This window comes from Bos mutus, chromosome 16 (genome assembly GCF_027580195.1).
Source record: "Bos mutus isolate GX-2022 chromosome 16, NWIPB_WYAK_1.1, whole genome shotgun sequence".
NCBI lineage: Eukaryota > Metazoa > Chordata > Mammalia > Artiodactyla > Bovidae > Bos > Bos mutus.
The window spans coordinates 45,296,818-45,873,533 of NC_091632.1; the positions used below are offsets into that span (position 1 = coordinate 45,296,818).

Consider the following 576,716-nt stretch of genomic DNA (forward strand, 5'->3'; position numbering starts at 1 on the left):
GAGTCAAGAAATACTTTGAGGTCAGTTAATAGTTTTAAATGCTTTCACTGTGAAAAAAATTAATGAGAAAATAGTTATGGTTACATAGAGGGAAACACACATTAAAAGTCCTAAGAAAATCAGCAGACATGAAGTAAAACAAAAGCCAAAAAAATTAACCGTTAAGCAAAAAATATTAAAGTAGAACCAACAAACCCAAGAGCTATAATTATACTTATAAGACTGTAGATTTTGTAAAGGAATAAGAAAATGAAAATGATAGGCAGAATAAACATTGTAGGAGAGGCTGGGGTTCCCTGAACCAAGAGAGAGGAAATCACCAGAGGCAACAGTGGCAGAATCTCAGCATTTCAGGCAAATGATGCAGGTAATCAGATGGCAGTGGCCGAAGCAGAGCTTCTGGCCTTTTTGCTGATTAGTCTCTGTTCTCAGGCAGACACACAGACTAGGGAGCTTCACCCGAGACAGAGGCAGAAACACGTAAGAAGTGGCAACAGCTCCCAGAATGAACCTCATACACTTAGGTGTGATGATTTTCTGTATTTTTTCCATTTCTTCTCCAGTAGTTGATGGTCTGGATCATGGAGGCCCATGCTGTCCTCCTCAGAGAGGAGTGAGTAGAGTGAGACTTAACACAGGTAGGTTGAACACCATTTAACATGGTGAGAGGCAGGACTGTCCTCATTCCTGGGATGAGGGCACGCCTCTGTAGCTACAGTGATAAGTCAGGAAGCTCCATGAGGCGGGTGACCAGACAGAGAAATGGTGCGTGCATCAGCCCAGATGCCTCAGTGCTTATAGTCTCACCATGCTGCTGGCTGCTGGATCACTGAGTCCAGTTACCATCACTGCCCTGAAACACTCATATGTCTCAAGACTACACTTGACAGACAAAACTGTAGCAGGAAGATAGCCTCACCTCCTTTTGGCTTTTCAAGTTTCACGGGAGGGCACAAGCAGAAGTTCAGTCCCATGCAGGACCTCAGCTGAGAAACAGTCTGGGAAACGTAGTCCATCGTTTTTCAGATTACCAACCAGTCCATGAGCTTAGTCACTCAGTCGCGTCCAAATCTCTGCAGCTCATGGACTGTAGCCCACCAGGCTTCTCTGTCCATAGAATTTTCCAGGCAAGAATACTGGAGTGGGTTGCCATTTCCTTCTCCAGCGGATCTTCCTGACCCAGGGATCTAACCTGCTTCTCCTGCACTGCCAGGTGGAGTTTTTACTACTAGCGCCACCTAGGAAACCAACCAAACCACAGAAAGGGATTGGAAACCAGTGTCAAGCACTGATGATCATATTAGGTTTCCTTTCATCAGCTTTGTTTGGGGGCTTTCTGAATCTGAGAGTAAATGGCTTTATCGATTCTGGAAAAATCTCAGGCATTATGTACTCACATATTGCCTGACTTCTCTAGGTTCCCACTCTTTTGGTTTTGGCCCCTAAAGATTTGTCATAACTTTCTCTCCATTGACTCACTGGGAAAAAAAGGGGAAGAGTAATTTACCCAAAATGTTAGATTGTTTTCAACCTTTCATTTGGATTCTAATGAGTGATATAAGTAATACAAATGGTCCTGAAGTGAAATCTAATGTATGTTTCATCACATGCTTGGTTTCCTCTCCCCTCAACAATGAGAGTTCTTTAAAGGCCAGGAGCTGAGGGACCATGGGGCTCATGGGGCTGTCTTCATGGATTTTGTGGAAGCCTAGGGCTGATCCACACTTGCTGGCTGAGGGTAACACTCAGGTCCAGCAAGGATGCCTTCAAATAGTCTTCAGGTAAGGCCAGATTTCTTAGACAAATTGATCCATGGCATATGTCAGAGTTTATTTTTCATTAAAGAGGAAAACAGATAATTAGGATATCAGTTCTCAGTGACAGGAGAGAGAAGCAGGTTTACATTCAGCATTTTCTAACCCTGTCAGTGGTGTGGTTCAAGAGTGGTACAGACGATTCAAGTTGCTCTAGTCCTCAAGTGGCTAGGCATGAACCATTAATCAGAAATAACAGTAATATTTCTGAGAAGAAAGCAGCCAACAATCTGACCTACAGCAATTAGACAATGTAAATGACATGATTCTATTCCTCAAGAGGCCACATTAGGGAAAAGGTGCAAAACAGCCTCCCACAGAGGTTACTGCATGGAATTCAGAACTCATGACTCTGAACATGGTGCCTTGGCTTATCAAATATTGGAAGCTGGAGGAATTTGAGAACTGGCTGGTGCAGGGAGAAATCTGCATACCCCCTTCTCCCCTAAAGCAGCCCTTTCTCTACCTGGAAGAAAAAGGAATTCTTATTTCCAAAGATGGAGGGATGCTGAGAGGAGCCCAGAGGAATATGTCTTGCTAAGTTTCTCTGTTTACCACCTTTAGCTCATGGCCCTTTAAAATGTCATGTTTCTCCATGACTTTCCACTCCTCATCAAACCTAGTATAGGAAGACTCAGGCTGAACTATTTCTACAGGTTTTCATTTTCATAAAAAGGCTCGCTCCAGAGTCATGTAAAACTTACATTCAACAAATGTGTATAGTTTTTTTCTCCTATTAATAATGTCCTTGTGAGTTTACTTTTCAGGCCAGCCAGGGAACCTAAGAGGGTGGATGAACACTTTTCCCTCTCCTACACTTCCCTCTCCTGCAATAGTTCATAAACATGCAATTAAAAATAATTTTCCCCCTCATTTCAGGGCCTTGATGATTCCAGCAAAAGATATGAAGGCTGCCCTCTAGGACCTGACCCCCTTACGTGCATTCTCTCACAGCTAGCAGAGGGCAGAGGGCAGAGGGCAAAGGGCATGGTGACAGAGCCTCCTTTGGCTCTGAACCCACAGACAGTTTCTCCTTATCTCCTGGGTTGGGAATATATGTACTTCACTAGATTCTGCCTGCCCAGTTAAAGCAGAAAGTTTCTTCAAAAAAAGAAAGAAAAGTAAAGAGAAAAAAGATGAAAGAAAGAATCAGTGGTTTACCAGACTTATGAGATGTATTAATCGTCATAGTATATAGATCATATTTGGACCCCTATTCAAAAAAAATGAAGCAGTGTAAAATAAAATCAGAAACATGAACAGTGATAAAGACATTTGATGATATTATGGAGTTGTGAAATAAGATTGACCATATTATGAAAATTGTGACTGGAAGATGGGTGCATGGTAGTTCGTTATACTGTTTTCTGTACTGTCATAAATGTTTGAAAATCTATTTTGCAAACTTAAAAATAAATTATTGAAAAACAAAAAAAAAAGCAGCAAGCAGCTTGGCAGTTGATCTGGCCAAAGGCAAATGCTGGGGCAGATCATGGCTGCTCTGGGCCTGCATCTTACATGAGACACAGATGAGTAGAAGAGAGACAAAATCCGCTGGTAATGGCTGCATTGACTCAATCCCTTCCTAGCTCTCTCTGCCCCATTACAGTGTGCTCATTAAAACATACTCTTGTCCTGCCACTACCCTGTTTAAAATCCTTCAATGACTCCTTCATTACCTTCAAAGTAAAACTCAGGTCTGCTGTGGAAGACAATTCATGATCTTAACCACTGCTTACTTCCCCATTGCAACCACTCAAAACATTTTGGTTGACCATGACCATCGTTCATTGTTCCAAGTGTCTGTTCAGAGTAGACCATGCTCTAGTCTCCTAACCTGAATCAGTGAATTCTTTGCCCAAGGACTTTTGGGCTTGAGGGGAGAAAGATAGAGATCAATTAGACCATCTCTGGTAAAAGAAGTTGCAAGAAGTCAAACTCAAGAAGTCAACCCAAATGTGGAGAAAACCACTCATCAATGAGAGAGGGTGAGGTTCTTTCAGTCTCTGTCACATATCTCTGCACATGGACTCTTGGCAGCAGTGAGTACCCAGCTCCGGGTTGGTTTTATTACATTGTTGAACTGGCTAACTCTTATCCTTAAGTGTTGTGTGGGAGAATTTCACAGAAATAAGGATGTGAGTTTCTGATCTCCAGTGAGGGTGCCATAAAAAGTGTGCCACCTGGAGCACTCCCTTCAGTTTGGTCGGCTTGGAGTAGCATATGCCTGAAGGACCTGAAGACATCCAGTTATTTTTAATTTTGTCCTTGACAAAAAAAAAAAAAATGCTCAAAGAAAGTTATTTTTTTTAATTTCTTGAGACTTTTATTTACTTTGCAAAATATATATATATATATATTTATTTATATTGAGGCTAATTCTTCTTAGCAATTAAGATAAGACCCTGGGCTTTAGGAAAATACCTGGTAACTTGAATTTGGAAAAAGTGACATGTTGGAGCATTCAAGGGAAAAAACTGCTCCTTAGGTCCAAGTCCAGGCTAGCAATGTTTGGAATGCAAGAAAGAATCTAAGGAATTAAATTAGACATCATTGATTACCTACAAAGCATGCCTGTTAGGCTTCAGGATTAAGCAAGCTTGTGCTGTTTGAAGTGGGAGTGTGGAAACATACACCCAGGAAATTTCTCTTTCGTTGTCAGCACAAGTTATTACCTGGGAAGCCGGTTGAGAAAAGGTGCAGAGGCATGCCTGGTGACGATTCCTTTCTTTTCATTCATAAGAACCCGACTCTGCTCTCCCCACCTCGGGGCAGGAGGTGACTGAGGAGTCTGTACAGAGCCAGCATACCCAGGCAGGAAGTCGGTGACGTAGCTCCACAGAATGCAGCTGAGAGGGGAACCACTAGTTCAGTAGAACCAAACCCGAAAGAGAAGTGGGCAGAATGAGAGGATAGGGGCAGGGTGCTGGATCAGTGTCATAGGATGTTTAGGGCCAACTCTTCAGACTGGAGTCCCCCTCAACCTACAGGAACACCAAAGGTTAAGGAGAACATGCTGGGTTCTGGGTTCCTTTCTTCATTAAAAAAAAAAAAAAGTCCTTCTCAGCCTTTACATAACAAAGAAATAAAAAAAAGGGAAGGGGGCAGACTCAGTACCTGGAAGTTCAGTTCAGTTCAGTTGCTCAGTCGTGTCCAACTCTGCGACCCCATGAATCGCAGCATGCCAGGCCTCCCTGTCCATCACCAACTCCCGGAGTTCACTCAAACTCACGTCCATTGAGTCGGCGATGCCATCCAGCCATCTCATTCTCTGTCGTCCCCTTCTCCTCCTGCCCCCAATCCCTCCCAGCATCAGAGTCTTTTCCAATGAGTCAACTCTTCGCATGAGGTGGCCAAAGTACTGGTTTCAGCTTTAGCATCATTCCTTCCAAAGAACACCCAGGGCTGATCTCCTTCAGAATAGACTGGTTGGATCTCCTTGCAGTCCAAGGGACTCTCAAGAGTCTTCTCCAACACCACAGTTCAAAAACATTAATTCTTCGGCTCTCAGCTTTCTTCACAGTCCAACTCTCACATCCATACATGACGACTGGAAAAACCATAGCCTTGACTAGACAGACCTTTGTTGCAAAGTAATGTCTCTACTTTTGAATATGCTATCTAGGTTGGTCATAACTTTCCTTCCAAGGAGTAAGCGTCTTTTAATTTCATGGCTGCAGTCACCATCTGCAGTGATTTTGGAGCCCAGAAAAATAAAGTCTGACACTGTTTCCACTGTTTCCCCATCTATTTCCCATTAAGTGATAGAACCAGATGCCATGATCTTCGTTTTCTGAATGTTGAGCTTTAAGCCAACTTTTTCACTCTCCTCTTTCACCTTCATCAAGAGGCTTTTTAGTTCCTCTTCACTTTCTGCCATAAGGGTGGTGTCATCTGCATATCTGAGGTTATTGATATTTCTCCTGGCAATCTTGATTCCAGCTTGTGCTTCTTCCAGCCCAGCGTTTCTCATGATGTACTCTGCATATAAGTTAAATAAACAGGGTGACAGTATACAGCCTTGACGTACTCCTTTTCCTCTTTGGAACCAGTCTGTTGTTCCATGTCCAGTTCTAACTGTTGCTTCCTGACCTGCATATAGGTTTCTCAAGAGGCAGGTCAGGTGGTTTGGTATTCCCATCTCTTTCAGAATTTTCCACAGTTTATTGTGGTCCACACAGTCAAAGGCTTTGGCATAGTCAATCAAGCAGAAATAGATGTTTTTCTGGAAGTCTCTTGCCTTTAATTAGGCTCAAGTCAGTGTTCCACTGGCCTATTTTGCATGATTTCAAGGATCATATTCCAAGTCCTCAAGGTGCTGGAATCACCCTGACACCAAAACCCTGGGGTCTACTTCCAGCCCCTCAATCTCTCCAGGAACAAGGCTCAATCTCCTTATTCAGGTATTAAGGAGGCAGGACCTCATGGGACATCTGAAGAACCTGGCAGTGGAGGGGATAGAGGCAGGTAAATGAAAGTTTGAGACAGGACTGAGATCAGAAGCATGAATGGAGGAGTCTGGCCATGCTCTGAGCCTGAGGCTCCTGCCTCACCCTGGTTCTTCTAGCAAGTAGCTGCAGCTCCTCTAGAATGTGCTAAGTGAAGGAAGCAGATATTTGGTTTCACTTTTTGAAATAATAACAACTTAGAGAAACTGGCAGCGATAAGATCCCTCCGGGGCTTCTGCTTCAATGATGCAACTGGGGCTGAGACAGAGCAGCTGTGATGCAAATAGCTTGGGCCAGCCCACAAGGAATCTCTGGTGGGTGGAACCGTCTTTCCTTTCAGAAAGAAAAAAGTGGCATCCCTGTCCAGGGGAGGAGTAAGCATTCAGACTTTTGCTTTCTTGAACACCCACTGAATGGAGACACAGCTGCAGGGGATGAATCCACGTTTGCCATCACTCTGCTCCTCTGACTTTAAGGAGTAGATTTCCGCCCCCCACTCTATGGAAGATTTATTTTTTTTAACCACCTTAAGCAAAGGATAAAATCGCTTTTTCTCCTCAGGGAAGAAAATTGATCCTCTGGATCTGTGCCATCACCTTTATTTCACGTGCCTGATTTGTGACCCACCTGGAAAGCAGGGATGCTGCAGCTCACAAGAGGCTCATAGTTACAGAAAGTAGACAGCCCAGACTAAACAAATGCCAGCCCTTAAACTGCTTGTGCAGGAACTGAAGAACAGACTTCCTCAGGGGCTTACTCTGTCCTTCTGTGTCAAAACAGAACTGCTGACTTCGGTGAAAAGGACACGCACTTTGCAAGATCATTTCCATAGTGATGACAGTTACGATGGACCATGGGGCCTCATACTTTCCTTTCCTTAACTTATAAATCACATCCTGCCTTCTCTTCCCTCTTGGAAAAAAAATCTTTGGTCACCTATTAATTACAAAAGCTAATAAAATGACCCATCCATGTTCACCTCCAAATGATCACAGTAGAAACAAGATAAGACAGGTAGAAAGACGTGTTTGGTTGGTAAAAATGCCAAAAGGAAAGTCAATATTATTTCTGTGAATTGCACATTCAGGGAGCTAAAAGAAAGCGGTCAAAGAAAATAGCCAAATAGCCAAAGAAAGAAGGAAGGAAGGTATATGTTCAGGCCACTCAAGATGGTTGCTCTCTTGCTCTCTGTACATCCCCCACAGACTAGTCCTGCTTCACTTACATCCGACTCACATGACTGACCTTCCTGTTGATACATGCTTACCTCAGACCCCAGCTGATAATTGTTCTTATCAAAGGGGTAAGTGAGGGGCCTGCTCCTCTGCTAGTTTCCCTGGTAACTGATGAGCCAACCTGACCTCAATTTCACTATAACTGGCAGTCTCCCCTTCTTCTCAGGAAAGAAGCCTGCTGCCATGTCCTGCTGGTCGCTGGGGGAGGTTGCTCCAAGGTTTTGCTTTAAATGTGTAAGTTCCGCCATCCATGAAACCATTGATGTCTCTGTTGTTGTCTCTAGGTTTTCTGTAGTTTTAAAGCTTGGCAGGTACCAGCTTTATAGGCCTGAGGAGTGTAGCCCAACAGAAGGAAAGAGGGAAGAGAGGAACCAGCACTTACTGGATACCTAGCAATGCTGTCATGTGCTGGAGACTTATCCTATTTTATTTCCTCCAGTTCTTAGAACAGCCCTAGGAGTGGTACTCTTTCCTCTGTTTTATAAATGAGGACAAAGGTTAAATACATCAGCCCGGAATTGCAGGACTAGAAGATAGGCTTAGGATACAGCCTTTTCTTTCCATGCCCAGTGAGGATCCAGGAAGACAGAGTGGCCCAGTGCTTAAGACTGTGTCCTAAAGAACCAGGCAGCTGGGTTCAAGTCCTGGTACCATCAAGTACTACCTGTGTGCCTTCTGGTACATTCTTTAACCACTTCCTGCCCCATCTCTGAAATGGGGATCAAGAAGATTGCATGAGGTAATTTATAGAGCAAGTACGCTAATATCTGGAATATCAGATCAGATCAGATCAGATTAAATCAGTCGCTCAGTCATGTCTGACTCCTTGCGACCCCATGAATCGCAGCACGCCAGGCCTCCCTGTCCATCACCAACTCCCGGAGTTCACTCAGACTCACGTCCATCGAGTCAGTGATGCCATCCAGCCATCTCATCCTCTGTCATCCCCTTCTCCTCCTGCCCCCAATCCCTCCCAGCATCAGAGTCTTTTCCAATAAGTCAGCTCTTTGCATGAGGTGGCCAAAGTCCTGGAGTTTCAGCTTTAGCATCATTCCTTCCAAAGAACACCCAGGGCTGATCTCCTTCAGAATGGACTGGTTGGATCTCCTTGCAGTCCAAGGGACTCTCAAGAGTCTTCTCCAACACCACAGTTCAAATAGGGAACACTTAAAAACTATTAACAGTTATTATACAGAAACTAAGAGAAGGCAATGGCAACCCACTCCAGTACTTTTGCCTGGAAAATCCCATGGACAGAGGTGCCTGGTAGGCTGCAGTCCATGGGGTTGCTAAGAGTTGGACACGACTGAGCGACTTTACTTTCACTTTTCACTTTCATGCATTGGAGAAGGAAATGGCAACCCACTTCAGTGTTCTTGCCTGGAGAATCCCAGGGATGGGGGAGTCTGGTGGGCTGCCGTCTATGGGGTCGCACAGAGTCAGACATGATTGAAGTGACTTAGCAGCAGTAGCAGCAGCATACAGAAACTGGTAGGAGTGGGTGTTTTATTTTTATTTTTTTATTCCTAAGAAATCGTACTAAGATTTCTTCCTTAGTCTGTTCAGACTCCTATAACAGAAAACCATAAACCGCGAGGCTTATAAATGACAGACATTTATATCTCACAGTTCTGGAGGCTGGGGAGTTCAAGATTGTGGCACTGGCAGATTTCGTGTTTGGTATGGATTTCTGGTTCACAGACAGCTGTCTTCTCTGTGTCTTCACATAGTAGAAGGGGTGAGGGAACTCTTGTGTGTGCTAAATCGCTTCAGTCATGTCAGACTCTTTGTGACCCCATGGACTGTAGCCCGCCAGGCTCCTCTGTCCATGGGATTCTCCAGGCAAGAATACTGGAGTGGGTTGCCATACCCTTCTCCAAGGGATCCTCCTGACCCAGGGATCAAACCCATGTCTCTTTTGTCTTCTGCATTGGCAGGCAGGTTCTTTATCACTACTGCCACCTGGGAAGCCTGAGGGAACTCTTGGAGGGGTGGGGGGGTCTCTTTTATTAGTGCACCAATCCTGTTCATGAGGGCTCCACCCTCACGACCTAATCATCTCCCAAAGGCCCCACCTCCTAATACCATCACATCCAAGCTTAGGATTTCAGCATGTGAATTTTGAGGGGACACAAATCAGTATATAGCAATATCTCTTTAAACATGAGATTGAAACAGTGTCTGTCTTACATTCCTCCATTAGTATCTCTGCATGAGATGCATACTCTATCATCTCTTTCTGCCAAGTATTATTGATAGTACTCTCTATAGAGAGAATAGAAGGACAATTCAATCTTTTTCTAGCATGGCAGATCAAAAAAATTTTTTTGGCTTCTCTTTTGTCTAGATACTTTTAAATTATAGACTACTTTTTAGAGCAGTCTTATGTTCACAGCATACTTGGAAGGAGATTTCTATATATTCCTATATTCTATCTACCCCTACATATGCGTAGTGTCAACCATTATTAACAACCCTCACCAGAGTGATACATTTGTTATAATTGATGAACTTACACTGAAATATCATAATCACCTCAAAATCATAGTATACATAAGAGCTTGCTCTTGGTGTTGTATGTTTTATGAATCCTTTGTAATAACTGAAGTGTACAGAGTAGTTTCAGGACTTCCCTGGAGATCCAGTGATTAAGACTCCACGCTTCTACTACAGGGGGCATGGTTTAGTCCCTGATTGGGGAACCAAGATTCTGCATGCCATGTGACACGACCAAAAAAAAAAAAAAAAATACAGACACAAAGTAGCTTCGTTGTCCTAAAATCCTTTGTTCCCCACTAACCCCTGGAAACCACTGACCTGTTTGTTATCTCTATGAAGTGAAGTGAAGTGAAAGTCTCTTAGTCGTGTCCGACTCTTTGTGACCCTATGGACTATACAGTCCATGGAATTCTCTAGGCCAGAATACTGGAGTGGGTAGCCTTTCCCTTCTCCAGGGGATCTTCCCAACCCAGGGATCAAACCCAGGTCTCCCACATTGCAGGTGGATTCTTTACCAGCTGAGCTACAAGGGAAGCCCAATCTTATGTATACTATGATTTCGGGGTGATTATCTCTTTAGTTTTGATTTTTCCAAAATGTTGAGACCATACATTATGTAACTTTTTAAGATTGCTTATCTGACTTGGTAATGTGCATTTAAGTTTCCTCCATGTGTTTTCCTGGTGTGATACCTCATGTCTTTTAGTGTTGAATAACATTCCATTGTCTGAATGTACTATAGTTTATTTATTCAGCATCTTCCTGGAAGGTATCTTGGTTACTTCCACATTTTGGCAGTCATGAACAAAGCTACTATAGGCATGCATGTGTAGGTTTTTGTATGGATATAACTTTTCAGTTTTGGCAAGAAAATACCAAGGAGTGCAATTGCCTTGAACAGCAAGGAGATCCAACCAGTCGATCCTAAAGGAAATCAGTCCTGAATATTCATTGGAAGGACTGATACTGAAGCTGAAACTCCAACACTTTGACCACCTGATGTAAAGAACTGACTCATTTGAAAAGATCCTGATGCTGGGAAAGATTGAAAGTGGGAGGAGAAAGGGAAAGTGTAGGATGAGATTGTTGGATGGCATCACTGACTCAATGGACATGAGTCTGAGTAAACTCTGGGGGTTGGTGATGGACGGGGAGGCCTGGTGTGCTGCAGTCACAAAGAGTTGGACACGACTGAGTGACTAAACTAAACTGAACTGATGGCAAGAGTATGTTTAATTTTGTAAGAAACTGCCAAATTGTATGTCAAAGTGGCTGTACCATTTTGTATTTCCAGCCACAGTAAATGAGAGTTCCTGTTTCTTCACATCCTCGTGAACATTTGATGTCAGTTTTTCTGAATTTTGGTCATTTCTCATAGGTGTGTCATACTCATTTAAAAAAGAATTGTGTTTTCCTGATGTAATATGAAACATTTTTCCATGTACCTATTTGCCATCTGTATATCTTATTTGGTGAGGTATCTGTTGAAGTGAAGTGAAGTCGCTCAGTTGTGTCCGACTCTTTGCAACCCCATGGACTGTAGCCTACCAGGCTTCTCCGTCCATCGGATTTTCCAGGCAAGGATACTGGAGTGGGTTGCCATTGAGGTATCTGTTAAATGGCCTAGTTTTAAATTGGGTTTGTTTTCTTATTGTTAAATTTTGAGTTCTTCGTATATTTCAGATAATAGTCCTTTGTCAGACATAACTTTTGCAAATATTTTTTTTCCCAGTCTGTGATCTATCTTTTCATTATCTTGACAGTATTTTTCACAAAGCAGAAAATTCTGGTTTTAATGAAGTCCAGTTTTTCAGTTCTTTCCTGGATCATGCCTTTGGTGTGGTACCTAAAAAGTCATCACCAAATCTGAGGTCATTTCTCTTGTGTTTTCTGTTATCTTCTAGGAGTTTAACAGTTGTTCCTTTATCATTTAGATCTGTGGTCCACTTTTAGTTAATTTTTGTGAAGAGTGTAATGTCTGCGTTTATATTTTATTTTTTGGGGGGTGGAGGCATGTGGATGTCCAGTTGTTTCATCACCATTTGTTGAAGGTACCATCTTTATTCCATTGTACCACTTTTGCCTTTGTCAGAGGTCAGATGGCTGTATCATGTGGGTCTACTTCTGGGCTTTCTATTATGTGCCATTCATCTATCCTTATCCCAATACAAAATTTGTTTTTTATTAATAGAAGCTGGAAAAATTTCTTTCATTTTCACTATTTGCTATTAAATGCCACAGCTATAACCTCTTGTCCCAAGATAAAGAGCTACAGCCCTGAGATTTAGACGATCATGTCTTCTCAATAGCTGATGGCTGTTGCCTCAGCAGATAGTCTGAATTGGTCAAGCTTTTCAGCGTCCAGTTTCCTGTCCCACTAGATGAATTTTCAGGGTATAAGAAGGTCATGAAGCCTGAATAATAGTGACTCAAAAAGCAACATTTCATTCAGATGCTGCTCCTTGGGGTCAATGATATAGTTCAGATGCCTGACACGGGCCACAGAGGGTAGGTTGTTCCTGGGAGCCAGGTACATGCGTAGTAGTACTGACAGGTCAGGGGCCATGTGCTAGCCTTTCCTTGGCTGCACCCTTTCCTGGTGAGGAGCTGGCAGGGCCAAGTGGATATGTCTACCTAGAGCCTGTGGACTACACCTGCTTCCAGGCTTACTTGCCTAGGCTTTTCCCTGGACTAGTCCTCCAGTGAGTGAACCATGCTGGTGGTGTGCCTTTTTTAGGTCTCTGAGTGATCAGGGCAGCAGTTTGCATCAAGGATGGGAACAGGTAGGGAGTGTTGCGGTGGGGGGATGTGTGGACATATCTCAGATGTGTAATTTAAGGTGTCAATACACGTGTGTGAGATCCCTCAATGTGTAGGAAGGAGCCTAGGGGTGAAAGAGCAAGGGTAAGGGTACAGGACAAGGGGCGGCTCTGGGCACCATTATTTTCCACACCAAATTTGAAGAGGCCAAGAATTCTGAATTTGTGCCTGGCCTTCCAGATAATTATGAAGGCATATTTGTCAGACTGATAGGATAGGACATATTTAACAGTTAAATTGTTACTTGAGTTTAAGTTTCACATAACTAGATGTGTAGTGTGAGGATCATCATTTTTACTCTTTCCCATGACGCCACAAATCTGGGGGATGGACCTGTGATGAGTGATAGATGTGGGACCACAATTCAGTGTTCTGAGTTTCCATAGTAAAGTTCTTTCAACTCTCATGGAGCTTGACTCATCCTTACTAAAAACAACTGTTTATCCTGGACTTCCTCTTGTTTCATCCTCTTGTTTCATCTGGTCATGTGTAAAATCCAAGGCTGAATCAAAGAAAGTATTCTCACCCTAAATTTAATTAAAACATAGTGTCCCTTGGGCACTCATTCTCCCCTGACACTTCTCTTCACAGGCACAGTACCTTGTGCTGTGGCTCATCCTCTTCCTCCCTCTTTCTCTCTCTAAAATTCACCCAAGGGATGACTGAAGCCTAGGCCCAAGGGCTAGGCAGAGAATCGTTATTCGTAGTGGGTACAGAGAGAGCTGTGTAGGCAGGCTGGAGTCCTCACACGTGCTCATGGCTCATCATCACCTTGTGGAACAGAACCAGAGGTGGAATGGGGGAGCTGACTGTGGTCCAGGGACCAGCTCTGTCATGCTACCACATTCAAGAGTAAAACTGAGCAGAGTCTGAAAATCTGGATTTTGAACTGGTTTTCCAAACTATTCTAATCCTCATAAGATGATAAAACATATTTAATGTAAAAGCCTCTACTTTGAACTCTCAAGTATGTAGAATGTGGTTCGTGAGTCTCAACTTATGCTTTCACATCTGGACTTGAGACTATTAGGAGTAGACATCTGCTTAGAAAGATTTTCTCCCCGTAGGCTATCCTTCTCTTCTTTCTGAATAAAGGCCTGGTGATTTCCAGCATAAAGTCCACTGTCTGAGGTGAACAGAGACTTTCAAACCTGACCACTGGCTGACCTTTACTTTCTTGTTGGTTTAAGGCCAGGGGGTCTTATATAGATTTTCATATTGGGCCTCAGCTTGTATCTGACCTCCCATGTTTTCTTATGTCCTTCCTGAAGTTTTCCCCTGTCCTGGGTGTGTTGAGAATTAAGAGAGAAGGATAAAGCCCTCTGCACTCCACCCTCTCTGTTTTCTATTCCATCGTCAAAAAACACATGCATACACATGCACAGAGCCACACAGGATTCCTGTAAAAACTGGAACTCCTGTTCTCATCACTGAGACTGTCTGGAGCTTCCTTCCTCCTCTTACTGCTCTAGGGTGTTTTCCACTCAAAACCATTGACTTGGAAAAAAAAAGAGAGAGAGAGAGAAAAGGGAAGGGTTTTTGTCAGAACATGAGAAACAAAATTCTAAAAATAGCTCATATTCTTATATTCTCCTGCAGACATGATGCAAGTGTTATTAAGTTGAGGAACTGTTGACACCAGTGGTATGATTGTGGGTCCTTTGACCTTATTTTTTCCCCATCAATGTTTCCTGAAATCTTGATTTTGGGCAGTGACTCTTAAATGCAAGCTTGTAAACAATCACCCACAGATGTTTACAAGAAGATCTTAGAGCTATAGGCTCCTTTAAACTTATGTTTAAATATATTTGTAAGTATAAATATATTTTAAATGTATTAAATATGTGTATATTTAAATAGATTAATACATATGATATAAATTTTTATAGAGATATATACCAAGTAGGGGGCTTCCTTGGTGGCTCAGATGGCAAAGAATCTGCCTGCCATGCAGGAGATTCGGGTTCGATCCCTGGGTCAGGATGATCCCCTGGAGAAGGGAATGGCTACCCACTCCAGTATTCTTGCTTTGGAATTCCACAGACAGAGGAGCAAAGAGTCAAACACAACTTAGTGACTGAACAACAACATACCAGTTGGGGGCTTATTTGCTATAAGTATCTTTAAATTTTCCTGGTGTGGTGAAGGGGATTTAAGGAGATAGAGATGGGATAAGTGCAATCAGGATAAAATTTAAAATTTAGGGGTTGGCTGGATGATGTTGATAAAATTGGATACAACTCAATTTGGGCTTCCCTGGTGGCTCAGATGGTAAAGAATCTGCCTGCAATGCGGGAGACCTGGGTTCAATCTCTGGTCAGGAAGATCACCTGGAGAACGGAATGGCTATCTACTTCAGTATTCTTGCCTGGAGAATTCCATGGACAGAGGAGCCTGGCGGGCTACAGCCCATGGGGGTCACAAAGAGTCAGAGATGACTGAGCAACTAACACTTTTACACTTTCAGTAGGTTTTAGGAGGCTCAAGATATCAAGATAATTCATTGGTCCATTATTTATTCAACTAATACTTCTATCTTTCTCCTCTAACAGAAAGGGTTAAAGCAGCTGAATTGTATTTATTGTGTTTACTGGCAAGGATTATATATACTATTCTGGAAAACATAAGATTGTGTCACAACTATTCACAAGTTCAAAGCTCTTAGGGAAGGAGAACATGTACCTGAGAAAGTTAAAACAATATAAGGCTTTATCAGAGATACTGGCTCTGAGTTTTACCTCATTTCCCCAACCCATATGTTATGATATGACCAGCATTTGCTTTCTAAAATGAAAATCTCATCACATAAATCTGCTTTAAACTATTTGTTGGTTCTTGGTTACTTACTGGAGAAAGTTGAAGTGCCTTAGCATTGTACAAAGTGTCCACAAATTTGTTCCAAACTACTTTTCTAGACTCGTCTCCAGTCACCACTGTTCCTTCCTGGGATGGGGTGGGAGCTTCCTGAGAATCATGACTAGGTCTTACTCATCTTTGACCTCCCAGTATCATGGTGGAGGCTTTGGGAGCACTTTACTTTTAATTAGTAGAGCCTTTCCCATACATCAGTCTCTTCTCTAAACTATATTATTGTGGTACTTAACACATACAGAAAACTTCATAAAACAAATGAAAACCCATGTATTTTACCACTTAATTAAAAAACTAGAACTTTGCTGGCTCACCAGAAGTCCTTTTCACACCCTTTCCTAATCACGATCCATTTTCTCTCCCCAAAGATAACCACTCACCCCACCTATTCACCTGTTCTCAGCTCAAGCCATAATCTCCACACCCCACCTCACTTTTGGGATATTCCCCTGACCTCATATAGACCTCTGAGAACTTCCTTTGTCTCTGATCTTTAAGGCACCTATTGTATTAGCATTCATTTGGCATTTAGTCACCTCAGTTTTGGAGAAGGCAATGGTACCCCACTCCAGTACTCTTGCCTGGAAAATCCCATGGCTGGAGGAGCCTGGTAGGCTGCAGTCCATGGGGTCACTAAGAGTCGGACACAACTGAGTGACTTCACTTTCACTTTTCACTTTCATGCATTGGAGAAGGAAATGGCAACCCACTCCAGTGTTCTTGCCTGGAGAATCCCAGGGAAAGGGGAGCCTGGTGGGCTGCCATCTATGGGGTCACACAGAGTTGGAAACGACTGAAGTGACTTAGCAGCAGCAGCACCTCAGTTCATTTCAGTCACTCAGTCGTGTCTGAATCTTTGTGACCCCATGGACTATAGCACTCCAGGCTTCCCTGTCCATCACCAACTTCTGGAGCCTACTCAAACTCATGTCCATTGCGTAGGTGATGCCATCTAACCATCTCATCCTCTCTCGTCCCCTTCTCCTCCTGCCTTCAATCTTTCCCAGCATCAGGGCCTTTTCCAATGAGTCAGTTCTTCGCATCAGGTGGCCAAAGTATCTGAGCCACAAGGGAAGCCCTCTAGTCACCTAAAGCATCTCAAATAAACTATTATGTATTTTGTGAAGTTACATTTATGGTGTTTTTCTTGTAGTGTTTGTATCACTTTGCTTTCACTGTAGATATCATCATCTGTTCAGGTACTTTTTGATGTCTAACTCTCTATTGCTATTGTCTATGTTCTAAATTTATAGTTAAGATCTCATTATAGATGATTAATGAATATTTATTAACAGATATCAAAGCCTGTAAGAGAGATTTACTCAACCTGATAAAGAGCCAAAGAGAGGAAGAAAGCATGATATTGTTCTGATGTAGTGTACATAAGTCTTCAAGAGTTTCACACACTGAAAATCATAATTTCTCTATGCCTTATTATTCATTTCCTCAAACCAGAGAAAGTGTTAGGAAACCCAATATTCTTCTGATATATTCTTCATACAGATTAAGGTTTTGAGTAAAGAAGACCTTTAGGATCAAGCAGTACCTGTCCTCTTTAGCATTTTACTTGAGAGGAAATATCACTAGAATATGAGCCAGACTATCGGTTGAATTCCTGACATGGATATTCCAGGAAGATTAATGCAGTGATTAATTGTGAGTTAATACCTTCTTGCTTTGCACATACTGTCAGTGACCATCCTCCTCCTACCCCCGCCATTGTCACCTATAAAATGAAAATTAGAGAGATCATGAAAATTAGAGAGATCTCTCTCATGAAAATTAGAGAGATCAAGGTAGACTTCATATAGAAATCTAAAGGCTTCGTTTATTCTGTCCGACAATAATTTTTTTCCCTTAAAATACTCAACACATTGTATTTCACTGTATTTATCTGCCACACAGAATTATAAGCACCTCAGCTTAAAGGGTTGGGTTTTATTTAGTCCTAGTGACTTCACTTTCACTTTTCACTTTCATGCATTGGAGAAGGAAATGGCAACCCACTCCAGTGTTCCTGCCTGGAGAATCTCAGGGATGGGAGAGCCTGGTGGGCTGCCGTCTATGGGGTCGCACAGAGTCGGACACGACTGAAGCGACTTAGCAGCAGTAGACCTATCGTAGGTGTTTAATAATTTGAATAAAAAGTACAGAGTAGTAAAATTTGAGACAGAAAATCAAAAGTAATAAACACTCAGTGCCAGAGTTAATACCTTCTGTTTTCCCATGACTAGGTTAGATTCTGAGAACAGGCAAATAAAAACACAGAACAGGCATTCAGGAGCTCATAGTCCAGTAGGGAAAGGAGAAAAGTAAATGATCACATGCAATATTGTTTGCAGGAGGGAGATGGAGATGGATAGGATGCTGTGGGAGCCCAGAGAACTGCTGTGTGACTTAGGAGGGAGAGTAGGAGACAGATGTTCAAGCTGATTTATTCAGGACAGGTAGTGAGTCATATGGAGAAGGGGAAGAGGTAGAAGGCATTCAAGGTAGAGGAACCTAAGCATTGGAGTTCTCCATCTTAATGGTCATATGACCTTACATGGAGCTTCCTGGTGGTGAGAATAAGCACAGAAATCTGCTTCTGTCAAGTTGACCATAGCCCTAGCACTTCTATTGGGTGTACCAGAGAGGAAAAGAGAAAGAAGAGGAGAACAGGAGGGAATAGCTGAACTGTGTTCAACTATAAGGGAGAGTCTCATATTTCTGTGTGACTGAGAAAAAGTAAGATGATGCAATCGGATCACAAGTGAACTTGTACTAGTACTTAGATGTATAAAGAAACTTAGCTTCTTTATTTTCTAATACATGACTGATCTTTATAGTCTCCTCATATCCCATCAGGAGGGGAAGGCTTTCAGCTTCCTATTTCTTGCATGATAGGCTATACTGGTTTGAACAGTGTATTTTGAATGACTGAGTCTCTTTTAGATAAATACTTTTCAAATTTCCTCTCCCCATCTCTACTCCTGCCTCCCTTCCTTCTCCACTGTCCCCCCGGCAAGGGCAACCTCAGGGCAGCACAGAAGACAAATGACTGGAAATCATATAGAATTCTGTAGCATCTTACTGATCTCTTCTGGCTCCTGTCATGGGGCAGTCACTCAGTCTTTCAGGTATAATTTGTTATGTCTGACCTTTGTAGGATATGCAAGCATCTGTGACTAGAATACACAGTCTAGGGCATTTATATGATATTTTGGGTGTGGCAATCCCTTCAATCAGACCCTGGGTCTTAGCCAATATGCTGCTCCAATTAGTACCTTAATATCAAGTCACAGGAGAAGGCAATGGCAACCCACTCCAGTACTCTTGCCTGGAAATCCCATGGACGGAGGGGCCTGGTGGGCTGCAGTCCATGGGGTTGCTAGGAGTTGGACACGACTGAGTGACTTCACTTTATTTTTTCACTTTCATGCATTGGAGAAGGAAATGGCAACCCACTCCAGTGTTCTTCCCTGGAGAATCCCAGGGACGGGGGAGCCTGGTGGGCTGCCATCTATGGGGTTTCACAGAGTCGGACACGACTGAAGCGACTTAGCAGCAGCAGCATCAAGTCACATGTTTGAGTCCCACGTACAGGCCTTGGGGGAAAAAGGAAAGATTCTTTAAGACAATCTTTCTGGGCACTCTTCACCATGATCTTCAGACATATGCATCTGGATCTTTCTACTGGGCCCTTTCCTTGGGGGTTATCTTGAGTGGGAGAAATGAAGAAATGAAAGATCTCTCCATAGTACTTAGTCAGCTCACTTTTCTTTCCCATCATCTACCAGGACAGAAGGGGCAATTGATCTACTTCTTCCTGGCACAGATTTCTCTTATATAATATCCTTCTTCTTCTTTTTTAGTAGAAGAAGGAGTATTTCCATATATGGGAGAAACTATAATTTGAAAAGAAACTCTAAACTCTGAGTTGGCCAGGTCTGTTTCTTAATAAAGCACAAGGGGACATTGTTTTAACACTCTCACATATGATTCTAAATAGAAGGGCACAACCAGGATAAAAATGTAACAAAATAGAAAAGCGTTCTGGAATGGCAGAGTGAGATAGTTGGTGAAACTCTCTACTCACAAAAACAGAAGATACTGGCAAAACAACTAAAATCATTTTGTAACTTTAGAAATTAACCAAAACCACAAAACAAGCTGAAAATTGTCCACACGAGTTTAGTCCACACTAAACTTCTGTAAGGAAGCAGTAACTATGTCATTTTAACATGAGCTATTCCTAGTCCCCTTTCCTCTCCAATCAGGTAGAGGGATAGTCATGAAAAGCCAGCAGTCTTGCAGCCAATGGAGAGGAATGACCATTTCTGGAACTTGATTAAAAGACTCATCTATATAGTACCATCAATATTTTGTCTGTATTTGAAGCTACCTGGAAAATTTTCATTCCCAGGGTGTTGGGCTGTTTTAGCTCAGAGCTAGCTCAGCAACAAATAAAAGCTCTATTCCCAGGATGTTACCTGCTAGTAATCTGCTGGCAACATCATAGCTGTTGGTCTAAGGCTATGATTTCAGTTGAGACAAGAAAAGAGTATGACCAGAATTCTTACAGGAAGTCCTGGAGCTAGGTAACTAGAACTAAGGAATTAAAAAAGCTCCATACTTCTGATAATCTAGAAGACAATGTGTGTTCAGGACTTGGCCTGGGAAAGGAGAAGACTCCCGCTATTCTAGTCCACATTTGTCTTACATTTACATTCTGCACAAGCAGGAAGTTAAATCTAACACTGCTTCATAAACTGTCTGAATTTTGAAGGCATGCCTTCACACACAGATCCCTTTGGCCAAAGGTGAAAGACATGTAGACAAAGCATTTAAGAAAATCTCTGATAGATCATAGGTTGGCCACTAAACAATGCTAACTCAAGGGTGACTCCTAGGAATCCAGATTAAAAATAAAAACAAAAATTTAAAAGCCTAGGAGAGAACTCATTGGCCACATATTTCAAAATACTAGCAACAATAAGAAACTTTGGGGAGGGTGATCTGATACCATAGTTGTTATATTATTCAATATACTATCTAAAGTCTCCAGTTTCAGAATTTATGACATGCACAGAACAATAAAATATGGCACATATACAGGAAAAGAAAGGAAGCCAAGGAAAATGTCCCTGAAGGGGAAGTGTTGGTGGACTTAGTAGCCAATGACTTTAAATCAATCATTATAAATATGTTAAAATAACAAAATAATTAAAATAAAGCATGACAATGATATCAATTAGAGAATATCAATAGAGAGTTAAAAAAAAAACTCAGTAGACATTCTGGAGTTGAGATGTACAATTCCCAAATAAGAAATGTTTACTAGAGGTGCTAAAAAGTATAAATTTGAGCTTACTGAAGAAAGAATAAGTCAATTTGAAGATAGGTGAGTTGAAATTATCCAGTCTTAGGAACAACAACAAAAAGAATGAAGAAGAAATAAACAGCACCTCAGAGAGACTGTATCCACAGGGACACAATCAAGTATATGAACATATGCAAAATGAATATCTCAGAAGGAGAGATGAGATAAAGGGACCAAAAGAATATTTGAAGAAATAATGGCCCCAAACTTCCCAAATTTGATGAAAATCATCAATCTACACATCTTAGAAGCTTGATGAACTGTAAGATAAACTCTAAATGATCTACACAGAGACACATCATAATGAAACTTTAGAAAGACAAAGAGAATCTTGAAAGCCCAAGAGAAGTGACTCATAACATACAAGGAATTCTCATTAGAAACCATGGAGACCAGAAGATGAGGTGAGATGATATATTCAAAGTACTGAAAAAATAGACTGTCAATGAAGAATTCTATATCCAGCAAAACTATTCTTCAAAAATGAAGGAGAAATAAAGATATTCCCAGATAAACAAACTCTGAGTCAATTTGTCACTAACAGAGTTATTTAATAAAAAATACTAAAGGAAGCCCTTCAGGCTGAAATAAAAGAACACTAGATTGTAACTCAAACCCACACAAAGAAATAAAGAGCACTGGAAAAGGTAAGTACATAGCTAACTATAAAAGACAATATAAACATATTTTTTGTTTTTATACTTTTTTCTTTTATATTATTTAAAAGACAGCCACATAAGGAAATAAGTATAAAACTATTTTATTTGGAATGTGTAAATATTATCACTTCTTGGTCTTTTGGCTAAGATCAACTGTGGAATGTGTATACGTATAATTTGTATAAAAGAAAGAATAAAGAAAGGGAAATAAATAAGCATAAAGAAAGGGAAAAGGAGCAGAGGTATTTTGGAGCAAAATACCATTGAAATAAAGTTAGTATTAGCTTGATCTAGGTTGTCTTAAATTAGTTTATGTCCTGCTGAAGCAAGCACGTATCGTTTTAAATTTGAATGCTAATTTTAATCCCTATGACACCCACTATTAAAATAACTTAAAAATACAGAAACAATAGGAGACTCAAAATGATATAGTAGAAGGTATGTATTTAACACAAAAGAAGGCAGTTACAGAGGAAAAGAGGAACAGAAAGACATAAAACATATAAAAAATAGGTAGCAAAATGGCAGACATAAATCCTACCTTATCAGTAATTACAATAAGTAGATTAAACACTTCAATCAAAAGGCATAGGTTGACAGAATATTTAAGAAAACATAATTGATTTATGTATTATGTATAAGAAATGTGTTTTAGATTCAAATCAAATAGGTTTGAAAGTTAAAAAATGGAAAACAATATACAAAGCAAAGACAAGCTAAAAGAGAGCTGGGATGGCTATATAATATCGGACAAGTAAGATTTTAAGACAAAACTTGTTACTGAAAAAAAGGACATTTTAGAGTAAAATCATCAATCTATTAAGAAGACATCACAAAGAGTAAAACACTCAGGAATAAATGTAAGAAAAGAAGTACAGGAATAAATCTAACAAGAAGTACAAGACTTGTACATTGAAAACTACAAAACATTGTTGAAAAAGCTGTAAACATTTAGATAAATGGAAAGACATCCTATGTTTATATATTGGAAGAATTAATAGTGTTACAATGGCAATATAAAAATGGGGACCATCAATATTTGTATTGATCCACAGATTCATTACAATCCCTATCAAAATCCCAGATTCCTCATTGCAGAAATTGGCAAGGTGATGTGAACATTTTATGGAAATAAAAGGGTTAGAATATTGCCAAAAGAATCTTGTAAAAAAAGAACAAAATTGGAAAACTCATACTTTCCTGCTTCAAAATGTACTTCAAAGTTACAGTAATCAAGATAGTATGGTACTGGTATAAGAAAAGAAATATTGATTTATTATAATTGAGAGTCCAGATATTAGCTCTTATGTTTATGATCAGTGATTTTTTTCTTTAAGAAAGGTGCCAAAATAATTCAGTGGGAATATATAATCTCTTCAACAAATGGTTCTGGGACACCTGAATATTCACATGGAACAGTGTAAAGCTCGATCTCAGCCTCACATTGTTATAAAAAATGAACTCAGAGTGGATCATAGAGTTAAATATGAGCTAAAACTATAAAGCTTGTAGAAAAAAACTTAGAAGTAATTCTGTGACCTTGTGTTAGACAACGTTTTCTTAGATATGACACCAAAAACCATAAATAACAGAAGAAAAAGAAGATAAATGGGATTTCATTAAAATTAAAAACATTTACTTCAAAGGACATGATCAAGAGAATGAGGACATCCCACAGACTGAAAGAAAATATAAATTATATCTCTGCTAAAGGATTTGTGTCCAGAATATATTTTTAATAAAGCTTACAACATAATAATAAAAAGAGAAATAAACTCCCTAATGAAAAGAGAAACCAATTATAAAAGAGCACAGGATTTGGATAGACATTTCTTCAATAATAATATACTAATAACCAACAAAAATATGAAAAGATGCTTGACATCAGTAGTCATCAGGTAAATGTCAATCAAAACTATAATCACTTCATACCCACTGTACTGTGAAGTTGCTCAGTCGTGTCCGACTCTTTGCGACCCCATGGACCATAGCCTACCAGGCTCCTCCATCCATGGGATTTTCCAGGCAAGAATACTGGAGTGGGTTGCTATTTCCTTCTCCAGAGACCTTCCCAACCCAGGGATTGAACCTGGGTCTCCCACATGGTAAGCAGACGCTTTTACTGTCTGAGCCAACAGGGAAGCCATACTCCCTAGGATGGTGAAATTAAAAAAGACAAATAATAGCAAATGTTTTGCTAACAGGAATGTAAAATGGTGTACCTATTTTGGAAAACAATTTGATAGTTCCTCATATTATTAATCAGAGTTACAATACAGCCCAGCCATTTTGTTCTTAGATATAGACCCAAGGGAAATGAAGAAGGAAGACATGTGTCCTCACAAAAATGCATTCACGAATGCTCATAACAGCCAAAAAGTGGAAACAACTCAAATGTTCTTCAACTGATGAATGGATAAACAAATGTGGTATATCCATAGTGTAATATATTTAGCCAGAAAAAGGAATGAAGTACTGATATATGCTATAAAGTGGAAGAATCTTGAATAAGCATTAAAAGAGCTAATCACAAAAGACCAAATACTGTATGATACCATTTATGTAATGTCTCCCTATAAAAAGCCAGAATCCAGTTCAAGAGGTAACGTGTTTATTTGGGATCAAAGAATTGCAATTCGAGGTACATAGATTTAGGTAAAAACCCAAATGGTATTCTGATTACAGGCTAGGGCATCAGAGTTTTTATGTGGAAAAGAGAGGAAGATAAGGTTTTTTAAGTTTGCAAATTTTATTTTTTTTATTTATTAAAAAAATTATAGTGTTTTAAAAAAGTTAACTGGTGCAAGATGAGGTAATTAATCAAAGTAAAGTCTTATTTGGTAAAAGATGATTTGTACTTTGTTGATTGGTCAGGTGAAAGGCACTAAGCAAAAGTTCATTTTTATCAGTCCTTTCAAGGATATTCTTGTTCTTGCTGATTCTTGGAACATTGGTGCTCTGGTCTAGTTCAGAGTTTCAGAAAACAGGATGTACAACGCAGGTCTTCTGGAATGGCTCCTCCAGCTCTACTTTAAATAGCTCTGCTTATATTGTGTGGTTTAGTCACCAAGTCATGTCTGACTCTTGTGACCCGTCAGGCTCCTTTGTCCATGGGATTTTCCAGGCAAGAATACTGGAATGGTTTGCCATTTCCTTCTCCAAAAGTGAAAGTTGCTCAGTCGTGTCCGACTCTTTGTGACCTGAATTCTCCAGGCCAGGCTACTGGAGTGAGTAGCCTTTCCATTCTCCAGGGGATCTTCCCAACCCAGGGGTCGAACACAGGCCTCCCACATTGCAGGTGGATTCTTCACCAGCTGAGCCACAAGGGAAGCCCATTGTATGTATTGTGTATATTGTGTAGTAGGATGAAGATGGTGTGAAATGAGATTTTGGTGGTGGTTGCACAATTCTGTACTATACAAAAGACCACAAAGCTGTGTACTTTAAACTAGTGGATTTTATGGTATGTGAATTATATATCAATCATGAGAAATGCTGGGCTGGAAGAAGCACAAGCTGGAATCAAGATTGCCAGGAGAAATATCAATAACCTCAGATATGCAGATGACACCACCCTTATGGCAGAAAGAGAAGAGGAACTAAAAAGCCTCTTGATGAAAGTGAAAGTGGAGAGTGAAAAAGTTGGCTTAAAGCTCAACATTCAGAAAACGAAGATCATGGCATCCGGTCCCATCACTTCATGGGAAATAGATGGGGAAACAGTGGAAACAGTGTCAGACTGTATTTTTTTGGGCTCCAAAATCACTGCAGATGGTGACTGCACCCATGAAATTAAAGGATGCTTACTCCTTGGAAGGAAAGTTATGACCAACCTAGATAGCATATTCAAAAGCAGAGACATTACTTTGCCAACAAAGGTCCGTCTAGTCAAGGCTATGGTTTTTCCAGTAGTCATGTATGGATGTGAAAGCTGAGCGTGGAAGAATTGATGCTTTTGAACTGTGGTGTTGGAGAAGACTCTTGAGAGTCCCTTGGACTGCAAGGAGATCCAACCAGTCCATCCTAAAGGAGATCAGCCCTGGGATTTCTTTGGAGGGAATGATGTTGAAGCTGAAACTCCAGTACTTTGGCCACCTCGTGTGAAGAGTTGACTCATTGGAAAAGACTCTGATGCTGGGAGGGATTGGGGGCAGGAGGAGAAGGGGACGACTGAGGATGAGATGGCTGGATAGCATCACTGACTCGATGGACGTGAGTTTGAGCGAACTCCAGGAGTTTGTGATAGACAGGGAGGCCTGGCGTGCTGCGATTCATGGGGTTGCAAAGAGTTGGACATGACTGAGCAACTGAACTGAATTGAAAGTTAAGAGAAAGAGATAAGTGTGTCACAAAAATGTGATAGATTGTAGGGGGGGAGTCATGAAATCCCAAGCCATCATCTCAGAGATACACAATTCAAATATTCGTAAACATATTTTAGGTGACCCAGTTTCCAGATCTTTTCAATTAGGAACAAGTTGAGACAATCAAATGCAATTAATTAGGGTTCTAGCAGCTGCAGCAGAGAGGAGCCAGGGACATGTGTATGAAATTAAGATCTCATCTGAGAAATCTGAGTGTAAGAAATTGTAAATTTCCCCTTTTAACTACTGGGAAATTATAAAGGCATTATAAATCCCTTCTTAAGAAATGTACAAGTGACAGTAAACTACTATACATTTAAGTACAGCGGTAGGTTGGGCAGGATAAAGTTAAGGCTAGAGGAAATGGCAACTCACTCCAGTACTCGTGCCTGGAAAATCCCACGGACGAAGGAGCCTGGTAGGCTACCGTCCATGGGGTCTCGAAGAGTCTGACATGACTAAGTGACTTCACTTTCACTTTTCATTTTCATGCATTGGAGAAGGAAATGGCAACCCACTCCAGTGTTCTTGCCTAGAGAATCCCAGGGACAGGGGAGCCTGGTCGCTGCCATCTATGGGGTGGCACAGAGTCGGACATGAGCGAAGTGATTTAGCAGCAGCAGCAATAGAGCAAATTTGAAGATAAAAGGTACTATCCCCAAAGACAATATTAAAAGTCATGTCTTTTCCTATTGTGTGTGTGTGTTAGTTGCTCCAGCACATCCCACCCTTTGCAACCCCGTGGACTGTAACCTGCCAGGCTCCTTCGTCTGGAGTTTTCTAGGCAAGAATGCTGGAGGGGGTTGCCCTGCCCTCCTCCAGGGGATCTTCCTGACCCAGAGATCAAACCCAGATCTACATTGCAGGCAGGTTCTTTACTGTCTCAGTGACCAGGGAAGCCCAACTTTCCTATTGATTCTTATTAAAAAAATCTTCTTTACACTTAACATTCTTTACTATAAAAATTTCAGTTTCATGTAAATGGAATCAAACAATACGTATGTAGCCTTTTGTGTCATTATTTCACTTAGCATAATATTTTCAAGGTTCATCTGTATTTTAGCATATATTGGAATTTCATCCCCTTGGAAGCCCGGATAATATTCCATTGTGCATGTATACACTGTATTTTGTTTATCCAGGAATTTGCTTATGGACATTTGAACAGTTTCCATTTTCTGGTCATTGTGCATAAAGCTGCCATGAAAATTGGTACACAAGCATCTGTTTGAATATCCGCTTTCAATTCTTTGGGGTATATATTTAGAAGTAGAATTGTTGGATAATATGGTAATTCTATGGTTAACTTTTTGAGGAACTGTCAAACTGTGTTCCCACACCACCTGCACCATTTTACATTCTCACCAGGAAGGCACAAGGCTTACAATTCTTCCATATCCTTGCTGTACGATCAGGCTGTCAAGATGGCTATTCCCTTGCTCTCTGTACACCCCCTGCCTGACCAGTGTCTTCTTTATTTACAGGCTACTCCCCTGACTGACCTCCCTACATACTTGCCCCTGCTGCTGCTGCTAAGTTGCTTCAGTCGTGTCCGACTCTGTGCGACCCCGTAGATGGCAGCCCACTAGGCTCCTCCGTCCCTGGGATTCTCCAGGCAAGAATTCTGGAGTGGGTTGCCATTTCCTTCTCCAATGCATGAAAGTGAAAAGTGAAAGTGAAGTCCCCAGCTAATGATTTGTTTAACTTTAGCTGCCATGATAGTTTATTAAAGGGGCGGTGAGAGGCATGCCCCTTTGCTGGTTTCCCTGGTAACCAATGACCCAACCAGATGTCAATTCCCCTTATAAACAGTACACCACCCCCACCCCTCTCCCTTCAACAGAAGCCTGTTGCTGTGTCCCGCCTGTCTGCTGCAGGCTCTTGCTCCAGGCATATAAGTTTCTCCATCCATGAAATCGCTAATGTCTCTGTCACTGACTCCGGGTTCTTTCTTTGGTCGCAGGATAGGCAAGTAGGCTTGCAGGCTTGTGGGGTGCAGCCCAACAACTGGCAGTGCCGGCAAGGAGATGGAGAAAACTCCTGTAAGTGCTGAGACATTGGTTGGGTAACGCAAAGTTTTGGGGGCTATTCACTAACATTTGGGGCCAAAAGTTGTGTGGGAAATCTGTCTACCAGTGTGTGGGGTCCTGTGGTGTCTGTCCTTGATGAATGGGGGCCTCCAAGGGAGTATGGAGGACTCATAGACAACCCCTAAGGCCACTGCAGAAACATTGGCTGGCTTTTTGGTTGAGGGGAAAAAGTGGCCCCAGCTGTGGGCTGGCCATTGCTCTTTATATTAAGAAGGGTCACAGAGGCTGAGCTAACAGCAGAGGTGAAGATTAACTAAATGCTAGTTCTTGGTCCTCTGAAAGCGAGGTGAATGAATATGTTTTATTGTCCATTACTTTTTTTTTGTTTAAACTGTAAAAAATTTCTGTAAATTCCAAGATGGGACTCTTTTTTGATATTCTAAAATTGGTTTTTGTATGTGTCTTTAGAGGAAATTACCTATCTAGATGGAATTGGTATTTCTCTTCTTGAGCCTTTGAGATGTAAATAATCTACTTGGGCTCTCAGAAATTTAATCCCTGAGAGTAAAGGAAAAAAAAAGTCCTTTTAAAACTCTGTAAGAATAATTGTATTTTGGGTGTGTCTGTCTAAAATAATCTCTCCAGATTCTGGTAACTTGAAACCAAACTAAGTTAAATAAAGAGAATTGACTATTTGGGTCATTTCGAGTAGTATAAAAAGTTGGAACATTAATTTGTAGTGTAGGTTTATCTGCCTTTACTTTCTTAGGAAACTAAAGCGTAAGTTTTCCAAATAGTAAATGCAGGTATGACAAACAGTGTACAATCACTTGCTTCTTGGTTTTTGCCAGATTAAGATTTTTAAGGGTTAGGATGATGATCAGTCATAATTCTAATTATTATAACAACCACATTTCTTTATTGATTGCATTGTAATCAGATGTTTAACTATGTCTTTTGAAGTCTTTTGTCATTTATAGACAGTTATGGTTGTACTCTTGATGCTGTTGCAAACATGCTTCATCTTTTTTTTTTGGTTCTCTTTTTTAATGTACATAATTACAGAATTCAGACATGAAATTTATGCATGGAGTTTTCCATTTTTAATATTTGGTTAAACAAAATACATCATTTGTAAAAAAAAAAAAAAAAAAACCAGCACAAGGCCAACAAAATGGAATAAAAACAAGAAAAACAAAAAGCCTACGGTTGCCCCTTACTGGGCATCAGGGTCAGGCCTGCCTCCTTCACTAAAGGAAGTGCAGCTTTTTGCCCTGGGACATCAATATGGTCCCTGTTCCTAAGCACCAGAATTGGATATGAACAAAGAAACTAGTCCTGACATGTTTAAGCATAAAAGTGCCTCACCTTTAAGAAGATTCACAGGAAGGACCTTTTTTTTTTTTTTTTTTTTTTTAATTTGGTTGCACCAGATCTTAACTGTGGTCTGTGGGATCTAGTTCTCTGACCAGGGATTGAGCCCAGGTTCACTGCACTGGGAGCTGGAATTTTAGTCACTAAACCACCAGGGAAGCTCCAGGAAGGACCTTTTGACAAGGACAAGTCTCTGATAAATTTCAGATCATACTGCTGAACTGAGTAAGAAATTAAAGAATTTAAGTGAGATTTCTTGGCTTTATACAACAAAGAATTCAAAAGCAAGCCAGAGGAAGGTGAAGGTGAGTTTATTTAGAGAGCTACACACTGCATAGGCAGAATGTGGACCATCTCAGAAAGTGAGAGCCTCCCCAGGGCCTGGAGTCCTAGGTTTCTATGGATTAAGTAATTTCATAGGCTAACGGGTGGAAGAAAGATTCCTGCTATTTTGGGCAAAGGTGGGGATTTCTCAGGAATTGAATCACTGTCCACTTTTGGGCTTTAGATAGTCCACCTCAGAACTGTCATGCATAAGCAGGAGTGATTTTTAGTTATACAGTGAAGGTACAGTGAGCTAAAGATCAATGATCAGACTATTCACAAAGCCACTTTGGTTTCTTTATCACATACCAACTGCTACGCCCCTTCTTCATTATCTAGTGTTTGTGTCCTAACCCCTTTCCCTCTTGCCTCATTCCCCCCGTGGATATTTTTTTCCTGTCCCTATGGGAAGCAGAAGGACAATGTCTGTCTTCTGTAGCTGCCTCAGGGCTGGGCAGTGGTGTTGACACTGCCTATCAGGGAGTACAAAATCTGGATGCCTGGTGTAGGGGCATCCAGAGGCAGGGCAGCTTCTTTAAGTCAGAGGGTGCTCTGGGCTGAAATCCTTGCATAGCCATCGTTTTGATGTGAAACTGTTGTAACCTAGAAGACATGAACTTTACCAAGAGGTTAAAGAGGCAGGGTCAAAGAGGACAAGTTGGAGTATGGCCATTACTGGGCCCGGGAGGAGCAGTAACTGGGTAAGGCTAGGGAGGATGCTTTTAATGGTGGGCCAGACAGCACCAGCATCTGACCCTGGTGGCAGTGGTGTACCCATGATGCTTGTTCATAAATCTTTTTGAGGTCCATCTCCATCTGGCCTGAATTGTTGATGTTGGTACAGCAGGTTTTATTTACGACCATACAGACACCACCCTGCTCAGCCAACAAGTAGTCCAATGGCAATCTATTGTCCATAATAGACTGGACAGCTTAACCACTCACTTAACGGGAGTTTAAAGAAGCTGAAAGTCTATTTAGGGCATATCCAGTGGTCATGGCTAGGTCCTCTAAAGTGTTGGTTAGATTTTCTAGGATCACCTCATGGTAGGCAAAGCCTCTCTATGGAGTGGCCAATCCCTTTGCCAGTCCTATTCCTGCCCTCATATTAATCCAGTGGCCCACCTCGGATGGTATTGAGTTTATCCTGTATGGCTATTTCAACTTAGCTCAAGCTGACAATGTGGGAGACCAATTTGTGGGTCTGTTTTTTTGTTTTTCTTAGTTTAAATGTTTTATTATCAAAGTAACATATTTTAGTTGTTAAAAAATTGGAAAGTAATTTGTAGGCTTCTTCATCAAACAAGACCCAAAGTCAAAAAGGGCTTCCCATAGGTCATTTCAAATGGGCTTAGTTTTAAAATTCCCTTTGGCACCGTCCTGTTCCACAGAAGGGCTATAGGGAGGAGGGAGATGATGCAAATTTCTGAAGTCTCTTGGCACAGCTAAACAGTTTGCGGTTGTTTTTTTTTTTTTTTTTTTTTACCTTGCCTGAGGCCTCCAGGAAGAGTGGAGGTGGTAATTAATACCTAGAGCTGAGGAAACCTGTTGGGTCATCCTGGCAGTGAAAGAAGCTCCATTATCACTCTGTAAGCTTTTGGGGAACCAGAATCTCAGAATTATCTCTTTAAGCAGAAATTTGGATATTGCTATTGCCTTTGCAGTTCTGGAAGGGAAAGCTTCTATCCACCCTGTAAAGGGGTCTATGAATACCAATAAGTATTCCATCCCCTACATGAGGGCATTTAGATCTATTTGCCAATCTTCCCCTGGATAGGTTCCCCAATGTTGTATGGGCTGGAGGTATGTGGTGGCTTCCTGGGTACAAGGCGAGTTACCAAAATGACTAGGGAGTCCTGCCTGAAATGGGAGGAATCTTGGAAGTGCTTAATAATTTTCCACTGCTTAGCCTCAGGAATGAGAAGCTCGTTATCTTTTGTCAGCCACCCTAAATAGTCTCTTTTCACTCCCCAACATTCAGCCCATTTGATTTTTGTAGGTGTATAAGATGGTACAATAAAGGACAGAAATGGTATGGACCTAACAGAAGCAGAAGATATTAAGAAGAGGTGACAAGAATACACAGAAGAACTGTACAAAAAAGATCTTCACGACCCAGATAATCACGATGGTGTGATCACTCACCGAGAGCCAGACATCCTGGAATGTGAAGTCAAGTGAGCCTTAGGAAGCATCACTACAAACAAAGCTAGTGGAGGTGATGGAATTCCAGTTGAACTATTTCAAATCCTGAAAGATGATGCTGTGAAAGTGCTGCACTCAATATGCCAGCAAATTTGGAAACCTCAGCAGTGGCCACAGGACTGGAAAAGGTCAGTTTTCATTCCAATCCCAAAGAAAGGCAATGCCAAAGAATGCTCAAACTACCGCACAATTGCACTCATCTCACATGCTAGTAAAGTAATGCTCAAAATTCTCCAAGCCAGGCTTCAAGAGTATGTGAACCGTAAACTTCCAGATGTTCAAGCTGATTTTAGAAAAGGCAGAGGAACCAGAGATCAAATTGCCAGCATCCGTTGGATCATTGAAAAAGTTTTCTCCAGAAAAACATCTATTTCTGCTTTATTGACTATGCCAAAGCCTTTGACTATGTGGATCACAATGAACTGGAAAATTCTTCAAGAGATGGGAATATCAGACCACCTTACCTGCCTCCTGAGAAATCTGTATGCAGGTCAGGAAGCAACAGTTAGAACTGGACATGGAACAACAGACTGATTCCAAATCAGGAAAGGAGTACATCAAGGCTGTATATTGTCACCCTGCTTATTTAACTTACATGCAGAGTACATCATGTAAAATGCCAAGCTGGATGAAGCACAAGCTGGAATCAAGATTGCCAGGAGAAGTATCAATAACCTCAGGTATGCAGATGACGACACACTTATGGCAGAAAGCAAAGAAGAACTAAAGAGCCTCTTGATGAAAGTGAAAGAGGAGAGTGAAAAAGTTGGCTTAAAACTCAACATTCAGAAAACTAAGATCATGGCATCTGGTCCCATCACTTCATGGCAAATAAATGGGGAAACAATGGAAACAGTGAGAGACTTTATTTTTGGGGGGCTCCAAAATCACTGCAGATGGTGACTGCAGCCATGAAATTGAAAGTCGCTTGCTCCTTGGAAGAAAAGCTATGATAACCTAGACAGCATATTGAAAAGCAGAGACATTACTTTGCCATCAAAGGTCCATCTAGTCAAGGCTATGATGTGAGAGTTGGACTATAAAGAAAGCTGAGCAGCGAAGAATTGATGCTTTTGAACTGTGGTGTTGGAAAGAATCTTGAGAGTCCCTTGGACAGCAAGGAGATCCAACTGGTCCATCCTAAAGGAAATCAGTCCTGAATATTCAATGGAAAGGACTGATCCTGAAGCTGAAGCTCCAATACTTTGGCCACCTGATGTGAAGAACTGGCTTATTTGAAAAGACCCTGATGCTGGGAAACATTGAAGGCAGGAGGAGAAGGGGACAATAGAGGATGAGATGGTTGGATGTTATCACCTACTGAATGGACATGAGTTTGAGTAAACTCTGGGAGTTGGTGATGGACAGGGATGCCTGGTGTGCTGTGGTCCATGGGGTCACAAAGAGTCAGACATGACTGAGTGACTGAACTGACTGACTGAAGATAGCACCATTGAGCAGGGTGGGGTGTCAGGTAGGAGAGCTCTGGCTGGGGTAGGGCTGGCTATTCTTGGGCTGAAGTCTAAGTACCCCTGCAGCCAGGACATTTCCCCTTATAAGGGATGTACTGCCCCTTTGGCCTCTGTAGGGAATGACTTCAACCTCCTTTGGAAGCTGGGCTGTTTCTAGAAGTTCTAGAACTTCTGTCTAATGTTTCATAAGGGTCCCTTTGGCTGTTAATAGTCCCCTTTCTTTCTTAGCTGGAGTGCTGTGGTCAAGGCAACTGACTTGGCCTCTTGGGTGGAAGTGTGAGAGGGCAGAACTCCAGGCTCAGCTGACTTGGCACAACCAGCCTTTCTTACCCCTTCATGTATAAATCTGCTTCCGTGGGTAAACCATTCTGCATCAGGATTGGTCAGGGGCTCATCCTTGAGGTCAGGCCTCCTGGAATAATCTTGTTCAATAGTCTCCACATAGGAGTGAACAAGGGACCCTTGGGGTGGGTGGTCCGGCATTAGAGTAGCTGGGTTCAGACTATGCAAACCTTAAGAGTTACACCTGGGGTGTCATGTAAGAGAGACTGGTACTTAAGCAAACATGCAGCCGTCAGCTACTGCTGTCCGTTTGCTTCTAGGGTTCCTTATTCCTGGTGAGGAGTTAGGACTTCTGGTGATTGTCCCACCTCTTCTACTAGCAGAGCAGTGGCAGCCACTACCCTAAGACACCCTGGTCATCCAGTGACTAATTGATCAAGTTGTTCTGAGAAATAAACTATCAGTCTAGGGAGATACCTGAATTTTGGGGTTGAGGACACCCAGGGCTACCTCTTGTCTCTCAGCTATATAGAGGGTAAAGGGTTTTTTTCTAAGTTTGGGAGATCTAATGCAAGGGCAGTCCCTAATTTTTGTTTTACAGGCTAGGAATGCCCATTTCATCCCAGTTGAGGGGTTTGCAGTGTATCGTTTTAGGGCCTCATGGGCTTTGCTGTGAGCTAGAATCTAGGTATCCTGATCCTACAAGAAATGCCATCCCCAGAAATGTCCTCAGTTGCCTTTTATTTGGGAGTGGGGCTTAAGGATTATGATGACTTCCTTTTGGTTCTGGGCTAGAGACGTCATTCCAGGGGTGAGCCCACATCCCAGATATATAACCTATTGGGTGGAAATCTGGGCCTTGTGAGGAAAGACTCAATATCCTCATTCCCTCAGGAAGTCAAGGACCTGAATGGTGTGTTTGTTTATTTTATTGAAGTACAGTTGATTTACAATGTTGTATTAGTTTCATGTGTACAGCAAAGTGATTCAGATATATCTACCTCTCTCTCTCTCTCTATATATATATATATATTCTTTCCTAGATTCTTTTCCCTTATAGGTTATTACAAAATATTGAGTATAGTAACCTGTGCTATACAGTAGGTCCTTGTTTATCTGTTTTATGTATAGTAGTGTGTATATGTTAATCCCATCCTCCTCTAGTTTATCCCTCCTCCACCTTCCCCTTTGGCAACCATATGTTTGTTTCATGTGGCTGTGGATATATTTCTGTTTTGTAAATAAGTACACTTGTATCATTTTTTTTAGATTTCACATACAGGGAATATCATATGACATTTGTCTTTGTCTGACTTCATTTAGTATGATAATCTCTAGGTCCATCCCTGTTGCTACAAATGGCATTATTTCATTCTTTTTTAAAAAAATAATTATTTTGGCTGTGCTGGGTCTTCCTTGCTTTGTGTGGGATTTTTCTAGTTGCAGAGAGCTTGGACTATTCTTCATTGTGGTATATGGGCTTCTTATTGCTGTGACTTCTCTTGTTGCAGAGCACAGGATCTAGGTGTGTGAGCTTCGGTGGTTGTGGTGCTCAGGCTTTGTTGCTCCGAGGCATGTGGAATCTTTCCAGTCCAGGGATTGAACCCATGTCCTCTGCACTGGCAGGTGGATTCTTATCTATTGCCCCACCAGGGAAGTCCATTTCATTCTTTTTAAGAGCTAATATTCAGTTGTGTATTGATACCACATCTTCTTTACCCATCCATCTGTCATGGGACATTTAGGTTGCTTCCATGTCTTGGATCTTATAAATAGTGCTGCTACGAATATTTGGGTGCATATATCTTTTTTAGTTAAAGTATTCTGTGGATATAGGCTTAGGAATGGGATTTCACGATGATATAGTAACTCTTTTAGTTTCTTTTAAGGAACCTCCATACTGTTCTCCATGGTAGATATACCAATTTACAATCCCACCATCGGTGTAGGAGGGTTTCTTTTTTCCACACCCTCTCTAGCACTTATTTGTTGACTTTTTGATGATTACCATTCTGACTGGTGTGAGGTGGTACCTCATTGTAGTTTTGGTTTGCATTTCTCTATTAATTAGGGATTCTGAGCATCTTTTCTTTTTGTTTTTTTTTTTTTGGCCATCTGTATATCTTCTTTGGAGAAATGTCCACTTAGATCTATTTTTTAAATTGGATTTTTAAAATATATTGAGCTGTGTGCCTATTTGTATATTTTGGATATTAATCCCTTGTGGGTCACATTGTTTGAAAATATTTTCTCTCACTCTGTAGGTTGTCTTTTCATTTTATTTATGGTTTCCTTTGCTATGCAAAAACTTTTAAGTTTACTTAGGTCCTATTTTTAAATTTATCTTATTTCTATTTCTCTAGGAGATGGATCCAAACAGATATTGCTGTAATTTTGTCAAAGTGTGTTCTGCCTATTTTTTCTTTTAGGAGTTTTATAGTATCTGGTCTTACATTTAGGTCTTTAGTCTATTTTGAGTTTGTTTTTGTGTATGGTGTTAGAGGATATTCTAATTTCATTCTTTATTATCCAGTTTTCCCAGTACCACTTAATGTAGACTGTCTATTCCCTACTGTCTATTCTTGCTTTCTTTGTCATAGATTAATTGAATGTAGATATGTGGATTTATTTCTGGGCTTTCTATCCTGTTTCATAGATCTATTTTTCTGTTTTTGTGAGAGTGCCATACTTTCTGATTACTGTAGCTTTGTAGTATGGTCTGCAGTCAGGGATCCTGATTGCTGCAGCTTTGTTTTTCTTAAGATTGATTTGGCTATTTGGAGTTTTTATATTTCCATACAAATTAAAAAAATTTTTTTCTAGTTCTGTGAAAAATGCCATTAGTAATTTGATAGAGATTGCATTGAATGTGTAGGTTGCATTGGGTAGTATAATCATTTAGACAATATTGATTCTTCCAATCCATAAACAGAGTATATGTTTCCATCTGTTTGTGTCATCTTTGATTTATTTCATCAGTGTCTTATAATTTTCTGAGTACAGGTATTTTGGCTCCTTAGGTGGGTTTACTCCTAGGTTTTTGTTCTTTTTGATGTAATGGTAATGAGATTATTTCCTTTATTTCTCTTTCTGATTTTTCATGGTGAGTGTATAGAAATGCAAGAGATTTCTGTGCATTAATTTTATATCCTGAAACTTTACCAAATTCATTGATGAGCTCCATTAGTTTTCTGGTAACATATTTAGGATTCTATATGTATAGTGTCATGTCATCTGCAACATGATACTTCTTTTTCAATTTGGATTCCTTTTATTTCTTCTTTGGTTGCTGGGGCTAGGACTTCCAAAACTCTGTTGAATAAATGTGGTGAGAATGGACGTTCTTGTCATGTTCTTGATTTTAGGAAAAATGCTTCAAATTTTTCACTGTTGAGTATGATATTAGCTGTGGGTTTGTCATATATATTGCCTTTATTATGTTGAGGTATATTCTGTCGATTCTCACTTTCTGGAGTTTTTATCATAAATAAATGCTGAATTTTTCAAAAGCTTTTTTTGCCTCTATTGAGATGATCATATGGTTTTTATTCAATTTGTTAATGTGGTGTATCATACTGATTGATTTGCAGATACTGAAAAATCCTTGCACCCCTGCAGTAAATCCCACTTGATCCTTTCAATGAATTGTTGGATTTGGTTTGCTAGTATTTTGTTGAGGTTTTTTGGGTCTATATTCATCAGTAATATTGCCTGTAATTTTCTTTTTTTTTGTGATATCTTTGGTTGTGGTATTGGGGTGATGGTGGTCTCATAGAATGAGTTTGGAAGTGTTCCCTTGTCTGCGATTTTTTGGGAAGAATTTCAAAGGATAGATGTTAACTCTTCTTTAAAGGTTTGATAGGCTTTGCGTGTGAAGCCATCTAGTCCTGGACTTTTTGTTTGGAGTTTTAAAATCACAGATTCTGTTTCATTTCAGTACTTGTAGTTGGCCTATTCACATTTTCCTTTTCTTCCTGGTTCAGTATTGGGAGTTTGCACCTTTCTAAGAATGTGTCCATTTCATCTGGATGCTCCATTTTATTAGCACGTACTTGCTTGTAGCAGTCTCTCATGGTCCTTCCTGTGGTGTTGGTTGTAACTTCTCCTTTTCATTTCTAAATTTATTAATCTGGGCCCTCTCCTTTGTTTTTTTTTTTCCTTGATGAGTCTAGGGAAAGGTTTTTCAATATTGTTTATCTCTTCTAAAATTTAGCTCTTAGTTTCATTGATCTTTTCTATTGTCTTCTTAGTCTGTATTTCAATGATTTATGCTCTAATTTTTATAATTTCTTTCCTTCTACTAACTTTGGGTTTTGTTCTTTCTATAATTGCTATAGGTATAAAGTTTAGGTTGTTCATTTGAGGTTTTTCTTGTTTCTTGAGGCAAGACTGTATTTCCATAAAATTCTTTCTTAGAACTGCTTTTGCTGTGTCCGATAGATTTTGGATCCTCATGTTTTTGTTTTCATTTGTTTCTATTTTTTTTTAATTTAATTTTATTTTTTAACTTTAAAATATTGTATTGGTTTTGCCGTATATCAAATGAATCTGCCACAGGTATACCTGTGTTCCCCATCCTGAACCCTCCTCCCTCCTCCCTCCCCATACCATCCCTCTGGGTTGTCCCAGTGCACCAGCCCCAAGCATCCAGTATCATGTATCGAACCTGGACTGGCGACTCGTTTCGTATATGATATTATACATGTTTCAATGCCATTCTCCCAAATCATCCCACCCTCTCCCTCTCCCACAGAGCCCAAAAGACTGTTCTAGATACTTTTGACTTGTTTAGTTTCTTCAATGATCCATTGCTTTAACAGCACATTGGGTAGCCTCCAAGTGTTTGTGTTTCTTTTTGAAGTTTTTTTTTTTTTTCTTGTAGCTGATTTCTAATCTCATGGCATTGTGTTCAGAAAAGTTGCTTGAGAGGATATCAGTTTTTTTATGTCTACTGAGACTTACCTTAAGGCCCAACATGTGATCTATCCTGGAGATGTTCCATGTGTACTTGAAAAGAAGGCATATTCTGCTGCTTTCATGTGGAATGCTCTATAAATATTTACTCCATTTGATCTAAAGCATCATTTAAGGCCTGTGTTTCCTTATTGATTTTCTGTCTGGATGATGATGATCTCTTCAACACTTCAATGGTGTAAAGTCCCCCACTATTATTCTGTTACTGTCAATTTCTCCTTTTATGTCTGTTTACATTTGCCTTATATATTGAGGTGCTCCTATGTTGAGTGCATATGTATTTACAATTGTTATATCTTCTTCTTGGATTGATCCCTCTGGATGGTGTTTTTATCTGAGTTATCCCTAGTGGGACTAAAAAGTAGGATGTGGCCCACATACTGTAGGAGAGATCTATTAATCAACTGTAATTCTCTTAATTTCTTTGCTAATTTGTTTCCATACAGGAGGGTGTACCCCTGTAGCCTTAGGGTAGCACAGTCAACTTAGCTGGGAAGTGTTATGACTGTCTGGATCTGTCCACTCAAAGATATATCGAGAGTCTGGGTGCAGGGAAATGCAAAAGAAGGCATCCCTTATGTCTGTCACAGTAAACCAGTTTGCATTTTCTGGAACTTGGCTCATTGTGGTATATGGATTAGGGACTATCAAGTGAACAGGAATTACTGTTTCATTAACTGCCCTCAGATCTTGAACAAGTCTGGATTCTCTACTTTGCTTTCTTATGGGGAGAATGGGAATATTGCCCAGAGATTGACAGGGATATAATAGCCCATATTTTAAGAAGTTGGTTATTAAAGTCTTGATAACTTCTTGGGCCTTGGGCCTCAAGGGATATTGTTTTTCCCATCAGTAATCAGCACTAGGTTTTAATGAAATCTGAACTGACGGACATTAGGAGTTCCGCCAGGAACTTCGGTGTCCTAGTCAGTGGGGTCTACTTGAGAAACACTATGGGGTGGAAAGGAGATGGCCTCTGATTTGTGACTGAGACAGGCTCTATGGCTAAGAGCAATTGTTTCTCTGAGGGTATCTCTGATTGAACTATTGTCTAGAATTTAGTGCGCAAATCCCTTCCCAACAATGGGACAGGGCCCTTAGGTGTAAACAAGAATTGGTGTGCAAAGGTCAAATTCCCTATTATGCAGCTGAGGGGTTGTGGTGAATCATTTGGCTTTGTGCCATCCATTGATCTCTGTTACTGTACAGCATTGGGAGAATAAGAGTCCAGGGAAATCAGCACAGAATAGGCAGCCTCTGTATCTAATTAAAAAAGCAAAAACTTTCCACTGTATGAATGTTAATTATGTTGAATTGGTTTGTAGTGCTTTTCAGGTCTGTTATATCCTTCTATTTTTCTATTCATTCTGTTAATTTTTGAGAGTTTGATATTGAAACCCCAACTAAAAAATCTTAATTTATCTACCTAAAAGAATAATCATAACATACAGCGGAACTATACGTAACTTTGTTCTGTATTTTCCAAGTCTCCTATACATATGTTATAATATTTTCATAACTTAAAAAATTAAAAAGAAACAAAACAACTTTCCTACATGCCATGTCCAGGGTTACCTGAGTGAGGCTCCTCCAGTGAAATATCTAGGTGTCCTTTGGGAGCCAGGGAGGGTCCAGGGCCCTGTCAGTCTTCCATCTTCTTGGCCACTCTCAGGGTGAGACCTCAAGCCTCCTCTGGGATTGGGGGCAGTCTCACTGTCAGTGGCCCTCTAGTTTGTAGTGTCTTGGTGGACTTCTTCCATACATGGGGGCCTCGTCCTTTCAATGGCCCTCCTGGCTGCATTTGAAACATGTTCCTTCTTGGCAGAGCAGTGGCTCTAATCTAGATTTTCTAGATCCTACCCCTCCTGTTGGCTTTTGCAAGGTGGGTGGGGGTGGGGGAGATTAACCGTGAGGTGGTGCAGGGGCTAGGGTTGCCACCAATAAGTGTGCCTTTTGTTGTTGTACCTGGCAACAGTGTTGCTTCCTGCTGTGTCCTCACCCCGGTCTCTATTGTTAAATACTCCAAAGACCAAGTCTATGAGCTGATTCATGGGGCTTTGGGGTCCTATAGCTGTCTTCTGTAATTTTTTCCCCTAATGTCTGGGGTAGACTGAGTGATAAAGTGATTATTTACTAGTACTTGCACTTCAAGGCAATGGCACCCCACTCCAGTACTCTTGCCTGGAAAATCCCATGGACGGAAGAGCCTGGTAGGCTGCAGTCCATGGGGTCGCTAGGAGTCGGACACGACTGAGTGACTTCACTTTCACTTTTCACTTTCATGCATTGGAGAAGGAAATGGCAACCCACTCCACTGTTCTTGCCTGGAGAATCCCAGGGATGGGGGAGCCTGGTGGGCTGCCATCTCTGGGGTTGCACAGAGTCAGACACGACTGAAGCGACTTAGCCATTAGCCATTAGCACTTCAAGGCAGAGAAGGCAATGGCACCCCACTCCAGTACTCTTGTCTGGAAAATTCCATGGACGGAGAAGCCTGGTAGGCTGCAGTCCATGGGGTCGAGAAGAGTCAGACACGACTGAGTGACTTCACTTTCACTTTTCACTTTCATGCATTGGAGAAGGAAATGGCAACCCACTCCAGTGTTCTTGCCTGGAGAATCCCAGGGACGGAGGAGCCTGGTGGGTTGCCGTCTATGGGGTTGCATGGAGTCGGACATGACTGAGGCAACTTAGCAGTAGCAGCAGCAGCAGTGCTTCAAGGGTGTTGGGTTTATTATTGGTATACTTTCTAAAGGGTTCCACCAGGCAGTCCTAAAAGAGGGGTCGAATTCTCACCTTTTCCGCATGTTATTTCTTTGGGTGTCCTAATTAATAGGCTTAACAACACTTTTCCACCCCTTCTATGAGGCAAGTTATGATGTGGTTCTTGTATTCAAACCCTCTATCTCCCTGTTAGTAGTCCCCAGTGGATTGTATCCCCTCCAGTAAGGTAGATTATATGTCCTTGATTTGGGGCTACCAGTTCACTGGCAGGCATGTAGGTGTAATTCCTAGGCTATACTAAGGATCTGGCTTTTTTCTTTAAAAGTGCAGCAGGTGGAAAGGAGGACTTGTGGACACCCCCAAGTAAGTTCATAGGACATTGTCAGTTTGGTGAATTACTCTGTGAACTGATTGGGGTCCTCAGAAAAATGTCCAAACTAGCAAGCTTAGCCATAAGAAAAGGGATGTGGACTCTGTGGATGTGGAGGGGATGTGGAAGTTAGCACTTCCTTTAAGGGCCAGAGTTTGGTATTGGGAGGCTGGTAGGTAGACCTGCTTCATGTTGTACTAGCAGGACTCACCTCCAGTAAAAGAATATACGACAGGGCTGGAGGAATCAAGTGGTGGGATTCCCAGTAACCCAGGTGGGGCCCTAGGGCCAGACAGCCGGGAAGACTGTCCTCCCCCCACCCCCACCTCTGCCTTAGAATTGGGATGGGTAGAAGTTCCCAGTTGGGAACTTTGTGGGCTCATAAGGGATCGTCTAAAACATCAGGCTCCTTGGGGGTGGAGTGGGGGTGGAGAGAAAGGCACTTTGAAGGGATGTAAGCCAGGCACAGCTCAGCAGGAGCTTTTTGAGATCTGGATCTTAGGAGTAGGGTTATGAGCATTTGGGTATTTGGGACTTCTTCCATTAGTTGCAAGATAGTATTGTAATTTAATGACTCACTTTCTGGCCAGATCTCTTTGCTTCCCTCATTTATACTGGGGCTGTGCAGTGTTGCCAAATAAAATTAATTTTCTTTTTTAAGCTATCTTTTCTAAGTTTACTCCAATTAGCTAATGTGCATCCTAAGCACCACTGTGTTTGTAGTGGTCCCTATTATTGGCTAGGATGCTGTGACGAGAGAGGGGTTTTGTTAAATGGTAGTTATTTGTCCTGGCACTCTCCCAGTGTCCCTAGTATTCCAAAAAATGTAGGCAGGGGAGTGTGCAGCTAGGGACTTCAGAGGATGGATCCCCAAAAGGGAGTGTTACAGAATCAAGTTCTGATGGCAATGAAAGTAGTAGTGTGTTACTGGAGAGTAGGGTCTTTCTTGTCCCATCACAGAGAGAATTCAGAGACAGACACAGAGTTCAAGAGAGCAAAGCGAGAATGTAGTAAGCTATAGTACGCTCTCAACAGGAGACTCAGGTGAGTAGGTACCCTGAGTTTTCTTTGGGAAGCTGGTTATATTGGGTTTGAAAATGAGCAGAATATTCTTTAGGGAGGGAGGGCTTTTGGGTCATATTTCCAGATTATCATCCTATTTTCACCTTTCCTAAAGGAGGAAAGATTTTTGTTCTTATTTAGGCTTTAAAAAAAAATTATTGAGCTGTAGTTGATTTACTATATTGTGTTAGTTTCAGTACACAGCAGTGATTCAGTTATACATATACTCATCCTTTTTCAGATTCTGTCCTAATGTAGCTTATCACAGAATACTGAGTAGAGTTCCCTGAGCTATATAGCTGGTCCTTGTTGGTTATCTATCTTATATATAGTAGTGTATGTATGATAACCCCAAGTTCCTGATTTATACCTCCCCTCCATGTTTCCCCTTTGGTAGAGATGTTTGTTTTCCATATCTGTAAGTCTGTTTTTGTTAATAACTTCATTTGTATCATTTTTCAAAAATTAGATTGCACATATGAGTCAAATCATATATTTGTCTTTCTTTTACTTGACTTGGTATGCTAATCTCCACCCATGTTGCTACGAATGGCATACTTCATTCTTTTCTGTGTCTGAGCAATATCTGTGTATATATAACATATCCTCTTTATTCGTTTGTTGGTGGACACTTAGGTTGCTTGCATATCTTGGCTATTATAAATAATGCTGCAATGAACATTGGGGTGCATTTATCTTTTCTAATTATATTCCTAGGAGTGGGATTACTAGATAATATGTATTTTTTGTTTTTTAAGTAACCTCCATACTGTTATCCCTAGTGGTTGTACTAACTTACATTACCACCAACAGTGTAGGAGGGTTCCCTTTTCTCCACATCCTCTCCAGCATTTATTGTTCATAGATTTTTTTTTTATGATGGCCATTCTGACCATGTGAAGTGATATCTCATTGTAGTTTTGATCTGCATTTCCCTGATAATTAGTGATGTTGAGCATCTTTTCATGTGCCTCATGTCCACTGTGTGTCTTCTTGGGAGAAATGTCTATTTAATTGGCTGCCCAGTTTTTGATTGGGTTATTTGTTTTTTTGACCTAGAACTGCATGAGTGTATGTTTTGGAGATTAATTTCTTCTAGGTTGCTTCATTTGCAAGTATTTGCTCTCATGCTGTGAATTGTCTTCATTTTGCTTGTAGTTTGCTTTGCTGTGAAGAAGCTTCATTGCATCCTTGCATGCTAAGTTCTTCTTATCTGCAAGGTTAATTTTACTGTAATGAGAACATAATGAGCAAAAGGTTACATCCAGATGCCAAAGATCCTGTCTTTCCCCACATTTCTGTTTGCATCTGGGGCCTTTGTCATCCCAAGATGTGTGGTTTCCAGTCATTCAGAGGTTCCTGCTTTTCTTTGTCTGCCCAAAGGCCCCCCATTGTTCATAATATGTATGGTTTCCTGTCATTTGGCCTGTGTCCCCCTTTCTCTGCTCGTATCTAGCTATCTATCTGTTCTAACAGTATAATTGGCTTATTATACCTGATCTGTGATGGTCCCTGACTCCAGGCCAGGGAATTCAGCAGAAGAGGCATTTATTTATTTATTTTTAAATATAAATTTATTTATTTTAACTGGAGGCTAATTATTTTACAATATTGTATTGGTTTTGCCATATATCAACATGAATCCGCCATGGGTGTACACGTGTTCCCCATCCTGAACCCCCCTCCCACCTCCCTCCCCATACCATCCCTCTGGGTCATCCCAGTGCACTAGCCCCAAGCATCCTGTATCCTGCATTGAACCTGGACTGGTGATTCGTTTCATATATGATACTATACATGTTTCAGTGCCATTCTCCCAAATCAACCCACCCTCGCCCTCTCCCACAGAGTCCAACAGACTGTTCTATACATCTGTGTCTCTTTTGCTGTCTTGCATACAGGGTTATCGTTACCATCTTTCTAAATTCCATATATATGCGTTAGTATACTGTATTGGTGTTTTTCTTTCTGGTTTACTTCACTCTGTATAATAGGCTCCAGTTTCATCCACCTCATTAGAACTGATTCACATGTATTCTTTTTAATGGCTGAGTAATAGTCCATTGTATATATGTACCACAGCTTTCTTATCCATTCATCTGCTGATGGACATCTAGGTTGCTTCTATGACCTGGCTATTATAAACAGTGCTGCAATGAACATTGGGGTACACATGTCTTTTTCAGTTCTGGTTTCCTCAGTGTGTGTATGCCCAGCAGTGGGATTGCTGGGTCGTATGAAAGTTCTATTTCCAGTTTTTTAAGGAATCTCCACACTGTTCTCCATAGTGGCTGTACTAGTTTGCATTCCCACCAACAGTGTAAGAGGGTTCCCTTTTCTCCACACCCTCTCCTGCATTTATTGCTTGTAGACAGAGGCGTTTAATTAATCAGGGAAAAGTGGGCTGTAGCCATCCAGCCTTAAGAAACGGTTCGTTTGGCAAAGGCAGCAGTGAGGTCTTTGTGAGCACTTGAATGTCTGCCTATTCAGTTAGCCTAATGAGCCCCCCGTGTTAGTTAAGGAATGAGAGCCTGCAGAAGAAAAAGCACCCCAAGTGCAAGGCCTAAACCCTTCAGAGAGGGAGGGATGGAGGAGACATAGGCCCTGAATTGGCCAAGTGAATAATCTTTATTATCACATGAAAGAGTAGAAACTAACACATTTTAAATCAGCTGTGCATGCAGTTGGCTTCAGTCGTGTCCAACTCTTAGTGACCCCATGGACTGTAGCCCACCAGGCTCCTCTGTCCATGGGATTCTCCAGGCAAGAATACTATAGTAGGTTGCCATGCCCTCCTCCAAGGGATCTTCCTGACCCTGGGGATGAAACCTGCATCTTTTAAGTCTCTTGGGTTGGCAGGCGGGTTCTTTACCACTATATCCCAATTAAAAAAAAAAAAAGAGAAATATTAGATATAACATGAGGCTCTGTATGATTTGTTTTTTAACTAATGAACGTTTATTTCAAGAAGAAAAAAAGTCTATAGAGCCTGGGGCTGGAGTATATAGAGCCACAAGGCAATGTGATGATCATAATACAAGGAAAATGTTCCCTTCAGGATGTGACATTTAAGATGTTTAGCATAACAGTGGTGGATCAAGCAACCAGTGGAGGGGCCATCAGCTGGGGACTCAGAGTAATAGTAGGTCTTGACCCGAGGGGATGCTAGAGAGGTATACTTCTGTGTGGCCATGAAGCAGATGCGACAGCCAACCTGTTGGCACAGTCAGCTGGGGTGCTCAGGTTCAGTAGACAGTCTAGGAAGTAGGAGGGGTTTGAGAGAAGGAAGAGGAGGAAGGGGAATGGATTTTGTGGCTCCTAACTAGGCTAGGAAATATAAGTCAGCAACCCCTGATAGGGAAGAGCCTGCCCGTGACTTCCATTTAGAAATGCAATGAGGCTGTGAGCCCCAAGAAGCACTCAGGAAGGACCGGGCCTCAGATCTAGTGGAGGACCACCACAGTCCTCCTACCTGAGCACCTTAACACAGTTCTCAGTCCTGGAATTGGACTGAGACTGGGGAAAAGTATGGAGGGGGAATAATTGGGCTCCAGGAGCCATGGAGGGGAAAGTCACCCAATCAAGTTGCCAATTATTTGCTGTGGTCTTAATTTGAAAGTCTGGATGGTTGTCTCATGGATCTTCTTTGCTCAAAAGAAATAGAGTGGTATAATCTGAAGGCAGGAAAGGAGGAGAGAGAACCAGTGAAGAGCCGGGGATTCAAGGGGTTCCTTCAAGGCTAGGCAGCTGGTGTCTACTAGATCCTGTGGGCAGTATCAGCTGTCAGCTAAGCAGCTACTTGGTCTTCACAATGTCAACTACAAATTGGCACTTGCCATGGGTGCTTGCCATCTACCTCTACAATGATTAAATCATATACTGCATAACTTTCAGCACTCCCTGAAGGAGTTAAGGATGGAGAGTAGAAATGAGGTGCTCTGGGAAAAACTGGCAGGACAGGTCTTCAGATAGTTGGATATTCTCAGGAACCAATTTTATGAGCCCAATTCTTGTATCTCTTCATATCTATTCTAGAAAAGCACTGAAGTCTTTCATGGTGATGACTGTTTCTTGTGACAAATAGAAGCTTCATGATACTAGCAGAAACTTTCTACAAAAATATGTGCTTGACAGCATGCACTCCCCCTTTACCAAAATCACATATGTACCATCCTTTCTTCGTACCTCATTGGAGCAGTTTCTCAGAGGTATATAACCACTAGGCTGCAGTCCTCATTTTCCCCCACATAAAATTTAACTCATAACTATCATATTGTGCATTTTTTTTAAAAGTCGACAACATCTTGGGACCCCTTGTCCCAGCAACTCTCCATAGAGGTGGGGAGCTCTAGCTGGAAAGGTAGATAGAGATTATGCCCTTTGAGGTCCCTGCTGTGGTTGCCACAAAAGATGTTGCTGAAGTGGGAAATGTCACATCCTGGGACCTACAGGAATCCTTAGAATATATTGCTAAGTGAGGGTTCTTGGCTTCAGGTACAAAATAATTCAAGAGCAAGCCAAAGAAAAAGCAAATGTGAGATTATTTAGAAAGATACAGACTCAATAGGCACAATGTGAAGAGTCTCAAAGTGAGAGCTGGCCCAGGCCATGGAGTTATGGGTTTTTATGTGTTAGGTAATTTCATATTTTAATGTTGTTGTTCGTTGTTCAGTTGCCGAGTCATGTCTGACTCTTTGCGACCCCATAGACTGTAATAAGCCAGGCCTCTCTGTCCCTCACCATCTCTCAAAATTTGACCAAGTTCATATCCATTGAATTGGTGATGCCATCAAACCATCTCATCCTCTGTCACCCTCTTCTCCTCCTGCCTTCAGTCTTTCCCAGCATTGGGGTCTTTTCCAATGAGTTGGCTGTTCACATCGGGTGGCCAAATATTGGAGCTTCAGCTTCAGTCCTTCCAATGAGCATTCAAGGTTGATTTCTTTTAGGATTGACTGGTTTGATCTTCTTTGCTGTACAAGGGACTCTCAAAGGTCTTCTCCAGCACCACAGTTCAAAAGCATTTGCATTCTTTATGGTTCAACTGTCACATCTGTACATGACTACTGGAAAGACCATAGCCTTGACTATACAGACCTTTGTCGGCAAAGTGATGTCTTTGCTTTTTAATACACTGGCTAGATTTGTCAGAGGTTTCCTTTCAAGAAGCAATCGTCTTCTAATTTAATGACTGCAGTCACCATCTGCGATGATTTTAGAGCCCAAGAAGAGGAAATCTGTTACTTCTTCCACCTTTTCCCCTTCTATTTGCCGTAAAGTGGTGAAACTGGATGCCATGAACTCAGTTTTTTTTTTTTTTTTTAATATTGAATTTTAAGCCAGCTTTCTCACTCTCCTCTTTCACTGTCATGAAAAGGCTCTTAATTTGTCTTCACTTTCTGCCATTAGAGTGGTATCATCTGCATATTTGAGGTTGTTGATATTTCTCTCAGCAATCTTGATTCCAGCTTGTAACTCATCCAACCTAGCATTCCACATAATGTGCTCTGCATATAACAGCCTTGTCATACTCCTTTCTCAATTTTGAATCACTCCATTGTTCCATACAAGATTCTAACTTGCTTCTTGACCCACATCCAGGTTTCTCAGGAGATGGGTAAGATGATCTAGCATTCCTGTCTCTTTGAGAGTTTTCCACAGTTTGTTATGATCCACACAGTCAAAGGCTTTAGTATAGTCAATGAAGCAGAAATAGATGTTTTTCTGGAATTTTCTTGCTTTTTCTATGATTCAGAGGGTGTTGGCAATTTGATCTCTGGTTCCTCTGCCTTTTCTAAACTTTCCAACTTGTACATCTGGAAGTTCTCGGTTGATGTGCTGCTGAAGCCTAACTTGAAGAATTTTGAGCATAACATTACCAGCATAGGAAGTAAGTGCAATTGTCTGGTAGTTTGAACATTTGTTAGTACTGTCCTTCTTGGAAATTAGGAATGAAGATTGACCTTTTCCAGTCCTGTGGCCACTGCTCGGTTTTCCAAATTTGCTGACATATTGAGTGCAGCACTTTAACAGTATCATCTTTCAGGATTTTAAATAGCTCTGCTGGAATTCCATTCTGCTGGAACTCCATTAGCTTTCCTGGCAGCAGTACTTCCTAAGGCCCACTTAACTTCACACTCCAGAATATCTGGCTCTAGGTGAGTGACCACAACCTTGTGGTTATCCTGGTCATTACGATCCATTTTGTACAGTTCTTCTGTGTATTCTTGAGATTTCTTCTTGATGTCTTCTGCCTCTATTAGGTCTTTACTGTTGCTGTCCTTTATTTTGCCCATCTTTGCATGAAATGTTCCTTTGATATCTCCAATTTTCTTGAAGAGCTCTCTAGTCTTTCCCCTTCTGTTGTTTCCCTCTATTTCTTTGCATTATTCATTAAAGAAGGCCTTCTTGTCTCTCTTTGCTAGTCTCTGGAACTCTGCATTCAGTTGGGTATATCTTTCCCTTTCTCTCTTGCTTTTCATTTCTCTTCTTTCCTCAGCTATTTGTAAAGCCTCTTCAGACAACCACTTTGCCTTCTTGAATCTCTTTCTTTGGGATGATTTTGGTCACTGCCTCCTATACAATGTTACAAACCTCTGTCCATAGTTCTTCAGGCACTCTGTTTACTAGCTCTAATCCCTTGAATCTATTCATCACCTCCACTGTATAGGGGATTTGATTTAGGTTGCACTGTCCTAGTGGTTTTCCCCACTTTCTTTAGTTTAAGCCTGGATTTTGTAATAAGAAGCTGATGATCTCAGCCACAGTCAACTCCAGGTCTTGTTTTTGTTGGCTGTAGAGCTTCTCCATTTTCTGTTGCAAAGAGTGTAATCAATCTGACTTTGATATTGAACATTTGATGATGTCTATGTGTAAAGTCATCTCTTGTGTTGATGAAAAAGGGTGTTTGTTATGACCAGTACCTTCTCTTGGCAGAATTCTGTTAGCCTTTGTCCTGCTTCATTTTGTACTCCAAGGCCAATCTTGTCTGTTACTCTAGATATTTCTCGACTTCCTACTTTTGCATTCCAATCTTCTATGATGAAAAGGACATCTTTCTTTTTGGTTTTAGTTTTAGGATGTCCAGAATCATTCAACTTCAGCTTCTTCAGCATCAGTGGTGGGGCATAGACTTGGATTACTATGATGTTGAATGGTTTGTCTTGGAAACAAACCGAGATTATTCTGTCATTTTTGATGTTGCACCCAAGTACTTCATTTGGACTCTTTTGTTGATTATGAAGGCGACCCCATTTCTTCTAAGGGATTCTTGCCCATGGAAGTAAGTATAATGGTCATCTGAATTAAATTCACCTATTCCTGTCAATTTTAGTTCACTGATTCCTAAGATGTCAATGTTTACTCTTGCCATCTCCTGCTTGACCAAGTCCAATTTACCTTGATTCATGGACCTAACATTCCAGGTTCATATGAAAGCTGTTCTTTACAGCATCAGATTTTACTTTCATCACCAGGCACATCCACAGCTGAACATAATTTCCGCTTTGGCCCAGCCGCTTCATTCTTTCTGGAACTATTAGTAATTGTCCTCTGCTCTCCCCCAGTAGCATATTGGACACCTTCCAACCTGGGGAGCTCATCTTTTGATGTCATATCTTTTTGCCCTTTTATACAGTTCATGGGGTTCTCATGCAAGACTACCAAAGTGATTTGCTATTCCCTCCTCCAGTGGTCCCCGTTTTGTCAGACCTCTTCATTATGACAGGTCCATCTTGGGTGGCCCTGCATGCATGGCTTATAGCTTCACTGAGTTTTGCAAGCCCTGTCGTAACAAGGCTGTGATCCATGAAGGGGAAGGCTAATGTGTGGGAGGAATATTTCTGCTGTTTTAGGATAGTATGGGAATTTCCCAGAAATTGGGCCATTGCCCACTTATGGGCATTTTATGGTCTATCTCCAAACTGGCATTGTGTAAGAGGGTGTGATTTTTAGGATCATAATGAAGATACACTAAGCTAAAGTCAATGATCAGACTATTCTCAAAGCCACTTTGGTTTTAGCTGGTGCTAACCAATCTTTACTGCATTCCAACAGCAGTGTTGTTCCTTCTTCATTATCTACTTTTGTGTCCTGCCCCTTTCCCCCCACTATTTCAACTTCATAAAAGGTTAACATAGGCAGAACACTCTTTGACATAAATTGCAGTCATATTTTTTTTTGTCCATCTGCTAGAGTAATAGAAATAAAAGCAGAAATAAATAACAGGACCTATTTAAATTTGCAAGTTTTTGCACAGCAACAGACACCATAAACAAAATGAAAAGATAACCTATGGAATAGGAGAATATTTGCAAATGATGCTACTGACAAGGGATTAATTTGTAAAACACACAAGTATCTCTTATAGCTTAATATCAAAAAAACAAAGATTGAAGAAGGTCCAATACTTTGGCCACCTGATATGAACAGTCAACTCATTGGAAAAGATCCTAATGCTGGGAAAATTTGAAATCAAAAGGCGAAGAGGGCAGCAGAGAATGAGATGGCTAGACAGCATCACCGACTCAATGGATATAAATTTGAGCAAACTCTGGGAGAGAGTAAAAGACAGGGAAGCCTGGCATGCTGCAGTCCATGGGGTCACAAAGAGTAGGACATGACTTAGTGACTGAACAACAATGGAAAAATTGACAGAAGACTTCAATAGACATTTCTCCAAAGAAGACAATACAGATGACCAAGACGCACATGAAAAGATGTTCAATATCATTAATTATTTGAGAAATGCAAACCAAAACTACAATGAGGTATCACCTCATCAGTCAGAATAGCCATGAACAAAATGTCTCCAAATAATGAATTCTGGAGATAGTGTGAAGAACAAAGAACCTTCCTACCCTATTGGTGGGAATGTAAATTGGTACACTTACTACGAAGAACAGTTTGGAGGGTCCTTAAAACACTAAAAATAGTTACCTGATGATCCTGTAATCCGATTCCTAGGCATATATCCACAGAATACTCTTACTCAAAAATATACATGCACCGGTGTTCATGGCAGTACTGTTTACAATAGCAAAGACATGGAAGCAACCTAAATGTGCATTGATAGTGGAACGGATAAAGACGATGTCGTGTATGTGTGTGTTATTCACTCAGCCAAAAGGAGAGTGAAATAATGCCACTTGTAATAACATGGATGGACCTAAAGATTATCATATTAAGTGAAGTCAGACCCAGAAACACAAATATCATGATATTGCTTATATGTGAAATCTAAAAAAGGAAATAAATTATTTATAAAAGAGAAATAGACTCACAAACATGGAAAACAAATGTATGATTACCAAAGGGAATTATTGGCAGGTGGAAACAAATTAGAGGTTTGGGATTAACATATACATACATATATAAAATACATATATAAAATATATAACAATGACATATATAACATAGATAACATATATAACATGCATATATAAAATATGTAACAATGACCTGCTGTATAGCACAGGGAACTATATATTTTGTAATAACCTATAATGGAAAAGAGTATGAAAAAAGTATACTGTGTGTAACCAAATCACTTTGTACACTTGAAACTAACATCATTTTATTTATTTATTTTAAATGAAACAAAGATGAATATTTTAAATCAGGGATTGAACCAGTGTATCCTGAATTGGCAAATTCTTAACCACTGGACCAACAGGAAGCCTGGCTTTCCTGGTCTTAAGAGACCTTTGGGGAATTCAGTCTGACTCCTCCTGAGTTGCTCCATAGCCAGTTTGGAGGAACCTGTGTGGTCAATTGACCAGACTTATTTTGTAAACAAAAATTAGTCTTGATTTGCCTGTGTTTGGTAGAGATGAGGATAATTTTAGAGAGAAAAATATGTTTTGATGGTTATTAAATTCTAGTTATGCTAATTGAGGTCTGTATTTATAAAAGTTACTATGTTAGTCATACTTTTGCCCTGATGTTCAGGATGGAAAGAGAATTCTCTAGTGAGGTTGTCACAGAGTATACCTACTCATGCTATGTAACACTACTTGCTTGAAGTCTGCTACTAAAAGCACAGAAACAGTTTTTTTTTCTCTAACAATTTGGTATAATGTATAGTCTCTAAAATGTTTCTTTATTAACATACCTCTAAATGTGTTCACAATATCTGATCAGTTCTCCACTCTCCCCAGTATGGATAACTAGCAAGTATAAAGGAGGACTAGTACTGGAGGACATGATCTAGACACAGGGCAGGCAACATTCACCCTGGTTTCGAGAGACATATACTTTGATCTATCAAAAGATTTGTAATCAAAGGGAAAATAATGGAAAAACGTGCACATATTAAAATATGGAGAAGTCATTCTGGCATATGCATGGTTAACTTAAACTTTTTTGACCAGAGTGGCCTGTTTTGTGGCCCATCAGACATGCATTGTGGAGAAGGAAATGGCAACCCACTCCAGTACTCTTGCCTGGAGAATCCCAGGGACCGGAGAGCCTGGTGGGCTGCCGTCTATGGGGTCGCACAGAGTTGGACACGAGTGAAGTGACTTAGCAGCAGCAGCAGACATGCATTGTATGTCTGCTTTGGCCATTGAAGAGGGGAGTACGTTTGAATCTCAAATGGAATAGCTGTGGTTCAGACATTCAAGTGGCCATTGTAGATGTAATTTTTAGACATGCTCTTGTATTACTGAAACTTGATTTCTGAACCGTATTGCACACCAGGGTGTAAAAACACAGGCAGATGTGATACTATCTCTGAATGTGGTTGCTGCTTGTATTTTGCTTAACTATCTCATCTCCCCTGTATTGTGCCTGTCAGATGTCTTACATTTCATCCCTAGCCTGAGCAGAGGAAGTCTATTTTAGGACCGAGCAGCAACAATGGCCTTGCTATGAAATGAATCTAATTGCTGGGTCTACAGCAAGATGCTGCTGTTGTCTTCCTCTGGGCTTCTGTCTTTCTTCTGGCTAATGGGACCAGGTCGGGAGGATTGACAGTGGGAGGGAAGACTCTTAGCATCTCCCTGTCCTGCATGCCAATATGTCAGAAACACCCCATCCACAAATATTATCATACACTTTGTCAGGGTGGATTCCCATCAGCCCCCTTGAGCAATGTTGTGTGGAATGGAATAGGCTGGCAGCTGGACACACAAGTGGGATTTTGTTCAGAAATGCGTAATGCATCATACCCCTAATGGCTCCCAAATCACAGGGGTGACAGACTTGTACTGTGACTGTTGACTCCTTGGTAGGTCACTAGAATGTTCCTCTTAGAGCTGAGGCCTTCCCCTCCTCTTAGGGTGGCCACCGGGGGTGGCCTGACCTTTCTTATAACTAGTCAGAGTGCTCCTGCCCTTGACTTCCTCTCCATTCACCTGGAAAGTTCTTGGCTCCAAAATTAACCCAGATATTGGCAAATGACTGTTTTTTAGTGCACTAGGTACCTTATTTGGATACTCTTTGGCTGCTGTTGTCTGTATTGTGTATGTGACACCTGGTGGCAGTGCCCCTACTACATACCTGACCCCAGGGATATCAAAGAAAAGGGGCAGACCAAGATTGTGAGGGTCGGGCAATGTATGTAGGGGTGGAATATATGATCAGGTCACCCAAGATGAGGCTGTTCTCACGTTCTCTATACAACCCTGGTTGGACCAGTGCCTTCTTCACCCACACCCTACTCACATGACTGACCTTCCTATGTACTTGCACCAGGTCCCAGCTGATGACTGGTGTAACTTTAGTCACCAGGATAGCTTATCAAAAGGGTGGTTAAGAGTACCCATCTGCTGGTTTTCCTAGTAACCAGTGAGCTAACTTGATGTCATTTCCTATTGGTAACTACCCCCTGCCCCTGGAAGCAAAGCCTGCTGCCTTGTCTTGTCCCTGCTGCCTGCCATACCCAGTGGGGTTTTGCTCTAGGACCTTGCTTTACACACATGAGCGCCTCCTATATGTTAAACCATTGATGGCTCTGTTGCTGACTCCAAGCTCTTTCTTTGGTCTTGAGGATGGGCAATTATAGGGCTTATAGGGCTGTGGGGTGTAGCCCAGCACTTGCCAATCCTTTTTATTCTCCTACCCCTTTGTTGGATAATTGGTATCCTAATGGACATGTGGTGGCACCTCACTGTTGTTTCGATTTACATTTCCTAATGGCTAGTGATACTGAATATCTTTTCATGTGCTTGTTGACCATTCATATATCCTCTTTGAAGAAATGTCTATTTAAGCCCTTTGCCCATTTTTGGATTGTTTTTTCCTTTTTTGTCTGTAGATCATGGGAATTCTTTATATATTCTGGATATTGATCCTTTATTAGATATATGCTTTGTCAATATTTTCTCCTATTCCATGAATTACCTTTTCATTCTACTGACAGCATCCTTTGATACAGAACAGTTTATAATTTTGATGAAGATCAGTTTATCTATTTTATTTCTTGTCTGGACTTTTGGTGTCATGTCCAAGAGATCATTGCTAAACTGGGTGTCAGGAAGATTTTCCCCTGTATTTTCTTCTAAGGGTTTTATTTCTTATGTTTAGGTGTTTGAGCCATTTGAGTTAGTTTTTGTACATGGTAAAGTAAGCATCCAACTTCCTTGTTATTCACATGGATATCCAACTTTCCTAGCACTGTTCATTGAAAAGGCTGTCCTTTTTCCATTGAATGGTCTTAGTATCCTTGTTAAAAATCAAGAGACTGTGCAACGGTTTAATTTTGGACCCTATTCTGTTCTTCTGTCTACGTTTCTGTCCTTTTGTCTACATTTCTGTCCTTATACTAGTACCATAAAATTTTGATGACTATACTTTTGCAGTAAGTTTTGAAACCAGGAAATATGAGTTCCTCAACTTCATTCTTCATTTTCAAGATTGTTTTTTGGTTATTCTGAGTCCCTTGAGATTCCATAGAGGTTTTAAGATGGGTTTTTCTATTTATGCAGAAATCCCACAATTGGGATTTTGATAGGGATTGCATTGAATCTGTAGGTCGTTTTGGGTAGTATTGCTGTCTTAACAAAACTAAATCTTCCAGTTCATAAACATGGGATGTCTTGCATTTATTTGTGTATTCTTTAACTTCTTTGAGTAATGTTTTACAGTATTTAATGTGCAAATCTTTTGCCTCCTTAGTTAAATTCATTTGTAGATTTAAAACAAATTTTGATGCTATTGTAAATACAACTGTCAATTTCCTTTTTTGATTATTCATTGTTAGTGTATAAAATTATAACTGATTTTTGTGTGTCAAATTTGTATTCTGGAACTTTCCTGAATTCATTTATTAGCTCTTTTTAAAAAAATATAAATTTATTTATTTTAATTGGAGGTTAATTACTTTACAATATTGTATTGGTTTTGCCATACATCAACATGAATCCACCACAGGTAGGCATGTTAACAGGTAGGGGTGTGTGTGTGTCTTTAGATTTTTCTATATATAAGCTAGCTTCATCTTTGAATAGATAACATTTAACTTTTTTCTTTCCAATTTGGATGCCTTTTATTTCTTTTTCCTTGCCTAATTGTCTCATTGCCTTAGCATGCATGCTAAGTTGCTTCAGTTGTTTCCAACTCTTTGTGACCCTGTGGGCTATAGCCCACCAGGCTCCTCTGTCCATGGGATTCTCCAGGCAGGAGTACTGGAGTTGGTTGCCATTTCCTTCTCCAGGGGATCTTCCCAACCCAGGGATTGAACCCACATCTCATTATGTCTCCTGCATTAGCAGATGGGTTCTTTACTGCTAGTGCCATCTGATTGCCTTTAATCAGTACCAAATAATTCCTTCCTCCTAAGCCTTCTAAAGACATTTCAGATTCTATTTCTGTATGTCCTTTTTCATCTCCACAGGCCTTTTCTTTGTTGCCTTAGATATAGTTGCTCAAAAATCTTTAAATTCAAAACTATAAAATGCTTTAGCTGAACAAAAAGGAGCTTCCTTATCTTCCTGGGAAGTGTTAAGACCACTTCTATGGGTCCAGATTGAAATCAGTTATTTCTATTCTGGAATGAGTCTGAGTAAAGTTCTCTTATTCAAATATTCTCTCTTATCGCAGAGTGCCAAGTGTGATGGCATGAGTCCTATATTTGAAATAAAAAAATCTGGGTTTATGTCCCCTTCCTTCTCTTACTAGGTTTGGGTGAAGTGGAGAAGGCTTCTCTTTGGACTGTTGGCAGCTGTGAAAATGGGGTTCGAATAATATCTACCTTACCTAATAGTATTTTGAGGATCAAATAGAGTATGTATCTAAATACACTGTGTAAGCACTAAAGTTGGAGAAGACAATGGCACCCCACTCCAGTACCCTTGCCTGGAAAATCCCATGGATGGAGGAGCCTGGTAGGCTGCAGACCATGGGGTCTCGAAGAGTCGGACACGACAGAGCGACTTCACTTTCACTTTTCCCTTTCATGCATTGGAGAAGGAAATGGCAACCCACTCCAGTGTTCTTGCCTGGAGAATCCCAGGGATGGGGGAGCCTGGTGGGCTGCCATCTATGGGGTCACACAGAGTCGGACACGACTGAAGCGACTTAGCAGCAGCAGTAGCAGCAGCAGCACTAAAGTGTCATCCAAATGTATATTATTATTGTAAGTAAAATTGTAAAATACTATATCTAAGTAAAACATTATTATTTGTTCATTGATTTATTTTACAAAACTTACCAAACTTTTGTTATGTTCTATGAGGGAGAAGAGGGAAATTTCTCAAAAGGAAATAAGAGGAGTCTCTTTCTCTGGGGTCCTCATACTTCAATAAGCTAGATAATGTGCATAAACAATTCCAATTCAGCATGACAAATGGTTCAGTAATGGTGTGAACAACTGGTGCACTAGAATACCTGGTTCTTTCAGGAGATGTTTGGAAAAACTTAACAGGTTGTGCATTTGAGCTGAGTCAGAAAACATTGATGTGCTCACCATGGATGAAGGAAGGGACCCTAGAGTGCTGTAGAGGACAGGGCTATCTTAAAAATGAAGCAGTCATTGCCCCTTTGCCTGAGATTAGAACCCCTGGCATTCCAAGAAAGGAAGCACGAGAAAGCAGCAGGGAAAGCAAATTTTGAAGACTTTCAACCCCTTTTTAGTCTCTACGTGAGTTTAATTTCGCTCAGTTTGTCATTTAATAATAATATAAACAGTTTGTCATTTTATAATAATATTATTATTATAAATAATAATATAAATGACTTTGTCATTTAAAATATAAATTAGAGTTAGGGTTAGGGTGACGCAACTTCCTTCCAGTCATGAGAAACAGTAACAGTGATGATAAAAAGCAATGAGAAGGTCACAGGGGGGAGAAAAAGGCATTTTCACAAGTTTAGGCCATAACCCTATCTGAGCTGGTTTTGGACTTGCTCCTGGGTCCCACATCTTAAAACTACCAGCTAACAACATTGTACTGACCTGGAGTGCTCCCCATCCCCAAAAATCATTCTCAACTGACAGACCACCTGAGTCATTAACTAAAGTCCCTGGAGGTTGGAATGCAATGATCCCTGCAGCTAGATCAGGGTATCTTGGGAAAAAAAGCTTCCCTATTATTAGAGACCTATGATGTGGTGGAGCACTCCAAGAAAGATGACACTAAGTTTTTGTTTTTTGTTTATTTTTTAATTGAAGGATAATTGCTTTACAGGATTTTGTTGTTTTCTGCCAAATGTCAACATGAATCAGCCATAGGCACACCCATGTCCCCTCCCTCCCACCTCACTTCCCATCCCAGCCCTCTAGATTGTTACAGGGCTCCTGTTTGAGTTCGCTGAATCATACAGCAAATTCCCATTGGTTATTTTACATATGGTAATGTAAGTTTCTAGAATTATTTGCAGGGTAGTAATGGGGACACAGACATGGAGAACAGATTTATGGACACCGAGTGGTGGGGAAGGAAGAAGGTGAGATGTATGGAGACATGGAAACTGAATTTTATTCGCCAAATTTCTTCAAGCAGAGAGTCCCTGATAGACTGTTGACTTAAAGATGGCTCCCCTGATATTCTGTTGTATCTCTAGCATCTAGCACAAAATCGGGTGACAAAAAATATGTGGTGTTGTCAACCGAATGGTCCAGAGGATGCTTATTCACCAAAAAAGCACCAAACTGGAAGTGAAATTCTGGATGTGAATTATTAATAGAAAACCTTCAGCTCTTGCCCCTTTCTCGTGCCTCAGAAAGGAAAGATGGGAGCAAGTAGGGCTGCCTTTCCTTGTGCTGTCTTCTTGTTCCACAACATTTTTGTTTTTTCTCCCAGACCACGGTATACCAAGAGCTCTCCCCACATTTTCTCCTGATAGAGGGACAGAGATTGCTTAAGTCTTGACTTTTTATCCCCCCTGCCTTTTCCCTTGTATTCCAAGAAACATAGTCTCCACAAAATTTTGCACGAAAGGATACCATGGTCAAATTATACTCAAAGATGCTTGGTCACAAGCACAGTCATGGAAGACAGCTAGTTTGGCCCTGTGCTGAGGAATCCTGTTTTCTTTCATTCCCTGACTCTCCTCCTGGGCCCATTAGCAGCCTCGCCCCTCCACCCCTCCACTCTCTAATAACAGCACATTTCTTTTGCCACGCTTCCTCACAGAGTGTTGTTAGTCACTCAGCTGTGCCCGACTCTTTGCAGCCCCATATACTGCAGCCCATCAGGCTCCTCTGTACGTGGGAATTTTCCAGGCAAGAATACTGGAGTGGTTTGCCGTTTCCTTCTCCAGGGGATCTTCCCAATCTAGGGATGGAACCGGATCTCCTGTACTGCAGGCATATTATTTACTGACTGAGCTACCAGGGAAGCCCTTCTCACAGTGTAGGAAACCTAATTCTGAAATGCCCTCCGATTATTCTTGTCTGGTCTGTTAGTCGTGTTTCTTTCCAAGGATTCTCAGTTGCACTAGCATGTTCAAAATATTTAAGACCCTACATGTCCATTTGAATGGGTAAACCTCTATCCCTTTGGTGGGGTTTCCTTCTATACATTTCTTGGGTAGTTGGTTGTTTTCCCAAAAGGCCAGGGCCTTGTAACGTCACTAATTGGTTTGTATCCTCAAATGCTAAATAATGAGGGAAATACTTTATGAATCCCAAATTAGTGGCTGATAGATCTCTTAAGAGAAATTAGTAAGGTTGGAGGTGATGCTAATGTAACCCAGGACAATGGGCTTCTGGAGTGGCCTAGAGGGCTTAGAGTCTGCCACTCTTTGCTTGTGAGGAAGCTATACCATTGGCTTGAAACTTCAAAATTGATTGTGGAGGAAAAGCTTTGGCAGAAAGTTTGGTGTCCTTGTAGGAAAGGAAGGGAGGAAATAGGGCTATGTTCTTATTGGTATTTGTGGTCCAACTCTTGGGTTATAAGTGAACGTCAGCCCATGAAAGAAAACCCACAGTCACATCTTTATGAGCTAATGTGAATGTTCCAAAGTGGTATTGTGGTTAACAAGGCTCTACTTCAAGAATAAATGGTCCTTTAGCTGTGCAAAGCTCTTCCTGATAAATAATAAACAGAAAGTTCTGGAGTGGGGCCTTCAAGTCTTTGTTCCAGAGGAAGAAGCCATTTGTCTGGTCTGGCTCTGCTCCAGGTGGATTCTGTGTAATTTAAGTAATTCTGGATTCTGAGCCCACAAAAGCCTAAGCAATAAAAATGAGGGGACACACTACTCACAGAGTGCTGAAGAATTGATGCTTTTGAACTGTGGTGTTGGAGAAGACTCTTGAGAGTCCCTTGGACTGCAAGGAGATCCAACCAGTCCATTCTGAAGGAGATCAACCCTGGGATTTCTTTGGAAGGAATGATGCTAAAGCTGAAACTCCAGTACTTTGGCCACCTCATGCAAAGAGTTGACTCGTTGGAAAAGACTCTGATGCTGGGAGGGATTGGGGGCAGGAGGAGAAGGGGATGACAGAGGATGAGATGGCTGGATGGCATCACTGGCTCGATGCACGTGAGTCTGAGTGAACTCTGGGAGTTGGTGATGGACAGGGAGGCCTGGTGTGCTGCGATTCCTGGGGTCGCAGAGAGTTGGACACAACTGAGTGACTGAACTGAACTGATGGGTTTCAGTGTAGGGCCAAGAGGCCTGTTTTCTCAGCAATACTTGTACTTGTTATTATAATATTTAATTCCCCTTTGCAAGCACTGAACATTGGAGAACTTGAGAGCAGTGTTTAATGTTTCCAGTAGAGCACTTTATGTCTAAGCATTTATCCATACATATTTTTTAGAACTTTAGGCCCCTTGGATAGATGTCCCTCCATGTCTTCCTCTTTCTCTCCAGCCTCCATTTCTCTCCATTCATGTCCTTTTAACACCTTTGCAGAAAACCTCTGATTGCTTTCCCAATTGGGAGTTTGACATTCTCTCATAGTCTTAGGAATTTGTCCTTCTTGAGAGGTATTTTGTTTGCTTTCCCCTGAGTGTACAAGAAAATTCACTCAGAGACTTATGTAAGTAAATTTAAAATAAGTAAATTTTATTTAAATTTAAAATAAGTAAAATAAATAAAAATTTAAATTTAAATAAATAAAATTTTCAAATAAGTAAAAGTAAATTTAAAAAGGACTTCCCTGGTGGCTCAGCTGGTAAAGAATCTGCCTGCAGTATGAGAGACCTGGGTTCAATCCCTGGGCTGGGAGGATACCCTGGAGAAGGGAACAGCTACCCACTCCAGTATTCTGACCTGGAGAATTCCATGAACTGTATAGTCCATGGGGTTGCAAAGAGTCGGACATGACTGAGCAATGCTCCCTCACTCAAATTTAAAATATATACATACTGAAAGCACTGGCTTGTACACACTCTGGCACTCTCTCTTTCCTCTTTATGTAAGATCGTGGTCGCTGCAGTGTGAAGAATAAATTGGAGGAAAGAAAGACCAGAGGTTACTGCTATGGTAATTTGGGTAATGATGATGGGGCCAAAGAAAATGGGATGGACTCAGGGGTTATTCAAAATATGAATGGAGAGGGGTGAGGTAATGAGGAAGAAAGAGACATATAGAATTGGCTTCTGACTTGATTGGGTGTGGAGTGATGAATTCAGGGAAAAAGAAACTGAAAGGAAGGAAACAGCTGAATGGACATCAAATGAATTCAATTTTGGACACACTGATTAATCGGATTTCCAGATTAATCAGAAAGAAGTTGTATATGTGTGTTTGGAGCTCCAGTGATATCTGTCTGGAGACACAGAGTTGAGATTCCTCATCAAACAGGTGTTAATTGATGCCCTTAGAGTGGATAACATAGCCTACTAACCTATTTAGAGTGGCTATCAGTTCAGTTCAGTTCAGTTGCTCAGTCGTGTCCAGCTCTTTGTGACCCCATGGACTGCAGCACGCCAGGCTTCCCTGTCCATCACCAACTCCTGGAACTTACTCAAACTCATGTCCATCGTGTTGGTGATGCCATCCAATCATTTCATCCTCTGTTGTCCCCTTCTCCACTTGCCTTCAATCTTTCCTAGCACCAGGGTCTTTTCCAGTGAGTTGGTTCTTTGCAACAGGTGGCCAAAGTATTGGAGTTTCAGCTTCAGCATCAGTCTCTCCAATGAATATTCAGGACTGATTTCCTTTAGGATGGACTGGTTGGATCTTCTTGCAGTCCAAGGAACTCTCAAGAGTCTTCTCCAATACCACAGTTCAAAAGCATCAATTCTTCAGTGCTCAGCTTTCTTTATAGTCCAACTGTCACATCCATACATGTCTAGTGGAAAAACCATAGCTTTGACTAGACAGATCTTTGTTGGTAAAGTAATGTCTCTGCTTTTTTAATATGCTGTCTAGGTTGGTCATAGCTTTTCTCCCAAGGAACAAGCATCTTTTAATTTCATGGCTGCAGTCACCATCTGCAGTGATTTTGGAGCCCCACAAAAATAAAGTCTCTCAGTGTTTCCACTGTTTCCCCATCTATTTGCCATAAAGTGATGGAACCGGATGCCATGATCTTAGTTTTCTGAGTGTTGAGCTTTAAGCTAACTTCTTTATTCTTCTCTTTCATTTTCATCAAGAGACTCTTTAGTTCTTTTTCTCTTTCTGCCATAAGTGTGGTGTCATCTGCATATCTGAGGTTATTGATATTTCTCCCAACAATTTTGATTCCAGCTTGTGCTTCTTCCAGCCCAGCGTTTCTCATGATGTACTCTGCATATAAGTTAAATAAGCCAGGTGACAATATACAGCCTTGATGTACTCCTTTTCCTATTTGGAACCAGTCTATTGTTCCATGTCCAGTTCTAACTGTTGCTTCTTGACCTGCAATTAGATTTCTCAGGAGGCAGGTCAGGTGGTCTGGTATTTCCATCTCTTTAAGAATTTTCCACAGTTTGTTGTGATCCACATGGTCAAATGCCTTGGCAAAGTCAATAAAGCAAAAGTAGATGTTTTTCTGGAACCCTCTTGCTTTTTCAATGATCCAGCAGATGTTGGCAATTTGATCTCTGGTTCCTCTGCTTCTTCTACATCCAGCTTGAACATCTGGAAGTTCACGGTTCATGCACTGTTGGAGCCTGGCTTGGAGAATTTTGAGCATTACTTTGCTATATGTGAGATGAGTGCCATTGTGCAGTAGTTTGAACATTCTTTGAAATTTCCTTTCTTTGGGATTGGAATGAAAACTGACCTTTTTCCAGTCCTGTGGCCACTGCTGCATTTTCCAGATTTGCTGGCATATTGAGTGCAGCAATGTGAAAAAAGATGTTCACGACCCAGATAATCACGATGGTGTGATCACTCACCTAGAGTCAGACATCCTGGAATGTGAAATCAAGTGGGCCTTAGGAAACATCAATACGAACAAAGCTAGTGGAGGTGATGGAATTCCAGTTGAGCTATTTCAAATCCTGAAAGATGATGCTGTGAAAGTGTTGCACTCAATATGCCAGCAAATGTGGAAAACTCAGCAGTGGCCACAGGACTGGAAAAGGTCAGTTTTCATTCCAATCCCAAAGAAAGACAATGCCAAAGAATGCTCAAACTATAGCACAATTGCACTCATCTCACATGCTAATAAAGTAATGCTCAAAATTCTCCAAGCCAGGCTTCAGCAATATGTGAACCGTGAACTTCCTGATGTTCAAGCTGGATGTAGAAGAAGCAGAGGAACCAGAGATCAAATTGCCAACATCCGCTGGATCATGGAAAAAGCAAGAGAGTTCCAGAAAAACATCTATTTCTGCTTTATTGATAATGCCAAAGCCTTTGACTATGTGGATCACAATAAACTGTGGAAAATTCTGAAAGAGATGGGAATACCAGACCATCTGACCAGACTCTTGAGAAACCTATATGCAAGTCAGGAAGCAACAGTTAGAACTGGACATGGAACAACAGACTGGTTCCAAATAGGAAAAGGAGTATGTCAAGTCTGAATATTGTCACCCTATTTATTTGACTTAGATGCAGAGTACATCATGAGAAATGCTGGATTGGAAGAAGCACAAGCTGGAATCAAGATTGCCAGGAGAAATATCAAGAACCTCAGATATGCAGATGACACCACCCTTATGGCAGAAAGTGAAGAGGAACTCAAAAGCCTCTTGATGAAAGTGAAAGTGGAGAGTGAAAAAGTTGGCTTAAAGCTCAACACTCAGAAAACTAAGATCATAGCATCCGGTCCCATCAATTCACAGCAAATAGATGGGGAAACAATGGAAACAGTGGCAGACTATTTTGGGGGGCTCCAAAATCACTGCAGATGGTGACTGCAACCATGAAATTAAAAGACATATTCCTTGGCAGGAAAGTTATGACCAACCTAGACAGCATTTTGTTTTTTTTAATATCAGTATAAGAACACTTTTCTATATTGAACTTTAATGAGACTTCCACCATGAATTGACTTTAAATACTTTAGATCAATGTACAAAGTATTCTGTTAAGGCTTATCTGTATCAGTACTAAAATTCAAACACCATGAGCTCAAGACCAATGGCAGTGCTGCCACTATATTTGGTTTTGTCAAAGTCCATTATGGCCTTTAGGACCAAGGCCATTCACCTACTTTTGTTCAGTTTATTTATTTTTTAAATTAATTTTTTTTTCCAATTCAAACTTTATCTATTTAAATGCTGTATTTGCCTCCCACTAACAAATCTTTATTTCACTCAAACTTGTAACAATAAATCTTCCACACTGATGTATCTTACTTGCCTAATTAATTCAAAGGAAAAAATCAAAATCATTAGTAAAGAAAAATGTAGGGGTTAATACACCTTTTTAATTTTAAATATTTTTAAGGTTTAAAAACTGCTTAAAGTTTTACATTTCTAGTAGGAAAACATTATCTGAATGAATACCCTAATGGCAAACCGCTATAAAATGTTTTCAGTTGCATTTGGGGCAAAGGGGTAGGGATTATCTTCAAAGCACCCCAGCTTTCTTCATGAGAAGGTCAGAGGTACACTGGTTTGTATTATTGCAACATCCATTAGGTGATCTAAGTTGCTTTTCCTCCAGCAGGGCTTTATGTCAGAAGGACATTATGCTTGACCCCCAAATTTGGCCGACAATTTACTGATGAGATTCATAACCTTTGGGTTGCTCTGATATTTTGACATATTTGCCGGGTTCTGGGCCACATCCTGGAAGGCCACCATAACTTCTGGATCCTGCATGGCTGCAAGGACCTCTGGATCACTAAGAATTTCATTGAGGCCAGGCATTCCCCCAGGAAAGCCACCTGGAAAAGAGCCATACTGAGATCCTGATTGTCTTCTGGCTTCTTCCTCCCTCTGGGCTCTCTCATGTTCTTCCCAAGCCTTCTTAACCCTTTCTATTCTTTCTTTGATCTCACGCTCTTCACGTTTTCGCTCATACTTTCTCCGATGTTCAGCAATTTTCTGGGCCCTTGGTTGAACTTCCTTCAGCATTGCACTAGCATCTTCATCATAATCCAGCTTACATGCAAGGGCAAGATCATGGGCAGCTTCTTCCCAATGGCCCAGAAGTCTGTGCGCTTTCCCTCGCCACTTGTATGGCTGAGCTGAATCAGGATTTATTTCAATAGCTCTGTCACAGTCTCGGATGGCAGCATTTGGCTTCTGTAATTTGATGAAGACACTGGCTCTCTTGGCATACAGAATAGCCAAACGAGGATTTAGCTTAATGGCATCTGTGAACAAGTCAATGGCTTTCTGTAGTTCACCATCATTTAGGGCATCAATGGCAGCCACTTTTTTATCATTTGCCTGATCCATCATCTCCTCAGTTATCTCTACATTTTCATCTCCCATTTCTTTTTTTTTTTTTCTCCCATTTCTTGAGGTGCATCAGTGTCTGGTTCAATCACACCTTCATTGTCAATTTCTAGATCACTTTCCTCACTTGACGGTTCGTCTGTCTTTATGTTTTCCTCCGCCTTCTTACTATCTGTTTTTTCTTCCTTGGTATTTTCTTCCAATTTAGTTTTATGAGCAGCAGGTGGTAGTTTACCCCCCATGCTCTCCACCCACTCCCTCAGGAAGCGCATTTCCTCAGTGTGCAGAACGCTCGGGTCCTGCTTACACATTTTCACGAAGGCTTGAAGCTCGCTTACTTTGTGGGGGTCCATAGTTTAGCAGTGGCGGGAGGCGGCGGGCGCGGTGAGGGCGGTGGCCCGATTCCAGTAAATTAATTATTTTTTAATTTTTAAAAAGCAGAGACATTACTTTGCCAACAAAAGTCCATCTAGTCAAAGCTATGGTTTTTCCAGTAGACATGTATGGATGTGAGAGTTGGACTATAAAGAAAGCTGAGTGCTGAAGAATTGATGCTTTTGAACTATGGTGTTGGAGAAGACTTTAAGAGTCCCTGGACTGAAAGGAGATCCAAGTGGTCCATCCTAAAGGAAATTGGTCCTGAACATTCATTGGAAGGACTGATGTGAAGCTGAAACTCCAATAATTTGGCCACCTGTTGCGATGAGCTGACTCATTGGAAAAGACCCTGATGCTGGGAAAGATTGAAGGCAGGAGGAGAAGGGGATGACAGAGGATGAGATGGTTGGATGTTATCACCTACTGAATGGACATGAGTTTGAGTAAACTCTGGGAGTTGTTGTTGGACAGAGAGGCTTGGCATGCTGTAGTCCATGGGGTCCCAAAGGGTCTGACACAACTGAGAGACTGAACTGAACTGAACTGAACTTTCACAGCATCATCTTTTAAGATTTGAAATAGCTTAACTGACATTCTGTCACCTCCACTAGCTTTGTTTGTAGTGATGCTTCCTACGGCCCACTTGACTGCATATTCCAGGATGTCTGGCTCTAGGTGAATGATCACACCATCATGGCTTTCTAGGTCATGTAGATCCTTTTTGTATAGTTCTTCTGTGTATTCTTGCCACCTCTTCTTTAATATCTTCTGTTTTTATTAGGTCCATACCACTTTTCTCCTTTATTGTGCCCATCTTTGCATGAAAAATTTCCTTGGTATCTCTGATTTTCTTGAAGAGATATCTAGTCTTTCCCATTCTATTGTTTTCCTCCATTTCTTTGCACTGACCACTGAGGGAGGCTTTCTTCTCTCTCCTTGCTATTCTTTGAAACTCTGCATTCAAATGGGTTTATCTTTCCTTTTTTCCTTTGCCTTTAGCTTCTCTTCTTTTCTCAGCTACATGTAAGGCCTCCTTAGACAACCATTTTGCCTTTTTGCGTTTCTTTTTCTTGGAAATGGTCTTGATCACTGCCTCCTGTACAATGTCACAAACCTCTGTCCATAGTTCTTCAGGCACTCTGTCTATCAGATCTAATCCTTTGAATCTATTTGTCACTTCCACTGTATAATCATAAGGGATTTGATTTAGGTCATATCTGAATAGTTTAGTGGTTCCCTCTAGTTTCTTCACTTTAAGTCTGAATTTGGCAATAAGGAGTTCATGATCTGAGCCACAGCTCCTAGTCTTGTTTTTGCTGACTGTATAGAGCTTCTCCAGCGTTGGCTGCAAAGAGTGGCCATAAGGGAAGAGAAAAGGACCGTGGACCAAATATCAATGAATGCCAGTATTGTAGGCATGGCTAGGAAAGAGGAACCCACCTTAAATAATAAAGCGGATGAAAAAAAGATGTGAAGTAGGACAGAAACTAAGAGAAGAATTTTTAAAGAAGGAGGAAATAATCAGTCATGTGAAAGCTCAGAGACATGTCTGGAAATGGTGCTCTTATAAATTACATTTCCCCAATTTGATTACAAACTTCTTGTGTCATTGTTGAAGAAAACATGGGTGGAACACTCTCAAACATAAATCATGGTAGTATTTTTTTGTATCTGTTCTCCTAAGGCAAAGAAAACAAAAGCTAACGTGAACAAATGGGATCTAATCAAACCTAAAAGCTTTTGCACAGTGAAGGAAACTATCAACAAAACAAAAAAGACAACCTACCGAATGGGAGAAAGTATTTGTAAATGCCTTGTCTGATAAGAGATAATATTCACAATATATAAGGAACTCATATAACTCAACATAAAAAAAAAACCCAAATGATCTGATTAAAAAATGGGCTGAGGACCTGAATATACATTTTCCAAAGAAGACATACAGATCACCAACAATCATGCACTTCTGGTAGGAATGTAAATTGGTGCAGCCACTATGGAAAACAGTATAGGAGTCCCTCAAAAAATGAAAAACAGAGATACCATAGGATCCAGTAATTTCACTCTTGAGTATTTATCTGAAGACAATAAAACCACTAATTTGAACCAAACAGTTCATGTTTTTCTGATAGCACACTGTTTACCTTTGTGGGAAAAAATAAACAAGAGCAGTCTCAGTGAAAACTGTAGAAAATCTGGAGTTGAGTCCTTTCTACAGATAAATACGCAGTAATTTCTTGGCATGCCATCTCATCACATGGGAAATACTATGTGCTCTATTTACAAGAATGACTTCTCTCGCTTTCTCTCTTACTGCCTTCTAGGTTACTGCCGGAACCTCTTATTTTCTAGGGCAATTAAACATGTACATAATTTATTCCTTGTTGATAAATATAGGAAATGGGCACTGATATGTGATGTAAGGGGAAGATCCTTTATATTGTGTACTGCAAAGAGTGTCTGGTGTCACCTGATTTTCTAGAGCTGGTACCAAGAATTTATAAATGTTTGATTTCTGTGGTCCATAGAGCAGTTTCCACTTGCACTCAGTAGCACTGTGAGTCAGATGACTTTATCAAGTCTTGTCACAGTTCTGGAAATTGGGTATCCCATCAACTACTCAGAAAGGAAAAATATTTCTTATAGTTAAAAACAGGAATAAAAAAAGCTTTCACTTCCTTCAGTTAGTGTGAAATTTATTTACTCAGGCTTGTGAATGCTTGGAAATTGTCTACTTCTTTTTTTTTTTTTTCCCATTTAAGCTAGTTATGATTCAGAAAAACATTTAAAAGCCAACTAGAAAGTCTGTGGCTTTGGAAGCCATACTTATACTTTCCCACAAAGGGAAATAGATCCCTATTAGTTAAAAGTCTAGCTTAGAAATGATCACTAGACTATAGTATATTTGTTTGCTTACCTCATTGTCTTTCAGATGCAATAAGATGAACAAAGTACAGTTCTCCCCTTTTTATATTTCTCACTCACCACTGAGTCATATGTATATACAAAATGACCTAATGCAATTTGTCAGCACAAGAGTAGGCAGGCCTTCAAATTTTCTGGCTTTTATCAAAGTGTAGATTCTTTCATTTTTTTCCTGGGAACTAATTCACTTGGATCCCACTATCAACTTCAGTAGAATGGCTTTCATCTGACATTTTATACATTATACTTCTGCCTTTATAAAGAGCCCTTATGTACATTTGGACAGCATTTTATTATTTTTTCTTAATTTTATTTTTGGTAAAATAAACTTATAGTACCATGGAAACCTTTCAACACGTACAATCACATATTTTTACTATGTACAACTTCCAAAACAAGTGCTTTCAGCTCCAAGTAAAGTGATGTTAAAACATCCTGACAATACGTAAACTGTAGGAAATTTCTTAGATGGCCAATATTTTCCTTAGCTTAGAAAAAAAGTTATACAATTGAAAAATGTAAATAAGACCTTCAGTCAGTTGAGAATTATAAAAATGTTTTCTGAAGTTCAGTCACCTGGATCTTAGGGAATATGGAGTAGTTGTGAGTATTCAACAAGCAAAATGAAAGCTTGTGGATATTAAAACTTGAGTATTTCAGATGAGGTCCTATAGGTTTATGATCAGTCAACCGAAAATAAAAGGTATTCTTATTATGGGAGAACTTCGTATCTGGCTCATATACCATTCTTCTCGGACTCCATTCTCATCAGTGATTAAAGGTGCATGGAATTCTCTCTCTGTCATATAACTTTTTGGTCCTTCTCCAGGATAGGAAATAAGAGGAGAGATTTTACATTGGATTGGTGCATCATTGGCACCCTTCAAGTGGGGAATTGCTGGGAGGCGAGAGCCAACTTCATCTATGACATGGCCTCTTGCATTGAAGACCCAACAATGATGGAGGGACATCAAAACATGCCTTGCAGTAGTAGAGATGTCCATTCTGACTGTCTTTGTCCTTCAGTGGGGAAAACTCATCTTCCCCTAATACTTCATATACCATAAACTTTGTGGATTCCATTGTTCTTTCACTGGTTATTATATACCACAAAAAGATGAATTTGTTGCCATGATATTATTCAGCTAACTATTGAAGCCTCAGGATACACTCTGATTGAATCTGGAAAAGTGTCTTACAGGATGGCAAGCCAACATCATACATCCCGTAGGGACATGCAACACTAGGCCTTGTCCCCTGCCCACCAGCTAGAAGAACTGCCACTTTGTTCCAAGAAATCTGGGAAAGTCCTTGTCCTTCAGTTTCCCAGGCCTGCAGCTGATTTGGATCCCTGGTATCCCTGCCCAATACCTCTCAAGGGACAGGTTCCATTCGAGCATCCACTTTCTCTGGAAGAACGATTAAATCAATCAGTCGTCTTTTGGTAAAAGAAGTTCAGCTCCTCAAATTTCATGGCCTGGAGCTCTGCATAAAGTTCTACCTGTTGGGCTTTTTTCCATCTCCTTCCAGAAGTGTAGCAGGTGTTTTTGTCCAGCTTTGGACATCCTGAGTTTGAGGTCATTAACATTCATCATGTTCTGGGAGTCAGGTTTTTTGATAACTGGGGTATAGTTTCTACAGCTGTAAACCTCCCTCAGCCTGAGGCGGCTCCTCCTGGCTCTGGCTCCTTTGGCATGGCCACTCATTGGCATCCAGTGCCAACTCCCGCTCCAAGTGTATACCCTCATCTGGGGCTGGGGCAGCAGGGCAGGTTGGAAGCTGGGGGTGAGGGGTGGATTGACAGCCCCAGTCATTCCATCCACCCTTTGCTGCAGTGAGTGGTTGCCCTGGACAGCATTTTAAAGTCATATGTAAAAACAGTAGAAGTTATTGTCAGATGTTATCTACATGTCACTCATAGAGATGGGTCCAGGAAATGATTTCCTTTCTTTTTTCTTTCTTGCAGATGATTTGGTGTCTTAAATACAAGAAAATGAAAACTTCATCACTTAACACATTTGCTTCCCTTTTGCAATGGCTGTCAGAGTTTAGAGCCAAACACATTGCTCAAATATCATCCTCTATCTGATAACGCCCATCTTTTCTGTTTGGTGTCCTAATGACTCTTGAACTGAAAGTAGGATGGCCTTTGTCCACAGTCATACTAGAGTTCCAATTTCAGCTCTTCCTCTTGCTACTTACAGGAAGCTACATGACCACTTGTCAATCCATTTGACTTCTATGTGCCTCACTTTGCTTATGTACAAAATAGATAAACATAATCCTTGTTTCATCAAATTGTGAAAATTAAATGAAAATCTGTTTTTTATCCTTCAAGATTAGTTTATTTCTTTAAGATGGACCACTTTGAGTTTTTAATCCTTAAATACTCTTCTGAGTTTGAATCTGTTTATGGTGAGTTGCTGACTGGAAAAAGTGCATCTTTGCAGCTAGAGCTTAAAGGCCCTTCATACAGAGGAGGAAGAAAGCCACTGGGAAGTCAGAAAGTTGTTTATGGTTTTCTGAATAATTTAAAAATTAAACTTTCTTTTGGTAAAGAAAATGGCAGCCCACTCCAGTATTCTTGCTTGGGAAATCCCATGGACAGATGAGCCGGGCAGGCTATAATCCATGGGGCTGCAAAAGTCAGACATGATTTAGCAACTAAGCCACTACTACCATACTTATTTGTAGCAGAACAGGGTTTTAGAACCTGTTCAGCATACAGCTCCAAGAAGCCAGTACCAATTGATTGGCATTAGAATGAGAACTAAATTCACTTGGCATCTCTGTGTTTATTGCTTAAAAACATGGGCATATCTTTATGAATTTTTTTTCTGAAGTAAGAAAGTAATCCATGTGGGTTCTTCTATACTTTCTCATCTGATTTACCCTATAATTTAGAAGTAGTATAGAAATAATTTTCAAATGGAAAAATCAAGATTGTCTCTGACCATTGAACAGATTTTTAAAAAGCAGATATAATAGACCCAAGGCAAGCAGGACAATTAATCCTAGGTTATAATCTCAGTGTTATTATCAATCTCTTGACTAACAAGTAGGAAGTACAATTCAGTTTACCAAAGGATTATTTTTGTAACAAAAATAGAGATGGTTTAAAGACTCAATACATAGACTTTTAAATTCATACTATTGGAATTGGGTCCTGCTTTGCCACTAACAGTCTGACTCTGGGGAAACTAATTTCTTTGTTTCAGTTTTCTCACCTATAAAGTGAGATCTTGAATTTTCTGTCTCAGTTTCTTCATCTGTAAAATGTGACCAGTAATGATACCTCACCATCATAAGATTCAATGATTTAATGCTTGCAGAGCACTTAGAGAAGTGCCTAGCATACAGTAAATTCCTTTTAAGCATTAGTTGCTCAGTCGTGTCTGACTCTTTGCGACCCCATGGACTGGAGCCTACTAGGTTCCTCTGTCTGTGGAATTCTCCAGGCAAGAATACTGAAGTGGGTAGCCATTCTCTTCTCCAGGGGATATTCCTGACCCAGGGATTGAACGTGGGTCTCCTGGTTTGCCGGTGGATTCTTTACTGGCTGAGCCACCAGGCATGTGTTAACTAAATATAAGCCAGTGAACGATGAAGAAAGCATGGGTAGGTATGTAGTCAGGTTGTTATGAAAAAGGCGCACAGCACAGTCTTTGGAGACAGTCAAGTTGAATTTTGACTCTACCGCTTTCTCATTGTGGAGGCTTGGACCAGTCAGTTTTTTCCATCTGAAGAATAAACTTAGTAGGCTCTTGGGCTCCCCACTTAAGCGAAAGCCCAATTCCATGATGATTAGGCATCTGGATCCTTTGATTTAGTAGGTTATAGACTCTAGAGGCATATTTCTGATATTTCTTCCTTTCCTAGCCTTCTTCCTCCTTCTTTCCTCGTGCCCTTATTCACTTCTCTTCCTTTCTTCCACACTGACTGAGTGCCTACCATGTGCCAAACATTATCCCAGGTCATGGTGGCAACCATAATCCACTTCGCCTCTTTCAGGGGGTCGCTATCTAGTACTTGTGTTTTATAAAGCAAGAAATTTTGCTGGTGCTAAACAGGAACTGCAGATATTAAGTCAACTAGGCCGGTTATAGTAATACAGCTCTTTATTTCTACACATCACTTTTCTTCTCTCAAGTCTTCCAATCAATGAATTAAGATCTCTGAGCACTTATTGTGTGTTAGGTGATATAATAAGCTCTAGGAACATATAGCTCATTAACACAGATTGGTGCTCACATTCTATGTTACCAGGTGCTCCCAGGGCCATGGGAGAGAGGCACACCCATCCAGAGACCTACCAGGCCTCACTGATGTGTTGGGATAGAGACAAGAGAAGAGAGTTATAGAAGTCTGGAGTAGGAAGTGTCAGTATATTCCTAGGAACATCAGGGAAGACTTCAAGGGTGAGAAATTTTTATTTAATTTGGGCTTTAAGGAGGAATGGATGTTTCTTAGAGGAGGGAGAAGGTTTTCAGCAGAGATAAGAATGTGAAGGACTGAGTGTGCATACCTTTTGAGGGAAACAGAGATACTCAGTGACCAGTAGGCCCAAGGAGACTCGTAGGCTGACAGTATAGGATAAGGATCCAACTTCCTTATTTCGAATGTGAATGTCCAGTTTCCCCAGTACCATTTGTTGAAGAGACTCATTTCCCAATTGTGCAGACTTAGCACCCTTATTAAAAATCATTTGATTACATAAAGTGAAAGTGAAAGTGAAGTCATGTCCGACTCTTTGCTACCCTGTGGACTTTACCCGCCAGGCTCCTCTGTCCATGGGATTCTCCAGGCAAGAATACTGGAGTGGGTTGCCATTTCCATATGCTAGGGTTTATTTCTGGGCTCTCTAGTTTATTCCATCACTTTGTGTATATACAGTGCCAATACAACACTGTTTTGATGTCCATAGCTGTGTAATAAATTTTGAAATAGGAAGTGTCTGACCTCCAACTTTGTTCCTTTTCAAGAGTGTTTTATCCATTCTGGGTACCTTGAAGTTCTAAATGAATTTAAGATACATTGTTCTATTTCTGCAAAAATAAAATTTAAAAAAACCATCATTTGGATTTTGATACAAATTGTATTGAATCTGTAGATCTCTTTTGGTAGTTTTCACATCTGAACAATATTAAATTTCCAGTTCATGAATATTGAATATCTTTCTATTTGTTAGCATCTTCTTTAATGTCTCTAAGTAATTTTGTAGTTTTCAGTGTACAAATTTTTTATCTCCTTGGTTATGTTTATTCCAAGTATTTTATTCTTTTAGATGTTATTACCTGGAATTGTTTTCCTTATTTCCTTTTAGAATTGTTCTCTGTTAGTGTATGGAAATGCAAATGATTTTTGTGTATTGATTCTGTGTCCTGCAATTTTGTTTTCTTCTATCAGAACTATTTGTTAAAATTTATTTATTCTACAAGTTAGGATATGTGTGCATAATCTTTAAAGATTTCTGTAAAATAAGATCATGTTGTCTGAGGACAGATAATTTTACTACTTTCTTTCCAATTTGAATGCCTTTTATATTTTTCGTCCTTAATTGCTCTGGCTTGAACTTCCAGTATTTTGTTGAATAAAAGTAGTGAAAATGGACAACCTTGTTTTGTTCTTGATCTTAGATAAAACAGTTTGATTCTTTCACTGTCGAGTTCGATATTAGCTAGGACCTTTCGTATATGAATTTTATGATGTTGAGGCCGTTTTCTTCTGCCCCTAGTTTGAGTGTTTTTATCATGAAAGGACTGAATTTTGTCAAATGCCTTTTCTGTATCAGTTGTAATGATCATGTGCTTTTCCCCCTTCATCCTGTATTACATTGATTGCTTTTTATACTGGAATAATCCTTACCTTCCAGGAAGAAATACCACTTGATCTTGACATGTAATTATTTTAGTAACTGGTGAATTCTGTTTGCTAGTGTTCTATTGAGGACTTTTACATTGCTGCTCATCAGGAATATGAGTCTGTAGTCTTGTAGTGAATTTGCCTCGCTTTGATAGCAAAGCACTGCTTCCCTCTTTAAATGAGTTGGAAATGTTTCCTTTTCTTTAGTTTTCTGGAAGAGTTTGAGGGGGATGGTGTTCATCATTTAAATGTTTGATAGAATTCACCAGTGAGGTAATTTGGTACTTAGCTTTTCTTTTGGAGAGGGTTTTGACTATTGATTCAATCTCTTTACTAGTTACCAGTTTGCTTATATTTTTCTATTTCCTCATTAGGCTGTGTGTTTCTAGATTTTTGTCCATTTCACCTAGGTTATTCAATTTATTTATGTACAATTGTTCATAGTACACTCTCATAATCCTTTATATTTTTTATAAAATTGGTAGAAATGTCTGATCCTTCATTTCTAATTTTAGTTATTTGAGTCTTTCTTTTTTCTTAGTCAACCAAGATAACAATTTATCAGTTTTGTTAATTTTTTAAAATGAACCAACTCTTGGTTTCATTTTTCTCTATTGCTTTTTTATTCTTTATTTTGCTTCTCTCTGCTCTAGTCCTTATTATTTCCTTCCCTCTGCTAACCTTGGGTTTAGTTTGTTTTCCTTGTAGTTCCTTAAGGTATAATTTTAGATGGTTGATTTGGAAATTTTCCTTTTTTAATTTGCTTATCGCTATAAATATTTCCTTTAAGATTGCCCTTTTCCTGATCACATATGTTTTGGTATGTTGTGTTTTCATTTTGTTGAGAATTAAGCATTTGAAACAATAGTCACAACTCCCTGTCTTTGGGGACTAACTCAATGCCAAGACCTTTGCCAATCAGCCTGGCATGAAGACTTAAAGTATTCTCAGACTGTGCATTCATCTTTCCTGAGTCTGTGCATGGACTTTTTCTCTTGTATGTATGGGTGTTTTTTAAAAATACTATTTTTTTAGTGCAGTTTTAGATTTACAACAAAATTGAATGGGAGGCAGAGATTTGCCATATGTCACCTGTTTCCACCCATGCATATCTTTCCCCATTATCAAAATCACTCGTTAGAATTACAGATTTTATTTATTTAAAAAAAGTTTATTTTTAATTGATTTACAATATTGGTTTGATTTCTGTCATATATCAACTTGAATTAGCCTTCAGTTCAGTTCAGTCCAGTCAGTCAGTCGTGTCCGACTCTTTGCGACCACATGAATTGCAGCACGCCAGGCCTCCCTGTCCATCACCAACTCCCGGAGTTCACCCAAACTCATGTCCATCGAGTCAGTGATGCCATCCAGCCATCTCATCCTCTGTCGTCCCCTTCTCCACCTGCCCCCAATCCCTCCCAGCATCAGGGTCTTTTCATTTTTTTTTTTTTTAGACAACTTTAATGTTTATTATTAATATCTTTACCACATCTTACCACCTCCTTGGGTGAAGGAAAATTCCATTTGGCGGCTATAGAGATCAAAGTTATAAAATCAGCATTTCTATTTTTCTTGGGTCTTTTCCAATGAGTCAACTCTTCGCATGAGATGGCCAAAGTATTGGAATTTCAGCTTTAGCATCAGTCCTTCCAAAGAACACCCAGGACCTATCTCCTTTAGAATGGACTGGTTGGATCTCCTTGCAGTCCAAGGGACTCTCAAGAGTCTTTTCTAATACCACAGTTCAAAAGCATCAATTCTTCAGCACTTAGCTTTCTTCACAGTCCAACTTTCACATCCATACATGACTACTGGAAAAACCATAGCCTTGACTAGACGGACCTTTGTTGGCAAAGTAATGTCTCTGCTTTTGAATATGCTATCTAGGTTGGTCATAACTTTCCTTCCAAGGAGTGTCTTTTAATTTCATGGCTACAATCACCATCTGCAGTGATTTTGGAGCCCCCCCAAAATAGTCTGACACTGTTTCCACTGTTTCCCCATCTATTTCCCATGAAGTGATGGGATCAGATGCCATGATCTTAGTTTTCTGAATGTTGTGCTTTAGGCCAACTTTTTCACTCTCCTCTGTGTATGTATATCCCCCTCCCTCTCGAATCCCCCTCCCACCTCTTGCTCATTCCCACCCCTCTATGTTATTACAGAGCCCCATTTTGAGTTCCCTGAGTCATACAACAAATTCCCATTGGCTGTCTATTTATATGTTAGTGTATATGTATCCATGCTACTCGTCTCCATTTTTCTCACCCTCTCCCTATGCTCTTCCACCCTTGTCCATGTCCATTCTCTATGTCTGCATCTCCATTGCTGCTCTGCAAACAGATTTGCAGAATGACAAATTTTAAAATGAAAGGTGAAAAAAAAAATAAAATGAAGGATGACCCTACATTGACAGAATGTAATTACTCAGAGTCTACCTTAGGTTTTATTCTTGGTGTTGGACAGTCTCTGGATCTGGATAAATGTATAATGACATATATCCATGATGATAATATATTTTATTTTTGCTGTCCTGAGAATCCTCTGTGCTCTGCCTATTTTTACCTCCATTCCACAGCCTCCTTGACAACCACTGATGTTTTTAGGGTCTCTGTAGTTTTACCTTTTTCAGCATGTTATTTACTTGAAATCATATAGTACATAGCTTTTTACAGCTAGGCTTCTTTCATTTAGTAATATGCATTTGAACTTTCTCCATGTGTTTACATGGTTTGATAGTTTCTTTCTAGTGCTGGAAGTAATTCCATTGTCTGGATGTACAACAGTTTATTTACCTATTCTCCTCTTGAAGGACATCTTGGTTTCTTCCAAGTACTGGAACATCCACATGCAGGTTTTGGGGTGGATATGTTTTCAATTCCTTTGGATAAATATCAAGGGGTGCAATTTCTGGGTAATATGGTAAGAGTATGTTTAATTTTTATGAGAAACTGTCAAACTGCCTTTACATGACTTTTTAAAATGTTTGAATTTCCCTGAGACGCCTTTGCTTTTTCTTAGAGTCTTAGACCTTCTGCGATATTACTTTGCTCATAATCTCTTTCTTCTGCCATCTGTGAGTTTGCAGTCCTCTCCATCTCTTGTGCACTAAGGTGCCTGCTACAGCTTTCAGTAGCCTTCAACTTGATATCCAAGTATGCTTCTGTTTATCTCTGAGATTTATGTTAGGTAAGATAGAAACTTATCTTTCAGGAACTCTCAGAACATTGCAAACATGTTCTACTTTTTAAATTCTGTCCCAAAAGAGGAGAGAGGGATTGAAGTGATGGCCTTCTGAATGCATGCATTGGTGAATGGGAGAGGATGGGACAAAGAGTTAGCAAAATACCACAAAATTTTCTATGTTAAGTGTATAACTTTTGAGTCTTTCCTTGATTGCTGTAGATATTTGACTCATTTCTATATATCCAACAAAACTATTTCTTATCAGTCTATATTTGTCTACTTGGTTCTGCAGGGGAATGAGAGCTTGGAGCTTTCTAGTCTGCCTTTTTGCTTGACATCACTTTCTTTAGAGACATCTTGTAATCTGAAAAGAGACTTTAGGACTGAATCCCAGTGAACCCTAGTTTTAAAGAGAAATCAAGAAAGAATCCATGAAGATGAGACAAAAGGCAAACAGCGAACCAGAAGTGAATGGTAGCCTAGAAACCAAGAGGGTTTTGAATTTGGGTTAATAATGGTAAAGTCTATGAAGATGTCAAATAAGATAATAACTAAGACGAGATAATTGAACTTTGAATGATAGAATGATGGTGTAGAAGCAGTATTACATGTGGCAACAGAGAGTTCACCTGAACAGAGAAACTGTATGGAATGACAACTCTGGGTTTCAAAACAGTGAAAATTGAATGATAGTTCACCAAAGAACTTAGCAAAGGGCTGAAACATTCAGGCTTTATGAAATCATATTTGAAGAGTTGAACAGAAGGAAAATACTCCTGCAAATGTTATCTTCAAGCTGGTTCTTCTCATTTCTTAAAATGTGTATCTTCTAGCCATGTTTCTGTCACCTTTTGTTTACTGTTTCAGTTTCAAGTGATGCTTTAATGGCTAAGAAATTGAAGGCCAGAATTTCCCCTTTTTTCATCATATGAATTCCATTTAGCTTTGTTTTTTAAACTTCCTTTTGTATTCAATCTTCCATCTTAAGGGTATTAGAGATTTCTGCCTTGAAAATATATTTTCATGTTTTTATCTAAATCCAAATTTGTAAACTCATGTTTACATACTTTATCAGTCAGATTTAAAAGAATCAAGCACAGAAATGGTTCTAAGGAGATCAAGATGTTGGATCTGACTATAGAAGGAGCCAGTTAATGTTGTTCTGGTCCAAAACCAGAGAATGTACTTACCTTACAACCCAGGCCTATCACCCCCTCAATATGTTTTGGCCATTAAAGAATAAAGGACAGAATGTATAAAAGCTTGTGGGCATGCTCATTCCTAGTTGGAAAGATAATTCAGATATATGAAATATTTAACTCAAAGAAGATCAATATATTGTTTCACTTACTTATTCACTCACTCTTCCCATGCACATTTACTGAACATCTACACCATGCAAGACACTGTAGATATAAACACTGTCCAAGCCCCTCAGAGGCTTGCAGTTTAATATAGAGACATAAATACTATTATGGGAAAAAGTACAACACCCCAGGTAGGTAAAAGGAAGGAGTAGGCAACACTACAATTATAAACTGACAACAAACTCAAGAGTTGCTTGGAAGTCATGCCAGATGCTCATTCCATTAGAGAAGACTTGATCATGGTCATCCCTCTTGGTAAGAATCTACTCTGTGTTTACTTCTTTAACAAGGATGTGGTTTTGTGGCAGCATTCACATTACAACATGGTTTGATATACATCAGGAAACAGATGTACAGTGTAATCAGTCAATGTCTACAGGGTGTCTAGTAAGATCCTTTTAATTATAAATCATAGGAAGAGTGTACAGTTTAGACAAGACCAATGTGAGTCATGCTGTTTATACAACAAACTTTAGGTAACCTGATAAGCACAGGCACTGCTCTGCTTCCTTTTCTTGGCACTCAGTATCTCAAAGGCTAGAGAGGCCAGCCATGGGCATTACTGCCAGCCATAAGACCACCAGATCTTAGCTTGAAAAACAAAAATGTTGTTATTGGTGTCACCGGGCTAAGGGGAAAAATGATTAAGCAAAATGGGAAGTGGACATTTCAGCATAGATTTAGCCCTAGTCATAGCTGATTCTGATTCGTGGAGGTAGAATGGGATGAACATGGTACTTACTGTTGAGGTCCTTTAATGAACTGGAACCTGGTGGTCCGGAGTCAATGATAAGAAAGTAAAGGAGAGAAAGAGGCTGATATTCCTTGGTTTACACAGAAAGCCAATAAAGCCCCTGGCACGGGGCTTGCTCTGTTCCCGGAGGCCTCAGGTGCCCTCTCGATGGGGTGAAGGTGCAGAGCGTCTTCTCGAGAGGGTCTTAGAAGCCTGGGCAGGAAAATGAACTCAGAGGGCCTCTGCACTCCAGGGGATCAGCCTGAAAAAGAGAGGGGGAGAGAGAGAGAGAGAAAGAAAGAAAGAGAAAGAAAGACACAGGGACCAGAGCTCTGATGGAGCAAAGGTGTTTTAATCAACATGGTGTGGGCATATATACTGTAGTTATTCTCAGCAAAGATAAAGACTAAAATTCCAGACTTACAAAACATAGGTGATCCATATTAAAGAGAGAGAGAGTTGTAAATAATCACTTTTACCATATGGTTCATAAAAAGGAAGAGGGTACTTATCACTGTATAGAAAAACTAACAAAGGAAATGCCTGGATTCCTCAGTCCTGGGAGAGGCTTGCCTCTCCTCTTAATTCCTGAATATTCAGGAATTAATAAGGAACAGAGAATTCCTGACAGATCCAAAACAGCACACAGGAAGCCTCCTGTTAAATGCTTCCGGACACTTACAAAATCAAGCCTTAGGATCAGAGTCTAGTCTGGTTGCTACTCTGTGATGGTCTAATGTTAGTAGAGCTATTCATCTACCCATCCACTAATCCATCCAATGTTTTTTAAGCATTGTCTGTGACCCTGACCTTGGGTAGCTTTTGGATGTAAAGAGATTAAAAAAATCACCTATAGAGTCCTACATTCCAATGGAGAAGATGTATAAGTAAGCAGATGGTTATACTGTGGGGTGGTAAGAGCTAAAATGTGGATAAATATGATGAGGTTTGGGAACAAATGGAAGAGGCACTTAACTAAGGTGAAAAGGTCAAGGGATGATTTCTCTAGGAAGTTGTGGTTGGTTAAATTTTAGAGGATGCTAAGAACTGGCTAACTCAAGATTAAGAAAGGGAAGAACTGAAGGGTGACTTTTTGTCTAATACTGACCTCTCTGATATTGGTACTGCTGGTAACCAGATTCCTGTCATAAGCTAAGACCTGTAATAGCCTATTTTGGGTTAAAAGCTTTCCCTGAGCAGGAAACCAGAACATACTGAGATGCTTTCTCAAGTACAAAGAAGAAGAACTGTAACTTGTAATAATTAGACCTTGACAGCAGCAGAACAGCCCTCTTCATATAATCCTTAGGCAGTTTCCCTCTCAGCTGTAGAAACTTGCAGTGTATCAAAAGGAAGTCTAGTTAGAGCTTACACATCTGTTCTAAACAAGCCCTCTTCTCACATTCGAATAACCATTATGTCCAGTTTGGAGCACAGGTAATAATATTGTATATTATTAGTATAAATAGCAGTCATTTATAATGGCAGCAATAGGAAACTAATACATATTCCAACCATTAACAAGTAACTCAAAGGGATTATAGCCCAACAAAGTAATGCCAGACTTCCACTAATGACCTTGTCAGTTTCCCCTCCTCACCACTTCACATGTGTCCTCTCTGTCTTCATGCTGAACTGGTGGGCCAAGGCCCAGGGAATGTGAAATGGAGAGAAAGTAGGCAACATGTGTACCACCACTCTTCCAGTTGACACCACTTACATGTATAGGTATGTGGGGTAGGGAGTGGTGGGTAAGTGGGTGAGACTGCAAAAAAGGGCAAATTTAAGCAATATTTATTGGAAATATAAATCTTTCTTTGTGTGTAAATTGTTGTGTTTGGACTGTCAATCTTATTTGTTTCACAGATACAGAAAAAAAGAGTAAGAATAAAATCTACATGTTAACAGTGGTTATGTTTAGGTTATGTGTGATTTTAACTATTGTATTTTTCTGGATTTTCAAATATTTCTACTGTTATATACTGTTATTTTAAAGAAAGTATATTTATTAAGGGATTTCAATTATTGTTCCTTCTAAGGGTTTGTACACTTTGTTAAGTCTACATTTTTTGCCATTTAAAAAATTTCCAAAGTATCTACTGAAAAACTTTCATATTTTAAAATCCGAGGAAAGTTAGCATTCATATTTTTTTTATAACAGTAAACCTTGTACATATCAATTACCATGGTGATGTTATTGTGATATTTATTTGTGACCCTTAAAAATTTTTTTTAATTAAGTTTTTGGGCCGAGCTGTTCTTCATCCCTGCATGGGTTTTTCTAAGTTGCAGCGAGTATGGTCTACTTTTTAGTTCCAGTTCGTGGGCTTCTCATTATGGTGGCATCTCTTGTGGATCACAGGCTGTAGGGCATTCAGGCTTCAGTATTTGTGGCATTTGGGCTCAGAAGTTGAAGTTCCAAGCCCTAGAGCAAGGTTCCACATCTGTGGTGAATGCGCTTACTTTGCTGTGCAGAATGTGGGATCTTCCCAGATCAGGCATGGAACTGGTGTCTTCTGGATTGGCAGACAGATTTTTAAAATACTGAACCACCAGGGAAGGCCTGATTTGACTTTTGATTTTAATTTGCCCCATTGCTAAAACAAATGTAACTGTCAATGAAATTTGTGTTTTTCTAGGTATGACAAGATGTAAGAATCAGGGCTCATAAAGTCTTCTCCAGAAATTATCTATCTCTTGGCCTGCTCTTTCAGAATTCCAGATAACAGAATGCCTCAATCCTGATGTCCACCCAGACTCCTTTCAGGGGTTGTTGAAGTTGAGCAGCTGCAGTGGCCATAATTTAATCTTTGTAGAGGTACACGGCAAGTACCTATTTTCAGGCAGCACAGACCCTTCAGTGTTAGATATTTGACTATGGTTTGGAGGCTTTTCATGACCGTTTAGTTGTTTGGTGCTAGAAATGCTCATTCTTAGGTTTGGGGAAGATTTTCATTGATTGGCTAATTAAATGGGCTGTTCCTGAACCTTTCCATAAAGGAATATCCAAAATTCTCTGGACCCTCTGTCTTTATTAAACTCTTGTGGTCCAGGAAGTGTTCCATCTTGTTGCTTCTTCCCATATCTACAGTTATACCAGTATCATCATTGACCTCATATGGAATTACATATCATATAAAGAGCAGTAAGAGAATTATTGAAATTAGGGGTCAAAGCAGGAATAAGAAGCAAGTTCTTTTGCATAACCATTTTGTTTGTGGACAGTAGAGGGTCAGTGAGTGGGTGTTCTTGTCCAATGGAATGAGGCCATCTGCACTCAGTTCTTAATAGAAGTTGTTGAGGAGTGACAACTTTAATGTTATTAGACCAGGGAAATCCTCCTTGTTAGAAAAATAAGCATGCATCCTAATGTAGACTTGACACTGTCAGGCGACTTGTACCCCGGAACTCAGGTATCTATGCTTATAGAAGTAGGTTTTAACCATTAATGGGGTATTGGTCATTACACAAGTGTTTTCTCTCTTTATTAGGATATGGTTTAGCAATTTCATTGTCTAAACATAGGAGTTATGCGAGGGGATCTTTAGAAATAAGGTTGTTGTCACCAGGTGCTAAGTAAGAGCCATTGTTTGAGAATGGCTGTTATCATGTCAAATCTGACAGAACTCAGAAAACTAAATTTCTTTTCTGGCAACAAGGATATGTCAGATCACACCCCTGTTGTCTCCTAAGTTATTTCCTTGGATGTCTGAACCACAGCTACTCTTTTGTGACTCTTTGCTAAGAAAATTTTATTAATATTTTTGGCTGAGCTGCTCCTCATTCCTGCGCTGGTTTTTCTCTAGTTGCAGTGAGTGGGGGCTACTTTCCAGTTCCAGTGTGTGAGATTCTCACTGTGGTGACTTCTTTTGGTGTATAGCACAGGCTGTGGGACATTCAGGCCTCATATTTGTGGCATTTGGGCTCAGAAATTGAAGCTCCAAGCCCTAGAGCACAGGTTCCACACAACAGTTGTGGCGAATGGTTTACTTTACTCCAGGGAATGTGGGATCTTCAGAGACAGGCAAAGAACTCATATCTCCTGCATTGACAGGCAGATTCTTTTACAACTGAGCCACCAGGAAAGGCCTCTTTTGATTAAAAAAAAAAAATTTCCCCTTCATAACCAAAAGAAGTGTCACTGTCAAGGAAATTAGTATTTCTCTGGGTATGAGAAGGTGCAAGAATCAGGGCTCCTAAAGTCTTTTTCAGAAATTGTCTATCTCTTGGCCTATTCAGTCAGAATTCAAGATCATAGAATGCCTCACTTGTGATGTCCAGCCACTACTCCTTTCAGGGGTTGTTGAAGGTAAAAGCTGCAGTGGCCATGACTTAATCTTTGTAGAGATACATGGCAAGTGCCAATTTTCAGTCAGCACAGCCACTTCAGGATCATATATGGACTATGGTTTGGAGGATTTTCATAATAATTTTTTACCTTGGTGCTGGGAATGCTCACTCCAGGACTTGGGGAAGATTTTCAGTGACAGATAACTCAATGGGCTGTTCCTGGAGATTTCCATAAAACAGTATTGAAAATTCTCTGGACTCCCTGTCTTTATTAAACTCTTGTATTCCAGGGAAGTATTCCATCTTGTTGCATCTTCCCATATATAGAGTTACAGTGGTCTCATTGTTGATCACATGCAGAACTACATAATTTGTACTGATGAGTAAGAGAACTATTGTAACTAGGGGTCAAAGCAGGAATAAGAGGCAAGTCATGTTGCAATACAATTTTGACTGTAGACAATAAAGGGTCAGCGCATGGGTGTTCCTATCATATGGAATGAGGCCATCTGGACTCAGTTATTAATAGAAGTTGTTGAGTGACATCTTGAATATTAATATACCAGGGAGATCATACTTGTTAGTAAAATAAGCATGTATCCTAATGTAGAGAGGACAGTGTCAGGCATTTGTACAAGCTGGAATCAAGATTGCTGGGAGAAATATCAATAACCTCAGATATGCAGATGACACCACCCTTCTGGCAGAAAGTGAAAAACTAAAAAGCCTCTTGATGAAGGTGAAAGAGGAGAGTGAAAAAGTTGGCTTAAAACTCAACATTCAGAAAACGAAGATCATGGCATCTGGTCCCATCACTTCATGGGAAATAGATGGGGAAACAGTGGAAACAGTGTCAGACTGTATTTTTGGGGGCTCCAAAATCACTGCAGATGGTGACTGCAGCCATGAAATTAAAAGACGCTTACTCCTTGGAAGGAAAGTTATGACCAACCTAGATAGCATATTCAAAAGCAGAGACATTACTTTGCCAACAAAGGTCCGTCTAGTCAAGGCTATGGTTTTTCCAGTAGTCATGTATGGATGTGAGAGTAGGATGGTGAAGAAAGCTGAGTGCCAAAGAATTGATGCCTTTGAACTGTGGTGTTGGAGAAGACTCTTGAGAGTCCCTTGGACTGCAAGGAGATCCAACCAGTCCATTCTGAAGGAGATCAGCCCTGGGATTTCTTTGGAAGGAATGATGCTAAAGCTGAAACTCCAGTACTTTGGCCACCTCATGCAAAGAGCTGACTCATTGGAAAAGACTCTGACTGGGAGGGATTGGGGGCAGGAGGAGAAGGGGACGACAGAGGATGAGATGGCTGGATGGCATCACTGACTCGATGGACATGAGTCTGGGTGAACTCTGGGAGTTGGTGATGGACAGGGAAGCCTGGAGTGCTGCGATTCATGGGATCACAAAGAGTTGGACATGACTGAGTGACTGAACTGAACTGAACTCAGAAGTCTAGTGTTATTCAAGTAGGTTTAACCATTAATGGGGCTATTGCACAAGGGATTTTTCTGTTTCTTAATATATGGTTATAGAAATTTCAGTCTAAACATACAAAAGTTCCAAGAGGAGACCTTTAAAAATAAGGTTGTTGTCACCAGGTGCTAGCAACCATTGTGTTGAGAATGGCTGTTATCATCTCAAATCTTCCAGAGCTCAGAAAGCTGAAATTCTTCACAATACAAGAGTTTGTCAGAATCTCATCCCTATTGTCACATAGTTATTTCCTTGGCTGTCTGACCCACAGTGACTCTATTATGACTCTTTTCTAAGAAAATATTATGAATTTTTTTGGGTGGGCTGACCTGTTCTTCATTCCTGCACTGGTTTTTCTCTAGTTATAGTCAGTGGGGGCTATTTTCTAGTTCCAGCGCGTGGGTTTCATTGTGGTGGCTTCTCTTGTTGTGGAACACAGGCTGAAGCATGTTGAGGCTTTAGTATTTGTGGTATTTGGGGTCAGACGTTACATGTTCTGAGTCTTAGAACATTTGTGGCGAACGGGCTTATTTTGCTCCAGGGAATGTGAGCTCTTCCCAGATCAGGTAATGACTCCTATCTCCTAAACTGACAGACAGATTCTTTTACAACTGAATCACCAAGGAAGTTCTCTTTTGTTTTTTGATTGTAATTTTCCCCTTTATAGCCAAATGAATGTCACTGTCAAAGCATTTCCCTAGCTATGAGAGGATGCAAGAATCAGGACTCAAAGTCTTCTCCAGAAATTATCTCTTAGCCTGGTGCTGCTGCTGCTGCTAAGTCACTTCGGTTGTGTCCGACTCTGTGCGACCCCATAGACGGCAGCCCACCAGGCTCTGCCATCCCTGGGATTCTCCAGGCAGGAACACTGGAGTTGGTTGCCATTTCCTTCTCCAATGCAGGAAAGTGAAAAGTGAGAGCGAAGTCGCTCAGTCGTGTTGGACTCTTCGCGACCCCATGGACTGCAGCCCACCAGGCTCCCCCGTCCCTGGGATTCTCCAGGCAAGAACACTGGAGTGGGTTGCCATTTCCTTCTTCAATGCAGGAAAGTGAAAAGTGAGAGCGAAGTCACTCAGTCGCGACCAACTCTTCGCGATCCCATGGACTGCAGCCCACCAGGCTCCTCTGTCCTTGGGATTTTCCAGGCAAGAATACTGGAATGGGGTGCCATTGCCTTCTGAATTCCACATCTCAGAGTGGCTCACTCCTGATGTCCATCCAGAACTCCTTTCAGGGACTGTTGAAGGTGACCAGTTCCTGTGGCCATGATTTAATCTTTGTAGAGGTACATGGCAAGTGCCAGTTTTCAGGTGGCACAGCCCCTTCAGGGTTTGACTATGGTTTGGAGGATTTGCATGACCATTTTAGTCATTTGGTGCTGGGAATGCTCACTCCAGGGTTTGGGGGATATTTTCATTGACAGGTTACTCCGTGGTCTGTTCCAGGACCTTTCCATAAACAGTATCCAAAATCTTCCATACTGCCTGTCTATATTGAACTCTTGTGGTTCAGGGAAGTATTCTTTCTTGTTGCTTGTTACCCTATATAGAGTTACACCATTATCATCATTTATCCCATACAGAATGACGTATCTTGCAACCATCAATTAAGGGAATTATTGTAACTAGGGTTCAAAGCAGGAATGAGAAGCAAGTTATGTTGCGTAACAATTTTGATTGTGGTAAGTGTGTGGGTTTTCTGTCCGATGGAGGCCATCTGGATTCAATTATTAATAGAAGTAGTTGAGGATTGACAAGTTGAATATTGAGACTAGGGAGATAAAACTTGTTAGTAAAAAAAAGCATGTATCTTAATATAGACTTGAAAGTGTCCAGTGACTTGTACCCTGGTACTCAGAAGTCTAACTTTATCCAAGTAGATTTTAACACTTTGTGTTATTGGTAGACAAGAGTTTTCCCTTTTCATTAACATATGGTTATAGAAACTTCATTGTCACAACATATAATAGATGCAAGCAGAGACCTTTAAAAATAAAGTTGATGTCACCAGTTGCCTGCAGCCATTGTCTTGAGAGTGCCTGTTAGCATATCAAATCTGACAGAGCTCAGAAATCTGAAATTCTTAACAACACAAGGACTTGTAGAGCTCACACCCCTATTGTCACCTAGATAATTCCTTGGATGTCTGAACCTGAGCTACTCTACTATGACTCTTAGAAAATTTTGTTAATTTTTTTGTGCTATGCTCTTCTCTATTCCTGCACGGGTTTTTCCACTAGTTGCAGCAGGTGGGGGCTAATTTCTAGTTCCAGTGTGTGGACTTCTCATTGTGGTGGCTTCTCTTGTTGTGGAGCACAGGCTGTAGGGCATTCAGGCTTCAGTATTTGTGGCATTTGGGCTCAGAAGTTGAAGCTTTGAGCCCTAGAGCATAGGCTCCACAGTTGTGGTGAACACACTTAGTTTGCTCCGTGGAATGTGGAATCATCCCTGACCAAGCATGGAGCTGGTGTCTCTTGGATTGGCAGACAGATAATTTAAATACTGAGCCACCAGTGAAGGCATATTTTGGCTCTTAATATGAATTTACCCTTCATTGCCAAAAAAAGTGTTACTGTCAATGAAAACATTCATAGTGTTTCTCCAGGAATGAGAAGATGGGAGAATCAGGGCTCATAAAGGCTTCTCTAGAAATTGTCTTTGTCTTGGCCTGCTCTGTCAGGATTCCAGATCAGAGTGCCTCAATCTAATGCCCGATCAGAACTCCTTTCAGGGGGTGTTGAAGGTGAGACAGAATTTAATCTTCGTAGAGGCACATGACAAGTGCCAATTTCCAGTCGTCACAGCCCCACAGGGTTATATGTTTGACTATGATTTGGAGGCTTTTCATGACCAGTTTTTCGGTGCTGGGAATGCTCATCCTTGGGTTAGGGGAAGATTTTCATTGACAGATCTCTCAATGGGCTATTCCTGGACCTTTCCATAAAAGAGTATCCAAAATACTCTGCATGACCTGTCTTTATTAAACTCTTCTGGTCCAGGGAAATATGTCATCTTGTTGCTCTTTCCCATATCTAGAGTTACATTGTTATTGTAATCCATCACATACAGAACTACATAACTTGGAATGACCAGTAAGAGAATTATTGTGACCTGGAGTCAAAGAAAGAATAAGAAGCAAGTTACATTGCATAACAGTTTTGATTGTGGTCAGTAGAGGGTCAGTGCTCGTTGTTTCTGTCTAATGGAATTGGGCCATCTGGAGTCCATTGTGAATAGAGTTTGTTGAGTACTGAAAACCTGAATATTAATAGACCAGGGAAATCTTCCTTCTTAGAAAACCAAGTGTGCATCCTAACGTAGACTTGATACTGTCAGATGACTCATACCTTGGTACTCAGATGTCTAGGCTTACCAAAGTAGATTTTTACCATGAAAGGGGTACTGGTCATTATGCAAGTATTTTCTGCCTTTATTAATATTTGCTTATAGCTATTTTGCATTTCCCTGGTGGCTCAGCAGGAAAGAAGCCACCTACAATGCAGGAGATACAGGAGACGCAGTTTCGATCCCTAGGTGGGCAAGATTCCTGGGAGGAGCGAATGGCATACCACTCCAGCATTCTTGCCTGGAGAATTCCAGGCACAGAGGAGTCTGTTGGGCTACAGTCCATGGGGTCACAAAGAGTCGGACACAACTGAATCGACTGAGCACGCACATATAGCAATTTCACTGTCTAAACATATGAGTTCCAAGAGAAGACCTTTAAAAATAAGGTTGTTGTCACCAGCCATTGTGTTGAGACAATTCTCAAATCTATTATCATCTCAAATTTGACAGAACTCAGAAAGCTAAAATTCTTTACAAGACAAGGACTTGTCAGAGCTCACACCCCTACTGTCACCTAGTTATATCCTTGGATATCTGATCCACGGTGACTCTATTATGACTCTTTTCTAAGAAAACTTTATTAATTTTTCTGGGATGAGTGCTTTTCATTCCTGCACCTTTTTTTCCTCTTAGTTACAGCCAGTGAGGGCTACTTCCTAGTTCCTGTGCACCAGCTTAATTATGGTGGTTTCTCTTGTTGCTGAGCACAGGCTGTAGAGCGTTGAGGCCTCAGTATTTGTGGCATTTGGTGTCAGATGTTGAAGCTCAAAGCTCTAGAGCACAGATTCCACAATTGTGGTGAACGAGCTTATTTTGCTCCAGGGAATGTGAGATCTTCCCAGATCAAGCAAGAACTGCTATCTCCCACACTGGCAGGTGGATTCTACTATTGAGCCAGCAGGGAAGACCTATTTGACTTTTGATTATAGTTTTCCCCTTCATAGCCAAAAGAAGTGTCACTATCAAGGAAATCAGTGTTTCTCTAGCTATGAGAAAATGCAAGAATCAGGGCTCATAAAGTCTTCTCCAAAAATTATGTATCTTGCCTGCTGTATCAGAATTCCAGATCACAAAGTGACTCACTCCTGATGTCCACCCAGAACTCCTTCCAGGGGGTGTTGAAGCAGTTGCAGTGGCTGTGACCTAATCTTTATAGAGGCACATGGAAAGTGCCAATTTTCAGATGACACAGACCCTTCAGGGTCATATATTTGACTATGATTTGGAAGATTTTCACAACTATTTAGTCATTTGGTGCTGGGAATGCTCATTCCAGAGTTTGGGGAATATTTTTATTGACAGATCACTCAATGGGCTATTCCTGGACCTTTCCATAAACAATATCCAGAATTCTCTGTACTACCTATCTTTATTGAACTCTCATGGTTTAGGAAAGTATTCTTTCTTATCTCTTCTTCCCTTATCTAGAGTGACACCATTATCATCATTGATCACATACAGAATGACATAACTTGCAATGATCAGTAAGAGAATGATTATAGCCTTGGTCAAATCAGGAATGAGAAGCAAGTTATGTTGCAAAATGATTTTGATTGTGGACCATAGAGGGTCAGTGCATGGGTGTTCCTATCCAATGGAATGAAGCCATCTGGACTCAGTTATTAAAAGAAGTAGTTGAGGATTGACAAGTTGAATATTAGTAGACCAGGGAGATCATACCTTTAGTAAAATAAAATAAGCTTGTATCCTAATGTAGACTTGACAATGTCAAGCGACTTGTATCCTGATACTCAGAAGTCTAGCTTAATCCAAGTAGGTTTCAACAATTTTGTGCTATTGGTAATTACAGAAGAGTTTTCTCACTATATTAACATATGGTTAAAGCCATTTCATTGTCCAAACATACAACAGTTCCAAGAGGACACCTTTAAAATAAGGTTGATATCACTAGGTGCCTGCAGTCATTGTGTTGAGAGTGCCTTTTAGGATCTCAAACCTGCTATACCTCAGAAAGCTGAAATTCTTCACAATACAAGGACTTGTCAGAGATCACATCCCTATTGTCACCTAGATATTTCCTTTGACGTCTGTACCTGAGCTACTCTACTATGAGTCTTTTCTTAGAAAATTGTATAAATATTTTGTGCTGAACTATTCTTCATTCCTACACAGGTTTTTCACTAGTTGCAGCAAATGGGGGCTAATTTCCAGTTTCAGTTCACGGACTTCTCACTGTGGTCATTTCTCTTGTTGCAGAGCACAGGCTGTAGGAAGTTCAGGCTTCAGTATTTGTGGCATTTGGGCTCAGAAGTTGAAGCTTTGAGCCCTAGATCATAGGCTCCACAGTTGTGGTGAACACACTTAGTTTGCTCCTTGGAACGTGGGATCATTCCTGACTAGGCATGGAACTGGTGTCTCCTGGATTGGCAGACAGATTTTTAAAATATTGAACCACCAGTGAAGGCATATTTTGACTCTTAATATGAATTTTCTCTTCATTGCCCAAAAAAGTGTTACTGTGAATGAAATTAATGTTTCTCTAGGTATGAGAAGATGGAAGATTCAGGGCTCATAAAGACTTCTCTAGAAATTGTCTGTCTTGGCCTGCTCTGTCAAAATTCCAGATCACAGAGTGCCTCCATCCTGACATCCATCCAGAGCTTCTTTCAGGGGTTGCTGAAGGTGGGAGCTGCCCTGGCCATGATTTAATCTGTGGGGAATATTTTCATTGACAGGTCACTCAATGGGATGTTCCTGGACCTTTCCATAAACAATTTCCAAAATTCTCTATACTACCTGTCTTTATTGAACTCTTGTGGTTCAGGGAGGTATTCTTTCTTGTTGATTCTTGCCCTATCTAGATTTGCACCATTATCATCATCGATCACATAAAGAACTATATAACTTACTATGATCAGTCAGAGAATTATTGTGACTCGGGGTCAAAGCAGGAATAAGAAGCAAGTTACGTTGCATAACATTTTTGATTGTGGACAATAAATGGTCAATGCATAGGCGTTCCTGTCCAGTGGAATAGGCCATCTAGACTCAGTTATTAATAGAAATAGTTGAGAAGTGACATCATGAGTATTAATAGACCAGGGAGATCATACTTGTTTTAAAAATAAGCATGAATGTCAGGCAACTGGTACCCCAGTACTCAGAAGTCTAGGCTTATCCAAGTAGGTTTTAACAATTTGGTGCTATTGATAATTATAGAAGTGATTTCTGTCTTTAGTAACATATGGTTATAACAAGTTTATGGCCTAAACACACGAGTTTCAAGAGGATTAAAATAAGATTGTTGTCACCAGGTGCTAGCAGCCATTGTGTTGAGAATGAGTATTATCATCTCAAATCTGACAGAGCTCAGAAAACTGTAATTCTTCACAATACAACAGCTTGTCAGAGATCACACCTCTATTGTCACCTAGATATTTCCTTGGATATCTGATCCACAGCTAATCTATTAAGACCCTTTTTAAGAAGACTTTATTAATGTTTTTGGGCTGAGCTGTTCATTCCTGCACAGGTTTTTATCCAGTTGCAGTGAGGAGGGGGCTGCTTTCTATTTCCAGCGTGCAGACTTCATTGTGGTGGCTTCTCTTGTTGCTGAGCAGAGGCTGTAAGGTGTTGAGGCCTCGGTATTTGTGGCATTTGGGGTTAGACTCTCAAGCTCTGAGCATTAAAGCACATGCTCCATATATGCAAACAGGCTTATTTTGCTCCAGGGGATATGGGATCTTTGGCAATCAGGCAAAGAACTCATATCTCCTACATTGGCAGGTGGATACTTTTACTACTGAGCCACCAGGGAAGGCCTATTTTGACTTTTGATTATAATTTTCCCCTTCATAGCCCAAAGAAGTGTCATTGTCAAGTAAATCAGTGTTTCTCTAAGTATGGGAAAATGCAAGAATCAGGGCTTAGAAAGTTGTCTGCAGAAATTATCTGTCTCTTAGTCTGCTCTGTTAGAATTCCAGATCACAGCATGAGTCACTCCTGATGTCCACCCAGAACTCCTTTTAGGAGTTGTTGAAAGTAAGCAGCTGAAGTGATCATGATTTAATCTTTGTAGAGGTTCAAGACAAGTGCCAATTTTCAGTCAGCACAGCCACTTCAGGGTCATATATTTGACTACGGTTTCATAACCATTTAGTCATTCGGTGCTGGGAATGCTCTTTCCAGGCTCTGGGGAATGTTTTCATTGACAGATCACTCAATGGGCTGTTCCTGGACCTTTCCATAAAACAGTATCCAACATTACCTGGACTGCTTGTCGTAAGTAAGCTCTTGCTGTCCAGTGAAGTAGTCCATGTTGTTGCTTTTCCCATATATAGAGTTACACTGTTATCCTCATTGATCTCATACAGAACTAAACAAAATGCAAAGATCAATAAGAGAATTACTGTTATTAAGGGGTCAAAGCAGGAATAAGAAGCAAGTGACATTGGATAACATTTTGATTGTGGCTAATAGAGGGTCAGTGCATGGGTGTTCCTGTCCAATGAAATAAGGCCATCTGGATTCAGTTATTAATAGAATTAGTTGCCACAGTATCAACCTGAATACTAAAGCCAAGAGTAATCATCCTTATTAGAAAAATAAGCTTGTATCTTAATGTCAACATGGCACTGCCAGGCAACTTGTACCCCAGAACACAGCTGTCTAGGCTTATCCAATTTTGTGTTCCCCATATTGTGGCTATATAGGTCATTACACAAATGTTTTATTTTAATTTTATTGTCTAATCTATAAGAGTTAGAAGAGGAGAACTTTAAAAATAAGGTTGTAGTCACCAGATGCTAGCAGCCATTATTATTTTTTTAATTAATTTTTTTATTGAAGGATAATTTCTTTACAGAATTTTGCTGTTTTCTGCCAAACGTCAACATAAATAGCCATAAGTATACATATATCCCCTCTTGAAGCTCCCTCCCATCTGCCTCCCCATCCCACCCCTCTAGGTTGATATAGAGCCCCTGTTTGAGTTTCCTGAGACATATAGCAAATTCCAGTTGGCTATCTATTTTACATATGCTAATGTAAGTTTCCATGTTACTCTTTCCATACATCTCACCCTCTCCTCTCCTCTCCCCATGTCCATAAGTCTTTTCTCTATGTCTGTTTCTCCATTGTTGCCCTGTAAGTAAATTCTTCGGTACCATTTTTCTAGATTCTGTATATATGTGTTAGAATATGGTATTTATCTTTCTCTTTCTGACTCACTTCACCCTGTATAATAGGTTCTAGGTTCATTCACCTCATTAGAACTGACTCAAATGCATTCATTTTTATGGCTGAGTAATATTCAATTGTGTATGTATATCACAACTTCTTTATCCATTCATCTGTCAATGGACATCTAGGTTGATTCCATGTTCTGGCTACTGTAAATAGTGCTGCAGTGAACAATGACATACATGTGTCTCTTTCAATTTTGGTTTCCTCAGGGTATATGCCTAGAAGTGGGATTGCTGGGTCATATGGTGGTTTTATTCCTAGTTTTTTAAGGAATCTCCATACCATCCTCCATAGTGGATGTATCAATTTACATTCCCACCAACAGTGCAAGAGGGTTCCCTTTTCTCCACACCCTCTCCATCATTTATTGTTTGTAGACTTTTTGATGATGGCCATTCTGACCAGTGTGAGGTGATATCTCATTGTACTTTTGATTTGCATTTCTCTAATAATGAGTGATGTTGAGCATCTTTTCATGTGTTTGTTAGCCATCTGTAGGTCTTCTTTGGAGAAATGTCTACAGAGTCTTTTTCCCACTTTTTGATTGGGTCGTTTGTTTTTCTGGTATTGACTTGTATGAGCTGCTTGTATATTTTGGAAATTAATTCTTTGTCAGTTGTTTCATTTGCTATTATTTTCTCCCATTGTGAGGGCTGTCTTTTCACCTTGCTTATAGTTTCCTTTGCTGTGCAAAAGCTTTTAAGATTAACCAGGTCCCACTTGTTTACTTTTGTTTTTATTTCCATTACTCTAGGAGGTGGGTCATGGAGGATCTTGCTTTGATTTATGTCATGGAGTGTTCTGCCTATGTTTTTCTCTAAGAGTTTCTAGTTTCTGGTCTTACATTTAGGTCCTTAATCCATTTTAAGTTTATCTTTGTGTATGGTGTTAGGAAGTGTTCTAACTTCATACTTTTATATGTGGCTGTCCAGTTTTCCCAGCACCATTTATTGAAGAGGGTGTCTTTGCTCCATTGTATATTCTTGCCTCCTTTGTCAAAAATAAGGTACCCATAGGTGCATGGGTTTATTTCTGGGCTTTCTATCTTGTTCCATTGGTCTATATTTCTGTTTTTGTGCCAGTATCATAGTGTCTTGATGACTGTAGCTTTGTAGTATAATCTGAAGTCAGGAAGGTTGACTCCTCCAGCTCCATTCTTCTATCTCAAGACTGCTTTGGGTATTCAGGGTCTTTTGTGTTTCCATATGAATTGTAAAACTTTTTGTTCTAGTTCTGTGAAAAATGCCATTGGTAATTTGATAGGGATTGCATTGAATCTGTAGATTGCATTTGGCAGTATAGTCATTTTCACAATATTGTTTCTTCCTACCCAGGAACATGGACTATCTCTCCATCTGTTTATGTCATCTTTGATTTCTTTCATTGGTGTCTTATACTTTTCTGTGTACAGTTCTTTTGTCTCCTTAGGTAAGTTTATTCCTAGATATTTATTTCTTTTTGTTGCAATGGTGAATGGGGTTGATTCCTTAATTGCTCTTTCTGATTTTTCATTGTTAGTATATAGAAATACAAGTGATTTCTGTGTATTGACTTTGTATCCTGCAACTTTGCTAAATTCACTGATTAGCTCTAGTAACTTTCTGATACTCTCTTTAGGGTTTTCTATGTACAGTATCATGTCATCTGCAAAGAGTGAGAGCTTTCATTCTTCTTTTCTCATCTGGATTCCTTTTATTTTTTTTTCTTTTCTGATTGCTGTAGCTAAGACTTCCAGAACTATGTTGAATAACGGTGGTGAAAGTGGACACCCTTGTCTTGTTCCTGATCTTAGGGGGAATGCTTTCAGTTTTTCACCATTGAGAATAATGTTTGCTCTAGGCTTATCATATATGGCCTTTACTATGTGGAGGTAGGTTCCTGATATGCCCATTTTTTGAAGAGTTTTAATCATAAATAGGTGCTGAATTTTGTAAAGTCTTTTTCTGCATCTATTGAGATGATCATATAGTTTTTATATTTCAATTTGTTAATATAGTATATCACACTGTTTGTTTTCCATATATTGAAGAATCCTTGCATCCCTGGAATAAGCCCAACTTGATCAAGGTGTATGAGCTTTTTGATATGTTGCTGAATTCTCTTTGCTAAAATTTTGTTGAGGATTTTTGCATATATGTTCATCAGTGATATTGGCCTATAGTTTTCTTTTTGTGTGTTGTCTTTGTCTGGTTTTGGTATCAGGGTGATGGTGGCCTTATAGAATGAGTTTGGAAGTGTTCCTTCCTTTGCAATTTTTTGAAAGACTTTTAGAAGGATAGGCATTAGCTGTTCACTACATGTTTGATAGAATTCTCCTGTGAAGCCATCTGGTCCTGGGCTTTTGTTTTTTGGGAGATTTTTTATCACAGCTTCAATTTCAGTGCTTGTAATTGGGTTGTTCATAATTTCTATTTCTTCCTGTTCAGTCTTTGAAGATTCAACTTTTCTAAGAATCTGTCCATTTCTTCCAGGTTATCCATTTTATAACCATTTTGTTGTTCATAATAGTCTCTTATAATCCTTTGTATTTCAGTATTGTCTGTTTTAACCTGTCCTTTTTCATTTCTAACTTTGTTGATTTGATTCTTCTCTTTTTTTCTTGATTATTCTGGCTAAGGGTTTGTCAATTTTGTTTATCTTCTCAAAGAACCAGCTTTATTAATCTTTACTATTGGTTCTTTCATTTCTTTTTCATTTATTTCTGCTTGGATCTTTATGATTTCTTTCCTTCTACTAATTTTTTTTTTTTTTTTTGTTGTTGTTCTTTTTTCCAGTTGTTCTAGGTGTAAGTTCCAGTTGTTCTAGGTTGCCTATTCGATGTTTTTCTTGTTTCTTGATATATATATATATACAACCCTGTATTGTTGTATTGCTTTTGTTACAATTATAGGATTGTATTCCTATAAACTTCCCTCCTAGCACTGCTTTTGCTGCATCCCATAGGTTTTGATTCCCTGGTGACTCAGACGGTAAAGCATCTGCCTGCAATGTGGGAGACCCGGGTTTGATCCCTGGGTTGGGAAGATCCCTTGGAGAAGGAAATGGCAACCCACTCCAGTACTCTTGCCTAGAAAATTCAATGGATGGAGGAGGCTGGTGGGCTACAGTCTATGGTGTCACAAAGAGTCGGATATGACTGAGCGACTTCACAATAGGTTTTGAGTTGTCATGTTTTCATTGTGATTTGTTTCTAGAAATTTTTTGATTTCCCTTTTGATTTCTTCAGTAACCTGTTGGTTATTTAGAAATGTGTTGTTTAATCTCCATGTGTTTGTGTTTCCTACAATTTTTTTCTTGTAATTGATATGTAGTCTCATAGCGTTGTGGTCAGAGAAGATGCTTGATATGATTTCAATTTTCTTAAATGTACTGAGGTTTGATTTGTGACCCAAGATGTGGTCTATCCTGGAGAATGTTCCATGTGCACTTGAGTAGAAGTTGTATTCTTCTGCATTTGGATGGAATGTCCTGAAGATATCAATAAGATCTATCTCGTCTAATGTATCTGTGTTTCCTTATTAACTTTCTGTTTTGATGACCTGTCCATTGGTGTGAGTGGGGTGTTAAAGTCTCCTACTGTTATTGTGTTATTGTCAATTTCTCCTTTTATGTGTGTTAGTGTTTGTCTTATGTATTGAGGTGCTCCTGTGTTGGGTGCATAGATATTTACAATTGTTGTGTCTTCCTCTTGGATTGACCCCTTGATCATTATGGAGTGTCCTTCCTTATCTCTTGTCATCTTTATTTTAAGGTCTATTTTGTCTGATATGAGGATTGCTACTCCAGCTTTCTTTTGCTTTCCATTTGCATGGAATATGTTTTTCCATCCTCTCACTTTCAGTCTATATGTGTCTTGAGATCTGAAGTGGGTTTCTTGTAGACAGTGTATATATGGGTCTCATTTTTTTTAATCCATTCAGCCAGTCTGTGTCTTTTGGTTTGGTTACATGTAAAGTAATTATTGATATATAAGTTCCTATTGCCATTTTCTAATTGTTTGGGGTTGATTTTGTAGATCCTTTTTCTTTTGTTGTATTTCTTGACTGTATGAGTCCATTTAATATTTGTTGTAAAGCTGGTTTGGTGGCACTGAATTCTCTCAACTTTTGCTTGTCTGAAAAGCTTTTTATTTCTCCATCAATTTTGAATGAGATCTTTGCCAGGTACAGTAATCTTGGTTATAGATTTTTCCCTTTCAGTACTTTAAATATATCCTGCCATTCCCTTCTGGCCTGCAGAGTTTCTGCTGAAAGATCAACTGTTAAGCATATGGGGTTTCCCTTGTATGTTACTTGTTGCTTCTCCCTTGCTTTTAATATTCTTTCTTTGTGTTTAGTCTTTGTTAGTTTGATTAGTATGTGTCTTGGCATGTTCCTCCTTGGGTTTATCCTGTATGGGACTCTTTGTGCCTCTTGGACTTGATTGGCTATTTCCGTTTCCATGTTGTGGAAATTTTCAACTATAATCTCTTCAAAAGATTTCTCATACCCTTTCTTTTTCTCTTCTTCTTCTGGGACCCCTATAATTCAAATGTTGGTTCATTTGATATGGTCCCAGAAGTCTCTGAGACTGTCCTCGGCTCTTTTCATTCTTTTTACTTTATTCTGCTCTTCAGAAATTATTTCCACCATTTTATCTTCCAGCTCACTGATTCATTCTTCTGCTTCAGATATTCTGCTATTTATTCCTTCTAGAATATTTTTAATTTCAGTAATTGTGTTGTTTGTCTCTGCATGTTTATTCTTTGATTCTTCTGTGTCTTTGTTAGTTGATTCTTGCATTTTCTCCATTTTGCTTTCAAGGTTTTTGATCATCTTTACTATCATTATTCTGAATTCTTTTCCAGGTAATTTTCCTATTTCCTCTTCATTTATTTGGACTTCTGTGTTTCTAGTTTGTTCCTTCATTTTGTAGTATTTCTCTGCCTTTTGATTTTTTAAAAGTTATTGTTTTTGAGATTTCATTTTCCCAGGCTTCAAAGGAAAATTGAATTCTTTTCTTGAAGAAGGTTGAATTCTTTCTTCCTTTTGGTTTCTGCCCTCCTCAGGTTGGTCCAGTGGTTGGTGTGAACTTCGTATAGGGTGAGATTTGTGCTGGGTTTTGTTTGTTTGTTTTTCCTCTTATGAGCAAGACTAAGTGAGATGGTACTCCTGTCTGCTGATGATTGGGTTTGTAGTTTTGTTTTGTTTGTTTAGATGAGGTGTCCTGCACAGGGTGCTACTGGTGGTTGGGTGATGCTGGGTCTTGTATTCCAGTGGTTTCCTCTGTGTGAATTCTCAATATTTGATACTCCCAAGGGTTAGTTCTCTGGTAGTCTAAGGTCTTGGAGTCAGTGCTCCCACTCCAAAGGCTCAGTTTTTGATCTCTGGTCAGGAATGAAGATTCCACAAGTGGTTTGTTATGGCATTAAGGGAGAGTAAAGCAAATACCCAAAAATGAGAAACCAAAGATGAACCCCAAACAAATGGCAGTTACAAAATCAGGCAAGTAATAATTAAAATAATGGAATATACACATATTCATATACACCCGTGAGCAAAGTGAAAACAGTCCAACAAAAATAAAGTACAGTAGATTGATCCAGCAAACAAAGGAAATCAAAAATTACATTTACCAGTTAAGAACAAAACTAAGTTAAGCACAAACCGGAAAATAAAGCTAAAGCAAGGTGCCAAGTGGGGAATAAAGCAAAGAAAACAAAACTAACAAATATGTTGAGAGGAAAGGAAAGAAAGAAAAGAAAGAATAGATATGCAAAGTTAAGTAGAAGTAGATGAAGAAGATTTATATACATTAAAGATTAACTTCAAGTGGAAAAGAGCAGTAGGAAAGGCAAATGAAGGAATAAATTAGAAAAAATATAATGTTTTAAAAAATTAAAATTATAAAAAAAAGAGAAAGAAAACAGAAGAAGAAAGAAAAAAGGGAAAAGAAGGAAAACTCCACAGAACTGCAAAAGCCCAATGTAGAGGCAGTGGTTTATAACAACAATAGAAAGTGTGACTGAATATACACATATACATATACACCCATAAGCAAAATCAAAACAGTCAAACTAAAATTCAGTACAATAGATTGACCCAGCAAAGAAAGGAAACCAAAAATTATATCTACCAGAACAAAACTAATTAAAGCACAAACTGGAAGACAAAACTAAAGCAAGTTTCCAATTGGGGAATAAGCAATGAAAAGAAAACTAACAAATATGTTGAGAGGAAAGGAAAGAAAGAATAGACATGCAAAGTTAAATAGCTGTAGATAAAGAAGATTTATATATGTTAATGATTAACTGCAAGGGGCAAAGAACAATAGGAAAAGCAAACAAAGGAATAAATGTAGAAAAATAATAGTATGTTTAAAAAATTAAAAATTAAAAAAACAACAAAAAAAAACTCCACAGAACTACAAAAGCCCAACATAGAGCCAGAGGTTTATGACAACAATAAAAAATCCAACTGAAGAAAAAGAACAACAACAACAAAAAGCTGAAAATGTTAATTGGATTTCTTAGTGCCAATAAAATCAACAATTACTACAGAGGAGGGGGAAAAGGGGAAAAAAGAGAAAAAAATCCAAAAGAATCTACAGAACAAGTCAAAAAATAAGAATAATAAATGTTTTTCTTGAGTCTCTGGTGTCAGAGTCCTTTCCTACGCTGGGAATCACAGTCCACCTCACCTCCCTAGGATGCTCTCCAAAACTGTACTGATCTCTAGACCTGCTGTGGGAGCTGCTCAGATTCTAATCTGGTCCTACCCCACTGTGTTCTTGCCTCCAGTGTCCACAGCTATCAGAGCTAGTGCATTTTCTTTTGTGGGAGCTCTCAAAGTCCTTTTATATATTTCATAGACATAGAGTCTGCCTAGTTAATCATGTGGATTTAATCTTCAGCTTGTACAGCTTGCGGGAAGTTTTTGGGTCTTCTTCCTTAGCCACACTGCCCCTGGGTTTCAATTGTGGTTTTATTTCCATCTCTATATGTGGGTTGTCCGCTGGGTTTAGCTCCTGAGGCTGCCCTGGAGGGCTTGGGTTTGCCCCTGTAAGGGCCAGGTGTGGAGGTGGTGCAGCTGCTTGGATTGCAGGGGTTCTGGCAGCACCAGGTACTCATGGGGGTTGGCGGCTAGGGTAGCAGGAAATGTGTTCTAGAAGGGTATGGCAGCCAGTGTTGGTCAATACAGTCAAGTATTCTTGCCTGGAGAACCCCTTCTCTGACAGAGAAGCCTGGCAGGCCACAGTCTACAGGGTGGCAAAGACTCAGACAGGACTGAAGTGACCCTGCGTGCATAAACACAAGATTTTTATTTTTATTTTTTTGCCTGTGGCAGCTCTGCCCCAGTGAGAGGTGAGTGTGAAGGTGATGCAGCTACTTGGCTTGTGGGGACCCTGGTGGTGCCAAGTGTGCAGGGACACAGACTTCCTCCTCGGCAGGACTTATGGCCTTATCAGAGTCTTTTTTTGAGCCTCTTGTAGCTGGCAATCAGAAGGCCTCTTTGGCCAGTCTTTCTCCATAGCGCCGCCTGTTCAGACACTTAGAGGGATCCCTTGTCTGAGGTCCTTCTCTGTTGTTTGGCGCGTCAGGCACATAGAGGGGCCCGTGGCTGCAGTCCTACTCTGTAGTGTGGTGCATCAGTCACTTAAAGGAGCACCCTGGGTGGGGTCCTACTCTGTAGTTCAGTGCGTCAGGTGTTTGACGGGCCAGCCTCTCCAATTGTTCACCTGCCAATGCTGGTGTGTGGGGAGAGAGAGGCTATAGTGATGGCTCCACCCCCTACGCATGACTCAGCAGTACTGCCTTCCTTCCATGGCTGCCCGGCCTTTCTTCTACAGGCATTTTCCACCACGATCTCCTCCCTCATATCCCCTCAATCTGTCTCTCCGCAGTCAACAGCAGCCCTTGCACTAGGAATGTTCCACAATCCCTAAACTCCAGCTCCCAGCCACTGCCCCTTCCAGGAGACCTGTGTTCTTGCCTGGCATATGTATGGCTGTAGCAAGGACCGTCTGATTCTCATTCCATTTATGCTGCCACAGATCAGCTGTTTCACTATCAGCCTTAAATGTTTCTCCTCTGACTCAGACAATTGCCCAGCTGTGGGGATCGGACCCCTGCTTCAGTTCCCCCACCTGCTGAGGGTAGGTCCAGTCCTACTAATACTCCTGTTTTCCCCTCTAGTTTCTTCATCCTACTGAGTTTTGTGTGGTTCTATGTATTCTTTTCCACTGGTCAGGTCCTCCTGTCCGCTCTCAGCTGGTGTTCTGCATGCACTTCTGTGTCTGAAGGTGTATTGCTGATGTATCCATGGAGAGAGATGTACTCCACATCCACCTACTCCTCCACCATCTTGTTCTCTTCCATAGCCATTGTTCTAATGCCTTTTGCCATCCCAAATCTACAGAACTCAGAAAACTGAAGTTTTTTTAAAAAATTAATTTATCTTAATTGGAGGATAATTACTTTATAATATTGTGATGATATTTTTGCCATACATTGACATGAATCAGCCACTGGTGCAATGTGTCCCCCCATTGTGAAACCCCCTTCCACTGCCCTCCTACCCTATCTCTCTGGGTTCTCCCAGAGCACCGCATTGAGTGCCCTGCTTCATACATCAAACTTGCACTGGTCATCTATTTTACATATGGTAATATACATGTTTCAATGCTATTCTCTCAAATAATCCCACCCTTGCCTTGTCCCACAGAGTCCAAAAGTCTTCTTTTCATCTGTGTCTGTTTTGCTGCCTTGCATATAAGGTCATTACTGTCTTTCTAAATTCCATATATATGTGTTAATATACAGTATTTGTGTTTTTCTTTCTGACTTACTTCACTTTGTATAACAGGCTCCACTTTCATCCACCTCATTAGGACTGACTCAAATGTATTCCTTTTTATAGCTGAGAGATCAAATTGCCAACATCTGCTGGATCACGGAAAAAGCAATAGAGTTCCAGAAAAACATCTATTTCTGCTTTATTGACTATGCCAAAGCCTTTGACTGTGTGGATCACAATAAACTGTGGAAAATTCTGAAAGAGATGGGAATAGCAGACCACCTGACCTGCCTCTTGAGAAACCTTTATGCAGGTCAGGAAGCAACAGTTAGAACTGGACATGGAACAACAGACTGGTTCCAAATAGGAAAAGGAGTACATCAAGGCTGTATATTGTCACCCTGCTTATTTAACTTATATGCAGAGTACATCATGAGAAATGCTGGGCTGGAAGAAGCACAAGCTGGAATCAAGATTGCCTGGAGAAATATCAATAACCTCAGATATGAAGATGACACCACCCTTATGGCAGAAAGTGAAGAGGAACTCAAAAGCCTCTTGATGAAAGTGAAAGTGGAGAATGAAAAAGTTGGCTTAAAGCTCAACGTTCAGAAAACAAAGATCATGGCATCTGGTCCCATCACTTCATGGCAAATAGATGGGGAAACAGTGGAAATAGGGTCAGACTTTATTTTGGGGGGCTCCAAAATCACTGCAGATGGTGACTGCAGCCATGAAATTAAACGATGTTTACTCCTTGGAAGAAAAGTTAAGGCCAACCTAGATAGCATATTGAAAAGCAGAGACGTTACTTTGCCAACAAAGGTCCATCTAGGCAAGGCTATGGTTTTTCCAGTGGTCATTTATGGATGTGAGAGTTGGACTGTGAAGGAGGCTGAGCACCGAAGAATTGATGCTTTTGAACTGTGGTGTTGGAGAAGACTCTTGAGAGTCCCTTGGACTGCAAGGAGATCCAACCAGTCCATTCTGAAGGAGATCAGCCCTGGGATTTCTTTGGAAGAAATGATGCTCAAGCTGAAACTCCAATACTTTGGCCACCTCATGCGAAGAGTTGACTCATGGGAAAAGACTCTGATGCTGGGAGGGATTGGGGGCAGGAGGAGAAGGGGATAACAGAGGATGAGATGGCTGGATGGCATCACTGACTCGATGGACATGAGTCTGAGTGAACTCCGGGAGTTGGTGATGGACAGGGAGGCCTGGCGTGCTGGGATTCATGGGGTCTCAAAGAGTCAGACACGACTGAGCAACTGAACTGAACTGAATACTCTGTTGTGTATATGTACCGCAACTTCCTTATCCATTTGTCTGCCAATGGATATCTAGGTTGCTTCCATATCCTAGCTATTGCAAACAGTGCTGCAATGAACATTGGGATACATATGTCTCTTTCAATTCTGGTGTATTGAAAGAGGTGTGTGCCCAGTAGTGGGATTGCTGGGTCATATGGCAGGTCTAGTCCCAGTTTTTTTAAGGAATCTTCACACTGTTCTCCATAGTGGTTGCACCAGTTTGCATTCCCACCAACAGTGTAAGAGAGTTCCCTTTTCTCCACACTCTGTCCAGCATTATTGTTTGTAGACTTTTTGATGATGGCCATTCTGATGGTGTGAGATGATACCTCATTGTGGTTTTGATTTGCATTTCTCTAATAATGAGTGATGTTGAACATCTTTTCATGTGTTTATTAGCCATCTGTATGTCTTCTTTGGACAAATGTCTGTTTAGTTCTTATGCCCACTTTTTGATTGGGTTGTTTGGTTTTCTAGTTTTGAGTTGCATGAGTTGCTTGTGTGTTTTGGTGATTAATTCTTTGTCAGTTGTTTCATTTGCTATTATTTTCTCCCATTCTGAGGGCTGCCTTTTCACCTTGCTTATAGTTTCCTTCATTGTCCAAAAACTTTTCAGTTTAATTAGGTCCCATTTGTTTATTTTTGTTTTTATTTCCATTTCTCTGGGAGGTGAGTCATAGAGGATCTTGCTGTGATTTATGTCAGAGAGTGTTCTGCCTATAGTTTCCTCCAAGAGTTTTATAGCTTCTGGTCTTACATTTTGATCTTTAATCCATTTTGAGTTTATTTTTGTGTATGGTGTTAGGAATTGTTCTAGTTCATTCTTTAGAGGTGGTTAACCAGTTTTCCCAACACCACTTGTTAAAAAACTGAAGTTCTTAACAATATAAGGACTTGTCAGAGATCACACCCCTATTATCACCTAGTTATTTCCATCGATGTCTGAACCATAGCTACTGTATTTTGACTCTTCTTTGAAGAAGATTTATTAATTTATTATGGTTGAGCCGCTCTTCATTCCTGCACATGTTTTTCTCTATTTGCAGCAAGTGGGAGCTGCTTTCTAGCTCCAGTATGCAGGCTTCTCATTGTGGTGGCTCCTCTTGTTGTTGCACAGAAGCTGTAGGGCATTCAGGCTTCAGTATTTGAGGGACTTGGGTTCAGCAGAGGAAGCTTCAAGCCCTAGTGTGGTGACCCTGCTTAGTTTGCTCCTCGGAATGTGGGATCTTCCGAGATCAGCCATGGATCCCGTGTCTTCTGAATTGGCAAGCAGATTCTTTAACCACTGGGCCATCTGGGAAGGCCTATTTTGACTCTTGAGTGTAATTTTCCCTTCATAGCCAAAAGAAGTGTTGCTTCAACAAAATTAGTGTTTCTCTATGTATGAGAAGAGGCAAGAATCAGGGCTCAGAACATCTTCTCCTGAGATTGTCTATCTCTTGGCCTGCTCTGTCAGAATTCCAGATCACAGAGTTCTTCACTCCTTTGTATCCACCCTGAACTCCTCTCAGGGGGTGTTGAAGGTAAGCAGCTGCAGTGAAGGCAATGGCACCCCACTCCAGTACTCTTGCCTGGGAAATCCCATGGATGGAGGAGCATGGTGAGCTGCAGTCCATGGGGTCGCTGAGAGTCGGACACAACTGAGTGGCTTCACTTTCACTTTTCACTTTCATGCATTGCAGAAGGAAATGGCAACCCACTCCAGTGTTCTTGCCTGGAGAATCCCAGGGACAGGGGAGCCTGGTGGGCTGCCGTCTATGGGGTCGCATAGAGTCGGACACGACTGAAGCGACTTAGCAGAGGTAGATGGCAATTGCCATTTTTCAGTTGGCAGAGCCCCTGCAGGGTCACTTATTTAGCTATGGTTTGAAGGCTTTTCATGACCATTTTGTCCTTCAGTTCTGGGAATGCTCATTCCCAGGTTTGGGGAAGAATTCCATTGACAGGTCACTCATGGGATGGTCTTGGACATGACCATGAAACTGTATCCAAAATCCTCTGGACCATCCATCTTTATTAAACTCTAGAAGTCCAGGGAAGTATTCCATCTTGCTGCTTCTTCTCTACAGTCACACTGTTACCATCACTGATCTCATACAGAACTACATATCATGCTACAAGATCAGTAAGAGAGTTACTGTGACTAGGGCTCAAAGCAGAATAAGAACCAAGTTACAGTGGATAATAATTTCGATTATTATTGAAGGGTCAGTGCCCGAGTGTTCCTGTCCAATGGAATGAGGCCATCTGAACTCAGTTATTGATAGAAGCAGTTGCCGAGTGACTAGAAATAACTAGGCAACAGGGATGTGAGCTCTGACTACTCCTTGTATTGTTAACAACTTCAGCTTTCTGAGCTCTGTCAGATATGATATGCCGAAGCGATTCACAAAACAATGGATGCTAGTACCTGGTGAAGCAACTTTATTTTTAAAGGTCTCCTCTTCCAAGGATTATATATTTAGATGATGAAATTGCTAAAACCATATGTAAATAAAGAAAAAAACACTTGTATAATGACAAATAGGCACATTACTGGTTAAGACCTACTTGGATGAGCCAAGACAATTTAGTACAGGGTATGAGATGCCTGAGAGTGTCAAGTCTACATGAGGATACATGCTTATTTTTCTAACAAGGCTGATCCCTAGTTATTTCTTTGGATGTCAGAACCACAGCTACTCTATTATGACTCTTTTATTAAATTTTATTAATTTTTTTTTTGGCTGAATTGTTCATTTCTCCATGAGTTTTTCTCTAGTTGTAGCGAGTGGGGGCTACTTTCTGGTTCCAGTGCCCAGGCTTGTCACTGAGGTGGCTTCTGTCACTGTGGAGCACAGACTGTAGGGCATTCAGGCTTCAGTATTTGTGGCATTTGGCCTCAGAAGTTGAAGCTCTGAGCCATTGAGCACACACTCAACAGTTGTGGTGAACGGGCTTATTTTGCTCCAGGGAATGTGGGATCTTCCAGGATCAGACAAAGAACGAGTGTCTCCTGCATTGGCAAGTGGATTATTTTACTACTGAGCCACCAGGGAAGGCCTTTTTGACTCTTGATTGTAATTTTCCCATAGTAAAATCAAGTGTCAGTGTCAATGAAATTAGTGTTTTTTAAGGTGTGAGAAGATGTAAGAATTAGGGGTCATAATGTCTTCTTGTCTACCTATCTGAAGGCATGCTCCATCTGATTTTTAGGGCACAGAGAGCCTCATTCCTGAATTCCAGTCTGAACCCCTTTTGGGCGATGTTGAAAGTGAGCAGCTGCATTGGTCATGATTAAATGTTTGTAGAGGTAAATGGCAAGTGCCAATTTTCAGCTGGCAGAGGCCCTTCAGGGTCATCAACTTGCCATAGTTTGGGAGCTTCTCATGCCCATTTTTCCATCAGTGTGGGGATCATTCAATGCCACAGATGAAGATTTTTGTTGACAGGCTACACAGTGTGCTGTTTCTAGATTCGGCCATAAAACAATATCCAAAATTCTCTGGACTACATGTCTTTATTAATATCTTGTGGTCCAGGGAAGTATTACATCTTGTTTCTTCTTCCCATATCTAGAGTTACACTGTGACTCTCATTGATCTCATATGGAACTACATATCATCCAAAGAGCAGTAAAAGATTTATTATAACTGAGGTCAAAGCAGGAGTAAGAACCAACTTATGTTTGATATCTAGTTTTATTGTGATCCAAATAGGGTTAGTACTTGTGTTATTCTGGGTAAAGGAAGGGAGCCTTTTGGCCTCAGTCAGAAGTAGTTGGCAAAGAGACCACCTGAATATTAATAGACAGGGTAGGTCTTAGTAGTCCTTCTTACAGAACTATGCATGTATCCTAATATAGACTTAACACTTTCTGAAGATTTGTACCCAGAAACTCAGTTCTCTAGGCTTATCCAAGTAGTTTATAACCTTTAATTTGGCTAGTGGTCATTACACAAGTGTTTTCTCTCTTATCATATGATTTAAAGCAATTTCATTGTCTAAACTTATAACAGTTACAAGAGGAGACCTTTAAACATAAGGTTGTAGTCACCAGGTGCTTGGAGCCACTGTTTTGAGAATGGCTGTTGGCATCCCAAGCTGACGCGTATTAGAGACGTCAATTTCTTTACAATTCAAGGACTTTTCTGAAATCGCACTCTACTGTCACCTAGTTATTTCCTTGGATGTCTGAACCACAGCTACTCTATTTTCACTCTCGATTGTAATTTTCCCCTTCATAGACAAAACAAATGTCACTGTCAATGATGTTAGGGTTTCTCTAGGTCTGAGAAAATGCGAGAATCTGGGCTCATAAAGTCTTCTCCTGAAAGTGTCTACATACCTGAAGGCCTGCTCTGTCAGATTTCCAGAGCACAGAGTGCCTCATTCTTGATGTCTAACCTGAACACCTATCAGAGTGTGTGGATAGTGCACAGTTGTAGTGGCCATGATTTAATCTTTGTAGAGGTACATGGCAAGTGCTAATTTTCAGTTGGTGGGAGCCCTTCAGGGTCAGAACGTTGGCCATGGTTTCAGGGCTTTTCATGACCCTGTGTTCCTTGGTGCTGGGGATGCTCATTCCCAGATGTGGTGAAGACTTTTGTTGATGGGCCACTCAATGTGCTGTTACTGGACCTGGTCATAAAACAGTATCCAAAATTCTCTGGATTACCTGTCTTTATTAAATTCTTGTAGTTCAGGGAAGTATTCCATCTTTTGCTTCTTCCCATATCTAGAATTGTGCCATTTTCATCACTGATCTCATATAGAACTACATATCATGCAAAGATCAGTATAAGAATTTCTGTAACTAGATGTTGAAGCAGGAATAAGAACCAAGTTTGTTGGATAACAATTTTGATGTGACAATATAGGGTCAGTTGCTGGGTTATCCTGTTCAGTGTAATGAGTCCATCTTGACTCAGTTATTAATAGAAGTAGTTGCTGTAGTGACAACCTGAATCCAAATAGACCAGGGAGATCACACTTGTTAGAAAAATAAGCGTGTATCCTAATGTAGACTTGATACTCTTGGGTGACCTGTACCCCAGTACTCAATTGTCTCGGCTTATCCATGTAGGTTTTACTCATTAATGTGGCTATTGGTTGTCACACAAGGGTTTTCTCTCTTTATTAACATACAGTTTTAGCAATTTCATTGTCTAAACATATAAGAGTTATAAGAAAAGTGAAAGTGAAAGTCACTCAGACATGTCGGACTCTGTGTGACTCCGTGGATATACAGTCCATGGAATTCTCCAGGCCAGAATACTGGAGTGGGCTGCCCTTCTCTTCTCCAGGGGATCTTCCCAACCCATGGATCGAACCCAGGTCTCCCCCATCGCAGGCAGATTCTTTACCAGTTGAGCCACAAGGAAAGCCCAAGAATACTGGAGTGGGGAGTCTATCCCTGCTCCAGCAGATCTTCCTGACCCAGGAATTGAACTGGTGTCTCCTGCATTGCAGGCAGATTCTTTACCAACTGAGCAGAGTTATAAGAGGAGACCTTTAAAAATAAGGTTGTTGTCACCAGGTGCTAGGAGCCATTGTTTTGAGAATGGCTTTTGGCATCCCAAATCTGACAAAGCTCAGAAAACTCAAGTTCTTAACAATACAAGGATTTGTCAAAGATCCTATTGTCACCTAATTATTTCCTTGGATGTCTGAACCACAGCTACTCTATTTTGACTTTTTAAAAAAAATTTTGTCTTTGCTGTTCTTCGTTCCTACATGGGTTTTTCTCTAGTTGCACAGAGTGGGGGCCACTTTCTAGCTCTAGGACACGGGCTCTTCATTGTGGTGGCTTCTCTTATTTCAGAGCACAGGCTGTAGGGTGTTCAGGCCTCAGTATTTTTGGTTTTTAGGTTCAGTAGTTGAAGCTCCAACCCCTAGAGCACAAGTTCAACAGTTGTGCTGAATGGGCTTATTTGGCTTATTTTGCCATATGCTTCTGTATGAGATCTTCCTGACCCAGGGATCAAATCTGAGTCTTCAGCATCTCTGGCATGGCAGAGGGATTCTTTACTACCGAGCCACTAGGGAAGCCATAGGGGGTTAATCTTTGTGGAAGTAGAATGAGCTTTATCTACATGTGTGATAAACTTCATTGGTCATTTTGAAATAATACCTGTTTACTTTACCAAAATAGCAGAGAATTTTAACAACAAATATAAACCATAAAGGCAAAGAAATTTGCATAGTCTGTTATTAAAAGCAGCCTTCCAAGAAAACTGTGTTCTCTTAACAAAGAGAGAGAACCAAATTTCCATCTGGTTTCAATGAACTTGGCTTGAAGGTTTATGTAACTGTAATTGATCTTGTGGCTTCCCGGGTAGCACAGTGGTAAATAATCTGCATGGCAATGCAAGAGATGCAGCAGACTCAGGTTAGATCCCTGTGTTAGGAAGATCCCCCAGAGGAGGAAATGTCAACCCACTCCAGTATTCTTGCCTGGAAAATTCAATGGACAGAGAAACCTGGCAGTCTAAGGTTCATGGGGTGGCAAAGAGTTGGACACAACGAAGCACACACACACACAACTGATTATATAGGCTCTTGCTGAAACTTGAGTCTCAAATTGAACTTTTAAAAGAACTCTTAGGTCTGGGAAAGCCACACCAAGGGCTTGTAATAGATTTTTCTTTCCAGATCTAGGTGAATTCCTCCCTTTTTAAGGTCCCTAAAATACCTTGAAATTTTAGGTACTTGTAAGTGAGATAGCCTTCCCAATTTACCTGATAAGCTGTTGGGAACCTAAGCAGTCCCTGTCTCTAGAAAGAACAGACAGAGAGGAAAAGAGAAATGTTTCAGTTTTGCTTACAAATATATAATTTGCCAAATTACTGTATAGTTACTTTGGGGGGAAGATTTCTGATACAGTTGGAAAACACAAATTTAAATCAGTAATTTTTCAGATGTTGGTGTTTTTCAGTCACTAGTCGCTCTTTGTGATCCCATGGACTGCAGCACGCCAGGCTTCCTGTCCCTCACCATTTCCCAGCGTTTGCCCAAGTTCAAGTCCATTGAATTGGTGATGCCATCCAACCATCTCATCCTCTGTCATCCCTTTCTCCTCCTGCCTTCAATCTTTCTCAGCATCAGAGTCTTTTCAAATGAGTCAGTTCTTCGCATCAGGTGGCCAAAGTATTGGAGTTTCAGCTTCAACATCAGTCCTTTCCAATGAATGTTCAGGACTGATTTCCTTTAGGATGGACTGGCTGGATGTCCTTGCTGTCCAAGGGACTCTCAAGAATCTTCTCCAACACCACAGTTCAAAAGCATCAATTCTTCAGTGCTCAGCTTTCTTTATAGTCCAAGTCTCACATCCATACTTGACTACTGGAAAGACCATATAGCCTTAACTATATGGACCTTTGTCAGCAAAGTGATGTCTTTGCTTTTTTAACACACTGTCTAATTTTGTCATAGCTTTCCTGCCAAAAAGTGATCATCTTCTAATTTTATTACTGCAGTCACTATCTGCTGTGATCTTAGAGCCCAAGAAGAGGAAATATGTCACTGCTTCCACATTTTCCCCTTCTATTTGCCATGAAGTGATGGGACTGGATGCTATGATCTTAGTTTTCTTAATATTGAGTTTTAAGTCAGCTTTTTCACTCTCCTTCTTCACCCTCACTTAGAGGTTCTTCAGTTTCTCTTTGATTTCTGCCATTAGAGTGGTATTATCTGCATATCTGAGGTTGTTGATATTTCTCCCAGCAATCTTGCTCTCCCAGCCCAGCATTTTGCATTATGTGCTCTGCATTTAAAATAAACAGGGTGACAATAAAGAGCCTTGTACTCCTTTCTCAATCCTGAACCAGTCAGTTGTTCCATACTTTATTCTAACTGTTGCTTCTTGACCTGCAGGCAGGTTTCTCAGGAAACAGGTAAGATGGTCTGTTATTCCCATTTCTTTAAGAGTTTTCCACGGTTTATTATGATCCACACAGTCAAAAGCTTTAGCGTAATCAATGAAAACAGAGGTAGATGTTTTTCTGGAGTTCCCTTGCTTTCTCTATGATTCAGTGAATGTTGGCAATTCTGGTTCCTCTGGCCCTTTCTAAACCCAGCTTGAGCATCTGGAAGTTCTTGGTTCAAGTAATGCTGAAGCCTAGCATGAAGGATTTAGCGTATAACCTTACTAGTGTGGGAGATGAGTGCAACTGTCTGGTGGTTTGAACGTTCTGTAGTACTGCCCTTCTGGAATTGGAATGAAGACTGACCTTTTCCAGTCCTGTGGCTACTGCTTGGTTTTCCAAATTTACTAATATATTGAGTGAAGCACTTCAATTGCATCATTTTTTAGGATAGTTCTGCTGGAATTCCATCACTCCACTAGCTTTATTGGCAGCAGTGCTTCCTAAGGCCCACTTGACTTCATACTCCAGAATGTCTGGTTCTGGGTGAGTGACCACACCATCATGGTTATCTGGGTCATTAAGATCTTTTTTGTGCAGTTCTTCTGTATTCTTGCAGAAACCATAAAACGATAACCTTATTCATCAGTTCATTCAATCCTTTTGTTTATATCTTATGAAATCATCACGTTTTCTACTAGAATTCTCTGATATCTTACCCAGTTCAGCATTATAATCTGAAGGTCAGATACTTGTATTTAGCTAAAAGCCCTTCTTTAAATCTTCTTGAAGAGGAAGCATTTTTCAAAGGCATTAGAGTGAAAGCATGAGTGTTCTATGACTTCCCTGGTGGCTCAGGTGGTTAAGTGTCTGTCTACAATGTGGGAGACCCAGGTTCTATCCCTGAGTCGGGAAGATCCCCTGGAGAAGGAAATGGCAATCCACTCCAGTAGTCTTGCCTGGAAAATCCCATGGACAGAGTAGCCCGGTAGGCTACAGTACATGGGGTCACAAAGAGTCGGACACGACTGAGCAACTTCACTTTCACATGAGTGTTCTATAATGACAAAAAGTTTAAGGCATGTTTAAAATCTGATTACAATGCAATTGACAAAGTAACTTGGTTATTGCTGTGATATAAAACACTTGAAGATAATAACTAGAATTATGATTGACATTTTAGCAGGACATACAAGAATGTTAGGAGTTCCATATAATTTTTAGAGAATCTATTTTAGTAATAATATTTACCATATGACATAACCTTAGAAGATTTATTACTCATTTGATACTTCCCATGTAATTTACACAGTTTATTATGATTCACACAAAGGCTTTAGTGTAGTCAATGAAGCAGAAGTAGATTTTTTTTTTTACTTCCCTTGCTTTTTCTATGAACCAACAAATGTTGGCAATTTGATCTTTGGTTCCTCTGCCATTTCTAAATCCAGCTTGTACATCTGGAAGTTCTTGGTTCATGTACTGCTGAAGCCTAACTTAAAGGATTTTGGTTGAGCTAGCATGTGAGTTGAGTGCAATTATATGGTAGTCTCTAATATTCTTTGGCATTTAATTTCTTTGTGATTAGATTGAAAACTGACCTTTTCCAGTCCTGTTGTCATTGATGAGTTTTCCAAATTTCCTGGCATATTGAGTGCAGCACTTTCACCGCATCATCGTTTAGGGTTTGAAATAGCTCAACTGGAATTCCTTTACCTTCCCTAGCTTTGTTTGTGTTGTTAATGCTTCCTGAGGCCCACTTGACTTCATATTGCAGGATGTCTAACTCTAGGTGAGTGGTCATGCCATCGTGGTTATCCGGGTCATTAAGACCATTTTATAGTTCTTCTGTATATTCTTTCCATCTCTTCTGCTTCTGTTAGGCCTTTGCCATTTCTGTCTTTTATTGTGCCCATCTTTGCATGAAATATTCCCTTGGCATCTACAATTCTCTTGACTAGATCGCTAGTCTTTCCCATTCTATCATTTTCTCTGTTTCTTTGTTTTGTTTTCCTTGCTTTTCTCTGGAACTCTGCATTCAGTTGGTTATATCTTTCCCTTTCTCTTTTGCCTTTCACTTCTCTTTTCTCAGCTATTTGTAAGGCCTCCTCAGACAACAACTTTGCCTTCTTGCATTTCTTTTTCTTGGGGATGCTTTTGATCACGGAGAAGGCGAAGGCACCCCACTCCAGTACTCTTGCCTGGAAAATCCCATGGACAGAGGAGCCTGGTAGGCTACAGTCCATGGGGTCGTGAAGAGTCAGACACGACTGAGCGACTTCACTTTCACTTTTCACTTTCATGCATTGGAGAAGGAAATGGCAACCCACTCCAGTGTTCTTGCCTGGAGAATCCCAGGGACAGGGGATTCTGGTGGGCTGCCGTCTATGGGGTCGCACAGAGTCAGACACGACTGAAGCAACTTAGCAGCAGCAGCAGCAGCTTTTGATCACCACCCCCTGTAAAATGTTACAAAACTCTGTCCATAGTTCTTCAGACACTCTGTCTACCAGATCTAATCCCTTGAATCTATTTGTCACCTCCATGTGTAAACATAAGGGTTTTGATTTAGGTTATACCTGAATGGCCTATTGGTTTTCCCTACTGTCTTCAATTTAAATCTGAGTTTTACAATAAGGAGATGATGATCCGAGCTATAGTCAGCTCCAGGTCTTGTTTTTGCTGACTGTATAGAGCATCTCCATCTTTGGCTGCAAAGAATATAATCAATCTGATTTTAGTATTGACCATCTGGTGATGTCCATGTGTTGAGTTTTCTCTTGCGTTGTTGGAAGAGGGTGTTTGCCATGACTAGTGATAATGAAGGTAGGGAAGCCTGGTGTGCTGCAGTTGATGGGGTCTCAGAGTCAGATATGACTTAGTGACTGAAGAACAATAACAACATGTAATTTAACCTGCCAATCTATTGAATTTAATATTTCCCTTTGTGGTGTTTCAGGGACCCTCTGAAGCATCCCAAAGTAAGCTAAATGTCAAAGAAGCTTCATTACGATTTGACTTGAGAAGTTTTATCATAAAAATAACTAAAAGGGTTTAGAACAGTCAGTCAGATAGGATCACAGGTCACTGTGAGACAGCTATCCATTGAGGTAAAGTAACAATACAAGATTTAAAAGGCAAATACAGAGCAGATTACTTAAAAGGTAAAGAACTTAAAATCTGTTATCAAAGGCAGTTCAATATTTTAAAAAATCTTGTCCTCTTAATGGAGGTAAAAGCTCAAATTCAAGTTCTGTACCACCTTATTTTTCAAAATTTATTTTCTCAATTAAACTTATTTTAAACTTTGCCTATCCTGGCTATGCACAAAACTCTTAGGGTCCCTTTTCTACAAACATTTTTATCACTTTCTATACCATCACTTCGGAGAAGGCAATGGCACCCCACTCCAGTACTCTTGCCTGGAAAATCCCATGGACAGAGGAGCCTGGTAGGCTGCAGTCCATGGGGTCACTAAGACTGAGCGACTTCACTTTCACTTTTCACTTACATGCATTGGAGAAGGAAATGGCAACCCACTCCAGTGTTCTTGCCTGGAGAATCCCAGGGACGGGGGAGCCTGGTGGGCTGCCGTCTATGGGGTCGCACAGAGTCAGACACGACTGAAGCAACTTAGCAGCAGCAGCATATAATAAATTGGTAAACATAAACCCAAATAATAATTTCTTAAAAAATGTTCTTCTTACAGAAAATAGTGTGGCACCAGCCACATTTATTAATGTGTTTTTGTTTCTTTGTAAAAGGAAGCCAGTGTCCAGTAATTAATGTTTCAGTATCTTATTTAGCAATTGTCTCATTTTTCAATAAACTTCCTTCATGTAAATTTATTTAGCACAGCTCTAAATTTTAAGTTGTTAAATACTTGAAGAGATTATTCTTAAGTAGACATTCCTGCTGCTGCTGCTAAGTCGCTTCAATCCTGTCTGACTCTTGCAGCCCACCAGGCTCCACCTTCCCTGGGATTCTCCAGGCAAGAACACTGGAGTGGGTTGCCATTTCCTTCTCCAATGCATGAAAGTGAAAAGTGAAAGTGAAGTCACTCAGTCGTGTCTGACTCTTCGAGACACCATGGACTACAGCTTACCAGGCTCCTCCATCCATGGGATTTCCCAGGCAAGAGTACTGGAGTGGGGTGCCATCACCTTCTCCAAGACATTCCTAGACTTCCCAAAAAGTTCACCTAAAGCTCTTATTTGTATTTTTTTCCTTAAAATTTCTTCATATCAAGTTACTTTCCCTTGCTGACAAATTTGTAGCAGATAAAACAAGATTTTATTTAGCTTATATTAAACCTTGGCATAATAAGATGTGTTATACTTAAGGTTGATGATTCTAAGGTATGTCTATACTAATTAGATTAACAAACTTACACAGTCATATTCAATATTTCCCAGTTCACATGAACCTGAAATTTATTTAGCTTAGTTTCTCTTGTATTTAGAATTTGTTGATTTGTAAGCACTTACATTTCTTTAAGCCAGTTAAATAGAGCTCCTTTACAAATTAACTGCTTGAACCTGCTCCTTTGTGACTCAAGGATGCCTGGAAGATTTTAACTTTTCTGCAAAGGAGAGGCAGGGGACACAAAAGGGCCTTTACATTATACTAGGTGGTGTCAGCGCCGAGCGCTGGAGGAATAGGGTTATGCTTGGTTTCAACTTCAGATTCAAAAGTGTCCAAATTTTCTGCCATTTTCATTGTGTGTGAACATAGCAACTAAATAAGTACTTAAGAATTTTGGCTACTTTATTATGTGGTGGGAAATGAATAGAACTATAGTGTGCGTGTGTATCTGTGTGTGATGGGGGATGGATTCTGTGCAGAAACACACATGAAACTAACAGAAAAAATAAGTCGTAAAGTATGGAGTAGCAAAGGCATGAAAGCTTACCAAGTATGTCACATTTTTATAGGGTTTTAGAGTTTGAAATGCACTTTACAATTTTTTTAACAGATGAACTAATGCCCAAAGAGGTCTTTTTTTTTTTTTTTCTCCATATGTTCTATATCACATATGGTAGCTAAGTGAAAAGAACCAAACCCAGAATCTGGAAGCCTTGACAGCTTGGCTGAGCTCTTTCTGTCTCACCAAGGTGCTCTCCTGAAGCTTTTTCCTACCTCAAAATGTTGCAGGGAAGTATAAGCTGCGAAGTTTTTGCCTCTCCCTGTCCACTAGCTTTAAGTCATTGTATGAGACTGAGGTAAACAAAGGCAGGCTGGACTTGGAAAGACAGTAACCATTTCTCCTTTCCTTAGCTCACTGATTTCAGAAGCCCATGCCATGTTAGTTTTCTTGTTCCTCCATTCACTTGCAAACCACAAGCTTTATGTGTTCAAATAAATACAATTTTGATGATGTTTCCCACTCTGAACCTAAAAAGTGTCATTCACCTTGGTTGACTTCAAATCAGGATGGTCAAGTAGTTATTATGGGCTGATCAACTCCTTTTCTCCTTTGCTTTGCGCTTCTGTTCTTTTCACACACATTTGTAAGGCCTCCTTAGAAGCAATTTTGCTTTTTTGCATTTCTTTTCCAGGGGATGGTCTTAATCCCCATCTCCTGTACAATGTCACGAACCTCCGTCTATATAGTTCATCAGGCACTCTGTCTATCAGATCTAGTCACTTAAATCTATTTCTCACTTCCACTGTATAATCATAAGGGATTTGATTTTGGTCATACCTTAATGGTCTAGTGGTTTTCCCTACTTTCTTCAATTTAAGTCTGAATTTGGCAATAAGGAGTTCATGATCTGAGCCACAGTCAGCTCCCGGTCTTGTTTTTGCTGACTGTATAGAGCTTCTCCATCTTTGGCTGCAGAGAATATAATCAATCTGATTTCAGTGTTGACCAGATGGTGATGTCCATGTGTAGAATCTTCTCTTGTGTTGTTGGAAGAGAGTGTTTGCTATGACCAGTGTGTTCTCTTGGCAAAATTCTATTAGCCGTTGGCCTGCTTCATTTTGTACTCCAAGGCCAAATTTGCCTGTTACTCCAGGTGTTTCCTGACTACCTACTTTTGCGTTCCAGTCCCCTAATAATGAAAAGGACATCTTTTTTGGGTGTTAGTTCTAAAAGGTCTTGTAGGTCTTCATAGTACCATTCAACTTCAGCTTCTTCAGCATTACTGGTTGGGGCATAGGCTTGGATTACTGTGATACTGAATGGTTTGCCTTGGAAATGAACAGAGATCATTCTGTCGTTTTTGAGATTGCATCCAAGTACTGCATTTCAGACTCTTGTTCACCAAGATGGCTACTCCATTTCTTCTAAGGGATTCCTGCCCACAGTAGTAGATATAATGGTCATCTGAGTTAAATTCACCCATTCCAGTCCATTTTAGTTCGCTGATTCCTAGAATGTCGACGTTCACTCTTGCCATCTCCTGTTTGACCACTTCCAATTTGCCTTGATTCATGGACCTAACATTCCAGGTTCCTATGCAATATTGCTCTTTACAGCATTGGACCTTGCTTCTATCACCAGTCACATCCACGAATGGATATTGTTTTTGCTTTGGCTCCATCCCTTCATTTTTTCTGGAGTTATTTCTCCACTGATCTCCAGTAGCATATTGGGCACCTACTGACCTGGGGAGTTCCTCTTTCAGTATCCTATCGTTTTGCCTTTTCATACTGTTCATGGGGTTCTCAAGGCAAGAATACTGAAGTGGTTTGCCATTCTCTTGTCCAGTGGACCACATTCTGTCAGACCTCTCCACCATGACCTGTCCGTCTTGAGGAGCCCCATATGGCATGGCTGAGTTTCATTGAGTTAGACAAGGCTGTGGTCTGTGTGATCAGACTGGGTAGTTTTCTGTGATTATGGTTTCAGTGTGTTTACCCTCTGATGCCCTCTCGCAACACCTACTGTCTTACTTGGGTTTCTCTTATCTTGGACGCGGGATATCTCTCCATGGCTGCTCCAGCAAAGCACAGCCGCTGCTCCTTACCTTGAGTGAGGAGTATCTCCTTACAGTTGCCCCTGCTGACCTTGAACGTGGAGTAGCTCCTCTTAGCCCTCCTGTGCCCAGGCAGCCGCCACTCCTTGGAGAAAAGGAAAGATATTCCCATCTGAATGCAGAGTTCCAAAGAATATGAAGGAGAGATAAAAAAGCCTTCCTCAGTGATCAATGCAAAGAAATAGAGAAAAACAACAGAATGGGAAAGACTAGAGATCTCTTCAAGAAAATCAGAGATACCAAGGGAACATTTCATGCAAAGATGGGCTTGATAAAGAAATGGTATGGACCTAACAGAAGCAGAAGATATTAGGAAGAGGTGGCAAGAAAACACAGAAGAACTGTACAAAAAAGATCTTCACGACCCAGATAATCACGATGGTGTGATCACTTACCAAGAGCCAGACATCCTGGAATGTGAAGTCAATTGGGCCTTAGGAAGCATCACTATGAACAAAGCTAGTGGAGGTGATCAAATTCCAGTGGAGCTATTTCAAATCCTGAAAGATGATGCTATAAAAGTGCTGCATTCAATATGCCAGCAAATTTGGAAAACTCAGCAGTGGCCACAGGACTGGAAAAGGTCAGTTTACATTCCAATCACAAAGAAAGGCAATGCCAAAGAATGCTCAAACTACCGCACATTTGCACTCATCTCACATGCTAGTAAAGTAATGCTCAAAATTCTCCAAGCCAGGCTTTGACAGTACATGAACCATGAACTTCCAGATGTTCAAGCTGGTTTTAGAAAAGGCGGAGGAACCATAGATCAAATTCCCAACATCTGCTGGATCATGGAAAAAGCAAGAGAGTTCCAGAAAAACATCTATTTCTGCTTTATTGACTATGTCAAAGCCTTTGACTGTGTGGGTCACAATAAACTGTGGAAAATTCTGAAAGAGATGGGAATACCAGACCATCTGACCTGTCTTTTGAGAAACCTGTATCCAAGTCAGGAAGCAACAGTTAGAAGTGAACATGGAACAACAGACTGGTTCCAAATAGGAAAAGGAGTTCGTCAAGGCTGTATATTGTCACCCTGCTTATTTAACTTATATGCAGAGTATATCATGAGAAACGCTGGGCTGGAAGAAGCATAAGCTGGAATCAATGTTGCCGGGAGAAATATCAATAACCTCAGATATGCTGATGACACCACCCTTACGGCAGAAAGTGAAGAGGACCTAAAAAGCCTCTTGATGAAAGTGAAGGAGGAGAGTGAAAAAGTTGGCTTAAAGCTCAACATTCAGAAAATTAAGATCATGGCATCTGGTACCATCACTTCATGGGAAATGTGGAAACAATGGAAACAGTGTCAGGCTTTATTTTTTTGGGCTCCAAAATCACTGCAGATGGTGATTGCAGCCATGAAATTAAAAGATGCTACTCCTTGGAGAGAAAGTTATGACCAACCTAGATAGCATATTTAAAACCAGAGACATTACTTTGCCAAGAAAGGTCCGTCTAGTCAAGGCTATGGTTTTTCCCGTGGTTATGTATGGATGTGAGAGTAGGATGGTGAAGAAAGCCGAGCGCTGAAAAATTGATGCTTTTGAACTGTGGTGTTGGAGAACACTCTTGAGAGTCCCTTGGACTGCAAGGAGATACAACCAGTCCACCCTAAAGGAGATCAGTCCTGGGTGTTCATTGGAAGGACTGATGTTGAAGCTGAAACTCCAATACTTTGGCCACCTCATGCGAAGAGTTGACTCATTGGAAAAAACCATAATGCTCTGAAGGATTGGGGGCAGGAGGAGAAGGGGACGACAGAGGATGAGCTGGCTGGATGGCATCACCGACTCTATGGACATGAGTTTGGGTAGGCTCTGGGAGTTGGTGATGGACAGGGAGGCCTGGCGTGCTGAGATTCATGGGGTTGCAAAGAGTCGGACACCACTGAGTGACTGAACTGAACTGAACTGATCAATTCCTACTTAAAAGAGAGAAGGTGCTCAATCAAAGGCAGCTGTTCTTGATGCTGTGCTTGCTGTCAACATTGTTACTACCAGGAGAATATGCACACCAGTCTTTGTGTTTTCAGCATATTCATTAATGATTCTAATAGTTGTTGAAATCATCTGTCACCGGTACCACAATTACTGTCCTATCTATCTTCTCTTTAAGCCTTCTGGGACTTCTATTTTCTACATAGAAACTCAGCTATCCCATCCTTGGGTTCTCACAACGTGACTTGGCTCTAAATTTCTCTTTTAATTAATATTCTATCTCACTCTATTATTACTCTCATCCTTCGTTAATACAAAGGATAAAATTAAAAATAAATGTATGCTATATATATGTGTGTGTGTGTGTGTATATTTGTATTGAAGTATAAAGGGCTTCTTTTTCTCTTTTTGCTAAGAAAAATTGCTTAAGGAAATTTTTGGCTGGAAATAGTGTGGAAATAGCAAGTTCTATTTTTATCCTAATTTAAAATTTCATTTCAACTCCTGCTCCATCTGGAAACCTGAGTCATTTTGAGACTAAGAAGGAATAAAAAGAAAGAATTTGAAATTGAAGACAAAGCAAAAAATTGTGCCTGTTTGAAAAAGATAAGACAATTCAGTAAGAGCTTTTTCTTCAAAAGATGTATTAGTAGATATCATATTCAGAAATGAAGCACATAAGAATCCTTAACATTGTAAATCGTTTCTCACTGTAAAATCCTTCCAGTACTAAAGCCAAGTTCAGGTACTTATTGATGCATCAAGACAGAATGAAAAAAATAGGTTTTAGAATTAGATTTGGATTTGAATTTTAGTAGTTTTGTGATTGTTTTGGTTTCGCTTGGTTTTGTTCTTTATACTTTTCTTTTTTTATGGTTTACATTAGAAACCGACACTCGAGCAGCTGATTCATGACATAATCTAGGAATTCATGAGATGAGGAACCAGGAGAGGATGTAAGAGGCTGTGTACGTGTTGGGTGGAGAACATCCCTACTTTCAGCCAAAGAGATTTCCCTGAGGCTTGCTGGATGATGAAAGATCTGAAATAATTTAAGCCTTATCTTTCCTAATGCTCATAGCTAACTCTTCAGGGATGTTTACTCTTTATTTAGCAAATGGAAACTGCTTGCTACCTCAGCTGGCACCATTTCATCAAACAGCATTCCGCAGCATTGTCTATGATTCAGGTTTTTTCCATTGGTGTATCAGCCTGAGCTTTCCTCTTTATAGTGGGACATCCTACTGTATTCAGTCAGGGCTCGAGTCATCAAACAAGATGGATGAGTTTCTTGGCCTGAGCAACTCCAGATGCCTTGGAAATTCTCACTTAGGAGATTGGGAAAGTTATATAAAATCATTCTCTGAAAAAGCAGTACGTGAAACTTGTCTTGAAATTGAAACCTGTTTTCCATGGAGACTCAAATGTTAAAAAACCAGCAATTACCAGACAATGAATTTTTTAAGATCGGAGGTCTTATCATATTCTTTCTGATTTCTCCATTGCCAAGTAAAGTGCCTGAAACGCTGTCAAACTACACAGACACATATGCACACAAAATCAATATTTATACATTGTACTATATAGCATACATAATATATATGTATCTATTATACTATATTAAATATAGCAAATTATCAGTATATAACATATTAGTAAATTAATACAAATTTACTTAGCTTAGGAGAAGGGGATATTATGAGGTTTTTTCATCTGGTAATGTCTCTTTAGATGTACCAGCCTAGGCACTGACTCCTTTATAAACTTGCCCTTAACCTGAGTGAGGTCGGGTATTTGGTTCTTATCCTCCTACATACTTCTCCCCATGTTGCTTTGTATATTGTCTCTTTCTCTAGCTACCTGTGAAAACCAAACCAAACCAAAAAGCAGCAAGAAATTTGAAGATAAGGACTGGCCCTTTTCTATCAGTACTAAGTTCTTAACATACTTGGTACATAGAAGGCAGTCAATGATGTTTTCTAAATGAGTGAGGAGGATAACATTCTTTTGCTGTATTTTGGATTCATTTCATATATAAAAGTCAAAACCTGCCTTTACTCATGTAGGTTCTCAGTGCCAAAACCAACAAACCAAGCCTTGAGCCAGAGAATCTGAATTGGATGGTGTAAGACCAGGATTAAAAATGGGAAACCGGAAGAGGAAGTATCTCATTGATTTCTGTATGAACACGTTACAGTTAGGTGTTGAGTGCAGTGAATGTGCTGATTGTTCTTCACTGGTGGAGTGTGTATGTGGTAGCTTGTCAAATGAAGAAAATAAGTTGAATTGTAAAGGGAAAAATACCTCCTCACTCCCTCCTCTGCCAGAGCTGCCCAAGAAATCCAGGAGATTTGGTGATGCTTAGTCTCAGGAATATTAAGACCCTTTTATTTCAATTAGGTTGATAGGTGAAATAGAGTTCTCTGGTGATCCATTTGATATTGAGCAATATAGGCTTTAATACCAAATCCCTTCCATTATGGCTTCTGGGGTGGTGGTTAATGGTTTTAAGTAGGAAGTATCATGCCATACTACATAATGGAAAATTTATTTTGGTCTAGTTTCCAAGCAGGAAGTAATCCTTCCCATCAAAATGTGCTTAAGATGCTTCTCTTATGGCCAAGACACTGACACAATACTGGTTAGCCTAGAGAGAACTGCCCCCCGCCCCTTACACAAACACACACACACATGAGACAACAACAAACCACTCACATAAAAGACTCAGGCTAGACAGGCACCTACTACCTGACACAGCCTTTCTCAAAGATTAGTGCTTAGGCAGGAAACTAGCACAGGAAGGCTTCCATGGAAATTGATCAATAGACTTGCTGCTTAAAGGCTGCACTTGAGTCAGTAAAACATAGACAAACAATGAAGAATTTGGTAAGGACTCCAAAAAAATGGACATGTAAAACAGCACAGAACAAGATAATATGGGGTATAGAAGAGGGTCCCCAAGTCATGGAAGAAAAACAGTTTTAATTAAAATTGTTTCCTAGGCCACCCTGGTTAGAGTTGTTATTAGTTCCTTAGAGAGGAACTAATTATTTATTAGTTCCATAAGAGATCATACTCTTATGATCTGGAGATTGACATGTATCTTGTAGAATTTATTGTACATATAATATGTAAACTTGTATATATATGTAAACATGTATTTCTATATATGTATTCATTTATGTATAGTGTTGTTGCTGTTGAGTTGCTCAGTTGTGTCCTACTCTTTGTGACTCCATAGATTGCAGCATGCCAAGCTCCCATGTCCTTCACCATCTCCTGAAGTTTGCTCAGATTCATGTCCATTGAGTCGGTGATACCATCCAACCATATCATCCTCTGCCACCCCTTTCTTCTTTTGCCTTCAATCTTTCCCAGCATCAAGGTCTTCTGTGCAGAATTCTTTACAGAGTAGACATTTACCAGTCTTAACAGAGACTTGTTGTCTTCATAAATTCCAAGTTTAAAACCATATTTATGTATCATGTCTGTTTATTTTCTATCATATATCATCTATGTGGAGAAGGAAATGGCAATTCACTCCAGTATTCTTGCCTGGGAAATCCCATGGACAGAAGTGCCTGGTGGACAACAGTTCATGGGATTGCAAAAGAATATGACACAATTTAGCAACTAAATAACAATTCAGTCATTATTTATGTAGTATCTTCAAGTCAACTGGGCCTTATTTGTCATAACAGTAAATACTCTGAAATCCACAGTAGACAAAATCAGTTGTGCAGTTGTGAATTCTGGCACATGGAATATTTCTGATTAAATATGCTATACCATACATTATCACAAGCATAAAAGCCATGGTAAATAGTGTATTGGCTTCCCTGGTGGCTCAAATGGTAAAGAATTCACCTGCAATGCGGGAGACCTGGGTTCAGTCCCTGGGTTGGGAAGATCCCCTGGAGGAGGACATGGCAACCCACTCCAGTATTCTTGCCTGGAGAATTCCCGTGGACAGAGGAGCCTGGTGGGCTACAGTCCATGGGGTTGCAAAGAGTCAGACATGAATGAGTAACTAAGCATGGCTTGGTGTATAGAGGGCATGTGGTAGGGAGTGCAGACCTCAGTAATACAGGATTTTGGAGAAATCTGATGTCCATATAATACTCTCTCACAGATTTCAATATGCATCCCATGCGGTTTACACAGCAACTACTGGATAAATTTCAGCACCAAGAGTGGAAAAAGTGTTTTGGAGTCCAATACCTGGGGATTCAATCCCTGTTCTACCAGTGTGGGCAAATGATTCATGCTCTCGAATGTCAGTGTCATTATTTGTATATGTGGTGATGTCAACACAGGGCTGCTTGTTATTCTAATGTAACTGTGCACAGAGAAGGCACATCCTAGGTGCCCAATTTGTTTTAGTGTGATTCAGTCAATGACTGAACCATAGCCAAGTTTCTATGTATCTAATTCATTCTGAATTAAAAAGAACTGTGAATACAAAGTTGCTTAATCAGTCGTAACTTGTATGCTGTTTCTAATCTGAAAAATACAGAAAACATTTTTTACTTGTTTTTCTGAAATTCCTCACTTGTCAGCTCTTGAATCAGACTACCAGATCCATTCAAAAGTTTGGTCTTCTGTCACTTGTTCACATTTTAAAATTTCTAACATTTATGTAATGCTCATACCTCAACTTTTACCACTCTCTCAAGAAAGAATTCCCTCTTTTCTCTGGTCAAACAATAATTTCCAACGTGTCTTCTCAACTATTTTAGCTCCTTTAGATCTGTGTCTGCTGATGCTCTGTATTCTAGCATTCACTTGGGTTTCTGTCTCCCTATATGTACGGTTTAAATCCAGTTGGGCAGCAAATTATTTGACAGCCGTGCCTTTTTTAAAATACCTCTCAAAGCTCTTAGCACAGTAGTTGGCTGAGAGTAAATATTCAGCATAGATTTGCTAATTGAACTTAATTTTAAAAATTCATTCCAAGTATCTGAGCCAGTGTCAGGCCATAAATACAGAAGCTTCATGTGTTCAGTGTTCATTTCCTTCTTGTAGGATCCTGAGATGCCAATTCTGAGAGTGTGTAGCCAAAAGATACCAATGATGACTCATTAATTTAGAGTTCTGAAAGTCTTCCCTACTGCCACTTGTCCTAACCTGAAACGTATTCATTTTGGAAACTGTTTCGTGGAACGAAGTCCTGGAATGTATTCTTTTATTTTTTCTTTTGGAAGGAACAAACTGGATTCTACTTTACTTCTGTCACTGTTTTGTTCTGTGACCTTGTGTATGTCTCCTTCTTTCTCGGGACCTCATTTTCTCCTCTGTGGAATTAGTTAACCGAACTACCCATACTGGGTAGTTCTTTATAGCTCTCTTCTTTTAATATGTCTCTTGCTCTTTTCTTGGTTCCAAGTTTAATTTCTTTATTTAAAAAATTGCATTGAAATACAGTTGATTTACAATGCTGTGTTGGTTTCAGCTATACAATAAAGTCATTCAGTTACACATATATATACAAATATTTATATTCCATTTTTTAAACATTCTATCTTCCATTATAGTTTATTACAAGGTATTGAGTATAGTTCCTAGTGCTTGGAATATATTCTTCTTGAGATAAGCATGTCATATTTTAAAGATATGTTTAGAAGGTTGAAACAGGATATTTGAGAGCCTAACCTTGGTTAAAGGCAGAAGAAGGAGCTGGATTATATTTGGAACAGTTCCTCATTTAAGGAAATATTTACTGAATTGAGTAAGCAGAGGCAATTCCAATTAAAATTTGGAGAGGAATCAGGAGAAGGAACAAATCAGAGAAGCAGGAAGGAAATAGTCTGCCTTTTCAGTAGTCAATTTTAAATTCTGTGCTGGTGTTTATGCCTTTCAGACATGATAAAGAGAAGAGTTATGGGTAGAATGAATCAATTTCTTCTAGAGTCAGTTTATTATTCTTCTCTGAATCACAGCGTCCTGGACAGAGCCACAAAACATTGCAGTATTGAAAAATTATTCCCATGTGACTCAGTGACTCTTCTTCAGAGATATCTGGGCCAAGTTAAATTTGATAACTCAGTGAGAAGTATTGCTGCAATTAGTGTGGTAGTAAAAAAAAAAAAATGGGTTATAAGACAGTATCTCTAGGCCCAGGTCCCCACTCCACTGTCACCCAGTCATTAATGGTGTGATACACCTTTCAAAGGTTTTTTTTTTTTTTCCTTTTTAAATTTATTTAGTTTTTGGTTGTTCTGGGTCTTTGTTGCTAAATGTGGGTTTTCTCTAGTTATGGTGACCAGGGGCTACTCTCTGTGTTACACAGTTTTCCCATTGCAGTGGTTTCTCTTATTGTGGAGCTAGGCTCTAGGCACACAGGCTTCAGTAGTTGCTGCTCCCAGGCTCTACAGTGTGGAGCACAGTAGCTGGAGCACAGAGGCTTTGGTTGCTCTGCAGCATGTGGAATCTTCCCAGGCCAGGGATTAAACCCATGTCCCCTGCATTGGCAGGTGGGTTCTTATCCACTGTGTGTGTTAGTTGCTCAGTCGTGTCCGGCTCTTTGCAACTCCATGGGGTGTAGGCTGCTAGGCTCCTCCATCCATGTGATTTTCCAAGCAAGAATACTGGAGTGGGTTGTCATTTCCTTCTCCCTTATCCACTGTATGACCAGGGAAGTCCTCAAGTTCTCTTATCCTTAGCATCTTCTTTCAGAAATGAGGATGTTCAATAGGCTTTTCCCCTAATTAAAAAAAAAAAACCAACTTTGATTCTTAGAAATTTTTTCTTCAAAATACTTTACCTACTTTTATTTGAAAGAACATCAGATGAATTACACCCTATGGTAAATATTTTAAAAATCATTCTTTTCTAGGATTTCATAATTGATTTAGTCTTGACAACATCTCTCAGAAGGGTGAAGAGAGAAGCACTTATGGAACACTTCTTAGCCAAAACTTTACATCTCTTTCATTCTCAGAAAAGCATTATGAAGTGGAAATTTTCTCTAATTTTACCACGAAGGAAATGAAGAATATGCTGATGGCCACTGAGCAGATAAGAACTGCCTCTCTCAGGTCTGTCTGATTTAAAAACGCTTATTCCTTCTAGCACATAATTCTGACATTATGTGTGGGGTGGCGGGAGGAGAGGTGAGTGGAGAAGGCAGGTATTCCATTTAACAGATGGAAAGATTGAGTACAGCGAACCAGGAGACTTCCTCAATTTTGCAATAAATCAGTATTTTTGATTCCAGGATGAAAACTTCAGGTTTTTGGAATAGAGTGTAAGCTCAGACTGGAGGACAGGGTGCAAGAAAATATCTTTTTATGAAAATTTTATTTCTATTTGATGCTAGCATTGAATTTTCAGAGTTTCAAAATGGTGAGATATAAAAGAATTAAGCTTGTTGTGTTGACATTTTAAAAATTAAATTCTAGTAATACACTTGGTGTTTTCTAGAGATTATCTTCCAATGAACACATTTTATGCCCTAGAAATCCATGAAACTATTTTTTCCAAACCTTGCACCCCAGTCTCCCTAATCTACTGCCTTACACATATACATTTGGAGTATAATAGGGCTTAATCTTGAACTTTATTTTTTCCTTACAAAAAGTAATTATCTGGAAATAATTTGTAATACTGCCCAGTTCCGTAGTTGTTCTTGTTTTAGGAAATAGTTTTTTCCCCTTTTAACTTCCCTTGTTTTCTTCTTTTAATCCTCTGTGTTTGTATTGGCTTTTAGCCCTGTGCATTGGGCCTAGTGCCAAGTGAGAGTCAGCACTTAGCCTAGAAGTATCATTTTCCAACACACAGAATCAGGAGGAAAACCCCGCCTCTCACACCCACTACTAATTAGCATACTATTCTACAAAACTGACTAGTTGCACCATGTGCTCATCACTCCTGAATTTCTGCTTTCCACAGCTCTCATTCCTGCAGACAATGAGTTTGAGCCACATGGAGAATATGCCTTTAAGCCATTCAAGTCTTCAAGGAGCACAGAGACCATCCTGGAAACAATGGCTCCTCTACTCAACAGTAATTATTGTGCTATTGCTTTGCTCCTTCAGTGCACTAATCTTTACTTTTCTTCCACTCAAGGTAAGGAGACAACAGAATCTAAGGTTACAATTTATTGTACTCCTCTTTTCTTTTGTTAAGTCTAGTTGTTAGCATTGTCACTCAATATTGTTAGAGCTTTGAAAGAAAGAGACAAGTAAGGTAAGTAATAGATGGTGTAGTCTATCTTTGAGAAGAGAAATGCACTGAACTAGGAGTAAGAAGATATGAATTCTGGGTTTAGGTCTCTCAATAACTAGCTGTATGCATTTGAAAGACATTTAATCTTTCTGGTTCTCAGCTTCTTCATCTGAAAAGTGGTGGTAGGGAAATGGATTTGTTCATCATCATGTCCCTTCTAGCCATAAAATACAGTGATTAATACTTTATCTAAGTGTGGTATAGAACATAAAGGGAGTCAAGAGGGGGGCAATGACTTCGGGCTAGGTTGATCAGGGAAGGCTTCACGGAGGAAGGAGGAAGTACTTTCTTTTTTGGGAAGCCCCTGATGCTTATCGGGAATTTCCCACTGAGCTCCACTCCAAATTATGGGTCTAGGGAAGAGAATGGAGATCCATTAGATTCTTAGTAAAAGTTTTTTTCTGACTGTTGTTTACATAGTGTTGATCAGAAAGAACATAAATGCCTTATTTAATTTAGGATTTAGCCAATTCCTGGGTACATCTGAAAACAGTGACTGCAGAAACATTTTTCTAAGGGACAGATTGACCAGTTAAGATTTCAAAGATATGGTTCTACTACTAAAGATATTTGAAAGCAACTGAGAAAAGATACAGGAGGAAACAGTACAGAGAAGATGCTGATGTTAACCTAGGGCAAGCAGAGCTTTGGCCAAGTTTTTACACAGTAGCCCGTTAATTTGTATTTTGTAACTGTACACAATGGTGTACAAGAAAGGAATTTGTGACCACATCCCCCAGTGTCTCAAGGAATGTTTCAAGCAGACCTCTCAACTCTCTGGACAGTGAAGCTTTGAGCAGGGGGAAGAAGAGTCATTAGGAATTCTTTGTTTCAATTTCTGAAGAAAGGGAAGGGTGAGAATAGCAACAACTTAAATTTGGAAGTGCCTTTTCCTTCTCAAAACCACTCCACATGCTATTAGCCTGATGACATTGAAAAACATAGGGTAGGTTTTCCGTGTCATCAGTTCCTGCATGTGACTGGGGACTCTGCCTGGGAGAGAAGAGAAGTGTCTTTCTCAGAGGCACACAGCTGCTCTTGCAAAGGGAAGGAGGAGGTCTCATACTCCCAGAGGCATTTAGGACACCTCTTGCCAACGTTGAACTTGATGAGTCCCCTGTGTCTGAGCTCTTATTCTGGGATTCCCTCTCCTAGACAACATGCAGCTACCCAGTGAAAGGTTCTGCTTCTAAAGAAACAGCCCAGAGTTTGTTCCAAATTTGGGGAATTTTGAAAAGTTTTCAGGATATTGTCCTGACAGGGTGCCATGGAGGCTTTGTTCCCATGGGAAAAGCCAATAACTGGCTGATGGTACAATGATATTAGCTTCCATATTCCACTTTTCCGCACTTCTCTTTCCCTGTTGGCCACAGGTTAGTATTTTTGGAAAAGACGACTGAATGACTGTGGGTGATGAGTCATTACTAGGTAGCCACTTCCACCTCCTTATAATGCTCTATGACCTTGGAGTTTACATTGTTCTCATCTCCACTCTGGTTATTGTATACAAAATCCCACTTTCCAACCTCTCTAGGCACTAATTCAAAAAGTGTTAGACAGGAAGACTCAGATCTTTTTAAACCAACAAAAACTTCCGTGGGAGGATTCTTTTTTTCTTTCTTCCCTCTCTTTCAGAAGACATCTCACTGAAAGAATCAGTTATGAGCCCAAGGAGATGGTCCCCCACCCCCTACATGAAAATAACCTTACAGAAATTATCTTTTAAGAAACCTAATGTTCACCCATCCAGGTTCGATGGATGAGACAGGGTGCTCAGGGCTGGTGCACTGGGATGGCCCTGAGGGATGGGATGGGGAGGGAGGTGGGAGGGGGATTCAGGATGGGGAACACATGTACACTCATGGCTGATTCATGTCAATGTACGGCAAAAACCACTACAATATTGTAAAGTAATTAGCCTCCAATTAAAATAAATAATTTAAAAAATAAAAAATACCTTCACAGCAAAAAAAAAAAAAAAAAAAAGAAGAAACCAAATGTTCAGGAGAGTCCCCTGCTTCAGTGAAACGAAGGATACTTTCAAAAGGGGAAGTTTTGCGTGTATTTATAAGCATAGTAGATTCTATTTCCAAATGATTATTTGATTAGAGTTGGTTTGGAGAAATAATTATTAAGTTTACTTATTAACCCAATTACATAAATCTGAGCTTAAATCAAAATGGGGTTACAAGAGCCACTGATCCTTCTAAGCAAAGATGAATTAACTAAACAGGACTCATATACTGCTTTATAAGTGGATATTTACTCCTTCCAAACATCACCAGGATTAGAAATACAAACTGCTCTGGAGCCGTAGGGGTGAGACTTTTGACTCAGACAGGCTGTTTGGATCTCAGCCTGGCCTTTTTTCAGCTGCGTGACCTTGGGCTAGTTACATAATCCTCCTACTTCTCATTTCCTCTTCTGCAAATGAAAATGTTATCTCATAGAGTTGTGGTAAGAATTAAGAGACAGTACAATCCTGACCCATAGTAGGCTCTTAGTAGATAGTAGTGATTCATATTTATACCATTATTATTAATGACTTTACAATGAAGATAAAGACTTAACAAAATGGGTATTCCTTGCTTATCTATTCTACTTCCTCAACCAAAGAGTGTGTCTCACTGCCAAACACAGGATTTTAGTGATTAGACAGATTTCACTTGTGACAATAATGACAGAATATCACAATGGTGGTTTCTGTAGTTCTAAATGGACATTAAAGCAGCCCACCATGCAACATCCAAGATTTCTCCAATTAATTTTTCTGTGGCCTTAGGTTTCTTCACACACTCTTTATACATGACAGAAGACAACATAGATGTTATCAATGGCACATTTTTTGGCATGCTTTTATATTTAGATTGTTACTCAGTTGCTTCATGTGTTGATTTGTGTCTTTCTAGAAAGGTGATAAACTTCTTAAGAAGCAATGACCATAGATGACATTAGTTTCTCTTGCTTACAATGCTAGTATAATACATAGGTACATAAAGTTTGTTTCATTCTTCATTATAATCAACATCATTATCAAAACACTAATACTTAATAAGCAGGACAAGACAGAATATCTGGGCAAAATCCTTTATGAGACTTAACTCATTTAAGCACATGAACAACCTAAATGGACTAGGTGCTGCGATTGCCCCATTTTATAAATGAGAAAATTGAAGTTAAGGGAGTCCCTATCACATGGGTTAAACAAAATGGAATTTCAGCATCTCTTCTAAGAAACTCTATCAACAAAATATTCTTGACTACAATCCCAATATATATGCTAACTGCTAAGTCTTATACAAATTATAATATTTTGTATATTAAAAAGATATGCAATATAAGTTTATAAGGATAAACCAAGTGATATGCTTAATGTGGTTTATTCACAGTGCAAAAACATTTTGCTTTTACCAAAATATTGTATTTGTATAATATGCAACTATATAATATAAACACTTATAAAACAATTGAAATAGTATTTTAGTAATTTGATAAATGTTTCTTTTATTTTCTTAATCTTAGTTTAACACATTTTAATACAAGAAATTGAAAGTTATCGTCTAATTTACCTTGATTCATGGTCTTGACTGTCATAACTGAAAAATCACCTCCTGAACACATATAGATCAAAATGGAAGACTGCGTCTTTGAGTACGCTTACCATGTTATGACACTAAAATTTAAGTCCATCATTCAATAGTGCAAAGTTCCTTTTTAAAGAACTTAATAGTCCCTCACTCCATTCATGATTTTTTTCCCTTCCTTAGACAACTTAAATTCCATAGTTCATAATTAAAATCCTTACCAAGGTGGCCTTTCCTTCTGAGCCTCCTCTGTGGGTTCTTTCTTATTCCCTGACCCCTACACACTGCAATATCTCAATACTCTTTCCTATCTATAATCACTGATTTGATGCTCTTATATAGATTCATATCTTAACTCACCATGCAGATGCTGAAGGCTCCTAAATTAATTTTTTTTTTTTTTAAAACTCCTTAAATTCCATCCTTATAGATCCAGTCGCCTTCTTGACACTCCTACCTGGGTATCTAATACTCATCACAAATCTGACATGTCCAAAAAATGAACTCATGATTCTTTTCCCCCAATTTAGTCCTCTTAAATCTTGCTCATTTCAGTCATTAACAGTGTTATCTTTCTAATTGCTCAGATTTTGGTGTCATCTTTGTCTCATTTTCTTATCCATATCCATGTCAGGAACTCCTGTTTACTCAATTTCCAATCACTTGTCACCATCTCCACAGCTGGTACCTTGGTCAGAGGCACCATGCTTTCTTGCCTAAATGCTTACACTGATCTCTTACCTTGTAACTCTTGCCACTCTTTAATGTATTTAGCATAGCAGCCAGAGAAATCCTATTAAAAAATTGGCATCCTGTTTAAGCTCAAAAAGTCTCTTAAACAGTTTGCTGCAAGAAAACCAATGCACTGTTACATGGCCCCTGCAAAAAATGTTTGTGGATATACCTTATCTTACTACCAAGTATCGTAAAGCCTTTAGTATTTAAATATCTGTACTTATAAAATCAACCACACTGATAGCTTTCTGTGGCATGTAATTTGTGTTGCAAGATTTTGAAACTGAGATCTCCTCAGGGTTATCTCAATTACTATGTGTGATGCATGATTATCTAAATATTAAATAGGGGAGACTTTATCACTCTGATACATTAATAAATATTTCTATAGCTTAATTTTCTATTTAAAATAAATATAAATGGGAATTGTTAGTTTCTTCTCACGTGCCAGTGGATCATCTTATGCAGTCACTGGGGTGCAGAGACATATAGAAAATTTCTGTAGCCCAAGAGAAGGAGCATCCAAGATCAAATAGGTGTCCTGTAGGTGGAGATTAGGTGGATAGAAGGAGTTCTTAACTTCCTCCTAGAAGACCCAAAAGGTAGCTGTGTAGTGAAATGTAGAGGAAGGAGCCAGTTATCTGTAAAGGAAAGCAGAGAGATCCAAAACAGGGTGGAGGGAGGGATTTTTTTTTTTTTTTTTTAATGTGGTTAGGGCAGAGAAGTCTGCTTCATGAATCTGAGCCTCTAAATAATCAAGAAAACTGTGACACTGTCACCATCCTGACCAATTCCTCTTCTTCCCCTACAGACTGCCCAAGGACCCTGTGTAGCGAAGTTTGGTGAGTAACCTGTCTCACAGAGGATGAGATGGTTGGATGGCATCACCGACTCATGAGTTTTAGACATGAGTTTGAGTAAATTCTGGGAGTTGGTGATGGACAGGGAGGCCTGGCATGCTGCAGTCCATGGGGTCGCATAGAGTCAGATACGACTGAATGACTGACTGGACTGAACTGTCTTATAGGCCTCCTTTTTACTTTTCTTACTATTTGCTGCAAAAGGCAAGCTCCAGCGCTAAGAAAGGATGCATTCTATTTTAGTTATCCTACAACTACTGTTTTTAACTGTTAATCATGTAGTTGTCTAGGAGCTGAGGCTTCAGCTCTGTTTTTAATTGTTTTAATAAGCACAAGTTTCAGATTTCTACGACTTTTCCCTGGGACAGACTCAGAGACCTTCTCACATTTCCCATATTGCTAGTGTCCACTAGAGTGAGTGTAGGGTGCAATTTTTGTTTCCAAGTGTAAAGATGAGAAACGAGAGGGGAGTGGTCCCTTCTCTGCTCCTTTCACCTCTCCTCTTAGCTCCTGAGTCACTTTCCTTTATAGTGACCTGGTACTTGCTTAGAAGACACAGTAAGGTTTACAGTTGAGCCTTTGGGTATTTTTTTAGAATACATACAAAATTAAAAATGAATACATTTGGGGTTGTTTACTGGTTTAAGATCAAATACCCATTTTCCGCTGAGAGCAGACTACTTCTAGAGTCAACTTCAATTCCCGTTTTACTGTACAGCACAAATAGCCAGGCTTCCTTGACTTGAGAGGATAGGGAATCTCATTTTACTTGTCTCTGCCTTTTTGATTTGTTGTTTTTTCTAGTAAATGGAGTGAAACTCCTCATGATATGTTTGAAATACCCTCTTGATGTGGTAAAAGTTGAGAACCTCAACTTTAAGGTTGAGGCTCCCGCCATCACAGAATTAAACATGAAAACCAGTGATACTTCTTCCTGGTGACTTGCCTATTATCTATAGCATGGTCAAGCAGTAAGAAATTTACTGGGCTCTGGATTCAATGGAGAAACAGGGAGACTTTGCTTTCTGCTTTGATGATCTCTCCTTCATTCTCCTCAGACCCTTATATCAGTTATTTATATATAAAGAAGAATACAAGTCAATGTGTTATCTCTTTTAGTATATTTTTAATCAAGGTTTCTTTCTAATTATTTGACAAAGGCTTTGCCCCCATAACAAAAATTATGGAGCATTAGAGAACACACCAGATAATTATTGCACATTCTGGGATTCTGAAATTACATCTTTGTGTAAAAACAATGAACATTATGAAAATGTGTAAATTCCATAAAAATCAAAGTCTTGATCCTTTTCACATCCCCCATGACAGCAATAACCTAGGGATACTTCTATTTAAACAGTCAAATAATTTCCATGTATTAACTAGTTAATTTACCAGTAGCTATTTGCTAAGGATTTGGATAATAGTATCTCAAGTGAATCTTGAATGACACATACCTATAAGCTGAAGCACCATTATTTAGACACAGTACACCTAATTCAGCATATACTGGGTAGTAGGAAGTCTTTTTGGTGTTGAAGATACAGCTATGGACAAAATAAAGGAATATTTGATTTCCCTGGTGGCTCAGACGGTAAAGCGTCTGCCTACAATGCAGGAGACCGAGTTTGATCGCCGGGTGGGGAAGATCCTCTGGAGAAGGAAATGGCAACCCACTCCAGTACTCTTGCCTGGAAAATCCCATGGATGGAGGAGCATGGCAGGCTATAGCCCATGGGGTCACAAAGAGTTGGACACGACTGAGCAACTTCACTTTTCCTTTGTCCTCAAATGTTATATTCAAGTAGGTATAAGATTGATAAATAAACAACTTAAATTATAATAGGCTAGATGGTGACAACTTCTATGAAGAAAACTAAAACAAGATAAAGAGAGAGAGTGACAGGAGAGCACTATTTTAAACAGATTGATGAGCAGGCCTCATTGATAAAGTGATACATGATAAATAGTATTGCTACAGAAAAACATGAATATACATTTCTGGACTGCCAACTCTTGTCATCACCATCCTAGTGTGCCATTCCTTTCTTCTTTTTATTTCACAAATACTGATTGACAAATGATACAGTGCTATTTCCCTATTCCCTAACCCATTTCCCTATTCCAAACTTATTTTCTTAGAGCCCCCCAAGCAAGAGATAAACTTAGGCAATTTCTTCAAAGTAGGGAGTGGTAGATACTTAAAATTGTGGTTGGAGAGAACTAGTATAGACCTTTCCTATAAATAGGAAAGAAACTATTATCAAGAAGATGATGAAATAATTAAATAACTATGCTTTTCTTTTTGTTTCTCCTCCTATTCCCCCCTTATAAATATCTTGTAGGACCATTACCTTCAAAATGGCAAATGCCTTCTCCTGAGCCTTCTTGTGTGAATAAGACAGCTGACTGGAGGCTGAAGATACTTCAGAATGGTTTGTACTTAATTTATGGCCAAGTGGCTCCCAATACAGCCTACAAGGGACGAGCTCCTTTCGAGGTGCAGCTGCGTAAGAATGAAGACCCCATACAAGCTCTAACCAACAACTCTATGATCCAGAATGTAGGAGGGGCTTACGAATTCCACGCTGGAGATGTAATAGACTTGATATTCAATGCTGAGCATCAGGTTCTGAAAAATAAGACATACTGGGGGATCTTTTTACTTACAAATCCCCAATTCATCTCCTAGAGACTTGATTCGGTCTCCTCATCCTCTTCAGCACTTGCAGAGACATCAGTGCATAGGCTGGACAAGGAAGATTTTCAATCTCTGCAGTTCATCTGAGTATACAAATCAACAGAAACAGAACTCCTTGCATGTGAATTTTCTTTTCTCATGCCTGTCTGAATGAGACTCAGAAGAAGGACAAAAGGCATTTGGTAACCCTTGATGTTAGATCAGCAAAGACAGTTTTGTTAGTTCATGAAATGAATATGGGTAGCTAGAGGACAGAATCTTCTCCAAGTGTCTTTGTTTAACCCTTGAATCTCTGGGTGGAAAAATGAAGTCTTATTCCCACAGGAGTCTTATCTTGTATGCAGAAAAGATCCAGGGCAGTAGTCTGCCCTTGTTCTCATATTCCTGGACTGTGGACTGCTTGACTTCATTCTTCCCATATTCCTATCTTCTGAGACCCTCCTAATAAAAAAGTAGTCAGACTTGGAGGGTGGCCACTGCTATGCAAGCATTACCCCACTTTACATTTGATGGCATGAGGGGACAGAGACACAGGTGGCATTGGTGTGGGATGCACTTTATTCTGGAATTTTTCTTAATTTAATCACACTCAGGATGCTTGGTGCTTTATAAGACCAGCTGGTCAAAAGGGTCATTCTGAACCTTTACATAGGGCTTCATGAGAATTTGTTTGTCTATGTGCCTAAACATGGCCGATGGTAAAGAAAGAGTAATCATTACTAATCATAAGATTTAACCACAGAAATTTATATGACCAGTACTGTATTTTTTCATGTCATGATTCCGTATTTTTAGCTGGCTAGGCAGTTTGCAAAGTATTTTCATATATCACATGGCAACTCTAGAAAGTTAACGGGGCAGGTATTTTGGCACAATTATAACACTGAGAATATGGAGGCAGGTGGAACATAGGTAACTTGCTTCACCCCACAGAACAAATGATTAACAAGGGGCCATGGGCTTCCCACTGTATCACACTATTTTAGCTTTAGGGTTGGTATTTCTGCTCTCATGTGGATGTCTATAAAGTTTAGCAGATTAGATCTTCAGGGGGTATATATTCTCTTGGCAGATAGAGGGAAGCTACACCAATGCCCTCCTTTCTCAAAGACTTCTTTTCCTTTCCTTACCTGGACCAGGGAGCATGGGCTATTGTTCAGGACTGACTTCAACTGAACTCCCTTCCTCACTTTGTAGAGACTGTCTTGGTCAAATGTATTAAGTTCCAAAAAGAATGAATAGCACTCAACTCAATAATGGTCTGCTAAAGTTTTGGACTCTACAAAATTAACTAGCTGCTTATGGGTTCTTATTGAAAGGTATGTAATATGATTACATGATAACCCAATTTAAGATATTTATGGATATTTGTAAAAAGCTACAGTGTGTTAATAATATCACCGTATAAAGCTAATTTAAAAATATTTGTATTGTCTGCTTAGGAGCAAACTAAGCCTGAGGCCAAGGTGCTTCTTAGTATTTCTTTTTTTGTTGTTGTTTTTTTTTAATGCAATCTGTTGGGCCAAAGACTTGGATGCCTGGTTCCTCTTGCATTTGTGTATTTTCTCAGGAAATTAAAGTTATATGACATATATTTATGGAAACTTGCCGGTGTTAATCATTGTTGAGTTATAAGCAGCAGTGTGCAGGAGTGGGCCAGCACTAGCTCATAAGAAAGTGAAGTTGCTCAGTCGTGTCCAACTCTTGGTGACCCTATGGACTGTAGCCCACTAGGCTCCTCTGTCCATGGGATTTTCCAGGAAAGAATACTGGAGTAGGTTGCCATTTCCTTCTCCAGGGGATCTTCCTGACCCAGGGATCTGACTCAGGTCTCCCGCACTGCAGACAGACTCTTTACCATATGAGCCACTAGGGAATCCCTGCTCCTAAGAACTGATTGTTATATTTTCAAAAATTGCACATTCTGGCTATGAAATACAGTCATCCTTGAAATTGGCTATGGTGGGACTATTTATACCACGGGAATTGGCAATCAGGGCTTTTCTTTTTGGAAAGTCTATTCACCAGCACACCACTGCTTGTAAAACTCTCCTCAATAAAGCCTCTCAGTTCCTGCCTTGTTCTTGGAACAATCAGGATAGGCAAGGGAGAAAGTGAAATTGTCATAGTCCTTACAAATAGCCCCACCTATTAGTTATTTCTCAGGGCAAGCAGAGGTCTCCACAGTTGCAACCAAAAGCTACCAACAGATGACCTTTAAATTTCCCTAGTGTTGTGAGTTCAGGGTTTTTTTTTTTTCAGTGTATACTCTGTTTCCTTGTTTCTTCAAATAGTTGTTTAAATTTTATACCTATAATAAAGTATATGTTGGTAAGCAGGCTATAACTGACATATCTGTGGGTTATCAGGCTAGTGTTTGTGATCTAGAGAATGTAAGTATACATCAAAGATATTGTTGCCCATATGAAACACTTATTTTTTAAAAGTTTTCTACTTGAGATACAGTTTGATTTACTGTGTTACTTTCAGGTGAACAACATAGTGATTCAAAATTTTTATAGATTATAGTCCACTGAAAGATATTATATTGGCTAAATTCCTGTGCTGTACAATGTATCCTGTTAGCTTATTTATTTTATACATAGTAATTTGTACTTGCTAATCTGGTACTTCTGTCTTGCCCCTCCTTCCCTCTTCTCACAGGTAACCACTAGTTTGTTCTCCATATTTGCGAGTCTATTTCTGTTTATTCATTTGCTTTTTATAAAGATTTTATATATAAATGATAACATACAGTATTTGTCTTTCTGACTTATTTCACTAAGGATAATGGTTATGTTATTTCAAATGGTATTATTTTATTCTTTTTGACATCTGAGTAATATTTCACTATATATAAACCACAGCTTTATCCGTTTATCCATTGGTGGGCATTTGAGTCACTTCCATGTCTTGGCTGTTGTAAATAATGCCACTATGAACATTGAAATGATACATGCACTCGAAATCAGTGCTTTTGATTCTTTAGATGTATACCTAGGAGAGGGATTGCTGGATCATACTGTAGTTCTATGTTTAGGTTTTTAAGGAACCCCATACTGTTCACCATAGTGCCTGCACCAATTTACATTCCCACCAACAGTGTAGGAAGGTTCTTTTTGCTCCACATCCTTGCCAACGTTTGTTATTTGTGGTCTTTCGATGATAGCTATTTTTATTACTCCCTCTTTATAAATTTTATCATAATCTCTCCTCCTGACTCTGACCTCATTTACATCCTTGATCTTCCTAAAGTGTCTAAGAGGAGTGGCACAGGGAGCTTACCTTCATTCCTTTTATAAATTCTGCATATTTGCAGTGACAATTTGATATTGTCTCACTTTAATATTGTCTCACTTTGATATTCAAGTACCAATCATATTACCATCCAGTTATACTCTCGTGTGTCAAAAAGGGATCTAGGAAAACTTTAATAAAACACAGAAATACAAAAAGTCCCAACATCATCACAAAGAGCAATAAGAGTTGAATAAAAAGGCAGATGATGAGGAAAATCACTGCTCAGAGAAGTTAGACTTAAGAAAACTGTTAGAAATGAACATAGTCAAGAAAAATTAGAGAAGTATGATGGAAATAGTTCAACTTTTATAGAAAAAAAAAACAAAACAGTGCTGAGCTCTAAGCAGGCTCTATCTACAGTTCTAAAACAAATGCTCAAGATAGTAAACTGCAGACTCTTCCATTCATTTTATCTTAATCTGATTTCTGTTAGCAATTAACAACTTTAAGGAGTTCAACACACTTTGGATGAGCTATTACTCTGAAATACAGCAGTATTAGTGAATCCCGTTACATTGCTTGGAGAAGCAGGCTTGAGGGTTTATGGGATCTGCTTCAAGGAATTCAGGAAGTGTTGGACAATAGAAAAATGAAACTTCAACAAACAGGCCCCATTAGAATAAACCAGCCTTCTCATTTCTTCAGTTGCATGTGGAAATCTCAGATTTCAGCATCCAGGGTGATTGTTTCTACCCAGCTTTGGTATTGTCCAGGGATATCGGACATGGCTTAGTAACTAAACCACCACCACCATGCGCAGGGGGTGGTGGGGTGGTGGTGGAACGGAGATGTTGTTCACAATGGGCCTCAACACAGAATCAGACTGTGGTGTACCGGTGGGTTTAGAATGGAAATCTTCCCTACCTACTTTTGGACTGTTCCTTTTATCCAATGGGCTGGTCTCTGAGAGGAATCCAGTGACTAGAGTCCAAGGTCCGCCACAGTGCCTGGGCCATAGTTCTTACTGTCTGCTGAATGAACAAATGAATCACAAATTTGAGTGTTGGTGTGAATTTAGCATTATCATGTGTACTTTGGATGACAGACTCCAGTGGGCAAAGCCTTTAGGCTCCCTTTATTTATTGTCTTCCATTTCATCACCTACTGTTCTTAAATGCTGTCCTTCTCTATCAACCTGTTCTTAGGAACATTGTTAAAGTAATTGAGGTAATAAAAGAACCTTGTTAATTAACTTGCACTAAGTGTAAAGGGTCAATAAGCTACCTGTCTCACATCACCAGAACTGGAAAAATTCCTATTTGGTTTAATGATTGCTGGGCAGATGCACCAAGAGCAGCTATCTTTACAATACTAAGACAGAACAAGTTGTTCAGTGAGCAATAGCAGAATTTTTCAAAGTCAGGTCTATAAACTTTACATCAGATTTATCCAGTAAGCTTAAAAAAATCCTTAGTCCCCATTCATATTCCACTGAATAAATGTTTCTAGGAATGAGCCCTAGGAATCAAATTTTTAACTAGCTCTGATCCATTGGTTTTTCTTATGTACATTTGATAAGGTACATAAGAACCACTGCTTTATGGCATACAACTTTGCATCTCAGCTGAATATTTCTCCAAGTATTTAAAGACAGTCAAAGCTTCTAAATAAATACAATTTAGAAAGTAAAACAAACAAACAAAAAAACCCTAAGTTTTGTTGCCCATGAGGCTTACCATAATCCATTTCTCATCACAAAATCACCTGAACTTCTATCCTCTGAGTCTGAGAAAAGGTCAAGATCTTCACTTTTTATAACCTAGTGACAACTTTGCCAGTTGAATGCTGGCAATCTATAGCATACAAGCTTTGCCACAATCAATATTACATTATCTACCTGTATGCTGTCAGCTCTCAAATATTTATCTCTAGCACAAGTTGTTCTCCTTTATTTCAGACTTGTAAATTCACTTGTCTACTTGACAGTCTCACGTTGCGGGTATAATATCTCAAATTCAAGTTTACCAAAATGAATCTTTACCTTCAAAAAGAATCTTTACTTTCAAAAAGAATCTGACCTCTTTTCTGCTATGGCTCTTGTCTGTGGACCAAGATTATTTCACTAGCTTCACATACTTTTTTCAAAATCCCAGTTTTGCCATTTACCAATTACTTGGATTTTGGACAAATTTCTGTCTTTTCTGAGACTCAGTTTCTTGTTTGTTTACTGTCATTTATCCAATGTCTGATATATAGTTGGAATTTAATATTTGTTGAATCAAAAATAAATTTATGTTTACAATACTAATTAATATATGAAATGTTCATGATACATAGTGATACTAGAAGGGTGGCTGCCATTGATTTTAAGAGCTAGATTTATTCCTAAAATTTTAACCTGTTTATCTAACATCTATCTTATTATCTTTCCTCTCCAAAAAGGTAAGCCCCAAGATAAAAGCATTTTATTTATTCAATGCTATATCTCCAGCACCTAGCACCTAAAACTGTTCTTGGAACATTAAAAGAACTCAACAAATTGAAATGAATGAACAAAAAAGATGGTACCTAGCTCTTGGTTAGAATGATTAGCAAGATAAAAGATATATATGTTGCAAACAACCTCTCAAAATAATCTAATATCCATTCTTCTCCATTTTTAAAAACTTAAGTAAAATAAGCCATGCAAAATTCTAAGTACATATATAACAAGTGCTCCATGAAAGTTGGCTACTATCACATACCACTATCATGAAAGTCATTTCATTATCCTATTTCCCTAAGAAACAATACCCTAGGGCACATTAGCTTCCTTTACCATAGTAATGCTTTCACCACATCCTTAAAAGTAAGCTTGTGCTTTGGCGTTTATTAAATATATGTATTAGAAAAAGTAATGTATATCTTCTCCAAAAATGACTCTTTAGTTCAACCGTTCAGTCATGTCTGACTCTTTGTGATCCCATGAACTGCAGCATGCCAGGCCTCCCTGTCCATACCAAGACCTGGGGTTTACTCAAACTCATGTCCATTGAGTTGGTGATGCAATCCTACCATCTTATCCTCTATTGTCCCCTTCTTCTCCCACCTTAAATCTTTCTCAGTATCAGGGTCTTTTTTAAATAAGTCAGTTTGCATCACGTGGCCAAAGTATTGGAGTTTCAGCTTCAGCATCAGTCCTTCCAATAAATCTTCAGGACTGATTTCCTTTAAGATATACTGATTGGAATTCCTTGCAGTCCAAGGGACTTTCAAGAGTCTTCTCCAACACCACAGATTTCAAAAGCATCAATTCTTTGGCGCTCAGCTTTCTTTATAGTCCAACTCTCACATCCATACATGACTACTGGAAAAAACATAGCCTTGACTAGACGGACCTTTGTCGGCAAAGTAATGTCTCTGCTCTTTAATATGCTGTCTAGGTTGGTCATAATTTTTCTTCCAAGGAGCAAATGTCTTTTAATTTCATGGCTGCACTAACCATCTGCAGTGATTTTGGAGCCCCCCAAAATAAAGTCTGACACTGTTTCCCCATCTATTTGCCATGAAGTGAAGGAACCAGATGCCATGATCTTAGTTTCCTGAATGTTGAGTTTTGGGCCAACTTTTTCACTCTCCCCTTTTCACTTTCGTCAAGAGGCTCTTTAGTTCTTCTTCACTTTGTGCCATAAGTGTGGTATCATCTGCAGATCAGAGGTTCTTGATATTTCTCCCAGCAATCTTGATTCCAGTTTGTGCTTCATCCAGCCCAACGTTTCTCATGATATACTCTGCATATAAGTTAAATAAGCAGGGTGACAATATACAGCCTTGACACACTCCTTTCTCGATTTGGAACTAGTCTGTTGTTTCATGTCCAGTTGTAACTGTTGCTTCCTGACCTGCATACAGGTGTCTCAGGAGGCAGGGAAGGTGGTCTGGTATTCCCATCTCTTTCAGAATTTTCCATAGTTTATTGTGATCCACACAGTCAAAGACTTTTGCACAGTCAATAAAGCAGAAGTATGTGTTTTTCTGGAACTCTTGCTTTTTTGATGATCCAGCGGATGTTGGCAATTTGACTTCTGTTTCCTCTGTCTTTTCTAAATCTAGCTTGAACATCTGGAAGTTCATGGTTCACATACTGTTGAAGCCTGGCTTGGAGAATTTTGAGCATTACTTTGCTAGCGTGTGAGATGAGTGCAATTGTGTGGTAGTTTGAGTATTGTTTGGCATTGCCTTTCTTTGGGATTGGAATGAAAACTGATCTTTTCCAGGCCTGTGCCACTGACATGTTTTCCAGATTTGCTGGCATATTGAGTGCAGCACTTTCACCGCAGCATCTTTTAGGATTTGAAATAGTTCAACTGGAATGCCATCATTTCACTAACTTTGTTTGTAGTGATGTTTCCTAACGCCCACTTGGCTCTGCATTTAAGGATGTCTGGCTCTAGGTGAGTGATCACATCATCATGGTTACCTGGGCCATGAAGGTCTTTTTTATATGGTTCTTCTGTGTATTCTTGCCACCTCTTCTTAATATCTTCTGCTTCTGTTAGGTCCATACCATTTCTGTCCTTTATTGTGCCCATCTTTGCATGAAATGTTCCCTTGGTATCTCTAATTTTCTTGAAGTGATCTCTAGTTTTTCCTATTCTATTGTTTTCCTCTATGTCTTTGCATTGATCACTGAAGAAGGCTTTCTTATCTCTCCTTGCTATTCTTTGGAACTCTGCATTCAAATGGGTATATCTTTCCTTTTCTCCTTTGCCTTTTGCTTCTCTTCTTTTCTTAGCTATTTGTAAGGACTCCTCAGACAAATATTTGCCTCTTTGCATTTCTTTTTCTTGGGATGGTCTTGATCACTGCCTCCTGTATAATGTCACGAACCTCTGTCCATAGTTCTTCAGGCACTCTGTCTATCAGATCTAATCCCTTGAATCTATTTGTCACTGCCACTGTATAATTGTAAGGGATTTGATTTGGGTCATACCTGAATGGTCTAGTGGTTTTCCCTACTTCCATCAATTTAAGTCTGAATTTTTCAATAAGGAGTTCATGATCTGAGCCACAGTCAGCTCCTGGTTTTGTTTTTGCTGACTGTGTAGAGCTTCTCCATTTTTGGCTGCAAAGAATATAATCAAGCTGATTTCAGTGTTGACCATCTGATGATGTCCATGTGTAGATTCTTCTGTTGTTAGAAGAGAGTGTTTGCTATGACCAGTATGTTCTCTTGGAAAAACTCTATTAGCCTTTGGCCTGCTTCATTCTGTACTCCAAGGCCAAATTTGCCTGTTACTCCAGGTGTTTCTTGACTTCCTACTTTTGCATTCTGGTCCCCTATAATGAAAAGGACATCTTTTTTGGGTGTTAGTTCTAAAAGGTCTTGTAGGTCTTCATAGAACCACTCAACTTCAGCTTCTTCAGCATTACGGGTCGGGTCATAGACTTGGATTACTGTGATATTGAATGGTTTGCCTTAGAAATGAACAGAGATCATTCTGCCATTTTTGAGAATGCATCCAAGTACTGCATTTTGGACTCTTTTGTTGGCTATGATGGCTACTCCATTTTTTCTAAGGGATTTCTTCCCACAGTGATAGATATAATGGTCATCTGAGTTAAATTCACCTATTCCAGTCCATTTTAGTTCCTGATTCCTAAAATGTCGATATTGACTCTTGCCATCTCCTGTTTGGCCACTTCTAATTTGCCTTGATTCATGGACCTAACATTCCAGGTTCCTATGCAATATTGCTCTTTACAGTATCGGACTCTACTTCCATCACCAGTCACACCCTCAACTGGGTGTTGTTTTTACTTTGGCTCTGTCTCTTCATTCTTTCTGGAGTTATTTCTCCACTATTCTCCCATAGCATATTGGGCACCTACTGACTTGGGGAGTTCATCTTTCAGTGTCCTATCTTTTTGCCTTTTCATACTGTTCATGGGGTTCTCAAGGCAAGAATACTGAAGTGGTTTGCCATTCCCTTCTCCAATGGACCACATTTTGTCAAAAAATCTCCACCATGATCCATTCATCTTAGGTGGCTCTACACGACATGGCTCATAGTTTCATTGAGTTAGACAAGGCTGTGATCTTAGATCTTCTCTATAAACATCATCAAATGGAGAGTATACTTTATTTAAATACATCTTATTTAAATTACTAACATAATAGTGACTCAATTTGTATTATATAAACATCTAATCATTCATTCACTAATTCACTCATTTATTCCACTAATCTACACCAAGGTTTTTTAGGTACAAAATGCAGTCAGGTGCTACAATCAATGTGAAGATTTATAAGACATTGTGATTTAAGAAAATACACCTAGTAGAAGATAGATGGATTCAAATCACAAATATATAGTTCTGAGGAGTTATAGAGCTAAAAGGTATCTTATACAAAGATGATCAATGCCTCGTCAGTTGCAATTGGAAAATAGACACAGTGAAGTTAAGAAGATATTCAAGAATTAGAATCTAGATTATCCAAATCCTAGCCAAGTTTTTTTTTTTTTTTTCCCCACTAGATCATCCAATACAATGAAACAAGTGCTATGAATAAGCATAAGGGATAACACATTCTAGCCAAATCAGAGAAGGGGGAAATATTTGAATTCTCATATGATGAAAGGGTTGAAGGTCTCTAAGCAGAGACGAAGTGTAAGTAAAGGCATGGTGTGTGAAAGAGAGCATGTGTGAGCCCCTTGCTCAGTGAAGGTCATAGATGGAGATATGAGTTGGGAACTGACACGGAATGCAAAGGAAATCAAATCCCAAACAGCTAGAGTGTTAGTTCAAGGAATCTTTGCTTTACTATTTATGGGCTTTTTGTTTTTTATTTTAGAAGTTTTTGGCTTGATGGGACCTTTTTCAGAGATGGTAGCTCAGGTACCATGGTGAAGGACGTGTTGGAGAGGCAGAGCAAGACCACCTGCAAGGCTACTGAGACAGCCCAGGTGAGGAGCGGTCTGTAAGAGACAGCAGCATCAGAGAGGGGAGGAGCTCAGACAGAGAAGCAGTAGTAATAAAATAGGGATCTTGGACAAGAAGACATGGTTGTAAGGATGATTTTAGTGCTAACTGAAACAACTGTCTCAGTATTTTAAACAGTTTTGTTTAGCAATAAATGGACAGAATTTTTTCATTAGTATAATCAAATGTGTCTTGAAATTTTGGCAGTTTAAATAACAAAGTGTTTCAAGCCTCCCAACTAAAATCTGGAGCAAGAGAAGGATGCTCAATTAAGAGAAGGATGCTCTTCTATTAAACATAATATTGGAAGTCCTATCCACAGCAATCAGACAAGAAATGTATGCAAATTAGAAGGGAAGAGGTAAAATTGTTATTATATGCAGAAAAATAAGATACTGTATATGGAAAACACTAAAGGCTCTGCTCAAAAAGTACTAGAACTAAAAATAACAAATTCAGTAAGGTAACAGGACATAAGATTAGCACGCAGAAATCTTTGCATTTCTTTACAGTAACAATGAGATATCAGAAAGGGAAAGTAAAAAAAAAAAAAAAAATCCTTCTTAAAATTATATTTAAAAACCTAGGAATAAACCTGACCAAGGAGGTAAAAGACATATACACTGAGAACTATAAAACATTGATAATTAAAGATGATTCAAAGAAATGGAAAGATATCCCATATTCTTGGATTGAAAGAATTAATACTACTCACACAACATACAGATTTAATGTGATCCCTATCAAATTACCCATGACATTTTTTCACAGAACCAGAACAAATAACCTAAAATTTACATGGAACTATAAAAGACCCTTCCCTGATTTTCCCTGGTGCCTCAGATGGCAAAGAATCTGCCTGCAATGCAGGAGACCCAGGTTCAATCCCTGGGTCAGGAAGATCCCCTGAAGAATGGCAATCCTCTCGCATATTCTTGCCTGGAGAATCCCATGGAGAAGAGCCTGGTGGGCTACAGTCCACGGGGTTGCAGGTCGGACACAACTACTAAACAACACATAAAAGACCTAGAATTGCCAAAGCAATCCTGAAGGAAAAGAACAAAGCTGGAGGCTATTTATGTAAAAAATAAAATAAATGTAAAATATACTAAAATAATTTAGAGGTGAGTACAAAACCCAAGTGAAATATAAACCAAAAAAATAAAAAACTGCCTGGCTAGAGAAAGATTCCCAGAAAGAATGGCATTTAGACTGAGGCATCTCAGTCAATGAAATGCTGTACAAACTGAAAAAGATAACACAGATGTAAGATAATAAGTAGTCAAACTTCCTGTTATTCTGAATGAGTTTAGCCTCATTGACCCTGGTGAAGCCTTTCAGTTTGCTAAAAAACGTTTACTAAGGTTTCATAGTACCTGGCAAATTTTAGAGAACCAGAGAAATTCCAGAAGACTGAAAATTGATAAATATTATTTAGATTTTCAGTTTTAAGAGGAAAGATTCAATGGCAGACAGTGTTGTGGATTATTTGAAAGAACAGGCTGTGAATTTAGATTGCTAAGAGATTCTGGCTTTGCTCCTTACCTTGGTCAAGATTGTGTGACCTTAACCAAGCTATTGAGCAACTCTGTCCTTCAGTTTCCTCATCTATAAAATGTGAGACTAAGAGGTTATACTCAAAGAAATAGTAGTGAGCATTACAGGGAAAATGGTTGGAAGAATACCTAGCAGATGGTAAGTTCTCCATATTAGGAGCTGTTTTATAATTCTACAAACTAGACCAAACTGGTAGGCCTTAGTCACACCAAATATTCCAAAGTAGAATGCTTAAAAGACTCAACATTGGAAAAGAAGAGGTGATATTTTAGGAAGTGGGTTGGGAAGTGGTGTTGCGAAAGCTGGACAGCTACATGTAAACCAATGAAGTTGGAACATACCATCACACCATACACAAAAATAAGCTCAAAACAGCTTTAAGACTTAAGTATAAGACATGACACTATAAAAGTCCTAGAAGAGAAGATAGAACATTCTCTGACATAATTCATAGCAATGTTTTCTTGGATCAACCGTCCCAGGAAATAGAAATAAAAGCTAAACTAAATAAATGAGACCTAGTCAAACTTTTGCATAGCAAAGGAAGCCATAAACAAAATGAAAAGACAACCTATGGTCTGGGAGAAAATGTTTGCAAACCATGTAAATGACAAGAGCTTAATTTCCAAAATATACACACTGCTCATACAACTCAATAACAATTAAAAAAAAAAAATCATAAAGTAGGCAGAAGACCTAAGTAGGCATTTTTCCAAAGAAGACATTTGTATGGCTAATAAGCACATGAAAACATGTTCAGCATCACTAGTTATTAGAGAAATGCAAATCAAAACTACAATGAGGTATCACCTCACACCAGTCAAAATGGCCATCATTAAAAAGTCCACAAATAACAAATGTTGGAGAGGGTGTAGAGAAAAGAGAACCCTTCTATGCTGATGTTGGGAATGTAAATTGGAATAGCTACTCTGAAAAACAGTATGGAGGTTCATTAAAAAGCTAGGGTTGCCATATGACCCAGCAATCCCTCTCCTGGGCATATAACTGGGAAAAACTCAAATTTGAAAAGCTACATGCACCCAATGTTCACTGCAGCAATATTTACAATGGCCAAAATATGAAAACAACTTAAACTTCCATCAACAGATGAAAGAATAAAGATGTGGTATATAAATACAATGGACTACTACTCATCCGTAAAAAAGAAATAATGCTATTTGCAGAACCATATATGGACCTAGAGATTATCATACTAAATGAAGTAAGTCAGAAAGAGACACATACCAACCATATCACTTACATGGGGAATCTAAAATATGATACAAATGGACTTATTTACAAAACAAATAGACTCACAGACATAGAAAACAAACTTACAGTTACCAAAGGGGAAAGTAGGGGAGGAATAAATTAGTGGTTTGGGATTAGTGGATACAAACTGCTATATATATATATATGTGTGTGTGTGTGTGTGTGTATGTATATAAAGTAGATAAACAGCAAGGTCCTACTGTATAGCAAAGGAAACTATATTCAATACCCTGTAATGAACCGTAACGGAAAAAAATATGAAAAAGGATATATAATCACTATTCTATATACGAAGAACTAACACAAAGCTTTAAAACAACCATGCTTCAATTAAAAAAATATTCTTAAAGTATTTCTTCAAAATCATTTAGCGAGGTAAAAAAACCAGCCTTCAAAACTAGTTCAAGTATCTGCTTCACTGGGACCTCTTTGCCTTCCACAATCCCTAAGCAATATAGTACTGGATATATATTTGTTATTTTAGTGTGTATATAAGTATGTATATGCTGTTATTAAAGTATATGCATAGTATATACAGACACATTGTATATTATAGTATTATATAGTATATATATGCTGTTACAGTATTTGTGTAAGTATTTATTTTCCCTAATCTACTATAACCTCCTTGAAAATAGGAATATACTTTTCTTGCTTCCCCAGTGTCTCACATAATTCCTCCTCCATGAGTATACCAAAGCCTTCTGTGTGTATCTCCTTTCCTGGTAATTGGTAAAGTTCTTTAATCAACACTTAGTTGTGGATTAAAGGATTAAAGTCCTTTAATCAACACATGCCTAATCAGAAGATCAATCAGTATCCCTGTCTGCATTTTCCCACCTTTTTTTACAAAGATGGCAAAATTCCTTGGTAAAATCCATGTCCTAGGTCTACAAAGTCCCTTTCCCTTGTCAGCAAAACACATATGCCAAAACAGGAAATGTGTGGGGGTCCTAAGGAACATATTATCAGTGAACCCACCCTGGTCCCAAAATACCACCACTTCTTTTTCAATGATGAGTCTTTTAAGCATTCTACTTTGGAATCTTTGATGTGACTAAGGCCTACCTTAGTCCGAGGTCAGGGGCGGCGGCCGGGAGGAGATACCCCACGCCCCTACGCCCCCACGCCCAAGGCCAAGGGCTGCGGCCGGGAGGAGCAACCCACGCCCGAGGCCAGGGGCAGTGGCCGGGAGGACCAACCCCATGCCCATGTTGCAGGAGGGCCTAGAGGAGCTATCCCACATTGAAGTTCAGGAAGGGCGGTGGTGAGGAGATAGCCCTCGTCCAAGGTAAGGAGCAATGGCTGCGTTTTGCTGGAGCAGCCGTGAAGAGATACCCCACGCCCAAGGTAAGAGAAACCCTAGTAAGACGGTAGGTGTTGCAAGAGGGCATCAGAGGGCAAACACACTGAAACCATACTCACAGAAAACTAGTCAATCTAATCACACTAGGACCACAGCCTTGTCTAACTCAATGAAACTAAGCCATGCCCGTGGGGCAACCCAAGATGGGTGGGTCATAGTGGAGAGATCTGACAGAATGTGGTCCACTGGAGAAGGGAATGGCAAACCACTTCAGTATTCTTGCCTTGAGAACTCCATGAACAGTATGAAAAGGCAAAATGATAGGATACTGAAAGAGAAACTCCCCAGGTCAGTAGGTGCCCAATATGCTACTGGAGATCAGTGGAGAAATAACTCCAGAAAGAATGAAGGGATGGAGCCAAAGCAAAAACAATACCCAGCTGTGGATGTGACTGGTGATAGAAGCAACGTCTGATGCTGTAAAGAGCAATATTGCATAGGAACCTGAAATGTCAGGTCCATGAATCAAGGCAAATTGGAAGTGGTCAAACAAGAGATGGCAAGAGTGAATGTCGACATTCTAGGAATCAGCGAACTGAAATGGACTGGAATGGGTGAATTTAGCTCAGATGACCATTATATCTACTACTGTGGGCAGGAATCCCTCAGAAGAAATGGAGTAGCCAGCATGGTCAACAAAAGAGTCCGAAATGCAGTACTTGGATGCAATCTCAAAAACGACAGAATGATCTCTGTTCGTTTCCAAGGCAAACCATTCAATATCACAGTAATCCAAGTCTATGCCCCAACCAGTAATGCTGAAGAAGCTGAAGTTGAACGGTTCTATGAAGACCTACAAGACCTTTTAGAACTAACACCCCAAAAAGATGTCCTTTTCATTATAGGGGACCGGAATGCAAAAGTAGGAAGTCAAGAAACACCTGGAGTAACAGGCAAAATTGGCCTTGGAATACGGAATGAAGCAGGGCAAAGACTAATAGAGTTTTGCCAAGAAAATGCACTGGTCATAACAAACACCCTCTTCCAACAATACAAGAGAAGACTATACATGGACATCACCAGATGGTCAACACCGAAATCAGACTGATTATATTCTTTGCAGCCAAAGATGGAGAAGCTCTACACAGTCAGCAAAAACAAGACCAGGAGCTGACTGTGGCTCAGACCATGAACTCCTTATTGCCAAATTCAGACTTAAATTGAAGAAAGTAGGGAAAACCACTAGACCATGCAGGTATGACCTAAATCAAATCCCTCATGATTATACAGTGGAAGTGAGAAGTAGATTTAAGGGCCTAGATATGATAGATAGAGTGCCTCATGAACTATGGAATGAGGTTCATGACATTGTACAGGAGACAGGGATCAAGACTATCCCCATGGAAAAGAAATGCAAAAAAGCAAAATGGCTGTCTGGGGAGGCCTTACAAATAGCTGTGAAAAGAAGAGAAGTGAAAAGCAAAGGAGAAAAGGAAAGATATAAACATCTGAGTGCAGAGTTCCAAAGAATAGCAAGAAGAGATAAAAAGCCTTCTTCAGCGATCAATGCAAAGAAATAGAGGAAAACAACAGAATGGGAAAGACTAGGGATCTCTTCAAGGAAATCAGAGATACCAAGGGAACATTTCATGTAAAGATGGGCTCGATAAAGGACAGAAATGGTATGGACCTAAAAGAAGCAGAAGATATTAAGAAGAGGTGGCAAGAATACACAGAAGAATTGTACAAAAAGGATCTTCACGACCCAGATAATCACGATGGTGTGATCACTGACCTGGAGCCAGACATCCTGGAATGTGAAGTCAAGTGGGCCTTAGAAAGCATCACTATGAACAAAGCTAGTGGAGGTGATGGAATTCCAGTGGAGCTATTCCAAATCCTGAAAGATGATGCTGTGAAAGTGCTGCACTCAATATGCCAGCAAATTTGGAAAACTCAGCAGTGGCCACAGGACTGGAAAAGGTCAGTTTTCATTCCAATCCCTAAGAAAGGCAATGCCAAAGAATGCTGAAACTACGGCACAATTGCACTCATCTCACACGCTAGTAAAGTAATGCTCAAAATTCTCCAAGCCAGGCTTCAGCAATATGTAAACTGTGAACTTCCTGATGTTCAAGAGGAACCAGAGATCAAATTGCCAACATCCGCTGGATCAAATTGCCAACATCCACTGGATCATGGGAAAAGCAAGAGAGTTCCAGAAAAGCATCTATTTCTGCTTTATTGACTATGCCAAAGCCTTTGACTGTGTGGATCACAATAAACTGTGGACAATTCTGAAAAAGATGGGAATACCAGACCACCTGATCTGCCTCTTGAGAAATTTGTATGCAGGTCAGGAAGCAACAGTTAGAACTGGACATGGAACAACAGACTGGTTCCAAATAGGAAAAGGAGTTCGTCAAGGCTGTATATTGTCACCCTGTTTATTTAACTTATATGCAGAGTACATCATGAGAAACGCTGGGCTGGAAGAAACACAAGCTGGAATCAAGATTTCCGGGAGAAATATCAATAATCTTAGATATGCAGATGACACCACCCTTATGGCAGAAAGTGAAGAGGAACTAAAGAGCCTCTTGATGAAAGTGAAAGTGGAGAGAGAAAAAGTTGGCTTAAAGCTCAACATTCAGAAAACAAAGATCATGGCATCCAGTCCCATGACTTCATGGGAAATCACAGTGTCAGACTTTATTTTTCTGGGCTCCAAAATCACTACAGATGGTGACTGCAGCCATGAAATTAAAAGACACTTACTCCTTGGAAGGAAAGTTATGACCAACCTAGATAGCATATTCAAAAGCAGAGACTTTACTTTGCCAACAAAGGTCCGTCTAGTCAAGGCTATGGTTTTTCCTGTGGTCATGTATAGATGTGAGAGTTGGACTGTGAAGAAGGCTGAGCGCCGAAGAATTGATGCTTTTGAACTGTGGTGTTGGATAAGACTCTTGAGAGTCCCTTGGACTGCAAGGAGATCCAACCAGTCCATTCTGAAGGAGATCAGCCCTGGGATTTCTTTGGAAGGAATGATGCTAAAGCTGAAACTCCAGTACTTAGCCACCTCATGTGAAGAGTTGACTCATTGGAGAAGACTCTGATGCTGGGAAGGATTGGGGGCAAGAGGAGAAGGGGACGACAGAGGATGAGATGGCCGAATGGCATCACTGACTCGATGGATGTGAGTCTCAGTGAACTCTGGGAGTTGGTGATGGACAGGGAGGCCTGGCGTGCTGAGCTTCATGAGGTCGCAAAGAGTCGGACACGACTGAGCGACTGATCTGATCTGATCTGAAGGCCTATCAGTTTGGTCTAGTTTGTAGAATTATAAAACAGCTCCTAATATGGAGAACTTACCATCTGCTAGGTATTCTTCCAACCATTTTCCCTGTAATGCTCACTACTATTTCTTTGAGTATAACCTCTTAGTCTCACATTTTATAGATGAGGAAACTGAAGGACAGAGTTGCTCAATAGCTTGGTTAAGGTCACACAATCTTGACCAAGGTAAGGAGCAAAGCCAGAATCTCTTAGCAATCTAAATTCACAGCCTGTTCTTTCAAATAATCCACAACACTGTCTGCCATTGAATCTTTCCTCTTAAAACTGAAAATCTAAATAATATTTATCAATTTTCAGTCTTCTGGAATTTCTCTGGTTCTCTAAAATTTGCCAGGTACTATGAAACCTTAGTAAACGTTTTTTAGCAAACTGAAAGGCTTCACCAGGGTCAATGAGGCTAAACTCATTCAGAATGACAGGAAGTTTGACTACATTATTATCTTACATCTGTGTTATCTTTTTCAGTTTGTACAGCATTTCATTGACTGAGATGCCTCAGTCTAAATGCCATTCTTTCTGGGAATCCTCCTCTAGCCAGGCAGATTTTGATTTTTTTTTGGTTTATATTTCACCTGGGTTTTGTACCCACCTCTTTTAATATAGTTATTTTAGTATATTTTGCATTTATTTTATTTTTTACATAAATAAAAATATATTTACACTTTAAATTTATTTATTTGCATGCCTATTTCCTACTGGACAGTCAAAATCTCCATAGATGAGGTTATATCTCCTTAACTATGAAAGGCTCAACGTTTGGTACAAGTGTTCCATAAGAGGTCCTAAGAAACGCAGGTTTCTCCCATAAAATTCATCATGACACTTTTATCCCCCCCAAATCAGGCTCTTATACTTTCCTTCTTAGTCTTCTTTAAACAAACAAAACCCCAAAGCACAGTCTTTTTCTTGTTTCAGATTTTTTTTCTTTTTTTCCCATATACTTTAGCTCATTCCAGGCTATAGATTTCCTGACTCTATTCTGGGAGGTTTAGGCCACTGTTTTAAAATTGTCTTGAAAAAAAAAAAAATGGTGGGGGGGTATTCCCTGCTTGTTCAGTGGTTAGGATTAAGTGCTTTCACTGCCATGGGCCTGTGTTTGATCACTTTTTGGGGACCTAAGATCCCACAGGTCTCATGGCATGGTCAAAAATAAGCTAAACTGTCTTGGTTATGTGCCCCATCTCTCATCTTTTATTCATACACTTCTAGGTCTGAGCCCATTAGAAAGACTATTTGTATAGTCACATACATCCATCTATATGCCTTTCTTTCTTTACTCATCTGAGTGATATGTTACTGCAGTGTCAAGGTCTTTTCCATAGCTTCCCATCTTTACTGATCCACTCCCTGTCCTCCTTCCAATTGTACTCCATTACATTCCATCTAACTTTGTTTAAAGTTGTTTGAAATCTGCCTTCTCCAAAATATAGATTATGACCAGTGACCTACTTCACTGGTGTGTGTGCTTAGACACTCAGTCATGTCCAACTCTTTGCGACCCCATGGACTGTTTTCTGCCAGCCTCTGTGCATGGGGATTCTCTAGGCCAAGAATACTGGAGTGGATGGCCCTGCCCTCCTCCAGGGGATCTTCCCAACCCAGGGATTGAACCCAGGTCTCCTGCATTGCAGGCAGATTCTTTACCATCTGAGCCACCAGGGAATCCCCCCTTCATTGGTAATTTACATAATTATATCACATGCATTTTCATATCCATAAACTTAGCATATGAAGGAACTGAAGTTAGAGGGACTTCTAAGTGGCAGGGAACTGCTGAAAATCAGGTCTATCTGATGCTAAACAGGCATGTACACTTAATCCATTTTACATAGTATATGCTCATAAATTCTACATGAGGTGCCACAGGCCTGAAGAGTCACACTAACATAAACCTGAGTGCAAGCTCGCCCAAGGCCAGTAAGAAAGTACCCCGCAGAACTGAAATTAGAAGCCAAGTTTCTGATTGCCTGTTTGGAGCTAGGTAGAGAGGGCATACTGACTTGGTATTTTACATATTTTGAAGAATTAGAAAGTATTTGAAGAGTGTGGATGGATATAGCACCATTAGATCCAAATGTTATCCTATAAAAGGTTAGCCTTTCATCCTTCACTCTCTGTCATTATTCACATGGATTTGGAATGATTGGGATGTCCCATAAAAGGCTTTGCGGATGCGATACTACAGTTTTAGGCAGATGGCATATCAGTGGTTCCTTTTCCAGAGTCATTGTTAATGCATCCTCCTTCTTATTTTTCCACTTCTGCTTTCATAATAAAAATAGAGGTTTATTTAAAAAATGAGAGTAAAGGAAACATTTGCACAAACTCTTGTTCAGGAATTTTCACTGAAGGCTATAAATAACTCAAGATTTATTAGGAAATTCAATTTATTCTACTGACTCCTTTTAGCTCTATTAGCTTTGTCTTAAATTCTCCATCAACTTTCTACTCCTTCAGTAATAGTCACCTAGGCTTTGCTAACACTCAGTTCTCTTAACATCTATCTGCTGTCTCATTCAAGACTAAATCTGCATGGATGGACCTAGAGATTATCATGCTATGTGAAATCAGGCAACAAGTATCATATGATATCTCATATGTGGAATCTGAAAAAAATGATACAAATGAACTTATTTACAAAACAGGCTCACAGACTTTGAAAACAAACTAAGGTTACCAAAGGGGAAAGTGGGTAGAGGAGTGATGAATTAGAAGTTTGGGATTAACATATACACACTGCTATATATAAAGAAGATGACTAGTAAGAACCTGCTATACTGCCAGGGATGGCAGAGCCTGGTGGGCTGCCGTCTATGGGGTTGCACAGAGTCGGACACGACTGAAGTGACTTAGTAGCAGCAGCAGCAGCAGCAGCAGCAGCATACTTCACGGGGGAATCTACTCAATACTCTGTAGTGGTCTATATGGGAAAAGAATCTAGAAAAAAGAGTGGATGTATGTTTATGTATATCTGATTCACTTGGCTGTACGCCTGAAAATAACACAGCATTGTAAATCAACTATACCCCAATTAAAATTTTTTAAAAAGATAACCCAAAAGGACCTACTATATAGCACAGGAAATGATATTCAATATCTTATAATAACCTATAATGAAAAATATATGTCTATATAATTATTACCTATATTCTTATATATCTATATATATACATATAACTGAATTACTTTGCTATACTTTGAAATATCAATACCCTCAGATATGCAGATGACACCATTCTAATGGCAGAAAGTGAGGAGGAACTAAAGAGCCTCTTGATGAAAGTGAAAGAGGAGAGTTAAAAAGTTGGCTTAAAACTCAACATTCAAAAGATGAAGATTATGGCATCTGGTCCTATCATTTCATGGCAAATAGATGGGGAAACAATGGACACAGTGACAGACTATTTTCTTGGGCTCCAAAATCACTGCAGATGGTGACTGCAGCCATGAAATTAAAAGATGCTTGCTCCTTGGAAGAAAAACTATGACCAACCTAGATGGCATATTAAACAGCAGAGACATTGCTTTGCCAACAAAGGTCCATCTAGTCAAAGCTATGGTTTTCTCAGTAGTCATGTATGGATGTGAGAGTTGGACCATAAAGAAAGCTGAGCACTGAAGAAATGATGTTTTTGAACTATGGTGTTGGAGAAGACTCTTGAGAGTCCCTTGGACTGCAAGGAGATCCAACCAGTCAATCCCAAAGGATATCTTAATCCTGAATGTTTATTAGAAAGACTGACGCTGAAGCTGAAATTCCAATACTTTTGCCATCTGATGCAAAGAACTGACTCATTGGAAAAGACCCTGATGCTGGGAAAGATTGAAGGCAGGAGGAGAAGGGAACAACAGAGGATGAGTTGGTTGGATGGCATCACTGACTCAATGGACATGAGTTTGAGCAAGCTCTGGGAGTTGGTGATGGACAGGGAAGCCTGGCATGCTGCAGTCCATGAAGTCGCAAGGAGTTGGACATGACTGAGCGACTGAACTGACTGAACTGACTTTACTGTACACCTAAAACTAATACAACATTTTAAATCAACTATACTTCAATAAAAAAAATTTTTTTAAATATAGTCTAATAGCTTTCTCAATAGCTTCCAATGTTTGAAGAGTATTAATAAGAACCACCAAGTCTTATCTCCCTCAGTCAAACATCACGGTTTATTATAGGATGATACAGATGAAAGAATGGAGGTCTAGGAGTCAATGACCTGGCTCTACCACTTAGTAACCATGCTACCTTGATCAAGGCACTTAATGCCACTCAATTTCAGCACTGTAATCTATTAAGACTGGTATAACAATATTTATCTCATAGGATGATTATGGGGATCAAACTCAGTATTATAGTGTGTGACAAAGACTTGCACATTGTAAATTTGTATGTAAATCTGATCATGGATGCCTCTACTTGCTCACAGTTGAGTAGTTATCCTTACACTGGAATAAAGCACTTCAGAATTGGGGTTGATCTGTAAAAAGTAAAAAGATATAATTTACTCTCAGTGAAAACACTCTTCTCCTTAATCATGCCTAAAGTGGCATTAGATGTCATTATTAGCTGTGCTGGCTCATCTTAAAGTCACAGTCAGTTAAAAAAAACCCAGATCTTCATGTCTGTTTTTTTTTCATGTGCACTCATAGTATTTAACCTAGATGAAAGAATTAATCTTTCTCAAAAAAGTTTAAGTACAGTTGATTCATAATATTTATTATATAAGTTTCAGCTGTACAACATACTAATTCAATATTTTTACATATTACTCCACTTAGAGTTATTAGAAAATTTTGGCTATGTTCCCCGGGCTGTATAAAATATTCTTAAAGCTTATTTATCTTATACATTGTAGTTTGTACCTATTAATCCCTACTCTGAGGAATTAATCTCGGTACCTGTTAAATTTCACACTGTTGGTCTTGGCCCAGTGCTTGAGAATGTTGAGGATATTTAGAGTTTAGATATATATGAAGTTTCTGGATGAGGTCTACTGCCCAGATTTGCAGTATCTACAACCAGTTTTCTTTCCAATATCTTTTTTCGTGGCCTGCCAAAGGCACAGATTTAATCTCTACTTTTCCATTGCAGGACTAGAAGAATCTATATCTAAAGATGTAGGAGGTCCTGAAATACTTTGAGATGGCATCTTCCAGGGTATCTGACTCCATAATTCCTTGAACATTGTAACACTTAACATTGTAATACTGTACAGGAGGTGATGACCAAAACCATCCCCCCAAAAAAGAAACGTAAGCAGGCAAAGAGGTTGTTGGAGGAGCCTTACAAATAGAAGCAAAATGCAAAGAAGAAAGGGAAATATATACCAAATTAAATGCAGTTTAGGAGATAAGCAAGGAGAAATAGAAAGATTTCTTAAGTGAACAATACAAAGAAATGGAGGAAAACAATAGAATGGGAAAAACTAGAAATCACTTCAAGAAAATCAGATACCAAGGGAATATTTCATGCAAAGATGGGCACCATAAAGGACAGAAATAGCAAGGACTTAAAAGAAGCAGAAGAGATAAAGAAGTGGTGGCAAGAATACACAGAAGAACTGGACAAAAAAGATCTTAATAACCTGGATAACAATGATGGTGTGGCCATTCACCTAGAGCCAAACATCCTGGAGTGTGAGTTCAAGTGGGCCTTAGGAAGCATTACTATGAACAAAGATCTGGGAGGTAATGGAATTCCAGCGGGACTGTTTCAAATCCTAAAAGATGCTGGTGTGAAAATGCTGCACTCAATATGCCAGCAAATTTGGAAAACTCAGCAATGACCACAGGACTGGAAAAGGTCCGTTTTCATTCTAATCCCAAAGAAAGGCAATGCCAAAGAATGTTCAACTTATTGTACATTTGCACTCATTTCACATGCTAGCAAGATACGCTCAAAATCATTCAAGGTAGTCTTCAGCAGTACATAAACAGAGAACTTCCATAGGTTCGGCTGGATATAAAAAGGCAGAGGAACCAGAGATCAAATCACCAACATTTGTTGGATCATGGGCTTCCCTTGTAGCTCAGTTGGTAAAGAATCTGCCTGCAATGCAGGAGACTCAGGTCTGATCCTGGGTCGGGAAGATCCCCTGGAGAAGGAAATGGCAACCCATTCCAGTATTTTTGCCTGGAGAATCCCATGGACAGAGGAACGTGGCAGGCTACAGTCCATGGGGTCTCAAGAGTCCAACACAACTTAGCAACTAAACCACCACTAGTTGGATCATAAAAAAGCAAGGGAATTAAAAAAAAAATCCACTTCTGCTTTATTGACTATGCTAAAGCCTTTGACTATGTGGATCACAACAAACTGTGAAAACTTCTTAAAGAGATGGGAATACCAGACCTTCTTACCTGCTTCTTGAGAAGCCTGTATTCAGGGCAAGAAGCAACAGTTAGACATGGAACTACAGACTTGTTCAAAATTGGGAAAGGAGTACAACAAGGCTGTATATTGTCATCCTGCTTATTTAACTTACATGCAGAGTACATCATGTGAAATGCCAGGCTGGATGAATCACAATCTGGAATCAAGATTGCTGGGAGAAATATAAACCTCAGATATGCAGATGATACTAACTTAATGGAAGAAAGTGAAGAGGAACTAAAGAGCCTCTTGATGAAAGTGAAAGAGGAGAGTGAAAACACTGGCTTAAAACTCAACATTCTAAAAACTAAGACCGTGGCATCTGGTCCCATCATTTCATGGCAATAGAAGAGGGAAAAGTGGAAAGCAGTGACAGATTTTCTTTTCTTGGGCTCCAAAATCACTGCTGACAGTGACTGCAGCCATGAAATTAAAAGATGCTTGCTCCTTGGAAGAAAAACTATGACAAACCTAGACAGTATATTAAAAAGCAGACATCACTTTGCCAACAAAGGTCCATATAGTTAAAGCTATGGATTTTACAGTAGTCATGTTATGGATGTGAGAATTGGACCATAAAGAAGGTTGAACACTGAAGAATTGATACTTTTCAAACTGTGGTGTTGGAGAAGACTCTTGAGAGTCCTTTGGACAGAAGAAGATCCAACCAGTCAATCCTAAAGGAAATAAATCCTTAATATTCACTGGAAGGACTGATATTGAAGCTCCAATACTTTTGTGCCAGATACAAAGAGGCAACTCTTTGGAAAAGATCCTGATGCTAGGGAGGATTGATTGAGGGCTAGAGGAGAAGGGGACAACAGAGGATGAGACGGTTGGATGGCATCACGAATTCAATGGACATGAGTTTAACCTAACTCTGGGAGATAGTGAAGGACAGGGAAGCCTGGCTTGCTGCAGTTCATGGGATTGCAAAGAGTTAGACCCAACTTAGCAACTGAACAGCAAATCCCTTGAAAGGTCTAAGAAAAGCCCCATCACCCCATTTTTGTTAGGTTGATGGCATGGGAAAGGAGTATTAAGTGGCTTCATTTTCTTGCCAGTGCTTGTAAGAAGCCTCTACTTTTTGATGAAAGGTTGATGATGTCCTAGTAGAAGATGATGATCTGACAATTTTCCATTTTGGTTGCTGCAGTGATGATGAAAATGATCTGACTCATCTCACTTCAAATTCTGGAGACCTTTCCATACCCATTTATTGCATATGAGCACTTCCTCTTATCAGGAGAATGGAAAATTAGCCATTAGCCAAAATTCATTTTTGATGTTATCTTTTCATGTGCTAAGGATATGTGACTTGGCAATTCTTATATTATCTTAACATCATCTCAAAGATGCAAGTAAGTGAATTTCCAACAGAAAAGTGTCCCACTACAGATAGACCAAGTGATAAAAAGACAAAACTTTCCAGGAATGTTATTATTAGGTTAACTAGCCAGGGAAGGGCAAAGAGTAGGATTGGCTTTGGTACTTGGGCTGTAAAAATATGCACACAGATCTTTTTTCTGAGCCTTCTTGCTTAGCTAAGCATTTCATTATAACTCTTCTTGTATATCTTACTTCCTTAATTTTTAAAAATTAAGATATAATATACATATAACATTATATTCATTTCAGGCCTACAGCATAATGATTTGATATTTGTATATAGTACAAAATGATTACCACAAGAAGTCTACTTAACATAACAGTTTTCTGTGATGAGAACTTTGAAGGTCCACTCTCTTAGCAACTTTCAAATATGGAATACAATATTATTAACTGTAGTCACCATGCTGTATATTACTACTTCCTTAATCTTTAATGAGTTCATCATATCTTTAAGTTCTACCTTTATATACAGTCTCTCCCCTATGTCTTCAAACATATTTAAAATTTTCTATCTTGAAAAAACTTCCTTTGACCCTTCTATCAACTCTAGTAAGAGAGGCATGAACTTTTCAAACCATATACATACCCTTTGCCTCTATTTACTTGTCATTTAATCATACATAGGGCTTTTGTTACACCTCTACCATCAAACTGAAATGTTTCCATCATCTATAATATCTCAAATGACCTCTTACTCTTTGACTCCTTTGTAGGGCTATTGTGATTGACTATATTCCTAAAATTATCCCTTCAAAATATTTTACTATCCTAGTTTTTCATGCTGCCCTAATTTTTGTCTTATCATTGTCCTTAAAATAAACTACAAGGTCTGATATGACTTTGGTCCTTTGTCTAACTCTCTAGCCTTATCTCTTTCCCAGCTTACATTTTACACAATCATGCCAAAATTTTTTTTCTTGGTTCCTTGATAAGTGCAATTTGTCTTCACTTAATTCTGTTTCTTGGGACGTGATATTCTGTCCCACAAGAGTACTCAACCCTACTTCCCTTTCATCAAGCTAACTCCTCATCCTTTATACATCTGCTAAAATGCAAATTATTTAAGGAGGTCTTTTGCATCTTTTAAAGTAGGGCTACCTGTTCTTTGATCTCAGAGATCCATATCACAGCACTTACATTATTTTATTGTTATTAAATCAATTGTCAGTCACTTTCATAAAGTTATAGGTTTTGTAAAGATTTGGTCTGTTGCTATATACTCCCAGAGATAGGCACATGTGGTTATTCACTAGTGATGTATAAATGGATGGTGGATATTCTTTGTAATCCCTACTGATTCCTCTTCTTCTTTCTTTCCTCTCATGCATAAAATTGAGGTAATTATGTTTCCCATAACTATTTCACAATATTGTGAGGATTAAATAATGTATGTAAAATAACTTATTAATACATTACAAATGGATATACTTGCTATTGTGCTTACCAGATGGCTCCATGGTAGAGTCCCCCTGTGAAGGCAGGAGATGGAGAAGACAGGAGTTCGATCCCTGGGTCAGGAAGATCCCCTGGAGGAGGAAATGGCAACCCACTCCAAAATTCTTGCTTGGAAAATTCCATAGACAGAGGAGTCTGGAGAGCTACAGCCCATGGGGTTGCAAAGAGTCAGACATGACTGAGCATGCACACATACTTGCTATTATTATTTTTCCCTTATTAGCAAGACAGTCTCTCATCTATGGTGAAGAATGCCCTCAGAAATATTTATATTAGGACAAATGTTGTTTAAGGGTACAATTGCAACAAGTAGCAAACAAGCCTTAGACGTCTAATGCACAATATAGTGAATACAAACAACAATATTGTATTGTAAGCATTAAACTTGCCTGGCTTTCCTGGTGGCTCAGACAGTAAAGAATCTGCCTGCAATGCAGGAGACCCAGGTTCAATCCCTGGGTCAGAAAGACCCCCTGGAGAAGGAAATGGGTACCCACTTCAGTATTCTTGCCTGGACAATTCCACGGACAGAGGAGTCCAAAGGGTCACAAAGAGTTAGACATGACTGAGAGACTAACACTTTCACTTTCAAACTTGCTAAGAGACTAGAACTTAATAATTCTAATCACTAGAAAGAAATAATAAATATGTAACAACATAGAGATCTTAATTGTTGTTACAATGTCAATTATAGTAGAGTATATAAATGTATCAAGTAATAATGTTATATGTCAAATGCAGTTCAATAAAAAATATTTGGAAGATGGTGGAGGAATAGGACGGGGACACCACTTTCTCCCCCATAAATTCATCGAAAGAACATTTGAACACTGAGCAAATTTTATGGAACAACTTCTGAATGCTGGCAGAGGACATCAGGCACCCAGAAAGGCAGCCCATTGTCTTTGAAAGGAGGTACGACAAAATATAAAAGATAAAAAGAGACAAAAGAGGTAGGGACAGAGATCTGTCTTGGGAAGGGAGTCTTTAAAAAGAGAGAAGTTTCAAAACACCAGGAAACACTCTTTCCAGCCGGTCTGTGGTGAGCCTTGGAATCTCAGAGGGCAAAATAACCGGGAGGAAAAATAAGTAAATAATTAAAACCCACAGATTACGTGCCTAACAGCAACTCCCAGCAGAGCAGCAGCCCAGACGCTTGCATCGCCCGCTAGCAAGCAGGGACTGGACAGGGAGGTGCAGGCTGCATGGCTTAGGGTAAGGATTCAGCCTGAATGCCCCGAGGGCAATCTGAGGAAACTAGCTTGTGGTAGCAACCCAGACTGTGGGATAGCTATCCTGCAGAAAGCCCTAACCTAAGACACTGCCAGGCTCACTCACAGAACAAAGGACTAAGCAGAGCTAGCTGGCTGCGGACCGGCCTATCCCCCACTGGAGACAGGCAGGCGAGGGCAGCCAGAGCCGGAAGGAGGCAATCACAGGCCTAGAGAGGCATTCTATACCAAACTGCAAGCAGACTTCGTTGCTAACCAAGACGTCTTGGGGTTCTGGATGGTCAACATCTGCTGGGAGGGTCGCAGCCAGAGATCAGCTCCCAGAAGAGACACATGGCACACATGAGAAGGCCCGCCCATTGTACACCCAGAAAACTGAGCCGCTGGGATGGGGGAGGTGATAAGTTGCAGCCTTCAACTGGGGGCAACTGTGCTTGCAAAGCACCTGGTCACCTGAGCTGCTCAGACCTGGGGCAGGCACAAAACACAGGCCCAACCAAGTCTGCGCCTTTGTGGAGTACCCGAGAACCTGAACCTGAGCGGCTTAAACCTGGGGAGTGCATGCAACACAGGGCCTGCATCAGACAGTTCCCGGCAGAGCAACCTAGAGCCTGAGCAGTGTAGACTGGGAAAGCACACATGCCATGAGCCAGGGGGGAGGGGGGGGCAGAGGAGGGCGAGGGGGGAGGCAAACCCAGTGTGGCTGAAACACTGTGAGCGCTCCCCACACACGCCAGTGATATATGTATGCAGTTTTCCTCCCTCCCCACAGCACGACTGAACAAGTGAGCCTAAAAAAAAAGTGACCACCACTGCCCCCCTTGTGTCAGGGCAGAAATTAGACACTGAAGAGACTAGCAAACAGAAGAAGCTAAAATAAACAGAGGGAACCACTTTGGAAGTGACAGGTACAATAGATTAAAACCCTGTAGTTAGCACCAACTACATAGGAAGGGGCCTATAGACCTTGAGAAGTATAACCTGGACCAAGGAACTATCGGAAAATGAACTGACCCCACACTGTCCGCAACAGCTCCAGAGAAAGTCCTAGATATATTTTTACTGTTATCATTTTTTAAATTAAAAAAATTTTTTTAATTTTTAAGTCCCTTATTACTCCTTTAATTTTCATTTTTATAACCCGCTATTACCTTGCAAAAAAAAGACCCTATTTTTAAAGCAAAATTCATATTATATATTATAATTTTGTGACTTTGTTTTCTTTTTCTTTTTTTAATATTGTATTTTTGAGAATCTAATGTCTACTCTAGATTTTTAATCTTTCTTTTTGGTATTTGTTACCAACTTTGTACCTTTAAGAACCCCGTCTTCAGTACCCATTTTTACTTGGGAGCAAGATCACTGGCCTGATTGCTCTCTCCCCTTTTTGACTCTCCTTTTTCTCCACCAGGTCTCCTCTATCTCCCTCCTCCCCTTTTCTTCTCTACCCAACTCTGTCAATCTCTTTATGTGTTCCGGGCTATGGAGAACACTTAGGGAACTGATTACTGGCTGGATCTATCTCTCTCCTTTTGTTTCCCCCTTTTATCCTCCTGGCCACCTCTGTCTCCTTCCTCCCTCTTCTCTTCTCTGTGTAACTCCATGGACATCTCTGAGGGATCCAGACTGTGGAGAGCACATAGGGAAGTGATTACTGGCTAGCTTGCTCTTGCCCCTTTTGATTCCCCCTCTTCTTCTCCTGCTCACCTCTATCTCCCTCCTCCCTCTTCTCTTCTCCATGTAACTCTGTGTACCTCTCCGAGTGTCCCTCACTGTGGAGAAACTTTTAATCACTAACCTAGATGTTTTATCATCGGTGCTGTAGAGATGGAGAAATCTTGAGGCTGCTGTAAGAATAAGACTGAAAACCAGAGGCAGGAGGCTTAAGTCCAAATCCTGAGAACACCAGAGAACTGAATCCAGGGAACATTAATTGATAGGAGCTCATCAAATGCCTCCATACCTACACTGAAACCAAGCACCAGCCAAGGGCCAACAAATTCCAGAGCAAGACATACCATACAAATTCTCCAGCAACACAGGAACATAGCCCTGAGCTTCAATATACAGGCTGCACAAAGTCACACCAAACCCACTGACATCTCAAAACTCATTACTGGACACTTCATTGCACTCCAGAGAGAAATCCAGCTCCACCCACCAGAACACCAACCCAAGTTTCCCTAACCAGGAAACCTTGACAAACCAACTGTCCAACCCCACCCAAAGTGAGGAACCTCCACAATAAAGAAGAACCACAAACTTCCAAAATACAGAAAGGCCACCCCAAACACAGCAATATAAACAAGATGAAAAGGCAGAGAAATACACAGCAGGTAAAGGAACAGGATAATGCCCACCAAACCAAACAAAAGAGGAAGATATAGGGAATCTACCTGATAAAGAATTCCAAATAATAATAATGAAAATGATCCAAAATCTTGAAAACAAATTGGAGTTACAGATAAATAGCCTGGAGACAAGGATTGAGAAGATGCAAGAAAGGTTTAACAAGGACCTAGAAGAAATAAAAAAGAGTCAATATATAATGAGTAATGCAATAAATGAGATCAAAAACACTCTGAAGGGAACCAACAGTAGAATAAGGGAGGCAGAAGATAGGATAAGTGAGGTATAAGATAGAATGGTAGAAATAAATGAAACAGGAAAAAAGAAAAAAAGAATTAAAAGAAATTAGGACAACCTCAGAACCTCTGGGACAATATTAAGCACCCCAACATTCGAATCATAGGAGTCCCAAAGAAGAAGACAAAAAGAAAGACCATGAGAAAATACCTGAGGAGATAATAGTTGAATAGTTGAAAACTTCCCTAAAATGGGGAAGGAAATAATCACCCAAGTCCAAGAAACCCAGAGAGTCCCAAACAGGATAAACCCAAGGCAAAACGCCCCAAGACACATATTTATCAAATTAACAAAGATCAAACACAAAGAACAAATATTAAAAGTAGCAAGGGAAAAACAACAAATAACACACAAGGGGATTCCCATAAGGATAACAGCTGATCTTTCAATAGAAACTCTTCAGGCCAGAAGGGAATGGCAGGATGAAAGAAAATAACCTACAGCCCAGATTACTGTACCCAGCAAGGATCCCATTCAAATATGAAGGAGAAATCAAAAGCTTTACAGACAAGCAAAAGCTGAGAGAATTCAGCACCACCAAATCAGCTCTCCAACAAATCCTAAAGGATCTTCTCTAGATAGGAAACACAGAAAGGGTGTATAAACTCAAACCCAAAACAATAAAGTAAATGGCAACGGGATCATACTTATCAATAATTACCTTAAATGTGAATGGGTTGAAGGCCCCAACCAAAAGACAAAGACTGGCTGAATGGATACAAAAATAAGACTCCTATATATATTGTCTACAAGAGACCCACCTTGAAACAAGGGACACATACAGACTGAAAGTGAAGGGCTGGAAAAAGATATTCCATGCAAATGGAGACCAAAAGAAAGCAGGAGTAGCAATACTCATATCAGATAAAATAGACTTTAAAACAAAGGCTGTGAAAAGAGACAAAGATGGATACTACATAACGATCAAAGGATCAATCCAAGAAGATAAAACAATTATAAATATATATGCACCCAACATAGGAGCACCACAATATGTAAGACAAATGCTAACAAGTATGAAAGGGGAAATTAACAATAACACAATAATAGTGGGAGACTTTAATACCCCACTCACACCTATGGGTAGATCAACTAAACAGAAAATTAACAAGGAAACACAAACTTTAAATGATACAATAGACCAGTTAGACCTAATTGAGATCCATAGGACATTTCACCCCAAAACAATGAATTTCAGCTTTTTCTCAAGTGCACATGGAACCTTCTCCAGGATAGATCACATCCTGGGCCACAAACCTAGCCTTGGTAAATTCAAAAAATTGAAATCATTCCAAGCATCTTTTCTGATCACAATGCAGTAAGATTAGATGTCAATTACAGGAGAAAAACTATTAAAAATTCCAACATATGGAGGCTGAACAACACGCTGCTGAATAACTGACAAATCACATAAAAAATAAAAAAAGAAATAAAAATATGCATAGAAACGAATGAAAATGAAAACACAACAACCAAAACCTATGGGACACTGTAAAAGCAGTGCTAACAGGAAGGTTCATAGCAATACAGGCTTACTTCAAGAAACAAGAGAAAAGTCAAATAAATAACCTAACTCTACACCTAAAGCAACTAGAAAAGGAAGAAATGAAGAACCCCAGGGTTACTAGAAGGAAAGAAATCTAAAAAATTAGGGCAGAAATAAATACAAAAGAAACAAAAGAGACCATACCAAAAATCAACCAAGCCAAAAGCTGGTTCTTTGAGAGAATAAATAAAATTGACAAACCATTAGCCAGACTCATCAAGAAACAAAGGGATAAAAATCAAATCAACAAAATTAGAAATGAAAATGGAGAGATCACAACAGACAACACAGAAATACAAAGGATCATAAGAGACTATTATCAGCAACTATATGCAAATAAAATGGACAACTTGGAAGAAATGGACAACTTCTTAAAAAAGTACAACTTTCCAAAACTGAACAAGGAAGAAATAGAAAGTCTTAACAGACCCATCACAAGCACAGAAATTGAAACTGTAATCAGAAATCTTCCAGGAAACAAAAGCCCAGGACCAGACGGCTTCACAGCTGAATTCTACCAAAAGTTTAGAGAAGAGCTAACACCTATCTTACTCAAATTCTTCCAGAAAATTGCAGAGGAAGGTAAACTAAACTCATTCTATGAGGCCACCATCACCCTAATACCAAAACCTGACAAAGATGCCACAAAAAAAGAAAACTACAGGCCAATATCACTGATGAACATAAATGCAAAAATCCTTGACAAAATTCTAGCAAACAGAATCCAACAACATATTAAAAAGATCATACATCATGACCAAGTGGGCTTTATCCCAGGGATGCAAGATTCTTCAGTATCCACAACTCAATCAACGTAATACACCACATCAACAAATTGAAAAATAAAAGCCATATGATTATCTCAATAGATGCAGAGAAAGCCTTTGACAAAATTCAACATCCATTTATGATAAAAAAAACCCTCCAGAAAGCAGGAATAGAAGGAACATACCTCAACATATTCTCCAGGCAAGAACAATGGAGTGGGTTGCCATTTCCTTCTCCAATGCGTGAAAGTGAAAAGTGAAAGTGAAGTTGCTCAGTTGTGTCCGACTCTTAGAGACCCCATGGACTGCAGCCCACCAGGCTCCTCCATCCACGGGATTTTCCAGGAAAGAGTACTGTAATGGGTTGCCATTGCCTTCTCCGATAATAAAAGCTATATATGACAAACCCACAGCAAACATTATCCTCAATGGTGAAAAATTGAAAGCATTTCCCCTAAAGTCAGGGACAAGACAAAGGTGCCCACTCTCACCACTACTATTCAACATAGTTTTGGAAGTTTTGGCCATAGCAATCGGAACAGAAAAAGAAATAAAAGGAATCCAGATTGGAAAAGAAGAAGTAAAACTCTCACTGTTTGCAGATGACATAAGCCTCTGCATAGAAAACCCTAAAGACTCCACCAGAAAATTACTAGAGATAATCAATGAATATAGTAAAGTTTCAGGATATAAAAACACACACAAATCACTTGCATTCCTACACACTAACAATGAGAAAACAGAAAGAGAAATTAAGGAAACAATTCCATTCACCATTGCAACAAAAAGAATAAAATACTTGGGAATATATCTACCTAAAGAAACAAAAGACGTATATATAGAAAACTATAAAACACTGGTGAAAGAAATCAAAGAGGACACAAATAGATGGAGAAATATACCGTATTCATGGATCAGAAGAATCAATATAGTGAAAATGAGTATACTACCCAAAGGAATCTATAGATTCAATGCAATCCCTATCAACCTACCAACGGTATTTTTCAGAGAATTAGAACAAATAATTTCACAATGTGTATGGAAATACAAGAAACCTCTAATAGCCAAAGCAATCTTGAGAAAGAAGAATGGAACTGGAGGAATCAACCAGGCTCTAATACAAAGCCACAGTCATCAAGACAGTATGGTACTGGCACAAAGAGAGAAATATAGGTCAATGGAACAAAATAGAAAGCCCAGAGATAAACCCACGCACCTATGGACACCTTATCTTTGACAAAGGAGGCAAGAATATACAATGGAGAAAAGACAATCTCTATAACAAGTGGTGCTGGAAAAATTGGTCAACCACTTGTAAAAGAATGAAACTAGAACACTTTCTCGGAGAAGGCAATGGCACCCCATTCCAGTAGTCTTGCCTGGAAAATCCCATGGACGGAGGAGCCTGGTGGGCTGCAGTCCATGGGGTCACTAAGAGTCAGACACGACTGAGCAACTTCGCTTTCACTTTTCACTTTCATACATTGGAGAAGGAAATGGCACCCCACTCCAGTATTCTTGCCTGGAGAATCCCATGGACGGGGGAGCCTGGTGGGCTGCTGTCTATGGGGTCGCACAGAGTTGGACACGACTGAAGCGACTTAGCAGCAGCAGAACACTTTCTAACACCATACACAAAAATAAACTCAAAATGGATTAAAGATCTAAATGTAAGACCAGAAACTATAAAAATCCTAGAGGAAAACATAGGCAAAACACTCTCTGACATAAACCACAGCAGGATCCTCTATGACCCACCTCCCAGAATATTGGAAATAAAAGTAAAAATAAACAAATAGGACCTAATTAAAATTAAAAGCTTCTGCACAACAAAGGAAACTATAAGCAAGGTGAAAAGACAGCCTTCAGAATGGGAGAAAATAATAACAAACGAAGCAATGGACAAAGAATTAATCTCAAAAATATACAAGCAACTCCTGCAGCTCAATTCCAAAAAATAAAAGACCCAATTAAAAAATGGACCAAAGAACTAAACATACATTTCTCCAAAGAAGACATGCAGGTGGCTATCAAACACATGAAAAGATGCTCAACATCATTCATTAGCAGAGAGATGCAAATCAAAAGCACAATGAAGTGCCATTTCACACCAGTCAGAATGGCTGTGATCCAAAAGTCTACAAGCAATAAATGCTGGAGAGGGTGTGGAGAAAAGGGCACCCTCTTACACTGTTGGTGGGAATGCAAACTAGTACAGCCACTATGGAGAACAGTGTGGAGATTCCTTAAAAAGTTGGAAATAGCTGAGTAATACTCCATTGCGTATATGTACCATAGCTTTCTTATCCATTCATCTGCTGATGGGCATCTAGGTTGCTTCCATGTCCTGGCTATTATAAACAGTGCTGCGATGAACATCGGGGTACCCGTGTCTCTTTCCCTTCTGGTTTCCTCAGTGTGTATGCCTAGCAGTGGGATTGCTGGATCATAAGGCAGTTCTATTTCCAGTTTTTCAGTTCTAATGAGATGGATAAAACTGTAACCTATTATACAGAGTGAAGTAAGCCAGAAAGAAAAACACCAATACAGTATACTAACACATATATATGGAATTTAGAAAGATGGTAACAATAACCCTGTGTATGAGACAGCAAAAGAGACACCGATGTATAGATCAGTCTTATGGACTCTGTGGGAGAGGGAGAGGGTGGGGAGATTTGGGAGAATAGCATTGAAACATGTATAATGTCATGTATGAAATGAGTCGCCAGTCCAGGTTCGATGCACGGTACTGGATGCTTGGGGCTGGTGCACTGGGACGACCCAGAGGGAGGGTAGGGGAGGGAGGAGGGAGGAGGGTTCAGGATGGGGAACGCGGGTATACCTGTGGCGGATTCATTTTGATATTTGGCAAAACTAATACAATATTGTAAAGTTTAAAAATTAAAAAAAAAAAATTAGCTATAAAAAAAAAAAAAAAGTTGGAAATAGAACTGCCTTATGACCCAGCAACCCCACTGCTGGGCATACACACCGAGGAAACCAGAATTGAAAGAGACATGTGTACCCCCAATGTTTATAGCAGCACTGTTTATAATAGCCAGGACATGGAAGCAACCTAGATGTCCATCAGCAGACGAATGGATAAGAAAGCTGTGGTACATATACACAGTGGAGTATTCCTCAGCCATTAAAAAGAATACATTTGAATCAGTTCTAATGAGGTGGATGAAACTGGAGCCTATTATACAGAGTGAAGTAGGCAGAAAGAAAAACACCAATACAGTATACTAATGCATATATATGGAATTTAGAAAGATGGTAATGATAATCCTGTATGCGAGACAGCAAAAGAGACACAGATGTATAGAACAGTCTTTTAGACTCTGTGGAAGAGGGCAAGGATGGGATGATATGGGAGAATGGCATTGAAATATGTAAATTATCATATGTGAAACAGATAGCCAGTCCAGGTTCGATGCATGATACAGGGTGCTCAGGGCCGGTGCACTAGGATGACACAGAGGAATGGGATGGGGAGGGAGGTGGGAGGGGGGTTCAGGATGGGGAACACATGTACACCCATGGCGGACTCATGTCAATGTATGGCAAAATGAATACAATATTGCAAAGTTAAAAAAAAAAAAAAAAGTACTGGAATTCTCAGGGACTTCTAAGTTTGGACAAATGTGTGTTATACTGATTAGCCAAAGATTCAAGATTTGAATGAGAGTTAGGAAATCACTGACAGCCTTGTGGAGGGTTCTCAGGATAATTTGAGATTTACATTTTGAAACCTTAATTCAAGTCACAGCAAAATTTTAACAAAATAACGCCCACCTAAAGTTATCCTATCCTGAAAGTAATTCCTTATTAAACAACATCATTCCTCATACAATAGGATCATCTTTCCAAATTTTTTTTTTTGATGCCACAAGTTCATCCAAATTCTCTATTAATTAGTTTATCATGGAAATACAGAAAGATAGACTTGAGAAGTTGCCAAATCAGGGAACATGTTTATTTCCTTGCACCCACCTTTTGTTTGAGGGGTGGGGTGACTCTTGCCATGTCTTTAGCCCATCTCTGATAGTAGAGTAGGAATGAATATTATTTTTCAGAGATTATTCTGGGGAAGGCCCAAATTCAAGAAGGAAGTCATTTGCCTAAAGTCCTCCAGCCAGTGCAGTCTCAGAATCAGCGACAGAAATAAGACAACAATTTCTTAACACTCAAGAAGTTCAAGAAGTTCATCTTGAAGCTGTTTTCACAGGTTATATTGGACACAACACACTGCAAAACACTATGGAATTTCCGAATATTTGTACTAACTTTGATCTGATCAGGTAACATTTAAGAAACTAATCATCTTTATGAAGCCCTAGAAAATATCTTGTTATACCATGGTCTGGTGTGGACTACTGATTTACTGAAAAGGAAGCAGTGAGGAAAGAGGAAATCAAAGCAGACTGCTGACTTGTCATGGAGTGTGTCTGGGATCAACGATGTTTGTTTGAACTCAGTCAAGTTGGCAGCCCTGGGCCCCATGCACTGCTTCCTGCTCCAACTCCACAGCACACAAGATGTTCAGCATCCACACGAGGTCACAGAGGAGGGAGCTCTGTTGACCTTCCTGAGGTAGGTAAGAGTCTCTGTTTCAGGGTGGAGGGCCCAAATTCAGAGTTGAGAGAGAATGTGTCCAGAACTCCAGGTGACTGACATACCCTCTGGAGCTAGACAAGGAGAATAACTAATAATAAATAGTATCTACTGAACATTAAGTATACCAGCAGCTTTTAAAAATACTTTATGTGGATCAGTTCATTTAATCCTCTTAACAAATCCATGCCAAATAAGGAAACTGAGACGTGGAGAAGATAAGACACTTGCCCAAGTTCATGCAAGAGATAAGTAGCAAAGGCAGACAGCAAGTTCAGGTGGTTGACTTTGAGGCTAAACTCTCCATCATTCTGTCATATTAGCTCACTCCTCAATGCAGATCATAAGCTCCAGTTAAGGGACAGAATTCTTCCAAGACACCATGTTAGTGGGAAGGGAGTTATTGCTTAGATTAACTATTATGATGTATACCATATTTCATAACATAATTATAAAATGTATTACATAATTATTATGAAGTAAAAATCACAAATGAAGGTGTCATTTAATCAGGTATATTGAGTACTACAAAACCAATCTCTAGGAAAAACTGAAAAAAATTGGGAAATGGGCTTAGCCTGAATGAGCTTGCATGCAGAAGGTGTGTGTGTATGTGTGTGTGCACTCAGTTGTGTCTGACCCTTTTGTGACCCCCAGGGCTGTAGCCTGCCAGGCTTTTCTGTCCATGGGATTCTCCAGGCAAAGAATACTGGACTGGTTTGCTCTTTCCTACTCCAGGGGAATTTTCCCAACTTGGACGTTGAACCTGTGTCCCTTGCATCTCCTGCATTGGCAGGAAGGTTCTTTACCACTGTGCCAATTGGAGGCCCAATCAGAAGGTACTACAACTGATATCAAAGAGGCAGAAATATCTTTTGGAAACCTGCCATTGAGAAGCATGTCTGTAATCACCAGGAAATGGAGTGCCCACATGATTTCTGATGCTGAGGCTTCCCCCATGGGATTAAAACCAGAGCTGTTGAAGAAGAACATCTGTTTTCTATTTTCTTGTCTTTTCTAAAGTTCTAGGACAACTTCCAAGCCTTTTGCGTCTCACTGACACAGTTGTCGCATGACACAGAAGATACATTTTAGTAAGGGAAATAAAATCAGATGGGAAACCTCTGCATAACTCCACTGTGTATAATTTGTTTTGTCACCTTTTCTTTGGCTGCATTAGGGAAAGTGGTAGTAAATTCTCCAAGCTGTTTTCTCTCAGGGAAACTAGGAGACATTATATCTAAGAAATTTTCACTTAAGATAAGGATGTGAAACAGACCTGCAGAATAAGAGGCTTCATCTAAAACAATCCATCAGTCATTACCTTCATGTACTGAAAAGAAGTTCAACACAATACAAGGACCAGGTAAAGGTCCCAAGGAAACTGTTGTATAATCACAGTCACTGATCCTCAAGGACTTTGCAATTTGGTTAGAGACAGAAAGTTCTATATGACACTCTAGAAGACTGAGATAATAAAATGCAAAGTGGGAATTGCTATCTATGGGTGTTTAAAGAAAGGAGAGGTGACAGAGAGCTGGGTAACTAAAGAAGGCACTGATAAGGAAATAGAGATGAGGGTGTGTGAGTGCACTCCGTGTGTGTGTGTGTGTGTGTGTGTGTGTATGGTGGGGGATGTGAGTACTAAAGAGCATGAGGTTCAAGGCTCTGTTGTGGTGTGAGAGCCAAAGCAGGCATCTGTGTTCTCCATCTGTGTTCTCCAACTATAGGAATTTATTTTGCCATTGTGACTATATCATTCCACCTCTCTGCTCTTTTCTTTGTTGAATTGCCAGCAGACCTAAATACACTGCCAGTGGATGCTGTGTCCTCTTAAACACTGGGCAAGTTTGGACAAGCTAATTTTTAGCTAGCCCTTGAGTTATTAAAAAGACTGAGGTCCAAAGAAAACTAAGGCATATTTGAAAGACACCAGGAAAACAGATCTTAAAAATTCTCATCATAAGAAAAAAAATTGTAGCTAGGTGTGATGATGGATGTTAATTAGACTTCTTGTGATCACTTTTTAACATATACAAATATCAAATCACTATGCTGCATATCTTAAACTAATATGTTATATGTCAATTACACCTCAATAAAAATTAATTTAAAAGTAGATACCTTTAATATTTGCTGATTATAAAAATGACAGAAGGTATCTTTTAAATGAATTAATTTTACAGTAAGTCCCCTACATACGGACTTTCAAGTTGCAAACTTTCAAAAACATGAGCATGTCCAATCACGTAAGCTAGTTCATCTGTCATGCCATTGTCGTGTGCTTGCACACTCTACAAGTGTACTTTTCTGAGTACTTTACAGTTTTCTATAGAGCACAGTCGTGAAATGTCTCTATTTCAAGCCCAGGATGTCTGGAAGCCAGTGTAAAGGCAGTAGTGAAGTAGCTGGGACTACTATAACTTTCAAGGTACTGTACTGTAAAATTAAAAATGTTTCCTTTATTTTTTGTGTTTTTCATGCGTTATTTGTGTGAAAAGTATTATAAAGCTTATTACAATACTATATAAACAATTTTGTTAGTTGGGTACCTAGGCTAACATTGTTGGACTTTTGAACAAATTGAACTTACAAATATGCGCTTGGAATAGAACTCATTCATATGTAGGGGACTTACTATACACTATCAAGGCTTTTTCAGAAGTATTTGTGATGCATCTATATGTAGTGTACAGACAATGTTCGGTGGGCATGAGAATTCAGTGACCGCCCAGGAGAGATGACGATGGTCCTGTATGAGATAAGAACCAGTACTTTAACAGACACAGAAACAATGATGCTCAGGAAAATTTCAAGAAAGCAGTCTTAGTTTGTGTACTGGAAGGAAGGAAGGAAGGAAAGAGGAATAGAAGGGAATGGCCCAGTAGGAGAAAGTTGTGTCAACAGCGTGGGGTGTTTTCTCAAGATTTACACAGTGGGCCTCTAGAAAAAGCCACAAATTTGTCAGCTTTATTCTGGCTACTTTTTAGAGACTTTGAGGAATTTTCTTTTAAGACAATACTAAAGTTTCTTAACAACTAATTTATGACACATATTTTCTTTAAAAATCCACATAGTGCTTTGTTCTTTTCCTCCTTTGGCTCCCCATCTGGTTTTAGAATGCTCATGGCTCTCTCTTCTCTATAGAAAGGGGTGTGTGTGTGTGTGTGTGTGTGTGTGTGTGTGTGTGTATTAGAGGGAAGGAATTGTTTCCTAGCGATCAGAACAAGGTCTCTTGAACATGGCAAAATTGTGCAACCTGCTCAATTGGTGGTGGTTTAGTCGCTAAGTTGTGTCCGACTCTTGTGACCACATGGACTGTAGCCTGCCAGGCTCCTCTGTCCATAGGATTCTCCAGGCAAGAATACTGGTGTGGGTTGCCATTTCCTTCTCCAGGGGATCTTCCTGACCCAGGAATTGAACCCAGGTTTCCTGTATTTCAGTCAGATTCTTTACCAACTGAGCTACAAGGGAAGCCCAATTATAGGTCATGAAGCCAGTAATGTGGTCTTTTGCACACTTTCCTAGAATCTGGGCCCTTCACTCAATCATAAGAAACATATAAAGCCTTTCCCCGGGTAGCATCAACATCTCCTACTTTCCTAATAAATACCCGAAACTCTGTATCCTAACCCCCAGTCTCTTTTCTGGCAAAATTGCCCTGTGTGATCATAAGACCTTGCTTATGGCTAGCTGCCACTTTGGAAAAGATCTGATGATTTACTGGGGCCATCTGATCTTTTTCCATTTAAAGGAAGCATTAACCTAAATTTAAAGAGTTTAATGGCCCTGAGTTGGGTGGAGTGTGCATGAATACAAGTATTCATTCATGAGCTGGTTTGTCTTAGAAAAAATTTCAGGACAATGTCTAGAAACTCTTATGGGGTCTTTTCTCTTTTTCCAGTTGATAAATACTCCATAGGCATCAGCCAGGCTGTTGAACACTGGGGTGAAAAGATGAAAGGGGCTCGTGTAGCATAATGTCTTGTCCTTGGGGAGATCACAGTTCAGTCAGAGAAATATACATATAAACCTTGCTACTGACTTATATTAGGAATCAGAAGTAGGTGAGAAATTGTATTCTGGTTGGTGAGGGAAGAAAAAGGGCCTGTGTGCTTTCGTTTGAAAGAATATTGAGAAAGAATTCTCTCCTTTACCTCCTTCAGGGAAGCATTGGAAGAGACCTAAAATGAAAGCCCAGAGGGGTGAATGCTAGTTTTACTATCTTGAAGCAGAAAAGCAACTGGTGAAAGCTTTCCTAGAAAGCAGCCTCCTTTTGGGGCCTGAGGCCAGGATGGCAGATGCTGTGCACTTAACACATATGGGTGTTTGAGAGTCTGAGCCATTGTTCCTGGTCTGCACCATGCTGGGTTTGCCATACCTGCCTTGGTGTGAACAGCTCTTCCTGAAGATGGATGTTGGCACTGGTGTGGGGCAGGGATGAGAGAGACAAATATGGGAAAATGGGAGTTCCCTCAGCACAGCCCTAAGGACGAAAAGGAAAATGCAGTACATAGTTCCCTCTGACTGCAGCTCCCTAAACCATACCTTCAGTTGTTTCAGTTGCCTCTTTCAAAACAGGTCCTGAGATTTACAAGTGGACATAAGAAAGGATGGCTAGATTCCAAGGAAGGCCATTTAACTTTCTAAAACATTCTGCTCTTCTCATTTGGTCTCACCCCTCCCTGGTTCCCCTGTCCCAGTTCTCAATACCTACTCTGCACACTTTGGCCTTTGTGTTTTTAGCTCCCACTGTTTGGAACACTGGTGCAATGGCTTCCCTGGTGGCTCAGATGATAAAGAATCTGCCTGCAACACAGGAGACCCAGGTTCTATCCCTGAGTCAGGAAGATCCCCTGAAGAAGGGAATGCAACCCACTCCAGTATTCTTGTGTGAAGAATCCCATGGACAGAGGAGCCTGTCCATGGGGTTGCAAAGAGTCCTACACGACTGAGAGACTAATGTTAAGTTGGTGCAAAAGTAATTGCAGTTTTGCATTGTTGGACTTTGCTGTTTGATATTAGAATACATTCTTAAATAAATGTGGTTACAATGAAATGTGGTTAAAATGATGTTCTACATCAATCATTTTAATGTGCATTTCTTGTTTTATTTTATTTATTTTTTTTGCTAATGACATTACTTGCTGTTTATTTTATATTTATTTTAGACTAGGGAAATGTTAGGAAAAAAAGCAAACTTATGTGATTTTCTTATTTGAGTTCAAAATGATTGTAAAACAGCAGACAACCCACAATATCAACAATGGTTTTGGACAGGAACAGCTAAAGAACATGCAGTGCAGTGGTGGTTCAAGAAGTTTACAAAGGAGATGGCAGCCTTGAAGATGAGAAGTGCAGTGGCCGGCCAACAGAAGTTGACAACCAATTGAGAGGATCACTGAAGCTGATATTGTTACAACTACATGAGAAGTTGCCAAAGAACTCAACATTGACCATTCTGTGGTCATTTGGCATGTGAAGCAAATTGGAAATCTGAAAAAGCTCAATATGTGGGTGCCTCATGAGCTGACAAAAAACTTTTAAAAATCATCATTTTGAAGGGTCATCTTTTCTTATTCTATGCAATAACAAATTATTTCTCAATCAGATTGTGACATGTGACTAAAAGTGGATTTTATATGACAACCAGTGATAATCAGTTCAGTGGTTGGACTGAGAAGAAGCTGTAAAACACTTTCCAAAGTCAAATTTGGACCAAAGAAAGGTCATGGTCACTGTTGGCGGTCTGCTGCCAGTCTGATCCACTACAGCTTTCTGAATCCCAGTGAAAACCATTACATCTGAGAAGTATGCTCTGTAAATCAATAAGATCCACCAAAAACTTCAATGCCTGCAGCTAGCACTGGTCTACAGAAAGAGCCCAATTCTTCTCCACAACACCTGACAGCACATTGCACAATCAATGCTTCAAAAAAGTTGAACGAATTGGGTTATGAAATTTTGCCTCATCTGCCATATTCAACTGGCCTCTCACCAACCAACTACCACTTCTTGAAGCACCACAACAACACTTTTCAGAGAAAAACACTTCCACAACCAACAGGAGGAAGAAAATGCTTTCATCAAAAAGTCTACAAACAATAAATGCTAGAGAGGGTGTGGAGAAAAGGGAGCCTTCTTACATTGCTGGTGGGAATGCAAACTGGTAGGGCCACTGTGGAGAACAGTGTGAAATTCCTTAAAAAAGTGGGCATACAAATGCTATGCAACCCAGCACACACCCTGAGGAAACCATAATTGAAAGAGATACATGTATCCCAAATTTTTTTTAATTTAATTTTTTACTGAAGGATAATTGCTTTACAGAATTTTGCTGTTTTCTGCCAAACATCAACATGAATCAGCCATAGGTATACATATATCCCCTCCCTTTTGAACCTCCCTCCCATCTGCCTCCCAATCCCACCCCTCTAGGTTGATACAGAGCCCCTGTTTGAGTTTCCTGAGACATACAGCAAATTTCTGTTGGCTATCTATTTTACATATGCTAATGTAAGTTTCCATGTTACTCTTTCCATACATCTCACCCTCTCCTCCCCTCTCCCCATGTCCATAAGTCTATTCTCTGTGTCTGTTTCTCCATTGCTGCCCTGTGAATAAATCTTTCAGTACCATTTTTCTAGATTCTGTATATGTGTGTTAGAATATGATATTTGTCTTTCTCTTTCTGACTCACTTCACTCTGTATAATAGGTTCTAGGTTCATCCACTTCATTAGAACGGACTCAAATGCATTCCGTTTAAAACCTGAGTAATAGTACATTGTGCATATGTACCACAACTTCTTTATCCATTTATCTGTAGATGGATATCTAGGTTGCTTCCATGTTCTAGCTATTGTAAATAGTGCTGCAATGAACAATGGGGCACATGAGTCTTTTTCAACCCTGGTTTCCTCAGGGTATATGCCTAGGAGTGGGATTACTGGGTCATATGGTGGTTTTATTTCTAGTTTTTTTAAGGAAATCTCCATACCGTCTTCCATAGTGGCTGTATCAATTTACATTCCAGACAAAAGTGCAAGAGCATTCCCTTGTCTCCACACCCTCTCCAGCATTTATTGTTTGTAGACATTTTGATGATGGTCATTCTGACTGGGGTGAGGTGATATCTATTGTAGGTTTGATTTGCATTTCTCTAGTACTGAGCGATGTTGAGCATCTTTTCATGTGTTTGTTAGCCATCTGTATGCCTTCTTTGGAGAAATGTCCATTTAGATCTTTTCCCCATTGTTTGATTGGGTTGTTTGTTTTTCTGATATTGAGCTGTATGAGCTGCTTGTATATTTTGGAAATTAATCCTTTGTCAGTTGTTTCATTTGCTATTATTTCTCCCATTGTGAGGGCTGTCTTTTCACCTTACTTATAGTTTCCTTTGTTGTGCAAAAGTTATTAAGATTAACCAGGTCCCACTTGTTTACTTTGGTTTTATTTCCATTACTCTAGGAGATGGGTCATACAGGATCTTGCTCTGATTAATGTCATCGAGGGTTTTTCCTATGCTTTCCTGCAAGAATTTTATAGTTTCTGGTCTTAGATTTAGGTCTTTAATTCATTGTGAGTTTCTCTGTGTATGGTGTTAGGAAGTGTTCTAATTTCATTCTTTTACATGTGGCTGTCCAGTTTTCTCAACATATATTGAAGAGGCTGTCTTTGTCCCATTGTATATTCTTGCCCCCTTTGTCAAAAATAAGGTACCCATAGGTGCATGGGTTTATTTCTGGGCTTTCTATCTTGTTGCATTGATCTATATTTCTGTTTTTGTGCCAGTACCATACTGTCTTGATGACTGTAGCTTTATAGTATAATCTGAAGTCAGGAAGGTTGACTCCTCTAGCTCCATTCTTCTATCTCAAAACTGCTTTGGCTATTTGGGGTCTTCTGTGTTTCCATATGAATTGTGAAATTTTTTGTTCTAGTTCTGTGAAAAATGCCATGGGTAATTTGATAGGGATCGCATTGAATCTGTAGATTGCATTTGGCAGTATAGTCATTTTCACAATATTGATTTTTCCTAACCAGGAACATGGACTACCTCTCCATCTGTTTATGTCATCTTTGATTTCTTCATTGGTGTCTTATACTTTTCTGTGTATAGTTCTTTTGTCTCCTTAGGTAAGTTTAGTCCTAGATATTTATTTCTTTTTGTTGCAATGATGAATGGGATTGATTCCTTAATTGCTCTTTCTGATTTTTCATTGTTAGTATATAGAAATACAAGTGATTTCTGCATATTGATTTTGTATCCTGCAACTTTGCTAAATTCACTGATTAGCTCCAGTAACTTTCTGATATTCTCTTTAGGGTTTTCTATGTACAGTGTCATGGTATCTGCAAACAATGAGAGCTTTACTTCTTTTCCCACCTGGATTCCTTTTATTTCTTTTTCTTCTCTGATTGCTGTAGTGGACCTCCAGAACTATGTTGAATAATAGTGGTGAAAGTGGATGCCTTTGTCTTGCTTCTAATCTTAGGGAGAATGCTTTCAGTTTTTCACCATTGAGAATAATGTTTGCTGTAGGCTTATCATATACGGCCTTTACTATGTTGAGGTAGATTGCTTCTATGCCTAGTTCTTGAAGAGTTTTAATCATAAATGGGTGCTGAATTTTGTCAAAGGTTTTTTCTGCATCTATTGAGAGGATTATATGGTTTTTATCTTTCAATCTGTTGTTATGGTGTATCACATTGATTGATAAGCATATATTGAAGAATCCTTGCATTCCTGGAATAAACCTAACTTGATCATGAGTGGTTTTTCTTTTTCTTTTTTCTTTTTCTTTTTTTGATATGTTGCTGAATTCTCTTTGCTAAAACTTTGCTGAGGATTTTTGCATCTATGTTCATCAGTGATATTGGCCTATAGTTTTCTTTTTGTGTGTTGTCTTTGTCTGGTTTTGGTATCAGGGTGATGGTGGCCTTGTAGAATGTGTTTGGAAGTGTTCCGTCCTCTGCAAATTTTTGAAAGAGTTTTAGAAGAATAGGCAATAGCTCTTCTCTAAATGTTTGATAGAATTCTCCTGTGAAGCCATCTGGTCCTGGGCTTTTGATTTATGGGAGATTTTTGATCACAGCTTCAATTTCAGTGCTTGTAATTGGATTGTTCATAATTTCAATTTCTTCCTGGTTCAGTCTTGGAATACTGAACTTTCTAAGAACCTGTCCATTTCTTCCAGGTTGTCAATTTTATTGCCATATAGATGTTCATAATAGTCTCTTACAATCCTTTGTTTTTCTACATCGTCTGTTGTAGCCTCTCCTTTTTCATTTCTAATTTTGTTGATTTGATTCTTCTCTTTTTCTTGATGTGTCTGGATAAAGGCTTGTCAATCTTGTTTACCTTCTCAAAGAACCAGCTTTTAGTTTTATTAATCTTTACTATTGGTTCTTTCATTTCTTTTTCATTTATTTCTGCTTGGATCTTTATGATTTCTTTCCTTAAACTAATTTTGTGTTTTCTTTTTGTTCTTCTTTTTCCAGTTGTTTTAGGTGTAAAGTAAGATTGTCTATTTGATGTTTTTCTTGTTTCTTGAGGTAAGATTGTATTGCTATAAACTTCCCTCTTAGAACTGCTTTTGCTGCATCCCATAGGTTTTGAGTTGTTATGTTTTCATTGTCATTTGTTTCTAGAATTTTTAAAATTTTCCTTTTGATTTCTTCAGTAACCTGTTGGTTATTTAGAAATGTGTTTTAATCTCCATGTGTTTGTGTTTCCTACAATTTTTTTTCTTGTAATCGATGTCTAGTCTCATAGCATTGTGGTCAGAGAAGATGCTTGATATGATTTCAATTTTCTTAAATGTACTGAGGTTTGATTTGTGACCCAAGATGTGGTCTATCCTGGAGAATGTTCCATGTGCACTTGAGAAGAAGGTGTATTCTTCTGCATTTGGATGGAATGTCCTGAAGATATCAATGAGATCCATCTCGTCTAATGTATCATTTAAGACTTGTGTTTCCTTATTAATTTTCTGTTTTGATGATCTGTCCATTGGTGTGAGTGGGGTCTTAAAGTCTCTTACTGTTATTGTGTTATTGTCAATTTCTCCTTTTATGTGTGTTAGTGTTTGTCTTATGTATTGAGGTGCTCCTATGTTGGGTGCATAGATATTTACAATTCTTATGTCTTCCTCTTGGATTGACCCCTTGATCATTATGTACTGTCCTTCCTTATCTCCTGTAATCTTTATTTTAAGATCTATTTTGTCTGGTATGAGCATTGCTACTCCAGCTTTCTTTTGCTTCTCATTTGCATGGAATATATTGTTCCATCCTGTCACTTTCAATCTATATGTGTCTTGAGATCTGAAGTGAGTTTCTTGTAGACAGCATATATATGGATTTTGTTTTTGTACCCATTCAGCCAGTCTGTGTCTTTTGGTTGGAGCATTTAAATCCATTTACATTGAAAGTAATTATTGATGTATATTGCCAACATCCACTGGATCATTGAAAAAGCAAGAGAGTTCCAAAAAACATCTATTTCTGCTTTATTGACTATGCCAAAGCCTTTGACTGTGTGGATCACAATAAACTGTGGAAAATTCTGAAGAGATGAGAATACCAGACCACCTGACCTGCCTCTTGAGAAATCTGTATGCAGGTCAGGAAGCAACAGTTAGAAGTGGACATGGAACAACAGACTGGTTCCAAATAGGAAAAGGAGTACGTCAGGGTGTATATTGTCACCCTGTTTATTTAACTTATATGCAGAGTACATCATGAGAAATGCTGGGCTGGAAGAAGCACAAGCTGGAATCAAGATTGCTGGGAGCAATCTCAATAACCTCAGATATGCAGATGACACCACCCTTATGGCAGAAAGTGAATAGGAACTAAAAAGCCTCTTGATGAAGGTGAAAAGGAGAGTGAAAAAGTTGGCTTAAAACTCAACATTCAGAAAACGAAGATCATGGCATCTGGTCCCATCACTTCATGGGAAATAGATGGGGAAACAGTGGAAACAGTGTCAGACTTTATTTTTTGGGGGGCTTCAAAATCACTGCAGATGGTGACTGCAGCCATGAAATTAAGATGCTTACTCCTTGGAAGAAAAGTTATGACCAACCTAGATAGCATATTCAAAAGCAGAGACATTACTTTGCCAACAAAGGTCCATCTAGTCAAGGCTATGGTTTTTCCTGTGGTCATGTATGGATGTGAGAGTTGGACTGTGAAGAAGGTTGAGCGCTGAAGAATTGATGCTTTTGAACTGTGGTGTTGGAGAAGACTCTTGAGAGTCCCTTGGACTGCAAGGAGATCCAGCCAGTCCATTCTGAAGGAGATCAGCCCTGGGATTTCTTTGGAAGGAATGATGCTAAAACTGAAATTCCAGTACTTTGGCCACCTCATGTGAAAAGTTGACTCATTGGAAAAGACTCTGATGCTGGGAGGGATTGGGGGCAGGAGGAGAAGGGGATGACAGAGGATGAGATGGCTGGATGGCATCACTGACTTGATGGACATGAGTCTGAGTAAACTCCGGGAGTTGGTGATGGATAGGGAGGCCTGGCGTGCTGTGATTCATGGGGTCGCAAAGGGTCGGACATGACTGAGCGACTGAAGTGAAGTGAACTGAACTGATCTGATGTTCCTATTGCCATTTTCTTAATTGTTTGGGTTTGATTTTTTAGATCTTTTTTCTTCTCTTGTATTTCTTGATTATATGAGTCCATTTAACATTTGTTGTAAAGCTGGTGTGGTGGTACTGAATTCTCTCTACTTTTGCTTGTCTGAAAAGCTTTTTATTTCTCCATCAATTTTGAATGAGATTCTTGCCAGGTACAGTAATCTTGGTTGTAGATTTTTCCGTTTCAGTACTTTAAATATATCCTGCCATTCCCTTCTGGCCTGCAGTTTCTGCTTAATGATCGGCTGTTAAGTATATGAGATTTCCCTTGTATGTTTTGTTGCTTCTCCCTTGCTGCTTTTAATATTCTTTCTTTGTGTTTAGTCTTTGTTAGTTTGATTAGTATATGTCTTGGTGTGTTCCTCCTTGGGTTTATCCTGTATAGGTCTCTTTGTGCCTCTTGGAGTTGATTGCCTATTTCCCTTTCCATGTTGGGGAAAATTTCAACTATAATCTCTTCAAAAATTTTCTCATACCCTTTCTTTTTCTCTTCTTCTTCTGGGACCCCTCTAATTCAAATGTTGGTTCATTTGATATCAATTGATTCCAGAGGTCTCTGAGACTATCTTCATTACTTTTCTTTCTTTTTACTTTATTCTGCTCTTTAGAAGTTAATTCCACCCTTTTATCTTCCAGCTCACTGATTTGTTCTTCTGCTTCAGATAGTCTGCCATTGATTTCTTCAAGAATATTGTTAATTTCAGTAATTGTGTTGTTTGTCTCTGCATGTTTATTCTTTAATTCTTCTTGGTCTTTGTTAATTGATTCTTGAATTTTCTCCATTTTGCTTTAAAGGTTTTTGATCATCTTTACTATCATTATTCTGAATTCTTTTTCAGGTAATTTTTCTATTTCCTCTTCATTTATTTGGACTTCTGTGTTTCTAGTTTGTTTCTTTGTTTGTGTAGTATTTCTCGGCCTTTTTGTTATTTTTTTTTTTAAGTTATTGTGCTTGAGGTCTCCTTTTCCCAGGTTTTAGTCTTGAATCCTTTCTTCCTTTTGGCTTCCGCCCTCTGAGGTTGGTCCAGTGGTTGTGTAACCTTCTTATAGGGTGAGTTTGTGCTGAGTTTTTGCTTGTTTGCTTGTTTTTCCTCTGTTGGGCAAGCCTAAGTGAGGTGGTAATCCTGTCTGCTGATGATTTGGTTTGTAATTTTCTTTTGTTTGTTGTTTAGATGAGGCATCCTGCACAGGGTGCTATTGGTGGTTGGGTGATGCCAGGTCTTATATTCCAGTGGTTTCCTTTGTGTGAGCTCTCCCTATTTGATACTCCCTAGGGTTAGTTCTCTGGTAGTCAAGGGTCTTGGAGTCAGTGCTCCCACTCCAAAGGCTCAGAGTGTTATCTCTGGTCAGGAACAAAGATTCTACAAGTGGCTTGTTATGGTATGAAGTGAGATTAACACAAATATGCAAAAATGAGAAACCAAAGATGAACCCCAGGCAAACTGCAGTTACAAAATCAGGCAAAAAATAATGGAATATACACATATACATATATACCCAAAGCAAAATCAAAACAGTTCAGCAAAAAGAAAGTACAATAGATTGACCCAACAAACAAAGGAAGCCAAAAATTATATTTACCAGTTAAGAACAAAACTAACTAAAGTACAAACTGCAAAACAAAATTAAAGCAGGGTGCCAAGTGGGGACTAAAGCAATGAAAACAAAACCAACAAATATGTTGAGAGGAAAAGAAATAAAGAATAGATATGCAAAGTTAAATAGAGGTAGAGGATGACGATTTATATAAAGATTAACTGCAAGGGCAAAAGAGCAGTAGGAAAGGCAAATGAAGGAATAAATGTATAAAAAATATAATAGGTTTAAAAAATTTTAAGTTAGAATGATAAAAAAGAGAAAAGAAAGAAAAATAAGGAAGAGGAAAGAAAAAAGGAAAAATAAAGGAAAACTCCACAGAACTGCAAAAGCCCAAAGCAGATGCAGAGGTTCATACAACAAGAAAAAGTGTGACTGAATATACATATACACCCATAAGCAAAATCAAAACAGTCCAACAAAAATAAAGTACAATAGATTGACCTGATAAACAAAGGAAACCAAAAATTGTATCTATCAGAACAAAACTAACTAAAGCACAATTGGAAAACAAAACTAAAGCAAGGTGCCAATTGGGGAATAAAACAATGAGAATAAAACTAACAAATATATTGAGACTAAAGGAAAGAAAGAAAAGAAAGAAATAATAGATATCCAAAGTTAAATAGTGGTTGATAAAGAAGATTTACATATATTAAAGATTAATAGGAAGGGTAAAAGAACAGTAGGAAAAGCCAGCAAAGGAATAAATGTAGAAAAATAATAATAGGTTTAAAAAATTAAAATTAAAAAAGAGAAAAAAATAAACCCTCCCCAGAACTGCAAAAGCCCAACATAAAGGCAGAGGTTTATACTAACAATGAAAAATGTGACTGAGAAAAAGATGAAAAAGAAAAAAAAAAACCCTCAAAAGCTTAATTAGATTTCATACTGCTGCTGCTAAGTTGCTTCAGTCGTGTCCGACTCTGTGCGACCACAGAGATGGCAGCCCACCAGGCTCCCCCATCCCTGGGATTCTCCAGGCAAGAACACTGGAGTGGGTTCCCATTTCCTTCTCTAATGCATGAAACTGAAAAGTGAAAGTGAAGTCGTTCAGTCATGTTCGACTCTTAGTGACCCCATGGACTGCCGCCTACCAGGCTCCTCTGCCCATGGGATTTTCCAGGCAAGAGTACTGGAGTGGGTTGCCATTGTCTTCTCCTAATTAGATTTCATAGTGCCAATAAAATCAACAACTACAACAGAGGGGGGGAAAGTAAAGAAAAGAAAAAAAAATCCAAAAGAATCTACAAAATAAGTCAAAACATAACAATAATAAATGTTTTTCTTGCGTCACTGCTGTCAGAGTCCTTTCCCTTGCTGGGAGTCACAGTCCACTTCACCTCCCTAGGATGCCTTCTAACACTGTGCTGATCTCTGGACCTGCTGTGGGGGCAGCTCAGATTCTAATCTGGTCCTACTCCTGTGTGTTCTTGCCTATGTCCACAGCTATCAGAACTAGTCCATTTTCTTTTGAAGGAGCTCTCATTGATCTTTTAGATAATCCACACCACAGTCTGCCCAGTTGATCGTGTTAATCACATTTAATATACAGCTTGTATATTAAGTGCGAGGGTTTTGGGTCGTCTTCCTTAGTCACACTTGCCCTGGATTTCAAGTGTGGTTTTATTTCCACCTCTGCATGTGGGTCATCCACTGGGATTTGCTCCTGAGGTTGCCCTGGAGGACTTGGGTTTACTCCTGTGAGGGCCAGATGTGGAGGTGGTGCAGGTGCTTGGGTTGCAGGGGTTCTGGCAGCACCAGATATTCAGGGGTGTTGGCGGCTAGGGCAGCAGGAAATACTGTGCTCTAGAAGGGTATGGCAACCAGGATTGGCCAATATGCTCCAGTATTCTTGCCTGGAGAACCCTTCTCCCTGACAGAGAAGCCTGGCAGGCGACAGTCTACAGGGTCACAAGGAGTCGGACACAACTGAAGTGACCCTGTGCGCATAGGTGCAAGACATTTTTTTGCCTGTGGCAGCTCTGCCCCAGTGAGAGTTGAGCGTGAAGGTGATGCAGCTGTTTGGCTTGCAGGGACTCTGGCAGCACCAAGTGTGCAGGGACACAGACTGCCTCCGCTGCAGGAGTTATGGCCCTATCAGAGTCTTTTTTTGAGCCTCTTGCAGCTGGTGATCAGAAGGCCTCTTTGGCCAGTCTTTCTCTGTAGCTCTGCCTATTCAGGTACTTAGAGGGCTTTCTTGCCTGGGGTCCTTCTCTGCTGTTTGGTGCATCAGGCACATAGAGGGGCCCGCGGCTGCGGTCCTACTCTGTAGATTGGTGCATCAGTCACTTAAAGGAGCACCCTGGGTGGGGTCCTACTCTGTAGTTCAGTGTGTCAGGCGTTTGATGGGCCACCCTCTCTATTGTTGAGCTGCCAATGCTGGCATGTGGGGGGAGAGAGGCTATGATGTTGGCTCCACCCCCTACACGTGACTCAGCAGTATCACCTTGCTTTCATGGCTACCTGGCTTTCCTCCACAGGCATTTCCCACTACAATCTCTTCCCTCACATCCCCATGATCTGTCTCTCCGAAGTCAGTAGCAGCCCTCACCCAGGGATTGCTCCACAATCCCTAAACTCCAGTTTCCAGCCACTGCGCCCTCTAGGGAATGTATGGCTGTGGCAAGGACCGTCTGATTCTCATTCCATTTAGGCTACCACAGATCAGCTCTTTCACATTCAGCCTTAAATGTTTCTCCTCTGACTCAGACAATTGCCCTGATATGGGAATCGGACCCCTGCTTCAGTTTCCCCACCCACCGAGGGCAGGTCCAGTCCTACTAATACTCCTGTTTTTCCCCCTAGTTCCTTTGTCCTACCGAGTTTTGCATGGGTCTATATATTCTTTTCCGCTGGCCAGGTACTCCTGTCTGCTCTCAGCTGGTGTTCTGCATGCACTTCTGTGTTTGAAGTGTATTGCTGATATATCCATAGAGAGAGATGTACTCCATGTCCACCTACTCCTCTGCCATCTTTGTACCCCAATGTTCATTGCAGCACTATTTACCATAAGTAGGACGTGGACGCAACCTAGGTGTCCATTGGCAGATGACTGGATAAGGAAGTTATGGTATATATAAACAATGGAATGTTATTCAGTTATAAAAAGGAATGCATTTGAGTCAGTTCTAATGAGGTGGATGAACCTTGAGCCTATTACACAGAGTAAAGTAAATCAGAAAGAGAAAAAACAAATGCAGTGTATAAACTCATATATGTGGAATTTAGAAAGACAGTACCAATGATCCTACATGCAGGTAGGATGACACAGATGTAAAGAACAGACTTTTGGACTCAGTGGGAGAAGGCAAGGGTGGGATGATTTGAGAGAATAGCATTGAAACATGTACATTACCATATGTAAAACAGATGACCAGTGCAAGTTCAATGCATGAAGCTAGGCACCGAAAGCCCATTTTCTGGGACAATGCAGAGGGATAGGCTAGGGAGGGGTTCAGGATTGAGGGGACACGTGTATACCTGTGGCCAATTCATGTTGATATATGGCAAAAAACATCACAATATTGTAAAGTAATTATCCTTCAATTAAAACAAATAAATTTTAAAGAGAAAATGCTTTCTAAGACACAACACACAGATTTTAATGCTACAGGAATAAACAAACTTATTTCTCATTGGCAAAAAATATGTTGATTGTAATGGTTCCTATCTTGATTAATAAAGATATATTTGAGCCCAGTTATAATAATTTAAAATTCATAGCCTGAAACCGCAATTACTTTTTCACCAACCTAAACACATCTCTGCCTCCCTTCTCTAAATGTGCTGATCCTCCATGGCTCAGCTGAATTCCTATTCCTTCCTATTATTCCTCTTCTGGTCACATAATTATAGTTAACTTTGAACTCCCTTGTTTTGGGACTCCCATTTTGGAGGTTTGCATTGTCATTTAGATATCTTATGGTTTTTTAGTTGCTCTGCATGTGCTTACTTTGTCTTTCAGACTGCACAGAAAGGGACTAATTACAGAACTCTTTTATGTGCACGATAAGGGGCTTACCTGGTGGCTCAGATGGTAAAGAATCTACTGCAATGCTGGAGACCCAGGTTCCATCCCTAGGTTGGGAAGATCCCCTGGAGAAGGAAATGGCAACCCACTCCAGTATTCTTGCCTGGAGACTTCATGGACAGAGGAGCCTGATGGGGTACAGTCCCTGTGGACAGAAATAATCAGAGGTAGCTGAGCGACTAACACTTATTTACACTTACAGAAAGTACATAGTGATCAGCCCATCTTTGGGCCCTTGAGATAGAGGCTTGCTTGATTGACTCTGTGACAGCCTGCAGCATCAGACAACTAGAACGGATGGAGTAGTGAAGACTCAAGACTGAGGGAAAATGCAGAGATGATGAGGATGATGATGAGAGTGTAAATTCCTAGGCAGGTGGATAAGAAATCTGTGGTCCCCAAGGAGGAGAAAGGGATCTGGGGCTCTTAAGGAGAAGATAGGGGTCTGGAATTCTCAAGGAGGAAAGGACAAATGTTTTTTTCCTACATTCCTTAGTAAGGATTATATAACAATAATGTATCCTGTTTGAGGACAAGTTTCTCCTTCCTGAAAACCTTCTGACTAATCCTGCTATCTTAAAATGTATATTATGGGAGTGGGTCTAGTAAGATCTTTACAACCTTGAGACATTTTGATTTACTGTAATAACCAATTAAAAAGTATATAATTCTCTTGCTAAGACTAGGGATTGGGGCACTCTCCATTCCCCTTCTGATGTCTATGTTGGAAGCTTTCTCTGTCCGTTTTTATACTTTAGTAAAACTCTGCTACACAAAAGCTCTTGAGTGATCAAGCCTGGTCTCTGGTCCTGAAGCTAAATCTTCTTCGGAGATCACAAATCCAACACCCTTCCCGTAAGCTATCAATGATAATGGTGACTGGGACTCCAGAGAGTGTCCTGGTAACTACAAGTGCATATCACAGCTTGCTTATGGGTTTCTTGTTGAAGTTTCTATTTCTTGTGATTGCTAAGAAAAAAAAAAGTCCATGCTCAGAGGAATGAGCATAAATGAGCTATGAAGTTCTCAGCCAGACAGTCTGGATATCAAAACATGCTGTCATGTTTGGCCCTTGGCTGGTTCATTCCATCCTTGCCTATAGCTCAGTTGGTAAAGAATCTGCCTGCAATGCAGGTTCAATTCCTGGGTCAGGAACTTCTCCTGGAGAAGGGATAGGCTACCCATTCCAGTATTCTTGGGATTCCCTGGTGGCTCAGCTGGTAAAGAATCTGCCTGCAATGCAGGTTCAATTCCTGGGTCAGGAAGTTCTCCTGGAGAAGGGATAGGCTACCCATTCCAGTATTCTTGGGATTCCCTGGTGGCTCAGCTCGTAAAGAATCTGCCTGCAATATGGGAGACCTGGGCTTGATCCCTGGGTTGGGGAGATCCCCTGGAGAAGGGAAAGGCTACCCACTCTAATATTCTGGGCTGGAGAATTGAATGGAGTATGGCTGAGTGACTTTCACTGGGATCTTTAATACTTCATATGAAAGCACAACGTCAGTCTGTTTCATTCATATGGATCTTGGTAAACCTTGCAAAAGAGTGAAGCATGTTTTCTATTCTTTCCCAGTCTACAATACACTTGTGAATTTACTGGAATGCTCTGGGCCCACCCAAGACAGGAAATAAGTTTAGTGTTGGTACATCATAGTTATTTCTGGAAATGAGATGTTCTGTGGCTCTAAGTACCAGAAACATGCAGACAGCCACACAAGGAGCTCACATCTGGAGAAGTAAGAGCTGCTGCCAGCATTTCTCTCTGATGTGATAAACCTGAGGATGTGGGCATGTGGCAAAATATTTTCCGTTTAGCAAAAAATTAAACCATAAGCAACAGAAGGAAGGAAAAAATTCTATAAATCTATCATTTCCTGATCACCCAAAGGGAGTACAAAGGTAAAAATACTGCAAGCTACACTCTCTAGAGCTTGACATCAAGGCTGGAGGCTTCTTGAGACTTTGTGGCTTAGTGTAGGGGTTCTATCACAGGCCCTGCAAGCAGTGTCATTCAGCTGGACCAGAGAAGATAATAGGAGTCCTGGGCAAAAAAATTCCAAGAAAAAAATCTCTTTCCTTCTGATGACAATATTAATAATGATAATGATAAACACAATAGAAACTAATTGAGCAACAGCTATGTGCTAGTAATCTGACCTTGGTGCTTTATACATTCCAGTTCACATTATCTTCATGAAAGGTCCCTAAGGTATTCACTGGCATTATCTCCATTCTACAGATAAGTAAACAGAGACATAGGCTTCCCTGGCAGCTCAGTGGTCAAGAATCTGCCAATGCAGGAGCCATGGGTTTGGTTCCTGGGTTGAGAAGATCCTCTGGAGGAGGAAATGGCAACCCACTTCAGTATTCCTGCCTGGAGAATCCCATGGACAGAGAAACTTGGTGGGCTAGAGTCCATGGGATCACAAAGAGTTGGACATGACTCAAGCAACTGAGCATGCAGACACTCAAACAGAGGTACAGAGTGGACAAAAGACTTGTCTAAGGTTAGAGCATAAAAAGTCAAGGAGGTAAACTCCAGTTTCTAGTCTCTATTCAAATAAATGAAATATAAAGATAGTCCTACTAAGAGATACAAACATTTATGTTTTCAGTCATCATGTCTAATTCTGTGGTTGTGTGATTACACACACAATATCTCTAAGAAGGTATAAAGACACATAGCTCTAAGTCCTAATCTAGTTCCCAACTTGAGCATATTCGGATTGAGGCAAAGGCAGCAATGGAAGATCCCTGCAGAAGGGATAGGCTACCCACCCCAGTACTCTCGGGCTTCCCTGGTAGTGCAGATGGTAAAGAATCTGCTTGAAGGCGTGAGACCTGGGTTTGATCCCTGGGTTGAGAAGGTTCCCCTGGAGAAGGGCACAGCAAACCACTCCAGCATTCTTGTCTGGAGAATCCCATGGACAGAGGAGCCTGGTGAACTACAGTTCATAGGTTCACAAAGAGTCAGACATGACTGAGTGACTGACAGAGTACACATGCAAAGATAGCTAATCATAACTCTAAACAATCTCTTTAACTTGTAAACTAGTATCATTTGATTAGGTTTAAAGCACTTAACCTGAATGAGAGACATGATGTACCTGAGGTGAAAGTATAAACAGACACAAATATAGTAACTAGATGGTTCTGGAAGATGTGTCTTTTGGGTTTCTGAGATCATCTATGACATATCCTTGTACACAAGATATTGCCCATGTTAGAAGTATAGACCTCACAATAAAAGACTACATATTTTTCATAAAATCCTGCTTGCTATATCCTCTATATAGTATAAAATGCAGCAAAATTCTACATATAAACAATAGTGTATCTGAGAATATGAGAAAGGCTAAATTGGATGGACACACTTCTGCTTAAAAAGTCTTATCTTCTCAGCTCCTATGCTCCCTTGAAACTGCTCAGAGTCCAGTCACAGGTTGTTCAGTCACTCAGTCGTGTCCGGCTCTTTGTGACCCATGAGCTGAAGCACACTTCCTTTTTCTTCATTATCTCCCAGAGTTTTCTCAAACTCATCTCCATTGAGTTGGTGATGTTATCCAACCATCTCATTCTCTGTTGCCCCCTTCTCTTCCTGTCTTCAGTCTTTCCCCACAAAATGGAGTAGAAAGACATGCACTCATCTTCTCTGAGAACACCAAAATCATAACTGTTGAATAACCATCAACAGGAGGATGTTGGAACCCACCAAAAAAAAAAAAAACCCCATGTTGAAGAGCAAAGGATAAGCCACAACAAGATGGTAGGAGGGGTGCAATCACGAAAAAATAAAATCCTGTAATCACTGGGTGGGCGACCCACAAACTGGAGAACAATAATACCAAGAAATTCTTTCACTGCTGCAAAGTTTCTAGGCCCCACATAGACTTCCCAACCTGGGGATCCAGCAAAGGGACTGGGAATCCCCAGGGCATCTGACTTTGAAGGACAGCAGGATTTAATTACAGAATGTCCATAAACTGGAGGAAACAGAGACTCTGTAGGGCACAAACAAAACCCAGGGGAAAGGAGCAGTAACCTCACAAGAGACTGAGCCAGATCTGCCTGTGGGTATTTGAGGGTCTTCTGCAGAGGTGTGGGTTGGCAGTCGCCTGCCATGGGGAAAGGGACACTGGAAGCAGCGGTCTTGAGAAGCATGTACTGGCATAAGTCCTTTTGGAGGTGACCAGTAGCCCTACCATAGAGCCCATAGATTCCAGGACTGAGCCAATCAGTTATCAGTTCAATCACTCATTCATATCCAACTCTTTATAACCCCATGGACTGCAGCATGCCAGGCCTCCCTGTCCAACAACAACTCCCAGAGTTTACTCAAACTCACGTCCATTGAGCTGGTGATGCCATCCAATCATCTCACCCTCTGTCGTCTCCTTCTTCCCTCGCCTTCAATCTTTCCCAGCATCAGGGTCTTTTCAAATGAGTCAGTTCTTTGCATCAGATGGCAAAAGTATTGGAGTTTCAGCTTCAGCATCAATCCTTCCAATGAATATTCAGGACCGATTTCCTTTAGGATGGACTGGTTGGATCTCCTTGCAGTCCAAGGGAATCTTAAGAGTCTTCTCCAACACCATAGTTCAAAAGCATCAATTCTTTGGTGCTCAGCTTTCTTTATAGTCCAACTCTCACATCCATACATGACTACTGGAAAAACCATAGCCTTGACTATACACAGCTTTGTTGCCAAAGTAATGTCTGGGCTTTTTAATATGCTGTCTAAGTTGGTCATAACTTTTCTTCCAAGGAGCAAACATCTTTTAATTTCATGGCTGCAGTCACCATCTGCAGTGATTTTAGAGCCCCCCAAAATAAAGTCTCTCACTGTTTCCACTGTTTCCCCATCCATTTGCCATGAAGTGATGGGACTGGTTGCCATGATCTTAGTTTTCTGAATGTTGAGTTTTAAGCCAACTTTTTACTCTTCTGTTTCATTTTCATCAAGAGGCTCTTTATTTCTTTGCTTTCTGCCATAGTGTGGTGTCATCTGCATATCTGAGGTTATTGATATTTCTCCTGGCAGTCTTGATTCCAGGTTGTGCTTCATCCAGCCCAGCATTTCACATGATATTCTCTGCATAAAATTTAAATAAGCAGGGTGACAATATACAGCCTTTGTGTACTCCTTTCCCAATTTGGAACCAGTCTATTGTTCCATGTCCAGTTCTAACTGTTACTTTTTGACTTACATAAAGATTTCTCAGGAAGCAGGTCTGGTCGTCTGGTATTCCCATCTCTTTAAGAATTTTCCACAGTTCGTTTTGATTCACACAGTCAAAGGCTTTGGCATAGTCAATAAAGTAGAAGTAGATGTATTTCTGGAACTCTCTTGTTTTTTCAATGACCCAATGGATGTTGGCAATTTGATCTCTGGTTCCTCTGCCTTTTGTAAATCCAGCTTGATAAACTACTAGAATTTCATGATTCATGTACTGTTGAAGCCTGGCTTGGAAAATTTGGGTATTACTTTACTAGCGTTGTGAGATGAGTGCAATTGTGTGATAGTTTGAACATTCTTGGGTTTCCCTGGTGGCTCAGAGGGTAAAGTGTCTGCCTGCAACGTGGGAGACCTGGGTTTGATCTCTGCATTGGGAAGATCCCCTGGAGAAGGGAATGGCAATCCACTCCGGTATTCTTGCCTGGAAAATCCCATGGACAGAGAAGCCTGGTAGGCTATAGTCCTTGGGGCCTCAAAGAGTAGGACACGACTGAGAAACTTCAATTTTGAGCATTCCTTGGCATTGCCTTTCTTTGGAATTGGAATGAAAACTAAACTTTTCCAGTTCTGTGGACACTGTTGAGTTTTTCAAATTTGCTGTCATATTGAGTGCAGCACTTTAACAGCATCATCTTTTAGGATTGGAAACAGCTCAACTGGAACTCTATCACCTCAACTAGCTTTGTTTGAAGTGATGCTTCCTAAGCCCCACTTGACTTCGTATTCCAGGATGTCTGGCTCCAGGTCAGTGATCACATCATCGTGATTATCTGGGTTGTGAAGGTCTTTTTTTGTATAGTTCTTCTGTATATTCTTACCACCTCTTAATACCTTCTGTTAGGTCTATACCATTTCTGTCCTTTATTGAGCCCATCTTTTCATGAAATGTTCCCTTGGTATCTCTAAATTTCCTGAAGAGACCTCTATTCTTTCCCATTCTATTGTTTTCCTCCATTTCTTTGCAATGATCACTGAGGAAGGCTTTCTTATCTCTCCTTGTTATTCTTTGGAACTCTGCATCCAAACAGGTATATCTTTCCGTTTCTCCTTTGCCTTTAACTTCTCTTCTTTTCTCAGCTATTTGTAAGGCTCCTCAGCCAACCATTTTGCCTTTTTGCATTTCTTTTTCTTGGGGATGGTCTTTATCACTGCCTCCTGTACAATGTCATGAACCTCCAACCATGGTTCTTCAAGCACTCTGTCAGATCGAATCCCTTGAATATATTTGTTCCTTCCACTGGATAACCATAAGGGTTTGATTTTGGTCATACCTGAATGGTCTAGTCATTTTCTCCACTTTCTTCAATTTCAGTCTGAATTTGGCAATAAGGAGTTCATGATCTGAGCCACAGTCAGCCCCTGGTCTTGTTTTTGCTGACTGGATAGAGCTTCTCCATTTTTGGCTGCAAAGAATATAATCAAGCTGATTTCAGTATTGACCTTCTTGGTGATGTCCATGTGTAGATTCTTCTCTTATGTTGTTAGAAGAGTGTTTGCTACGACCAGTACGTTCTCTTGGAAAAACTCTATTAGACTTTGGCCTGCTTCATTCTGTACTCCAAGGTCAGATTTGCCTATTACTCCAGGTGTTTCTTGACTTCCTACTTTTGCATTCCGGTCCCCTATAATGAAAAGGACATCTTTTTTGGGTGTTAGTTCTAAAAGGTCTTGTAGGTCTTCATAGAACCGTTCAACTTCAGCTTCTTCAGCATTACTGGTCGGGTCATAGACTTGGATTACTGTGATATTGAATGGTTTGCTTTGGAAATGAACAGAGATCATTCTGCCATTTTTGAGAATGTATCCAAGTACTGCATTTTGGACTCTTTTGTTGGCTATGATGGCTACTCCATTTCTTCTAAGGGATTCTTGCCCACAGTGGTAGATATAATGGTCATCTGAGTTAAATTCACCCATTCCAGTCCGTTTTAGTTCCTGATTCCTAAAATGTCGATATTGACTCTTGCCATCTCCTGTTTGACCACTTCCAATTTGCCTTGATTCATGGACCTAACATTCCAGGTTCCTATGCAATATTGCTCTTTACAACATTGGACTTTACTTCCATGACCAGTCACATCCACAACTGAGTGTTGTTTCTACTTTGGCTCCGTCTCTTCATTCTTTCTGGAGTTATTTCTCCACTGATCTCCAGTAGCATATTGGGCACCTACTGACCTGGGGAGTTATCTTTCGGTGCCCTATCTTTTTGCCTTTTCATATTCTTCATGGGATTCTCAAGGCAAGAATACTGAAGTGGTTTGCCATTCCCTTCTCCAGTGGACCACATTTTGTCAGAACTCTTCACCATTACCTGTCCATCTTGGGTGGCCCTACACAGCATGGCTCATAGTTTCATTGAATTAGACAAGGCTGTATTCCATGTAATCAGATTGGTTAGTTTTCTGATTGTGGTTTTCAGTCTGTCTGCCCTCTGATGGAGAAGGATAAGAGGCTTATGGAAGCTTCCTGATGGGAGAGACTGACTGAGGGGGAAACCAGGTCTTGTTCTGATAGATGGAGCCAAGCTCAGTAAATCTTTAATTCAATTTTCTATTGAAGGGTGGGGCTCTATTCCCTCCCTGTTATTTGACCTGAGGCCAAACTATGGTGGAGGTAATGAAGATAATGGCAATCTCCCGGTGCCCCCAACCCTGCAGCAGGCCACTGCCCACCCATGCTTTTGCTGGAGACTCCTGGACACTCACAGGCATGTCTGGGTCAGTCTCTTGTGGGGTCACTGCTCCTTTCTTCTGGGTCCTGGTACACACAAAGTTCTGTTTGTGCCAGTCCTGTGTTAAGTTCTGGTGGCTCTATGGTGGGGTTAATGGTGACCTCCTCCAAGAGGGCTTATGCCATACCAAGGTTCACCGGTCCCAGAACCCCTGCCTCCGCAGCAGTCCATTGCTGACCAATACCTCTTCAGGAGACACTCAAACACAGTTCTGTCTCAGTCTCTGTGGAGTCTCTGGGTCCTGATGCACACAAGGTAGGTATGAGCCCTCTAAGCATCTCTGGTGAATATGGGGTTTTATTACAAATTCGATTTTGTCCCTCTTACCATCTTGCTGGGGCTTCTCTTCCCTTGGACTGAGTCACTTTAGGCCAAACAATTAAATCTGCAGAAAATTGGATTCAAGATTTACTAAGCATGGCCCTGTCCACCAGAGTAAGATCCAGTTTTCCCCACAGCCAGTCCCTCCTATTAGGAAGCTTACACAAGCCTCTTATCTACATCCATCAGAGGGCAGACATAAGAAGCAAGAACTATATCCCACAGTCTCCAGAAGGAAAACCACATTCATAGAAAGCTAACCAAAATGATCACAGCCTTGTGTAACTCAGTGAAGTTAGGAGCCATGCCACGCAGGGCCATCCAAGACAGACGGGTCATGGTGGAGAGTTCTGACAAAACATGGTCTGCTGGAGAAGGGAATGGCAAACCACTTCAGTCAGTATTCTTGCCAGTCACAGGAGACATCAAAATAGTCAAAAAGGAATATTTTATAATCTTTATCTTACTGACCTAACACGAGGTACTTCATGCCACTGACAATAGCTTGGTTTCTGGTACACCACTCTTTCATAATTCCTCCTCCACCTCTCCAACATCTCCTTTCCAGTTCCCATTACAAGTCTACCTCTTAGGTGCTGTCATTCTACAAAGTTTTGTCCTTTATTTTCTCTTCTCACTCCATACCATTTCCCTGAGTTATCTCTTCCACCTCAAAAGCTTCTGGCATTCTCTTATAATCCAGTTCAGTTCAGTCACTCAGTCGTGTCTGACTCTTTGCGACCCCATGAATTGCAGCACGCCAGGCCTCCCTGTCCATCACAACTCCCGGAGTTCACTCAGACTCACGTCCATCGAGTCAGTGATGCCATCCAGCCATCTCATCCTCTGTCATCCTCTTCTCCTCCTGCCCCCAATCCCTCCCAACATCAGAGTCTTTTCCAATGAGTCAACTCCTGGCATGAGGTGGCCAAAGTACTGGAGTTTCAGCTTCAGCATCATTCCATCCAAAGAAATCCCAGGGCTGATCTCCTTCAGAATGGACTGGTTGGATCTCCTTGCAGTCCAAGGGACTCTCAAGAGTCTTCTCCAACACCACAGTTCAAAAGCATCAATTCTTTGGTGCTCAGCCTTCTTCACAGTCCAACTCTCACATCCATACATGACCACAGGAAAAATCATAGCCTTGACTAGACGGACCTTTGTTGGCAAGGTAATGTCTCTGCTTTTGAATATGCTATCTAGGTTGGTCATAACTTTCTTTCCAAGAAGTAAGCGTCTTTTAATTTCATGGCTGCAGTGATTTTGGAGCCCCCAAAAATAAAGTCTTCCACTGTTTCCACTGTTTCCCCATCTATTTCCCATGAAGTGATGGGACCGGATGCCATGATCTTCATTTTCTGAATCATGAGCTTTAAGCCAACTTTTTCACTCTCCACTTTCACTTTCATCAAGAGGCTTTTTAGTTCCTCTTCACTTCTTTCTGCCATAAGGGTGGTGTCATCTGCATATCCAAGGTTATTGATATTTCTCCCGTCAATCTTGATTCCAGCTTGTGCTTCTTCCAGTCCAGCGTTTCTCATGATGTACTCTGCATATTAGTTAAATAAGCAGGGTGACAATATACAGCCTTGACGTACTTCTTTTCCTATTTGGAATCAGTCTGTTGTTCCATGTCCAGTTCTAACTGTTGCTTCCTGACCTGCATACAGATTTCTCAAGAGGCAGTTAAGGTGGTCTGGTATTCCCATCTCTTTCAGGATTTTCCACAGTTTATTGTGATATACAAATCTGGACCTCCTGATCAGCCTTTAGTCAGAAGTGGTAGAACTATCTAACTGACTGCCACTGGACATCTCCACATCAGTGTGCCATAAAATCTTCAACTTAAAATTTCCCTGAATGAACGTACTTCTTCACACCCCCTATATTTATCTCTTCTTGGATTCTCTCTTTTGGTTAACCAAAAAACCACTCAACCTAAAACATCAAGCAAGAATGCTAATCATTATCCCTGAATACCTCCTCCTCCCCTTCACACCTCTTACTTAGTTGACTACATTTTCAATCTTCCTCAAAATGGATTCTTTCCACTCAAAACCACTAGTATTGCCTTAGTTCATGTCTTTCTGGTGTCTTATCTAGATTTTCATACTAGTTTTATAACTAGGTTCCCTGACTATCCCTACTCTTACTCATTCTCTACATAGTCACCAGCGTACACTTTCTAAAACACACATCTAGTCATTGCTCCAGACTTTTCAAGGACCCTCTTCATTACCTGTATAATAAAGTCCAATGTGCTAAAAATGGTTGCGTATCAGGATTGTCTTCATCATAAGTGATGGACACTCAATTTAAAGTTGTTCAGGTAGAACCCAGGTAATGAGAGTGTACAGGAATTGATCAAAAGCTTTGGGCACACTACTCAAGTGATATCACTTGGGCTTCATCTTTCCATTTCTTTTGATCTCTCTCACTGCATCCTTGGATTCTGCCTTCTTTAGTGTGTTTGCTCCCTACAACTTGCATGCAGCAGGAAACAGTAGCTGCTATCTATACAGTTAAAGATTCCAAAGGAAGAAGACTATCCCAATTGCCATACATCAAATCTTAGAGAAAACTCTTATTGGCCTGCTTGGGTCATGTGCTTTGAATTAATCACTGTAACCAACAGAACCCTAAACTGGGTAGTTTTGAGTCATTGTCTGTCTCTAAGAGGTTTCCATGAAAGATAGCCCAATCAAGATCATAAAGAGTAGGAAAAGTGTGGTTCCCCAAAGAAAAGAAAATCATGGTGCCATCATCACTTGAAGGGGAAAAAGATACTGATCAGAAAAGAATGACATAAGTCATGACACACTGTCTTGCCACGATCTTGATCACTGTCAGTCTGTCCCATCACTACTCTTTCTTTTCATCACTGGACTAGTTATAGTCTCTTGAGTGTGCCAACTCATTTCAGACCTTCCTGCTTTTGCAAGTGCTGTTTTTCTCTGCCTGGAATGTCTGGCAGGCTAAGTTTTATTCCTCTTTACAGCTCCAGCTGAAATATCTTCTTTTCTGAGAGCCCTTTGCTGACTTCCAGCTCACAAGGGAAATACTTCCTCTTTTGTACCACTATTACACATAGTACTTACCAACATTATTATGCTCTTTTTCACCCTATATTGTAATTCTTCACTTTTTTTTGGCTGACTAGTCCAACAACCTTGAAGAGTACTGCTAGATCCTTAAAACATATCACAGATGCAGAGTAGATGCTCAGTAAATTGTTGCATTAAGTGTTACATGAATAAATAAATGATTGGCTGTGTTTTCCAGTGGTAGAAATAATATATAAAGGTTATTATTTTTACTAGATATCAGGAACATCTTTTGACTCATCTTTCTGCTCCTTCAACCTACCTCTTGAGGCATGTGCATGTTATACATACATGTATGCAAAAATTCCTCCAAAAGGATAAAGAGTGCTCCCTCCTTGGGATGGATACACAGGGGTTATCCTTACTGTCCTTTTATGTACTTTCTACAGCCAGAAAAATAGCACACTGATCTTTGAAATTCTTTTTTCTTTCTGGATAAGTGGAGAAGTATGAAACAAGTAGAAGGCTAAAGGGTACCTGAAAGGGAGAAGGGGAAGCCAGATGGAGATGAAAGGATGAAGGAGAATGATAGAATCCCAAATGACAAACTTTCTGGACACTTCACTTTTGCTCATTGTCAGCCAAGTTTGTTTTGATGATGAGAAAATGGTATGTGAAACTATTTGTACCCATATCACATGACTTTGCAAGTTTAGTTTTGCTTAATACAGCTAAATTCCTCTCAGAGAAGTGTTGTTCTTGGAAAATGCATTAGTGGTATAAGACTTGGATTTGCCCAATGGAATTTGTGTCATCTTAGATCATTAGTCACCATTCTACATCTATTTAATCTCTGGAAAAATGGAAATCATTAATCCTGCTTTGGCTTTCAACCCTAAGGGCTATGTGAAGTTCTTAAATGAGACTTCTGAGAAAGTATTTTGTATGATGTTAAATCAATATGTGTGAGAGAGTCATTAACATTCCGTTCAGTTCAGTTGATCAGTCATGTCCGACTTTTTGCAACCCCATGCACTGCAGCACATCAGGCCTCCCTGTCCATCACCAACTCCCGGAGTTCACTCAGACTCATGTCCATTGAGTTGGTGATGCCATCCAGCCATCTCATCCTCTGTCATCCCCTTCTCCTCCTGCCACCAATCCCTCCCAGCATCAGAGTCTTTTCCAATGAGTCAACTCTTCGCATGAGGTGGCCAAAGTACTGGAGTTTCAGCTTTAGCATCAGTCCCTCCAAAGAACACCCAGGACTGATGTCCTTTAGAATGGACTGTTTGGATCTCCTTGCAGTCCAAGGGACTCTCAAGAGTCTTCTCCAACACCACAGTTCAAAAGCATCAATTATTTGGCGCTCAGCTTTCTTCACAGTCCAACTCTCACATCCATACATGACCACTGGAAAAACCATAGCCTTGACTAGACGGACCTTTGTTGGCAAAGTAATGTCTCTGCTTTTGAATATGCTATCTAGGTTGGTCATAACTTTCCTTCCAAGGAGTAAGCGTCTTTTAATTTCATGGCTGCAGTCACCATCTGCAGTGATTTTGGAGCCCAAAAAAATAAAGTCTGACACTGTTTCCACTGTTTCCCCATCTATTTCCCATGAAGTGATGGGACCAGATGTCATGATCTTTGTTTTCTGAATGCTGAGCTTCAAGCCAACATTTTCACTCTCCTCTTTCACTTTCATCAAGAGGCTTTTTAGTCCCTCTTCACTTTCTGCCATAAGGGTGGTGTCATCTGCATATCTGAGGTTATTGATATTTCTCCCGGCAATCTTGATTCCAGCTTGTGCTTCTTCCAGCCCAGCGTTTCTCATGATGTACTCTGCATCTAAGTTAAATAAGCAGCCTTGATGTACTCCTTTTCCTATTTGGAACCAGTCTGTTGTTTCATGTCCAGTTCTAACTGTTGCTTCCTGACGTGCATATACGTTTCTCAAGAAGCAGGTCAGGTTGTCTGGTATTCCCATCTCTTTCAGAATTTTCCACAGTTTATTGTGATCCACACAGTCAAAGTCTTTGGCATAGTCAATAAAGCAGAAATTGATGTTTTTCTGGAACTCTCTTACTTTCCCTATGATCCAGCAGATGTTAGCAATCTTATTTCTGATTCCTCTGCCTTTTCTAAAACCAGCTTGAATATCTGGAATTTCACAGTTCACGTATTGCTGAAGCGTGGCTTGGAGAATTTTGAGCATTACTTTACTAGCGTGTGAGATGAGTGCAATTGTGCAGTAGTTTGAACATTCTTTGGCGTTGCCTTTCTTTTGGATTGGAATGAAAACTGACCTTTTCCAGTCCTGTGGCCACTGCTGAGTTTTCCAAATTTGCTGGCATATTGAGTGCAGCACTTTCACAGCATCATCTTTCAGGATTTGAAATAGCTCAACTGGAATTCCATCACCTTCACTAGCTTTGTTCCTAGTGATGCTTTCTAAGGCCCACTTGACTTCACATTCCAGGATGTCTGGCTCTAGGTGAGTGATCACACCATCATGATTATCTGGGTCATGAAGATCTTTTTTGTATAGTTCTTCTGTGTATTCTTGCCACCTCTTCTTAATATCTTCTGCTTCTGTTAGGTCCCTACCATATCTGTCCTTTATCAACCCATCTTTGCATGAAACATTCCCTTTAGAATAGTTAAAATTCCTCCATAGAAGGGTGTTAAAGTAAAAGCAAACCACCTTATTTTGAAGTTTAACTTTTTTAAATATTATTTTCTACAATTGGATTTTAAAGATACAGTAATATGATTGTGAATACATTTAGAAGGATTTTCCTTAATTTGGCAGACAACATACAAATCTGTCTTACCTGAAAGAAAAAAAGAAAGGAATGGAGGAGAAATAAAGAAAAAATCTACAGCCAAATTTGTTAAGGTGGAGATGCTTGTTAGAAGAGCTCAAGAGTTCTGATAATCTAAGATCACAAATAGCTGCAGGGTGACCTTGTCAAGAGAGGACTCAAGTGGGCTTGTTCAAATTCCAGTGTTTTCTGAAGCACTATGGTATTGTGGGAACATATTTCTTTGCCTTCTATTTGGAAGTGCTGGGGAAATTTCCAGTTGAAAAAGAAAATTATATGTATAAAATAGATAACTAATGAGAATTTACTATATAGCACGAGGGAAACTCAATGCTCTGGGGTGACCTAAATGGGAAGGAAATCCAAAAAAGAGTGATATATGTATACACAGAACTGAAATATCAATAACCTCAGATATGCAGATAACACCATCCTTATGGCAGAGAGCAAAAAAGAACTAAAGAGCCTCTTGATGAAAGTGAAAGAGAAGAGTGAAAACGTTGGCTTAAAACTCAGCATTTAGAAAACTAAGATCATGGCACCTGGTCCCATCATTTCATGGCAAATAGTTGGGGAAACAATGGAAACAGTGAGAGACTTTAGTTTTTTGGGCTCCAAAATCACTGCAGATGGTGACTGCAGCCATGAAATTAAAAGATGCTTAATCCTTGGAAGAAAAACTATGACCAACCTAGATAGCATATTAAAAAGCAGAGACTTGACTTTGCCAACAAAGGTCCATCTAGTCAAGGCTATGGTTTTTCCAGTAGTCATGTATGGATGTGAGAGTTGGAGTATAAAGAAAGCTGAGCACCAAAAAATTGATGCTTTTGAACTGTGATGTTGGAGAAGAGTCTTCAGAGTCCCTTGGACTACAAGGAGATTCAACCAGTCCATCCTAAAGGAGATCCGTCCTGGGTGTTCATTGGAAAGACTGATGTTGAAGCTGAAACTCCAATACTTTGGCCACATGATGCAAAGAACTGACTTGTTGGAAAAGACCCTGATGCTGCAAAAGATTGAAGGCAGGAGGAGAAGGGGATGACAGATGATGAGATGGTTGGATGGTGTCACTGACTCAATGGACATGAGTTTGAATAAGCTCTGGGAGTTGGTGATAGACAGGGAAGCCTGGTGTGCTGCAGTCACAAAGAGTTGGACATGGATGAATAATGAACTAAACTGAATCGAGAGCTGATTCAATACTTTGGCCACCTGATGAGAAGAGTTTACTTAATTGAAAAGACCTCAATGCTGACAAAGATTGAAGGCAGGGCGAGAAAGGGGCAACCCAGGATGAGATTGTTGGATGGCATCACCGACTCAATGGACGTGAGTTTGAGCAAGCTCCAGGAGATAGTAAGGACAGGGAAGCCTGATGTGCTGCACAGTCCATGGGGTCACAAAGAGTCGGACACAACTGAGTGACAGAACAACAACAAGAGCTGATTCACTTTGCTGTATAGCAGAAACTAACACAACATTGTAAAGCAGCTATACTCTAATAAAAATTAACTTCAAAATTAAAAAATAAAACAATACCATGAAGCCACAAGATCAGATTCAACTGAAAAATATACTGTTTTTAAGACAATAAAGAAAGCTGAGTGCCAAAGAATCAGTGATAATGGAAGATGGAAAAGTAAAGACAAGATCAAAGTAACACCACCTTCCATATGCAGGCTTAATATTTCTCTAAGTTCTTTTATGCGCACCCTCTTATTGAAACTCACTGACAAGAGATTATGGGAATTTTATAGGCACAGTGTTTAAGCATACATAATCAGTTGTTTTGGAGAAGGCAATGGCAACCCACTCCAGTACTCTTGCCTGGAAAATCCCATGGATGGAGGAGCCTGGTAGGCTGCAGTCCATGGGGTCGCTAAGAGTCGGACACGACTGAGCGTCTTCACTTTCACTTTTCATTTTCATGCATTGGAGAAGGAAATGGCAACCCACTCCAGTGTTCTTGCCTGGAGAATCCTAGGGATGGGGGAGCCTGGTGGGCTGCCATCTATGGGGTCACACAGAGTCAGACACGACTGAAGCGACTTAGCAGCAGCAGCAGCAGCAATCAGTTGTTTTCCCTCTTGCTAATAAAACTGATCTCCTCCACCCCATCCTCTCTCTCTCCTGCTCACTATGAGATTTCAAGCAATGATGCCAGGTTCCATCCACAGGTCTAGTCACCTGAAACAAGTGTGGGCAGCTGGCAAGGTCAGATCCTTTGGGAATTAAGAAACCTACCCTGACTTACTGACTCAACAGCACGGACAATGACCTAAAGAAACTCTTTCTTCAGCCTCACCCCTCTCTCGCTTACTTTTGCTGTGGTGTAAATGGTATTGCCTGAAGAATAGAAGTACAAAGAGGTAAATTCAAGGTGGAGATAAACTCAAGTAGAGAAAGTACCAGGAGTTCATGCCATAGCCCTGAGCTAAAGCTAAACACTCCTATATTCACCTCAACATCACTGTCAATCAGAAGGCTGCCCTCATCTAGCTTCAGATTACCACATGGGAGAGGGAGCCTCAACTAACAAATGCTCATGGGAAAAAAGGTTTTACTTCTTTTCACCATGTAAAGTGTACAGAGTTGGGTGAGCACACACTTAACAAGTTTTACCACAACTTTTTGAGCTTTATCTTTAGAACTGTTGAAATCCTATCTTTGGGATTCTTTCCTCAATATCACAAAGAGGAATCTGGAAATTCTTGCAAACTGGGCTGTGGATATTATCAAAAGAAGAAATTTGGAAGACTAGCATCTTTGGAAGTAGAGCACAGCATGGTTTACCCATCTTCTTCATTGATGGCATTTTGCCAGATACAACTAACCACAGTCCTATTTTTTTTAATGTGCTCACCTCTATTCCTTACCTCAACCAACAGAGTAATTATGCTTATGGGCAACACAGAGGCAAAAATAATCATCTCTTCAAGAGATAGCTTTAGAGTCTCACTCAATGTTCCCACTCATTGAGAACAGAAACTGTGTTTGAACAACAATGGATGCCAATTTCTCCTTCATTAAGAGGCCTCTTGGTTTATGCAAAACAATGACTAAGAACAGTAGGCACCCTCCTACCAAGGTAGAAGATACCAAACAAGAACCAATACTGATTTGAAAAAGATAAATCTTCTCTTTGGTAATGTAATAAAGTCTGTGTCTTTCCAGAGATCCCAGACTGCCCATATTGGAAAGAAACCCTGATTTGCCATTTGATTTCTAACTTACATTTTTCCATATAATAGGGAAGGAGTAATATTGCCTACCTTGTTTTATGAGCTTAGTGTAGTCTTGATTCCAAAAGGAGATAAGAATGACTCAACACTTATTTATAATTAAAAACAAAGTCTTAGAAAACTGGGACTAGGAATAGCCAGGAAATTCCTTAACTTGGTAATAGTTATATACCAAAAATCTAGAACAAACATTGTGGTCATTGGAAAAACCTTAGATACATTCCTTTAAATACTGGAAATAAGACAAGTATACACTGTTACTATTTCACTCAGTACTAGACACACTGCTGAATGTTACCTGGAATGAAAAAGAAGTAAATTCAATGACTGGAAGAAAAGAGATAAAACTTGACATGCAAGTGATATGGTTATTTACCTAGAAAAATCAACAGAGGGACAGACTAACTCTTTTTTTTGTGTGTGTGTGTGTCACTCTTTTTTTTTTTTTCTAATTTTATTTTATGTTTAAACTTTACATAATTGTATTAGTTTTGCCAAATATCAAAATGAATCCGCCACAGGTATACATGTGTTCCCCATCCTGAACCCTCCTCCCTCCTCCCTCCCCATACCATCCCTCTGGAGCCTATTATACAGAGTGAAGTAAGCCAGAAGGAAAAACAGACTAACTCTTAGAACTATTGAGTTCAATGTGTTTGCTGGGTCCAAGATCACGTCACAATAATAAGAACACATTTCTTCATCAGTAATAAAATAGAAAATACTATTTAAATAAAAGATGTCTATCTCAATCACAACAAAAAGTTATCAGAAATTAACTTACACAAGATTTCTAGAAGATAACCTGAACAAAGGGAGAGGAATTCTATTATCTTAGATATGAGGACAATGTTATGAAGAAACCAATTCACTCCACATTTATCTATAAATTCAGGGTAAACCCAATTAAGCTTTAATCTACACCTTTGAAGAATCAAACACACAATTCTAACATCTCAGAAAAGGCTACAGAGAGAAGACTTAACCTATCAGTTATTAAGAATAATAAAAAAAAAATCAGAGTCATAAAAATAGTTTTAAGAACATGGATCCCAGAGAGACAGACTCATGTATATACAGCAAAGGCAGTTCTGCAAATCAATGGGCAGAGTGCAGATGCTATAGTAGATGGTGCTAAGAAAACAGGCTTACAACATGTAGAATAAGGAAACTGGATTCCTTCTTTAATAGTAAATGCAAATGGTAGATTGCAGATGGATTCAGACTCAAGTGTTAAAACAAAATTTATAAAAGTACACACAAGAAAATGTAAAAGAATATGCTTATGACCTAGAAGTTGGGGAAACTATTCTTAAACAATGCTTCCCTCTAAAATAATTCTACAAATCATTAACAAAATAATTGATGAATTTGATTATATAGTAATTATATCTTTCTGTTCAAGGATGCACAACATAGATGAAGTATACAAAAGCCTTATATTTAAGAAAAGAAGCACATGAAAATTAACAAGACAAGAACCCACAATCATGAGATGGGCTAAGGACATGATGAGGCCATTTATAAAAGAGGGAATCCAAAGGCTAACAAGCATATGAAAAGATGTCCAAATTCAGCAATAACCAGGGAAATGCAAATTAATCAATGAGACACCATTTTGCATTTGTTAAACTGGCCAAAAAAATAAAGAGGGAGAAAGCTGGACATTGCCCAGCCATGATGGAGATATGGGGCGATCTTTCCAAGAGAGTAGAGACTGGGGCAAAGACCACTCTAATAGAACCTGGTTCAAATAAATATCCCCATATTTTATGACCAAGCAATCATACTTTCGGATGTCAACACAAAGACATTCTCACAGTTTCACAAGGGAACATTTTTTAAAAAGCTCATCAGTGTCGCTTTTGGTGGTATAAATTAGAGGCAATCTTGGAGTCCAATCTTAGGAGAAAGATAAGTTGAAGGTGAAGAATTCCCAGTGAAGGACTGCGCAGTGAAAGAAATAACAGATAACGTATGCCCACAGCTCCATGTGCTCAATCTTGTGCTCAGTTGCTAAGTTGTGTCCACAAACGAATGCTAAAAAAGTTATGGCTGAGTTTTTAAAAAGAAAGAAAAGATAGAAACAGGAGTGGAACCTGTAAATAACTAACTAGCATAAGTTGAAAATTCATGCTAATAAAATGGATATTTTGTAAGAACAATACCTACAAAAAGATAAACATTAAACACTTTTGAATACTAGGGATGTAGAACTGGTGTGGAAAAGGGATGAAAGAATGAATGAAATTAAGCAAGAGACTATCATGGATCTATGACAATAATGTACATTCTGAGGAGTATAATTAACTCAAATACATCTATCTCTATACATTTCTATGCTTATCTATCTATCATCTATCTATTTAGAGACATGGGAATTTCTACCACAAGGTTGGAGCACAGACTAACATCCTTATTGGAAGGGGCTACTCAAGATTGAATTTTATATATTCTTCTTCTCTAGGAAGGCCTTCTTCAAACTCTAGCTTCATAAAGGAGAGTTCATGTCAGTTCCCAAAGAAAATAAAAAAAGAAGAGGAAAGGAAAAAATGCAGACAAACAGGCTCAGAAAACCATGATTTAAGTATTATTGATATAATTAAGATTATGAAGTGAATCTCAGAAAAGAAAAAAAAATAAAAGCAAGTGCAAGATTAAATAATATATTTGCCATATCCTCCCTCAAACAACACAATTTTTAGGAAAATCAATTAATTTGGCCCAAGTAGTCATGCTTTTCTATGATCATTGTGGAGACTAAACAGCATGACAGACTAAATTTCAACTGAATTAGTGAAATATTTTGTTGTCAGGCAGAAACACCCTTAAAGTGCTGTGGTATGTTCCTGGTTCACAGTTCGTGTAAATATTTGAAACCTAACAGAATGTAATTGTATGCTTTATTTAATGTAAATTGCACCTATTTTCCCATTTGGGGTACACCTAAGCAAAGAAAGGTGATCTTTTAGTAGTTAAAATTCTAGGGAAGGGAAATAGTTGTTTATGTAATGAATTTTACAGAACACCAGCTGCATTTGACATAAATAGGCAGACACCCATACTAAGTGGATGGATTTTCTTTGGGGAAATGTCATAAACAAACATTTTATCTGGGGAAATGTTATGAAAAAAGCACACTTCCCGCACAAATTAAAAAAAAATTTCCTTTGGTATTTGCTTAATATCTTTATTGAAAATGTGGGTCACACGAAACTCTATGTCCAAATTGGAGAAACTGAGTATAAAAATATGAGAAACATTAGGTGGAGATCAGGGCCCATTCACCATAAGGGGGCTGAGATTAGAGGTGACCACAAGTGACTCTCCACTGTCAACTGAAGCAATAAGTGCTCTGAGGAAACACTTAGGGCTTTCATTCATTCACCCAAAATATGTCAAAGAGTAACTCATTCTGTTTGCACTGTTCTCAAAATTTTGAACGATACCAGCAAAACCCTTTATATTTTAATGGGATCAGAAAGACAAGAAGTCTATAAACAGGTGATTACTAACACAGCTTATGTTGTGTTAAGCACTGGGAAGAAAACAAATATGGAAAGGTAGCAATAGGAGAAACAGTGAGAATGGGAAAATATATTTTGTCAGAGGTGGCTCTTCTCGCTGAAGTGATTAGAGGAGGTCCATCTGAGAAGCTGGCATTTTAGGTGAACCTGAATGGTGAAAGAATGGGATGATGGATAGCCAAAAGTGTTGTAGGGAGGGGGAAATAAGTGAATCAGGAAAGAGAATGGGATAAATGGGCATAGAAATAAAGCCAGTGTGGTTGATGCACAGTGAGAAAGTGATCATGGAAAGGAAGATGGGATTAAGTTATGAAAAACTTTATGGGCTATGAGAAGGAGTTTAGATTTTTATTACAAGTACAGAGTATTGTCAGTGGGGAAAGGAGTGTATGCATAATCCATCGTGTCAGACTCTTTGCGACCCCATGGACTGTAGCCCAGCAGGCTCCTCTGTCCATGGAATTTTCCAGGGAAGAATACTGCCGTGGGTTGCCATTTCCTACTCCAGCAAATGATGCTGTGAAAGTGCTGCACTCAATATGCCAGCAAATTTGGAAAACTCAGAAGTGGCCACGGGACTGGAAAAGGTCAGTTTTCATTCCAATCCCAAAGAAGGGCAATGCCAAAGAAGGCTCAAACTACCGCACAATTACACTCATCTCACACACTAGTAAAGTAAAGCTCAAAATTCTCCAAGCCAGGCTTCAGCAATATGTGAACCATGAACTTCCAGTTGTTCAAGCTGGTTTTGGAAAAGGCAGAGAAACCAGAGATCAAATTGCGAACATCCACTGGATCATTGAAAAAGCAAGAGAGTTCCAGAAAAACATCTATTTCTGCTTTATTGACTATGCCAAAGCTTTTGACTGTGTGGATCACAGTAAACTGTGGAAAATTCTGAAAGAGATGGGAATAGCAGAACACCTGACCTGCCTCTTGAGAAATCTGTATGCAGGTCAGGAAGCAACAGTTAGAACTGGACATGGAATAACAGACTGGTTCCAAATAGGAAAAGAAGTATGTCAAGGCTGTATATTGTCACCCTGCTTATTTAACTTAGATGCAGAGTACATCATGAGAAACGCTGGGCCGGAAGAAGCACAAGCTGGAATCAAGATTGCCAGGAGAAACATCAATAACCTCAGATATGCAGATGACACCACCCTTATGGCAGAAAGTGAAGAGGAACTCAAAAGCCTCTTGATGAAAGTGAAAGTGGAGAGTGAAAAAGTTGGCTTAAAGCTCAACATTCAGAAAACGAAGATCATGACATCTGGTCCCATCACTTCATGGCAAATAGATGGGGAAACAGTGGAAAACAGTGTCAGACTTTATTTTGGGGGGCTCCAAAATCACTGCAGATGGTGACTGCATCCATGAAATTAAAAGACGCTTGCTCCTTGGAAGAAAAGTTATGACCAAACTAGAGAGCATATTCAAAAGCAGAGACGTTACTTTGCCAACAAAGGTCAGTCTAGTCAAGGCTATGGGTTTTCCAGTGGTCATGTATGGATGTGAGAGTTGGACTGTGAAGAAAGCTGAGCACCAAAGAATTGATGCTTTTGAACTGTGGTGTTGGAGAAGACTCTTGAGAGTCCCTTGGACTGCAAGGAGATCCAACCAGTCCATTCTGAAGGAGATCAGCCCTGGGATTTCTTTGGAAGAAATGATGCTAAAGCTGAAACTCCAGTACTTTGGCCACCTCATGCGAAGAGTTGACTCATTGGAAAATACTCTGATGCTGGGAGGGATTGGGGTCAGGAGGCAAAGGGGACGACAGAGGATGAGATGGCTGGATGGCATCACTGACTCGATGGACATGAGTCTGAGTAAACTCCAGGAGTTGGTGATGGACAGGGAGGCCTGGTGTGCTGCGATTCATGGGGTCACAAAGAGTTGGAAACAACTGAGCAACTGAACTGAACTGAACTGAACTCCAGCAGATCTTTTCAACCCAGGGATTGAACCTGGGTCCCTTGCATCTCCTGCATTGGCAGGGGGATTCCTCACCTCTGAGCCACCTGGGAAGCCCACATAGTAGGTATTAATGTGTAATAACATTTTTGAAGATTGAATTCTGGTCAATGTAGATCTATAATAACAGTAAGGCAATCCAAGGAATTGTGTACCTGAGTTGAAAGGGCTCCAATTGAAACTGCTTCAGGGAAGGTATCATTTCAAGAAATAATACACAGTAGACTAGCATTTCCTTTCAGAATCAAGAAAATATCTTCTAAGTAACCTGTGCTTTATTTAATCTTTGACTTGTATCGAATACCTGTATTATTGGCTTCAAGAAGTCCAACGCTAACCTGTGTGGTTTTTTTTTTTTTTTATTAGTCACAGTTTTCCAAAGAAACAGAATAAAATGCAGGTTTTTATCTATATGTATACCTTTACTTTATCTATCTATGTGAGAGAAATTCATTTTATGGAGTTGGCTCATATAATTGTGGTGACCCTGCAAGTCTCAATTCTGCAGGTTGGGCCAGTAAGCTGGAGACCCACAGAAAGTTTGATGTTACAGTTCAATTCAAAAGGCAGTGTGGAGACAGAATTCCTTCTTCCTTAAGAGAGATCAGTCTTTTTTTTTTTTTTTTTTCTTTTTCACCTAAAGCCTTCAACTGATTAGATGAGGCCCACCCATATTGTGGGGTATATTCTGCTTTACTCAAAGTCTATTAATTTAAATACTAATCTTACCTAAAACATAACTTCATAGGAACATCTAGACTAGTGTTTCACCAAATAGCTAGGTACTGTGGGCTAGTCAAGTTAACACATAAAATTGACCATCACTGTTTCCACCCTTAGAGTTTAATAAAGATGGTACTGCTTATTTTGTATGGCAGAAAAAAAAAATCCTTAGCAACTTTCTCCTTAGTGAGAGAAAGCTATAGCTATTAAAATCTCAAAGTAAGGCAAACTCATTCTACATCGGTTTCTTCAGTTTTTTTTTTTTTCCCCCAGTATTTTCTGACCAGGTGAGAGTCTACTCTATTATGGGGTTGTCTTAATACTCTAAGCTTCCTTTTTACCTACTTCTCCTTCTTCCCTGCTCCCTTTCTTATCAAATATTGCTGATGAAATACAGATATAATAAAAAAAAATTAAGTGTCTTTAAGAAAGAAAACAGATTATAGGCAGAAAAGAGACTGTATTTTATGACTTATAGCTGAGAAATGACTGTGGGAAGTAAGAGTTTCAGTTCTGCTCCACTGCATGAAAGTCTACAGTTATTTTCTTCTCAATGACGTGGGAAAAAATTGATTCATTTAAATGAAATTTAGTACACAATTGCCCAACACCTCTTTTTAATTTATTTTCAAAGCAGGATATTTTTAACATTTATAGAGAGATGTTTGAGGTTTATAGGACATACTCTGGCTATGCTTACTTCCCAGATACTTCCAAATATTTCCAATTATCAACCATTAATAAACCCAAGTTTATTTCCATTAATCTTGTGAGGAATGTAAGGATCTTAAGAGATGGTGACAAATATTTAAGGTCAGCAAAAGTTCACCTCTAGTTACCTAGGCAGGAAGTGTGGGCAAACCAGTTTGGTCCAGTCGTGCTGATGGTAGATAGGAGAAAAATCACAGTGCAGGAGTTTCAATATGCCCTAAGGGTAATATGCATTCTCACACATTTGAGGGAAATTCCATTCAATCAAGAGTATTTTTTGAATTTCAGCCATGTTCAAGGCACTGGATTAGGTGGACATAGTGGTAGGAGGGAAGATTTAGAGATGGGTAAACAATAGCTTCTATTGTCCTCATTAATTATAATCTAAAGGGAAGAATGGGGCTTCCCAGGTGGTGCTAATGGTAAAGAACCCACCTGCCAATGCAGGAGACATAAGAAACACGGGTTCAGTCTCTGGGGTTGGGAAGATCCCCTGGAGGAGGGCATGGCAACCCACTCCAGTATTCTTGCCTAGAGAATCCCATGGACAGAGGAGCCTGCTGGGCTATAGTTTGTAGGGTCACAAAGAGTCAGACATGACTGCAGTGCATATATATCCATCATACAAGGTAAAACATAGTAACTCAAGAATAGAAATATTTATGTAGGGACTTCCCTGCTGGTGCATTGGATAAGAATCTGCCTGCCAAGGCAGGATACACATGTTCATTCCCTAGTCTGAGGAGATTCCGCATGTTGCGGAGCAACTGAGCCCATGTGCCGCAACTACGGAGGCCACGTGCTACAACTACTGAAGCCCGCACACCTAGAGGCCATGTTCCACAGTAAGAGAAGCCATGGTAATGAGAAGCCTGAGCACCACAATGAAGAGTAGCCCCCACTTGCCACAAATAGAGATAGACTGCGTGCAGGAGCAAAGTCCCAGTGCAGCTAAAGATAAAAAAATGAATAACTAATTTTTAAACAGAAACATTCATGTAATGGCTTGTTGGCCAAAATATCTTTTTGTACTTCTGGAGGAAGAGAGTTGGGCCATGAGCTGACATCTACTACCTTTGAACAATTTGCCTGATAGCCAAGAATCTGAGGAAGAATCTGCCTATTTTGGAAATAGTCTCCAGCTTTGACAGCAAAGCTTTCCACCTCCCTTTATTCTGTTCTTGGTCTTCAGATTTAGGTTTCCAGTGAGGATTTAGGAATATGCCTCTGTTGGTGGCATCCAGCCAACACAGCACTGGATACCACAAAGACCTTTGGGAGATCCAGGCTATAGATCCCAGAAGCCAAAAATGACTGCTAAATGTCACAACTGTGTATGCCTTCCACTTTGTTCTTGACTTGTCATGGGCTTGCATCTCTCACTTGTATTCTAATCTCTTGGCGTTCCCTGGGTCAAAGTCCAGAGATCTCAGGAATTTTTTGAGAGAGGAATTTCTAAATGCACTGATTTGGCCTTTCTTTGTGCTAAACTTGTTTGAATGTTTGTTCTGGCCACAGAGACTTCATCCAGCTTACTAACTACTTTTGTTTTACAACCTAGAATTTAGTCCAGATTGTTAGCTGCCTACAGCTGTGTGTGTGTGTGTGCGCGCGCACACACACTCAGTCTTATCTGACTTTTTGCCACCCCATGAAATGTAACCCACCAGGCTCTTCTATCTATGGGATTTCCCAAGCAAGCATACTGGAAGAGGTTGTGATTTTCTTCTCCAGGGAAATCTTCCCAACACAAGAATCGAACTTTTGTCTCTGGCTTTGGCAGGCAGGTTCTTTACCAGCTGACCCATCATGAAAGCTCCAGCTGGCTTCAGTTATGCCCTAGCTACCAACTGAGAAGCTGTCATGTTCCAATGAAGCTTCTGGTAGAGGTGGATAAAGAGACATAACACTATGCTGCCAAACCACACCCATCCTCAGTTTACATTGCAGTGTAAACTGATTATGCAGTTGTTTCTGGTGCTTTCCTTTGAGTCATCTTGACACTTGCCACAGATGTTTTTAAGGATTTGATTCCTCTCTACTAGACAGACCTTTGTTGACAAAGTAATGTCTCTGCTTTTCAATATGCTGTCTAGGTTGGTGATAACTTTCCTTCCAAGGAATAAGTGTCTTTTAATTTCATGCCACTCATAAACTCAAAGGCACCTGCCTTTAAAACTTGAACTCTGGTGACACAAGTCATACCGTCTAGAGTGTACAGGTCCAAATAGGGCTCTGTCTGTAATAGTCACTCATTAAATATTTCTTGGGAGAATGTATTTTTCCAATGCTTCTTACCATTTCCCCTCTATTGCTTCATTCACTCAGTCCATCACTCAGTTATTCATCAAGTACTTATTAAGTACTTGCTATGTGACAGAGACTGTCCTAGATATAGGGAATATATCAAAGGAACAAAAGAGGCAAGAATTTCTTTCCTCCTGGAGCTTTCATCCCTTATTATGATAAGGCTAAAGCAATAAATACCTTGGCATGCTATATATATTATAAATGGTCATAATTAATATAAACAAAAATAAAATAGGGAAAGGGGGTGAAGGAGGTTGGCGTCAGAGGAGGGATGAAGTTGATTAGGGTACTTCTGTGTTAAAACGATGGGAGATTAGGAAGAACTGGCAAAAAGAAAGACTGATAAAGAATAGCCAGTGGGGTAGGAGGAAAACAAAGGATGCGTGATTTGGGGAGTTAGTCAGTTCAGTTAGTCAGTTCAGTAGCTCAGTCATGTCCAACTCTTTGCGACCCCATGAACCGCAGCATGCCAGGACTCCCTATCCATCACCAACTCCCGGAGTTCACAAACCCATGTCCATTGAGTTGGTGATGCCATCCAACCATCTCATCCTCTGTCGTCCCCTTCTCCTCTTGCCCTCAATCTTTCCCAGCATCAGGGTCTTTTCAAATGAGTCAGCTCTTCGCATCAGGTGGCCAAAGTATTGGAGTTTCAGCTTCAATATCAGTCCTTCCAATGATATTCAGGACTTATTTCCTTTAGGATGGACTGGTTGGATCTCCATGCAGTCCAAGGGACTCTCAAGAGTCTTCTCCAGCATCACATTTCAAAAGCATCAATTCTTCGGCACTCAGCTTTCTTTATAGTCCAACTGTCACATCTATACATGACTACTGGAAAAACCATAGCCTTGACTAGACAACTTGACCTTTGTTGACAAAGTAATGTCTCTGCTTTTCAATATGCTGTCTAGGTTGGTCATAACTTTCCTTCCAAGGAATAAGTGTCTTTTAATTTCATGGCTGCAATCACCATCTGCAGTGATTTTGGAACCCCCAAAAATAAAGTCAGTCACTGTTTCCACTGTTTCCCCGCCTATTTCCCATGAAGTGATGGGACTGGTTGCCATGATCTTAGTTTTCTGAATGTTGAGTTTTAAGCCAACTTTTTCACTCTCCTCTTTCACCTTCATCAAGAGACTCTTTAGTTCTTCACTTTCTGCCATAAGGGTGGTGTCATCTGCATATGTGAGGTTATTGATATTTTTCCTGTCTATCTGATTCCAGCCTGTGCTTCCTCCAGCCCAGTGTTTCTCATGATGTACTCTGCATATAAGTTAAATAAGCAGGATGACAGTATACAGCCTTGATGTACTCCTTTTCCTATTTGGAACCAGTCTGTTGTTCCATGTCCAGTTCCAACTGTTGCTTCATGATCTGCATATAGGTTTCTCAAGAGGCAGGTCAGGTGGTCTGGTATTCCCATCTCTTTCAGAATTTTCCACAGTTTATTGTGATCCACACAGTCAAAGGCTTTGGCATAGTCAATAGATCAGAAATAGATGTTTTTCTGGAACTTTCTTGCTTTTTCGATGATCCAGGGGATGCTGGCAATTTGATCTCTGGTTCTTCTGCCTTTTCTAAAACTAGCTTGAACATCTGGAAGTTCATGGTTCACAGATTGCTGAAGCCTGGCTTGGAGAATTTTAAGCATTACTTTACTAGCATGTGAGATAAGTGCAATTGTGTGGTAGTTTGAGCATTCTTTGTCCCTGCCTTTCTTTGGAATTAGAATGAAAGCTGACCTTCTCCAGTCCTGTGGCCACTGCTGAGTTTTCCCAATTTGCTGACATATTGAGTGCAGCACTTTCACAGCATCATCTTTCAGCATTTGATATAGCTCAACTGGAATTCCATCACCTCCACTAGCTTTGTTGAAAGTGATACTTTCAAAGGTCCATTTGACTTCACATTCCAGGATGTCTGGCTCTAGGTGAGTGATCACACCATCATGATTATCTGGGTCGTGAAGATCTTTTTTGTATAGTCCTTCTGTGTATACTTGCCACCTCTTCTTAATATCTTCTGCTTCTGTTAGGTCCCTTCTATTTCTGTCCTTTATTGACCCCATCTTTGCATGAAATGTTCCTTTGGTATCTCTAATGTTCTTGAAGAGATCTCTAGCCTTTCCCATTCTATTGTTTTTCTCTAGTTCTTTGCATTGTTCACTGAGGAAGGCTTTCATATCTCTCCTTGTTATTCTTTGGAACTCTGCATTCAAATGGGTATATCTTTCCTTTTCTCCTTTGCTTTTCACTTCCCTTATTTTCACAGCTATTTGTAAGGCCTCCTCAGAAAGCAATTTTGCTTTTTTGCATTTCTTTTTCTTGGGGATGGTCTTGATTCCCATCTCCTGTACAATGTCATGAACCTCCATCCATAGTCCATCAGGCACTCTGTCTATCAGATCTAGTCCCTTAAATCTATTTCTCACTTCCACTGTGAGGGATTTGATTTAGGTCATACCTGAATGGTCTAGTGGTTTTCTCCACTTTCTTCAATTTCAGTCTGAATGTGGCAATAAGGAGTTCATGATCTGAACCACAGTCAGCTCCTGGTATTGTTTTTGCTGACTATATAGAGCTTCTCCATATTTGGCTGCAAAGGATATATAATCAATCTGATTTTGGTGTCGGCCATCTGGTGATGTCCATGTGTAGATTCTTCTCTTGTGCTGTTGGAAGAGAGTGTTTGCTATGACCAGTGTGTTCTCTTGGCAGAACTCTATTAGCCTTTGCCCTGCTTCATTCTGTACTCCAAGGCCAAATTTGCCTGTTACTCTAGGTGTTTCTTGACTTCCTACTTTTGCATTCCATTCCCCTATAATGAAAAGAACATCTATTTTGGGTGTTAGTTCTAGAAGGTCTTGTAAATCTTCATAGAACCATTCAACTTCAGCTTCTTCAGCGTTACTGGTCAGGGCATAGACTTGGATTACCATGATATTGAATGGTTTGCCTTGGAAATGAATAGAGATCATTCTTTTGTTTTTTAGATTGCATCCAAGTACTGCATTTCAGACTCTTTTGTTGACTATGATGGCTACTCCATTTCTTCTAAGGATTTCTGCCCACAGTGGTAGATATAATGGTCATCTGAGTTAAATTCACCCATTCCGGTCCATCTTAGTTTGCTGATTCCTAGAATGTCGACGTTCTCTCTTGTCATCTCCTGTTTGACCACTTCCAATTTGCCTTGATTTGTGGACCTAACATTCCAGGTTCCTATGCAATATTGCTCTTTACAGCATTGAACCTTGCTTCTATCACCAGTCCCATCCACATCTGCGTGTTGTTTTTGCTTTGGCTCCATCTATTCATTGTTTCTGGAGTTATTTCTCGACTGATCTCCAGTAGCATTTTGGGCACCTACCTACCTGGGGAATTCATCTTTCAGTGTCCTATCTTTTTGCCTTTTCATACTTTTCATTGGTTCTCAAGGCAAGAATACTGAAGTGGTTTGCCATTCCCTTCTCCAGTGGACCACATTCTGTCAGACCTCTCCACCATGACCCGTCTGTCTTGGGTGGCCCCACATGGCATGGCTTATAGTTTCATTGAGTTAGACAAGGCTGTGGTCCGTGTGATAAGAATGGCTAGTTTTCTGTGATCATGGTTTCAGTCTGTCTGCCCTCTGATGCCCTCTCATGCCCTCTCTCAGTGCCTACCATCTTACTTGGGGAGTCAAGAAGATAAGAACTGAGAACTAATATGGAGGCCATTTGTTACTTATCAAGAGCAGTTCCACTGGTAATGGAGAGAAAAACCTGATTGGAATTATTTAAAATAATAATTGGAGAAGCATATGAAAAGTTTCAAAATCATCAGCCTTCAAGAAATGGCAAATTAATACTAAAGAGATACCAGTTTCTCCCACTAGACTGAATTAAATTAAAAGGACAGTAAAATCAGATGTTGGTGAGAATACGGAGATTTACATTGTTGGTGGCCATATAAATTGGTAAAGCCAGTTTGGAAAATTAACTGGCAATATCTTTTGAACTAAACATGATCCTACCACAATTCCATTCCAGGCTATATATCCAATAGGAATGAGTGCTGTGTGTAGCAAAATATTTTAAGAATGTTCAAAGTAGCTTTATTAATGATAGCAAAAAGTTGAAAGCAATTCAAATATTCACCCATAGAATAGATAATCTTGGTATGTTCATACAGCATACAAGAAATGAAAAAGAATGAACCACTGCCATCCTTAACAATACAAATGAATCTCACAGACGTAATATTGCATGAAGAAGCTAGACATGAAAGAGTATATACTGTGTGATTCCATTAATATGACATTCAGAAATAGGCAAAAATTAATCTATGGTGATAGAGTATAAAATTGATATTATCCTTGAGATAGTGATCAGAAAGGGACATGAGAGAACCTCTCATGAGGACTGCTATTTATTCTAGTTTTAATCAGAGTTATGCTTAAATGTTATACACTTAAGATCTATGTATTTCATTCTTTGAGTGTGTCTCTCAGTCTGAGTGTTTGTGATCCCATGGACTATAGCCCAACAGGCTCCTCTGTTCATAGGATTCTCCAGAAAGGAGTGGGTTGCCACTCACTTCTCCAGAGGATCTTCCAACCCAGGGATCAAACTCACATCTTGCACATTACAGGAAGATTATTTACCATCTGAGCCATGAGGGAAGCCAAGTGCTTAAGTGCTATACACTTAAGATCATGTATTTCATTCTATGTAAGTCATACATTAATAAAAAGTGTTTAGACGTAGAATTAAGAAAAGATAATAGGGACAACTTTTTATTTTCTTTCCCTAATACTAACATGGGGAAGTTCTAAGCACATAGAATCTTAGAATGGGAAAGGATTTAAAGATCGTCCTGTCCGAACTTCTTCCACAGTACCCTATGAAGCATACCACTTTCCTGCAGGCTGGTGTCTGGAATATGTGCCTTTGAGTACTGATCACTTTTCTACATGTCTGGACATCATTTTGGTTGACTCTCTTGATTATCATGGTATGTCAGTCAGGAGAAAACATAGCAATATAGATTCAGGGTAAACTTAAGGAATGACTCCTATAAGAATCAAAGATACTAAAGGTCATGTTCTGTATGGAGATGAGTAATAGTGACCAACTCCTACCTTATATTTTATGAAGAGAAGCACCATCTCTCAAGTTTAGAAGGCATATTTCAGGCGAAAGGAAAGGTGTGTGCCAGTGCAAATCCCAGGTTATTCCAAACTGGAAGTTTCTCCACATATGAAAAATACACATAAATCTTTTGAGCTTCAGTGGGATCAATTTAAATGCTTTTAGGTAAGCTGCTATAAAGATAGCAAAGACAAGAATGATCAAAGTAATGTCAGACCCCCAGCTGAACTGCTTGACTTGTTCAGAGGCTGCCTTTCAGCTTGTCCGAGTGAGGAGCTTTACCCTTTGTATTAATTTGGAAATAACTCATGACACAGCATAGACCAAATCCTCCCTCTCTTGAAGCCCAGCCAACTTCCGGGGCTATAACTTTCCTTGGTAAAGAGCACACCCTGAGCCTTGGGAAGCTTCCTTGAGAGATCCTCAGCAGTGAGATGTGGCAACAGCAGTAGGGACAAGAACTGATAAACTGGGAGAAGGAGTTTGTTGGGCTAGTGGGAATCTTTCTCCTGCTTTCTACCCTGGGCACACCAAAATCATGTAGTAAAGGAAATCTACCCTTCCCTGTGTGCAGGCTGCGTGCTAAGTTGCTTCAGTCATATCCGACTCTTTGTAACCCTATGGACTGTAGCCTACCAGGCTCCTTAGTCCCTGAAGCAAGTACAAATTTGAAGAGGGTGGAAACTGGCTGTGGAGCAGTTAGCATGGCAGGGATAAAGCTGTTCATTTTATGGGAACATTTTGTGGGAAGCAGTTGAAGCAGGGAGTGGACAGCAGAGTCATGAAAACCTGTCCTGCTGACTGCAATCTGTGCTACAGGAAATTGCATAATAGAGGTTTCATCAGCATCTAAGTTGCTGAAGCCAATGTTGTTCACCTCTTAGGACATGAGTCATGACTGTAAACACTCACTCACACAAACACACATACACTGATCTGGATGGTAATATCCAGTGGGAATCATGTGATGAAAATAGAAACAATCAAAAGATCATATAGTACCTTCATTATCAACCACTCCCACATAGGTGCACAAAAATATTAATTTAGAGACCAAAATGATGCTCACATGCAGTATACACTGTAAGTTCTCATTAGTTGTGTTGACTGAGAAACGAATGGATGTTGGCTAGTTCAGTTTAGTCGCTCAGTCATGTCTGACTCTATGCAACCCCATGAATCACAGCACGCCAGGCCTCCCTGTCCATCACCAACTCCCGGAGTTCACTCAAACTCACACCCATCGAGTCAGTGATGCCATCCAGCCATCTCATCCTCTGTCGTCCCCTTCTCCTTCTGCCCCCAATCCCTCCCAGCATCAGTCTTTTCCAATGAGTCAACTCTTTGCATGAGGTGGACAAAGTACTGGAGTTTCAGCTTTAGCATCATTCCTTCCAAAGAAATCCCAGGGCTGATCTTCTTCAGAATGGACTGGTTGGATCTCCTTGCAGTCCAAGGGACTCTCAAGAGTCTTCTCCAACACCACAGTTCAAAAGCATCAATTCTTCGGTGCTCAGCTTTCTTCACAGTCCAACTTTCACATCCATACATGACCACTGGAAAAACCATAGCCTTGACTAGACGAACCTTTGTTGGTAAAGTAATGTCTCTGCTTTTCAATATGCTGTCTAGGTTGGTCATAACTTTCCTTCCCAGAAGTAGGCATTTTAAAATTAAACTCAGATAAATTTTTAAAGGGCTTCCCTGGTGGCTCATCTGGTAAAGAATCCACCCGCAATGTGGGAGACCTGAGTTCAATTCCTGGGTTGGGAAGATCCCCTGGAGAAGGAAATGGCTAACTACCCACTCCAGTAGGTTGGCCTAGAGAATTCCATGGACTGTATGGTTCATGGGGTTGCAAAGAGTCAGACATGACTGAGTGACTTTCACTTTAAACTTTTAAAAATTCTTAACTATTTTAATTTTTCATCTAGTAAATTAAAAAGTAGATTTAGTGATAACTAACAAAGGTTGATTAAAGTGTGGGGAAATGGACACTCACAAGAGAGTATAAATTTGTATACATTTTTCTATAGATCAGTTTGGCAATATAAAACAGAAATATCAAAATAAAAATTTCATTTACCTAATTTTAGGTAATTCTAATTTTAGTACTTTTCAAGAATATCACTAGTATTGTTTTCAGAGACTGTGTTCTTTACACAATGAGGTAATACATCAACATTAAAAACGATGTTTTAGAGGGGATATTTTGAAAGTGGTATGGAGGCTCAAGAGCGAGGGTATAGATGAATACATGTAGCTGATTAACTTCTTTGTACAGCAGAAACTAATGGAACATTGTAAAGCAACTATACCCAAATAAAAAAATAAAGAGTATTTTGTTGTTTGTTGATATGGAAATATGGAAATTTGTTGATGAGTGGGAAAATATATTTAAAAACACTAAAATGCAGTGTGAATAGTATGATCTCATTTCGTAAATAAATATGTAAATAGTTGCACACAAAACTCAGATAAACTTTTCATAAATAGTATGCATCTCAAAATTATTTCTGTTGAAAGCTCCAAATTGCCTTATAGCTAGGATTCAATGAGTTAGCTTGAAATAAAGGGGAAAAAGAGACAGAGTAATGCAACTTAAGGCTTAGTATTCAACATCTAAGGAACCAGATCAGTGTTTTCCAATCTAATGTATGGGCATTAGAATCACTGGGAATATTCACATTTTTGGGTCTGGGGTCCCTCTAAACTGGTACTGGTAAGGCTTCCAAAGTGATTTTAATGTGCAGCCACAGATGGGATCTAACACATTAGGTGCAGTGGTTCTCAAAGTGTGGTTCCTGGACCAACATCATCAATATCCCCTGATAATTTGTTAAATAGGCAAATTATTGGTTCCTACCATAGCCTTACTGAATCAGAAACTTTGGGAGTGCTGGGCCCAGCTGTTTATGGTTTAACAAGTGCTCCAAGTGCTTTTGATACAGCCTAAAATACGAGAAGGCCAGTTTCTTGGTGGCTTAGTGGTAAAGAATCCACCTGCCAATGCAGGAGATGCAGGTTCAATCCCTGGGTTGGGAGGATCCCCTGGAGAAGGAAATGGCAACCCACTACAATATACTTGCCTGGGAAATCCCATGGTTAGGAGAGCCTGGCAGACTACAGTGCATGGGGTCACAAGAGAGTTGGACCCGACTGAGCGACTAAACAACAGCAACTAGGTATGAAAAACCTTACCTCAGGGAAACAGTGCCATGAGTTTCAGGTGATCAACCACAGGGAACCTAATTTAAAGAGGCCAGATCAGAGCTCTGCATGATAGCAGATGGACTATTCTAAACAGAGGTCAGCATAGTTACAAATGCCCAAAATTAAAAAAAAAAAAATTAATCAGGGAAAGGGAATTTATGCTGATGCACACACACAGGCAGTGATCTTCCAAAGCAAGGTAAACTGACATATGTGAGAAAGCTTTGTTACATGTTACATGTTTCCAATGCCTGGAAGTGCTCAGCTGCTGCTATTGACAACACTTTCCCACAGTAATACACCCTCCATGTTACAACCAAAGTAATATTTTCCACTTGCAACACTGATCATCCCACCTCCATTTCCAGACTTAAAAACCCCAAGGCTTTCCGTTGCCTGCAGGGCAAAGACCAAAATTCCTAACATAGCTTAAAAGGTCTCACACATTCTGATCCCCACCCATTCCCACCCTCGTGTCACAGGGTGTTCCCTGGTGAGTTCAATGTCTTGGCTACATTGGCCTACTTTCTGTCCTTGGGACTCCAAACCATCCCTCCTGCCACACTCTTTTCATATAATGTACCCTCTGCCTAGAGCATTCTCTCCTCCTGTCATTGTCTATTCAATTCTTGCGCAGCCTTCAAATCTCAGCCATCACCTCTACAAGGTAAACTTCCCTGGTCCTGCTGACCAGGTCAGTTTGAAGGACATGTACTCTCTTCTTAAGAGCATTCCTCATACTTACGAGCTTGCATGCGTTGGTGAGTCTCCTTGACTCATACCTTTCCCCTCCACCATTTGGTCAACTCCACATAGTCAAGCTCTCTTTCATAGCCCTGGCATATTGATGGCACAGGGCTTGACATGCAGCAAAGACACAAGACCGCTTTTAATGAGTGGATGACTGGATGGATAGATAAATGAATAAGTGAATAGTAGTTTGGCTATACTGCTAGGACTCCCTACTGACAGTGGTCATTGACTTGCATCACACTATCCACATCCCTTATTTGAGGTCCATACAGTCTTACTGAAAGGGACACAAGGACATTCTGAAGGTGTGTCTCTTGTGTATCATCACAGTTTTGGGTCTTGAGATTACCTCAAGGGAGAATATTGAATTAGAAGTCAAGTGCTTTTCTTAGCTGTTACTCTGTCTCTATTAGCCTGTACATGCTAGCTTTGCCACAGTGAATTGTATGCGACACATTACTACTTCCTGGCATCATATGAGCAGGTTCTGCCCATTGATTTCTCATAACTGAGCTTGTTTTGATAAACTTAAACTTTCACATTCAGTTTCGGTTCAGTTGCTCAGTCGTGTCCGACTTTTTGTGACCCCATGGACTGCAGCACACAAGGCTTCCCTGTCTATCACCAATTCCCTGAACTTGCTCAAACTCATGTCCATTGAATCAGTGATGCCATCCAAACCTCTCATCCTCTGTCATCCCTTTCTCTTCCTGCCTTCAATCTTTTTCAGCATCAGTTCAGTCGCTCAGTCGTGTCCACTCTTTGCGACCCCGTGAATCGCAGCACGCCAGGCCTCCCTGTCCATCACCAACTCCTGGAGTTCACTCAGACTCACGTGCATCAAGGTCAGTGATATCATCCAGCCATCTCATCCTCTGTCATCCCTTTCTCCTCCTGCCCCCAATCCCTCCCAGCATCAGTCTTTTCCAATGAGTCAACTCTTCACATGAGGTGGCCAAAGTACTGGAGTTTCAGCTTTAGCATCATTCCTTCCAAAGAAATCCCAGGGCTGATCTCCTTCAGAATGGACTGGTTGGATCTCCTTGAAGTCCAAGGGACTCTCAAGAGTCTTCTCCAACACCACAGTTCCAAAGCATCAATTCTTCAGCTCTCAGCTTTCTTCACAGTCCAACTCTCACATCCATATATGACCACAGGAAAAACCATAGCCTTGACTAGATGGACCTTTTTTGGCAAAGTAATGTCTCCGCTTTCGAATATGCTGTCTAGGTTGGTCATAACTTTTCTTCCAAGGAGAAAGCATCTTTTAATTTCATGGATGCAGTTACCATCTGCAGTGATTTTGGAGCCCTCCAAAATAAAGTCTCTCACTGTTTCCATTGTTTCCCCATCTATTTGCATGAAGTGATGGGACCAGGTGCCATTCTGAATGTTGAGTTTTAAGCCAACGTTTTCACTCTCCTCTTTCATTTTCATCAAGAGGCTCTTTAGTTCTTCGCTTTCCATAAGGGTGGTGTCACCTGGTATGTGAGGTTATTGATATTTCTCCTGTCAATCTTGATTCCAGCTTGTGCTTCATCCAGCTCTGCATTTTGCCTGATGTACTCTGTATGTAAGTTAAATAAACAGGGTGACAATATACAGCCTTGATATACTCCTTTACTGATTTGGAACCAGTCTGTTGTTCCATGTCCAGGTCTAATTGTTGCTTCTTGACCTGCATACAGATTTCTCAGGAGGCAGGTAAGGTGGTCTGGTATTCCCATCTCTTGAAGAATTTTCCACAGTTTGTTGTGATCCAGACAGTCAAAGGCTTTGGTGTAGTCAATAAAGCAGAAGTAGATGTTTTCCCGGAACTCTCTTGCTTTTTTAATGATCCAATGGATGTTAGCAATTTGATCTCTGGTTCCTCTGCCTTTTCTATATCTAGTCTGTACATCTGGAAGTTCACGGTTCACGAACTGCTGAAGCCTGGCTTGGAGAATTTTGATCATTACTTTGCTAGTGTGTGAGATGAGTGCAACTGTGTGGTAGTTTGAACATTCTTTGGCATTGCCTTTCTTTTAAATTGGAATGAAACTGACTTTTTCCAGTCCTGTGGCCACTGCTGAGTTTTCCAAATTTGCTGGCATATTGAGTGCAGCACTTTCTAACATATTGAGTGAAACACTTTCAAATCTTATAGGATCTGAAATAGCTCAACTGGAATTCCATCACCTCCACTAGCTTTGTTCATAGTGATGCTTCCTAAGGCCCACTTGACGTCACATTCCAGAATGTATGGCTTAAGGTGAGTGACCACACCATCGTGATTATCTGGGTCATGAAGATCTTTCTTGTATAGTTCCGCTGGGTATTCTTGCCACCTCTACTTAATATCGTCTGCTTCTGTTAAGTCTATACAATTTCTGTCCTTTATTGAGCCCATATTTGCATGAAATGTTCCCTTGGTATCTCTAATTTTCTTGAAGAGATATCTAGTCTTTCCCATTCTATTGTTTTCCTCCATTTCTTTGCATTGATCCCTGAGGAAGGCTTTCTTCTCTCTGCTTGCTATTCTTTGGAACTCTGCATTCAGATGTTTATATCTTTCCTTTTCTCCTTTGCCTTTAGCTTCTCTTCTTTTCTCAGCTATTTGTAAGGCCTCCTCAGACAACCATTTTGCCTTTTTGCATTTCTTTTTCTTGGGGATAGTCTTTATCACTGCCTCCTGTAAAATGTCATGAACCTCCATCCATACTTCTTCAGGCACTCTCTCAGACCTAATCCCTTGAATATATTTGTCACTCCTACTGTATAATCGTAAGGGATTTGATTTGGGTCATACCTGAATGGTCTAGTGGTTTTCCCTACTTTCTTCAATTTAAGACTGAATTTTGCAATAAGGAGTTCATCATGATCTGAGCCACAGTCAACTCCTGGTCTTGTTTTTGCTGACTGTATAGAGCTTCTCCATCTTTGGCTGCAAAGGATATAATCAATCTGATTTCAGCATTTATCACCTGGTGATGTCCATGTGTAGAGTCTTTTCTTGTGTTCTTGGAAGAGGATGTTCACATACCAACAGCCTAAAGCAGTACTTAAGTCAAAATAGGCATTTAATGTGTGGGGAAAGATTGGTGTTAGAGCAAAGTTTTGGTCTAATTAGGTAATGACATCAATTTACTCATGGTTCAATGCTGCTGAGGAGACAAAGGGTTTCTGGATGTACTTTCTTCCAAGTGAAGGACACAAGTTCCCCCCAAAGTAGTCGTTAGATTTGTCAGTAGCAATAGCAAATGCAAAAAGAGAATGAAATTCTGTATGTAAAGTATTGATGGAAAAGAAATTTGGACTAAGAATTTTATATCAAGTTACATTTTCATTTAAAAAAACGGCTTAATAAAAAAGAGGCATACACAGCCTCATGTTTACCTTATAAAGATACTACCTTGAATGTGCTTTTGAAGAAAGTTCTAAATAAGAAATTTCTAAAGAAGAGAAACCTGGAATTGCTACAAGAGATGAAAAAAGAATGTAATCAAATATCTTGGTAAAGTCTATTGTTCTCTTTTTAAAACCTAGAACCGGAGAAAAACAAAAAGGGAAGCATCAAACCCAGAACTAAAATTTAGACAACATGATAGATTAATATGGAGATAAAACAATATTTTAATGTAAAATAGAAGTATTAACACATGAAACAACTAATAAGGATATATGAATAAGAGTATGAATGTTATAAGAAAAAAATAGGGTATACAACATCTGAAATAGCAGACAAAAACTCAATCTGTTCCTTGGGATGCAGGAAAGGAGAATAAAAAAACTTAAAGAAGCTATGAAAATGAATAAAGATGAATTCTCTGGTCTGCTTAAGAATAGTGAACTGAGATTTGACAGTGGGGGGAAGAGGCAGAATTAGGAGACATTTGGTTTTGGAGGACAAACCCTCAGTGGCCTCAATGTCATTATTCACCTTTTCCCTTCTGATCATGACAAAACTGAGAAGCCTTCATCGTGGCCATTGTTCTTACTTAGACACTGTGTAACCAAATGAAGCTATTTGGAAAATAGACATTTTGTTTTCCCTGCCCTGGGTCTCAGGGAGAGTCTTGGAAGTCTGGCCAGCTCTTAAGTTTCAGATGAGGGAGCTGGCTATCAGAGGCAAATGGCAGGCCAGGTTAATAACCAGCACAACAACTGGTGTAAGGGTGCCAGACACAGGGTCTCTCCATGGGGTCTGTTCCCTGTTCCAGGGACTAAAGATAAATGAATTGTTTGAAATGTGCAACCACCATACTTGTCAACTAGTTACAAAATTTGGGCCAGAAGAGCCATAAGAGATGAAAATCTCTGAGCACTGGAAGTTTATATACTTGACTTTTCCCAGGTGGCTCAGATGGTAAAGCATCTGCCTGCAATGAGGGAGACCTGGTTTTGATTCCCAGGTTGGGAATATACCCTGGGGAAGGAAATGGCAACCCACTCCAGTACCCTTGCCTGGAAAATCCAATGGACAGAGGAGCCTGGTAGGCCACAGTCCATGGGGTCGCAGAGAGTTGGACATGACTGACTTCAATATATAATATATATTTGAATATACATAGAGCCCCAAACATTTGACTTTGATGGTAAGTTTTAAATCAGGGAGGATTAGCTTGCATGGGAAAGAATTCACCTCCTAGGCTGAGTTAGCTTCTATGGACATTAATCATTTTCCTCAAATATTTCAATTTCAAAGGGATATATTGAACTTCCACTTTCTCAAGACAGAATAGTAACAATGCACATGTGTTTTTGGTGTGAGAAAAACCACTCACATGAGTAGAATTTCCCTCATTGTTTTCCAGGTGAAGTCTGTCTTCCCTGGCTTGACAGAACACTGACAGCCTAGAAAGCCTCAGTTCTGGGGGAAATGTCCAGTGAGCAGTGAATCTTGATGCCCTCTGGTGGGGAAGGAGGCATTTTAGCAAAACCAGTTCCAGGGTCATATGAAGGAGCATTTCAGAGTGAAACATCTTCTAGCATGCAACAGGAAGCAATGGGAAGTTCGCATTCATGACTCTTTATTCCCAGGACAAGGAGTCGGAATCTACACATGCTCTGCCAGCATGAACAATTAGCTCTTTCCAGGGAAAATAAGAAACAAATGCCAAGAATATAAAAAGAAATTTAGGGTCAACCATTTAATTCCCATTAAGGACAGTGGCTCAGATCATGACTCCTTATTGCCAAATTCAGACTTAAATTGAAGAAAGTAGGGAAAACCACTAGACCATTCAGGTATGACCTAAATCAAATCCCTAATGATTATACAGTGGAAGTGAGAAACAGATTTAAGGGACTAGACCTGATAGACAGAGTGCCTGATGAACTATGGACGGAGGTTCATGACATTGTACAGGAGACAGGGATCAAGACCATCCCTATGGAAAAGAAATGCAAAAAAGCAAAATGGTGGTCTGGGGAGGCCTTACAAATAGCTGTGAAAAGAAGAGAAGGAAAAGCAAAGGAGAAAAGGAAAGATATAAGCATCTGAATGCAGAGTTCCAAAGAATAGCAAGAAGAGATAAGAAAGCCTTCCTCAATGATCAATGCAAAGAAATAGAGGAAAACAACAGAATGGGAAAGACTAGAGATCTCTTCAAGAAAATCAGAGATACCAAGGGAACATTTCATGCAAAGATGGGCTCGATAAAGGACAGAAATGGTATGGACCTAACAGAAGCAGAAGATATTAAGAAGAGGTGGCAAGAATACACAGAAGAACTGTACAAAAAAGATCTTCATGACCCAGATAATCATGATGGTGTGATCACTCACCTAGAGCCAGACATCCTGGAATGTGAAGTCAAGTGGGCCTTAGAAAGCATCACTAGGAACAAAGCTAGTGGAGGTGATGGAATTCCAGTTGAGCTATTTCAAATCCTGAAAGATGATGCTGTGAAAGTGCTGCACTCAATATGCCAGCAAATTTGGAAAACTCAGCAGTGGCCACAGGACTGGAAAAGGTCAGTTTTCATTCCAATCCAAAAGAAAGGCAACGCCAAAGAATGTTCAAACTACTGCACAATTGCACTCATCTCACACACTAGTAAAGTAATGCTCAAAATTCTCCAAGCCAGGCTTCAGCAATACGTGAACCGTGAACTTCCAGTTGTTCAAGCTGCTTTTAGAAAAGGCAGAGGACCAAGAGACCAAATTGCCAACATCCGCTGGATCATCAAAAAAGCAAGAGAGTTCCAGAAAAACATCTATTTCTGCTTTATTGACTATGCCAAAACCTTTGACTGTGTGGATCACAATAAACTGTGGACAATTCTGAAAGAGATGAGAATACCAGACCACCTGACCTGCCTCTTGAGAAATTTGTATGCAGGTCAGAAAGCAACAGTTAGAACTGGACATGGAACAACAGACTGGTTCCAAATAGGAAAAGGAGTACGTCAAGGCTGTATATTGTCATCCTGCTCATTTAACTTCTATATAGAGTACATCATGAGAAATGCTGGGCTGGAAGAAGTACAAGCTGGAATCAAGATTGCCGGGAGAAATATCAATAACCTCAGATATGCAGATGACACCACCCTTATGGCAGAAAGTGAAGAGAAACTAAAAAGCCTCTTGATGAAGGTGAAAGAAGACAGTGAAAAAGTTGACTTAAAACTCAACATTCAGAAAACAAAGATCATGGGATCTGGTCCCATCACTTAATGGGAAATAGATGGGGAAACAGTGGAAACAGTGTCAGACTTTATTTTTTTGGGCTCCAAAATCACTGCAGATGGTGACTGCAGCCATGAAATTAAAAGACACTTACTCCTTGGAAGAAAAGTTATGACCAACCTGCTGCTAAGTCACTTCAGTCGTGTCCGACTCTGTGCGACCCCATAGACAGCAGCCCACCAGGCTCCCCTGTCCCTGGGATTCTCCAGGCAAGAACACTGGAATGGGTTGCCATTTCCTTCTCTAATGCATGAAAGTGAAAACTGAAAGTGAAGTCGCTCAGCCGTGTCTGACTCTTAGTGACCCCATGGACTGCAGCCCACCAGGCTCCTCCGTCCATGGGATTTTCCAGGCAAAAGTACTGGAGTGGGGTGCCATTGCCTTCTCCAATGACCAACCTAGATAGCATATTGAAAAGCAGAGACATTACTTTGCCAACAAAGGTCCATCTAATCAAGGCTATGGTTTTTCCAGTTGTTATGTATGAATGTGAGAGTTGGACTGTGAAGAAAGCTGAGTGCCGAAGAATTGATGCTTTTGAACTGTGGTGTTGGAGAAGACTCTTGAGAGTCCCTTGGACTTCAAGGAGATCCAACCAGTCCATTCTGAAGGAGATCAGCCCTGGGATTTCTTTGGAAGGAATGATGCTGAAGCTGAAACTCCGGTACTTTGGCCATCTCATGCAAAGAGTTGACTCATTGGAAAAGATGCTGAGAGGGATTAGGGGCAGGAGGAGAAGGGGATGACAGAGGATGAGATGGCTGGATGGCATCACTGACTCGATGGACTTGAGTCTGAGTGAACTCCGGGAGTTGGTGATGGACAGGGAGGCCTGGCATGCTGCGATTCATGGGGTTGTAGAGTCGGACATGACTGAGCGACTGAACTGAACTGAACTGAACTGAAGCAGTTAATTTTTCTTAGGTTCTGGAAGCACAGGTTAATTAGCATTCAAATACATTTCTCTATTTCAAGGTCACGGTTTTCTTGAGGAAATTACTGACTGACTTCTCTTGCCTAATATGTTAGGACTGACTGACTTCTCTTGCCTAATATTTTAGCACTCCTAGGAATTTCTAAAGTTTAGGATGAGCACGTGTTCAAAAATTGTATTAACAAGTTTTATTAATAGAAAATACTGTGAAATACATTATATCTAAACCACAGTTTGTTTAAACTTACACATACACATGAGAGTTCCTTCATAACTTGAGCCTGCAAAAGCTATTTGTCTTTCCCATAAATCTGAATTGGAGATGTGTATATCTTTGTAATTCAGGTGTCACAGTTTATCTCTTTGAAACACTATAGAACTTGTTCAGTTTAGTCCTCATCACAAAACTATTGTTTCCTCTAAGTGTAAGAAGGATCCCTAGAGGCTTGAACTTGGCTGACAGAATTACTGTGTTCTAAAATCCAATAGATTAATCCATTAGTATAGCTCAATGGATTAGTGAGTTGGCTACTTGGTCTGATTTTTCTTTTTTTTCTTTTTCACATTAAGAAATTTCCCTTATCAATACTTTATAATAAAATATATATTATAAATATATATTTATAATATATATAATATTTTATATTATAAAATATAATAAATATAATATGTAAGTAACTATAAATATAATAAATAAATATAAAATATAATAAAATTTATATTTATTATAAATATTTTATTTATAATATAAATTTTATTTATAATAAAATATTATTAATATTTTATTCTCTTTACCTCATATTTTAGTTTTTAAAACTTTCAAAGATATTGAGAAGATCATAGACTAATTCAGTAAACATAGTTATATATACAACTAGGTATACCAATTGATTACATTTTGGAAATTTTGCTTCTCTCTCTCTCCTGAATTCATTTGAAACTAAATTCATCATGACATTTCATCTGAACTTATTCTGCTGGTATTTCCTAAAAATCAGAATATTCTTCTACATAAACAGTAGCATGAACATACCTAAAACATTACCTGTAATCTCATAGTATCTTTTTATATCCAACCAAATTGCTCCAGTTGCCTTAGAAATGTCTTGTGACTAGAGTTCAATTTCTTTAAAAAAATTTTTTTTAATTTAAATTTATTTATTTTAATTGGAGGCTAATTACTTTACAATATTGTATTGGTTTTGGTTAATTGGTTAATACATCAACATGAATCCGCCACGGGTGTACACGTGCTCCCCATCCTGAACCCCCTTCCACCTCCCTCCCCATACCATCCCTCTGGGTCATCCCAGTGCACCAGCCCCAAGCATCCTGTAGAGTTCAATTTCTTTAAAATTTCAGTCTCACACCATTTTAGTTTGGTTTTGTTTTTGTGAAATTGACTTTTAGATAGGACCAGTACGTAGACACATATAATATACTATATTCTAGATGTGTCTGTGTGTTTTCTCATGGTAATGTTTTAACTTGTTGCTCTAATCCTATACTTCGAGTAAACTGAAAGCTTGGACTATACATCCCCCAGGGCTTGTGTCATCATATTTGTTTCCTTAAAAGAAGCGGAGAAGAACTTTAGTTAGTCTTACCGGCCAACATCTTTTTCTCCTTTCTCTCCTTTACCTTTCTTTCCAAGGCACTTCCTAGATTCACTGCTCTCTTCTCCTTCAGGGCTTTTCTGCCCTTCACTTTTGCAGCCCTGTGTGAAATTTGTATTACTCTTATTTTCAGGGCTACTTCTAAACTGGAAAAAAACTTGTGTTCTGAAATCCTTACTTTAATCTCTCAATTTAAAGCACTGTCTTTCTTCTTTGGAGAAATGTCTATTTAGTTCTTTGGCCCATTTTTTGATCGGGTCATTTATTTTTCTGGAATTGAGCTGTAGGAGTTGCTTGTATATTTTTTGAGATTAGTTGTTTGTCTGTTGCTTCATTTGCTATTATTTTCTCCCGTTCTGAAGGCTGTTTTTTCACCTTGCTTATAGTTTCCTTTGTTCTGCAGAAGCTTTTAAGTTTAATTAGGTCCCATTTGTTTATTTTTGCTTTTATTTCCAATATTCTGGGAGGTGGGTCATAGAGGACATGGAAGCAACCTAGATGTCCATCAGCAGATGAATGGATAAGAAAGCTGTGGTACATATACACAATGGAGTATTACTCAGCCATTAAAAAGAATACATTTGAATCAGTTCTAATGAGGTGGATGAAACTGGAGCCTATTATACAGAGTGAAGTAAGCCAGAAAGAGAAATCCCAATGCAGTATACTAACGCATATATATGGAATTTAGAAAGATGGTAACAATAACCCTGTATATGAGACAGCAAAAGAGATACAGATGTATAGAACAGTCTTTTGGACTCGGTGGGAGAGGGAGAGGGTGGGATGATTTGGGAGAATGGCATTGAAATATGTATAATATCATATATGAAACGAGTTGCCAGTCCAGGTTCGATGCATGATACTGGATGCTTGGGGCTGGTGCACTGGGACGACCCAGAGGGAGGGTATGGGGAGGGAGGAGGGAGGAGGGTTCAGGATGGGGAACACATGTATACCTGTGGCAGATTCATTTTGATACATGGCAAAACCAATACAATACTGTGAAGTTAAATAAAATAAAATTAAAAAAAAAATAAAGCACTGTCTTTGTAATATATTATGGAATTCCACAAAGATAGCTTTTATGGTTTTAGAGTTTGAAAGTTACTTCAAATCACTTTAGTCCTGCCTCTTTTATTTACTAATTAATTAATTCAATAAGCCTGCTTCAGGTACACTGCTAGTTATTAGGGACAGAAACTAATCAGGATATAGTGCCAGCCCTTGTTGAACTGGGAAACAGATGTGTTAATAGTTATCATTTCAGCCATAAAAACTTCCCTTTTTCTTTTGCATTCAAAAGAGACTTGCTGCCTTCCCCTCCATGTTCATTACTTGTCACTTTTTTCATTGGACTGAGACTTCCTTGACTTTTTTGAGATATTTTTTATCATCAGCATCTCTAGCACTTAGTACTTGTCCCTAAAACTAATAGATGTCCAATAAATGTCTGGAATATTGCTGAAGTGTTATGTGTGGTGTTATAAGAAAGAGATGTACTAACTGTAATTATAGAAATATGAACAAAGTTGTATAGAAATACTGAGATGGTGACTTTTGAACTGGAGTTCTAAAAGATGAATATGTAAATATTGTGGGGAGGATATCACAAAGAGAGCGAACTATATGTAAAAAGGCCTACAGTATTCAGAGAACAAAGTGACACTACAAAGAGCAAAATATAAGAGACAGGTTATTGGGGGAGGGCAGAGGGAGAATATAAAATGGTGGGTTGAAATTAGATATTGAAGAGTCTTAACTTCTAAGCTAAACCTTTTGGATTCTACCTTGTAGGAAACAGGAGGAAAGCAAAAACTTTACAAGAAAAGGAAAGAAATAAACCCCACACCTATGGCCACCTAATCTATGACAAAGGAGGCAAGAATATACAATAAATGTGGTGCTGGGAAAACTAGACAGCTATGTGTAAAAGAATGAAATCAGAACACTTCCTAACACCATACACAAAAATAAACTCAAAATGGATTAAAGACCTAAATGTAAACTCAGAAACTATAAAACTCTTGAAGGAAAACATAGGCAAAACACTCTATGACATAAATCACAGGAAGATCCTCCATGACCCACTTCCTAGAGTAATGGAATTAAAAATAAACAAGTGGGACCTAATTAAACTTAAAATCTTTTATACAGCAAAGGATACTATAAACAAGGTGAAAAGCCAACCCTCAGAATGGGAGAAAATAATAGCAAATGAAACAACTGACAAAGGATTAATTTTCAAAACATATAAGCAGCTCATACAAATCAATACCATAAAAACAAACAACTCAATCAAAAAATGAGAGAAGACCTAAAGAGACATTTCTCCAAAGAAGACATACAGATGGCTAACAAACACATGAAAAGATGCTCAACATCACTATTAGAGAAATGCAAATCAAAACTACAATAGTTTTGATATCAAAACTATATAGAATAGATATCACCTCACACTGGTCAGAATGGCCATCATCAAAAAGTTTACAAACAATAAATGCTCGAGAGGGTGTGGAGAAAAGGAAACCCTCTTGCACTGTTGGTGGGACAGCCACTATGGAAGATGGTATGGAGATTCATTAAAAATCTAGGAATAAAACCACCATATGCCCCAGCAATTCCAGTACTAGGCATATATCCTGTGGAAACCAAAATTGAAAAAGACACAGGTAGCCCAGTGTTCATTGTAGCACTATTTACAATAGCTATAATACAACCTAGATGTCCATCAACAGTTGAATGGGTAAAGAATCTGTGGTACATATATACAATGAAATATTACTCAGCCATAAAAGGAACCCATTTGAGTCAGTTTTAATGAGGCGGATGAACCTAGAGCCTATTACTCAGAGTGAAGACAGTCAGAAAGACAAAAACAAATATCATATACTAAAACATATATATGGAATCTAGAAAGATGGTACTGATGAAATTATTTTAAGGGTAGCAATGGAGACACAGATATCTGGACATGGGGAGGGGGAGGAAGGAAAGGGTGGGATGTATGGAAAGAGTAACATGGAAACTTACATTACCATATGTAAAATAGATAGCCAATGGGAATTTACTGTATGCCTCAGGGAACTCACACCAGGGCTGTGTAACAACCTAGAGGGTTGGAATGGGAAGGGAGATGGGAGAGAGGTTCAAGAGGGAAGGGACATATGTATACCTATGGCTGATTCATGGCAATGTTGGCAGCAACCAACAAAATTCTGTTAAAGGAATTATCCTTCAATGAAAAAATAATTTAAAATTAGAAAACAAAACAAACAACCCAATCAAAAAATGGGCAGAAGACTTAAATAGGCATCTCTCCAAAGAAGACATACACATGAAACGATGCTCAATATCACTAATTATTAGAGAAATACAAGTCAAAACTACAATTACCTCACACCAGTCAGAATGGCCATCACCAAAAAATCTACAAACAGTAAATGCTGGTGAGGGTGTGGAGAAAAGGATCTTGCACTGTTGGCGAGAATGTAAATTGATACAGCCACTATGGGAGACAGTGTGGAGATTCCTTAAAAAACTAAACACAGAAGTACCATATGGCCCAACAATCCCATGACTGGGCAAACCATAATTCGAAAGGGCACATGTACCCCAATGTCCATTGCAGCACTGTTTACAATAGCCAGGATATGAAAACAACCTAGATGTCCAATGAGAGATGAATGGATCAACAAAATGTGGTACATATATAGCTGCTACTGCTGCTGCTGCTGCTAAGTCTCTTCAGTTGTGTCCTACTCTGTGTGACCCCATAGATGGCAGCCTACCAGGCTCCCCCGTCCCTGGGATTCTCCAGGCAAAAATACTGCAGTGGGTTGCCATTTCCTTCTCCAATGCATGAAAGTGAAAAGTGAAAGTGAAGTCGTTCAGTTGTGTCTGACTCTTTGCAACCTCGTGGACTGCATGCAACCTACCAGGCTCCTCTGTCCATGGGATTTTCCAGGCAAGAGTACTGGAGTGGGGTGCCATTTCCTTCTCTGGTACATATATAGAATGGAAGATTATTCAGTCACTAAAAGGAATGAAATCGGATCATTTGTAGATATATGGATAGACCTAGAGTCTATCATACAGAGTGAAGTAACTCAGAAAGAGAAAAACAAATATCATGTATTAATGCATATATGTGGAATCTGGAAAAAATGGTAGATGAACTTATTTGCAGGGCGGGAATAGAAACACATACATAGAGAATGGACATGTGGGCAGGGGGAGGGAGAAGAGGATGCTGGGATTAACTGGGAGATTGAGATTGACATATGTACACTACCATATAGACAGCTAGTGGGAACCTGCTATAAAGTGCAGGGAACTCATCTCAGTGCTCTGTGATGACCTAGAGGGATGGAATTGGGAGTGAGATGGGAGGGAGGCTCAAGAGAGAGGGCATATATGTATATATACAGCTGATTCACTTCGTTATACAGCAGAAACTAATGCAAATTGTAAAGCAATTATATCCCAATAAAAAAAGACAAGGAATGACTGGGTCACTTTATTTTTTGAACCCAATTATTCTAGCATAGGAATGTGAAGGATGAAGCTATTGTTAATGAGGAGAAACATGAAAAAAGAAATTGAGAAAGAGAAATGACTTGTCCAGTGTGACAGTGCTAGCCACTTAAAATACAACCAACCTGGAGCAGGACAAGACTATTGAGTTTAAGGTTCTGGGATATGGGCAGAAGTGTTGTGTAGAGGAGGGTGGCATAAGAGAAACCAGAGTTACCCAGAATGAAGCCACAGATCAAGAAGTTAAACTGGTGCATAAAAGATCCAAGGATTTTAGATATGTTAGATAGGCTGACAGGAAAAGAATGCATACTAAGCAGAAGTTAAAACAATGAAAGACACAGCCTAATTGCTGTGTGATCTATTTGTGATCTAACTAGAAGGAAATAGGCTGCAGAGGTAATTAGGCTAGTTTGTATATGGCTAATGAGTTAACGAAATTCAACTCTCTCTATATATGCATAGAGAAAGGAGTCTGGCAGACTATAGTTCATGGAGTCACAAAGAGTCAGACACAACTTAGTGACTAAAACAACAACAACAATATATACACACACACACACACACAAACATGCATATACATTCATGCATGCTGCTGTTGCCGCAAAGTCACTTCAGTCGTGTTCGACTCCGTGTGACCCCATAGACGGCAGCCAGGCTCCCTCGTCCCTGGGATTCTCCAGGCAAGAACACTGGAGTGGGTTGCCATTTCCTTCTCCAATGCATGAAAGTGAAAAGGGAAAGTCAAGTCACTCAGTCGTGTCCGACTCTTCGCGACCCCATGGACTGCAGCCTACCAGGCTCCTCTGTCCATGGGATTCTCCAGTCAAGAGTACTGCAGTGGGACATTCGTGCATAATTGCATTCATGCATACTCGCATTCATGCATACTCGCATTCATGCATACTCGCATGCTAAGTCACTTCAGTCATGTCTGACTCTGCAAAGCCATGGACTGTAGCCCGCCAGGCTCCTCTGTTCATGGGGTTCTCCAGGCAAGAACAGCAGGGTGGGTTACCATGCCCTCCTCCAGGGTATCTTCCCAACCCAGGGACTGAGCCCACATATCTTATGTCTCCTGCATTAGCAGGTGGGTTCTTTACCAGTAGCGCCACCTGGGAAGCTCATGTACATATACACATATATATACATGGCTTTGAATTGTTGCCTTCAACAGCTCTATTCTGGCTACTGAGTGGTTTGCCTATTAGTCATCTAGCTAGATAGACGAAGGGTTTGTTAGTTAGTCAGTTAGTTGATTATTTTAGAGATACAGACCTTATACAGGACTGTTTCCTCACTGTGGGTTTTTCCACTGGTCAGTGATGGGCAGGCCTCATCTTCTAGAAACAACTAGACTGAACTATCCTACTTTCTCACCAGCACTTACCACAAAGGAAACTACAGTTGAAACCCACTGATAGATTGATATAGTCAATGGATAAAGCATTCTAAGACAGGACTCAGAATCTGAGCACCTCCCCTAGAGGAACCCACACAGCTCTGTTTAATACAGCTTAAGGTTTTATACCGCATACACCAATCTCCACCCAAAGGAAGAGGTGTGTCTGAGAAAAACTTCATCCTCAGCTTTGCTTCCCATACATTCTTATACACCTCTTTGGGTGCTAAGAGCAAACAAAGATTTGCCACAGTCCTTTTTACCCTGCTTTGTTCAGGGACTGGGGAAGGGGAGGTTGAGATGCAGGGATTTTCCTTAAGGGGCTAAGTTTAAACGTCACCTTTTGAATGAGACTGAGAGCATTATAGAGCAGAGCTTCTATTTATCTTCTGTTTCCATTTGTTTATTTCAATTTTCTCCTTTCTCTCTCTATGAGCTGCTGTGTCAGGGTGGGCCTTGTAAGCATGTGTGTCCCAAGTAGTGAAAAACTGAGGAACTGTGTTAAAACCATTCTATCTCCCTGTGTTCCATTCATCCAGTGATTCATTCATTTGTTTAACAAATATTTAAGGAGCCCCAACTATGTATAGGTGTTAGAAATGCATCAGTGAACAAAAAAGACACACTTTTCTGCCCATGTGTAACTTAACTTCAAGTGAAGAAAGACTGACCTTAAATAATGGATACACAAGCAAGTGTTAAATACGTTAGAATAACTACAATGGAGAAAAATTACAGCAAGGAGTGAGAGACTGAGAGTGCGGGTGGTGATAGAAAGAAGGTAAGACCTGGAGTCAAAACCACAGTGGTCAGGAGGCATTGGGAAGATGGCATCTGTGCTCCTTGAAGGCGGTGCCTTCCTCACAGCCGAGTGAGGCTTCTTCCACCCAAGGACCTTCTGCAGTCAATGCTTTTCTCAACTTTCCAGGCCTCCAGAGAACACTCTTTCACTATGGAATTTCCTTTCATCAAAAAGACCAACAGCTGGTCCAAACCAAGCTCTTCTTCATCTCTATCCAAGAGATCAGGGTTGTTTTTAAATTTTCTCTGAACTTTCTGCTATAACATCTTCAGAGGATTCCTGAGAATGCATCATTTTCTCCAGTCTCTCACTTCTTGGCATGACTCTCCTCTTTCCTGTAATCTGTATTCACATCTGAAGAACGACAGCCAGCCAGAGAATTGAAGAAAAATCTCTGAACCCAGAAAACTGAAGAAAATATGTATGTAACTAACAGCTTTTGAGCACGTACCTTGTTCTGATACCATTTTTAGTGCTTACAAGTAGTAAGACTCACAAGAGACTTAAGAAGCAAGTCCTGGTTTTAGTCATTTTTACAGATAAGGAAATTAAGGCTTCAAGAAGTTAAATAACTTCCCTGCAGTTACAGTACTAGTATACTTAGAGCCAGGTTCTGAATGCAGTGGTTTGCTCGAGAGTCCACTCTCTCTCCAGGAGTCACTTCAGTGTTCATATCTGGCTGCTGCCACATCTAATTCCAACTGTATCCGTTGGCAAGGTTATAAACGCATGACTTGAAGTATCTTAAATCATGCTTTCTGATAAAATGATAACATACTTGACATTACTTTTCCTTCAGTCCCCATCTCTCCCACAAAGAAAGAAAATTTAACAATAAACAATACATTAAGATCCAAACAAACTCAGAACACAGTCTTACAGAAAAGCCCACTTTAAAGATGGAATGAAGGAGAGACAAACAGAGTCATAAGGAAAGCAGGAGTTTCCTAGCTTCTAGAGTCCTACAGGGCATCACCACACACACACAAAATATACATACCCTTATTTCACTGATGTAATTTCCAACTGACTTAAATTGTTTTTGATGAGCTTTTCCTAAGTGCCTGTCAAGGAACTGTGAGCACTGATACAACCTACATTTTTCCATGTCACTAACACTAATAATATTAATAGTAATAATCCAAATTTCACTGGGTTTTGCTGCCATCTACTCACAGAGGTCTTCAATCCTCTGAACAAAAGACCTGCTTAAGAAAAGTGTTTGCTTTTTTATTTTCTTTAATAATGGAATTTTTTTTTAAAAGCTAATACTAGAGAAGTAAACCATTGGAGAATAAAGGAAAGCTTTATTGGTAAAGTCAAACATGTTTATATGTTTACTGGACATTTGTTTTGTGAATTGTCTTCTCATGACTTTGTCTAGCATGCAACTGTGAAAAACTATATGTTAACTGCTCTTTATGGATTGCAAATATTTTCCCTAATTTATATTTTTTAATATTTGGCAAAGTTCTTGGCCTTGTAAAAGTTTTAATTTTTTTTCAGAAATCAATTCTATTGTTCATTTTCTTAATGCTTTCTGCCTTTGATACAATGCTTAGTAATACCTTTCCCACTTGAGAAGTATAAAAATTTCCACACATTTGTTGTTCTAAGATTCTTATAGTTTTATATCTTATTTAACTTTTAATTGTTCTGGAATTGTGTTGTAAGATTGATTAATTGTGACAAACATCACAAGTGTGTGTGTGTGTGTGTGTGTGTGTGTGTGTTTTACTTGAGTTATTTTAGATGGGCAACTCTAGAGCTAGTTTTAAAATGAGTCACTTGTTGCTGTAGATTGTGGGAAATAGAGAACAAACCAGCACTGTGGAATGTTTCTTCAAAAACAAAAAACAAAAACAAAATTGGAATTAATTTTGGTGATTTCCTTCTGCAAAACACTGTAACTATCCAGAAACCCATGTGTTAAACTCATATCAGTTATGCACACATTGATTTGTGTATCTTCATAACCATTTATACACGGTACACACTTAGGGCAAGATCAGTGCTCAAAGGGGCTGCCCTCAATGGGAGGATGCCTGCTCTCGTTGTCTTTAGAGTGTCAGTGGAGCCAAAAATGAGAGGATGATCTGCCCCAAATTCAAGAGGTTCCTGTTTATCCAAGTGGGAATGATTTTGACATCTTGCTGTCTATCTCAGAAATGCTTAGGTTCACACACATCTGGAAGGAAATTATATAATTTGTGTCAATTTGCTTTGAACAACAACAATTTATTCAATCTGCTCTGAGAATCAGACAAACTCAAAGTCAACAGTTGACTGTATTGGCACTCACAAGCTCTTTGGCGAGGGAAACTTGCCACAATTGTTGCTATAAAAGGAGAGTGAGAAGATGTAAATCATTAACTCTGAAGAAAGAAAGAAACTTCTAAGATTTATCTTGGTTGCCGAGAACCAGATTTACTGAGATATGGTTTACAAGTATGAATATTTTAATTGACTAAAAAAAAGCCTAGTAGGTTTTTCTGTAAAGAAGCATTTGTATTTTGGGTATCCCCTTGGCAAAGTCATGTTCCAAAGAGCCCAAGGGAAGTGGACCCAAGTGAAATGGTTTGGATGAAGGCTGTAGAAGGCAAAGGTAGAGAAGAGAGTTTGAGAGTCAAAGTGATGAAAATGGGCTGAGATGCAACGGAATGGAGGAGGTGGAGTGAGGAAAAGCTTCTGCTTTGAGCATGGTCAAGGCAGGGATGTCAAAGCAGGTTTACATGTGTTCTTTCTGCACTGATGGTTTATATCTATTAGGTAGTTAGAGTAGGAAATGGAGTCCAGAATGGTGGTAGCTAAAAGACAAGGGAGGGAAAAGCCCGCGAAAATAGAACAAAGGAAGGTCCAAGGACCGAGGACCTGAGTGAGGACCTTAGGTAGGACAAACAGCACTCCTGGCTAGCCCAATTTACATAGGACAGGCCCAGGGAGAGAAAAAACATATAAAAAGAGGAGCCAAATGGCCAGGGGTCTCTCTGTCCTGTGTGCGTGCTCGTTCTGTCTCTCTGTCTCTCCCGCATGCTGGTGTGCCCCGCCCCCGCGCCCCACCCCTTCTCTTCGTGTCTTTGGGTTGGCATGCCCTCACACCTTGAGGGTGGATTTTCCTGCTATTTTCTAAATAAAATAGAGCTGTAACACGGAGCTATAACACTGATTTGTCTAAGAGCTATAACACGATCTGTTCGAGACCTGAGAGCTATACCATTGTCTGTCTGAGACCCGAGAGCTATGACACGCCGAGGGCTCTAATGTCCGGCTCTTCAATTTTTTGTTAAGACGAGACAGAACTGAGGAGAATACACTTGCCTGATTTATCCATGTGCTCTCCAAAATCCCAGGAGAGGAACACAGAAGTAGCTTTGAACCCAGGAAAACTCTGAACCCAGTTCCTCTAGCCTCATTATGGCTTTTAGCATTTTCTGCTTCATCTGGAAAAGCCTGACCCAATTTGAATTCCACTGAAACTCATTTCCCTTAACCTAGGCGTGTACCCTCAAGTATTCAAAATCTTAAGGAATCTAAACAATGATCTCTCTAATGTAAGTCAACTTTTCTAGCTTCACATTTTAGTCCTACCACATTCCTCAAATTCCATTCTGCTGACTGTCCACATCCAGAACTATGCTCCCTGGTGTGCTTATGCCAATGCTTGGATGATCCCTGTGCTCAGCCTGTGTTTCCCCTGGCAGCAAATGATGGGATGAATCTCAGAGCTGGAAAAGACCTTGAAAAATAGCTGGTTCTCTTTCCAGCCCTGTTCAGTTCTGTTCAGTTCAGACGTTCAGTCGTGTCCAACTCTTTGAGGACTCTCAGCCCTGTTACCAGACAAGTTAACACCCAGCCCAGTCTGGGCAGATGTGTGTTTTAAATGAAAGAAAATGCAGCCAGTTGAACTGTTGCCCCAGATTCACTGACATCTGAGGTCTGACAGCATTTCTCTTATGCTGCTGCTTCTTCCTGTTCCCTGCTCTCCATCAGACTACCAAAGTAATACTCTCTTGACCAAGGGTTTGAAACCACTAGCCACCAAGTCCTGTTCTCACATTCTTTCTTCCCTCCTGAACCTGGAATGGTTGGCTCAGGACATCAGCCTCCTTACAACTCTTCTAATACCCGTGAAGGACAAGATAAAAAATCAAGTCTTGCTTCCTTGAGGTTGAAAATTCCTTTTTTAACAAGTTGATTTTTGACTTAGATATGGTTACAAGCAGCTATACATTAAGAGCAGTGTATTTCTTTGGAAGGAATGATGCTAAAGCTGAAACTCCAGTACTTTTGCCACCTCATGTGACGAGTTGACTCATTGGAAAAGACTCTGATGCTGGGAGGGATTGGGGGCAAGAGGAGAAGGGGACGACAGAGGATGAGATGGCTGGATGGCATCACTGACTCGATGGACGTGAGTCTGAGTGAACTCCGGGAGTTGGTGATGGACAGGGAGGCCTGGCGTGCTGCAATTCATGGGGTCGCAAAGAGTAGGACATGACTGAGCGACTGATCTGATCTGATGTCTACAGTATCCCATAGTTTCAAATCAGCTTTATGAATCTTAGCAGCAGGCATAAAGTGATTTCAAATTAAAATCCAGATTCTCAGATCCTCCTCTTTTCATTTCAATTTTCATCATTTGTGTTTTTTCCCCCTGCTTTGTTTTCATATAGAAACAAATTGGAAATAGATGTCCTTGCATTTATGGCCTGTGGCACTATAAATGATCAAAAAATTCTTATTGATGGCCTAACATATTTAAATAAGGTTCTTCATGTATAAATTCGAGTCAATATATCTGAATGCTATGTGAGAAAGATATAAACTGTTCTATTTATGAGATTTGTTTAAACCAGACTAGTGCTTTGTTTTCTTAATTGATTAATCTTGAGTAGAAATTAATTAACTTGACATTAATCAAAGGAACCTTTCATTCAGAGGCCAACTCCTCTTTAAATGAATGTAAAATTCTAGTTTTGTAAAATCTGCCATAAGACTTCTGCTTGAGACTTAAGCACAGACTAGGAATTCAATTAAATAGTGTTTGTTGACAGGCTAATTGTTTAGGGTGGCAGCCCCCAAACTTTTTGGCACCAGGGACTGGTTTCCACAAAAAATTGTCTTCAGGGGGATAGTTTCAGGATGATTCAAGGGCATCACATTTATTGTGCACTTTATTTCTATTATTATTACATCAACTCCCCCTCAGATCATGAGTTATGGGAATCAGAGGTTGGGGATCCCTGGTTTAGGGAATAAGTTTTGCCCTTCCAATTTCCATGAAAATGACTTGAGATCAAGAACCAAGTTTCCATAATGTTTTAGTTTCCATTTTTCTTCATTCTCTTTAACTTGTTCTCAGTCCCAGAACTGAATAGAAGTTTATCCACTGGCATTAAAAAAAATATCACCCTCTTTATTTGTTGGTCAGTTGCTAAGTCATGTTTGACTCTTTGCAACCCCACAGACTGTAGCACACCAGACTCTTTTGTCTTCCCCTAACTCCTGGAGTTTGCTCAAATTCATGTCCACTGGGTCAGTGATGCTATCTAACCATCTCATCCTCTGCCACCCCCTTCTCCTTTTGCTTTTAGTCTTTTCCAGCATAAGAGTCTTTTCCAATAAGTCAACTCTTTGCATCAGGCAGCCAGAGTATTGGAGCTTCAGCAACAGTCTTTCCAATGAATATTCAGGTTTGACTGGTTTGATCTTGTAATCCAGGGACTCTCAAGAGTCTTCTCTATCACCACATTTCTGCTCTGTGACAACCTAGAGAGGTGGGATGGGGTGGGAAGTGGAAAGGAGATTCACGAGGGAGGGGAAAAATGTATATCTATGGCTGATTCATGTCGATGTATGGCAGAAACCAACACAACATTGTAAAGCAATTATCCTCTAATGTAAAAATAAACAAAAATTATATAGGACTGACTTTAGATACATTTGTCAAAAGAAAATAAAGTTGTCAAAAGAGCTGTATTTCCTTTCCTTACCACAAGAAGAACAATCAAAAACTTCTTTATACTGAAAAAAAGCCACATACAAATGAAAAATACTGACATGTGGAGTGTATGTGGGGTGAATAATGTAAGTGGTGGGCCACCGTGTGATTAAATTTGGTGGTAGAGATTCAGTTAACTTAAAAGAAACCCAAAGTTACAGTGTTCACACATACCAACTGGAAAAACAGGCCCCTGGAAGGACCAACTGGAAAACCAGGCCTCTGGAAGGAAGAGCCCCAGGACTCTCGAATACCCTAATTATCTGTGTAACCAAATAGAATCATAACATTCTATTATGCTTATTGGAGTATGATCACAGGCCTATTGGTAATTGTCCACTGTTAACTACCTAGGCTTAAGACGTATGAATCATGGGTTAACTTTGATTGTATCTTTCTTTTTCTTTTGTTCAGACTAGTTTCAGGGAATTTGGAGAGGTGGGTTTGGGCACTTATGCTTAGGGTATGTAAGGTTTTTATAAAAACTGGTCCGGGTCCTTGGCTAAGAGGAGACTCTGCCTTGGGCCCGCACAAGAAAGATACAATCAAAGTTAACCCGTGATTCATATGTCTTAAGCCTAGTTAACGTGTACACCCGTGGTGGATGCATGTTGGTGTATGGCAAAACCAATACACTTTTGCAAAGTAAAAAAAATAATAATAATAAAAATAAAAAAAAAAAAAAAAAAAAAACCTGCACTCCACTATTGCATTGTCCTTCTAAGTGAGTTTGTTTCCCAGAACGTGTGGCTACACAATGCTAGTTGTTTACAATATCAGTGGGAGAATTAATAACAAATATTGACTCTCTTATTTGTCTTTGATCTGAATGTGTCACAATCTCAAAGCTTCATATCTCTCCAGCCCACCTAAGCAGATGCTTTAACTACTTGGTTCTCTGAGAAATTTGAAGCAAGCATGCATGAAATATTTGAACTTTCTATCTACTACATACTTGTCTACATTCATAATTTTTCTCCTCCCCTTTTCTTTATTTGTAGAGCAGAATAGATTGTTCTTTCTCAGGCTCAAAGCAAACACACTCCTCTGTACTTTGGACCCTATCTCCTCCTGTGCCCAGAGGACCAGCTCCATCGGTTAGTGTTTCTGTCTTTCATCCTCAGCCTGCCCTCTTCACTGGCGCCTTTGCTTCACTGTGTATCCATGCTTATACACAACTTCTCCCTCTGTGTACCTCATGATTAATTTCCTTCTCAGCTACTTATTTACTGGCCAGTAAAATCTCAGTTTAATATAATCTAACTCCTACCCTAACAAATCCACTGAAAAAGCTCTTGTTAAGCACATCAGTATCCAGGAACACCCCTTAATGAATCACAGCCTTGTCATGGCAAAGGGACTTGCATAATTCAATGAAGCTATGAGCCATGCTGTGCAGGGCTACCCAAGACAGACAGGTCATAGTGGAGAGTTCTGACAAAATGTGGCCCACTGGAGGAGGGAATGGGAAAGCACTCTAGTATTCTTGCCATGAGAACTCCATGAACAGTATGAAAAGGCAAAAAGATATGACACCAGAAGTTGAGTCCCCAGGTTGAAAGGCGTCTAATATGCTACTCGGAGAGAACAGAGGTTAATTACTAAAAGCTCCAGAAAAAATAAAGCAGCTGGGCCAAAGCAGAAACATCACTCAGTTGTGAATGTGTCTGGTAGTGAAAGTCTGATGCTGTAAAGAACAATATTGCACAGGAACTTGGAATGTTAAGTCTGTGAATCAAGGAAAATTGGACATTGTTAAGCAGAAGATAGCAAGAGTGAACTTTGATACCTTAGGAACTGGTGAATTAAAATGGATGGGGATGGGCAAATTTAATTCAGATGACCATTATATCTGCTGTTGTGGGCAAGAACCCCTTAGAAGAAATGGTATAGCCCTCATAGTGAACAAGAGTCCTAAGTGGAGTACTTGGGTGCAATCTCAAAAACGACAGAACGATCTTGGTTTGTTTCCAAAGCAAACCATTCATCATCACAGTACTCTAAGTCTATGCCCCGACCATTGGTGCCAAAAAGCCTGAAGTTGATTGGTTCTATGAAGATTTACAACAGCTTTTAGAACACCTCCCCCCCAGCCCCAAAATGTCCTTTTCATCATAGGGGATTGGAAAACAAAAGTAGGAAGTCAAGAGTTATCTGGAGTAACAGGTAAGGTTGGCTTGGAGTACAAGATGAAGCAAGGCAAAGGCTAACAGAATTTTGTCAAGAGAAAACACTGATCACAGCAAACACCCTTTTCCAACACGATCAGAGACATATGGACATCACCAAATAGTCAATACTGAAATCACATTGATTACATTCTTTGCAGCCAAAGATGGAGAAGCTGTATACAATCAGTAAAAACAAGACTTGGAGCTGACTGTAGCTCAGATCATCAGGTTCTTATTATAAAATTCAGGCTTAAATTGAAGAAAGTAGGGAAAACCACTAGGCCATTAAGGTATGACCTAAATCAAATCCTGTATGATTTATACAGTGGAGGTGACAAGTGGATCCAAAGAATTAGACCTGGTAGACAGAGTGCTTGAAGAAGTGTGGACAGAGGTTCATAACATTGTACAGGAGTCAGTGACCAAAATCCTCCCAAAGAAAAAGATGCAAGAAGGCAGTGTTTGTCTGAGGAGGCTTTACAAATAGCTGAAGAAAGAACAGAAGTGAAAAGCAAGGTAAAAAAGGAAAAATTGCAGAGTTCCAGAGAATAACGAGGAGAGATAAGAAAGCCTTTTTCAATGAACAATGTAAAGAAATAGAGGAAAACAATAGAATGGAAAAGACTACAGATCTCTTCAAGAAAATTGGAGCTATGCTGGGAGGGATTGGGGGCAGGAGGAGAAGGGGACGACAGAGGATGAGATGGCTGGATGGCATCATCGACTCGATGGACATGAGTTTGGGTAGACTCCGAGAGTTGGTGATGGACAGGGAGGCCTGGCGTGCTGCAATTCATGGGGTCACAAAGAGTTGGACATGACTGAGCAACTGAACTGAACTGAGGGAACATTTCATGCAAGGATGGGCACAATAAAGGAGAGAGAAATGGTAAGGACCTGACCGAAGCAGAAGAGATTAAGAAGAGGTGGCAAGAATACACAGAAGAACTATACAAGAAAGATCTTCATGGCCCAGATAACCATGATGGTGTGGTCACTCACCTAGAGCCAGACATCCTGGAGTGTGAAGTCAAGTGGGCCTTAGGAAGCATTACTACAAGCAAAGCTAGGGGAGGTGATGGAATTCCAGTTGAGCTTTTTCAAATCCTAAAAGATGATGCTGTGAAAGTGCTACACTCAATACGCCAGCAAATCTGGAAAACTCAGCAGTGGCCACAGGACTGGAAAAGGTCAATTTTTATTCCAATCCTGAAGAAGAGCAGTGCCAAAGAATGTTCAAGTTATCATACAACTGCATTAATTTCACATGCTAGCAAGATTATGCTCAAAATCCTTCAAGCTAGGCTTCAGCAGTACATGAACTAAGAACTTCCAGATGTACAAGCTGGATTTAGAAAAGGCAGAGGAACCACAGATCAAAGTGCCAACATTCATTGGATCATAGAGAAAGCAAGGGAATTACAGAAAAACATCTACTTCTGCTTCATTGACTATGCTAAAGCCCTTGACTGTGTGGAGAACAACAAATTGTGGAAACTTCTTAAAGAGGGGAATACCAGACAACCTTACTTGTCTCCTGAGAAACCTGGATGCAGGTCAAGATGCAACAATTAGAACCAGACATGGAACAATACACTGGTTCAAAACTGGGAAAAGAGTATGACAAGGCTTTATATTGTGACCCTGTTTATTTAACTTCTATGCAGAGTACATCATATGAAATGCCAGGCTGGATGAATCACAAGCTAGAGTCAAGATTGCTGAGAGAAATATCAACAACCTCAGAGATGCAGATGATTCCACCCTAATGGTAGAAAGTGAAGATGAACTAGAGAGCCTCTTGATGGAGGTGAAAGAGGTGAATGAAAAAGCTGGCTTAAAACTCAGCATTCAAAAAACTAAGATCATGGCACCTGGTCCCATCACTTCATGGCAAATAGATGGGTAAACAATGGAAACAGTGACAGATTTTATTTTCTTGGGCTCCAAAATCACTGCAGATGGTGACTGCAGCCATGAAATTTGGAGAAAGCAATGGCACCCCACTCCAGTACTCTTGCCTGGAAAATCCCATGGATGGAGGAGCCTGGTAGGCTGTAGTCCATGGGGTCGCGAAGAGTCGGACACGACTGAGCAACTTCCCTTTCACTTTTCACTTTCATGCATTGGAGAAGGAAATGGCAATGCACTCCAGTGTTCTTGCCTGGAGAATCCCAGGGACAGGGGAGCCTGGTGGGCTTCCGTCTATGGGGTCGCACAGAGTCGGACACGACTGAAGCGACTTAGCAGCAGCAGCAGCAGCGGCCATGAAATTAAAAGACACTTGCTCCTTGGAAGAAAAGCTATGACAAACCTACACGGCACATTAAAAAGCAAAGACACCACATTGGTAACAAAGGTCCATATAGTCTAAGCTATGGTTTTTCCAATAATCATTACAGATATGAAAGTTGGACCTCAAAGAAGGCTGAGTGCCAAAGATTTGATGCTTTTGAATTATGGGGCTAGAGAAGACTCCCCAGAGTCCCTTGGATTGCAAGGAGATCAAACCAGTCAATCCTAAAGAAAATCAGGCCTGAATATTCATTGGAAGGGCTGCTGCTGAAGCTGAAACTCTAATACTTTGGCCACCTGATGCAAAGAGTTGACTCAATGGAAAAGACCCTGATGCTGGGAAAGATTGAAAGCAAAAGGAGAATAGGGTGGCAGATGATGAAATGGTTAGATAGCATCACCAACTCAATGGACATGAATTTGAGCAAACTCTAGGGGATAGTGAAGGACAGGGAAGCCTGGAGTGCTACAGTCCATGTGGTTCTTAAGAGTTGGACATGAATGAGTGACTTAACAACAACAAATTCAATTACAATGGACTCTTCAGTGACCTTAGCTTAGTAGAACTTTGACTCTTCATGACAACTTCTTTCTTAAAATGCTCTACCCCTGGATTTGTATAGTAAATATTCTGTTGATTTTCCTGTTACTTTCATCTCAGTGTTAGCTTTTTTTGCCCACGGATTTCAAAAGTTGGTGGTTTCATGCCACTTTTCTCATTCTACATTTCACTCTGAATGATCTCATCTACTTTCACAGTTTTAGTTGTTACAAAGATGCTGATGTAGCTGACATGGTTTTTTTTTTTTTTTTTTTTTTCTTTAGTGAAGTACAGTTTGGGCTAGCATTGCTAAAGTGTCACCTGGAGTCTCTTTTCGGACGCCTAGCTATATACCAGACCATTTCTTATTTTGGAGAAAGGGTTAATGCCACTTTTTTTATTGGCCTGTTTTTAAAGGAATTCAGCCTCATGGGATGCCAAGCTCTGGGCAGAAGATAAGGCAACTTGTCTGAACTTCCTGAGGATCTTTCCAAGTGAGAGTGTGACTAAACCCCAATACCTATTCCTGAGGTTTTTGAGGTAGGAAGACCTACCGGGGTAAAGCAGAATTGTCTCCCAGCCAGGCTTTGTGGCAAAGAAGGGTGATAAGACCTCTAAAGAACTGCCATGGCTGTAAAGAGAGAAGATGCTATGAACTAGCTCTCACACTGCATCAGAAGAGAGAAAGGGACAAGGGAGGTTTTTGTCCCTTAAGTAGCCAATATGGAAACCCCAGCCTGTGATCCAAACCATTCTTTTTCTCACAGAACTCGTACATCCTGTAGGATGTTGTCTTGGATTCAAATTTCCAATCATCTGTTTATTTTACCCCACTCTCAATTTCATTGTCATGGATTTATGCCAATCCCTCCTCATGTCTTTCCTGGAAGATTATAATGCAGTTGACCCTTGATCAACATGGATTTGAAGTATGTGGGTCCACTTATTTGCAGATTTTTTTTCAATAGTAAATATTAGTACTACATGGATCCCCTGTTGGTTGAATCTGTGCATAATGGAACTGTAGATAAGAGGAACCTCAGGCAAGAAGGAACCACAGGCATGGAAGACTGATTATAAGACATACTCAGATTTTGACTGTGTGGAAGGTTGGCTTGTATAAGGGTCAACTGTAGTCTCTTTACTGGGTTTCTACCTCAAAGTCTTACCCATTTATCAGAGCCATCTGCCTAAATATGCAAATATAATCAGATCACTTGTCTAAGATCATTTGATATCATTTCACCATCCACAGGCTAAATAAACTGCAAACTCCTTAATGTGTCCCCAAGTGGGCTCCATTTTCTGAACCCTGTGTGTCTTTTTAACCTCAATTTTCTCACTCATGGTGCAGGAAAACCAAATTCTTTGTAGTTATCCCTCATCCCATGCTATTTCTTGCTTTCAATCCCTTTGCTCCTGGTGTTTACCAAGTCTAGAATGCTCTGTGTGTGAGTGCTAAGTCATGCCAGTTGTGTCCAACTCTTTGCAACTCCATGGACAGTAGCCCACCAGGCTCCACTGGCCATGGGATTTCCCAGGCAAGAATACTAGAGTGGGTTGCCATTCCCTTCTCCCATGGACCTTCCTGACCCAGGGATCCAACCCGAGTCTCTTAAGTCTTCTGCACTGGCAGGCAGGTTCTTTACCACTAGTGCCACCTGGGAAGCCCCAGAATGCTCTACATCTTTTATTTTGCTCTTAATTGGCTGTTAAGTCTTAGCTTGGGAATCACCAAATCTCACTTCCTGACCTATATTCTATGTAACTGGTGCATTTATCTTCATAGTTATTTTCAACATCCCCTTCTCATTAATCAGTCATTATTCAGTACTTTGTAGGAATTCTCAGTGTCATAGCTTGGAAGTCCCATCCTGATAGTTATCACAGATGTTAAGGCAAAACAAGTGTTAACACATTATTGGGAAGATTCTGAAAGGACACCTACAAAAATACCTTAGGAACCCTGAAGAAGTAAAGCAGGTCTTAGCTTTATTTTTTCCAAGTTTTACTCATTTTCTATTATTACTCATTTCTCCCTGACAAGATATGTATCCTCTGATAATTATTATTTTATGAAGATTCTTCACATGGTATTAATGGGACCTAGTTATGTGTTTAAGAGGTATTTTCCTTTGTGATTTTTGTATTTCTAGTTCTCAAAGTAACTAGGGAATGCTTCTTATGATGGGTGGGCCCACATAGGTTAGTCACAAAGCAGAAGTTTTAGAATTCAATTAACAGTTAGTTAAGTCGCTCAGTCGTGTCCAACTCTTTGCGATCCCATGAATTGCAGCACACCAGGCCTCCCTGTCCATCACCATCTCCCGGAGTTCACTCAGACTCAATGTCCATCAAGTCAGTGATGCCATCCAGCCATCTCATCTTCTGTTGTCTCCTTTTCCTCCTGACCCCAATCCCTCCCAGCATCAGAGTCTTTTCCAATGGGTCAACTCTTCACATGAGGTGGCCAAAGTACTGGAGTTTCAGCTTTAGCATCAGTCCTTCCAAAGAAATCCCAGGGCTGATCTCCTTCAGAATGGACTGGTTGGATCTCCTTGCAGTCCAAGGGACTCTCAAGAGTCTTCTCCAACACCACAGTTCAAAAGCATCAATTCTTCAGCGCTCAGCCTTCTTCACAGACTCGCCCTCAAATACTCATTCTGCCATATACTGTGTAACTCTGGAACTTAATCTCTCTGAAACTTAATTTCCCATCTCTAAAATGAAAATAATAATAATACCAACCATGTAGGGTTATTGTAAGGACTAAGTGAACTAAAATGTATAAAGCACACATTTATTATAAAACATATAAACCTCAATAAAGGTCAACCTTACAGTGCTCTTTGAAGGATGAAGAGAATTGAGATTGGTTGGAGGAACTGCAGGTAAGGAGAAAGCTAAGCCTGCAAAAAGAGAATACATTTTCCTTGGAGTAAACCTGATGATTTGCCTTTCACTGCAATGAAGCAGGAGTGACTTAGGGTGACAGTGGCATGAATAGTTGAAAACAAATTCCCCCTCCCCCAAAATATTGCTGCAGTTTATGTCAAAGAGTGTTTGCCTGTGTTTTCCTCTAGGAGTTTTTAGTGTCCAGTCTTCAATCCATTTTGAGTTTATTTCTGTATATGATGTTATTTTTTTGGGCTCCAAAATCACTGCAGATGGTGACTGCAGCCATGAAATTAAAAGACGCTTACTCCTTGGAAGGAAAGTTATGACTAACCTAGATAGTATATTGAAAAGCAGAGACATTACATTGCTTACAAAGGTCTGTCCAGTCAAGGCTATGGTTTTTCCAGTGGTCATGTATGGTTGTGAGAGTAGGACTGTGAAGAAAGCTGAGTGCCAAAGAATTGATGCCTTGGAACTGTGGTGTTGGAGAAGACTCTTGAGAGTCCCTTGGACTGCAAGGAGATCCAACCAGTCCATTCTAAAGGAGATAAGCCCTGGGTGTTCTTTGGAAAGAATGATGCTAAAGCTGAAACTCCAGTACTTTGGCCACCTCATGCGAAGAGTTGACTCATTGGAAAAGACTCTGATGCTGGGAGGGATTGGAGTCAGGAGGAGAAGGGGACAACAGAAGATGAGATGGCTGGATGGCATCACTGACTCGATGGATGTGAGTTTGAGTGAACTCCGGGAGATGGTGATGGACAGGGAGGCCTGGTGTGCTGCAATTCATGGGGTTGCAAAGAGTCAGACACGACTGAGCGACTGAACTAAACTGAACTGAATGATGTTAGATAATGTTCTAATTTCATTGTTTTACATGTAGCTGCTCAGCTTCTATTTTCATTCTTTTATGTAATAGCTGTCTAGTTTTCCCAACGTGACTTATTGAAGAGACTGTCTTTTCTCCATTACATATTCTTGCTTTCTTTATTATAGATTAATTGACCCTGAGTATGTGGGTTTATTTCTGGTTTTCTATTGTGTTCCATTGATATATGTGTCTGTCTTTGGTGTTTTCATACAAATTTTTAATATATTTTATGTTTAATACACTATTTTTATAATAGGGAAAAATTATAAATCATAACAGGGACAAGAATAGTAGAATAGATCAACATAATGTGGAATAGCAATATATTCCATATGAAGTACTGTATAGCACTTTAAATGAATGAATAAGAGCCATGCATATTAACATAAATATAAAGTTACAAAGAAAGTTATAAAGGATGCATTCAACATGATACCATATATGTAACATTAAAACCATATAAAATATTGCTATATATTAATTTTTTTTAGATTCTGACTCTTCTACTTATGTGTGTGTATGCTAAGTCGCTTCAGTCATGTCTGACCCTGTGACCCTATGAACTGTAGCCCACCAGGTTCCTCTGTCCATGGGATTCTCCAGGCAAAAACATTGGAGTGGGTTGCCATTTTCTTCTCCAGGGGATCTTCCTGACCCAGGGATTGAATCTGTGTCTCTTACATCTCCTGCATTGGCAGGCATGTTCTTTACCACTAGTCTTGGGCACATTACTAAACTTTTCTGAGTTTCAGTTTCCTCATCAATAAAATGGAAATGACAGTGATACTTATCCTATAGGATGGAGAGATCATATGACTAAACACATAGAAAGTGCTTAGAATAATGTTGGACACATTGTAAGAAATATTTGTGTTATTTACTATTATTACTATTGCTGATATATAGAAAAATTTCTACAGAAATAACTCTCACCAACCTATCTCCATTGTAGTGTCCTGCACAAAATATTTCACATCTATAAATAATATTTTATTTCTCAAAAATTTGAACCTACCATGATGAAATCTCAGCAGGGGATACATGGATATTGCAGAGACATATTCTCCCAGCAGTCTATGCTAACACTTGTGACACCCTCCAATGTTGCTAAAGACAGAGGCCACTGAGGAAACCAGAAGGGAAAGAGATACGTGTACCCCAATGTTCATTGCAGCACTGTTTATAATAGCCAGGACATGGAAGCAACCTAGATGCCCATCAGCAGATGAATGGATAAGAAAGCTGTGGTACATATACACAATGGAGTACTACTCAGCCATTAAAAAGAATACATTTGAGTCAGTTCTAATGAGATGGATGAAACTGGAACCTACTATACAGAGTGAAGTAAGCCAGAAAGAAAAACACCAATACAGTATACTAACGCATATATATGGAATTTAGAAAGATGGTAACAACAACCCTGTGTATGAGACAGCAAAAGAGACACTGATGTATAGATCAGTCTTATGGACTCTGTGGGAGAGGGAGAGGGTGGGGAGATTTGGGAGAATGGCATTGAAACATGTATAATATCATGTATGAAACGAGTTGCCAGTCCAGGTTCGATGCACGATACTGGATGCTTGGGGCTGGTGCACTGAGACGACCCAGAGGGAGGGTATGGGGAGGGAGGAGGGAGGAGGGTTCAGGATGGGGAACATAGGTATACCTGTGGCGGATTCATTTCGATATTTGGCAAAACTAATACAATATTGTAAAGTTTAAAAAGAAAAAAAGACAGAGGCCAACTCCCAGACTTGCCTGTTTTCTGGGGCTATGCCTTGAGATGACTTTATGTCCCCCTTCTTACTTTCTAGGAAAGTGAGAAGCAATTATTTATGTTTGGCTTATCAGCAAATAAAGAACCAGGGACTATTTTGAGTGACAGATTTCCAGTTTAGTGGAATTAATCTAAACTGGAAAAAAAGTAAGATTCATATGTTAATTATAGGAACAATGGGACATAGATTACCCTATTATTAAAAGAACATTCTCTAAACTCCATTTCTGGGTCTCATTCCTTGGGACAGATGTTGAACTCATGGTGATGTGTAAGACTATTCAGAAGTGGATGTTGTGAGATGGCAAACTGACAGAGAAATGCTATCCTAAATTGGGACTATATCTGAGGAAGTTTATAGTACTCTTGCTATAATGAGAATCCTTTTGGTTAAGAGTATCAGTGCTCCTCTTGGTTGGGCTTGAAACATTGGCTTTTGGAAATCCTTTAGAGAAAAGGTGAACTCATGAGTTGATGGGAGAGATTTGGTCAAATACTAATATTTGAACTGAATCCCTCATCTGCCAAGTTATTAACTGATTCCCATTCTCCTCAGGGCTGTATAGAACCTGCCTCATTTGTAGAAGAGGATCTTGGGACTAAAGAGATCAAGGCCCTGGGGAATAGGCCAAAAGCTTGGGAAGCGGGAGGTTCACCAGAAACAGATTCCTCACATGTGTGCAGGGCCTGCTCTGAGCCCTGTTTACCCTTCAGTCCTGATCAGTGACCAACACCAGTCACTGATCCAGCCACCATGAGAGGATGACCACGGTCAACAGACATAGGCTTGGTTGGCAGATGGCTCAGCCTCGTGACCATTCCCAAGCCCTTTCCAAGGGGCCCACAGATATCTTGTTGTTGCAATCCTAGGGAAGGACCTGGATCATAGTGGAGAGACAGGTAGTCAGGGCACAACTTAGAGAAGCTTCCTACACAGTCTCCCTACCCATATTAGCATCCCTCTTCTCCAGATGGCATGATTCATTTCTGCTCCTTCCTAGAGTAAAAGTTATTAAAGCAAAAATAAACAAATTAGACTAATTAAATTTAAAAGCTGCTGTGGTTATTTCTAGTTCTAGGCCTTATGAAACTAGAAGCTTCTACTTCTTATCCTGTAGGATTCTGAGTTCTGGAACCCTGCCACTATGCAATTCATAGAGCCTCCCAAGTGGAAGGGACTAGAGATCTCCAGCCTCCTGCCCTCACTGAGCTCCCAGCCAACAACAGGCCAGGCATGTGAGTATGCCAACTTACAAGTGGATCCTCCAGGCCCTAGGAAGCCTCAGTTGATGCCACATGGAACAGAGACAAGTCTTCCCCACCAAGCCCTGCCCAAATTGCAGTTTCATGAGTTATGTAAGTGACTGTTGTTTGAAGTCACTGGATTTGTCATAGTTTGTTACACATCTAAGTTTCCTTTCCCTCTAAATGTTTTTCCATGGGTCTATACATTCTTTAATGGCTAATTTTCTGGTTTTAAGAATAGAGCCAATTCTTACTAGTAGTACGTACATCATGCCTGATTTCTCCAACAGATTCCTCATTATAGTAAGAGCCTTCTGTGGATCTTTCAAACTAGATAAGTGACTTAACACTGAATAAGACATTTCTTTCTTTTTAAGGTGGATTTAGCATGAGGTTACATGCGTTCCTGGAATTTGTTGAATGAAAACAATACATCTCAGGCTCATTATGCTTTCATTAAATAAGTTGAGTTCTCTCTGAACTAAGTAACATTTTTACTTTATACTTTGTCTAATGCTTAGAAACTTCCAAAGTTCTTTTTTTGTAGTGTGTGTCTAGGAAATAGAGAAGACGCAAATATCCACCTCAACTAGAGAGAAATAGGACTTGAATGGAATGGCAGTTGGCGTGTTTAAAAGGGAAGAATGGTTATTTTCCTTCTCTGCTTTTACCTACCTCTTCCAACAAATTCACATAATGCCTTTCCTTTACCTCCATCTCTTGATAAGACGATGAGGAAAAGTATACAAAAGATGAGAGGAGAGGGGAAAGGATATCCCAGAGGGCTTATGTACATTTTTATAGTACTTTAAATTTTCTGAAATGTAGGCTTCCTGTGAAGTAGATAGTGGAACCCTCATTTTGGGGCCTGTGAAAATTAGTGAATTGCATGGTATCATGCACTTCGTGACAGCATATATTGTGGAATCTGAGTATACCTAGGGATTATTTCATTGATCTTAATATCATGCCTTTACAGTGGGGAGGATGACCAAGACCAGCCACCATTAGGGCCCTGAGGAAGATGTCCAAGTATGCAGAGACTGGCCTTCCCAAGTCAACACTCAGCCTGCCTTCTTGGAAGTTCCTTATCTCATACACTGATGTTTCCTCTTCCATCTCCCCCTGAGACCACACTTCCATCTTCTGCCTTAACCCTTCCAGGGTTTAGCAGTGTGGTTTAAAGAGGAGCTCAGAGACCCCCCAACTCTTTCATGGAGAGAGGGGATGGGGTGAGGGAGACAGGACCAGTGCCTGGTCATGAAACACAGTGTATCTTCTTTATGTTCATTTGTTTTGTTGCTTAATGGAAGATTGGAGAGCTGATTACTCGGAGGTACAGAACTTCCCTTTACCTCTCGTCTGCTCTCAAACCTTCATGATACAAGAAGAACGAAAAGAAAGCTGCTTAACACATGACCATGCCCTTGTCCATACTGCCTTTTCCTTTTATTCACACCAGAAAAGTAGAATTAAATATTTCCTTGTTAAAAAGAAAAAAAAAAAATTGGGAACATTGCTCCCTTTTGGAATGTCAGAGCCGAAGTCAGTGTGGAGGCGTGGAGGCCAGCAGTTTCAGATTCTGCTATGCAGTGCCCTCATGCTCTGTGCAAGGGAAGCTACACAGACTTTTCGGCTTAGGTTTTAAAGGCTATGTAGACAGTTTCTGCCACTTCAACCAGTTTCTGCTTCGTCCCTTTGATATATCATGGCTTTGTATGAGATTTTATTGATAACAGGCTATCAGCGCTTTTTAAAAAGCATAAAACACCACCTATCTGCTCCAATCACCTTCTTTTGCAGGGGGCAAAGTTGTTTTGTTTTGCTGACTTTAAAATGTTGACTCTTTAAAAAATTAGTTGCTTTTTCTATAGCTATACAAAGTTCTTAATATTTCTTTGGCAATGGAATGTAAAGGAATTTTATGACTGTATTAAAAAAAAGTTACCTTTGCTCAGAAATTCTCTACCATCCAGCACCCTAATTATTTGACTAAATAAATGGATTGCCCAGGAACCTTGATGCAATGGAAGCAGAGTCAGAACAGAAGCCTCTTAACCACCTTTTTAGTGCCTTGCAGTCCTCCCCTAACTCAAACACTTCACGTTGTGTGATTTATTTGCCAAGAGGAAGTGGGGGCGGGTTGCTAGGATAACAGAAGCTGACTGACCTTGAATTTCACCCTCCCAGTGAGTAAGCCAACTCAGTGGCTTTACCACCTCTGTCATCATTTCTGCTTCACAGCAGGCTCATTGTGAGTAGAAAGCACAGGACTCTCTATTGACTATGCTCCATGCAGAGCCATGTGGGCCACACCGAGAGCCTCAGTCAGCATCCAGCAGCCTGCAGGCCTACAGAAAGTAGACTCACCATGCTGGGAACATCTTCCTTCAAGCCCATCACATCTCCCAAACTTTGAGACAATATATCCCTAAGATGTCAACAAGTGTATTACTTAAAAAATGTGAATGAGTAGAAATATATGCAAAGGCCTTGACTTTGATATCACTTCCAAGTGAGATCTCCCTGACTTCCCAACCCTAAATGACTCTGAAATGATATAATGCTCTTATCTGTTTTGATCAGGTTGACCCTTTTTATTTACAGTCTTCTGGTTTTTGTTTTGTGGTTGTGCCCTAAAACCACAGAATGGAAAGTTTCTTGAAAGCTGGGATCAGATTATATGAATCTGAGGTTTCCAAACTTCAAAATAGGACCTATACATAAAAAATATGCACATAAAGCTTAGACAGTGTATTAGAATCAGGGACTGTCCAGGAAAATGTAGCATTGTAGCAATTGGTAAATATATATAGCAGGATACTGTATGTTTAACAGGCTCCTAAATCCCCAAGGAAGAAAAAAATTAGACCCAGTCTGCACAGACTCCATGACCTAGAGACATAATATGCTGGCCAAGTATATATATATATATATATAATGATGAGTTCATTGATAAGAAGCAGAATAATACGATTTTTCAGTTAATGGAATGATGACATCCTTAACAATGCAATCCAAAAAAAGACACTGTAGAACACTGTGATAAGGACTAGGCATCCTGAGGAATGGTGATTCAAGGAGAACGTTCAACCAGATCAGATCAGTCGCTCAGTCGTGTCCGACTCTTTGCGACCCCATGAATTTCAGCACACCAGGCCTTCTTGTCCATCACCAACTCCCAGAGTTCACTGAGACTCACGTCCATCGAATCAGTGATGCCATCTAGCCATCTCATCCTCTGTTGTCCCCTTCTCCTCTTGCCCCCAATCCCTCCCAGCATCAGAGTCTTTTCCAATGAGTCAACTCTTCGCATGAGGTGGCCAAAGTACTGGAGTTTCAGCTTTAGCATCAGTCCTTCCAATGAACACCCAGGGCTGATCTCCTTCAAAATGGACTGGTTGGATCTCCTTGCAGTCCAAGGGACTCTCAAGAGTCTTCTCCAACACCACAGTTCAAAAGCATCAATTCTTTGGCGCTCAGCCTTCTTCACAGTCCAACTCTCACATCCATACATGACCACTGGAAAAACCATAGCCTTGACTAGATGAACCTTTGTTGGCAAAGTAATGTTTCTGCTTTTGAATATGCTATCTAGGTTGGTTATAACTTTCCTTCCAAGGAGTAAGTGTCTTTTAATTTCATGGCTGCAGTCACCATCTGCAGTGATTTTGGAGCCCAGAAGAATAAAATCTGACACTGTTTCCACTGTTTCCCCATCTATTTCCCATTAAGTGATGGGACTAGATGCCATGATCTTCATTTTCTGAATGTTGAGCTTTAAGCCAACTTTTTCTTTTTCCACTTTCACTTTCATCAAGAGGCTTTTTAGTTCCTCTTCACTTTCTGCCATAAGGGTGGTGTCATCTGCATATCTGAGGTTATTGATATTTCTCCCAGCAATCTTGATTCCAGCTTGTGCTTCTTCCAGCCCAGCGTTTCTCATGATGTACTCTGCATATAAGGTAAATAAGCAGGGTGACAATACATAGCCTTGACGTACTCCTTTTCCTATTTGGAACCAGTCTGTTGTTCCATGTCCAGTTCTAACTGTTGCTTCCCGACCTGCATACAAATTTCTCAAGAGGCAGATCAGGTGGTCTGGTATTCCCATCTCTTTCAGAATTTTCCACAGTTTATTGTGATCCACACAGTCAAAGGCTTTGGCATAGTCAATAAAGCAGAAATATATGTTTTTCTGGAACTCTCTTGCTTTCAAACTAAAGCTGAAACACAGTCCCAGACAGAGGGAATAGAGCCAAATGTACAGCCAGAGTGAAGAAGTTGTTTGTTGTCTGGAAAAGGGCTTTGAAATGGAGCAAAGTTTCTGGATAACCATTTAAAATCACCTGGTCAGAATGCTGAAAGCAAGAAAACAGCACTGGCTGTAGTTTTGAGTGATTTGAAGAAGGTTTCTGCTCAAGGCAAGCAGAGGTGGAAATTCGTAGGTTTTAACTCAGGTCTTTGGAGAAGGCAATGGCACCCCACTCCAGTACTCTTGCCTGGAAAATTCCATGGATGGAGGAGCCTGGTAGGCTGCAGTCCATGGGGTCGCTAGGAGTCGGACACGACTGAGTGACTTCACTTTCACTTTTCACTTTCATGCATTGGAGAAGGAAATGGCAACCCACTCCAGTGTTCTTGCCTGGAGAATTCCAGGGACAGGGGAGCCTGGTGGGCTGCCATCTCTGGGATCGCACAGAGTCGGACATGACTGAAGCGACTTAGCAGCAGCAGCAGCAACTCAGGTCTTGGGTTAGCCAAATTTGTCTGTTTTGTCATTTGACAGTAATGGTGACACTGACCTCAGTTGTTAAGGGGAGAAACTCATAATTCCCCTGGTTCAGAGTAGGTTAAGGAAAATGGCAAGGAAGCATCAGAAGGTTCACATTCCTGGTGGAACAGCAGTGTCTGATGGCATTCTAACCCTCCCCCCTGCCCCTTTCAACCTAGAACTAGATGGATGGACAGAGAAATTGCAATGGAATATCTAAGAATTCCAAGAGCAATATCTAAGAACAATCTATCTGACTAATGAAAGATCAAGATGAGGCTTCCCGGGTGGCTCAGTGGTGAAGAATTCACCTGCCAATACAGGAGACACAGATTCAATCCTTGATCTGGGAGGATCTCACAAGCCTTGAAGTAACTAGGCCTGTCCAAGTGCCACAACTATTGAGCCTGTGCTCTAGAGCCCGGGAGCTGCAATTACTGAGCCACGAGCTGCAACTCCTGAAGTCTTGGCACCCTAGGGCCTGTGCTCCGCACAAGAAAAGCCACTGCAGTAAGCCCATGCACAGCAATTGGAGAGTAGCTCCTGCTCGCAGCAACTAGAGAAAGACCATGCACAGTCCCAAAGACCCAGAACAGCCAAAAATAAATAAATTAAATTAAATTACAAAGGAAAAAATGATCAAGATGTGTTTCATGGAGGCTTGAACCAGAAAATCGGTGAAAAAGTAGTTTGATCTAGACCTACTTCTTGCACTCTTTTTCCTTTCTCCTTCAGAATGTTTTACAAAGGTAGTGTGGTAAGTGCTAATTGAGTAGTACAAGGAGTATTTATTTACTCTAGAAAGTTCAAAGGAGCAGAGGTCACAGTGGGCCAGAGCAACTGGGGAAATAGTGACTAGAACTTGGACTTGTCGGATGGGTGGGATTCAGAGTAAGTGGAAGTAGAGAGAAAGGAGAGGCTTGTTGGGTAGAGGGAGATGCCAGGTACAAAGTAAGCAGAAAGCACAAGGCCACCATGACTTGTTGCTTTAACAGATGAAAAAATTGAGGCTTAGAGACACTAAGGAACTTGACCAAGGATATATAGCTCCTGAATTACTCTATAGGGAACTAAAGTAAAGCTGTGCTGTGCTGTGCTTAGTTGCTCAGTCATGTCCGACTCTGTGACCCCATGGACTGTAGCCCACCAGGCTCCCCTGTCCATAGGGATTCTCCAGACAAGAATACTGACTGGACTGGGTTGCCATGCCCTCCTCCAGGGGATCTTCCCAACCCAGGGATCGAACACAGGTCTCTTGCATTGCAGGTGGATTCTTTACCATCTGAGATACCAGGGAAGCCCATAAAGCTACTTAATACCAAAGTCCACATTCCTTCCTCCAGGTTCACAAAGCTGATAGACATGTAAACAACTGTAACATAACACATGTTTTTGAATTGAAGGTCATTTCAATACCTTTCATTTTCATTTAGTTATACTTGTCCTGACATGTCAAAAAAAGAAACAGCATTACTTTACTAGAGAAATGCTTATTTTGTGAATAACTCAATAACTCATATGGTGCGTTAACTCCCATTAACTCAACACATTAACTCCTATGGTAGAGAGAGTCTTCCAAGAGGAATAATGGTAAAATTATGTGGTCCAAAGAACAAACTGGTGATTTTCTGAGGATGAAGTTATGACAAAATAGAAAGAGAGGGACAGAGAGAGAGAATAGAAACTTCCAGATAGGAAAAGGAGTACATCAAGGCTGCATATTGTCACCCTGCTTATTTAATTTATATGCAGTTATCAATGCTGGGCTGGATGAAGCACCAGCTGGAATCAAGATTTCCAGGAGAAATATCAATAACCTCAGATATGCAGATGACACCACCATCCTTCTAGCAGAAAGTGAAAAGGAATTAAAGAGCCTCTTGATGAAAGTGAAAGAGGAGAGTGAAAAAGTTGGCTTGAAGCTCAACATTCAGAAAACTAAGATCATGGCATCTGGTCCCATCACTTCATGGCAAATAGATGGGGAAACAGTGGAAACAGTAGTTGACTTTATTTTGGGGGGCTCCAAAATCACAGTCATGAAATTAAAAGATGCTTACTCCTTGGAAGGAAAGTTATGACCAACCTAGTTAGCATATTCAAAAGCAGAGACATTACTTTGCCAGCAAAGGTCCATCTAGTCAAGGCTATGGTTTTTTCAGTAGTCATGTATGGATGTGAGAGTTGGACTGTGAAGAAAGCTGAGTGCCGAAGAATTGATGCTTTTGAACTGTGGTGTTGGGAAAGACTCCTGAGAGTCCCTTGGACAGCACGGAGATCCAACCAGTCCATCCTAAAGGAGATCAGTCCTGGGTATGCTTTGGAAGGACTGATGCTGAAACTGAAACTCCAGTACTTTGGCCACCTCATGCGAAGAGCTGACTCATTTGAAAAGACCCTGATGCTGGGAAAGATTGAGGGCAGGAGGAGAAGGGGACAACAGAGGATGAGATGGCTGGATGACATCACCGACTTGATGGGCATGAGTTTGGGTAAACTCTGGGAGTTGGTGATGGACAGGGAGGCCTGGTGTGCAGCAGTCCATGGGGTCACAAAGAGATGGACACAACTGAGCGACTGAACTGAACTGAACTGACTGAAAGAAAGGCGAGGTGGAACTGTTTAGCTCAAGGAATGAAACTGGGTCCTTTTCGTGTTGTGGATAAAACTAAACTCTGTCATACAGAGTGAAATCAGTCAGAAAGAGAAAGACAAATATCATATATTAACACATATACGTGAAATCTAGAAAAATGGTACAAACGAACCTATTTGCAGAGCAGGAATAGAAACGCAGATCCAGAGAACAGACGTGTGGACACAGTGAGGTTAAGGGGAGGGTAGGACAAACTGGGAGAGTAGCATTGACATATATGCACTGGAAGTGTTAGTCCCTCGGTCCTGTCAGACTCATCTGTGACCCCATGGACTGTGGCCCTCCAGGATCCTCTGGATTTCCCAGGTAAGAATCCTGGACTAGGTAGCGGTTCCCTTCTCCAGGAGATCTTCCTGACCCAGAGATTGAATCCTGGTCTCCTGCATTTCAGGCAGATTCTTTACCATCTGAGCCAGCACATATACACTGTGCTGTGCTTAGTTGCTCAGTCTTGTCTGACTCATTGCGACTTCATGGATCGTAGCCTGCCAGGCTCCTCTTTCCATAGGGATTCTCCAGGCAAGAATACTGGAGTGGGTTGCCATCCCCTCCTCCAGGGGATCTTCCCAACCAGGGATCAAACCCAGGTCTCCCACACTGCAGGTAGGTTCTTTACCTTCTGCGCCATCAGGGGAGCCCATGTGTAAAATAGATAGTTGATGGGAACCTGCTATAAAGCACAGGAAACTCAGCAAGGTGTTCTGTGACAATCTAGAGGGGTGGGAGAGGTGCTCAAGAAGGAGGGAATACATGTAACTGATCCACATTGTTATACAGCAGAAACTAACACAACATTATACAGCAGTTATACTCCAATAATAGAATTTTTTAAATGTTCTGAATTAAGCTGATAATCCTTTTCTGCTCAGAAATACTTCAGGTTTTTAGAAATAAAAGTTTTTGTCAAAAGCAGTTTAACACTGGTGTTTGTGAGGTATGTGTTCCTCTTCAATGTTTCAAATCTAGACAAATAGACTACCCAGAAAGGATTACTATTGACCTTGGTGAGTGCAGGATCTAAGTTACTCTCACCATCTGGTCTTCCGTCCTTTGTGGAATAAAGTGGTGAATCAGCAAATCAAGCAAGTAGGCAATGTACAGTAGGAAAGATTAACCTTCTCATTTAAAACTACCATTGCAAAGTCTGTGTGCCCCTGTCTTCGGCTAGCTTGCTAGGCTAAGCCTCTTGACAACTGACTTGGTAGTTGACTGATTAACTGCTTAATGATCCATGAACTAAAGGGAATTATCAATTCAATTCTCTGCCTGTGCCTACTTAGATAAATAAATAAAAGATACTAGGCAGTTGACAAAGACAAAATATCTTTAGGACAGCTGCCATTGCCCAGGGAAAGGAGTACAAGTAGCTGTACTTGTACTGTCCAGTACTGTACAGTCATGTCCAACTCTTTGCAACTCCATAGACTGTAGCCCACCAGGCTCCTCTGTCCATGGGATTCTCCAGGCAAGAATACTGGAGTGGGTTGCCATCCCCTCCTCCAGGGGATCTTCCCAACCCAGGATCTCAGGTCTCCTGCATTGCAGGCAGATTCTTTATTATCTGAGCCATTAGGCAGGCCTGCTATCTCTACTGATAGCTAGTAGAGTAACTGGCTATTTGATTCTTCTGCTACTTTTGAGATAGAGAAGTCCTTGGGCAGTTTCTGGCAGAGCCCTTACCACACTATATTGAAACTGTCTGTGTATAGTTTTGCCATCCTCAATAGGCTGAATCCTTGGAGGCAGTGACTATATTTAATCCTTACTTATATTCCTACTTCCTTGTGTGTGTGCCCATCCAATGTTGAGTGAGTAAAATAGGCAGATGGATGGAGACAAATTACCACACTCCTCATGGATAAACAGCTCAAACCTGGCAGTGGAAAGTTTCACAGTAACCTGGCAGTGGGAGAAAATTAACCCTGCAAAGAATTAATTTTCATGAGGCATCTCAGGAAAACTGACCAAGGAATGTGTTTTGGCAATCAATGGTTAATCTATTGAGAAACTTGTTTTCAAGGAAGGCAAGTCACAAGTGAGGGTGTTTACAGCTTTTTTGCTTTTAATTTTAAATAACAGTGCTGCAGAATGCACTGAGCTCTGGGATGGTAATAACACAGAAAAGGCCTGGGAGGATCCCCTCCAGACATCTGGAGCATCTGCCCTTTGACTAGTTAATTTTTCAGACCATCTGGAGTGCTTTTAAAATACTGTCTCCTGGAACAGTATTCTGAACTTTCTCTTCTCTTTTGTTCTACAAGTGTTCTGTCTCTTTCCCCTCCCTGCTCCCTCCATCCCATTCCTGTGTTCTTACATCTAAAGTTCCTAGACCCAATTATTGCCTTTGTCTTCATTGCCTTGGAGGAGGAATGGGACAGGGTAGAAAGCCAAAGTATCCCGAGAGCTATTTCTTAGCTTTGTTTCTAAAATCCTCAGCTCTGTAAGGGAAACAGATAGTTATGGGTTCATCTAAAATGTATGAGGAACAGGACTGGAGAATAACATTCCCTCTAGTACAAGAAAAAGCTTCTCCAGGCTGGGGAGATGTATGGCAGGGATCCCTCTGGGATCTAATGCCTGATGATCTATGATACAGCTGATATAATAATAATGGAAATAAAGTACACAATAAATGCACTGTGCTTGAAATCATCCTGAAACCATCCCCTCTCTCTGGGTCTGTGAAAAAATCATCTTCCACCAAACTGGTCCCTGGTGCCAAAAAGATTGGGGTGGGCTTCCCTGGTGGCTCACCAGTAAAGAATCCGCCTTCAAGGCAGAAGATGCTGGTCCAATTCCCGGGTCAGGAAGATCCCCTAGAGAAGGACATGACAACTCATTCCAGTATTCTTGTCTGGAAAATCCCATGGACAGAGGATCCTGGTGGCTACAGTCCATGGGGTCGCAGAGAGTCAGACATGACTTAGTAACTAAACAACTACAGCAACAAGTGGGTAGACCCCAGAGAGAGAGGTCTGATACTCTGCCTTCTGGGAAGAGACCCAGAGAGAGGGCAAGACCCCTGGCAGATTTAGGGGAGTAGAGAGAATCTACACCTTGCAGGAAAAAAAGCAGAGCCAGAGAACAGGACTTAAGAAGTGGTGGATCAAGGCAAGAGAACGCCATAGTTCTTAGGACAATCTGTTGGCAGAAACATGATTCACAACGGGGCCCAGAATATATGAGGAAATTTGCCAGCCTTTACATAAGAGGAAGTGAAAGTTCAACAGACACTTGAATGGACTAAGAACTGAGGGACCAGGCTGAATCATGGAATCGCAGTAGAAACCTGTGGGACAAATGATGTTTTCCTGCAACTTGATGTCTGTCTCTATGTAAGTTTTTCAGGACTGATCTACATGTCTGCTGAAAGAGGGAAGGAACCTTAAACTGACGAGCTTAAATTGTCTTTGCTACCATATACTTGTGAACTTAAAAGGGAGCTCTAACCTCACCCATACATTTTTTTTCTTCTCTAGAATTTCCCTTCGAATAACAGGAATAAGTCAGGTCTTTTTTTCCCTCCAAGAAGTCAAAACATGTTTTTAGCACTATGGAATGAATGACCAGGACACCTAATCTGTCATTCTACAGACATTATGTTTCATAAGCCAAGTATTGCATTGTCTATGGCTCCAGCACAGTGCCATGTCCAGCTCCTAGAACAAAAACCACATCCACATTGGGTGAGATTTTAAATTCCTAGCACAAAATGATTTCTGAGAAAATGTAGTAGGCAGATTTGAGTTCCCAGTCTCTGTAAAACAATGTCACCAGGATTTAAGTTTCACTGTAATCTAATATTAATACCAAGTACCAACTATACTCATAAGAGTACTATTTCAAGTCACACTTAGTACTTCTTGGTAGTCTGCATTACATCAAGACTATTCTCAACACATAAAGAAGTCATTTCTGAGATGTGCCCCTCCTGGGCCTCTCCCAAAAGTTATTTAGTAATGGAAAAGTATTCATCAACACCACAAAAATAAGATATGTGTGTGTGTGTGCGCGCGTGTGCACTTAGTCGTGTCTGACTCTTTGTGATCCCACCAGGCTCCTCTGTCCCTGGGATTTCCCAGGCAAGAATACTGGAGTGGGTTGCCATTTTGTCATTTCCTATGCCAGGAGAGCTTACTGACCCAGAGATCAAACCCAAGTCTCCTGCACTGGCAGGTAGATTCTTCACCACTTTGCCACCTGGGAAGCCTGTACAAAAATAAGATGGTATTATTCAAAATATAAGATGGTATTATTTTCGTAAAACTTTTTCTATAGTTTCTTAGTTATGTCTTCAAAATGATAAGAAATATGTGCAGTTAGATTTCCATTTCCAAATGGTCATTCCTGACTGGTACACATCATTTCTGCTCAAACAACTGACATGCTTCTATAAGTTGTCATTCATAAACATTTTTGATTCCAGGAAAACTTTTTTACTTAATACAAGCTACATTTCACAACAGCATGTCCTATAGTCATAAATTAATCCTTGATGACAAATAATGTCCTTTCACAGTTGACTATGTGTTATTTTTTGGGAAGGTACCAACAAAATTCCTATATTCCCATTATTGCCTTAAATTGTTTTTGGTTGTCTCAGGTATACATTAGTTTGCAAATGAATTATGTAACCATCTTTGATTTTTTTTTTTAAAGGTGAAGTTTTACCTTGTTTGGTCACTAATTCAAATTGACCCTAAAACAAAGTGTATATCACCAAAAATAAAAAAAAGTTAACACACAAAGAGTTATGTATAGGAAAGCTGAATTTAGGAAGGCAAATCTTCTCATCCCAATGATATTGTAGGTTATGAGCAACTTGGCGCTCGTGGTAAAGAACCTGCCTGCCCATGAGGAGACGTAAGAGACATGGGTTCAATCCCTGGGTCAGAGAGACTCCCCTGGAGGAGGGAATGGCAAGTCACTCCAGTATTTTTGCCTGGAGAATCCCATGGAGAGAGGACTGTGGTGGGCTACAGTCCATGAGGTTGCCAAGAGTTAGACATGACTGAAGCAACTCAGCACGCATGCTGTAAGATTAGAACTTCAGTTTTCCTGGTTCATTATATTACTTACACACATTTTTCTTTTTGTAAAGGCATGCATAAAACAAACGAATCATGCCAGTGTCTCTGTTACCCAGGATGTCTTCTCTAACTTCTATATGAACACTAAGCCTCATGGCTGAAGACATGTTTTAAGTATGGCAAGCAATTAATTAAAATACTAAAATGGGCCTAGTATTTCCAGATAGTTCAGGATTTTTAACATAAACCAGACATGGAGATTACTATTTAAATGAAATATAGTTGACTTACAATATTACATTAGCTTCAGGTAGACAACATAGTGATTCAATATTTTTATAGATTACACACCATAGAAAGTAGTTATAAAATATTGACTATATTCTCCATGACTTTATAATCCTGTGACATTTATTTTGTAACTGGTAGTTTGTATCTCTTAACTCCCTTCACCTATTTTTATCTCCTCCCCTACTTCTCTCCTCTCTGGCAAATCATCTAGGAATTCCACTCCTGGCTATTTAATCAGGAAAAAATGAAAACACTAATTCAAAAAGATAGATGCACCCCAATGTTCACAGTAGCATTATTTACAAGAGACGTAGAGGATTCTAACATTAACTTGCCAGTCTTTCAATGACAATTAATTTTTAAAAATTGCTTTCACATATTGCAGGCAACAGTTTGTGGGCAATTAAATCTGCCTCTGGCTCTTGAGTCAACAGTTTACAATTTTCAAGTGGCTGGAGATCTTTGATTTAAGAGAAGAGTGCTTTTATTTTTTAAGATTCCAATGTAAGTTTTTGTTTTTCTCTCTGACTTCTTCCACTTAGCATAATGCTCTTCAGGTTCCATCCTTGTTGCCACAAATGGCAGGATTTCCTTCTTTTTATGGCTGAAGAGTATTCAATTGTGTGTATATGTGTGTGTAGAAATATATTTATCTGTTTTCTTTATCCCTTTATCTGTTGATGGATACTTGCGTCCATGTCTTAACTGTTGTGCACAATGCTGCAATGAATCGGGGGTACAGAAATCTTTTCTAAATAGTGATTTCATTTTCTTTGGAAATATACCCTAGAAGTAGAATTGTTGAATTGTATGGTAGTTTTATTTTTAATTTTTTGAGGGGTTTCCACACTATTAAACATAGTAGCTGTACCAATTTACATTCTCACCAACAATGCACAAGTGTCTCTTTTTCCTCCACATCCTTACTAACATTTGTTATTTCTTGTCTTTCCTGATAACAGCCATTCTAACAGGTATGCAGTGACACCTCATTGGGCTTTTGATTTGTATTTCTCTGATTATTAGTAGTGTTGCCCATCTTTTCATGTGTCCTCTTTTAGAAAAATGTTTATTTGGTTCCTTTGTTCATTTTTTAATCAGATTGTTTAATCTTTCAATTGAGTTGAGTTCTTTATATATTTTATGTATTAATTCCTTATCAGATACATGATTTTCAAATATTTTCCCAGTCCCATAGGGTGCCTTTTAATTTTGCAGATAGTTTCCATTGCTGTCCAGAGGCTTTTTTAATATAGTTCCACTTGTTTGTTTTTGTTGCATTTGCTTTTGGTGTTAAATCTAAATAATCATTGCCAAGACTGCTATCAAGGAGTTTGTGTGTGAGTTCACCTGCTGTGTCTGACTTTTTGTGACTCCATGAACTGTAGCATGCTAGACTTCCCTGTTCTTCACTATCTCTTAGAGTTTGCTCAAACTCATGTCCATTGAGTCAGTAATGCTATCTAACCATCTCATCCTCTGCCACCCCCTTCTCCTTTTGCCTTCAACCTTTCCCAGCATCAGGGTCTTTCCCAATAAGTTGGCTCTTCACATCATGTGGGCAAAGTACTGAAGAGTCAGCTTCAGCATCAGTCCTTCCAATGAATATTAAGGGATGATTTACTTTAGGATTGACAGGCTTGATTTCCTTGTAGTCCAAGGGGCTCTGAAGAGTCTTCTCTGGCATTACAATTTGAAAGCATCAGTTCTTTGGTGCTCAGCCTTTTTTATGGTCCAAGTCTCACATCTGTACATGACTGCTGGAGAAACCATAGCTTTCTATGCTTTTTTTTTATATGGACGTTTGTTGGCAAAGTGATATCTTTGCTTTTTAATTTGCTGTCTAGGTTTGTCATAGCTTTCCTTCCAAGCCACATGCATCTTGTAATTTCAAGGCCACAGTCACTGTCCACAGTGATTTTGGAGCTCAAGAAAATAAAATTTTTCACTGTTTACACTTTTTCCCCTTTTAAAAAGCAGAGATATTACTTTGCCAACAAAGGTCCGTCTAGTCAAGGCTATGGTTTTTCCAGTGGTCATGTATGGATGTGAGAGTTGGACTGTGAAGAAAGCTGAGCACCGAAGAATTGATGCTTTTGAAGTGTGGTGTTGGAGAAGACTTTTGAGAGTCCCTTGGACTGCAAGGAGATCCAACCAGGCCATTCTAAAGGAGATCAGTCCTCAGTGTTCATTGAAAGGACTGATGCTAAAGCTGAAACTCCAATACTTTGGCCACCTCATGGGAAGAGTTGACTCATTGGAAAAGACCCTGATGCTGGGAGGGATTTTGGGGCAGGAGGAGAAGGGGACGGCAGAGGATGAGATGGGTGGATGGCATCACCGACTCGATAGACATGAGTTTGAGTGAACTCTGGGAGTTGGTGATAGACAGGGAGGCCTGGCATGCTGTGATTCATGGGGTCACAAAGAGTCGGACACGACTGTGTGACTGAAATGAACTGAACTGAACTGATGGGATTGAATGCCATGATCTTAAGTTTTTGAATGTTACGTTTTAAGCTAGCTTTTTCACTCTCCTCTTTCACCCTCATCAAGAGGCTCTTTAGTTCCTCTTCATTTTCTGGCATTAGAGTGGCATCTGCATATCTGAGGTTGTTGATATTCTCCCAGCAATCTTGATTGCAGCTTATGATTCATCCAGCCTGACATTTTGCATGATGTACTCTGCATATAAGCTAAATAAACAGGGTGACAATATATAGCCTTGCCATACTCCTTTCCCAATTTTGAACCAGTCCAGTGTTCCATGTCCGGTTCTAATTGTTGCTTCTTGACCCACATATATATAGGTTTCTCAGGAGACAGATAGTCTGGTATTCCTCTCTTTAAGAATTTTCCAGTTTGTTGTTCTCCACACAGTCCAAGGCTTTAGCATAGTCAATGAAGCAGAAGTAGATGTTTTACTGGAATTCCTTTGCTTTCTCTATGATCCACCAAATGTTGGCAATTTGATCTCTGGTTTCTCTGCCTTTTCTAAATCCAGCTTGTACATCTGGAGGTTCTTGGTTCACATATTGCTGAACGCAGGTTGAAGGGCTTTGAGCATAACCTTACTAGCATGCAAAACAAGCACAATTGTCTGGTAGTTTGGACATTCTTTGGGACTGCCCTTCTTTGGCACTGGAATGAAAGCTAACCTTTTACAGTTCTGTGGCCACTGCTGAGTTTTTCAAATTTGCTGACGTATAGAATGCAGCACTTTAATAACATCATCTTTTAGGATTTGAAATAGCTCAGCTGGAATTCTATCACCTCCCCTAGCTTTGTTTGTAGTAATGCTTCCTAAGGCCCACTTGACTTCACACTCCAGGCTGTCTGGCTCTAGGTGAGTGACCACACCACAGGGGTTGCCCGGGTCATTAAGAACTTGTTTGTATAGTTGTTCTGTGTTTTCTTGCCATCTCTTCTTTCTTTATGCATTTATGAAGGAGCTTACTCCATTATATTTTCTTCTAAGAGTGTTGTGCTTTCAGGTCTTACACTCAAGTCTTTATCTCATTTTTAGTTGCTTTAAAAAAAAAATAAATGTAAGATAGAGAGAAGTGCTTTTCTTTCAGCTTTATTCTCCAGCTATTCAATTCACTACAAGGGTATCCTAGACATTTCAAAGGATACCAGGTTGCCAGAGGCGTTGCTTCCAAAAAATTTCGCAATAGTCCTTTTCCCCTCTCTGCTTCCTATTAGCAATAAGCACAACTCAGCTCACTGTGGTGAAGTGAGTGTGATGCCATGCCAAGTTCTTGTTTCATTGAGGCCCCTGGGTCACACCAAAGGTCACGTGATGGACTTTGGATAACTGGAAATGCTTCTTTTTGCAAGGACAGATGTGTCAGCTTTATGAACCCAGTCATAGAGAGGGCTGGGAGGTACTGCTCTTAGCAGGCCTTAGTTGGGGATGAGGCTGAGGCCATACTGTAGCTACTCATATGCCTTCCTGAAAAATATACTACCCTCTTCCTTTTTTGATTTTTCAGCAGTTTTCCATCACTGTCTTGAAAAACTTCCTAGCATGACATGTAAGTCCCACTTCCCAACCCAAATTGGCTGTTGATTTACCTTTGATGTGTCCTCTCCTATCTTTTCACCCTTCACTCTATGTACTAGTCAAAGGTGCAGCTTTCTGAACTATCACTGTTCCATGGCTTTGTACACAGTTTCTTCTGCTTTGAAAGCCTTTCTTTTTTGCCATATGTACACTGATAGGCTGACTACAACTTGTCATTCAAAACTTTGTTCTATTAGCTCCTATTGATAAATTTACTTTAATCAGTTAGGTGTTACTGTATTTGCTTCTCTCAAAGACCTTGAAACTGTTCACTTTTTTGTTTTATTTTATTTTCACCCCCACAGACTGCGACTATCTTCTCCATATCTCTTTATCCGGTCAGATATACTGTGAGCTGCTGGAGGGTAAGAATGCTATTTTTTCTCTCTTTCCAGTTTTAGCACAGTGATTCTAGATTAATTGTAGATCTTCCTAAATGTTGGTAAATGCTAAGAGTCTCCACAATTTTTCAACAAATCATTTAATAAATATTTGAGTATTAAATGCAAAACTCCCTCTTGGATATGATACAAAGGTAAATAAGACTCCTATTTTTCATCCTAGGGGATTAAAATCTTATAGCAATGTGCAGGCAGACAGACTTTCACAGGACTTGAGGCTATGTTGACCTCTACAGAGTAGGCCTCCACAGTATTTTAAATATGAATTTATTCTAACATTTTAAATGGGGTTATTTATATAGAAAACCTAAAATTTCACTTCTTCTTTCAAAAACTGGAAAAAAAAAATAGAGTCACTGCGTTGTTTCTCTCACGGCAATGTTGAACTAAAGACGAGAGATAGTCTCCACTTTGCTGGGCAGTTGAATACATAGCTAATTATTCCAAGTATCTGTTGCTAGTTATCATCTGACTCTAGGCCAATTTCATCCCTTAGTCATCTCCCAGTCTCTGTGAACCAAGCTTCTATGAAAACAATATGTGGCTCATCTGAGTGAGAAAATGAATAATCCTAAGTAAAAGGAGTGGATTTGTAAAGTTGAATATTATGTGGAAAAATTGGTATTGGCAGAGGTGGGAGGTGATGAAGAAAAGCTTTTTGTGTATATAACTAATTTCTGCTGTTGCTTTGTGGTAATCCACCTAAATTATAACTTTGGGATTTCTTAAATATGCATAACCACAAATATCTAGCAAATCAAGATTTCAACTGCAGCTGAAAGCTAAGGTTTTCTCTGGCTGACAGTGTAGACACCCATTTATATTCAGAGCATCATTTTAATTCCTTAAATAAAAGCAAAGGAACTGACCTGCATTTTTTTATGTTCTTAAGATAGGGTGAGAAGACAAAGACATTTCTTACTGCAGTGGATGCTGCTGCCAGCCTGCCCACATCCCCTGCACTGAGTGGGCACATCCATCCCCCAGTAGCACTGAGCATCACCACTAAGGGTACCCAGATGCTCTTTCTCCAGAGAACCGCCCTCTGAGAGAAGCCATCCCTCCCCCAAGACAGTCCGCCACCAGTAACTGACAGGGACTATATAGTTCTGGCTCCCTTGCCTCAAAGTGCAACTAAACCATGGTATAATTCATGCTCCAGAACTCCTTGTGGGACATAGACTGAAGTTAATTCCAAGTGAGATCAGATCCTTACTTTCTTTCCCTGTTCTATGCAGGAGATGAGGGATTGATCCCTGAGTTGGGAAATCTCCTGGAGGAGGGCATGGAAATCCACTCCACTATTCTTACCTGAATAGAGGAGCCTGGTGGGCTACAGTCCATAGGGTCGCAAAGAGTCGGACACGACTGAAGCGACTGAGCACGCATGCATCCCACTTCTCTTCTCCTGAGAGCACATCTTCAATAAATTGCCTTCATAAAAACCTGTCTCAGAGTCTGCTTTTGGGAACCTGAGTGAAGACACTTATCAACCCAGGAGATCCATCTGGTTCCTAGTACAAGGACTAGGTGGGTTCAAATACTCTGCAAATGTCTGAAAAAAGCAAGACTCTTTGTCCAGCCTGACACCTCTGCATCTGGGCCCTGATCAAGGACTCCCCCTAACTTGCATCCCCATTAGAAATTCATCCTGCTCTGGAGGCACCAGACACTCACCAGATCAAGGTACAGTAACCAATCATGTCAAAGATGTATAGGGCTGCCTCAGCCATCCCCGCCCACCAGCAAATATAGATTTCTCTATAGATTCCATGCAGAAACAACCTACGAAAAAGCCCAATTCTCAATTCTGGGTCATATAAAGAAAACAGAGCAAGAGAGAGGAAAAGATTATCAAGAAATAAGGTCAAAATAATCAGAAGTTCTTGTAAACATTAAGAAAAACTGATTCTATAAATTTCCACTTTATCTGAAACACTGGCAATCCCATATGTAGCTCTAAGACTCTAATTATTGACACTTATTTTTCTTGCTTAATAATAGCTAAATTTAAGATTAATATGCAGAATGGTAAGTATGTTTTTCTGCTTGAGACTCCAAAGTTATGGATTCCAACGGTGCTGCAATATACTAAGGTGGTCTCAGATATTAGAAATGGAGGCAAGCTGCCAACTGTTATGTTTTCAAAGATTCCATTTTTAGACAAGATGAAATTGATTTTGCATGTGAAGATTCAGGGCAGTGCAAAATGAAACCGACAATAATAGACAATAATGATACCCTCAAACTGAAGAATTTCCATCTTGAGAAATGATGGGAAAAACTTGAGAACTAATCTTTAAAAAAAAATCACCACCAAACTGTAAAATGAAGAATGTTGTAGTTATGAGAGAGCAACCAACAGTAGTAAGGAAGGGAAAAATAGTGTTTTAAGAGACAGGGAGGATTATATCAATTTCTAGTTTAAAGTACTTGCTGTTTACTGAATTAGGCCTTTTTTATGAATTATCTAAACCTAAATGGAGAAGCCTTGGAACTTTATTTTACTCTTCTTATTTTATTGAATGAAATATTCTTTAAATTCTATAGTGCTTAACAATTTTCAAAAGTTTCACACATATGATTTCATTTAATAACCCTTTTCCCTCCTATTCCCATACTGTCCCTTCCCCTTCCCTCCCCCCACTGGTAACTTCTAGTTTATTCTCTATACCTGTGAGTCTGCTTCTTTTTTAATTATTATTATTCATTTAGTTTGTTATTTTTTTAGATTCCACATATAAGTAATGTCATACAGTATTTGTCTTCCCCTGTCTGACATATTTCACTTAGCATAATGCCTTCTGAGTCCATCCATGTTGTTGCAAATGGCAAAATTTCATTTTTATGGCTGAATAATATTCTATTGAATATATACATACATACACACACACACATATATATATACACACACACACATACCATGTCTTCTTTACCCATTTATCTGTTGATGGGCACTTTATTTGCTTCCATATCTTAGCAATTATAGGACTTCCCTGTAGCTCATATGGTAAAGAATCTGCCTGTAATGCAGGAGACCCTGGTTCAATCCCTGGGTCAGGAAGATCCCCTGGAGAAGGAAATGACATGCCACTCCAGTATTCTTGCCTGGAGAATCCCCAAGGACAGAGGAGCCTGGCAGGCTATAGTCCATGGGGTCGCAAAGTGTTGGACACAACTAAGCAACTAACACACACCTCTTAGCAAATATAAATACAGCTGCTGTGATCATTGGGGTGGATGTACATATTCGAACTGGTGTTTTTATTTCTTCAGGCTATATATCCAAGAGTAGAATTGCTGGATTATATGGTAGTTCTATTTTTCAATTTTTTGAGGAAGCTCTATACTGTATTTTACTTTAATTGACTCAGAAATCTGAATTTTGATTGGGTCCCATGAGAATTCTATACAAACGATTTGGAGATCATCTTTTGCAGCTTGTCTGAAGGAGTGTATATCTGGGGGCACATGACGGTAGAGTAAGGAACTGTCCTAGAGTTTTACATAAATTCTCTAGGTTGCACCTAACAGCAGTCCAGTTTATGGGAATCATTAAGCCTAGTCTATGGATTAGAAAACTGAGGCCCGGAACTTTAAGTCACTGATTGTTTTGACCATATCATAGGCAAAGTCTGAGTCTAACAAGTTATAGGATGGACCAACACTGGAAATACTGGCCTAATTTTCCCATCCTCTATCTCTACCCATTGGAGTAAAGGGAAAGGGATTCTGTTGGGAGCACTTTGGCAGTACAGTCAGAGATCCCTTTGATTTAGGTCTAGAACTTTGTTTATAAATAGAAGGCAATACATCAGAGAGAAAGAAAAGAAAATTGAGTTCAGATCTCAGGTCTTCACATTACTAGCTGTGGAAACTTACCTAAGTTACTTTAATATAGTTAAGCTCAGTCCCAAGGGACATATAATACGCAATTCATCAGTTCAGTTTAGTCACTGAGTCATGTCCAACTCTTTGCAACCCCATGGACTGTAGCATGCCAGACTTCCCTGTCCATCACCAACTCCCAGAGCTTGCTCAAACTCATGTCCATGGAGTCAGTGATGCCATCTAAACATCTCATCCTCTGTTGTCCCCTTCTTCTGCCTTCAATCTTTCCCAGCATCAGGGTCTTTTCAAATGAGTTAGTTTTTCACATCAGGTGGCCAAAGTATTGGAGTTTCAGCATCAGTCCTTCCAATGAATATTCAGGACTGATTTCCTTTAGGATTGACTGGTTTGATCTCCTTGCTGTCCAAGGGACCCTCAGAGTCTTCTCCAACACCACAGTTCAAAAGCATCAATTCTTCAGTGCTCAGCTTTCTTTATGGTCCAATTCTCGCATCCATACATGACTACTAGAAAAACCATAGCTTTAACTAGATGGACCTTTGTTGGCAAAGTAATGTCTCTGCTTTTTAATATGCTTTCTAGATTGGCCATAGCTTTTCTTCCAAGGAGAAAGCGTCTTTTAATTTCATGGCTGCAGTCACCATCTGTAGTGATTTTGGAGCCCAAGAAAATAAAGTCTGTCACAGTTTCCATCATGTCCCCATCTATTTGCCATGAAGTGATGGGACTGGATGCCATGATCTTAGTTTTTTGAATTGAATTTTAAGCCAGCTTTTTACTCTCCTCTTTCACTTTCATCAAGAGGATCTTTAGTTCCTCTTTGCTTTCTGCCATAAGGGAGGTGTCATCTGTGTATCTGAGGTTATTGATATTTCTCCCAGCAATCTTGATTCCAGCCTGTGTTTCATCCAGCCTGAATGGGGTGGTATTATTACTTACTTCATAGGGTGGTATTTAAGATTAAAATAATGCATGTAATCTTAGACCAGTGTCTAGCAAATAGCAAATTTTCATTAATGGTAGGGGAAAAGTAAACACGTTGACCTTTCTGGCATTTCACTTCCTTCAGGTCTCTAGTGATGTTGAAAGTGTTAGTCACTCAGTTGTGTCCAACTCTTTGAGACCCCATGGACTGTATCTGGCCATCTTCCTCTGTCCATGGGATTCTCCAGGTAAGAATACTAGAGTAGGTTGCCATTCCCTTCTCCAGAGAATCTTCCAGACCCAGGAATCGAACCTTCCCACATTGCAGACAGATTCTTTACAATCTGAGCCATGAGGACGCCCCCTAGTGATGTTGACATACCACCAATATGATCTTCTTTTTTGGTTACCAAAAAATTTAAATTTAAATTCCTGTTTTCTACCAAAGTAGGAGTTCTTCATTGCTTTATTTATATTTATTGAGATGGCTGGATGGCATCATAGACTCAATGGACATGAGTTTGAGCAAACTCCAGGAGATAGTGACGGACAAGGAAGCCTGGTGTGCTGCAGTCTATCAGGTTGCAAAGAGTTGGATATGACTTAGCAACTGAACAACAAGTATTTCCCTGGTGGCTCAGATGGTAAAGCATCTGCCTTCAATGCTGGAGACCTGGGTTCAGTCCCTGGGTGGGGAAGATCTCCTGGAGAAGGCAATGGCAACCCCCTCTAGTATTCTTGCTTGGAAAATCCCACGGATGGAGGAGCCTGGTAGGCTACAGTCCATGGGGTTGCAAAGAGTTGGACACAACTGACTTCACTTTCACTTTAGACCCCTTGGCCATCCTGATGTCCCTCCTAAAACTTAGGAGGGACATCATATTTTATGATTAAGGGACCTCATATTTTATTTTATCATATTATGATATAATATGATAAAATATTAAACATATTTTTAAATGTGTTCATTTTAAGTAAGAATATCTGGGGAAGAAAATGTGCATTCTTTCCCTCAGAGTTCTCAGTCTTATTTGAGAAGAGATTAAAGTACAAAGTGAGAAAATACCTCCTTGCAAGCCTGCAACATGGAGTGTGTGTGTATGTACATGTGTGAGTGTCAGTGTGCACACACAAAGGGTGCAGCTACAATAGAATTTGGTTTCTAAGGACTGAAAAGAGAAAATAACGAGAACAGTTAAAATGGAGCTATGTTATTTGGTGATATTTCTTCCATTATTAAGATGCTAGTTTATGTTCCAAGAACCTAGCTGGATAAAGTATGAACAGTGATTCATGTTGAAAATTCTCCAGGAGAAATAGGCTCCAGCTGTATGGGGGCAGGGCCTTTTCTTCAGGAAGATTTCCTCTGGTGATAGGAAGAAAAAAAAAAATGTTGACATTTCCCTCTAGTGGCAGAAAGGAAATAAAACTCACTGAGAAGGTAAGATTAGAGGTCTTCAGTGAAGTGCAGTGACATCCTTCCTTCCTTCTTTTTGAGTACAATAATTGGTTGTTAATTATAAGCTATGCATTGCCCAGACAAGGAATCTTCTGCATCACAGAATTTGTAACTGAACTGGGAAAGTAAAAGTCACTAAATTGTGTCCAACTCTGTGTGACCCTGTGGACTATACAGTCCATGGAATTCTCCAGACCAGAATACTGGAGTGGATAGCCTTTCCCTTCTCCAGGGGATCTTTCCAACCTAGGGATTGAACCCAGACCTCCAGCATTGCAGGCGGATTCTTTACCAGCTGAGACACAAGGGAAGCCCAAGAATACTGGAATGGGTAGCCTATCCCTTCTCCAGCGGATCTTCTTGACCCAGGAATTGAACCAGGGCCTCCTGCATTGCAGGAGGATTCTTTACCAACTGAGCTGTCAAGGAAGCCCCATGAACTGATCAGAGAAAAAGAGAAACCTGACTACTGAATGGTTCCAAGACAATTTTGTGAAGTAGGTGAAAAAATAAGGGATGATGTTCCTTTTTACCATGACTGAGCTTTCACTAGGTATCCATCTAAGGATAACAGAATCTACTTCCCCTTAAGTTTTACCGCCAAGAATATTCTGGTCCTTTCTTGCTTTTACCTTCCTCTCCTTCCAAGGCCTTAATGCCTCATGGTTCTCTTTTCACCTTAGTACTCCTGTCCTTCTTCAGTGATCCACAACACCTTGTACTATCACTGACTTCATTGAATTATTTTAAAATTGCCCTATAGTCAAAGCTATAATTTTTCTAGTAGTCAAAGAAGGCTGAGCACTGAGGAATTGATGGTTTTGAACTGTGGTGTTGGAAAAGACTCTTGAGAATCCCTTGGACTGCAAGGAGATCAAACTAGTCAATCTTAAAGGAAATCAACTCTGAATATTCATTGAAAAGACTGATGCTGAAGCTGAAGCTCCAATACTTTGGCCACCTGATGTGAAGAGCCAGAGCATTGGAAAAGACCCTGATGCTGGGAAAGATTGAAGGTAGGAGGAAAAGGGGACTGCAGAGGATGAGATGACTCAATGGATATGAATTTGAGCAAACTCCAGGAGATAGTGAAGGACAGAGAAAGCTAGCTTGCTGCAGTCCGTGGGGTTGCAAAGAGTCAGACTCAACTAAGTGACTGAACAACAACAACTCCTGTCCTTCGTCAGTGATCCACAACACCTTGTACTATCATTGAGTTCACTAAATTATTTTAAAATTGTATGTTTTTTGTCTATTTCTCCCCACTCCCACTAAATTTTTAACTCCTCACAGGCATGATCTAAATTTTATTCATCTTTGAATCACAAGTATCTCGGGGTCCAGAACTCAATAAACATTTGTTGAAATAAAGCATGTACATGTCAACAAACCATTAAATGAATAAGTTTAAAAATAATTTGATAATTTAACAAGCCTACTATTTAAACATATTAACTACATTTGATTTTATCAGTAAAATTGTGGGGAAAATACTTGAATTCAAAAGGGAAGCTTGAATAAAAGAACCGTAGAAAATAAGTGTGAGATTGTTCCTTCTGTAGTTTTCTAGAATTTAGCCTATTTAAAACTATGTTTAAAAATTATGTTTGAAAAATATGTTTGAGGGTGATCACATGGTTGGAAGGACTCAGGGACAGCTCTGTACACATTAAATAGCATCATGCAAAGATTGCTGTTGAATTGCAGTTCTTTCATTGTGGGGAGAATAGAAGGAAACCTAAGGCTTAAGAAATCTTACTCTCAGAATGAGAATGACATTCAGAACCTGAAACTAGCAACTGCTCCCCTTTCAAAACTTCATTTCCTCTAACTTCTTTTTCCTACTGAGAAAAAACTGATTATTTCTGATAGTCAGAAAGATAGGGATTTTATGACCCAAAGAATAGCAAAAATGAAAAATGATTAAATCATATGTGTAAATGAGAAGAAGAAATGTCATTCATGGTTATATCTGTCAGGAAAAAGCAGTAAAAAAGGCTTCCCTACAAGAAGTAAATGTAGAAGAGACATATATTTTCACATTCTAGATGAAGACACATGACTCAAATATAGGGCATATTTATATTTTAAATGCAAACACTCCTATATCAAGATCATTGTATGTGAGAGATACCAATATAGCCACAAAAATAAGCTGAGAACTTTTACTTTTAAGAAGGATGTAGTAGATCAAGGCAAGACAAAGGCCTCATGGTGAAAATTAGGAAATGTTGGATACATTACAAAAAAATCATTTTCAAAGCATCAGAGAGATATGGTAGCAAAGAGAAAAAGCAAAGAATTATTAAAATTTCAGCTCCTTTTTTGCATTAGTTGACAGTTCAGTTCAGTTCAGTCACTCAGTTGTGTCCGACTCTTTGTGACCCCATGAATCGCAGCACGCCAGGCCTCCCTGTCCATCACCAACTTCTCCTCCTGCCCCCAATCCCTCCCAGCATCAAAGTCTTTTCCAATGAGTCCACCTCTTCACATGAGGTGGACAAACTACTGGAGTTTCAGCTTTAGCATCATTCCTTCCAAAGAAATCCAGGGCTGATCTCCTTCCGAATGGACTGGTTGGATCTCCTTGCAGTCCAAGGGACTCTCAAGAGTCTTCTTCAACACCACAGTTCAAAAGCATCAATTCTTCGGCGCTCAGCCTTCTTCACAGTCCAACTCTCACATCCATACATGACCACAGGAAAAACCATAGCCTTGACTAGACGAACCTTTGTTGGCAAAGTAATGTCTCTGCTTTTGAATATGCTACCTAGGTTGGTCATAACTTTCCTTGCAAGGAGTAAGCGTTTTTTAATTTCATGGCTGCAGTCACCATCTGCAGTGATTTTGGAGCCCAAAAAAATAAAGTCTGCCACTGTTTCCACTGTTTCCCCATCTATTTCCCATGAAGTGATGGGACCGGATGCCATGATCTTCGTTTTCTGAATGTTGAGCTTTAAGCCAACTTTTTCACTTGAAGAAAGTAGGGAAAACCACTAGACCATTCAGGTATGACCTAAATCAAATCCCTTATGATTATACAGTGGAAGTGAGAAATAGATTTAAGGGCCTAGATCTGATAGATAAAGTGCCTGATGAACTATGGACTGAGGTCCATGACATTGTACAGGAGACAGGGATCAAGACCATCCCCATGGAAAAGAAATGCAAAAAAAAAAAAAAAGCATTAATTGACAAGCTAACCCTAAAAATTATACAGAAATGCAAAGGACCCACGTATAAATCAATACATTTGTAGTAGATAGATTTTCAGCAAAAAGAATGAATGTGATCTTTAACTCACATTATACATCGAAAATTAACTTAAAGCAGATCATATACTCACATGTCAAAGTGAAAACAAAACTCCTAGACCAAAAATTGAATTAAATCTTCATGACTTCGGGTTAGAAAGTAGATTCTTAGATATGACATCAAGATCACAAGTGACAAAGGAAGAGAGGAAGAAAAAAGGGACTACATCAAAAGTGAAAAAAAAAAAAGAAACACTTTGTGCTGCAAATAATACCACCAAGAAATTGAGAGTACAAGTCACAGAATGAGAGAACATATTTGCAGATACTACAAGATACCTGCACCCAGAATATATAAAGAAGACTTACAACTCAACAATAAAAAGAACTCAATTTAAAAACAGACAAAGAATTTAAGTGGACATTTCTCTAAAGATATATAAACAAGTTCAACATCATCTGTCATTAATGAAATGCCATCAAAACCACACTTGGCTGCCACTTCCACATATACTAGGATGGTTATAATCTAAAACACGCAGTAGCGACCAGGGTTGGCAAGGATGTGGAGAAACTAGAGCTCTCAGACATTGCTAGTGGGATGTGAAAGGGTACAGCCACTTTGGAAAATAGTCTGAGTTCCTCAACAATGAAACATAGAGTAACCATATACTCTTGCAATTACACTTCTAATGTATGCCCAAGAGAAAGGAAAACATACAAAATGTGTACACAAATATTCATGGCAGCATTACACATAATGGCCAAAAAATGGTAGCAAAATGTTCATTAAATGATGTGTGAATAAATAAAATGTGGTATATCCTTCAATGGATTATTACTTAGCCATAAAAGGAATGAAATACTGATACATGCTGCAATACAGACGATCCTTGAAAACATCCCAAGCTAAGCCAAAGAAACCAGTTACAAAAGTTACGAAAGGCTACAGGTTGTACAATTCTATGTGTATGACATTTCCACACTAGGCAAATCCACAGGGAGAGAAAGTATATTAGTGGTTTCCTGGGAGTGTGGGGGAGAGAGAATGGGAGTTTCTTTAGAGGGTGATGAAAATATTTTGGAATTATAGCACTGATACTTGCACAACTTGATGAAAATACTAAAAACTATCTGTACACTTTAAAACTGATTTTTATGGCATATGAATCTCATTTGAAAAGTCAATAGCAGTCTAAATCATCTCATTTTTCCAGGATAGATCAATAAATCTGATGTATTTCTGAGGCATGTTGGACAGAGAAATCTGTGTGATCTGAATCTTAATGACACAGTACTCTGTGGGGCTCAGAAAGCTGCATCTCTGAATGTGGCATTGACTCTGTCTTTTTTGCAACTAACTGTGCTCTTCTCTCCCCCACTGCTAACCTCTGGGGACTGCAGGACCCAGCAGAAGGGCACAAAGCAGTCTTTCCCAGTCCAGGTTCCCCATGGGGGAGGCCTGGCAATTTTCTCCACTCAAGGGGAAAGTTTCTTGTGTCAAACTCATCCATTAAGAGTGACTCAATCAAGGATGATCCTAAGGCCCATCTTTCTTTCTGTATTTGGGTGAACAGGGCAAGAGCCTTCTGATAGAGGGCTAAGAGACCTCCCATCTATGGAGTCATTTGCAATAAAAATGGGTAAAATCAGACAAAAAGATGAATTTCTCATTTGCATCCCACAGAGGCAAACAGGAAATCCTTCTGATGGCTATCTAGCTAACATGTTTTAGCTTAGTGATGACTCACCCTCCATTCTCTGGTGTATTTCTAGCAAGCACCCTAACCACAGCCTAAGTCCACGAGGGCTTCCAGGTCTTGATGATTCCCTGTTATCCCCTTCCTTCCATCTCTCAGGTTGCCTGAAATCTGACGAGGATAGACTAATAAGATATAAATGCTACAAATGGTTTGCTAGAAAAAGTGGTGACACAGGGAAAAAAACCCAAATGCTTTCTATTACAATAAGTTAAGAATACACCCGAAAACAGGGCCTCAAAGGCAACTGAAAAAAAAATTTTTAATGACCTATGTTAAGACCAGAAAATAATTACTTTTATATTTTTTAATTTAATTTATTTTAATTGGAGGCTAATTACAATATTGTATTGGTTTTGCCATACATGAGCATGAATCCACCATGGGAATACATGTGTTCCCCATCCTGAACCCCCCTCCCACCTCCCTCCCCGTACCATCCCTCTGGGTCATCCCAGTGCATCAGCCCCAAGCATCCTGTATCCTGCATCGAACCTGGACTGGCGATTCTTTTCACATATGATATTATACATGTTTCAGTGCCATTCTCCCAAGTCATCCCACCCTCTCCCTCTCCCACAGAGTCCAAAAGACTGTTCTATGCATCTGTGTCTCTTTTGCTGTCTCCGTATACAGGGTTATTGTTACCATCTTTCTAAATTCCATATATATGCGTTAGTATACTGTATTTGTGTTTTTATTTCTGGCTTACTTCACTCTGAATAATAGGCTCCAGTTTCATCCACATCATTAGGACTGATTCAAATGTATTCTTTTTAATGGCTGAGTAATATTCCATTGTGTATACGTACCACGGCTTTCTGACCCATTCATCTGCTGATGGACATCTAGGTTGCTTCCATGTCCTGGCTATTATAAACAGTGCTGTGATGAACATTGGGGTACACGTGTCTCTTTCAATTCTGGTTTCCTCAGTGTGTATGCCCAGCAGTGGGATTGCTGGGTCATAAGGCAGTTCTATTTCCAGTTTTTTAAGGAATCTCCACACTGTTCTCCATAGTGGCTGTACTAGTTTGCATTCCCACCAACAGTGTAAGAGGGTTTTACACCTCCAGCATTTATTGCTTGTTGACTTTTGGATCGCAGCCATTCTGACTGGCATGAAATGGTACCTCATTGTGGTTTTGATTTGTATTTCTCTGATAATGAGTGATGTTAGCATCTTGTCGTGTGTTTGTTAGCCATCTGTATGTCTTCGTTGGAGAAATGTCTCTATACAGATCAATGGAACAAAATAGAAAGCCCAGAGATAAATCCATGCACCTATGGACACCTTATCTTTGACAAAGGAGGCAAGAATATACAATGGAGAAAAGACAATCTCTTTAACAAGTGGTGCTGGGAAAACTGGTCAACTACTTGTAAAAGAATGAAACTAGAACACTTTCTAACACCATACACAAAAATAAACTCAAAATGGATTAAAGATCTAAGCGTAAGACCAGAAACTATAAAACTCCTAGAGAACATAGGCAAAACACTCTCCGGCAAAAATCACAGCAGGATCCTCTATGACCCACCTCCCAGAATAGTGGAAATAAAAGCAAAAATAAACAAATGGGACCTAATTAAAATTAAAAGCTTCTGAACAACAAAGGAAACTATAAGCAAGGTGAAAAGACAGCCTTCAGAATGGGAGAAAATAATAGCAAATGAAGCAACTGACAAACAACTAATTTCAAAAATATATAAGCAACTCCTGCAGCTCAATTCCAGAAAAATAAATGACCCAATCAAAAAATGGGCCAAAGAACTAAGTAATTACTTTTGAAAGAATTCTAAGCTCCTATCATTTAAAAAAAATTCTTAATTGGAGTGTAATTGCTTTACAATGTTGTGATGGTTTTTTCCATAGAACAATGTGATAGCTCAATGGGTAAAGAATCTTCCTTCAGTGCAGGAGACACAGAAGAGATGGTTTCAATCCCTGGGACAGGAAGACCCCCTGGAGGAGGAAATGGCAACCTACTCCAGTATCCTTGCCTGAAAAATTCCATGGACAGGGTCACAAAGAGTTAGACACGACTGAGCGACTAAACAGAAATCAGCCATAAGTATAAAAGCAGAGACATCACTTTGCCAACAAAGGTCTGTCTAGTCAAAGCTATGGTTTTTCCAGTAGTCATGTATGGATGTGAGAGTTGGACCATAAACAAGGCTGAGTGCCTAAGAACTGATGCTTTCAAACTGTGGTGCTAGAGAAGACTCATCAAAGTCCCTTGGACAACAAGGAGATCAAACCAGTCAATCCGAAAGGAAACCAGTCCTGAATATTCATTGGAAGGAATGATGCTAAAGTTGAAGTTCCCATACTTTGGCCACCTGATGTGAAGAGCTGACTCACTGGAAAAGACCCTGATGCTGGGAAAGATTGAGGGTGAGAGAAGAGGGTGACAGAGGATGAGATGATTAGATAGCATCACCAACTCAATGGAGATGAGTTTTCACAAACTCTAGGAAATAGTGAAGGACAGGGAAGCCTGGCATGCTGCAGTCTATAGGGTAGCAGAGTTGGACACAACTTAATGACTAAACAACAACAACAATACATATATATATCCCTTCTCTCTTGAGCCTCCCTCCCCCCTTTCCCATCCAACCCCTCTAGGTCATCACAGAGCACCGGGCTGGGCTCCCTGTGTTATACAGCATAAACTGCTATCATTTTTTATAAAATGATAATTTAAACAGTTAATTGTATAGAGGTTTTTTTTTTTTTTAAATGACCCCTCCTCCAATATCTAAAAATATCTTACTTTTTAGAGCCACTAACTGAGAGCCACTTCTGATCCAGCTGGTCCAGTTGCACCTGAATTCCTCTTTCTGGCTGTTTTTTCCTATTCTTAGGCTGACAGTGATGAATAATAATAGTAGGACTAAGCCAACCTTGTTCCGCATTGGGAAATGAAGAATTGGACCAGAGTAAAGACAGCCAGTGATTGCAAACAGAAAGAGGCAGAAGCTGGAACACGGCTGTACAATGACCTGGAAAGCACTTTAATATTCTGATGCTCAGGTTACATCCTCAACCTGTTAAATCAGAATTTCTGTGCATGGAATCCAAGCATCAGTGTTTTCCAAAAGCAAACTAGATGTCCTCAGACAAAGGAATGGATAAAAAGAGATGTGGTACTTATGGCTGCTAGAGGAAAGGGTGTGGGGAAGGGATAGTTAGGGAGTTTGGGATGGATAGGTACACACTGCTATATAAAACTGATAACCAACAAAGACCTACTATATAGCACAGGGAACACTGCTCAATGTTACATGGCAGCCTAGATGGGAGGGGAATTTGGGGAAGAATAGACAATGTATACATAAGGCTGAGTCTCTTAGCTTTTTACCTGAAACTATCGCTGCAACTATCATAACATTGTTAATTGGCTATACCTCAGTACAAAATAAAAAGGCTTAAAAAAAAAACTGTTTCAATGAATACTGGGCTAGAGGAAAGAGAGAGATGACCCTAACATTTCTAACTCAAGTTCAGTTCAGTTCAATCACTCAGTCATGTCCAACTCTTTGCGACCCCATGAATCACAGCACGCCAGGCCGCCCTGTCCATCACCAACTCCCGGAGTTCACCCAGACTCACGTCCATCGAGTCGGTGATGCCATCCAGCCATCTCATCCTCTGTTGTCCCCTTCTCCTCCTGCCCCCAATCCGTCCCAGCATCAGAGTCTTTTCCAGTGAGTCAACTGGGTATTGTTTTTGCTTTGGCTCCATCCCTGCATTCTTTCTGGAGTTATTTCTCCACTGATCTCCAGTAGCATATTGGGCACCTACTGACCTGGGGAGTTCCTCTTTCAGTGTCCTATCATTTTGCCTTTTCATACTGTTCATGGGCAGTTTGATTCCATGCAATTATTCGCGAACCCTGAGCTCTCAGCTCCGCTACCATCTTCAAGCAAAGAGTAAAACCGTTCTTCCAGCTGTATTCCATTCTCTCAGCTGTAATTCCTCCTTTTGACATTTTCCCCAATTAAGATACCTTTGAGGTTCAAGTTAATTTGGTTTTATCTTATATGTATCTATTGCACAGGTGTTGTAAACAGGGGTTTTCTCTAATCACTGTCATTCTCTATCTCATTCCTCACCTACACTCTACGCCTAAAGGCTAGAGATTCTCAAAGCATGATTTCTAGACCTCGAGCATCAGTATTACCTGGAAATGCACAGAAATGTTGGTTCCTGGGACCCACCTGCTGAACCAGAAATTCTAGGGGTGGAGTCCAGTAGCCTGTGTTTTAACAAACCTGCAGGTGATGCTGACACATGCTAGAACTTGAAAACCATTGCTCTGGCAAGAAGCACTGGATTAAGCCTGCTGTGAAGCTCAAAGCCAACCAGTCAGCATAGAGCCTTTAGAAGAGGTACAGAGAACCTGGAGGCAATGTTATGACAGGACACAGAAGCTGCCTTGAGGCTAAATAATTAGAGCAACATAAGCATTGTTAGCATCAGGGGGCTAAAGGGACCATGACCCTTAAGTGTCTTTCTGCTTTGCTTTCCACCGACCTCTTCTATCTCCTCTGTATCCATGGATTTTCCTTCAGTTAAACAGCTATCTGTTGGAGATATACGTGTTCCAATTTTGAACATATGTCCTCTCAAAGGCAGCAGCTCTCTGCCTTAAGTCTTCCAAAATATGAATGTACATAGCGCTAGTAATTTCATTACCCGGGAGCCAAATAAAAAGGCACAATTCATGGAAAGAACAAGGAGCTTGGCTTCAGTCCCAGACACTTAACTCATCAATAAATATTTATTTATTCTATGAGGACAATATTATGATAGTTCTTGTTAACAACTGGTCTAACATTCACTTGGGGAGCTTATTTTTATTTTTACATGTTTGCATGGTGGCCTAATATACCTTGTTCTGGCTCTCACCTTCTTCCCATCTACTTGCTACACAGAAGCCAAAAGATTCTTTCAAAAAGAATATCTCATTGTATTACATAATTCCTTCCTTAAAACTCTCTTAATAACTTTAAATGTGCTTGAAATAAACCCTAAATTTATTTCAAAAGCCTGCAAGTCTTCAGGCTCCCCTGTACCTTCTTGCTTCTTCTGCCACTATCTTCCCTTTCAAGGCACTATCCTCTGGTCACCGTGGTCTTGCTTTTCCTCAACAAGTCAGTCTCCTTCTCACCACAGTGTCTTTGCACTTGCTGCTCACTTGCCTAGAAAGGTCCTCTCCGTATTTTCACATGGTTTTTGTGGCTCAGATGGTAAAGAATCCACGTGCAATGCAGGAGACCCAGGTTCGATCCCTGGGTTGGGAAGATCCCCTGGAGATGAGAACGACTACCCACTCCAGTATTCTTGCCTGGAGAATCCTATGGACAGAGGAGCTTTGTGGGCTACAGTCCATGGGGTCACAAAGAGTTGGATATGACTGAGTGACTTTTACTTTCTCTGTTTATTTAGGTCTCAAGTCAAACATGGAGAAGGCAATGGCACCCCACTCCAGTACTCTTGCCTGGAAAATCCCATGGATGGAGGAGCCTGGTAGGCTCCAGTCCATGGGGTCGCTAAGAGTCAGACATGACTGAGTGACTTCACTTTCACTTTTCACTTTCATCCATTGGAGAAGGAAATGGCAACCCACTCCAGTGTTCTTGCCTTGAGAATCCCAGGGATGGGGGAGCCTGGTGGGCTGCCGTCTATGGGGTCGCACAGAGTCGGAAACGACTGAAGCGACTTAGCAGCAGCAGCAGCAGCAAGTCAAACATTAACTTTTGCAGGAAACATGAGCACATACTCAGTTAGCAATCCTTACACTGCTGCTGTTATACTCTTTATGTAGCATTTAAAACTAGCTAAGCACATGTATCAATGTATATATCTATCCATTCACTTTTCTGCATGTTGTTTCTTAAGGACTTCGTTTTTCTTCTGTTACCTCTCATCTAGAATCTAAGTTCCCAAAAAACAGGGGAATTTTTTGTCTTGTTCATTCCTGTATTTCTAGATGTAATAGGATAATAAACATTTTATGAATATATAAAAGTGAATAAATGCATATGCCATAAAATATTTTGAAGAATAATAGTATATAAAGTTTTCCTTAAAAAAACTAATCATTTATAAGGTGCTAGTAAACCTGAATCATTAGCTAGTATCATGTTATAAAATCTGAATTAGTTAGGGGTGTTACAGAAACCAGTACTTGAGAAACCAAGCACCACACTCTGAGAGTTAGAGAATTCTAACTTTTTTTTTACGCTGGTGGGCCCAAAGGAGTTAACACTCTAAACTCTGAGTCCTGAACAAAGGGATTACAGAGTTTTTATAGACAGGCTGTAGTGGGCAGCACTAGCTGTTAATAGGCTGGGTTTCTCACGCATGGGAATAGCAGTCAAGATGGAGAGGGGGGATGCCTGGCCTGGACAGGCATGATTAAGCAGGTTTGCAGGGGCTGGGCAATTGCGAAGAGCAGGACAAGGTGAGTGAGATAAACTCCAGTTCCTAGTATTACAAGTCCCCACTTTCTGAGACTACGTGACCTACGTGATCTAGACTTTGCAAGGGGCAAGCTGAGTTACAGAGGCAGAAGGAGAAGAAAGTTATGTAAAATTTTAACTTTTTCTCTTCAGGGGAAGTCTAGACATATTTTTAATATAGAATATTGGTGTGCAAAGGGGTATTAAAAGTTTATTATCCTTTCACAGAGCAGGAATGTTTCCAACCATCAAATAGAAAAAAAATCTTTTTGAAGAAAAGTATCAACCACTTCCTTTTGCTCACTGTGAAGTCTTTGGACCCTGGAATGTAGTATGACAGGTGATTCAAATTTAGATAATATCTCCCCCACCTTCCATAGAAGGCTAATTTGCAAACCATATTCATATTCTCTAATAAGTAAGTGTAACCCAATAAGCAAGAAGATTTACTTGGCTCATGCAGTGGGCTTATCTTTAAGGTAAAAGAGAAAAACACAGTGAGTTTCCAAGTGCAATTTTCATTAAAAAAATCTGTGTCAGAAATAAATGGTTTGAAGGCAGAGGTTCCAGGTTTCGAGAGCCAGTGCTATGTAAGTCACCCAGTGCAGGGACCCCTGCAATATTCTGTAATATCCATGACAGCTTATCCTTGATCATCTCCAGCCTATTACTTCACTAGACAACCCAATCCACAATTGAAAAGTTTGAATTATAAGATAATTCTTTCCAAACATGTCTTTAAATCCGCCTCTAAATCTTTCCTATCTGCCTGCTATATAGGTCAACACAAATGAGTCTGTCCCCTTTCCCACATGACATTCCTTCAAACATGAAACCATATGCATTCTTCCTTTTTCTCTTTCCAGATCAAGTTTTCTCATTAGTCATTAGCTGTTTCTTCTGTGCATTGTTTCCAAGACCCTATCATTATCGTTCTATTCCTTTATATATGCTCCAATTGATCAATGTGTGTGCTTGTGTGATCAGCTGTGTCCAACTCTTTGTGACCCTATGGACTATAGCCTACCAGGTTCCTCTATTCATGGAATTTTCCAGGCAAGAATACTGGAGTGGGTTGCCATTTCCTCCTCCAGGGGATCTTCCAGACCCAGGGATCAAACCTGTGTCTCCTGCATTGGCAGGCAGATTCTTTACCACTGTACCACCTGGGATGCCCCCAATTGATCAATATCCCTCTTAAAATGTAAATTCCAGAGGGAAACCGAACATTTAACAAATGGCTTGACTGTTTCATGGTATACAATGCTGTCGTTCTCCTTATTTTGGTCCTGTGCCCAGAATAAGACAGTTAGGGTTTTGACAGCTTTGTCACAGTTGACTCATATTTAGAACATATGGATTAAGACTCACTTTAGTGTTGTCCTAAATCCTCTGCCAAGTTTTACAGAAGGGTACACAATGACCAGGGATAATTAGGTTAACTTGGGGTTTTCTAGACTTTCAAGGATTTCAGTTTAGTTACCAATAAAGGCAAGAATTCCTTCTTACTTGATGTACTTTCTAGGTGGGTTTAACATTTAATCATCTATTCTGGTTCTTTGACTTTGATGGCTCTTTATCAGAAAATCTTGTTATAATATTCTGGCCCTCAAAAAGAGGTTTCCAGGAACAAAGAGCAGGGAACCTGAAGGCAGCTTGTCAAACCTCTCGTTTCTTTCCAGGTACAAACTCAAATGCTAACCCACAAGTCTCCCTGGTCAGTTGCTAATTTGTCTGCTTATCTTTTTTTCCATCTAAACAATAGCCACACTTTAATAAAGGGTTAAATACAGTGCAGCAACAGCAGAACTGTGATTCCAGATGGCCGAAACATTTCCTGCCAAGACCTTGGGAATTGTTTCTTCTCTCGTTCTCACAAATGCTGACTTTCTGACCTCCAAGGCATGCCCTAAGGTTTGTGTTTTTCAGTATTCACACCAAAGTATGAGGTGATCTAATCTAACTAGGTCCTTCCTGGCTTGTTTTAAACTTGCTACTGGCAAGTAGAATGGAACAGTGTGAAATTAAGACAGAAACATTCCTGATTTAGGGATTTACCGTGATTATCACACTTTATGATCTAAGGCATTTATAATCCTGATTTTTTTTTTTTTTTTTTTTTTTTGCACATCTTGAGTATGCTACTGTCTATGCACAGGGGCTGCAATCACTAAGCAAGTGTCCAGTGAATGAAGTAACTAGCATTACAGGCTTTCCTGTAGGTTTCCCATATGCAGCTAGATGCACAAGATATTCAACATCTGTCACTGACCAAATGGACCATTACTCTCTTAGCTTAACAAATTCCCGGTGAGGCCAGGCAGAGAACCATTATGACAAAGTCATTGTCTCTTTTTTCTCTCTGAAGTCTGCTTTCCCTGGTTCTGAACCCCTGTCTTCCCTTCCCAAGACTCAATACCTTCAGTCATCCATTTAGTTGTCCACAGCCCTTACTGAAAGACTGCAATCAGACTTGCATTTTGTAGCATTACCTATAGTTCCCTCCAAAAAACAAACACCCAAATCCAGGTCTGTCCTCTGCCCCTTATTCTCAAAGCCCCAAAGTATGTCTAGAAAATTAACCCAAGAAATCTAGTGTGTAAAGATAGGAATAATATTGAGAGTTTTTTAGTCTAGTGGTTAAGCTTAGTAGCTTTCAGAGACAAACTGCCTGGTTTGGAGGCCAGCTCTACCAACTAATGGTGAAACCAGGGGCAAGTTATTTAACTTTTCTGTGCCTTAATTTTTCTCATTTGTACACCAGGGCTAATAGCATCTACTTCATAGGGTTGTAAGTAGTATTTAGTTTATGCAAAAATTTTAAATATCTGGCACATAATACATACTCAGTAAACACTATCTATTACTTCTTCCAGTCAGTTTCAGTTCCATACTTGAGAGGTTTTTGTTCAGAGGGGTAACAGTAACCACTGCTTTGGGGGAATTTTAGAATCCAGAAAAACATACTGGTACCCTTCAAACTGGGGCTTCCCAGGTGGTGCCAGTGATAGAGAACCCGCCTGCCAACACAGGAGGTGCAAGAGATGCAAGTTCCATCCCCTGGAGGAGGATGGGTTGTCCTAAACCCACTCCAGTATTCTTGCCTGGAGAATCCCATGGACAGAGGAGTCTGGCGGGCCACAGTCCATAGGGTCACAAAGAGTTGGACATGACTGAAGCAACTTATACACACACACTTCAAATGATGTTAATTAGGTACTCAGCTATCTTTAGGAATAAAGACAACCCATATGACCCAAAATACCATGATTTTCATGTATACAAGCATGGGCACTAAAGTAGTGGGATTCAAAGTGTTGCCTAGATTCTGATGGTATCTGAAAACTTTCTGAGCATATGCAGATGTACATGGTTTCAAAGCACTAATTTATTCTCAGCTTCCATAAAATGCTTATGAAAAAAGCATAGTTTTTTTTCTTTCCCATCTACCTCTTCATAATAACTTTGTCCACTTTGCAAAAGAAAGAACCACCCATTATCCATCCAAAAGTTTCTTTGGCTCATTGCTCCAGAGTATAAAAGACTACTGGGTGACAAACAAAGAGACATTTGAAAATAGTGATGCTGGTGTTGAGAAAGCAAATGACTCTGTTTATGACGGATCTGTTGCAAGTTGGATGGTTTTCAGCTTTTTGAGTTTTTCAAAATTGGAGGAAGACTTAACCAATCTGTCAGCTGATAGATCACTAAATAGTTTATTTTAGTATATATGCTGCTGAAGAGAGCATAATAAACTGTTTATTTAATGTCCTGATATAAACATTGGCATTTAACACAAAAGGAGGATTATTAATTGAATGACATTTCTACATAACCACATGAACAAGATTTCCCAGTGCTTATACATTTACAAACAAAAAAATAAGAGTAAATTGATGAACTTTGTCTCATTCTAGTACTGAGAAATCTGTCTATGAACAGAATATCTGAAACAATTGGATAAAAAACTCCCATTTACTTTTTTTTTAAGTGCATGCTAAGTCTCTTCAGTCATGTCTGACTATTTGCAACTCTATGGACTATAGCCTGCCAGGTTTCCCTGTCCATGAAATCCTCCAGGTAAGAATACTAAAGTGGGTTGCCATTTCCTTCTCAGGGGATCTTCCCAGCCCAGGGATCAAACACACATCTCTTATGTCTCTTGCATTGGCAGATGGGTTCTTTACCACTAAAGTCACCTGGGAAGCCCTTTTAAAAAGTAAAAATGTTCAAAATTTTGTCCAATTACATTGCGTCCCACATGTTGTATATTCATGTTTCAACCATTCTGTACTAATAAACTGTATGGTAAGTATAGGAAAGTTTTTAAATAGTGAAATTTCCATTTATATACATCTATTTGCTACAAAAACAAATGATTGGGTAATCAATGAGAGACCTTCAAAGCTAAAATAGGTTATATGAGGATAAAACAGTGAGAAAGGAAGTATTAATTCAAAGATAATTACAAAACTTTCATGTATTATAGAACATGATCATCTATTTCAATGTGGGTGACAGTATCAAACCACTATGGTATTTAGATTTCACTGAATATACTTAGAAGAATGAATTCACAGTTTAATTATAAGTAATGCTTCCTAGGTTGCACAGCGGTAAAAAATCCAGGAGGATTCTGACAGTGCAGGAGCCACAAGAGACACAGGTTTGATCTCAGGGTTGGAAAGATCCCCTGGAGAAGGAAATGGCAACCTGATCCAGCATTCTTGCCTGAGAAATTCCATGGACAGAGGAGCCTGGCAGGCTATAGTCCATGGTGTCACAAAGAGTAGGACATGGCAGAGTAACTGAGCACTTCACGCCAATATTTATAGGGCACTGGAAATTTCATACTCAGCAATTATTTAAATTTAAATGAAGAATTTTATCTGGTAATTTAAGAGTGTGAGAGGTAACTACATGGCTCTAGATCATTTTACAAAGGTCTTTTAGAAATTATGTAAGCAAAGTCTTTGAAAACATCACACTTAAGCATCCTATCTTTTAGTACATTAGGACCAGCATTTGTCATGCTGAGGCCTAACTAGTGGTCAGAATTTAGGGTTGCCAGATCTCCTAGGAAAAAACTCCATCTGTTATCTGTGTGTGTGTGTGTGTGTGTACCTCGTAAAGAATGCTAAATAACAAACATCTTCTTGATGTCTTTGTATCTGCCCTGCTTACTGGAGGCTGATATCATTGCCCTAAGATTAGTCTTAGGTACAGTTCAACACTGCAAATCTGGAACAAAGACTTGGGTTCAAGTCCATTCTTCTTAAATTCTTGGGGTTTCCACTGACCCTTGAGTTAAATCACAGTTCTTCTGCTTATTGACTGCTTCTTTGAAATGAGTTACTTAACCTCACTAAATCCAGCTGCTTTGTGTGTAAAGCTGATGTTATAGTGCTTAGCCCATGGGATCATAGTGAGGATTAAATAAGATCATAGAGGCACAGCATTGAATACTGCCTGGAAAAGAGTAAGCACTATTATTAATGTTATTTTTATAATTTTACCACCTAAAATTTTCAAAGAACTTTATAGCCACTTTACTTTTTCATTTTTATTTATACTTCTAATCAATTCCATATGGAGTTTATCATTTGTATAACACCTTCTATCTCCCTAATAAAGGGTAATAGCATGAATGGATAGGCAGATAGCATATACCTGTCTATCAGATTCACGTTATGGGATTCAAGATCAGTAGCCATAGGACAAATTTTATGGCCCAATCTATATAATCATAGTAGACACAGCTAAAATCTTTCAGATGATCTGATTTTCTTCATTGGAAACAATCACCCCAAGATCATAGAAATGTCTAGTTGGTACTTCAGGAAAATTAACTGCTTTGAGCAAGATTTGTAAGTTTTATTTCACCATGTTTGCATAAGCCTGGCTATTGTATCTTTCCTGGAGTAATGAGTTAAAAAGACAACACTGTTAAACTAATGTTGATAGAAAAGAAGAATTTGAATAGAATTTTTCAAATCGTATTTGTCTGGATGCAGGCTCTAGAAAGAGTCTTCAGATATCTTCACTAAGTGCTCAGGTGTCATGGTGATGGGTTTATTATCCTGCAAATAGTTTTGCTTAGTTTTTAAAAATCGTAATAATATAGTACACACAATGGATTTTAGGTAGTGTCATTCATTAATCCAGTTTAGAGAAAAGGTCACAAACGATTCTTTTGCAGGCAAAAAATTCACTTCTAATGCTAGTCTCACAAAGGATGTAGTCAAAACACTTCCCACTGGAAATTATTCATCCCTTTCAATGGTGCATTCTTCCCTTATTCATCTAGACATCCACATTAGAAACAGGGAAGTCATCCTTGACTATTCCTTCCTCCATCCAACTGTTCCTTAGGACCCAATGATTCATACTTCTAAACATGTTACCTGGAGAAGGAAATAGCAATGCATTCCAGTATTCTTGCCTGGAGAATCCCAAGGACAGAGGAGCCTGGCAGGCTATAGTCTATGGGGTCTCAAAGAGTCAGACACGACTGAATCACTATCACTCAAACATTTTAAGTTTAGGTCCTCATCTCTCTCACTTGACTTCCTAAATAGTCTTCGTACAAATGAAAACTACCTAATATGTAAACTTTAATGCTTAAAAAAGTCAAGATCTCCTTTTGCATATTCAGGATAAAGTCTAAACCCTTTAGTATTATGTTTAATATCATCCAGGACTGGCACCTGTCTGTTTTCCTAGTCCCTTCCTCATCTCTCACGCCTCATGTCAATACTCCATCTACACTGACCTGCTTACGTTCTCCAAATTTAAACACCCTCCCCTCAATGCACCTTCCCAGCTTCTTCAGGTAGAGAAAATCAATCCCAATCTGTCCAATCACTACACCACATTTGTATATTATTAAATTCTATGCAATTATTTGTTTCTTTCTTATTGTCTTCTCTCCTAGATTCAGAGCCATCTGCAAATACATACCATGTGCTAAAACCTTTGACTTTAACCTCAGTGCCAAGTATAATGGGAGACTTAATAGATAGCTGAAGAATTAATGAATAAACAAATGTATCTTTTCTATACCTAAATTCTGTCACAAAATATTAAGGTATTTTTCTTTAGTTTCTAGTAAAAGACCTTTGGGAAAATCCAGTACACTTCAGTTATGCCAAGACCAAAATTAATTTTGGTTGTGGCAGTAGTAGATCAAAATTTTAGGGGAACAGCAGGCCTCTGAGTATAGGATAAGGTAGTGGCTGCAAAAATAAACATGACAAAATCTCAAGGAGGAAATGAAACTTGGGCCATCAGAGTAAGGTCTATTTAAATAATTAACCCCATTTCCACTGAGGATTTTCTCCTACAATTCTTCTTGGCTAAAATCTTTAGGTTTTGATGTCTTGGTCTCAATATGAAGATCATTCCCTCTTAAGATAGCAGAGCATCAATCAATCTAACACAGTGTGAATTAATAAAAAAATGATCCAGGACACAGGTGGAATGGTTGGTCTTAAATAGGGGGACAGAAAATGCATTCTTCTTAATACGTAGGGAGGCAAGACTCTATGGGTATAAAAGGCACAGGGAGGAGAGAGATTTGGTTGGGAAGAGATGAGGAGCTTTTTATCTGATTACTCTTTATTTCTGCAGTGAAATATCAGACACAGTAAACAGTCAAGAGGGAGCAAGAATAGAGCTGTTATAGATTTGAAGAGAGAGGAAAAGGTAAGAACTAAAGACCCAAGAAAGCAGGAGCAGACTTGCTGGTAAGTGTAGTGTGCTCGTGTCATTTAATACTCTTGAATTTCAAACATATCAGTCTGCCTAGTTATATAGTCTTTCCAACCATATTCACCACCTCAGGTGCAAACAAAAATGGGTGGAGAATTGGATTTAACCTGGTAAACATAACCAGAACCTAAAGGGGCAAAGGATTAAAAGTATATCCCAGAGGTAATTATGAGAATAAACCAATGAACTAATTTGGGTAAGGAGGGAAGACCGGCTATGGAGGAGATAATAGGCAGTGAGAAGTGGAGAGGGTGAACGGGAGAAGGATCTCTGGGGAGTAGAGGAGGGCTAGTAAGAGGAATTGAATTGGATTGAATTGAATTGATTGATTGAATTGAATTCCTCTAATAAGAGGAATTGAACTGGAGATGTAAGAGTGGTGATCAGACAGTTTGACTAAGATTCAGTGCTTGCAAAATATTGGGTTGGGAAAACTCAAATGAACTTTTTGGCCATCCCAATACATGGTCTAGGGTATAAGTGTAGGAAGTGTCAAAAAAAAAAAAATTCAACTGAGTAGACTTTAAAGATCTTATTGGCTTTACTCAATGATTCATGAGTCAGATAGCATCCAATCTAGAAGGTAGAAAGGAGCTCCAAGGAGCTGAATAAAATGAAAGACTTTTGTAGTCAGAAGTGAGCAAGATCAAGAGAGTCATACCAGTGAAGAGTGGATTGGTTGTAGTGTGGTCACTTTCCCTTATGGGATAGGCAAGGGTCTGTCAGGCACAGGTGCTCACTAGTGCTGATCAAGAGATTCTTAATTTACTGGTTTAAGAGTCCATTTCTGAAAGAGTCAAAACTGCAAATATGTTCCATCTCAGCTTGGTAACATGGGGCTTATCATAAGTGACTCCGTCTGGGCTTCCTATCCTGTTTTAGACAGGAGTAAATGACTGAGATGAGGTGTGGTGGAGGTTAGGAGCACAGAAAATGAGATCAAGGTACTGAAAGACCAAGTAGAAGATGGACTATTCCAGTGGATAATGAGGCATCAGAATTTTTGACAGGAGTGGGAGTGGGGAAAAACAGAAATTGAAATTTTACTGAAAAAAGGGAGAGACCTACAGCTTAGGAGATAGATGAGGATGTGCATAGACTCTAATGGTAGGTGTTTTCAGAAAACTGTTTAAAGAGAATGGTTAACAATATTTGGAAGTACTAAGAATCAAATATTCACCTCCAGCACTATGGCACAAAGGTTGGAAGAAAAAAAAATTGCCTTCACTTTCAAGGGATGTGGAAGAATTGAAATCTCTAAAGGAGACCTAGATTTTGATTACGACAAGCTAATAAAGAAGTCAGACTTTATTTTTTGGGGGCTCCAAAATCACTGCGGATGGTGACTGCAGCCATGAAATTAAACGACGCTTACTCCTTGAAAGAAAAGTTATGACCAACCTAGATTGCATATTCAAAAGCAGAGACATTACTTTGCCAACAAAGGTCCATCTAGTCAAGGCTATGGTTTTTTCAGTGGGCATGTATGGATGTGAAAGTTGGACTGTGAAGAAGGCTGAGCGCCGAAGAATTGATGCTTTTGAACTGTGGTGTTGGAGAAGACTCTTGAGAGTCCCTTGGATTGCAAGGAGATCCAACCAGTCCATTCTGAAGGAGATCAGCCCTAGGATTTCTTTGGAAGGAATGATGCTAAAGCTGAAACTCCAGTACTTTGGCCACCTCATGCGAAGAGTTGACTCATTGGAAAAGACTCTGATGCTGGGAGGGATTGGGGGCAGGAGGAGAAGGGGACAACAAAGGATGAGATGGCTGGATGGCATCATTGACTCGATGGACATGAGACTGAGTGAACTCCGGGAGTTGGTTATGGACAGGGAGGCCTGGCGTGCTGGGATTCATGGGGTCACAAAGAGTTGGACATGACTGAGTGACTGAACTGAACTGAACTGAATGAAGGAGTAATGGAAAAAGAGGTTGTGTATATAGGAGTCTTTGTTGAGGCTTGACTGTGAGAACATAGTCCAAAAGAAGGGTTTGGGGAATCTGACTGAGAGGTTTGGAGAAGGAGTTCAAGCAGGGAATATGGAACAACGTGAGGAGAGGTGGAATAACATGAAGGCAAGCCCTAAAGACTCTTTGGTGAAGAAGAACACTCAGTTCTGACCACAGTGCCTTCCTGCATTTAGTCCTCAGGCCATGTGTAGTGGCGAGGTGAAGAGAAGTATTGAGCACGGAGCTAGGAAGACTGGGGGTGTGGGAGGGGTCCTCTCAACAGAGTGGTGTAGAGCTCTTTGCGCTGCCCTTCTCTCCTGCCATGGGATAACTGCAGAGGTTTAAAAGGAACTCTTCAGGCTTGCTTTCTCTCAACTAGATGCTAGCCAGTAATTGGTTCTATTCATTTACCAATTACTCCCGGGTGCCTACAACGTACAGGGCACAGTTTTAGATTCTAGGTAAACAAACACTGCCTCTGTCCTCCTGGACTTTACAGTTTAGTGGAAGACAGACATTTAAAGTAAACAAATCTACAAACACTGAATGCCGGAGAGGGTGTGGAGAGAAGGGAACCCTCCTACACTGTTTATGGGAATATAAATTGATACAGCCACTATGGAGAACAGTATGGAGGTTCCTTAAAAAAAAAAAAAAAAAAAACTGAAAATAGAGCTACCATATGATCCAGCAATCCCACTCTGGGGCAAATATCTTGAGAAAACCGTAATTCAAAAAGAGATGTGTATCCCAATATGCATTGTAGCACTTTATAATAACCAGGATATAGAAGTAACCTAAATGTCCATTAATGGAGGAATGGATAAAGGAGATATGGTACATATATATAATGGAATATTACTCAGCCATAAAAAGAACGAAGTAATGTCATCTGCAGCCACATGGATGAACCTAGAGTCATACTGAGTAAAGTAAGTCAGATAGAGAAAGACAAATACATGCCATCACTTATAGGTGGAATCTTAAAGGATGGTACAAATGAGCCTGTATACAGAAGAAAAACAGAGTTATAGATGTACAAATCAAACTTATGGTTACCAAGGGAGAGGGGAGGGGGCGGGATTGGGATTGACATATACACATCACTACATATAAAATAGATACCTAATAAGGACCTGCTGTGTAGCACAGCGAACTCTACTCAGTCCTCTATAATTAGTTATATGGGAATAGAACCTAAAAGAGAGTGGATATATGTATATGTATAACCCACTCCAGTACTCTTGCCTGGCAAATCCCATGGACAGAGGAGCCTGGTAGGCTGCAGTCCATGGTGTCGCTACGAGTCAGACACGACTGAGCAACTTCAATTTCACTTTTCACTTTCATGCATTGGAGAAGGAAATGGCAACCCACTCCAGTGTTCTTGCTTGGAGAATCCCAGGGATGGGGGAGCCTGGTGGGCTGCTGTCTATGGGGTCGCACAGAGTCGGACACGACTGAAGTGACTTAGCATTAGCATAGCTGGTTCACTTTGCTGTACAGCAGAAACTAACATATTATGAATCAACCATACCCCAATAAAATTAATTTAAAAATAAATAAAGTAAACCCCAGATGGCCAATTATTTGTTCCAATGACTATAAGCCAAAGAACAAGATGCAACAAGATCATAGAATACTTTATAGCATTTGATTTTTCTGTATTCTTTTGAGTTTACCGTGTTGTCTTGTCCTAAAAAAGAACTCGGAAGTAAAACTAGAGATGTATGGTTTGATTATTTTCTGAGTTAACTAAGGAGACTGTGAAGTAATGGGACTGATCCCCAGTGAGACTAAGATTACTTGTTATCTCATAATCTCTCTACATGTCACTTTTTGGCTTATATGTTATCCTTCTCTTGAATTCACTTTAAAACTGTAATTTACTAAGCACTGTCACTTAAATATGAGAAAATGTTAAATGGAAATTACTTTGGAAGAGAGATATCAGGCATGAAAGGTATGAATAAATAGGAAAGACCCAAGAACTATTTCATTTTTCTGGGTGGAGGCGGTGCTTTCTGCCGGAATATGCCTTGAGCCTACTTAGTCACAACATAAAATGTAAATCAAATATTTAGAATCACATGCCCAACTTCAGTTCTGTATTTCTCCTCTAAACTGCTTTGGGTCCCAATGACTCACTGGCAGAACATGATTAAAAGAATGTTTTACTCATCAAAGAAGAATGCAGCTCTGTGGGAAGAGCATGGCTGATGGGAGAACACTTGCTAATGAGAAAATACCAGATTCTTTACACAGTTTGGGAGTTCTCAGGCAACACAGGAATGGAAGGAATTTTGCCTATCGGTCTCCATCACAGGAGTGTCTTTGACAGGAGATAGGACACTTTGTAATATTTAATTAAGGTTAGGAATGTCAAGATGAGTTTAGGATAAGCTTTAAAAATTTCCCAACCTACCTACTGACTGGAAAATAGGACAACTTTTAGTATCAAGGGTGAGAAACTAAATGCATTGTTAATGCTGCTTTTCTAGATCAGCTTGGGAACTTTACTGGCAGTATTTCCTGGGAGTCTCCATGTATGGAGGAAACAAGTGAATAAATAATAAATGCAATGAACACCACCTCATCCCAAGACTGGAGACCTCTCAAGTAACCATTTGGAGAAAAGGCTAAGAAACCACCCAAAAAAGTGAAAGGGGAAGGCAAATTCTGTTCACTTAGAATTCTTCAAGCTTCTCTTTAAGTCAATGCATTCATCTACTTATCCATCCATTTAGTTATTTATTTAGCAATTATTAACTGAGCAGTTACAAAGTATCTAAGGTTCACAGGTAAACAAGACAATGTCCATGTCTTCAAGGAGCTAATTTGTAATGTAATAACAAGCCACCAGACAACTACTTGGATAATTTCCAAGTTATGTGGTGCCGTGCTGAATCACCTCAGTCATGTTCGACTCTTTGTGACCTTGTGGATGTTAGCCCGCCAGGCTCTTCTGTCCATGGGATTCTCCAGGCAAGAATACTGGAGTGGGTTGTTGTGCCCACTTCCAGGGGATCTTCCCGACCCAGGATCAAACCCGCATCTCTTAGGTCTCCTACACTGGCAGGCAGGTTCTTTACCACTAGCCCCACCTGGGAAGCCCCTGCTATGTAGTAGCTGTTATGATTAACACAGATACTATGGAAATACATGATGGGGTAGGCAACCTTACCCAGTGTGGGCATTGTTTTAAGGAGGTAAGATCTATGCTGAGATGTGAAAATAAGAGGTAGGCGAAAGAGAAGGGAGAAGGAAGAAAATTCATAGAAAGGGGGATGTGTAACTTATTCTGGGTAAAATCTATACCAATTGACCTTGTGACTCAGCTCAGGTCCAGGGTTCTGCAGCCCCTCAACAAGGGACTTCTTGAGGCTCTGATATCCACTCAGACCCAAAGCATTGAAGCTGAGAGAGCTAGAGGAATGTGGGGTGATGCAAAGGTTTTCAAAGATAACATAAGATAAATCTGAGACTTCCTAGATCTTTATTACACAGTAAGAGTGGGACAGGGGAGGCATTTACAAAGTCATTCTGAACAAGCAAGTATGAATTCAAAATGAACTATGAGTTGGCTAATTAACTGGTGACCTGGATCAAGGTGTGAGGCTGGAAAGTCCTGGCTGAGAGTTCCAGGCACTCCCTTTTCCTGGATTTCAGAGAATGGTGATTTGTTTTGTTCTGTTTGTTAGAAAAGAAAAAAGATAAAACAGAGAGAAAACATGGCGTATGATCAACAAACATTGAAGAGCTAATCTGTTAGAGACTTATATTTGCTTGCTCTCTCTTCTATGTCATATAAGTGAAAACAGTGAATGAGAGTCAAGGAGTGGTTGATTTCAAATAAGTGCATGGAAAAGCTTGTAATAATTACAATTGCTTGAAAAAGAGATTGCTTGCTTCATTAGGTAATGGACATCACCCTGCCCCGCCCCTTGCTCACCACCATCACTAGAGGCATGGAAGCAGAGCTGGGCTAGATACACAGGCAGGTTTCCTACATTGGCCAGGGTAGGGGGTGTTGGTTTAGTACAGATTCTGAACTCAGAGTAGCACTCAACAATATGGATCTACTAAATTAGGATCTAGGGTAGGAGAAGGCAATGGCACCCCACTCCAGTACTCTTGCCTGGAAAATCCCATGGATGGAAGAGCCTGGCTGCAGTCCATGGGGTCGCTAAGAGTCGGACACAACTGAGTGATTTCAATTTCACATTTCACTTTCATGCATTGGAGAAGGAAATGGCAACCCACTCCAGTGTTCTTGCCTGGAGAATCCCAGGGACAGGGGAGCCTGGTGGGCTGCCGTCTATGGGGTCACACAGAGTCAGACACAACTGAAGCGACTTAGCAGCAGCAGCAGCAGCAGCAGCAGGGTAGGAGAGGGGAGTCTGTAAACTTGGATTTTCACAGGCAGCCCAAGTGATCTGAAATGTAGCTCTCTAGGCACCAGAAGTCAACCTGGCATAGGTGACCACTGGTCTAAATGAGCCTGTTCTCTGTCCATGTAGAGAATGTTTGTCATTTCTTGCCCTCTCCCACAAAATCTTTCTTCTCCTATGTGCTTAGGGCCAATGGCAGACATTCATTACTTTATCAGCCTGGAGTAGAATTCTGGTTGGGAAACACTTGAGTTTTAAGGCCTTTATTCTGCTAAATTTTTACAATTTAAGATCATTTTATTAGCTCTAGCATTGAGGTAGAAAAAAATGCAGACTTGGACTGAATACACTTAGATTGGTTGGGGAGTATTTCCCTGCTCTTGACAATGTTGAACTCTGAAACAGACCATGAGATATTACATTCTCAGTGTTTGGGCAAACAGGATACATGTGGGGAAGGGTTTAGGAAGGCCATTGTGAAATACAGGAATATTTAAAAAAAAAAAAAAAAAAAAAAAAACCAACCTGGAAGTTCTTTTAATTCCTATGATTCTATTTTTAACTGACTAATGTTCAAAAAGAAATATTTAGAGTCAAGCCTGATTCTCGCTTCCTTGATGGAGTTACAGAAACAAATGCTTCCAATAAATGGAATAACTTTATTTTGGGGGGCTCCAAAATCACTGCAGATGGTGATTGCAGTCATGAAATTAAAAGACGCTTACTCCTTGCAAGGAAAGTTATGACCAACCTACACAGCATATTAAAAAGCAGAGACATTACTTTGTCAACAAAGATCAAGGCTATGGTTTATCCAGTAGTCACGGCTATGGTTTATAGTCAAGGCTATGATTTTTCCAGTAGTCATGTATGGATGTGAGAGTTGGACTATAAAGAAAGCTGAGCACCAAAGAATTGATGCTTTTGAACTGTGGTGTTGGAGAAGACTCTTGAGAGTCCCTTGGACTGCAAGGAGATCCAACCAGTCTATCCTAAAGGAGATAAGTCCTGGGTGTTCATTGGAAGGACTGATGTTGAAGCTGAAATTCCAATACTTTGGCCACCTGATGCAAAGAGCTGATTGCAAAGAGCTGATTCATTTGAAAAGACTCTGATGCTGGGAAAGATTGAGGGCAGGAGGAGAAGGGGATGACAGAGGATGAGATGGTTGGATAGCATCACGACTTAGTGGACACGAGTTGGGGTAAACTCTGGGAGTTGGTGATGGACAGGGAGGCCTGGTGTGCTGCGCTTCACGGGGTCGCAAAATGTTGGACACGACTGAGCGACTAAACTATACTGAACTGAAAGGGAATAAACATAATGTCTGGGAGAACAGTCAAGTTTGCTCTCAGAGGTCCCCAGCTTCACTTCTTAATAGCTCAGTTTTCCTTTTGCAGTAATAAACCACTTCTTATTACAGATTTGACTGAGAACCCCACTGTGACATAATGGAACACCTTTCCTATGATGAAGTCACTCTCATGGGGAAGGGGTGGGTGAAGTACTTGCTTAGGAAGTCTTGTTCCTCAGTAACTAAACTCCAGTGAGAAAGGAAATTGCTTCTCTAAAGTGGATAAAGAGGCAATCTCCACTGTTCAACTAAATGTACCTCCTCCAGCCTAACTCCTCAGTAAGCCATTTTTTCCCCAGCTTATTTATCCTTTCTCCTCTGCAGTAGACAAAACATCATCTGAAGAAGGGTTGGGAGAAAAATACTCTTTCCTTCTGGTCTTGTTTGGATATAATGGGATCCAAAAAACCCATTGGCTCTCTCTGTAACTTCTTTTATCCTCAATTATGAATTCCTGATAGGAAAATAAGTCAATTAATTAAGTTCCCAAGAGTTCAAATGATGCATAAAACTACCTCTTTTGTTTAAAATTCAGAGAACTTCACAAAAATTTTTCAAATAGGTTCTGCATCAAAGCTACAGCAACCATTTATTGATTTACATAAAAGTAGCATTGATTTGTAAGAAATACATTAATAGTTTGGGAAAGATCAAAGTATCAATAGAATGCTATATTCTAAATCTATATCTTTGTCCCAGTGAGTAGCCTATAGAAGGAATGCTTTTATGTGATCAGGGTAATTTCTATACAAAAAGTCCCTCAAAATGTTGCCTATGAAAACTTTCTAGTGCTCCCAGGAAGGAAGGAGCATGAGTAGGTGCTTGTTTGAAATTATTCCTCCCTCTGATGGCTCACAGTATTTCTTTGATAACTCCCACCTAAGAGGTAGAAACGCGGCTGTGACAGCAATAATATCGTTTTAAGGTGATGAAAGACTTTATTTGCTAGAATTGTGGCAGGAACTATCCCTCTTGAAAAACTGTCTTTTGCAAGGATGGTGGGAAGTTTCACCTTTCCTGAAACAGGCTTTTCAGAAGGGGGAAGGAAGAGGCTGCTGGGTCAGACTAGCAAGGAGGAACCAAGTAGAAAATAGTACTGCTCTCAAGACACTGTAGAGAAGGGAATTTGGAGAGAAGGACTGATTCTTACTAACCACCATAAATGAAACTCGGGAGCTAAGAAGACATGACCCAAAAATATTGTTGGGAGTTTACTGTATTATGTCCTACAGAGAAGAAGTTCTCTACTGCCTTCTGTGTGCACGTGTGCTATGAAGGAAAGTTTTATGGCTCAAAATAGCCTGGAGTTAAAACTCCCCTCCAGGTCCTCCCCACCGTTCTATGCAAAACAAAGAACTCTCTCACCCGAAAGAAAAAAAAAAAAAAATGGACAGTAAGGCTGAGCCCAGCTCCCAGCTGGTCCAGCCTCTGGCTCATCTTCAAAATTCCTTGCCCCAGCCATTTAAGAGATAACTACTCCGAACAACCTTGGAGAAGAAGCCCCCTTAAGACAGTAGCTTTCCACATATAAGACTATACATATTTACTTTTTTCTTGGGTTAGGCAGCAGCTCACTAATCTGACTTCTGCCTCTTCTCGCCTCATTAAAAGTGATCTGTAAAGTGCCAGTCTCGTTCTTTTTCTGAACCTTGCCTTCTCTAACTCCCTTACCCTACATGCTAAGTCACTTTAGTTGTGTCCAACTCTTTGTGACCCTATGGACCATAGCCTACCAGGCTTCCCCATCCATGGGATTCTCCAGGCAAGAATACTGGAGTGGATTGCCATTTGATTTTCAAGGTTTTAGAAACTGGATAATGAATTCTTAGTGAGATCTGTAAGTGACTTGGTTTAAGGTCAGACCAGCTGATCTGTTTAATACTTATTGAATAATCATTCAAATCCATTTTGTTATTGATGTTAGATCCAGGAAGGCAAACAAACATTTGAAACACTAATGCTCAACTGTTGGGTCTTACTTATAGGGGAGGCAAATCTGGGCCAGAGGTCCTGTGGAATTCTTTCTAATAGGATATTTTAAACTGACAAGCTTTTAAAACAGCACATCTTTAACTGTGACTTTTGATTTTTAGTCTTATTGCTGCTTTAAGAATGTATCTATATCCATCCATCCATACACACAAACAAAGTTATTTTTGCTCATTTTGACAAAGGAAATAAGAAGAGGGAAAAATATTCGACTCTTTGGCTAACATCCCAGACTCAGTTTTTTAAAAAGCCAAAACAGAATTAAATTAGTGGCAATCACCCACATAATTTACCTCTTTATGATTTAACCTAAAATATAATGGAAGAGAGACAAGATGTTTTAGACAAAAAGATCTATGAATATATCCATTGTATTCATATTCAAAAAGAGAAAAAATAATTAAATCAACTTTATGGTAATAAAATTCAAAATAAAAATTAATGAATTAGTTTCTTCTGTGAAAAACAGTTTCACAGCTCAAATCAAGACCCCCTGTCATGATAAGGTACTAAAAGTGTTCCCATTATAATCAGAAACTGAATAAAGATAACCATTTTCAACATTATTACTGGGATCACAATCTCAAGTAATTAGGCAAGAGAAAAAAATAAAAATCATAACAGATAAAATTACAATTTTTTTTGCAGATAAAAGACATTTTATATATATATATATACATACATACATATACATACATACCTAGAAAACATTGGGACTGATTAAAAAATATTATACTAAGAGAAATCGACATAGTGACTGGTTAAATAATTCACAACAATCAGTAGTTTCTCAATACAGAGGTAAATGACAAAATATAGTGGGGAAAAGATACCATCTACGATAGAAACAAGAGAGACAAATACCTAGAAACAAACTCAACAAAAAATATGCAGGTCCTATCTAAACAAAGCTTGCAATTCTATAAGGGAACATAGAAGTCTTGAATCAATAGGAAATTATTTTCTAGAAGTAATATTCAAATGATACCAGTTCTCCTTAAACTAAGGTAGAAATTCAAAGCAACCCCAATAAACATCCCAGGAAGACTATCTTTAACATGGTAAACTGATTCTAAAATTTATATGGTAACAAACAAATTTATATGATAACAAAAAAGTGATACACACCAAGAATTTTTTTTCTACACCAAGAATTCCCATCCACAAAAGTAATGAGAGATTAAAAGAAATATTACTAGGGATTAAAATGGTCATCAGTGTAATCCTAACACACAGAAGAATGTCAATTATATAGTAGGCCCTCTATAAATATATTGGATACAGGCATAACAGAATGAATTTCAGCCAGAATGATGAAAACTACTGGTTCTGGTAGAGTTAGGAAGATCTATGGACTGGCACAGAGAATCTAGAACCATACCAAATCCTCATGGGAAATCAGCACAACAGAAAAAGATAGTACTTGAGTCAGCAGAGAAAGATAGATTATGCAATAAATGACGTTGGGATAAACAGCCAGCCATTTAGAGAAAAGAAAATCAAGCAAAACTAGATCGCTACCTCACCCCTTATATCAAAATTCATTCCATTTGCAGAAGAAAATACAAAAGTTGATTTTATAATAGGGCAGGGCTTTTTAAGCAAAATCCAATCCAGAAACCAAAAGAAAAAGACTAAAAAGTATACATTAAAATTAAGGTTTTAAATAAATTAAATAATACCAAACACACAAACTAATCAACGTGAAGTGAATAGAGTGGCATTATAAGCTTAGGAGAGAAGCTGGATTTTTTTATACACACATGTATATGTATATATAAAAAACTAAGGTAGAGGCAGTGAGAAAAGCAAGAAGAATAGCATAAACAATACCAAGAAAATAAATTGAGTGTAAGATATAAGGGCAAGAGTGAGGAGAAACAAAGGGTGTGCCTCAGGAAATGAGTATAAAGCATGAGTCATTAATTAATTCATTTTTGTTTTGCTTGAGAAACTCAGAACTGTATCTGGCCCTTCATAGCATAACAGTTTGGCAAACCCCATCTTTGGATGAAGTTGACTACCATGCAGCTGAAGAGGCACACACCCAGGCAAGAAGGGCCAACATGTGGCCTCCATTAGGTAAACGATTTAGTTAGACTTCAGGCCAAAGTTGCAGAAACCGCAAGAGGTATCTTTGTGAGCATTCTCAGTGGCTGCAGTCTTTTCCAAGCATAACTCAGAGGCCAGACTAATGATGAGCTGAGATGACAAGTAGACACAGAAGGACTCAGCCCCAGCTACCCACAACCCTCCTGCAGGCTGAGTGGCATGCTTCTCATTGTTTTCCAACCCTTATCATCTGGTCACGGCACAAAAACCTTTACACAGATGTAGGTGGAATATTCTGGAGTCGTTCTAGACCACCACCAGCAGTTCTGGAATAAACATTCTCTCCCATGCTGAATGAGAATTTAGTCACCCAGGGAATATGAAAAGAGTGAGAAAAATATTCTGTCCTTTGCCCTCTAAAATAAAGTTTTTTTTTTTTTTTCAATTAAGGATTTGAGTAAAACAAGAACCAAGATTGATGAGAGGGAGCTTCCACGGAAGTTCAGGATGGGAGACACTGCCATTAAAGTTTTGGCATAAAATATGTTAACCTGCTTGCAGCTCTGGCAAATGCACTCAGTTGTGGGTGTTTGAATCTCTTTAGGCACCTGGGACAGTGGACATGGTTAGTAATTTCTTAAACTTCAAAGGGCCAGCAGAGCACAGGCTCATTTTAATCTCGTATTTGTACTTTACTTGACTATGTGGCATTTGGATCTATTTTGTGTGAAAATAATCAAGTCTGGACTCCTGAGTCTTGGCCCTTCCAACACCACCACTGGATCAAGTCAGAACAAATTCATTTTCATGAGGTACAACTCCTGGCTTAAATGAACAGTTTTGCTAGTCCTCCATGAGTTACAGTTAAGACCTTTGTAGTCAGTGAAAACTCTTTTTTTTTTTTTTTTGTAGTACTATTGGTAATAAAACCCAGTGAATTCACATTCCAGTTGAGGTGATAAACCAAGAGTAGCATTCCCCTCTCCTCTGTTCTGTTTCATACTCCTCACCACTGTCCAGGTACCACTACCATATCCCAACTGAATATATATTTTGTAACACGGATTCATGATAAAAGACCCAGTCCTGTAGTAACCCCACCAGGTGAAAGCCACAACAGAAACTCTAAATCCTGGAGATCCACTCACCACAGCAGAGACATTTTGCTAAGTATCTACAGTGACTACAGCAAATATTAAAAAAAAAAAAAACAATAAAAACCTTAATAATATAAGATGCTTTGTTAAATTCTGTGAGAACATTTTTATCCTTCAAGAATGAAAGTACAGTTTAAAAATCTGAAAGCTTATCAAGTTCAAGCAATTTACCTAGTTCCTTGTCCTTCCATCAAAAAGTATGGCCAAACTTCTAAGTTTCTCCACAGTGAAAGGAGAGAGTAAAACTGGAAGCTGTTCCTCAGCAAGCTTTCAGGCCCATATCTGAGAAGCAGATGTGTGATGAATAATACACAGGGCTTTAAAAGTGATTATTAGGCCTTGCAGGTAGAAAAGGAAATGACAGTTTCTGAATGCTGGTGAGAAATAAATGAACCTCAGCACCAGCAGACAGTAAGTCATCCTAAGGCAGAAAGCAAAGTCAGCATTTACTTTACTCTTTTCTCATGGGTTGGCACTGGTGGTGTGGAACTCTGAGAAGATTTGCAACAACTTAGGAGCTGACATAGAAGGAACTCAACACAGGTAGTAGGCATCATGTTCGTGTATCTCACTTGAGCAGTATAGCTATGAGATGCTAAGTTGTTTCTGGCTAAGGTCAGTTTTGATTTCAATCCCAAAGAAGGGCAGTGCCAAAGAATGTTCAAATTACCATGCAATTGCACTCATTTCACATGCTAGCAAGACAATGCTCAAAATCCTTCAAGCTAGACTTTAGTAGTACGTGAACTGAAAATTTCAGGATGTACACAGTGGATTTAGAAAAGGCAGAGGAACCAGAGACCAAATTGCCAACATCCACTGGATCATAGAACAAGTAAGAGAATTCCAGAAAAACATTTACTTCTGCTTCATTGTCTATGCTAAAACCTTTGACTGTGTGAAGAGCAGCAAACTGGAAAATTCTCTGAGAGATGGGAATACCAGATCACCTTACCTGCCTCCTGAGAAACCTGTATGTAGGTAAAGAAGCAACAGAACCAGACATGGAACAACAGACTGGTTCAAAATTGGGAAAGGAGTTTGTCAAGACTATATTGGCACCCTGCTTATTTAACTTCTGTGAAGAGTACATCATGCGAAATACCAGGCTGGATGGGAATCAAGATTGCCAGGCGCTTCTTGATGAAGGTAAAAGCGAAGAGTAGAAAAGTTGGCTTAAAACTCAACATGCAGAAAACTTAAGATCATGGCATAATATCCCATCACTTCATGGCAAATAGAAGGGGAAAAAGTAGAAGCAGTGACAGATTTTGTTTTCTTGGGCTCCAAAATCACCACAGACAATGACTGCAGGCATGAAGTTAAAAGACGCTTGCTTCTTGGAAGAAAAGCTATGATAAATGTAGACAGTATATTAAAAAACAAAGACATCACTTTGCTGACAAAGGTCCATATAGTCAAAGATATGATTTTTCTAGTAGTCATGTACAGATGTGAGAGTTGGACTATAAAGAAGGCTGAATACTGAAGAAGGTGCTTTCAAACTGTGGTGCTGGAGAAGACTCTTGAGAGTCCCCTGGACAGCAAGGAGATCAAACCAGTCAATCTTAAAGAAAATCAACCCTGAACATTTATTGGAAAGACTGATGCTGAAGCTGAAGCTCCAGTAATTGGCCACCTGATGTGAAGAGCCACTCTGATGCTTGGAAAGACTGAAAGCAGGAGGACAAGGGGGTGACAGGGGATGACAAGGTTGGAAGGTGTCACTGACTCAGTGGACATGAATTTGAATAAACTCTTCGTGTCTGACTCTTCGTGACCCCATGGACCACAGCACACCAGGCCTCCCTGTCCATCACCAACTCTCAGAGTTTACTCAAACTCATGTCCATTGAGTCGGTGATGCCATCCAACCATCTCATTCTCTGTTGTCCCCTTCTCCTCCTGCCTTCAATCTTTCCCAGCATCAGGGTCTTTTCAAATGAGTCAGGTGGACAAGGTATTAGAGTTTCAGCTTCAACATCAGTCCTTCCAGTGAACACTCATGACTAATCTCCTTTAGAATGGACTGGTTGGATCTCCTTGCAGTCCAAGGGACTCTCAAGAGTCTTCTCCAACACCACAGTTCAAAAGCATCAATTCTTTGGCACTCAGCTTTCTTTATACTTCGATTCTCACATCCATACATGACTACTGGAAAAAACATAGCTTTGACTAGACGGAACTTTGTAGGCAAAGTAATGTCTCTGCTTTTTACTATGCTGTGTAGGTTGCTCATAACTTTCCTGCCAAGGAGTAAGCGTCTTTTAATTTCATGGCTGTAGTCACCATCTGCAGTGATTTTGGAGCCCCGAAAAATAAAGTCAGCCACTGTTTCCTCTGTTTCCCCATCTATTTGCCATGAAGTGATGGGACTAGATGCCATAATCTTAGTTTTCTGAATGTTGAATTTCAAGCCAACTTTTTCATACTCCTTTTTCAGTTTTATCAAGAGGCTCTTTAATTCTTCACTTTCTGCCATAAGGGTGGTGTTATCTGCATATCTGAGGTTATTGATATTTCTCCCAGCAATCTTGATTCCAGCTTGTGCTTCATCCAGCCCAGCATTTCTCATAATATACTCTGCATATACATTAAATAAGCAGGGTGACAATATACAGACATACTCCTTTTCCTATTTGGAACCAGTCTGTTGTTCCATGTCCAGTTCTAACCTTTGCTTCCTGACCTGCATACAGATTTCTCAACAGGCAGGTCAGGTGGTCTGATATTCCCAACTCTTTCAGAATTTTCCAGTTTATTGTGATCCACATAGTCAAAGGCTTTGGCATAGTCAATACAGCAAAAATAGATGTTTTTCTGGAACTCTCTTGCTTTTTTGATGATCCAGAAGATGTTGGCAATTTGATCTCTGGTTCCTCTGCCTTTCTTAAAACCAGCTTGAACATCTGGAAGTTCACGGTTCACGTACTGTTGAAGCCTGGCTTGGAGAATTTTGAGCGTTACTTTACTAGCGTGTGAGACAAGTGCAATTGTGTGGTAGTTTGAGGATTCTTTGGCATTGCCTTTCTTTGGAATTGGAATGAAAACTGACCTTTTCCAGTCCTGTGACCAATGGCTGCTGAGTTTTCCAAATTTGCTGGCATATTGAGTACAGCACTTTCACAGCATCATCTTTTAGGATTTGAAATAGCTCAACTGGAATTCCATCACCTCCACTAGCTTTGTTCATACTGATGCTTCCTAAGGCCAACTGGACTTCACATTACAGAATGTCTGGCTCTAGGTGAGTGATCACACCATTGGGATTATCTGGGTCATGAATATCTTTTTTGCATAGTTCTTCTGTGTATTCTTGCCACCTCTTCTTAATATCATCTGCTTCTGTTACATCCATACCATTTCTGACCTTTATTGAGCCCATCTTTGCATGAAATGTTCCCTTGGTATCTCTAATTTTCTTGAAGAGATCTCTAGTCTTTCCAATTCTGTTGTTTTCCTCTATTTCTTTGCATTGATCGCTGAGGAAGGCTTTTTATCTCTCCTTGCTATTCTTTGGAACTCTACATTCAGATGCTTATATCTTTCCTTTTCTCCTTTGCTTTTGGCTTCTTTTCTTTTCACAGCTATTTGTAAGGCCTCCTCAGATAGCCATTTTACTTCTTTGCATTTCTTTTTCTTGGGGATGGTCTTGCTCCCTGTCTCCTGTACTATGTCACGAACCTCCGTCCATAGTTCATCAGGCACTCTGTCTATCAGATCTTGTCGCTTAAATCTATTTCTCATTCCCACTGTGTAATTGTAAGGGATTTGATTTAGGTCATACTTGAATGGTCTAGTGGTTTTCCCTACTTTCTTCAACTTAAGTCTGAATTTGGCAATCACGAGTTCATGATCTGAGCCACAGTCAGCTCCCAGTCTTGTTTTTGCTAACTGTATAGAGCTTCTCCATCTTTGGCTGCAAAGGATATAATCAATCTATTTCGGTCTTGGCCATCTGGTGATGTTCATGTGTAGAGTCTTTTCTTGTGTTGTTGGAAGAGGGTGTTGGCTATGACCAGTGTGTTCTCTTGGCAAGCTCTTGTTAGCCTTTGCCCTGCTTCATTCTGTATTCCAAGGCCAAATTTGCCTGTTACTCCAGGTGTTTCTTGACTTCCTTTTTGCATTCCAGTCCCCTATAATAAAAAGGACATCTTTTTTGGGTGTTAGTTCTAAAAGGTACTGTAGGTCTTCATAGAAGCATTGAACTTCAGCTTCTTCAGCATTATTGGTTGGGGCATAGACTTGGATTACCGTGATATTGAATGGTTTGCCTTTGAAACAAACAGAGATCATTCTGTCCCTTTTGAGACTGCATCCTGGTACTGCATTTTGGACTTTTTTGTTGACTATAATGGCTAGTCCATTTCTTCTAAGGGATTCTTGCCCACAGTAGTAGATATAATGGTCATCTGAGTTAAATTCACCCATTCCAGTCCATTTCAGTTCACTGACTCCTAAAATGTCGACGTTTTCTCTTGTCATCTCCTGTTTGACCGCTTCCAATTTTCCTTGATTCATGGACCTAACATAACCTTGGACATGGGGTATCTCCTCGTGGCTGCTGCTACTGACCTTGGACGTAGGGTATCTTCTCTCTGCCGCTCACCACTCCAGTGCTGCACAGCCGCCTGGTAATGTTCAGGGAAGGATAAGTAGATTTGCATGTCTTTTTTGAACAGATGGTTGTTTTTGTTTAGTTGCTAAATTGTATCTGACTCTTTTGCAACCCCATGGACTGAAGCCCACCAGGCTCCTCTGTCCATGGGATTTCCCAGAGAAAAATACTGGAGTGAGTTACCATTTCCTTCTCTAGGGAACCTTCCCAACCCAGGGATCAAACCTGGATTTCCTGCATTGGCAGGCGGATTCTCTACCACTGAACCACCAGGGAAGCCCTGAACAGGTGGATCCAAAATTACAGAATACACAATTGAGCACAGAAATAGTTCGCATTGATAGGGATGATGCTTCTGGTTGAGTCTCCATAACAGATACTGTTGGCGCTCTTCCCAGATTCCTTTCAGTCTTTTCTTGTGTTTCTATGCAGCCTTACCAGCTTTGTGTTCTCTTTCTTCTAGAGCCCATATATGAGATTCCCCTCAGTCCTCTAGCTACTAGAGCTGTTTTTCCTGTAAGGATAGAAAGCCAAAGTCCTGGGAAAGCAACCACTGTTAGCCCATGACTGCCCAGTGCAGGAGCAATGAAAGAACAACTCTCTTACATAACTCAGACCCCAGAGTTTCCCTTGGGATAAGACTAAGCTACTCTCTAGGGTACTTTGCCTAAAATTTTACCCTTGCTTGACTCCTTCCCCTCTCTCTATCCTATTTTCCCCAATCCCTTACTTAGAATGAAAAATCTAACCTAAGATAGCTTCTAATATGAGTAGATAAGAATCACCAGAAAAGGAGAAGTGCAGACAGTCATGCAACAGAGGCCAGTGTTAAAAATTATGTTGATACTTTGCTGTCCACCTGAAACTAACACAATATTGTTAATCAGCTATATTTCAATTTTAAAAGAAGGCATCTACATTTTAAAAACAATATGTTGCTGGGAGTTCAACATATGCAAAACTATATTGGAGTTTAAGAGATTAAAATAATATATAAGCTATACTAAATTTGGCAGCGAGTAGGTCATTGAAACACCTGAAGTGTGGTTTTCATGGATTAGAACAAATTGATGCTGGAGTATAGAGAGATCTGGAGAAAATTAGCCATTAGAAATGCATAATTTACAATCAGGAAAGCACACGTTAATTTTGGGGGAAAGTATTTCATCCCTATATTTGTTCTTACATTTTAGTCACAAATATGCATTGAGCATCTGCAATATATACAAAGTACTCTACTAGGCAGTTGGAACTGGGTGGAATTAGCAAATCAGATAGAACTTTAGAGTTTATTGGGGAAGACATTAAAACTAATCACTTATACAAAAGAAATGGCTAAGTACTACTTGTGGTAAGGGCCTCAAGTAATGTTTGCAAAGATCTACAAGAGCATATAACAAGAATCAGGACTTAGGCTGAGGGGTCATGAGTTAGCAACCTCAAGGTAGCAATATATAAGCTGAATCTTAAGTGTCAAAAAATTAATTGGGTGATGGAGGTGAAAGGTAGCATCATTCTACATCAAGGGGATAGTATAGGTAAAGCCCTCCAGGCAACAGAAAAACATTCTCCAATTTGAGAAAGATACCTAGTTTCTTCCAAACGTCAGGAAAATTTCCAAAAGGACTCAACTTTTGGTGTTCTTTAAGAATTCCAAATTCTTTGATTTAAAGCATCCCTAAAGGAATATAGCTAATATTATAGAATAACTATAAATGGAGTATAACCTTTAAAAATTGTGATTCACTATACTATATACCTGTAACTAATACAATATTGTACAATATTGTTACACCAGCCAAACCTCAATTTTAAAAATTAATTTTTCAAAAGTCCATAAAATACAAAATAATAAACAATCAAGTTTTCATCCTGGGTGATTGACATTTTAGGTTTGTGCAGTTCAGCATTTAGATAAATAACCATGAAAACACCATTTAATTTCAACTCAAAGTATTTTTGCTTTTTAGAAACACTGTGAGTACCAATTCCATTCAAGGAAGCAGAAATCCACCTCCCTTTGTTCCACTTTCTTGAGCAAAGTATCTCAGGAATGTTCTAAAATACTAGGTTGGCCGTTCAGCTTTCAAATCCTGTGGACTCAAATAATATCACTTTGAGTGTGGAGCACAGTAAGGATGTGAAAAAATAAAAACCTGCTTCCAGTTCATGAAGATTTTGAATGACCCTTCACTCATCATCTGCTCAGCATTTCAGAAAGAGAAGGAATAAATGTTCTTTACGGTAGCAAAAAGGATATAGAGCCAGTCGTTCATTTAGATAGACTAAAATTGGAGTGGCATTTAAGAAGAACCCAATCCAAACTAACAATGTTAAATGAAGACATGTTATCGGATGGGTAAAAAGTCCTTAAGGGCAAGAATGGAATTCCCATGGGTATAAGAGTTATGACTTGACTAGTCTAAAAATTAATGGTGAATTTCCCTTCAGATTTTTCTCCATCAAAAGACTCATTGGTTGTGACTAAATTTCTTAATCCCTATTTCAGTTTTAATAAATAAATTTTCCCTAGCTGGAGATTAAATTATTCAAACTTGAAGGATTGGGAAGGAAAAGTAATGATCCTCAAGAATTCTTCTGAAAACCACAAAAAAGCATTTCAAAAATGAACTCAAAGCACTTCATGCAGAGAAACAATATTTATGTTTAACAATGGCCACAAAAGAATGCATTTCTTTTTAATTAGAGGGTTATATACTTTGGCCAATCTTTAACTTTCACTTCTTAAGAATATATGAAAAGATTTTTAGAAGTTTAATTAAGTCTTAAAGGTTCACTAAAATAATTATATCAGCCCATAAAAATATTATCTCATTATATATTTTCTGGTTCAAGCTATTTTCTAGGGCTAGCATAATGTCACAGTTCAGCCAAAGTAGTCACCCTCCTTCCAAGAGGTAACCTATGACAAACATATGTATTAAATACGTTTGTACAACATATTACTTTCATAAAAGAACAATTTTCAATTCCATTTCAAATATTACTGCCCTTATCAGCATTTTTTAGTTTGTGTTAATTTCTAAAACTCATATACTATCATACCACTGTCAGAATACTTGAGTGAAATATCTTTAGACAATTTTGTCTTCAGTGAATCACATGAAATTGAAATTGTCTCATATAATTGAGTCATTTTCTAAAGTGGCTGCCATCTCAAATACAATTGACAAAAAACCAATTCAGCTCCATTATCTAATTTAAAAAAAAAGCTTAAACAGCAGAAAATGATTTGCTATTTGCACTGGGTTCAGTCTTCTGAAAAATTAGATGAATCATACAAAATATGAAATTACGAAAATCTTTGTCTCACAAACTATATTGCCACAGAATGAAAACATTGCCACATTTGGTTTTTAAAAAATTCTACAGCTGCTTTATGTATCTTGACACAATCAAAGACACAATGACTAACATTATCACTGGAAGACACAAATTAATAAGTATTAGTCACTGGATCTTAAAACTGGCTAGTGTACATTCTGAAACCCATTTGAAACAAGAGAGGTTTATTTAATTTTACCACAGGAATTGTATTTAAACCTTTTGTAAGGTCAATGCTGCACCACAATTTCATCATGACATTTAATAGAAGAGAAACTAAATAACCTGATTTTGAGCTCAACACACTGGTGGTAGTGCATGGAATGTCCAGAAATTACTTCTTTCCTAATGTCAAACATATATTTTAGAGAAGACATCATTTGTTTGCTTTATAGTCCTACACGGCCAGTTCAAAATTTCAAAGCACTGTGAAAATACTTACTTGTATTTAAAAATTCATTTCAAATGACTTCTACATTCATGAATCTGAGGTGTGTGTGTGTTGGGGGGAGGGGGGTGGGTATGTGCACACTCAATTGTGTCAGACTTTTTGCGACTCCATGGACTGTAGCCTGGCAGGCTCCTCTGTCCATGGGATTTTTCAGACAAGAATACTGGAGTGGGTTGCCATTTCCTCCTTCAGGGGATCTTCCCGACCCAGGTATTGAACCTGAGTCTCCTGCCTTTGCCTCTTGCACTGGCAGGCAGATTCTTTATCACTAGAGCCACCTGGGAAGCTGTACATACCTTATAACACACACACACAATAAACAGATATAACTGAGTTGATAGTTCCAGATCTAGATATGAAATCTCATTCAAAATAAAATCCTTTCATTATTTTCTTTTCCCTAAGTTTATTGTGATCTAAGTTGATGCAATTGTGTAGAATGCTGTTACATGAGAATAGATAATTCAGAGTAAAAAAAAAATGAACACTGAATTTTATTCAGATTCCATACTTAATTCATGTATTATTAAGTATTCAGGGTTTTTTTTTTACATCAGAAGTAGACTTTTAGAAAAATTCAGCACCACCAGAGCTTTGCTTTATCTATGAAAACTATGTTAAAGTAAAAAAACTAGAATCCCAACTGTCAACTTTCAGTCATTAACACAAATGAATCTACATATAATTAGCCTCTGCTTAAAATCTCAAGTCCTTTGATTTATGTATTGCACCCTCTTCTCAATACTGTGGTTCAATCAGAACTTCTAACAAATAGGAAAACTAAGTTTCATCTTTTTGATTCATATACCTTACTTTCTAAGGCTTTCTTGAGCAAGGATACAAATTTAAAAGTCTCCAAACCATGGAGAAGAGAACAAATATTTTAAAGACTTTCTAACAGAAACAATTCAAAAGAGTTAGCTCTTGATTGTCTAGTTTGTGGTGGGCAGGGTTCCCTTGCTTTTCCCCCACTCCTATAATAAATGACTGGGAAAATTCTGATGGTAGAGAGTACTGATAAATAGTCACAATAAGAAGTAAATATGACTTCAGAGTTTCATTGATTCATATTAAAGCATCCTCATTTTATATCTTATAGACCCTGAAAGAAAGTGAAAGTGAATTCACTCAGTCATGTCCAGCTCTTTGTGACCCCATGGACTGCAGACTACCAGGCTCCTCCGTCCATGGGATTTTCCAGGCAAGAGTACTGGAGTGGGTTGCCATTTCCTTCTCCAGGAGATCTTCCCAACCCAGGGATTGAACCCGGATCTCCCACACTGTAGGCAGACGCTTTACCGTCTGAGCCACCAGGGAAGTCCATCTTATAGACACTAAAGCATCCTTAATGAACCCTACACTAATTTCAGAGATTCTGATATGCAAGTGTCATGTGCACACTAATAGCTCATTTAATTAGTAGAAGGGAATAACTTTTTATGTAGTTACAAATTCCTTGAAGAATCCAGTAACTGAGTGTTATTTGGGTCAGATAGTATAAAAATACAACTTGAGAGAAGGAAGGAGTAAGAGAGTTCTAGAGTGAATGAAGCCAGGACTCATCAAGGCTACCTACAGGTAAGTTAAAGAGTCAGGGGTGCCTTGATGAAGAGGGTCCAAAGGGGAAGTAGAAAGTCACATCTGATTAAAAAAAAAAAAAGAAAAAATGCTTCGAAGACAAAATGGAGATGATCTGACCTATTGACTTAATGGAATGAGGAAAGAAGAGGAGTGAGGGTGATTCCAGGGTTTTCAACTTAGATAATGGAGATAATGAGGAGACTAGTAACAGAGAAAGAGTGTAAGATGAGAAACAGGACTTTTAAGGTTTCTTTGGAGTGTAAGAATGGAGGAGAGTTTAGAAGAGTTCTAGTGAGACTAGAGGTATATCTGCAGGAGTGAGACAATGGACAGAGATTTCCAGTATGCCGTTAGAGGTGAGCTGTAGCTCAAAAGAAGGCGAGACAGGCTTTAAGGCAGTGGTCCCCAACCTTTTTGGCACCAATGACTAGTTTTGTGGAAGACAATTTTTCCATGGGCTGAAGCAGGGTAGGAGATGGTTTCAGGATGATTCAAGTGCATTACATTTATTGTACACTTTATTTCTATTATTATTACCTTAGTTCTACCTACGATCATAAAGATCCTGGAGGCTGGGGACTGCTGCTCTAAGGCATATAGGGGAGAGCTGAAAAGAGAATGTTTGGAAACACTCCATGAAAGAGTGAAGAGCAAGAAGAGAACAAAGTTGGAATTCTGATAAACAACAATCGAGAGGTGGAAAGAGAAGGTTGAGAGAGTGGATCAAGGAGACAGGAAGAGAATAAAAGGAAACAGAATCTATCTTAAAGCTGAAGGAGAACAGACTTTCAAGAAAGAAGAAGTGGTCAATATTGTTAAATACCATAACCAGATTCAAAGAATGAGGAAAGCAAAAAAAAAGGCACTGGATTTGGGAAATAGGATTTTTCACTGTTGACCTTTGAGAAGGTTGGATCAAAAGAGGCAGAAGTCAAATTTGAGTGGGTAAAAATGTATGAAAGGTAAAGGAGCAGAAGAGGCAAGTAAGGCTTATTTTAATAAACTGGGTAGGAAAGAGAATAGTAGTGAAGAGGAGGAGAAAGTTGGGTGGTACAGAGTTTTTCAGAAAGGGGAAATAACAAACATCTTTGTGGGTTGAGTATTTGGAACTTACGTAAAGAGAGGGAAATAAATGGAGATGCAAAGAATGAAGCTTACTGATAAAAGAAAAACTCTAAGGATGCAGGAGGAAATGGATCAAAAATATATGTAGAAGAATCACCTTAGTGATTCAGAAGAAATTTTTATTCCATTTCAGGAAAAGAAAAAGGTGGGTGAAGATCCAGGTTTGAACCAAGAACATTTTTACTTGATAGTGTTTCTTTTCTCAGTGAAATAGGAACCTGGGTCATTTGCTGAGGCTTTGTGTAGAGTGAAAACTTCCGGGTAGTCTCTAACGGGAATAGGAACAGAAGCTGCTGAGAAAGAATAAAGGAACTAAAATGATACACATGAACTTATTTACAAAACACACTCACATCGGTGGTGGTTGGGGGGAGTACAGGAAATAGATTGGGATTTGGGGATTGACATGATACACTCTGCTATATTTGAAATAGATATCCAACAAAAACCTACTGTATAGCACAGGAAACTCTGTTCAATATTCTATAATAACTTAAATGGAGAAAGAATTAGAAAAAGAGTAGATACATGTATAACTGAATCACTTTGCTGTACACCTGAAGTTAACACAACATTATTAACTATAGTGAGTGTTAGTTGCTCAGCTGTGTCCAACTCTTTGTGACCCCGTGGACTATAGCCTGCCAAGCTCTTCATATCCATGGAATTCTCCAGGCAAGAATGCTGGAGAGGGTAGCCTTTCCCTTCTCCAGGAGGTCTTCTCCACCCAAGGATCAAACCCGCGTCTCCATGTCTCATGCACTGCAGGTGGATTCTTTACCACTGAGCCCCAGGGAAAGCCCAACCTTGAGCTGGGCCAATAACAAGTAGTGATAAAAGTGGGAAAACTCAGTTTCAAGTCATAATATATTATTTAAATTACATGCTGCGTGAAATTGCTTGTTGCATGCATTTTATGGTAAAAAGAGTGGTACAATTAGATGGCATGGCTTTCAGTGGAGTAAAGGCTTTTGAACTAAGGGCACAGTCAAGAAGAATTTGTGAGTGAGCAAAGAAAGCAGACGGTTCCCCAGGCCCAAAAGAAGACACTATGATAGAATCTGTCCGAGATTCTAGATACTATGATAGTGCTTCTGTCCGAGGGGGTTTCAAAGGAAGTGGTATCATTGATAAGAGAGGTGAATAAATAAAGAATCTGGATTTTTAAAAAGTGGAAAAAGGGGAAATTTAAGTGTAGGTGTTACTGAAGAGATAAAAATATAGACTTACTGAGAGACTGGTGTTTGCACATAACATTAAAGCATAATACAAAAAAAAAAAACAACCTTCATACATAATTAAGTAGAAGCCTAGAAGATCAGAAACACATCGCACACTTTTCTTTTTTAATCATGGTATCTTCAAAGTCTGCACTGTAAGTACTTCAAAAGTATTTCATAAATGAATAAATAAAAACTGAAATATTCTGTCCATCTGTAAAGGACATGAGGTTTAGCGTTATTTGACTACTTCTGGTTTGTACTGAGCCAACTGTACCTTCAGTGTCTCTTGTTACTTTTGGCTCAAATTTTATTCATAAAAGCCTGAGTTTAAGGGTGCAGCCTGAGACTACAGATGTAAATAAAACCAATTAGATGTAAGGGGCTTGTATGCATGGCTTAGGCCTTTTCTTGAGCCAACCACACCCAGCTTTATAAAAATAGATTGAAGTGCTTTTTTTCCCCCCCTAAAATTTGATGGTTTTTATAAAGATATTTAAAAGAGATGAATTCATTGGAGGTACTTTGGGAACCACCTTAGGAGACATGATAAGACTAAGAAGATGTAATTTCATGTCCCAGGCCCTACTGTCTAGTTTCAACCAGAGCACTGTTGCTTTTATCTATTTTATATTTGGGATTTTCACATTAAGGTTTACTTTTTTTTTTTTTAAGTTGTTGTTGTGGAAGAACGTCATTTCTCTGGAAAGAGCACAGGGCTCACCAAGGGCATGGTTCCTACAAACTCGCTGATTGGGCAGGATGCCTCAGGAGTAAGGGTGAAGTAGGGGCAGAATGGTCCTTATACAGCAACCAACCCAGATTCAGATCAGATCAACACCTGATATTGGATTTCAGTGACGCCAGGTTTCAAATTTCTCAGGAACCTAACAGAAACAAACCTCTCTTGAGAATGACGACACTATCCTAGACCTCAAACAGGAAATTTGTCAAAGTCTAGCAGATAATAAAAATTAATCATACGTGTGGGGAGACGAGATAACACAGGTGAGAAACAACAGAAATAATGCTTCTAAATATGCTTCTAAATATGGTTGCCAAACACAACTTTAGAATAATTCTGCTTGTTATTTTCAGGGAGACAGAGGATGAGATGGCTGGATGGCATCACTGACTCGATGGACGTGAGTCTGAGTGAACTCCGGGAGTTGGTGATGGACAGGGAGGCCTGGTGTGCTGCGATTCATGGGGTCACAAAGAGTCAGACACGACTAAGCGACTGAACTGAACTGAATAGATACTATCAAAAATTTCAGCAGAGACTGGGGACTATTTTTTTAAGTAGCAAATTTAAAAAAGAGCTATTTAATTTGAGAACATTAATGACAACCCCCAAGTAAATCTCCCTGATGGTATCAGACAGCTAACAAGTAGAGAAGAATTATAAGACTAAGAGATGCTTATATGGACATTAGATTCATAACAAGTAGGGAAAAGTATTAATATATTGTTTTCAATAAATGATGTTGGAGCAATTAAACATCTATATGAAAAATGTGAAATGATCTTTATTTCACACAACATATTTCATTGATTCCATGTATATTCATGACCTGGGGGTGAAGAAAGAATTATTAAAGAGGTTACTAAAAGAACTGCTCAGAGAGAAAAAGCATAGTAGTAGAAAAAAGATGTAGAGAAGGAAAAGTTGAAGAAAAAGAGAAAAGGAAAGTTGATGGTATAAGTTTCCAGAAAGGATAGGAACAGATTATGAGGAGTTGATACTTGTAATTTTTCATACATCTTAAAAAATGACCTGATTAGTCCCAATGCTTCAGTGAAAGTGTTAGTCACTCAGTTATGTCCAATTCTTTGCAGACCCCCATGGACTGTAGCTCTCCAAGCTCCTCTGTAATGGGAGAGGAGAATCATGGGATTCTCCAGGCAAGAATAAGGGAGTGGGTAGCCATTCCCTTCTCCAGGGGATCTTCCCAACCCAAGGATGGAACCTGGGTCTCCTGCATTGCAGAAAGATTCTTTACTATCTAAGTCACCAAGGAAGCTTCAGTATATGAAGAGATTTGTATAGTACATAGTTTTAGCTGAGTCACATGGTTCTTTCTCTCTCTTGCCACTTACAAAAAAAAATCTTTTGACTATGTTTGGTAATCAATATCCTGACCCTAATCATGAATATCCTATTATGATTCTTTCTATTCTTGTATCACCTCTGTTGATAAGATGGAAAAGTATTCTATCTCTGGTTATATCCGGTTGAATCCTGAGGTAAAGAAAAGCAGTAAATACCTGCTCCTGAGAAGGTATATTTCTGAGAATGTATTAGAGATACACTGGTTGAGATGGAAGAGGTTGTATGTAAACTTTCAACTTTCAGATATTTCTGGCCTAAAATTCCACCATTATCAATTCAAGCTTTTGTAATAAACTCTGACTAGTCTCTCTTCAGGTTACCCACATCAGAAAGATAATCCTATAAATTCCTATCACAGTAGTATAAATTAACTTAGTAGAACACTCTCCTACATTATCCCTACAGAACAGAAGACTGAGCAACTATGGGAATGTCAGGAACTTGGGAGGAGAAAATGAGACTGAGAACAGAGTATAGAAAGGTGAGAGATGACAGCTATAATGCCTTTGTCTTTTCAGCTAGAGTAAAAGGATTAAAATCATTTTTAATAAAAGAGGGTCATGTATTCTCATATGTTTGCGCTCTTAAAAGTAAAAGCATGACAAATTTTTAAAAGGTAAAGCACAAAAGACTTAAACATTAGACATAATAGGAGAGAGCATAGGCAAACAGTCTCTGACATAAACTGTACCAATGTTTTCTTAGGTCAGTCACCCAAAGCAATAGAAATAAAAGCAAAAATAAACAAATGAGACCTAATCAGACTTATAAGATTTTTCACAGCAAAGGAAAACAAAATGAAAAGACAGCCTACTGAAATGGAAGAAAACTTATGCAAATGATGCGACTGACAAGGGTTTAATTTCCAAAATATACAAACAGCTCAAACAACTCAACAGCAAAAAACAGAAAACCGAATTGAAAATGGGGGGAAGAACTAAATAGAGATTCCTCCAGAGAATACATACAGATGACCAACAGCCATATGAAAAGATGCCCAACATTGCTAATTATTAAAGAAATGCAAATCAAAACTACAATGAGGTACCACCTCACACCACTCAGAATGGCCATGAGTAAAAAGTCTATAGATAACAAATGGTAGAGAGGGTGTGGAGAAAAGAGAACCATCCTACACTATTGGTGGGAATATAAGCTGCTGTAGCCACTATGGAAAACAATATGGAAATTCCTCAAAAAACTAAAAATAGAGTTACACGTGACCCAGCAATCCCACTCCTGGGCATCTATTCAGACAAAACCACAATTGAAAAGATACATGTCCCCCTATATTCATAGCAACACTATTCACAATACCCAAGACACAGAAATAACCTAAATGTCCACTGACTGACAGAGGGATGGATAAAGAGATTTGGTACATGTTTATAGCGTACTACTCAGCCATAAAAAAAGAATAAAATAATGCCATTTGCAACAACATGGATGCAACTAGAGATTATCATACACAGAAAAGCAAGTCAGAAAGAGAAAGCCAAATATCATATGCTATCACTTCTATGTGGAATATGACAAAAATGAAGTTACCTACAAAACAGAAGCAGACTCACAGACACAGAGAGCACACTTGGGGTTGCTGAGCGGGGAGGGACAGACTGGGAATTTGGGGTTAGGAGATGCAAACTATTACATATAGAATTAACAACAAGGTCCTACTGTATAGCACAGGAACCATATTCAACACCTGGTGATAAACCATATGGAAAAGAATATAGAAAATAATGTATATATGTGTATAACTGAATCATGTTGCTCTACAGCAGAAATTAACAAAACTTTGCAAATCAACTCTACTTCAGTTTGAAAAGTAAAGCATATATTTGCACAAAGAGATAAAGAAATTTAAGAGATTATACTGCATATAAATTCCCTAAGATCACACAACATGATAAAACACCCACCTCGTTAAGCAAAGACTTCAGAAATCCATTTTTTCTTCTTCTTTTTTTTTTCATAAATCCTTTCTCTATGTACTGTTCTTGTTTCATAGTTTTGAGGAGCTCTATGCATAACTATACATGTGACAAAACTCATGTGGTGCTCAGAAAATTCCCAAAGGCAAAAGATTTCTGTCCTTTGATCTCCCAGTGTCTTGTCAGTCGTGCCCCAATGATCAAGGGAACTCACTCCTGCCAAGTCCAGCTTCAAGGGTGAAGAAGTGGACTTGACTTCTTAATGAGAGGAGCCACAAAGTCATACTGCAAAAAGGAGTGTATACAGGGATGAGAAGAATGTCGCACCAGTTTTACAAAGTAATACATTTTATGGACATAAAGAAAGGCGTGGAAAGATACTGTTAAATTTGGCAGAGGACTGGCAAAGGAGACAGTGGTCTATTCACTTGTATTTGCTCGACTACTACATCAAGCATTCATTACCCTCATATGTTATTTTTTAAGTAGAAAATGTAATAAATATAAAAACCATGATGACTACATTCCTATCACCAAAAGTTTTATTTTATGGAAATCTTAATTCATGAGCAATCCAAAGAAGAGAAAATAAAGAAAACACCCAATAGAGTAATCTTGTAAATATTATAGCAGTACTGATGGAGACTGGATCAAGAAATGACTTGACCAAATGATCCACAACATTGTTTTGCAGTTTCACAGCTCACATATTGTTTTTCACTGGACACGTCTAGGCTTCTAACAGAGTTTTACTTGCAAATGTCAAAGGCACCCTTCAGGAAATTTACATGCTCAGCCCGCTGCCTTTGCTTATAAAAATCTACTGCCTTTTCAGTTAGCACTGGCAGATGAAAGGACATTCTCTGATCTTTTTGCCAAGAACTAGTCATAAAACCTCTAATAGGCTCTAATTTAGTAATATGAAATGTACAGCCACAAGTATTTTTATGACTCAGAATTTGCCCAAGTGTCCTTTCTAGTTTTGCTGTTATTGAGCCTGAGAGAACTAAATAAAATAGTCTATAAAGATTTCTCAAGCCTCACTCTTTCTCTCTGCCTCTGTCTCTCACACTTTTCAAGTTAAGTATCCTTACATCCTGAATATTCATTGGAAGGATTGTGGCTGAAGCTGAAGCTTTAATACTTTAGTCACCTGATGTGAAGAGCCAGTTCATTGGAAAAGACTTTGATGCTGGGAAAGATTGAAGGCAAAAGGAAAAGGGAGAAACAAAGGACAAGACGGTTAGATAGCATCACTGACTCAGTGGACATGAATTTGCACAAACCCCAGGAGATAATGGAAGACAGAGGAGTCTGGCATGCTGTAGTCTATAGGGTGGCAAAGAGTCAGACATAACTTAGCAATTGAGCAACAACATCTCTACACCTCTGTCTCCACCAACGGAATCTGGAATATAAATAATACAATAGTATTTGACACACCCATATCTGTTCAGTTTTTGACACACCCATATCTGTTCTGCAGCTTGTGCAGACCCTATTTTGTTCACCTGAGTGCTTTATTGTGGTTGACCTTATTATTCTCCTTCAGGAAACAATCCACAGACCACAGCATCAAAATCTTTTATATACAGCATGTAAGACAGTTTCCTCTGCATCACCCATTCAGGCCTGATTGGACCACTGCAGGAAATTGTGATGAAATTGTGATCAAGGAACATCTCTCCATACATGGATGTCCTCTTTGCCCAACAAGCAAGTAATCACATGATACAGGGACATCCAGAAGCCTAACACATCAGATAAGGGAATTAAGACTCCCATCATCACATCCAAGGTCTTTATGTCTACATTTCACTAGTCACTTTGGAAATCATAAATACATGAAAGTCACTTGACCTTGTATCAACATCTGGTAAAATGAGTGACTTCCCTGTATAGACTTTATGACTAAAATTTCTCCAAAAGACTTGCACTAAAACAAATTGGTTAAAATCACCAATTAGTTGAAAACAAAAACCTTTCCAGTCACTGTCTTAAAAAATATGTGACTTCTGCATATCATGAGACTGTTTTTCAATTTTTGAGGCTACAATTAATTTCAAGTCATTTCTTCAGAAAGTATTTGGTTAGAGAATCATTTTTCTTATACTTGTTTATGAATAATAGTTTATATTTTAGTATTTTTGTTTATTTTTCAAATCTCATAAAATTATCTTAAATTAATTGGTTAATATTTTCAGAAATTATAAAATAATATTTCTCTGTCTAAATAAAGTACCCAAAATAAATTGGTAAATATTTAAAGTGTCTAACCACTTGCTTGCATACAATTAATATTTAAGCAACCTACAATAATTTAAAAATTTTAAAAACACATTTAAAAAGCTATTTTGTCCACTTTCAGTGATATTTAACTACATTTTCCTGACTTTTTATAACATAAGGAACTGTGACAATTCTCTATAAAGAAAATTAAACTTCCAAAATGAACAAATGAATGCTTTTCTTTTCTTTTTGTCAAGTATTTTTAGAAAGAGCACTATGGTTTAGAATGTTGTTTTAAGAGTGGAATAAGAAATAAAGATACTGGAAATCTTTATAGATAATTTCTATTGATTTACATGCATGCATGGTCAGTTATGTCCAACTCTTTGTAGCCCTACGAACTACAGCCTGCTAGGTCCATGGAATTTTCCAGGCAAGAATATTGGAGTGCATTGCCATTTCCTCATCCAGTAGATCTTCCTGACCCAGGGATTGAACTGGATTTTCCGGCATTAGCAAGCAGATTCTGAGCCACCGGGGAAGCCCATTTTATTGATTTAATTTTCTAATAATTATAGACATTATTGTACTATTCACCCTAAATACTCAATACATGATGAGTGCTATCCCCATTTGTGAACAAATGATTTTTATAATGAAGTGGTAAGCATCACTGAATGAAAAGTTACCATGATTAGAAATATCAATTTTTGACCAATATCCTAATTTTAAATGCTGGGCTGGATGAGTTACAAGCTAGAATCAAGATTGCTGGGAGAAATATGAACAACCTCAGATGTGCAGATACCACTCTAATGGCAGAAAGTGAAGAGGAACTACATAGCCTCTTGATGAGGGTGAAGGAGGAAAGTGTAAAAGCTGGCTTAAAACTCAATATTAAAAAAAACTAAGATCATGGCATCTGGTTCCATCATTTCATGGCAAATAGAGAGAGGTTAAAAGTGGAAGCAGTGATGGGTTTTCTCTTCTTGGACTCTAGAATCACTGTGGATGGTGACTGCAGCCATGAAATTAGAAGACTCTTGCTTCTTGGAAGAAAGGCTATGGCAAACCTAGATAGTGTATTAAAAAGCAAAGACATCACTTTGCCAACAAAGTCTGTCTAGTAAAAGCTATGGTCTTTCCAGTAGTCATGTATGGATGTGAGAGTTGAACCATAAAGAAGGCTGAGTGTCAAAGAATTGATGCTTTTGAACTGTGGTGCTGGAGAAGACTCTTGAGAGTCACTTGGACAGCAAGGAGATTAAACTAGTCAATCCTAAGGGAAATCAAACTGAATATTCATTGGAAGGACTGATGCTGAAGCTGAATCTCTAATACTTTGGTCACCTGATGTGAACAGCTGACTCTTCAAAAGATTGAAGGCAAAAGAAGAGGGTGACAGAGGATGAGATGGTTGGATGGCATCACCGATTCAATGGACATGAACTTGAATGAACTTCAGGAGATGGTGAGGGGCAGGGAGGCCAGACGTGCTGCAGTCTATGGAGTTGCAAAGAGTCGGACACAACTTAGCAACTGAACCACCACCACACGTTGATTTTAACAACTGTTCTCAACCAATTGATTTTCAGAAAAATCACCTACCTTCAATTTGCCCATATTTATACCTCCATTTAAAATTTTAAACACAGGTCATATTACAAACCTCAATGTGTTAGGAAACTATTTCTCACATTATTTGTGTAGTCTAGGTATTTACTGCATGAAAAAGACTTCATTGTCATCTAGACACAGGCCATATTAGCAATAATCTTTATGGATAGAGGAGCCTGGTGGGCTACAGTCCATGGGGTCACAAAGAGTCAGACACAACTGAGCAGCTACACTTTTTTTCCCCTCAAAAGTCTAGTCATGATAACCCCTGAAACTTGAAGGTCTTTGTTTCCCTGGAACGTTAAAAGGCCATTTTGGGCACCAGTTGGTTTCATTCTCCTAGGGCTCTAGACTTTTAAAAGATATTTTTGTGGGTGTCTGCTAAAGATATTCCTCTTCCTTGCGCACAACAGACTCTCCTGGATTCTGCCTTGTAGCACAAAAAAGGATTATTTATTAGATGGATATGTGAAACTGGAGACACAGCCTTGCCCTGCTCAAGGCAGCACTCTGCTCAGTACAAGGGTAGGGATAGGCTGTAGAGTTCTCTGCTTTTGTGGGCAAATCTCATGCACTATCAGGGAAAATTCTCCTCCTGGCCCAGACCCATCTCCACAGTTTCAGAAAACTCACTGTCATCTAGATAAGCAGGCAACTTCTCTGGGCTGCCTTCATCACCAGCACCACTACAGTAATTCTGAAAATGACAGTTATTGTTGTCTGTATATTGGGAATACCCTTGTTCCCAGAATCACAGTGCATGTTAGCACTAGTGGCTTCCACCTCCTCATTCTACCATCAAAAAGCCAAAGAGAGCAACAGCCTTGGGAAAGAAAGGTCAACCCAGATGCTGGGCCATTCAGGATTTCCCAGTAGACATTATAATGAGACTTCTGAGATTATGTTGTTTAGGTCTGGAATGTTAAGAAATGATGAGAGGATAGGATAACAGGTAACAGAGCTAGCTTGGCTGTCAGTAAACTGCCAGTTCTAACCCGAAAAATGTTCTTTTTCTTCCCTTGGACTAGGGGAAATCTATGCTTTTATTCCCATTTCTCCCTGATCTTCTAGGACCCAGTTCTACCATTTAAGATCCCACCCCATCTTGGTGTGGAATCCCCCCAAAGCATTCAAATAGTCATTAGTGGTAGTTTATTTGAAAGGTTGAAAGGGGAATGAAGAAGTGAGTCAGGGCAGCCATTAAAAAGAATGAAACAATGCTATCTGCAGCAACATGGATGAACTTAGAGAATGTCATACTGAGTAAAGTAAGTCAGAAGAGGTGAAATCGTAAGACATCCCTTATATGTGGGATCTAAAAGGAAATGATGCAAATGAACTTACAAAACAGAAACAGACTCATAGACTTTGAGAATGGGCTTATGGTTGCCAGGGGTGGGGGGAAGGTTGGGGTGAAGGGAGAGTTAGGGAGTTTGGGATGGACATGTGCACACGGCTATATTTAAAACAGATAACCCACGATGACCTACTGTATAGCACACTCAACTCTGCTCAGTGTTATGTGACAGCCTGGATGGGAGAGGAGTTTGGGAGATAATGGATACATACATGTGTACGCCTGAGTTCCTTCACTGTTCACCTGAAACTATCACATTGTTTGTTAATCAGCTCTGTCCCAATACAAATAAAAAGTTAAAAAAAAGAAGTGAGTCAGGGAAGGGAAGGAAGCCAGTGAAGGGTGTGCTATCCCAGAGAGCACTGAAGTCAGTTCTGTGGGGAAACCCTGGGAAATGATATGGAACCTGTACCTCAGAGGAATCTTATCTGTGTGTCAAGGAAGAAGCTGATGAATTCCTTCAGCCAGATTCCTTCAGCCGTTGCTTTAGGGCTTCTCTGGTGGGGGCTGGGGTGGGGTCTGCAGGTGGGGAGGAGGGTTATGGGCATTCTGGCACTTCTGATCTGTCATGAGCTTGGGCGTAGCATGCTTCCAAGGCAACCTCCAGGCCAGGAGGTACAGATCCTAGATAGGAGCACACTGCAGGTGGGCATGGGGCTGGTCAGTGTCTGCCTTTCCCCACCTTTCTAACTGATAGAGAGAGAAAAAGAAGAGGGGGGAGGGAAAGAAAAGTTTAACAAAACAAAACAAGAAAAAAAAAAGAAGAAAGAAAAATAGAAAGAAGTGGAGGGTGGGGATTTTATTTATTTGGCAACTACTGTTACTTTGTGTGGGCTTTTCTGGCTGGTAAAGAATCCACCTGCCAATGCAGGAAACTCGTGATTGATCCCTGGGCTGAAAGGTCCCCTGGAGAAGGAAATGGCAACCTTTCCTGCCTGGGAAATCACATGGACTGACAAGCCTTGTGGGCTACAGTCCATGGGGTTGCAAGAGTCAGACACGACTTAGCAACAATTTTATGTAAGGCACCTCATTGACTTCTCAAAGCAACCCCATGACAAAGGCATTTTATTATCCCCATTTTACAGATGAACCTACTGAATTTAAAGCAGTTAAGTAAAATCCTCCCAAATCACACAACTGGCAGGTTAAGGATGTGGAATTCAAAGTCAGGTCTTCCTTCCCTACTCAAAACCCTTTAGTAGTTTACTGTTACTTACATATAAAGTTTCTCCTTGATCTACTCCTGTAAGTTAATGGAATATGAAAACTTCTGGCCTGTAACACAGAACAGACGTCTGACCCTGGCTCTGCCAGTCATAGTACCACTGGGATGATGCTCCAGTCATTCTCTCTGGGTTTCACTTTCTTTGTCAGTAAATGAATGAACTAGACTAATTGATGGAAAGGAAATTAACCCTGAATATTCACTGGAAGAACTGATGCTGAAGCTGAAACTCCAATACTTTGGCCACCTGATGCAAAGAGCTGACTCAATGAAAAGACCCTAATGCTGGGAAAGATTGAGGGCAGGAGGAGAAGGGGGCAACAGAGAAAGAGATGATTGGGATGGCATCACCAACTTAATGGACATGGGTTTGAGCCAACTCTGGGAGAGAGTGAAGGACAGGGAAGCCTGGCATGCTGCAGCCCATGGGGTTGTGAAGAGTCAGACACGACTTAGGGACTGAGCAACAACAAAGGCACCGCCAGTCCTAACAGTTTAGGATTCTTTCCACTTTAACCTTTGGTTAATCTCCTATAACCAACTATATTCCAAACTACACTGAAAAAGCCTTCATTCCCTATAATACCTCATACTTTCCCAGGCTGTACCTGCCTAATCCTTCATGCCTAAATCCTCCACATCTTCCAAATGCTTTCTTTTCCAGAATGGCATATTTTATCCTTTGAATTAGAAACAATATCTCATTTATCTGGAGACTCAAGTGTTTTCTTCATATCTTCCTTAAAATTTCCAATTGTATACCTTGTCCTGTCCTATATATGAAGTCTGTGAAGTTACTGCATGTAATTATGAAGCACCATGTACAGCATAGATTCTGGAGCCATATTGCCTGGCCTGTAGTCTTGACCCCCCCCCCCCACTTTCTAGCTATGCAACATTGGGCAAAGTATTTCTGTGCCTCAGTTTCCTCCTCTGCGATATGGAAGAATAGTGCAGACTGTGAAGTTTAAATGAGTTAGTAGTAATGTATTTAAAATGCTTAGGGTAACTCCTGGCACATAATAACCCCTATGTGTGCATTTGCTATTTTATTAAAAATTATTGATTTTTTTCCTTCTTAGTTTTTAGTACTTTAAGTATGCAGGTTATCTTTCTTGTGATCTTGTAAACCTTCTGAATGCAGAAATGTTTTCTTTTTCTTTGTATCTTTTTGACATAGGGTCTTATATATAGCAAAGACCCAATAAATAATTGATGAATGTATCTATGTGTATGTGCCATGTATTATTATTATGTTCATATCTGTATTTATCTTTCTTTGTTGCAACTCTTGTTGCAGTAAAATTGTTATTGTTGCAATAAAATATTGTTCTAGTTGCAATAGACATTGTTTTCCTTCTGCATAAGTTCTATAGCAGGAACTGTCTTATCACTTGCTTCTTTGTATTATAACAATATGCTCATATTAAAGTCCTTGAAGTTTTTTCACTTTGTGGGGTTCATCATTTCCCACCAAAATGTAGAGCACATATTAGCTACTTAGCTGTGTAATTTGTGGAATGAATAAACAAAGAAATTTTGGACAAATAATACATGCTTCATAAATCTAGACACTGGCACTTCTCTCTCTAACCCACTACCAAGTATAAGACACTAAAATTTAAACCACATTCAACTGTATTCTCTACCCCAAACTATAGTGAAGAATAGACTTTCTTAGGTGTTCATTCAAAACAGAACTAAATCTCTATTATTCTTTTCTGCAAAACTTTCAAATGTCTACTTGACAGAATGTGTTACTCTGTGGGTAGAAACTTGGAAGGTCTGAGCCACTAGACAGACCCTGAGTGATTTCTTCAAAACAGTCTAGAATAACAATTGATGAGTCTTCAAATCAACATGAATTAGTTTCTTTACAGATAAAATAAACTAACTTTTCTAGGTATTAGTGATACTTTCCCATCACTGAGGGATAGTTTTCAAATTTCCCTTTATTGTTTTTAGCCAATTTGATTAATTGTATCTGCAATGCTGACTAAACAGAATGTCTTGGTCAGAATGAAGGAAATGAAATGAGTTTGAGAGTCAACAAGTTTAGTTAATGTCTCATGTTCTTTTAAACCCATGACATTAAAGACATTGACAGGGCAATGTATCAGTTATCATGGGCAAAATAATCATGATACTATTTTTTTCGTAATATTATTAATAAATATAATTTTCTTGAAGATAAACTATCTTATTGATCTCTAAGTCCCCTAATCCCTAGCACAGATGTAATAGATGTTATTATCTACTCAAATCCTTTCTCCTCTTCTCCCTTGCCCATAGAAACCCAATTATATTCAGGTACTAGAATACAACCTGCTTTCAGAGATGTTAATCCTCTCCAGCAGCTGGGGAAGAGGGGTAAATCTTCATTAATCTTTGTAAACCTGTGGTGGTAATCGGAACCCTTTTATCAGTGATGTATTAATAATGGGTGTGTGCCAAAATTCTGGTTTATGAGAGCTGAGGGGAAGCTTTTTAGCTTAGGGAGAGCTGTTTTTGTCCTTAAAAAGGAATGAAAGACAGATTCAATTTCTTTTCAGCCTGTGGCTCTCGCAACCTGCGTGTGAAACTTAGAACTATAATTGCCATCTTATGCCTTGAAAAGAATCAACCTAAGACAACAAGGAAAACTCTGAGGACTGAAGAACTAAAAGACTGCATAAATCTGCTTCCTGATGATACCTCTGGGTCATTAACTCAACCAACCATGAAATTTCCCTCCCTCTAGATTTCTTGTAAGAAAGAAATTTTTGAGCTGATTTTTCTGTTATTTGACCCAAAGCACCCTAACTGATAGAGTTGGGATATTTATATGATTTACTAAAGGATTTATTATTCTTAATATTAGCATTGATTATACCTAATAATAATAAAATAATAATTCACAACCCTTATTTTATTCTGTAAAAAAACAGTATACCACGCACTTGTATAGAGTGTGACAGAGGATGAGATGGTTGGATGGCATCACCAGCTCAATGGACATGAACTTGAGCAAACACCAGGAGATAGGGGAGGACAGGGAAGCCTGATGTGTTGCAGTCCATGGAGTCACAATGAGTCCTACATGGCTTAGCGACTGAACAACAAGGCACTTGTATAAATTATTTTATCTAATACCAATATTTGATTGAATAGTTGTTATTGCTCTCATTTTACATGTTAGAAAAGCAAAAGCAAAAAATATAGGAGGCTTAAAAAGGTTAAATAACTTGATATAATGTTCACAGCAAGTGAAAGCATATTCCAGGAAATATCTCACAGGAACTAGTGGCATAAACATAACCTCTGATCAAATATGAATGAACAATAATCTATGAAGACCCAGAAGCAACTCCTAGGAAAATCATTCCCACCCTTGAATGTCTGGAAGACTGCACACATGCAAAAGGCCATGTCCTTTTAAGAGTAATTGGAGAGAAAAAAATCCAAGGTACTAGTTTCTGGTTGAATGTGGCGGCAAAAATGTAAACTTGAATCTTTATAGCAGCCTCCATACCTACACACATTCAATGGTAAAAAGAAAAAATCTAACTGGCCAAGTAGACTGAAGCACAATTTTTGACAAATAAGTGGTTTATGTTGAAGTAGGAGCAATCCTTAGGTATCTAAGCTAAAAGATTTTTTTAAAAATTAAGCAGGGATATGAGAGCTTTTTGACCACTGGGAAGGGAAGTAAACTGCAAAGACTTAATTCAGCTAAGTTGTTAAACAAATGACCAAACAAGCAATAACAAGATCAAGGCTCTGCGGATGGGGTAGAGTACAGTATTCAGAGTTGCTATATTATATTATTTCAAATGCCTAGCTTTCAATTAAAAATTATAAGACATGGAAAGACACAGGGAATCCATACACAGGAATAAAAGCAGGCAATAGAAATTGGCTTGAAGAGGCCCAGGTGGTAGACTCAGCAGATGATCACTTCAAAGCAGTCATCATAAATATCTTCAAAATTAAAAGAAACCACACCTAAGGAGTTGAAGAATGATAACAGTGTCTCATCAAATACAGAAAAAAAAAAAAAAAAAACCACACACACACAATAGAAACTATAAAAGAGATCGAATGAAAGTTCTGGAGTTAAAAAGTTTGATAAAATTAAAAACTCATTAGAAGGGATCAACAGTAAATATGAGCTGACCAAAGGAAGAGTTATCAAACTGAGAAGTAGATCAATAGAAATTATACATCCTGAATAACAAAGGTAAAGAAAAAAGAAAAAGTGAGGTCTCAGACAGATTTGGGACACCATTAAGGAAATTAACCATATGTATAATGAGAATATCAGAAAAGAAGAAAAAGGACAAAAAAAATGCTCAAAAAATAATGCCTCCCCCCACCATTTTTTTAATTTCTCAAATTTGAAAAAAAACAAAATGAAATATTCTACACATCCAAGAAGCACTATCAACTCCAAGTATCCTCAGTTCAGTTCAGTTCAGTTCTGTTCAGTCGCTCAGTCATGTCCAACTCTTTGCGATCCCATGAATCGCAGCACGCCAGGCCTCCCTGTCCATCACCAACTCCCAGAGTTCACTCAAACTCACGTCTATCGAGTTGGTGATGCCATCCAGCCATCTCATCCTCTGTCGTCCCCTTTTCCTCCTGCCCCCAATCCGTCCCAGCATCAGAGTCTTTTCCAATGAGTCAACTCTTCACGTGAGGTGGCCAAAGTACTGGAGTTTCAGCTTTAGCATCATTCCTTCCAAAGAACACCCAGGGCTGATCTCCTGTGGAATAGACTGGTTGGATCTCCTTGCAGCCCAAGGGACTCTCAAGAGTCTTCTCCAACACCACAGTTCAAAACCATCAATTCTTTGGTGTTTAGATTTCTTCACAGTCCAACTCTCACATCCATACATGACCACTGGAAAAACCATAGCCTTGACTAGATGGACTTTTGTTGGCAAAGTAATGTCTCTGCTTTTAAATATGCTATCTAGGTTGGTCATATTTACATTCAATTGCATCACAATAGAATGTTAAAATCTAGAGATAAAGAGAAAGACTGGTAAGCAGTAAGAATAAAACAACTTCTCATGCAGACAGTAAAGAATCTGCCTATAATGTGGGAGACTTGGGTTCAATCCTTGGGTTCAATCCCCTGGAGAAGGGAATGGCTACCCACTCCAGTATTCTGGCCTGGAGAATTCCATGGACTGTTTAGTCCATAGAGTTGCAAAGAGTTGGACATGACTGAGTGACTTTCACTTCACTTATTACCCAGAAGAGAACTATAACATAGCATTGCTGACATCTCATCAGAAACAATACAGGACAGATAGGCAGTAGGAAAGTGAAAGTGTTCAGTCATGTCCTTTGCGACCCCAGTGAGTAGCCTGCCATGCTCCTCTGTCCATAGGATTTCCCAGGCAAGAATATTAGAGTGGGTTGCCATTTCTTTCCCCAGGGATCTTCCCAACCCAGGAACTGAATCCAGATATTCTCAATTGTAGGCAAATTCTTTATCATCTGAGCCACCAGGAAGGCCCAGGTAGTAGGAGAACATACAAAATTCTGAAAGCAAAAAATTCCTCAACTAAGAATTTCACATCATCAAGTAAAACTATCTTTCAAAAATAAAGGCGAAAACAAATAAATTCCTAGATTAAAGGAAAAAGTAAGATAATTTCAGCAATTTGCCAGCAAAACTGGTGAGAAATATTATAAAGAAGTTCACAGGTCATACAGATGGCCAAAAAGCACATGAAAAGATGTTCAACATAGTTTTTCTAATTATTAGAAAACGCAGACTAAAACTACAGTGATGTATCATCTCACACTGGTCAGAAAGGCCATCATTAAAAAATCTGCAAATAATAAATGCTGGAGAGGGTGTAGACAAAAGGGAATCCTTCCACACTGTTGAGGGAATATAAATTGGTGCAGTCACTATGAAGAACAGTATGGAGGTTCCTTAAAAAACTAAAAATAGAGCTACAATATAATCCTACAATTCCACTCCCAGGCATATATCCAGAGAAAACTCTAACTTGAAAAGATACATGCACCAGCAATGTTCATTGCAGCTACTGAAAATAGCAAGACATGGAAGCAACCCAAGTGCCCACTGACACAAGAATGGATAAAGAAGATGTAGTATATACATACAATAAGATATTACTCAGCCATTAAAAAGAATGAAATAATGCCATCTGCAGCAACATGGATGAACCTAGAAATGATCATGCTAAGTGAAATAAGTCAGATGGAGAAAGATAAATCTCATCTAATATCACTTATTTGTGGAATCTGAAAAATAATGACACAAATTAACTTATATACAAAACAGAAACAGATCCACAGACATAGAATACAAATGTACAGTTGCTAGAGGGGATAGCAAGAGAGGGGAGAGGATAAGTTAGGAATTTGGGATTAGCCTATACATACTACTATATATAAAATAAACAACAAGGACCTACTAAATAGCACAGGAAACTATGCTCAGTATCTTGTAATAACCTATAATGGAAAGGGATATGAAAAAGCGCACGCACACACACACACACACACACACGAGTCACTTTGTTACACTTGAAACTAACACACATTGTAAATTAACTCTATTTAATTAAAAAATGAAGGAAAATAAAAATCGAAAGAAAAAAACCAACTATGTACTGCTACTAAGTCGCCCAACTCTGTGTGACCCCATGACAGCAGCCCACAAGGCTCCGCCATACCTGGGATTCTCCAGGCAAGAACACTGGAGTGGGTTGCCATTTCCTTCTCCAATGCATGAAAGTGAACTCTCTCAGTTATGTCCGACTCTTAGTGACCCCATGGGCTGCAGCCCATGAGGCTCCTCCGTCCATGGGATTTTCCAGGCAAGAGTACTGGAGTGGGGTGCCATTGCCTTCTCTGATATACTATGTACAGGAAATACAATTTAGATCAAAGATACAAGTAGGTTGACAGTAAAAGGGTGGAAAGGTATCTAAAAAATGAACTTGAACAGTTTTACTAATTTCAGACTAAATAAATTTTAAAACAAAAAAATGTTACTAAAGATAATAAAGAAACTACAATGATGAAAAGGTCATTCCATCAGTAATATGTAACAACTATAAACATACATTGGAGAAAGAAATGGCAACCCACTCTAGTTTCCTTGCCTGGAGAATTCCATGCACAGAGGTGCCTGGAGGGCTACAGTTCATAGAGTTGGACATGACTTAGTGACTAAACAATAAACATACATTCTCCTAACAACTGAGGTCAGAAATACATGAAACAAATCTGAAAGAATTGATGGGAGAAACAGATAATTCAATAATAGGTGAAGAGTTCAAGACTCAGTTTAAATAACGGATATCACTAGACAGAAGATCAATAGCTGAATAAGACTTGAACAAGACTATAAAACAAATAGCACTAACAGACGTCTGTAAAACACTCCACCCAATGATAGCAGAAGACACATTCTTCTCTAGTACATATGGAACATTCTCCAGTATAGACCATAAAACAGATATCAATAAATTTAAAAGGACTGAAATTATACAAAGTATATTCTCAGACAAAAATTAAATTAAATTAGAAATTGATAACAAAGGGAAGTTGGGCAATTCACAAATATGTAAAAATAATTAAACCTCTTGAATAAATAAGTTAATACTAACAGATAAGATGAGAAAATATTTTCATGATTTAAACTGAAACATTGCATACCAAAACTTATGGAAGGCAGTTAAAGAAGGGCTCAGTGGGAAAATTAGAGCTGTAAATGTCTATTTTGAACACATAATAAAGATCTCAAAACTTTCGTGCTATACCTACTTTGAATACACCTACAATCTTTAACTTACTAGTAAGATTGAATTAGTAATTTTAAAACTTCTCATAAGGAAAACCCCAGGAGTTTGTAGTTTCGTCAATAAATTTTACCATGTGAAAAGAAGGATTAATACCAATTCTTCCAGAAAACATAATTGGAGGGAACACCTCCCAACTTACTACATGAGACAATTACCTGATCCTTGAACAGGAAAAAAAATCACCATAAAAACAAAAACAGCTCCTGCAGAAAAACTAGAGGCCAGTAAGCTCAGAAATACAGATGCAAAAAATCCTCGAAAGGTACAAGCAAACTTAATCCAACAATATTTTAAAAGGATCATGTTTCATAATCACATGAGAATTGTCTTTCTGGGATAATTAATAAATTCAAGGTTGGTTTAATGTAGAAAATCAATCAATGTAATATACGAGGCGTATCTATAGAGACGTAGACGTGCGCCTGCCTAGGCTCAGATCAGAGGATGGGGAGTGACTACTGAAAGGAAAAATATTTCCTTTGGGAAAGAGAAAAATACATTTAGACTGTGATGATCGCATAACTCTCTGATTCTACCAAAAGAATTGTACATTTTAAATGGGTAAATGTTTTGATATGTGAATTATATTTTTATATAGATGTCAAAAAATAAGAAAAGAAAACGTAAATCATTAAATTGATCTTAAGAGTATGTGTGTGCTCAGTTGTTCAGTTTTGTCTGACTCTGATGCCATGAACTATAGCCCACTAGGCTCCTCTGTCCATGGAATCTCCCAGGCAAGAATACTGAAGTGGGTTGCCATTTCCTACTCCAGGCAATCTTCTCAACACAGGGATCAAGCCTGGGTCTCTTGCATCTTCTGTGTCAGCAGGTGGATTCTTTACTACTGCATCACCTGGGAAATCCTTGATCTTAAGTATTAGTTCATAAAAATCAATGCTAATTAGTTTCAAGCATATTTGTAAAATCTATTCTATACGTTTATTTTCACTGCCACCTCTAAGGCCTAAAGTTAGTATCCAAAGACCTACAACTAAATAGTTTCTGCTAAGCTCTTCTGAATTTCACTTTAATTTACATAAATTCACCAAATATATGCTGAGCATGTATACTAGATATTCTGATAGGTACTGTAGTGGATAGACACATAAATGCTTAAAAATAATCATCAAAGCATCTATTCTGAAGTCAAATTATTTTAATTTAAAGTGCAAATTTCATTCAGGGTTAAAATGTTTTTAGAAGAGTATCTTGGAGTTTCAGATTAGATGATATTTTCATCTATAAGATGAACTTCATTTATTTATTTACATTTCTATATTGTAATTTACCTTTTTCTTAAATTATGTCAGTTACCATATGCTTTATATTAACTAGGGATGGTAAGAAAATGTGAGATTGTTAGTTATTCAGAAGTCCTGGGCAATTTTTTTATTCTGCTATCATTTTTATTTTAGGAATTATTCAGTTCTTGCTTGATCCTAGTCACTGAGGTATGTAGGAGTATGTTTATTTAATAGTTTCAAAATTATTTTTAGAGTGGAAATCATTCCTGGAACATAGCTAGTAAGTGATTTGGACCTCATTCTTCTAACTTCATTATTCTTTTAAACGCCTTCAGTACCAGAAAGCTGCCATTATGTAGGAACCAGGCTCAGAGAAAGTCAGATGGAATTAAGTGTCTGAACTTATTTCTGGGCCACTCAACCTAAGGAAGGAGAGTGGAAGAAGAGTTTACCATGGGGTAAAAATACCAATATCAAACTAAGGAAGAAAAGGACAAGTGGAGAGGCAGGGACCTATGCAACAAGAAATTTGGGCTGGAGCCAAGGGACCAGATTCTTATTTAGGGTCTGTCATTAAGTTCCTGTGTAATTTGAGTAAGCCATTCAAGCTCCCTAGGCCTCCATTGCCTCATCAATAAAATAAGAATATTGGTATAAATATCTCCAAGATATTTTCCAGCCCTTTCATTTTATGGCTCTTGGTTACCAACTGTCCAGACTGGCTGCCCTATTTTCTCCATGTGTTCAAGTAAACAGGTGAAACTCACTCAGCAGCTCAATTTTCTTGACGTGCTGTATGATCCTTAGACCATCTTAGATTTGCTACTTTAAATTTCATTATTTTAACACAGACTCATCAATTACTTTTTTAAAGTTGTCTTGCTTCTTTTTAACCAGCTCTTACTTTTAAAATGGCATTCTCTTTTATGTTTGAATGCTCTCTTTCTATGGTGCATGAGTACATTTTAAAATCTTTTCTCTCCAGGTTTCGGAGCAAAGGGAATATTACTTTACTCAGCCATAAAGAATAAAGAAACAACGTCATTTACAGCAACATAGATGGACCTAGAGATTATCACACTAAGCAAAGGAAGTCAAACAGAGGAAGACAATACCATATGACATCATTTATGTGGAATCTAAAATACAACATAAATGAACAGATTTATGAAATAGACTCACAACTCACTTGTGGTTGCCCCAAGACAATAGGCTTGTGGTTGCCAATATGGAGGGGTGTGGGAGGGGGAAGGACTGGGAGTTTGGCATTAGGAACTGCAAGCTATTATATATAGGATGAGCAACAAAGTTCTATTGCACAGAAGGGAACTAAATTGAATATTCTATGATAAATCATAATGGAAAAGAATATATATGTGTATAACTGAGTTGCTGTTGTACAGCAGAAATTAACACAACATTGTAAATCAACTATACTTCAATGAAATTAAAATCTTACTTCTCTGTCTTTGCATATTTGGAGTTTCATCAGTGATCACTTCAATTTTTATATTTTTCATAGACTACTTCAAAAGGTTAAACTTGGGTCAGTTTAAGAATGGTTCGTGGGCTGTTTATTGGATAAATTATCTACTTACACTGTCATGCAATGAAATGATTGTGTAGTTTTTGCACAGGACCTTAGTTTAGTCTGGAAAATTCTTATTTGATGACTCTCTTGGGGGAGTGGTTATTGTCTATTGGATACATTCAACAGAAATGTATCCAATGTGACTGACTTGGTAATAGTTCTTCCTGAAATACAGTAGGAAAAATTGGAAGGAATTTAGGATGGTGAACATTTTTTGCCAAAACAAATACATAGAGGACTGAGAGTCACTCCTGTTAACTTTAGAGACATGAGTACAAGATAAAGGAGGTGGAGTTAGGAAGAAGCCAACTAGGGAGAAAATGAAATGCAGGCGAATCTAATCAGGCCGCTAGACAGGGCACCATGCCGAGAACAAATACTCTGAAAGAAATGCTCCTGACCTATTCCCTGAAGAATCTTTAGTATCTGGGCTTTACTGAGCCATATGCTGGTTAATTAAACTTAAAGTTCAGGAAGGTGGAATAGCTTTTATTTTTGCATTAATGATGTCATATGTACACATTAATTTCCTGAAAAAAAAAATGTGGTACAAAATAAAATCAAAATATCACTAGGGCATTAACATGATACTACCAGGAAGACACTGAGTACTTAACTCAAAGCCTGGAAACTGTGTCGAATGGTCTCAATGCCTATTTTCAAATCTTTTCCTTGATCTTCTTCAATGGAAGAGCATCATGCTCAGTATCACTGACACAATGGTCTTGGACTTAATCATATATATATGTGTGTGTGTGCGTGTGTGTATCCCCTGGAGGAGGGCATGGCAACCCACTTCAGTATCTTGCCTGGAGAATCCCATGTACAGAGGAGCCTGGCAGGCTTTAGTAGGAAACGACTGAAGCGACTTAGCATGCACATAGCACACACACATGCACACATACACACTCTCACATATATATGTATATTAAACCTTTTCTAAGGAGATCAAGATTGCCAGGAGAAATATCAATAACCTCAGATATGCAGATGACACCACCCTTATGGCAGAAAGTGAAGAGGAACTAAAAAGCCTCTTGATGAAAGTGAAAGAGGAGAGTGAAAAAGTTGGCTTAAAGCTCAACATTCAGAAAACTAAGATCATGGCATCTGATCCCCTCACTTCATGGGAAATAGATGGGGAAACAGTGGAAACAGTGTTAGACTTTATTTTGTTGGGCTCCAAAATCACTGCAGATGGTGACTGCACCCATGAAATTAAGACGCTTACTCCTTGGAAGGAAAGTTATGACCAACCTAGATAGCATATTCAAAAGTAGAGACATTACTTTGCCAACAAAGGTACGTCTAGTCAAGGCTATGGTTTTTCCTGTGGTCATGTATGGATGTGAGAGCTGGACTGTGAAGAAGGCTGAGCACCGAAGAATTGATGCTTTTGAACTGTGGTGTTGGAGAAGACTCTTGAGAGTCCCTTGGACTGCAAGGAGATCCAACCAGTCCATTCTGAAGGAGATCAGCCCTGGGATTTCTTTGGAAGGAATGATGCTTTTCAGGCCAAAGTACTGAAACTCCAGTACTTTGGCCACCTCATGCGAAGAGTTGACTCATTGGAAAAGACTCTGATGCTGGGAGGGATTGGGGGCAGGAGGAGAAGGGGACGACAGAGGATGAGATGGCTGGATGGCATCACTGACTCGATGGACATGAGTCTGAGTGAACTCCGGGAGTTGGTGATGGACAGGGAGGCCTGGCGTGCTGCGATGCAGGGGGTTGCAAAGAGTTGGACATGACTGAGTGACTGAACTGAACTGAAGGAGATCAAGACTGGTTTACAATCATTGAGGAGTGACTGACACACAAAAATAAATGGAAAGCAGACTAAGTGTGATCTTTCTGCTTAGCTAGAAAGAACTTTAAAAACATGTACGTATTAATGCATATATATGAAATCTAGAAAATGGTACTGATGAACTGATTTGCAGGGCAAGAATAGAGACACAGACAGAGAGAATGAGCTTGTGGACCCAGCAGTGGAAGGAGAGTGGGATGAACTAAAAGAGTAGAATTGAAATATATACATTCCTATGTGTAAAATAGCTAGCTAGCGGGAAGGTGCTGTATAGCACAGGCAGCTCAGCCAGGTGCTTTATGATGACCCAGAGGGGTGGGGTGAGGGGCGTGGGAGGGAGGCTCCAGAGGGAGGGGATATATGTATACTTACGGCTGACTAACGCTGTTGCGCAGCAGAAACCAACACAATATTGTAAAGCAATTATCCTCCAATTAAAATTTGGACTCTGTGGGAGAGGGAGAGGGTGGGGTGGTTTGGGAGAATGGCATTGAAATATGTATATTATCATATGTGAAACGAATCGCCAGTCCAGGTTCGATGCATGATACAGGGTGCTCGGGGCTGGTGCACTGGGATGAACCCAGAGGGATGGCATGAGGAGGGAGGTGGGAGGGGGGTTCAGGATGGAGAACACATGTACACCCATGGCAGATTCATGTCAGTGTGTGGCAAAACCAATACAATATTGTAAAGTAATTAGCCTCCAATTAATATAAATAAATTTATATTAAAAAGAAAAATATGAAAATAAATAAATAAAAATATGTAAAATTCTGAAATGGGTCAATTGTATATAATGGGAGCTTCTCTAGGATTCTTGGTTTCTATCTTATGGCCTCTTATTTTCCTGCCTGCTAGGGTCTATTTAATTATTTGAGTCATTCTGCCCTGTCTTCCCCCTCCTTGCTCTAAGACATTGAAGAAGATCAGATGACAGTTTGAAAAATCTGTGTGGGAGGAGGAAGGAATCTGACTTTGCTTTAGAAAGGCAGAAAATATTTTAACGTTAGCCCATTTTAAGTTAAAAACTCAGGGTGAAACTCCCTTCCCTTTAAAAAAAATTTTCACAACCACAGACAGCGTATGCCTCCACGGCCAGCTCATTAGGGCTTTCCTGGGAACAGTGTGAACCCCCACAGGAATATGTGTCCCTCTGAGAAGCTGCTCAGCATCTCTTCCCTTAGCACCTGGAGGCTTCCTACAAAGCTGAAAGGAAGCTAATGATTTTATGAGTGTAAGCCCACACCTCTGCTACCCTGGTTTTATTGATCTCCTCTGGGCTACACTGAAATCTCTTTTATTCCTGTACTTTTTACTTTGATTTTCTTAGATTCACAGTAGAAGTAACCACTCCCACTAAAGTCAATTCACCCTCTATTGACAGAAAACTGGTCAGTGGTGAGACAACAAAACAGAACTGAAAGTCGAAACTGTGGACAGACTCACTTTTCTGGAGATGAGTCTGCCTATTTGGGGTGACAGTGTGTTGTCAGTATTCTGTAACTGGCAAAGTCTCTTTCCTTCCCGGTATTTTGTCCCTGGGGGAGTGAAGAGCAACTTGAAAACATGTAAAGACAACACGTGCTGGTGGAAAGGGTCAAGTGAAAAAGGGTTCAGGCAGAGAGCTAGTGAAGGAGAGATCTGACTTGAGCCTGTCTCAAGAGCATTCTTAAGGGCTGGCTCTGATGCTGAGAAATTCCTGCTGAGAAAGTATGAGAAGGGAAGGTTCAAAGTGTCTTTCTTTACCAGTTAGTCAGAGAAGACATCTTCCCCAAAAGGTGGCCCATTCTCACCACCCACTCCTCTCCCATGACCTGACCCTGTCTCAGCAATCTCCTTCATACATTCGGACATCTGACCATGGAGTGGTCTCTGTCCCTTAGGTCCTCAGAGAGCTTGGGTCCTCTAAATCTCTGTTGTCTCAGCCCAAATGCCACCCTGGGGTAGAGCCCTTCTTGACCACTCAGCTGAAGTTGCATCTCCCACCCTTGTCTGTGTCACTCTGTCCCATCACCCTGTTTTAGCATATTCATAGCACTTATCTTTTATGAAATGACCTTGTTCATTTTGTTTGTTCCCATGGATTTGTTTATTTGTCTCAATTTCCTGACCACAGTATAAGATCTAGAAAGGTAGGAACTGTATTTTTCTGATGCTCTGCTACATCCCCAGTGCCAGGGAAAGTACCTGGTACAAGATATTTGTGGAATAAATGAATTTGTGAGTGAATGAGAATCATCATAGGTAAGAAGATATTAACTATATTCAGAAGCAGGGAGTCTGTGCTCTCTGTTAGTTCTTTTATGTATCCTGCCCCCATGTTTCCATCAACACAGTAGGTAAAGATGCACATATCGAATCACACTTTTCAGGTCAGGGTGTGAAGTCAGGGTGACCAGGTGAAGACTTTACTATTTCACACATGCAGATACTTTTCTCTGAAACCAGTTTATCCAAGAAGGTAAGTACACAGACCCTGAAGTGCAATGCTGAGGTCACAGCCTGCCTACACAACTGGTTTAGTAGTGTGACCCCGGGCAAATTCACCTCCCTGTGCTTTATTTTCTTTGCTATAAGTGAAAATAGATAACTTCCCTAACTGGGCTGTTGTAAAGATTAAATGAGTTAATATAAGTAATGTTCTTAGAATAGCATCTGGCTTGTCATAGCACCATAAGTATTTCTTATTAATTCTATTATAATTCTCACTTCATGTACTTGCCTCTAAGCCTTAGGAATTTGCAACACTTCTTGCGCCACAGTTTATGACAGTATGGAGAAGGCTGTGGACCATTTGTCATAAAAATGCTCGTAAAAACATAAAGTACACACTATTACAAAGGAAGTAAGTATATTGAAATATTTATCAATATTTTAAAACCTGTGATATTGAAATATACCTACTTTTTAAACGCATTAAATAATAAGATACACTGACAGGAATTAAAGCCACCTTAATTTCAAAGTAGTGAAAAAACAAATAATATTTCAAGATATTGACAGCAACAATGAATTCGATTAGTGAGAAAATCACAACTATTGGTAAAACTACTGTGGTTTGTTGTTATTACTAGCAATTGAAAGCTAAATTTCAGAGGTGAGAGAAAATGAAGATGCTAATTTTTTTCCCATTGTAGTTCAGACACTCTGATCATATCCATAGTTCACGTAATCCAAGATGAGAACCCCTGCTACTGATACTGTTTGCAACTTCTTTAACAGCTATCCCAGGGCAGTTTGGCAAAATATACATAATTTTTATAAATGCATTTTTAGAAATAGACATATATCCAATAGAAATGCTTATGCAGATCCATATGCAAGAACACTTACTACAGTCTATCTGAAATGGTGAGAGACCAGAAACAACCCACATGTCTGTTGACAGGAATTTGTTAAAATAATTTCATTAATCTGTACACTACAGAATACAAGTTTTGTTTCTGTTGGTTTGTTAAGGAAGATGAAGCCTGAAAGTTGTCTCTGTGTATTGACAGAAAGGGCACTCATCACTGAAATCACAAAGTCACAAAACATATACAGTATTATCCATTCTTGTAAAAAAAAAAAAAACCCAGGTAATTGCATAGATATACCAATTAACAGTGGTTATGGGGGTGGGTGGTTGATTATGGGAAACTTTCGCTTTCTACACATTTCGGTAATTAAACATTTATGTTTTCCAATAAGCCTGTATCTTCAATTATCAAAACATGATGATGATTATTTTTGAAAAAAACAAACCCTGCTCTCCCAGATTTCCCGGCATCTAGAAGCTTATAATTTAGTAAATGGGTAAAGATCAAACATATTTATTATTATTTGCATGTCTGCAAGCAGGCAGCTCCATCTAACCCAAAGAGATAACCCCTTGGGGTTTTTCCCAGAATTCCTACATAAGAATGATGCTGTGGTTCTAAAGCCACGGCCTACAGGTTTTCTATTACTCAGACATGAACTAGCATTTAATCTCAAGAACTTTGAAATGTTTTGGGTCCACTGGGTCTTTTCTGCCAATGTTTCTGGTTTTGGGACCCCTCTGTCTACCCATTCTTAAGCTGCTCCTTGATGTAAACCAGATGCTTGTCCATTTCATGTTCTTTGTTCTATCTGCCACAAAACATTATTTTCACTGTCCTCAGCAAGTACCTAGTCCATTCTGGTGACTGGGTCTCACCCTTCTAGCTGTCCTCACCTGGCTGCACTGCATTCGAAGATCAGAGAAGAGAGCAAACGTCAGGTTAGGGAAGCTGTAGTGGGCACAGCAACTGTACAGCTCCATCAACATATACATATTTAAACATCACCCAGCAATGCCAAATCAATGGCAATGATTCGTTCTAAGAATCCATGCTTCTTTTAAAAGAGAAAGGGGAGGGGGCTTGCTGCTTCCTCTTCCTTTAATTTACAGATCTCATCATTTCTCAACTCATAGCAATCTAGCTCCTATCTCTACCATACTTCTAATGTCTCTAACAAGCTCCAAGCTTGTTGTTGCTCTTTCCTTCTTTGTTCTCGTGATATCTGATATTGCTGCTCACTGACACATCTGTGAAACTCTGTCTTCTTCATTTATAGGACACCATGCTTTTGATTTCCCTCCTTCTTCTTCATAGTTCCCTCTTTCCCACTCTTAAATACCAGGGCTACTCAGGGCTCTGTTAATGGCTACAGAACTATGGCCCATAAGTATCTTAAAACTCAACATGTCCAATCCTAACTTTAGCAGTTTTCTCCCCAAACCCTCTCTTCTTTATTCTCCAATATTTTTTCTTTTTTTTAAATTTTATTTTATTTTTAAACTTTACAATATTGTATCGGTTTTGCCAAATATCGAAATGAATCTGCCACAGGTATACATGTGTTCCCCATCCTGAACCCTCCTCCCTCCTCCCTCCTCATACCATCCCTCTGGGTCATCCCAGTGCACCAGCCCCAAGCATCCAGTATCGTGCATCAAACCTGGACTGGCGACTCATGTCATACATGATATTATACATGTTTCAGTGCCATTCTCCCAAATCTCCCCACCCTCTCCCTCTCCCACAGAGTCCATAAGACTGTTCTATACATCAGTGTCTCTTTTGCTGTCTTGTATCATTACCATCTTTCTAAATTCCATATATATGTGTTAGTATACTGTATTGATATTTTTCTTTCTGGCTTACTTCACTCTGTGTAATAGGCTCCAGTTTCATCCACCTCATTAGAACTGATTCAAATATATTCTTTTTAATGGCTGAGTAATACTCCATTGTGTATATGTACCACAGCTTTCTTATCCATTCATCTGCTGATGGACATCTAGGTTGCTTCCATGTCCTGGCTATTATAAACAGTGCTGCGATGAACATTGGGGTACATGTGTCTCTCCCTTCTGGTTTCCTCGGTGTGTTTGCCCAGCAGTGGGATTGCTGGATCATAAGGCAGTTCTTTTTTTTTTTTTTTTTTTTTTTCTAATTTTATTTTATTTTTAAACTTTACATAATTGTATTAGTTTTGCCAAATATCAAAATGAATCTGCCACAGGTATACATGTGTTCCCCATCCTGAACCCTCCTCCCTCCTCCCTCCCCACACCATCCCTCTGGGTCGTCCCAGTGCACTAGCCCCAAGCATCCAGTATCGTGCATCGCACCCGGACTGGCAACTCGTTTCTTACATGATATTTTACATGTTTCAATGCCATTCTCCCAAATCTCCCCACCCTCTCCCTCTCCCACAGAGTCCATAAGACTGTTCTATACATCAGTGTCTCTTTTGCTGTCTCGTACACCGGGTTATTGTTACCATCTTTCTAAATTCCATATATATGTGTTAGTATACTGTATTTATGTTTTTCCTTCTGGCTTACTTCACTCTGTATAATAGGCTCCAGTTTCATCCACCTCATTAGAACTGATTCAAATGTATTCTTTTTAATGGCTGAGTAATACTCCATTGTGTATATGTACCACTGCTTTCTTATCCATTCATCTGCTGATGGACATCTAGGCTGCTTCCATGTCCTGGCTATTATAAACAGTGCTACAATGAACATTGGGGTACATGTGTCTCTTTCCCTTCTGGTTTCCTCAGTGTGTATGCCCAGCAGTGGGATTGCTGGGTCATAAGGCAGTTCTATTTCCAGTTTTTTAAGGAATCTCCACACTGTTCTCCATAGTGGCTGTACTAGTTTGCATTCCCACCAACAGTGTAAGAGGGTTCCCTTTTCTCCACACCCTCTCCAGCAATTATTATTTGTAGACTTTTGGATCACAGCCATTCTGACTGGCATGAAATGGTACCTCATAGTGGTTTTGATTTGCATTTCTCTGATAATGAGTGATGTTGGGCATCTTTTCATGTGTTTGTTAGCCATCTGTATGTCTTCTTTGGAGAAATGTCTATTTAGTTCTTTGGCCCATTTTTTGATTGGGTCATCTATTTTTCTGGAATTGAGCTGCAGGAGTTGCTTGTATATTTTTGAGATTAGTTGTTTGTCAGTTGCTTCATTTGCTATTATTTTCTCCCATTCTGAAGGCTGCCTTTTCACCTTGCTAATAGTTTCCTTTGATGTGCAGAAGCTTTTAAGTTTAATTAGGTCCCATTTGTTTATTTTTGCTTTTATTTCCAATATTCTGGGAGGTGGGTCATAGAGGATCCTGCTGTGATGTATGTCAGAGAGTGTTTTGCCTATGTTCTCCTCTAGGAGTTTTATAGTTTCTGGTCTTACATTTAGATCTTTAATCCATTTTGAGTTTATTTTTGTGTATGGTGTTAGAAAGTGTTCCAGTTTCATTCTTTTACAAGTGGTTGACCAGTTTTCCCAGCACCACTTGTTAAAGAGATTGTCTTTTCTCCACTGTATATTCTTGCCTCCTTTGTCAAAGATAAGGTGTCCATAGATGCGTGGATTTATCTCTGGGCTTTCTATTTTGTTCCATTGATCAATATTTCTGTCTTTGTGCCAGTACCATACTGTCTTGATGATTGTGGCTTTGTAGTAGAGCCTGAGGTCAGGTAGGTTGATTCCTCCAGTTCCATTCTTCTTTCTCAAGATAGCTTTGGCTATTTGAGGTTTTAGAAAACCCTAAAGACTCCACCAGAAAATTACTAGAACTAATCAATGATTATAGTAAAGTTGCAGGATATAAAATCAACACACAGAAATCCCTGCATTCTTATACACTAATAATGAGAAAACAGAAAGAGAAATTAAGGAAACAATTCCGTTCACCATTGCAATGGAAAGAATAAAATACTTAGGAATATATCTACCTAAAGAAACTAAAGACCTATATATAGAAAACTATAAAACACTGGTGAAAGAAATCAAAGAGGACACTAATAGATGGAGAAATATACCATGTTCATGGATTGGAAGAATCAATATAGTGAAAATGAGTATACTACCCAAAGCAATTTATAGACTCAATGCAATCCCTATCAAGCTACCAATGGTATTTTTCACAGAGCTAGAACAAATAATTTCACAATTTGTATTCTCCAATATTTTCTATTCCAATACATGACATCCTGCTTTTCTACGTGTTCACAGCCAAACACTAAGCATCCTAGTAGAATGCTCCCTCTCACTCAGCCTTACAAACCCAACCTCTCTTTTGACCCCATAGCTTTTACTGTCTTAAAAGTCTTCAATCCATCGATTTCACCCCATTTTGGCTTAATTCAGAGTCTCATTACTCTTCACCTGGGCAACTACAACACTCTCTCAACCAGACTTCTTACCTCTAATTTGGCTAGTGTCTATTTACAAATAACTACATGTGATCTTTCTCAAGTCCAAATATGATTATGCCATTTCCTACTTAAATTTTACAGATTCCCATTGCATTTATTGATAGGCCAAAAAGTCCATTTGTGTTTTTCCATAAGATGGTATGGAAAACCTGAATGAACTTTTTTTTTTTTAAGTAAATGCATGAATTTATGAAGAAATGCTTGACATCAAATATGTCCACATTATTTTATGTTTTTATTGCTGTATTTTCCAAAATAAAGATCATATTCTATCATGAAAAAAAAAGTTTTATTCTTAAAATGGAAGAGCACTTTTGGAAGAAGATAATGTATCGTCCTCTCCTGCCTTCACTTTTCATTAACTGACTTATTCATTTTCTAACAAATAAGGTATTTAGCATTCCAAGCACTAGAGATACACAAGAGAGGAAAAGAACTCTTTGACCCACCCAACAGTATTAAAGTAAAAAAAAAAAATCTTCATGGACCAACTAAAGTCTTCCACAATTTAGTTTCTGCCTTCTTCTCTAGGCTCATTTCCTACCATACCCACTATAGACAGTCCAGTTCATTCACATGAAATAATTTGGTACATATCCCTTCTGAAAATGTGTCCCATGTCCACGAATTTATATATGAAAACCTCTCTACCTGAAGTACCCAATTTCTACACACCCCTCACCACCATTGTCACACAAATCCATACACACACCTCTAATACAAGTCTAGCTAATGTGGACCTATTTTTGCAAACCCATGTCATTGACCCATATAGCTTTCTTTTATCATTACCTCTACCTACCAGTCTCATTTAAATCTATCCTATGCTACCACTATCAAAGAACTGATTGTGCATGTGTGGTAAGTCACTTCATCATGTTCAACTCTTTGTGACCCTATGGACTGTACCAAGGCTCTTACATCTCCTGCATTTCCAGGCAGGTTCTTTACCACTAGTGCCAACTGGGAAGCCCCAAAGCACTGATTACTTGGCACTATATCTGTCATTAGGCCAGAAGCTTCTCAATCACAGAAATCTTGTCTTATCAGATTCAGTATCACCAGCAACTATTGGATACTCAACAAGTGTTTGTGGAATAAACAAATAGGTGATTTACTTTATGATACAAACTCCCATTCACTCCACTGCTCAGTCCCCACACTGAAAATCAGTTCATGTCACTCAGTTTCCTAGAAGCCTCTCCCATACCATTATGAGAATAAACTGCAAGTTCCTTAATGTAGAAACTAAGACTTCATAATCTAACTCCAAACTGCTTCTCCAGAATTATTTCCTACATATATTGCCTAGGGATCATTTGCTGTAGCCCCAGTCTACTGCTTGTCTTTCCCTGAATTCTTACTTTCTCATGCTTTCAGACTTTGATCTATTAAAAGAGAATTCACAAATTTGTCTCATTTGGAAAATTTTTCTCAGGAAGAATTAATTTCAGGAGAATTAATTCACTCAATACAAAATATCTTTTTGTTATTTATCTATTTAATTTCCTCCCTTTAACTTATAATGCCCCCAGAGATGGAGAATTTGTCTCTTTTCTCTCTGCTTATCCTTTTCTATTCTTAACCCCAAGGCAGCAACTTGCACATAGTTGATAATCAATACACATTGGGTAAATCACATATATTCAACAGTAAAGTTTCATCTTATTTAAAAAATAAGTTTAAATTTTGAAGCCAATAATGCAAAATTGTCTGTGTTTTTCTTATTCTTGCAACTTCAGAAATAAAATCCTGGACACAGGCAACAAAAAAAGGACAAGAGGAATAGCATCAAACTAAAAAACTGCACAGCATAAGAAGCAATCACCAACATGAAAAGGCAAATTATAGAATGGGAGGAAATATTTGAAAACCATGTATCTGATAAAAGGTTAGTACTCAAAATATATAAGAAATTCTTACAACTGAAAGAAAAAAGCTGATTAAAAAATAGCCAAATGACTAGAATAGACCTTTCTTCAAAGAAGACATACAGTTGGCCAATAGGTAGATGAAAAGGTGCTCAGAATCACTAATTATCAGAGAAATGAAAATCAAAACCACAGTGAGACATTACCTTACAACTGTTACAATGGTTATTGTCAAAAATCAAAAGGTAACAAGTGTTGTTGAGAATGTGGGGAAAAGGGAACCCTTGTACACTGTTAGTGGGATTGTAAATTGATGCAGCTATCATGGAAAACAGTATGGAAGTTCCTTAATAAATTAAAAATAGAACTTCCAGAAGATCCAGCAATCTTGTTTCTGAGTGTATATCCAAAGAAATTGAAATCAGGATTTTGAAAAGATATCTGTGTTCTCATGTTCATTACATCATAATTCAAAATAGCAAAGATATGAAAGCAACTTAAGTATTCATCATTGAATAAATGGATAAGGAAAATTCTGGCATATACATACAATGGAATATTATTCAGCCTTTAAAACTGAAGGAAACCCTGCCATTTGGAACAGCATGGATGAATCTGGGAGATAGCATAATAAGTGAAATAAACCAGACACAGAATGACAAACAGTTACTAATGATCTCACATTTATGAGGAATCTAAAATAGTCAAACTAAAAAATAAAAAGAAAAAAATATAGTCAAACTGATAAAAGCAGAGAGTTTCCAGGGGGGAAAAGGGAAGGGAGAATGGGGAGGATGAGTCAAAGGATACAGAGTTTCAGTTATGCAAGATAAATCCTAGAGACCTACTGTACAGCACAATGCCTACAGTAAACAATACCATATCATATTCTTAAAATTTTGCTAAGTAGATAGAACTTAGATTGAGTTCTTACCACAAATAAAAGATGGTGGATGGCAATAAACTTATAGAAGTAAGAGATACGTTTATGGCACTGGCTGAGGTGGTGGCTTCATTGCTGTATACTTATCTCCAAATTCACTAACTGCACAATTGATTATGTATAGCTTTTTGTACGTCAATCATACTTCAATAAAGTGGTTTTAAAAACTCTGAAAAATACAAATATCATTTATCCATTCACAGAAAAAAAAATCCTAAATATCATAACATTACTGCTAATTAAGAAACAGGTATATTAATAATTTAATAAAGAAGAATGAACATAATATGTGAAAGTAATAATAATATTCTATGAAGAAGCCATGCTTTCTGAGAAGGCAGTATCTGTTCAAGTAGATTGAGTATACATTCCCTTTACTTATTTTAAAAGAAATGGGGTATCCAAGGGATTATTCAAAGTTATTTCTAACAAAGCCTCCAGACTCTCAATGAGGTCAAGGTAGTCAGTAATATTAGACAAGACAAATCCCGATTTGAGGCATGCCTGCATGCTAAGTTGCTTCAGTCATGTCCAACTCTTTGCCACCCATTAGACTGCAGCCCTTCAGGCTCCTCTGTCCGTGGGATTCTCCAGGAAAGAATACTGGAGTGGATTGTTATGCCCTAAGCCAGGGTATCTTCCCAATCCAGAGATTGAACCCACATGTCTTATGTCTCCTGCATTGGCAGGCAGTTTCTTTATTAGTAGTGCCACCTGGGGTGCCACCTGGTAAGCCCCCTATTTGAGGCAATCCCAGCGAATAATTTCTCTGTTAATACAAACAAAAGGGAAAACAAAGCTGGCATCTCTGGTTATCAGAACAACTTGGAGTTTGCACCCCTAAGAATGTACTTCTCTCCTCTCAGCCTGTCCTCAACTTCTTCCATTCCTCTCAGCAGCGCAGGGAAATTCCAATGTGTTCTTATGTCGTTGACCAAAGATGAACACATCAACTGTGGTAGAAGCTGCTGGTCCCTGGTGACTGTGTCAGAAACCCATGTATTTCTCCAAGTATTACTCAGCAAGCAATACCTTCAGTAAATAAACGGCTTCTGCCTCCCCTATGCCTCAGACAATAACAACACAAACGAATCTAGATGCAGCAGGAGGCTGGGGGTAGGTATGAGGTCAGGGTGGTTAAGGGGAGACAGAGAAAGAGTGATATCAAGGGAAGTCCCCTTTCTGACTCTGGGTGTGGTGTTTTATTTATTTATTTATTTTTTGTCTCTGAAGTATCAGTTACATCAAATCTAGCTTAGTGAGCTTAACCTTCTGTTAGACTCTGGGTGGAGGAGGGGCTACAAAAAATTTTCACAAACTTGTGGAGCAGTCTGTTATTACACATGGAAAACAATTGGAAAGTAAAAAAGGGCATTTTATAATCAAAGGTCAGTTATAATCAAATGATTCAGAATTCTTGTTTTGAGTAGTCAAGTTGAAGAGGTGCAAGAGCCAGAACTTATTTTTTTAATTTTAATTAATTTATTTTAATTGGAGGCTAATTACTTTACAATATTGTAGTGGTTTTTGCCATACACTGACATGAATCAGCCATGGGTGTACATGTGTTCCCCATCCTGAATCCCCTTCCCACCTCCCAAGAGCCAGAACTTATAAAGGAGGTTTTTCTGAACATGCAGCCTAAACTAATTTTGGAAATGTAAACTATTTTGACAGGCAGAGCATAGGCACCAACATATCATAAGGAGCTTGGAGAAATAAATTGGGACTTGCCCTTCTTACAAAAATCCTGGAAACTTGAAATCTCTTATTTAAGATTTTCAAAGGTCATTTTATTTTAGGCTTTAACTCAATTCTACTTCCCTTCACAATTATTTAAAAATCTTGGTACTAAATTTACTTTATGTTCAGTTGCTTTTCTATGTGGAGTCCAAGAATCTTGAAATAAGAAACAGTGTTATCACGTGTAACATCGATAGCTGGTGGGAAGTTGCTGTATAACACAGGGAGCCCAGCCATGTGCTCTGTGATGACCTGGAGGGGTGGGATGGGGGGTGGAGTAGCAGGGAGGTTCCAGAGGGAGGGGACATAAATATACCTATGGCTGATTCATGTTATTGTATAGCAGAAACTAACACAACATTGTAAAGCAACCATCCTCCAATTAAAAATAAATTAAAATAAAAAGACAAATGCATAAAATAAGCCAAAAAAAGGAAAAGGAAAAAATCTCAGAAATGGTTCTCATCCCTTTTCCCCACCCCTCCTGAGCTGTACAGTTCGAAGGCAATAGGTAGGGCTGAGCAAGACAGGCACTGAAATGTGGGAGAGGAGAGGGAACATCTTGATCTAAGATGTGGGAGCCTATGAGTGATGGGTGGTGTCTGCATAAAAGCCATAGCCCAAGGAGGGTGAGGAGGGTGTCTGTGAAGAAGAGTGGCCTGGCATATGTTGGAGAGCCTAAAGGAAGTTAGTCAGGCTTCCAAAATGGCCCAGTGAGAGTGAGAAGAGAACAAAGTATTCATCCTGGCAGGGGGCTGGCAGGAAGGTCATGATGTGGCAGAAGCACAGAAAGATGCAGAGAAGGTCAACAAAGAAAGGAGCATAGGGTGGGGGTATTAGAGCCCAAGAGGCAGATAAGGAGGATGTCTACACAGGAGGGCAGCTTGGTATGGGTGGAAGAGTCTAAGTATGTGGATGAGAGTATCCATGTAGGTGCCCTGCATAAGTGTCTGTATCCAAGGGAGATGAAGGGGGCACCTTGTGTAAATATAACCTGAGCAAGATGAGGAGAGGAATCCTGTTGGAAACATTAGAGCCCATGAGGCACCAGGGAGCTTCAGCCTGAAGATGTAGTCAGCCCAGGATATCTGAACTCAGGTGATGTTAGACAGGGGTTCATGGCAGGATTAGGACAATGACAATAAGAGATTAGTTACAAACAAGGAGATTGATCAAATAAGAAGTATATGCTTTCTCGTTGTTGCAAAAGAGTTATAAATGTGGGAAGGAAGAAAACTAGAATGAACCATGTAGTGTTGGACTGTAACTGAAGGTACTGGCCAATTGGGCTTTTTTGTACATGTGTATATACATATACACACACAGAGATAAATATAGACAAAAATGGGTATGCACACACAAATACATCTACATACATTCCTCACTAGGCTCTGTATATATGTGTGTATGTGTGTGTGTGTATGTATGTGTGTGTGTGTGTGTGTGTGTATATATATATATATATATAGGTATGTATTTTTTTACTTCTGAAAAAAAATATTCTCATTCCAGCTGAGCTATTTAAAATATTAAAAGATGACTGAAAACCAGAAGCAGGAGGCTTAAGTCCAAATCCTGAGAACACCAGAGAACTCCTGACTCCAGGGAACATTAATCGACAGGAGCTCATCAAACACCTCCATACCTACATTGAAACCAAGCACCAACCAAGGGCCAACAAGTTCCAGAGCAAGACATACAATGTAAATTCTCCAGCAACACAGGAACAGAGCCCTGAAATTCAATATACAGGCTGCCCAAAGTTACTCCAACCCATTGACATCTCATAACTCATTACTGGACACTTCATTGCACTCCAGAGAGAAAAAATCCAGCTCCACCCACCAGAACACCAACACAAGCTTCGCTAACCAAGAAACCTTGACAAGCTTCCCATACAACCTCACCCACAGGGAGGAAACTCCACAATAAAGAAAACTCCACAGACTGCCAGAATACAGAAAGGCCACCCCAAACTCAGCAATATAAACAAGATGAAGAGACAGAGGAATACCCAGCAGGTAAACATTTGACTGTGTGGATCACAATAAACTGTGGAAAATTCTGAAAGAAATGGGAATACCAGACCACCTGACCTGCCTCTTGAGAAATCTGTATGCAGGTCAGGAAGCAACAGTTAGAACTGGACATGGAACAACAGACTGGTTCCAAATAGGAAAAGGAGTACGTCAAGGCTGTATATTGTCACCCTACTTATTTAACTTATATGCAGAGTACATCATGAGAAACGCTGGACTGGAAGAAACACAAGCTGGAATCAAGATTGCTGAGAGAAATATCAATAACCTCAGATATGCAGATGACACCACCCTTATGGCAGAAAGTGAAGAGGAACTAAAAAGCCTCTTGATGAAAGTGAAAGAAGAGAGTGAAAAAGTTGGCTTAAAGCTCAACATTCAGAAAACGAAGATCATGGCATCTGGTCCCATCACTTCATGGGAAATAGATGGGGAAACAGTGGAAACAGTGTCAGATTTTATTTTTCTGGGCTCCAAGTGCAGATGGTGACTGCAGCCATGAAATTAAAAGACGCTTACTCCTTGGAAGGAAAGTTATGACCAACCTAGATGGCATATTCAAAAGCAGAGACATTACTTTGCCAACAAAGGTCCATCTAGTCAAGGCTATGGTTTTTCCTGTGGTCATATATGGATGTGAGAGTTGGACTGTGAAGAAGGCTGAGCGCCGAAGAATTGATGCTTTTGAACTGTGGTGTTGGAGAAGACTCTTGAGAGTCCCTTGGACTGCAAAGAGATCCAACCAGTCCATTCTGAAGGAGATCAGCCCTGGGATTTCTTTGGAGGGAATGATGCTGAAGCTGAAACTCCAATCCTTTGGCCACCTCATGCAAAGAGTTGACTCATTGGAAAAGACTCTGATGCTGGGATGGGTTGGGGGCAGGAGGAGAAGGGGACAACAGAGGATGAGATGGCTGGATGGTATCACTGACTCGATGGACGTGAGTCTGAGTACACTCTGGGAGTTTGTGATGGACAAGGAGGCCTGGCGTGCTGCGATTCATGGGGTCACAAAGAGTCGGACACGACTGAGCAACTGAACTGAACTGAACTGAAAGGAACAGAATAAATGTCTACCAAACCAAACAAAAGAGGAAGAGATAGGGAATCTACCTGATAAAGAATTCTGAATAATGATATTGAAAATGATCCAAAAACTTGAAATCAAAATGGAATCACAGATAAATAGCCTGGAGACAAGGATTGAGAAGATGCAAGAAAGGTTTAACAAGGACCTAGAAGAAATAAAAAAGAGTCAATATATAATGAATAATGCAATAAATGAGATCAAAAACACTCTGGAGCCAACAAATAGAATAACAGAGGCAGAAGATAGGATTAGTGAAGTAGAAGATAGAATGGCAGAAATTAATGAATCAGAGAGGAAAAAAGAAAAATGAATTAAAAGAAATGAGGACAATCTCAGAGACCTACAGGACAATTTTAAATGCCACAACATTCAAATCATAGGAATTCCAGAAGAAGAAGACAAAAAGAAAGATCATGAGAAAATACTTGAGGAGATAATAGTTGAAAACTTCCCTAAAATGGGGAAGGAAATAATCACCCAAGTCCAAGAAACCCAGAGAGTCTCAAACAGGATAAACCCAAGGCGAAACACCCCAAGACACATATTAATCAAATTAACAAAGATCAACCACAAAGACATGACTGAGCAACTGAACTAAACTGAACTGAAACACAAAGAACAAATATTAAAAGCATCAAGGGAAAACAACAAATAACACACAAGGGGATTTCCATAAGGATAACAGCTGATCTTTCAATAGAAACTCTTCAGGCCAGGAGGGAATGGCAAGACATACTTAAAGAGATGAAAGAAAATAACCTACAGCCCAGATTACTGTACTCAGCAAGGATCTCATTCAAATATGAAGGAGAAATCAAAAGCTTTACAGACAAGCAAAAGCTGAGAGAATTCAGCACCACCAAACCAGCTCTCCAACAAATGCTAAAGGATCTTCTCTAGAAAGGAAACACAAAAAAGGCATATAAACTCTAACCCAAAACAATAAAGTAAATGGCAACGGGATCATACTTATCAATAATTACCTTAAACATAAATGGGTTGAATGCTTAAACCAAAAGACAAAGACTGGCTGAATGGTTATAAAAACAAGACCCCTATATATGTTGTCTACAAGAGATCCACCTCAAAACAGGGGACACATACAGACTGAAAGTGAAGGGCTGGAAAAAGATATTCCACGCAAATAGAGACCACAAGAAAGCAGGAGTAGCAATACTCATATCAGATAAAATAGACTTTAAAACAAAGGCTGTGAAAAGAGACAAAGAAGGACACTACATAATGATCAAAGGATCAATCCAAGAAGAAGATCTAACAGTTATACATATATATGCACCCAATACAGGAGCACTGCAATATGTAAGACAAATGCTAACAAGTATGAAAGGGGAAATTAACAATAACACAATAATAGTGGGAGACTTTAATACCCGACTCACACCTATGGATAGATCAACTAAACAGAAAATAAACAAGGAAACACAAACTTTAAATGATACAATAGACCAGTTAGACCTAATTGAGATCTATAGGACATTTCACCCCAAAATAATGAATTTCACTTTTTTCTCAAGAGCACACGGAAGCTTCTCCAGGATAGATCACACCCTAGGCCATAAATCTAGCCTTGGTAAATTCAAAAAAATTGAAATCATTCCAAGTATCTTTTCTGACCACAATGCAGTAAGATGAGATCTCAATTACAGGAGAAAAACTTAAAAATTCCAACATATGGAGGCTGAACAACACGCTGCTGAATAACCCACAAATCACAGAAGAAATCAAAAAAGAAATTAAAATATGCATAGAAACAAATGAAAATGAAAACACAACAACCCCAAACCTCAGGGATACTGTAAAAGCAGTGCTAAGGGAAAGTTCATAGCAATACAGGCATACATCAAGAAACAAGAAAAATTCAAATAAATAACCTAACTCTACATCTAAAGCACAGAGAAGGCAATGGAACCTCACTCCAGTACTCTTGCCTGGGAAATCCCAGGGGCGGAGGAGCCTGGAAGGCTGCAGTCCATGGGGTCGCTAAGGGTCGGACATGACTGAGCGACTTCACTTTCACTTTCATGCATTGGAGAAGGAAATGGCAACCCACTCCAGTATTCTTGCCTGGAGAATCCCAGGGATGGGGAAAGCCTAGTGGGCTGCTGTCTATGGGGTCACACAGAGTCGGACACGACTGATGTGACTAGGCAGCAGCACACCTAAAGCAACTAGTAAAGGAAGAAATGAAGAACCCCGGGGTTAGCAGAAGGAAAGAAATCTTAAAAATTAGGGCAGAAATAAATGCAAAAGAAACAAAAGAGACCATAGCAAAAATCAACAAAGCCAAAAGTTGGTTCCTTGAAAGGATAAATAAAATTGACAAACCATTAGCAAGATTCATCAAGAAACAAAGGGAGAAAAATCAAATCAATAAAATTAGAAATGAAAATGGAGAGATCAGAACAGACAACACAGAAACACAAAGGATCATAAGAGACTACTATCAGCAATTATATGCCAATAAAATGGACAACGTGGAAGAAATGGACAAATTCTTAGAAAAGTACAACTTTCCAAAACTGAACCAGGAAGAAATAAAATATCTTAATAGACCCATCTCAAGGACAGAAATTGAAACTGTAATCAGAAATCTTCCAGCAAACAAAAGCCCAGGTCCAGACGGCTTCACAGCTGAATTCTACCAAAAATTTAGAGAAGAGCTAACACCTATCCTACTCAAACTCTTCCAGAAAATTGCAGAGGAGGGTAAACTTCCAAACTCATTCTATGAGGCCACCATCACCCTAATACCAAAACCTGATAAAGATCCCCCACACACAAAAAAGAAAACTACAGGCCAATATCACTGATGAACATAGATGCAAAAATCCTTAACAAAATTCTAGCAATTAGAATCCAACAACACATTAAAAAGATCATACACCATGACCAAGTGGGCTTTATCCCAGGGATGCAAGGATTCTTCAATATCCACAAATCAATCAATGTAATACACCACATTAACAAATTGAAAAATAAAAACCATATGATTATCTCAATAGATGCAGAGGAAGCCTTTGACAAAATTCAAATCCATTTATGATAAAAACTCTCCAGAAAGCAGGAATAGAAGGAACATACCTCAACATAATAAAAGCTATCTATGACAAACCCACAGCAAACATTATCCTCAATGGTGAAAAACTGAAATCATTTCCCCTAAAGTCAGGAACAAGACAAGGGTGCCCACTCTCACCACTACTATTCAACATAGTTTTGGAAGTTTTGGCCACAGCAATCAGAGCAGAAAAAGAAATAAAAGGAATCCAAATTGGAAAAGAAGAAGTAAAACCCTCACTGTTTGCAGATGACATGATCCTCTACACAGAAAACCCTAAAGACTCCACCAGAAAATTACTAGAGCTAATCAATGAATATAGTAAAGTTGCAGGATATAAAATCAACACACAGAAATCCCTTGCATTCCTATACACTAATAATGAGAAAATAGAAAGAAATTAAGGAAACAATTCCATTCACCATTGCAACGAAAAGAATAAAATACTTAGGAATATATCTACCTAAAGAAACTAAAGACCTATATATATAAAACTATAAAACACTGGTGAAAGAAATCAAAGAGGACACTAATAGATGGAGAAATATACCATGTTCATGAATCGGAAGAATCAATGTAATGAAACTGAGTATACTACCCAAAGAAATCTATAGATTCAATGCAATCCCTATCAAGCTACCAATGGTATTTCTCACAGAGCTAGAACAAATAATTTCACAATTTGTATGGAAATACAAAAAACCTCGAATAGCCAAAGCAATCCTGAGAAATAGAATGGAACTGGAGGAATCAACCTGCCTGACTTCAGGCTCTACTACAAAGCCACAGTCATCAAGACAGTATGGTACTGGCACAAAGACAGAAATATAGATCAATGGAACAAAATAGAAAGCCCAGAGATAAATCCATGCACCTATGGACATCTTATCTTTGACAAAGAAGGCAAGAATATACAGTGGAGAAAAGACAATCTCTTTAACAAGTGGTGCTGGGAAAACTGGTCAACCACTTGCAAAAGAATGAACCTTGAACACTTTCTAACACCATACACCAAAATAAACCCAAAATGGATTAAAGATCTAAACATAAGACCAGAAACTATAAAACTGCTAGAGGAGAACATAGGCAAAACACTCTCCGACATAAATCACAGCAGAATCCTCTATGACCCACCTCCCAGAATATTGGAAACAAAAGCAAAAATAAACAAATGGGACCTAATTAAACTTAAAAGCTTCTGCACAACAAAAGAAACTATAAGCAAGGTGAAAAGGCAGCCTTCAGAATGGGAGAAAATAATAGCAAATGAAGCAACTGACAAACAACTAATCTCAAAAATATACAAGCAACTCCTGCAGCTCAGTTCCAGAAAAATAAATGACCCAATCAAAAAAATGGGCCAAAGAACTAAATAGACATTTCTCCAAAGAAGACATACAGATGGCTAACAAACACATGAAAAGATGCTCAACATCACTCATTATCAGAGAAATGCAAATCAAAACCACTATGAGGTACCATTTCACGCCAGTCAGAATGGTTGCGATCCAAAAATCTACAAGCAATAAATGCTGGAGAGGGTGTGGAGAAAAAGGAACCCTCTTACACTGTTGGTGGGAATGCAAACTAGTACAGCCACTATGGAGAACAGTGTGGAGAGTCCTTAAAAAACTGGAAATAGAACTGCCTTATGATCCAGCAATCCCACTGCTGGGCATACACACCAAGGAAGCCAGAATTGAAAGAGACATGTGTACCCCAATGTTCCTCGTAGCACTGTTTATAATAGCCAGGACATGGAAGCAACCTAGATGTCCATCAGCAGATGAATGGATAAGAAAGCAGTGGTACATATACACAATGGAGTATTACTCAGCCATTAAAAAGAATACATTTGAATCAGTTCTAATGAGGTGGATGAAACTGGAGCCTATTATACAGAGTGAAGTAAGCCAGAAAGAAAAACACCAATACAGTATACTAATGCATATATATGGAATTTAGAAAGATGGTAACGACAACCCTGTATGTGAGACAGCAAAAGAGACACAGATGTATAGAACAGTCTTTTGGACTCTGTGGGAGAGGGAGAGGGTGGGGTGATTTGGGAGAATGGCATTGAAACATGTGTAATATCGTATAAGAAACGAATCGCCAGTCCAGGTTCAATGCAGGATACAGGATGCTTGGGGCTGGTGCACTGGGATGACCGAGAGGGATGGTATGGGGAGGGGGGTGGGAGTGGGGTTCAGGATGGGGAGCACGTGTACACCCATGGTGGATTCATGTTGATGTATGGCAAAACCAATACAATATTGTAAAGTAATTAACCTTCAATTAAAATAAATAAATTTAATAAAAAAATATTAAAAAGTGATGCTGTTTAAGTTCTGCTCTCAATATGTCAGCAAATTTGGAAAATTCACCAGTGGCCACAGGACTGGAAAAGATCAGTTTTCATTCCAATCCCAAAGAAAGGTAGTGCCAAAGAATGTTCCAATTATCACACAATTGTGCTCATTTCACATGCTAGCAAGATTATGCTCAAAATACTTCAGGCTACACTTCAGCAGTATGTGAACTGAGAACTTCCAGATGTACAAGCTGGGTTTTGATGAGGCAGAAGAACCAGAGATCAAATTGCCAACATTCATTGGATCATGGAGAAAACAAGGGAATTCCAGGAAAACATCTACTTCTGCTTCATTGACTACACTAAAGCCTTTGACTTTGTGGATCACAACAAACTGTGAAAAATTCAAGAGACAGGAATATCAGACCACATTACCTATCTCCTGAGAAATCTGTACATGGGTCAAGAAGCAACAGTTAAAACTGGACATGGAACAATGGACTGGTTCCAAACTGGTAAAGGAATATGTCAAAGCTGTATGTTGTCAGCCTGCTTATTTAACTTATATGCAGAGTTCATCATGCAAGATGCTGGACTGGATTAATCAAAAGCTGGAATCAAGATTGCCAGGAGAAATGTCAACAACCCTACCCCAGCTATGGAATCAGTAATTTCTCTAAGGAGTTCTGGTCCCCTTTAGTAAAGAATGATATGGTTTTTCCAATAGTTATGTATGGATGTGAGAGTTGGACCATAAAGAAAATTGAACACCAAAGAATTGATGCTTTCCAAATTGTGGTGCTGGAGAGAACTCTTGACAGTCCCCTGGACTGCAAGGAGATCAAACCAGTCAATCCTAAAGGAAATCAACCAATTTTCATTGGAAGGAGTGTTGCTGAAGCTCCAATACTTTCATCACCTGATGCGAAGAGCCGACTCATTGGAAAAGATCCTGATGATGGGAAAGATTGATGGCAAAAAGATAAGGGGGCAGCAGAGGATAAGGTGGTTAGCTAGCATCACCAACTCAATGGACATGAATTCAAGCAAACTCCAGGAGATAGTGGAGAGAGAAGAGCCTGGCATGCTACAGTCAATGGAGTCAAAAAGAGTCAGACATGACTTAACAACTGAACAAGCTTGGGGAATATCATCTTAATGAAATGATAAAACTAGAATCATTAGTAATGTGACAAATCAGTTACATGCTCTTTGACAAGATGCAATGAGAAGAATGCAGCATCACTTCTATGCTATGCCTGAGAAAAATAAAACTGGATACTCTCCCAAAAAAACAAAAACAAAAACAAAAACAATTCTGTAATCCCTCAAAGTACCAAGATCCTGAAAGTCAAGAAAAGAAGACCAAAGATAGAGGCAAACTAAAGAGACACAACTAAACGCAGTGTGTAATTCTGAACTGGATCCTTTCCTTATAAAGACATCACTGGGACACTGACTGAAACCTCAGTGAAAGGATAAGATAGGATGGTATTAATAGCATATGTCAGTATTAGTTTCCTGATTTTGATGGTTGCTGTGGTTATACAGGGGAATATCCTCATTTGTTAAGAGTACAATCTAGCTTTAAAGTATGATAGGGGCATCCTGTCAAAACTTACTCTCAAATGTTTCAGAAAAAAATTGATTTGTTGTAACTTTTATGTAAGTTCAAGATAGAATCAACATTTTAAACTTCACACTACCATATATAAAATAGATTACTAATAAGGACCTACTGTATAGCACAGGAGGCTCTACTCAATATCCTGTAATGACCTATACAATGACCAAAGAATCTAGAGAAGAGTGAATATATGTATAACTGACTCACTTTGCTATACAGCAGAAACAAAGACTATATTGTAAACTAACTATAGTTCAATTAAAATTTTTACTAAAAGAAGGACATCAAAGAATTTTTATAATAAATGGTGAATTGGTTATACCACATGTTCTGGGCTGGTAAGGGTCCCCCTGAAAAAGGCAGATAGTGGAGTCTCTCCTGGGTGATGGAATAGGGAAGGGTACAGGACATGAGTGCAGCAAAGGTGGAGAGCTTGTCCCAGCACACCCTACCCAAGCTGGAGACTGAGGGAATGATGCATCTATGCATCCTCATAGCAGAGATGTCCTGATGAGTGTGCATGGCAGTGCTTTCTAGTTCTGAGTCATCAGGTAAAGTCAGCTTCCTCTGCTCTTCTCAGTATAAATGGTTTTTTAAGAATAAGCCCTTCCCCTCTAGAGTCCATTCCCATGTAGATGAGCCTCTAGAAGTTGGTAGGGGAAGGGAAACAAGTCTGGGTTTGGAACGTTAAAACCTGGTTTGACCTTGGGCCCTTGGGGCATCCTCCCTTCCCACCTCACTGCTTGCTCTGAGCATCAGATGAGATAGTTATGAAAACTCCTTAGAAAGGGCTGTGGCAATGCTAGTATCACCATGGCTCCTCACTATCTGAGCTCACATGAGGAAAATTAAGAAGGTGAGGGGGTTTTTTTGTTTGTTTTTTGCCTCTATTTTCCTTTTCTTTATTACTTGTCATCTTTTGAAACTACCTTTGATCCAGCATTCTCAGCAGCTCACTTATTACCCTGTTTTGACCCATTTGCATGTATCTTTTCTGTCTTTCTATCAAAATACTAATTGCTCAGCCAACAGAGGAAATTGTGGATCTCAATCACACACATACTATGTGCTGAGCCAGTAGGAGCAATAAAAAAGATTACATGCACGCTCAGTTTCTAAGTCGAGTCCGACTCTTTGAGACCCCATGGATGTAGCCCACCAGGCTTTTCTGTCCATGGAATTGTCTAGGTAAGAATATTGGAGTGGGTTGCCATTTCCTACTTCAGAAATCTTCCTGACCCAGGGATCAAACCCATGTTTCTTGAGTCTCCTGCCTTGGCAAGCGGATTGTCTACCACTAGCAACACCTGGGAAGCCCAATGCTATGCTAAAATTATGAAGCTGTGGAGATGGGGTAGTTGCATGCAGCAAAAGACCTTATTCCTAGTAGAAAAGAAGGGTGAGGAAGAGAAGGGGGCACTGGAGAAAAAAAGCAGAAATCACTGAGTGTTTTATTACCCAAAAGACCTCAAATGTAAGACCTTAAATAATAATAATAAACTTTTAAAAGTAACCTTAAATAATCTAAAGCCTTAAATAATAATAAAAACTTAAATAAGCTGCCTGAGAGACAGCTTTGCCCATGGCAAAACCTATTCACATGTAAGGTGTGTGATATATTTACTGAAAGAACAGGCATCTGAGGTTTGGGTTAGCATGGAAGGAATAACATTGGTTTTATTGGTTTAACCAAGTGAACACTAATAACCACTCACTCATACACAAATATTCACAGAACTATCAAGCTGGGACTAACACGCAGGGTTTCAGGGACTATATCCAACTTCATCATGTTCATGATGTCAACTTGGTTTTGGATCAACATGTTCAGGGTTAGTACTGTATGGCCTTGTTGCGTGTATCTGTGCTTAGTCGCTCAGTTGTGTCTGACTCTTACAACCCCATAGACTATAGCTGTAGCCTGCCAGGCTCCTCTGTCCATGGGATTCTCCAGGCAAGAATACTAGAGTGGGTTGCCATTTCCTTCCTCAGGGGATCTTCTCAACCCAGGAACTGAACCCTGGACTTTTGAATTGCAGGCAGATTCTTTACCAAATGAGCTATGAGGGAAGTCTTGTTACTCCTATATAAAAACACCTATTTAGAGCTATGTGAGTTTCCCACTGGGTGAAAGTGAAAAGAGCATTGAAGAGACTGATCAAGAATGCCCTTATGTGTTTGTTTTTCCCTTTCTCAGAGGAATAAATAGCAGTGTCTGGAAAGTCAGAGTGAAAAATAGCATGACTAAGACCACCACCATAGCATGACTAGGAGGGAGGGAACACAGCTCCACCCATCATGACAAAATTGGATTAAAGATTTACTGAGCATGGTCCTGCCCTTCAGAACAAGACCCAGTTTTCCCCTCAGTCAGTCTCTCCTATCAGGAAGCTTCCATGAGCCTCTTATCCTTCTCAATCAGAGGGAAGACCGACTGAAATCCACAATCACAGATAACTAACCAATCTGATCATGTGGACCACAGCCTTGTTTAACTCAGTGAAACTATGAGCCATGCCCTGTAAGGCCACCCAAGATGGACGGGTCATGGTGGAGAGGTCTGACAAAATGTGGTCCACTGGAGAAGGGAATGGCAAACCACTTCAGTATTCTTGCCTTGAGAACCCCATGAACAGAATGAAAAGGCAAAAAGATAGGACACTGAAAGATGAACTCCCCAGTTTGGTAGGTGCCCAATATGCTACAGGAGATCAGTGGAGAAATAACTCCAGAAACAATGAAGAGATGGAGCCAAAGCAAAAACAATACCCTGTTCTGCCTGTGACTGGAGATGGAAGTAAAGTCCAATGCTGTAAGGAGCAATAATGCATAGGAACCTGGAATGTTAGGTCCATGAATCAAGGCATGTTGCTGCTGCTGCTAAGTTGCTTCAGTTGTGTCCAGCTCTGTTCGACCCCATAGACGGCAGCCCACCAGGCTCTGCCATCCCTGGGACTCTCCAGGCAAGAACACTGGAGTGGGTTGCCATCAAGGCATGTTGGGAGTGGTCAAATAGGAGATGGCAAGAGTGAACGTTGACATTTTAGGAATCAGATAACTAAAATCGACTAGAATGGTTGAATTTAACTCAGATAACCATTATATCTACTACTGCAGGCAGGAATCCCTTAGAAGAAATGGAGTAGCCATCATGGTCAACAAAAGAGTCCAAAATGCATTACTTGGATGCAATCTCAAAAACGACAGAATGATCTCTGTTCGTTTCCAAGGCAAACCATTCAATATAACAGTAATCCAAGTCTATGCTCCAACCAGTAATGCTGAAGAAGCTGAAGTTGAATGGTTCTTTGAAGAGCTTTTAGAACTAACACCCAAAAAAGATGTCCTTTTCATTATAGGGGACTGGAATGTAAAAGTAGGAGTCAAGAAACACCTGGAGTAACAGGCAAATTTGGCCTTGGAATACAGAATGAAGCAGGGCAAAGACTAATAGAATTTTGCCAAGAGAATGCACTGGTCATAGCCAACACCCTCTTCCAACAACACAAGAGAAGACTCTACACATGGACATCACCAGATGGTCAACACTGAAATCAGATTGATTATATTCTTTGCAACCAAAGATGGAGAAGCTCTATACAGTCAGCAAAAACAAGACCAAGAGCTGACTGTGGCTCAGATCATGAACTCCTTATTGCCAAATTCAGACTGAAATTGAAGAAAGTAGGGAAAACCACTAGACCATTCAGGCATGACCTAAATCAAATCCCTTATGATTATACAGTGGAAATGAGAAATAGATTTAAGGGACTAGATCTGATAGACAGAGTGCCTGATGAACTATGGATGGAGGTTTGTGACATTGTAGAGGAGACAGGGAGCAAGACCATCCCCAAGAAAAAGAAATGCAAAAAAGCAAAATGGCTGTCTGAGGAGGCCTTACAAATAGTTTTGAAAAGAAGAGAAGCTAAAAACAAAGGAGAAAAGGAAAGATATACCAATTTGAATGCAGAGTTCCAAAGAATAGCAAGGAGAAATAAGAAAGCCTATCTCAGTGATCAGTACAAAGAAATAGAGGAAAACAATAGAATGGGAAAAACCACGGATCTCTTCAAGGAAATTAGGAGAACCAAGGGAACATTTCATGCAAGGGTGGGCTCAATAAAGGACAGAAATGGTATGGACCTAAGAGAAGCAGAAGATATTAAGAAGAGGTGGCAAGAATACACAAAAGAACTGTACAAAAAAGATCTTCACAACACAGATAGTCATAATGGTGTGATCACTCACCTAGAGCCAGACATCCTGGAATGTGAAGTAAAGAGGGCCTTAGGAAGCACCACTACAAACAAAGCTAGTAGAGGTGATGGAATTCCAGTTGAGCTATTTCAAATCCTGCAAGATCATGCTGTGAAAGCGCTGCACTCAATATGCCAGCAAATTTGGAAAACTCAGCAGTGGCCACAGGACTGGAAAAGGTCAATTTTCATTCCAATCCCAAAGAAAGGCAATGTCAAAGAATGCTCAAACTACCGCACAATTGTACTCATCTCACACGCTAACAAAGTAATGCTCAAATTTCTCCAAGCCAGGCTTCAGCAACATGTGAACTGTGAACTTCCAGATGTTCAAGCTGGTTTTAGAAAAGGCAGGGGAACCAGAGATCAAATTGCAAACATCTGCTGGATCATCGAAAAAGCAAGAGAGTTCCAGAAAAACATCTATTTTTGCTTTATTGACTATGCCAAAGCCTTTGACTGTGTGGATCACAATCAACTGTGGAAAATTCTGAAAGAGATGGGAATACCAGACTACCTGACCTGCCTCTTGAGAAACCTATATGCAGATCAGAAAGCAACAGTTAGAACTGGACATGGAACAACAGACTGGTTCCAAATAGGAAAAGGAGTATGTCAAGGCTGTATATTGTCACCCTGCTTATTTACCTTATATGCAGAGTACATCATGAGAAACTCTGGGGTGGATGAAGCACAAACTGGAATCAAGATTGGCAGGAGAAATATCAATAACCTCAGATATGCACATAACACCATCCTTAAGGCAGAAAGCGAAGAATTAAAGAGCCTCTTGATGAAAGTGAAAGAGGAGAGTGAAATAGTTGGCTTAAAGCTCAACATTCAGAAAACTAAGATCATGGCATCTGGTCCCATCACTTCATGGAAAATAGATGTGGAAACAGTGGAAACAGTGTCAGACTTTATTTTTGGGGGCTCCAAAATCACTGAAGATGGTGACTGCAGCCATGAAATTAAAAGATGCTTACTCTTTGGCAGGAAAGTTATGAGCAACCTAGACAGCATATTAAAAAGCAGAGACATTACTTTGCCAACAAAAGTCCATCTAGTCAAGGCCAAGGTTTTTCAGTAGTCATGTATAGATGTGAGAGTTGGACTATAAAGAAAGCTGAGCACTGAAAAATTGATTTTTCTGACCTGCGGTGTTGGAGAAGACTCTTGAGAGTCCCTTGGACTGCAAGGAGATCCAACCTGTTCATCCTAAAGGAGATCAGTCCTGAGTGTTCATTGGAAGGACTGATGTTGAAGCTGAAACTCCAATACTTTGGCCACCTGATGCAAAGAGCTGACTCAATTGAAAAGAACCTGATGCTGAGAAAGATTGAAGGTAGGAGGAGAAGGGAACAACAGAGGATGAGATGGTTGGATGGTATCACCAACTCAATGGACATGAGTTTGGGTAAACTCCAGGAGGTGGTGAGGGACAGGGAAGCCTGGCATGCTGCAGTCCTTGGGGTTGCAAAGAGTGGGACACCACTGGGCAACTGAACTGACTGACTGACTGAAGATGACCACAGGACTTCTTTGGTGGTCCAGTGGATAAGAACCTGCCTGCCAATGCAGGGGACGTGGGTTTGATCCCTGGCCTGGGAAGATTTCACATGCTGTGAACAGCTAAGCCTGTGTGCTGCAACTACAGACAACCGTATTATTATTAGAGACTGTGCTCTGCAACAAGAGAAGCATGTGCACTGCAAGTAGAAACCCCCCACCCACTGCAACTAGAGAAAACCCGTGCCCAGCAACAAAGACCCAGTGCAGCCAAAAATAAGTAAATAAAATACATTAAAAAAAAAAAAGACCAGCACAATATCTTCCTGGGACTTTCTTGCTCTTCATATTTGGCTAAGAATTTTACCATCTGAGCCATGATCCACCAACCCTTTCCTGGCAGCCCCCTGCCTCCCATAAAAGCCAGCTGTCTGCTCAGCTAAAAGCAGCCATGCTGAGGGCCTCTTTGCCAGTATCTGCGAAACCTTCACAATGTATTCTCTCCCTATTTGTAGGTTAAAGTGAATAATCTCAGCACAGAGGATAGTCTTCATTTATATTTGGTTATTTAGACATAAGCAACGGTAGTAGTATTTTTTAATAACAATAATAAATATATTATGCAATTCTTATGTGCTAGATTCTATGCATTATCTTCTTTAATTCTTATAAAACCTAGAAGTTATCTAATATCATTCCCATTTTACAGATAAGAAACTGAGACTTGGAAGAATTATGCAACTTGCCCAAATTACAGAGCTAATAAAAGGCAGAACTGAGTTTTATTTGGTTAAAATTAAAGCTCTCATTCTTAACCACTATTTTACTAAGCTAATTCTAACATATTTTATTCAAATATGCAATAATATTTGGAAGCAATAACTATTTTATTTCTATTTTTTAATTGGAGAAAAACTGCTTTACAATGCTGTACAACTGTAAATAATAAGTCTAAAATAATTTTGAAATCTAAAGTTAAAAAAAATCACAAAGTATCTTAAAATTATTGCAATGGAAGCAATAACTTTAAAATACTTTGTGATTTTTCTTAACTTTTGATTTCAAAATAATTTCAGATTTATTATTTTCCAGTTACAAAGATAGCACAGAGAATTCTCATATACCCTTCATTCAGCTTCCCTTAATGTCATATTACATAAGCATATTACATTTATTGAAACCAGAAATTAGCATTGATTCAAGACTGTTAACTAGAGACTTTATTCAGATTTCTCCAGTTGTTTTTTTTTTTTTAACTTGTTCCCATTTTTAGATCCAATTCATTTAGTCATTAGTCTATAACAGTTTTTCAGACTTTCCTCGTTTCTCATGACTGACACTGGTAGAGTATGCCTCAGGTATTTTGTAGAATGTCCCTCTGTTGGAGTTTTTCTGAGGCTTTCTCATGACTATAATTTTTTTTTTCTTATGAGGTTATGCATTTAGAAGATGAAGAATAGAACAAGGTGAAGTGACATTTTCATTGTATTATCAGCAATACACGATATCAAGGAGACTTTTTACTGGTGATGTTAACTTGACCACTTGGTAGGGTGGTATCTTCCAGGTTTCGTCATTGTAAAGTGATTATTTTTCTCAGCTCATATTCTATTCATTTGAAGCTTGTCACTAAGTTCAACCCATACTCAAACCTCCACTTCCTGGAGAAAAGGGTATCAAAAAATTTGTGGCCATATGTTAAAACCACCATGGCAATTCATATTTGGGGCAGTTACTTTGAAACTGCAAGTATTCTCTTTCTCCTTAAAGTTTTACCCGCTAATTTTAGTACCCATCAATAGACTCCGCCTGCACCAATAATTGCTCTGGTGTTGTAATGGTGATTTTGTATTTCTCTCATTATTTCTGCATTTATTTATTTATTTATTTTATAACACATAACTTAATTTTTTTATTTTTTAAAATTTTTATTTTATTTTTAACTTTACAATATTGTATTGGTTTTTGCCATATATCAACATGAATCTGCTATTTCTGCATTTATTATTTGCAATTCTTCTGTAAGGAAGATTTGTTCATTCTTCCTCAGTTATTTATTTATTCCATCATTTATATCAAGATACATAAATTAGGTTTATATAAAATTAGTATACATAAACTGCATATTATAGGTTCTTAGGTATTTATTAATTCATTTAAACATGTTATCTAGAAATAATTTTAGATTTACAGAAAAGTTGCAAAAGAATTCCCATATATCCCTCACCCAGTTTCAATTTCCCCTAACACAACTAACTTAAATTACTATGGCATATTTACCAAAACTAATAAACTAGTATTTGTATCACTATTAACTAAATTCCATACTCTATTTGGATTTTATCAGTTTTCTTGTTAATGTCTTTTGCTGTTCAAGGAGCCCATCTTGGATGCCATATTACGTTTTATTGTCATTTTTCCTTTAGTCTTTCTTAGTCTGTGATGGTTCCTTTCTCCCTCATCCTTTTCAGGAAGATTATGTCATGTATCTGTATTTGTTTAACACAGTCTGTGTTCTATTCCAGGATCTCTTCAACATCCTACTTGATTTTTCAAAAATTTGCATAAAATGAAGTTTACTCTTTGTGATGCACACTACTAGAGGTTTTATCAAAAGCACAGAGTACCTTTATCTGCCACTGCAGTACCATACAGACTAGGTTCATCATCCTTAAAATTCCCTTCTGCTGTCCATCTGTGGTCATGCACGCATGCTAAGTTGCTTCAGTCATATCTGACTCTGTGCAACCCTGTGAACTCTAGCCTATCTGGTCACAGAAAACCTAAGAGCTTACTGCCAAATCTGGTGTCTTGTAGACTTTTTGCTTATGTTTTGTTTCTTAGACTTTTATAGTTTGATATCTTCTCTTTAGATTTATGATCCATTCCAAATTAAGTATTATGTATTGTGTGAGTTAAGGGTCAAGGTTACTTTTGCAGGAAAGTAAGAGTTGCTCAGTAGTGTCTAACACTTTGTGAGCCCATGGACTATATAGTCCATGGAATTCTCCAGGCCAGAATACTGGCGTGGGTAGCCTTTTTCTTCTCCAGGGGATCTTTCCAACCCAGGGATTGAACCCAAGTCTCCTGCATTGCAGGCAGATTCTTTACCAGCTGAACTCCCAGGAAAGCCCAATATTACTTTTGCATAAGGATAACCAATTGCTCTAGGACTGCTCGTTAAAAAGTTTATACTTTCCTTATTGAATGGGTTAATATCTTTTATTGAAAATCAGTTAACCCTATTAACCATCTGACTTCATTACTGTAGCTTTATGGTTATAGTTTTATAGCTATATAATTCTTAAAATCTGAGTACTGTAACTTTGTTCTTCATTTAAAAAATTGTCTTGGTTATTCTGGGTCTCTTGCATTTACATGGAAATTTCAGAATCAGCTTTCAGTTTCAATAAAAAAAAAACTTGATAAGATTTTGATTGTGATTACATTGAATCTACATATAGATTTTTGAGTAACTGATATCTTTAAAATATTGTATCTTTTGAATCATGAACATGATATATCTGTCTAGTCATTTATGTCTCTTTTAATTTCCCCAAGAACAAAATATTTCTTGAAGACAAAACAGTAAGAGTGATAAAGTCCACACAGCAAAGCTACAGGATTTAGTACTACCTAAGGCAGATTAATGTGGTGACAAGTAGCATTTTATATATTTCAGAATCCTCTCAGGAAAATGAAATTTAGTAACTGACATCATAATGATAACCTAAGGTTACCAAGTGAATATTAAATGCTATCCAGTATATTATTTAACACGGCAAAACAGCATATATTTTTAAAGAGATCTTTTAATTAATAGTGATAAAAATAAAGTGTGGTGCTTAAAGAAATAAGTTCCCATTAAATGGAAAATTTACTGAAAAAGAAATACTTCATTTCCAATAGCACCAAAAGACTGAAACATAAAGCATAAAGACTAAAACATAAAGGATAAATGACTCCCTTTATCTAGATATTTATAGAAGTAAAATAGGTAGGCCAGGTTTCTCCTTCTGCCTGGGTATCTCCCTGAGAGAGACACAAGGAGTTTTTCTTTCACTATATACTCAGGGCTTTGCAGGATGTTGTTTGATCTTGTTTGTGACTTCAAAAAGTGGCTGACAATGTGCGAGTGGCTCTAAGAATTTCCCACAAGAAATGCAATGTTTTCTCTTACCTAAAAATAAAGGAAGCCTTGGTTTTCTTGTAGATAGACTTCAGTTTCTTAGAGAAGAGATGAAAACTGTCAGGTTTATTTTCTTTTTCTCACAATACGAGGTAAATCTTCCTTGGCCTTACAGCTTTGGTGGTTGGAGACCTAATCAACACAGACAAGAGAGATTAAAGGAGAACAGTAAAAGAATTTTCATCATTTTACACAATTGCTTCATGAGTCATGCTTTTCTATGATTTGATGCTGAATACTCCCTCAGGATATTGGAGCCTAGTTAAATACTTGAAGTATTCCACTCAATCAGGGATGAAAGGACCAAGCATGGCCTCAAGACCTGTTTCACATTAAGTACTGTAGGTCCAGCCCCAGAAGAGTATTTGGAGAGAACTAGCAGTGGGAAAAAAAAAAAAAAATTGTTAATAATTCCTTCTAGCTCAAAAAATTATTATTTTTTCTGGAAGATTGTATTGGCTTATAATATTATCACTGAAAAGGCTGAATATGAGAAGAAGGAGAAATGTGGAAGATGAAAACTACCATTTAGTGTTGATAAAGACTTATTATTTTTTGAAAAACATCATTCTGAATCCTGGAAGTCAATGACCTTTTAATCAGTTCTCTATTCCTTGCTAGCACAGAAATAGTGTCTCTTGTGTCTCCTCCATTATAGGTAGATTCTTCACCTGCTGAGCCCTCAGGGAGGCCCAAAATCTCAATACAAGACATTTTTTTTCTGCCATGGTGATTTGGACCTATGCATATTTCTTATTACATTTTGCCCAGAAAAATGTAACAAACAGCTTTTTGTCAATATTAACAAAACATAACATTTTTCAATAATGAACATGATTCAGTCTTTTTGTAATTAATATATTTAATGTCCGATGGGGAGCAATTCATTTGGCATTATGTGAGGTGGGGATCTCTAAAATCAAGAGTACCTAAAATAAACTGTAGATCTTAAAAAGACTATCTTATTTAGTTACTGGGTGGGGGATAACCTCTTCCAATAACACAAGACACGACTCTACATATCGGCATTACCAAATGGTCAATCCAAAATCAGACTGATTATATTCTTTGCAGCCAAAGATGGAGAAACTCTATACAATCAGCAAAAACAGGACCGGGAGCTGACTGTGGCTCAGATCATGAACTCCTTATTGCCAAATTCAGGTTTAAGTTGAAGAAAGTAGGAAAAATTAGTAGGCCATATAGGTATGACCTAAACCAAATCCTTATGATTATAAAGTGAAAATGACAAATAGATTGAAGGGATTAGGTTTGATAGACAGTGCCTGAAGAGCTATGGACACAGGTTTGTAATATTGTACAGGAGGTAGTGATCAAGACCACTCCAAGAAAAGAAATGCCGGAAGGTAAAAGTTGTCTGAGGAGGCCTTACAAATAGCTGAGAAAAGGAGAGAAGCAAGAGGCAAAGGAGAAAGGGAAAGATATACCCAAATGAATACAGAGTTCCAAAGAATAGCAAGGAGAAATAAGAAAGTCTTCAATGAAGGACAGAAATGTTAAGAAACTAACAGAAGCAGAGGAGATTAGGAGGAGGTGGCAAGAATACACAGAACTGTACAAAAAAAGGTTTAATGACCTGGATACCCATGATGGTGTGATCACTCATTTAGAGCCAGACATTCTGGAGTGTGAAGTCAAGTAGGTCTTGAAGTGAAGTCTCTCAGTCATGTCCAACTCTTTGCAACCCCATGGACTGTAATCTACCACGCTCCTCCATCCATGGGATTTTCTAGCCAAGAGTATTGGAGTGGGTTGCCATTTCCTTCTTCAGAGGATCTTCCTGACCCAGGGATCGAACCCAGGTCTCCCGCATTGTAGGCAAATGCTTTACCATCTGAGCCACCAGGGAAGTTCAAGTAGGTGTTAGGAAGCATTATTACCAACAAAGCTAGTGGAGGTGATGGAATTCCAGCTAAGCTACTCAAAATCCTTAAAGGTGATATTTTAAAGTGTTCCACTCAATATGCCAGCAAATTTGGAAAATTCAGCTGTGGCCACAGGACTGGAAAAATGTCAGTTTTCATTCCAATCCCAAAGAAGAGCAATACCAAAGAATGTTCAACATACAATTGCTTTCGTTTCATATGCTAGCAAGAGTATGCTCAAAATCCTTCAAGGTAGGCTTCAGCAGTACATGAACTGAGAACTTTCAGATGTACAAGCTGGATTTAGAAAAGGCAGAGGAACCAGAGATCAAATTGCCAATATCCCTTGGATCATAGAAAAAGCAAGGGAATTCCAGAAAAATATCTACTTTTGTGTTATTGACTATGCTAAAATCTTTGACTATATGGATGACAAAAAACTGTGGAAAATTCTGAAAGAGATGGGAATACCAGACCACCTGACCTGCCTTCTGAGAAACCTGTATGTAGGTCAAGAAGAAATAGTTAGAACTGGACATGAAACAACAGACTGGTTCCAAATTGGGAAAGGAGTATGTCAAGGCTGTATACTGTTATCCTGCTTATCTAACTTATATGCACAGTATATCATGCAAAATGCCAGGCTGGATGAATCACAAGCTGGAATCAAGATTGCCAGGAGAAACATCAATAATTTCAGATATACAGATGACGCCACCCTTATGGCAGTAAGCAAAGAGGACCTAAAGTGCCTCTTGAGGAAGGTGAAAGAAGAGAGTGAGTAAACTGGCTTAAAACTCAATACTCAAAAACTAAGATTGTGGCATCTGGTCCCATAACTTCATGGCAAATAAATGGGGGAAAAATGGAAACAGTGACAGGTCTTCTTTTCTTGGGCTCCAAAAACAGAGCAGCCATGAAATTAAAAGATGCTTGCTTCATGGAATAAAGCTATTACAAACCTAGACATCATATTAAAAAGCAGAGACATCACTTTGTTGACAAAGGTCCCTGTAGTCAAAGCTATGGTTTTTCCAGTGGTCATGTACAGATATGAGAATAAAAAGGCTGAACACTGAAGAACTGATGTTTTCAAACCATGGTGCTGGAGAAGCTTTTGAGAGTCCCTTGGACTGCAAGGAAATCAAACCAATCAATCCTAAAGGAAATCAACCCTGAATATTCATAGGAAGGACTGATGATGAAGTTGAAGCTCCAATACTTTGGTCACTTGATGGGAAGAGCTGACTATTTGAAAAGACCCTAATGCTGGGAAAGGTTGACGGGCAGGAAAAGAAGGGGTGACAGAGGACGAGATGGTTGGATGGCATCTTTAACTCAATGACCATGAGTTTGAGCAAACTCTGGGATATAGTGAAGGACAAGGAACCCTGGCAGGCTGCAGTCCTTGGGGTTGCTAAGAGTCGGACTGAGCTAATGAACAACAGCTAAAATACCCAATAGATGCTATTTAAAGTTACTCTAATATATCACAATCATAAAAAGCCTATGACATTTGTTTTGGTTTGTTTGTTACAGTCATGTCTCTACCCCTACACAGCCATTACTTTATTCTATGATCATTGCAGGTAGAACTAGTGTCTCTGCCTTTCTTTTTTTTCTTGTAGCCATGGAGTTCTGTTTCTAAAATACATCTTTTATTATGTCATGTGCTGCAAGGGCACAGGGGGGCCAAGAGGAACTACTCCCCGAGGGCAGCGGTGAGGAGATACGCATATCAATAACCTCAGATATGTAGATGACACCACCCTTACGGCAGAAAGTGAAGAGGAACTAAAGAGCTTCTTGATGAAAGTGAAAGAGGAGAGTGAAAAAGTTGGCTTAAAGCTCAACATTCAGAAAACTAAGATTATGGCATCTAGTCCCATCATTTCATGGGAAATAGATGGGGAAACAGTGGAAACAGTGGCAGACTTTATTTTTTTAGGCTCCAAAATCACTGTAGATGGCGACTGCAGCCATGAAATTAAAAGACGCTTCCTCCTTGGAAGGAAAATTATGACCAACCTAGATAGCATATTGAAAAGCAGAGACATTACTGAACTGTGGTGTTGGAGAAGACTCTTGAGAGTCCCTTGGACTGCAAGGAGATCCAACCAATCCATTCTAAAGGAGATCAGCCCTGGGTGTTCTTTGGAAGGAATGATGCTAAAGCTGAAACTCCAGTACTTTGGCCACCTCATGTGAAGAGTTGACTCATTGGAAAAGACTCTGATGCTGGGAGGGATTGAGAGCAGGAGGAGAAGGGGACAACAGAGGATGAGATGGCTGGATGGCATCACCGACTCGATGGACGTGAGTCTAAGTGAACTCCGGGAGTTGGTGATGGACAGGGAGGCCTGGCGTGCTGCGATTCATGGGGTCACAAAGAGTCAGACATGACTGAGCGACCGAACTGAACTGATGTCACGTGCTAAGTTACTTCAGTCATGTCCAACTCTGTGATCCCATGGACTATAGCCCACCAAGCTCGTCTCTCCATGGGATTCTCCAGGCAAGAATACTGGAATGGGTTGCTATGCCCTCCTTTTATTATGTCATAGATCTGCTCAAAAACACATAGCGCGTCAAGGAAGAGGAATTGTTTAAGATGAGTCTCAAAGAATAATCCAGAGAATAGCAGACTGGCAGGTCAGGAAATGGGCATACCTGAAAAGCACCCTACATTACGATACCAAATGGCTTGCTACTTTCAGGAGCTTCTAAGTAACTGGCTGTGTCTGAGGCACATGTGTTAGGAGGGATGGAAAGAAGGCTGTGCAGTTAACCAAGGATCAAATCACAATGAGTCTGGTGAATCATGGCAAGAATTTTTGACTTTATCATGTGGTATAGGGGTCGCAAAGAGTCGGACACAACTGAGTGACTGAACTGATATGGTAGTTTAAGCAGGAAATTAATATGATGTGGTTTTCCTTCTAGAATATATTTCTAGCACTTTCTGTTCCATATAGTCATTTAAAGCATAGCCATTCCCTTCTCCAGGGGATCTTCCTGACCTGGGGATCAAACCTGGGTCTCCTGCATTGCAGGAAGATTTTTTACTGTCTGAGCTACCAGAGAAGCCCCTAAAGGCTTCCAGGTGACCTATATTACTTATTATGGAAAACCACATAAACAAAGCACCTGTGCCCCACCTTGCAACTCATCCATTATACCCACCACACACTTCAAAATTCTCCAAAAGATTTCCAGGATTCTTTGCCCCATTTGGTTCTATGGTCCATCCTCGGAGTCTCACCATTCATTTCTGCGTTACATTAATGACATTGATTTAGACCTTCTACCCTCTGGACATAATATTGATATTCATGAGTTAGCATGATATATTGCAATTTGGGGTAAGAAGCTATTCCTTACACACCACCACTCTGCTCCACCTTGGCTTCTTGAACATAGCTTTTCCCTTTGACTTATCTGACTGGAATAGGAACCAAATAACAGTAGTAGAAAGCTCGAGGTTAAAAGCAGGTTAGAAAGCAGACAAGAAAGACAATGGTGGAAATATTGCAATGACTATGGATAAGATGAACTAAGAGAAGGAATGTATGAAGGAGTGTGAAGAAAGTCAAATAAGAACAACTTTATGGGGATAAGGAGCAGAAGAATGACTTCCAGATGACTAAGTGCTCACATGCATGCAGATAAAACAGGAAGCAGATTTTATGAGAAAGACTATGATCCTGGTTATGATCTGTTGAGTCTATAGTGCCTAACAGAAATTTTGATGGAGAAATCCATGGGCAGCAGGACATTTAGATTTGGAACTCAGGAGCATCTACACCGGAGACAGTGATTTGGATGCAGTGAAGGAAATAGGCAGGAATGAGGTCACCCAGAGAAAGTGTTCACTGTGAGAAGAGGATGAAAGATGAAACCCTGTGGGACAAACGCATATAATGAACAAGTAAAAACAACAATATCTGGGGAAAAAACAAGTAGGAGTGTCCAGAGAGATAGAAATTAGACCCAGAGAGAGTTCCTTAGCTGTCTTCCAGTTAAATAGATTTGGTGTTTAGAAGTGTTTTGGTGACCTTGGAGACAGCAGTTTCAGGGAAGTGATTGTAATACATTATTTTTACTGGAAAAGAAAGAGCTGAGGAACTGTTTACAGAAAATATGGGTAACTTTAAAAAACTTGATAACCAATGAAAAGAATGAGATAAAACCTTAACTGGTTTCAGAGACTTTGTTCCTTTGTTTTGCCTTTTTTTTCAAGCTGGATTTAGAAAAGGCAGAGGAACCAGAGGTCAAATTGCCACATCTGTTGGGTTATAGAAAAAGCAAGAGAATTCCAGAAAAAACATCTACTTCTGCTTCACTGACTACACTAAAGCATTTGACTGTGTGGATCACACACTCTGTGGAAAATTCTTCAAGAGATGAGACTACCAGACCACCTTACTTGCCTCCTGAGACACCTGTATGCAGGTCAAGAAGCAACAGTTAGAACCAGACATGAAACAACAGACTGGTTCTAAATTGAGAAAGGAGTATGTCAAGGCTATATATTGTCACCTTGGTTATTTAACTTATATGGAGAAATGCCAGGCTGGACGAATCACAGCTGTAATCAAGATTGTCAGGAGAAATATCAATAACCTCAGATACGCAGATGACACCACCCTTATGGCAGAAAGTGAGAGGAACTAAAGATCCTCTTGATGAAGGTGAAAGAAGAGAGTGGAAAAAGCTGGCTTAAAATTCAACATTCAAAAAAAAACAAAGATAATGGCATCCAGTCCCATTACTTCAAGGCAAATAGATGGAGAAACAATGGAAACAGTGACATATTTCATTTTCTTGGGCTCCAAAATCACTGCAGATAGTGACTTCAGCCATGAAATTAAAAGATGTTTGCTCCTTGGAAGAAAAGTTATTACCAACCTGCTGCTGCTAAGTCGCTTCAGTCGTGTACGACTCTGTGTGACACCATAGACAGCAGCCCACCAGGCTCCCCCGTCCATGGGATTCTCCAGACAAGAACACTAGAGTGGGTTGCCATTTCCTTCTCCAATGCATGAAAGTGAAAAGTGAAAGTGAAGTCGCTCAGTCGTGTCCGACTCTTCGCAACCCCATGGACTTCAGCCTACCAGGCTCCTCCGTCCGTGGGATTTTCCAGGCAAGAGTACTGGAGTGGGGTGCCATTGCCTTCTCCGTTTACCAACCTAGACAGCATATTAAAAAGCAGAGACATTACTTAGCCAACAAAGGTCTGTATAGTCAAAACTATGGTTTTCCCAATAGTCATGTATAGATATGAGTTAGACCATAAAGAAAACTGAGCAATGAAGAACTGATGCTTTGAACTCTGGAGTTGGAGAAGACTCTTGAGAGTCCCTTGGACAGGAAGGAGAACAACCAGTCAATCCTAAAGGAAATCAGTCCTGAATATTCACTAGAAGGACTGATGCTAAAGCTGAAATTTCAATACTTTGGCCACCTGATATGAAGAACTGACTCATTTGAAAAGACCCTGATGCTGGGAGAGATTGAAGGCAGGAGGAAAAGGGGATGACAGAGGATGAGATGGTTGGATGGCATCACCAACTCGATGGACATGAGTTTGAGCAAGCTCCAGGAGTTGATGATGGACAGGGAAGCTGGGCATGCTGCAGTCCATGGGGTCAACAAAGAGTCAAACATGACTGAGTGACTGAACCAAACTGAACCTATGCATTAGCAGACGGATTCTCCACCACTGAGCCACCAGGGTAGACCAAGACTCCAAACGAGGCTAGAGAATATTGTATATGGATGGTACCACCATATCCTATGAAATAGAATGGAAATAGGGAAAGAATGCTACTGATAGTAAGCTTCTAGATATAGAAGTGAGAAACTGAGGAGATTAGTATTTGTGCACTTTGATTTTGCCTTTGATTTAGGGGACCTGTTCAGCTATGGAGAGTGAGAATAAATGTTTTAAGTGTGGTGAACAACTGGGATTGTGCTTAAGAATCATCTGGAGGGTTTATTCAAAAGCACATTGCTGAACCCTATTCCCAGAGTTTCTGTTTTAATAGACCTAGAGTAAAGCCAAGAAATTTGCTTTTCTAGTCAATTTCCAGGTTTGGGGACCATTCTTTCAGAACCATTACTCTGGAAGCTCTGTAATGAGAATTTGATAGAGATGAATTTGTTGGATAAAGAGGAATATGCAGCCTCCATAAGACAGGATGGACAAGAAGGAAACAGAGGTTAAATACAGAATTGCATTTTTCTGTTTGTTTGTTTCAATAAAGGGAATAAGGGAATTCATTAAAGTAACTGAGGGCTAGAAGAAACTAGTCTCATCACTTGGAGTTCCAGACATTCTAGGAATCAGAGAACTAAACTGGACTGGAATGGGTGAATTTAACTCAGATGACCATTATATCTACTACTGTGGGCAGGAATCCCTTAGAAGAAATGGAGTAGCCATCATGGTCAACAAAAGAGTCTGAAATGCAGTACTTGGATACAATCTCAAAAATGACAAAATGATCTCTGTTCATTTCCAAGGCAAACCATTCAGTATCACAGTAATCCAAGTCTATGCCCCAACCAGTAATGCTGAAAAAGCTGAAGTTGAATGGTTCTGTGAAGACCTACAAGAGCTTTTAGAACTAACACCCAAAAAAGATGTCCTTTTCATTATAGGGGACTGGAATGCAAAAGTAGGAAGTCAAGAAACATCTGGGGTAACAGGCAAATTTTGCCTTTGAATATGGAATGAAGCAGGGCAAAGGCTAATAGAGTTTTGTCAAGAGAATGCACTGGTCATAGCCAACACCCTCTTCCAACAACACAAGAGAAGGCTCTACACATGGACATCACCAGATGGTCAATACCGGAATCAGATTAATTATATTCTTTGCAACCAAAGATGGAGAAGCTCTATACAGTTAGCAAAAACAAGACTGGGAGCTGACTGTGGCTCAGATCATGAACTGCTTATTGCCAAATTCAGACTGAAATTGAAGAAAGTAGGGAAAACCACTAGACCATTCAGGTATGACCTAAATCAAATTCCTTATGTTTACACAGTAGAAGTGAGAAATAGATTTAAGGGACTAGATCTGATAGACAGGGTGCCTGATAAACTAGGGACGGAGGTTCATGACATTGTACAAGGAGACAGGGATCAAGACCATCCCCATGGAAAAGAAATGCAAAAAACCAAAATGGCTGTCTGGGGAGGGCTTACAAATAGCTGTGAAAACAAGAGAAGCAAAAAGCAAAGGAGAAAAGAAAACATATAAGCATCTGAATGCAGAGCTCCAAAGAATAGCAAGGAGAGATAAGAAAGCCTTCCTCAGCGATCAATCCAAAGAAACAGAGGAAAACAACAGAATGGGAAAGACTAGAGATCTCTTCAAGAAAATTAGAGATACCAAGGGAACATTTCATGCAAAGATGGGCTCGATAAAGGACAGAAATGGTATGGACCTAACAGAAGCAGAAGATATTAAGAATAGGTGGCAAGAATACACAGAAGAACTGTACAAAAAAGATCTTCACGACCCAGATAATCACGATGATGTGATCACTGACCTAGAGCCAGACATCCTGGAATGTGAAGTCAACTGGGCCTTAGAAAACATAACTATGAACAAAGCTAGTGGAGGTGATGGAATTCCAGTTGAACTATATCAAGTCCTGGAAGATGATGCTGTGAAAGTGCTGCACTCAATATGCTAGTAAATTTGGAAAACTAAGCAGTGGCCACCGTATTGGAAAAGGTCAGTTTTCATTCCAATCCCAAAGAAAGGCAATGCCAAAGAATGCTCAAACTACCACACAATTGCATTCATCTCACACGCTAACAAAGTAATGCTCAAAATTCTCCAAGCCAGGCTTCAACAATACATGAATCGTGAACTTCCATATGTTCAAGCTGGTTTTAGGAAAGGCAGAGGAACCAGAGATCAAATTGCCAACATCTGCTGGATCATGGAAAAAGGAAGAGAGTTCCAGAAAAACATCTATTTCTGCTTTATTGACTATGCCAAAGCCTTTGACTGTGTGGATCACAGTCAAAGGAAAACTGTGGAAAATTCTGAAAGAGATGGGAATACCAGACCACCTGATCTGCCTCTTGAGAAACCTGTATGCAGGTCAGGAAGCAACAGTTAGAACTGGACATGGAACAACAGATTGGTTCCAAATAGGAAACGGAGTTCATCAAGGCTGTATATTGTCACCCTGCTTATTTAACTTACATGCAGAGTACATCATGAGAAACGCTGGGCTGGAAGAAGCACAAGCTGGAATCAAGATTGGCAGGAGAAATATCAATAACCTCAGATATGCAGCTGACACCACCCTTATGGCAGAAAGTGAAGAGGAACTAAAAAGCCTCTTGATAAAAGTGAAAGAGGAGAGTGAACAAGTTGGCTTAAAGCTCAACATTCAGAAAACTAAGATCATGGCATCTGGTCCCCTCACTTCATGGGAAATAGATGGGGAAACAGTGGAAACAGTGTCAGACTTTATTTGTCTGGGCTCCAAAATCACTACAGATGGTGATTGCAGCCATGAAATTAAAAGACGCTTACTCCTTGGAAGGAAAGTTATGACCAACCTAGAGAGCATATTCAAAAGCAGAGACATTACTTTGCCAACAAAGGTCTGTCTAGTCAAGGCTATGGTTTTTCCAGTGGTCATGTATAGATGTGAGAGTTGGACTGTGAAGAAAGCTGAGCACCGAAGAATTGATGCTTTTGAACTGTGGTGTTGGAGAAGACTCTTGAGAGTCCCTTGGACTGCAAGGAGATCCAACCAGTCCATTCTAAAGGAGATCAGCCCTAGGATTTCTTTGGAAGGAATGATGCTAAAGCTGAAACTCCAGTACTTTGGCCACCTCATGTGAAGAGTTGACTCATTGGAAAAGACTCTGATGTTAGGAGGGACTGGGGGCAGGAGGAGAAGGGGACGACAGAGGACGAGATGGCTGGATGGCATCACCGTTCTATGGACCTGAGTCTGGGTGAAGTCCGGGAGTTGGTGATGGACAGGGAGGCCTGGTGTATTGCAATTCATGGAGTCGCAAAGAGTTTGGACACTACTGAGTGACTGAACTGAAAACTGAAAGGAAGTGGTGAAATAGTTTGGAGGAAAGTCAGGTAAGAGTTGGCTGAGGCTCTAGGGAAAATGCATAGGCCTTAAGAAAAATAAATCTGAGAAGCTTTAAGTTAAGGAAATAAATGAAGGAATTGTATAGGTTGTGAAGCCCTGTGTTAGCAAAGGCTCAGATGCAAATAGTGTGAAGTAAACCTGCAGCTGGGCCACCACCTGTCAACTTTGTTGCTGTTGAAAGTCTAATGAAGTCTTTCCACAGTGAAACCACTGAGATATGGAGAGCTTCCTGAACTTCTCTGTCTATGTGGTTGATCAGCTCATAATCTCTTTATTGGAACATTAGGAAAGCAGAAGATGGAAACTCCTAGGGGAATTTTCTCCTGATTCAGCAATGGCCAAGGGTGTTGGCCTTTAGTGACATAGTCCCATGTGTAACATGAAGATTTGGGCAGATATCTAGAGATGGCCAGCTTGTCTGGAGAGTACCTGGGTTTTAGATATTAACTAACCTGCAGCCATGAAATTAAAAGACGCTTACTCCTTGGAAGGAAAGTTATGACCAACCTAGATAGCCTATTCAAAAGCAGAGACATTACTTTGCCAACAAAGGTCCATCTAGTCAAGGCTATGATTTTTCCTGTGGTCATGTATGGATGTGAGAGTTGGACTGTGAAGAAGGCTGAGCACCAAAGAACTGATGCTTTTGAACTGTGGTGTTGGAGAAGACTCTTGAGAGTCCCTTGGACTTCAAGGAGATCCAACCAGTCCATTCTGAAGGAGATCAGCCCTGGGATTTCTTTGGAAGGAATGATGCTAAAGCTGAAACTCCAGTACTTTGGGCACCTCATGGGAATAGTTGACTCATTGGAAAAGACTCTGATGCTGGGAGGGATTGGGGGCAGGAGGAGAAGGGGACAACAGAGGATGAGATGGCTGGATGGCATCACTGACTTGATGGACGTGAGTCTGAGTGAACTCTGGGAGTTGGTGATGGACAGGGAGGCCTGGCGTGCTGCGATTTATGGGGTCGCGAAGAGTTGGACACTACTGAGTGACTGAACTGAACCGAACTGAACCTGTACAAAAATGCAAGTTCTTTAAAAATGTAAAATACTGTTGAATATTGATAGTTTCTCAATGCTGCCTGTGAAGTATACGAACATTTCAAGTTTTGTCACTGATAACATTGGAGATCTTATTTTTTTAATTTTTTCAAGCAGAACAAAAAATTTATTCAAAGTCACACAATAACTATATTAGGTAGGGATTAGTGTATCTTCATTTTATAGATATGGAAGTTGAGGGTTAGTCACACAGCTAGTAAATATTAGAGTCAAAATTTGGAAACAGACATTCTAGTTCAGCTAGAGTGGTGGGCCACGCTTAGTCACTCAGTTGTGTCTGACTCTTTGCGACCCCATGGATGGTAGCTCGCCAGGCTCCTCTGTCCATGGGAATTCTCCAGGCAAGAATACTGGAGTGGGTAGCCATGTCCTCCTCCAGGGGAATCTTCCCAACCCAGGGATAGAACCCAGGTCTTCTGCATTTCAGGCAGATTCTTTATCGTCTGAACTACCAGGGAAACCCCAAAATTATCCCTCCTCCAGGGAATCTTCCCAACCCCGGAATCAAACCCGGGTCCTGCATTGCAGGCAATTTCTTTATCAGCTGAACTACCAGGGAAGCCCTCTAGCTTCAGAGCCCATGCTTTTAACCACTATTCCATGTATTGCCTCCACAGATGGATCATAATTTACTGAACCATCTCTCCTTTTACTGAATAATAAGTTTTTTCAACTTTCAGTGTCAGAATGAACATCGTGTACACATATCCTTGACACAGACAACTATATCCATATGATACATTCCTAAAAGTGAAAGGTCTGTTTTTTTAATTTCCAATGCCATGCAAAATTAGAGAAACAACAAATCAGAAATTAATAAACCTATTTAACATGACCTAGAGCAAGGCATCCAGAGAAGGCAATGGCACCCCACTCCAGTACTCTTGCCTGGAAAATCCCATAGATGGAGGAACCTGGTAGGCTGCAGTCCATGGGGTCGCGAAGAGTCGAACACGACTGAGCGACTTCACTTTCACTTTTCACTTTCATGCACTGGAGGAGGAAATGGCAACCCACTCCAGTGTTCTTGCCTGGAGCATCCCATGGACGGGGGAGCCTGGTGGGCTGCCGTCTCTGGGGTCGCACAGAGTCGGACACGACTGAAGTGACTTAGCAGCAGCAGCAGAGCAAGGCATCAGGGCCAGAGAGGAGAGAGCTCCATATGTATTTTTTTTTTAATGAACTTGGATATGCAAATTAGCAGTAGGTCTGTGTTCCCAACTCCTACTTCTACCTCACAAATTTAGACTCTGTTTTTCTGGTATTACCTTGAGGTTAGAACAAGAGTATGAAAAAAAAATTGGAGGAAACATGATAGAACCTCCCAGACCTCTGGGTGCTTGCCAGAGTTCTCCTCCAGCTCCTCTCACCCTAAGCAGCTTCTTCGTTCTTACAGAAGACAGAGCAGCTTCCTCCTCTAGTACCCCAAGAGAAATGAGAAGGGAGGTCCCAAGAAAACACCCAGTTGGTTTGGAAGACTGTATTTAGGAAAGGGAAACAGGTGTATAAATCCCTGACTGGATGCTCACAGAATGGCAGAATTAATGATGTTGCAATCAAATTTTGAGGCAAGCTTGTCATATCTCATGTTCCTAAAGATATGTGCCTTCATTTTGCCTTGAAATACCTGATTGTGAGAGGCTTGCCATGGTAACCTGAGCTAGTGAGGTAATAGGGAGCAATGGAAATGTGATGGTTAATTTTATGCCAATTTGCCTAGTCACAAGATGCCCAGATAATTGATTCAATGTTATTTCTAGGTGTGTGAGGGAGGGTGCTTCCAGAAGAGATTAGCATTAGAATAACTAGGCTGAGTAAAGTCCATTGTGTTTTCCAGTGTGAGTGGGCATCATTAGATCTGATGAGGGCCTGAAAGGAAAAACATAAATACAGTATACTAATGCATATATATGGAATTTAGGAAGATGGTAACAATAACCCGGTGTACGAGACAGCAAAAGAGACACTGATGTATAGAACAGTCTTATGGACTCTGTGGGAGAGGGAGAGGGTGGGAAGATTTGGGAGAATGACATTGAAACATGTAAAATATCATGTAAGAAACGAGTTGCCAGTCCAGGTTCGATACACGATACTGGATGCTTGGGGCTAGTGCACTGGGACGACCAAGAGGGATGGTGTGGGGAGGGAGGAGGGAGGAGGGAGGAGGGTTCAGGATGGGGAACACATGTATATCTGTGGCGGATTCATTTTGATATTTGGCAAAACTAATACAATTATGTACAGTTTAAAAATAAAATAAAATTTAAAAAATTTAAAAAAATTTAAAAAAAGAATAAAAAGGCAGGAAAAGGAGACTTTGTGCTGTCTGACTACTTGAGTTTTGGCATTGGTCATCTCCTGCCCTTATACTGGGACTTACATCATTGGTATGCCTGTTCTCAAGCCTTCAGACTTTCACTAGAACTATACACCAGCTTTCCTGGTGTATAGTTCAGCTTGCAAATGGCAGATTGTGGGATTTCTCAGTCTTTATAACTATATGAGTCAATTACTCACAATAAACCTCTTCAGATAGATAAGATGTATACTGTTAACTTTTTCCCCAGCCTTCCGCAAAGGGATATATGGCTTTTTACCAGAGTTACTGTGCACTGGAGAAAAGGAAATAATCAGACCTTTCGTGGAATACTGGACACTGACTCTGAACTAACACAAATTCCAGGAGACCCAAAACATCACTGTGGTCCACCAGGCAGAGCAGAGGCTTATAAAGTTTAGGTAAAGAGGTGGAGTTTTAGCTCAGATCCATCTCAGAGAGGGAGTGGTGGGACACCAAACCTATTCTGTGGCTATTTCTTCTTTTTTTTTTTCCATGTGGCACGTAGGATCTTAGTTCCCTGATCAAGGATTGAACCTGTACCCACTACATGGAAGCATGGAGTCTTAACCACTGAACTGCCAGGGAAGTCCCTTCTGTGGCTGTCTCTCTATTTCAAGAATACATGCTCAGCAGTTGGTAGAATCTCCTTAGTGCCCTGACTTGTAGAGTGAGGGCTATAATCATAGGAAAGGCAAAGTGGAAGCCACTAGAACTGCCTCTTGCTAGGAAAATAGTAAACCAAAGGTACTATCACACTGCTGGAGGGATTGCAAAGATTAGTGTCACCACGAAGGACTTGAGGGATGCAGAAGCAGTGTGTCCCAGTACATCCCCACTCAATTCTCCTGTGTGGCCTGTGCCCACCAGGCTCCTCTGTCCATGGGATTTCCCAGGCAAGAATACTGGAGTGGGTTGCCATTTCCTTCTTCAGGGGATCTTCCCAGCCCAGGGACCGAACCTGTGTATCCTGCATTGGCAGGAGGTTTCTTTATCACTGAGCCATCAGGGAAGACTTTCTTTTTAGTACAGTCATTTAATTTGAAAAGGATTATAATTTCTCTTTCCTCCATTACTACTTAAGATGTGGCTGAGTTTTATTTATTAAGATGGGCAAACAATACTGGGTTTCTGACCTAAAAGTAATCCTTAGTGGTTCATGGCTCCAACCACTGAGTTTGAGGCTTTTCCCTCTGACCTTGAGGCTCTGCCTTTGGGGTTTCCTTCCTTTTTCATGAAGTATATGTGTTTGAAGATAAATACTTTCATCAACCTACTTCTCGCCTGTAGAATTTTGGAAGGTCAACTATCATTTTATTCTCTATCTATTCATTTAAGTCCAAGTGGACAGTGTTTCTGTTGGTAGAAAACCTTCTAGAAACTTGTGGGTCTCCTTTGTATGTAAGGGGATTTACTCCATGAAACAACAGACCGCTCCATGGATCTTCCCTAGATAATGTTATTTTTAGTTTTGGCTTCTGCTGAGGTGGCTGAGGGGCTTCATGAGTCACGTATCTAATTTCTTCAGTGACCCCTGTATGACTGAATACAGTGGTATTTGATTCCTTTCAAGGCAATAACAAAAGATTGTCTAGCCACACCCTTCGCTTTCTCATCAGAGTGTTTTCCTGGCAGTGACTCTTCTAACTTTAGCATATTTGTAAGTTTGGACAGACTGAGGATTTCCCAAATCATCGAGCCTTATTCTCTTCTTAATTAACAGTTCTTCACTTAATTTATCTCTATCCTCACCCATTTTACTGTAAAGAAGAAGAAGAAGAAAACATGCTGTACCTTCAACACTGCTTGGAAATCTCCTCAGCTAAATTTCCAAGCTCATCACTTACAAGTTCTGCTTCCCACATAACCAGAAGGACACAATTCAGCTAAGTTTTCTGTTAGTATATAACAAGGAGCCTTTTTTTTCACACTTTCAATAGCCTGTTCCTCATTTTCACCTGAGCCCTCACCAGTAGCTTTTGTAATATGCATATTTCTAAAAAGTCTGCTCATGATGATTAAGGTATTCTCCAAGATAATATGTTTTGTTTTGTTTTACCACATTCCTCACTTCTGAGTTCTCACTAGCAGTCATTAACATGAAATGGCAACCCACTCTAGTATTCTTGGCTGGGAAATTCTATGGACAGAGGAGCCTGGAAGGCTACAGCACATTGGGTCCCAAAAGAGTTGGATACAACTTAGCAACTAAACAACAAGTTTCTAGGAAGCCATCTATTATGTTTCTCAAAATTCTTCCAGCCTCTGCAATTGCCCAATATCAAAGCCACTTCCAGTTATAAAGGTTTACTACAACAGGATTTTGGTTTTGGCACCAAAATCTATATTAGTTTATTACTGCTATAACAAATTATCACAAATTTAATGACTTAAATTTATTTTCTGACTCTTGTGTAGGTCAGAAGTTTCATGGGGTAAAGTCAAAGTGTCAGTAGGTCTGCTTTCTTTCTGAAGGCTCTAGAGGAGACTATATTTCCTTGCCTTTTCCAGCTTCTAGAGGCTGCCAGTATTCTTTGCTCATGATTCCTTCTTCCATCTTCAAAGTCAATAGCAGTACCTTAAAGTCTCTCTCACTCTGACACTTCTGACTCTGTCTTTTAAGGAGCCTTGTGATTACATTTGGAGAAGGCACTGGCACCCCACTCCAGTACTCTTGCCTGGAGAATCCCATGGATGGAGGAGCCTGGTGGGCTGCAGTCCATAGGGTCGCTAAGAGTCGGACATGACTGAGCGACTTCACTTTCACTTTTCACTTTCCTACATTGGAGAAGGAAATGGTAACCCACTCCAGTGTTCTTGCCTGGAGAATCCCAGGGATGGGGGAGCCTGGTGGGCTGCCGTCTATGGTGTCACACAGAGTTGGACACGACTGAAGTGACTTAGCAGCAGTAGCAGCAGCAGTGATTACATTGGTACTATCAGGATAATTTCCCATCTCAATATTCTTAACTTAATCACATTTACAAAGTTACAGTTGCCATCTAAGATAACATGTTCACAGGTTCTCAGATCAGATCAGATCAGTCGCTCAGTCATGTCTGACTCTTTGCAACCCCATGAATCGCAGCACGCCAGGCCTCCCTGTCCATCACAAACTCCCGGAGTTCACTCAGACTCACGTCCATAGAGTCTGTGATGCCATCCAGCCAGCTCATTCTCTGTCGTCCCCTTCTCCTCCTGCCCTCAATCCCTCCCAGCATCAGTCTTTTCCAATGAGTCAACTCTTCGCATGAGGTGCCCAAAGTACTGGAGTTTCAGCTTTAGCATCATTCCTTCCAAAGAAATCCCAGGGCTGATCTCCTTTAAAATGGACTGGTTGGATCTCCCTACAGTCCAAAGGACTCTCAAGAGTCTTCTCCAACACCACAGTTCCAAAGCATCAATTCTTCGGCACTCAGCTTTCTTCACAGTCCAACTCTCACAGGTTCTAGGGAGCCATTATTTTCCTTAACACAAGATGGAAGCTTAGATTATTTATTTGAGATTTTTTAGTATTTTTGGTGTATTTATTTAGTACTATAAATTTTTCTCTCAGAACTGTTTTAATTGTGTCCTAAAAATGTTAATATGGTGCTATTTATGTTTCAATCACATTAGTGTACTTTTTTAAAGTTTCTTTTGAGATTTGCTTTTGACCCATGGGTTATCTAGAAACGTGATGTTTATTTGACAAGTGTTTGAAGACTTTCCTTTTATCTCTCTGTAAGTGATTTCTTGTGATCAGAGAACATATTTTGTATGATTTAAATTTTTAAAAATTTATTGAGATTTGTTTTCTGGCTCATGATATGGTCTATATTGGTATATATTTCTTGGGTAATTTGTACTGAATGTATGTTGAGTAAATTGTTCTACACATGCCAATTATAACTGCTTGTTGATGGTATTGAATTCTATACCTTTGCTGATTTTCTGCTTAGTTGTCATACAAATTTTTGAGAAAAGAATGTTAAAGTTTCCAACATGTTAGTCTGGATTTGTTATTTCTTCTTCCAGTTCTGTCAGTATTTGCTACACATGTTTTGCAACTCTATTATTTGGCACATATATATTTAGTGCCAATATTTTGGCAAGACACAAAATTTTATGTCTTACTGATGGATTGACTCTTTAATTACATACATTTTCTCTGGTAATTTTCTCTTCTTAGAGTCTAATGTATCCGATATTAACATAGCCACTCCTGCTTTCTTTTAATATGTGCAAGAAGTTTTTACTTTTAACTTGCTTATATCAATATATCTAAATTTCCTATATTTGAGTTTCTAATAGACAATATATAGTCAGATTATAATTTTTAATACACTCTGGGAATCACTTACTTTTAATCAATGCATGTAGATCATTTACATTTAAAATAATTGTGTATATTTAGGGCTTCACATCTGCCAGTTTGATTTTTCTGCTTTCCTCTCTGTTTTTCATTTCTCTGGTCTCCTTTTCTTATCTCCATGCAGTTTGCTTCAGAATTTTTTACATTTCCATTTTGATTGTCTATACAGTATTTTATTGTATCTTTATGTATAACTCTTTAGTAGTTGCTCTAGATATTACATTATATATGCATAATTTATTATAGCCCACTGGTGTAGTCATTTACTAGTTTGAATAAATGGCAGAAATGTTGTGTTAGAGTTCTCCAGAGAAATTAGACCAATAGGATATATAGATGTAGAGATAGACATATAAGAGGAGATTTATTATAGAAATTGGCTTATGCAGTTATGAAAGCCAAGAAGTTTTGCAATCTGCTGTGTGCAAGCTTGGGAACCAGGAAAGATGGTCAGTATTAATCTGAAGGTTTGAGAAACAGGGGGCTTACTGGTAAAAGACTTGGAGACCAAAAGCCCTAGACCCAGAGGCTCCAATGTCCACTGGTAGGCAAGGAGAGATGTTTCAGCTTAAAGAAGAAAATCTGCCCTTCCTTCACTCTTTTGTTCCATTCAAATCCTCAGACGTTTGGATACTTGACCACATCGGTAAGAGTGGCTCTTTCTATTCAGTCTACTAAATCAAATGCTAATCTTTGCCAGAAATACCTCACATACCTCACAGGCATAGCCAGAAATAATGTTTTACCAGCTATCTGAGCATAACCCAGCCCAGGCAAATTGATACATGAAATTAACTCTCACAATTCTTATTTCCCTTTATCTTCCTTTATCCACTCTTGCTTATAGTCATAAACATTTTCTCTCCATACGTTTAAAACCAATTAAAACATGTTATATTTTGGCTTCAATTTTCAAATATAATTTACAAAACTCAAGAGAAGAATGAATGTCTAATGTATTACCCATTTTTTTTCTTACTGTGTTCTTTCTTTCTTTGTGATATTCCAAGATTCCTTTTTGTGTTGTTTCTTTTGTTTAGAAAACTTCATTTGGCCTTTCTTTTTTCTTTTCTTGAAGTTTATAAAACAATCTTTAAAAATATTTTTTTCTAGCTATACTAAAGTACAATTGACAAATATAATTGGAACACAGTTAAAGTGTACAATGTAATAATCTGCTGTATATTAACAGTCATGTCCAACTCTTTGTAACTCATGGACTGTAGCCTGCCAGGCTCCTCTGTCCATGGAATTTCCCAGGCAAGAATACTAGAGTGGGTTGCCATTTCCTTCTTCAGCAGATCTTCCTGACCCAGGGATCAAACCCACGTCTCCTGCAAGCTTCCTACATTGCAGGCAGTTTCTTTACTGCTGAGTTATCAGGAAGCCCATATATTAACAAATATATAACAAATTGTATATACTGTGAAATGTTTTCCTAGGCTTTCTTGTACAATAGATCTACTGGAAAGAAATTCTCTTAGTTTTCCTTCATCTAAGAATATATTAATTATCTTCTAATTCCTGAAGAATATTTTCACTAGATATAGGATAACAGGTTGATAGTAGTTTCCTATCACCATTTGAAAAATGTATCACTTCTAGCTTATATGGTTTCTGATGAGAACCTGTCATCATTCAAACTGTTCTTCCTCAAAAGCTAAGATGTTGCCTCTTTCTTCTTGCTTTAAAACTTTTTCTTTGTCTTTAGTTTTCATAAAACTTCCCATGTGGCTCAATTAGTAAAGAATCTGCCTGCAATGTGGGAGACCTGGGTTCTGTTCCTGGATTGAGAAGATTCCCTGGAGAAGGGAACAGCTACCCACTCCAGTTTTCTGGCATGAGAATTTCCACGGGAGTCATAGAGTCGGACATGACCGAGCAAGTTTAATTTAGTTTTCATAAGCTATACTATAATGTGTATTGATGTGAAGTTTTAGAGAGTTCATGCTGTTTGGTGCCCCCTTAAGTTCTTGAATCTATAATCTTTCTTCTCCTAGGACTCTAACGATAACATGAATGTTATATATTTTGTTATAGCCCTACACGTATGTAAGGTTTTGCTTGATTGTTTTGTTTTTTTTTTGTTTTTCAGCTTTTTTCTTTTTTTCCAGATTTGGGTGATTTCTACTGTTTTATCCTCAAATTCACTGATTCTTTCCTCTCTTCCTTACATTATGTTATTGAACTCATCCATTGAGTTTTCTTATTTTGGCTATTGCATTTTAAATTCTAAAGTTTCCATTTGGTTCTTATGTTTTCTAATTCTTTGTTGAACACTTTTTTCTTTTTTTTTTTTCATTTGGTTAAGCATGTTTATAACTGCTCATTGAAGCATTTTTATGATGGTTGTTTTAAAATTTTTGTCAGATAATTCTAATATCTCTGTAATCTCAGTGTTTGTATCTATTGATTTTTTTTCATTCAGTTAGATGTCTTCCTGGTTCTTGATATAATGAGGGATTATTGATAAACATGGCCATTTGGGTACTTGCTGCTGCTAAGTCACTTCAGTCATGTCCGACTCTGTGTGACCCCATAGACGTCAGCCCACCAGGCTCTCCTGCCCCTGGGATTCTCCAGGCAAGAACACTGGAGTGGGTTGCCATTTCCTTCTCCAATGCATGAAAGTGAAAAAGTGAAAGTGAAGTTGCTCAGTCGTGTCTGACTCTTAGCAACCCCATGGACTGCAGCCCACCAGGCTCCTCCATCCATGGGATTTTCCAGCAAGAGTACTGGAGTGGGGTGCCATTGCCTTTGCCACAAATTGGGTACTTATAAGACTCCAAATTATATTTAAACTGGTGTAGCTTGCTTCCATTGATACTGGGAAGAGGAATATACCACCTTAACATTGCCAGGTGGGTATATTAATAAAAGTTCATGTGCTTCACATGGCCTCTGTTGACACCCAACCAGGGAACTTCTCATTACTGAAGGGAAGACTAGAAGTCCTGCTCTGTAGGGGCTTCCACGGATATTTCCCTGGCCAGAAGAGGTAAAGTACCTAATTACAGCTTTTCTTGTGGCCTCTACTGACACCATAGAGGAGAATGTAGCCTTACTTCTGCTTGGTAAAGACAAAAAGTCTTGGCTTCCTACTGTGCCTACTATTCAACCTCCCTACTGCACTTAAGGAATCCCTACTATACCTACTACTCAGTCTCCTTACCCCCATTCCCCAGGGAGAGGAAGGTGTGGGAGGATGATGTGATGATAGTGGTGATAAGGGAAACTTGTTACAGCCTGGTGAGGGTTTCAGTCTAATCTCCCCACTCAGCATTTTTTTTTTTTTTTGCTTTGGGGAAGGCCACAGTTTTTTCCGTGATATTTGGCTAGAGTAGAGTAGTCATTATACCAATGTTTTCTATATCACTAGGTGTCCCATTTTATTCCTTTGGCTAAAGATAGAAGGCTTTTTTGGGTCTTTTTTTGTCTGTGCCCCTTTTTATTTCCAGTTTACTGCCTTCAATTTCAAATCTGGGATATATAAGATAAACAGAAACCTCTGGAAACTTACCACTGTGATCTTCCACAGTCCTGGAATTTCTACTAATCTGTCCTCATTTCTCTTTCAAATCTTTCTTATGTTTTATTTATATATTCTCCCCATGGGTTTTAGTTATACTTATAGGAAAGATAAGGGGAAATTACATCTACTCCATCTTCTCAGAAATGGAATTGCTAATAAGTAATGTTAGAGTTATTAAAAGAAACACTCCCCCCTCCAGATTAAACTCTTACCACATGGAAAGTACTATAGACGTTCTTTCATTAGTACAATTTAAATGACTGAATTTTATCAAAATTTAAAAATTTTCTCTGTGAAGAGCACTGATAAGTGAATGAAAAGATAATCCACAGTCTAGAACAGATCACTGCATGAAAAAATACTATATGAATGAAAATGTCTCCATAGAAAATTACTCCAGCTAAAAATGAAAACAATATGATATAACTAGAACATCAACATTTTACAACCTTCAGTATACTAGTGAATCTAAGTATCTGACTATTAACAGCTGCTAACCCAGGAAGAGAGTAAAAACAAAGGTTAGTTTCCTCCTGATGAAAGAATATATAACATTATCTCTAATCTTGTGAAACTGAACAAACCTGAGTTTTATCAAACCTCTGGATCCAACTACCAAATTCAGAAAATACAAAAGAAGAGAAAATGTTGAAATACATCAGTGTGTAATCAGCAAAATCTAGTCTATAGGAAACTCTGCAAGTCAATGGCCCAAATTCTCCAACAAATACACTTGAAGAAAAAGAGAAACAGAAGATAAATCTTTAGATTAAAAGAGATTTAAATGGCATGTGAACAAGTTTTTAATAGCAAAATTAAACTAGAATATCTAGGGATGCACACTTCCATGATAAAACTATAAACACACACATACACTTTTTAAAAGGCATATCAAAAGGACAAATATAGATGAGAGAAGAAGACCAAAATTTTGAAGCTGAAAATTAGATGAGTGAACCTTAATCTGTGGTAAACAAGAAGCTTAACCTTAAACCAGCAGTGGGCGTATACTTTGCTTTCTCTTCAGATTGTATAAATCTTTTGCCTTTTAAACCAAAACTGGTTCAGAAATTGGTGATTTTAGCTATCCCTAAAATGATGAATGAGGACAGGGCTGGAAGTAAGGGACTGGATGAAAAAAATCTGTTTAAGAAGCAACAAAGTCCAGGTACTCTCTGCACATAGATGGGAGCTAGCTCCTTACCTCTGCTTGAAGAAAAGTAGATGTTTATTCTCGATAAAAAGTTTAGCAGAAGAGATGGATGATGGATAATAGGCACCCCTGAGGGTTCTGTTTTAACTCAGATTGAGTAACGGTCTACATCTTAAATGGTGAATCCCCATCCTGGTTTCCCATTCATCTCCCAGATGCTAGTAACCAGGCTTATATGCTCTAGGCATAAGAGGAAAAGATTCTTAACTGAATATTCAACCCAATCCTATAAAAAAGACCTAGAAATACTGACAAGTTGGTGGGTCCCCCAAACACAACCAGGTCAAGTCATCATGAAATGAAGCCCAATGGTCAACAAATCCCACTAAACTCCATAAAGCTTCTGGTCAATTTTCTAGTGTACCATTCAAATGTAAGCAGACATGCAAGAATTATCAGATATTTAAGGAAAGCCTTCAACCTTCAGAACAGACATCAGACAATTTGGAAGAAATCCAGCTTGAATCATCACTAATATTCTCTGATATATAAAAGAAAATATTATAAACAAAAATATGAAAAATTTCTAATATGAAAGCATAATGGGGGAAGAGAGCTCTTGGAAATTGAAAACAATAGCAGAATAAAAAGTACAATAGAAAGTTTACAGGATAAATTAAGAAAATAGGAGAGAAAAGTTTAGAGTTGGGAGAATTGTAAAAAAAAAAAAGCCTGAAATCTGATTAGCTTGAATTCTCTTGCAGGTAAGATAAAAAAAGAGCAGGGAGTGAGTAGTATCAAAGAAATAATTCAATAAAATTTCCCAGAAAGTTACATTTTCAATTTGACCGCTCCTACCAACTACTCATCAAATATTTCAGAGGAAACACTCTAAATTAAGATGGATCACCATGAAGTTTCAAACTCTGGCCATAGAAAGAATACTCTAAAACCATCCAAGGAAAAGAAAACCAAGGTCACATACAGTAATTAGACATTAAAACAACATTGCATTTCTCAACAACAAAGGTGAAAGCTAGAAGATAATGGATCAGTCATTCCAAGTTTTTGAGGGACGATGATTTGTGACCTGAAATTTTAAACCCAGTACAAATAAAATTTTTAAGAATAGTACTAGCTATTGTAACAAATAAACTTCCAAATTTCAGAGGTTTAATCCAATAAAAGTTTACTTCTTATTTACTTACAAAGCAGTATGTATTCCTGTATGGAAAAATGGCCTTCTGCTTATTGATTCAGAAAAGCATCTTCTAAAATTTTATGATTTTTCTGTCTTCATGGACTTTGTAGTCCTCTGCCTTCAGATTTGGAGAAGGCAATAGCAACCCCCTCCAGTTCTCCTGCCGGGAGAATCCCATGGACGGAGGAGCCTGGTAGGCTGCAGTCCATGGAGTCGCTAAGCGTCGGACATGACTGAGCATCTTCACTTTCACTTTTCACTTTCATGCATTGGAGGAGGAAATGGCAACCCACTCCAGTGTTCTTGCCTGGAGAATCCCAGGGACGGGGGAGCCTGGTGGGCTGCCGTCTATGGGGTCGCACAGAGTTGGACACGACTGAAGCGACTTAGCAGCAGCAGCAGCCACCTTCAGATTAAGGATGAAAAGGAGAGTAAAGAAGGGGATGGAAGAGACAGATTTATTCAGCTCATTGACCTAGAAGTGATTCATACCCCTTTTCTTCACCTACTACAGGTGTGAACTAGTCATCTACCAACTCCTAGATGATGGAAGTCAAGAAAATCTAGTTTCTGGGTAGCCAAGAATTTCTACCAACAGCTCTTTACAATGAAAGGAAGAGCACAGATTTCTTGTGGACAGCCAGCCATTTTTCCCACACCTGTCAAAATATTAGTTGAACACAAAAGAATGAAAATAATTGCTTAGACACGTGAGGTTTCAAATAACTTTTTTTCTGTATACTCTTTATCAAGAAGCTCCTTGCAGATATACTCCACCAGAATAAGGAAATGAAGACACGAATGGCAATCAGGGATTTAATGCAGAAGAGAGGTGAGGAAAATCCCTGGGGTAATAGGAAAGGGAGATCCCAAGGTGGCAGGTGTGCAGTAGGCCTAGAAAAACAAGTGCAGATTTGGGCAGCCATTCAGAAATCTCCAGAAAGAGATTTCCAAGAAGATAAAAATATTAGAACATCTGGTGGTTTAAAATTGTGGGGAGGATTTATATTTATGGGGGAGAATCTAAGAAAACCAAACAAACACACCAAAGAAAGACAATTGTTAACTTCAGGGAAAACAGAAACCAAAAAGTTGTACAAGAAAAGAGATATATTTAATTGTAGTTTCCTACATGGAGTGGTGTAAGCAGAAATACATTTGATCTTTGTCCCTGGTTCCTGGTACAGAGCTTCCTGAGAATTTCCTCAGTGATAGGAGTATCCCTTGTTATTCATAATAATCCATTTTTAAATATACCTGAGTTTATCCTAATGAGGTGACTATTGGTGGGACTCTAGAAACTTCAGAATGGGGACTGGTAGCCAGAGGATCCAACCATTTGATTAGAAGGCTAGAATTTTCAGCTCAACCTCCCAACCTCCAGGAAGCGGGGAGGGGCTAGAGGTTGCATTGAATCACCAACGGCCAATGAATTAATCATTCGTGCGTAAATAATAAAATTTTCATAAAAATCCCTAAAGAACAGGGTTTGGAAAGCTCTGGGTTGATGCACACATTGAGATGCCAGAAGGGTGGTATTCCCAGAGTGGGCATGGAAGCTCTGCTCCTCCACCCTCCTGACAAGTGTTAGTTGCTCAGATGTGTCTGACTCTTTGTGACCCTGTGGACTGTAGCTCACCCACTTCCTCTGTCCATGGGATTCTCCAGACAATAAAACTGGAGTGGGTAGCCATTCCCTTCTCCAGGGGATTTTGCACTGTGTATTTCTGCCATTTGTTTGTTCCTAAGTGCTGTCCTTTAAAATAATCTAGTAAGGGGAAGGAAACAACCATCCTAAGTTCTGTGAATTATGCTAGCAATTACTAAGTCTGAGGAGGACGCTGTTGAACCCCTGGATTTGTAGCCAAGTTGGACAGAAGTAGAGGTAACTTGAGGAACCTAATACTTGAGACTAATGTCTGAAGTGAGGTCTGTAGTCTGTGGAATCCACCCTAACTCCAGGAATTGGTGTCAAGTTTGGCTGACGTAAGGAAGGGGAGAACACCAGACACAGTCGGGCTTTGAATAGTGTTCAAACAATTATAATAACATAAACTGAACACTGATCTTACCAAAGTTACAATATAATTATAAAAATACAATTAGGATTCAAAAATAATTGAAAGAGAATTTGTGTGTGTGTGTTTGATGGTGTTGGAGTGGAGCCTCAGTAAGAAAGCAATAAATCCTTATCTTCCATGATGGAAAGTCAATAGATAATTCCTGAAACAGAAACAAATGAGATATAATCATATATTAATGCTTTTAGAATTGTGAAGGAAATGCAAAAGGAATAGCCTGCAAAATGCAGGAATGGGGTTAGATACAGGAGGCAGTGGCAGAACCTACTTTATTTTATAAGCAGCTTTCTAGAATGTTTAGTTCTTTTAAATCATGTATATGAGTAACTTTGATTAACATGAAAATAAATTTATTTTTGAAAACAGTAGCACCCTACAGATATCCAGAAAGGAGAATGGATTGAAATCATAGGAGATGGAAATCAGAGGGACTAGTTAAAAGCCTATAGCAGCAGTTCAGGAAAAGGGATAATCTGTACCAAATGAATGCAGTTTCAGTGGGAATAGAGGAATGAGGACAAATACAGCATGGTCAGCAATCAATTAGGGAGGAAACAAAAGTAAAAGAGGAACATGTCATAACTGCAACATTTTTGTCTTTTATAATTGCATCTATGGAAGGGCCATTCTTAGAGAGAGGAAGTATGGGAGGAAGAACAAATTAAGAAGAAAGAAAATGAGATTAGTTTGGATGTCATGGATATGAGAAGCTGACTTCTAGGGCCCAGTAGAGAGATTATAGGTATGGATCTATGTTTGCCAAGAGCAGATTATCAGTGGTAAGTAATTAAAGCCAAGGTTGACACAGTAAAGATCAGCCAAGAGAGAGCTAACAGAGCAAAAAGAAAGTCAACAGCTCAACTCTGGTGAAAGCCAACATTCAAAAGCAAAGAAAGAAGAGACACTGCAAAAGAGAAGGAAAACAGACAGATGTGCAGATGCCAAAATACAGGGATGTCTCAGACTCCAGGAGAAGGAAGATTGCCAACCTGAGAGGAATCGGAAATGGCAGTGTGAAAGAGAAGTGGTCAAAACAAACATTAAAGAGTCTGTTATATTTGGCAGAAGTGGTTTAAAGATAACAGGAAGCTAAGAGTAACATTTTGTGGAAGAGAGCAACTGGGAAGAGAAGGCAAGAGAAGCAGTAGAACCCACATGGGGAAAAGGATCCAAGGAGGGTGGTTTGTGTGTTTACCTAATGTCTTTTTTTTTCTGATCACAAAAGTCAAATATGCTTTACAAAAAAAATTTGGAATATTATTCAGCCATGATAAATGAGGCTATCCTGCCATTTGCAACAACATGGATAGGCCTTAAGTTCATTATAAGTGAGATAAGGAAAACAGAGAAAGACAAGTGCCATATGATATCACTTTTATGTGGAATCTTACAAAACCCAGACTCATTAAAAACAGAAAGTAAATGGTGGTTACCAGGGAATGGGGGCAAGGGGACAAAATGTATGTTGTTTAAGGCTATAAACTTGCAACAAACAATACATAAGCCACAGAGATCTAATGCACAGTATAATCAATATAGACAACAACAGTATACTATAACTATGTAATGTGATGACGTCACTACAATGGTAATCATATCACAATGTACAAATGTATCAAAGCAACACATTGTACATCTTAAATTTATATGATGTTATATGTTAAATTTATTCAAAAAGAAAAAATTTGGAAATAAATGCAGAGATCATATTTTGATATACAAATTATCTATATATTTTTCACTTCCACTCCTTGTTAACAATGTTTTTTTTCTTCATTTATACTAAAAGGCAACATACACATTTTCTCAAGAGAAGGAAAATGCTTTGGAAATAGAGAAAATTACTTAGGGTTTTAAAACCAAAGTACCTAATATTTTGAGATTCAAAAACATTTTGCCTTACAGAATTCCATGCATCTACCTTGTGTCATAACTAAAAAGATTTGGGAAAATACGTGATATATAAGAATCAGTTTTTCCCAGCCCCATCACAAATCAGCCTCCAGACTTAGAAAAAGGGAAGGGAAAGTTGAAGAACTTCCGTATTGATGTATCCCTGGTGCCGCCTCTAGTTCAGAATTGAGGGAGGGGGTCATGCTTGAAAATCCAGGTGAGTGTGAGAGACTCCAGAGAAGAAGAAACGTGTGCCTGGTTTTCTACGTGTGATTTGAAAAAATGGCAGGATTTTTGGAGTTTTCTGAACCTAGCTTGCTTGGGAGCAGTGGCAGAGGACTAGCTACATGGACGACTGGGATTTACACAACTTATCAAATTTCTTATGCTCTGGATGGCATAGGAACACCCAAGAAGGCCATAGAGTTAGCCGAGAGAAAACCAAACTCAGAGAGGCCTTGCAGCAAGAGAGCAGAGCGCTGAGCTGTGTGAACTGACATCTGAAGCCAGATAGGAGTTGACTTCGACCTTCTGCCAGTACAGACAGATGATGGCAGAGAGCTAGCTCATTGGTTCCCAGAATCACAGCCTTGGCCTGCCAAATATACCCACAACTTAGTCATAGATCCGGAAACTCTGAATAAATTTCTACCTCCCCATTCAACTGAGGGTTTGAAATAGAACTTACACTTATTTGCAGAAAAACTAAAGAAAATTTTTTTTTCTTCCCTCTTATTATGGACCGAGACTTATGCCCATTAGCCATTAAAAAAAAAAAGAAAAGAAAATGAAAATAAACGTCATAAATGTCAGCACTGAGAGATATCCATCATTAACATTTTGGTGTATTTCTATATTGTCTTTTATAAATTTATCTGTGTAAATATGTATTTGCAACTTGGGATTAAATCTGCTATATAGTTGTGCATACTGCTTTTGAAAATTGTTAAATATCATAAAGATATATTCTAACTTTTAAATATTTTAGAAAATGATTTTTAAGAGTGTTACAGATTTCATTATATGGTAAATATGTGATTTTTTTTCTAGGATCACTTTGTGATTTCTTGTTCTAGACGATAAAGCAAGAAGAATATGTGTTAAGTTCACTGATGAACTATGGGGAACTATGATAAGACCACAGTAGCAGTAACTATGCCTGTTAGACTGCTAGAGTTTTACTGCCTATGCTACTAAGCAAGATAATTTTTAAAGTTTTTTTTTTTTTTTTTATATGGACCCTTTTTAAAAGTCTATTGAATTTGTTACAATAGTACTTCCGATAATGGGGGGTTTGGGGACTTTCTTTTTTTTGGTCACAAGGCATGTGTAATCTTAGCTCCCTGACCAGTGATCAAGCCCACACTCCCTGCACTGGAAGGTAAAGTCTTAGCCACTGGACCACCAGGCAAGTCCCCTTAAATGAGATAACGGAATGAATAATCATTAGATTCTTTATCATAATGAGTATGTAGATCAAGATAAAAAAAATGATAAAAGCACCTCTTATTTTAATATAACAGTGTCTGGGGAGATGGGCGCAGGGAGAGGAGATGCTGCTGGTCATAAGGTTGGACTGCTAAGGTACATATCCTTCTTATTCTGCATGCAGATATGCATGAACTCTTTGATATTCTTGGGAATCTGATTTTTAATGGAGACTAAACAGGAAAGGTCACTAATACCAATGTGATATCAGTCATATCCACCCCAAAAGTTAACAACTCAAACCAGGAAACCCTCCTGCTTAGAACTAAGGAATGGGTATTTAAAAAGGTGGACTTTTGGGGCTATTTCTTCCTTCTCTGTTTTGCCACACCCATGTAGAACTCTTCCTTTTCTTACCAGCCTGTGTTCAATTTGAGATGGGCTCATGCAGATGGAAAGGGTAGACATTTGTTCATCTTTTCCTTCATGTCTCACAAAGAATATTCTCATTTTTCTTTGGAGAATTCAGCCCTCCCCATTCTTAGTCATACTACTTAGATAAGACTGACCTCAGTCTGGCTCCAGATGTGGGCCCTAGAATTAGCCTAAGCCAATCAGCACTCGTTGGAAAAGATCATGATGCTGGGAAAGATTGAGGACAGGAAGAGAAGGGGGCAACAGAGGATGAGATGGTTGGATGGCATCACCAACTCAATGGACATGGGTTTGAGTAAACTCTGGGAGATAATGAAGGACAGTAAACTTGGCATGCTGCAATCCATGGGCTCTCGGAGTCAGACATGACTGAGTGACCGAACAATAACAAAATCAGTATTTAATTTCCTTAAGCCAAGAAATTAATTTATAATTTATGAAGTAGTTACCAGAAATAGGTTCTCCGTTGGTCTCCGGTTGGGAGATGTGAAATTTGCACCATGGGTATGCAGGATGGGGAACCAGCATGATTTTTGAGAATAAAGCTGACACCACAGAAGGCAGAACAGGAAAACAGAAAGAAACAAATTCTGTGGAGACAAATTGAGCTACTGTGTCAGGCCTTAGCTGAAATTAATCTCAGTTTTAATGTTTTTCATTATGCGAACAATATCTTTAAATTTTTAAACATATTTAAGTTAGATTTTGTCCCAAAACAATGGAATAATACCTAACATCAACAATTTAGGAAGGATTTGAATGAGCCATTTTCATCTGACTTTACTTTTCTAGCTGACTGAGAATCTCCTTAAATATAGATGACTATCATTTATTAAATACATCACACAGTGGAATTTAGATTTGGAAAGAGACACAATTTTTTAAATAGTAAATTTTCCAATCCCCTCCACTAAGTTATATGTATAGGTAGAGAAAAGTTGGTAGCTAAAAGAATCAATATTTTATGAATGTTTACATATTATCAAATTACCTTCCAGGAAGGTGGCCCCCACAGCCATTTATGAGCAGGAGTTTCAATTCAGTGAGAGTGAGCTGGTTATGGTTTTAGCTGTAGTTGTTGCTAAATGCTGGAGAGATATGAACATGTTTGTAGGCTTTAAAGATTTAACTCACAGAGGAGAGGTTGAAAATGCATAATGGGGATGATGTGACTGTTGAATAAAAGATCCAAGTCCTAGAGGAGAAGAGGGAATTTAGAGTATAGCACCAAAATTACCATTAGGCAAATTTTTAGACAGATACCTCCTCCTCAGAGTAGGAGAAGTTAAAGATGTAGAAATGGAGGAAGAGTTAGTAGGAATGGAGTAAAGGATGTAATTTAATTCATTATATCTACTACTGTGTGCAAGAATCCCTTAGAGAAACGGAGTAGCCCTCACAGTCAACAAAAGAGTCTGAAATGCAATACTTGGGTGCAATCTCAAAAATGACAGAATGATCTCAATTTGTTTCCAAGGCAAATCATTTAACATCACAGTAATCCAAGTCTATGCCCCAACCACTTATGTTGAAGAAGCTGAAGTTGAATGGTTCTATGAAGAACTACAAGATCTTCTAGAACACCAAAAAAAAAGAGAGAGAGAGAGATCCTTTTTATCATAGGGGATTAGAACACCAAAGTAAAAAGTCAAGAGATACGTGGAGTAACAGGCAAGTTTGGCCTTGGAGTACAAAATGAAGCAGGGGGCAGGCTAACAGAGTTTTTCCAGGAAAACACACTGGTCATAGCAAACACCCTCTTCCAACCGGAGTTGGTGATGGACAGGGAGGCCTGGCGTGCTGCAATTCATGGGGTCGCAAAGAGTCGGACACGACTGAGCGACTGAACTGAACTGAACTGAATGAAGTTTCAAAGTGAAGGGATAAAAAAATTGAATAAATCTCAAATTATTACTTGACTGCAGCTACGAAATTAAAAGATGCTTGCTCCTTGGAAGAAAAGCTAGGACCAACCTAGACAGCATATTAAAAAGTAGAGACATTACTTTACCAACAGAGGTCTGTCTAGTCAAAGCTATGGTTTCTCCAGTAGTCATGTATGGATGTGACAGTTGGACTATAAAGAAAGCTGAGAATTGAAGAATTGATGCTTTTGAACTGTGGTGTTGGAAAAGACTCTTGAGAGTCCCTTGGACTGCAAGGAGATCCAACCAGTTCATCCTAAAGGAAATCAGTCCTGAATATTCATTGGAAGGACTGATGCTGAAGCTGAAACTCCAATACTTTGGCCACCTGATGTGAAGAACCAACTCATTGGAAAAGACCCTGATTATGGGAAACATTGAAGGCAGGAGAAGAAGGGGACAACAGAGGATGAGATGATTGGATGGCATCACCGACAAGATGGACATGAGTTTGAATAGGCTCCAGGAGTTGGTGATGGATGGGGAAGCCAGGCGTGCTGCAGTTCATGGGGTTGCAAAGAGCCAGACATGACTGAGCAACTGACTAAACTGATAGACAAGGATATCTGCTCTAAATAAGAATAATGAGTGAGGGTTAAGAAGTTTAAATGAAAAATATATGAAATAAAATCCTCTAGAGCAATACAAAGAAAGAGGGGATCAAGTGCACATAAAAGGATTGCTATGCCACACAGTTCAGTCCGAAGAACAAGAGTTGTGATTTTTCTCCAGCTTAATGAAATAGCCCAGAGGAAAGTGAGAAAAAGTGTGTTGGATAGATCCAATGTCAAGGAATTTGGGGAAATAATGGAAGAAGGACAGGGTAATTAGGATGATGAGTTTTCTGGCAAGAGAGCACTGAAGTGATGCATCCTGGTGTCTGGGTCAAGTAGACAGGAGATAGAATTTAAGAACAGGTATTCATAAGGGCCTGAATGCTGGAGTCTCTATAAGTTTAGAGACATGGAATGAAAGGGGAAGTGGTAAACAACAAAGGAAAGAAAATCCAGAGCTACAAAAAAATGCAGGGAGCAGCCAGGGGCAGATCCAGAAAGAAACAAAGTCATAGAAAAAGAATCAAGGAGAAAGGAAGTGCCAGAAGTCAAAGGAAAAGAATGGTTAACAGTTTGAAGAGTGAAAATGGAAACCTGGATTTGGCAATATGGTTGTTAGTAATTGAAGGAACGGCACTTTCAGCAACACGAGTGAGTAGCAGTCAGATCAACAAGGGTTCAGTGAACAGGAACAATCAGTGGAACAAGTAGTTTAAGAATGTTCCTGGTGAAAAGTGAAAGAATGAAAGTGTCAAAATTGAAAGGTGAAATGGCAACCCACTCCAGTATTCTTCCCTGGAGAATCCCATGGACAGAGAAGCCTGGAGAGCTACAGTCCATGGGGTCACAATAGAGTCCGACATGACTTAGAGACTAAACAACAACACAGAGACTCTATCAAGGGCGGGGCAGAAACTGAGTCTGGTAGGAAGACTCTAGTGAAGATGAACAGACCAAAGATATAGGAGGCAATGGGGCTTGATGAATGAACAAGTTTTCAGCAGAAACAGGACATATAATGTGTACTCATAGATGGGAGGTCAGCCTTAGAGAAGATACAACTTTTCCTGAGAGGAAAAAAGGACTCTTTACATAAGTTTGGAGGTAGAAGAAAAGGAAATTGAGGGAGTCCTGATTTCTTCCTCCAGGAAAATGACTCATAGGAGGTGCTTAATAAAACCCATATTGAATTTTTGAGTTAAGAGTTTCTAAAGTATCTCTTTAAAATAATGGTCTATTACATTTATTAACATTCTTCTGGGAGCTGGCATTAATCTCAGAAACTTTGTATTAGAGTAAAACAAATTTGTCTTCTCTTTGGCTAATCACTACATAATTACTTTGATATCTCCTCTTAAATCATGTAAACATAAATGCTTTATTATAACTTACATGTCAAGCAGAATAACAAAATACATAAACTGATTTATTGCAAATGTCTCTCATTCAATCATACCTAGCAGTAACTATTAGTTTCCCAGTTTTTTACAGAAAACTTTAAAAAAATCCATACACTTGTGTCTGAGTGGTTTGCCAAAATAATCTCTCAAGTTTGCCACTTTATAGAAAAGGAAAAATATTACCATATATACTAAAAGAACAAATTCAAGACTTTCACAATAATTAAATTTCTCTCATCAAATATCTTAATAGAATCAAAATTAATTTTTCATATTTGTAGCTGGATTGCTGGGAGAAATATCAATAACCTCAGATATGCAGATGACACCACCCTTATGCCAGAAAGTGAAGAGGAACTAAAAAGCCTCTTGATGAAAGTGAATGAGGAGAGTGAAAAAGTTGGCTTAAAGCTCAACATTCAGAAAACTAAGATCATGGCATCTGGTCCCATCACTTCATGGGAAATAGATGGGTAAACAGTGGAAACAGTGTCAGACTTTATTTTGGGGGGCTCCAAAACCACTGCAGATGGTGATTGCAGCCATGAAATTAAAAGACGCTTACTCCTTGGAAGGAAAGTTATGACCAACCTAGATAGCATATTGAAAAGCAGAGACATTACTTTACCAACAAAGGTCCATCTAGTCAAGACTATGGTTTTTCCAGTGGTCATGTATGGATGTGAGAGTTGGACTGTGAAGAAAGCTGAGTGCCGAAGAATTGATGCTTTTGAAGTGTGATGTTGGAGGATTCTTGGAAATCCCTTGGACTGCAAGGAGATCCAACCAGTCCATTCTAAAGGAGATCAGTCCTGGGTGTTCTTTGGAAGGAATGATGCTGAGGCTGAAACTCCAATACTTTGGCCACCTCATGTGAAGAGTTGACTCATTGGAAAAGACCCTGATGCTGGGAGGGATTTGGGGCAGGAGCAGAGGACGACAGAGGATGAGATGGCTGGATGGCATCACTGACTCGATGGACGTGAGTCTGGGTGAACTCTGGGAGTTGGTGATGGACAGGGAGGCCTGGCATGCTGCGGTTCGTGGGGTCACAAAGAGTCGGACATGACTGAGCGACTGAACTGAACTGAACTGAAAGACATCATAATGGTAAGACTGAAAACTTTGAGCAACAGTTTTTGACCTTCTAAAGCCATCAGCAAGCGTTATCTATAAAGGTGCAGGTAGTAAATATTTTAGTCTTAAAGGGCAGTGGGAAGGCCATAAAGTTTCTGTCTGACTGCTCAACTTCACTATTCTGAACAGCCAGAAATAATACTAAATAAGTGGGCTTGGCTATGTTCCATCAAATCTTTATTTACAAAATAGGAAGCATGCCAGACCAACCTCTGTTCTAAGCAAGAACATTTTCCACAATCACTTCACTTTTTTTTTTTTCATGCTGATGCAACCCTGGAGTCAAACAATGTGGAAATTAGCTTAAATGTACAGCCTTAATATTTGACATTATTGCATAATATCCTGTGCAACTAATGATTCCTTTGGCATATGCTCTATGATAACAGAGTCATTTTATAGTCTTTTACAGAAGAAATTTTAAAATAAGTTTCTTTATCGTAGCCCTGGGAGCTATACCTCTGACAACAAACTTGTGTCTCCTTAATTGAATATTGACATCATGTCAGATATCCTGCTTTAAATATAGTTTATCACATTGGATTTTTAAAGTTTTAAGTGGGTTTGTATTTTTTAAAGTGTGTTTTTCAATATTTGGTTATATTTTGTTTATACACTCATTTTGATAAATAAAATTATATAACTAGCTATTTCAAAATTAAAATAATCAAGTATAATAGAAACAGCATTATCATCAGCAACTGTGGCAATCCATCCAACTGTTGCAGTTGCCAGAACTCTTCTTTGGAGTCCAAGAATTAGCAAAGCAATACGTGGTACATAACAACAGACATAGAATTCAGGAATGGAAAAATTAGGTTTTGAAAGCTCTGTATATTCAGGTTGGCTTCCCTCAAGAGGTGTGCAGAGTTATTTTGGGGAAGAAAACTTCTTTTTTGTTTAGAAAAGCATCTTAATAAGCCCTTACTTACGTAAAAATAGACCCCATGTTTAGTCTGAAAGAGAAAGATGGCTCAAAGTTAAGCTGCATTTCTCCATTTAATAGACAAACAGAATTTTGGCATGCTCTCCTGGTTAGACATGGGAAAGGAAATTAAAACAGAACTTGGGGGAAGAAGGGGCTGGGCAGACCTGAAATTGCGGTGAGTACCTAAGGCCTAAACTAGAGGTAAAGAACCCGCCTGACAATGCAGAAGACATAAAAGACACGGGTTCTATCCCTGGGTCAGGAAGATCCCCTACGGGGGGCCACAGCAACCCAACTCAGTACTCTTGTCTGGAGAATTCCATGGACAGAGGAGTCTGATGGGCTACAGTCCATAGGGTTGCAAAGAGTCAGACACAACTGAAGCAACTTAGCACAGCATAGCACAGCAAACAAGAAATAGGGCCAGTGAGAAGTCTGCTCTGCTGCAGATTGCTAAGAAATGTTAAGAAAAGAAAATATGGATAAACTGGGAATTTGAGATTAACAGATACACACTAGTATATATAAAACAGATAAACAAGGACCTATTATATAGCCCAGGGAACTATATTCATTATCTTATAATAACCTATAATGGAAAATAATCTGAGAAAGAATAGATATATACACATACACATACATATAACTGGATCACTTTGTTGTACACCTGAAATTAACACATTATGAATTAACTATTCTTCAATTTAAAAATGGTAAAAAAATAAGAATAAATTTTAAAACTGAATCACTTTGATGTACACCTGAAATACTGTAAATCAACTATATTTTAAAAAGAAAGAAAAAAAAATTAACACTGATTTATACCTCATTTCTGCATGGGCTGTAATCCCACTATGTTAGTCCCAAACACATGATCTATGTCAGTTAAACACACTAGTTTCTAGACAGCGAAGGGGATGCCTCCATGCATATGGGGAGAGAGCAAATTAGCCAAGATTGCATGTTCAGGCTCTCTTGCCCCACCTTTTGTAAATAATGACTATGTAACAGCTGAGATCACTTACAGCATTGTGCATCCACATCAGGAGGTACTTGCTTGGTCACGGGCTACTTTGTGCTATGCACATGTATCAGTTCAGTTCAGTTCAGTCGCTCAGTCGTGTCCGACTCTTTGCAACCCCATGAATCGCAGCACACCAGTCCTCTCTGTCCATCACCAACTCCCAGAGTTCACTCAAACTCACGTCCATCGAGTCGGTGATGCCATCCAGCCGTCTCATCCTCTGCCGTCCCCTCTTCCTCCTGCCCCCAATCCCTCCCAGCATCAGAGTCTTTTCCAATGAGTCAACTATTCCCATGAGGTGCCCAAAGTACTGGAGTTTCAGCTTCAGCATCATTCCTTCCAAAGAACACCCAGGGCTGGTCTCCTTTAGAATGGACTGGTTGGATCTCCTTGCAGTCCAAGGGACTCTCAAGAGTCTTCTCCAACACGTGTATAACCTCCACCTAAAAAGGAGAGGCATATTACTGTTGCATCATGGCTGTGTTTGTTGGGTCAGCCAGGAGAGGAGAGGATATAGTGTGTCTGCTGTTACAGGTACTGTACCATCCAGGAGAGAATAAACGCATGTGTAGTTCCTACAGCAACTTGAGTTTCATTCCAGTCTTCCAGCTCATGCATTGCCTACCCCAGGTTCAATGAATAGTACACACAGTGAGATGCAGCAAGACAATTGGCATCACGAATAGGATGATCAGAAATACAATGCCCATCCATGGAATGAAGTAGTGGAGAGGAGAGAGGCCAGAGGAGGGGAGATGAGAGAGAGCCAGAACCAGGGGGGTTGGGAGCAGAGATACAGACCATGTGGTGTCCAAGAGGACTGGTTCTCCACTGACCACACCTTCTCAGGCTGTTGTGCTGGCCCCTCCTCATTTCCTAAACACCAAACTTTTCCCTGGGCACCATAACTCAATCCTCAAACCTCTTTTCTTCTCTGCTTTTATTCATATCTTAAGTCAAGGCTTTTCAAAATGTGGGCTGCCACCCATTAGTGGATGGTGAGGTTAAGTTGGAGGGCAATTACCAGTTATTTTTAATGAAATAAAAGAAATATCACTGAAAATGTCAGAGTACGACATCTGTGGTAAGGATCAGTTTTGTTTCATCCATTTTGAATCAGCATGCGTGTGCCTGTGTACCACATTGTAGCATGATACGCATTTCTCACTATAGCTGTGGTCCTAAAGTGAAAAGCACTGTTTTAGGTGATCTGATCTAGCGTCACAGTTTTAAATACCATCTCTATGCTAATACTTCAGAAATGCAAACTTGTATCTTCTATGGAACTTGACTGCTGAACTCCAGACTCATTTATTCAGTTACGTACTTGATATCTCAATTTGGATGTCTACCATCCAAACTTGCATATCAATCTATTGAAAACTAATCTCATCAAATCCGAAAACCTGGTTCCACCCCAATGCTCTCTGTATGTACTGCCTGCTTCTCTTGTAGTCTTCCCATCTCAAAATAAGGCAATTTATTTTCTGGCTCCTCAGATCAAATTTTTTTCAGTCATCCTCAACTTCTCTTTCTCTCTCATACCCCCCATTTACTGCATCATCAAATTCTGTCAACTCACACTTCTATATCTATCAAGAATCTTACCACTTCTCACCACCTTCATGGCCTCCACCCTAGCCCAACTGCACCCTCATATTTTGTCCAGATTATTGGACTAGCTTCCTTCTTCTTCCCCTTCCCCTTCTCTTGTATATTCTCAAAAGAGAACCAAAGGGATCCTATACAAGTATAAAGGGGAACATATCCCTTCTCTAACTTAGAAGCCCTTAGGACTTCTCAATTTTATGAAAATAAAATCCAGTGTTACTAAAATGACTATAAGGCCATACATGAATATCTATAACTCACCACTCCTCCCTAATGTTATTTAATACTCTTCTTTTGACTGTTTTGCCCCTTCAGCCACTGTCTCCTTAAGTCTGAACTTATCAGACATGCTCCTACCTCAGGGCTTTGGTACATGCTATTCAAGTTATCTCAAAGGTTCTTATACCAAAAATATACGAGGCTGCATCTTTCATTGTATTCAGACCACTATTGAAATGTCAGTTTGCAGATAGGCCCTCCCTCTACTCACAATCACTGTTTTCCTATTTTATTCTTCTCTGTAATACATATAACTATACATATCAGAAGGTTTAGATTTTTAAGGCTTGTATTTATCAAAAAGGGGCAAAAAATGAAATTTCAGTATACAATTTCCAGGAAATCAAAGATGTTCTACACCTTATAGAAAAGAGAAAATAAATGAATGAGAATAAAGGAAAGAAAAATAAAAACCTCAAAGTCTTACAAAAATGGTTAAAATTTAAGATGAGAACAAGTATTAAATTTTGAAAATAAAATTCTGAACCTGCAAACAAAATAAATGCAACAAAAATAGCTATAAGAATTAAATTTGAGAGATAGTACCAAAGAAACCTTCTTACTAAAGATCCTATGATTTGACTTAAAAAAATAAAATCTGGATCCTTTAAATAAATAAGAAGCCAAAGTTTAAATAGATAAGAAGCTTAAAATAATAAAGGAAAAGATAAAAGATTATGTCTAAAGATATTTCATCAATGATATAAAATATTTGAAATGTTAAAAAGTCAGACTTACAGATTAAACAAAATAAAAGATTAACAAATGAATTAAATATGAAAAACAGGTTAGAGAAAGAAATGGAAAATAAATAAGAACATAAAGTTTAAAGTTTAGGCAACTAGGTAAAGGAGGAAGAGGAAGCCAGATGAAAACTCTCAGGAATGAACGTCTGAGGAACATACTTGGGGCTCTTCTTCTGCTCGAGCAATGAGGGTGGGGACTGGGGTCTCCCTCTAACTTATCTCCTTTCTCCAATTTATAATTTATACCACCCCTAAATAAATACTCTGAGTAAACCAGTTCCAGTAAGCTTTAAATTATCTACACAGAGGATCCATAGCTCAATAGCTAGATATTCAAGACCCTTTGGAATCTGTCTTGAGATAGGATTGTATTTCTAATCTTATCTCCAGTCCTATCTTCCATGTCTTTCCAACATGAACCCACCTTTCTGTGAGGCCTTAATTCCTCATCACATTCCCACAGCTATGCCCTGCTCATATCAGCTTCCCTGCCTCGAACAGACTCTACACTCAATTTCCTGATGAACATGCTCCCTTTGCATCAAGGCATATTTTTACTAACTATACCACTGTCTTTTCTTGAGTATTCTAATGCTCTGATTTCACCATCTTTTCAACTTCTATAGTCTCAGCATCACCTGGGAACTCATTAGCATTTCAAATCCTCAGGCCCCATTTACACCTACTGAATCAATCTGTAGATGGGGCTCAGCAATATGTGCATTAACAAATCTTTGGGGGATTTTGATGCTAAAATTTAGGTTTTTTAAACGGAAGGGGAGGAAGTCAAGATGACAGAGTAGAAGGACTTGAATTCACTCCCTATAGCAAAAACATCAAAATTACACAAGTAACTGCTGAACAACCATCCACAAAGATTGGAACCTAACAAACAAGCTATTTTACATCAGAAGACAAAGAAGAAGCCACAGACAGTATGAGAGGCATATTTGCAATACCACTGGTTCCATACCCTCCAGGTGGGCAACCCACAAACTGGAAAACAATTCTATCACAGAGTTTCTCCCACAGGAGTGAGAATCCTGACCCCCACATCAGGCTCCCCAGTCTGGGGGTCTGGCATCAGGAAGAGAGGCCCCCAGAGCACCTGGCATTGAAGGCTAGCATGGCTTGATTGCAGAAATTCCACAGGATTGGAGGAATCCACTCTGCTGCTGCTGCTAAGTCGCTTCAGTCGTGTCCAACTCTGTGCAACCCCACAGATGGCAGCCTACCAGGGTCCCCCGTCCCTAGGATTCTCCAGGCAAGAACACTGGAGTAGGCTGCCATTTCCTTCTCCAATGCCTGAAAGTGAAAAGTGAAAGTGAAGTCGCTCAGTCATGTCCAACTCTTCGCGACCCCATAGACTCTAGCCTACCAGGCTCCTCCATCCATGGGAGTTTCCAGGCAAGAGTACTGGAGTGAGGTGCCATTGCCTTCTCTGTAATACACTCTAGGAAGGTGCAAACAAAGTCTTGTGCCCACTGGGACCCAGTGACTTCATAGGAGACTGGGCCAGACCTATCTGTTGATCTTGGAGGGATTACTGGAGAGGCAGAGGTAGCTGTGGCTCACTGTGGGGACAAGGACACTTGTGGTAGAAGTACTGGGGAGTACTCATTGGTGTGAGTTCTCCCAGAGGCTACCACTTTGATGCTAAGATAAAGTCCCACCCAACAGCCTGTAGATTCCAGTGCTGGGATGCCTCAGGTCAAACAATGAACAGGGTGGGAACACAGCCCAACCCACCAGCTGACAGGCTGTCTAAAGTCTTCCATGGTCCACAGTCACCTCTAAACACAGTCATTGACATGGTCTGCCCAATAGAGGGACAAGACCCACCAGTGGGCAAGCACCAGTCCCTCCCAACAAGAAGTCTGCACAGGCCTCTAGAATAGTCTCACCTTCTAGGGGGCAGACACCAGAAGCAAAAGAGCTTCAATCCTATAGCCTGCGGAACAGATACAGACAGAAAAAATTAGACAAAATGAGGCAGCAGAGGAGTATGTCCCAGATGAAGGAACAAGATAAAACCCAAGAACAACTAAGTGACATGGAGATGGACAATCTACCAGGAAAAGAATTCAGAGTAATGACAGTAAAGATGATTCAAGATCTTGGAAAAAGAATGGAGGCACAGAGTGAGAAGATACAAGAAATTTTTAACAAAGCTAGAAGATACAAAGAACAAACAATTGAATAATACAATAAATGAAATGAAAAATATACTAGAGGGAATTAATAGAATAAATGAGACAGGAAAATAGATAAGTGATCTGGAAGACTGAATGGTGGAAATTTCTGCTGTGGAACAGAATAAAGAAACAAGAATGAAAAGAAATAAGAACAGATTAAGATACCTCTGGAATAATATTAAACACACCAATATTCACATTACAGGGGTCCTAGATGGGGAAGAAAGTGAGAAATGGCCTGAGAAAATACTTAAAGACATAACAGCTGAAAGGTTCCCTAACAAGAAAAGAAACAGTCACCCAAGTCCTGCTGCTGCTAAGTCGCTTCAATCATGTTCGACTCTGTGCGATCCCATAGATGGTAGCCCACCAGGCTCCCCCATCCCTGGGATTCTCCAGGCAAGAACACTGGAGTGGGTTGCCATTTCCTTCTCCAATGCATGAAAGTGGAAAGTGAAAGTGAAGTAGCTCAGTTGTGTCCAACTCTTCGCGACCCCATGGACTGCAGCCTACCAGGCTCCTCCATCCATGGGATTTTCCAGGCAAGAGTCCAGGAAGTGCAAACAATCCTATACAAGATTAACCCAAGAAGGAACACAGAGAGACACACATTAACCAGATTGACAAAAATTAAAGACAAAGAGAAAACATTAAAAGCAACAAGGTAAAAAAGCAAATAACATGCAAGGGAATCCCCAAAAGATTATCAGAAAATTTGTCAACAGAAACTCTGCAGGTCAGAGGGTCAGTTCGGTTCAGTTCAGTTGCTCAGTCATGTCCGACTCTTTGCGACCCCATGAATCGCAGCATGCCAGGCCTCCCTGTTCATCACCAACTCCCGGAGTTCACTCAGACTCATGTCCATCAAGTCAGTGATGCCATCCAGCCATCTCATCCTCTGTCGTCCCCTTCTCCTCCCGCCCCCAATCCCTCCCAGCATCAGAGTCTTTTCCAATGACAACTCTTCGCATGAGGTGGCCAAAGTATTGGAGTTTCAGCTTCAGCATCAGTCCTTCCAAAGAACACCCAGGACTGATCTCCTTTAGGATGGACTGGTTATCTCCTTGCAATCCAAGGGACTCTCAAGAGTCTTCTCCAGCACCACAGTTCAAAAAGCAACAATTCTTTGGTGCTCAGCTTTCTTCACAGTCCAACTCTCACATCCATACATGACCACTGGAAAAACCATAGCCTTGACTAGACGGACCTTTGTTGGCAAAGTAATGTCTCTGCTTTTCAATATGCTGTCTAGGTTGGTCATAACCTTAATTCCAAGGAGTAAGCATCTTTTAATTTCATGGTAGTGCCACAATATATTTAAAGTTATGAAAGGGAAAACTTACAACCAAGAATACTCTATCCAGCCAGGCTCTCATTCAGAGCTGACAGAGAAGTCAAAAGCTTTACAGACAAGCAAAAGCTAAAGAGAATTCAACACCACCAAACCAACATTACAAGAAATGCAAAAGGGAATTCTCTAGATGGAAAAGAAAAGGGCTTAACTAGAAACAAGAAAATTATGAATGGGAACGCTCACTGGTAAAGGTAACATACAAAAAATATAGGAAATCATCCACACACAAATGTGATCTCAAAACCAGCAATCATGAGAAGAGAATACAAATGCAGGATATTGGGTGCATTGGAAATTAAGAGACCAGCAACTTAAAGACAACTTGTGTGTGTGTGTAGACTCCTGTATGAAAACCTCATGGTAACTACAAACCAAAATTCTATACTAGATATACACATACACACAAAGAAAAAGAATTCAAGCATAATACTGAAGATAGGTATCAAATCAAAAAAGAAGAGAACGAAACAGGGAAGGAAAAAACAAAACAAAAACAAATCCAAAACAGTTAACAAAATGGCAGTAAGACACACATATTGATAATTACCTTAGATGTAAATGGATTAAATGCTCCAAAATATAGACTGGCTTGATAGATACAAAAATAAGACCCATATATATGCTGTCTACAAGAGACCCATTTTAGATCTAAGGACACAGAGAGACTGAAAGTGAGGGGATGGATAAAGCTATTCCATGCAAATAAAAATCAAAATAAACTTGGAGTAGCAATATTCATATCAGACAAAATAGTAACAGTCTTTACTTTAAAATAAAGTCTGTTACAAGAGACAAAGAAGGATACTAAATAACAATCAAGGGATCAATTCAAGAAGATATAACAATTGCAAATACGTATGCACCCAACATAAGAGGACCTTAATATATAAGACAAATGCTAACAGCCATAAAAGGAAAAATTGACAGTAACACAATAATAGTGGGGGGCTTTAACATGCCACTTATATCAATGGACAGATCTTCCAGACAGAAAATTAGTAAGGAAACACAGGCCTTAAATGACACATTAGACCAAACAGACTTAATTGATAATTATAGAGCATTCCATCTGAAAGCAGAATACACATTCTTTTCAAGTGCACTTAGAACATTCCCCAGAATAGTTCACATGTTGGGCCACAAATCAAGCATCAGTAAATTTAAGAAAGTTTAAATCATATTAAGCATCTTTTCCAACCACAACACTATGAGATAATAAATCAACTAAAAGAAAAATAAAAACCTGTAAAGCAAACAAACAAACATAAACACATGGAAGAGAAATGATACACTGCTAAACAATAAATAGATCATTGAAGAAGTCAAAGAGGAAATAAAAGAATACCTAGTGACAAATGACAATGAAAACACAATGACCCAAAACCTATGGGATGCAACAAAAGCAGTTCTAAGAAGGAAGTTTATGGCAATACAAGAAAAATCTCAAATAAACAACCTAAACTTACATCTAAAGCAACTAGGGAAAAAAGAATAAACAAAACTCAAAGTTAGTAGAAGGAAAGAAGTCATAAAGATCAGAGCAGAAATAAGTGATGGGAGAGGATTCAAATCAATGAAATTATAAATTGAAAAGTTTCGACTAATACCACAAAAAGGCAAAGGATCATAAGAGAATACTACAAACAACTATATGCCAATAAAATGGACAACCAAGAAGAAATGAACAAATCCTTAGAAAGCTACAATCTCCCATGACAGAACCAGGAAGAAACAGAAAATATGAACAGACCAATCACAAGCAAAAGTCCAGCACTGGATGGCTTCATGGATAAATTCCATCAAACATTTGGAGACGAGTTAACACCTATCCGTCTGAAACTATTCTAAAAAACTTAAGAGAAAGGAACACTTCGAAAATTTTTCTATGAGGCCACCATCGCTCTAGTACCAAAACCAGACAGACATACAACAAAGAAGGAAAATTATAGGCCAATATCACTAATAAACATAGATGCAGAAATCCTCAACAAAATCTTAGCAAACAGAATCCAGCAATTAAGGAATCACATGCTATGATCAAGTGGGATTTATCCCAAGGATGCAAGTATTATTTAATATCTGTAAATCAATCAATGTGATATACTACATTAACTAACTGAAGCATAAAAACCATATGATCACCTTAATAGATGCAGGAAAAGCTTTCGACATAATCCAACACCCATTGATGATAAAAACTCCCCAGAAAGTGAGCATAAAGGGTACATACTTCAACACAATAAAGGCCATATGTGACAAACCCACAGCTAACATCACACTCAACAGGGAAAACCTGAAAGCATTTCTTCTACAATCAGGAACAAGACAAGGATCTATTCTGGCCACTTTTATTCAAGATTGCTTTGAAAGTCCTAGACATGGCAATTAGAGAGCAAAAAGGGAATAAAAAAGAATACAAACTGGAAAAGAAGAAGTCAAACTGTCACTGTTTTCAGATGACATGATACTATACACAAGAAACCTTGAAGATGCTACCAGAAAACTATTAGTTAGTCAGAATTTGGTAAATTGCAGGATACAAAATTAATATGCAGAAATTGGTTGCATTTCTATATACTAACCATGAAACATGAGAAAAATAAATTAGGGAAACAATTTCATTTACCATTACATCAAAAAGAATAAAATACCTAGAAATAAACCTATCTGAGGAGACAAAAGACCTATACTCCAAAAACTATAAGATACTGATGAAAGAAATTGAAGATGACACAGGTGGAAAAGTGTGCCATATTCTTGGATCAGAAAAATCAGTATTATCAAAATCACTATACTACCCAAAGTAATCTACAAACTCAATGCAATCCCTATCAAATTACCAATACTATTTTCTGCAGATCTAGAACAAGAAATCTTAAAATTTGTGTGGAAAAACAAAAGCCCCCAAATAGTACATGCAATCTTGAGAAAGAAAAATGGAGCTGGAGAAATAAGTCTCCGTGACTTCAGACTATATTATAAAGCTACAGAAATCAAAATAATGTAGCACTGGCACAAAGACAGACTTATAGATCAATGAAACAGGAGAAATAAACCCACACACCTATGGTCAATTAATCTGACAAAAGGAAGCAAGAATATACAACAAAGACAGTCTCTACAATAAGTGGCACTTGAAAAACTGGACCACTACATGTAGAAGAGTGAAATTAGAACATTCTCTAATACCATATACAAAAATAAACTCAGAATGAATTAAAGATCTAAATGAAAGACTGGACACTATAAAACCCTTAGAGGGAAAACATAGAACACTTTGTGACATAAATCACAGCAATAAAAATATAGTTTGGATCCACCTCCTAAGGTAATGAAAAATGAAAGCAAACAATTTGGACCTAATTAAATTTAAAGCTTTTGCACAGCAAAGGAAAGCATAAGCAAAATGAAAAGACAAGCCACAGAATGAGAAAAAAAAAATTATTTGCAAACAGTACAAATGACAAGGCAACAGGTCATGCAGCTCAATTAAAAAAAAAAAAATCCCAGTTGAAAAATGGGCAGACCTAAATGTCCTAAATGCACATTTCTCCAAAGCATATAGATGGTTAAAAAGCACATGAAAAGATGCTCAACATTGCTAATTATTAGAGAAACACAAATCAGAACTGCAATGAGGTCCCACCTCACACCAGTCAGAAATGGCCATCATTAAGAAGTCTACAAACATAAATGCTGGAGAGAGTTTGGAGAAAAGGCAACCCTACTACACTGTAGGAAATGTAAGCTGGAATGCAGGGACTAGAAATTGGAACAGCCACCATGGACAACAATATGGAGGTTCCTGAAAAAACTGAATATAGAACTACCATATGACCCAGAAATCCCACTCCTGGGCATATACCTAAAGAAATTCATAATTCAAAAAGATTCATGCACCCCAATGTTCATTGCAGCCACTATTTACAACAGGACATGGAAGCAATCTAAATGTCCAACAGATGAATGTATTTAGATGTGGTACATATATACAATCGGATATTCAGTTCAGTCGCTCAGTTGTGTCCAACTCTTTGCAACCCCATGAATCGCAGCACGCCAGGCCTCCCTGTCCATCACCAACTCCCGGAGTTCACTCAGACTCACGTCCATTGGGTCGGGATGCCATCCAGCCAGCTCATCCTCTGTCGTCCCCTTCTCCTCCTGCCCCCAATCCCTCCCAGCATCAGAGTCTTTTCCAATGAGTCAACTCTTCACATGAGGTGGCCAAAGTACAGGAGTTTCAGCTTTAGCATCATTCCTTCCAAAGAAACCCAGGGCTGATCTCCTTCAGAATGGACTGGTTGGATCTCCTTGCAGTCCAAGGAACTCTCAAGAGTCTTCTCCAACACCACAGTTCAAAAGCATCAATTCTTCGGTGCTCGGCTTTCATCACAGTCCAACTCTCACATCTATACATGACCACAGGAAAAACCATAGCCTTGACTAGACGGACCTTTGTTCAGCCATAAAAAAAAAATGAAATGCCATTTGCAGCAACATAGATGAACCTAGAAATTATCATATAAAGTCAGACAGAGAAAGACAAATATATGATATCACTTATATGTGGAACCTACAAAAATTGTACTCAGTGTAGAAAAGTGTTTGTACAAAAGAGAAACAGTCTCACAGACTTAGATAGCAAACTTATGATTAACAAAGGGGAAAGGTGGAGGGGGGTTGGAGGGATAAATTTGAAGTTTGTGATTACCATATATACACTACTATATACAAAATAATCAATAAGGATCTACTGTACAGCACAAAGAACTCTGCTCAGTGTTCTGTAATAACCCATATGGGAAAGAATCTGAAAAAGAATAGATATTTGTATATGTGCAACTGAATCACTTAACTGTACACCTGAAACTAACACAACATTGTAAAGCAACTATACTCCATGTCAGTTACAAATGAAAATAAATGAACTTTAAAAATTAAACATAAAGCTTATGAGTGACTAAAGTTTAAGGTTTACATTTATCTGTGTTATTTCATTTTCAGTTCATCAAACATGCTAGAATGTAGGCTCTAGAGTCAGGTTACCTAGGTCTGAATCCCATCTTGTCCCTTCTATGACCTTGAAAACTGCTCCTTTTCCTCTCCATACCTTAGTTTCCTCATTTGTTAGAGAGACACAGCATCCTAGTTCCTAGATCCCCTGCCTTCTGACTCTTCCCTATCTACCTCTTTAAAAAAATTTTTTTAATTGAAGTGTGGTTGACTTACAGTATTGTGCCTATTTCAGGTATACAGCACAGTGAGTCCAGTATTTATATATATCTATCCATCGTCGCTCAGACAGTAAAGAATCTGCCTGCAAAGCAGGAGACCCAGATTCAGTCCTTGGGTTGTGAATCCTCTACTGAAGGGAATGGCTACACACTCCAGTATTCTTGCCCAGAGAATTCCTTGGATAGAGGAGCCTGGTGGGCTACAGTCAGTGGGTTCTCAAAGAGTTGGACATGACTGAGTGACTTACATTTTTTCCCCATTCTTTTTCAAGTTCCTTTCCTATATAAGTTTTACAGAATACTTAGTAGAGTCCCCTGTGCTATACAAGCCAGTAGATTTAGATTTCTTAAATGAATTTCTGTATGTACTTTACTGACTCTCCTGTGCTTCCAAAACACAAACTCTCAGTCATGGCATTCAAGTCAAGTCCCTCATGACTAATCAGCACATTTCCTACCATTCTCCACCTTGTTGCTTATACACCAGCAGAACTAAATTCCTTGCAGCACTCTCATTGCCCAGGAGAGCCATATGACTTCATATTGTTATCTTTCAGATATAGAGCTCGCTCTGGAACCCTACTCCACAACCCTGAACATGATCTGCAACCCCTCCCAGACTCACCTCTTCAGTGAAGCCCACCCCACCCTTCTCCTCTCTCTGATCCGCTCCATAAATGGTCACTTCTTTCTTTGAATTATCATTCTATCTGACACATAAAGCAGTTGCAAAGCTGCAGCTCCTCAAGGGGAAGTGGTACTCATGTGGGATTCTAACATGAAACACAGTATCTGACACATGGAAACATGTGCTCATGAAGATTTTCCTAAGCAGGGGGCAGGGAGGATGATGAGCAGGATGCCAGTTTACTTGCCTGAGTCTCCCTCTAGACCATAAACTCTGAGAGCAGTGACATTGCCTAGCACATTTCATCAACGTATCTCCAATCCTACCCGTGCCTCCCCTGTACTCAGTGCTCAAGTGCTTGCTGGATAAATGAACGAATAGAAAGCTAACAATCATAGACAAACAGAGTAATTTCATCATAAAAAGGTAGAAAATAGAAATAGAAGAGAAATATTACCTGTTAGATATCAAGCACTCTCTGAAAGTAACTCGTTGAACCTTACAATATGTGAAACTTGAAATGTATCATCCCTCTTTGTGTGTGTGTGTGTGTGTGTGTGTGTGTGTGTGTGTGTGTATGTGTGTGTGTATAAAGTCACTCAGTTGTGCCTGACTCTTTGCAACCCCACAGACTGTAGTCTGTCAGGCTCCTCTGTCCATAGGATTTCCCAGGCAAGAATACTGAAGTGGGTTGCCATTTCCTTCTCCAGGGGATCTTCCTGACCCAGGGATCTAACTCATGTCTCTTATGTCTCCTGTATTGATAGGTGGGTTCTTTACCACTGCACCACCTAGGAAGCCCCATCATCCTTCTTTAAGAGAGGTTAAAGCTGAGACTCAAATCAGTTAAAGTAACTCACCCAAGGTCAAACAACTAGGGTCAAAAGTCAAATTTGAACTAAGATTGGTCTGGTATCAAATATTCCACTAAATGACTTGGATTCTTTTTTCCTTAAGAAGCTTGTTACTTAAATAACATTAACGGAAGTAAGGGACAGTAACTGGATGCCAGAGGAAAGATATCACAGTGATTACAGAAGGAAGAAAGGCAGGGGAGATCAGGGTGTTTGGGGGAGGGTAGTATGGGGCAAAGGAGACAGAAATGGAATGTGGAAAGTCATAGCATGCTGATGAGAAACACTGAGAAAGAGAACTGTGAATAATCAAAATGAATAATAAGGAATAATGGGATGAAGCCCAGGAAGGACAGGCAATGACCACAAAAAAGAAAAAAAAAAAAAAAGAGTTCAAGGAGACTATTAACAAGGGCAGGAAATGCTAACAGTTTTGGAAACATTATCAAAAGCAAACCCACAGGGCCTTTCTGCATCTTCAGCACCTCTGGCTGCTAAGCAAGTTACAGTAAAATCCAGAAGTAGGGCAGAGCAGCTCTGCGTGGGAGTTCAAACCACGTCAGCTCCAGGCCCCGGGGGGATTGCCCCGGGGCATGGCCAGGGACCTCTCCAAGGTCTGAGAGTTTCATCAGAAGTGGGCAGGGACAGGGTCCCTGCCTGGTGATCTGCTGGAGCTGCTGGCCATCTTTACTGGAGAAGTCTGGAGGGGCTCACAGGAATCTTAAAACTTTTAAGAGGAAAAACAGAAAGTCAAGACAATATAGAGGCAGCAGCTTTATGATTCTTTGGCTTCAAATACAACTTATGCAAAGCTTTGAAGGGTAGGAAGGATGTAGGTGAGCAGAGAGGGAAGGATAGGGTATTTTAGGAGGGGAAATTCCCTGAGCAAAGATTCTCAGGCAGGAATTAGCCTGTGATCATGTGTATGTGCGTGTGTGTGTGTGTGTGTGATCGTGTGTGTGTGCCCATTCGTGCAAGGGATGGGGAAAGTCCAAAAAAGGGACACTCCTGCTTGTACTGGATATGTAAATTTTTTTCTCTAGTGAAGTTTGGACTGAAGTTCTTCTTGGAATATATCTTTCAGATCACAGCATCATCTTAAGACCAAATGGAACCTCAGAGAATCTCCTCCCAGACCCGTCCAGTAAAATGGAGCCAGTGGGTTTATGTGACTTGATCGAGAAAATACGAAAAAAAAAATAATTACAGTACATTTTATGTTGTTAAATGCTAAATAAATTCAAGGATAATGTAATTACTAGGACATTTTTGAGAAGGACAAGGCCTCCCTCCATCCTCCCTTGTTTCCTTCTTCTTTCTCTCCATTACTATTTATTAAGTACCAACTACATGACAAGCACAGTGTAAATGAAAAGACTGACATGCTCCTTGCTTTCATGAAGCTTACATTCTCTGGGGAGAGAAGAGAGGGTGAGATGTGGGGAGAGGGAAGAGGTGAGGCTGCCTTCTTCTAGTTCAGTCAACTGGGCCTGATTTTTTAGTCCCATGTAAAAAAAAAAAAAAAAAAATCAAGTAGTTTGTATTCAGTTTCCATTTCTACTTCCTGAGTATATTTCTAACTTTTCACAAAGATAGCCAAGTTTAACAAGAATTAAGATGATGTGAGTAATTTATAGATTAGTAAAAATGGTGACAAAACATGTGGGGAAGTTTCAACCTTTATAATAATTAAAGAATATAATTTAAAACAAGTGTAAGCCACTACTTTACATTCAGTGAATTAATGTAAAAATACATTTATATTTCATAAAATAATGAAGTTGTTCAATCACTTTGGAAGGTCATCTGGCAGTATATAATAAGTGCTATAGGATTTGTCCTATCTTATGATAGTCTCATTTTGACCAATATATTTCAAGAAAAGAGTCTAGAGAAATATGTATTGAAAATGTCATCAGATATAATATTCAAAGTCCTTTTAAATGATTGACAAGGTAAAGAGAAAACAGAATTTTAAGATCCTATAAAGGGGCTCCTCATCCTGTTATAACAGGAAAAACTCATGATGAGTCACCAAAGCCCATGGACATGGGTAAATAAACCCTGAACCCATATTTTTCCTGAGGCTGTTATGCAGATAATAGGTCTGGGAAATATTAACAGGTGTCCCTTGGGGAAAGAGTTTGGGGGTCAAGTGTGTCTTAAGAAAGCTGAAAAGTACAAACCAAAAAAAAAAAGGATTTATCCTTAGGACTTTATGTTCTGTGTATTTCTGAGGGGGATTTCTACAGAAGTCATTCATACACTAATTTGGTAAAAAGATCCTGATTGCTAGAAGCATCTGGAGAGTTAATTTTGTATAGAAGATCTGTCATGGAATACTGAGGTTTATATTTACCCAATTTTGAAAGAAAAGGATCCAATAAAATTTAAACAAAAGCCAATTGCATTATTCAGTTGCATTATTCAGTTCTGTAAAATATCCTGAATATTTTACATAAATAAAGTCTTTGTATTCATATTATTTTATATGAGTATATCCTACTTACTTCACATTATCTCACATTTCCAATAATTGACATAGTTGACATAATCTTATAATTATATATATCTATAACTTTGAAATACCATGAAGCACATGACCATTCTCAATTGAATTAAACAAATATGCAATATTATTGTTTAGGATCTGGGTTCTCATCATTTTTCTTATGCAAAAACATCTCAGGAATAACATAGGTTCTCATCAGTAATCATGGCTCATTTTGATGATTGTCTCAGAATCTTCCAGGAGAGGGAGGTTGAGGTGGGAAAGGTTGTACTTGCAAGGAAACTCATAGATGACTTTTGTTGGCCCTTCCCACCTCTGTCCTGGTTGGAAATCACTGTCTTAGACCCTGTAAATTAGGCAAAGTTCTAACCCTTAAGAGGCTTACAAAAAATCATCAGTTACATGTTCACACCCATACATACGTCCCTTCTCCTCCTGCCTTCAGTCTTTTCTAGCATCAGGGTCTTTTCCAATGAGTTGGCTCTCTGCATTAGGTGGCAAAGTATTGGAGCTTCAGCTTCAGCATCAATCCTTCCAATGAATATTCAGGGTTGGTTTCCTTTAGGATTGACTGGTTTGGTCTCTTTCTGTCCAAGAGACTCTCAAGAGTCTTCTCCAAGATGGCAGAGGAGTAAGTGGATGTGGAATACATCCACTCTCTCTCCATGGATACATCAGGAATACACCTTCAGACACAGAAGTGCATGCAGAACACCAGCTCAGAGGGGACAGGAGTACCTGACCAGAGGAAAAGAATATACAGAACCACGCAAGACTCAGTAGGATGAAGGAACTAGGGGGAAAAACAGGAGTGTTAGTAGGACTGGACATGCCCTTGGCAGGTGGGGGAACTGAAGCAGGGGTCCGATCCCCACATCTGGGCAATTGTTTGAGTCAGAGGAGAAACATTTAAGATTGAGAGTGAAACAGCTGCTTGTGGCAGCCTAAATGGAATGAGAATCAGACAGGCCTTGCCACAGCCATACATACCCTGGACAGGGAATGCAGGTCCCCTAGAAGGCACAGCAGCTTGGAGCTGGAGTTTAGGGATTGTGGAGAAATCCCAGTACGAGGGCTGCTGTTGACTGCAGAGAGATGGGATAGAGGGGATGTGAGGGAAGAGACTGTAGTGGGAAATGTCTGTGGAGGAAAGACAGGCATCCATGGAATAAGGTGATACTGCTGAGTAACACGTAGTTGGTGGAGCCGTCACCATAGCCTCTCTCTCCCCACACTCCAGCATCCAGAGCTGAACAACAGAGAGGCTGGCCCATCACACGCCTGATACACTGAACTACAGAGTAGGACCCTACCCAGGGTGCCCCTTTAAGTGCCTGACATGCCGATCTACAGTAGGACTGCAGCCAGGGGGTCCCCTCTATATGCCTGATGTGCCGAACAACAGAGAAGGATCCCAGGTAAGGGAGCCCTCTAAGTGTCTGAATAGGGAGAGCTATGGAGAAAAACTGGCCAAAGAGGCCTTCTGATCAGCTGCTACAAGAGGCTTAAAAAAAAAAAAAAGACTCTGATAGGGCCATAACTCCTGTGGCAGAGACAGTCCATGTCCCTGCACACTTGGTGCTGCCAGGGTCCCTGTAAGCCAAGCAGCTGTGCTACCTTCATGCTCAACCTCACTGGGGCAGAACTGTCACAGGCAAAAAAGTTTTGAATCCATGCATTCAGGGTCACTTCAATCATATCCAGCTCTTTATGACCCTGTGGACTGTGGCATGCCAGGCTTCTCTGTCAAGGGGCTTCTCCAGGCAAGAATGTTGGAGCGTATTGGCCAATACTGGTTGCCATACCCTTCTAAAGCACTGTATTTCCTGCAGCCCTAGCTACCAACTCCCCTTAGTGGCTGGTGCTGCCAGAATCCCTGTAACCCAAGCAACTGCGCAACCTCCACACCTGGCACTCATTGTGGCAGACCCAAATCCTCCAAGGCAGCCTCAGGAGCAAACCCCAGTGGATGACCCACATGCAAAGGTGTAAATAAAACCACTCTTGAAACCCAGAGGCAGTGTGGCTAAGGAAGAAGACTCAAAACCTTCCCACAAGCTGTACAAGCTGAAGATTAAATCCAAATGACCAGCTAGGCAGACTCTGTGTCTATGGCATACATAAAAGGACATTGAGAGTTCCCACAAAACAAAACGCACTAGTTCTGATAGCTGTGGACATTGGAGGCAAGAACACACAGGAGTAGGACTAGATTAGCATCTGAGCTGCCCCCACAGCAGGTGCAGAGATCAGCACAGTGTTGGAGGGCATCCTAGGGAGGTGAGGTGGACTGTGACTCCCAGTGAGGGAAAGGACACTGATAGCAGTGACCCAAGAAAAACATTTATTATTTTTTTGTTTTTACTTGTTCTGTAGATACTTTCAGATTTTTCCCCTCCCCCACCCTGCCCCATTGCAGTTATTGATTTTATTGGCACTATGAAATCTAATTAAGCTTTTGAGGTTTTTTTTTTTTTTTCCCAGTTACATTTTTTATTGTTGTTATAAACCTCTGCCTCTACACTGGGCTTCTGCTGTTCTGTGGAGTTTTCCTTTTTCTTTTCTTCTTCCTTTTTTTTTTTTTTTTTTGTCTCTTTTTAATTTTATTTTTTTAAACCTGTTATTATTTTTTCTACATTTATTTCTTTGTTGCTTCTCTTACTGCTCTTTTCCCCTTGAACCTAATTTTTAATGTATATAAATCCTCTTTATCTACATCTATTTAACTTTGGGTGTCTGTTCTTTCTTTCTTTTTTCTTTCTTTTCCTCTCAATATATTTGTTAGTTTTGTTTTGATTGCTTTATTCCCCAGTTGGCACCTTGCTTTAGTTTTGTTTTCCAGTTTGTGCTTTAGTTAGTTTTGTTCTTAACTGGTAGGTATAATTTTTTATTTCCTTTCTTTGCCAGGTCAATCTATTGTACTTTATATTTGCTGGATTGCTTTGATTTTACGTATGGGTATATATGTATATGTGTGCATTCCATTATTTAGTATTTGCCTGATTTTGTAACTGCCATCTGGGGTTCATCTTTGGTTACTTGTTTTTGGGTATTTGTTTTAATCTCACTTAATGCCATAATAAACCACCTGTGGGATCTTCATTCCTGACCAGAGATCAAACCGTGAGCCTGTGGAGTGGGAGTGCTGACTCCAAGACCCTAGACTACCAGAGAACTAACCTTAGGGAGTATCAAATAGTGAAAACTCACACAAAGGAAACCACTTGAATACAAGACCCACCATCACCCAACCACCAGTAGCACCCTGTGCATGATATCTCATCTAAACAACAAAACAAAAATACAAACCTACTCATCAGCAGACAGGATTACCACCTCACTCAATCTTGCCCATCAGAGGAAAAACAAACAAACAGACAAACAAAACTCAGCAAAAATCTCAACCAATACAAAGCTTACACAACCCACTGGACCAACCTTAGGAGGGCAGAAACCAAAAGGAAGAAAGAATTCAACCTTGAAGCCTGGGAAAAGGAGACCTCAAACACAATAAGTTAAAAAAAAAAAAATGAAAAGGCAGAGAAATACTACACAAATGAAGGAAAAAACTAGAAACACAGAAGTTCAAATAAATGAAGAGGAAATAGGCAAACTACCTGAAAATGAATTCAGAATAATGATAGTAAAGATGATCAAAAACCTCAAAAACAGAATGGAGAAAATGCAAGAATCAATTGACAAAGACCTAGAAGAATTAAAGGATAAACATACAGAGACAAACAACACAATTACTGAAATTAAAAATACTCTAGAAGGAATCAGTAGCAGACTCTCTGAAGCAGAAGAACGAATCAGTGAGTTGGAAGATAAAATGCTCTGAAGAGAAGAATAAAGTAAAAAGAATGAAAAGAACTAAGGATAGTCTCAGAGATCTCTGGGACAGTATCAAACGCATGACCATTCAAATTATAGGGGTCCCAGAAGAAGAAGAGAAAAATAAAGGATATGAGAAAATTTTTGAAGAGATTATAGTTGTAAATTTACCCAACATGGAAAAAGAAACAGTCAATCAAGTTCAAGAGGTACAAAAAGTTCCATACAGGATAAACCCAAGGAGAAACATGGCAAGACACATACTAATCAAACTAACAAAGACTAAACACAAAGAAAGAATATTAAAAGCAGCAAGGGAAAAGCAACAAGTAACATAAAAGGGAAACCCCATAAGTTTAACAGCTGATCTTTCAGAAGAAACTCTGCAGGTCAGAAGGGAATGGCAGAATATATTTAAAGTACTGAAAGGGAAATATTTACAATCAATATTACTGCACCCAGCAAAAATCTCATTCAAAATTGACAGAGAAATAAAAAGCTTTTCAGACAAGCGAAAGTTGAGAGAATTCAGTACTACCAAACCAGCTTTACAACAAATGTTAAAGGGACTTATATAGTCAAGAAATACAAGAGAAGAAAACAGATCCAGAAAATCAACCCCAAACAGTTAAGAAAATGGCAATAGCAACATATATATCAATGATTACTTTACATGTAAATGGACTAAATACTCCAAACAAAAGACACAAACTGGCTGGATAGATACAAAAACAAGACCCATACATATGCTGTCTACAAGAAAACCACTTTAGACCTAAAGACACATATGACTGAAAGTGAGAGGATGGAAAAATATATTCCATGCAAATGAGAAGCAAAAGAAAGCTGGAGTAGCAATCCTCACATCAGACAAAATAGACCTTAAAATAAAGAAGATTACAAGAGATAAGGAAGGACACTACGTAATGATCAAGGAATCAATCCAAGAAGAAGATATAATAATTGTAAACATCTATGCACCCAACATAGGAGCACCTCAATACATAAGACAAACACTAACAGACATAAAAGGAGAAACTGACAATAACACAATAATAGTAAGAGACTTTAACACCCCACTCACACCAATGGACACGTCATCAAAACAGAAAATTAATAAAGAAACACAAGTCTTAAATGATACATTAGATGAGATGGATCTCATTGATATCTTCAGGACATTCCATCCAAATGCAGAATACATCATCTTCTCAAGTGCACATGGAATATTCTCCAGGGTAGACCAGGCTTGATTTGGGTCACAAACCAAACCTCAGTACATTTAAGAAAATTGTATCAAGCATCTTCTCCACTACAGCTCTATGAGACTAGATATCAATTATAAGAAAAAAAAACAACTGTAAAAAACAAAAGCACATAGAGATTAAACAACATGTTTTAAAATAACCAATGGTTTACTGAAGAAATCAAAAGGGAAATAAAAAAATTTCTAGAAACAAATGACAATGAAAACATGACAACTCAAAACCTATGGGATGCAGCAAAACAGTTCTAAGAGGGAAGTTCATAACAATACAATCCTACCTCAAGAAACAAGAGAAATATCGAATAGACAACCACACTTTACAACTAAAACAACTGGAAAAAGAAGAACCAAAAAAAGCCCCCAAAATTGAAGGAAATAAATCATAAATACCAGAGTAGAAATAAATGAAAAGGAAATGAAAGAACCAATAGTAAAGATTAATAAAACTAAAAGCTGGTTCTTTGAGAAGATAAACAAAATTGACAAACCTTTAGCCAGACTCAGAAGGAAAAAGAGAGAAAAGTCAAATCAACAAATTAAAAATAGAAAAGAAGAGGTTAAAACAGACAATGAAGAAATACAAAGGATTATAAGAGACTATCATGAACAACTGTATGGCAATAAAATGGATAACCTGGAAGAAATGGATAGGATCTTAGAAAAGTTCAATCTTCCAAGACTGAACTAGGAAGAAATAGAAATTATGAACAACCCAATTGCAAGCATTGAAATTGAAGCTGTGATCAAAAATCTTCCAGAAAACAAAAGCCCAGAACCAGATGGCTTCACAGGAGAATTCTATCAAACATGTAGAGAAGAGCTAATGCCTAGCCTTCTAACAATCTTTCCAAAATTTGCAGAGGAACAAACACTTCCAAACTCATTCTATGAGGCCACCATCACCCTGACACCAAAACCAGACAACAACATCAGACAAGAAAGAAAACTACAGGCCAATATCACTGATGAACATAGATTCAAAAATCCTCAACAAAATTTTAGCAAAGAGAATTCAGCAACACATCAAAAAGCTCATACACCTTGATCAAGCTGGGTTTATTCCAGGAATGCAAGCATTCTTCAATATATGCAAATCAAGCAATGTGATACACCATATTAACAAATTGAAAGATAAAACCATACGATAGTCTCAATAGATGCAGAAAAAGCCTTTGACAAAATTCAGCACCCATTTATGATTAAAACTCTTTAAAATATGGGCATAGAAGGAACCTACCTTAACATAGTAAAAGCCATATATGATAAGCCTACAGCAAACATTATTCTCAATGGTGAAAAACTGAAAGCATTCTCCCTAAGACCTGGAACAAGACAAGGGTGTCCACTTTCACCACTATTATTCAACATAGTTCTGGAAGTCCTAGCTACAGCAATCAGAGAAGAAAAAGAAATAAAAGAAATCCAGATTGTAAAAGAACAAGTAAAGCTCTCACTCTTTGCAGATGACATGATAGTGTACATTGAAATCCCTAAAGACAGTATCAAAAAATTGCTAGAGCTAATCAGTGAATTTAGCCAAGCTGCAGGAAACAAAATCGATACACAGAAATCACTTGCATTTCTATATACTAACAATGAAAAATCAGAAGGAGAAATTAAGAAATCAATCCCATTCACCACTGTAACAAAAAGAAATAAATATTTAGGAGTAAACTTACTTATGAGATGGCTGAATGGCATCACTGACTTGATGGACGTGAGTCTGAGTGAACTCCTGGAGTTGGTGATGGACAGGGAGGCCTGGCATGCTGCAATTCATGGGGTCGCAAAGAGTCAGACACAACTGAGCGACTGCACTGAACTGAACTGAACTGACCACTCCAGTACTTTGGCCACCTCATGCGAAGCGTTGACTCATTGGAAAAGACTCTGATGCTGGGAGGGATTGGGGGCAGGAAGAGAAGGGGATGACAGAGGATGAAATGGCTGGATGGCATCACTGACTCGATGGACGTGAGTCTGAGTGAACTCCGGGTGTTGGTGATGGACAGGGAGGCCTGGCATGCTGCAATTCATGGGGTTGCAAAGAGTCAGACACAACTGAGTGACTGAACTGAACTGAAGGCAACAAAAGAACTGTACACAGAAAATTATAAGACACTAATGAAAGAAATCAAAGATTACATAAACAAATGGAGAGATATTCCATGTTCCTGGGTAGGAAGAATCAACACTGTGAAAATGACTATACTACCAAATGCAATCTACAGATTCAATGTGATCCCTATCAAATTACCAATGGCATCTTTCACAGAACTAGAACAAAAAAATTAACAATTGATATGGAAACACAAAATACCCCAAATAGCCAAAGCAGTCTTGAGAAAGAAGAATCGAACTGGAGGAATCAACATTCCTGACTTCAGATTATACTACAAAGCTACCGTCATAAAGACAGTATGGTACTGGCACAAAAACAGAAATATAGACCAATGGAACAAGGTAGGAAACCCAAAAGTAAATCCATGCACCTATGGGTACCTTGTTTTTGACAAAGGAGGCAATAATACATAATGGGGGAAAGACAGCCTCTTCAATAAGTTGTGCTGGGAAAACTGGACAGCCACATGTAAAAGAATGAAATTAGAACACTTCTTAACACTATCAGTTCAGTTTAGTTCAGTTGCTAACTCATGTCTGATTCTTTGCGACCCCATGAATTGCAGCACACCAGGCCTCCCTGTCCATCACCAACTCCCAGAGTCTACCCAAATTCATGTCCATTGAGTCGGTGATGCCATTCAAGCATCTCATCCTCTGTCATCCCTTTCTCCTCCTGCCCTTAATCTTTCCCAGCGTCAGGATCCTTAACACTATACACAAAGATAAACTCAAAATGGATTAAAGACCTAAATGTAAGGCCAGAAATTGTAAAATTCTTAGAGGAAAAATAGGCAGAAAACTCGATGACATAAATCAAAGCAAGATCCTCTATGACCCACGGTTCCTACAGTAATGGAAATAAAAACAAAAGTAAACAAGTGAGACCTGATTAAGCTTAAAAGCTTTTGCACAGCAAAGGAAACTATAAGCAAGATGAAAAGACAATCCTCAGAATGGGAAAAAATAATAGCAAATGAAACAACTGACAAAGGATTAATTTCCAATATATACAAGTAACTCATACAACTCAATGCCAGAAAAACAAAGAATCCAATCAAGAAGTGGGAAAAGACCTAAACAGACATTTCTCCAGCAAAGACATACACATGGCTAACAAACACATGAAAAGATGCTCAACACTGCTCATTATTAGAGAAATGCACATCAAAACTACAATGAGATATCACCTCACACTGGTCAGAATGGCCATCAACAGGTCTGAAAATGAAAGTAAAATTGTTAGTTGCTCAGTTGTGTCCAACTCTTTGCCATCCCATGGACTATACCCCACCATGATCCTCTGTCCATGGGATTCTCTAGGCAAGAATATAGGAGTGGGTTGCCATTTCCTTCTCCAGGGGATCTTCCCAACCCTGGGATTGAACCTGGGTCTCCTGCATTGCAGACGGATTCTTTACCATCTGGGCCACCAAGAAAGCCCATAATCAGGTCTACAAACAATAAATGCTGGAGAGGGTGTGGAGAAAAGGGAACGCTCTTACACTGTTGGTGGGAATGTAAATTGATACAGCCACTATGGAAGGTGGTATAGAGATTCCTTTAAAAACTAAGAATAAAACCACCATGCTGCTGCTGCTAAGTTGCTTCAGTCATGTTTGACTGTGCGACCCCATAGACTGTAGCCCACCAGGCTCTTCTGTCCCTGGGATTCTCTAGGCAAGATTACTGGAATGAGTTGTCATTTCCTTCTCCAATACATGTGTACATGCATGCTAAGTCGTTCAGTTGTGTCCGACTGTGTGCAACCCTGTGGACAGCAGCCCACCAGGCTCCTCTGTTCATAGGATTCTCTTGACAAGAACACTGGAGTGGGTTGCCACCATATGATCCAGCATTCCCACTCCTAGGCATATACCCCGAGGAAACAAAAATTGGAAAAGACACATGTACCCCATTGTTCATTGCAGCACTATTTACAATAGCTAAAACATGGAAGCAGCCTAGATGTCCATCAACAGATGAATGTTTAAGGAACGTTCATTGTGGTATATACACACAATGGAATACTACTCAGCCATAAAAAGGAATGCATTTGAGTCAGTTCTAGTGAAGTGGATGAACCTAGAACCTATTATACAGAGTGAAGTAAGTCAGAAAGAGAAAGATCAATATCATATTCTAACACATATATATGGAATCTAGAAAAATGGTACTGAAAAATTTATTTACAGGGCAGCAAGGGAGAAACAGACATAGAGAATAGACTTATGGACATGGCAAGAGGGGAGGAGAGGGTGAGATGTATGGAAAGAGTAACATAGAAACTTACATTACCATATGTAAAATAGATAACCAACAGGAATTTGCTGTATGGCTCAGGAAACTCTAACAGGGCTCTGTATCAAGCTAGAGGGGTGGGATGGGGAGGAAGATGGAAGGGAGGTTCAAACAGGAGGGGATATATGTATACCTATGGCTGATTCATGTTGAGGTTTGACAGAAAACAACAAAATTCTGTAAAGCAATTATCCTTCCACTAAAATATAAATAAATTAAAAAAAATAATTTAAAAAGTCTTCTCCAACACCACAGTTTGAAAACATCAATTCTTCGGCATTCAGCCTTCTTTATGGTACAACTCTCATTAATTCTACACATGACTACTGGAAAAACCATAGCTTTGACTAGACATATCTTTGTCAGCAAAGTGATGTCTCTGCTTTTTAACACACTCTCTAGGTTTGTCATAGCTTTTCTTCCAAGGGGCAAGTGTCTTTTAATTTCATGACTGCAGTCACCATCCATAATGATTTTGGAGCCCAAGAAAATAAAATTTATCACTGTTTCCATTTTTTTCCTTTTCCTATCTATTTGCTATGAAGTGATGGGACCAGATGCCATGATCCTAGTTTTCTAAATGCTGTTTTAAGCCAGCTATTTCACTCTGCTCTTTCACCTTCTTCAAGAGGCTCTTTAGTTCTTTGCTTTCTGGAATTAAAGTGGTATTATCTACATATCTGAGGTTGTTGATATTTCTCCTGGCAATCTTGAGTCCAGCTTGTAAGTCATCCAGCCCAGCATCTCTGTTTTTCCTCGAATCTGTTCCCTTTTCTCTGAGGACTTCCACAGTGGCCTCCTAAATGCTCTTCTCTCATTTTCACTTTCTCTGTTTATAAATCCATTCTCTCTACATCATTCTGAATAATCTTTCTCAAATATAAACCAGGCCTGTCTCTCATTATTGTTTAGTTGTTAAGTCATGTCTGACTCTTGCAATCCCATGGATGGTAGCCCACCAGGCTGTCCATGGGATTTCCCAGGCAAGAATATTGAGCAGGTAGCCATTTCCTTCCCCAGGGGATCTTCCTGATCCAGGGATCATACCTGTGTCTTCTGTATTAGAGGGGAATTCTTTACCACCAAGCCACCAGGGAAGCCTTGCTTCCTTCTCACTTAGAGTAAAACCCAAAGTTCCTGTTAAGATGGAGTAAACAAAGCCCTGAATCATAAGGTCCCTACTCAGCTTCCCCCACCCCGCCCCACCCTCATCTCACAGTAGGATGCAGGCACTCTGTCTCCCTTTCTCTTCTAGAACTTTCCTCCCTCAGGAACTTTGCACTTGCTCCTCTTTGCTTGGAGTAACATCCCCAGACAAAACAGTTAGGCTGAGGCCTGGAGGACAAAAGGGAGCCTATTTCTAATATTAGAGATACCAAGGGAACATTTCATGCAACGATGGGCACAATAAAGGACAGAAATGGTAGGGACCTAATAGAAGCAGAAGATATTAAGAAGAGATGGCAACAATACACAGAAGAACTGTACAAAAAAATATCTTCAGGACCCAGATAACCATGATGGTGTGATCACTCACCTTCAGCCAGACATCCTGGAACGCATAGTCAAGTGGGCCTTAGAAAGCATTACTATGAACAAAGCTAGTGGAGGTGATAGAATTCCAGTTGAGCTCTTTCAAATCATTAAAGATGATGCTATGAAAGTGCTGCACTCAATATGCCAGCAAATTTGGAAAACTCAGCAGTGGCCACAGAACTGGAAAAGGTTAATTTTCATTCTAATCCCAAAGAAAGACAATGCCAAAGAATGTTCAAACTATTATGCACTTGCACTCATCTCACACGCTAGTAAAGTAATGCCCCAAATCCTCCAAGCCAGGCTTCAACAGTATGAACTGAGAACTTCCAGGTGTTCAACTTGGATTTAGAAAAAGCAGAGGAACCAGAGATCAAATTGCCAACATCTGTTGGATCACCAAAAAAGCAAGAGAGTTCCAGAAAAACATCTACTTCTACTTCATTGACAACGCCAAAGCTTTTAACTGGGTGGATCATGACAATCTGTGAGAAATTCTTTAACAGATGGGAATACCAGACCATCTTACTTGCCTCCTGAGAAATCTGTATGCAGATCAAGAAGCAACAATTAGAACCAGACGCAGAACAATGGACTGGTTCCAAATTGGAAAAGGAATACATCAAGGCTGTATACTGTCACCCTGCTTATTTAACTTCTGTGCAGACTACATCATATGAAATGTCAGGCTGGATGAAGCACAAGCTGGAATCAGGTTGCAGGGAGATATATTAATAACCTCAGATACGCAGATGACACCACCCTTATGGCAGAAAGTGAAAAAGAACTAAAGAACCTCTTGATGAAAGTGAAAGAGGAGAGTGAAAAAGTTGGCTTAAAACCCATCATTCAAAAAACTAAGATCATGGCATCCAGTCCCATCACTTCATGGCAAATAGATGGGGACACAATGGAAACCGTGACAGACTTTATTTTCTTGGGCTCGAAAATCACTGTGGATGGTGACTGCAGCCATGAAATTAAAAGATGCTTGCTCCTTGGAAGAAAGGCTATGACTAACCTAGACAGCATATTATAAAGCAGAGACATTACTTTGCCGACAAAGGTCCATCTAGTCAAAGCTATGGTTTTTCCAGTAGTTATGTATGGATGTGAGAGTTCGACCATAAAGAAAGCTGAGTGCTGAAGATTGATGCTTTTGAATTGTGGCATTGGAGAAGGCTCTTGAGAGTCTCTTGGACTGCAAGGTGATCAAACCAATCAATCCTAAAGGATATCAGTCCTGAATATTCATTGAAAGGACTGATGCTTAAGCTGAAACTCCAATGCTTTGGCTACCTGAGATGAAGAACTGACCCTGATGCTGGGAAATATTGAAGGCAGGAGGAGAAGAGGATGACAGAGGATGAGATGGTTGGATGACATCACCAATTTGATGAATATGAGTATGTGCAAGCTCTGGTAGTTAGTGATGGACAGGGAAGCCTGGCATGCTACAGTCCCTGGGGTCGTAAAAAAGTCAGATGCAACTGAATTGAACTTATCACCAATATAGTTGCTCCCTGACCTCCCTGTCTGCCATGCTTCTCTCTGTGTTTCAGTCTCACAATAACATTTATTTCCTGCATAACACTTTTCTTTGAAAGATAATTATCTGTTCACTTATTAATAAATTGCTCCCACAAAACTAAGCACCCTGATAGCAAGATGCTTGTCTGCTAATTCATTCCTGTTTTCCCAGGAACTCACACAGCTCCTGCCACAGTTTTCATGTTCAAAAAACATTTGTTAAGTGAATTAATGAATGAAGAGTATAAACCCATAAGTAATATACCAATTGAAATCTCATGGCTCAATCTCATATCTCAAGTTAATATACTGTGTTGAAGTTAATGTTCATCACTGTCATGTCTGACTGTTTGTGACCCCATGGACTGTAGCCCACCAGGCTCCTCTGTCCATGGAATTCTCCAAGCAAGAATATTGGAGTGGGTAGTCATTCCCTTCTCTAGGGGATCTTCCTTACTCAGGGATTGAACCCAGGTCTCCTGTATTGCAGGCAGATTCTTTACCATCTGAGCCACCAATATGCTAAATTGAAATCTCATGGTCCCAAGAGGCCTGTGACTATCTCTGATTAATATAATATACTATACTATAACATATGACACTATAGTATACTATACTATAATGCATAATGGGCTTCCCTAGTGGCTCAGCTGGTAAAGCACCTGCATGCCAATGCAGGAGATGCTAGAGACATAGAAGCTCAGGCTCTAGAAAGTTGGAAGAAGCTTTCTGTTGTCTTAAAGGCTAGGGCTGAGTTGACATGGCATCACTTCCAAACTACTCTGTTGGTTAAAGCAGTCACAGCCCAGCCCAGATTCAAGGGAAGGAGAAATAGTCACCAGATGTTGATGGGGAAAGTAGCCAAGAATTTGTAGTCATCTTCTATCTGATGCACTAATCCTATCAGGAAAGGGTACAGTCATCTCCAAACTTTAGTTAAGACTATTGAGGCACAAAGAGTTGGTAGAGCCAGACAGGCCTTTGCCTTAATTTCTACAATGGTTAGGCTGAAATAGTTAATACATTTTCTAACAATATTTTACAGAGTAAAATAGTAAATGAAAATTGAGTAGCAATCATGTACAAAACACTGTACTCACCATAATAGAGGAAAAAAGAGGAATAAAAGCCTCCTGTTTTTTGTTTCTTGTTCTACATGTGAAAATCATTTGAAGATAAAAATCTATAAAATACATTGATGAATGAATGAAGAAAATGTATGTGTGTATATATACACATATATAATTGAATATTAGTCCTCCTTAAAAAGGAGTAAATCCTGCCATATACAGACACATGGATGAACCTGGGGAACACCACGCTGAGTTAAATAGGGCAAATACTGCATGAACCCACTTATCTGAAGGATCTAAAATAGTCAAACTCATAGAAGCAGAGAGTAGAATGGTAGTTGCCAGGTGCTGGGGGAAGAGGGAAATGAAGAGTTGCTGTTCAACGGGTAGAAAGTTTCAGTTCTATAATATGAAGAAGTTCTAGAGATCTGCTGTTCCTCACAGTGACTATATTTAGCCATAGCGTACTATGTACTTATACATTTGTTAATGAGGTAGATCTCATTTTAAGTGTTCTTACCATAATAAAAAGAGACATTTCCAAAAAAAAGGGAAGAAGAAAAAGAGCTAAATAGGTAATAACAAATAGGTACTGTATAATACTGCTGCTGCTGCTGCTAAATTGCTTCAGTCGTGTCTGACTCTGTGTGACCCCATAGACGGCAGCCCACCAGGCTACCCCGTCCCTGGGATTCTCCAGGCAAGAACACTGGAGTAGGTTGGATTGTCTTCTCCAATGCATGAAAGTGAAAAGTGAAAGCCAAGCCGCTCAGTCGTGTCCGACTCGCAGCGACCCCAAGGACTGCAGCCTAAGGGGCTCCTCTGTCCATGGGATTTTTCAGGCAAGAGTACTGGAGTGGGGTGCCATTGCCTTCTCCACTGTATAATACTAAGTGTCTTTAAAATATTATATGATGATGGTGGAAGTAGCACAACAACATGAATGCACTTAGTGCCACTGAACCGTACAGTTAAATATGGTTAAAATAGTATGTTTTATATTATGTGACTTTTACCAGAATAAAAAAATTTTTTAAGATATTATAAATTCGTGTAAGTATATACCATACATGGTATTTCAAATTCTTCTTGTTGTTGTTGTTTAGTTGCTAAGTCATGTCTGACTCTTTCAGACCCCATTGCCTATAGCCTGCCAGGCTCCTCTGTCCATGGAATTATCCCAGCAAGAATACTGAAATTCTATCTCCAGGGAATTGAACCCACGTCTCTTGTATTGGCAGGTCGATTCTTTGCTGCTGAGCCATCAGGGAAGCCCTATTTCAAATTCTTAAATAAAAGCAAACATATTCTAGATAGATAGACAGACAGATATTAATAGATAGAGATATGAGGAATTGTTATCTGATGTATTCTAAGTAACCCCATGGGAGCAACACCAGATTTAGCTGCAGGAGATCAAGGTGCTAAAAGTGATGGTTAATGACTATGGAACCAGGAGAAATCACCAACTTTCCTGGGTCTCTTCATCTATTACACTAGATGACTGCTAGGTCTCCTCCTCAATTTGACTATCTATGATTCAAGATTTAAAAAGTACTTTGGTGATACTATATACCAGTGCTACAGGATAGCTCCCTTTACCTAAAATAGCTACTTGATCGGGTTCTAGCAAAGAAGTCTTATTGGCTATTTTAGGATGGAGCCACCCTTATGGGAGGAAAAGTACTCTGATTTCCCCTTTGTAACAGGTACACTTCATTCAATACAAGGTGTATGTCTTGGTCAGCTCAGCTGGTGGTAGGTTATCTCAGCATAGGAGGTGTGAGGTGAGAAGAGAGATAATATGGTTATACCAGTACCAGAGTCAGAAAGTAATACTGTTTGTTGTTGTTCAGTTGGTAAGTCACGTCCGACTCTGCAACCCCATGGACTGCAGCACACCAAGCTTCCCTATCCTGTATTTCCCAGAGTTTGCTCAAACTCGTGTCCATTAATTTAGTGATGCCAACCAACCATCTCATCTTCTATCACCCCTTTTCCTATTGTCCTCAATCTTTCCCAGCATCAAAATCTTTTCCAATGAGTTGGCTCTTTACATTCTGTTTACTAGGAATCTATATATCCTGGGGAATTTAAATGCCAAAGCAGTTTATTCACAAATAGTAAACATCATCTTCAGCATCTGCTGTAAGAAAGTATCATAGGCTGCGAGGCTTACACTGCAGACATTTATTTCTCACAGTTTCAGAGGTTGAAAAGTCCAAGGTCAAGGTGATAGTGGTGAAAGCCCTCAGTTCTTGGTGAAGGCCCTCTTCCTGGCTTGCAGACAACCTCCTTCTCACTCTGTGCTCACATAGCCTGTCCTGGGTACATAGAGAGAGTGCTCTCTTCCTCTTCTTAAAAAGACAGTAATCCTATAATGAGGATCCCACCCTCACAACTTCATCTAAACCTTATTCTGTTCCAAAGGCCCGCCTTCTAATAACATCACATCAGGGCTTAGAGCTTCAGATATGAATTTTGGAGGGACACGAACATTTAACCCGTAGCAGTGTTTTTGTTCAATGACACCAAATGTCAAAACATTCACAAGAGCTATGGAATCCCCATTCTTTCAGGAAACGTGCACTACACCAAATTCTGTTTCCTGCTTTTTCTCCTCTCTCAGGAGTATAACATTGGAAGATCAAAATAATTATCACAGAAAAACAACATCAAACTTTCATTTTCCAAGCTAGTCACCACAACAAACACACATTCTTGGCTTGGGCTTTGAAGAGCTCCCTTCATTTCCTCTGTTACTGGCTATCAGTGGGTTTGGGTATGACACACCTTCTTTCTCACTTGCAGCCATAAAGGTAAAGGGTACAGAGAGAAAGAGTAAGACTCACGAAGCCATGACTCATTTTTGCATCTTTTGGTTTTTGATCAAATGCCAACAGATGGCAAGAGATAAATAAATGAGTCTTCAATAATGGGCTATATGGAAACCAGTAACATTATGGGTGATTATTCAAGTTTCATTATTAATTTTCTTCCTCCTTAAATTGTAAATAAATGTCATACAATAGACAAAGGATACATTCCTAACACTTTCTGGGAGGAGAGAGAAGTTGCAGTTTTCAGCTACATGTGTGACTTACTCACAGACATGCGAGTAAGAGATGAGGTAATAACTGTTCACCATAAGCCTGTGGTGTTTCAGATCACCATGGAAAATGTGCGTTATTTATGCAACAAACTATAAAATATATTTTTATTTCAAAACACATTCATTTTCTTGCCTCAATAGCAGTACAAAGGGGGAAATGCTTTCTAAGATGACCCAGATCAATATCCTACACAACGTAACTAGGATACAGAGGTAGAAAGAACCTAAGAAAATCAGCCTCCTCATAATTATACAAGAAGAAAACAATAGCCCCCAAATAAATGACTTGCCCTTGACAACGGAGCCGATGAATGCTGTTTAGTCGCTGAGTCGTGTCTGACTCTTTGCGACTCCATGGATTGTAGCTCCGCACCCCCCCACCCAGGCTCCTCTGTCTATGGGATTTCCCAGGCAAGAATACTAAAGTAGGTTGCCATTTCCTTCTCCAGCCAATGAATAGTTATGCCCAATAAGTAAAGGTCTCCAGAGTCCCATTACAAAGCCCTTTTCAGCATCCCTCATGCCTCTGGAAATGATGGTCTCAGCACTGTAAACTTTATACCCCTGGATCATGACATTTTGAAAAAAGATGAAACAGCAGTCCTCCTTTATAAGTATAGCATCTAGAATGCAGCAGGTATATATATATACACATATATATACACATATACACATATATATACACATGTACAAATACATACACCAATATATATATCTGTGAAGTATATTAAAAAACTACATCACATTGGACAAAAAAATTCTGACTTACCAACAGGCACCCCCCCTCAAAAAAAATCGAGTTAGTTGATATTTACGACTTGATCAGTAGGACAACCTTCACTCCCCCAGTGTAATATTATTTGCCAAAATAAGATCCAGTTTATGTGCTTTTTGACATAATTTCCAGGAACTCATTGTGGTGAAAACTGGGGACTTTCTGTACCCGTGTGTTGGACAGTACCCTCCTTGACCTCATCAGCAGCAATGTTGAAGCAATGATAACACTCTCCCCAGCAGTGTTATCTAGGTACCACTGACAAGAATGTGGTATGGTGATCCCAAGAATGGTGGCCAGACTCTCAGCAATCTACTTCACCAAAAAGTACCTGCTAGTGATAAGACTATGCTCTTCATCTCTCTCTCTTCAGAGAAAAATTGAAGGTCTTTAACTGTTCTTTACCAGGCTCATTTAAGCCTCCAACTATTGATCTTCCAAATTTGATAATGCAACTGAAAAACTAGACAATTTTTCTTTGTATTTAATGATCTGAATGGGACTAAGACCCAGGTGGTTTCTAAACTCTTCATTCAATTATTTTATGAATTTTACACTTATTAATTATAACCCCTGTACCTAGATAAGCAACAAGTACTTACTATGTAGCACAGGGAACTATATTCAATATCTTGTAATAACCTATAATGGAAAAGAACCTGAAAAAAGATAGATATACACATATATAGGTATAACTGAATCACTTTGCTGTACACCTGAAACCAACACAACATTGTAAATTAACTCTGTGTGTGTGTGTGTGTGTGTGCGTGTATGTTAGTTGCTCAGTTGTGTCCAGCTCTTTGCAATCTCGTGGACTGGGGCCTACCAGGCAAGAATACAGGAGTGAGTTGCCGTTCCCTTCTTCTGGGGATCTTCCAATCCAGGGATTGAACCTTGGTCTCCTGCCTTGCAAATGGATTCTTTACCATCTGAGCCACCAGGGAAATTGTAAATTAACTACTTCAATTCTAAAAATGGTTAAAAAATTAAAATAAATTAAACTCCCCCTAAGTGCCTTCTCAATTACACGTTTGTGAAATATGATCAGTCAGCCCATTTTATCTATCATGCTCAGGATTATCATATTCAGTTCAGAGGTCATGTGATACAGGGAAAGGTGAGGACTTTGGAAAGTCTAGACTCAATCCCTGGCTTTTCTATTTGCAAGATGAGTAGTTTGAATAAACCACAATCTACCAGAACTTTAGTTTGCTCTTTTATAAATTGGAGATAATTGTAGTATGGCAGAGCCAACACATGTGTTCACCAAACCCTTGTTTTTCTTTTTCTAATCAATACAAAGATTGCATTTCTCAGCTTTCCAAGGAGTGAGCTAAGGCCATTAGAAGTAGGATATGGAAAGGGAGATTTGATCTTTAAAAATATCCCATGGACACACTCAGGTCTCTCTTCTCATGCTATGGTAAACTCAGAGGCCATGTATCAAGATGTGCTCTGTGCTTTCTTAGCTTCTGTAGTTGTCTACATGAAGTGAAAGTGAAAGTTACTCAGTCGTTTCTGACTCTTTGTGACCCCATGGACTATACAGTCCATGGGAATTCTCCAGGCCAGAATACTGGAGTGGGTATCCTTTCCCTTCTCCAGGGGACCTTCCCAACCCAGGGATCAAACCCAGGTCTCCCGCATTGCAGGCAGATTCTTTAGCAGCTGAGCCACAAGGGAAGCCCATTAATCAGAACCAAATGGCCAAAGTTGTTTACATCTCCCCTGTGACCCAGCTTTCTTGAGTGCACAAAAATTACATTACAAACCCTCCAACCAAATCCCAAGTCCTTATATTCAGCTGCCTTCTTTATCTAACTCTCATATACCAGGCCAGCATTTCTCCTGCCCTAAATCACTCAGGGCCAGGTACCAGAGAACTAGAGACCAACCCTATTGCCCAGAGCCTACCAACATAATTCAAACCAGTCCTAAGCAGTTTCCCTGCCCTGCTTTGCCTTTCCCACAGAAAACACAATAAAGATTCTGGACCTATGTGTTTTCCCTTATTCCTGCTTCTGCCTCTTAACTAACTTTGGTGCTTCCCCCAGTATCCCTGCATGGTAAGTCAAGGTGCTATTTCTAGGGGAACAGGGAATAATGACAAACTTTTCTTTCAATGCCATTGATCTCCTATGTTGTCACTCAGTCATCTTTATAAATTAAGAGCCAGGCAGAAATCAAGATGATGGTCTTATAGGATTAAGAATCCTTCCTGACCAGCATTGAACTTTACATGACTGGATGATAAATGTTTGTTTTGCTAAAGCACTGAAATTTTAGGGGCAATTTGTTACCACAGCTTAGTTGAACCTGTCCTGACCAATACAGAATCCTCGCATTCCAAGTACGTTTCAATGATTAGGAAAAAATAAATGTACGTACATTATATACAGTTAATGGTATAAAGTAGGAACTCCAAAAATGGTAGTTGTTATGATGATAATTCAACAATGTCTAAAAATATCTAAAATGTATCAACAATATCTAAAAATAAATCTAAATCTACATATATCAATAATGCCTAAAAGTATCAACAATGTCTCAGTTCAGCTCAGTCGCTCAGTCGTGTCTGACTCTTTGCGACCCCATGAATTGCAGCACGCCAGGCCTCTCTGTCCATCACCAACTCCCGGAGTTCACTCAGACTCACGTCCATTGAGTCAGTGATGCCATCCAGCCATCTCATCCTCTGTCGTCCCCTTCTCCTCCTGCCCCCAATCTCTCCCAGCATCCGAGTCTTTCCCAATGAGTCAACTCTTTGCATGAGGTGGCCAAAGTGTCTAAAAGCAAGTATGATGTTTATTACTCCATCAAGTGAAAATAGCAAAACAAATTTTCATCAAATATGGAGCATATGTTTGAAATATCAACTTACAACAGAGATTGTGGTGTACCAAAAAATACACTTTGGCAATTTGTTCAAAGAAATGTTCACAGAAAGTGTAAACAAAAGACTCATTCCTTGGAAGGAGCACTCCCTGTGCTAGACTTCACAAAACACAACAATGAATTCAAACAAAAACCCATGTCAAAATACAAGGACAGATGCTATGAATAACAGGCATTGCTTTGCTAAGGAAATGACAACCCACTCTAGTGTTCTTGCCTGGAGAATCCCAGGGACGGGGGAGCCTGGTGGGCTGCCGTCTATGGGGTCGCACAGAGTTGGACACAACTGAAGCGACTTAGCAGCAGCAGCAGGTACACAGACAACCTACATGGCCAGGATGATTTATTTATTATGAGATGGTTAATGATGCAGGCAGGCCACTTAGTTTGTATAACTCTTCACAGTTTACAAAACACTCTCATAAACATTCTAATAAGAGCCATATGAAATGATCAGAGAAGTGATATGCTGTCAGAAACAAAAGAGAATCTCCTGTGTGCAACTACTCACTTCATATGCCATTTCCGGAACTTAAAAATTGTATTTTTTTTCTAACAGGAAAAAGTTAGAGGCAATGGGGGACATTAGGATGCACAAGTCACCTACAAACTTGCTACTTACAGTACATCTTTGGACCAATATCACTGATAGCACCTGGAGCTGTTAGAAGCTCAGAGACTCAGGTCCCATTCCAGACTTCTTGAGCCACATTCTGCTTTTCAACGAGATGTCCAGGTACTTCCTATGCTCATTAACATTTGACAAGCGATACTCTAAAACGGTATCTCTAAAACTATGTGCCCGAGATTTGCAAACCTCTGAATTGAATCAGGGAAAACAGCATGTAAACTCAGAAAAATAAGACTACAATATGACTGCAATTAATGAACCTGAAAATTCAACCATGTTAGTGTTTTCTACCTGAAATTGAAAACTATTAATGGCACTGGAGACAGATTACTTGGAGTCTAGAAATAAGAAGCCTAAAAAGCACAGTTTTGCCTAATGTTTTCTATGGCATTTGATAAAGATAGTTCTAACCTACCAACATACATGTTTGTTCTAAGAGAGATGATGAGTTCATTTGATCAAAGTTGAACACCTTACATAATATCTTCATAATCTATGAAGACATAATTTTGTCTTTCTTTCAACTTTCTGATTATAATTTTACAACCCAATTTATACATAATTTTTTTTTTTTTCTTTAAGGTCAGCCGCTCGCTCTCCGCGGCCCCCGCGTCGCCTCCCCGACGCCATCGCTGCGACGGCTGCCCATAATTTTTAATATTTACATATAATACTACCCAATTTTTTTACAATTTTACTCTCCCCAATTTTTTTTTCACATAAAGAGAACTGACCAATCAAACCAAAACATTCTACGTTACCAACAACTGTACTTGCCATTACAACTTAGTATATATTGTCTGCCTATTTTTAAAATGAGTCAATTTGAGCAGTTAAGGCAAACAAGGGTACCTGTGTCCACTGTAAAGTCAATATTAAAATTTTCTGGACATTGATGACCACTTCCTAGAAACATGACTGTGGTCATGGAGGAATGATATGCCTGAATAATGATAAACACGTGAAGCACCTAGAGCATATAAACGTTTGCCTCTTTAATTCTTACAATTATTATTATCTTCATTTCACAGATGTGGAAACAGGAGAGCAAAATCATTAAGCACTTCGCTAAATTATGAGGTGACAGAAATAGCGTTTTAATCTAGGCAATCTGGCAACAAAGCCACCTCTCTTGACCACTTTGATATATTTCTTCCATCCTGTCTCTCTATAATTATTACTTATTGATGTCTTCCTCTCTACTTCCCCTAACCATCATTTTTGGGTTAAATTCAAAAACATTAACAGAACTAAAGAACTAGGAAATAGAGCTTTTTATAAAACAAACATTAAAACTCCAAGCCTCAGTAAGTAACTCTTTTACTTATGTGACTGAGTATGCTCCCCTGAGGCATACAGGTTAAACCACAGATATGCTAGATCCTAAAAAAATACTCTCTATTTTGCACCTCCTTGGATTTGCTTCCTCTGGTATTGAGAACTGAATGGTATAGAAGCCAACACTGGACAGGGCCAGGAAGGGCAAGGAGACAGAATTACTTCAGTAGGGACTTAGGTAAAGAGGAGTCTCTAACTCCATAACAAGTAACCATATTGGTCTTTGAATCAAGGATTCCATAGAAATACTAAATGTGCTTTGCCTTACTTGAACCTCATTGATTTCTCTTGGGAGGAATGTCTGGGTCAGGAGCTTCAGCCTCAAAGAACTCTAGGATTTGCAACCCTAGATCTCTGGCCAAATACCAGAATTATCCACATGACAAACACAACAGAAATAGTAAATCATTTACAGATTTTTTAAAAACACTGGTAAGCTGAAGCATAAACATATTTAACTCCACTCCTGTGAGATGGGCAGCATGAACCTGGAACAAGTTCTCTAAGGTGTCTCCTAGAATCTTTATAGCCCTCCACCACAGATGACTAGAATTGTCCAGTGACTTGTCCTTGGGACATCAGATCTTTATTGATGATCAACATTTGTGATCTTTTCTCTGCACAGCACACCTATGAGAAATAATATGTTTCCATAGTTACGGTAATACTTCAAATGAGATTTGTATAAAGCTACACATCCTCCTCAACTTCAATGGGGTAATATCCCCATAAACCCACCATAAGTTGAAAATATCCTGGGTCAAAAATGCATTTAATACCCCTAACCTCCCAAACATCATGGTTTAGTCAATCCTGTCTTAAATGTCCTCAGAATGCTTTCATTAGCCTACAGTTGGCAAAATCATCTAACACAAACCTATTTTATAAGTGCTGGATATCTCATATTATTGGATACTGAACTTAAAATGAAAAACAGAATGGCTGGCTGGGGGCAGCTGGTTGTAAGTTTATCAGCTGTTGACTCTTGTGATAGTGTAGCTGACAGGAGCTGTGGCTCATTCCCACTGGCCAACATCATGAGAGTGTATCTTACTGCATATCGCTAGCTGAAGAAAAGATCAAAATTCAAAGTAAAGTTTCTACTGAATTCATACTGCTTTTGCACCATTGTAAAGTCGAAAAATTCTAAATCGAACCATCATAAATTAAAAACCACCTGTGCATGTTCTGACTCCCTTCAGTACAAAATAATGAAATCATGCTGCTCAGCATTTGTAAATATGCCAAATATATGTCATTGCCTCAGGGAGAAAAAAACCAGTTCAGTAAAAATGAGCAGCAGTGTAAAACTTCAGTATAAACTTAAACTGAACTTGAACATGTAACCCATTCTGACATGCCTAATGACTAATAACTGGGCTTCTTTTCTCCTCCTGGTTCTTGGCAATATCAAAGAAACAAAGACTGAACAAGCAGTAACGAACAACTGCAGTCACTTACCTCATTCTGTGTTTGTTAGAAAAGTAAAATAGTTTAGTTTGTTGTGTATTTATAATTTTTTAACCAATTTCCCAGTGTATCCAAATATTCGTCATCTATCTATCATTATCTAGAAAGCATTAGGATAACTTCCCAAGAGTCAGGAGGAAGTTGTTTATATATTATCCCCCTGGCAAATAAAACTAGTAACATTTAGGGTTAACTAAATTCTTTATACGTATTGATCATGGCAATTGATGAGTTTATTCACTTTAATGGCAACCCACTCCAGTATTCTTGCCTGGGAAATCCCATGGACAGAGGAGCCTGGCAGGCTTCAATCCATGGGGTTTAAAAGAGTTGGACACAACTTCGCAATTAAACAATAAGCAAATAAGCCTCCAAGTTTGTATTTACTCAATATTTTTTAGAAAGTAGATTTAGAATTTAAAGCATGCAAAGTTAAACAAATCATCTATTTTTATCTTGATCTGGAGTATAAATATATCTGAAAAATGCATTTCTGACAGCTTATTTTCTGCATTTATGAACCACTGCTTCACTTTTTCAAAGATTTAATAGTTTAAGAAGCATAAAAATTACTGATTTCTATGCAGTAAATCAGAGCACAAGACATTGTGATAAACTGCAAAAGATATGTCCCTGAAACATTAAGAGGAGACCAGAAAATTTACAGTATCCAACACATGAGAGCAACCTAAGTGTCCATTAACAGATGAATGGATAAAGAAAATGTGGTACCTATATATAATGGAATCTTACTCAGTCATAAAAAAGAATGAAATAATGCCATTTGTAGCAACATGGATGGGCCTAGAGTTTATCATACTAAGTGAAGTCAATCAGAGAAAGACAGATATCATATGATATCCCTTACTCATGGAATCTAAAAAAATGATACAAATGAACTTATTTACAAAACAGATTCACAGACATAGACAACAAACTTATGCTTACCAAACAGGGAAGGAGGAGAGAGATAAATTGAAAGTTTGAGATTAATAGACATATACTGCTGCTGCTGCTGCTAAGTCGTTTCAGTCGTGTCCGACTCTGTGTGACCCCATGGACAGTAGCCCACCAGGCTCCCCCGTCCCTGGGTAAAATAAACAAGGACTGTAATACAGAGTGGAGAAGGAAATGGCAAGCCATTCCAGTACTCTTGCCTAGAGAATCCCATGGACAGAGGAGGCTGATGGGCTGCTGTCCATGGGGTCGCACAGAGTCGGACACAACTGAAGCGACTTAGCATGCATGCATGCATTGGAGAAAGAAATGGCAACCCACTCCAGTATTCTTGCCTGGAAAATCCCAGGGATAGAGGATCCTGGTCAGCTGCCATCTATGGGGTCACACAGAGTCAGACACAACTGAAGCGACCTAGCGGCAGCAGCAGTAATACTGAGAATTATATTTGGTATCTTGTAGTAAACTGTAATGGAAATAAATCTGAAATAGACAACTGAATCATTTTGCTGTATATCTGAAACTAACACAATATCATAGACTATATTTCAATTAAGAAGAGAAAAGAGGAGACTAGATAGTTCACCACATCAAAATGAGATTCAACAAGAATGAAGCTGATAGAGAATTTTGAAGGAGAGGAAGTGCAAGTGTAAATGAGAAAGCTAAGTGTCATAAATAAATCAAATTAAATACCAGATGAAAATAATCAGTGTGTCTGAGCATAACATAAGAAATAGTTACAATTATGAGAGTTGCAATGCCAGATATTCAGAATGATAGTTAAAAACAATTCAATGTACAGATTCACCTTAATAACTACTAAGATCAGCAAGATGTTTATATTATACCTTGTGTAACTGTAAACAAAGTTGAAATAAACACACATTTATATCAGTGCGAAGCAATTATTATTTCAAATTTCAAGAACTCACAGAACTAAATCAATGCATTAAATATAATCATTATCACCACACTGGCATCCAGAAGGTTTTCATGAGTTTACTTTTTCACAAAGTGTCTGATTCCCACACCATTGCTACCTCTGGGTGCATGTGTATGTGCCCGGTTGCTTCAGTGATGTTCGACTCTTTGTGACCCTATGGACTGTAGCCCACCAGACTCCTCTGTCCATAGGATTCTCTAGGCAAGAATACTAGAGTGGGTTTCCTCCTCTAGAAGATCTTCCTGACCCAGGGATCGAGCCCACATCTTTTACATCTCCTGTCTTGGCAGGCAGGTTCTTTACTACTAGAGCCACCTGCGAAGCACTAAAACCATGGGTATTGCTTTTAACTAAAAATTTTCCTGCTTGCTAAGAGCAAGATCGTATTATCTTATTTTTATTTCCAGTGCGCTTGAACACACTTTTGCATATTTCTTATACTTTTATATTTATCTTCAAAATTTCCTGCTTATACCTCTTGCCCATTTTTCTGTTGGAATATTCATTTTTCTCTTATTAATCTACAAAAACTTTCTTATATTCTGACTACTTATATGCCACATATGTTGAAAAGTAGCTTTCATGACTGCAAATTTGTTTTCTGATAGATTCCAACAACTCTGTTATATTTGAGAGCTGTGTAACTGTATTATAGACTATTCAGGCTCAGAGCAACAGATCTGTATCTAGCTAACCTAACACACTCATTGGCTTTCAATGGATCTTCTGTTTACTTCAGAGAAAGAAAGCACCCCAGGCTCACACCTGAGTCCTCTGCCTTTCTCTCCCCCGCTAAATCTTCCTCCAGAAGTTCATGTACTCCAGTAGTTCTCACAACTCTAAGTTGATAATTTATAAATCTAAGTCACAGTTCCAGACATGGTCTATCCGACAAGAGATTTCAGTCAGAGATTCCATATGCCTGATGAACTCTTTCATTAAGATTCCATTCATTCATTCACCCACTCAAATGCATACAGCATCTCTTAAGCATACCTAGTATCTATGACGGAGAAGGCAATGGCACCCCACTCCAGTACTCTTGCCTGGAAAATCCCATGGATGGAGGGGCCTGGTAGGCTCCAGTCCATGGGGTCGCTAAGAGTCGAACATGACTGAGCGACTTCACTTCCACTTTTCACTTTTATGCACTGGAGAAGGAAATGGCAACCCACTCCAGTATTCTTGCCTGGAGAATCCCAGGGACAGAGGAGCCTAGTGAGCTGCTGTCTATGGGGTCACACAGAGTCGAACACGACTGAAGCAACTTAGCAGCAGCAGTAGCAGCAGTACCTATGAAGTATTGCAATGTTTCATCATCTCAAATTAAAAGATTTGAAACTAAAGTCACCTGCTAACCCATAAACCATCCTTCCTCTCCAAATTCCTTTTTTGTTCATTATATCCCTAACTTTCTGCTGCTGTATCTGAAAATGTCATGACTCTTTGCTCTCTGTTGTTATGACATGCAATCAGTCTTTGTTTATTTTTCCTCTAATGGCTCAAACTCTTTTTTTTTTTTCACTCAACTGCCACTCTGATCCATGCCCTCAGCATCTGGCCCCTGTTGAACAGCCTTGATATCTCGTTGGCCTCACTGATTCCCACCTGTTTCCCACGTAGTTGGTTTTGTATCTTGTGCTGGATTGTTCTTCTTGCAGGATGGCTCTGAAAATATCACTCCTCTGTTCAAGAATCTCAAGTGCTTCTTCTGCCTGTGTAGATAAGCCCAAATCCACCTGCCCCTCATCAGAAGTTTCTAATAAGCCAATTTTACCAACCCAAACTCATCTCCCCCTACTCTGTGTCAGAAACACAATGTTAGTGTTCCGTCTGATTATCATTCAAACACCATCCACCCAATTCTTCACAGCACAGCTCAAGTCTTCTCTCTTCCAGGAAGTTGGCCCCAACTAAAACCATATTTAATTTTCTAAGAACTAGAGCAGACTTCAGAGAGCACCCTCAAGGACTCTGAGGCTCAAGAAATCTTAAATCTTGTTCAATAAAAATTTATCAAACACTCATTATGCACAAAACCCTGTGCTAGGAACTGGTGGTGAGAAAAATAAGTAGATGTGACCCCTCCTCTCAAGGAGCTCATGCCCATTGAAGTGGACAAGTACTTATCAAAATATATCATTTTATTAAAACCTGGGAAGTTCTAGATTGTAGGTAAACACAGTACTATGAGAGTGAGAAAGGGGGGCATTTAGTTCAACTAGGATTTCCAGGAAAACATCCCAGAGAGATATCATGTGACAAGAATGTTAAAAGATGAGTAAGAGCTATCAAGACAAAGTAAAATGGGAGGAGAGTTTGAGACAAAAGGAACAAAATAAATAAATCCAGAGACACAGACAATGGGGAAGGAGTGAGGAACTAGAGGCGGTATTATTAGGTTGTAATGTTGAGAACAAGAACTGGTGAGAGAGAATTCAGGAATCAACCAGAGGGAGTAAGCCAGGCCTGTAGGGCTATGTAAACTATAGTAAGAGCTTTGTACTCTGATCTGTAAATGAGGAGGAGCCACTAAAATTGTTTAAAGAAGGAGGTTAAATGATGTGGTTTTGTAGAGTATTCTCTCTACATTGTAGAGGCTAAATTGAAGGGAAGCAAGACAGAAGAAAGGAGACTGACTACATATTACAGTGCACCAAGAAAGAGAGGCTAAGGGCCTGCACGACATCACTGATACAAGGGACAGGGCTAAAAAGACAGATTTGAAAAAATATTTAAGAGCTAAAGTTGCTGATTGTCTAGACATAGGAGGTTTAGGGAAATGAGAAATCTCACATGACTCTTTAAGTCTCTGGTTTGGGCAACTAGATGGTAGTACCAGTAAACTAGCAACAAAGAAGCCACGCAGCATTGTAAGGCGTGGGGGTGGGGGTTGATGGCGAGGCCTGAAGGTGGCGAGTAGAGAATGACAGTCAAAGCTAAAGATAAAAATTTGGCATTGATCATTATTCCACTGATGGATAAAATAATGATAGTGATGAGATTGCCCAAGCAAAGTGTGTACAGACAGAAATAAATTTTTTTATTTTTTAAACATTTATTGTAATTGGAGAATAATTACAATATTGTGATGGTTCTTGCCATACATCAACATGAGTCAACCACAGGTTTACATGTGTCCCCCCCACATCCTGAACTCCCCTCCCAACTCCCACCCCCTATCCCTATGGGTTGCCCCAGAGCACTGGCTTTGAGTGCCCTGCTTCATGCATTAAACTTGCACTGGTTATCTATTTTACATATGACAATGTATGTTTCAATGCTATTCTCTCACATTGTCCCACCCTCATCTTCTCTCACTGAGTCCAAAAGTCTGTTCCCTACATTCGCGTCTCCCTTGCTGCCCTGCATGTAGGATCATTGTTACCATCTTTCTAAATTCCATATATATGCGCTAATATATAGCATTTGTTTTTTTCTGACTTACTTCACTCCGTATAATAGCCTCCAGCTTTGTAACCCTGGGATACACTAATGGTCAATGGATATGCACAATAGGAAGAGTTCATGAAGACCAAAAAGGAATAACCAAGGAATTAGGAGGACTGCCAGGACAAATTGGAGTCAAGGAAGTAAAGGCCAGAGAGTTTTAGGATGGGGTGTATGGATAAGGACTGCAGAAGCATCCTCTGGCATAGCAATGTAAAGTTCATTGATGACCTGCAAAAGCAAATGTGGACTCCAAACTGAGATGAGTTGAAGAGTAGATGAAGTACAGACATGGTAGTGTTAACTTAGCTGAGAAGGAAAGGAGAAGAATTAGAACCAACTAGTGGGAAATGGCACCCCACTCCAGTGTTCTTGCCTGGAGAATCCCAGGGACAGAGGAGCCTAGTGGGCTGCCATCTATGGGATCGCATAGAGTCGGACACGATGGAAGTGACTTAGCAGCAGCAGCAGTAGTTGGGAGGCAGGGCCAAGAGACAGCTGACTAAGGCTAAAGGAAAAATTATTATAGAGGCAGATAGTAAACTAGTCATTATTTAATTCATTGCTTTAAGGAGAACAAGAGAAAACAGTCTATAGACAATTCAATACCCAAATATCTTTTTCAGTCACAAGACCAGAAGACAATAAAGTCACATGCACCAGTACTGACTTTGCCAGGATTCTAACCACATCTTTGTGTACAGGAAGATGATGAAGTTTCTGCTCCTGCCAGGAACCTGACGCTTGTCAAACTGGTCAGGCATCTTCTGGAATAACTTAACTTTGGGGTATAATGGTTTGCTTTCTGGAAGCTGGGCAACACTATTTCTATGAGGAGTCACTGCACCACCATGTGGCCAGTTGTGAGTTTTTCTCAACTTTCTCCCATGAGTAGTCCCGGTTTGAATCATGGAAAAAGAGAAATCTGCAGCTGGTGGAGACCTTCGGTTCAGCCGCTCAGTCATGTCTGATTCTTCGTGACCCCATGGACTGCAGCACACCAGGCTTCCCTGTCCATCACCAATTCCCGGAGCTTGCTCAAACTCATGGCCATTGAGTCGGTGATGCCATCCTCTGTTGTCCCCTTCTCCTCCTGCCTTCAATATTTCCCAGCATAAGGGTCTTTTCTAATGAGTCAGTTCTTTCCAACAGGTGGCCAAAGTATTAGAGCTTCAGCTTCAGCATCAGTCCTTCCAATGCATACTGATGCTATATAGTTCTGGTTTGAATCACAGAAAAAGAGAATTCTGTAGTTGGCGGAGACCTTAGGGGCACTCTTCTTATCATACAGAGAAAGACTTGCTTCATTTTTCAAAATATCTTTTTATTTTTACTTGCATATTATATCTTGTGCATATGTGAGTGATTGCATGCATACACACATATATACACAAATATATGTTTTATATACACATACAAAATCTTTAAATATTCATTTAAACCCAGGAATAACATTCTTATCAGATTCCCTTGTTTTAAGTTTTAACATTAACATTGATGAAATGCAGCAACTTGCGCTGATCTTTGTTTCTAAACTAATCTTTAGCAACAATCACATTGCTAGGAGATTAGTATGATACTTTGTATAAACTGAGCTATTTCAAATTATATTTTTAAAATGTATGTAGGCTCACATGGAATGGCAAAATAGGAAACAAGCCTTAGGATCAATTATCTTAAGATATAAAACTCAGGGACTTCCCTGGTGGACCAGTTTTAAGACTCTGCTCATGGTGGAGAAGGAAATGGCAGCCCACTCCAGTACTCTTGCCTGGAAAATCCCATGGACGGAGGAGCCTGGAAGACTGTATGTAGTCCATGGGGTCGCTGAGGGTCGGACACGACTGAGTGACTTCAGTTTCACTTTTCACTTTCATGCATTGGAGAAGGAAATAGCAACCCACTCCAGTGTTCTTGCCTGGAGAATCCCAGAGACGGGGGAGCCTGGTGGGCTGCCGTCTATGGAGTCGCACAGAGTCGGACATGACTGAAGTGACTTAGAAGCAGCAGCATGGTGCAGGGGGCCTGGGATTGATCTCTGGTCAGGGAACTAGATCTCACACACTCCAACTAAGAATTTGCCTGCCGCAACTAGAAAATTCCGCATGCAGCAATGAAGACCCTCCATTCTATAACTAAGACCTGGCACAGCCAAATATAAATAAAAATACATTTTTTTTAAAGATACAAAACTCAGTTCTATGTTATCTTTTTGCTTTTCCATATATAATTTTCTCTGATGATCTGAGTAACAGTTATCATAAAGAAAGCTTGGAGATTTCATAGGGGAAAGAAAAGTATTAAAAATCACTCAAAATTCCATAGCCTAATAATAACCTTTAAGATTTTGGCACATTCAATGTTTTCTAAATGTTTTAAGTTAAACATATCAAACTAGTCATTTTAACATAGCACAGGGGACAATAGTCAATATTTTATAATAACCTATAAGGGAAAATAGTCTGAAAAAGTAAATATATACACACATGCATGCATACACACATATATATATCTGAATCATTGTGTTGTACATGTGAAACTAACATTGTAATCCATTATACTTCAAATTAATATATGTGTGTGTATATATGTGTATATATATACAAAAAAGTTAGTCATTTTATTTATTCCATGGAATTAGTTAAGAGTTAAATTGTTTTTTTCATATGTATAGAAGTTCTTTCACCCTTTAAGTCCACCTGACCAAAATATTCACCAATTTGGAGACTTCAAACAAATGTCAAAGAACAAAAGTAGACCAAGGTTGACAAAGTTTGGGCAAGCTTTGTCCAAGATGACCTCTCCAGCCAAACCACTCATTTGTTCATCAGTGTGTTACCATTAATTATTTCTGAAATTCCTTACTGTGTTGGCTTCTCTCTACAACTATTTATCTCCCAGTTCAAAGATGTTTCCACTGATTCTAGGTCATTTGGAAAAGGAGCACCCTAAGTTAGCAAGACTACAACATTTGAAATGTTTCAAATCAAAACAATAGACTTCTGCTGAATGCAGCATTAATAGAAGTAGTGCTAGTAATGGCTTCCAAGGTGGCTCAGTGGGTAAAGAATTTGCCTGCAATGCAGGAGAAAGAAGAGATGTGGGTTTGATTTCTGGGTTGGGCAGATCCCCTGGAGGAGGGCATGGCAACCCACTCCAGTATTCTTGCCTAGAGAATCCCAAGGACAGATGAACCAGGTGGGCTACAGTCCATATGGTTGCAAAGAGTCGGACATAACTGAAGCGACTAAGCATGCATGTATGTATTCGTAATGATGAGAACAATAGATGAAGCTCTTATAAGTGCTTTGCAAAGTTCTCATTTAATCACCCCGATTTTACAATGAAAGATGTTTAGAAATGGTCTCACCTCATAAGCTAATATTCATATGGTCAGCTTCTGCCCGAAACTCTGTTCCAGGAACCAGAAGCCCACAGCTCAAGACCTTTTCAGGAACTTAATGCTTAACCAATCCCAGGCTTTCTGATTCTTTTCAACCTACAGTAATGTAATTATATCACAAGTTCTGTGTGTAATATTTTGAAAAAAATACCTGCTTCTCTCTTTTCCCTTTTTTGACTACGTCAGTCCAAGGAGTCCATTTCTCTGGGAAAATACTAGAATACTTTACAAAAGAAATGCAAAGGGGAAAAATTAGCAAATATTCATTTTCTGATATACAAAATAGATTTATTCAGAAGACAATTTTTATTTTCCTGAGGACGGCATGGCAACTCACTCCAGTATTCTTGCCTAGAGAATCCCATGGACAGAGGAACCTGGTGGGCTACAGAGTCCGTACAGTCAGAATAGAGTCCATATGGAGGAAATAAAGCCCCTTAACCCAACATTTATATAGATCACCTGTAGTGTGGGAATGATAGAAGCTTGGACCAATGATGGGCAAGTCCCTGGGGAGGCTTGATGCTCAAAGATAAAAGGAATAAATTACTCAGGAGGTAAAAGAAAAAGTCATCCTCACTTCATTTTTTAATAAAAGAAAGTTGGGGGAGGCAGAAGAGGAAGATTGTTAACCACATGTGTCCCAATTGCCCCCCTTGCAGGCTTTGGCCCCTAGAAGGGGAGCTACAGTCAGGTAACATTGTGGTCAGGAGGAGTTTCTCCTCCCCACTCGACCTGGAAAATAATTACCTCCTGCACCAGCCTGGCACATGACCACATCAATTAGGAGGCCCAGGGAGGAAGAAATCTCAAAAGTTTAGCTTTCCAAAGTTTTGGTTCTCATGGTCTGTTGGGGGTGAGGCAAGATCGACAGATCAACCACTGATTCCCCAGTGACAGTGGCCCTATTTCTGATTCTGAGGTGGACCTGTGGGCCAGTGGATCAGCAGTAGCACATGGCAGAGATTCAGGCCTGCAGCCAGTGGGAACCAGGTATAAGCCATCCCAGCCCAAGGGGCACAGCCAGGTTATGAGAAGCCAGGAGAGAAATGGGGCAGCAAGATGAGAGTTACCATCTGCACAAGAAAATGCCAGCAAAGCCAATAGCAGCCAGGTAAACAGGAACCTCACTTGGATTCCAGAGAACATGGGACCCAAAGACACAAAGTCCTCTTCCTAGAACCTCCTTCCCCACATGTGTAGATACATGGGAGAAACACAGGAGGAAAAGGGAGCAACCAGAGAGAATGCATTTTTCCCGTAGGGAGACTGAGCATTATATAAAGGAACTGATTACGTTATCAAACTTTTTTTTTTTTTTACCTCGATAGCCAGCAGATGAGTCCCCCTGAAGATCAAATGAGTTCCTGGCAAAAGAAAGAAGTTGTACTTGGGGAGAATCTAGGTTAAGGGCTCAGAGAAGGTGATGGCACCCCACTCCAGTACTCTTGCCTGGAAAATCCCATGGACAGAGGAGCCTGGTGGGCTGCAGTCTGTGGGGTCGTGAAGAGTTGGACACGAATGAGTGACTTCACTTTCACTTTTCACTTTCATGCATTAGAGAAGGAAATGGCAACCCACTCCAGTGTTCTTGCCTGGAGAATCCCAGGGATGGGGGAGCCTGGTGGGCTGCCATCTATGGGGTCGCACAGAGTCGGACACGACTGAAGCGACTTAGCAGCAGCAGCAGCAGCAGCAACAGCAGGTTAAAGGCTAAGGTGGATGACTTAATACACCCATCTACCTTCAACCCTTCCTGAAACCAGAACTGCAGTAAAGGGAGCTTTAACAAGACCCAACTCCATAACAATGGGAGAACTGAAGAGACCCCAGCTCCACAGTCTGGAAGCTAGCAAGAGATGGGCAAGTGTCCCATCATGTCCCATCCTAACAGTAGACAAAGATGGGGAGAACCAACCCAGTTAACATCACAGAACCTGCAGAGTTCTCAGGAACCAGAAGCCCCAGGGTCTCTGGAACTTGGGGTCAAAGGGATGTCTGAAATAAGGAAGCCTGAGTGGAATACTATCTCAGAAGCTGTTAAGAGTCCCTAGGTTCCCTCATCTTCTCTATTTCCTTTTTCCTAGTTTTGCAGAAATCTGAAGATTTGTTCTCTGAAAAGAAAACAGAGAGACTCTAGATCTGGAAGACACAGATACAGTTGGGGGTGTTGGCACCTATTCCAAAATGCTGAATAATTGTCCATCCCAAACTCCCTAACTCTTTTTCCCATCCTTCCCCCCAGCAACTGTAAGTTACACACTGCTATATTTAAGATGAATAACCAACAAGGACCTACTGTGTAACACAGGGAACTCTGCTCAAAGTTATGTGGCAGCCTGGATGGGAGGGGAGTTTGGGGGAGAGTGGATATGTATATGTATGGCTGAGTCCCTTCAGTTTACCTGAAAGCATCACAACACTGTTGATCAGCTATACCCCAATACAAAATAAACAGTTTAACCAAGAAGAACATTGAGTGAGAGGCGGTCCATAGTGAATGTTGAATGTGACAAACTCTTGCCATCTTCCCCTACTTTGAGAACTCTAGCAAAAAGACCCTTACACTTCTGGTAGGAATCCAGCCAACTGGTCTAACTTAAGCAATGTGATATAAGACACAGATATGATGAGAACTATCTTCACTGTGTCTCTCACCTCAATCAGATCATCTTTTTTAACTTTAATACAGAATATGTTAGGAAGCCAGGTCCACATTCGTATCTGTTTTGGCTTGTCATGCCCTTGTGCTGATTGAAGCTCCTATAAACTCCTCTACCTCTTCACCTTCAGCCAGCTGAGGATGCTCTTTTCATACCAGAGAATGCCCCTGCTTTGCCCTGCTCCTGAGGGCTGCATGTGGTGGTGAGATGAGAAGCAGAAAATACAGGGCAGCCACTCCATTTGATGACATTTCTATCAGATGCCCAAAGCATGGTCCCATACAACAGCCCTGCAAGATGAGGATGACTATGGGGTCACCTATGTGGTGACTCCTGTTTCTCAATCATCATCTTGCCCACTGACTTTCCCAAGGGGATCTTATAAACTCTCAGAAAAACTAAAGCCAAACCATGATTCAGAGATGCTATTCAGCACTTCACCTCCTGGGAACAGCCACAACATTGCTAATAGAGCTCTTTCTATATACAAATAGATCTATGCTTATTGATCAGATTTTTTAAATTTATTTTTTAACTGAAAGATAATTGCTTTACAGAGTTTTGTTGCTTTCTGTCAAACAGCAACAAGAATCAGCCATAGGTTCACCCATGTCCCCTCCCTCCCATTTGCCTCTCTATCCCACCCCTCTAGGTTGTTACAGAGCCCCCTTTTGAGTTCCCTGACGCATGCAGCAAATTCCCATTGGCTATCTATTTTACATTTGGTAATGTAAGTTTCCATGTTATTCTTTCCATACATCTCACCCTCTCCCTCCTCCCCTCCCCCTGTGTCCATAGGTCTGTACTCTTATGTTTGTTTCTCCATTGCTGCCCTGCAAATGAATTCATCAGTACCATCTTTCCAGATTCCACATATGTGCGTCAGTATACAATATTTATATTTCTCTTTCTGACTTACTTCACTCTGTGTAATAGGTTCTAGGTTCGTCCACCTCATTAGAACTAACTCAAATGCATTCCTCCTTTTTGTGGCTGAGTATTATTCAGTTGTATACATGCACCACAACTTTTTTATCCATTCATCTGTTGATGGTCAATGGACATCTAGATTGCTTCCATGTTTTGACTATTGTAAATAGTGCTGCAATGAACACTGGGAGATGAGTCTTTTTCAATTATGGTTTCCTCAGGATATATGCCAGTTGTGGGATTGCTGGGTCATATGGTAGTTTTATTCCTAGTTTTTAAGGAATCTCCATACTGTCTTCCATAGTGGCTGTTTCAATTTACACTCCCACCAGCAATGCGAAGAGGGTTCCCTTTTCTCCACACCCGTTCCAGCATTTATTGTTTGTAGACGTTTTGATGATGGCCATTCTGACAGGTGTGAGTTGGTATCTCATTGTAGTTTTGATTTGTATTTCTCTAGTAATGAGCAATGTTGAGCATCTTTTCATGTTTGTTTATCATTCAGATTTTTCAAAAATCACACGACACTGTTTATAGATTCACACACCAGCATGAACTACAAACATCAGTTGTCAGAGGAAAGTGAAGATATGAATGAGTGCAGCATGGCAGCTGTTACTTCAGTCACACCTAGTCCAGGCCATGTACTCATGGCTGTAAGTCACATTGAAGACTTAGCCACCCTCTGGGAAGCATGAGTCTACAGGAAACACTTCTCTGGGGGTGCTTCTAAAAGGGAGGAACACCAAGAAAACAGAGATCTTCTCCTCCACATTGACACAGACCACCTAGCTCTGCCACCTAAGGGCTTCAAGCCCCTAGCTGTGCTGCTACCTGGCAAGTGTGAGCATATAGGAAACATTCCTCAAAAATCCCCAAGTGTACTTAAGTGACAAGAGTGGAAGAGGAAAATGATAAAGAGATTGGGCTTTCAGATTAACTTAAACCCAGACTCCAAAACCTACTAGCTCTCACCTTAGTCAGTTTACGTAACTTACCAGAATTCATTCTCTCTATTTGTAAAATGAGGATTGTTATGGTCACACTTTTTTTTTTTTTGCCCAATCAATACCATTCACGCATTAGATGAAGAAATACTTGTGCATTTATTTGTGTCAGGCATTCTATTGGTACTTAAGATGCACCTGTTAAAGACAGAGTGAGATTTCTTTAAAAAAAAAAAAAATCCCTGCCCTTATGGTAACTCACATTTTTTTTTTTTGAAAATTATTATTTATTTTGGCTGTGCTAGGACTTTACTGTGCTGTGCAGGCTTTCTCTAGTTCTCGTGCACCTGTTCTTGCCACTTTGGGGCTAAGTTGCTCAGTAGCATGTAGGATCTTAGCTCCCTGACCAGGGATGGAACGGGCATTCCATGCATTGGAAGGCAGATTCTTAACCACTGGGCCACCAGGGAAGTCTCCTGTACTTACATTCTAAAGGAGGATATAAACAAAAAATAAACACTAAGGAAATGTAGTAAGCATGCAGTATATTAGAAGGTAAGTCCAAGAGGGAGAAAAAGCAGGAAACTGGAAGTGTGGGGGTCAGGTTTGCAATCTTAAGTAAAAGGGTGAAAGTCAGCTTCAACGAAAAGAAAAAAATTGAGCCAAGACTGAAAGGAGTGATGTAGGGACTACATGACACAGTGCAATTAAATGCTCTCACTGCCCACCTCACCTGGCATAGCCGGAGCTTGGCAAATTATGATGGTGATGGTGGGGAGGAGCAAGGACAGGAGAAAGATGAATGACAGGAGATCAAGGTCCCAAGTGGGCAGATGAGTGAGATGGGCTGTAACATTCTTGTGACAGTGACACTCTTTAACAATAGTTAAGGTGACGCTCCTTAATAAAAGTAACTGTTATTTATCAAATTTTTGCTATGTACTAAGCATAATGCTAAATTTGAAAATATTTTATTTCATCTAATATTTGTCAATAGCCCTAAACCTGAGGCTGACAGAGATAAGTCATTGACTCGAGGTCACACAGCCAGCTGGCAATAAATTAGAGGTCACGAGAGCCTTGGCCAGAGGCTTAGCCATTGTCACCGGTGGTTCCCTTAATGCTCCGGCTCTCGGGTTTGTTTTCGGACACCAATGAGACTAGTGGAAGCGTGGGTCACCAGGAGGAAACGGAGGCACGTACGCAGCGGCTGGGTCAGGATGACGCTGCTCTCCTCCCCTGCACTGGGTGAACTGCCTGGCTGAGCACCAACACCATATAACTTGGACAGAAAGTCTACCAGACAGCAATCCTCCCCGAACATAACAGGGAGAGTCACTGTGGAATCATCTTTTGGGGGGATTTTAAAATAATAGATGAGAGCTTCTTCAAGCTGGAAGTGTGCTTTTTAGCAACCCAGGCCCCAAAGATGGTATACAATATAAAAAGAATGGATGTTCCAGGAGGCATGAGGCCCCTTGTCTGTAGCGTCCACTCAGGGTCTGGTCATGGGAAGACTCAGTGACATACATGTGTTGACTGACTCCAGAGGACCCTACAACCTGGATTGATCCAGTGCTGCTCAGACTGATTACAGCAGCTGACCTGTGGGAACACGGGCCTGAGGCTCTGAGGCATGCCCTGCACACACAGAGGAAACCCAGGGTGTTTTTAATATTCCTCTCAAGCTAAGGAGAAAATAGAGTTTAAACATAAATTCAAATTGATGCTCAGAAAGCAAGCCCTCTCGTGCATTAAAATGTTGGAGGGAAGAAAGAAAGACCTCGGAACACGAGAAAACAAAACTGAGAAATTTTACCCCGTGCCTTGGTTTCACAGAGTCAAGAGCAGAAACTGAAACCAACAGACATTTCTGTTAAAGGGTTCACCTTCTGGAGCCCGACAACCCATCAACGATCTCAGACTAGCTAACATAAGCAAGAGGCTTCCCACCACAAAGCCCCGAAGGGCAAACCAAGCCAGCTGAAGGGGCAGCAGACTCGGCAGCCGAACGGGCGCTCTTCAGCACAGAAACATCTGAACAGAGAAGGAGAGACGAGGTGAGCCACCTCCTCCCCCACTTTCTCTGAGGCTGTGAAGTCTGCCACTTGCCGCCTGAGTGACAACACGAACTTGGGCAGCTCCAATACACCAAAAAAAAAAATGGGGGAAGTGACATTGGTGACATTCTCCATGAGAGAAATGAGTAATAGTGTCAAAAAGTGCATGGTCTACTGCCCCTAGAAACTTTAGCATGACACCTCCCCCACCGAAACAGTGAGCCAGCAACAAATAGCAAATGTCACAGAAAACAAATCTCTTGCTGTTGGGTGACCCCCTCAGCTGAGGCTTAGAAGGGAGGAGGCCAGTAAGAACTGAGAGGTGGTGAAAAGTCACACAGTGAGGCCCCTATAGGGCTTTTATTCACAGGCTACATAACTGAGCATCCCCAGGTGCCAAGGTCATGCTAAGTTTTCTTTTTTTAATATTTTATTGCATTTAAATGAACATTCAGGGCAGCCACAATCCATTTTGTTAATAATGTAAGCATCAGAAACTACACACTCACATATACCTCCCTTCCGAATCTACTGTATTATAAATAAAGAGGAAATTTAGACTGGGTAGCCAGTTCAAGCCAGCCTGTCATGCCTGAATATCGCTAGAAGCAGAAGGATGTGCTAAAAATAGATAAGCAAGTAAGTCTCTTCTAACGTTCGGCTGCATCCCCTCATGAAGAGTACCACATTCTCGTTTCCCCTTCTGATCCTGCTCCTGCTCCGAGTCACTGCACAGCTCTGATCTCATGCACCCTGAATGTGGCAACACCAAACGTGGGGCCCTATGGGCAGCAAAGTTGTACCTACCACTAAGGAGATTTTCAAGTCAGTGCTTCGTTATAAGATGGGATTAATAAGGCTATCCCTGTGATAATCCTTCCATGTTTACCATTAACAACATTGCCAGAATTCCCGCCTTGTCCCCAAACTGAGTGCACAAAGAGACCCAAGTTAGAAGAAAAAGAGAAACTCTATTCTATTGTTGGCTGACTAGATCCGCATTGCCTAGAGGACATATCTGACATATAGTAAATTATTGATGAAGATCTGTTGAGTGAATTTTCTGCTGAATGAAAATATTTACCTTTCTCTAGTAGGTAAAATAGTTAACAAACCACTTGAAGACTTGGTCGACTTTTTTACATTTATGTAAATAAATGAGATGAAGAGATGGGTCCTATGAATGTGCTTCAGGATGGGTCTGTAAGTTTCCTTGTTTCGTTATTTTTTGGTGTGTTTTTAACTAACCCTTACATGCTATGAACTAGGAATCTATACGTTGTGTATGTTATTCTTACCAGGTATTCATTCCCCCAAGGTTCTCGGATAGAACAGGATTCTTGGAAGAGTTGTAATAGGAATGGATACTAGGTGCCCTTAGTCTGTCTCCCTTGATAACCCTTTATGTCACTTCATAAGCTAACAAGTCTGTGCTTTTGGCTTTACTTCACACAGATCAGGATTCAAAGGCATAGTCTCATTTTCACTTTCATGTCAACATAATCCGATGACCATTTTTCTCCCAATCTTCACCCTTGTCCATCATTGACTTTTGATCATTTCCTCAACCATTACTGAATACTATTACATTATTCTCTTTTCATTTTTTTCAAGGTCCCCATTTTTTGCTCCTACCCTGTGCATTCCCCAGTCCCCTGTTGGTTCATTCCATCTTTATTTCACACACTCATTCTTACTCACTCAGTTTGACTTCTGTGTTTATTTTCCTTGTGGGATTACTCGTATTTTTTTTTCTTCTTACTTTCTTTTTTGCATCCTCTTCCAACCTACCTCCCTTTTTGTAAAATTCTCTTTTTTCCCTAAAGTTCCATTTCATTGCTCTTCTGCCTACATTACTTTTACCCTTCTGCCTCTCTCAGATTATATAAAGTTTGGCTTCTGCAATTTTATTTAGAAGAAAAATTTTATAATTCTTAAATGTCTTTTACTTGTATCCTCATATTTTATTTCAGACCTTTTTGGTATCTTTTAGAATTTTACAGACCAGCACTGGTGTATAGCTAAATGTCCTTGTTTCAAGCTTCTTCCCTTCACCTGTAAACTTTATTCACTCACCGTAACAAAGGAAGACACATAAGCCTTAACAGGTTAGAAGGGATAAGGTTGACAAAATTATAAAGAATCACCCTTTTATTCCTCTTCTATATCTCCCTTCTTTACAGTTTCTCTTGGCAAATTGTGCCCACATTTTATCTACTTAAATTCTGATAACTGGTGAGGAAGCTATAGAATAAAACAGCAAAAGTTTTCTTGGGAATCCAGAGAAGATATGCAGCAAACTGAGCAAGTTTCCAGAACAAGATACTTACCATTTTTTTATTCCATGTTTGGGGAGCCCAATATTTGTCTCTTAAATTGACCAAAGGTGAACAGCTCACCTAACTTGTAAAATTTTTATATAGTCTCATAGATCTTGACACCTATGGTTAATTAGGTTGAGTATATTGTATAGGCTGGCACATGAAAAACATTTTAATCAAAAGAAAGGGAAGTACAGCAAATGAAGGATCACTTATGTTTTCATTCTCTATACCATTCTTTCTCCTATTATCTGACCACATCACTTCATACTTTAGTACACGTGGTCTCCAATTATTGAATTCCCTCTTCTCTTGCCTTGATATTAACTATACTGGTTTCTTGGGGCTGGTGCACTGGGACGACCCAGAGGGATGGTACGGGGAGGGAGGAGGGAGGGAAGTTCGGGATGGGGAACATGTGTATACCTGTGGTGGATTCACGTTGACGTATGGCAAAACCAATACAATATTGTAAAGCAATTAACCTCCAATTAAAACAAATAAATTTATATTTAAAAAATAATAAATACAATCTTGAGTAATCAGGAAAAAAAAGACGTTAACTATAAATTCATTGAGAAAAGAGTCTGTATCCTGTGAGAGGAAAAAAGGAATAATATTTGTTTATTACGTGTTCACCGCATTTCAGGCACTATGCTGCATGCTCTAAATTTGAGTTGGCTCATTTTACACTGAGTCATCCTGTGAGGTACACATTTCTATTCTTGCTTTACAAAAGAGGAACTTGCGTTGCAGAAAATTTGAGTATCTTGTCCCAGATCACCTGGATAGAAAGTAGAGACACTGAAATTCAGCCCCAGATTAACCTCTCTAAGATCCTACTATCCCACCTGCATAGGGCCCATCTCAGTTCTAGGAACATAGTAAGCTTTCAGAGAGTGAGCCTCAACTTTTAAGGTAAGAGACATAAAGTCAAGCAAAAAGCGTCTCTCTTCATCTCACACTATGGGACTGCCTCAAAGCTCACTTGTTATTACCACCGTACTGTCCCCTCGCACAACACACCTGTCTGGGTACTCCCTTGCTTCCCTTGATTAACACTCCTCACTTGAAAATTCTCTCCCCAGCATCCTTGACCTTAGGATAGCTGGACCTCTTTAAGGGACATACAACTAGTAATATATGCATGTGCACATAAAAGGACAATCTCTCTGTGTCTCTCGTTTCTCCCACGATTCCTGGCACAGTGCTGTACCGCATTCTCATCACTACTGCTGTCATCACTACTGTCGCCTTGATATGGATGATGGGCACACTGGTGTGTTCACTTTGGTCTGTGTACTTTTCTGTACCTTTCTATTTTTTAAAAATTACATAAGATAGTAGGAATAGAAGAAGTCTTTGACGCCCTTGTTCAACCCAGCGTTCACCCTTGTGTAAAACTGAAAACATGTACTACAGGTTTTACTAAAAATTATAAAGGGACACTTTTAGGAATTTATATTAATGAACTAACCAGAAATTCAGGTTAGGAGTACACAAGGAAATTTGAGGTAATATTTTTAAAAATACTGCAAAACTGGAAACTGTGTGGCTGCCCAATATGATAGAACTGTGTTTTACTAAAATATATCTACTTAATGGAAAAACGGGCTTCCAAATTAACTTAAAGACTTCCAGCAAATGTTGATTATATAAGGGAAAAGCATAAAACCATATGATTGCAATTTGTTTAAAAATACACTCACACACAGACACATATGTTTATGTGTGTCCATATAAGTATATATGTGAACATGTAGCTATAACGTGTATATTTTATACATGTATTCATAGACACAACAGAAAATTAGACACCCCAATATACCACCAGTATTTGTTGCTGGAAGGTGGAATTCTATTTTTTTCCCTTACATTATTCTGCATTTTTCAACTTGAACTTCTTTCTTCCTCAACTCTACCTTCTCTCCAGGCTCCAGGTACAATATCCTCCTCTCCTCAAATCTCTTTTCTACTCCTCACCTTCATGACTACTTCAGTCAGGGAAAATAATTAATTAAGTAATTAATAAACTTAAGGAAATGCATAAAACAAAATCCAGAAAGAGAGATACTTAAAGTGATGATGAACTTATATTCAAAGGTGACTTTTTAAATGTCTGCATGCTTTTATGCACTTTCTAAATTTTATTCTATAATCAGGAGAGAAAAAGTTTGAAATATTAGGGAAAAGGAATATTTCTAGGACGGCATTGTAAGGCACCCAAAAATCTGTTCCTCCATAAAAGCAGGAAAATTTGGGAAGGATGTGTCAAAATCAACTTTTTTTGAACTTTGGAAATTAACCAAGGTCATACAAAAATCAGAGGGGTATTTATTAAAGAAAAACAGCTTAATCTCACTAAGAACAGTAAGCTCTGTGACATTTTAACTTACTCTATTCCCATGGTCCTCTCCTTAGCTCCAAGCTAGCCTTGAAATCCAGCAACCCTAGAAGCATGGTAGCTGTGAAAACCAGCAGCCCAGCAATGAATGGAGGGAAGAGAATGGATTTGAAGTTCCCCAGTTCAGTTCAGTCCAGTTGCTCAGTCGTGTCCGACTCTTTGAGACCCCATGAACTGCAGCACACCAGACCTCCCTGTCCATCACCAACTCCCGGAGTTTCCCCAAACTCATGTCCATCGAGTCAGTGATGCCATCCAGTCATCTCATCCTCTGTCGTCCCCTTCTCCTCCTGCCCCCAATCTCTCCCAGCATCAGGGTCTTTTCCAATGAGTCAACTCTTCGCATGAGGTGGCCAAAGTACTGGAGTTTCAGCTTTAGCATCAGTCCTTCCAATGAACACCCAGGACTGATCTCCTTTAGAATGGACTGGTTGGATCTCCTTGCAGTCCAAGGGACTTTCAAGAGTCTTGAACACCACAGTTCAAAAGCATCAATTCTTTGGCACTCAGCTTTCTTCACAGTCCAACTCTTACATCGATACATGACCACTGGAAAAACCATAGCCTTGACCAAACAGACCTTTGTTGGCAAAGTAATGTCTCTGCTTTTGAATATGCTACCTAGGTTGGTCATAACTTTCCTTCCAAGGAGAAAGCGTATTTTAATTTCATGGCTTAAATCACCATTTGCAGTGATTTTATAGCCCCCCAGAATAAAGTCTGACACTGTTTCCACTGTTTCCCCATCTATTTCCCATGAAGTGATGGGACCAGATGCCATGATTTTAGTTTTCTGAATGTTGAACTTTAAGCCAACTTTTTCACTCTCCCCTTTCACTTTCATCAAGAGGCTTTTTAGTTCCTCTTCACGTTCTGCCCTAAGGGTGGTGTCATCTGCATATCTGAGGTTATTGATATTTCTCCTGCCGATCTTGATTCCAGCTTGTGCTTCTTCCAGCCCAGAGTAGAGGAAAACAACAGAATGGGAAAGACTAGAGATCTCTTCAAGAAAATTAGAGATACCAAGGGAACATTTTATGCAAAGATGGGCTCAATAAAGGACAGAAATGGTATGGACCTAACAGAAGCAGAGGATATTAAAATGAGGTGGCAAGAATACACAGAAGAACTTTTCAAAAAAGATCTTCACAACCCAGATAATCACGATGGTGTGATCACTCACCTAGAGCCAGACATCCTGGAATGTGAAGTCAAGTGGGCCTTAGAAAGCATCACTACGAACAAAGCTAGTGGAGGTGATGGAATTCCAGTGGAGTTATTTCAAATCCTGAAAGATGATGCTGTGAAAGTGCTGCACTCAATATGCCAGCAAATTTGGAAAACTCAGCAGTGGCCCCAGGACTGGAAAAAGTCAGTTTTCATTCCAATGCCAAAGAATGCTCAAATTACCGCACAATCGCAGTCATCTCACACACTAGTAAAGTAATGCTCAAAATTCTCCAAGCCAGGCTTCAGCAATACGTGAACCGTGAACTTCCTGATGTTCAAGCTGGTTTTAGAAAAGGCAGAGGAACCAGAGATCAAATTGCCAACATCTGCTGGATCATCAAAAAAGCAAGAGAGCTCCAGAAAAACATCTATTTCTGCTTTATTGACTATGCCAAAGACTTTGACTATGTGGATCACAATAAACTGTGGAAAATTCTTCAAGAGATGGGAATACCAGACCACCTGACCTGCCTCTTGAGAAACCTGTATGCAGGTCAGGAAGCAACAGTTAGAACTGGACATAGAACAAGAGACTGGTTCCAAATAGGAAAAGGAGTACGTCAAGGCTGTATATTGTCACCCTGCTGATTTAACTTATATGCAGAATACATCAAGAGAAACGCTGGGCCGGAAGAAGCACAAGCTGGAATCAAGACTGCCGAGAGAAATATCAATAACCTCAGATATGCAGATGACACCACCCTTATGGCAGAAAGTGAAAAGGAACTAAAAAGCCTCTTGATGAAGGTGAAAGAGGAGAGTGAAAAGTTGGCTTAAAACTCAACATTCAGAAAACGAAGATCATGGCATCTGGTCCCCTCGCTTCATGGGAAATAGATGGGGAAACAGTGGAAACAGTGTCTGACTTTATTTTGGGGGGCTCCAAAATCACTGCAGATGGTGACTGCAGCCATGAAATTAAAAGATGCTTACTCTTTGGAAGAAAAGTTATGACCAACCTAGATAGCATATTGAAAAGCAGAGACATTACTTTGCCAACAAAGGTCCGTCCAGTCAAGGTTGTGGTTTTTCCACTGGTCATACATGGATGTGAGAGTTGGACTGTGAAGAAAGCTGAGCGCCAAAGAATTGATGCTTTTGAACTGTGGTGTTGGAGAAGACTCTTGAGAGTCCCTTGGACTGCAAGGAGATCCAACCAGTCCATTCTAAAGGAGATCAGTCCTGGGTGTTCATTGGAAGGACTGATGCTAAAGCTGAAACTCCAGTACTTTGGCCACCTCATGCGAAGAGTTGACTCATTGGAAAAGACTCTGATGCTGGGAAGGACTGGGGGCAGGAGGAGAAGGGGACGACAGAGGATGAGATGGCTGGATGGCATCACCGACTTGATGGACGTGAGTTTGAGTGAACTTCGGGAGTTGGTGATGGACAGGGAGGCCTGGCATGCTGTGATTCATGGGGTCGCAAAGAGTCGGACACGACTGAGCGACTGAACTGAACTGAAGGAATCGGTAAGAAAGCTATTAAAATATATAAGCATATTCATAAAACTTGTAAGAGACAAGATAAATATACAAAAATCACTTGCATTCTATACATTAACAATAAACAATCTGAATAAGAAATAAAGAAATAATTCCATTTACAATATCATAAAAAACAAAATATTAGTCAATTCAATTTACTGTTCAGCCGTGTCTGACCCTTTGCAACCACATGGACAATAGTATGCCAGGCTTTCCTGTCCATCACCAACTCCTGGAGCTTGCCCAAACTCATATCCATTGAGTCGGTGATGCCATCCAACCATCTCATCCTCTGTCGTCCCCTTCTCCTCCTGCCTTCAATTTTTCCCAGCATCAGTGACTTTTCCAATGAGTCAGTTCTTTGCATCAGGTGGCCAAAGTATTGGAGTTTCAGCTTAAGCATCAGTCCTTCCAATGAATATTTAGGACTGATTTCCTTTAGGATTGAGTGGTTGGATCTCCTTGCAGTCTAAGGGACTCTCAAGAATCTTCTCCAACACCACAATTCAAAAGCACCAATTCTTCAGCGCTCAGCTTTCTTTATAGTCCAACTCTCACATCCATACATGACTACCGGAAAAACCATAGCTTTGACTAGACAGACCTGTGTTGGTAAAGTAATGTCTCTGCTTTTTAATATGCTGTCTAGGTTGATCATAACTTTCCTTCCAAGGAGTAAGCATCTTTTAACTTCATGGCTGCAGTCACCATCTGCAGTGATTTTATAGCCCCCAAAACTAAAGTCTGATACTGTTTCCCCATCTATCTGCCATGAAGTGATGGGACAAGATGCCATGATTTTAGTTTTCTGAATGTTGAGCTTTAAGCCAACTTTCTCACTCTCCTCTTTCACTTCCATCAGAGGCTTTTTAGTTCTTCTTCACCTTCTGCCATAAGGGTGGTGTCATCTGCATATCTGAGGTTATTGATATTTCTCCCAGCAATCTTGATTCCGGCTTGTGCTTCCTCCAGCCCAGGATTTCTCATAATGTACTCTGCATATAAGTTAAATAAGCAGGGTACCTGCTTTAGGTAAGTTTATTCCTAGGTACTTTATTGTTTTTGTTGTTATGATATGTAAGATTGTTTGTTTCTTTCTGATAGTTTGTTGCTAGTGTGTAGAAGTGCAACAGATTTCTGTATATTAATTTTTCATCCTGCAACCATACCAAATTCATAGATAAGCTGTAGTAGTTTTCTGTGAGTTTCCCAGATGCTGCCGGTGATATCCCTCTTGATACCCCTCTAGATTGTCACAGAGTCCCTGTTTGAGTTCCTGAGACATACAACAAATTCCCATTGGCTATTCAACATTTAGTATTGTAACTTTCCATGTAACTCTCTCCATACATCTCACCCTCTCCCTCCTCCCTTCCACCCCCTCATGTCCATAAGTCTGTTCTCTATGTCTGTTTCTCCATTGCTGCTCTGCAAATAAATTCATCAATGCTAACTTTATAGATTCTACATATATGCATTAGTACATGATACTTATTTTTCTCTTTCTGACTTACTTCACTCTGTATAATAGACTCTAGGTTCATCCACCTCATTAGAACACATTTAGTGTGTCCCTTTTAATGGCTGAGTAATATTCCATTGTATATATGTAGCACATCTTCTTTATCCATTCATCTGTCTATGGACATCCAGGTTGTTTCCAAGTTCTAGCTATTATACATAGTGCTGCAGTGAATAGTTGGGTACATGTGTCTTTCTCAATTTTGGTTTCCTCAGGGTATAGGCTGAATAATGGGATTCCTGGATCATATGGTGGTTTTATTCCTAGATTTTAGGGAGAGAGTTTTCTTGTTTCTTGGGTTATGCCTCTATTGCTATGAACTTCCTTCTTAGAACCACATTTGCTGCATCCTATAGATTTTGTAAAGTTATATTTTCATTTATTTATCTCTAGGTATTTTCTGACTTATTCTTTGATTTCATTATTGACTCCTTTGTTGTTGTTTTTAGTATGTTCTTTGTTCTTTCTGTGTTTGTTCTTCCCTCGTTTTTCTCTCTGTGGTTTATTTTTACTTTTATACCATTGTGGTCAGAAAAGATGTTTGAAACAATGTCCCCTTAAATTTGCTGAGACTTGTTTTGTGACCTAATATATGGTCTATCTTAGACAATATTCCACGAGGGCTTGAAAAGAATGTATGGTCTGTTTTGTTGGATATAGTTGACTGTAGATATCAGTTAAGTCCAACTGGTATATTGGGTTATTTAGGACTTCTGCATTACTGATTTTCTGTCTGAATGAGCTGTCCATTGATTTCAGTAGAGTGTTAGTCCTCTACTACTATTGTATTCCTGTCAGTTTCTCCCTTCATGTCTATTAGTATTTGTTTTATATATTTAGGTGCTCCTGTACTGCGCATATGTATGTTAACGAGTATAATACCTTTTTGTACTGATACCTTTACTGTTATATAATATCTTTGCTTTTATAGCCTTTGTTTTAAAGTCTATCTATTTTGTCTGATATGCATATGGCTTACCCCTGCTCTCTTGCTATTTATGTTTACACAAACTCTATTTTTCTATCCCCTTACTTTCAGTCTGCATGTCTTTCACCCTAAAGTGAGTCTCTTGTAGGCAGCGTACTGTAGGTCCTCTTTTTTTTTTAATGCAGCCTGCCACTTTATACCTTTTGATTAGAGCATTTGGTTCATTGGCATTTAGAGTAATTATCCATAGGGATCACAAAGAGTCAGACACAACTGAGCAACTAACATAAACAAATACTGTCATTTTAAACTTTGTTTCCAGTTGTTTTTGTAGTTCTTTATTTCTTTTTGTTTTTCCTTTTGTGGTTTGATGATTTTCTTTTGTAGTATGCTTGAGTTACTTTCTCTTTTTTATGAATCTATTTTATATTTTTGATTTGTGGCTACCCTGGAGTTCAAGTATGGTTGACCCATCACTATAGCTTCTTGCATTAAACTGATAGTTGTACAAGTTCAAACACAAAACAAATTTATATTTTTCTACTTCTCTCCCTCACATTTTGTAATTTTATGCCCTATTTACATTTTCATGCTTATCTTTTTGCTATTAATTTTAGCACTAAAATTTAATTATAGTGTTATAATAACTCTTACAAAAATTTTTTATTGTTTTTAAATCTACGTACTTGCATATTTAAGTGATCTTCAATACTTTTGTATGTTTGCCATTCCTATTATGATTTAGAGAAGAGCTTTCAATATTTCTTTTAGAATAGATTTAGTATCACTGAATTCTTTTATAGTTTTGTTGTTGATGCTGGTGGTAGTGATGGTGGGTTTTTATTTTTGCTTAAGAAATTCTTTATCTCTCCTTTTCTAAATGATAACCTTACTTGGTAAAGTTGCAGGTTTTTCACTTTTAGGACTTTGTAGTCGGCACCCCACTCCAGTACTCTTGCCTGGAAAATCCCATGGACAGAGGAGCCTGGTGGGCTGCAGTCCATGAAGTCGCTACCAGTCGGACACGACTAAGCGACTTCACTTTCACTTTTCCCTTTCATACACTGGAGGAGGAAATGGCAACCCACTCCAGTGTTCTTGCCTGGAGAATCCCAGAGACGGGGGAGCCTGGTGGGCTGCCTTCTATGGGGTCGCACAGAGTCGGACACGACTGAAGTGACTTAGCAGCAGCAGCAGCAGTCCTTTTCAGACTGTCATACATTCAAAGTTTCTGACGAGAAATCAGCTAATAGCCTTATGGGGTTTCACGTGTAACTGACTTTTCGTTTCTCTCTTGCTGCTTTTAGAATTCTCTCTATCTTTAACATCTACTGTTTTAATCGTATGTCTTATTGTAGGTCTGTTTGGATTCATCTTGTGTGGGACCCTCTGTGCTTCCTGTACCTGGATATCTGTTTCCTTCATTAGATTTGAGAAATTTTCAATCATAATTTTTTCAAATACATGATTGATATTTTTCCTTCTCTCTTCTCTCCCCGGAACCCCTGTTATCCTAATGCCAGTGCACTGGTTTTGTTACTGTAGCATTATAGTAAGCTTTGAAATCATTAAACATGAATCCTCAAACTTTCTTCTTCTTTGTGTCTTTTTTTGATAATTGTTTTTTTGGTATTTGGCTATTCGTATTTATTTGTATTTCTACATTAATTTCTTGAATCAATTTGCTAGTTTATACCCTCAAAAGCTGTCCTTGATATGATAGGCATTATGTTGAATCTGTTAAGTAATATGGGGACTATTGTCATCTCAAAAATGCTGTCTTTCAATCCATTAACGTTGGTTGTTTTACCATTTTTTTTATGTCTTTTAAAAATATTTTTCAACAATGTTTTATAGTATCAATGTAAAAGTCTTTCATTTCTTTTGTTAAACATCAGGGGATTTTCCCAACCCAGGGATTGAACCCAGATCTCCTGCATTGCAGGCAAATTCTTTACTATCTGAGACACCAGGGGAGCTCCTTTTTAAATATATTCCTAATATTTTGGATTTAGAAAAGGCAGAGGAACCAGAGATCAAACTGCCAACATCCATTAGATCATAGAAATAGCAAGAGAGTTTCAGAAAAACATCTACTTCTGCTTTACTGACCACATCAAAACTTTGACTGTGTGGATCACAGCAAACTGTGGAAAATTCTGAAAGAGATGGGAATACCAGACCACCTGACCTGCCTCCTGAGAAATCTGTATGGAAGTCAAGAAGGAACAATTAGAACCAGACATGGAGCAGCAGACTAGTTCTAAATTGGGAAAGGAGTACGTCAAGGCTGTATATTGTCACCCTGCTTATTTAACTTATAAGCAGAGTACATCATGTGAAATGCTGGGCTTGATGAAGCACAGCTGGAATTAGGATTGCTGGGAGAAATATCAATAACCTCGGATATGCAGATGACACCACCTTTATTGCAGAAAGTGAAGAGGAACAAAAAAGCCTCTTGATGAAAGTGAAAGAGGAGAGTGAAAAAGCTGGCTTAACAATCAACATTCAGAAAACGAAGATCATGGCATCTGGTCCCATCACTTTATGGGAAATAGATGGGGAAACAGTGGAAACAGTGTCAGATTTTATTTTGGGGGCTCCAAAATCACTGTAGATGGTGACTGCAGCCGTGAAACTAAAAGACGCTTACTCCTTGGAAGAAAAGCTATGACAAACCTAGATAGCATATTAAAAAGCAGAGACATTACTTTGCCAACAAAGGTCTGTCTAGTCAAAGCTATGGTTTTTCCAGTAGTCATGTATGGATGTGAGAGTTGGACTATAAAGAAAGCTGAGTGCCGAAGAATTGATGCTTTTGAACTGTGGTGTTGGAGAAGATTCTTGAGAGTCCCTTGGACTGCAAGGAGAACCAACCATCCATCCTAAAGGAAATCAGTCCTGAATATTCATTGGAAGGACTAATGCTGAAGCTGAAACTCCAATACTTTGGCCAACTGATGTGAAAATCTGACTCTTTGGAAAAGATCCTGACGTTGGAAAAGATTGAAGGCAGGAGGAGAAGGGGATGACAGAGGATGAGATGGTTGGACGGTATCACCAACTCAGTGGACATGAGTTTGAGTAAACTCCAGGAGCTGGAGATGGACAGGGAAGCCTGGTGTGCTGCAACCCATGGGGTTGCAAAGAGTCAGACACGACTGAGCGACTGAACTGACTGACTGACCATATACAAAAATAAAGTCAAAATGGACCTAAGTGTTAGACAAGAAACCATAAGACTCCTAGAGGAAAACTTAGGCAGAACAGTCTTTGACATCAATTGAAATAATATATTTGTTTTGGATCTGTCTCCTAAAGCAAAGGAAATGAAAGCAAAAATAAACAAATGGGAACTAATTAAGCTTAAAAGTTTTGGTACAGCAAAGGGAGTCATCAAAACAAAAAGACTACCCACTGAATGAGAGAACATATTTGATAATAATAGGACCAGTAAGAGTTTAATATCAAAAATATATAAACAGCTTATTGAATTCAACATTAACGTATGTGTATGGGGGACACGTGTGCACCATGGCTGATTCACGTGAACATATGGCAAAAACAACTACAATATTGTAAAGTAATTAGCCTCCAATTAAAATAAATTAATTTACAAAAAAATAATTCAACTTTTTTTTTAAAAGATTTAAAAATGGAAAGAAGAACTAAATAGACATGTTTTCCAAAGAGGACATGCAGATGGCCAAAACACAAAAAATGTTGGTGAGGATGTGAAGAAAAGGGAAGTCTCACACACTATTGGTGGGAATGTAAATTGGTGCAGTCACTGTGAAAAGCAGTAGGGAGGCTTCTCAAAAAACTGAAAGTAGAACTTTCATATAACTCAGCAATTCTACTCCTGAGTATACATCTTAAAAAAAAAAAACCACTAAATTTGAAAATATACATCCACCTTAATGTTCATAGCAGCGTTATTTATATTTCTATCAACAAAGGAAGGATAAAGAAGATATGAGAGATTTGCAACAACATGGATGGACTTGAAGGGTATTATGCTAAGTGAAATAAGACAGAGAAAGACAATCACTTATATGTAGAATCTAAAAAACCACTGTATGGTTTATATATAACAAAAAGGATACAGATTCACAGATATAGAGGACAAACTAGTGATTACCAGTGAGGAGAACAGAAGGGAGAGAATTATGGTACAGGATGTGTATGCTGCTGCTGCTAAGTCACTTCAGTCGTGTCCGACTCTGTGCGACCCCAGAGACAGTAGCCCACCAGGCTCCCCTGTCCCTGGGATTCTCCAGGCAAGCACACTGGAGTGGGTTGCCATTTCCTCCTCCAATGCATGAAAGTGAAAATGGAAAGTGAAGTCGCTCAGTCGTGTCTGACTCTTAGTGACCCCATGGACTGCAGCCTACCAGGCTCCTCTGTCCATGGGATTTTCCAGGCAAGAGTACTGGAGTGGGGTGCCGTTGCCTTCTCCAGAGATGTGTACAAAGAGGTACAAATTACTGTGTATAAGATAAATAAACTACAACACAGGGAATATACCTAATATTATATAGTGACTATAAATGGAATATAAACCTTTAAAAATTGTGAATCTTTATGTTATACACCTATAACTTATGCAATATTGCATATCAACTATACTTCAATTTTAAAAATTAAAACTAAAACTAAATCAAATAGAAAAACGTAGCAATTTTTGAGAATTAAAAACAGAAACCAGTTTTACTAATTGTTTATTATTTGTAAAAGTAATTATTTTAAGTGGCTTAAGAACACAATATTTTAAATGTAAATCCATATGAAGCTTTCTTAAAAATTAAAAATAGACCTACCAGGTAATTCAGCAATCCCACTCCTGAGTATATGTCCAGAAGAGACAAAACTCCAATTCATAATGATACATGTAGCCCAATGTCCATAGCATCACTATGCATTAATACAATAGCCAGGCATGGAAACAACCCAAGTGTCCACCAGGTGATGACTGGCTTAAAAGCATGTAGCATATGTACGCGTGTTGTATGTGTATATGTTTGCGTGTGTGTGTGTGTGTGTGTGTGTGTGTGTGTGTGTGTACACATAGGGCTTCCCTGGTGGTTCAGTGGTAAAGAATCCACCTTCAAGTGCAGGAGATGTGGGTTCAATCCCTGAGTTGGGAACATCTCCTGGAGAAGGAAATGGCAACCAACTCCAGTATTCTTGCTGGGAAATCCCATGGACAGAGAAGCCAGGCACACTACACTCCATGGGATCACAAGAGTTGAACATGACTTAGAGACTAAATAGCAATATGTATACATACATACACACAATGGAATAGTACTCCATCATAAAATAGAATGAAATATTGCTATTTGCAGCAACACAGATGAACCTAGAGAGTATTATATTTAGTCAAGTCAGAGAAAGATAAAAGTCACTTATATATGGAATCAAAAAATATATAAATTAATCTATGTACAAAACAGAAACAGATTCACAGAGCAAAAAATCCTATGGTTACAAGAGGGGAAAGGGAGAATAAATTATGTGTATGGGATTAACAAATACAAACTACTATATATAAAATAGACAAGCAGCAAGCATTTACTGTATAGCACAGGGAACTATATTCACTATCTTGTAATAACCTATAATGGAAAATAGTCTGTATATGTGCTGTGTATATATATCTGAATCACTTTTCTGTATACCTATAACTAACATAATATTGTTAACCAACTATACTTTAATTAAAAAAACAATGAGATAACATTTCATTCCCACTGCTGCTGCTGCTGCTAAGTCGCTTCAGTCGTGTCCAACTCTGTGCGACCCCATAGCAGCAGCCCACCAGGCTCCCCCGTCCCTGGGATTCTCCAGGCAAGAACACTGGAGTGGGTTGCCATTTCCTTCTCCAATGCATGGAAGTGAAAAGTCAAAGTGAAGTCATTCAGTCGTGTCCGACTCTTCGAGACCCCATGGACTGCAGCCTACCAGGCCCCTCCGTCCACGGGATTTTCCAGGCAAGAGTACTGGAGTGGGGTGCCATTGTCTTCTCCCACTAGGATGATTAAAAGCAAAAAGACAGAAAATAACAAGTGCTGGCAAGGATGTGAAAAAATTAGAACTCTCACTCATGGCTGGTGAAGTTCTAAAATGGTTCAGCCATTTTGGAGAAGGAAATTGCAACCCACTCCAGTATCCTTGCCTGGGAAATCCCATGGACAGAGGAACCTGGTGGGCTACAGTCCATGAGGTAGACTGGAGAAACTTGGCACAGCATTTTGGAAAAGTGTATGGCAGTTCCTCACAGAATTATACATGGCCCAACAATTCTACTTCTAGTTACATACCCAAGAGAAATGTAAGCATATGTTCACACAAAAACTTGTATATATAAAACAGATAGATAGTGGGAATCTGCTGTATAGCACAGAGAGCTCAGCTTGGTGCTCTATGGTGAACTAGAGGGATGGATAGGGCAGGGTACAAGGTCCAAGAGAAAGGGAAATATGTATGGATGTATGTATACATAGCTGCTCATGCTGTTGTACAGCAGAAATTAACACAACATTGCAATGGCAGCCCACTCCAGTATTCTTGCCTGGAAAATCCCATGGGCGGAGGAGCCTTGTGGGCTGCAGTCCATGGGGTCTCGAAGAGTCGGACACGACTGAGCGACTTCACTTTCACTTTTCACTTTCATGCATTGGAGAAGGAAATGGCAACCCACTCCAGTGTTCTTGCCTGGAGAATCCCAGGGACGGCAGAGCCTGGTGGGCTGCCATCTATGGGGTTGCACAGAGTCGGACACGACTGATGCGACTTAGCAGTAGCAGCAGTAAAGAAACTATACCCCAATTTTTTAAAAAAAAAAAATGGTTCTTAGCACCATCATTTATTATACCCAAAAAGTGAAAACAAAACTGATACATGCTATAACCTGGATGAACCTTAAGAACTTAATGCTAAGTGAAAGGAGCCAGTTTCAAAAGACTGCATATTGTATGATTCCACTTACATGAACTGTCTAGAACAGGCTAATTTACAGGAACTGAAAACAGATGTGTGGTTTCCAGGGACTAGGGGCAAGGGGAGAATGCAGAGTGACTGCTAACGGGTAATTTTTTTTACAGGGGTGATTAAAAATGTTCTTGAATTCTAGTTGTGATTGTTGCACAAGTTTATAACTTTACTAAAAAAACACTGAATTATATACTTTTAAAAGATGAGATATATGGTGTTCAAATATCACTTTAAAATTGTTATTTAAAAAAGTAGGAAAGACATAACAGACAAAAATGCCCATGCTTCACTCTACCCCAGCCAGTCCCCTCCATTCTCCTTCCTTCTTTACCCATCATTGATCTCCTCGTGTGCTTTCCTTCTCTCTCTTTGACCTATTCCCTCCATCTCAATCACTCGCTCCCCTGGAATCTGTGGTCTGGCTCAGACTGGGATTAGAAATCCCCTGTTGCACACCCTGGCTTTGCATTTAAAGGACTGAATTGCTGGGGCGGGGGATGAGGGGGGAGTCTTAGTCACTCTTTGTGACCCCATGGACTGTAGCCCACCAGGCACCTCTATCCATGGAATCCTCCAGGTAAGAACTCTGAATTGCTGGGAGAAGTAGAGAACCACCCAAAGAGTTAAGGGGTGGTAGTGCCAGTGGATCTACAATGAACAGAGTTCTCTCCGTGGCCCCTCGGGGCTTTCAGTTTGTCTAAGAAAGGAAAGGGCCTGCTATTCCCCTCCTCCTGGGACTTCCTAACCTACAAGTTAACTTCAGAACCTTTCAACCTAGACTTCCTTATTCCAGGGCTCTCTCTTCCTCTCTCCAGCCCCCCATTGCAGTACCTCCTTCTCCCCAAAACTCTCTCCTCCTCACCACCTTTCTCCTTCCTCTAACTCTAGCAGCTTTCCTTGAAACCCCCTTCTCTACCCTATTTATCCCCACATCCATTCCCAGGATCTCTGCTGCTGCATCCCCAGGGCCCACCCTCCCAAACTTGGTCACAGAGCAAGAACATATAGGCCTTTTGAGCCACATGGTAGTCTCTCAAAGAATTAAAGAGCCAAAGCATCTGACTCTTGGCAACCTTATGGACTGCAGCCCGCCAGGCTCCTCTGTCCATGGCCTATATGTTCTTGTTAGTCTCTCAAAGAATTCAAGTTCATCACCAAATTTACCCTGCAAGGTACAAAATAGATAAAAGGATATGGATAATATGGATATAAAGGATGATATGCATTTCTAGCTCCTGAAAACTGAAATGGGCTTCCAGGTGGTGCTAGTGGTAAAGAAACCTCCTGTCAGTGCAAGAGACATAAGAGACTCGGGTTCCATCCCTGGTTCCGGAAGATCCCCTAGAGGAGGAAATGGCAAACCACTCCAGTGTTCTTGCCTGGAGAATCCCCATGGACAGAAGAGCCTGGTGGGCTATAGTCCATAGTGTTGCATAGAGTTGGACAAGACTGAAGTGACTTAGCATGCATGCAGGCACGAAGACTGAAATGTGTTTACTGCCTATCTTCCTCCTAATGCCCTCAAGCTAGTACAGTAGTCTCTAACAAGGTTAGAAGGAAGGTCAAGCTTTCACTTCTCTAATAAGTGAATAAAAGAGGTAGATAAATCCTCTTAAGAGTTTAAAATTTTGTTAAGCAGAAGAAATTAACTGAACTGATTCTAAGACCATGAAAGTGACCATTTTACATCATTATAGACCACAGCCACACCCACAAATATTCTCTAATGACTGGTATTACTATACTTTTCACCCCTGTGTATGACAATCCCTCCTACAGTTATGAGGATTTCCTATGAACTGATCAAATTGATTGATTAATTGATTGGGTTAGACAGTTCTAACCCAATTTCTCTTCACCTCCCCTCAGAGGTAGGGGTGTCTGATACTTTATATTCCCAGTCTCCAGGCTCCCAGACCCTGGAAGTAAGCCCACATGGCTCATTTAGACTCAGATAGAAAGAACAGACAAGTTAGCTTCAAACCAACAACAAAAGGGGCTTCAGTGCCTCCCCTCTCCAGCTGCCCTAGAACTGAGAGCAGGGCCAGCATTACAGATCCGTGGCTGTGTGTGCCATGTGCTTGGTTTAATGCCCTGATGTCACTGTCCTGAAATTCTTAATTACTTTTGAACATGGGGCCATGCATTTTCATTTTGCTCTGAGCCCTACAAATTATGTATCCAGTCCTGAAAGTCAGTTATTCATGAGAAAAGCAGACACATGCTAAGTCAGCTTTGGTCCTCTTCTGTTCCCCACCCCCCTCCCCCGTTTTGTCATCAATTTCCCTGGTCTTCTGCTCCTGACGTAGCAGATAGAAAGGGAAAATGTAAGGGAGAATTGAAAAGGATATATTCTTCTCAGTGCATGGGTGCTAAGTCATGTCAGTCGTGTCCGACTGTGCAACACTACGGACTGGAGCCCATCAGGCTCCTCTCTCCATGGGATTCTCCAGGCAATAATACTGGAGTGGGTTGCCATTCCCTCCTCCAGGGGATCTTCCTGACCCAGGGATGGAACCCATGTCTCTTACATCTCCTGCATTGGCAGGCTGGTTCTTTACCTCTAGTGTGACCTAGGCATAAGTAATCAGTTCAGGGTCATTATTCTGCACTGCCTTAGGAAAGATGACGTTTCTTCAGGTTTTCTTTTCAAGGAAGGAAGAGACAATCTTGTAAGATGAAAAATCATTTTGTATGTGCAAATGTGGTCTGTGTGTGTGATATGTGTGCATGTATTAGAGAAGTGGCATCTACTGTGTGCCAGATCTTGCAAGAGGAACTTGCATTCATTCATTCCTCAGAACAAACTATGAGGTAAATATCACTATTATCCCAACGTACAGATGGAGTAAACAAAGCTTAGAAAGATTAAATAACTTGTCCCATATCCCACTGCAGGCCAGGGGCACAACTGGGCTGACTCCAGACCCAATCTAACCATAAATCTCATGCATTCCACCACTAGGCTATGCGGCCTGGGCTTGGCAGGGAGAGGGCAGGGGACGGTTAGCAGGTGATTTCCATGGGAAATAATTATTAAGTGCTGATGATGTGCCAAGCAGTTTATGTCTATGTACCCATTTAATCCTTGTAATTCTCTGTGAGATGATGCTTTTTCATTTCCATTATACAAGTGAGAGGAAACTGAGGCATAGAGAGGTTACATAAATTGTCAGAGATCACACATTTCCAATCGTGTTGGAAATCTATTTTTAAATCACACTTTAAAGTGATTTAAAAAGATTCTGAACTTTTAACCAATACCTTATTCTGCCTCAAGGGAGGAGAAATTACCTAATAGACTATAACCCAAGATCTCTTCTGATGATAAAGAAGCATGGAAAGATTTACCCTGTTCTTGACTTAAAATCAGCCCTTTTCCTGAATTGGCACGAGAATACCCTGATGTATTTCCCACGACCCACCACCCAGACACTGAAAAACAGAATACCTCCCCGCCCCCGCCCCCCATAAGCAGTTACCATGTCTTTATCTCCCCCTGTCTCCTCCAGTATTCCTCTACTATTTCATGAACACATGCCTTTTTCCCTTCTCCCTCAGTCTTCAAGAGTCTTTTAGCAGCAATACTTGACTGTTGATGTAAGAGACACAAGAAAGTGGGTATTCAGCCCACATATGTTGATGGCCATCTCCTCACTTTGCCCACCAAGCCACACTGCCCTTCCTCAGCATGGGACCTGCTCAACTAGAGCAAAACCAGTTTACTCAAAACAAGAGCAATGGCCTGAGAGGAACAGTGGCCAGTGGGAGAATTTCCAGATGAATAAAATGACCTTCAGGTCCTCCTGTGTTTTTTTCAGCCCACGATCTCCCCCTTAGTCTTTGCTACATCGAGCACCTTTTTTAAACAAGAAAACTGTTGCTTTCTCTTCCCAGAGTAGCCACAGCGGAGGAAACCACACACTGACCTATATGTAGAGAAGACCTTGACATATGTGGTTTTGAAATGTGCTAGTTAAGCAGGGGTTGGGTCACTAATCTTAGTATCGCCGGATTATTTCACTGGTTTTTCGTGCAAGTTCTAGAGATAGGAGGGGTTTTTCCCTGATGGGGTGTTGAGGAAAAAGAAGAATGAAGAAGGGGAATTACTCGTGACATTCACCTTCCCACTCTATCAGTGGTTTGGTAAAATAATTTCAAAGGACAATGCTCAATAATATTAAGAGTTTTGACCTCCAAAATGGACTGAACTGCTATAATGTAGCATTCAGAAACAAGGTTGAAATACTTTCCCTGCAAAACCCCTGCTGCTGCTGCTAAGTCACTTCAGTCGTGTCCGACTCTGTGCGACCCCATAGACAGCAGCCCACCAGGCTCCCCTGTCCCTGGGATTCTCCAGGCAAGAACACTGGAGTGGGTTCCCATTTCCTTCTCCAATGCATGAAAGTGAAAAGTGAAAGTGAAGTCGCTCAGTCGTGTCCAACTCTTCGAGACCCCATGGACTGTAGCCCACCAGGCTCCTCCATCCATGTGATTTTCCAGGCAAAACCCCTAGAGTGAGCCTAAAGCAGCTTTTCAGTAAGTATCTGAATTAGTAATAACTTGTATTTGTTTCTTAATTTCATGGATGGACTTTTTCTTCCTACTTCCTTAGTCACACTATAAGCTACGTAAGGGAAGGAACACTTTCATAATTCTGTTGCACAATTAGTTACACATTTCACAATTCTGAGCATATTATAGAAATCTACAATCAAAGATATCCAAGAAAAATCTGGGAGAAATAGATTTCACCAAGAGATTGTGGCAGTTTTCCTTGAAGCACTTGGGACATCAGAACTTTTCCAGGTTTTCAGGGGTACAAACTGTTAGTCTGCTTAGCCATCTTGAGATGGAACAATGCTGTGTTTGGGGTTTATGATAAGAAAAGGAAATTACACATTGGGTTCTTCAAATCAGACATTTAACTGCATAAGGATTATAAGTGAACAAAGAAACTAGGTATGAGTACAATTTAAAAGGGAAATACCAACCAGAGAAGTTTAGATTGGACAAAATTCTACTCTCTTGAGGTGTGCTCTTCATCTTTGGGGCCCAAATGAATTTAAGAGAAGTAAATGTTAACTCTCACATCCTACTTTTTAAAATAATAAGCTTTCACATTTGCATGCAATTTTATATTTTTCAAAGTATTTTCATATCCATTATAAAATTAGAGTTCATGGGGACTTCCCTAACTTTATAATGGATATGAAAAGACTTTGAAAAATAAAGAACTGAATGCAATGTGAGTTTCCCTGGTGGGTCCAATGGTTAGGACTCCACCCTTCCACTGCAGAGGGTACAGGTTCAACCCCTATTGGAGGAACTAAGGTCTTACATGCCTCATGGTATGGCTAAATAAATACAATTAAAATTGAATAAAATTTTTAAATAAAACTTGAGTTCATGTTGATCTAAAAATCTTGCTGTTCAGTCGTTCAGTAGTGTCCGACTCTTTGCGACCCCATGGACTAAAGCATAGGCTTTCCTGTCCTTTACCATCTCCCAGAGTTTGCTCAAACTCATGACCACTGAGTCGGTGATATCATCCAACCATCTCATCCTCTGTTGTCCCCTTTGCCTCCTGCCTTCAATCTTTCCCAGCATCAGGGTCTTTTCCAATGAGTCTATGGGGTCGCACAGAGTCAGACATGACTGAAACGACTTAGCAGCAGCAGCAGCAGCAGAGCTCGCACCTGACCAATAGAAGCACCATCTGAGTTAATGACCTTGATCTTTTTCCTGACATCTGAGATCCTGAGGAATGAAATGGAGTGATAAATTTAGTTGTTTCTAATATCTTCTGCAGTGTATAATCTTGGGAAATATTGCTTTGTTAGGTCTTTCAGTAGTTTTAAGTTTTATTCTGCATCACCTATAGATCCTTATGTGAAGCCTCTTCTATTAGAGAGCCTACTGTTTCTAAGACAGGATCAGCCAAAAATCTCGGTTTTCTTTTCTAGCACATATGCTGATTTCTATTTGAAAAGTGACATTTATTTACACCCTGTGGAGCTCTTATCTTGCTGTAATATTCATTCCACATTAACCTAAAGGTCAGAACTTAGGGGGAAATGTATCTCACAGATATCTGACAAAAAGCACCAAAATAAAAGAAAAATGCTGCCAGAACAGAAACTATTCCCCTCTCATAATTAATCAGAAAATAGTAACAATGTAACCAAATGCTAACAAGTGATTACACCCACAGGTAGCATTTACACAAAAAGGAACTTTGCCACGTGATGTAATCCAAGGCCTTTCAGGAAAATGTGTAAGTGTGAGTTCTGCCTTAGAAGACCCTCAGATGAATTACCACATATCTGTTTCAGGTTCTAAATCTGATTAATTCTTTAACTACAAACTGAGTAGCAATCTACTGGGTAAAGTATTATTCATAAACACCTTATATAATCCTCATAAGAACTTCATGGAATAAGTTTTATTGCCTTGATTTTTCAAATGATAAAATGAAGTTCAAAAAGTTAGATGATTCACCTAAAGTCACACAACCTATAAAAGGAAAATCCAGAACTTCCTCTGGGGTCTTGAGATCCAAATTGAATTCCCTTCCCGCTGAACTGGGACTGGTTTCCACACATGTGGGCACAATTTCTTTGTGTCCAGACAATATAAGCAGACTACTGGTCAAGTTGTGACTGAATAATTTCATGTACAGGCACAAGAAAAGGAAGAGAGAAAGTAGAAGAGGGAGTGATGTAGCAGAAGGAATTTCTCAAAGTTTAAAAACAGCAATGGTTTCTAAAAAGTTGAATTAAAGATAAGAAGCAGTTTTCTTTAAAACTTTCTTTTAATAGTTCTTCATGCTTCATTGTCTTTATCTGTCTTATTTATTCAAATTTAAGATCTTCTAATTTCTAACCCAGTGTACCAATCAGGAAGTAACTGGTATCAATTCTTAAGTGAAAAAAAAATGTTTATACAGCATGAAATTTAGATCATATATTTCTAGAATTGTATAAATTTGTCTGGAATTAAATAATTTTCCTGCTCTCAGGGGGGTCATGTGCAAGTTAAATTAAGCTCTCTGAAGGCTTTTTTTAATAATGTCAAACTTGGCTGATAATCATTTCTTGTTTAATTGTCCCTAATTTCTTCCATGTTTAATGATATCCAGATGAAAAAAAAAATTCTTCTGGTTGTTTTAATGAAGGAAATCATCACTGAATATTAATAATTTACTAAATGTGGTGCTGATTAGAAGGAAAATAGGAAAAACTAGAAGATAGCCAGATTATGAAAGATCCAACTCAAACTACACCCTAAAAAATATGTTCTCTTAAAGAAATATCAATGCATTTTTCAAGGCTGTTATGCCCACATCACATCTTTTTCCTAATTTCTTTACCCCTGTAGATTATAGTCACCTATGGGTATTTCACCCCCATTTCCAATTAAAATCACAAAAGAATCACAGAATCTAATAACTTGGAGTCAAAAGGAATCTCTCAGATGTTACTTGCTTCCAGGGTGTATTTAAAGGTAGCATTGATAGCTATTTGTTGCAACATTTATGAAGTTGGGATTCAAATTTTCTTTTTAAAAATAAGTTATGATTTGGAGATGGCAAATTTGGGTGAACCAAGAATCCCTCTGATAAACTTCACATCCAAATTCAGCTTGTTAGAAGGAAGGGGATGAGAAGAGAGAAAATCCTTAATCTCCTTATAGGGAGTGAGTTACTATCAAGTACTGAAGTGGGGAAGGGATGTGTATGTCATATAGAGAAAAATCTATTGTGAAATCGGCATTAAGAGACATCATGGCCATAAGTAAAGTTTTAAGTTTGCCTATGACTCTGCTCCCCTTCCTGTAGGATATTGTTCCTGTAATAAGCCAGTCAGTGAAAAACAGCAGCTTGTTGACACTTTTTAAATGTGTGGTAATAGAGGAATGAGAAGAAAATAGTTTGTGTAGTCCAAGCCAACTCTCATATTTCAAAAGAAAAACAAAAAATATATAACTTCCAACACCTCATCCAAATCCTCTCAGCTCAGCTTCTCAACTAAAGGTACATGGTCCTTTCAAAGACTAATTTGGAATACTTCACTTTGATTGGCCTGTTTCCATCAAGAAATGTTCACAGCATACATCTTCTAACTATGCAATGTCCACATGAGATAAATTAGAATGCTTATGAAACTCACCATTTTGAAGGAGTTGGACACCATATGGTTTGTTATTCCTGGATCCAGATGCACCTGTCTAGTAATCAGTTGAATTCTTCCCCTCTGCCACCCTTAACATGAAGAAAAGTCAATTCCTTCTCAGCTCTATGATCTTCTCTCTTCCCTGGATCTCATCCCATTGTCATCTTGTATCTTCACTCTTTACCTTCTTTCCGGCTTCCTCCATTCTCCAAAGCAGCCACTACACTCTTTTCTCTGCCAGTGTGATTAAGGCATGAAATCCAATTGACACACGATATTTCAATGAAGTCCATATAAACAATGCAGTCATCTTATCTTCTAGAGAAGTTAGGTCATTCATTAAATTTCAGTAGGCTATGAGCTATGCCTCTCCAAATGTCTGCAGTTACTTCAATTCTAAATGTTAGAAAGAAAACAAATCTTTAAGGCTGGCCTTGCATGAAAGCTACTGACCCTTTCAATGTGATATGGGACCCTAGAAGGGGTTGGGGGAAGATGGCAGGGGTCTGAAAGATGAAAGAATAAACGCTGTAGAATCACAGAGCTACTAGAAACTTCAAGAGATCACTTGATCCAACTGCTTACATTTTACAGATGAAAACACACAGTGCCATAGACTTTTAAGAGGTTGTTCAAGATCACCATGCTAGCTAGAAGTTGCCAAGAGTTAATTCTCTGATGCAACAATATTTTGGCTTATTTTTTATTTATACTATTTCTATTTTTTTCCATTTTATTTATTTATTTTTTTTTTGAATGTTGAATTTTATTTTTTTTAATTTAAATCTATTTATTTTAACTGGAGGCTAATTACTTTACAATATTGTATTAGTTTTGCCATACATCCACATGAATCCACCACGGGTGTACATGTACTCCCCATCCTGAACCCCCCTCCCACCTTCCTCCCTGTACCATCCCTCTGGCTCATCCCACTGCACCACCCTGTATCCTGCATCGAACCTGGACTGGTGATTTATTTCTTATATGATATTATACATGTTTCAATGCCATTTTTCCAAATCATCCCACCCTCTCCCTCTCCCATGGAGTCCAAAAGACTGTTCTATACATCTGTGTCTCTTTTGCTGTCTCGAATACAGGGTTATCATTACCATCTCTCTAAATTCCATATATATGCATTAATATATTGTATTGGTGTTCTTCTTTCTGGCTTACTTCACTCTGTATAATAGGCTGCCGTTTCATCCACCTCATTAGAACTGATTCAAATGTATTCTTTTTAATGGCTGAGTAATACTCCATTGTGTATATGTACCACAGCTTTCTGATCCATTCATCTGCTGATGGACACCTAGGTTGCTTCCATGTCCTGGCTATTATAAACAGTGCTGCAATGAACATTGGGGTACACGTGTCTCTTTCAATTCTGGTTTCCTCAGTGTGTATGCCCAGCAGTGGGATTGCTGGGTCACAAGGCAGTTCTATTTCCAGTTTTTTAAGGACTCTCCACACTGTTCTCCATAGTGGCTGTATTAGTTTGCATTCCCAACAGTGTAAGAAGGTTCCCTTTTCTCCACACCCTCTCCAGCATTTATTGCTTGTAGACTTTTGGATTGCAGCCATTCTGACTGGCGTGAAATGGTACCTCATGGTGGTTTTGATTTGCATTTCTCTGATAATGAGTGATGTTGAGCATCTTTTCATGTGCTTGTTAGCCATCTGTATGTCTTCTTTGGAGAAATGTCTATTTAGGTCTTTGGCCCATTTTTTGATTGGGTCATTTATTTTTCTGGAGTTGAGCTGTAGGAGTTGCTTGTATATTTTTGAGATTAGTTGTTTGTCAGTTGCTTCATTTGCTGTTATCTTCTCCCATTCTGAAGGCTGTCTTTTCACCTTGCTTATAGTTTCTATTTTTAAAAGGGGAGTCATACTATTAATACCACACCAATCATATGCTATATGGCACATAACCAAATTCCTTTTTCTTTTACCCTGATATTAATAACTAGACCTCATTTTTTACCCACTTCATATCTTACCATTCTCTATTTTTCTGGAATACATGTGACCTACTAATCTCATTTCATCTCCTTGGTTTGGCGAATTTGGAAGTGACTTCTGGCCCCACATTGGGCTCTGACCTTGTACCTGATATTCATTCAGTCTCTACTTCAACTTTTATCTCAACATACAACGCTCCAAAGTGCTTCCATTCTCTATCTTCTCAACTTTGTTCCTCCATTCACTTCCTAGTTCAGTTCAGTTGCTCAATCGTGTCCAACTCTTTGTGACCCCATGAACCACAGCATGCTAGGACTCCCTGTCTGTCACCAACTCCCGGAGTCCACTCAAACCCATGGCCATTGTGATGGTGATGCAATCCAACCATCTCATCCTCTGTCGCCCCCTTCTCCTCCCACCCTCAATCTTTCCCAGCATCGGGGTCTTTTCAAATGAGTCAGGTCTCCACATCAGGTGGCCAAAGTATTGGAGTTTCAGCTTCAACATCCGTCCCTCCAATGAACACCCAGGACTAATCTCCTTTAGGATGGACTGGTTGGATCTCCTTGCAGTCCAAGGGACTCTCAAGAGTCTTCTCCAACACCGCAGTTCAAAAGCATCAATTCTTCAGCGCTCAGCTTTCTTTATAGTCCAACTCTCACATCCATACATGACTATTGGAAAAACCATAGTCTTCACTAGATGGACCTTTGTTGGCAAAGCAATGTCTCTGCTTTTGAATATGCTATCTAGGTTGGTCATAACTTTCCTTCCAAGGAGCAAGCATCTTTTAATTTCATGGCTGAAGTCACCATCCGCAGTGATTTTAGGGTACTCAGAAATTAGTTAGATAGAGCCCTGTTTCTCTCCCAATCCCTGTCTGAGCTTGCATAAATCCCATAGGATGGATGCTACATTTGAAGGGATTCAGGGGACAAATGATCAGTATGGATTCCTTGTACTGGGTACAACTCCTGGATTACAGATCCCTCATAACAAGGACCTCTACCCGGAAGCCCTAGTGTAAGTCTGCACATCAACAACTCTGACCCCTGAACCAATGCAATGGAGACTCACAAAAATCTGAGTTGCCACACCTTCAACAACCAATATTCCCTCAAAAATGTAACCCAGATTTTCCTGGTGGTACAGAGGATAAGAATTTGCCTGCCAATACAGGGGACACAGGTTCAATGCCTGGTCCAGGAAGATTCCACATGCCCCTGAGCGACAAAATCTTGTGTGCTACAGCCGTCCGCCTACAGCCTATGCTCTGCAACAAGAGAAGCCACCACAACACGTAGCCTGCACACTGCAGCTAGAGAGTAGCCCTCACTTGCCGCAACTAGAGAAAGCCCAGGTGCAGCAACAAAGACCCAGCACAACCAAAAGTAAGTATATAAATAATCTTCATTTATATATGTATATAAATCTCCATAAGCTATCTCAAGCTATGACTGACTCTAAAAGAACTGAAGTGTGTTTACTTACAGGGATCTCTCCAGAAGGCATCTGGGACCAGGTGTCTCCACCATACTGGAGCCCACTATACTTCACCTTTCTAATGTCCCTCCTCCTGTGTTTGAAGCCCCTTTGTGGTCTAATCTCTCCTATGCGTCCACCATTAGAGCTACTCTGTGCTGCCCCTCCTTCATGCCCTCCCTAACAATCCTTTTCTACCGGACCTCTCCTCTTTGTCAATCACTCCTCAGACACATCTACAACTGTGTCCCTCAGAATTTCTCTAGATTCAAAAGACTAAAGTCAGTCATCCAGTCTCTTTTACTCTTCCATTTCTCTCACTCAGCTACCCTCCCTATACCTGCTTTTCATCTTAGCCAGATCCACCAATCTAATAACCCAATCAAGTTTCTCCCAGTTAGCCCTTTCAGACTCACTTCCTTCCCTATCTGGCATATTGCTCTAAATAATAAAAAGCACAGTACACCATTCCTGGGCAGTCTTGTCCATTTCTATTGGAGAAGACAATACCAGATATTTTGTCTCCAACCCAGATCTCCTTCTTAAACTCTAGGTTGAGGCATTAAAGTAACTGGCCTTTTCATAGACACCAAAAACTCAACATCTTCATAACTGACACAAGACTGTTTTTCCTAATAGTCTTGTTTTCCTGAAATAGAGAGAGCCTCTTGCATCCAGTAGGGAGAGAACTACTTCCATCAATACAATGACAACTGCCTGGCTGTTGAATAACCTAAACAGAAAATCCAAATCATAAAGTATGCTTCCTGACTGCTTTCCCCTGCTACTGATAACTTAAGAATGCATAGACTTAGACCTTTGGGCAGTTATTTAACAAAAACTTTTAAGTAGGGCTGCTTTCAGAAAACAGGGATAAAGTTAACCCAAAAGATTGCAGCTCTAAAAGCTACCCACTGTCTTAAACATGTTGTTTGGTTACCCACATGTTGGTCTTTCCACTGTGAATCATGATAGATTTGCTCTCTCATATGATCTGATAAACTGCCTTCAACTCTTTAGTCTGGTATTTCAGATACAGCTTGCCTATCATCTTTGCTCTTTGAATAGTTTTTGTTCAATTATCCAGTCCAAGCCACACCTTCCTTCTAAGTAATTTTTCTCTTGCCTGGTGACCAACCTAAGAAATCAATTTGTTGTTATTCGGTTGCTCAGTCATGTCTGACTCTTTGCGAGCCCATGGACTGCAGCACACCAGGCATCCCTGTCCATCATCATCTCCCGGAGCTTGCTCAAACTCATGTCCATCAAGTCGGTGATGCCATCAAACCATCTTGTCCTCTGTCATCCCCTTCTCCTTCTGCCTTCAATCTTTCCCAGCATCAGGGTCTTTTCTAATGAGTCAGCTCTTTGCATCACATGGCCAAAGTATTGGAGCTTCAGCTTCAGCATCAGTCCTTCCAATGAATATTCAGGATTTGTTTCCTTAGGATTGACTGGTTTGATCTCCTTGCAGTCCAAGGGACTCTCAAGAGTCTTTAAAAGCATTAATTCTTTGGTGCTAAGCCTTCCTTGTAGTTCAACTCTCACATCCATACATGACTACTGGAAAAACCATAGCTTTAACTATATGGATCTTTGTCAGCAAGGTAATGGTTGCAAGTTTGTAACTAATTTAATCTTTACTTCTTCTTTGCCTGAGTCCTTCACTAGAATGAAAGTTCTGTAAAGTCAATAATATTTTTATTTACCATGTTTTTATCTTCAGTGCTTGTAACAGTAGTTGGTGCATAGTATGTGGCCAAAATAAATATTTGTTCAGCACATGGAAAGAAGTGAGATGGCTTTCAGGCTTGTAGATGGTGACTGATAGTTGAAGAAGAAAAATAGGATGGGACTTAAGACCTTTAGCAGCTTAAAACTAAGAAAAATTAAAATAATACTAGGAAGAAAAAAGTCAAAGTATAGATATCTGTGGGGTTGCACAGAGTTGGACATGACTGAAATGCATAGGACAAGTTTCTGCCCAGAGGCAGAGACCTAAAGGAAACTAGATGATTAAAAGGCTCAGGAAAACCATGCCTACCTAGGACTTCAAAGTAGAAGTAACTCTCTGACCATAGCAATAATAAGATTTGGAAAGGACTTTCACATGAACAAGATCAGACATGAGCTTTTTCGGGAAGGGGGATTTGGAGGAGAGCACCTTTTTGTTTCAGCACCAAAGATAAACTCCGAGACGTGTTCTTGTCTGAGGAACTGAGATTATCATGGACTTTTTCAACCTCTTATCCTGTATGGACAATTGCATCTCCTTTCCTTTCTGAAGAACTTTTTTCTGATCTCAGTTTCCCCCTATTTCCTTATAGATCTGGTTCTGCTGATAATTCAGTTTCTCTTGCTACCTCTTTCTCAATGTCTCTATTATCTATAAACTTGGCCATTTCCTTCTCTCCTAAATGTATTAACCTAATATTACACAGCATCCACACAGAAGAAGGACATGGCAACCCACTCCAGTATTCTTGCCTGGAGAATCCCATGGACAGATGAGCCTGGCAGGTTACAGTCCATAGGGTTGCAAGAGTTGGATACAATTTAGCAACTTCACCACCACCACACAGTATCCATGCAAGACTCTTTCCTAATTCTTATCCTCCTCTTTGAGGTCAAGCTTATAGAAGGAGATTATGCCTCCTGTATAATTTTTTTTTCCTTCAGGTCCCATCACTCAATAGAAACCCACTCTAGCAATACCAACAAAACCCCTTAACTTGTCAAATGCAAAGGGCTATTTTCAATGCTTACCTAATTGATTATGCTATCACATTGTTTCCCAAAGAGAATTCCTTGGGTTCTAGTTCTTTGTGCTATTATTTAGACTAGTTATGTAAGAAAAACAGGGAGAGATTTAAGGTCAAATAAGCTTTGGAAACATTACATTAGAAATTAAAATGTATAGGTTTCTTAACATCAACACTTTTCAAAGACATTAATATGCTAAATTGTTGTGTGATTCTGCAAGAAAAGTAAGTAGACTTCAGCATTTCTCTCACTTAGTTGCCCACAGAATCTTTTTCCAAATAGTATTTCATGGGAGGATTATTCCTTGGAATAGCCTTTGAGAAACACTTCTTATCCTTTGACATAGGTGACCACTACTTTCAATATTTTTTCCTCCTCGGATTCTATGATATGCTGTTTCTACTCTCTTCTTTCTGTTCTCAAACTTTGCTTCCTCTACTCAACCCCTAAACTTTAGTTTTTTCCTTGCTTTTGTCCTAGGTCTCTTTCTAACTATGTTCTTTTTGAAAGTGAAAATGTTAGTCGATCAGTTGTGTTCAACTCTTTCCAACTCCACGGACTGTAGCCAGGCTTCTCTAGCTACAGGCTTCTCTGTCTGTGGGATTTTATAGGCAAGAATACTGGAGTGGATAGCCATTCCCTTTTTCAGGGGATCTTCACAATGAATCCGGGTCTCCTGCATTGCAGGCAGCTTCTTTACCATTGGTGATCTCATTTGCCATCTTGATTTTAGTATTTACTATGAAGTGATGATCCTCAAATCTATATTTTTAACCAAGATCTCTCCACTGCATTCTCCACATGCCATACAAGGTCTCCTTAACATTTCCACTTGAATATATTCCAAATTATCTCTAACTCAGCATGTGCAAAGTTTTTCCCCAAACCCCAATCCTTTTCTTGTGTTTCCTATTGCATTGAGAAGCACCACTAGTCACTAAATCATCTAAGTTAGAAATCATCTAAGATTTTCCTGCCTTGCTCTTCACATATTCAGTTCAGTTCAGTCACTCAGTCGTGTCCGACTCTTTGAGACCCCATGAATCACAGCACACCAGGCCTCCCTGTCCCTCACCAACTCCCAGAGTTCACTCAAACTCATGTCCATCGAGTCAGTGATGCCATCCAGCCATCTCATCCTCTGTCGTCCCTTTCTCCTCCTGCCCTCAATCCCTCCCAGCATCAGAGTCTTTTCCAATTAGTCAACTCTTCGCATGAGGTGGCCAAAGTACTGGAGTTTCAGCTTTAGCATCAGTCCTTCCAATGAACACCCAGCACTGATCTCCTTCAGAATGGACTGGTTGGATCTCCTTGCAGTCCAAGGGACTCTCAAGAGTCTTCTCCAACACCACAGTTCAAAAGCATCAATTCTTTGGCACTCAGCTTTCTTCACAGTCCAACTCTCACACCCATACATGACCACTGGAAAAACCATAGCCTTGACTAGATGGACCTTTGTTGGCAAAGTAATGTCTCTGCTTTTGAATATGCTATCTAGGTTGGTCATAACTTTCCTGCCAAGGAGTAAGCATCTTTTAATTTCATGGCTGCAATCACCATCTGCAGTGATTTTGGAGCCCAAAAAAATAAAGTCTGACACTGTTTCCACTGTTTCCCCATCTATTTCCCATGAAATGATGTTATCAACCATCAAATCCTGTAAATATTCAAGCTGTCTTAATTGTACAGATATCTAACCTATTCAAATTCCTCCATTTATTGAGCAAATATTTACACACTAAGAACTAACTCTATGGGCTTCCCAGGTGGTGCAATGGTAAAGAATCTACTTGCCAAGGCAGAAGGCATGAGTTTGATCCCTGGGTCAGGAAGATTCTCTGGAGAAGGCAACACATTCCAGCATTCTTGCCTGGGAAAATCCCATGGGCAGAGGAGCTGATGGGCTACAGTCCATGAGATCTCAAGAGTTGGACATGACTAAGCAACTGAGCATGCATGCACTAACTACACTCCAGTCACAAGTCTAAGTACTTTGGACACAGCATCTAATGAAATAGATACCTTATACCAAAGGACCTATATTTTGGTAGTGAAAAAATAAACCGTATATAGGTGTTAACGGCTGAATGTGACTCCCCCAAATTCACAAATTGAAGGCTAAACCTCCCAGTATCTCAGAATGTGACTCTATTTGGAGATAGGATCTTAATAGAGGTAGTTTAGTTAAAATAAAGTCATTGATGTGGGCCCTAATTGACTGGTGTCCTTATAAGAGGAGGAGTTTAGTGCACAGACATATAGAGAGGGAAGACCATGTGAAGAAACATGGAAAAGATGGCCATCAACAAGTCAAGGAATATAAGAAATCAACCGTACTGACACCTTGATCTTGGACTTCTAGTCTACAAAATTGTGAGAAAATAACTTTGTTGTTTAAGCTGCCAATCTCTAATGCTTTGTTTTGGCAGCCCTGGCAAATTAACCCACCATGTAAACAAATTTTTATAAAGAAAAATATCAATGATTAAAATTGTTGTGAAGGAAATAAAATAGAGATTTGATAGCAAAGTCAGATGCTCAGAGACAGGAACCAACCAGCCTAGCACATTCTGGGGTGAGCAGGATGAGGGAGAAAAATCTGAGCTAGAAGGTCAAGGTGACAAAGATGACACAGAGAGAGGCAGGACCAGATCCCAAAATGGACCTTTTACCTATTTTTGTACTTAAGGTTTTCATCTTTTTTTGCATTGTTTTTTAGGATAATTTGAATATTAACTGTACTCATTGTCTAACTATAACAATACCCAGTTGTGGATGTGACTGGTGATAGAAGCAAGGTCCGATGCTGTAAAGAGCAATATTGCATAGGAACCTGGAATGTCAGGTCCACGAATCAAGGCAAATTGGAAGTGGTCAAACAAGAAATGGCAAGAGTGAACGTCGACATTCTAGCAATCAGCGAACTAAAATGGACTGGAACAGGTGAATTTAACTCAGGTGACCATTAGATCTACTACTGCGGGCAGGAATCCCTCAGAAGAAATGGAGTAGCCATCATGGTCAACAAAAGAGTTTGAAATGCAGTACTTGGATGCAATCTCAAAAATGACAGAATGATCTCTGTTCATTTCCAAGGCAAACCATTCAATATCACAGTAATCCAAGTCTATGCCCCAACCAGTAATGCTGAAGAAGCTGAAGTTGAACAGTTCTATGAAGACCTACAAGACCTTTTAGAACTAACACCGAAAAAAAAAGATGTCCTTTTCATTATAGGGAACTGGAATGCAAAAATAGGAAGTCAAGAAACACCTGGAATAACAGGCAAATTTGGTCTTGAAGTACAGAATGAAGCAGGGCAAAGACTAATGGAGTTTTGCCAAGAAACTGCACTGGTCATAACAAACACCCTCTTTCAGCAACACAAGAGAAGACTCTATACATGGACATCACCAGATGGTCAACACCGAAATCAGCTTGATTATATTCTTTGCAGCCAAAGATGGAGAAGCTCTACACAGTCAGCAAAAACAAGACCAGGAGCTGACTGTAGCTCAGATCACGAACTCCTTATTGCCAAATTCAGACTTAAATTGAAGAAAGTAGGGAAAACCACTAGACCATTCAGGTATGACCTAAATCAAATCCCTTACGATTATACAGTGGAAGTGAGAAATAGATGTAAGGGACTAGATCTGTTAGATACAGTGCCTGAAGAACTATGGACTGAAGTTCGTGACATTGTACAGGAGACAGGGATCAAGACCATCCCCATGGAAAAGAAATGCAAAAAACCAAAATGGCTGTCTGAGGAGGCCTTACAAATAGCTGTGAAAAGAAGAGAAGTGAAAAGCAAAGGAGAAAAGGAAAGATATAAGCATCTGAATGCAGAGTTTCAAAGAATAGCAAGAAGAGATAAGAAAGCCTTCCTCGGTGATTAATGCAAAGAAATAGAGGAAAACAACAGAATGGGAAAGACTAGAGATCTCTTCAAGAAAATTAGAGATACCAAGGGAACATTTCATGCAAAGATGGGCTCGATAAAGGACAGAAATGATATGGACCTAACAGAAGCAGAGGATATTAAGAAGAAGTGGCAGGAATACACAGAAGAACTGTACAAAAAAGATCTTCACGACCCAGATAATCACGATGGTCTGATCACTCACCTAGAGCCAGACTCCTGGAATGTGAAGTCAAGCTGGCCTTAGAAACCATCACTACAAACAAAACTAGTGGAGGTGATGGAATTCCAGTGGAGCTATTTCAAATCCTGAAAGATGGTGCTGTGAAAGTGCTGCACTCAATATGCCAGCAAATTTGGAAAACTCAGCAGTGGCCACAGGACTGGAAAAGATCAGTTTTCATTCCAATCCCAAAGAAAGGCAATGCCAAAGAATGCTCAAACTACCACACAATTGCACTCATCTCATACGCTAGTAAATTAATGCTCAAAATTCTCCAATCAGGCTTCAGCAATATGTGAACCATGAACTTCCAGTTGTTCAAGCTGGTTTTAGAAAAGGCAGAGGAACCAGAGATCAAATTGCCAACATCTGCTGGATCATCGAAAAAGCAAGAGAGTTCCAGAAAAACATCTATTTCTGCCTTATTGACTATGCCAAAGCCTTTGACTATGTGGATCACAATCAACTGTGGAAAATTCTGAAAGAGATGGGAATACCAGACCACCTGATCGGCCTCTTGAGAAATCTGTATGCAGGTCAGGAAGCAACAGTTAGAACTGGACATGGAACAACAGACTGGTTCCAAATAGGAAAAGGAGTATGTCAAGGCGGTATATTGTCACCCTGCTTATTTAACTTATATGCAGAGTACATCATGAGAAATACTGGGCTGGAAGAAGCACAATTGGAATCAAGATTGCCGGGAGAAATCTCAATAACCTCGGATATGCAGATGACACCACCCTTATGGCAGAAAGTGAAGAGGAACTAAAAAGCCTCTTGAAGGTGAAAGAGGAGAGTGAAAAAGTTGGCTTAAAACTCAACATTCAGAAAACAAAGATCATGGCATCTGGTCCCATCACTTCATGGGAAATAGATGGGGAAACAGTGGAAACAGTGTCAGACTTTATTTTTCTGGGCTCCAAAATCACTGCAGATGGTGATTGCAGCCATGAAATTAAAAGATGCTTACTCCTTGGAAGAAAAGTTATGACCAACCTAGATAGCATATTCAAAAGCAGAGACATTACTTTGCCAACAAAGGTCCATCTAGTCAAGGCTATGGTTTTTCCAGTGGTCATGTATGGATGTGAGAGTTGGACTGTGAAGAAGGCTGAGCGCCGAAGAATTGATGCTTTTGAAGTGTGGTGTTGGAGAAGGTTCTTGAGAGTCCCTTGGACTGCAAGGAGATCCAACCAGTCCATTCTGAAGGAGATCAGCCCTGGGTGTTCTTTGGAAGGACTGATGCTAAAGCTGAAACTCCAGTACTTTGGCCTCCTCATGCGAAGAGTTGACTAATTGGAAAAGACTCTGATGCTGGGAGGGATTGAGGGCAGGAGGAGAAAGGGACGACAGAGGATGAGATGGCTGGATGGCATCACTGACTCAATTGACGTGAGTCTGAGTGAACTCCAGGAGTTGGTGATGGACAGGGAGGCCTGGCGTGCTGCAATTCATGGATTCGCAAAGAGTCGGACACAACTGAGCGACTGAACTGAACTGTACTAGCCTTTTAAGAAATACTCTTTGTTACTTTAGGATGATAGAAATATCTATAATGATGAAGACCAGGATGGGCTAATCTGGTCTCCAACTCTTCTCTGGGTTGTCATCATTGAGTAAATTCAGGGTGTGCCAAATCAGAAGTAAATGTTTATTCATGAAGCGCAATAACTCTCATAGTAATGAACTCCCTGCTAAAACACTCACCGTGGACCTGAGGTCAAAATGAGACTTTCTTAAGTCCAGAGCTTGGGAGAATCAATCAAGTCTGTTAAGAAGATGATATAAATTGTTACCCAGCTACTTCACAGGCACATCAACAGTAGGACAGAGAAACCAAGAAAGCCCAGGAGAGTAAAGTTCTGTCTGTGCCTGCTTCCAGAGGGCAAACTCCAGCACTGACCCTGGTACAGCTCTCATACAGAAGGAGGAAGAGGAAGGAGCACACTCTTCTTACCTACCCACGTTGTAGTCACTGCAGGGGAAAGCAGAAAGTCCATTCCTCTACTCTCTAAGACACAGGACCCAGGCCAGAGGACATCAGACTCTGCCCCATAAGACTAGCTATTCCTTCTCCCTTGGAGACAAGCATGTAAGAGGTGGAAAGAAACACAGAAACCCCCTTGCATGTACTTCCCAGAAAGGATGGAAGGGTTGATGGAACTTCCTTTCCATGGGGACCACAGAAGAATATAAAGTGGGGAGTAAAAGAGTCTTCCGCTAGAATCCACCTAAGTTTTCCGTTAATAATTTCAGAAATCATCACACTTTCAGGTTTCATATTAATAAATAAACATGCACGCATATTCACCCTACTCCTCCATAAACTGAGGTTACATTGTAGGCTGAGGCTGATGGGTGGAAAAAGGTTGTGAGCCATCCTGAAGGACCATTTTCTGAGCTAGAAATTTAGCTATTTTAAAAGACTGTGTTTCACGTAATACATCACAGGCCCTCTGAATTTGCTTGAAACTTATGTAGAGGTAGGTCTATTTCATTCTTTAGCAGCCAAGGCAAAAATAGCAACAGCAGCAGAAACAGCGAGTTCCTATAGACCCTCTACTGGGCACAAGTTGTAGGGTGCTGGGTAGGAAAGAGTGTAAAGTTCTGTTCCTAACTTCAAGGTCTAGTCAGGGAAGTCACTGTGCTTAGGACTTGCCTTGTTTATAGAGTTTTCTCTCCTAGATTGACTTCCCTGGTGGCTCAGATGGTAAAGTGTCTGCCTACAATGCAGAAGACCCAGGTTCAATCCCTGGGTCAGGAAGATCTCCTGGAGAAGGAAATGGCAACCCACTCCAGTACTCTTGCCTGCAAAATCCCATGGATGGAAGAGCCTGGTAGGCTGCAGTCCATGGGGTCGCAAAAAGTCCGGATACGACTGAGCGACTTGCCTTGTTTATAGTTTTCTCTCCTAGATTTTTATACCAGCAAACCTACTAGACTTGAGGACAAGATGAAAGGATGCAGGGAAAATTTCCAATTATCTGGTGCACAGATATAACTAAAACTCATGGTAGGCATAATTCTAAGGAAGTGCCCCACCCTTCTCTGAGATTCACCTCCTGGCCATTAAACTCTAATCTAGGCACTGCTGTGAAGAGATTTTGTAGATGGAATTAAGTTCACTCATTAGCTGAGCTTCCCCTGGAGGAGGAAATGGCCACCCATTCCAGTATTCTGGCCTGGAGAATCCCATGGACAGAGGAGCCTGGAGGGCTTCAGTCCATAGGGTCACAGTCAGACATGACTGAAGCGACTTAGCATAGCACATCAGCTGAGCTTAAAATAGGAAGATGACCCTGGATTATCTGGGTAGGCCCAACATAGTCACATGAGCCCTTAAAAGCAGAAGTGGAGGCAGAGGATTCAGAGAGGTGTGGCTAAAGAGATGAGCGGAGGCCAGATGAGGCAGAAGGGGAAGGTCAGAGCGGTTAGAAGCTTGAGGACTCAACCCACATGGTTGCTGGCTTTGAAGATGGAGGAACGGGGCCATAAGTCAGGGAATATTGGTAGCCTCTAGAAACTAGTAACATATCCTGACCAATTGCAAACAAGGAAACAGATCCCTCAGGCCAACATGCAACTGAACCTGGCCAAATTCTGAATGAGCCTGGAAGCAAGCTCCAGACCCTTGTTGATGCCTCATCTCAGTCCTACGAGACTCAAAGTCTTGGATGCTGTGACTAGATCTCTGTGCTTCAGAACTACAAGATAATAAATGGGTGCTAAACTGCTAAATTTGTGATAACTTGTAATAGCAACACTAAAAAACTGATATAGCCCAAGAAAGTTATTCTGTTATGAGGCTAACAAAAAGAGAAGCTGACCAGAAAAGGGAGCAAAGGAGATTGTGTATCCCTTTGCAAAATTTTATTTAAATAGCACTGAGTAATGCTGGGAAAGACTGAAGGCAGGAGGAGAAGAAGACAACAGAGAACAAGATGTTTGGATGGCATCACCAACTCGATGGACATGAGTTTGAGCAAATTCTGGGAGTCGGTGATGGACAGGAAAGCCTGGCGTGCTGCAGTCCATGGGGTTGCAAAGAGTCGGACACGACTGAGTGAATGAACTGAACTTAACTGAATTAATTATGATTTCTCTTCACGTTCTAAAGAAATGCTCACTTTTGTACCTAATTGTATTTTCCTCGTTTTGTATACTATTTTATATAAGTTTCTTGTTGTCCACACTTGGATCTTCTCCAGCAAGGATGAATGTTCATGTAACAGACTTCTTTCTCTCATATTCTTGGATCCAAGGACAGTTTTGGTAGAGGGGTGGGATGCAGAGGAGGTGGGAGGGAGGTCCAAGAGGGAGGAGATATTTGTATACATATAGCTGATACACTTCATTGTGCAGCAGAAACACAACACTGTGAAGCAATTATACTCCAATAAAAATAAAGAGCACTGAGTTTCTTAGTTGATACTCTTGTCTTTCTTTTAAGAAGTAAGCCTTATGGCAAAACCAAGACAATATTGTAAAATAATTAGCCTTCCATTAAAATAAATAAATTAAAAAAAAAAAGAAGTAAGCCTCTTTCTGGACTCAACACTAGGGAAGGATGTATTTTCAAAATATTTAAGTTAAGCAAATGCCCACTAGCATCCTATCCTACACCTTTTAAAAAATAACAGGATGCCTGTCAAGACCAAAAATAAGAAGGGTGTACCTTGAGGATTTTGATAGATAATGTTATTATTCTTTCAAACATTCCAGTTCCCCTTTCTGTAGTATTCTTCCCTGCAGGATTATATGTCACCCTCCATGACATCAGGCTTAACCGTGTAAGCTTTGTTCCATCAAATGCAAGCAGAAGTTATGCTTGCCACTTACAAGCAGAAGTTTAAGAGCTAGCATGAAGTTCACTGGGGACCACTTCCCTCTTCCATGAGCCTAGCAACACCCCAGATAGAGGCTACATCGTCATTCTGGGTCTCACAATGAAGATATGGAGCAAGAGCCTCAACTGACCAGTGATGGAAATGTAAATTGAGCAAGAAATAAACCTTTGTTGATAGGAGCCACTTGGATTTGGAGGTCATTTTTTATCATAGTATAATTGAGCCAAGCTGACTGATGTAGGTGTAGTCCTAGAAATGTCAACCCCTTTAAAGTCTAGGAGTCAGTAAGCAAGTCCTTCTGAAGCAAACCTTTCTGTTCACTGTGGGTAAATATAAAAGGCTCCTCTTGCTTATGCAAAAATAAGCTGGATGACATTGTCTGGGTTAGGGGTGTGACAAATTGCCTTGAGTAATAAGTGTACTGGTTAAAGAAGGATAGACTCTTCTATGATAACAATTAGACCCCTAAATCTCAAGACTTCACAAAATAAAGACATATTTCTCATGCTCCCAAGAGATCGTGCAGACTGACTACTTTCTTATTAATAGGTGACTTTCCTCTAAGCAGTGACTCAGGGCTCAGGCTATTCCCTACTCATGGTTTTACCATCTTGGAATCCTTTACTTTCAGCCATGCAGATAAAGCAAAGGGCACGTGGAAAGGTTTTATGGCAAAACCTGGGGACAATAGGGCACGTGGGCCCATATTTTCTGTGTGTTTCTCATCACAGTTTCCACCTTGAAGCAAGGAAGGCTAGAAAATGAAGTCTTCCTATGTGAACGGGAGGAAAGTGGATTTATGAATGATTATATTCTGTCCACCACAATGAAGCACTCTTTTCATAGGAGAAAAGTATTAAAGAGATGTTGGATTTTCTGTGGCTTTAAAAGAGTGCTACCATTTGGGTGATAATGGTCACCAGAAAAGGTGGAGAATATTGACTCTCTTTTCACTGTAGTTGGAGAAGGAAATAGCAACCCACTCCAGTACTCTTGCCTGGAAAGTTCCATGGATGGAGGAGGAGCCTAGTAGGCTACAGTACATGGGTTCGCAAAGAGTCAGACACGACTGAGTGACTTCACTTTCTTTCGCTGTAGTTATTAGAACCCAACTAAACCTCTCAGTGTTGGTCAGTTTCTGCCCCTAGTTGTCTGTGTGTGTGAACCAAAAGAACCTTCTGCTAGAGCCATATGAAAGCCAACAGAGGCCAAGTGCAGATGAAGAACCGCTGCATAAAATGGAGGTGTCAGGGCCACCAAGGGTACCACCGCTGCTGTGGACAAGCCCTGCTGCAGAGAGGTGCAAGACTGGTCTTCACAGTCCCCACTGACCAGACCCCCGTTCTGTTTTTACATAGCGTTAACCCTGAAGTTACTAGGCAATTTAAGTAGGAGAACCTCAAGAGAAATTTTGGCTTCCTTGCTGAGAAAATGTGTAGCAGGTAAACAAATAGTTAAAGAGCAAAAAGATGTCTCATGTTTGAATAACAAGTTTGTTGAGCAATTCATTCCAATTAACTGAAGAGAAAGATGATAGGAAAATACTAGAGAGAGGAAGGAGAGCTTCAGAATGGAAGAAAGTGAACATGAAAAAGTAAGTGATTCATTTATATTAATTTTGGTTTTTCTGGGATTTCCCCAGAGGTCCAATGGTTAAGACTTCACCTTTCAATGCAGGGGGTGCAAGTTCGATTCCTGGTCACAGAGCTAAGAGCCCACACGCCTGGCAGCCAAAAAACAAAAAAACAAAAAATCAGAACATAAACAATGGAAGCAATATTGTAACTAATTAAATAAAGATTTTAAAAATAGTCCATTAACCCTGGTGTGATTCCGTCCTACACGGCTGCTGGTTCCAATAGTAGTCTTTCAATTCCATCCGGCTTCTCTCCCACATAAGTGCGTGCAGCCAACCCATGGAGGATTCAATGGACATGGACATGAGCCCCTTGAGGCCCCAGAACTATCTTTTCAGTTGTGAACTAAAGGCTGACAGAGATTATCACTTCAAGGTGGATAATGATGAAAATGAGCACCAGTTATCTTTAAGAACGGTCAGTTTAGGGGCTGGAGCAAAGGATGAGTTACACGTTGTTGAAGCAGAGGCGATGAATTATGAAGGCAGTCCAATTAAAGTAACACTGGCAACTTTGGAAATGTCTGTACAGCCAACGGTTTCTCTTGGGGGCTTTGAAATTACACCACCTGTGGTCTTACGGCTGAAGTGTGGTTCAGGGCCTGTGCATATCAGTGGACAGCACTTAGTAGCCGTGGAGGAAGATGCAGAGTCAGAAGAAGAGGAGGAGGAGGAGGTGAAACTCCTAAGTATATCTGGAAAGCGTTCTGCCCCTGGAAGTGGCAGCAAGGTTCCCCAGAAGAAAGTGAAGCTTGCTGCTGATGAAGATGAAGATGATGACGACGATGATGATGATGATGAAGATGATGACGATTTTGATGAGGAAGTTGAAGAAAAAGCTCCAGTAAAGAAATCTGTACGAGATACTCCAGCCAAAAACGCACAAAAATCGAACCAAAATGGAAAAGACTCAAAACCGTCAACACCAAGATCAAAAGGTCAAGAATCCTTCAAAAAACAGGAAAAAACACCTAAAACACCGAAAGGACCTAGCTCTGTAGAAGACATTAAAGCAAAAATGCAAGCAAGTATAGAAAAACGTGGTTCCCTTCCCAAAGTGGAAGCCAAGTTTATCAATTATGTGAAGAATTGTTTCCGGATGACTGACCAGGAGGCTATTCAAGATCTCTGGCAGTGGAGGAAGTCTCTTTAAGAAAATAGTGTAAATAGTTTGTTAAAAATTTTCTGTCTTATTTCATTTCTGTAACAGTTGATATCTGGCTGTCCTTTTTATAATGCAGATAAGAACTTTCCCTACCGTGTCTGATAAATGTTGTCCACGTTCCATTGCCAAGAATGTGTTGTCCAAAATGCCTGTTTAGTTTTTAAAGATGGAACTCCACCCTTTGCTTGGTTTTAAGTATATATGGAATGTTATGATAGGAATAGTAGTAGTGGTGGTCAGACAGATGGAAATGGTGGGGAGACAAAAATATACATGTGAAATAAACTCAGTATTTTAATAAAGTAAAAAAAAAAAAATTGTCCATTAAAAAAAAAAGTCTTTAAAAAAATTGTTTTTTTTTTTCCTTTAATCAATAACCCCCAGCCCTGCAGCAGTGCAAGCCATGGAGGTTAGCTGGCCAGGACAGCACTTATTGAGAGAGGGATGGTTTTCTGTGATTCTCAAGTGATTCTACTTTGGAAATTCAGAGTCTAGAGAACAGAGCAGCGTTTCTGCTCTGTGTATTGAGTCACGGCAGGGCTAAGAGGATACCCATCCAGTGTGTACTTAAAGCACTGTGGGGGTGTTTGATCTAACTTCTTACATAAACAGGATCTACATGTGAGAACACTTTCAAAGTGTGCACGCAGAGCTGTGCTAGAGACACAGCAGCAGGTGTGCAGCCAGCGAACCACTCACACGGGACTGGAACTGACAACGTTCTGAAGCCTGTGGGGCTCCTCGCAACCTCCCCACTTGCTCAGCCCACTCAGACACAAACTTAATGAGGTGCCTCTCACCTGTGGGCTGCCCCTACACAAACCCCAACTGCACATCTGATCTAATCTCCAGAGGCCTTTCATATAGAGAACACACTTGCTCAAACACCCCTCCCTTATGGGAAAATGGCATCTCTGCTCAACAGCACAATTTTCTCTTGGGAACTCACAAATCATCTGCTCTCACTAAAACGATGGAATCATGGACTTGTTAAGAAAGCCAGCTGCCATCTCTGTCTGTTCATCAAATCAACTGTTTGACTCAATGGATCTATGAGTATTGTGACTACCCTGTTCTACCCCCAGGCCCTCATCTGCCCATGACGGACAGCAATTTGAGTGTCTTTGACCTCCTCAATCCCTGAACTTTGTTGGTATGGTCTCCAAACTCCCAACTCTTACCTTTCCCTGGTATCCCAGGGTTTCCTGTTGCGCTGAATAGATGCCAACCTCTCTCACTGCAGCCTCTATCCTTACAATCGTTACTCTGCTCAGAACACATTGACCACTTGGCAGTGGGTCCTTGCTCCCACCAGAGTTAAGAGACCAGCCACTGGCAGCTGCAAATCTCGTCACTGTGACTTCTACTTCTGAATTCCTGTTATTAACAATTTATTATCCCAGCAGCTCAGAGTCAATCCCCAAAGAAGGCCTGGTATTTTAATTCACAGAGTTCTTTACCAAAGAACCAGGAACATGTTTCCCAGCGTGCGGCCAGGATGCAGAGAGCTGCACCATTTTGAGATCAATCCCGAAGTGATCTTCCTCAACACCCTTGGTAAATAGTGTCCCTTTGGGCTTCCCTGTTGGCTCAGTGGTAAAGAATCTGCCTACAATGCAGGAGACCCAGCTTCAATCCCTGGGTTGGGAAGATCCCCTGGAGAAGGGAATGGCTAATCACTTCTGTATTCTTGCCTACAGAATTCAATGGATAGAGGAGCCTGGTGGGCTATAGTCCATGAGGTCGCAGAGTTGGACATGACTGAGCGATTAACACTTAACACTTTACATTGTCCCAGGCATTGTTCTAAGCCCTAGGGATGAACAGATGAATAAGACACTGTCTTTGTCCTAAAAGAGTTCTCTGCTTCAAGTTGCTCTTGCCTAAACATGGTAGGCATTCACGCCAAAAAGCAGGCAACTTCTTGAGCAAGCATGGTGTTATAGATGCTGTAGATTACAGCACAAAGTAAGGACAGTTCTTGGTAAACCATAATTGTTGGAAAGAACCAAGGAATTCCCCAGCTGGGATTAGGGGTAGCACCTTCTGAAGACTTACTGTGGATTCTTTTGATTGAGTCTAAAGGAAAGGGAAAAACAGACGGTTCATTTGGTTATTTGATTTTCCCTTCTAACAAGCTGCCAGATCATTACTTTCATGAAGCATTTGGTGTCCCAAGGTAACTATGCTTTCTGTGGAGTACCCTAGAAAGTGATAAATCTAACTGCAAACAAAATAAGAATCTCATGAAAAAAAAAGCAAAAAAAAGCTGAAATAATCACTTTCTTGTGATTAGCAAGCAAGTATATAACCTAGAACAACAAAAGTTGAAAGCAAAATCATTTATTAAGTTAATAACATGCAAAAGATTTAAAGTAGTTTGGTCCTGACAATGCCCTGGGGTTCTTTGTTACAAAAAACACCTAGGTTCTTTAGAAATTTCCCAAGATCAACAACAGAACCAAGAATAAAACCTCACTTTTATCATTTATGCATATTATAAATCTGGGAAATACTAAAGGGTGAACTGGATCTAAAACCTTTCACATCTCTTCCTTCCTCCCATCTTCTAAAGACATAGGTCTTATGGAAATAAGCATGTTTGGAAGGATGTGGCTGTGGGTGGATTTGAGTAACCCTGAAGATTTTGTTTGTTTTTCTGAAGGCATCTGAATATGCCAGTGTTTTCCTAAACATAATGAGAATCAAGAAGAGCTGATTCATGCGAATGCACGGCAAAACCCACAATGTTGTAAAGTAATTAGCCTCCAATTAAAATAAATAAGCTAATTAAAAAAAATAAAAAAAGACCTATGAATATAGGTAGGGGGAAAGAGGGTGGTATTGATCAATACTGGCAAGACAAATAGATTTCTGAAGCCTATGAAATGTCCTTGAACTACTGATCTTTAGAATTCAGCTACAGGTCACCCCATTGTCCTACTTAGAACTTATCTACTGCTACTAAATGATTCTCCCTAGACAATATGGGCTCTCTGTTAGGTTATATCTAAGCTTCCCCTATTACGGTTTCTTTGTTCCCTCACCACAGGTTTCTTCCATTTAATACAGAACACCCTACCTTCTATTATAAGATAAAGGTCAGAGTCAAAACCAAAAAGTTTCACAAAAACAATAACCGCCTTGTTCTCCACAACCTCTATCTACCCCATAACCTCCCCAAAGGGAAAAAAATGCAAGAGGGGAGCTTGGTTTGAATGGAAATTGATTAAACTTTTTTTCCAGTTTCAACACTATTAAAAAAAAAAAAAAAAACTCTTGGTTTCTAGTGACCTTTCAAATACAGAATAATTAAATGCTGAAGTTGAAAAACTTCAACTTATAGGTGAAAAACCTAAATTTAAAAGTCACCTAACAATGCTGCCAACTCTTATTTATGGGGCCATCCAAGACCCTGAAATGCAAAGATTTCTTGCCCACTACTGCTTTTGTCATACCTTGCCAGGGATGTTGATGCATTTTAAATAATGAAAGAACTATAGCCAGATACCTGGATCTACACTGAACACAGTTCATATGTTACACACACACACACACACAATCAAATTCTGCTGCCCACCCTTAGGGATAAAATATTTTTTAACTACTTAAATAAAATGGCACAAGTACCTAAGTCCCTAAATTCAAACTGAGGGAATTTTTCATCCGTAGAACAGAGATAAGAAATCATATCTATTTCCTATCTACTCTGTAGCCTGATTCTCCTTACTCTCAACTACCTGACTCTCACTACCTGTGGCAATCAGTCACAAGACTGCCAAGACTGCCTTGCTCATGCTAAATACCAATTTCCTATTTTTATTTAGCTTTAAGCTAAATCACCACTAGAAACTGTCATGTGTAACAGAAGTTTAATGAAAATTTAGGAGGGAGTCCAGCAAAGCTGAGAACCATGTAGAAATAAGAGTCACTCCTGTTCCAAAGTTCCTTGATCACATCCACTACATACCAAGGATTTCCTCAGCTCCCTACTGGATAGCCCCTCCATCTGTGTCCCCTCTCCCTCCATCTTTCATTTTCAGAAACTCTCTCCCAGGCTACCCACAGATCAGGCTATCCCCTCACTTGGTTTTTCAGAGTAATTCACCTTTCACTTTGTTTTCCTCTCTCTCCCCAGGACACTCACCAAAAAGGCCTCCAAGGTAATTTTTCTAAGTAAGATACTGTTTACATAAGATAGACTTCTGCTATGCCAGAGAGGTTAGAGGTGGCTATAGCTGGTTTTTGCTTTGAATGACATTCTTTTTCCATTTTTACCACACACATATACCCACAAGCATTAAAAATATGTGTGTGTGTGTGTGTGTGTGTGTGTGTGTGTGTATGTATATGTGTTAAACATATATTTGCCAGGGTCCAGCCCCGGTGGATCCAGGGAATTCAAAGCGGGGACGGTATCAGCGAGGATCAGGAAACAACTGTTTAATTAAACGTTAATTAAGGATATAAAGAGTGGTGAAATAAGGATAGCTCAGCGAAGAAATTCAGTGAAGAAAAGAGGCTGAATAAAATTCCAAAGCAGGGAATTTACGTCACCTATGAAGGCCGCAGGCGTCCTCCCGTTCTCCCGAAGGAGAGGAGACACTAAGGCCTCCCCCGGTCAGATCTTAGAAGCCCAGGCAAAATTAGTAGGCTTGACGAGCTTCCCCGCCTCAGAGGAAAAATTCAGCCAGAAGGTGAAATAAAGAATGACATGGGGAGACCAAATTTTGGTGAAAAAAAGGACGTACTTTATTTTCCAAAGTAGTTTTATACCTTAAGTTGTGCATAGAGGATAATGGGGGAAGGGGTATAGTCATGCAAGGACAGCAGTTCCTGATCCTAATTGAAGCCAGGCTTTCAAACTTATCATATGCAAAAGTTTAGGTGATTTACATCATCTTATGGCCAGGAGGCCTGTTAACATTTTAAGAAACTTATTTTTCTCTAAAGGTGATTATTCTAAAGTCAGGCACCAGCCTCCAAAAAGCATTAGATAAAGTTGCATTCCCATAGGGCAAAGGTGAGGTGGGCTCAATCCAAAAAAGAATTAACTCAAGGGTCCAAAGTTACAAACATTGAGGCTACTACTTACATTTCTATACACCCATTATATCAATCAATACACTGCCAAGGACACAGTAGGTAAGGGATATGGAGACTTAGCAGTAAACATTGGCCCAACAAGTGAAAAACCCTTCACCAATACAATTTCTAATCAATCTTTTAATTACTCAAAGGAATCTGTATTTAGACAGTTTAGAACATCTCCTGCCTCTCACAGTTGGGAGGCTCTGAACAATCACATGTGGCCGGAAAAACCTATTCAGGCAGGCTAGAGGATTTCCAAAGGAGTTTGTAGGTTGAAACACTGTCACACCCAGGAATTATTAACTGGAGCTGTAAGCTAACTCTTTTTTCAGAGAGAGGTAGTGGGGGACAGACCCCCATAAAGTCAGAGGTGTAGGTGAGAGCACAAAGCAGAAAGTAGGCAGACTCTGGTTTTGGGGGTAGATGCTCGAGAATTTCCAGGGGGACTCCTGAGGCTCGACCCCGCCTTTGCGTATGCCGAGCCTCCTCCCTCATGACTTTTGCCACAGGTGGAGCTCCTCAGGCCAGCTCCCAGCATATATTCAACTATTAAAGCTATTGTCCTTGACAAGTAGAATTTAACAAATGAAAGTGAAAGTTGCTCAGTCATGTCTGACTCTTTGCAACTCCATGGATAGTCCATGAAATTCTCCAGGCCAGAATACTGGATTTGGTAGCCTTTCCCTTCTCCAAAGGATCTTCCCAACCCAGGTCTCCTGCATGGTAGGCAGATTCTTTACCAGCCGAGCCACAAGGGAAGCCCAAGAATACTGGAGTAGATAGCCTATCCCTTCTCCAATGGATCTTCCTGACCCAGGAATCGAACCAGGGTCTCCTGCATTGCGGGTGGATTCCTTACCAACTGAGCTATTAGGGAAGCATAATTTAACAAAGTTGGGAGCCTTTATTTTCCTATAGTGTGTGTATGTGTATATTGTGTAAGACTATTTTTAATCATTAGGTCCTATTTTACAATTAAATAAGGAAAAACATTGCTAATAGAAACCGAAATCTTGGAGTAATCCTTCTTCTTCAGTTTCCCCACATCCTATCCATCTGTAAGGCCACCTCCAAAATGTTACACCTCATCCACTTCTTTCTCCACTGCCACCCTAGTTTGCAACCCACCACTTCTAACCTGGATACCACAATAGTCTCCTAATATGTCTCCATGTTTTCACTCTTACAATTTATTCTCTGCATAGCAGAGAGATTTTTAAAGCATTCCATGACACCTGCCTGCTTAAAATTCTTTGAAGGCTTCCTAAGAAAACCCAAACCCCTTCCCAAGGCATTGCAGGACCTAGTGGTCGCCTCCTCTCTGCCCTCACCTCCAGCCACACTCCCTCTTGTTCACTGTGCTCTAAGCATGTTAGTTGGAGCACAAAATTCATTCCTTGCTTAACCTGCTTCTTGGGGCTGGTTTCTTCCCTACATGTCTTAGCTTCAATGGCACCTCCTTAGCAGGCCCTCCCAAAGCACACTATCTGAAATAAGTCATGACATTATTCTCTATCAAGGTGCTAACAACAACCTCTAACCTACTTGATTACTCATTTATCTGCATCTCCAATGGGAGGTAAGTCCCCTGGGGCAAAGACCACATTTGTTTTGTTCTCTATTGTATCCTCTACAGACTAATATAACACGTGGCTAAGAGCAATGTACGGATGAATAAATGAATGAATCACCTTTTCTTTGGAAGTTGTGCTAGGAACTTTACATATAGGCATAAAAATGTGACTTGAACTTTTCAGGATCTTACCCTCAAACAGGAGGAATAAGACTTGTGAATAAATAATGACAAAATGTTGTAAGAACTCAGAAGAGGAAAAAATGCTTTTAATAATTAAGATAATCAAAGGCTTTATAGATGAGTGGGAAGTTGAGATGATGGATACTGAGGGATGGGTAAGATCTCAAAGGATGGAAATTTCAATATTCCACATAGAATGAGGAAAGATACAAAGCACACCTGGGAGATGATATGGAGCTGTTTTACTAGAGGAGGTTTGTGTAGTGTGGATTAAGTTGGGGAAAGGCAGATTGGGGTCAGATTTTTGAAAATCATAAATACGAGAATAGGAAGTTTAAACTTTCAGTTTTTCAAAAGAATACTGACATGATCAAAGTAAATTTGAGCCAAGGGAATCTTGCAGTGGCATATAAGACCAATTAGAAGGTATGTCATTTATTAGGGCTTCCCAGGTGGCACTAGTGGTAAAGAACCTGCCTGCCAATGCAGGAGACGCTAGAGAAACAGGTTTGATCCCTGGGTCAGAAAGATCCTCTGGAGAAGGGAAAGGCTACCCACCCCAGTATTCTAGCCTGGAGAATTCCATGGACAGAGGAGCCTGATGGGTTATGTTTCATGGAATTGCAAAAAGTCGGACATGACTGAAGTGACTACATACGCATGCCATAAAAGGGTATCACATACTGGATGGATTTCACAACAGAAATTTGTTTCTTCAGAGTCGTAGAGGCTCAGAGTCCAAGGTCAAGGTTTCGGCCGGTTTGGCTGCCTTCCTGCTGTGTCCTCTTATGGTTGCCTCTCTGTGCATACCAGGGATGGGCCGCTGTCTGTGTGTCCTAATCTCTTCTTATTAGGACATCAGTCCCACTAGATTGGGGCCCACCCTAATGAAATCATTTTAACTTAGTCACTTCCTTAAAGGCCTTGTTTCCAAATGCAGTCACATTCTTAGGTGCTGGGTATTAGGACCTCAACATACAAATTTTAAGGGGAAAATAATTATCCATGAAGTGAAGTGAAAGTCACTCAATTGTGTCCCACTCTTTGTACAGTCCATGGAAAATTCTCCAGGCTAGAATACTGGAGTGGGCTGCGTTCCCTTTTCCAGGGGATCTTCCCAACCCAGGGATTGAACCCAGGTCTCCCACATTGCAGGCAGATTCTTTACCAGCTGAGCCACAAGGAATTGTCCGTAGCAGAAAGTAAGGGAGAGGAAATAATATGGGGGATTCAATGTCAAGATGTCTCATCTTTCCTTTCTTAATGTCATGAGGATCCCTCCCCCTCTTCCCTTGTTGATCATGAGGAAATTTTGGAGAGGTCTTGGGTATATTCAAGTAGAAAAGAAAGCCTATAAATTTTTTTGTATAAAAGCAAAGGTTTTTTTTAATTTACCCTTTAATTTTTTTTTAATTGGAAGATAGTTGCTTTATAATGTTGTGTTGATTTCTGCCATACAACAATGTTAATCAGCTTTAAGTATGGTTGTCACAGAGCACCTATAATTTTGATGTAAAGAAATCAAAGATGATGGTTTCTGATTAGTAAACATTCTCCTCCTTCCCTCATACAATGAAATTCTTACAAAAGTTGAAGTCAAATTTTTAAATTCTAAATCTTTATATGAAGGCCCTGAGGGAAAAAACTTTCCATGGCCTAGTATCAGGAATGGTTACTTTCCTCTTACATTCCTACACGGATTGACTGTTACCTAGGGAATCCTATAAATTTTGTAAACAATCATGTTCACTTTTCTGGTTAGTTCCTAGACAGGCCCAACTCCAACAAATGTAGGGAACTTTATAGCATAAATGTTACATTCTAAGTTCACTTCTGGATTCATCTAGTATCCCCCACACTTTTTTTCCCAATGTCTCATTTGTCTTATGCATTTACTTTTTTTTCATTCTGTAAGATTTCTAAAGTAGTCTTTGCACCCAGGTTGGTTATTTAAAAAAAATAAATAAATAAGCATTGAATTTTTTTAAGACAAAATCTGACATTAAATTTAGTAATTTTATTTCATAATGGAAGTCTTGCAAATTTTGGTTCTCACTAGATGTTTGTCCATAGCCATAAAACTAACAGTAAATTGGTAGGAACAAAGTGGGAGAGAGGAAAAAGTGAAGATTCTCCTATTCCTGGAACCTGTGTCTAATAGTCAGATTCTTTCCCACTCCTCAGAGCAGCTGGTTTCTATAGTCTCCAATGATCCCCAGCTACTGACTCCAATCATGCTATAAACCTCTCTTCATTGTCCCTCACTATCAAGGCTGTGTTCATTCCTCTGGATTCCTTTAGCCAACAGGTATCTCTCTTGGTCAGAGTCCGGGGCCCAAACCTGGGTAGTGGTCACTTGGGTGACATACCAGTGAATACTACAAAAGCACCAGCTCACGTGACTGTACCTAACCTCTAGGCACACCCTGTCTAATATTGGGGTCGGTTTTACCATTATATCTTGTCTCTCCAAGTAGATCATCAATCTGAAGGAAAGACGTTCTCTTCCTTTTTGTGAGCCCCTCAACTGCATCACAATGCTAAGTACATAGTAGTTCATCACTAAACACTTGTTAGTATAAATGAATTTAGTGCCTCTAAAAAGGGTAGAAATAGCAACAGCTAAAGGAGAAAGGGAAGCTGCAGGTCCAAGACTCAGTTAACTATGTCTGTTTGGGGGCTTTACCAAGGGACCAGAACAGACCACGTGGGGCTGACCACAGGACACTTATAAGAGAGGAATTGCTTGGGAGGAAGGAAGGGAGTTATCACTTTCAATGTTATTTGGAGAAATATTCAGCCTCAAACAAGGAAAACTGAAAGTCAAAAAGAGTTATAGGCTATAAAGGTAGGGAGAATATACAGCAAAAATAAAAAGGATGGGGAGAAGATACACATTAACTGAGCACCAGAGCCAGGCACAATGCTAAATGTTTTACACATACTAGTTAATCTTCTCAACTAACTCTTGGGCAGGCACAGAAGGAAACAGGCTATAAGAAGATAACAACTTCCCTAAAGTCACATAGCTTGTGATTTACAGATCAGAGAGCTGAGCTCAACCTACCTGATGAGAAAGCCCAAGCTCTTGATTCAATACCACACATTGGACAATAAACATGAGGGGTTCAGACTGAGATGTAAATGGTGGGTGATCAGTAAATCAAGAGAGAAGGAAATTAAAAGAATGGAGTGAGCGCAAGACAGAAGTTTCAGGATAAAAGGTCACGAGCACCAGGCCTGTGCGAGAACATACATGTCCCACTAGTATGGGTTTACTTCTTAAAGGACACCAATTACCCCTACAGTGTATTCTACGAAATTTGACATTTACATGTTCCTCTGAGTCCCTGTGATAATTCATTTTACGATATCATAGTTAAGAGAACTTTTCTTACTAAAATAAAATCTCCCTGTCTTCCTCTTTCATAACATTGTAACTGGACACTCCCAGAAAACCAAGAAAACTGCTTATTTGTGTAACACACCTAGTTTTAAAAAGACAATCCCTTAAGAAATTGCATAGACAAGCCACAGATGGGAAGAAAATGTTTTCAAAACAAGTATCTGGCAAATTATATCCATAATTTACAAAGAACTCTTAAAACTCAACAATAGGGAAAATAAACTTTTCAATTAATTAATTACTAAACACTTTGGGATTCCATTTGAAAATGGGCAGAAGCTCTGAACAAACATTTTACTAAAGGAGATATATGGATGGCAAATGAGTATATGGAAATTTGTTCAGCATCACATGTCATTAGAAAAATCGCAAATCAAAGCAACAATGAGGTACCATGACACAATAATTCGAATGGTGAAAATCCAAATTCAACATCAAATGCCAATTAGGATGTGGAGCAACAAGAACTCTCATTCATTGCTGAAGGGAATACAGCTTGGCAATTTCCTGCAAAACTAAACAGTCTTACCATATGATCCAGAAATGTGCCCCTTGGTATTTATTCAAGTGAGTTGAAAAATTACGTCCACCCAAAAACCTACACATGAACATTTATAGAAGTTTTACTCATAAGTGCCAAATATTAGAAACAGCCAAGATGTCCATCAATAAGTGAATAGATTAAGGTATGGTACATTCATAAAATAAATGGAAATGAGCTACTAAGTCATGGAAAGATCTTAAGTGCATACTGCTAAGTGAAAGAAGCCAGTCTGAAAAGACTACATACTATATCATTCCAACTACATGACATTTGAGAAAAATGCAAAACTATAGAGACAGCAAAAACACAGTCTCTACTGTGTTGTCCATTCTCCCTAAATTCCAAGCTGCCAGGAATTCAGGGAGAAGGAAGGAGGGATGACTAGGCAGAACACAGGGAAATTTTAAGATGATAGAACTATTCAATACAATACCATTAGGTGGATATAGGACATTACGCATTTGTCAAAAGCCATAGAACTGGACAACACAAATAGGGAACCCTAAAGTGAACTATTGACTTTAATTAATAGTGATATATCAATATGGGTTTACAAGGCTTCCCTTGTGGCTCAGACGGTAAAGTGTCTGCCTACACTGTGGGAGACCTGGGTTCGATCCCTGGGTCAGGAAGTTCCCCTGAAGAAGGAAATGGCAACCCACTCCAGTATTCTTGCCTGGAAAATCCCATGGACGGAAAGGCCCGGTAGGCTACAGTCCATGGGGTCGCAAAAAGTCGGACACGACTGAGCGACTTCACTTCACTTCAATAGTGATATATCAGTATGGGTTTACCAGTTGTAGCAAATCCACCACAGCAAAGCAAGATGTGAAGAATAAGGGAAATTCTGCATGTGAGAAGAGGGAGCAGTATGGCAACTCTCCATTTTTCTGTAAACCTCTTTAATTATACTAAAAATAAAGTCTATTAACTTAAAAAGGAAAATAAAAAATGATACCTAAATATGTTTGTCTACTAGGCTCAATAGCTAATGGCATGAAAATTGAACCTGTAAATTTGTATATATACACATTCTGGTAAACTTTGGCAAATTTCAATTTTCCTTTGTCTTTTGAGGTTGTGTTTTACATTTGAAACAACCCTTAATGCTATTTATTGCTTTAAAATGCTGCTTATGATGAATGCATCCTTTTTTATACACAGTGAATCTACCAAAATTAACTTTTGTCTTATTCCAGATTAGTGGAAATTTCAGTGCTTCAAGTAGTTTTATGGGTCCTTTGGTAGCTCAGGTGGTAAAGAATCTGCCTGCAATGCAGGAGACCCAGGTTCGATCCCGGGGTCAGGAAGTTCCCCTGAAGAAGGGAATAGCAACCCACTCCAGTATTTTTGCTTGGAGAATTCCATGGACAAAGGAGTCTGGCAGGCTACAGTCTGTGGGGTCACAAAGAGTCAGACACAGCTGAGCAACAGTCACTTCACTTCAATTCACTTCAGTCGCTCAGTCGTGTCCGACTCTTTGCGACCCCATGAATCAAAGCACGCCAGGCCTCCCTGTCCATCACCAACTCCCGGAGTTCACTCAAACTCATGTCCATCGGGTCGGTGATGGCATCCAGCCATCTCATCCTCTGTCGTCCCCTTCTCCTCCTGCCCCCAATCCCTCCCAGCATCAGAGTCTTTTCCAATGAGTCAACTCTTTGCATAAGGTGGCCAAAGGACTGGAGTTTCAGCTTTAGCATCATTCCTTCCAAAGACTTCAAGTAGTTTTAAGATAGAAATCATATTGTTTCACAATCATGTGAATTGTTCTTCTCTGAAGAGAATTCATTTTGTTCTTAAGAGAGAAATACCATTTTTGAAAATCATCTCACTTCATCCTTATCCATCAAATGTGTCACTAAGGTTCAGGAACTAATTACCTTTGTAGTACCAAGACAAAGAAAAATGAAAAAAATGAACAGTGATCACATATCTCCATTAGAAATACAGTAAATTTGAGACAAATTTCATACACCCTTTCCCAAGACACATAGAAAGAATAAAACTCTAATATACCCTGTTGGAGAATTATCGTTGGCTTGTTATGACTTTATGTGGTTTCATAAAAGGCAAGGAAGAGTCATTGTGCTGCAGTGTTTGTAAAAACGGGGAAGAAAGAAGAGGAAGCAACAGAACTCCTGGAAAGCTACGACTCAAGTGGGGAGTGAAACTCAAGGGGTGCTGGGATGCTGGGGAAATTCCTGCAAGGTTGGAAAGCAAAAAACTGAGAGGACATCAGATTTCAAATCCACGGGTGACAGCACACTCAAGTCAGAAGCTTAAGTTAGAAGTAAAGAAGAGTGCTGGTATAGGACCAAAATATTTGTGTTCAAGAGTCCTGTCCTTTACAAGTCACTTCCTTGGACAGTTTCCCACTAATGGTAGATGCTTACTTCCTGGTTCACGGTGATGTTCTCAGCTGTATGCAGTTACATGATAAAAATGGAGAGATTGCAAGTCAACACTCCATTGAGAGTTAAAGCTCTGTGGAACCATTTGAATGGAGACTGTCAATCCCTTTGATAGCTTGAATCCATTCTAGCAGGTCCCAGTGAGATGATCAATTCCTCTCTGAAACCAAGAATCCAACTAAGCAAAAGATCAAGAGTTCCATCCTAAGATTCACAATCCTCTGCATCATTCCTGTGAACAGGAAGAGCTAGATAACAACTGGCTCTCCTCAGCCTTATACCAGTGCCCTTGACTCAGCTCCTGGGCTTCCCAGGTAGCACAGTGGAAAAGAACCCACCTGCCAATGCAGAAGATGCATGAGACTCGGGTTCGATCTCTGGGTCAGGAAGATCCCCTGGAGGAGGAAATGGCAACCCACTCCAGAATTTTGCCTGGAAAAATTCCATGGACAGAGGAGCCTGAGAGGCTACAGTCGATGGGGTCGCAAAGAGTTGGACACGAGTGAGCAGGCCCACACACACTGACTCCGCTCCTACATCCCCATCAGGTAGCCAGTCTGTCCGCCTCCCACTTGGATCTCTGGGTACTCAAGTTTCTCCACTTTCTCCTCCTCAGACCTCTCTCTCCTCTACGGGACTCTATGCTACATTCGAACCAGCTGGATCTACTAGACGTTCTAGGTACTGCCAGGGATCGCCTCCAAATTCTTTGTATTCATTTTGAAATAAGGAGATGTGAAATAATCAAGGACAAAGAAAAGTTAGTCAATACATACATACATTTTAAAGATATTTATTTTTATTCATTTATTTGGCTGTGCCAGGTCCCAGCCGTAGCACATGGGGTCTTTTAGTTGTAGCCCGTGAACTCCTAGCACGCAGAATCCAGTTCCCTGGCCAGGGATCAAACCTTGGCCCCAAGCACTGGGAGTGCAGAGTCTTAGCTACTGGATCACCAGGGAAGTCCCCTCAATAAATATTAAGCAGCAAACTGGGAAGAGGTAAAATGGGGAATACAAGGGCTACAAAATAATCTAAACGGGTAGTTCTCAAAATGGAAAAACATCAGAATCACTTTGAAAACATCTCTCAATATTTTCAGACATCACCCCAGACTTGGTGAATAAAAATGGCAGAGAGTGGAGAGAGGAGCGTAAGTTTAAAAAAGTTCCACAAGTGATTGATTTGCAACTGTGTTTAAATGCAGATAGAATTTGTAGCTGAGCCAAAGCATTTATTTTTGCACCTATTTTCTTTATGTTCATTTGGAAAGAAGGCGTGAAACAATCAGGTACAAAGAAATAAAAGCTATTAAATGCATATGATGTAATTAAGTATCATTTCTGTGCACACATTTTCTTTTTGAACACATTTTCTTTTTGTCTCAGAAAAACAGTGCTTCTAAAACTTTCTTTTAAAAAAAAATATAAGAATACATTAAGAAATACATACATTAAGAAATCAATTCACCCAAGCACACAGAAAACTTCCAAGTTAATTCTATAGTTAATCTACCATTAACTCTTCTTTGTTTAAAATTTTATTGCTCTAATATTTCTGGCATTCAGAAGTACAAAATAGCCAACAATCAATTTTTTTCAGGGTATTAGTCTGAGTATTAATTGTCTCATACAATGAACACACACGTTGGAATAGAAGGCTTGGAAATTGAACTAAATCTGGATTGATCCCCCGGAAGTTTAGTTTTGTCAGTAGGCTTTTTCCTCCTAAAAATGAAACGTCTCCAGAAATGAGTTAATTGATAATTCTTTTTAAGTTGTATACTTTTTCATAAGAATTTACTGCCAATGAACTTCAGAATAAAGCTGCCATATATGTGACGTATGAGGGTGGGTAGAAGTCAGTTGGCACAGGGTCTCTAGGGGCCGTCCCCCATAGATGTTTTGACACCCTATTAAACATTCTGAAAATCCCATAGGGCTTTAAGCCTCCTATATGGTCTGATCCTAGTCAGAGGTGGGTTTACTGGCATCACCCAGACAAAAAAGGCAGGTTCTGTGTGGGCGTAGGGGTAATTGACAAGTATGACTGAAGACTTGGGGGGCTGAGTAGTTAAAGCTGTGGTTTAACTAACAATTTCAGTTTTGAGTTGTTGGGGGCCCCCATAAGAGCTAGAAAAGACTATATTTGGGGGAGAGAATCTGCCAGGCATCAGTTCTAAAGACCTTCCACCAGAACCCTCAGATCACCTACAAGCAGGAAATGCTCTAATAGAAACGGGTAGTGTCTCAGTCACTGGCCAATTTCTTAAAGGCCACATTTTATGAGTTGGAGTCAGGCTTCTCGAATATTTTCTAATTCTCAATCTAAGTTTTCTTTTCCCTCACGACTAATAAAGGTAACCAGAAAAATAGTCTCTGTGACTTCTAACACTTATTTTTTGGAGTACATTGAGTTTTTACTTTATAAGCACAAATAATCTATCTGTCAGACTTTTATTCAATTCTCTAAGACCCTACTTAGGTTTCACCCACGTCTAAAGCTTCCTCTGGCTAACCCCAATAGCTAGGCGGTTGAATTATTTATGTATAGCTTCATTACTGAAAAACACATGGCATTACACTGGAACATATATCTATCTCCTTGAGGCAAACGTCATGTTTTATTCATACAATATCTCTCTTCCTTTGTTGGTTCTAAACTGAGTATTTCTTGGGAAAAATAAAATGAGATAGAAAAAGAGAACAAAGAGGGAAGGAAGAAAAATGAAGCAAAAAGAAATTATCTCTTTATCTTATATTCAAATAATTATTTCTACATAACAAAAGTTCAGTTCATTTCATGCTCACACAAATAGTTACTGGAATGGATCAAAATACAGTTTCACACAGTATAGGAGAAAGAGTAGGTCAACTGTTCTTCCCTTGAGGCCATACCTCAGTAGTAGTTTATGTCTTAGAAACGCCTCAGATCACCATATCTGATAACTCTGTAATTCTCTCCTTAGGTCTTTTCAGCCTAAAAGTCCCAAGGACTGGGCATCTGAGTGAATAGGAGTACAAAACTCTACATACAGCACCTGCTCAATGAATACTTACTAAAGTCACATAGGAATGCCCTGAAGAAAGAGACAATTATGCTGAAGGGAATTCTATTTTCTCCTGAGTTTAATTAAAAAAAAAGTACAGTCAACTGGTCTAGAATGACTGAAGGTAAGCCTGGACTCAAGCTCCTCAAATCAGAGCTTTTGGCTGGTGCTTTTTTAAGGAGAAATGAACTCACAGTGAATAAACAGCTGGTTTTAGAAGAACTGAATAAAAATAGTTTCGGAAGAGAGTGATCTTCAAAAGTTACTTTACTTTACGAACTTGTGTCTGTGCTTCTGAAGGACAACTAGATACAAATTCAGAATCTCAGAACTCTAGCTCTGTTGTTGACAGAAAATAGATGGCCAACTTTAATCAAGTCATTTCCATTTTCTGTGCTCTATTTCCTCATCTCTTCAAGAAGGATAAAAATCTCTGCTGTATCTCAGCATTGTTGTGATTCCAAACCAGTATATGATCTAATTCACAACAGTGTCTTCTAAAAGTTCTCTAACCACAGTTCTTGGTACACAGACAATCCCCCCAAAAATGTTTACGGAATAAATGGAGTGGAGTGGGTCAGAATGAATTTCTTCATTCATTTTCTGAGTTCAAAACATCTTTGTTATTCTTGGAGGTAGATGCTATGATCAATGAGATGAAAAATATTCAGCAATACCTATTAGTTTTTCAAAGCTCAGGTCACTGGGAAAACTTATTTGCTGTTGTTATTGTTACTATTTTTATCCACCAGATATTTCAAAGAGTTTTTCCCTATGCCACGTTTTCACATTTGACATTGTTTTTATTTCCATATTTCGTGATGAAATAAAGGCGGCAGGAAGGAGACAAACATAACCGTGTCCAGTCTGTAAGTACTTTCCAGTTCTAATTTTTTCCTTTCAGAGGGTCATTGAACTGTAACATGGGGCATTGGAGTGAAAGCATCACAGATGTAGATATAAAGATCCAAGTAAGTAATAGATATTTGGGTCACTAACAGGACAAACAACACAATTAATATTGTCATAATAGACTCGTACTGGACACATACAAAGTACCAGTTCATTTAACACAATTGTAAAACAAGAAATAATAGGCAACTGGAAGGCAGAGAAGCTGAAGGTAGGGCAATGGGAGATAGAAAGAAATCCTCTGATAAATCAAGACGATGATAGTAGTATAATGATGACAGAAAATCATCGTGACTGTCAAGAAAGAAGTTAATTTCCTTTCCTCAGAGAGGGTTAGGTGGACAACCACCACTGTAAAACCCATGTCCTCTCAGAGGAAATATTAGGGTATCACTACCCATTCAACCCAAAATAGCATCCAGCTCCCATAGTGGAATCATAGGAGACTGCACCATAGCGTTCGGCTGATATGACTGGGAAAACAAGGAGTACCACGACAGCAGAGGAGCTGAGCGGGAGTTCTTCCAGACAGAAGCAAGCCAAGAACCACCAGTACTGAATGATGATCTGTACTGTGGTTGGGATCTGTTGCTTCATGTTTCAGTTATTTCCATGAGTGCTTGGGGGGAAAAATAATGTTCCACTCATTACAGACAAAAAAGCTATCCACCTAGAGGGTTAGGGTTAGGGTTAGGGTTATACACACATAGAGGAATACATACAGATGTTTCACAAAAGGGGATCACATACACACAAAGCTGAATTAGGAGCTCACAGTCTAAAATAGGAATTCTTAACCTGGAATCTATAAACAGAATAAAGGGAAATCCATGAAATTGAATTGAAAAAATATATACACTATTATTTCCTCTAATTTCTAACTACAATTTTTCATGTCCTTCAATTAAGAATGTAGGCAATAAACTAACCCCAGTAGTATTAGCAGTAATTGTGACCTTGTCTCCTATTGAAATTAAGTATTTTCATCTTCTTTATAATCCTTACAGATATTGTAAACTACTAACAGATACCCAAGAAACACTTATGCTCATCATTCCTGAAGCTGCAATATTAGAGTCACCAGTTAAGTTTATCTAATGCATTAATAAAGAAGCATATATGTTGCTATATATCCCACACATGGGATTTTTTAATATTTTGATAACCATATTTCAGTATAACTGGTTTCTTTTATAAGCCTGCATACTTTATCTGACAGATTTTAAAATATTCTGAGAAGTGGTTCATAGACTTCATTTGATGGCCAAATGGGTTCATGTTACAAAAGATTAAGGACTCCAGGTATGAAGAGAAGTCAGACAAGCACAGAGCTCCTGTGTCAGCCTGACATAAGTGTAGCAAATGTCTTTTGATGGAAGTCTGTTTTCTAACCTTCTTGCTCCTTCTCTGAAGCAGTTGCCTTCCAATAAGTCCCTTTCCTGATGATATAATCTAGAGCTTATATCTATTAAGTGCAACCAAGACTCAGATGGCACTGTATTTAATAATATATTATGATTTTAAAAGTACATTTTATAGAAGATGCATGAATAGCTATCACATGCTAAATCTTCTAAAATGTTAACAGTTTAATAAGTCTCCTTATTGAATCTAATCTGCCCTAATAGATGCTACCCCCTACCTCATAGCAACTACCAAATGACAGGCCTAATACCTAAAAAGAATTGAATGTCATATTGCCTTGAAAATTCAGCCCCATGAAGTGGCCGCCGTATTTGCATACTTATAGATACAAACTGTTTAGAATGCCTCATCTTTCTCCACAATAGGCCTTTTCTCATAACTCTCTTAATCTCACCCAAATAACTTAACAAGGCAATAGGTAATAGTTGATGGATCAGTGATGCAGAATTCAAGAATAATTCCCTTTGCTCTTTTCTTCAACTAAAAAGGATTTACTTATTGAGGAAAGAAATGCAACCTCCTCAATGTGGCACTCCCATAACCTGGATACTCAAGAGCAAAGTTAAACTGAGAATCTAGAACAGACGTTGGGATGTTCTAGATGCCCACTGGGATCTGGTGTAGTGGCGGTCTGGAGCACAGAGATAAGAAACGTCTTGAGGCTACATTCTGGCTCAGTGTGAAAGAACGCTACAATTAAAGAACAATGCTTATCAAGGGCCCAGAAGCAGTGACATGACTGCTTCATAGCTTCCTCCTGGCTTTACATTCTTTCATGAAAGATTAACCAAATGGACCCACAAAGAAGAAAGTCCTTCTTTTGTCTATTGGCTCTTTACAAGTTCAACTTCAATTCTCAACAGGTATGCCATGATTTCTTAGGACCTTTATGAGTGGGCCAGTATCATGAGCTTGTTAGTAGACACAAGGATTAAAGATGTAATAATAGCAAATAATCCTCTTGGAAACCCTCCCCATCATATACCAGCTGATCGAATATAAATTTATTTGAGTCCATCTATAGATCCTTATGACCAACCTAGATAGCATATTCAAAAGCAGAGACATTACTTTGCCAACAAAGGTCCATCTAGTCAAGGCTATGGTTTTTCCTGTGGTCATGTATGGATGTGAGAGTTGGACTGTGAAGAAGGCTGAGCACCGAAGAATTGATGCTTTTGAGCTGTGGTGTTGGAGAAGGCTCTTGAGAGTCCCTTGGACTGCAAGGAGATCCAACCAGTCCATTCTGAAGGAGATCAGTGCTGGGTTTTCTTTGGAAGGACTGATGCTGAAGCTGAAACTCCAGTACTTTGGCCACCTCATGTGAAGAGTTGACTCATTGGAAAAGACTCTGATGCTGGGAGGGATTGGGGGCAGAAGGAGAAGGGGACGACAGAGGATGAGATGGCTGGACGGCATCACTGACTCGATGGACGTGAGTCTCAGTGAACTCCGGGAGTTGGTGACGGACAGGGAGGCCTGGCGTGCTGCGATTCATGGGGTCGCAAAGAGTCGGACACGACTAAGCAACTGATCTGATCTAATCTGATAGATCCTGAGCTCTTTTGCCATTGGCATCACTCCAATGGATGAGTGAGAATAAAGACTTCAAACATTGGCAAATACTTGAAGATTCAAAACCAAATTCCTCTTCCTAGTTCACCTTGCTTACAGCAATGACACATACCACTCCCAGAAACTAGTGACTACCTGCAGTGGTAAACACTCTGGCACCGGTGGCCTTGGTGTTTCTTCTTTCTAGTCATATAGTCCTTCTCAGCAAGGGTCACTCTTACTCCCAAGAGGAAAGTCAACATGACTCACTTTCAGAAACTGAAAGCACACCATGTCCACATGAGCCGTGCTGCTTACTGTCTAACCACAAAACCACATCAGAAGGAGGAGTCAGCTGCTTAGGAAGGAGAAGAGGCAGTGGGCTGAATGAACTCACTCCCCATCCCAGACGCCAGGCTTCTGCAGGACCACAGGCTCCTTTGCTCAGATATGGAACAGAGGATGAATGTCAGCAACACATGCAGCCAGGGTCCTTGGCTTCTGGTCGCTGAACACAGAGAAATGAGGGCCTTCCCAAGGCCCCATTGTGAAGCAGAGGTTTTTGGCCTCATCCTTCTTTCCATTTCCTGGGGCATGTTCTTCTCCAATTCTATCCTCTTCCCAAACATCCAGCACTCTCTTACTGAACCTTGTGTTAGGGGATTTGGAGGGAGGATTTAAGGAAACAAGGCCTTGGTCTGGGCGGGATACTGCCAGGATTCTATGACTGCGTATCCTGATCATTCTTACCTAGAAGGTGTGAGGAGTGTGTGCTGTGCGTCAGTCACTCAGTTGTGTCCGACACTTTGCGACCCCGTGAGTGTAGCCCGCCAAGCTCTTCTGTCCATGCGATTTTTCCCAGTAACAATACTGGAGTGGGTTGCCATTTCCTTCCCCAGGGGATCTTCCTGATCCAGGGATCGAACAGAGGTCTCCTGCATTGCAGGCAGATTTTTACTGTCTGAGCCACCAGAGAAGAAGGTATGAGGAGTGAAACATGGCCAAACTTTAATCAGCAAAGAAATATAACTCACTTACTCATATTCATCAGATTATTAGCATGTTTGGTCATTTTTTTGCTCACTTTTGACAGTGCTCTCATTTGTATCTGTGTTCAAACCTGAGTAACAATTTTTTTTTTTTTTTTTGCCTTGCCCACTGTGGTTGCAGACTGGCCTTGTCAGATATTGGGGTTGAGTGAAATTGTTTCTGTTCAACCGGAGAACACCACAGCCTAGCCAAGAGTACAGGGCCAGCTCCAGCAATATCCTACCTGATAGGGCCAGGCCAGCTCCTAGCTGTCAGCCAAAATGAGGAGTGGGAATTCACCCTAAATTCTGATCCTATAGTATGACTTTAACCTTTCCCTCCACTTTTGGCTTAAAACTATTGTTTCCACTCCCTTCCTTGAGACAATTCACTCTTTCAAAGTGGCATAAACTAATCGAAGAATTGATCTCAGTTAATAAGAGTTAAACTTTTGTCCCAAAGGGGTTGGAGGGATGTCCTGTACTTACATTTTAACAGTGATCTTCCAGAGACAAAAGCTGACCCAGATGAGCCATAATGGTGAGCCTGGGCTAAACTGTGGAACAGAACACCTTCAGGACTTCACCAGGTAAACTAGACAGACAACTGGTTCTCCTTCCAACATACAGATCAGGCCCTGAATTTCATACCCACTAGTGAACTTCCACACACACTGACTCAGTGAGGTACTCTCTTGTCACTCCCATGTTGATTTCTCCAAGCATCTCTCCCCTCATCCACCTGACATTTCTCTGCTAGTTTTTATATGGAGATGGTATTTTTGAACTCATATTGGAGCTTGACTTGCCAGATCTAATGAGCTGCTTTCAGAATGAGGACTGCCCTGAATAAGCCAACCCCTCTCTTTTCTCATTTACTCTTTTTTATTCAAGTATGGTTGATTTATAATGTTGTATTAATTTCTGCTGTACATCAAAGTGACTTAATTATGTGTGTGCACACATACACACACACACACACACACACACACACATATATATTTATATTCTTTTTCATTTTCTTTTCCATCATATGGAAAGGATACTTAATATAGTTCCTTATGTTATACAGTAGGACTTTATTATTTATCAATTCTATATGTGATAGTTTGCATCTGCTAACTCTGTTGCAACATTCATATCAGATGAAATAGACTTTAAAACAAAGCACATAAAGGTAAAGAAGGACACTATATAATGAGGAAAAAATCAAAAAAAAAATCAACACAAGGGACTTCCCTCGTGGTCCAGTGGTTAAGGTCCATGTTTCCAATGCAGGGGGCCCAGGGTTTGATCCCTGGTCAAGGAACTAGGTCCCACATGCCACAACTAAGAGTTTACATGCCAAAACTAAAGATTCTACATACTTCAACAAAGATCCCACGTGCTGCAACTTAGATCCAGGGCAGACAAATAAATCAATACTTTTAATTTAAAAAAAAAAAAGATCAATGCAAGAAGAGGATTTTACACTCATCAACATACAGGCACCCAAATACATAAATAGAAATAGACACAAAGGGAGAAACTGACAGGAATACAATAATAGCAGGAAACTTAAACACCCAACCAACATCAGTGGACAGATCTTCAAGCCACCATCGCTTGCTGCTCTCTACTCTGTGGTCTGAGTAGGACACTGAATTCTGTGACGTCTCATAATACTCTGCTGCCACCTGGTGAAAATTCATAATCAAATAGGACACAAGTCACCACTGACTTTCAACCTCTATGCATGCTCACATAGACACACAAAGGAAGTATTTACTCCTGCGGGATAAGTGAAGCTGGAATTCCTTGTTGATTGGAATCATCAACAACAAGCTGGAATCATCTTGTTAATTCTTCAATTTTATCTGTAATTGGTCTTTAAAAGTAAATGCTACAGCAGCATTCGTATTAAATCACACCCACAAATACCTCTCTGCTTACCTTCTACATGTACATTGGGCCATTTTAATCTTCAAGATAGCTCTATGAGATAATTTATTAATATCACCACTTCACAGATAAGAACACTAAAGCACAGAGAAGCTAAGTGATGGCCCCAAAGTCACTTTATTAGGGGAAGAACTGAAATAGAACCTCAGAGAGTATGGCTTCAGAATCCATTCTTTTCTGCTGTGACTTTCTGACTCTTACTACGCTACCTGGAGCTCTGATCACTGGAAAAGAAAAAGAGGGAAAGAATCTTTCTATCTCCTTTCTGAACCTGAATCCTTTGCCTCTCCATTTTCCATTTCTCAGGCACCCTAGAGTCCTTGAACCAGATTCCCAGCTTCTATGGACTCAGGGAACAAAGAATACTGATTACCCTTTGGGGTTCACAGAGCTATAATAAGGCAACAGCAAGAGAAACACAAACCCCCAATTCTCCCCCAGTTCTAACTAATAAGAAATAGTAAGTGATTAAAATCTATGTATAGATATGTAAGTAGACTATCCTATTTTAAATGCAATCTAGAAGCTTAAAGAACCAATAGATTTAAAAAGAAAATTTTGAAGACCACAGTAACTTCTGAATGAGCACCAAAGAACCATCAGGGTCACTGTTAAAACCTGCACTGATGTACCTAAGGAAAACATAAGGAAAGGAACACCACAACATAAGGAAACACCAGGAATACAGTGCTTTGCGTGCCAGCCACCACCCTGAGTGGCCAGCCTGGTGGCTTTTACATAGAGGGGAAGGCAGAGGGCTGGGCATAGGGGGTAGCTCATAGGAAGGGCTGGGGGGAGTCGCTCTGAGACACACCATTAGGAAACCTTTCCACACACGGACAGAAAAATCGGCAAAGAGGAACTCCCTCCATGGACACTTAGGTCTGGACCTCAGCCATGACAGAGATCAGGAAAGGAGCCTACAGACGACTCTCAGGAAGGAGTGGCTGCCCAAGGGCCCACTCCAGCCCACAGATAGTTTTGATTGGCTCACTCTGTGCTTCCTAAACTATGAATTAGTGCCAGCATTAAAAAAAAAAAAAACAACAGGAAATTTCATATAAATTTGCATTTCCGAACTCTCTTGAAAAACTAGAAGACTTAGTAATACGGGGTCCAGGTCACCACATGATAACAAGCTTTCACCCAGGACCTTCAGACTGACCACATCTGGCAAGGAGCCCACCCAGCCAAGGCACTTATGTAACTTCCCTCCGGGACCCTAGAGGATGTTGAGTCTTGAGCTTCTGATCCAGCAGGAGCTGTCCAAGGCTCTGGGACAAGCTGCTCCACCACAGAGGACTGTTGCTAAAAACTGCGAGCACTCCCAGCACCCTGGCCAGAGACGGGAGCATGTACACAGGACTCAGAAACAACACCCTTCCCCCATGTAAGAACTCCCATAACGTGATGCCAACTCAGCTTCCCAACATCGACTTCCATGATTTCCTTCACATATGCTATGCTGCAGCCACATTTCAGGATTTATTGTTCTCCAGGTATTCTTCTCTATTTGGAATACCTCCTCCCTCTTCCGACCTGGTATGTTCAACCTTTACCCAACTGTCAAAGCCAGCCACAAAAGTTTTTCAGTGAAGACTTCTTCAGTTTTTGTAAATCAGAATTAATACCCCTTCCTGTCTTACGTTAATATTAGTTTACACTTCTACTGTAGGATTACCATAGTCTGATTTATGTTATGGTTAGTCTTTCTTTCTGTTAATTTGTGAAATCCTGAAAGGTAGAAATTGACTCTTATTAATTTTCATGGCCACCCCCTCTCCACAACCACTCCTCTCATTTCCTAATCTATAAATATATTGTTATATAATCATTGTTGAGTATGTTTTTAAAAGACTGTGAAGTAGACCTTGGTTTCTACTGCCATCTAGTGACCATAATGTAGAATTATGCCTGAAACCATTGCAATCTTTTAGGAACCTAATATTCTAAATTCATCCCTCTGTTTCTCTTCCCAATATTTCCTATTCCTTCCTTTTTCTCCTTTCCTCCTTTTCTCCTTAACTTTTTATTCATTTATCCTTTCAATCAATACATACTCATTGATCATCTTCTAGGTGTCAGACACTGTGAGCAATTAACAATCATCACAAATATGAATAAAAATGAAGGACCCCTATTGCCAGCCAAGGTGGAGCAAGCCCACTGCAGCCTGTATCTCCTATCGATTACAGAAAAACTGTGGACAAACACACAAAATCAACTACCTCGAAGAAGATTAGGGAGGAGAACCTAAACTTGAGAAATTAATATAGAGACGAGTTTCTTTGGTATTTTTCCTCTTTTGCCTTTCCACTTTGACCCAAGTGATTCCCACTGTTTTTTTTTGTTTGTTTGTTTGTTTGTTTGTTCTTGTTTTTTCTCCTATTTTTCCTTCCAGTCCTGTACCAAGGGCAACCCGAATCATGAATCTGAAATGTAATCACCGTTACTCCAGCATCAAAATCCCTGGGAGAAAATCCATGTTTCTGGCCAAAGTAACTCAAATAAAGGGAACCTTTTGATACAAAAAGAGTGAAGAAATGACTTTTATGTTTTTGCCTCTCTCTCTCCCCCTTTATTCTCACCACTTGGTACTGAGGGTTGCCCCAGTCACGCATAAATTATGGGTAATAAGATCACTAGAACTTCAAATAAACTTTTTTCTAGTCAGATGATCAGGAAAAGGAGCTCCTGGAAGCCAGAGAGTTTAGGGGATACACTGGAGAGAAAGAGTCAGAGAGGGAGATCTCTGAATTTTGTGGATAAAGCCACATGTCCGGAATTCATCTCTGAGTGCCCATGTGCAGGACAGAGTAAAAGCAGAAGAGCAAAGACCTTGAAAGGCCACGCAGAGAAAATGAAAGAAAACTCTCAATCTAAATTTAAAGATTAACTACCAAAAAAAAAAAAGAAAAGAAAAACCTTATCCAGAGGAGTTTAATAGGACCAACTCTCAATATAAAATCCAAAATGTCTGGATACAATTGAAAAAAAAAAAAAATCTACGGACAAGCAAGGAACCAGGGAAATTTGACAACTCACAGGAAAATAAGAATCAATGAAAGTCAATTGTAAGATGACACAGATATTGGAATCAGACAAAATTTAGACCAGCTATAGTAACCAGACTCCAAGAAGCAAACACTCCTGAAATAAATGTAGCGATAGAAGCTCTCAATAAAGAAAGGGAAACTGGAAAAAAAAAAAAAAGAGGAAATTTTAGAACCAAAAAATATCTGAAATACAAAACTCATTAGGTGGTCTCAAGGGAGATAAAAAAAAAGGAAAGAGTCAGAAAATTAGTACAGATCAACAGAAACTATTCAAACCTGAAGAACAGAAAGGGAAAATACTGGCTGGGGGTGGGGGTGGGGGAACGAGCCTATAGGAAAATATCAAAAGGTTTACATTTAAGTTATTGGAATCACAGAAAAATGTGAAAAGGGGGAAAAGGATGGCTGAAAACTTTCCAGACTTTGTGAAAGAAATAAATTCAAAAGGCTCAGAAAACCCCAGATAGGTTAAATTCAAAGAAAATTATACCTCCATACATTATAATAAATTTGCAGGAAATCAAGGATTTTTTTTTAAGTTTTGAAAATAACCAGAGGAAAATGACACATTACAAAAAGAGGCAAAATTATTCAAATTACTGTGGATTTCTTATCAGAAAACATGGATACCAGAAGATAGTGACACAATTTTCTTTTAAAGTAACTATAATGTAATAACTAGCAAACCAGAATTCTGTGTTTAACTAATGAAATACCTAGCAAGGAAAAATATAGTGAAATTAAGGCATTTTAAGATGAAAGAAAACTGAGACAATTCATATTTAGCAAAATTGCTCTAAGAAAAACCCTAAAGGAATTTTTCAGGCTAACTGAAAGTGATACAACATGGAGATTAAAGATATCTAGATAAAAGCTTATTTCTTCCTCTTAGATTCATTAAAGTAGGTGTGACTATTAAAAGCAAAAATTATAATATTGTCTGATGGGATTTGCAATGCATATAAATGTAATACATTGGTGTGTGTGCTCAGTTGCTCAGTTATGTCCGACTCTTTGAGACCCCAGGAACTATAACCCACCAGGTTCCTCTGTCCATGAGAGTCTCTAGGCAAGAATACTGGAGTGATTTGCCATTTCTTTCTCCAAGGGCTCTTCTCAACCCCTGGATCAAATCTGCATCTCTTATGTTTCCTGCATTGACAGGTGGGTTCTTTAATCACTAGTGCCACCTGGGACCCCAAATGTAATATGCATGAAAAGTTTAATACAAAGGGAGACGGGAAAATAAAGAAAACTACATGATTAAAACTTCAACCTTTATTTGAAGTGGTAAAATACTAACTCTAAGTAGACTGTGAAAGGTTGGATATGTATATTGGAAAGACCTAAAACAGCAACTAAAAAAAATACAAAGACATGAAGCCAAGAGATAAAGTATAAAAAAAAAAACTGAAATAATCTAAAACATGGCAGAAAATGGTGAATAGAGAAAAACCAGAGAAATGGTGAATAGGTAAAAAACAGAGAAAAGGAAAATCTAAAATAAATAGAGAGTACACCTAAATCCAACCATATCAATAATTCCATTCAAAGAAAGTGGTCTCGACATGCCAATTAAAAGACAAAGATTGTCAGATAGGAAAAACAAAAAAGGCTCAGTTACATGTTGTCTACAAGAAACTCTATAAATATGATATACAGGTTAAAGTAGAAGGATGGAGAATGATAAAACATGCCATCACACAACTAAAGAAAGTGAGAATGACTATATTAATAGCCAGGTAGATGTCAAAACAAGGATCACTAGGGAGAAAAAGGGGTCAATATATCTAGAACCCAAAACAATCCAGATATGTATACTGCAAACAACAGAGCTTCAAAATACATGAATCAAAAATGGAGAACTAAAAGGAAAAATACACAAATCCACAATTATTCTTGGGGACCTCAAAATACCTCCATAATCAGCAGAACAGTAGAAAATCAAGGATTAAGAAGACCTGAATATTATTGCTGTTTTGCCTAATTAATATTCATAAAGTATTCCATCCAACAACAGAATATACATTTTTAAGTGTGCATGGAACATTCACCAAGGTAGATCAGGGGTCAGCAAATTATGACCTGCAGGCCAAATTCAATCTACCATCTGTTTTTATAAATAAAGTCTAATTGGAACATAGCTATGCCTATTTGTTTGCATTTCTTCTGTGGCTATTTCTGTGCCACAAAAGCAGAAATGAGTAGTTGAGGGATAAATTATATGGTCTTAAAAGTCAAAAATATTTGCTATCTGACACGTTACCAAAAAAAATTATTTACCTCTGTTCTAGACAATGCCCAAATAATAGTCAACTGAGAAGACTACTAGAGAGCACATCTGACCATAATGGAATTAGATTTAAAAATAAAGATATTTGAAAATTACCCAATTTTTGGAAGTTAAACCACATCCTTATAACTCACTCATTGTCAAAGTGGAAGTCTCGGAGAAGGTATAAAATATTTTAAACTACACAAATATGAAAATACCACATATCAAATATTTCTGGGAGGGGGATACAACATAGTAAACTGAATATTCTACTAAAGAAATGGAATACGAAGTTTAAAAAGTCTCAACAGAGAATAATAGAGGCCAGGAGAAATGTACTACTAAACTCAACCAAGCATATGAGGGAGAAATACCAAATGTATACATTTCTTTCAGAAAATAGAATAGGAAGGAACAACTTTCTAATTCATTTTATGAGCCCAGCATTAGCCTGATACAAAAACTAGACAAAGACATTACAAGAGAGTAAAATTACAAAACAGTATCCCTCCTGAATATGGACACCAAAGTTCAACAGATTTTATCAATTCCAGGAGCATATAATTATATACTATGAGCAAGAGAGGTTTATTACAGGAATGCAAAGATGTTTCAACTTTTGAAAATCACTCCGGTATAATTCATCATAACAGACTTAAAAGAAAAACTGTACAATCATCTCAATGCAGGTAGGAAAATATTTGACCGAACTCAATGTCCAGCGTGTTAAAAGCTCTCAACATCACTATCAAAAGCAAAAGAAAGCTTCATTAATCTGAAAAGGCAGCTACAAAAAATATACCACTAATGCTACTTTATGGAGAAATAATGACTGTTTACTCCTTGGAAGGAAAGTTATGAGCAACCTAGACAGTATATTAAAAAGCAGAGACATTACTTTGCCAACAAAGGTCCGTCTAGTCAAGGCTATGGTTTTTCCAGTGGTCATGTATGGATGTGAGAACTGGACTATAAAGAAAGCTGAGCACTGAAGAATTGATGCTTTTGAACTGTGGTGTTGGAGAAGACTCTTGAGAGTCCCTTGGACTGTAAGGAGATCCAACCAGTCCATCCTAAAGGAGATCAGTCCTGGGTGTTCATTGGAAGGACTGAGGTTGAAGCTGAAACTCCCAATACTTTGGCCACCTGTTGGAAAGAGCTGACTCATTTGAAAAGACCCTGATGCTGGGAAAGATTGAGGGCAGGAGAAGGGGACGACAGAGGATGAGGTGGTTGGATGGCATCACCGACTCAATGGACATGGGTTTGGGTGGACTTCGGGAGTTGGTGATGGATAGGGAGGCCTGGCGTGCTGTGGTTCATGGGGTCTCAGGGAGGCCTGGCATGCTGTGGTTCATGGGGTCTCAAAGAGTTGGACATGACTGAGCGATTGAACTGAACTGAATGACTGTTTCCCTAGTATTGACACCAAGACAACAATAACTGCTGTTGCCCCACCTAACTAGCACAACAAAACGAGAAGAAAATGAAAAACCACAGAGATTGGAAAGGAGGAAATAAAATTGTTTGTATATGGAGAAAATCCCAGCGAACCTATGAGAAAAACTCTTAGAACTAACAAGTTTAGCAAGGTTACAGAATATAAGATTAATATATAAAGTCAACTGTATTTCTTAATAATAGCAAAGAGTAACTAGAATTTAAAAAAAATATAAAGCATAAAAATGAAATACTTAGGAAATGTATATCTGATACAAATGCATATATCTACATACACCAATATACTCTGTGCTGAAAACAACTCAGCATTAATGAAAACAAAATCAAAGGAGACCTAAATAAATGTGGAGATATACTGTGTTTATGGATTGGAAGACTCAGTATTGTTATGATGTCCCTTCTTCCTAGACTGATGCACAGATGCAATATAATCCCAATCAGAATTCTAGCAGGATTTCCTATGGAAATCAACTAACTAACCCCCAAATTTATGTTAGAAAGCAAAGGAACTAGAATAGCCAACACAGTTTAGAAAAAAGAAGAAAACAGTATGATTGTCAAGATTTACTGTATAAATCAGTGGTTCTCAACCAGAGATGATTTTTTTCCCTTAGTTCATTTCAGCTATGTCTGGAGATTTTTTTTTTTTTGATTGTCATGATTCAGGGGATGTCTGGAAAAGAGAGGCTAACCATGCTGCTAAATAGCCTATGATAACCTCTACAGCAAAATTACCTGGACTAAAATATCAATAGCGATGAGACTGAGAAATCCTGCTACAAAACTACGATAAGAAAGATAGTGTTTTACTGACAGAAGAGCAGACACTTAGATGAATGGAAGAGAAGAAAAGGTTCAGATATAGACCCATACATATAAAGTCAACTGACTTTGACAAAGGCAAAAGTCAATTCACTGAAGAAACAATAGTCTTTAAGTCAAATAGTGCTAGGAAAATTATACATTCATATCCAGAAAAACAAACTCACCTAGAGCCAAACATTCTGGAATGTGAAGTCAGGTGGGCCTTAGGAAGCATCACTATGATCAAAGCTAGTGGAGGTGATGGAATTCCAGTTGAGCTATTCCAAATCCCGAAAGATGATGCTGTGAAAGTGCTGCACTCAATATGCCAGCAAATTTGGAGAACTCAGCAGTGGCCACAGGACTGGAAAAGGTCAGTTTTCATTCCAATCCCAAAGAAAGGCAATGTAAAAGAATGCTGAAACTACAGCACAATTGCACTCATCTCACATGCTAGTAAAGTAATGCTCAAAATTCTCCAAGCCAGGCTTCAACAATATGTGAACCGTGAACTTCCAGATGTTCAAGCTGGTTTTAGAAAAGGCAGAGGAACCAGAGATCAAATTGCCAACATCTGCTGGATCATGGAAAAAGCAAGAGAGTTCCAGAAAAATATCTATTTCTGCTTTATTGACTATGCCAAAGCCTTTGACTGTGTGGATCACAACAAACTGCGGAAAATTCTGAAAGAGATGGGCATACCAGACCACCTGACCTGCCTCTTGAGAAACCTGTATGCAGGTCAGGAAGCAACAGTTAGAACTGGACATGGAACAACAGACTGGTTCCAAATAGGAAAAGGAGTATGTCAAGGCTGTATATCGTCACCCTGCTTATTTAACTTATATGCAGAGTACATCATGAGAAATGCTGGGCTGGAAGACGCACAAGCTGGAATCAAGATTGCAGGGAAAAATACCAATAACTTCAGATATGCAGATGACACCACCCTTATGCCAGAAAGTGAAGAACTAAAGAGCCTCTTGATGAGAGTGAAAGAGGAGAGTGAAAATGTTGGCTTAAAGCTGAACATTCAGAAAACTAAGATCATGGCATCCAGTCCCATCACTTCATGGCAAATAGATGGGGAAACAGTGGAAACAGTGGCTGACTTTATTTTTCTGGGCTCCAAAATCACTGCGGATGGTGATTGCAGCCATGAAATTAAAAGATGATTGCTCCTTGGAAGGAAGTTATGACCAACCTAGACAGCATATTTGGAGAAGGCAATGGCACCCCACTCCAGTACTCTTGCCTGGAAAATCCCATGGACGGAGGAGCCTGGTAGGCTGCAGTCCATGTGGTCGCTAGGAGTCGGACACGACTGAGCAACTTCACTTTCACTTTTCACTTTCATGCATTGGAGAAGGAAATGGCAACCCACTCCAGTGTTCTTGCCTGGAGAATCCCAGGGATGGGGGAGCCTGGTAGGCTGCCGTCTCTGGGGTCGCACAGAGTCAGACACGACTGAAGCGACTTAGCAGCAGCAGACAGCATATTAAAAAGCAGAGACATTACTTTGCCAACAAAGGTCCATCTAGTCAAGGCTATGGTTTTTCCAGTAGTCATGTATGGATGTGAGAGTTGGACTGTGAAGAAAGCTGAGTGCCGAAGAATTGATGCTTTTGAACTGTGGTGTTGGAGAAGACTCTTGAGAGTCTGTTGGACTGCAAGGAGATCCAACCAGTCAATCCTAAAGGAGATCAGTCCTGGGTGTTCATTGGAGGGCCTGATGTTGAAGCTGAAACTCCAATACTTTGGCCACCTGATGCGAAGAGCTGACTCATTTGAAAAGACCCTGATGCTGGGAAAGATTGAGGTCAGGAGAAGAAGGGGACGACAGAGGATGAGATGGTTGGATGACATCACCAACACAATGGACATGGGTTTAGGTGGACTCCAGGAATTGGTGATGGACAGGGAGGCCTGGCGTGCTGCGCTTCATGGGATCGCAGAGCCAGACATGACTGAGCAACCAAACTGACTGATGAACTGATCCAGAAAAATGAAACAGCATAACCATATATTAAAAATTTAACTCAAGAAAGATTAAAGACTTAAATGCATAACATAAAACCATAAAGTTCCTGAAATTGAAAGTGTTCGTCCCCCAGTCATGTCTGACTCTTTGTGATCCCATGGACTGTAGCCCACTAGGCTCCTCTGTCCCTAGAATTCTCCAGGCAAGAATACTGGAGTGGGTTGCTATTTCCTTCTCTAGGGGATCTTCCTGAGCTGGGATTGAACTCGAGTCTCCCACATTGCAGGCAGACTCTTACTGACTGAGCCACCAGGGAAGACCATAAATAAAAGTGAAAGTTGTTCAGTTGTGTCTGACTCTTTGGACCCCATGGACTGTATAGTCCATGGAATTCTCTAGGTCAGAATACTAGAGTGGGTAGTCTTTCCCTTCTCCAGGGGAATCTTCCCAACCCAGAGATCAAACCCAGGTCTCCTGGTTTACAAGCAGATTCTTTACCAGCTGAGCAAACAGGGAAGCCCAAAAAAGCTCCTAGAAGAAAATTAAGGAGAAAGTCTTTGTGACCTTAGGTTAGGTAAAGACTTCCTAGATATGGCAACAAAAGCATGACCAAAAAAGAAGAAAATTGGTAAACTGAATTTCACCATAATTAAAAACTTGTGCTCTGCAAAAGACACTTCAGCAAATAAAAAGACAATCTAATTAAATCATTGTGATACACCATATAACAAAGAATAAAAACTGTATGACCATCTCAATAGACACAAAAAAAAGCTGAGTTCAAATTCAATACCCATTTAAGATTAAAAACAAAAGAGAGAGAGAGAGAGACCCTCCTGAAAGTGGGCATAGAGGGAACCTGTGCTGTGCTGTGCTTAGTTGCTCAGTCATGTCCAACTCTTTGCGACCTCATGAATTGTAGCCCTCCAGGCTCCTCGGTCCATGGGATTCTCCAGGCAAGAATACTGGAGCGGGTTGCCATGTCCTCCTCCAGGGGATCTTCCAAACCCAGGGATCAAACCCAGGCCTCCCACATTGCAGGTGGATTCTTTACTGTCTGAGCCACCAGGGAAGCCCATAGATGGGCTTCAACATATCTACTTCAACATAATAAAGGCCATATATGACAAACCCACAGCTAACATCATACTCCACCATCAAAAGCTTATTCCCCTAAGATCAGGAATAAGACAAGGATGTCTTATTACTCTTAGCACTTTTATTCACATAGTTTTAGAATTCTATGGCAAAACAGAGAAAAAAAAGAATACAAACTGGAAAAGAAGTTAAACTGTCACTGTTTGCAGATGTGGTTTAGTCACTAAGTCATGTCTGACACTTGCGACCCCATGGACTGTAGCCTGCCAGGCTCCTCTGTCCATGGATTCTCCAGGCAAGAATACTAGAGTGGGTTGCCATTTCCTTCTCCAGGACATCTTCCTGACCCAGGAATAGAACTTGGGTCGCCTGCACTGCAGGCAGATTCATTACCAACTGAGCTACAAGGGAAGATTATTTGCAGATGACATGATACTATACATAGAAAATCCTAAAGATGCTACCAGATAACTTAAGAGTTCATCAATGAATTTGGTAAAGTTGCAGGATATGAAATTAATACACAGAAATCTCTTGCATTTCTCTATACTAACAATGAAATATCAGAATGAGAAATTAAATAAACAATCCCATTTTCCATCACATGAAAAAGAATAAAATACCTATGAATAAATCTACCTAAGGAGGCAAAACACTCATACACCAAAAACTATGAGGCTGATGAAAGAAACTGAAGATGACACAGTTGGAAAGATATACCATGTTCTAGGATTGGAAGAATCAGTATTGCCAGAATCACTATACTACCCAACGATCTACAGATTCAGTGCAATCCTTATCAAATTGCCAGTGACATTTTTTACAAATCTAGGGAAAAAATCTTAAAATTTGTGTGGAAACACAAAAGACCCTGAGTAGCCAAAGCAATCTTGAGAAAGAAAAATGGAGCTTGAGGAAATCAGACTCCCTAACTTCAGTCTGTACTACAGTCATCAAGACGGTATGTTACTGACACAAAAGCAGAAATATAGATCAATGGAATAGGATTGAAATTCCAGAGATAAACTCACCCACCTATGACAAAGGAGGCAAGAATACACAATGGAGAAAAGACAGTCTCTTCAATAAGTGGGGAAAACTAGATAGTTACATGTGAAAGAATGAAATTAGAATACTTCCTAATACCATACACAAAAATAAACTCAAAAATTGATTAAAGACCTATATGTAACACTTGATACTATAAAACTCTTAGAGGAAAACATAGGCAGAATCCTCTGACATAAGTTGCAGCAAGATTTTTTGAGCCACCAGAGAGTAATGAAAATAAAAACAAAAACAAACAACTGGGGCCAAACTAAACTTAGAGGTTTTGTACAGCAAATAAAACCATAATCAGAAATAATAACACCCAGAATGAGAGAAAATATTTGCAGACAAAGTGACCAACAAGGAATTAACCTCCAAAATATACAAACAGCTCATTCAGCTCAATTAAAAAAGCAATCCCAAAATAGGCAGATCTTAATAGACATTTCTCCAAAGAAGACATGGCTGGATGGCCATGAAGCACATGAAAAGATGCTCAAGATCACTGATTGTTAGAGAAATACAAATCAAAAGTACAACGAGGTATCACCTCACATCAGTTAAAATGGCCATTATCACAAAATCTGCAAACAATGAATGCTGGCGAGGGTGTGGAAAGAAGGAATCCTCCTACACTGTTAGTGGGAATGTAAATTGGTACAGCCACTATGGAGAACAGTATGGAGGTTCCTTAATAAACTAAAAATAGAGCTATCATATGACCTAGCAATCCCATCCCTGGGCTGGTACCCAGAGAAAACCGTAATTTGAAAAGATACACACACCTCAATGTTCATTGCAGCACTATTTACAATAGCCAGGACATGAAAGTAACTTAAATGTCCATCGACAGCAGAATGGGTAAAGAAGATGTGGTCCATACATACAATGGAATATTATTCAGCCATAAAAAAGAATGAAATGTCATTTGCAGCATCGTAGATGGACCTAGAGATTGTTATAGTGAGTGAAGTAAGTCAGATAGATAAATACAAGTATCAAGATATCATTTTTGTGTGGAATCTTAAAAAAATGATGCAAATGAACCTATTCACAAAACAGAAATAGAGTCACAGGTGTAGAAAACAAACATGGTTCCCAGGAGGAAATGGGGAGGATAAATAGGGAGATTGGGATTGACATAAACACACCACTAAATATAAAATAGATAATAAGGACTTACTGCATAGCACAGGGAACTCTATTCAGCCCTCTCTAATGACCTATATGGGAAAAGAAGCTAAAAAAGAGTGGATACATGTATAACTGATTCACTTAGCTATGCGCCTGAAACACAATAGTGTAAAACAACTATACTCCAATAAAATCTTTTTAAAAAATAGCTTACTGACTTTACTCACTCACTGACTTTACCTCCCCCTCCCAAAATAAAAACATGTTCACACTAAAACCTATTTGCAAATGTTTATAACAGCTTTACTACAATCACTAAAAACTAGGAAAAAGCAAATGTCTTTCAACAGGTGACTGGATAAACAGACCGTGATACATCAATAAAATAGAATACAATTCTGCAACAAAAAGTATGTATTTTACTGATACACACAACAACATAAATAAATCTCCAAAAAATGATTGATGCTAAATGGGGGGGGAAAAGCCAGACTACATATTGTCTACAATATGTAGACTACATATTGTCTGATTCCATTTCTCTGATTTTCTGGAAAAGTTGAAACTATAGGAACAGAGAACACAGTGGTTGCTAGGGGTTGATGATGGAGGAAGAATTAATACATGAGCTGTATAAGGAATTGTTGGGTGACGAAACCATTCTGCATCTTGGTTGTATTGGTAATGATATGACTGCATACATTTGTGAAAACTCAGAAATATATACTAAATAGAATGAATATTAATATATGCACTGCTGCTGCTAAGTCACTTCAGTCGTGCGACTGAAGTGGAGTATATCAGTAGTGCGACCTCGGAGACGGCAGCCCACCAGGGTCCCCCGTCCCTGGGATTCTCCAGGTAAGAACACTGGAGCGGGTTGCCATTTCCTTCTCCAACGCAAGAAAGTGAAAAGTGAAAGTGAAGTTGCTCAGTTGTGTCCGACTCTTAGTGACCCCATGGACTGCAGCCTACCAGGCTCCTCCGCCCTTGGGATTTTCCAGGCAAGAGTAATATATTCACATATAAATAAAATAGGAGAAAAGTAAGTGGATACAAGTATCTTTGAGTATCTTCAATATTAGAAAGAAACATCACTGGGATTTGAACGAGCTTTATGAAATAAAATGAGCTGGTTTGAATACATTGTCTTTAAAGTCCATTTTAGTTCTGAAATTCAATTATTCTATAATTTGATATTGTATAGATACCTCCTCACCACATAGGAGGACAAATAAAGGAGATCAATTTTATTTTTAGTGATAATGATAATGGAGGTGACATATTCTCTCTTAGGTCCAAGTCTTTATTATTCAGAGCAGCATAGAACCTGCACAGTCATATGCTAAATATGGAATAGAGCAAGATACTCCTCCACATTTTTAAGTCTTTCTATAGAGTTTTTCCAATAGTTTTTATTTAAGAATTTGATTCTTTTATCTAGATAAATATAATTTAGAAAAGCTATCTTTTTTCTGGGTAAGCATTATGTTAGTCTTAGATTCTTATATAATATTTTTGAAATACTGGTGTAGAGATAAATTAGACCAAACATAGCTTTTACTAGTCCTTGACAAGTTAACTTCAATAAGAACTCAGTAATAAAGTACAAGAAAGCATTTAATCTACTTATAAGCCACTTTATTATTTTATTTAAGATATTTACGCAGTTTTGACATTAATATTCAGAGGATATGCTGAAGAGTTCTCAGAAGTAAATTTACCTAACTATGTAAGTGAGCTGTGAACCAAAGAGAACTTTCAGAGACTCAGAATAACGCCAATCTTGATGATTATCTAGTTCAAACACTTCAATTTACAGACCAGAAAACTAGATACCAGGGAAGGAAAATGACTGGTTTGTCAAGCTTATATGCCTTACACACTGATGGAGCCAGAACTTTAGAAATCAAATCAGACAGACCAGCACTTGCAAATTTTAACAGCTCAACATAGAAATCTCAAGATAGCTTCAATTAAATTGACCAAGGCAGTTTGAAATTATTAGTCTTAAATTTTTGATTTTAGAGTCAAATCACCAACAGTATTTAATAACTGCCCTTTTTCATAGTCATAAAAATAAATCAGACAAAAAGCACTCAGAACTTTAATGATCACATTAAAATGATCAAAAATAAGATTTTGTGTGAACTTATTTCACTTTAACTCTTGTTTCACCCACTTACCACAAATTTTCATCTGGTAATCTAGCAGGTAATTAAAGTCATATATGCAATTTTGTACTCTTTAATTTCAGTGCCCCTTCAACTTCTCTGAACTGCCTCAGTCATATGATGGAGATAATAATTCCTACATATGGAGGTCAGAGATTAATAGCCTCAGTTGTATTCATGCTGAAGGTCAGTTCTTGTCTGAATACATCTGTAGAATCTACCAAATAACCTCAAATACAAAGGAAGGAAGTTTTTCAAACACAGAATGACTCCTTGTGCCTGGTCTAAGGGCAGAGTTGAAGAGACAGCACCGAGCGTCTGCTAGCAGGCTGACAGGTCACGCCAGCGTCTTTGAGGCGAAGCTCTAATAAAGAGAAGATTAAAAAGTGAGTGATTTCCCCCAATCTCTGCTCTTACATTGAGAGTTTAGATGATTCCGATTTGAAACCCAATAGAACAAAACAAGGATAAAAGGGACTTTCATAATCCTTTTTAAAAGCTGCTTATAATTTCATCATGTGAAAATTACACAATATAAATAAAAGATGTGTTGTAGTTCCTCTCATTTCCAACACCCTTTTAGCCTGCCTCTATCCCTACTTGTTCCAAGTTCATTCTTTGAGGAAACCGTGATTAACAGTTTGTTGTATAACTTTAGACACACACACACAGTTTTGTATCGAGGTCATGCTATGCTATTGAACTGAAATTGCTAAAAACATACCATAGTCATGTTTTCAGGTCAGTATTTATTCTTAATAGTTCCTAGGATTTCATAATTTTTTCCACCATTTATCTATTGATAGACACATGGGTCATTTCCAATTTCTTAATGAAAGGTTCTGGCTAAGGAGAAGGTTCCTAAAGGTTCCTAACAAGGTTCCAGCTCAGGAAGAAGAATTAGAGAAGCCCCTTCCACTCCAGTACTCTTGCCTGGAAAATCCCATGGACGGAGGAGCCTGGTAGGCTGCAGTCCATGGGGTCGCTAAGAGTCAGACACGACTGAGCGACTTCACTTTCACGCATTAGAGGAGGAAATGGCAACCCACTCCAGTGTTCTTGCCTGGAGAATCCCAGGGACGGGGGAGCCTGGTGGGCTGCCGTCTCTGGGGTCGCACAGAGTCGGACATGACTGAAGCAACTTAGCGGCTTCCTGAAAGAGGGTTTTTGAAATCACACACAAAATACTCATGAAATGAACAAATGGTAAGGAGGGATTCAAGGAAGGCTGAAATTATAGTCAAACCAAATCTAACTCTACCTCAAGCTTTGTTGTGAGTAATAAGATTACACATATAAAGCATCTAGTGCTACGTTTGGCCACATTAGAAGTTCAGTAAACATCAGTTTCCTTCCTACAGTTCTTTAAGTGCCTCTGTATGACAGCCCACTGTGTGGATAAATTCCTGAGTTTGAGGCTGGAGGGGATTGAAACATCCCGGTACCATCCTGGAAACCAGTGATCACCAACAGATAACAAGTGTCCCAAGGCAAGTGCCTTCTTTCCACACAACCTCAGGGTGGTGATCTTGCCGTCCTGCGGAGTGCTCCAACACGCCCAACAGAGATGGACAAACGTAGCCTTTGTCTCAAGTCTGTTTCTCAAGATTGCCATTTTTTTTAAAAGTATATTTCAAAAACAGCTTTTATTTATACTTTAATTTTAATTAGAGTATAGCTGATTTACAATGTTGTGTTGTTTTCAGGTGTACAGCAAAGTCAATCAGTTTTATATATAGAGAGAGAGATATATATATACACACACACATCCGCCCTTTGAAAAGATTCTCCTATAGGCCATTGTTGGTCAGTCACTAAGTCATTTCCAACTTTTGCAACCCCATGGACGATAGCCTGCCAGGCTCCTCTGCCCTGGGATTTCCCAGGCAAGAATACTGGAGTGGGTTTCTATTTCCCTCTCCAGGGGATCTTCCCAGCCCAGGAATTGAACCCATGTCTCCTGCATTGGCAGGGGGAATCTTTACCCCTGAGCCACCAGGAAAGCCCTATAGGCTATTACAGAGTATTGAGTAGAGTTCCTTATGCTCTACAGCAGATTCTTCTTAGCTATCTACTTTATATATAGTATTAATAGTGTGTATATGTCAAGGATTTCCATTTTGATGCCCCAAGCACCACCGTCTCTTTATATTTGTTACCCAAGGGACCTTGGGCCACCATACCAGGAGGATTCCTAGGAACTTTGCCTGTTATTTTAGAGCTCTGAAAACAATCGTTGCTGTATATATATAGACTTGAGAAGTTTTTCTATAGAGAATAAATTGTCTCTAAATGTTTCCCCAAAAATGTATTGATATGTTGCTTATATGTTTATGATATCTCTCATCTCACTTAGTATAATTGGTTTCTTTCCTGCTTCCTGCATTAGACTATAAAATCCTTACTGGCAGAGACCTTCTGTACTCTTCACCCCTGAACTGCAAGGGACTTTAATCAAACCTACCGAACCATGTATCTGAAAGAACATGGGGTAGAGAATCAGAACTGGGTGTTACTCCTAACTCTGTTAATAACTTGAATCTGATCTCAGAAAAGTCTCACCCGCTGTCTGGATCTCAGTTTTCCTCATCTTTAAAACATCTTTACAGTAAAGGAATGGAATGGATCAAATGTCCTTTACAGTCCCTTCAAGCTCTAACATTTGATACTCACAACTGATATCTGTCACCAGGAATCATGATAGCAAAACAGAAAAATGCTTACTACCTTAATATAGATTGTCACTACAATGTACATTTTAATTAGTAAAAATGAGTTTCATTTAACTTATCTTATTTGTACCTGTATATTTCCTAAATTCACATCAGCTACACAGAAATTATTCCTCAGAGCGGGCTTTGACAAATGGCTTTGCAAAGGGTACCACTTATCAGTTGACTTTCATTATTTTCTTTTTCAAATGGTGCCTTTTCTTGACCTTCCCCTTAATGCTAGCTGTTTCTCTACTCTTACCTTGGCTAGTTATTCTACGATCACTTCAGAGTATTACAACTATCACTAAGATTAAGTACACTAAGAACTACTAGCAGTACTTTTTAATAATAATTGAGATAATAAATATGTATATAATGCTTTAAACTTAATCACAGTCTTTCACACATATCTCATTTGAATCTTAGAAGAAGTATGTTAGAGGGATATAGTAGATAATACTACTTTCTTGATTTTACTGCCTAAAACCCTCGGCTAGAGACACTGGATAAATCACCCAAGTTGCAAAGCTAATAACAAGTGTCACTGCAGCAAGTAGCAGTAGTGTTAGTTGCTCAGTCGTGTCTGACTCTTTGAGACCCCAGCCCACCAGGCTCCTCCATCCATGAAATTTTCCAGGCAAGAATACTGGAGTGGGTTGCCATTTCCTTCTCCAGGGGATCTTCCCGACCCAGGGATTGAACCTGGGTCTCCCGCATTGCAGGCAGACGCTTTACTGTCTGAGCCACCAGGGAAGCCAACAATGAGTTACTCCTTCCCTATCAGTGGCAGTTAAACAGAGTTGGATCGTTAAAGAAAATTCACAGGATCCAAATGACAAAGCTTAAGCAGGCGAAAGACACAGTAGTAGCACAGGATCAACAGTACAACCACAGGATCTCACAGAAAGGGGCCTGGGGAGGCCAGGTGCAGGCTCTCAGTGTCCTCGCTCAGGCTGCGGCCGGATGAACTTTCCCCCTCTAGTGACAAATGCACACAGCAACTTTGAAAAACCTCAGTTGAGACTATTGTCATGTTGCTAATCACTTGGACATAATCCTGCTATGTACTAGCTCAACACCAGAGCCAGAATTCTGAAGAGCTCAGTAAAACTAGGTGCAAATACACATACACACACACACACTTTTCTCCAGATTCAGATTACATACATTAAATGTGTACAGTTTTTAATGTCAATCATATCTCAATAAAATGGCTTAAATTTTTTTTTAAAAGACCAATGCCACTATCAAGCTTAAGCAGTACCTACAGCTGCCACTAGTCAGTACCAGCAAGCCAAACATGTATGCAGGGGCGGAAACAAAATGAAAAGAAACAAGAAAAGAAAAGGATGAATGGATACAAACAAAATTAGTTCAATATTTCCTAATTATTTATAAGAGCCATATATGAGAGAATCAGTCTGGTAGGGGAGGAGGAAATATGTGTCCTCTGATTTCACATTATGCTATATCCCCACACATCCTCCTAATTTAAACTTTTAAAGCTCTCAATTCAATGTCTTAGTATCCCTGAAGGAGAAATATCACATATGCAGTCACCAGGCAAATGAGAGACATTAAAAATGAGAGCAGATGAAATCACCAATATACATTTCTAAATACAAGTCACTGTTCTATTGATTCTACCACTGTACAAACTTTAACTTGGGTCTCACTCCAACTCTATAGCATTTGTGTAAGTCCAGCTTGAAAAGCAGATATTATTTACCACTCCTTCCCTTGTTCAGTGAAGGAGGTTGAGGCTCAAAGAATGAAGTTGCCCACAGTCATAGCACTAGCAGAGCTGGAATTCAAATCCTGATCTAACTTCAAAGCTTTTCTCTTTAAACCGTAAAACTGGGAGATAGGGTTCCTGAATCGTTACTAAATTTATGTAAGATTTCCTTGGAGAAGGAGGAAAAGGAAATTATAAATATAAACAGTGATTATTATGTTTATCTATTCCTTTGCACGGTCAGGAACCCTGCTAACACATTTACAACCACCATCTAGGGAACTGCTTTTGGTTGCCTTCTGGCATCATTTTTCTCCGCCTTTTCCTGGAACAAGATTCACATTTTTCTTTGAGGAATTGCCTCTCCTAGAGTCTTCACGTGGTGGTTAATGTGGGTTTGACACCACCCTCAGCTCTGGAAGTGACCCTTATGTCTATCATCCCACCCCTTTTGCCCAGTGATTGTTCAGAGTGTACTCATGAGCTAATTCTGGCCTTTGAGACATAGGAGACTTTTGCTGAGGGCTTCTTGGAAAGAAGGTTCTTCCTCCTTCCATGGGAATTACCAGAAGAGAACTCTCTTCTTTTAGATAGTGGGATATGAGGGTGTAAGATCTAAAACTGCCATGACCATTGTTGCTTCCCTGAAGTGGGACAGTCTGAGGGCATAACTGATGCAAGAAGGAAGACGCAGCAAGAGACTTGTAAAGAAATCCAGCTAGAGGCCCAATGAAATTGTGAGTAGCTGGATCAAACCACACCTGAAGCTAGGCCTACTTCAAAACTTTATTTCCCTTAAACTATCTTGAGTTTTCTACTATTCATAATCAAAGGCATCTTAACTGATTCATATAAGCACTAGCATTTATCCCTGTTTTAAGAAAAAGAAAATGAGGACTTAAAAATATTGCCCAATATTATACCATTTGTAAGAAAATTTTGAGCTTTCTGGCCCCCAAGCCCTGGGGGGTGGGGGCAGGTGGGGGGGCCATGCAGGGAGTTCCCCAATGGCTCAGCAGGTAAAGAATCCTCCTGCAACACAAGAGACATGGGTTCAATCCCTGGGCCGGGAAGATCCCCTGGAGAAGGAAATAGCAACCCACTCTAGGATTCTTGCCTGGAAAACCCCATGGACAGAGGATTTTGGTGGGCTGCAGCCCAAGGGTCACAAAGGGTCAAACACAACTAAGCATGCAGGCATGGCATGGCCCCCAAGCCTTAGCTGTGGATTACAAATTACAACTTTCACATGCCAACATCCCAAAGAAGGGAAATGCCTCCTTCCCTTTGGCTTTAGCTAGGAGCTGCTGTTTAGCCCTTCTCTTTTATATTCACATTTTCTATGGAACTCTTAAAGAGCCTCTTCTGATCACATATTCAACGGACTAAGATGTTACTATATTGATGATGTGAACTCCCAGATGCAAATAAGATTGTTCTATTTGATTTCAAAAGTGAACTATTAGAATGACTTCGAGTCCAGGAATCAATTATGCATCTTCACTATGGATTTCTGATTGTTTTCTATGCTTAGACCCAGTCCTTTCTGGATCTCTGGTGATAAAACAGAGTATTTGTCTAGTCATTGACATTGCCAGGCAAAGCAGAGCCAAAGGCAACGTTGTGACAGTGGCCGTGTAAACATATGGCTCATAGCAAACTTCCCAAGAGGGTAAGAGGGTGATCACAAACAAACCCACAGTATTATTGAAACACCTGCATGATACCAGTTTAGAATTCCTGTCTCCACTCACATTCTACTTAGAAAAGATTCCCAAATGTCCCTACCCCCAACAATGCTCCAATTGTTTTCTGTCCACTTAACCAAACCTATAAAATTACCCTTTGTGACAGTACAAAACAAGAAAAGCCTACGGCAGGGAAGTTCATCAAAACACCTTCCAGTGGCATCCACCAGAAAGACTTTGCAAGTATCTTCTCACAAAGTGAAACAACGGTAAGGGGTCACATACACCTCTTGGAAGCTAAAGTCTTTATTCTCTGTGGTGGAAATATTCTGTCTCACTTTTTCAAACTTGTTATTCAATTTTTTTTTCACTATCAATCTGACATTTTCTTTCTTTAAACATCTCCACCTCTATAGCTCCCTCCCTGTACATGGCCTCTGCAGTTAATAGAATTTGAAAGGTATACCCCAACAACTGGCCTTTTGATGTGGGTTTTGCTGCATGGTTTTCTTATTGACTGTTCAAAATAATTTCAGCAATTTTTTTCTATCATGATATTCGGTTTTCTGTTTGTACTTTAGATCGGTCTCCCCAGAGAGTGGCAAAACAAGATGAGTCTCTGCACTTTTCCACCCACATGACAGCCAGTCACAAGGAGAGAGAAGAGGGGGCGAGGATAGGAAACCCTGCAGAGGCATGAGTGGAGGAAGATGCAAGATAAGGCTCTAGATGACACCAACACAGCTTCTCCAGGAGGGAGAGAAATAATACCTGTTAGGGGTTTTCATATGTCTCTAAAGAGCAAATCCAAAAGTCTACAGATTAGTAACTGAACCCTCGCTTGTCGTTCAATCACTAACTGGCGTCTGACTCTTTGCAGCCCCATGGACTGCGGCATGCCATGCTTCCTTGTCCTTCACTATCTCCTAGAGCTTGCTCAAACTCCTGTCCTTCAAGTCAATGATGCTATCCCACCATCTCATCCTCTGTTGCCCCTTCTCCTCCTGCCCTCAATCTTTCCCATCACCAGGGTCTTTCCCAGTGAGTCGACTCTTTGCATCAGGTGGCCAAAGTATTGGAGCTTCAGCTTCAATATCAGTCCTTCCAATGAATATTCAGAGTTGATTCCCTTTAGAATTGACTGGTTTGATCTCCTTACTGTCCAAGGGAGTCTCAAGTCTTCTCCAGCACCACAGTTTAAAAGCATCAACTTTCACATCCATACATGACTACTGGAAAAACCATAGCTTTCCTACTGAGTGATACTCTATAAGAATAGTTATTACAGTCTACTAAGTTCAACTGTTGAATTACGGACAAGTCAGTTGACTTTGTTACTTTCATGACAAACACTGGATTGAGAACATGTCTGCCATATGACCATCAGGACTGTTCTGATTCCATCTCTTTCCAGAGCCCTACTCTGCTGAAGGAACAACTGGATTACATTTTAGACCCACTGGCCAGGTGTCTCACTGGAGACACATAGAAGAGTCCTTAAGGAGAGGTCACTGCTGAGCCCCTAAGCCCCTAGATGAGCTGTGGTTCATGGACACAGACCTCAAGTAGAAGAGCAAGATAAGTGTAGACTCCTTCTTAGAATCAGTATCAATGCTATGAGCAACTTTGAAAGTCACTTAGTACAAAGCCCTTATTTTCAAGTTAAAGAAATGAAGACCCAGAGGTTAAAGTTACATGCCTAAAATATAATCTGAAGGTTTGGAAGAGAACTTAAGGTCAACTGATCAAACCTTCCTTGTTGAAGTCTATTCTATAATATAACTTAATTGCTGTCCTGTCTGTGCTTGTATACCCTCAGTGTTGAGAGCTTACTATACCTCAAAGCAAAATGTTCTGTGTATGGAGAATTGGTTAAAAAAAATTCTTCCTTGGACTTTCCTGGTGGTACAGTGGATGAGAATCTGCCTGCCAATGCAGGGGACACAGATCTGGTCCCTGATCTGGGAAGATTCCACATGCTGTGGGGCAACTAAACCCATGTGCCGTGGCTGCTGAGCCTGTGCTCTTAGAGCCCGTGAACCACGACTATTGAGCCTGTGTGCTGTAACTACTGAAGCTTGTGTGCCCTAGAGCCTGTGCTCAGTGACAAAAGATGCCACCACAATGAGAAGCCCTCACACCCAGCGAAGAGTAGACCCCCGGTCACAATTAGAGAAAGCCCATGCAAAGCAATGAAGACCCAGCACAGCCAAAAATAAATAAATCTTTAAAAAACACACACACACACACAAAACCTCTTCCTTACACTGAAGAGAAATCTGACTCCTTGCAACTCCTCCCCACCTCTCCACCCATAGCAAGGCCCCATGGGCCTTAGTTTTTTGTCTGGAGTCACATAAGGAGCAAAATTAAACCTTCCTACATCACAGTCCTTTAGTTACTTGAAGATGCCTATGATGTCTATTACTCTATTCTTCTCCAGGATATACACCTTAGTTCTTTTAAACTCTCTAATAAGGGTTCCAAATCTCATATGTCCTGATCATTTTACATTGGATGTGCCAGTTTGTCCAGGACACTCCTACAGGGGACTTACTGAAATAAACGTAAGCTCCAAGTACAATCTAGTGCAGAAAGGAGAAGATCACTTCCCTTGTTCTGGTCAACAGAGCAGTCCCTGGGACCACATTTAGGTCAGCAATATACAAATGCTCTTTCTAACTTCCCTCTACAGCCTTCTCCCTAAAAAGGATAAAATAGCTAAATGTTATTATCCACTGAACTAAAATCCAGCTGTCCTTAGTAAGCTTTCAATTCTAGACCAACCAAATCCAGATCAGCAGAGCAGAAATGGCAGTCTACGATGATTGTAAGAAAAAAGGGGGAGCCAGTCAACAGCCAGTTAAGACAGACTCTTGTCAGCTTTGCATGGCTAAAAGTTTCTCCTATTAGGCAATTGATAAATGAAGGATTTTATCAAAGAAACCTTGGGCATCATGAAATAAAAACAGCAACTAGGAGTGATATTAGCAACTTCTAGGATTTATTAAAATATGAACCCATACCATCTATGCTGCATTATTGAGGCAAAAGTCTGTGTAAGAGGATGGGTGTTGATAGGCTTCTCAAAGTCTCTTCCAGCCAGTTTACAAATGTTAAATCACTAAGTCACACTTCAAGACACTATACTTTGAAGTGATGCTATAACATTAAGTCCCCCAAATGACAAAAATTTACAGGATAACGTGAAATTGACTAATTCTTAGGACAAAGAGTCTAACCTATAAAAATATGAAAGCAAACCATTCAGATGATTGACAGAAAGACAGTATCATTCTGAAATAGATGATTTCTCCAGGACTTAGGCTACTTAGGCCTCATCCCCTTAAATCCCAATGGTCCTAAGAAAACGGTCAGTGTCTGAGTTAAATGCTCTATTGGGAGTTTTTAAATTGTTGAAATGTCAAATGAAATGATCTTCATGTGACAAATTCATACCATGTGTCTAAAAGATAACCTGAATGGTGGTGAAAAAATTCAGCCCTGTGTGTTTTTAAATGCTCACTTTGTAGGTAAAAGGAAGACCAAAGAGGAACTCTAAAGTCATCATTATTTTCACTTCAAAAATAAAAGTCTCAAAGTCTACCCTTGTGTTTTTAAATTTTTTATTTCATTTATTTCTAGGGGAAGGTTTATAGTTTACTTCTAGCCCATGAATTTCATTGTATGTTCAAGTAGAGTCATATCTATTATGTTTTACTTTCATATTTATATTTAAGGAAGTTTCATTTCTGATCATGGTGTATAGAATACGACTAGAGAGACGACTGAATAGGGAAGGATCTTCATGTGTAATTTGGTGTGACCTGGGAATTAATGGAAGTATCATGAACTAAAAAATAGTATGGAAAACTGCACTAGAAAATATCTAGGTAAGTGAGACTGCTTTGGACTGCCTAACTCCAGCTTTACAGTATGTCCTCATAAGATGGAAAAAATGGATTTTTACAATGGCCAAAGTAATTTTTGCTCACAAAAAAAAGTGATATCATAGAGAACTTGCTTTTGAAAGTCAATATAACTTATTTGGGAATTGCTTTTATAATTCTTTTTCTCTGGATAATATAAATGTATTTGAATATATAGATTCTACGTCTACTTCCTGTCATCTAAGAATGATCAGCATATACTCATGGGTAAAAATCTCTGCCCCGGCCCAACACACTTCCATACTCAGGACCAGCAGGAGAACTTGCTTCTACCCCTTCTCTATTTTATTTGCTAAAAAGAAGGGCATGAGGTTTCTGCAAATTAACTTGAGAGTGCTGCCTATCATACTTCCTTGCTAATAATTGCCTGAAAGGAAAAAAACAGCTGTTGCTTGGCCAAATTTCTGAATTCTAGTGCAATAAGTGTACCTGTGAGTGAAAGAGCATATTTTCTTTCCTGCCTAACAAGTTGGGGAGGGGGGCGGAGGGGGATAGAATTAGATTTACTTTGCCTTAGCAAGAGTCAAGCAAATTTTGATCTCTCATCATAATCAGTAGTTCTCCAAATTTAAGGGCTCTGGAACCACTTGGAAAGCTAGTGAAAACGCACAGGGATATTTGACTGAGTAGGCTGTGAGATAGGCCTAGAAGACTGTACTTGAAACAAACTACTACAGGTGGTCCTTGGTCCACACTTTAAGATATCCCATTCTAGAAACCCCACCACTCAATAGGTATACACTACAGAGCTCCAACTGGTCCATGAATGATGGCTTGTTAGTGAAATATTTGGCACAAATAGAGATTACTTTCCTTTATGTCCTCCCACTCCTCCTCACCACCCTTTCTGCTTTCCCCTTGGTTTCCTTCTGCTCTGTCTTTGCATTCTCAGCTGTGAATCATGGAAAAGCAGAAGAGAAGAAAGGATAAGCAGAAGGGAAGGCCTCACTCCTCTTGACTTTCTGAGCACCAGACTGGCATTTGTTGGTGTCCTTCTTAAATTCAAGAATTTCCCTACGTCTGGTACTGATACAATTTTCTTATCTTTCAGTTCCATGATTTCTCCTTTCTTTTTCTTTGGCTAAAAGCTCTCTAATATCCACAAGCCAATAAATTGAGAGGTGAAACGAAATTCCATCTGACACATTTATTACTTGTTAGCAGCTTGGAGAAAGATTTACTGAAAGAACTGAAGCTTGAGAATAAAAATATCAAGAAAAAGATTCATTCACTCATTCTTTCACTTATTCTTAACATCCATATTTTTTTTTTTTTTTTTGGCCAGGGCATAAGAAAATTAAATAGTTTTCATTATTGTTAAAGGATTGTTCAAGAAATAATTAAAAATAAATAAATCAAATCAAATAGAAGACTAAGAAATGTTTTTATAACATCAACTTTGTTTCTCATAATCTAAAGCTGATGGATCTCCCTTTATTTATAAAGAACATCTTTCCTTAATTCACTCAAGCAATCTTGGATCAACTCATTAAGCTCCTGACCAAAACAAATGAAGATGAGTTACTTTCAGTTCAGTTCAGTTCATTTCAGTCGCTCAGTCGTGTCCAACTCTTTGCAACCCCATGAATCGCAGCACGCCAGGCCTCCCTGTCCATCACCAACTCCCGGAGTTCACTCAGACTCACGTCCATCGAGTCAGTGATGCCATCCAGCCATCTCATCCTCTGTCATCTTCAATTCCTCTAAATCAGCAATTCCCAACCTTTCTTGACACCAGGCACTGGTTTTACGGATGACCATTTTTCCATGGATAGAGGGGGATGGTTTCAGGATGATTTGAATGCATTACATTTGTTATGCACTTTATTTCTAACCTAATGCCACTGCTGATTTGACAGGAGATACCTGTCCACAGCTTCAAGGTTAGGGACCCCAGCTCCAAATCATTGGTCATTAACATCATATTCATAGATCCCAAGGAGCCCATTGATAGAATAGAGAGGAATTCCTGAATCTGAATGGGGAAAACAAAAACGCATCTTGATTTTTCATTAACTTTAAACTGGTATTTAACACATCTTCTTTTATGATTGTAGGAAATAAATCACAGTAATATCAGCCATATCTGTAGCTATCAGAGATCACTGATATTTTCCTTAACACATTAACAGTTGTACAAACATTAAAACAGTGTTTACATTTATCCCTATGTTAACCTACAATACTTTGCAGACATGCTGATATCTTAATATGTTAACATATTAATATATCACAAATTTTCAAATATATCAATATCCATACTTCAATACAACTAATTTCATTGTAATTCTGTGTTGTTTCATATCTATAAAATGGTGTTTTAAAGAGAGGTCCATAGTGTAAGAAAGTTAAAGAACTCCAGCAATAAATTCTCAGTATTCTAATTCTGTGTCAAATAATGTTTAAATAAGACATATTAGCTTAGGACTCCATACAAACTCCTTAAGTTTGTATAATTCAAAAGCATAATATTATGCCTTTGAATTTTGAAGGATCATGAATGTGAGAGAAAATTACTCATAGGATATTTCTGCAGACATGTCCATTTCTTTATTAGCCTTTACAAGACTAAGTTAATTTCTCTTGGGAATTCAATACCAAAAAAAAAAAAAACCCTCTAAATGGATTTTTATGATTCCCTTTATCAAATAACAGGACCATGTCTGTTTTTTTAGTTACTGTTTTCCTAAGGCTACTAAGATCAGAGCTAAATCTAGTACCTGATTTTCCAACAATATCATATCAGTTTTGATGTAAAATTGTCTGTCTTCCCTTAAAATAGTTTGTTAAACCATTTTAGCTGGCCTATGCTATAATTTGGAAAAGATCCTGATGCTGGGAAAGACTGAAGGCAGGAGAAGGGGACGACAGAGGATAAGATGATTCGATGGCATCACCGACTCAATAGACATGAGTTTGAGCAAGCTCCGGAAGTTGGTGATGGACAGGGAAGCCTGGCATGCTGCAGTCCATGGGGTCGCAGACAGTAGGACACGACTTGGTGACTGAACAACAACAAATGCTATAACTTTTAACAACTTAGAGTTGTTAAAACTTTAATTATAAGTTGACATAAAACATTTTTTGAAGTAGGAAAAGTGAGAAAGATGAACAAGTTTTTCTTAACAGTTTTGAAGAAATATTTTAAGTCCTTCCATCTAGATATTTTCTGAGTTCTTTCCTATCCTGGAGAAAAGAAATATATATTTTTTAATATGGTATTTACTTCCCCCATTTACTTTCTAGACACTTTCTGAGTCAGTGCTCATGAGCTCTGCAACCCCTAATCATCTGCCAGAAACAAAGGAGCTTCTGCATGGGATGATATAAGTTGTTATGTTACAGGGCCTCAGCAGGCCATGCCCACCACAGAAAAATTCCACCAGTCTTGATAGAAATAAACTGCCCCCAAGACATTCCAGTGATTCAATTCTCCCACTTTAATGAGCTGTTATGCAAATATTCATGAACTGCAGAAGGACTTTGCCTTATACAGAGTTACACAGGAAACCAGCATCTGATTTTTTAAATCCATGTAATTGCCACCCACCCACTACAGTATTTCTCCTTCTCCCAGCCTCACTCCCATCCTCCCCACAGCCCAGGTTCACTCACCTGTTCATGGAACACCCTCAGGACTTTACAAGTTTCCAGGAAACAAAATATATATCAAAGAAATAAAGGTTCTGAGACAGAAGTGTGAACCCATGTGGGTCATTTCAAATTAGGAATGAGACTCCTTGAGACTTCACTCTAAATTAGGCACCCATTGTCTCCACCCACTAAATGTCGACTTTGGCCTGACTCACTGAATTGAGAGGAAGTAATGAGTTTTCTTAGTGAGTTCCTGGTAAAGAATAAAGACAGCTCCAGCCGGGAGGTAGATGGGTCCCCCCAGGGAAAGCACTCCCTGTGGACAGAAACTCCAAAACACACACAGCAAGACAAGAAAGGCCAGATAAAAGATAAGAGACTGTATAATTCTCAGAGTCAAGGAAACTTCTAGGCTAGAAAGCTCTTTGGAGGTCAGAAAGGAAGTGATGCTGAGTCTTCCCATAGGCCTCTTTGCCAGAACCCATCTTGGCTGAGAGAGGTGCACACGCACACACATGGGAGGACCCTGAGATAAACCAAATACGGACTCAGAACCAAGCAAAGCAAGACAACTGGCCAAAGAAAATCTGGAGCAAATACCCCATAAAAGTGATTTAAACTGCCATGAGGCCATGACCCCAAGTTTGCTCGTGTATCTAGCCACACATACTGTACTATTTTCCCTCCTAATAAACAGTTTACTTATTTCATTACTTTCTGTCTTTGTGGGAATTCTTTTCAGCAAAGCTGAAGGGCCAAGGGCTTGCCACTGACCACTGGCCTAGTGGTTAGGACCAGATGCTCACACTGCCATGACCCGACCTTGAACCCTGGCCAGGAACCAAATCCCTGCTTCAAGCCACTGCAAGCCAAGGCCACCAAAACCAAGCTGAGCACTATAACTTCAGTTCTGCCCTTGACCCTCTGAAGGCCCTAGACATTAACTCTAGCCATCAGTTTCCCCACATGACTGAGCTCTCCTTAGAGAGTACTCTTGACCTCTTCAGAGTAAAACCCATAACCATAACCCACAGTAGAGCTTGACATATGGAAGCAAAGGGCAGGAATGGTTTTCTGCTTATGGAGTAGTGGTCAATTGTAAAAAAAAAAAAAAAAAGAGGAAAAAAGGCAAAACAAATCAAAATACTAAGGCTGAAGCTTAATTTCAAAATTGTCCTTGCATAGTATCCTTAAAGTCTATCACAATGATTTCAGTTGTACCTTAGAGTTGTAATTTTCTATAAAAATGCCATCCTTAAATAACTGACAGATGCCTCTCAAGGCATTCAGAACACTGAGAAGAACATTAAATCCTTCAGCAAAGAGATAGTAAATAGCTACTGTGTTGTCAGGCCCTGAAATAGAAATCAGGTATATTTTAATTCAATAAAACAAATGTGGACAATGTACTGGTCATTTTTTAGAAGTTTAAATATACATCTACCCTGCTGCTGCTAAGTCGCTTCAGTCGTGTCCGACTCTGTGCAACCCCAGAGACGGCAGCCCACCAGGCTCCTCTGTCCATGGGATTCTCCAGGCAAGAACACTGGAGTGGGTTGCCATTTCCTCCTCCAATGTATGAAAGTGATAAGTCAAAGTGAAATCACTCAGTCATGTCTGACTCCTAGCGACCCCATGGACTGCAGCCTACCAGGCTCCTCCGTCCATGGGATTTTCCAGTCAAGAGTACTGGAGTGGGGTGCCATTGCCTTCTCCATACACCTACCCTATGACTCAGTAATTCCACTTTTAGGTGCTTGTCCAAGAGAAACAAACACATATGAGCGTAAAAATGCTTGGACAAGAATGTTCATACCAGCCTTATTCCAAAATCTGGGAACCACCCAAGTGCCATCAACAAGACAATGGAGAATCAACTTTAGGGTATTCATACAATGGAATGTTAGTCAGCAATAAAAGGAATAAACTGATATCTACAGCAACTTGAACGAATCTCATAGGGATTGTGTTGAAAGAAAGCCAAAAATAGGTAAAAGTGAAGTAATGTAAATCAGTAAATGGTTACTTTTGGTGAAGAACTAAGGAGAAGACCATGAGGAAAACTTTCATGGATAATGAAAAAAATACCGTATCATTATGAGTGGTGGTTACATGGGTATACATAATTGTCAAAATCATACTGAACATTTAAAATCTTTCCTCCTTGTTTTATGTAATTAAATTTACAGAGAATTATTTCTTCTAGATCATCTGTCCATCTCAAAAAGAAAAGGAAATGAAAAAAAGCAGGCATAATCTTTGTGGTGCAACAGGGAAAGACTGATGCTGCCTAAGAAAATAAACAAATTGATAATTACACGAACAGAATGCAGTAATAGAAAATAATAGAGGAACCTCATTAGCGTGGTTGTGGAAGGCCTTTCTGAGAGGATAGCCTAAGAGCCAAAGGATGAAAAGAAACAGCCTTGTAAAGAGCCACAGAGGAGCATTTCAAGTAGAAGAAATGGTGTGTGCAAAGGCCCGGAGGTAAGAGAGGGTGGTGGTTCAGCAACTGAAGGGGCCAGTGTGGCTGGCACTTAGTGGACATCAGGGAAGCTAGCATGAGATGAGGCTGGGGAGTAGGCAGGCACCAGAAAATATTGGTTAGAAAGGCCACGAACAAGAGTTTGGATTTTAAATTTCAGAGTACTGGGAAGTTATTGAAGGATTTAATACAGGTGAACATTGCTGAGTCATGTCCGATTCTTGCCACCCCATGGACTGTAGCCTGCCAGTCTCCTCTTGAAAAGGAAAAGTTAAGATTTTACATAAGCTCCTGCTCATTCTGCCTCTGTAATTCAGCTTGTTTCTTGCAAAGTCTGGATCACCTATGTCATGTAGTCTCAGAAAGTGGGGACTCACGATACTATGAACTGGAGCTTATCTCACTCATCCTTGTCCTGCTCTTTGCAATCACCCAGCTCCTGCAAACCCGCTTAATCATGCCTGTCCATGTATAAAAACTCTGTAACCCCTTTGTTCAGGGCTCACAGATTGGCGTGTTAACTCCTCTGGGCCCGCCAGCGTAATAAACCTGAGTTCTCCAACTCTCCGAGTGTGGTGCTTGGTTTCTCAAGTACTGGTTTCTGTAACACTCTCTCCAAGGGATTTCCCAGGCAAGAATACTGGAGTGGGTTGCCATTTCCTTCTCCAGGGAATCGTCCCAACTCAGGGATCGAACCTGCGCCTCCTGCATTGCCAGGTGAATTCTTTACCACTGGATCATCAGGGAAGCCCAATACAGGTAGAAAGGGTGATTTATTTTTTTAACTATCGCTCTGGTTGCTGGACTGAAAATGGAGGAACACACGAACTATGTGAACCAATTTCTCTTAAAACCTATTAAGCTTTTTCAGAATGAATTTAGTTTTTCAATTACATAAAGCTATTTTATTCTATCATATTCGCCTTCAGGGCTTGGGTGTCAAGTGTAAAAGAAGCATAGTTCTCTACTCCGTGAAACCGTGAAACCGATTTGTCTTTTTCTGATTATTCCATTTTATCCTTCAGCCCGAAGAGAAAAGTATTTAAATACTCTTGACTACAGAATGAAGCTTGTCTGGTAGGAAAATGCAGCCTCAACTGTTGCTGGTTGAAACTTCAGGAGAGGGAGCAACAAAGAGCAAATTCACATGAAGAAGTTATCCCAATCAGCCAGTCCCAGCTACTAAATCAATGAGTGTGCATGTGGGGAGAGGCATGAACTTACTTCAAAGCCAGGTTACACTCTCAAGTATTCTGCAGCTATCTTTTTTTTTTAAAGCCTAGGTTAGCAGAAAAGAAAAAAGCAGTGCTCTTATCTCTTCTCCCCTGTACCTCATCCTCCAACCTCATCAAGAGGACATAGCCCAACCTACAAAACAAACATGGAAAACAGCCATCAGACCTGCAGCTAAGAAGCCCGAGACACAGTTACTTTATTCACCAAGGACTCTGCAAACACACTCAGGTTTTCTGACGATGCACTGCTTGGAACAATGAATAAGATTCCACCCCTGTGGGGTTGCCTGACTAAACA

At 39.7% G+C, this 576,716-nt stretch overlaps 3 protein-coding genes, 2 long non-coding RNA genes, 1 other non-coding gene and 1 pseudogene across 9 annotated transcripts; 4 read left to right on the forward strand and 3 right to left on the reverse strand.

Moving 5' to 3' along the window:
- The first annotated feature begins 27,930 nt into the window (after positions 1-27,930).
- On the forward strand, positions 27,931-139,409 carry TNFSF18 (TNF superfamily member 18). Of its 2 annotated transcripts, none has more exons than XM_070385276.1 (5): positions 27,931-28,114; positions 128,541-128,742; positions 129,596-129,772; positions 135,062-135,092; positions 137,456-139,409. In XM_070385276.1, the coding sequence occupies exons 3-5, from the start codon at positions 129,614-129,616 to the stop codon at positions 137,800-137,802; spliced, it is 537 nt and encodes a 178-aa protein (XP_070241377.1). In that variant the 5' UTR covers positions 27,931-28,114; positions 128,541-128,742; positions 129,596-129,613; the 3' UTR covers positions 137,803-139,409. The 2 variants fall into 2 exon arrangements, with proteins under 2 accessions (XP_070241377.1, XP_070241378.1); XM_070385277.1 differs by having other exon boundaries at positions 128,646-128,742.
- On the reverse strand, positions 65,129-66,465 carry LOC138991195 (hsc70-interacting protein-like). Its single transcript, XM_070384477.1, is given in 2 exon segments — positions 65,129-66,102; positions 66,105-66,465. Coding segments are annotated over 2 exon segments (1,068 nt in total). The 5' UTR covers positions 66,417-66,465; the 3' UTR covers positions 65,129-65,346.
- Positions 70,285-70,958, reverse strand: LOC102282405 (UDP-N-acetylhexosamine pyrophosphorylase pseudogene; annotated as a pseudogene).
- LOC138991277 (uncharacterized) lies at positions 127,099-445,460 on the reverse strand. Of its 3 annotated transcripts, none has more exons than XR_011467297.1 (7): positions 445,329-445,460; positions 385,644-385,784; positions 192,813-192,966; positions 164,719-164,800; positions 141,976-142,082; positions 137,781-137,894; positions 127,099-128,408 (listed from the first exon to the last, which is right to left on the reverse strand). It is a non-coding gene; the product is annotated as an uncharacterized lncRNA (long non-coding RNA). The 3 variants fall into 3 exon arrangements; XR_011467295.1 differs by having other exon boundaries at positions 164,719-164,872; XR_011467296.1 differs by lacking the exons at positions 127,099-128,408; positions 137,781-137,894 and adding an exon at positions 137,606-137,742 and having other exon boundaries at positions 164,719-164,872.
- On the forward strand, positions 278,995-281,089 carry LOC138991196 (uncharacterized). The gene is made up of 3 exons (XR_011467152.1): positions 278,995-279,126; positions 279,461-279,520; positions 280,795-281,089. It is a non-coding gene; the product is annotated as an uncharacterized lncRNA (long non-coding RNA).
- Positions 445,461-515,908: 70,448 nt separating the features above from the next.
- Positions 515,909-515,981, forward strand: TRNAC-ACA (transfer RNA cysteine (anticodon ACA)). Its single transcript has one exon. It is a non-coding gene; the product is annotated as a tRNA-Cys (tRNA).
- Positions 515,982-519,914: 3,933 nt separating this feature from the next.
- LOC102281406 (nucleophosmin) lies at positions 519,915-521,166 on the forward strand. Its single transcript, XM_005892279.3, has one exon. It carries the CDS (start codon positions 519,980-519,982, stop codon positions 520,850-520,852), a length of 873 nt encoding a protein of 290 aa, XP_005892341.2. The 5' UTR covers positions 519,915-519,979; the 3' UTR covers positions 520,853-521,166.
- The last annotated feature ends 55,550 nt before the right edge of the window (positions 521,167-576,716 follow it).

What these genes read in the sequence shown, in the direction of transcription:
- LOC102281406 (XM_005892279.3), top strand. Translation starts at nt 519,980, where the DNA reads ATGGAGGATTCAATGGACATGGACATGAGCCCCTTGAGGCCCCAGAAC.
- TNFSF18 (XM_070385276.1), top strand. Translation starts at nt 129,614, where the DNA reads ATGAGTTTGAGCCACATGGAGAATATGCCTTTAAGCCATTCAAGTCTT. An exon ending in TTACTTTTCTTCCACTCAAG is followed by an intron (nt 129,773 to 135,061) that starts GTAAGGAGACAA and finishes CTTCCCCTACAG; the next exon opens with ACTGCCCAAGGACCCTGTGT. An exon ending in ACCCTGTGTAGCGAAGTTTG is followed by an intron (nt 135,093 to 137,455) that starts GTGAGTAACCTG and finishes AATATCTTGTAG; the next exon opens with GACCATTACCTTCAAAATGG.